At 44.0% G+C, this 576,716-nt stretch overlaps 1 protein-coding gene and 4 long non-coding RNA genes across 10 annotated transcripts in view; 2 read left to right on the top strand and 3 right to left on the bottom strand.

The window, feature by feature from the left end:
* The window catches only part of ZFHX3 (zinc finger homeobox 3), a 240,549-nt gene extending 50,203 nt beyond the window's left edge, over positions 1-190,346 (bottom strand). The window contains exons 1-4 of one of the 5 annotated variants that reach the window (XM_045047115.1): positions 189,944-190,346; positions 109,083-111,844; positions 103,673-104,169; positions 49,500-49,731 (exon numbers count right to left, since the gene is read on the bottom strand). In XM_045047115.1, the coding sequence (XP_044903050.1) occupies positions 49,500-49,731; positions 103,673-104,169; positions 109,083-111,798 (3,445 nt within the window). In that variant the 5' untranslated portion in view covers positions 111,799-111,844; positions 189,944-190,346. Of the gene's footprint in view, positions 1-49,499; positions 49,732-103,672; positions 104,170-109,082; positions 111,845-148,141; positions 159,474-189,943 lie in introns of those variants that run through there. The other 4 variants (XM_019819974.3, XM_006941677.5, XM_045047114.1 and 1 more) reach the window with 4 other exon arrangements.
* On the bottom strand, positions 42,492-49,493 carry LOC123382427. The gene is made up of 2 exons (XR_006590788.1): positions 45,361-49,493; positions 42,492-45,300 (listed from the first exon to the last, which is right to left on the bottom strand). It is a non-coding gene; the product is annotated as an uncharacterized LOC123382427 (long non-coding RNA).
* Positions 190,347-226,948: 36,602 nt separating the features above from the next.
* Positions 226,949-543,012, bottom strand: LOC123382255. The gene is made up of 5 exons (XR_006590350.1): positions 542,741-543,012; positions 450,992-451,102; positions 365,904-365,995; positions 268,660-268,739; positions 226,949-228,269 (listed from the first exon to the last, which is right to left on the bottom strand). It is a non-coding gene; the product is annotated as an uncharacterized LOC123382255 (long non-coding RNA).
* Positions 343,928-357,085, top strand: LOC109494924. 2 transcript variants are annotated; one of them, XR_002150084.2, is made up of 4 exons: positions 343,928-344,703; positions 345,318-345,488; positions 347,870-348,003; positions 357,031-357,085. It is a non-coding gene; the product is annotated as an uncharacterized LOC109494924 (long non-coding RNA). The 2 variants fall into 2 exon arrangements; XR_002150081.3 differs by lacking the exon at positions 357,031-357,085 and having other exon boundaries at positions 347,870-351,424.
* LOC109494925 lies at positions 357,150-360,241 on the top strand. Its single transcript, XR_002150085.3, has 3 exons — positions 357,150-357,210; positions 358,365-359,265; positions 359,525-360,241. It is a non-coding gene; the product is annotated as an uncharacterized LOC109494925 (long non-coding RNA).
* Positions 543,013-576,716: the final 33,704 nt, after the last annotated feature.

The following is a 576,716-nucleotide window of genomic DNA, read 5'->3' as shown; positions in this document are numbered from 1 at the left end:
TCCAGCGTTTTAACAGAGAGCGTATCCACACTCCGCGCTGCTGGCACTGGTTATCCAGCCTGTATTCCCTTTAGGAATGTGTATTTGACACCCACGCATTGACGGAGCACGGGGTTGGGGGGAGGGGGTGGCAATTTCTCACAGATCACAGATTGCATTTTCCACCCGTGAGCTCAGGGGCAAAGGGCCGGGGTCATTACAGGCGTCGATGTTTTAAATATATATATAATACCAGCTACTGACAGATGGTGGGAACAAGTGAAGACTTGAAGGGCCGACGATCTGGTTTTATCTGGAAAATCCTGTCTTTCCCTCCGATGACGAAGTTGCTGCCCTTCCCTAAGACACCCAGCAGCCACTTTGCCATGTTTAAGGCTGCAACAGACAAATCAAAACCATCTATTCTCCAAGAGTCTAGCGGTATTTCAGAACCAAGCAGAACACCCCAGGAGTGTTTTTTCAAGGGCAGAGCCAGGACCTGGGTGAGGAGGTCATCTCTGCTCCCTGCGCCCCCCCAGCCCCGTTCCTGCCAGGGGGCAGCAGGCCCAGCGCAACCCAGACAGAACGTCTGCTTTTCAGAAGACTTCAGAGAAGGTGCTTCTAAACCCGCTACAGCAGAAGGCGACTTGGATGGATACACCCCACAGTGGCCCTCAAACCGAGGCACCCCTCCTATGTGAATGTATTTTCATGTTAAACGGCTAGGAAAACACAAGCAAATCTTGAATAACTGTGAAGTCTTCCTGGTATCTCTTCTGCCTTCAAACTCCACATAAAACTTCAGCCTCCATTGGCTGAAGGTCTTAAAAAAAAATCTATTTCCGTCACTACCTCCTTTTGACAATGGCTTCTCCCAGACAGCACTGACTAGCACTCGGGACAAACCTAGCCCTGCTCATTCATGTCTCCTGGCTAAGGACAGAGCCCTCAGGTGTAAGAATTTCAGCAGCTACATAAATTCTAAGAGGGAAGGGTTCTTGGGGGCAGCTAAGGTTTTTGAGGAGATGATACTGCAGCTCCAGAAAGTTCCCCTTCAGTCAGTGTGGTTTTGCTTACCACAAATGCGAACGGTTGTCTTAACACACCTTCTACGTATCATGTTGGCGAAGGTGACCGCGAGATTCGCGACTTAGGGTGAAACCTGCTCCCAGAGGAGGTGTGCGTGCCAAGTGGCAGCCCCGCGGAGATTTGCAACAATTTTATGAACAACCTGGAAACGGGTATGTGAAAGGAGCACCAGGCAGAAGTAAGCACAGAGGTGGCATCATCATACAGTCTGCACTCACCCCGGCCGCATGCACTCCCCAAATGCGATACCCAGAGAACTTGCCAGTTGCCCCCAAAACCAACACCGTTCACCAAATAACTGGGGCCGGGAGCTGCGTCCACTGGGTGTTTTTTACCAATTGCTTACAGACTTGAAGGAAGGGGAGTCAATCAATGGCTAAGACTAGTCCCTCTGTTCCTAACTCTTAACAGGATAATGTAGAACAATTCAAACCTTCCCCCAAACCTGACAAAGCTCCCAATAGTGCCTCGTTGTGACAGAATTTTGGAAATTCTCCTAAGAATCAGGGTGTCTGTACCCAAGGCTCTCAGGCGATCACGTTACTTAAATAATACAACAATCTGGGATCCCTGAAGAATGAAACTGTTCTTTCCTTTTTCTTTGGGGTGAGCCATATTTGAGGGTGGGGGTGAAATAAAGTGCATTTGCCTGTCGGCAGGCTCAAGAGCTGAGAAACATTAGCTGTCATGAACCACAATCAAATCAGGTTTGAAATATTTAGCAGTGGCTTGGAAAATGCGGTGGTGCAGCTCTGACAGGCGAGATGTGCACAGACACCCACTTTCCATTATAATGGAAATATCAGGCCTGTTCTGAATATGTATAACCCAGAAAAATGTATTGATTTTTCATTCGGCATTAAAAAAAATGAAATAGCCTGCAGCTGTCAAAAGCCTTTTGTTAAAAGCTCATCTTTCCTGGAATGAGGTTTACCAGAAACAAGTTTTAATTGTATATAGGACCTCTTCTTTGAAAAACAAAATAACCAATCTGCCTACTTTGAAGATAGGGTTAAAGCTTTTCCTTTCTCCACTTTCAACCTAATTAACCAAGGACAACCGCGAAGCAAGCAAGGCCTGCAACATGAGGGCCAGCAGGAGTACCACGGAAGGTGGCAGCCACTTAGGCTGGGATCTCTCTTGATGGAGAGCAGGAGGGACTCCATGACGGTGTCTTGTCTTATTTCTGTAACTCGTGTGCAGATGCTGGACCCTGTGGCCATAGACTCGGCGTAGGACACTGTGGCCAATCTGCTGTCTTTTTGCAAGGTTGGTTGGTGCAATTGGAAAACAAGGGCAGAACCCTCCAGCGTGCCCAATCCTCTTGGCCTTTTGTTATCCACAAGAAACCTCTACTGGCTGTATATACTCTACAGAACATGCATGCTTTCTTTTCCAAACACAGGTCAAATCAAATGCCACTATGTAAAAGAGGACTGCTAAGGTCTACACCACTTGTTTCTAATAAGATCTAGCACGTTAAAATTCTGCTAAAACAGTAACTTTAACAGGATGTGATTGACAATGCTGACGGACATCCAACCTTGCTGCTCCCAGCTCTTCACCCCTAGTCTTGTCTTGCCTCTCAAAGCCAAGGAAGAAGAGTTAAATGGCAGCAACGTTCATAACTATGCCGTTCTCCCTCTGTGACATTTTGGCGAGTGGGATCTCACTGAATGGTGACCACGGGGCCTACCAGCGGGTGATTCTCCATGTGCCCCAGGTTTATTCCCAAATGCACAGAACACCCAGATACAGGATGCAGCAATCCATTCTGCATCATTCCCAAACATATTTCCTCAAACATTTACTCCATGGTTTTATTCCAATGGTGTCTTTCCAGCCCTGACAGCGTGGCTGGAAACTGCACAAGACACAGCTTCGAGTGATGAGGTTTTCTGGTTGACAAATACCGCAGCCCCAGAACATTTCCCCCCTTAGATCAAGGTGGTTTTGCTTACCACAAATGCATATCGTTCTCTTAACACACCTTATACTTAGCATCTTGATAAAGGTGACTGCATGTTTTCATGCAGACACGTGGAACAGGAAACGTAAAACCTCCTTCAAAGTTCTTTGTGGGTAATCCCCTGAGTATTACTTTTAATTGCAGGCAAAATGTGTCCATTCCATTTTCTACATCTTAACAGGATACTGAGGGAAATACCGAATCACCAGATGAAGGGTCCAGAAATCCATACTGACACTGGCAAGTGCAACATTTTGAAATATAACCCATCACAGTCCAGGCAGGAAAGCTTAAAGGGGCAAAGAATGAGGGTGAGGGGGTACAGCAGGCCCCCAGGGGCTTCGAGGCTGGAGCATTCGTTTATTCACCTTCTCAAGAGAAGATTCCGTTTCTTTTCCGGCCGACATCAGAACTCCAGTGCAGTAGCAGAGCCCAAGGTGAAAAGTAGGCTCCCCACACAGACGATGGGCAAACGGGCCTCCCGCACTCCTGCCTGCCCAGGCCTCCCTGAGGTCCCTGCCTTGCACAGGATGTAAAGGACAGAGCACCCTCCTGGCGGCCCTTGTCTTCACATTATCCATTTGCTTACCACCCTAAGCTCCGAGCCAGGCCAGGCCATCCTGCCAAGGACCCTTCTCTACCAACTGGGGAGAGCTATTGGGGTGGGGACAGCCTGGTGCTGCTGCGGGGCATGTGCCCACCCTGGTCCCTTTTTAAAAAATAACGTGGCCAAAGCGCTAGCCGGTTGTTTTAAACAAAACTGCCTTCTAAAGGTGACATTTCTACACGTGGACGTCACTCCTCTGAGAGAAAGGGGGATGTGAGCAGTAGAGGAAGCGGAGGACGTGCTCCACTGGAGATACACTCCCTTTCCCCCCAGGGATGAGCGCAAATCCTTTAAGTGATCATTTTCCCACAAGAATTCTTTTGACCACTAGGTGTTCACTTACCAAATACACCTGGGGCCGCAGGGCCTGGAGTTTCTGGACAGAGCCTGGAAGGTGGCGGGGGGCCGGCCAGCCTTCCGAGAGGGGCTTCGGGAGAAGCTCTGCAGGAAAACCCAGTGCTGGAGGACCTCGGCCTCCTCACTGCTCCACCCTTGACCCTGTTTCCCTGGCCACCACCCCCACGACCCTGCCTTCTGGCAGCAGGCTAAAAGAATCAACACTCTGAAGGCAACTCCGGGTATTATTAAAATGAATAATTGGAGAATAGAGACCATTTATGCTTTTGTATATTTGAAGATCGTGCCACTGTTTATAGAAACAAGAAAAATGGGGATTGTGTGGCAGGAGGGAGGCTGGGGAGGCTGGGCATGCTGCAGCCCTGCGCAGCCCCTGCTGGGTAGAGCAAGGTCAGCCGCAGCAAGGACGCAAGCCTGGGGGAGGCTCTCCCTTTGCTTTTTACTTAACTTCACCTCCACCTTGCGCACTGAAAGGAGAGCGCGTTTTATGGGTCCATCGCCGCCAGGGCCTGTTTAGGCCTCCCAGAGAAAATTTCCCCTCTTTGAGCCGTTCTCCTAAGCAAACGGCACACAGAAAGCCAGAGCACAAAGTGAAAAATGCTGCCGTTGTGTGGCGAGGGACAGGTCCTGCCATTTTCCCTCTCCTGGGCGAGGCCACTTGGTCAATCGGAACAGTCTGTCAAAACCGCGCTAAAATTAAGGGGGTGGGTGGGGGTCAAGGGAGGAGAAAAAGGGAGGAACCGCCTACAGCCAGGATTGCAACAAGTTCCATTTATCTGTGTTCTTAGCAAAAGCACCTGGGCTGCCCCCTGCAGAAACGCAGAAAAGGATAAAAGCCAATGTGCGGTGACAGAGCACAACGGAACTAAATATGTCCGCTGACTCGCCTGGTGGCTATTCACAGGAAGAGTTTGCTTTCTTGCTTTTCTTTTCTTTTCTTTTCTTTTCTTTTCTTTTCTTTTCTTTTCTTTCTTTTTTTTTTTTTAATAACTGAAAAATGTGAGTTCCAGTTTGTAAAACACAAACCCAACCCTGAAATGGTTTCGGAATCCACACTCCACGGGAAATCCAGCTCTGTCCCAGAACTCTGAGGAAACTGAATTCAGCAGGGATTAGCTCCCCTGATTTCTCCAGGGCCAGGACTGGCGCTTTGCTTCCACACATGAAATGTAAAAAAGGGCAAATTCCCTGAGCATGTTTGTAGCGGAGCGTGATGGGATTGTGTTGTCATTTATGGGAAATAATCGCAGACCCATCTCTCCCCTTCTCCCCCCCCCCCATTTTCCAGTCCAAATAACCATGAAAAATTACACTTCAATGTCAGGGCGACGACAAAGGAGGCGCACTCTCTGGGAGCTCAGCGGATTTGCAGGGGTTTTTCCTTTCTTTGGACAAAAACTACCTTCAATTGTACTTCATTTAAAACGTGATCTAACAAATGCATTTTGACAAGTTCCTTTCTCTTTTTCTCCCTTCTTTCAAACAGTATTTTGCACAGTTTAACCTCACACCAAACTGGAATGTTCTGGAAAGAAGAGGCATGCAAAATAGAAGGTTCTTGAAACCAAGAAGGGTGTTTTATTTCCCCCTCTGTTAAAAACAAAGTAGTAGAGGAAAATAATGAGTCTAACTCAGTATGCTACTGAGAATGAGCGGGGGGAGGGGACAGAGTAAGTCACAGGGTCTTAACAACAGACTATTTGATGGGCAAAGGTGAAAAAAGCCAAGGTCAGTAAAAAAGAGGAAGGCTTTGATGGAGGAAGAAGGGGACTCAGAGGTTTGCTCTTCGGAACAGACTATCTTGTGGACTTGGAAGCATCATCTAAGGCATCTGGAAGTACAGTCAGAAGTGGGTGTTCCTGCTCACATGGGATGAGGCGGGGAGGTCCCACTTCCCTCCTAGTCCCCCTCCTCTACAGAAAAGGACATCTTTCACCCAAACAGATCCGCCTGAAAGCTTTTTAACATTCCAGGTGTGAGACATAAGCAGTCCCTACAAGCATCTGTCTTTCAGTAACACTCTGCGTGAAATAAACACTGCCAGGCTTCCATGGCTGGAGAGGAGTAGACAGGATAGATAAACACACATGAGTGATAGAAAGAGTGTAAATAAAAAAAAATTAACAGTTTCCATTAAAAAGACTGAAACCACCCTTCTGAGTTGAAACTCACTTGGCTTGTCAGGGAGATATCTTATGCTTAAAGAAAGAAAGAAAGAAAGAAAGAAACAAAGAAAGAAACAAAGAAAGAAAGAAAGAAAAAGAAAGAAAGAAAGAAAAAAACAAATTCCTATTTATTTTTAATTGGAAAATGTTGGAAATACACAAGTGAAAAAAACGTCAAGGAAGGCTTGTAAGTGTACTTAAGCATCTATATACAAATGAAGGTGTGTGGGAAACGAACAGGATGTACCAGGAGTGGTATTAGATGATGGTGATTAGAACCTAATGGGTATAAATGAGACCTTGTGGGATGGCTCTTGTACTGGGAATGTCAAACGCTGAAGGATGCTATCTGTACAGGAATGACAGCAAGGAAACGAAACGCAGAAGGGTGGCTGGACAGGACCAAGGTGTTTACGACAGTGGGGAGATGTGATTTGACGATGCCCAAAGGAATGATGGAATATTTGGGGCGAAGATATGCAAAAAAGAAAACTGAAAGACAAGGAGGTAAGTATCTTGTTCCTGGCCATCAAAACAAACAGCACACCATCAAGACAATACAAAGCCACGACTCCAGGAGTCTAAGTCACAGACCAACACGAACGAGGGGCTGAATTCCCAGCCTGTTGATGGCCTCAGTCTTAATGCTCACAGTGCCCAAAGGGTCTGCAGCCTATTGAGAAATCAGCCTTGGCCCCTGTGAAGCACAGGGTGCTTGCAGAAATAGTAGTGTGCTCCCACCCGAGGACAGGAGAGTGATGGACTGCCTGTCAGTGAACTTCATTTTGCATGATCATCAGCCACTTATGTGCACAGCTGGTAAAACAAGCTGATTCATAAAAATAAAGCACAAACAAAGGCTGACACTTTCCAAACCAAATGCAGGAAACAGACATCAGGCCAACTTCAGGCAACCCGGCACCCAAGAAAGCACCGGCTAAACCTGTTCTTCCTTGGACAGACCTGCACGTGCACAAAGGTCACCGCAGGTGTTAATGGCACTGCCAGCTGCAGAGTCTAACCCTAGGGACACTTATGAACCCTGGAGATGGCCCAGGCCTGGGTCTTTAGGTGCCTACCATGCATACATTGCCTGGTGCAAGTGGAGAAGGGCCTGCCTCTGCCAGAAGCATTTACGGTCACACCTGAGACATTTAAGGATGTGTCTACACTTGGAAAGTAAAAAACTGGGCCATTCTCCAAAACCATCAAGTCCCCAAGCATACTTCAGTCTGAAACAACCAGGCAGCAGCAGCAGCAGCATGTTTGAGCTAACATTTCTCGGAAACTGCAAGGAAAGTGAAGCAGGAAGCTGAGGTACAGAGAAAATCCAAGGGTTTATGTTCAAAAGCTTTCCTGCATCCACGTGAGAAAAAGCAGATGGGACTGCTAAGTTGTCATTTTTAACATGCACCTTGCACAGCTCTTCTGTGCCCAAAGGGAGAAAGAAAATTCTTGGCTCTTCCTCCTCCTTTTGAGTAACTTCCAAAGTTATGCCAGTGGTTGAATACAAAACCTCTGCATTTTTAAACTTTAGATATTACAAAATACCCCCACCAGCAGCACACCAGCCCTTTCATGGTGATTTTGGCTATGGTAACCCATCTCCAAATCTTCAGAGCTACTAACTGTGTTTTACCCTCAGTCTCAGGATTGGGTCCATCTACTCAGCCTTCCCTCCTGTGAGAGGTGTCTTCCACCTAAGAACAGGCTAGTATCCCCGAAAGGGAATGCAGTCCATTACACACCCCAAATTAACACTGTAATGGTATCTTTAAAAAATTTTTTGAATGTTTATATTTATTATTTTTGAGACAGAGAGAGACAGAGCATGAGCGGAGGAGGAGCAGAGAGAGAGGGAGACACAGAATCCGAAGCAGGCTCCAAGCTCTTAGTTGTCAGCACAGAGCCTGACGCAGGGCTGAACCGCTAGACCATGACCTGAGCTGAAGTCGGATACTCAACCGACTGAGCCACCCAGGCACCCCGTGTAATGCATCTTAAAGCCCAAAAATGCAGTCATAATCATCAAGACAAACGATTCAATAAAAGAACTTAAATTCTAGACTCTTTAATAGCGGGAACAATTGAAAACAACCAATACGTGAAACCAAAGAGAAAGAAAACATCTCCATGAGATGAGAAGGTCATCAAGGATCTGAGCAGAAAGTAACTGGTACTTGGGACAGTTAGGAATAAGGGATCTGGAGAAACTGACAGCACATAGTCATACTTTATGGAAATAATTTTGGATGTCTACACTCTTCTGTGTACGTGCCGTACCTGGAAAAATTACTAGAAGCTCTTGTCAGGGAATACCTTACATCGGAACTGTCCCCACACTTCCAGAAGCAGACAACTCTTTCTAAGGGAATATGAACCCCGGGCAGAGACAGAATATGGAAGTAAAGCCTGCAACAAGTCAATGGTTTTGCTTCACTTTGTAAGGCCAAGAATGGTGGCAAGGAAGGTAAGAAGCAATGAAAAAACTAGTTAAAAGGCAATACAATCTTGGAGACTGCCCAATGATTAGGAAGAGAAAAAGTGAATGAGTTCTCACTTACCAAGCAACAATTTTAAATATAAAAATAAGAAGAGGAGGGGGAATAAGAGGATTTAGACAGTCATCAAAGAGCAACTTTCCAAAAAAAAAAAAAAAAAAGTTTGCATCTTTAAATTCAGCACCTACGATGGCAGGTGGGGGAAAGGTCAATTTCTGTCTGAAGAGAGTCTATGAATTGACTCACCTACTGGAAAATTCTGGTGACAAGTATGGAAGAGAAGCATGCAAGCAAACAGATTTAGGAGAGAGAGATACTGGCTGTTTGCAGAAACCCAGTCATCAGAGGAACCGGCCTTTGTTTTGAGGGATTTGGGGGAGCGGACAACAAGCACTTTGATTCTGTAGACCAGGAGACCAGGACCTGGAGAGGGGTGGGGGGCTGGATGTCCCCAGGGCGAGGAAATCCAAAGGAGGATGAAGGGGACAGGTGGTCACATGCTGCTCCAGTGGCCAGCCGGGCAAAGAAACCAACAAAGTCCCATGGAAAAGCTCCGACGTTGAGGCAAGTGGTACAGCTGCTCAGAGCAAGACCTAGTTTTTCTTGACATTCTGAGACAAAAGACATAATAGCAAGGATAAAAATGGGCTCGCCAAGACCACAACAAACCGAAAACCATCTCCTAAGAACCCAGATATCCGTGTATTTAGGCAAGTGGTATCCTGTTAACTTCCTGCCCAGTGGCAACGTGGTACCCAAAATAAAACCGTCACGTTTAAAGACAGAAAGAGCCATGGCTCTGGCGCAATGCAGCCCGCCCACCTCGCTCTTTCATCCTTACACACATAAACACACGTACACTCTCTCTTGTTCCTGCTTTCTCCCTCTGTCCCTTCTTGCTCTTTCTGGAAGGGGGTTGTCCCCGAAGGATTCCTCCCGAATGGCTGGGAGCAGAGCCCGTCAGAGAGCTTCTAGATCAGGGTGAGGTCCAAGGGGCCGGTGCTGCCCCTGGTCCCTGCTGCAGAGAACCAGCAAAAGCCAAGTAATTGCTTTTTCCCCTTCCACTAATAAGCTTTTCAGTGGAGGAAGAATTCAGCTTCCTGTAGTCAACAGACCCTTTTTTCCCTGCCTCTCCTCGCTCCAAATAATCTAAAGTGACTGCAATTTCAGTCCTGGCTCTCTAGCATTCAGCTCCACCGGCTGAGGTCAGAAGGTGTCAAGTGAGGGCTCTCTACTTCTTTTCTACTCTGCCTTCACTCCACCCATGCTTCTTTGTAACTGAGGCAACCTGCCTCCCCAGCCCAGCCATTATGTGTATCACCAGCCCACAGCACACACTGACTTCAGTCAAGATTCCAGGAAATGTTTTGAAGGCCTAGAAAACACTGGGGGAGAGAAAAAAAATCTCTTTGCTGTAAACAACTGATTAGTAATGACCAACTTCAGATGCTCTGGTGACCCGAGCCACTAATTTCCTGGTTTCGAGAAAATGCATCGCAGTACAACATTTGTGTGTGTGTGTGTGGTGGTTAAACCATGCGGCTGGTTGTGTGGTTTTCGGTTTAGTGGAATGCAAATGACTCTGGTTGCTGAATTTGTTCCTTGAGATGCTGTTGCGCACTCATGGCGCTGGTATCAGGTCTGGCTTCGTGTCTGGTGGACGGGCTGCAAGGGGACCTGCCTGGGAAAATCTGCCCCACCCCCTCCCCTGCCTCATCTCCCAGATGAATGAAACGGGATTTCAATTAAGAAGGGCAGCAGCAAGGCCTGCCCTCCTCTGCCTTCACCGAGATCTAACGGAGAGCACAGAGATGAAGGTGAACAAACAAATGCACAAGGGTGACGACTAAGTGAGAGGTAGAACAGGTGTGTGATGGGACTGATGGAGGTTCAGTGGTTCCAGTCCCGGGGAGAGCATGAAAAGAGGGTTAACGTCCAAGTGCAAGAGGCCTGCTACTGGAAGAGCAGCTCCACGCAGGGGAAACAGAGGCAGGTCTGCAAAGAGGCTGCTCAGTGGGCCTACAGCCAAAGCCCATGAGGTTCTGAAGAGAATGACGGAAGGGGAGAAGCGTGCAGGGAAGGCGTGAACACCTGCACGCACCCCCACCCCCATCACACACACAGAGGAGGGGGATGCTGACTCCTGGCTACAGCGAGGCCTGTGATGGGAATTTATTTCCCTCAATTATGAGCTCTTGTCCCCAGTCTCAGTTCATCAGCACAGTGCAGCCAAGTCAATGAAAGGCTCCATAATGAAGTAATCACATGCATGGGGATGGCCCCGCACCTGCCTGCTGGGCCCTGAATCAAGCTGACATTGGCTCTCCAATCCCCCCAACCCCGTGTGCGCCTATGATCCATGTCAGGTCACCCCCGTCCTGCCCCAGGAGCCTCGGAGCCTGGGTGCCATTTTCTTGACCCAATCACAAAGGCCCTGATTGCAAGGAGGAGAAGGAAGGGTCTAGCAAAGTGGGACTGGTCAGTAGAAAACGTGTTATACTTCCCTTTTTTGCTGCCTGGGAAATCTTCACTGCAAAGAGTCTGATCATAAAAACCAGAACCGTGTGCTTAGAAAGATGCCATTTGTCTAAATTATCACTATGTAGTAACAGTAACTGTGGAATACAACTGTCACACAACAGAAGTAAATTCTATTATTATTCCCATTTCACAGATGAGAAAACTGAGGCTCTGAGAGGTTAAATTAGTGGCAAAGGTCACACAGCCTAAAAGTAGGAGAACAAAGCCAACGCCCATGTTCTTCATGAACACCTTAAGAGCTACTGCATGGCCTTCCCAAGAGAACTTAAACTTCTTCTCATCTACCCACCCATCCACCCATCAATCCATCCATCTACCCATCCATGTACCTACCCACCCATCCACCTACCACACGTTCACAGAGCACCTGTTCTAGACAATGACAATACAGCTGGGAACAAGACAGGAAGAGTCCCTGCTCTCAAAGTGCAGGGGTAAAGAAGAAGGCGGAGAAGAAGGAAAGAAGGTGGGGGAGTAAGAAAGACAAAAAGCTGCCGAACAAATGACCATACTGTAAGTCAGATGCTGATGGAGAAGGAGGGTAAAGTACGGAAAAGGGAAAAGGGAAAAGGGAAAAGGGAAAAAGCAATGCTAGGGGTCATTTTCTATGGGAAGCTTGGAGAGGGCAACATTTGAACACAGACCCGAAGGAGTGAGGGTGTGAGCTACAAGGGCCTTCCAGGCACAGAGGAACCGCATGTGCCAAAGCCCAAGGTGGGAGCAAAGACAGAAAGGAGGGCCAGGAGATGAGTCGGGTCACGTGGACGAGTTCCTGCAGGCCTTACTGGCTACTGTCAGGCCAGAGGCACTGCTAACACCTAAAGAACTTCTATGAAAATCAGAACAATGTGCTTCAGTTCAGCAGCCCCTCCTCTGGGCAGATGCGGCCTCAGACTCCCCATCCTGCCTGGTAAGTAGAGGCTGGGATGGATTCCCACCCTTAGCAGAGAGCTGCGTGGGCGAGACATCCTGCTCAGCTTCACACAGTTAGGCTCGAAGAGCTTTCCAGTACGGAGGCTACGGTACTTCCCCAAATCTGCATGTGTGTGGTGTATAAAACTTCCTTGCGCCTTTTCCTTTACTAGGGGGTGGGCAGGAGCCGACCTTGAGTTGAACAAATGCAAAGACAGGCAGGGGAACCCTGAGCATCCTCTGCCACTGGCCATACTACACCAAGTGGCTGGCCTTGACACCCATGCACCAGAAGGACCCGCCCCACCACTGTGCTCCCAAGCCCACCCTGAGAAGCTAAGGCTCGGGCCTGGGGTGAGGAACTCCTGGTTCAGCAGGGCTACAGCTCCAACCCAGAAATTTGTCACCCACCATTCCACACAGCCCTTCTCGGAAACTTTATTGCCTTTCCACATAAATGAACTTCAACGCACTCTGCAAACTTAATAATCATATAAAGCTACGTAAGCTCAGCAGGGCTGCTATTTCGATGCCAGCTCTTCCTAGTGCAAGATGGATCTGGAGGGTGGGGGAGGAGGCTTTACTTTTCTTAAATGGACCACTGTGGAAAGAAGTCCACTCCGTTGGCCACAAGAGGGGTCTCCCCCTAGTCTCTCTCTCTCTCTCTCACACACACACACACACACACACACACACACACACACACGCACGCGTGCGCGCGCACACGCTCTCAGCTGCCGCACCGCCACCCTGGGCTGTCTCGGGGTGCAGCCAGGTAGCGAGGTACAGGTAGACCGGCATCACAGGTCTCCTCAGGCAGCACTTGGCCCCGTGCCGCAAACCAGCTGTCTCAGAGTACCCTGGGGCCTCCAAGGCAGAGTAAGTGGGTGAGCCCTCAAGTGTTCTGGGTTCTGTTGTTAAACATTAACGGGTAAATCCGGAGCACCCATGGGTCAGCTGCTCTGGGCGCTGTTTCTCTGGCCAGGAGACAAGAGGAGCTGGATCTCAGCCAGAAGGGAGAGAGGGAGGGGCCCCGAAGAAAACACAAAGAAGCCAGGAGGGGCCAGGAAGGGGGCCAGGAGGAGGAGGCCCTTCTGGGCTTGCTGGGGATCCACAGGAGCGGCCAGGACTGCCCAGAGAGGTAAGGCTAAAAGCCAGAGAGAGACAAGAAGGCACGGAGCAGGGGAGTGCAGGTGATGAGCGAGGAAGCAAGATCCAGAAAACCGGGAGCTGAATGGGACAGGATGCACAATGGGCCAAACCCAGCACAGCTTAAAGCGCCCATGAATTCAGGTTTCCACAGTGACCAGGAGCCTGAGGAGCTGTCACCCCTTCTCCAGGTCATTCCACTCCAGTCATCAGGAGAACTGTGTTTTGGGGAAGGGGCCAGAGCAATTACCGGAGCCTTCACTTCGTTGCTCCCTTTTACAGTACACTTCCCAGAATAAACTGCCCCAAGACTTCATCCATCACCAAAAAAGGCAACTGTAAAAACACTCATGGCCGGCCCCTTCCCACACACCAGCAGGCGCCCTCCCCTGCAGTGGTGGGGGGTGGGCAGGGGTGGGGGCCGTGGGGGGAGGTGGCTCCGCCCGCCCGTACTAATTGCTCTTGCGGATGCTGTGCGGCGTGGGGGCCATTCCCAGCTCCGAGCAGTTAGGAACTTCCCAAATCATTAACCTTTCTCGGAGTGCATTGTACTGGGAGGTGCTCCCTCTGCAGCCCTATTCAGGAGCCCTATTGATCTGCCGCACACTCGGTGCCTTCAAAGTTGTTTATGATCAATATGCAAATTGCCCATGGCATTGATCTAGTATTAATTTTCAATTAGGGAATCCACAAGGGGTCTCTGAGGGTCAATACCTAACAATGCAAAGGAAACTCCGTTGAGGAGTATCGGGCCTGGTGCTGATAAAAGCTTCCCTAAGCCTCCTTCTCAATAGTTCCAGGCCCTCGGAGCTGTCACCTTCACTTTGGCTCATTTTGTTCCCTCCTAAGTCAGACCCCTTCGGTCAGCAGTCTCTCAGGCTGGATCTGTGGCTGTTGCCCTGGAACTCCCCCCACCGCCGACCCTCCCTACCCAGGGCCACAGGGCCACTCCCTGGCCTGCCAAGTGCGTTCCCCTGACACCCGCCCTCTTGATCCGATGCCCCAGGCCATGCCTCCATGTCTCCCCATGCCACACCCAGACCCGGGACCACTCTCTCCCCCAGCTCCCCAACCACACATACCTTTTTCCTCCCTCTCTCCCTCTCCCTCGTTTCTGCTTAGTCACGGAACGTCACCTTGGCACGCTGCCACGGCTGGAGCTGGCGAGCTGCACGGTCCCCAGAAATCTCAGGCAGTCAGGCAGAGCCGCCAGGCTGCCAGGTTATGCTTGGCAAACAACCCACTGATGTCATTTCAAAAAAACCAGCAGGGTTGGGGGGGGGGGGAGGAAAAAGGCACAGCTTCAAATCATCTGTTTCTCCTTCTTTCTTTCCTCCAACAAATTTTTTCTTCCTAAATGAAACATGGGGACAGGGGGCTGGAGGGATATTAATTACTTTACCACTCGTTCATGGTTCCCAGAAGAGGCCACGGCCCGCCCTCCAGGAGCACACAAGGCAGTTCATGTGAGCCATCGATGGGGGTGTCCCCAGGGAAAGCGTGCCCAGCTGGGACCAGAGTGACCCGGGAACTCAGTCATTCCATTACGGGCCCCTAACAGCCCCTGAGAGGCTTGCGTGGGAAAGCTGGGCAGACAGGAGTTGGAAGAGAAAAGTGTGTCCTGCTCTGTCCTCCCAGCAGGTGTTGGGGACAAGCAGGGCACAGCTGTGCTCCAGCCCGGGGCCCGGCAAGGACTCTGTTTGCCTTCTTCTCTCTCTGCCAGGGGCTCTGAATGCTCCAAGTTTTCTTCACATTCTCCAGTGGAATAAACCTTCCAGAGTCTCAGGCTCTCTCATTACCCCAGGAGGCCACCTGAAGACCCAACTCCATGCCAGATGGGTAGTGGCCTGCCCACTTTCGGCACTGCCGCTCATCGTGCAGGCTGGCGCATTAGCTAGCCAGGCTAATTCGTTTATGGATAACATTAATTACCATGTTGCTCATTAATGGATGAAATCTTTATTGGTGCCATTGATCAGCGGACTTGTTAGCTGGCCTCCTAACCAATGGCGGATATAACAAGCTCTCTTATTGGCATATCAATTAATGCAATCAATTCCTGGCCAGAGGCTGCCATTCGCTTCCCTAGTTGTTCAGGGGTAGGAGACAGAGCCATGTCAAGCGTGCCTTTACTTAGAGTCCCCAGTTCTCAACTGACCTCCAGGTGGTCTCTCTGCCACTTGGGACTCATCAAAAAAAAAAAAAAAAATCACACCCACCCTTCTATTTGAAAATCACCTTTCCATGTTCTGCCAGTGACAAAAATGCTACCCTATCAGGATACAGAAGCTAGAAGGAAGACAGGAGGGGCCTGGGGGCTGTTAAAGCAAACAGGAGAGGTGGAGGCAACAGGTGAACCTTTTCAGTCCCCAGACTGGCCCCTGGACAATAACCACACAAGCCTGAAAACACAAGCCACAGGCATCAGCCCTGTGCCTCTGGAGACCCCGCCAACCTCCTCGATGCACCCTCACATCTGCTGACCACGCCTAATGGCATCCGCCTCACTCAATGCCTCTGACGGGTCCTATATGAAAACATCACTTGCTCATCTGAAATCCCAAGCTCCAGTACCAAAAAGGACTTTTCACATTAGGGACCATCACGTGCCCAGTAAATCTGTGCAAACAGGGGCTAATGTTTGTTGAAATGCATACAATAAATCTCTTCAACAGCACTTATATCCCTATAAAGGCACAGTTTGGGAAAAATTTCTCTAGGCAGCAACATGTCTTTAGTTAAGTTGTTTTAAAAAAGGCTGAGGGACTGGGTGTGTGGGTGGATCCAGAAGACCAAGGATTTACAGCTGGACTTGACCGACGAGCAGCAAACACCAGGGCATTAGCGCTACGGCAAAGGGGGTGAGCTGATGGCCCTGTGGCTTTGGGAGGGTAAGTGGGGAATGCCTGACCCCAAGACATGCTTTAAAAGGATTACCTGGAGGTGGCCCCCAAAGGGAGAAGCTTCAAATATTATTTCAGATTTGTTTCTAAAAGCCAAAAATAAATTAAATGTAAAAAGGGAAGAAAATCACTACTCTACTCAGCAGTGCTGGTGCTATTAATAAACGTTGCAAGCCCAAACATTTAATTCAAGGAGAGAGGGGAGAAGCAACAGAACTGGTGAAAAGCAGACAGGGAGGGAACGCAAGCTGCTTTTGGCAGAGCGATGACGGAGCACAGGAGGGTGACCAAGGCCATGGCTCAGGGACATAACTCTCAGCATGTGGAAGCACAGCTCGGGGCTCCTGTGATAAACAGAAGTATTTCCTCCCATTTAGAAATAAAAAGTGACGTCTTTCCATGCGGACCACATCAGTACTTCCACAGTCACAGGGCAGAGGCAAGTCCCGAACAGACCAACGCAGGGGCCAGAGAGGCCCGCCGCAGCCGGGGGTCACCCTCTCAGGATGCGGCCTGGCAGCAGAAGAGGGGCAAGAGGCCTCACGGGGGGAGAAGCCAAGGCCTCCTCAACCCATAAAGTCATGTGCAAGGCTGCATACCACGCAGTGGTCATCCAACACAGGTGACAGGGAGATACCCAGACAAGGGGCCCTCCGCCAGCCACTCGGCACCACAGTGATTTTTTCAGCAAGAGCAGCCACAGGGTCTTCTGACGACAGGAGTCCCAGGGCGCTCGTAAGGTGCAGCTCTCACAGGGTAATGGTGTCTGAACCACTCCCTCAGGAACCCCGTAACACTTGCAGGGGTCTTGCAAAGTTTGATTCCAGTTTTCTTTTAAGTTGCTTATAAAATTCCGGGTGATTACCAAATGTTGTAATAATGAAAACCTAAGTCCACGTAACACACTGGAGGACAGGCCATGGACTCTACGGCCAAGTTAACTAGATTCTGTGCAGACCTCAGAGTAAAACTTTCTGCCATCCCTACTTAGTTGAAGATTCTTCTGAGACACAGACACTTCTTCTGAGACTTCTGAGACACAACACTATAAAAACAGGTACCATCTGGAACTACTTCCGCAGGAACAAGGATCTGCATAATAATGGCACCAAACCGAAACAGAACACAAAACAGAAGTTTAGCTGATCCTATTGAACTACCTTCTGTAACTCTTAATTTTTAAAAAAATTTTTAATGTTTTTTTATTTTGAGAGAGAGAGACAGAGAGAGACAGCGTGCAAGCAGGGGAGGGGCAGAGAGAGAGGGAGACACAGAATCGGAAGCAGGCTCCAGGCTCTGAGCTGTTAGCACAGAGCCTGGCGTCGGGCTCTAATCCACAAGCTGTGAGATCCTGACGTGAGCCTAAATCAGATGCTTAACCAAATGAGCCACCCAGGCACCCCCAGAACTCTTAATTTTGATCAAAATGTTGATCAACTCTGCTTTATTCTCATTTTTAAATATACAAATGTGACAACTCTGAACTCCTAAATTAACTATAGTTATAAAGCTTTTCCGGAAAATTATTCAGATACTGGGTGAAAATTAGATCTCATTTGTTTAGAAAGGAGAGCTCTGCTAATAAAGTTTACAAAGCACTGTTTTGCCTGATGCACTGCTCTAGATGAAAAGCAGAGCGCCCTCTGTGGAGAGCCTCTCTTAGAAGCAACGTGGATAATTTAAAGTTTCGAGTAAGAAAGTAAAAACTCACAGCCTAAGCTGACAAAGCATCCTCACACACATCTAATTCACTCTTAATATTACATGGCACACGGAAGATAGCACGCCGGTATGGAGAGGGTTGTATCATGGTAAGATGACAGCGAACCTATAAGTACTCTTTTAGGTTGTGTATTTGCTTTATGATAAAAAGTGAAGCGGGAGAATGAGCTCTTCAAACAAAAATCAAGTCCCGTTAAGAAAGGGTTGCCTGATTCTGGTGCAAAGGCGAGCGCTCGGAATGGCGGTTGTCCTTGTCTTGATACTCTAACCAGACAGAAAGCTCCCATGATAGTCTCTCCCAAAGACAAGAGCTTGCAAGCTCTCTCTCCAAGACAGAAAAGAGGGGTTATCTAATTTGTTCATCTGTGAATTCACCAACTCATTAAACATACCCATTAAGTTACACCTACTAGGTTCTAGGCATTGGGAATCCAACTGGACAAGAAGGACACATTCCTGCCTTCATGGGACCTATTCTCTAGCAGACCCACCTTGGGTGACACAAGATGGCTGAGAGACGTCCAATCTTGCCACTGAACCATCACGTCGACATGCACTTGGACAACAACGTCGCCTCTTCTACTAGGTCTCCTTTTGCTCATCTGAGCGATAACAAGGTTGGCCTTGGATGTTCTAACATCCATGCCATGCTAGGGTTCTAAGTCGGTCCCACTCAATACTATCCAGGGCAATAAAAATCATCAGAGAATCAAACCCTGTCTACTCTAAAAAGACTCTTCCTTCGCAAAGCTCCGGTCCATGCTTCCCTGAGTCTTCACCTGGGTGATTACATATCAAGGTTCGTCCACACCAAACACGGTAATAAATCAAATCTTATCAGAATTGAACTATAAATCTGTGAAGACTCCAATAATTTCTAGCCAAGGGAATAACACCACAAAAGTACTTTTTAAACTAATTACTCGGATTCCGAAGAGCGGCCCTAATGAGCCTTCTTTCTGCCCAGAACTTACTAAGAGGAAAAAACTACCTTCTGGTGCAGTAATTACTGCTTTCCCCTTCAAACTTCTAACTGGAGATCGATGCTGCATTTTAAGACCCATTGATTTACAATTAGCCTGGCTTTCCTGCTAAAGTGTTTTTTAAGCAGAGTTTACTTTTATTTTATTTTGAAATCTCTGAGATCTGGTTCTTGGATTTTACACCCTCATGAGAGGGGACTGGAAATCTCCAAGAGGAAGATACTCATCAGAACAGAGAGGAGGAGAGGGATGTAAATCAGGATCAGGAGAGAGGGGAAGGGGAAAAGGGAACTTTGTTTGTTCACAGGATAAATGCAGAGACAGAAATTAAAAAAAAAAAAAAATTTTTTTTTTAAGCCAAAACTTTTGCCGAAAGGGGAAGAAGGAATGACGAAATCCAAAGAGAGGAAGCAGAAGGCAGGGAGGTAGGGGGAGAGAGAGAGGCTCACAGTCTCACCAAGCGTGGCTGCTGCCAGGGTGGCTAGAGAAGCTCTTTATTGCCTCTGCTGTTTATTAGCATCCTTGGGAAGGAAAAAAGAGAGAGAGAGAGAGAAAGCTTTGTGCGTCTTTGCAAAACAAAGCACTGGTTAAAAATAGTGTGTGCAGCAGGGACAGTGTGCTAACGTGAGGGTCCTGGCAGCTCCAGCACTTGCACAATCTGTCCCATGAGGGGAGCAGGAGTAAGCGAAGCAATTAAGAATTTCATGCTGATTGCTTCGAGCATGTTTTTCTATGCCATAAAGATAATAGCATAAAGGATATGGCCTTGCTTCCCTCCCCCTCCCCTGCCTGGCAACTTCTGCCTTCTGTCTTGTAGACTCTTTCTTTTCCTCACCTCCCATGGCTGAGGACTCAAGACGCTGCTTAGCGGGTCTGGCACCGCTTGATGGAATCGGTCGCGTCCAGGCCTAAAGCACAAATCGGAGCTTGTCCTCACGGACCGGTCCCTCCCCACCCCTGGCCAAGGGCAGACCCAGAAGAGGAGCCGTAAGACGAGGAGCTGTGTTACTGAAGCCCCAGAGAGACGGAAGGGCTTCAGAAACGGGGAGATCCAGGCTCTCCGAGGCCCCTCCTGCCACTCACCCTGGGCTCCTCACTACGGCCAGCTCCCAAGAGTGACTGGAAAAAGATGGTCCTGGAAAGAGAAAGTGAAAAATAAAATCCCCCAATGACAATAAAGGGGGGAGGGGACAAAAGCCACCAACTTCTTTTTTTTTTTTTTTTTTTAATGTTATTTTATAGCAAGATTGTATAGGCCAATTTCAAAGACTAACACGAAAAAAGTGCAATTAAATCCTTGAAAAACTGACAGATCAGCAAAACAAAACCACCCGGAGGAGAGCCCGATTGAGCCTCATTAAGAAGGAGTTCAGCCTGTTTTTAAAACCCTTCTTAACCCTTATCTGGGTACCTCCCAGCAGTGAGGGCTCCCAACGCGGCTGGCATAATTAGTGTCAGAATGGAAAGGGAGAAAAATCAACCAGGAAATAGAAATTAAAACACAAATTTAGGAGGGGAGGGTGGTGTTTCAAAAGGAAAAACCATTCCAAATTCAAACAACAAACCCCCATCAGTCCAACCGGGAGCAATGGGGAGACAGCAAAATGCTCCTCCATACCCAGAGATAACTATGTTCCAATTACACAGAGAAAGGGCTGGGGCAGAGTGAGTGCCACCATCTACTTCTCCCCCTCCTCCCCAAAATATATTCCACCTTGTGGTCGCGCCAACTCTAGGAGGCTGAGTTGATGGCAGACGGACGGCAAGCCGCACCAACCTCTACATCAATTACAACCATCACGCCTGACAATGGGGAAAATGAGATCTGGTGACAAATTTTTGCACCTTCGGTCCTCAGGATCCCCCAAAGGGGGCACGCACGCACATGTGTGAAACAGCGTGTGCGTGGGAGCGAGCGAGAGCATCGCCTGTGAAGCCACCAGCCTGTAAGGAGGAGATACGGCACGGAGATCCATTATAGGAGAGCAGGCCGCTACGGAGGGAATACTCTGGAGATGGGGAAGATGGCAGAGAGACGAAGCCGTTTTATTAAATCGGGCAAATTCTAATTTATTCTGTGGAGACAGAGGAAGAGAAAATGGATTCGCTCTCAGCATCTCCTTTGAGCTGACTCCTATCGCCTCAGCAGAGGGAGGCGGAGGAGATGAAGGTGCCGGGGTTCATGTGGAAATCAGGGGAGGTTTCCCCCTTTCAAAGTGAACATTATATCCATTTCACCTCTTGCGCCAGGAATCTGGAAAATAATGCTTACGTCGGAGAAACATGGTGGTTTTCTTCGGGCTTTCTGATTACTCCAGCAGGTGAAAGGGCTTACAAATTTGACTCCCTGCAATATGAAATCAGAGAGGCGACCACAGCCGAGATAAGACACGGACACGGGCTGACAAAAGGAAAAGGAATAGTGGGACGTCTCCCCCAACGGCCAGACGCGCCCCTTGCCCGATGGTGGGAACAAAAATGGCACTTTTCAAGTTGGGAAACAGGGGAAAGAAATGCCTTGAGCAAGAGCACCAAGCGTGGAGGTTGTCTTTCATTAACAAAAGGCACCTGTGTTGAGACTGCAATTAGAAAACCAAGGTTTTAATTAAACAATCACATAAAGCTGTTTGGCTCCCCATATGGGCCAACATGTCACCTGTGTCTCAGGGTTAGCTGGGCAATGAGCTCCAGCTGGTGTGGAGGGAGGGCAACTGGTGATGTGGTACACATATAACTGCAAAGCTGGACGCTCTACCTGTCTGTGGCTCCCCTGCCATGTCCGAGAACTAAGAAGAAGCCAGTGAGGCTGCCGGGAGCAACGGTGCTGTGGTCAGACCATAAGCCACCAGTAACCCTGTACTGCTCGCAGCCAAACACAAGATATTATTCAAAGTGCTGTGCAAAAGCCAGGGGTGTGGCATAGGGGGCTTCCTGTGTCTCCCAATTAAAACTGCTTCTCCATCAAAGCATCGGCCAGGTGCAACCAGTTTACCGAGAGCCCCTTTTAACTAAGAAGAATTCATAGGAGCTTAGACACCTGCCAGCTTCCATGGGAGGGGGAAAAACCAACCTACTTCTTCACCTGCTGCTTTTATACCCCCTGGGTCATGGGCAGACAGGAGGTACACGAGGTTCTGACAGCCCAGACTCCCAGGAAGACAGACAGCAATGCTTCCAAAGCACAGATTCCTCTGGGACTCTCAGCCATCAAAACCCTCCCTGTTCACGAGCTGTGAACTGATATGAAACTGGTTGTTCCAGGAACTGTGTTGTGTGTTGGCCTTCTGCTGGACGCTGCTGAATGAATAGCTTGGGCTACCTTCACACCCAGGTCAAATAGCTTTTGCCAGGTGCATGGGGTCCGGCTTATAGGAATAGAAAGGCAGGGCGACCAGTTTTCATTCCAAGGCTCCCAAGGGCATTCCACACCTGGGACAGCCAACCTGGAGACCTCCCCACTGGTATGTGCAGGCTATGCCTCAGGCTGTGCCCCCCAGGAGCTAAGCGCAGCTTTGGGCGCCATAAGTCCACATTGCCCTAGCTTCCCAGCACGCTGGGGACACTGTTTCCAAATGCTTCGGACTCTGAAAGTGGCCATGTGTCAAATGCTGAAGAATCCAAGATGGCCGGTCAGCTAACACTGACCAGTGACCTCGTATGTGCCTAGCACTGAGCTATCTTCCTGAAAAGAAAATCACTGAAGAGAAAACCTTAATAACAGAACGCCATTAGTCTGCAAAATGCTCCAACTCAGAGAATACTCAAGGCTTACCAAATCACAGGGCAATCAATACTCTCTAGGTTTCATAGACCACCAACACCATTTTGGGTTTTCAACAGGAAAGTCTTCAGACTATCTGCTCACAGAAAAATTAAAACAGCAACAACTCAACAAACTTCATTTGAGCTTTGAAAATGCAAAGGAGTCCTTCTTCCCCATCCTCAGGCTATGGCCTTGCTAAGTTTGTAGAGAACTGGGAGATTTAAGGAGGACTCAGAAGACTGTATAACGAATTCGTTCCATCGGAGCTGAAAAACAAAGTTGCCTTCCCCACCAGAATCCTTCATCTCCCAGACAAAGAAAGGTTTCCCTTGCCCTTTCCACCACCTGATTGTGTGAACTGCCTAAGAGAGCAAGAAAAGGGACCGCAGTTTCTCAGCCTGAATGCGAGGCAGCCAGTCAGAACTAATCTCTGTGCTGGAAGTAAATTCAGTCGGTTCCATGATCTGGTCCCCAGGAGGGCTCAGGCGGCAGGGGGCGGCGGGGGGTGGGGGTGGGCTCGCCTCCCTTGGCGTCCTGCACCTCACACCCCAAAACCTAACCGGGGACCTTCTGGGCAATGTCCTTCACCACAGTCAGCCACGGGAGGAATTATGTGAGATCAGGCCCCGAATGAAATCCAAAGCAACGAGTTTGACTTTATGACTTATTTATTTATTTCTTCCTCCACGAACAGAAGGTTAATATAAGAGCAGCTCCTTGGCAAACCTTTAAGGGTAATTCAAGCGACACTGATGTGAATCAATGTTCTCTTTGTGAACACATTACTTGGCAGAAACTGGCTTTTTGTAACCCCCTTAAACCTAGCCGGCAAAACAAAAAGAAGGGGGAAAATGTCCTTCAAACAAAAGGATGAGGTGAAAATAAAGAGGGAGTCGACTGCACTTTATTCTCTTTCATAGAAGCAAATGGATCCAGTGCTTTCATACATTAATCAATCAATATCACTGACTGTACATCAGCAGGGTAGCCAAGTTATGAATGACCTTTCTGGCAAAGAGGACACTTTTAATGCTCATAAGACTGCTCATGGCTTAGCAACTTTCCGAATTTATGCCTGCATGATTACCCCTCAGAGGCGAGTGGCCGTTAGCGCTGCACTAAATATGGCAAGGTTAGTCATTTCCAATTTGTGCAGAGGGAAGGAGAGACGTGGACGCGCTGCCCCATTTATGCACGAGCTGCCGCAACCTGGGCAAGGTAGGAGGGCAGAGGCGCTGGGAGGCACCGTCCCTGCCCGGCTGGCAGACCGGCTTCCCCTCGGAAAGCTGGCTGGGCCTCCTGTGCCAGCTTCGGGCCAATCCAAACAGGGAAGCTGCAGAGAGCTAATCTAGAAAGCCGTGCCCGGCTCGGCCTCAGCTTCTGCCTGCTTCTCACACTCGGCTCCTGTGTCCACCGAGCTGGCAGGCGGGCCAGGCTGGCCACTGCAGGGGCTTCCCCGGGCCACCTCCGCATCCTCTCCCTGCTGGCTTCCGCCTGTGTCTGCAAGCCCTCCCCGCGTCGACTGGGCTTCTCCAACGAGGCAACACAACTGCATGTTTCCAAAAAGGGAACAGAACTTCCATCTTTCAGCTGTTTTCCTTTTTTTCAGCAATCCACAGAAGGGCATTTCTACCGAAAGGATGATGTTGACTTACTCTTTCTAGAAATAACCAGCTCAGATAAATAAACGGTTAAGCCAATTCTCTTTCTTTTCCCCTCTTACCAACTCAGCTGTTCTCTTCACGTCCAGAAGGCAGGAAAGTTCTCTGGATTCCCTTCTATGTGGGTGGAAATGGGTCAAAGGGCTGTCCGTGGGTGTGGGTTTCTGCAACAACCATGATCGTCTCAGTGAGGCCAAAGGGAGGCCAAGGCACGAAATCCTACTTGTCACTGCCCCTCAGCTTTCTCCCCAGCTTCCCTATGGTCAAAATCTCTGGAAATCTGTTGGTTCATACACAAGACCTTACTTATTTCTGCCTGACATAGACATAGAGGGAGAAAAAAGACATCCGGCAACTTAGAATACAGCTTTAAATTCCTCCAAGTTACAACAGAAAAAAACAAAGGCTCAAGCTCAACTTTAGGCAGAGTTCTGGGCGGCAACGAGTTTTGCCAACAGCATTCCTTGGTCTACAGAGTTGCCCAGCAGGGCACCAGTTAGACAAAATGTAACAGTTTGGTTGTAGCCACTTCTGGTTATGAACATAAGGATACACCTGTCTGGCCGATCCCGGTTCATATTCCCGAAGCCAGGGGAGTCTGTTTAGGGAGGAGCCTACTCCAACAACGTTCTCCAAAGCAGCTGTGCTCCCGGGCCATGAGATCCCAAGGCCGGTTTCCAGAAATAGGTGATGAACAAAAACAGGGAGAAGAGGGGCTTGTTTTCTTTTTTTTTTTTTTCTTCTTTTTTTTAGGGAGAGAGAGAGTGCAAGCAGGGAGAGGGTCAGAGGGAGAGAGGGAGGGAGGAAGGGAGGGAGGGAGGGAGAGAGAGAGACTCCTCATGCAGGTTCTATGCTCTGCACAGAGCCCAATGTGGGACTTGATCCCACAACCCTGGGATCATGACCTGAGCTGAAATCAAAAATGAGACGCTCAACTGACTCACCTCCAAGAAGAGCTTGTTTTAAAGGCCATGACTTGGGTGTCTCTGAAGGGGTGGAGAGTTCCTACCTGGGTGCCTCTTGGGGTGATGGATGTCTGTGGCCCCACGCGTGGCTGGGAGGCAACACTTCCCGGCAGCTGCAGCCCTGCACTGCCTTCTCTCTGGACCAGATCCTCCCTCCCAGGGGGTCAAGCTCAAATACAGAACACTGCCCTCGTTGCCCACTGTTTTCAATACATTCAGATTCCCCCATCCAGGAAAACTCCTTTCTGTTTAGAGCAGGGAGGGAAACATGGAGCCCGTTCTAGTGGGTCGCCCCTGAAGGAGCAGGTGCAGGGTGGTGCACAGACACCCCTTTCCTGTTCCATCAGGACTCATTTTGAATGTCTCCATTTTCCCATGGGAAGCTGCTGATCCACATGTTTATCAGCTATTTAAAAAAAAAAAACTCGCAAAGTACACTTGTCATTTCATCATTTAACAAATATCTGTCTCTCTGCCTCCTTCATAATTTACAAGCTCCTGGATCACCTTTGGAGCTGCTACCCCGTGTTCCTCCCTCCCTTTCACTTTTTCAGAGAGGATTTTCTTTCAAAATGCAGGGCAAGGATTTGGCTAAACCCTCAACCACCCTTTCTCTCCAGATCTTTACCCGAGCCTGGCTGTTCCCCTACCGCCTCTCAAAAGTTCACCCCTTGTCTAATGTCTAAAGATCATGAATTTTATTTTTTGCATGAAATTGGCTTTACGGGCTCTCAGAGTTCCCCCAAGTTACAAACACTACTTTCTCCACTTTTCTTCACCTTGTTGTTCTCCCTGGCCTATGGCAACTAGTCCGCTTCTGCCTTTCTCTCGTACCTTCCCTTCTGCCAACCACCAGCTGTCCAGCTGGCAGACGTGGGACACTGTTCGCTCTGTATGTCTACACTGCTCTTCTGGAAGCACCCTGGTACCTAAGATGCCCTGCAGCCACAGGGCTGTCTTGTTGCAGGTGTCATACAGCATGCCCCCCTTCTGTATATTTAAGTCTCTCTATAAAGAATAACATCAGCCAAGATAAAGGGGCTCTAGATCTTTCCGCTAAGCATTTCAAACTCTCACATAAGTAACGGCACAGAGTAAACCAAATCCCCAGGATGAGGGCGGACACCCTATTCTGGGTGAGCTCAAGCACTGCCACATGGGCATCCCTGAGGCCCCCGATGCAAGAACAGGTCGTTCCCTGGATCTCAGACCAGTCCTCAAAATCTGTAAAAAGAGAGAACTTTCCCCACTCACACATACGTTTCACTACACCAGTGAATCCCTTACACCCTCAGGAATTTCAGTCCCAGGAGAGCAGGAGGACAATCCAGGCCTACGGCAGCTCCAGATGTTTGCTGCAAACCAGAGTCCAGGACTGGAAGAAAATTCTCTCCGAAAAAGTCAAATCACCAAGATGCAAAAGATACAGGAATGTGAAAGTCCTTTATGATTTAAAGATTTCACACAGGAATAGAGGGAACTATTTTCTCACTTTCTGTGTCTTCACTTCCTGAGAGAGAAACCTCTACGCGGACAAGGTGTAAACTGTGCTTCCCACAGGTGAATCCAACCGTGTCAGGCCACTCCTCCTCTCAGAGCATCCAACCCCCCCAACCCTGGGCCTGCTGACAGAGGTAGGTGTAGTGAACTGTGCTACCTGCCTCCTCTTCCCCAGGACATGCCAGCTACACTGGCCTTCCTCCTGCCCCAGGCCCCTTGCACCAGCGAGGCCCTCAGTCTGCCACCCCATGCTCACCACCACGTCTGCACGGCTCTGAAGATGCCTGGAACAGAGGAAGCTGCATTAAATACACACTAGAAAATATACAGGCATATGTACAGACACAACCACATCATTATTTAGTAGCAACTCAAATTCCTATTGTATTTGTATGCAGTGTACTTGTAAGCAGTTGTGAAGGTGTGCTTACCCCCTGTCTTAGGAAGATGCAAAGTATTCCTGTGCCACTCCAATAGTTTAAACATTAGATCTTGGAAATGGGTTGTCACGTATCAAAAGGCACGTACTTAAAACTTTGAAATCTTCCGAACTTTGAAGTGCCGAATCATGTGGGTAGCAAGGCATTTACCTCTCAGGTGGCCCGTGTTCCCTTGACCCTCTCTTCTTGGCCAACAATTGCTCCTAAGTCACACTGACGGTGCACATTAGGGCTACCAAACCCCAGTTCCAACACCTGTGGTCTAAGTCAGCATCCGTACCAAGAATGAAAGCCATCAGTCATCCACACGGCAACAAGCTATTTGGAAACATCCAGCTAGAGTTTGAAGATGGAGCCTACGGGGACCCAGTGGAAGTGGTGTTCAGTTTGTGGGCCGTGATGATGTTCCCTAAAGAATGACAGTCTCCGGAATCATGGCGGATGTGAATGACAATGGTGGGGGGCGGGGGGGGGGGCGGTGTATTCCCAGCTGGGAGAGTCTGAGCAGGCATCAGGTGAGGCCAACATTTGTCTGCCTATCAGATTATTTTAAAAAGTGGATTCTGCATTCTTTCCTACCCTCAGGCCAGTGAAAGCCAGCTGAACGACCTTAATCAACTATATTAAACAGCAAATGGAACATTAGCATAAGAACCTAAAAGTTTTTACATTCTCAAAATGAACCCATGACTTGAAGGCCTCTTACCACCAGGTATTCTCAGGTGACTACCTGTATCCAAGCAGGGCTGGAATCGAATGACAAGACCGAGGACCGGGCCATGGACCAGGCAGGCCAAAAGGCGAAGAGGCAAAGGGGAAGAAGGCATTTGTGGCAGAATCTCACTGAGGTCCTATCGCTGTAATCCAGGTGGGTGCTCACCTCACAAACAAGCACACTAGGTCCTCAGTTAGGCCATGGGTGCTTCAGATAAGCCTTCCCCTTGAAGGTGGCTCCATTCCGGGTAATGTCAGCCACCTGGGCTGTGACAAACCTTTGTGAGCACTGCTGCATTGATTGCTCTCTAATGAGTGTTAAAAATGACCTCAGGCCTTGCCCCCACCCAATGTGCCGAGGGCAGGAGCCAAGACCCAGAGTCTATAGGATGGGGTACAAGGAACAGCGAGAGAGGCAGGCTTTTCGATGCTGAGATGGAAGGGGCCTCTCACTGCCTCTGACTGGCCAAGGAGGCAGGTCACCACTGTGATCAGGGTTACCTCCGACCCACAAAAAAGTCTTCCACCATCAGGGCTGGCTCTTCCCAAATCCACCACTGATGAAGGCCCTGATATGTGCCGGAAAGGCCCTCTGTGGAGCTGTGTGGCTGTGGGCCAAGGACATGCTTGTTTGAAGCCTGAAAGCTGGAGTGCGGCTTCCCTTGCCCTCAAGGATAGAGGAAATGCCACCTTGAAGATTCTGCAAAACCCCAGGGCGGCCATGAGTGGGAGAGGCAGACCCAGGGCTTCCCCAAGCACAACCAACATGAGACCCCTCCCACAGGAAGGAAATGGGTGTACTGAAACTTCAGACCAGAAAGATAATGCGGTGCTTCCGGCCATGAGAAACCCAAAGTGGCGAGAGGGGAAAAAAAGGAACAAAGAAATCATTGTGGACAGATAAAATGAAAATCTGGCAGGGCTCTGTCCTAACAAATGATCCAAAAATGAACTAGGACTAACTTTTCTCCCTTGGCAAATGTACTGTAGATCAAGGCACAGTGCCTGGAAGAGAGAGAACCGAAGAGGGAAAGAAATGGAAGGAGAGAGACCAAGGTTCAGAAAGAATGTGCCAGGTGTCATGCTAACATACATTCTCTCACTCAACTGCCACAGGAGAATTAATGAGACAGACCTCCAAGATGTGCACGGCCATCTCCTTCCACAGATGTAAGATCTAATACTTTAGAGGTGTGCAGTTGGGATCCTGAAGTAAACATGCAAAATCTGTCATGCATTTTTTTCTCGGGTGAAGGATCATTTCATTCATCAGGTTACCTGAAAAGGTCATGAATCTTGAGGTTATGTAACTTGACCAAGGTCAGCCAGTTCAGAAAGGCTGGGATCTAATTTCTCATGTAACTTTTTTATTAATGTTTATTTATTTATAAACATTATTTATTGAGGGAGGGAGGGAGGGAAGGAGGGAGGGAGGGAGGGAGGGAGGGAGGGAGGGAGAGAGAGAGAGAGAGAGAGAGAGAGAGAGAGAGAGAGAGAGAGAACGTGCACAAGCAGGCGAGGAGCAGAGACAGGGAGACACAGAATCTGAGGCAGGCTCCAGGCTCTGAACTGTCAGCACAGAGCCCAACACGGGGCTCAAACCCACAAACCATGAGATCAAGACTTGAGCTGAAGTTGGATGCTTAACCAACTGAGCCACCCAGGTTCCCCTAAATTCCCATGTAACTTTTAAAAAGCTCAGGATGCCTGGGTGGCTCAGTTGGTTGAGCATCCAACTCTTGATTTCGGCTCAGGTCATGATCCCAGGGTCATGGGATTGAGCCCCACATTGGGCTTTACACCGAGTATGGAGCCTACTTAAGATTCTCTCTGTCTCTTCTCTCCCTGCCCCCCCCCGACCACCCCTCACCCCTGCTTGTGTGCTCTCTCTCTAAAAGAAAAAAAAATTAAAACAAATAAATAAAAGCTCTTGCAAACAGGACTGATCTGAGAGTTTCCAATGTTCACTGGTATGAGAAAGGAAGGAAAAGAACCAGAGAAGGTTATCCTCAGTGTTTCAGGAGCCGCAGAAGGAAATGGGACGGACACTGGGTCACAGAACAATGTATGAAGACATTCATGGGCCTTTCCATTTTATTCTAGAGGATGTTCAAAGCAATTTCACCTCTTTGAACACATTCAAAGTCACAGAAGTGATGTTTTTTCATGGAACCCAATGGGGCAGCCCTACCCATCACTGACACAGGCACAGACACATTAACCTACAGTCACAGCTCTACCTGATGCCAAAATATGACCTGGGAATGACAGAAGAAGCAGTAAATATCCACATTCCCTAAATTACAGTCTTTCTGGAAGGAAGTTCTCCAAAAACATGACAGGTCATTATCTTTGCAGAGGGGAATATCTTATCCTCAGGGTTGTGCGATTTCCCAACTCCCCCCCCCCCCCATACAACATGGCATTTTTAAACGTCATAAGCATTTATTGATTTCTCAATTTTGGAGAAGCGCTGCACATACACTAATTAAAAATGCACTTCATTGACATGAATTTTTCCCAGCAATGGGCTGAACAGAAATGACCTGGAGGATCCAGGGTTGAGTCTCACTAACCCAGCATGAGACCGTCCAGTTGGCCTTCTCAGCACCAGCCTGGAACATATCTGAAGCCTATCATCTGTGGCCTTGCTGAGAGGAGTAATTCTACTCTGCAAAGAAAATGATGGCAGAGTAGCATATTATGTGATTACCCTGGGTACTTACACTAAATGCAGAAAAACCAGCAATTTTAAGCAGAGTAAGGGCAAAGTCTAGAATGGCATCACCCAGATAAAAGAACCCTAGAAATGCGCACCTTATCCAATAAAGAGGTGTACTTGGTGTAATTCAGAGTAGGAAGACAAAGGGTTATTTGTACGTTGTGTGTGCCCACACCTTTTCATGCATGGGACAGAAGGACACAGGAAACACCTTTTGGAAGACAAAACATGCCCAAGCCTGAAGGCTGTCAGGAGCTATACCAGGACCCCACGAGCTAGTGCCCTCTGAAGTGAATAAGCAGTTGGACTCTTCTTCTATTTATTGCTGACACCTGTTTAAACCTGGAATCCGCATTTATTTGGGTGGCATATCTGTTTTTGCTCATGTGGTCACTTCCTGTCAACTTTGTGGCCAAGGTAAAAAGTAACAGATCCAGGAAGAGTAGGATCTTTTGCAGAAACAAAAGAGAAGGGGGGGGGGCGCCTGGTACCTCCGTTGGTTGAGCCTCTGACTCTTGGTTTCAGCTCAGGTCATGATCTCACGGTTGATGGGACGGAGCCCTGCGTCAGGCTCTATACTGGGCACGGAGCCTGCTTGGGATTCTGCCTCTCTCTGACCCTCCCCTGCTCGCGCTCACGCTCTCTCTCTCAAAACAAATAAGTGAACATTAAAAAAGAAAAAGAAACCAAAGAGAAGTGACACTGTACATGACCAGGCACTTTCTTCTCAAGGCAGCAGCTCTCCCAACCATAACCCAGGTCCATGCACCGACTTGTTCACGGTGGTTTTTCTGGGCTAGTGCTCACTAATCATCAAAAGGGTTGGATGACTGTGGTGGCAGGAAAAAGACAACAACAGCAACAAGAACAGAGCAGAGTAAGTGTATGGGACAGAAGGCTCAGAGCCCACTGCAGCATCCATAGGAATCCAGCAAGATGGCACCCAAGTAGCTCACTGGCTGAGCTACTAATCGACAGGAGAGATCCAGGATCAGGTACCGGTGAAAGAAGTAGGATAACACACGGTAGCTGCTCCACAGAGGTTTAAGATTTCAGGGATGAACAGTAAGAAAGTATTAAACAGCCAAACAAGGTTGTCAAAACTTTCTGAACAATAAGAGATAAACAGCACTTAATTATAATTATGTGTAAGACTCTGTGGTACTAGTTAAGCGGTATATTCACTTAGAAGAGTGGGAGATGAGGGAAGAATTTGTGGTTTTAATGGTAACATCCTCTTCTTGCTCCTTTCTTACCCACACTGGCTTCTCAACTTGCTGTCTCCCATTTAGAGCATCAGGACCCACCTCGGTACCCACATTAGACACCTTAGCTGCTTTCTCCCTATTTCTTCCACATGGAACCACATCCACAGCAGCAAGTATCTCAACCCTTCCACCAGCCCAGATCCTCCCTCATCTTTTACCTTACATGAGGTTCACCATCAACTATCAAATATCACTAAAAGTAAGTAATCAATGAAGAGACAAATCAGTAGCATGTCCCTCCTGATAGAATGGCTCTAGGAAGAACATGTCATTTTTCTGGAATTTCTACCATAACACAAAAACAGATTCTAATGATAAGGAAACACCAGACGAACCTACATTGAAGGACACCTACAAAATAATGGATCTGTACTCATCAAATATTTTGAGGTTGTAAAAGAAAAACAAAAGACTGAGGAACTATTCCAGATTCAAGGATGTTAGAAAGGGCAGATGAATACTGCTAGTGATCTGGGATCTTCTTTCATGGAAAGGGCGTTACTGGGAAAATTTGAGCAAGGTCTGTAGATTATCAAAAAGTTTGGTATCAATGCTATTTTCTGATTTGGGTAATCTCTGCGTGCTTACTTAAGATGGTGTTCCTGTTCTTAGAAGATACACACTAACATATTGAGAGACCAAAGAGCACCATGTCTGAAATCTACTCTGAAATGGTACAGAACAACAACAATGTGCGTATCTGCATCTATCTGTTACACAAGTAGGGAGTGAAAGGGTGTGAAACAGAGAGTTTGATAAAGCAAATGTAGTAAAAGTTAAAATTTGGAAATCTGGATAAAGGTATGTAAGAATTCTTTTTAGTCTTTACTGTAAGCCTAAAATTCTATCACAATAAAATTTTTTTTGCAAGTACAAATTTAAAATGAAATACACTAAGATTCCTAACACCTCTAGTGCAATTATATAATTTTTCTATTGTTAAGTATTTCCAATTATACACATTACTACATAAATATTTTAGATTGCATGGAAATTTCATTTTCTATTTGTTGTTTTCAAGCTACTAATGAAAATATTAAATAAAAACAGAGCTCTCACCAGCATTTGGAGTTCCCCTCAACACAAACAGCTCAGAAATCAATGTATTATTCTTATTTATTAGTCTTTGTTTTAGTCAAGATTCAGCACATGTGAAGGTTTAACACATGCAAAAATTTCTCTTGAGGCTCTAAATTTGATTAGGTCCTAGGAACACAGGATCTTCTGTGTTTTTGTTTTTAATAAATCTATGATATTCACACTTGTAATTCTATCCGTCTTTTAACAAAGTAGACTGGCATGGTAGACGGGAAAGCAGAGAAAGCTAGATACAAAAGATGGAAGAAAATGGGACTGCAACCGTTGATCTTGGCCCAACATCCTTTCGCTAGCTACAATGACCTGCTCACTGCCCCATGAACTCCTCAGCCAAACTCCTGAACTCCAACACCCCTGGGTCCTCTTCTTCAGCCTGCTCCTACCATCCATCCTTCCAGGAACAGGTAGGTCTACTCCTTGGAGCTTCCCCAGTTATTCAGCTCAAGAATTCCTCACACCTTGGACTGTCCAGGATATTTATTGCCCTGCCCTACTACCTCGTAATTACAGAAGGTCATCTTGAATCCTGTTAATCTTGTATGTGGGTGTGTGTCTCATATCCCCAAAAAAGATCACAGGCAGGGATCATTTCTTCTACTCTTTTATAATCTCTCACAGAAATGAGCATTTACAACTAACAGGTGCTTAACAAACAGCTGCAAAGCTCCACATGCCCCAGTGTTTCCAATGCAAGAATGGAGGAAATAGTTACCACTGAGTAACATTGAAAGAATGCTGAGGGAGAGCGGTGAATGTTTCTGAAGTACATTTACAGTCCTCAGAATATAAGTTTGCATTTGTACAATACAACTTCCTTTTTCAATGAGAATTCATGTACGTTATTTCATTTTATCTTATTAGTATGATGGGATCTGTTCTTGATGAATCCCTAGTACTATGGTTACTTATCACCATTCCATTATCATTACATGTTTATAGATTTTCCCCTTTATTACTCATTTTATTTTTTCCATCAAGCATATTTCAGATATGAGGTAGTAATTACCAAGTTCTCCACTCCTTACACTTAAAGTTTGCCATTTTCCCCCGATCATAAAGGCAGTAAGTGCCTATTGTTGATAATCTTGAAAATACAAAAAAGTATGAAGGAAATAAAAATCACCCACAATCAGTGGTAACATCTTAGTATATTTATATACATTTTAAAGGGAATGAGGACAATTACATACAATTTTGTATCTTGCTTCCCTAGTGAGCTTCATCCATATCCTTAAATATTAATCAAGAACATTATTCCTAATGGCTACCCAGATTTCCACCACATAATCATAACAGTTTACTTCATCCCCTTATCTTTTAAAAGACGTGTGGCAGAGACTCCTAATTGCCTTCATAATAACTGCTCTTTCTGGGTTAACCGAACACTCATAATTTGGAGCAGCAATAGCCCTGTTAAGAATGGCATCACCCAGTCTCTACAGTACTGGGAGGGTCATGTGACCAAGTTCCAGCCAATGAGATGCAAGAGGAGGCAAGTGGGTGTGGTTTTGTGGCAAGCTCTTTAAAGAACGTGATGGAGCAGCCACGTGGAGCCGGTGAGGATGGCTGCGTGGAGAGAGGGAAGGAAGGTGCAGTGGGTGCCTTCCCTCCTGCATTCAACTGCCCTCCTCTCAAGTCAGCTATGTCAAGGAAAATGAAAACTCATTCGTTTAATCCACTCTTGGCGTGTCTCTCCGTAAGTTGCAGCTTAACGCTGTGCGATAAAATAATATTTTTGTCTGTTTCCCCACCTTCTACTATCTTCATCGTCTACATAACTTGAAAAAATACAGGACCAAGCCCTCCGAAACAATCCAGATTGTGTGAGCAACGTGAGACAGCAGTCCGGCAGAGGGGACTGGCACCAAGGGTTGCCTAACCTGTGGATAATGAGCCCTACTCAAGAAGCTCACTCAGAATGATGTGGGCGTTTGTTCGTTTCTACTGTTCCTGCAACTGAGAGTGACCAAGAAAGCTGCCCCTCACTGGCTCAAGTAACTTCCATAAAAGAATTCCAAAGTTACAGGCTGCTTGTCGGCTTGGCACATTCTCCCACCTGGAACTCAGCCAGCAGGGCGGGGCAGATGCCTGCAAGCTTGGAACGTGGTCTGGGCTCCCAGTCTCTTTAGGAGAAACCTGGCTGGGTCTGAACTCAGCCCTCACCCAACACAGCTCCTGCTGGAAGCCCCAGCACTACCAACCATAGCCCAGGAGCCCAGGGGGTCCCCAGGCCCCAAAGGAGCCTTGATGTAATACATGACCGACTACAAGGCCTGCTAGGGACCAGGACATTCGCTCACACAACCAGCTGGGTCAAAGCCTTGATGCAATTTCTGCTTGGTTCAAAGAACCAGAATCACAGCTGCCCCTAGAAAAGCTGCTTCTGTACTGATGACCAACCCACTTGCCCCATAAAAACAGCAGACAAAGTACTATAAACCCTCACGTAGCCAAAACTTCAAGCCTGGGATGTATTAGGGCTCAGGGAACTACCTGCTTAAGTCAGGTTTAACGAGATGACAATGCTTTAATCCCACTGCTTAAAGAAATGGCTGAAGTGTGCAAGTCAAGTTTCCGGCCTTCGTGAGAACAGAACGGTGAATGCAATTTCACCATTCTCAGGGGGTGCCCCGGCCTGACTGGTCTTGGCACCAGGATACCCAGCACTCAAGCCTCTGCAGAGTTTCGTAGCCATGGAGGACAGGGTAGACTGCGCTGACTCTGGGGTGCCTCCAGCCCACATCCAGGGGACGCCAGACAAATAAATTCACTTTGGAACAAGCTAACTTTACTGCCCCAAAGGGAAAAGGGGCCAAAAGTCCTGTTAAACTGGGGTCCTACCTACTCATTTATGGGACAGTGTTCCTGTTCAAACACTAAAGACGAGGGATGTTTCATAAAGCTCATGTGGCACAACCTCAGAGGTTTTGGCCTAAAGTGAGTCTTCAGATTATCTGGGTTCAAATATTTCACTGCTTTGATAAGGGGTTCGAAGAGTCTAACAGAAGAAAATTCTATCGTTCTCTGTAAATTTAGATTTCTGGCTTGGGGATCCAGTCCACTTGGGAACCAAGTGGGGTGAGATAACAGTGGCCGCGTGCTCTCTTTCTGTTTCACGAAAGCCATGAGCTGCCCATGGTAAGGGAGCACTGGAGGTGGAGGGGAGCTCATGAGATGCCAGCCACATGTCAGAGTTGTCACAGCACGCCCTGGTCAGCCCATTGTCCCCTGACTTCCAACCACTTCCTCCCCACGTGATGCCACCCATTGGAGAGTTTTATTAACCAAATGCTTGAGGGTTTGTGTCTATTTATGTCACCTCCTCTTCTCTCCCTTCTGTCCTAGCAGGGCACGTTGGGAAAAAAAAAAGTTATGATAAACTTTAATAAAAACAAAATTAAAATGATTAAACCTTTCATATCCTTTAGAGATAATCTCTCTTGTGCCGGCTGGTCAAATCTGGAAGAAAGCAAATGCAATCCAATCCATCCCCTACCCCAACCAAAGGAAACAAACAGAAAAGGCTGCCTGTGGCCAGATTTTTAAAATACATTAAATTTGTCCTCACACACGGCAGCCAGGTGTGGCTGAAAAATTCTTTCCGAATATCCGTGATATATACCAACATCCTTCCCCACCCCCAGAGGTCTTTCAACATGAGCCTGACAATCCTGAGGGGAGAGAGACCCTGAGGGGGTTGGAGTGGCCCTAAAACGATTAAGGAAAAAGACTATTTCCCAATTAGCTATGTAAAACCTGTCTTACAAAAGGGACTAAAAGCCCTGTGTTTGTACACCATCTACGGGAAACACGCACAAACACACACACGCACGCGCACACACACACACCAGTCCACATTCCTGATTAAAATAAAGCCCAGAGAAAACAGTACACCATAGTGCAAATCTCCCTGCTCTGATGTGTTGGAAGAAAATCTTCAGATCCGCCTGAGATCTGGGCACGTGTCCGTGGAGAATAAAATGGTTGCAGAATTAGATCAGGCCTGTCTGTCAAAGGCTGGCTAGACACGCAAGTCAGAGCTGGGTCACCAGCCCTTCCAGAATGGGATAATGACCTCTGGACATGCAGCACTGGGGACACCGAGGATCAAAGGTGTTAGGGCGCTGAGCTCTTTTTGGGTTACAGCGGTAGGCAATGAAATGAAATTCCTGTCCTAGAGATACACATCGCAATCTTATACAAGTCCTGTGGAATGTGAACGCCCATCAGAAGAAGGTGCAGGACAGGAGGAGATGAAAGACTCGGGTGCTCTGCCTTGGTCATCCTAACACATACCCTGACCAGAGACAGTTTCTCATTCCTGCGTGTGGTGTTTACATTGTAGTAGAGACAACGCATCCTCAAGTCAAAAGGACAAGTCTTTCCTGTGCTTCACACTTAGGCAATGAGTCACCAGGAAAGGATTTTGTTTTTGGAAAAAAAGCTGCTGACCCCTGGGCTAAAACAGAGGACTCCACAGTGCTATGTGGTAGGCAGAAGCCTCTAAGCAAGCAGTTCAGGGGTCAGTGGCGCCCCCTGATAACTATAGTCACCCCTCTCCTCCCTGCCTGGAGGGACAACTCTACTTGGGGGTGATGGAGAGGGAGACACCCTACATCTGGACTATGGTGGACATGCAAATTTCCACAACAACCTGATTAGTGTAAGTCATACTGTCACCTCTACTGCTCACACCTTGCCAATGACTTCCCATCTTGAGGGAAGGAAAATTCAAATCCCCCCACACACTGCCAAGGCCCCCAGGGGACTGGGCTGCTTGAACCACACCTCCCAGCCCTCTGCCTCCTCGCCAGCCCTCTGCCCACCCTCAGCCCAGGGGCTTTGCACTTGCTGGACCTCTGCCAGGACTGCTCACATTTGCTGTCCTCTGCTCAGCTCCAATGTCGCCTCCCCAGAGAGACTTTTTCCGGGGCATCTTATGTAAAACAACTCCACCAACTCACCCCACCCTGCATTGCTCTATTTATTTGTATAGAACCTTGCACACCTGACATTCTGTATTTGTTTATTTGGTGTCTGACCACCACAACCCCCCCCCACACCCCACAACTAGACGGAGAAGTCCAGAATCCGTGTTCTCCTCCTGCTGGCAGATTCCCCAGAGCATAGAGTGGTGCCTGGCCATGCTAAGGACATGTCCATCTTTGCAGGACTAAAGAGCTCCACCTCTGGACTCAAATCAGTCACATCTTCACCAGCCAGCCAACGTTCTTTTCAAAGCAAGAAAGGTCAAACATGGTCTTTCTTCTATGGATGCCTTATCTTTACCTCTTCAGTTCCAAAGTCGTTAGCACCTGCCCAGCCTCTTTGTACTTCCCTATCCCACCCTTTTCAAGAATCATGGCCCCATTTTATTTTCTTCTGATTTTTACTGCCAATATAGCCTTTGTTGTTGCTCTGTTACTAATTCCAGACCTACCAACCCCAATTCCAGCTAACGTATACTACAAAATTCCAGCTATGACCATAAAAACGTCCAGGGTGGACACAAGTTTGCACGGCTGATGGCCAGACCACATCCTCATCTCAGCAGTGCCTCACGAGGTTCCTGTACTGGTGACAGGCTAGAACCCGTTCAAATAAAGACCCCTGCCCCCGGTGACTGGGTCAAAGCTGCCCTTTCCACTCTCTGGGGTTTCTCACTGCTTTGGGGACTGACTTAGAAAAGAGAAGCACAGAAGACGGTGAGTGTTAGCAAGCCATGCAAACCACTGCCAAGTCTCAGAGAAGACCAAGGCTTGCACTCTGATGTCACAAATAACTGCTGCCCCTTTTCTCACCTCAGTCTCATGAGTTTCTCCACTTCTATACTGAGAATTAAGCAATGAACCACATTCCTTTCTAGGTATGAAAAGCCCTGTCCTCGGGCCAAAGCGCTACTTATCCCCTGGATGAGCCAGTCAACCCACAGCAAGGAAGGCAGGCACAGTGGGAAGAGTATTGCCCTGAGCCTCTGCTCCGACTCCCAGCTTTGCTGCTGTCTAGAGCTACACTGTCCATGAGAACTTTCATCAGGGAAGGAAATATCTACTATCTGCAGGATCCAATATGGCGGCCACAAGTCACATGTGGCACCAAGCACAAATAGTCCAGAACTCTGCAAACCTAGAGACGTGAGACATCTACACTTGGCTGTGAACTGGTGACCGGTCTCTGCTTTATGCTCCTGCAGTCAAGGAAGGCCCATCTGGAAGGTGGCTTTGAGGCCTGCATCCCGGGATCACATTCAGAAAGATCAGGGTTGGGACTGAGGATGTGCCAGCCCTAGAGACACATGGGGACAGGTCCTCAGCGGAAGTTATTAAGGGTGAAAACTTCTGCCCTGGGACCTTTAGATAATGTCAAGCATGGAGCATTCAATACGGAGTAAGGTAAAATCAAAGAATAAAAGTTCCTTCAGGTACTTCCAGCAACCCAAATCCTTTGGATGGAAGCCCAACCAATTTACACCACACAGAATTCTCTACCGTAACAGGATGTGGAATATGGTAAGGCTCTGGATCTGGGGGCATTTACCCCAACCAGAGAAACAAAACAAAACAAAAGCAAAAAACAAAAACAAAAACAAAAACACAAACAAAAACAAAAAACCAGGGCTACCCAACAATATCCACAAATCCGGTGAGTTCTGCTTGTCCATGAAAGTACCAGTGGGCAACAGTAAGGAGTCAGTATGGCTATAAATCCCTCTCACACAAACCTTCTACACAACTGGCCTGCTGGAGCGCCCAACAAGGGCAAGTTCTATCGATGCTGAGAGTGTCACGTTTCACAGGCATGAAAATGTCCCTACACAGGGCTGACTGGTTGTTCCCTGGGGTTTCCCAGGAGGATGTGTGAGTGGAGGCTGTGTCAGGACTGGTGAGAAAAAAATCACGGAGAGATGAGCTCGGCGGGCATGGTGTTCTGACCCGACTCTGTCCTGACGAGTTTCCTCCAGCACCTCTGCCTTCCTCTGGAGTCCCCTTCCATGGAGCTGGCCCTGTTTCACCTGCCAGGGCCCTCAACAAGGATGGAGGATGGGAGCTGTGGAGGGTCTCCCCAACATCGGGTCACCACTGTGTCCACCTCCACATCCCACCCTTCCCTCCACACCCAAAAGGACCATGTCGAAGAAGGAACATGAAACAGACTTCAAATGTCCTCAGAAAGCCCATATTACAGACTGAATTGTGTTCCCCCAAAATTCACACATTGAAGCCCTAACCCCAGTTCCTCAGGTGTGTCTGTGTTTGGAGACAGGGCCCTTGAAACATAGAAAAGGAGGCTATTCGAGTAAAAGGAGGCCCTAAACCAATCTGACTGATGTCCTTTTAAATCCAGACAGACAGATAGCAGGGAGGTGCACACAGAGGACAGGCCACATGAGGACAGGAGGCAGCCGTCTATAAGCCAAGGAGAGAGGCCTCAGGAGAAACCAAACCTGCCGATGACTTGATCTTGGGACTTTCAGCCTCCAGAACTGGGGGAAACACATTTCTCTTGGGTAAGCCAACCAGTCTATGATATTTTGTGATGGCAGCCCTAAGCCAAGTAAGGCAGTCCAGAAAGAAAAACTCTGTCCTGAGCTCAGGACTTTAAACCAATGGAAACAGTGGAAGAAAAGAACACAGATTCTTTTTTTGACTTCATGAGAAGACGACAGTTTGGGATCAAATTTTAAGTTAAAACAACAGGTCTGTTCCAAGAAAAATCACACACTGTCCAATTTTTAATATTCTAATTAGAGCAAAGGTCAAGGATCTTTTAAAAGCAATCAATAGCTCCTTTTGTTAACATATACACCAAAGGTCTCAAGATAGTCTTGAGATATGAACTATAAAAAGCCCTTTAACATGAACTCTGCAAGATGCATCTTTAGAAAGTCCGATCAAACTCCCTCAACACTGCTAATAGAATAGGCTTACATGCTTATTTGAAGCATACCTCTCACATTGAGAAAAACCAAGAAAAGGAAGCAAAAAGAGAGAAATGAGAGCAATAAAGACTATACCCCATCCAGAATTGGCAGAAAGCAGGTGGTGGGTGGGTACCATATTCTTTAAAATGGAAGCCAAAGAACTTCATAAAAAGTGCAGTCCAAACCCAGCCTGGGCCTGCCATAATTCTAAGGAATCCCAGTGAGGACCTCAACACTTTGTCAACTATTCTATAAATATAAGTTATGTAAAAAGAACTTTCTCAACTGTTCTATAAATCTATACTGTCCAATGAGGTAGCCATGAGCCACATGTCATACCAAGCACTTGAAATTTGGCTAGTATGACAGAGACACTGAATTTTTTTAAAAGTTGATTTAGTGTGTGTGTGTGTGTATGTGTGTTTGTGTGTGTGAGGGGGGAGAGAGAGAGAGAGAGAGAGAGAGAGAGAGAGAGAGAGAGAGAGAGAGAACGTGCACGTGTACAAACGAGGGAGGGGCAGAGAGAAGGAGAGGCAGAATCCCAAGCAGGCTTCACATCATCAATGCAGAACCTGATTCAGGACTCGAACTCACGAATGATGAGATCATGACCTGAAGTGAGATCCAGTTGGCTGCCTAACCCGCTGAACCACCCAGGTGCCCCAAGAAACTGAATTTAAAATTTTTATGTAACTTTAATTAATTTAAACTTAAATAGCCATATATGGCCATGACTACCATACTAGATGGGCAGGCATGGATCTGGAGACGTTCACTTTGCTCTCAAGGGATCTAGAAACCCAACGACCACGGAACTAAGGACAGTGCTTATACTGATCTGGAAGGACACAACACCTTTCATTTCTAGTCAATGTGTAAAAAAAATCATATGAAACTATAATTCTCATAATTGGGTCACAGTTTGAAGGGGGTTCCTTAACATCTGTAAGTCTGAGAAGCCTTTGAGCTATTTTTGTAAGCAAAGAGATGCATGTTCTATTTTCCTCCCTGGCCCCCAACCAAGGTCAGGAACAAGTTTAATATAGAATATAAGTAGCCCAAGATATGGATCCTTTGCACATTTCTAAAGGCAAAGCAAACACAAGCCATTATTTCTCTTGAAAACTACATTTGAGCAATACAAGAGGTACTAAGTGCCGAGGCTGGGGTGAGGGACGCACACACAGGGCCACTGTGTCCTGCTACAGTGGTCATCACCAGGCCCCTCCCTTCCAATGAAATCCCCAAACCCCAACCGACACAGCAAGAACACCCACTCACTAACAATCCTTGTTCACCTGAAGGTCAAGTTTCAAACTTTCAAGTTCCTTAGATACCTCTTTTCAAAGGTGACTTGGCATAAAGGTTTCACTAAAATAACACTTGGTGTGATATGATATTCTAAGTTTCCCCCGGGGGTTCCTGTGTTTCTGGGCTCTCTGGCATGCTCATATCCCTCAACAGGGCACCATCCAATACTGACTCAACACACACACACACACACACACACACACCCCTCCTAATTCCAGTAACCACCAGCAGGTCCCTGGTTTTTTTTTTTCCTTTTTGCAGTGCTCCTTGTTACCACCCTCCCTAGAAGAGAGTGGCCATGGTATTGCTGCCTCCCAGAGTGGGCAGCACTAGGTGGCCATGAGGACACACACTACTACCTACCCCAGAGGACAGTATGGAAGACAACCTAGAGCCCCCAACCAAGAACAAGGCTAAGTGGCCCACAATGTGTAGCCACACGTATAGCCCACTGTACAGGGCAACGTATGCTCCAGATTTATATAGTAAAATAAAACAAACAAACAAATCCCTGGTAGCTTTGATCAGCTCATAAAAATAAATCAACTAGTGAATGGCAGATCTAGAATATGAAAGGGCGAATGAATAAGCATCACTGCAACTCAGGCTACTGCAGCCAGGTTTTGGATAATATCTTAAAGGTCCAGGTCTGGATGTGGATGTTAGCCTCTCCTGGAAAAGACAGAGAGGAAAGAGATTACATGGGAGGTTGGAGACTCTGGACCCATTGCCCAAGCCACTGGTGTCGTGACATCTCACCCTCTTCGGAGAGACCCTTCCAGACCAGAACATGGGACGGCAATGAAACCACATTTCAGACGTGTCCACCTTCCAAAAGACCAGATCATTAGCATATTGTGCAGAGAGCAAGCAGGAAAGTTTAATTGCCCTTAATTACCCAGTTCGAGAAGGCTCCTAGATAATGGCTCTCAGATTTCTTGCCTGGCATCGACATAATTTCCCTGACTCTGGCTTCATTATATTCCTAACTTAGAAGCGACGGCCTCTCCAAGATGCCTTTCCATAACAGACGCTGAAATTCAAGGGAAGGCTGGACCATCCCCACAAAGGTTTCTTGTATGAAGAGTCAGATCCTCGGCGTCCACACTGGGCTGATGCATGTGCGGGATGTGGGAGGAGGGAAGGGGAGGGCACACTAGCATATACTTACAGGAAGGACTAAGACAAGGAATATGTAATCAGAAGCCATCACAATTACAAATGTAAATGAACAGGCAATTGGCGCTGACCTTTGTAGATTGTTAGAGGACTAATTAAGGCAAATCAGAAAATCTGTTCCAACAGAAAAACAAGACAGTGTATATACCCTAAGAACTACTCCTGTCCTCGCCATGTAGATGCAAAATGCAAGAGAATCAGACGGTAATCAAACTATGTATGCTTTACAGTGACAAACAGAAAAGTGTCTCTACGACAAAAGACAACCAAGATTTACTCTTTGGTATGTTCTTAGCAATAGTGTTAGTATCTGTGTGTACACGTGCCATCAATATCTGAGTCCTGCCATGTGCCTGACACTCTCTTAGATTCCACGTTAAGTAGATCCCACCCATGAAACAGCCAGAGACGCCAATTACAAACTTTGCTGAGAATGGTTATTTTAAAAGCTTTAAGAAAAATACTTTTACAAAATAGAATCAAATTAATCAAACTAACAGAACCAAATCATGTTATTCTATAAACTCCATTTTTCCTTTAACGGTATTATGCCCTCTTTCACGCTGACACATAATGATCTCTCTTTATCCGTGCGTTGTCAAGTATCTTTCCAAAAAGCACTGAGGTTTATACTCCTATTGTCCAAACAGTCCTTGTCAGAAAATATATTTAACACACAGTCATATTTTTCCACTCCTCTGTAATACATAAAATTTCACTCACTCCAATCTGTTATGATTTCTTTTACATGTAATGTCTTTAGTTGGCAATATTTTTATCCCCATACCTTTTCCCAAGTCCCAACAACAAGACATACCATAAAAAGGCGAAAAAAAAAAAAAAGAACACAGCTGTTTGGTTTTACAAAAACAATGTTTTGGAATTACAGAACTGGTCTTAACATATTTCAGTGCTATGAGAAAAATTACTCTAAAATTGCATATAATTTAGCTACTTATAGAAAAAAAAGATGTACTTCATAGTTAGAAGGCAGCCTCATACCAATTTTGAAAAATAAAAACAGGACAAAATGAGAAAGTTTTGAAAAGAGAACATTTTCTTACTCTTTTAAGCTGCAGAAGTTAAAAGCAAAAACTCCCTGAAACATGGTATGAAAAAATGATCCATCAAGAGAAGCCAGTGAGTGTTTCAGAACAGGTTGTCACCAAATCCACATTATCACTTGGCAAGCCTCTGCCTCCCGACCCCAGGAATTCACGACCTCGAGCGCCAAAGACGTGTCAGTGAAGGGGGATGCCAGCTTCCGCTCCAAACAAAATATTCTCTTAAACTCCAAAGAGCTGTGCCCTCTGTAAACTGAGTCATCATCTGGTTGCCTCGAATGCCTGGGCTGGCATATCCACCAGGGTATCCACATCAAGAGAGGAGAGGAAACGTCAGAGGCGTCTCCCGACTCATAAAAAGTCTTGAACATAGTCGGCGTGCAATCGAGAACCGTTAAATTACATCTGTGCAAAGTCTGGAGCTCTAGGACTATGTGCAAGAGAAAATAGTTAAGGCAAGGGTAAGACAGAAAAAAGGAAGAAGAGGAGGAGGAGGAGGAGGAGGAGGAGGAGGAGGAGGAGGAGGAGGAGGCAGGCAGACAGGAGGAACACAAAGGACCTCTTGTCTTCCAGAAGCCCAGGGCAATGATATAGTGAAATTAACTACAGCTTCACCCGGGAGCCAGAAATGCCTTTTTAATAAGCAAACAGGGAAGTGGTCCTTCACATGACCCACCTATGAGAGCTTTCAATCTTCCATGAGCTTCCAGTCAACTAAGGGGAAGTAAACAGCCAGTGCCAATAACGAAAGGCTAGAACTCAGTGTGTCAGTCAGTGCTTAACAACGAGCCTTCTCTACCTCTACCTCTACCTCTACCTCTACCTCTACCTCTACCTCTACCTCTACCTCTACCTCTACCTCTACCTCTACCTCTACCTGGTTGTGGGCACAAAATGAAAAGACCAAATCCCAAAAAAGTCCAGAGAACACTTGGTCTTGCAGAAAATGCACTCAGGCCCATTACCAAAAAACTGGGCAGGGAGGCAGAGGGGAAACTTCACCTGTTTAAATTACTTCCTTTTCTCTGAGCTGTATATTTCCAAGCCATTTTTTAAATGGGAAGTCCCATTGTGCGTGTGTGTGTGTGTGTGTGTGTGTGTGTGTGAGTGTGTGCACACGTGCATATGTGTGCCTGCCTGCCTGTCTAGCGTGGGGGTGACGTGGCAAGCATAAGCACACAACTATCACACTAGGTTAAAGACAATATGATACAGGGCCTGGCTTGCCCACGAGCAGAAGGGTAAAGCCTCACACAAGCAGGACCACGCAGGGGGCAGTGGTGTACTATCAGCACACCTCCAGCAGCTGACACTTGGCCCTTTGGTGCAGGGCAGGGCCTAGGTGTTTTAAGTTCGGCCACGAGGCCTCTCAAGGGCTTATGCGATCAGTGACAGGTGTGAATCCTGGCCGCTACCACAAAGTTCTGAAGGGCGGAGGAGAGCTTCACCGTGTCTCCTCCTCCATACTTACAAATTCATGCGGGTTGGAAGGCTACGTGGCGAACTTGACTGACTGGAAAACATACTGGCTTTAAGTTAACAAGGAAAATCTGAAGAGATTTTTTTTGTCAACCACAGGGAAGAAACTATTCTAGAGTTCTCTCCACCAGCCGCAGCAAGGACCACGCAAGGATACCTGTGGAAAGAAGGTGTTGGGGGACTGGGGTTGGAGGTCCTGAGTTCAGAGAAGGAAGTTATTTCTTTTGGACAACTTTCCGGTGTGTGGACAACAGAGGCAGAAAGGAAAGAAGAAAGAACACCATCATTTAACTAGCTGTTGACAGAAGGCCAGAGTAGAAAACTCTAGACAGCACACCATTTACATGCAGTTTATAGTTAGAACAAGCAGGGGTCCCCAAAAGGTGCTCGAAGACCTCCCCATGGCTTCCTTATGCTACACGAATGGCGGTTCCAGCTGAACACTAATGTCCTGACCCCTACTTGAGAGAAGAGAAGATTGGGAATATTTGATAAAGTCTCTGTTGATAAATTTGAAGTTGATGACTTTCAGTGTCTTAAATTCACCTTTTCTTGAAAATATTCTCTCAAGAAGTTAGGAGCCAATCCCTATGGGGAAGGAGGACATATTTTAAGAGGAGTTGTCTTAAAGGGGTTTCTAAAATGGCACCAAGTTACTTTTACTGTCAACGTGAACATTACCTAAGAATTTGCCCTTCTGTCATTAGGGAAGAGTATGGGCTCAGCCCGCATGTGTGAGGGAGGAGGGCGCAGGATGGAGAGGGAGGAGGGTGGAGAGCAAAAAACATGACTCCAGGCCAAAGACAATACAAAAGGATTTTGAAATACAGAAAGGAAGTCTATCATCTAGACTAAAGTTGCTCATACACTTCAGGGGGAAAAATAACTCTTAATACGCATTAAATGAGAGAAACCCAGAAGGCAATGGTGTAAGAAAGCAATTCCAGAGCGGACTGCATAAATAGAAGTATTACATTATAAAACAGGGAACTGTTTGTTCCAGTCCATAGACCCCGGGTGAAATGGCAGCTGTACACTATTTAGTTTGGGGCACCTCATTAATAAAAAGGGAATTCTGAGGAGAGTGAAAGAAAGAATTGAAGGGCGAAAGGGACCAGCTTTTAACAGAAGATTAAAACAATGACGTATGCAGAGCTGGGGGAGAAAAAAAAACAACCCTGAAATAAATAGGTCTGCATTTATGGATGGGACAGGAGAATCCTGTAAAATGGCTCCACAGCAAAATAATGCCAAGTGGCAGGATCAAACAGAGGCCAAAAGGCGGAAAACGGGGACCCCCACAGGCAGATGGCTCAACAGGCTGTGTTCGGGCATAGATGAGTCTGGGGTGTCGGCCTCGCCCCTCATTCCTGAGCGCATAAAGGTGGAGGGACAGGGTCGGGCACCAAGAGGAAGCCCCCGAGATCACAGCATTTGAACTTGAACCAGAAGAGACATCTGAAAACCACAGGGGAAAGAACAGTCTTGCAGTGACCCAGAGGTGACAAAAGTTATGCTGGCACCCAAGAAATGACCCTGGTTCCTGAAGAAAGAAACTGGCCTCTCCATTTTGAGAATGAAACCTCAGCTACTCCAGCAGGGAGGGCGCATGCTCCCCGTTTCGTATAGCAGCTCACTCCATTTACGTAAAGAGACCAAAAAAGCAGCAAGGGGGTAGGGACAGGGGCAGGGAGCAGAGGGGTCTGGAGGGGCTCAGGAGGGACATCTCCAGGAAGAAACGAAGCTGACAGAACAACTGATCTGGCAGGGCCTTCAGAGACCAGGAAATGTCTACTCTGGCAGAGGGCTAGCCATGAATTAATCATAGATACCTAGCAAACCAGGGAAAATAAAAAGTTGTACAAGAAGGTAAATGAAATTATAAAACTCTACATGGCTCAGCTGTGATTAATATTTATAGAGTTAGAATAATGAAAACACTGAATATTAATATAACCCCAAATTATTATTTAATCATCATGGAAGATGAGGGGAGAGAAGACTGGGTATACAGCGGGGGCTGGGGAGTGTGATGTAGGGGGTCCAGCGGTGATGTGCAGGGGAGTGTATGGAGTCTGAGGTGTCCACGTGTGAGTTTGTGGGTGGGTGTGTGTCAGTAGAAGTGTGTGGTTTGTAGAATGGAATGCTCGTGAAAGTCTCACCGTTTAGAGTAGAAAGCCAATAGATAATGTCTAAAACATAAAAAAAAAAAAAAAAAGAAATCAAAGCACATTAAGAAAGATGGAAATATGTAACAAAACAAACAACTAAAAGTTGAAAGCCATAGCTCTGGGCAAAGGGATGGGGGACGGGGAGGGTCATGCCATTTTTCTTAAGGTTTACATAACTTATTGCCTTTAAGAACTATAAAAATGTGAAATTAGATAAAATTAAGATTAAAAACTCCACAGAAATCAAGCTTTAAAGGACTGGGAGCCAAGGAACGGGGCCTAACTCCCAGATGACGCCAGAAGGTGGGGCAGGCCGAGGACCACGAGCCAGGGGCCAGGCTGGGAAGGATGGCCAAGAGAAACACGAGGACAGGACAGAAACACAACCTGGAAGCTCGAGGAAGGGAGCTTCGGCGTGGGACCATGCAATACTTCCAGAGACCACAGAAAGAATAGAAGAAGGCCCAGCAGGTAGCTACAGGGTTGGGTAAATCCAAGGTCAATGGTGACCTCTCAAGGGTGGTTTGCTGATGCAGCGAGACAGGCTGTGGTAAGCTGAGGCACCGGCTGGTGATAACAGATACAGGCTATTCTTTCAAGAACCTTGAAGATTCTATTGCAGAGAGAGAAGCAGGACACAGGATTGTGGGAGAGCTCTTGTTCTGTTGTTTTTAAAGAGGCCCTGATGCCCTGTGATTCCACAGTGAGAGAAAGGGAGTGGAAGGGCTGAAAACACAGAAGGAGGATTCTACCAGTGAGGTCCTGGTGGGAAAGAGAACCACAAAGAAGCGGAAGGGAGTGACGGAAAAAGGGGACTGTGGTGGAAGCCAGGAGCTGGCGAGGTTCCGCTGGGGGCCCCGACCCTGTGGAGAAGCAGGCAGCACCAGGCCATGACTCGCAGAGGCACCCTCAAACCCAACGGGAAAATGTTTAGAACAAGCGCAGGCTGTTCTGATCCTCTCTGAAGTTCATTCCTACACACTGGACTTGAGGACACAAACTCTTATCCCTACCAGCGAGCAGGCCATAATTTAGCACTTGCTTTATGTCCATCTGGACCAATAAAGTGAATCTAGAGTAAGCACCGGAGGAATCTGGGGATAGGAGACACAGCATCTCCAGTTGTCCTGCTCATTGGGCAGTGGCCTGTGACACCTGAAGAAAGCGAGGCGAAGTTCCTTCAGTTAAAAAAAAGAAAAAGAAAGAAAGGCAAGAATGCACACAATGTTCCTTCCAGAATACGACGGTCAGCTGTGCGGTCGGTGATGGGACACGAGGACGAGCAGCAGCAAACCAAAGCCCTCGGGAGGTCCACACCGGGCCCCCACCAGAAACCACTCACCAACGGGCCCGTGAGACCACTCACCCGGATCGGTGGAGGGGCACCTGCGGATGGTGAAGATCTGCCCCAGGTCCTCGTCCTCCTCGGGAAGGCCCTTCTGCAGCCGCTGCAGCTTGCGCAGGCTCTCGCTGCGCTGGTGCTTCATGGAGCGCACGTGCTGGATGAGGTTCAGCTTGGCCTTGGTGGAGTAGTTGCACAGGACGCAGTGGTAATAGCAACTTTCGCCCTCCACTCCGCTCTCGTGCTGCTGCAGGTGCTGCGAGGGGCAGAGGAGAGGGACACGTCGTGGGTAAGCCACTGGAAGCCACCACCGCCACGAGCCCACCCGTTCCTGGCCGGAGCCCAGGGCGGAGATTCCTGGGAGGGGCTGTTCTGTCTTCCCCAACCTTCTTCTCCAGCAGTGCTTCAAGGGCCAGCAGCCAGCAGACTCCCCTCCCCAACTCCCCCGAACGTCCCTTCCCCGGCGGCTTTCCACGCAGCTGCTGATGCTGACAGTGCCGACCCTCCCCAGGTGACCTGGGTCTTCCTGGCACAATAATCCAAGGTTCTTCCTCAGACTCTCCACAATGCCCACTTTATTTAGATCAGGGTTTGCAAACAATGGTCTGTGGGCCCACTCCAACCTGCTGCCTAATTTTGTAAATAAAGTTTTAACAGAACACAGCCACATCCATGGATCTGCGTATTAACGATGGCTGCTTTCCAAGCACCAGAGTTGAGTAGTTGCAACAGAGACAGCATGGGCCTCAAAGCCCCAAATATTACTACCTGGATCTTTACAGAAAAAGTTAGACAACCTCTGCTTTAGGTGATAGCCTATATGGTCACACTCCCTGCATAGAATCCTAGGTCAGTAACGCAGAGCCAAAGCTGTTGTCTGGCTTTTCCACAAGAATGACAGGTCAAGTTTTTATATTTAGAACCACAGTCTATTAGGAGAACCTAAAATTAGGTTTTCCTTCGGATTAAAAAACACACACACACACACACACACACAGAAAAATAAATTTCTCCAGACTGGTTGCCTGTCAACATCTGAAGGTCACTTGGCTTAGTGCATCAGATGGTCAAAGTTACACTCTTGATTGTATTTGTGTGTTCTGATTCCAGAACAAGGAAGCCCAAAACGTGGCAGAAAGCAGACACACACAGGATTAAAGTGAGAGGTGCAAGAACAGGAGAGGTCATGGGAACAGTTAGCAGACCCCAGACTTCTGTGTACTGTAAAAGACTCGAAGATTATCCAAGGACAAAACTCACAAACTCTGTGTGCCTCTTTGAGAAAACGGTGAAAGGTATGGGCCCTTCTCACTAACAGCTGAGGAAGTAACAAGCTCCTGGTATAGAGAGGATAATCTCCTTCATTTCAAATGATCCCATTTTAGGAGAAGAGGGAATTTTTCTACTGGCTGCCCTTTATAAAGCAGGGCAAACAACTCCAATAAACTTAAGTGAATGACCCAAGGTCACCCAGCTACTTAGTGGGAGAGAGGGAACTAGGACCAAGGTCTCATGTTCCTCCAGCATCCCTGAGGAGGAGCAAACTCAGATCATGTGTTTTATGTGCTTGCGTTATTACCTGCCCTTTCCTCCTTCTCCCCACCCCCATCTCCAGACCCCAGAGCCTGGCTCAAGAAGACACAGGGAAGACACAAAAAATGCCTCGGAACCAGCATGTGCACACGCCAATGCCATGCTAACTGTTGCTCATCCTGCTTCAACAGCCGTCTTCTCTAGATTATAGCTTGAGACATTGAGAAGGCAGAGCAGTTAGAATGCCCTGCGCTCCATTAAAAATACCCGAGCAGCCCTACCAGCACTTCCCATTGAATGACACACTCCAGGCTCAGGTGCTCACATGTACACATTCTTTGTTCTGTAGAAAACTATGAAAATCCCAGAAGCATGTTTGAGCTTTATTGGAAGAGGGAAGGATGAACGTGCCAATGGACCGTTGCAGAAAAATCTTTGTGGGGGATGAAAGGGAGGCCCAGGCCTTCAATCATGTAAATTGGCTAAACTACCCCATACCTAACTGTTGCTCTGAGGCCAAGGTATAGGCAAAAATGGGAAGGGCTTCATAGGTACCAAGAGAACAATCCCTTCTTTCCCCCAAAATGGACGATTTGACACACTCAGGTGCAGAGCTTTGGAACAAAACAATATCCCCACTAGTAACAGCCATCCTACAGCAATTTCACAACCAGAAGGAGTCGGCAGAACTGGCGAACTCAATGTTAACTGTTAAGGCAATGACAACAACTTATAATAAAAAGCTACTTTCTGGAAATAAATTTGAGCTGATTTCCTCTTTAATGGTTTATCTTCAATGTGCCTGAGACAGGGTCCTTGAAGAGGATTTCAGGAGGGTGGAATTCACCAAAGCAATCTTTTTTGGAGGCTACAACCCTGGGGAGAAGGAGGGCCTGATGGGCTAGATATAAAGGGAAAAGGATTAGCTTGCCCACGTTCACTGTCCCCAACTTCCCTATAGAGTCCTCCCGCCCCCCAAAAGTCAAAAACTGGACTAAGATATTTCTGGGAGCAAGGGGTCTGGCTTGGGATTAAGGAGCAGGAAACTTGTATGAGAGCCAGCATGGGGAAACGTGTACTGCTGTCTTGGGTCACTAAGGCCAAAAGAATTACATTTATTAAAGCTTCAACAACAACTGATGAAATAAAAGATAACAGGGAAAATAACCATGGAATCCAAAGCAATGAATTTTATCGAGGGATTTTGGTAAGATCATATAGTATGAACTCAGAACAAGAATCATTAAAGCCTTACCCCAAAATTCCCATTACCCTCCCGTGAGACAGGATTTCCTTGCAATAAGGCACTGAATCCTTAACATAAAATTGTAATATGGATATAAAGGCTCTTTTCCAAATGGCTGGTGTTTCCAACCTCTGAGCCAGAAGAGAGGACAACGTGGCCAAAAAGAGTTGGATGGGAGTTGAGATGTCAAATGTCTTTTGTCCTTAAATCCATAGGCCCTTGGGTGATAGAACTATATAAATCCTGAATTGACATAAACATCACACTGGGAATTCCTGCTTTAAAAATAACCAATATGATGAAAATGTTCCAAAAACACTCTATACTCAATCTCCTGGGGGTAAATGGCAACCTCTTGTGCCACCAGGAGTTCTTCCATCTACCATTTGGGAGCCATTTTGGAAAGGAAATGGACACACGCTACAAATGGTAGAGAAAAGAATACGAGGAAACAAGGTAAACAGGTCTATGGCCTCTCCCCTTGATCCTGGTCTAGAGAATATTTAGGGTCTTCTCTTAGAGGCTTGTACAAAAACTTAATTCAAAATTCCAAGCCGGCGTTTGTAGTCTGGGTTCATTCTCCAACACACTGAAAAAACTGCAGAATAAACTGTTTATTGGTTGCCAGGAAACACCTGCTTATAAAGGTTACATCCCAACCCAAACTTTTTAAAAACTATTTTTAATTTTTATTTATTTTTTATGGGGAGGAGGGGCCGAGAGAGGGGGGACAGAGGGCCCGAAGCAAGCTCTGCGCTGACAGCAGAGAGCCCTTTGCGAGGCTCAAACTCATGAACCTCAAGATCATGCATGACCTGAGCCAAAGTCGGATGCTTAACTGATTGAGCTACCCAGGCGTCCCACAACCCAAACTTCTGATCACAACCTGAGTCTACCTGCAGGTCAAAGAACCTGTTCTTACCAGATTTTATAAATTCTCACTCAGTACTTCTCCAGCTGTCCAACCTGGAGCAAACAGGGATCCAAAGCTAGCAACAGGGTCCTGCCCTGTATGACCTTCTCCACACCATGGGGTCATTTCCCAGGTCTTGAGCGGGTCAATGCCCTGACCTGTTGGCCAGATACCCTCTCCATCCCAAGTGGCACTGGTTGTGTCCCCAGGATTCTACCCTTGGAACCTGCCTAATATGAAGCAGTGGGAGGGGGTGGGGCTGGAGAGACCAATGAGGACTCCAAGAGAGCAAGCCGTCACCCACGGACATGCTTCCCCTGCAGAAAAGACTAGATGTTTTCATTTGGAGGAGAGAGAATAATTTGTTCCTGACCCAGCTAATTAGAATACCCTCAACTGGGATCCCAATGTATTTAATTAAATTCACTGTAATATATGAAGAATCCACCAAGGCACAAATCTCAGGGGAACACTCAATAAAGGATCTGCCCCTGTTCAGAATTCTTGCTCTTCTTGACAGGGAGGGAATTTTTCTCCCCCACAAATCCTCAACGCTCCAACCCTCTCCCTCAACTCTATCAGAGGCCCTCCCATCCTTGGGGAGGGGAACGTAGGTTTTGCTTTACTTTTTCCACTTTACTCTGCATTCGATCTTAACTTCTTACCTCTATGAAGTCAGGTGTAGAGTTTATTTAAAATTTTTAAGTTTATTTTTTATTTTGAGACAGAAGGCAGAGGAGGGGCAGAGAGAGACGGAGAGAGAGAGAATCCACCCTGACAGCGCAGAGCCAGCTGCAGGGCTCAAACCCACAAGCTGTGAGATCATGACCTGAGCTGAAACCAAGAGTCAAACGCTCAACCGACCGAGTCACCTAGCCACCCCAGGTCAGTTGTACAATTTAAAAAAGAAAACAAAACAACAACTTCAGCTGTGGCTAGTAGGCTCTCAGGTGTGCACGCTACACGTGGACCCAGAGAAAACCGGCTGCTCTGCCCACTGGACAAGGTTTGAATCTGATTCACTTCTAAATGTCTACAACACATTAGACACTATGCACACGCACACGCGCGCACACACACACACACACACACACACACACACACACACACACACAGAACACGCCCTACCCCAGGCCTTAACCTGCACTTGATTAAGACAGTGACAGTGGTGACCTGGAGAACACGCCAAGAGGGACATGAGAAAGACATCCCTTTGGATTGAATATCATCGTGAAAACATGCCAGCTCCAACAGTGAAAATCATGGCTTACTCAAGAAAAACTGCCATCTATCCACAAACTAATAATGATGAAGAAGCGTGACCAACTAATAAACCAAGAAACCAAGATCAACTAGCTAAAGAATAGTGGTAACTGAGGTCTACCCCAACTCACTCGGGCCAGTGACCTATAGTCTTGGACCTGCCTAAGGGCTTCCTTGATTTTCCTCAATGTCACTGGCTGGTTTAAAAAGTGCGCACACATAGGGGCGCCTGGGTGGCGCAGTCGGTTAAGCGTCCGACTTCAGCCAGGTCACGATCTCGCGGTCTGTGAGTTCGAGCCCCGCGTCAGGCTCTGGGCTGATGGCTCAGAGCCTGGAGCCTGTTTCCGATTCTGTGTCTCCCTCTCTCTCTGCCCCTCCCCCGTTCATGCTCTGTCTCTCTCTGTCCCAAAAATAAATAAACGTTGAAAAAAAAATTAAAAAAAAAAAATAAAAAGTGCGCACACAACACTGAGTTATATGAACTGCAAATGTACAGTCATTTCCTAAGAAACTTTCAATATGATTTACTTCTGAAAGCTCAAAGAACTACAATGACCTCTAACAAGTATCCAGTTTGACTCATAAATGGAAGTAGAAGAGCCCAACGATCTCCAACTTCTTGAAATTACTACTATGCAGCAGGCATGACTGTCCTCACTGACAGCCATCCGGAATGTGACTTACACCGGTGGTCAGTGCTTTAAACTGACAACAGGGGAGTGTGGGCTCACTCGTACTGCTCAGGGACCTTTTCCTAAACCACTTTCTGATCTTGGTGGAGCTCTTTTAAGATGCTCATCCCCCCCAAAATGAGTAAAATAAAATAAAAAATAAAATGCCTGTCCCATCTGGGTTTAGCTGGAAGGCGACACTCCTGTGCCCTGGACATGGAAACATCGAATGCCCCACATCTTCCCCTGTGGGTCCAGCTTGGGGTGGGGGTGGGGGCAGGGCTCAGAAAGAAAAAGCCATCGCTGCAATCAGAAGCACCTCGATAATGAACCTGGCACATAAATCCAAGCGCAAAAGGAAAATTAATAATTAAAAAAGACGGAGAGAAAGGAGGCCAGCCCGTGTTACTTTGTGGGATTCTACCCCATTAATATGTGGTGCTCGTTCACCCTGGCCAACAACTGCAAGTCAAAGAGACGAAAAGAGGACTCTTGTTAGAAAATAATTCATCGTGAAAATCAAAAAAGTGTGTTCCTGTAACTTGTTTCCCAGGAAAACTAACCAACTTCTGTCAGAGAACATTGATTTCTGTAAATCTGGAGGGGCCCCGCTCCTTCTTCCTCCCCAGTGATAGAAACTTCTAACATCTGGTTCTTCATGCATGGAATGCAAAATATTGATCAGGTTTTGTCAAAGCCTCCCCTTTAAAGTAGAAATGGACAAAGTACATTCACACACGCATACACATTCACAAATGAAAACACACAGGACTCCTAATGAAGCTTCCTCAGGGGAGCAACACCTGTTACTAGAAACACACGCTCGCCCACCCCTCTTCCACGCACACAGTGCACCTCTACTCCTTGAGCAACTGAAACTCTGATGGATGAGGAAAAGCAGCTCCCAGGCATCCCTCTGAGCAAATGGGCTCCCCTAGGGGAGACCACACACCTCTTGCTGAGCAGAGGAGAATCCCCACGGCGGGTACACAGAACAAACCCCAAGACACCTGCTGAGGAACACGGAAAGTCATCTAGGCAGGGCGGATGGAAGGGCTTCTGGAACTACTAACCACAGCGTGCCTGGCCAGGGCTCCAGTTTTCCCCTCTGGGCAGGGGATATAAAGTCATCAGCACTTCCAGGGAGAAGGAATGGGAAGATGAGAATCAGCTTACTAATTCCTCACATACAAGTGGGTGTTGTACCCATTCACAGCATCTACTGCTGAGCAAACACCCACAGACACTTTTCATCTCATGAGGGCCTGACCCACGGGGTGGGTAGCATTTGGCTCCTGGATGTGGACAAACCCAAAACTCAGGGAGGTCATGTGACTCCCCTCAAGGTCTCACAGAGTATGAAAGAAACAGGACTGGAACCGGGGGCTTGATACCAAGTCCACAGCAGTCCAGCTACTCTGCACTGACCACAGGGCTCATTCTGGAACAGCAGATTCCCCATACCCAGGTATTCGCCTTGAAGGCCTAAAAGATAAATTATTGCAGGTGTAACGCAACTGGGAATGGAGGCAGTTAATTTTTTAATCAGTGGTTGTGTTACAGTTTCAAACCTCATGTCACATGCTCAGGAAGGCTTCCAGAAGGTCAACCTAAATATATAGGTATTTTCTGTTTAATGTTGGCTTTTCACCCACTCATGCCCTCATCCTTGGCACATGCTAATTTAGTCCTATTTCACTGTAGGAGCCCTGCAGACACCATAAGATACAAGCTTCAACCATCATTTATAAGAGCAAGTGAAAGGAAGTAAAAATGTTCCCTTAGATCAATCCATTTACGTTACTCTGACCTATTTTCTGGTTTCTAGGCCAGAGTCCTTGTGCCCTGGACAAGCCATGAGTGTTCATTCTCAGTATTTGAGCTCCAAAGCTGAAGGCGAGACTTCCCATGCCTGTGTCACTTCCCTTACCTGAATGACATCTCCTGGTTCAAAAGTCTCAATATGAGCATTTCCTTGAGAGACATACAGTATATCCTCGAAGGAAACTAACAACAAGAAATCCACAATATGGTGTCTTGCAGAATGCTGATACCTTCACATAACAGAAATCATTTCTTTGTTAGGGAAACTCCAGAAAGGAGAGGAAGCTTACCAGGTATGTAGGGGTTTTCCCGAAGGAAGGGGCCCATCAGAGCATGAGGTCACAAGCCAAATGAGGGCGAGTTTCCATGACGGTCAAACAAGCATCTACACATCGAGCTCGGAAGCTTCGAAGAGGGATATGGTGGGTGAAACCACAAAGTGGGTCCCACAAGGCTAACATCAAACTGATCACCCTCCAGAACCGACCAAAAGCTTAAATATCTGAAGATTAGCCCTTCACTAGGATAACCTACCAGTGATGGTCCCTTTCCCCACTCATCCATCAAGACGCATTTCTTCTCTACACTACTTTCCACCTCTTGCAGTTATCAACTCTCACGTAAAAGTAAAGGCTGCCATTTACTCCAGCATGTCTCCCTTCAACTCCACGCCAAAATGTCGCCAATAATGGTTGTTTAAGGTGCACCGTAGATTAAGGCAGCCTGATGGAAAAGCCTAACTCTGTGCTACTTCAGGCAAGTTATATACACTGTTGGGTCTCCCGCACACAATGGGGCAACAGTAAGAGAACCACTGCAGAGCACTGTAGGGAGGAGTCTATGGGATAATGCACACAAAGGGCTTAACACAGCGCCTGACGCAGAGCAAGCCTCTGTGATAAGGCTATTACTGTTACTATCATGGTTTCTCAAATTAGTTACAGTTTGGGATTAGGGATCGAAATAAATGTCTACTGAATTTACCTATTTGGTATTTCTCTCCTTACAACCAACCTTGCCTGCCCCACTCCCTAGGACCTCCCCTCCCACCCTCTCAGCCCCAAAAAGGAATCCCTAGTTGACTGCAAAGAGACCGTAATCTATAGAAACTGTAACATGGAAGGGATAACGAACACACAGAGAACCGACTTCTTCCTTGTAAGAGGTGCTTAATTTTCAGTCACTTGCCCAAAGTCATGCTGCTGATGCAGGCACAGCTGGGATCCATACCCCAAGCCCATGTCCTTGCCCCCCAGCCAGATCTGTTTTACTGGGTCTCTTTGCCCATGGCGGTGCCAATATACTGAAAATCAAGAACCATGTTCTTTATCGTGTCTGCCAACATCCCCAGGTGTAGACCAGGTGAAGGAAGGAGGGCTCAGTTGAAACGGCCAGTAGGCACCTCCCAGACTCCCTAGATTTGCTCTGAAGGATTTGCTTATTTCTGTCTCCAATCCCATGGCAGTCAATATGGCAGAAAAAACATGTGCCCGGTGGTCAAAACAGGTGCATTACTTCATCTGTAAAATGAAGATGTTTATACTTGCCCTGTCTTCCTCGGGGGCAATTTTCTAAACCACGTGAGAAAACAAATGTGAAAATCCTCCAAAGGATATGAAGGACTCCCCAGGTATTTGGCACAGTCATCATCTTTCTATCCTGAGCCCAGATTTTGCTTCCTCACTTCTGACTGGCAGGTGCAACACCATGGGCTGGGTTGTTAACGATCAGATGGTGTTCTAGCTGAGCAGTTCTCTAACTGGAGCGTGCACCAGGAACACCCGAGGGTGTGTTATGCCTGGACTGTCGGCCCACCCCAGGGGTTTCTGATTCACCTGGTCTGGGATGGGGACCAAGAATCTGCATTTCTAACAATCTCCAGGGAGACGCTGATGCTGCTGGTCTGGGACCACATTTTGAGAACCGCTGATCTTGACAGCAACTGCCATGGACCAGAAACCTGAATCGGAATAAATACTTGGAGAGATTCCCCTGTAAGGAGAAAATTTTCCAGAGTCTAAAATCTCTGTACCCGCCTTTCCCCAAAGAGTATTTCCGATTCTAGCCAACTGCACTAGATAAATCATGTGATGCCGGCACAAGAAGTCACCTCTTTAATGAACAAGTCACACGGAAGCAGCCGCCTGCTACCAGCCTGCTCCAGATACTTCATAAAAGTAGAAATCGGCCCTATTCATCTCTCTCCCCCCTTCTGCACCTGCAGTCTAAAATTTCCTGGGGCTGTCGCTGAAAGCGTGACTCTTGATGGCAAGGCATGAGGCATCACTTTTTCCTCGTAAGCTCTGGATCCTGCTGAGCACACCTGTCCAGATGTCTTGCTGGAATGGAGCCCACGAAAGAATTTCAACCAAATACCAGAAAAAATAAAATGGTCTTTAAAATTCCTCCCACGCTCCTGAACTTTCTGGCTGTTGCTGCTGAGAGCATGAATTTGGCGCTCAAACCTGGAGGCTTCTCTTAAGCTCCCATGATTTGCTGACAAATACCCTCATCACCTCCATTATGAGAGAAGACGACGGGCAGCCAGGGTGAGATGGGCCTGGGGTGGGCGGGCAGTGAGCACACACAGGCTGACTTCTCCCTTAGAAGAGGTTCTTCATGTAAAAAAAAATTTTTTTATGTTTATTTGAGAGAGAGAGAGAGAGAGAGCGAGAGCGAGAGCGAGCATGAGCGGGGGAGGGGCAGAGAGAGGGAAACACAGAATCTGAAGCAGGCTCCAGGCTCCCAGCTGTCAGCACAGAGCCCAACGTGGGGCTCAAACTCACAAACTGTGAGATCATGGCCTGAGCCAAAATCAGACGCTTAACCGACTGAACCGTCCAGGCACCCTGAGGTGCTTCATTTTTATTTCATTCTTCCCTTGAAAGGGAAAATGGGAAGGTGAAAAAGCAGGAGATACAAATTCTCTCTGAACAAACATCTCTGATGCCGGTCATTGTGGCTGCTAAGGCATTGGGCCTTTTCTCCTTAAATTCCCTGGATTTTGTGGGAAGTCGAAGAAGATGGTGACACTTGTGGGAGGGGGACAGGGACAAGCGAGTGACAGGAGAAAAGCAGCTTCTCCGGGGAAGGAGAGTAGAGTCTGAGCCAAGAGGCCAGGAGATGGCCAGCTGCAGAGGGGACGGCCACACGGCGAGAGGGGACACGGTTTTGCAAACGATGACACGGCTACTTTCTCTGCCCTGCTTTCGGGTTCCCCCCATAAATAACCCAGACAAACACCCCGTGCACTGGGTTTTGCTCTCCTTCTCCCCCCTCTGTAGGTCTCATTAAAAGCCGATATTGTTCGGCCTCAAGATGGAGAGCTCAGCATGGATTTTACTGAACGTTAAATCAACCAGCAAGCGTAGCCAGCAAACTCTGTGGCACTTTAACTTTAAATAATGCAATAATTATTGAATTTCCTTTTTATAACTGAAGTGCTGGAATGTAAACAATGGGGCCGTAATTGCAGGAAGGGGGGATCAATAGAGGCAATCGTTTTTCAGCCATGTTAATTGTAAATACAATTGCTCCAAGATGTCAGCCTTGTTCTTCTTGCTCCCAGAATCATCCTAACGGATGACAGAGTCCAACTTTCCCATTACAGCTGTTCGTTCCTTTAAGAGGTTCTCAATCAGGTCTGATCAATCTGTCAAGATAATGCATGGAGTAAGTAAGACTCTTCCAAACACAGGCTCCCAATCAATAGCCCGGACCAGCTTAATGAGGTGGGGCTAAGGCCCAGAGGGAGGTAACAGCCCCCAGCTTGCGCCTAGGTTTGGCAGGCCGGCTTCCTCACATGGCCCTGATAAACAGATCAGCCCTTAATGAGGACATTAGTTATGCATGCTTCAGCAAGCAGCAAGACATCCATCCCTTGGGACAGACGGACACAAAACAAAATAGATTAACAGAAAACAATATGGTGCCAAATTAGGTCTAACTGAAGACTTTTCCCTCCTTCTACTGCTTTCCTTAATTGTCCAGCAGAGTGGAGGACATCAATTAATCATTCCAATGGGCATGAGCTCAAAGAATGGGAGTACCGTTGGGCCGGAGGATCTCCGGGTTTCTCCCAGCCTCCTCTGGCTGCCACTCAGTATGAGTGCCCTCACCTCAACACCATTTCCAGTTCACAAGGGGGGCCCCTCACAGAAGGGGCCCCACACCAATCAGCAGGAGAGAAGGAAGACGTGGCTGAAGTCTCACAGCCCTACTGGAGGGGCCAAGAACTGAAGATGGACGAGAACAAAGCTGCTACTCCTCATAGCTGACATCTGTTTCTGAGATCAAGTCTTGGTCTTGAGAATGGTTACTGCCTCACAGGAGAAGAGGTGGAAAGTCAGGAGTCTAGAATCCCATTTCACGTGGCCCAGCACCCTCGGCAAGCCGCACACGCATTGAGGGACCCTGGGTTCTCAAAAGGATAACCTGGAGGGCTTCACAGGGAGGCTGAAGGGCTAGCTTCCCTCCCCGAGGCCAATGCGCAGCGTTGCCTCTGCTACCGCTGCCTGGCTGGGAGAGCACCTCCCTGTGGAAGTCTGTGAGAAAGACCACGCTAAGGAAAGGTCTCACCCAGAGTATGACAGTTCCTTCTCCCAGAGTCTGGGTTTCCCGGAACCTTCTCAAAGTTTGGCTCCTGGACCAACAGCATCAGCACTCCCTAGAAACCCCTTCAGACCCCATCCAGACCTACAGGGGTGTGGCCCAGCAATCTGAGTTTTAACAAGCTCTCCAGATGATTCCCACACAAGCCCGTTTAAGGGTCACCATCTTAGAGGGGGAATTACATAAAGCAGCTCAGAGCCGGGAGGATCTAGAAAATCACGGTGTTTCTGGTCCTTTCTAAATCAGAAACAGTTCCGTGTCTAAGATGTAGCTAGAAACCCGTATTTTCCCTGAGGTTTGGATCAGAGCCCACCACCCACCTGCTTCAGAACGCAAAGCCTCTGGAAGAAATGACACCAAAGGAATGAGGCCCTTGTGTGAAAAGCCCATTTTATTAGTGGGGTAAGATCACAGAGTGGGCCACACCACTGAATTACAAAAGGGCAACAGTCTCATTATGTGACTGAAGTAAAATGAGAATAACCGGGTCTTTGTAAGGATGTCAGGATGAGCAGAATATACGAAAACAAATAAAGAGCTGGAAAGATGAGATCCCTCTTTTGTGCAAAAGGCCCAGCTCACCGGCCACTCCCTCTCTGAAGCCTTCCCTAATGCCCAGATTGCACCTCTCTCCCCCACTCTGGGCCCCAAGCCCATTGGGAGCAACTTCCATGCCGGACTCATCTCGCTGCTTACAAACCCCCGCCTGCCCCACTGCTGCCCTGTGAACAGCAAGTCCCAGGCCCGGAGACCAAGCTGCGCCTCTCTGCCTCAGCACAGCCTCTGATCCACAGCAGGTTCTTGAAAATGGTTGGCTGAAAGTCTGAGCAAAACTCCCACGCTTCACTCTTACTCTTGGTCTTCGGCTTGCCGACCTTTCTAATCTAGACCAGACTCCCTCTCTCCTCCTCCGCTTTCAACCCTCCACTCCATTCCACACTTGACATAAAAGCAGCCTCCTGGCCCTTTCCACCTCACCCACCAACCCTGCGCTCTTTCTGGTCACGGCGGCTCTTCCTAAGCGGAAACCCTCCCGAACGCCCCCCTCCACCTGCTGAATGGCGCCCCTACCTGGACGTCCTCCCCCATCACACCGAGCTAGCACTCTTGTCTCCATGCCTCTGGGGTCCTGTGGCAGGAGGTGAGCCCCACCTGTGGGTACCAGTACTGGGCACAGCCTTCACTTGGCTTCCACGTGGGCTCTACATTCCTTGATGACTGAGACAGGAGGCTGGGACTGAGAGAATAAACATGTTTATTCTAAGATTTACCGCTCGCTTGGATAAGATTTTACGGCAGGATATCATTACTGTAAATGGCTGTACTCAATGACTTCACTTCTCAGTATATGAATCGTAGAAGCCCTTCTCCTTCCCCACTCTGAATCCACCAAAATGTCCCCCAGCCAGAAAACAACTTAGCTCGTCACCATCAGTGTATCCTTCCATATTGGTCTACGTATTTACAGAGCTTTAATATTGCTATTCTCTTTCACGAAAGCTTGTTTCTTATTTAATGGACAAATACTGCGAGACTGCGAGATGTATTGAGAAACATCTAGAAGAAGACCACAGAAGACAGGGACAGAGAGCAAACTCCAGCAGATGCCTCTCGGTGGGGAGTGACTCAAGCCATCAGGACTCCGACAACGAGTTGACAAGTCCACTACCACACCTTTAAAGACAAAAACAATTGAGTACAAATTTTAATTCTAAACACACAGTGTCTCCAAGATCCAATGGAGAGGCGTGACCATACACAGACACCTGAAAGGAGATGGCTGAGTGGGTATTTCTGAGACATCTGTTCATCTCCAGGTTGGAAAAGCCAGGCTAAGGACATAAAAACAACAACAACAACAACAACAAAAAACCATGCACACCCGCTTATCTTTCTTTTCTTCCCAAACTTTTTGTCTTCTTCCACAACTGAGCAGCTGTGGCCTGGACCCACGATTCTTGCCACTCCCTAAGCAACTGGTTACATCTACCTTCATATGTTTCCAAACTCTGAGACCTGTGAAGAAGGGAACGTTCTCCACGTGGGTTTAGATGGGCCGCTTTCCCTTCCTGGCTTATGACCAAACTCTAGGCCCCCCAGCTGCTCACTGGCCACCAGACCCTTCCCCAGAGGTTCTAAGCAACACGGTCTAATGACAGAGCCTCCTGGTTCTGTTCTCAAGCTCCCAATGGAATGTGGCTGTGAGGCTAGTCAGCGAGAGGTTTTGTGTTTTTTGTTTTTTTCTTCTCCAAGCTTATTTTAAATGGTAAAAGGGGAGGCTTTTGTTTGTTTTTTCACCAGCCAGTCTACATTGACCAAATCATCCTCTCCTCACAGTCTCCAAGTTCATTCTGTTTCAGAAGGCCCAACCAACAGTGAGGAGATGGCAAGGGCCCAGTAGAAGATTTTCCAGGGGGCACAATGTCATTCCAGAAAGATGATCATTTACAAATCCTGCTAGAGAACTGCAGTAAAATTCAAGTTCCAGAAAACAGCATCTAAAAAGCTTGCAAGCGGGAAGATTTCTTTGAACAAAATGGCAGGCTTCGGAGAAAGCTGGAGGTAGGGTGAGCAAGGAGATTGCTACGATTTCCAGCTCTGGGGCGCCGGGATGCTGCGGGCATGCATTTTGCACATTAGCAGTTACTGTGTTCCTGGTGCACAGTGACATCTGGACATAGACCTGCCAGGGCTCTCTTCCTGGGGACACGGTACGAAGACGAAGCCAATCGCTCACCACCACAGCAACTGGCAGGTGACGTCTTTAAAATCTCAAATCTAGCAACCTGTTCTGCAGGTATTAACACAAACTACAGATACTATTTTAGTGGGCATTTTAAAGGGCTCAGTCTTAAAACACCAATCTTTCAATGACCTTTCCCGATTGCATCACAATGACAGGAAGCCAAAAGGAACCAACAGTCATTCCCAGTTTCTGAGAAAACCTTTATTTTTACAGTCTTTAGCGGTCTTTCTTTCAGCTTTGGATTCATTCATTTCCCATCTGTCTCTCCATATTCTTGTTTCTGGTTTCCTCACAAAGCAATGAAGGGATGATTTGTCTCTGAACACTATTTTTTTTTAATGTTTATTTATTTATTTGAGAGAGAGGGAGAGAGAAAGCGCACACGTGAGCAGGGAAGGGGAAGACAGAGAATCCCAAGCAGGCTCTGCACGGTCAGTGCAGAGCCAGATGTGGGGCTCGAACTCACTAACGCTGAGATTGTGACCTGAGCAGAGAACAAGAGTACAACACTTAACTGAGTGAGCCACCCAGGCACGCCATGAACATTATTTTCACCATTCTGTGTACATAAGAAAAGTCATCTACTAAAATGGTTTTCACCCACCAGTGCCTTGTACCACCCTTGTCTCCTTCTCAGTCCCTCTGCAGTCTCTCTCCCTCTCTGGCGTGTGTGTGTGTGCGTGTGTGTGTTCTGTCGTCAGTTCATGCCATTCCATCCTGTACGTACTTCCATTCCAGCTCAGCCAAATTCTGCTCCCCTTTCTGAACACCCCTTCTCCCTTCCGATTTCTGTCTCCAGGAACTCCTTCTCTGAAATTAAAGACTTCACCTCTCAGCCTATCTTTTCCCACTGACACCTTAGGTGCTGGTTCTCAGCATTACATAGGTGGCATATTCTCCAGTGAGACCGGAATGTTCCTGAAGACAGAGGTTATGTGCCCTCCTACTGGACACACAAGAGTCAGGTTATTCTGTATAAAGAACACGGGCATAAATCAGGAGTCACGCAGGAGAGGGTCTCTGACACTAAGCTCTCTCCTCAACTGTGAACACCACCACCTCATACTGAGGGGCCATGAGACTCCGGTGAGTAAAACGGTATGAATGTACTTCCTAAACGGCCAAGCAAAAAAATTTTTAAAAAAGTGGTCAGATGATGAGAACTGGTTGGAAGGGGCACTTGGAAGACTCAGAAAACCCTCCCACCATCTGATTTCAATGGGGTCCTAAGTCTACACAAAGACGAATTAATTACTTGATGGCCTGTTCACTTACCTCGCTAATGAAATCATGGGTGTTTCAGGGAAAGAACCTGTTAGGAGGACTGGCTCGCCTCTGGGTGTGGGGACTGCCGGTGCCAGCTCATTCCCCTGCGCCAACATGACTCACGAGATGACACAAATCGCCAGTGGGCTTTGTTATTATGTGACCTTCAACAAGTCACCCTTCTTTCCCGCTTCAGTGATAAAAATCTGGATGGTAATACTAAGAACCTCCTTCGTGGCATGATCGCGAAGAATGACGATGGCGCACAGCTAATAATGACCAGGAAGCACTGTGTCTTTGTAGAGAGCTATGTTACTTAACATTTAGAATAATACCCACTGTTTCAGGTTGAGAAAGCATTCAGATTTTAGCTAAACTGAAGGCTGAACATATCCACTAATGAGCAGTGTCCTTCCCATAGAAACACTGAAAGCTACTCAGTCTACTGAATAAAATGACTAGCAGTACATTAGCCAGAAGCTGATGCAGGTGTAGTTACCATGAAACCAGGGTCATTGCATTCAACATCTAATAAGCAAATTCTTAAGATCACAGAAATAAACCAGGGCCAACCGAGCTGACAACAATTGCATTTGGATAGAATGATTTCTTGGTCCATAGTTTCCATAAAAATACAATCTATTAAAAGATATGTTTCTACCATCTAGACCAGGAGTCTGTAAGTATCTGGATGGTAACTATTTTAGGCCTTGAAGGGCCATACAGCCTCTATTGCAACTGCTGAACTCTGCTATCACTGCACGAAAGTGACGCTGGGCAATTATTAAAATAACATGCATAACCGTGTTCCAATAAAACTTTATATAAAAGGCAAGGACTGGTTGGATTACCCCTCTGACAGTGATGTGCTGACTCCTGATGAAAAAATTTGTGTAAAATTTACTCATTTGCAGTATGAAGAGACAACGAACACACACACACACACACACACACACACACACACACACACACACACACACACGTTTGTTGAGCAAAGTTCCTTTCCAACTTGTCAAAACACAGTAAGACCAAGGTTTGCAAACTTGATATCAAAATTAGCAGTTTCAAAGTGAAGATCAACAGTAACTCAAGTACCATTTAACTGGGAATTATGAAATGACTCCAGAACAATTAAACTTCACTACTTGTTTTCATGCTTTTGAACGTAAGAACTTGCATTGTGTGTTTTCTACCCATGGCACTCCTTCTCAAATGCTGCCATCTCCTCCTATAAACACAGTGAATAATGCCGCATGAGTAAGTTAGGGTTATACATTTATTCAGAACGAAACAATACCTGTAACTGAGTCAACTTTTAACTAATCTGATGATGGAGTTACTAACAACAACAAAAGAGTATAAGCTTCTTCTATGCCCTCGAGTAGCTGAAAATAATGCAGATGTGAAAAGCAAGGGAGCAAAAACGAAAAGGGGAAAAATTAGGTCACTTTCATCCCTGTATACCTTCCTACACATCCGCTTACTTTCTGAGCATCTCTGGAAAGGAGAATGCTAGCAATGACCTTGACATCCAACAACGAGTGGTCAGGAAGTCTGGATTTAGAAAAAGAAAATATCTGAATGTTTTCTCAATAACACCGTCTCCATGTATCCAGTCCTGCATAGATTTCAAAAGGTTTGGCCTTCGTTAGTTCAAATGATTCTCACAACTGCCTTGCGAACTTCAGTGGCGGCAGATGCCTTTCTTCGCCATCCAGTGCATAGAGAAGAGACTTAAGTCACAGATGGCAAACGGGTGGCAGCTGGGGGAGCCTGCAGGTATGAATCACGAAACTCTGCAAGTTTTAAAAAATTCTTCACTAACGGTTAACACTGTGAATTTACACAGCACCTGGGTGGCTCAGTCGGTGAAGCGTCCAACTTTGGCTCAGGTCGTGATCTTGCATTTCATGAGTTCGAGCCCCACATCGGACTCTGTGCTGACAGCTCAGAGCCTGGAGCCCATTTTGGATTCTGTGTCTCCCCCTCTCTTGGCCCCTCCCCTGCTCATGTCCTATCTCTCTCTCAAAAATAAATAAACGTTAAAAAATTTTTTAAAATAAAACCTGTGAATTTCCCACACAGCTAAGAATGAATGAATGAATGAATGAATGAATGAATGAATGAATGAATGAATGACTATCCGGCTGTGCTGGCTGCACATTCCCTCAGCTCCACAATTACCTAGTTAAAATGGGGCAGGCACTTCCCAAGCCAGCACTGGTGCCCATCTACGATAGATGCGTCACCCCTGCAGGCACCTGGGCCGTGCCATATGTACCAGACGATGTGGCTCGTGAGTGAAGGCCATGGAAGCTGGGCCTACACCTTCGGGTCCTGCTTCAGCGTTGGTCACACCACACTGTGCTACCCACGAATAACCCAGTACAAAGACTCTCCTGAAACACAGTGCCCACTTGAGGAGCATGCCACAGAGCACAAGGCCAGAGCTGAGCTACTACAGGCTCAAGCGGTAAGGGACTTCAGAACGAATGTGGCTTCGTAAGGGAAGCCAACTTAATTCTGCCAAGGAGTTAATATTTGCTAATTGGTAGAAAAAGGTAAAATTAATGAGGACATTAACATAGCTATTTAAAAACAGCTCCCTGTTTCTCCCATTGTAACACATGGAACTATCAGGAAGTAATTGAGGGAAAAGGACACTGTCAATTCTCAATTATCTGCATGAATGAAGCGCTTAGTGACACGGATAATCCAAGTCATTTACATTTGGATTTAGAAAGTAACATCTTTTTCCTTTGGAAAACTTACCTTCCTAATTACAGCTTGCTGAATGTGAGGGTGAAATCAGTTTACCTTCTGTGCCAAAGCAGAAAGCTGCTGGGGAGGGTACAGAAACCACCAGGGGCTTCAGACCTGCCACAGATAACCCAAGGCAAAGAAAAGATCATCCACAGTGGTTGTCTAACGTGGTGGCCACGAGCCACATGTTTAGCTAAATAAGAAGTTCTGTTACGACGCATGCCATGTTTCAAGTGCTCCAGAAACACATGTGACTAGGGGCTCCCAGCCACTAGTGGACAGCAGAGATACAAAACATCTCCGTCATCACCAAGTTCTAGTGGACAGCAGTGACTTCTCCATCCATGGTGACCTCTAGTTTCCTGGATTAAGTAGAAAGCTGTGTGACGGGTCGGGAGCAGAGGAATGCAGGGGATGCTATACTGCCACCTTCTTTAGAAACAAAAGGGAATTGGAACACCTGACTCGCTCAGCTAGTTTAATTTCAAGCCCTGCAATGTAGACTCTGTCCAGGGAATAGCACAAAAAATACGCATTCCATTCCAAGTAAAATGAAGCTTTTTAATTAACAAAGCAGAAAACGAGTGGATAAAAGGCAAGGCAGGAAAGCCTGATTCTAAGCAAACGTGCCATATCGGGACCCGCACCTCGTGTGGCCACGCAGCCTGGGTGCCCGCTACAGGTAAACAAGGGAGAGAAGGCAGCTCTGCCCCCACCCCCCGCCGGCCACAAGGGGCCCACGCTGCAGGGGGCTGCTCAGGTGCCACCCGGGGTGGTGTCAGGCCCAGTGGCACTTCACATCCTCATTAATTATCTTGAAAGGAGAGGGTTAGTAAACAGCAAGTTAATTAAATTCTCAGATGATGCTAATTTGGGAGGCTTTAGAAAGACTGGCAAGGGCAGAGGCAATATAAATGGGACCTGGATGGGTTAGAAGAAGGAGTGGAAAATAAAATTAAGCACTGGCTCAACAAACACCGCTTGAAATAAGTCTTAGGGAAGAGCCAAAATACGTCCACAAACGAATTTATTTGGAAAATAGTTGTGCTAAAATGAAAAGTTTTGCAACGTCTGAGGCATATAATCAGAAGGGGAGCAAAAAAAAAAAAAAGGCTTTTAGTAAAAGTGTTTACGTGCACTTAGAAAAAGGTCTGGAAGGAACACCACCCGGTAAGGGTCATTGCCCTCAGGAGGCGTGGTCACGGACAAGGGGACGTGGGGATGGGGTTTCCACTGTTTTCTTCATGTTCTTTTTAAACTGATGAAACATCTTTCAAACTAGCACACACTGTGAGGTTTTTAGCTGTCTTTGTTTGGTTTTTTAAGCTTTTTGGTTTGAAATAATTTTAGATGTACAGAAGATGGGCAAAGAGCTCCACGTGCCCTCCACTCAGCTTCCCTACTGTTAACATCCTACATCCTACCATCTGGCACGCCCATCCAAACCAAAAAACTGACACTGATACAATACTATCATTAAAGCACAAACTTGACTCAGATCCCACCCATGTTGCCATTCGTGCTCCTGCTCTGTTTCAGGATCCAGACCAGGACCCCATACTGCACTGAGTTGCTGCGCTCCTCCAATCTGTGACAATTCCTCCGTCTTCTGTGACCTGGACACTTCCCAAGAGCTCTGGCCAGATATCTGCAAAAACACCCCTCGATCTGGGTTTGTCTGATGTTTTCTTAGGATTACAGTGAGGTTCTAGATCTTTTGGAAAGTACCCTTCCCAGTGCATCATCTCAGGGGTATGTGACATCAACCGGACTTATCCCTTATCAGAGGTGACTGTCCATCACTTAGTGAAGGAGGGCCCCTTTCTGCCAGGCTTCCCCACTGACAAGCTACCCCTTCTCCCATTCTATGCTGTAACCATTAGAAGTGAATCACTAAGTCCAGCCCTCAGTCGAGAGGAGGGGAATGAAGCTCCAGCTTCTGGTTATTATGCCGTTAAATAAAATATCTTGTCACAGAGATAAGCTTCTCCATGCAAAAAGAAGTATCTGGTGAAAATGTCTATCTACAAGGTCTTGAGAGTTGCTGTTGTTGTTTCAAACGCTTGGATTCTCAACAACACAGATGAATGAATGCCCACAGCTGCAGAGACCCTGCTCTACAGGCCAGGCTGCGTTCTGCATACTTGCATATGTGAACTTATTTAATCCTCACAACAGCCCGGTGAAGGGGATGCTGCAATGTGACAACAGTCAACCCCAAATTACCAAGAGGTGAAATCTCTTGCTCACGTTAACACAATTACTACGTGGCAGGGGCAGGACTCAAACTCACGCCTCCTGGCTCTAGAGATCATGCTGTCTATGAAGCTCTCCTGCTCCACCATATACAACTCAAAAATTTCAAGTTAGTTACATAGAGCAGCGAAATATAATTGAGAGAGAAGAGTGACATGGGGCAAGATGTCAAAGACCAAATGGGACAGAGGCTTCTCTGGAGACAAGCACACTCGTGGGGGCATTCAGAGGGTCAACAAAATCGACACGCTCCGAAGGGGTTTCCAACAGAAGGCAGCTGTCCTCCACCTTAATAGGGCGGCAAGGAACACAGAGCACCTGAGCAGCCCAAAGGACCTCCCCATCGACAAGTATGCAAGATGCTCAGAATCTAAGGACCATGACGCTTATGGATAGCCCAGCCCCCGTCTGTCATGGAGACAAGCCGGGAACTGTCTCCTACTCTTTTACTTCTCCGACTCTTCTGAGGTTCACTGTGGCACAGACAGCAATAAAGTAGAGGTCAGGATTGGAGCAGATCTGTCTGGCTGTGGAGAGAGAGCGGATGCCAAGACAGAAAGAGACCAACAGCCCACACAGCGTGGGGAAACTTGGCCCAAGACCCCAAGATCTATAACATGGGCTTGTTTAATCCCAACTGCTAATGATTTCATATTCTGACATCAAAAAGAAACAAAGAAATGAGTTGCTTCTATAAAAACAGGCAAGTGTGGAGAAGAGCTGCCGTCTCCCGCCCCAAGTACCCACATGATTCAGTTCTCACACTGGTCCTAACCATCATCCTTTGCATACAGAAAAAAAATGATGAAGAAGTGAGCAGGAAGCAATACGTGCTTCCTTCCTGGATACCCACCCCACACCGTCTTCTCCAAATATCTGGCATTCGTTTCTTCTCCATGTAACCCTGCCTTGCTTTGTTCTCTGATTGTTTCAATTGCAAAAATTTGCCTTGAAAATGGCACTGACGGGGGCGCCTGGGTGGCGCAGTCGGTTAAGCGTCCGACTTCAGCCAGGTCACGATCTCGCGGTCCGGGAGTTCGAGCCCCGCGTCAGGCTCTGGGCTGATGGCTCAGAGCCTGGAGCCTGTTTCTGATTCTGTGTCTCCCTCTCTCTCTGCCCCTCCCCCGTTCATGCTCTGTCTCTCTCTGTCCCAAAAATAAATAAACATTGAAAATGGCACTGACGAAGCACATCACACAAATTATTCTACCACCATGCTAATCCCACCTCACAAGTGGGCAGAGAGCAGATCATCCATAAACACCCAGCATCACAGAAGAGGAGAGGAGCAGGGATGGTCCCTGGCTTTCCTCGGGATACAAGTGGACCTAGTCAATACAGTCAGCCTCTGTTTAAACTTATCCACCAAGCTAGATCTCAAGGAACACAGAACTGCCTCCTCTCAAGACAGGGTCTCAGTGCAAATTTTAAAAGCAATATACTCCCTTTATTAAATACAGAGGAGACTTGTTAGCAGCAGCTGGTGTCTGAGTGCTTACTACCTGCCAAGCACAGTTCTATCTAAGGGCTGTTCTAAAAAGAAACAGACTTGGCACCAACCACCATAAAGGTAACTCCTTAACGTGTCAATGTGTTCTCTTCCATGCACTACTTCAATGTTTTACATCATCCAGAAAAAACAAAATAGCATTCAAGAGGGACACATTTCCCGATTTTTAATGGAGCCCAAACCTGAGAATTATGGCCTGGAGCATTGTATGTAGCAGAAATCTGAAGTCTTTGAGTAGATATTTCTAAGCACCTAGAAAAGCAATGAACCACTAGAAGTAAACACAACTTCACCAAGTACAGAACAAGATTCAGCAATTTCAAGATTGCCATTTGCGATTCTAGGATAGCAAGGTGTCTCTGCACTTAGGAATGCTGACCCAGAAACAGTGGTCATGTGTCAAAGTCAATCTGGAGGAAAAGGTCTACAGGGGATCATCATTATCAGGTGGACTTCTCTGGTCTAACATTTCTAATGAGATGTACATAGATACAGGAGTCACACCCATCAACACTCCAAAAAAAAAAAAAAAATGAAACAAAAAACCAAACCAAACCAAAACAAAGAAACATAAATAAAAACAAAACTCTTAAAAGCCACAGAAAGGATATTAGAAAACATTTTAAAAGGGAGACTGAGCAGAATTATCACACTTTAACACAAAACAGTACAAAACTAAAAGAACTAAGACAGTTCTGTATGGTCCCAAGTCAGGGCAAATTAATGGAACAAGAGAAAGTCTAGGACCAGATCCAAATATGAATTTAGTGTGTGATATGGTGGCATTTCTAAGCACTACAGGCAAGGATGGGTGGATTGCTTAGTAAATGGGGCTGGGATGGACAACTAATTGAGAAAAAATAAACACGGAAGAATCCATGCCTCGCAATATATACCAAAATAAACTCCAGATGGATTATGTCAAAACATTAAACCATAAAAGAACTAAATGGGAATATAAGTGAACCTGATCTTGGTAGGGTAAAGGGAATTCTAAGCTTAACGAAAGGGAAGGAAACAGAAATGAAAAGATCTGATGATACAAAAATGTTAAGCTTTGGAATCTCAAAACATACCATCAATAATAAAAGATAATGATGAAAAGAGGAGGCCATGGAACTGTAACAGAGAGCAAATCCGTGTTTCACGTCTTTGATATCAAAGGAGCACTTTTAATCTATTTGTTTCTATTATGTACTTTCTAAAATCTTATTTTTAATAGTGGAAAACTGGAGGAAAAAAAAAACCTGATGACTAAACAGAGAAGGAGGTAAATAATCATGGCACCTTCCCACAATGGCATGCTGTGCAGCTAAGAAAAATTACGTGGTAGGGAAATATTTAGGGATTCCCAAGAAAACCAAACACCGTAAAGTCCTTAAAAGCCATTTACAAGACAGGTGTGCGCTGTTTCGGGGCACCTGGGTGGCTCAGCTGGTGGAGGGTCCAACTTCAGCTCAGGTCATGATCTCACGGTTCATGAGTTCCAGCCCCGCATTGTGCTGTCAGTGCAGAGCCCGCTTCAGATCCTCTGTCCCCTTCTCTCTCTGTGCCCATCCCTCACTCATGAGCTCTTTCAAAAATAAATAAACCTTAAAAAAAAGGGGGGCCACTTACAAGATATATACACAACACCATTTAAATTCTACTAAATAATGTCACAAGGCTGAAAGCACAAATGCTAAAATGTTTAAAATTAAAACCATCTTTGGGGAGTGAGGTTAGGGATGATTCTCTTTTTTGAGTTTCTCTACATTCCCAGAAGTTTTGTTTGTTTGTTTTTACAATGGACAAGAACTACTTCTGAACTCAAAAATAAAAATAAATGAAAAAAATATGCATAAATATGACAACTTTACTATTCCATTTCCAGATATGAAACATTTGAAAGGGCTGCCAGGTACTCTGAAACAGTGGAAGAAACAGGATAAAGAAAAACGGCAATTTACATTAAGTCCTCTCCTCAGGTCTGGGAGGACAGGGAGACCTGCTTTAATAGTCAGTTCTATGAAAACAAAGGCACGAGCCAAACCCTCATCATTTCAGGGGAACACAAGTTCCATAGGAGCCAAGGGTCTGATGTGCCTGCTTAATAAAAGAATGGAAGCTTAATGATTCAGGGTCTTTATCAAGGAAGGAGAAAGACTCCCTGTAATCAGTGAGGTCTCCCCATCCCATGAGGAGCACCCCATCCCATAATGAGCATGGTCACCCAGGAGACACGCAGGTTAGAAGCAGGTGATGGGGATGGTAAGGAGTTTAGAAGCCACTTCATACCAACAGATAGTTACAAATGTTAGGGATGTGTACTCCGTAGAACAGAGAAGGTGCCTGCACACTAACAAGTGACAAAAAGGGGAGGGGCACTTGGCGAAAAAAACTATGGCACCTTCACACCTGGGTATGCTGTGCAGCTGGTAAAAATCACATGGTATAAAATATTTAGTGGCATCAAAAAAGCACACACAGCAAAGTCCCAAGAAGCCATTCACAAAATACATACGGTACCATTTACATTCTACAAAACAGCAATATCGTAAGGAAGATTCTGTTATCTGAGGGAAACAGGAAACAACTGTCTCCACCTTTGCAGAGAAGGAAACAGACAATACCTCAACAGAGAGCATTTTTACCAGTTAGAAGTAACCCTAGACTCATTTATGTAAAGAAACTAGAAACATTCAGAGAAAGTGAAAGACCGTTGCTTACACATATTTTTATAAGATATTCTTTCATCAGTATTTTCTAAGTCCCCTTCAAGGACCAGATGAGTCAGGAGCTTGCTAGAAACACAGACCCCTTGTATTTCCCCATCCCAGATTCATAGAATCAAATCATGGCCAGAACCTCAGAATCTGTACTTTACAGGGTTCACCAGATATTTCTGATACACAATAAGATTTGGGAACCCTTGGGAAGATGACATCTTTAGCAGATTTTAAGAAATGGTATCTTTTTTTTTTTAAGGCAACACAGAAAGGAACAAAAAAAGCATCACTAAATTTTATCACCGAGATAAACACTTTTGGCCAACAACCATCTTGACACTTCTTATCTACACATACAGTATATCACAACTTGACATAAATGGAATAATCTGAATGTGTAACATTTTATACGATGTTAAAGCCTTCTTTCCAACTAGAAAGTACACATGCACCATCATTTTTAATAGCTGCATAGTAATGCACAGCAAGGACTTGCTATAATGATTTTAACCAGTCCAACTGACCGATTTACAAACAGGAAGGAAGGAAGGAAGGAAGGAAGGAAGGAAGGAAGGAAGGAAGGAAGGAAGGAAGGAAGGGAGGGAGGGGAGGGAGGGGAGGGAGGGAGGGAGGGAGGGAGGAGGAACAATGCTCTGATGAAGAACATTTCAGACCTATCAATGCCTGGGGGTGCCTCATCAAAGAGCAAGCCCACTTCACAACTGGACAGGCACTGGCAAAAACTACAGTAAGTTCCCTGTTCACCAACAGGACACATGAATAAGTGTATCAATTCCCTCACGATTAGGAATATAATCCCTGTAAAATAAACCTCCAGGGAGCAAGTGTCAGTCTGGGTGTAACCTGCAAAGTTCTTTCCCCAAGAAAAAGAGGACAACTTTCTTAGGGTATAAAGCAAATCCAACAAAAGCCAGAGGACCCTCCTTGCAGAGCACATAAGCATTCTTTTGCCTCTTGAACTCCGGGGCCCAATCATGAATTAGAGCCCTTGTTCTGACTGTCCTGCCACACCCCACCACCGGGCTTGGAAGGCAGGAAGGTAACAGGGCAACAGATCAAGAAGGCTTCTGGGAGATGCAGCTGTTAGCAACCCGGACAACTTCTTCACAGAAATGCAACCAGGGTTACTTTCTTCCAGAAGGCCATGGCCAAAAATACATCCAGCTTTTGTTTTCTTCAAAAGGCGTGAGGTCCTGCTCGGGGAAGCAGGAGATACGTGGGACAGGTAGTAGAGAGGACGGAGAATGAAAGGTATGACCTAACCAAGGCCCTGGGAGAAAAAATTAGAGGGAATCTCATTTTCATTTGGATTGTGGGCTACCCCCATTCCCTGATAAAGTCACGTGACTACCAACAGGACAGGCATAGCAGAGGGCTGACACCGCGTGGTCTCCCCAGAATGCTCCATGTGGCAAATGGTCACTGAACGTGCAGAAAGGAGTCAAGGTGTCCTGAGGGAGAGGCCCTGAGGCAGAGAGCAAAGAGGGAGGGGGTGGTGCATTTGGCTCTGTTCTCGTGTTCCTGTGATGCTGGCTGGTTCCAGGCCCCAGGAAGCTGGCCGGGGCCTTGTCCTGAGCAAGAAGACAGGCCTCTGCCAGTTTCCTAGCAACCCTCTCAGGCATGGTCAGAGGCAAGGCCATCTAGGGAAAATTTTAAACGGCCACATGCACAGATGCAAAACCCAAGCAGGCCCAACTCCCGTTTGGGAGCCAGCTCCAAAACCAAGCCGCACCCAAAAGGCGTGTGGGGGGTGGGGGTGGGGTGGGGACTGGCTATGGCGGTGGCCACACTTCCTTCTCCTCAGCCCTGCGCTTTGCAGAACACAGCCACACCTGGGAGCTCCGGCCCCGCCCCCACGGGACACAAACAGCAGACTAGGTTCCCCAATGCAAGGGTGTAATAACCAAACGTGCACATGTCCCTGTCCTTCTGAGAACTCAGACCCCAGGCAAGGACACCAAAGCACTCTATCTTAACCACTCTCTCTGCACCCAAGTTCTTCTCTCTGCAATTATTTCCACAAGCCCACTCCCATTTGGTAACACCTGCTTCTCGGCAGGTTTTAGCTCCACATCCTCTCCCATCTCTTCCAACAGGACTTCGAGGCCATGCTGCCAGCTCAGGCCCACCTGTTCCAGACAAATGACCTTCCCTTTCACTACTGTCCCTTGTTCCTTCTCTCTCAGCCTGAATCCATCACATCCTATTCAATCCACGATGCCAATGACACCGAGTGGGAGGTGACAACCGAGATGAGAACTTCTCCTTATCCTACGGCACGTATGGGAAGGGGCGAACATCAAGGCCGGCCCAAGTCACACCAAGTCACGGCAAGGACATCCATCTAACTTGCCACCTTCAACGCAGGGACTGGAGTAAAAATGAACACCAGAGAAACATGAGTGTGGCCAAGCACATTCTAGGTCACTCCAGGCACTTGCCCACTACCTGCTTTTCACCTATGAAATTGTCTTGGGCGATCAGTTATTAATCATAAGATATTCACTTTCAGCATTGGGTGTTGTATGGAAACCAATGTGATAATAAATTTCATATATTAAAAAATAAAACAAAATGTAGTTGAACATTAAAAGCGAGTTGGGGCGCCTGGGTGGTGCAGTCGGTTAAGCGTCCGACTTCAGCCAGGTCACGATCTCGCGGTCTGTGAGTTCGAGCCCCGCGTCAGGCTCTGGCCTGATGGCTCAGAGCCTGGAGCCTGTTTCCGATTCTGTGTCTCCCTCTCTCTCTGCCCCTCCCCCGTTCATGCTCTGTCTCTCTCTGTCCCAAAAATAAATAAACGTTGAAAAAAAAATATTAAAAAAAAATAAAAGCGAGTAAAGAATAAAATAGTGAGTAAAAGAAAAAAAATAAGATTTTCACTTTCAATTACTATATGCTGTACAGTTTTTATAACTCCTGTACCTCTATCAGAACACCCAATGCCGTTAACTCTGGGAGGCAAACAGGCTCCATTTTTTACAGATGGTATTTAAGGCACGGGTTGAGGGTCTGGGGCTGGTACACTACAGAGAAAGAACAGAACAGAATCCTACCCTCCAGTGTATCTCCCTACTCTGTCCACACCAGGGTCCCTGTGCAGATATGAAGACTATAAGGACTGATGGAAAAAGCAGTATCTAAGACACTCCACCATCTATAAAATTATAGAAAAAATATATATACATACAGATATGTGTATATTTATACATGTGCGTGTATTTATGCATGTGCGTGCATATCTCTATCTGTATGTCAAGGATAAAAGCTACAGGCAGACAGAGGTACTTGTATCTTAGATACATTAGAACTCCTCACTTCATTTATAAAATCAAAATATTACGTTAATGATTTTCCAGGGTCTCAATGTCCATGGCCCGATTTAGGCCAGGGACTTGGTCTCCACAGCTGTTTTAGACACACAATGCAAAGAAGAACCAGCACACCCCAGAATTAAAACTCTTCCCCAGCCGGCAACACTGCTTCCCAGGTCTCTGTCCTGACCTCATCAGTCTCAAGTCTCTTCTCCTTGGTAGAAGATGAAGTGGGAGCTAATGAAAAAGCTAAGGAAATCAGCACCACTAAGAAAATGCCAATACTCATTCGAAATCAACATAAACAGTTGACTGTTTCTATCCTACTCTGAATTGCTTTCGTCCTTCCTGAAGGGCCTCCAGGGCATGATCACGTCTTCATGTTCTGTGTAACGCCTGCTTCACAGCGCTGTTACTTATTAAGTGTCAAAATAATAATTATCCCGGATGCAGAATTCACAAGCGGGTTAGTCATCGGCTGTAACGGGGCTAGCTCGCACTTGCCCCAGGCACGAAAGATCAGCCATCAAAATATTCGAAAACAGGCTATTCTTTCTTCTGGTTATTTATTTATTTTCTAGCATCAAGGAGAGGCTCACATTTTCTCTTTCAGGGTTGGTTTCAATAGTTAAACCTCTTGGAAGCCACATAAAACAATTTTCACTCTGTAGTTGGTAACAAAAACTAGAATGACTTTAGATTTGACCGCTGTATACTCAACACTCCTTCCCTTGGACCCCACATGTCTCTTAATGACAACACCTGGGAAGCAACAGCGTTGTGGTTTCCTAGGAATGTTTCCATCACCCCCACTCTCCTGGAAGGATGGCCGCTGATGATATGGTGGAGGTAAGAAAGTATTAGAGCCCAAAGGGTTCCTAACCAGCACTTCCTACTCCTGACTTGGCACGATCGCTTACAGGTTTTGACGTAAGTTGTTTCAAGCCAGCAGAAGGGATGTCGATCTGTTCCAGAGTGGCAGTGGGTCTTCTCAGGCAGAAAGAGGGTGGGGTGGCGCCAATACAGCCAGCCGTCTATGGGCTGGGGCTGGGGGTGTCACCACAACGCCAGCCTTAAAAAGCCAACAGGCTGTTGAATGCCAAGCCCGCACTATTAATTTGCATATGACATTAATTTTGCTGTCAGTGTGTTAATGTGTGATTAATTCTGTCATGGGTTGGAGCAAGGAGAATTAGTTAATTGTCAGAAACCCTTCTCATTCACTCTCTCCTTCACTCTACCCCCCCAACTAACGTCCCTCCAACTTCTCCCATTTTTCTTTTCTTATTAAATGAATCTCCGGGGTTTTCTTCCTCGGGGCCCTTCTCTCCGATGGGATTTCAATCCCATCTCCTCCTACCCTTTATGTAAATCTACTTCCAGACCCCGGAAGTAAGAACACAGATTCAACACCCCCAGCCATAGTAGCAAATGTCAAGTTCACATGCCACTGGTCAGGAAAGGGTAATTCTGATGATGACGCTCCCCAGGTATGCTAAAACGCAGCCCACACCTGTACCCACTTAACCCATTCCTGTGTCTCTCCATTACCTTTAATTACACATTGAGTGCCTTTATTTTTATTTTTATTTTTAGTAATCTGTACACCCAATACGGGGCTCAAACACTTGACCCCAAGATCAAGAGTCACATGCTCTACCAACTGAGCCAGCCAGCCAGCCACCCCTGAGTTGCCTTTATTATTGAAGGAATAAGGTTGAAGAAGAAGGAAGAAAGGAATGAAAGCAAATTCACTGATTCCCCCCACCTTTGACTCTACAATCCTCCAGAATTCTCATTTATGGGGCTGAAAAACCAAGTGTCACCTTCTGACCAACTGTCCAGGGAGGCAGAATGGGCGTCAGCCAAAGGCTGGCCTCTGGAAGACATGAGTGAAAAGAGACACAGTCTGCTCCTCCCCACTCTTCAGCAAGTTAGAGAAATACATTACAATTTATTGAAAGGGACCATACATTTATGTCTGAAATCATGTTTCCAACAGTGAACTTCTATTCACTACAATAATGAGGACTTAGGCAACTGAGGCCTATTTACGTGTTGTCAACAGCATTTTATGATTTTTTTTAAAAAAGCACAGGACTCTGTTTTTTTTTCTTTTTTTTCTTTTTTAGGACTCATTTTCTACCATGGCAGTCAATGTTAGTTTTAATTTGGAAAAATATCAATTGGAACTTTTTTTTTTTTAATTAACAAAGACTTATGTTGTTATGACCCTCAACTGTTTTAACGTCTTACCATTTTATTTCATGTATACCCTTACAACTAAACTCTAACTAGATGCTGAAGAGGAACCAAGTATAATTTCTCATAGTAGCCAGCTCCACAGTGCTCCAAGCACTGTGCATTCTGTTTGTGTCTGTGTCTGTCTCTCTCTCTTATTTGGCCCCACCGGCCCACTCACTTCCTCCCACTAGTAATAAAAGCCAGATAAATCCACAGAAGAGGCAAGAGTCATCTGCAGCGACCCCAGTTTTCAAACACACTTGTTTGTATCACCACTTTTTCCAAATAAATTAAGTTACAGAGTCCATTGAAGAACTTTTTCAAGCACTTATGGAAGTTACCAGAGAAATCAACGAGCTGGAAGTGTCTCTGACCAACACGAATCTGGGTCCCTTCTTCCTTTTCAGATTATGTGTAGCTCTAATTGCTTTAATATGGGCATTATTCACACATGAAACTGAAATTACTCAGCACGTGGGAAAGAGGTCCCGACCACCCATGGCCATTAAAGATCCCATGACATTTTTGTAAGTCAGCCAAATTCCAGCACAGACAGTAGGCCCAGCAGTTGCTGTATTCAGAAGAGGGAAAAGCATGTGCTCCTTCTGTGCAAAGCAGGAAGCAACTTTCCTTCGTCTGGTCCATTCTTAACTGTCTACTGATGAGGTCATCCTGCCCAAGCTCCTCAGGGCACAACACATCGAATCTCAAGACGGCTAATTCTAACTTTTTTGAGCACTGACCTTCTATACCCAAAGGATCACCAAGAAGCCAGGTCCTCTCAGATTATTCATTTTGAAGCAAAGTCTCAAATAAGGAAATGAAAAGCTAGAAAACAGGGTTCTGGAGCAGGGTCCTGGCACAGGGGTTTCTCAGCTGTTCTCGCTATAGAACTGCTTCCTAAAATCTACTTCAAAATCTCCTCCCTTGAATTTCACTTTGAGAATCTGAACATGCAGAACCTTCAAGGTTCCACTCTTTCTTCCTCTCCCATGCAAATATCAAACCTCTCCCTTTTCCTCCATACATCTCTCTTTTTTAATGTTTACTTATTTTGAGGGGGAGAGGGGCAGAAAGAGAGAAAAGAGAGAATCCCAAACAGGCTCCACACTGTCAACACAGAGCCTGACGTGGGGCTCGATCTCAGGAACCGTGAGATCGTGACCTGAGCTGAAATCAAGAGTCTGATGCTTAACTGACTGAGCCACCCGGGTGCCCCTTTCCTCCATCCATCTTAACCATCCTTACTCTACCGTTCTTGTGCAACTTCTCATTCTGTACCCAGCACACCCTTCAGAATCCTTTCCCATTCATTTCCCGCGGGGATGGCTGAGCGCTGTGGAAGGAAACACCTGCTCCAAGGTCACGCTCCCTTGGCCTCCAGGTTTGCTTTGAAATCTAGAGTCAGTCGGCCGTTCTCCAGGTGCTGGTGATGGGGGAGGTGACATCATGCTCTACAACAGGAGGAAAAGAGCTGCACAGTGACTTTGGGGAAATGTTCAGCCGTCGATGCATTCAGTAAAAATATCCTGTGACTCGGATCCAAAGGCGGTGGCCTTCCCGGTGCCCTGGGAGGGACAGGAAGGTGAATGGCTCGGCGCTAGGGCTCCCAGCAGGCCCCCTGCGAGGCCAGCCCGCCCTCGCAGCCACCCTGGGTAACTGAAAAAGGCTTTCCAGGCCAGGCACACTCCCAGCATTGTGCACTCTCCAGCGCTCTCTCCCCCACCAAAAACCCCGAGGCCTCCGGAGTGTATGCTAACCACAAGCCTTTGAGTGGCTCATGTATTTACAAACTGAGGCATGTCGAAATCAAAGGGGATACCACATGACATAATTCGCATTAAAATGTCAACAGGCTGACAATTTATGGAGTCAATCCACGGAAGGTGGGGAGGAGTAAGACTTAGTAATTGTTTAATTCCTGCTGAAACCCACGGCTGCTGTGCCTTCGGGAAACTGGGATGCACTGGGGGCCTCTGGCCTGCGCAGCACCCCACGGGGCTGGCACCGTGCCAAAGCCAAGCAATGGGTTTAACCATTGAGGGCAATCCATGTTGAGAGAGAGAAGGAAGAAAATGAGAGAGCTTAAGTGAACATGGCAGGAGAGGGGGCGAGGTTGGAAGAGAGTGTCTTTCCACAAGTGTGGATGTGGCTGACAAGACGGTTCAGGTTGGTCCCAAAGAGGGAAAGGTCTCCTTTGTTGTTGTGCCCCTGGAACATCCTTTATTGTTCACATGTCTAGGAGCTAAAGATTTGAATACATGCAAAAGGCCTGCCCAGCCCTGGTTTCCTGGCCACCCTACGCAGGTCTAGGAAGGAGAGGCATTATGGGCACCTCCATTATAGTGCCCTCCAACCCCAAAGGAGCTAGAGCCAAGTCATGGCCCAAACCAGAACCCCCTTCATAGAAAATCACCCCTGGAAGTTTCTTCTGGCTCTTTGACCATCCCTACCAGCAGCACTGCTCAGACCCAGGGAACACGGAAATACACATTCTTTTAGTGCCTATTTCAGACTCTCAGTATCCCCCCCGCACAAGGGTATGGTTCCCCTTGGGACTTCTGAAATTAGGTTCACTTGTGCTGTTTTAAATGCCTGGACCCTTCCTCGGGGAGGGCCCCATCTAGGGGTATGGGCTGGTGAAAGGCAGGCAGAGTTGGAAAAGTCTTTTGGGAGAAGGTGAACCAACCTCTTCAACGATACCCCAAGTTCTAAGCCAAGTTACCATCTTTTAATCATGGCTTAGGAAAGACACATCAAGAAAGGAGAAATGGTATTAATAAGCCGATTTGGCAAAGCTTATGGGTAATGATCATTATCTGCATTAGCCCTGAAAAGCCCATGTTCCGAAAAGGTGGCTTCGCTCTGTGGGACTTGCCCCTGAGGACACCCAGGGCCACGTGGGCTGTGGCAGGGCCTCTCTCTGCACAAGCTCACTGTCTGTGTATAAACAGTAACACCTCGTTCTCTCTTCTACCTCATTAACTGAAACACATTAAAACAAGTGTGCACTGGGAGCAGAAAATGAGACTGTTAAACCAAGCTGATATAATCCTCATCAGCTGTGGGAAATGAGACCACATCAATTATGCTGAATCAAGTGTAGTCACAGGGATGCGCTGGGCTCCCAGGCCCCCAACACGAGAAGGGGGAAGAGAGGAAAGGAAACATGCTCCACAAGAAAGGTATACATGTAGCATACTTCACACGTACACCCCAGTCCCATTAAAAATAGCTTCCTGCCCATTCTTTCTATCACCCCATGGGAGTGGAGTGGCATCTGATAAACTACTCCTTTGAGATTCTTCTGCATATAAAAAGTCTTTGCCAAACTATTTAGAGTTATGGGGAAAAAAGGAAAATTAAATTTATTCTTAAAAGGGGTGGGGCAGAAGAAGAGATGAACTCTGTGTGGTCTGGTCTCACAGACAGGCTTTCTAAGTCCAAAGTACGGTGAGGGCAACAAAAGTCCTTTGTCCTAACACCCAAAATGACCAGAACACAAGCTGCACATGGACTATAGCAAGAACAGTGCAAAGACCAAAGAGCTAGGAAAACCATAGTAATTCCGGCTATTCGATAATCAAACCAAACTAGCACCTGACTTCACCTGCTACTGCCAAGTGGCAGCTCAGAATCAACACGCTTAGAAATACCCATAAAACCGACTAGGGAAGAAAACAAAGATAAAGTCTGTACAGTGCTAAATATAACAAAGGTTTTGATTATATGGACACAGTCAATGACAGAATCACTCCCTTCATCTGAATGTGTCAAAAATGCAAAAGACTTGCGTACAATGGTTGTAAAAATTTGCCCAAGGACTCGTAATTGTAGGACGTAATGATGTCCCAGATCCTGGACACGAGAATATCGTATTTGGTAGTGATAATTACCACATATGAGAAATGAGCGTTTCTATGCAAAGCTTTCATTTTGCATTTTCTCATTTGTGTTCCAATTTGCAACTTTAGCATGTTATGGCCATCGATTTGCATTTCATTACATAGGTGTTTCCAAACATAAGCCGTGGACACGATGCCTACACACCCCTTGACATCGGCATGAGACTTACACTGCCAAAACTCAGTCATCATAGTGGCCATTAAATTCACCATTCAAATGACAAAGAGCTGCTCTGTTTCTCAAGAATACTTTCCAGATCCGCTCATGCTGATCTAATCATTAGGCAGGCAATGAACTTGGTGAGATTTTTCTGTTGCACATACTTTGCACATCATTTCAGATGTTAAAGATTGTTTCACATTAAGTTTTGCTTCCCTCAAATCAAAGAGGGAGGCGTCTCCTCCCACTTACTGACTCACAGCTGTAATCAGAGATCCCAGGTTTTGCCATTTATTTCATTAAACTCTCCCCCCCTTCCCCCCAAAAAACAGCCCTCAAAAGAGGTGGGGCAGGGAGGAAAACATCCAGAACTTGAGTAGCCAAGGAGATGAACTTGAAATGTACAAATAAGGGAAGAGGAGTCATGCACGGTTTAAAAAAACAAAAGTTTCAGCTGAAGAAAAATTGTGGAATATTCTAAATTAATGGGTAACAAAGGATTGCCATGGAAACAGTTTTGCATACTTGACTGAAGGTGTTTGCTACTGTGAATGGAGACTGGGATGGTACCCGCCACAAGCAGGGACACAGACGTAAACACTGAAGGAAGACTCCTAAGTCAATGTTAAGTCATCCGCGTCTCCAACACTGTGGTTTTCAGCATAAATGAACTCAGTTAGGCCAGGTGGGTATGGCTAGTTTTGCAGCGCTAGTTAAAGCTTCACTCGGGTTCAGAGGCTGTTCCCCCTTTACGATATTCTGTGGTATTGCCAAGGTGACCAAACATAAACAGACACAAAAACAGAACACCAAGAGACACCGAAGCCAAATGTACTCTAGGCTAACTTGAACATAGCCTTCACTTTTCCACCTTTGCCCTCCATGTTGTGCATTTGGATTATAATTTCTTTGGGGGGGGGCGGTGAATATACATTAGCTTTTATCAGAAATATATACTTATTTCTGAAATATAAGAGAAAAAAAAAAAGAAAGTTCTCTGAGTGTGCTGTGTACTCTGAACCAGTTTCCAAGCTTAAATTCTTACTTGCATCTAATTTTGGTCACACAAGGGGAATATGGGTGTGCTGCTGGCTTGCAGGGAAGTCCTATTAAAAAAAATTGGGGCCCTTGGCTGGCTCAGTTGGTTGAGCATCTGACTCTTGATTTTGGCTCAGGTCATGATCCCAGGGTCATGAGACTGAGCCCCACATCAGGCTCCACACTGAGTGTGGAGCCTGGTTAAGATTCTCTCACTCTCACACTCTCTCTCTCTCTCTCTCTCTCTCTCTCTCTCTCTCTCTCTTTCTCTGCCCCTTCCCCCACTTGCACATTCTCTCTCTCTCTAAAATAAAAAAAAAGATAAAATAAGATCAGATAAAATAAAAAAAATTTTAAATCAAACAGTAAAGTTCCCCCAGATTAGGCAGAGCAATTATTATAAAATTATGTCAGTAAAAGTAACTTCACTGCTCAGTCTTCTCACAACTGAAGATCTTGTAAGTACTTCTCAGAGAAGGGATCAGAGAACTGTAGCAGAAATAAAGCTGGACAGGGGTTACTTTCTAGTTTTCCCAAGTACCTCACTAGACTACTTCTGGCTCCACTACTTAGGAGAAGAGACAGAAGTATTCCCTAAAAACAAGGACAATGACCACAAAGGCCTGTGAACATACTTGGGGCTTGGAGACAACTCCGTGATCTCTCTAAGCCCCCCATTCTTGAGATCAGACCATGAATGACTGGCCAAGATTAATTACTGGCCCAAGTCATTTCCCTACACACTGGTCACATTTCTCTCAAAGGTAATTGTTTCTCCCTCCTCCAAACCAAAAAACCAAAAAAAAAAGGCACACACTAGCCTTGCTGTCCTCTAAATCCAAAGTGTGTCAAGTTCAAAGTTAATGAAAGACAAATAATAAAGTAACTTCAATTATGTGGTCTGCATAAGAGTGGAAAACCTGATGCCAAAAAATAGTATTCATAAAGACTAACACATTGTTTTGCACCATACGCTGACTACACTGTAGACACACATCCCATGTATTATCTCATTTAACTCACTCAACAGTCCTATCAGGCATGTTGTTCTACTACCTCATTTTACAGTGAAGGGCGCACAGGGAATAAGCTTTGTGTCCAAAGGCACACAGCTGTGAAAGATAGGCTGGAAAGCACACCCAGGCAGCCTGACACCAGAGTGACTTTCTCTCTTTAAAACTCCCAAGCACTGGGGATACCTGGGTGGCTCAGTTGGTTAAGCATCTGACTCTTGATTTCGGCTCAGGTCATGAGATCAAGCCCCGCACTGGGGCTTAAGATATTCTTTCCTTCTTTCCTTCTTTCTTTCTTTCTTCTTTCTTTCTTTCTTCTTTCTTTCTTTCTTTCTTTCTTTCTTTCTTTCTTTCTTTCTTTCTTTCTTTCTTCTCTTTTCTTTCATTCTTTTACTCCCTCTCTCTCTCTCTCTCTCTCTCTCTCTCTGCCCCTCTTCCCAGCTCGTGAGCGGTCTCTAAAATAAACTCAAAAAACTGCCTGGGTTTTCCTTCACACATTCGGGCATCTTATCTTGAAGCTTTATAATGCTTGTCATCTGGTGGGCATCTCAAATTTCTGGAATGACCAAGAGCCTCCTGGACTCTCCCCGCCCCACCCTGCCCTACCACCCCTGGTCTTCTTGCCCTGGTCTAAGGGCTCTCAATTGGGCATGCTCCTGCCTCCAATGAAATGCATGCCCTTGTCTGGAAAAAAAAATGGAAATAACTCACCTGAGCCTGGTCTTCAGAGACACGACAAAACATCAATGTTACTCTTTCCAGAGCATGGGAAGGCAAAGAGGAAGCGGGTGGGGTGGAGAAGAGAACTCATGATGAACACAAAGCTTCTACATGGTCAAGTTCACAGCAAAAGAAGACCTAACCATTTTAGTATGTTACCCCCATAGTGTATTAGGAAGACTTTCAGTTACAGAGAAGAGTTGGAAAAAATCATTGAGTAGACCTCTATATATCCACCACCCAGATGCTAAAACTAATATTCTGCTGTATATCTATCCATTCTTTTATCCATCTATCAATGCAGCTTACCTTTTTATGGTATTTCAAAGTAAACTACAGACATCAGTACATATTACAGCCCTAAATACTTCAACATATTTAGCATTAACTATAGTTCAGTATTTGTTTATGGGGCATTTTTTTTTTTAGTATTTCTACTATTTCAACAGATCATTTGAGCAGAACGCCTTCCTAGCAGCACGCGAAAAGGTCCCAATTCCTGTGAGTTATTAGTCTGAAATGTTTAGCCCACAGCTGACTTTCTTTGAGAAGGTACTGTAACCAGAAGTGCAAGAAAGGAAACTCTGGTTACTCAAATCAGTTTAGTAACATGGTCTCAGGCTTGATAAGGAGAAAAGAATGTACCTTTATCCTCTGTCCATCTATGAAAGCTCTCCCTCTTCAAATCTTACCCAAGTCCAGCGTCCCTCTCTTCCAGGAGGTCATTTCTGAGCGAGCCAAGTGGATGGGATTTCTCCCTCCCCCTACCTCCCTCCACACCTGGATAACTCTCGTGTGTACATTTCACTGCTCCCGCTGAATGATCAACTCCCGTTTGTATCTTACCCAGCAGTGTTTTCTAAATTGCGGGTGGTGATCCATGGGTGCAATGGTGTTAAGCCTAGGGCTGCACACTAGAAGCCCACAGTGAATGACATCAGAACCTCCATGGGCTGGGATGGGCCAGGCCTGCACACTGTTTTTAAAGCTCCCTGGGTTGAGAGTCACTGCCTCAGTGGATCTCGAAATCAATGCAGTGAGTAGAACCTTTATGTAAATGAAACAACGGGACAAAATAGGAAGTATCCATATGCAGCACAGGTAAGAAGGATAAAATTGAAGTCTAAAAATTTGTTTCAATAATATAGACAAAATCTCTCTGTGTGTATAGTGAGCTGAGTCATCAATGTAAAATGTCTCTCTTTCGGAATCACAGTCAGCCAAGTTTACAAAGCTTAGGACCACAGCCCCGAAGAAGGTGATACACAGTCTTGCTCACAGAAGGTGGTCAAAAGTGTGTGGCTTCAACACAGAGCGGGTGGGAGGAGAGAAGCAAGAAGGAGACTGGAGTTCCTCTCTTACTGGGAATATATTCTGCCACCAGGCTCATGGTTCTCTTGGGGACAACCAGATCTGGGACTAATTAGCATCATTTAGACACGGACATTTGCCCAGGGAGAGGGGGAGTAAACAGAGCAGAGGTTTTCTAAAGAAACCAGAGTAGGCTTTTCAGGGCTGAACCTAGTCTTTACATTTCTATGTTCAAGATTCCATCTTTGGGTATTAACTCTTCCACTGACACATTCTATCCAACATCTTCAAGACACTGGGAAACACACAAAGTTGGATGGGAATAAATGGATCCTGATGTTGAGAGTCTTATAACTGATCCGAGGAGAAAGACTACTAGAAAAATGGACCATAATATGAAGTAGAAGGGGCAAAGCACCATTAATTTTTCTACCATGACATGAATCTCTAGGACTGTTGAGTAGAAAGAGCTGTCATTCAGACTGGCAGAATTCTGGGATCCTGGGCCAAAGCCAGCTGCACGTGGGAATTTTCAAAACACCTGGACGTGAGCCGCACCACTTTACCAGAACTGTTTCTCAGTGGGTCAATACAGGAGTGTAACTGCACAGAGCTAAATGACACGGCTATGGACAGCTTTGAAACACCCTCAGTTCACTCCAACATATGCTTTTGGAATCTCAACTGTAATAGCCAAGTGTTCAGACAGGGCTGTTTTACCGCATCCTGGAGTCAGGGAGAAACCACGGGCACATTCTGTTAGTACTTCTGTCACTCCAGTGAACGTTTATTGGGCTGGTGTCAGACACTGTTCTAAACACTAAGGATACAGCCATTAAGAAGACAACCAGGGTCCTTGATCTTCTAGGAGACAAATATATCAACAAGCAAGAAAAGTAGGTAGTAACTGTCAATGCGGACAAGTAAACTCGGATAAAGTGAAGACATGGTGACTTGAGAGTAGGTGGGCAGGGAAGGCCTCTCAGAGAACCAGACATTTAAAGAGAGCTGGTCAGGAAAGCACATTCTGGGCAGTGCAACAGCAGGTGCAAAGGCCCGGTGGCAGGCGCAAGCGTGGCATACTGCATGTGGAGAAAGGAGGCCAGTGTGGCTGAAGTGTAGTGGGCAGAGGGAAGGGTGGTACAAGACAAGTGGGCACGGTGCATGGAGTGCACATCGCAAAGGAGTTTGTAAGCCAGAGCAATGAGTTTGGCTTTTATTTTATGCGGGATGGAGGGCCGCTGTCGGGTCAGAGCAGAGGAGTGCTATGATCTGGTTTTCCTCTTCATAAAATCACTATGTGTACAGTGAGTTACAAGGGGCAAAAGTAGAAGCAGGGAGGGAAATGACACAGTGAGAAGCAACGGGGTGGGTGGTGTCTGAAGGCAGAGTCAATAGGACTTACTGATGGTTTGGCTACAGGGGAGTGAAAGAAAGAGTGGTCCACAAATGATTTCTGGCTTATTGGCCTGAGTTAATGGTAGACTGGCAGGGGCCCTTGCCAAAATGGGGGAGCCTAGAGGAGAAAGGTGTTGGGGGTCACAGTCATCAAGACTTCTCTCTAGACCATGCTTAGTCTGAGGAGTCGATTATCAGACATTCGAACGGAAATATCTTGTAGGGAGGTAGATAAAGGGAGAGCTCAGGGCTCGAGATCTAAATTCAAGTGTCACCAGAAGGTGACAGTTTAAAAGCAATGGATTAAACAAGGCACTTAGGAGGAGTCACATGTAGGAAAAAGGAGGGCACCTGGGCCAAGCCCTGGAAACCAGTATTTACATTCACTAAGAGAAAAGAAACCAGCAAGGAGGCCAAGAAGGGCCAGAGAAGGGCCTAGACGAACCATGAGCCTGGTGTCACACAAGCAAGAGGGAGGAGGAGGAAGAGAAAGCATGGCAGAGGCTGCTGAACTGTCACATGGGGTTCAAACAGGGCCAACGGATGTGGCAACATGGGAGCCACTGGTGATGCGTCACAGCAGTGGTGAAATATGTCACTTCCAGATCCAGTAACTAGGAAGGGACACTGAATTAACTCATGGAGCAGGCATGATTGAGGGCAAGCGGTTGTTAGCAAAGAGACTCAGTCAACATGGCCTTGGGCAGGTACCACCACCCCCACAGGGAACCAGTCCACCTCTGTTAGCACAGAGTGCTGGCTTGAGCTCCACGGCCACCGGCGACACCCCACAGCCTCCCCCAGGCCCCCTGCATCCTTCCAACCTGTCTGTCCCTTTCCTAATGCTGTAGGGAGTGGGTATGAAAACACCATCTCCCTCCTGCTTCCTGACACCCCTCCCTCCACTCCCGAGAACGCTTGATGTGTCCCACAACACAGGAGTTGTTCAATTTTGCTGACAAAATCATGGTTGCTCTACACTCTTAACAAAACTGCACCTTTCAAACACTCCTTTGCTACTTTCATTGCCAACGAACTCGATTTCAGGCAGGCAAGGCAGTGAAGGAAATCTGCACCCTCTCCTGGGGTCTACCTGTCTTGTCTCGTGCTGCCCGCCTGCGAGATCCCCACGATGGTAGAGGCAGCTCATGTGCGGAAGAGCCTTCAAAATCTGTTGGGGAAACCGACTACCTACCACGTGACACAGAGACCAGCTTGGTACCAAATGGTGTGACATGCGCTCAGGGCAGAGATACCACCTGTGACTGCAGTAGCAGGAGAGAGCTTTCTGGAAAAGCAGGGCCGTGTCACTAACGCATAAAGGCGGGGCAGGAAAGATACCAGTCCTTAAAGTCCAACAAATAACAAGACATCTTGCAATAAGCCAGGAGCCCATCTCGGCAATGCGTGGCGTGTACATCCACGTTACAAAGAAATGAGCACTTGCAATGACATCTGTTGGCTTAATTAGCTGTGTAATTAGTCTCCCCTCGGCGGAGCTGGGCTTTGTCACTGCTGAGACTTCTCCAGGTGAGATTTTATTCCAAATGCCACACTCCGAGAGGAGTAAAGAACAGGCCAGGCAAAGAAGAAAAGCATGTGACGTGTTTGTGGGAAGCGGTGGGAAGGCAGAAGGAGCATCTGGGGAGCTTTTGGGGTCCTTTGGGTGCTAGAACGTCAGCGTGGAAAAGTCTGAATTTTGGATAAACTCAAAGCACCAAAGGCCCAGAGGTGCAAATTACCATGGCAGGATAATGGAGATGCACAGAGCGGGGCATGGGCACATTACTGGACAAAGTTCAGACTTCTTATCCCTGGACAAACTGTTTGGTCTTCCTATACTGGCGGCTGTGGCCATCACTACTAATGGGAACCCAGTTTGGGCAAAAATAATAATAACAACACCAACACCAACAATGGCCAGATCCTAATCTGAGAATCAGAAAGTGAACAAACACACAAGCAGATGCCTGCAGCTAATCACCCCTCACGGCACTTCCTAAACCACAGGTGGCTACAGTCATACTCACTGACTAAAATCTAGGACACTGAGGAAATGGCAGTCCTCGGGACCCAAGCCTCCTGACTTGGCTGAATGGAGGAGCCTAGGAATGTTCCCCCAGTTCCTTCTATTTTTAATCATTTTCAAAAACAAGAAATGTGGTAGTAGAAGGTAATACAGAAACATGAAGGCACAGCAGAGGTGAGAAGACGACACTGACCTTGGAGTTGGGGGGGGGGGGTACTCCAGAGCCGAGGGTGAGCGTTTGGGGTGGCCCTTTACATCCCCCACACATATGCACATAGTGCCCTAAATGTAGGAAAAACACGTGATGATGCTCAGAGAACCTTCCTGGCCCATGAGTCAATGGTTCATAAAGAGACTGAGACATGAAGCATTCAGCTCACATGAGTCCTAGTTTAAAAATTCTTTTTTTAATGTTTACTTATTTTTGAGAAAGAGAGACAGAGACAAAGTGAGCCGGGGAGGGTCAGAAAGAAAGGGAGACACAGACTCCAAAGCAGGCTCCAGGCTCTGAGGTGTCAGCACAGAGCCCGACACAGGGCTCGAACTCACGGACTGTGAGATCATGACCTGAGCCAAAATCGGCTGCTTAACCGACTGAGCCACCCAGGCACCCCACACGAGCCCTAGTTTAAATCAGCAATAGGAGTTCTAAAGCTCGACAGGATCATTCCAGTAGGACAGTCTCTGCTGGAAATAAAATCAGAGCCTTTCCTAGATCTTCAGGAGCACCAACAACTCATCTGCAGGACCTCTGTAGTGACATGAGCTCCCTCCACAGGCTTCAGAAGGGCTGAAGGGAACCAGGGGACAAACACAAAACCCCGACATTATCGTTCCCACTGTCCCAAAGACCCCTGTGGTGCATGTGCATAAAAGCCAAAGACGAACTAAGGGAAACCTCCGTGTGTGCATCACGGCCACGCCACCAACTACCAGCCTGGTGATGCCCGGGCTCCTCCAACAGTGAAGGGCGACAGAATCCTGTTAGAAAAGCCCTGAGGTCATTCGAGACTCCATCCTCCTCAGGTGTCAAAGAAGACAGACAGCACCAGGCTGTGGTGGGTTATGACATCTTTCCAGCTTTGGGGCTGGAAGAAGATATAAAGGAAAGAGAATACCTCGGAAAAAAGTTCCAGCCCCACAAAGATAGAACTTGTCTGCCCCAACTTTTTGGAAGAATCATCTTCTAATTCAGAACCACGCCCGCTATCTGCTCGTCTCTCTGGTCCACGTGAAGATTCTGAAGCAGGTAGCATGGACCACAAACAGAAGCCATCCCAGAGCATAGACACCGGGGGTGAACCACACTCCGGGCACGTGCTGCTCACAGAGGGTGCCCCACACAAAATGGGTTTTCACAAAACATGCTAAAGATTCATTAACCTGAATCTACACAAAATCCTACCGGAGCTCAGCACTAAATTGGCATTCAATAAATGCTGACACAGAGGGAGAAATTCTCTTCCCATTTGTTTGTGTACTCTGGCCAGGGGAATGCTGTCCTAAGTGCTGGCGTCTGAACCAGCAAGAGGAAAGCCCCTGAAAGTGACAGGTCCAGGGAAGCCTCCCATCCCAGAACCCCCGGTGCCTGTGCCCAGTCTTCCGCCTCCTTCCGAGGGGCAGGGAAACAAAGACTACCTGGTCAGCTCAGGAGTGGTCACAAGACCCAACAATCCTCAAGAAGGAGCCTGTCACCGGAGAGGGCAAGACTCAACAGGCACAGCGAGTGGATGGGAAAGTCCTTCCGCAAGTTCAACGCACAGACTGTCCTGGCAAACGAGACGATGAATAAAACTATTGACCTAAGAGACCAGATATGCTTTGGAGGCCCTCATTCTGGGTCTGAGAACCTGCCCTGCTAATTAACAGGCGGCAAACCAAACACTATCAGTAGATAAACATTTCTAACCTTCTAACTAGTTTGCCTTTTATAGGATGAGGACGTGGGCCCTAGAGAAAGTTCCCTGATTATTCTTGATGATTAGTCCAAGTTCAAATCTACTTGAGAAAATTCCTATTAGCATCCTATCCAAGGTAAGCACTTGGGGTCTTCTGTGTACAACAGCCCACGCTCAAGGGCCTTGAATTTCTATCACCTCCATAAAAAGATCAAGTGCAGAGGGAGGCCAGACCAACGTGAGCAATGACACTCGAAGCATCTGGCATAGCTGTGGGAGGCTTAGCCGGGCACTCTGACGTGTGTCTGGCCACGTGACATGAAAGCACTCCAGTAAAAGGAAATAATGAAAAAATTGTTGAAAAGCAAATTTTAACAAACAGCTCTGGAGAAAATTTCAGATTTCATTATAGGAAAAGCACTTTATTTAATGTACAAAATGTGAAAATCTGATATGACAGTTTTCTATAAATAACAAAAATTGGAAATCATCATTAGAGGCATTTGTAATTTTCCTCTTTTGTTGGGAATGGCTTAAAAAAAAAAAGAGGTTTACCAACAAGGAAGCCACTTCTCTCTCTCTTTATGCTCTGGTTGACCCTGTTGGCAGAACACCCTAAGAGAATTTTTTTCTCCATCCAGAGGTAGGGTTGCCAGATAAAAGACAGGATGCCCAGTTAAATGTGAAGTCCAGGGGAGCCTGGGTGGCTCAGTCGGTTAAGCATCCAGCTTCAGCTCATATCATGATCTCCTGGTTCATGACTTCGAGCCCCACATCAGGCTCCACACTGACAGTGTGGGACCAGCTTGGGATTCATTCATATTCATTCATTCATTCATTCATTCATTCCCCCCCCCAAATAAACATATAAAAAATGTGAATTTCAGGTAAGTATATGTAATTATATTTTATGGGACATACTTATGCTAAAACATTATTTGCTATTTGAAATTTACATGTAACTGGCGATTCCACATTTTTATTTGCTAAATTTGGTGACTGCGTGGAGGCTTCCATTGTGGTTGCTTCAGTGCTCCCCAGGGTCACCACCCTAATGTCCCCCTGGTTGCAATAACCTCCACCACTTCTGTGAGCAACACATTTTCTGTCCAACGTTTTTACCTTTCACTCTATATACTGGTTACTTTCTAAAAAAAAACAGCTGGAAACCTAATTTAACTAAATATTAAAGTATGAAATGACTCAAGTGTTTTTCAGATTAACAGTCTTTCCCACCCTACACTCACATGACATCTGTAGTTTCAAGTTATGTAGAGAACAGAATAAAGACCACGGTTCAGGCATATTATGTAATTACTTAAAAACTCTTGCCTGCTCCTGACAGTGTTCCTGACAATGCTTAATTGTTCCTTTACAATTTCCCTTTCAAAACAAAACAAACCACACCAAAACAAAACCAGAAACACCTGTTGGGACTAACCGTATTCAAATTTGCCCTTTTAGACCAGGTCTGCAGCAAGTTGAAGGGACTAGAAACGGGGTTCGCACCTTTGTCCCATTCTCTGGCGCTGAGTTCCTGCCAGACTGGGTTTATCTACAGAACAATTGTACTGCATGGAATTGTGCTGGAATGTGGAGGCAATGGAATCTTTGCGGCAAAATCCTCCTCAGGGTTACAGAGCACCCCTAGGACACCAGATGGCATTCGCAGAAAGCATTCCCCAAGTGTGACTTCTTCCTCTAAGTGGCTGCAGGGGGCTGATGGTTTGAGATTTTCCTCTCATAGGATCTAGGGCTTTTGTCTTGAGGACTGAGGGCGGGTGGAGGCTTTCAAATATTTTGACAAAGTGGTAGTTACTAGATTATCTGAAATTAGACCTCCCTGCCCCTCCGGCTGAGCCAGCAAACCAGCACACCTTACACCTTTGGAATCCAAAAGGAGACTTATCACCACCAGTTGAGAATGGTTTATACTAGAAACATGTGGACAGAGCCACACTGTCTCCTCGTTATCTGAATAAGAACTTCAGAAAGGGGAACTTCTAGAAGTTTCAGTATTTGTTCTCTGTCTTTTTTTTTTTTTTTTTTTTTTTTTTTTAAGACAACTGGTGAGACCCAGTCTCCATTAAGGAACAAAAAGAAACTCAGCTCCTCTCCCAAACCCTCGTCTCTCCCGGAGGCTCCTTCAACCTAGTGAATTTGACAAAGGTAATTAAACCAAGAAATTTCACACTGGGGAAAATGCGGGAGAGAGACAGGAAAAGGTCGGAGGAAGAAACTTCATTCACAGGACTTTCCATGCCTTGAAAAGAGAACTGTCTCTCTCTGTTCCCTCTTCTCCTTCCACAATGCTTTCGACAAACACTACTCTGTAAATATGTTCCGACTGTAAGATTTAGAGAAATAGGGACGATAAAAATGGCCTTTCACATCAGCTAGGACAGGACGGTGATTGAAAAAACTGTTGGACGATCAACCGTCCACTTTGAAAGAAAACACAGTCCTAAATCACAATACAGAAAAACAGAGTCCTCCAATGCCCCCCACACAAAATACTTTCCTCACAGATTAAAAACTTAAATGGAAGGAAAAAGTATTGAAGAAAATATTGGTTAAGCAGTGCCAACCCGTTTGGGTTTGAACACTCACTCCAGCAACTCACTAACTTTGACCCTTGTAACCTCCCTCTGGCTTGCTTTCCCCGCTTGAAAACAGGCTAATCCACAGACGATTAAATCAATTAATGTATGGAAAGCTACTATGACAGTACCCGGCTTGTAATAAACGTTGTGTAGGTGTTATGACTTTTATAATTTCATAATACGTCAAAGAGAAAGCCTCCCTGGGAAAAGAGAAAAGCTAGAAACGTAAAGAAAAAGATGCACAGACTGGACATCATGCAAATGAAACTTTCCTACATGTTAAAATGCAAAGAGACTCAGTCAACATGGCCTTGGGCAGGTACCACCACCCCCACAGGGCACCAGTCCACTTCTGTTAGCGCAGAGTGCCAGCTTGAGCTCCACGGCCACCGGCGACACCCCACATCTGTACCATAAACTAAGGTACAGATGGACAAAGGACCAGGAGAAACTACTACAACATCCACAGCACAATCAGGACGTGAGTCCTGATAAACCAGGAGCTCTTCCCGATCAATCAGGAAAAGGAACAAACCAAGACAATCAAAGGGCAAAGGCTGTGAACAGGAAATCTGCCAAAGAAATACAAACGGCCAATAAACACATGAAAGAATGTTCACCCTCTGTAATAATTAGAGAGACCCAGGCTGCAACTTTGCCAATCTGAGGAAAACAGAATCTCATGGCGGTCACTGCAGGGGCATCTGAGCATTACCTAACAGGGAGGGGTTAAAACTGTCACCTTCTGTCCGAAGAGGCAGGAAAAAGTATCTGTTGGCATTAATCACATCCTGGAATCCAGCAATCCCACTTCCGGGGACAGCACAAGCGTAGAGACACAGATGCACACACCTGTTCCCTACCTCACTGTCTCTAATACCGAACCATGGCAGACAACCTGTCTGTACATCAGTAAGACTCTAATAAATAAACATTAAAAAAAATTTAATTATTAAAAAACACTTAAAGACATTAGAAGATAATATACAGGTACGATACTGTACACACGCCCATTCCAATTTTGTAGAATGCCTGTTATACACAAAAGGAAGGAAATATAAATACACTGTTGCACAGGAGGATTAGGTTGATAGTTATTTTCACTTGTACTTTCCTGAATTTTTCAAATTTTCCACAGTGAACATAGATTACTCATATTAATTATTTTACCATAAAAATAAGGAATCTACATTTTATCAGTAGCTTACACTTGAGACAAACATGGAATGCTAGTCTAGTAAGAAATAATTCAGAATAATATTCTAAAAGGGTCTTATCAGCTCTTTACCATGCACAAAAAAAAAGATTTAAAAAGCGAAAAATAAAGACAAAACAAAAATATTAATATCATTTGAAAAAAAAAGAAAGTGCTACAGTGAGTGTTACGGTTGTTCAACGGTAGCATAGTTAGTACTGGACTTTTTAAAACTAGCCACATCTAATAAGATCTCAGTTTTGTTAAGGCAAAAGGCAAAAGAGAACACTGACCTTACCTTATTGACATGAGGGTGTGTATAATACTATAACCACAGGGATCCAGGCAAAGTTTGTGCATAAAGCCAGCCAATCAGCTGAATGAATGTGTTGAACGAAATAACACTCATGGTGGGGGGGGGGGGGGATTCAGATCAAGGTGGGTGAGACGGTTCTGACCGGAAGGGAGGGCAAGGACCCTGTGCAGAGAGATGTCTACCATTCACAACGCACACACTGGCAATATACTTGCCATGTATGTTCCTCCATCATACACTGCCCACAGTTACTACGGCCGTGAAGGATTAACTATGTCATGGCATAAACACTCCCTCCTAAGAAGATGTGGCCTTTCAATCTTCCTAGAGTCTCCTTTAAGTTACTCGTGGTCACAAATTTCACCAGAGCCAACCCCGGCTCTGCAGGAATGACCACGGGGCCCACATGTAGTCTCCCAGCCCTGCTCCAGGAGGCCCACATCTGTGAGCCCAACAATCAAGCGAGGGAAATGAACTTCATATGCCCTGCTGCTCTAGGAGACGGAGGGCATGGAGAACTAAATGGGCTAAAATTTACCATAACATCTGGCTTTTCACACCTTCTGAATCAACCACAGGAAACAAAAACATTCCCCTCCTTTCATTTTTGCATGAAGGCACCAAGGTATGGAAAGAAGAAGGCAAAAGAATGCCCTTAACAACAACAACAACAAAAAGTCAACCTAATGAGAAAACAAGGTTTGAGGACACTAGTTCCAGAATGACGATGTAAACCAGATGACACTAGACCAAGTGCTTCAAACATGGTAGCCGTACCAGGGAGGAGAGGACAGGGAGGGAGGCAGGGCTCACCAGAGGATCCACGCTATCTGCTTTCCAAGCAAGACAAAGGCTACCAGTCTTTGAAGCATGAAGCATGAAGCATGCAGCTGTCTTCCTAAGACAGTCTGTCCCCCCAAGTGTACCCATAAAGGAGCACGAAGAACGCAGACTGAAGAGGAAATCTTTGTCGGATTTGTTCTACGTCTTCTGATTTGCCCGACCACCCTGTGATGAATTTATGGCCCTGCTGGGAGACAGCCCCAGTGAGTTTATGAGTCTGGGGAAGAACTGAGAAGGTGGATTCTCAGAGTCTGACAGAGGGTTTCCTACTTCCTCCCACCCCATAGAATCCCATTAGGGTGGCAAGTGTTAAAGTCCACTATGTGGAGAATGTGGGTGTGTGTTTTCAGTCAACTGGTGCCATACTTTACCTCTACTTTAAGCCAAGTAGAGCTGGTGTTTCACCGTCTGCCCCGTTGGCCCAAGGTAGCTCACATGGGGCCCAGACCCAACTCCATGGGAGATGACCTCCTCTGTGTATAATTTAAGGTTAATATGAAACCATCAGGCTTGGTCTAATCAAAGGCACCTCAGCTGGGAACTCTGAGTAATAGAGTTGCTGTTGTGGGGGGGGGGGTGGCAGGAGGGGGCGGTTCTTAATCCATCTGCTAAAATTGATGGATTTCCAGCCAATGACTCTCAGGTGAAGAAAAGTATCAAAAGAAAAAGCAGATCCTAACAGCTGACAAGTGTACACTGATCTCTATCTGTCCTCTCTGCACTCTCCTCCCTCAAGCAGAAGATGCCACAAATATTAGGGAGCTCACTATGGATGCCACATAGCAGGGAAGTCCAGGTAAACACGTAAGGGCCCACACTAGCTGTGAACGCACACACGGCGGACTCGGGACCTATGCTAGCTTGGAGAGGAGCAGAGGGCAGGCATCTGTCAGTACCTGCCGCTCCCTTGTTTAAGGTAAGCAAAGGCACCCCGCATCTCTACAGCTCTACAGGTGGAAGGAGTGGGGGAGTGGCCAGGTCCCCAAAGACAAGAGTGATCCATTTATGAGGGAAAGCAGAAAGGGGCGGAATTCAAGTTCTGGAGCTCCAGCCCCGATGAGAGAAAAGTACCTTTCCCACCCACAACACGCTTCCATTCTGACTCAGATGAATCACTACAGACAGAAACCAAGGACCCAGCCTCTAAGCTGGACTGGGGCTGCCGGCCCTTCCCTACTGGATGGATCAACCACAGTGCCCCATCACGGCAGGTGTGAGCATATGGGCGGAGGACCTCTAGGGGTTAGACCAGAGCCCACAACTCTTTAAGACACACACAAAAAACCACGGAAGGAATTCAGCCCTCAGTGTTTCACTAAGTGACCTGGAGGCCCAGAGAAAGGGAAGAGCCTTATCTGATGCCCGAGGCTCTCCAGCCCACCCCCCACCCAAAACTCCCTTCCACTCCTAGGAGGTAGGGAGGAAGAATTCACCGAACATTAATCTCCATTGAAAAACTGCTCTCACACAATCACAACTCGACAATTCCATGCAAGCAAGGGTGATAATATCAGCAGGGTTTTTTGTTTGTTTCTGCCCTTCTCTAGGTAGGTGGGGTTGGGGTAGTGGATTAACGAAACCCTCTCTCAGTCCAGATTGGAAATTCTCTCACGCTTTCAGACAGCTCAGTGTTAATACAGCAACGTATGTCCCAGCACTTATGACACCAAGAGAAGGGACCCTGGACCGGTGTGAGGTCAAACGACAAACCAGAAAGCTACGCCTCTGCTTGCATCTCCTGAGATGGCTGTTCTAGCTCCTCCAACATGAAAAAGGAAGAGGAGGGAATAAAGACCTCAGTTGAAAGAGAGGGTTGAGAGACCCATTAGGAAGTCCAGTACACCATGGCTGCTCGAGCAGGTGCAGCACAAAGCAAGTTGGGACTTTCCCTGACCAAATGATGTCTAATTTGCCAAGGCACCGGGATGGGGCAGGGTGGGGGCCAGAACAGGTTGGGGGGCAGGGTGGGAAGTGAGGATGGGGTGAGTAAAGAGGGCTGTGTGTGAGAAGCCTGGTGCCCTCCCCAGGTCAGCAGCATCTGGAGCTGTTTCTCTAGCGGACAGTAAAGAACTCGATTACATCCAGTTAACTGTGCTCTAAACTGATTATGCATGTGCTGGGCTAATGGATTACATTAGCAAGAGGAAAAATCACATGCAATCAATCTCCATTTACTACAGGCCACACCAGGGCCTAGAGAAAAACTGACTCTCAACCACCTCCAGGCCCCACCCCAAACCTATGGACTCGTGACACCCTACGACAGTGAGCCCCCTCAGCGGCAAAGCAAGTCTGTCTTAATCACACCGCAGGACAGAAAGGTTTGGCGCACGCATTGGAAGAAGCCCATCTCCGTGTCACTCAGGGGTGGGTGAGAGAGCTCCCCGCCCCCACAGCAGAGCCACAGCAAGCAGAGGGACATTCATTACCCAAGGACTAATGAGACCAGACTCATGACCTACGGCTCCTGACACACAGAATTCTGCTCTGAATGTGGGGAACGTTCACCCCCGGGGTTGTGTCGGCCAAGTGCACTGTTTGGAGACTTCTTTAGACACTGGTTCCCCAGTTCTATCCCACACCCCAACATCTGTGGCCCACCTGCACTGCCTTTTTTGACGAGGAGTCTTCTCCATCTTTTAAATTCAAAAGAGAGACAGAGAAAGAGAAAATAAGGCCAAGGAGGATGAGTGTCCACAGTTCAGCAAAACACAAATGGAAACACACAAATGGCTCCCTTACATCCATCCAGGAAACTACCTCAACCTGACTTGCTAAGTGTGATGCGTGAAGGTGTCCTGGGGACCAAAAAAAGGTATAATCTCAGAGAATCCTCTGGGCTCCAGGCCCCTCAGAAGCAAAGTCAAGGGCGTGATATACTCTTACTGGAGAATGTAGTGTGGAAAGTTCATCACCGCCATGTAGGTTTTATCATGAATCTAAAGGGCCTTTCTCCCCTCAGATGGAAGAGAACAGTTGCTTGCCAACTCTAAACAGCCTTTGTCAAAGTGGTAGACAGTCTTCCATGACCATGGGGAGTGCTCCGAACTAATTTTTCTCAGTCGGGTCCTTTGGAAATAGTTTTCCTATGGGTTTCCTGTCAGGTTTTCTTGACCACAATCAGTACCGCGCTACGGCCACGGGAGACCTCTAACTTAAAGTGACTGCCAGGAGCCTCTACTGTTAATGGTGACACAAAACTAAGCCATCCAGTGAGGTTCTTGCTGACTTATAACACAAGGGGGTCAGCTGCTTGGCGTCCAGACCTTCCCCACTGCACCACGCCAGCCCGTCTGTGCCGGAGTCAGCAGGCGATTCTAGAACCCTCTATTTCTACTGCCTCACTTCTGCTTTCTCTTCCTTTCCCTAAAATGGTTTCTCATCCACTCTACCCAGGACTCTCGCCAAGCTGAAAACGAGCAATTGTAAAATGAATTACAGTTATCAATCTCGACAGAGACTGACATGGGGAAAGGACCTGAGGTCTTCTTTATTTGAAGTCTCCCTTTAAAATCGCCAGGAGTAGAAAGGGGATTAAAACTAGCTCAGGGTCAAAAGAAGCGCCCCCTGGCCCCGAAGAAGATGTGGGAAATGGCATGAAAGGAAAGAGGGGAGGCCGATAATAAAAGGGAGGAAAATGCAAAGAGAGAGTGAGGGTGTGGAAGGTATGTGGGAGGAGGCTGGGCAGATTTATGGCGATTTGTACCTGATTGTTCATACTAAAGCCATTATGGGATGATTAGAGAAAAAGGTGAGGCTTTAAGTCCAGTGAAAATCAATAGAAACGTCTGGAGCAATTCTGCCTCGCAAGTGAAAGGACTATTTACAGTATCTGAGCACCTCCTCCTCACCGTTACCGTTACCGTCTATGGATTGAGAGAAAGACTGGAGGGGGTGGGAGGAAGGAAGGGGAGGGAGGGAGGGAGGGAGGGAAGAATGGAGGGAGGGAGAAAGGAAGGAAGGAAGGGAAGAAGGGAGGGAGGGAGGGAGGGAGGAAGGAAAGAAAGGAGGGAGTGAAGGACAGGAGGGGCCAGGAGGGGAGAGGAGGGGAAGGGATGGGAGAGGAGGGGAAGGGAGGGGAGGGGAGGGGAGACAGAGGGAGAGGAAGAGGATGGAAGAAGCCCAGGGAGAAAAAGGGGAAATGCAAACATGAGATAGAGAAAGGGGCACAGAACAAAAAGAACAGAGGAACCCCCTTAACTGATCCCAATTTTCCCAATAGCACGTGCCACCTTCTAGTCAACTATGCACTGTATTTATCACCCACCTCCCTGCAAAAGAATGGAAGCACCATGAGGGCAGGAATTTTTTTTGTCTGTTTTGTGCATGGAGGTGGGCATGTGTCCAGAACAGCACCTGCTATACAGTAGGTGCTCAATACGTACCTAATGAATGGATGAATGAACGAATGGATGAAGGAATGAACCAAGGCACAAACGAACTAAGTCCTCCAGAGGCATTTAGGAGAGAAGAGATTAAGGGGCGCGGGGTGGGGACGAGATGGAAAGGGAGAACATGAAGCATGTATGAGAAAGGGACAACACAGGAGCAGGAGGGTACACAAAAGCTACAACTAACAACTCAAGGGGAAAAAAGCCAACTGTAAAGACACTGTCGATGGGGAAGTATCGGGCTGCTGTCAACGGAACCCGCCGTCCGAAACGGGCACCTCTCAAAAACAACCTTCAGGTGGTAGAAGCTGCCACCGCACTGCAGCTCCCGGAGCCAACTCCCCTTCCAACAGCAGCGGATGCCAACTCCCCTTCCAACACCAGGTTACCATCCAGCCACCAGCCCCGCCGCAACACAGCCCGTCCCCTGTCCCCAGCACCCAGCACCCAGGGATCCGAGGCATGCCTTCCAGAAGCAGCCCGGGGCTCACCTTGTACAGCTTCAGGCTGGCCTCGTGTCTGGAGTTGACCGTGTGCAGCCGCAGCTTCTCCAGGCTGTTGGTGTAGTAGTCACACGCGTTGCACTTGAGGTGGACAGGGTTGCCGATGGCCACACACTTGAGCCGCCACTCATTGGCTTTGCCACCCTCCTTGATGTGGGCCACCAGCTGGTACTTCTGCACATGCTTGTCGGTCTTACAGTGCAGCTGGAAGTTGGCCTTGAGCTGGGTGTTGTAGCGGCAGAGTTTGCACTGGTACGAGTCCCCCATCACGGCCTTCCACTCGTCCTCCGGGAGGCTGCGCTCCACGTTCATGTGCAACCCCAGCATGTCCAGGTTGTCCGTGGTGAACTTGTTGCACACGGCACACTGGAAGAGCTTCAGAGACGGGTCGTTGGTCTGGATGAAACTCTCGCCCAGGTTCATCAGCTCCTCCGACACCAGTTGCCCGCCCCCGAGGCGCATGTCTAGGGGGATCTCACCGCCCACTGTGGGGAAGGAGAGGGGAAGAGAATCAGCGGCAGGGCTCACAGATGCAGCTGAGGCACCCCCCAGCCTCCCTGACCCTCAGCCCAGGTTCCAGGAGAAAAAAGATCCCATTGCAAGTGTTGCAAGGTGCTACGACCTGGAAACACCACCGCCCCCCCACAAAAAATCAGCTTTATGCGTAATTATGTGTTCAGATCTTTTCCTGTGGACTTTCTGAAATTTGTAAAAGGTTTCATGTTTTTTGCCCCACTTTGGAAAAGAATACCTAGAAGCACAGTCTCTTGAATATTTCAGTTTGGCCCCTCACTCTAATCCAAGAAAAGACGGGAATAAGCATCATTCACTAGACATAACAGAATCTGAAACTCCAGACCCCTCAAAGTTGGAAATGAGTTACAGCTGTAATCTAAGATATGAAGCCTTCAAGGTAAATGAGAATCGGGCCCAGAATTTATCTAAAGCAGCACTGCCCAACAGGACTTTCTACAATGATGGAAACATGTTGTACCTGCACGGTCTGGTGTGCTAGTCACTAACCACGTGTGGCTGGTGAACACTTAAAATACGGCAAAGTTGCAGCCAAGCGACTGAATTTTTTATTGTATTTTTAGTTCATTTAATTTAGATAGCCACATGTGGCTAGTGGCTCCCACAGTGGAGAGCGCAGCTCTAAATCTGAGATCTAGGGGACGGTCTCCCTATTCCTCATCACGCCCCACGGGTCAATAGTCTACCTGCCTGTCAACGGTGCCAGCTCCTCCCACATGTCCCCAAGAATATAATCACTCCCCTTTTCTGAGCCGCCACGGTGCATGAAATGTTAGGTCTGCTATGGGCCATGTCACATTCTCCTTTGTCATCAACCACATGCCGTGCTGCCCGGTGTCCCCATCAGGGTACAGCCTCTTTAGGGCAGGGGTCCAGGCTTCTCCTGGCTGAACCTCTAGAGACCGCCCAGCACCCTACACAGATGCTGTGCAGGACAAGGCTAAAGGGGAACCAGAATGTTACAGGTTCAGGAAGTGGATCCAGATGGGCAGTGAAACGCAAAGGTCAGCTCAGAGTCCCCCCAAAAGGGTCTGAGAAAGCTCTTCTCTGCCCTTCTCGCCCTGGTTGTTTTTCAGCTCTACAGTGCCCTGCACAAACTGGGGATGGGCTCTCACTCACCAGTGGTAAATTAATACTGCAAGCTCTTACTTATACCACAAAATAGGCTTGGAAACAGCAGCCTTCTCTCCATTACCTAGCAGCATAAAGTCCAGCAGAACGCTGAGCACTGGCTTCTATTGTTTGCCTCTCCCCCCAAACGCACGCACACTTGAGCTATTATGTCTGCCCCTGCCCCTCCCCAACTGATACTCAGACTTGACCTTTTACATTTGGTTGGCCTGAGGTTTTGTTTTATTTTGTTTTGTTTTAATGACTGATTACAATCCAAGTTAGCGGCAAATCAAATAAAAGATTTTTTTTTAATGATTTTCTTATTTATGTTACATGAGGCACCTCTAGTGAGAAGATCAGTTACAAGGTTCTACCGAGCTGACTGGCTGCATATGAAGCCTGTGGACAATCTAGCAAGCCGCAGAAATCTTTTGCGCATGCATTCCAGAAGGCTCAGGAAGCTTTCTGCTTGTCTTCTCCCCTGCCATCTCCCCTGGTGAGAGGAGCCTTAACTAAGACATTCTTTTTAGGACGAGAGAGAAAAAGAGGAGGGGGGGAAAAAAGCCTAAAAGCTCCATCCCTTAATGGGGACAAAGGCCAGGTAGCATCCATGAAACATACGCTGTGTTCAGTAAAAGCAGAAATTGCCCAGAGGGTAAGACAAGGAGCAAACATATATTTGTTTCTGATGCCAACCACCTGAAGCATCAAATCTTCTCCACTTTTTAAATTTAACCTCAGCACATCAATATTGCTCTAAAGAGAAATTCAGCTGTCACTTGCTGGATGCCTGAGTAAAAATGAGAAATCCTCACACACACAGAGGAAATAAGTCCCTATTCCCATTCCAAGCTCTTGAAATGCAAATCAAAGACACAGAGAAGCAGTGAAATGAAGGCGACAGGAAAGCCAAAACTCCCTCCGAGAACTCTACCTTGGAGGAATGAACACAAGGCTCAGAATCCTACAAATCTGTAGAGCTAGAAGGAACTAATTCAGCCTCCAGGAAGTGGCAGAACCTCCCCCATTTCTCAGGAAGTTAGGAAGAGAGCCCTCGTGAGTGAGAACTCAGCCGGTGTTTACTCTTGAAGCTACACCGGAGGTAACATCTCTGTGAGGGGGGGACCCCACCTTCCCACACGCACCCAAATCTAATACTTAGAATTTACACCCTGGCACAAGAGCCCACCCATGAGCACATCGTCAGAGAGGCACGTGCATTAAAAGACACCTTCTAGACCCAAAGGCAGAAGCAGAGGACCTCGTAAACCTCATGCAGATGTCCTGTAACTAGGCGGCTACCTAGAAAAGCAGAATGCCCGCCAGCTGTTTCTCAGTGCTGTGCTAAACTTGATCATCGAAAGCGACGTCTGGAAGGATATTCAGATGGCTTCGAGTCTAATATCTTATCTACAAATGGCAGCAAAATCCAACCAGACCAGACCAAAGGGTGCCAGCCCTCTCCTTAAAGCCCTCCAGAAAGAAAGCCTTCCCAGAAGCAGCATCTGTTTGGTATCACAAGAAAGAAGGCTCTGTCAAAAGAAGTATGAGAATAATAACTTCGTAAGCAGAAATGTATTTCACAAAAACATTTTTCCCCCTGCAGAGCCCAGGAATACCCAGTAACACCTACAGCCTGCTCACAAATGGCCTCAAGAAAGATTGGCAGAGTTGCATATAGGACTTAATGTTTTGGCTCTTTCACATTTGCATACACCCGCTTCTACCGAGGTCCTACGACTTACTCTACAGGACCTCTGGACACATGCTCTCATACCCACACCCACTCAGGCTTCCAGGATAAAGGATCTGGGACCCTAGCTCCATCTCAGCTGTTCTTGTGCACTAAGGGCACAGAAGGTTTCCAGAGACTTACCTTGGCTGGTAAGCAGGAACCCTGAAAATTCAAGGACCTTTGCTTGGCTGACCTGGAAAAAGCCCTTAGAAGGAAAAGCTCTATTCTCTTTAAGAAATAAAGTATGGATCTGCTATACATGTCCAGAACACAGGGATTTATTCTACCATTTCTTTTCCATCTGCCATATGCCCATAATGCATGATGCCCCGCAGACTCACGGACACTTGCGTAAAAGCAAAATATTTTTCTACCACTTAATTCAAGTCTTAGTCAGAATTACTGGTTTTCAAGGTAATTAAAAAGATCTCACTTTGACCCAGTATGAACCTATCCATTTTCTGTGTCTTCATTCTACCTACATTATATTTGATTTACTCCAAGATCTGCCTCCCCAAGATTTTAAATCTCCAGATGAGAAAACCTCAATTCCCATAGGCTTTAAAAAAAAAAAAAAAAGGCTTACAGTATGATGCCATCCCTTGGTGTGCAAACCCTATGGTTCACTCTGGGGACAAATAAAATAATTGATTTCTGTGCATCCATTATTAACCAGTTGGTAAAACATCTTCAAATCGTTTGGTAATGAAGGATCCACGGGTCAATATTCCAAAACAGAAAATAAGATTAAAGTAGTAAGAATTCACAGGAAAAACAAATTAAATGCTATGAAATATAACTCATCAGCAGCAATTAGCACTAAAACACCATACGAAGACGTGCCAACTGGGGAGGCATGGCCCCTGGCATTAACCTAAACCATGTCAGATTAAAAGTTATCTGCTCACACTTTGTTGCTGAGAACGACTTATTCCTGTGTCAGTAAAGGAATACTGCTTAATCCAGGCCACCACCTTGGTCCCAAGAGGTTAGCCGGGTCAGGGGACAGAGACCAGGCAGTGCCTGTCCGAGGCACAGGTGGTGGGAGCAGCAACAGCCCCCATCATACTGGTCCTTGTAAAAGTGATTTGTACATTCTCTCGTTATAGAGGCTCTACCCTAAAAGTGATTGTGATTCTTTTGATGCAAAGACCGATGACTTTTGGCATCCAAATCCTATCCTCTTGATCCGATTCTAGGTCAATTAAGCCAGTTGGTAAGACTTGCTGTCCGGACACGGCCAACTCACCTTCTCCAACATGGGTTGTTTTTTCACGGCCGACAAAGGCTCCATTAACCATCATCTAATGGATATTAGAATTCAACTTTCTTTGATGTACAATTTTAGAATGTATTCATTTTTCGTCTAGCACACCACTCTTTATGGTGCCCCGGGGCAATTTAATTCCCAACTATACTTATCAGCGACAACTCACGCAAAACAAAAAAGAAAAGAACGCGTCTCTTTCATGGAGATCCTCGTGAACACACCCGCGAACTTTGAGCACTTATCTGGATGGCTCCCTGCTCGGCACAGAACCCAGCGTTCAGTTATCTGAATAAGGTACACTGTGATTTCGAGTCGCTCTTATGGAGAGGACTGTCCCTGTTTACAACTTGAACGGCAATTTGCTGTAGATTAGAGTAAATATCTAATGGAACCCAGAAGTTTCAGATAATTGGGGCGATTTTTCAAATTGAGAAAGAGATGAAGAAAGAGAAGATGGGAAGAGAAAGGGAAGTTGACCGGAAGCCAAAAACTAGAGGAAACCCTTCAACTTTAATCCCAGCCTGTGCAGCCGGAGTATTACCACGTGTGGGTGCTGAATACATACGACCCCCCACAGGCACACAAGGGGTCCTTGAGAAAAACACTGACAGTCAGACACTCGAGTGTATACAACACCACTCTGGAGAAAATCAGCATCAGCCGAATCCACAGGACCTCAGTCTATTCTCGGTTCTCCCCAGTTAAACTCAAGTCACCAGAACAAACAAACACGGAGTCAGCCTCACCTAGAGCAGGCGTCATGGCGGCCATGGGCCCGGCGGGATCCAGCTGGAATCCACTCATCATGAACTGGGCGTCCGAGGCAGTGTTGTCCATCTTCAGGTTGGGCAGATTTATGTTCTGGGCCAGGTAGTACTGGTAAAGCTCGGCCTCGGCGGGCGAGGGCAGGCTGCCGAGGCCCAGGTGGCGGTTGTGTTGAATCTGGGACATGTTCTGCTGCAGCAGCATCATGTTATGCATGTGCTTCTCGCTGGTCATGTGGATGCGCAGGTTCCTGGCCACGTTGGTCTCGTAATCGCACACCTCGCACCGCCAGGTGGGTTTGGTTTTTGGTTTGGTGGGCGAGGGGGCCCCGCAGGAGCTGCCGATGTTGGCCGCCGCGGCCGCAGCCGCCGCCGCCGCCGCCGCCGCCGCCCCGGCCGAGTGGCTGAACACCTGCTCCCCCCCTCCGTTCTGCAGGTTCTGCATGTTGTTGAGATGCTTGTCGGACTGCATATGAATACTGAGGTTGCCTTTGGTAGTTGTGGAGTAGTTACACACCTCACAGCGGAAAGGCTTGTAACCACACGTGTAGCTCTCACCTCGTGCCAACCGAGGGTGGGGCTGCCCGCTTTTGCAGTAGACACAGGAGCCCCCCGGCTCCGGGTGCTTCTCCTTCATGTGAGCCTCCAGTGTCTGCTGGTACTTGTAGTGCCAGTTGCACTTGGGGCACTTAAGTGTCTTACATGAGTTACGAGAATGCATCATGGTCATGTGGCCGCCCAGCGAGCGGGAGGAGCCCAGGACCGTGTCGCATTTGGGGCACTCCACGCCGCTCCCCGAGGGGCATTCCCCAACCCCAAGCTCGCAGAGGGAGCCAGCGTGCTGGTGATGGGGGACAAAGCCCCCATCGTCGCCCTCTGTGCTTTCATTTGGTTCTGGTGCTGTGGCATTGTCTTTATTGGCACTTTCGTCAGCAAAGTCCAGCCTCCTGCCGCCCTCTGCCACATTGGCCCTGACGCCCTCACTGTTAAAGCTTAAACGATTCCTCCTGTTCGCACCATCAAAGACAACAAAGGAAGAAGCAGAATTAGAACTAGTAGAAGCTGTGCCCCTCGACAGGGTCTGGAGCACATTAGGCATTAAGGGGGAGTTAGAAATGCTTTGGTTTGAGAGAGCAAGGTCCTTTTTGCTGCTGCTACCTGCCACGGCCCCAGCCTCCTCGTGGGGCCTGTCCTCCAGTTCGTCGTCCAACTCACTTGGAAAGAGTCCTTTGCAACCCTCGTCTTCCTCCTCCTCTTCTTCCTCCTCTTCTTCCTCCTCCTCCTCCTCTGCCTCTTCTTCCTCCTCTTCCTCCTCTGCCTCCTCCTCGGCTGGCTCTGCTTTCTCGGAGAAACAATCCGGATCGCCTACTTCTTGCTTCTCTCCTTCTGCTGCCCCAGAGTCCTTGCCCTCTGAGGATTTGGTAGGACTGGAGGCCAGAGGCCCCAGGGGGACTGAGGTAATGGGGGTCTTCAGGACCGAGCTGGTGAGCCCGCCAAGGTTCAAGAGGGTGCTGGGGGTCAAGATACCAGCCTGGGGCTGCTCGGGGCCGGCAGCAGAGCCGGCTGGGAGAGCCTCCTCCCCTTCCATCCGAATGCCACTAAATTTCCCATAAAAACTGTGTCCGGGGCCTATGAGGTTAGCCGTAGAAACTAAAGGGTGTTGAAAGTTTTTGGTTTTTGGTTCCAAAAAACTCACAAGGGGTTCCTTGTCTTTGCCAATCCCTTGGATGATAGCGGAGATGTTCTTATTGCTAAGAATTTTCCGCTCGTCTTCACTCAGGGTCATTCGATGGTCGTGCACCGCGTGGGTCACAAACGAACGGACGTACCCGAAGGAGAGTTTGCACAGGAAGCACATCAGGATGGGCTTCCTCTTGCCGTAGAGCACAAAGCCATCGAATTTGGACAGGTCCACGTTGTTGGGAACATCTTTGGATACGCAGGAGCTTTTGGCGGAGCCGTCGCTGTTCAGGTAATCCTTGTTGCTTTTGTGTCGCACGTCAAACACGCGGAAGCTGTGCAGGACGGGGCTGAGCCCCGTCAGGGCTGAGGTATTCGGGAAAGCCTGGTCTGGGCCCTCAAACCATTTCCCGAAGGATGAGGCTATGTGGAAAGTGTTGATGATCTGTGGGTAGACTGGTGCAGCACAAGAAGGGTCCCCTTGTTTGCCCCCCGCCCCGGGGAGAGAGTTCAGGAAGAGCGAGGGGGGGGGCCCGCTGCCGCTGCCACAGGCGCCCCCGCTTTGGGTCAGCTGGCTCAGGCTCTCGACAATGTAGGCCGAGCCGTCGGGCTGGTAGACTATCTCCCCAGCCAGGTTCTCCACATCACTCTCCTCGTCCCCCTCCTCACTGGTGTCGCTCCCGCTCTCCTCCCTCAGGGGCAGCGGGGGGCGCGCGCTGGGACAGTGGTGCTCCATGTAGGTCTGCAGGCTGGCGAAGGAGGCCGAGCACCCGTTGCAGCTGACCTCCTTGCCGGCGGGCTCGGCGGTGGGGCCGGCCGAGGCGGAGCTCTCCGCGAGGCGCTCATTGAAGGGGGCCCTCAGGCTGTCCAGGGGCCCGTGGTTCTCGCTTGTGGACTGCTCCATGCTACTGGGTTTGTCGGGGAGGTGGGTGCTGTTGAGTTCAGTCCATTGCTGGTGCTGAGGGATACCGCACCCATTGTCCTTCCCCGAGACGACAGGCGAGTCACAGCCTTCCATGGTAAGGCCTGCGTAGAGCTTTCATTGCACCCAGTACGGATCGGACCTGAAGAGCGGAGGCAAGGGGGGGAGAGGAGGGAGAGAGGGGGAAGAGAGAGAGAAAGGAAAGAGGTTAGGAGGGCCGAGGCTAGGTCCCGCACAGAGCACTCTAACAGGCTTCTGTCCACACCCACAACAGAGACCGCCAGGGCAGCAGGGACCCCGGCCATCTTCCCCACGTCGTCCAATGAACGCGCAGAGGGTGGGTGAGAGCCCGAGGCATGACGGCCAGGGTCCGTGGCATGAGTGGGGAGCATGGGGATGGGGGGGGGGCAGACAGGAGACTCCCTCCTTGTCTTCGGACTGTAGGCTCCTCTCCCCCTGGAGACCGGTTCGAATTTCTGTTCTTTGCGAGCACAGTGTGAGAGTCGGGGCTGGGCCTCGAGCCACAGCAGAGGAAGAGGGCCACATTATCTCACCAGGCCCCACCAAAGACGCAGAATGGCGGCCCTACCGAATAGAGATGGCCAGCTCAAAGTCACTGCCGGCTGCCCACGCTGTCTGTGGGGCAAGGGGACACCAACAGGGAAGGATGGACGAGAGGAGAAAGGTTTTGCACCCCCAGAGAAAGGCTAGTAAACCTGCAAGAGGATACGCTAGCTGATTTAGAGGTGAACCTGCTGCTGTTGCTCTTACTGGCCAAACGTCTAGTTTGAGAAGTTCAAAGGAAAGTGATGGAGGGCTGCAGGGCTCAGAGAGCAAGCCTGCAGGGCCCAGACACGCTCTGCAGGCCCTCGGTAGGGCCTATGCCTGCTTTCATCCTCTGTGGGTCTGGGAAGCATCATCCCATTGTACAAACAGTAACACTGAGGAGCTAAATCTACAAACAGGCCCAATGCCGCCCCGACACTGTGAAGCAGATGGCAGATCTCCAAAATCCAATCTCCAACCCCGCCCCCCTGAACCCACTGAGCACGCCTGTTTGTGAGTGAGCTGGCTTCAGACTAAAAATGTGATGGTGCAAAATCTGAGCTTGACGTATCTGGGAAGACTCTCAACTGGCCGGCTCCCCCTCCGGCAGCGTCGATCTTGCCCTGTCTGGATGGAGCCCGGTCACCACTGGTGTGGCGGTTTCTGCTGTCAGGGATCCTAGCGGCAAGCCGAGACGGCAGCTGGGCTCCACCGGCCCCCATTCCACACCTGCCTCGTAGTTATTAGTAGCTGCTCAAGCAGCTGTCCTTCAGCCCCGGGGCTTTTCCGCTTCCGACTGGAGTGCCACAGAGCTGAATTTGCCCTCTGAGGCTTCGCATCCCTGGGGAGGGAGGCATCAGATCCCCCGCCATCGCTCTGCTCCTGTGGCCACATCATCACAGGGGCATTTCTTCCATCCCGGCATGGATCCTACAGTCGACTCAGCCTCCTGGACGGCCCCGATTGTTCAGCTGCAAATCCCAGGCCACACGCCCCCCTACACCTCCTTCCTGGAGAACATTTGGCTGCTTCTCCACCCAACATCTCATTCATACACATCGGAGGAAGGTTTTGGCCGGGTTTGGTCTCTCTCCTTCCCCACCCCACCCCTATGTTCCCATTCTTTTTCATTTCTTGATTCTTGACTGCACAGTAAGCCAACAGCTCCCCCTCGGGAAAAGACAGGGAAGGCAGGTTTACCCGAAGTCTCTGGAGAAATAGCTTTGGAAAAACGTGTCCTGTTTTGTTCAACACACACACACACACACACACACACACACACACACACACACGGCACCTCTCAAGCTTCTAACCTCAAATTCCATTACAACAAAGTTCCGTGTGCCTTAGAAAAGGCACATTGATTTTAAACAGAGATAACTACATGAAACCAAACCACACAGCAAATGCGATGGGACTTCAGAAGGCTTAGCTGGGATACAGGTGAGAATCCAGGGTGGCTCTTCTTAAGGATGCGCCTGATTGGCTGGACGACATCTGATTGACAGCTCAGGCCAAAAAGGTTGGCAGGCTGAAGGGGCGGGAGGGTTAACAGCCCGATTGTAAAATCAATGTCATAAATGCTTGGTAAGTTACAGGAACATGCTGGAAGGGGAGGCCACGATTGATAAAGGAGAACAGCTTTGATGCTTCACTAGGGACTTGAGTATCGACAGCAAAGCCAATCTCCTCTCCAGCCTGGGCTAGGCCAGAGAAACCTGCAAGCGTTTACCAATTAATTGGTGGGCTTTTCTTGTTCAGCTCTCTCTTACCTCCTCCTCCACAAGCCATCGCTAGGCAGTCGGGACCTACAAAAACTTGCCTAACTTTTCTGTTCCCAAGCAAAAGGTGTCCAGCAAGGATGACACTGTGGCCACCTATAAAAGACAGATGACCCCGTGGTGGTGCCACCTGCCCCATCAGAGAGGACACATGGAATACCACTCATTCACAGAGAGTGACGACAGGCCATTAAGACACCAGTGGGATAGAAGGGTCCACTTCAGGATCGAGGCCCTGGGCTTCCTTTCAATGCATGCTGGCCACAACAGGCAGAACCATTTCTACCTTGCTAAGTGAGGTGTGCTTCTGGGACAAGTAGCGTCATTCTTCACCAGGGCGCCTGTGAAATGCAGTCTCTCAGGCTCCGCTACAGATCAGGATCTGCATTTTAACATGATCCCCTGGGGACAGGCATTAAAGCTTGAGACACTCTCTGCTTCACAACATCTTCACCAGATTGCCATCTTTTCCATGCTTGATGCCTGGACTGCTAGGTAGCCAGGCAGGGTCGGTCTTAGATTCCCCCACCGGTTCCGGGGAGGTGCAGGGATGGGGTGGGAGGTGCAGAGAAGGGACCTGAGGGTAGAGATGAAGCAATCCCTTAAACCTGCCCAATCCTTCAGCTCAAGGACCTCAGGCTCTCCAGAACTCTCCCACCCGGCCGGCTGTCCCTCTCGCTCTGTTTATCAGCCAGTCAATAAGAAAAAGGTAGTTCTTACTTAAGGAGGCAGAAGTCAACTCGGCAGGTCGATCAGCACTCTGTCTGTAAACACGGTTTCCCGTAAAATCAATGATCTTCAGTTACAGAGGGCAGCCTGGGAACCCAGCAGGTCCCCACGCGCTCACACGCAGGCCCACCAGCAGCCTCCGTTGAGACCCTCACACCCCACCCCCAGCCCTGCACCCCATCCCCTCACCCTTCACTCGTGCCAGGGCCAGCTCACACATACCAACTTACAATCCTTCCTGCAGCCTGCTTGTCTTCTGCTGCTTGTGACACCAAATTCCCTTTCAAACACAGACACACTCTGACCTCCCAGTATGGTACTCAACATGGTCTGTGCATGGTTTCAAGACATCGGTTAGATTTCAAAAGAGCACATCTTTCCAGTAAGACGTTCAGTGGCAGATATAGGAGTGATCTGGTTCTCTCACACTCATTCTCTCTTAGTGTTTAAATCTGCCATGTGAGAAGTAGTCTTGTACAGAAAGTTCCAACATCATCATCAAAAGCCCCCACCCCTGCTCCTGTCACAAGTTACAGTCCCCCTGGAACCTACCTGGGAAGCTCCCCTGTATCAGCCTTTATTTACCAAAGATTGCTTAAAATGGTAAGTCTCCCTATTACCCCGGGCCCCACCGCTAACAAGATCATTCATCTCCCTCTTTCAACCAAGAAGATGTGCTAGGACACTTTTCTGACACTGCTTTAAGGAGACAGGACTGGTACAATGCAACAGTTACTGGGAAGCTGGGCGGGGGGCAGGATATAGTTGTTAGGGAGGGGAGGGGTTCCTGCTGTTGCTCCAGCTCCCAGAGAATTAAACATGAACAGTCACACTGTGTAATTTTAAATTGTTAATTAGCACAGGGTTAATTAGGCGGTCCTTTCACAAGAGGCTGTTTGGCAGAAAACCAAGAAAAGAAACAAAGGGGAAGAAGAGAAAAACAGAGAATCCAGACTGCGAGAAACTGTTGCCCCCGCGAGTAATCCGTGCTGCATGCCAGAGAGAAGTGAAGTAGCAGGGAAACCATCCTCCATGAGCAGCCTGCTTACGCTGCTGGACCGCCAGCCAGGGAGCACCATCCTCCAGGAGCAGCCTGCTCTGCTGCGCTGGAGGGCCAGCCAGGGAGCACCATCCTCCACGAGCAGCCTGCTCTGCTCTGCTGGAGGGCCAGCCAGGGAGCACCATCCTCCACGAGCAGCCTGCTCTATTGGAGGGCTAGTCAGGGAGCACCATCCTCCAGGAGCAGCCTGCTCTGCTGCGCTGGAGGGCCAGCCAGGGAGCACCATCCTCCACGAGCAGCCTGCTCTGCTCTGCTGGAGGGCCAGCCAGGGAGCACCATCCTCCACGAGCAGCCTGCTCTATTGGAGGGCTAGTCAGGGAGCACTATCCTCCAGGAGCAGCCTGCTCTGCTGCGCTGGAGGGCCAGCCAGGGAGCACCATCCTCCACGAGCAGCCTGCTCTGCTCTGCTGGAGGGCCAGCCAGGGAGCACCATCCTCCACGAGCAGCCTGCTCTATTGGAGGGCTAGTCAGGGAGCACCATCCTCCAGGAGCAGCCTGCTCTGCTGCGCTGGAGGGCCAGCCAGGGAGCACCATCCTCCACAAGCAGCCTGCTCTATTGGAGGGCTAGTCAGGGAGCACCATCCTCCAGGAACAGCCTGCTTGCTCTCCTGGAGGGCCAACCAGGGAGCACCATCCTCCACAAGCAGCCTGCTCTGCTCTGCTAGAGGACCAGCCAGGGAGCACCATCCTCCAGGAGCAGCCTGCTCTGCTCTATTGGAGGGCTAGTCAGGGAGCACCATCTGCCAGGAGCAGCCTGCTTGCTCTCCTGGAAGGCCAGTAACGGAGCACCATTTTCCTGAAGGCAATCTGGCAATAGGTATCAAAAGCCTCAAAAAACACACATGCCCTTTGACTCAGCAATTCCCCAATTCTAGGAAACAACCCAAGATACACGGCGGAGATACAGTATTATTCATCACAACATTTTCAACAGGAAAAAAAAAAAAAGAAGATGGAAAAATCTGGTGAAAGAAGGGGCTCTCTAAATAAATGATACTGCATAGAGTTCCATAAGACAATATAAAGTATCACTGTTTAAAGAAACTACTTATAGGAGTGGGAAAATGATCACGGAGGATATTGAGTGAATGAAGTATCCATAGGTCTGCACATGGAAAATACAGGAGATTTGTATCAGAACTTTTTAAATGGTAATCGCTAGGGGATGAGGTTATGGGTGACTTCCTTTCCTCCTCTGTGCCTTTCTTTCCCAAAGCTTTTAAAAATTAAAACCATCCTAAGGGAAGCCATCGCTTCTAGAATTAGGCATCCTGGGAAGGCCTACAGATACCACGCCACCCTCATAACCACTGTGTGAGACGGATGTTCTTTATATCCCTGTCTTTAGGATGGGAAAACTGAGTTGTGCACGTTCTACAGCCCAAATGATAAATCCATCATCTGGCTGTGAAGTCTGTCTCCTTAGCCACTCTCCTACAGTTTTCTTTAATATCTATTTCCCAAAAAGAACTCCAGAAATATCCGACATTCAAATTCAATCTTTATATGTAACCGAGGACTGTTCTAAGATCATGGGAATCCAAGATTGTTATGTGAAAAAACATGCCCCTTCGAGGCCCCTGGGTGGCTCAGTCAGTTAAGCATCTGGCTCATAATTTCAGCTCAGGTCATGATCTCACGGTTCTGTTAGCACAGTCTGCTTTGGGATTCTCTCCCTTCCTCTCTCTTCTCCCTCTCCCTCTCTCAGTCTCTGTCTCTCTCTCTGCCCCTCTCCTGCTTGCACTCTCTCAAATAAACATTTAAAAAACAACTATGCCCATTCACACACATGCCCCTTTTTTTTGGAGTGGGTGGAAAGCTACTTGGATATCTCTACACAGGAGAAGGGGTAATGAGAATTGGGGGAGGTATTACAAGGAACTGACCGGCAGCTCATTATCCTTTTTTTTTTTTTTTTTTTTTTTTTTTTTTTAAGACAAAAAGGCAGGAACACCTGGGTGGCTCAATCGGTTGAACGTCTGACTTTGGCTCAGGTCATGATCTCACGGTTCGTGAGTTCAAGCCCCACATCAGGCTCACTGCTGCCAACACAGAGCTCACTTCAGCTCCTCTGCTTCCCCCCTTTCTCTCTGCCCCTTCCCTGCTTGCACTCTCTCTCAAAAATAAATAAATGTTTAAAAAAGAAGAGGAAAAAAGGCAGATTCCAGAGACTATAAAACAAAAAAATGTATTCATTCATTCATTCACTCACTCATTCATTATTTACTGTGTACCCAGTATGTATCAGATGCCAGGGAATTAATGATCAACGGGTCTCAGTGTACATTCTCGTGGGGGAGAGACCACAAAGAAATAGAACTTTAAGTGGTAGAAAACACTTAGAAATAATATAAAGCAAGAAAAGGGGAAAAAGTAATGTGTGTGTATATCATTTTGGATAATGATACTAGATTTTAAAAAGATACGCTGGAGATTGCATATTGCAAGTTCCCCATAGTTTTAGAACAGATTCAACAGTTACTGGATAGCATCTAGGAGGAAAAAAATTTTTTTTCAAAAAGGAGGTCCTGAGATATTAACAATTAGCTGCAGGTTCAGTAAGAACATTCACATAAAATAAACTGAAAAGTAGCTTCACTTAAGTTCACAGATCTGAGAAATGCATTAGAGAGTACTTTTTGATTTGATTTTTTTACGTTTATTTATTTATTTTTGAGAGAGAGAGAAAGAGAACAGGGGAGGGATAAGACAGAGATAGAGACAGATTCCCAAACGGACTCCATGCTATTAGCATGGGGCCCGATGCAGGGCTCCAACCCATGAACTGTGAAATCAATCAGCTTGAGCTGAAACCAAGCCCCCCAGGCGCACCAAAGTACTTTTTGATTTTAATAAGGTATAGCAAAGTTTAACATATCTTTGTATCCAGGACAGAAAATGTCTTGCAGATAACAAAGTCTGGCTGATTCTACAGCTGGCAGGTGCTGTGACTTGAAGTATCCACTCAAAGGTCAGTGTGTCTAGTGACGTGCCTCAACATTCTGTCTTGTGCCCGGTTCCCTTCGCTCCCATCAACAGTTTGAGGGATGAGACCAGGCACACCCAACGCTATGTGAAGGACATAGAGCTAAGAGGACTAACTCCTATGCCAGATGGTGATGTCACGACTAAAGATACGATCTCAGCTAGTGGGAGGGACAGGCCCAAACAAACAAGATGAAATTTTGAAAGATGAAGTTTGAAGCCCTGTATTTTAAATTCACACAATCAGTAAAACCAACAGACACTGGAAGAGACTTGATTAACAAGAGTTCGTGCAAAAAATACCCGGGGGTGTTACTGCACTACAGATTCAGTGCAAGCACAAAGCTGACATGGCGGCCAAAGATGGAAATGTGATCTCTAGCTATAGGACTACACCACACCCGGTGAAACTCAGTAGGGTTCACAGTTTCTTTCTCTGCATGAAGAATGTTACAATCCACTCAAGAGAATCTCATATGAGGGGTCCTGACAAACCAGAGCATGGTCAGATGGCAGACCAGGAACCGTCTGAAAGAGAAGACAGAACTCCCACTGCAAGGCAAGCCAACTCTCCTCAACTATGCCTGTTATGTACAGTGGGAATTAGTTACATGTGGTCTACCTAGCTTCAGGGTTTAACTACGAGTAACGCAGGGAACTTAATAGGAATTCAAGTTCGGTTTCATAGGAATGAAAGTCTTTCTCAAGATTATCAAAGTTCTCAAATGGAATGTTGACTTTGTGAAATACTGCTCCCCGGTTCTATGAATGGAGAAAGGGATTTTGCCATGGCCAGAAGGTTCCATCAGGCAGTCTATGAAGGTCCCGTGAAGGGTGAAGATGCCCCACTTGTCAATCGGGTCACTCAGTCAACTTTAACCTCCTTCTCTGTGATCCTGCAGTAGCATTTTGCAGATGGAAACACATTGCAATTCTGGGGTTGCTGCACTGCTATCATCATCTGTTGACTGGTCTACCTCTGCCATTCGTCTGTTCCATGTCTCATTCATCTCTGTATCTTCCACATCCAAGATGTGATAGGTGGTGAATGAAACTGTAGGGAAAATTAAGGTATTGGGAGAAATAATACTTGAAGGGGCGGTGGGGGGGGAGATGACCCCTGAACATGCTCTGTTTCTTTTTGTCTCTGTTGAAGAAATGTCTGGTGTAACCTTCCTCTACTCAATGGAACCAGGGCTCCTTGAAGAAGTAGCGAATTCTTGGGCTGGGGCAAGGAAGAGCCCAAGATGGGCCTGAAGCATCTTTCTGAGCCAAAACGTAAGAAGGTGCTCTCAGAATGGAGGCAGTGTGCTGACAGGAAACAGGAGCAGGCTGCAGGGGCTCCCACTTGCTCAAACTGGGACAATCTGAGCAAGAAAATTACATGAGAGTAAAGGTTTACAACTCAACGTATAAAATAAGAGTGCTTAATTGTGCGCTTTGTAAAAAAAAAATGTAGGATTAGGGAAAGTTCTTGCTTAGAACAGAAATCCAACTAATAAATGCAGAGGGAATCATGGAGTTAGAAGATCACCATTTGGTAACTATCATAATTACAATCCATTCAGGAAGGAATCAATGGATACTGAAACTGGTGGATGAAAGTCTGAACTGTAACAAGATATTTACACAGTCTCCAAGTATCTCCCCATAAGATACTTACTAATTACAGGAGGAAAAACAGTAACTTTACAGTAGAGACACCTGGCAATACCACCTTCACCGCATGATCAAAGTTAACATCACCAGGAATGAGACAAATAGACATCATGTGCCTCCTGAGAGGTTATGCCGAGAAGAACAACATCCCTTCCCTGACATTCCTGACAAAAAATGCAAAACCTGAAGCTAATCATGAGGGAACATCAGACAAATCCAAATTGAGGACAGTCTACAAAATGTCCTATGCTCTTCAGATATGTCAGCGTCATGAAACAGAAAGACTGAAGAACTGTTTCAGATTAAAGGAGATTAAAGAGACATGACAAATGAACATCACACCTAATCTGGATTTTTTTTTTCCTTTAAAGGGCAAAATTGGGACAATTGGCAAAATGTGAATAAGGTCTGGAGGTCAGTAATAGTCATAGATTAACTTTCTAATTTTGATAACTATGTTAATTTTCGAATTTGGTAACTATGGTGTGCTTATATACAAGGACATCTTTTTTTTTTTCCCCAGGAAAAATACACTGATCTATTTACAGATGATGTTTCAATTTTCAAGTGGCTTAGGAAAAAACCTGTAATAGAGTGTGTGTGTGTGTACCTACACACATCCATACATATAGACAGAATCTGAGATGATGTTAACGTGAGGAGGTCTGACTAATGAGTATACGAGAATCCTTTGTTCTATTATTACAACTCTCCTGTACACCTAGGATTATGTCAAAACAAAGAGAAAAGAGTAACTATCCGGTGTAAGAACTCCCCACATTGAAATGCCAAAAATACACATGAACAGCCAACCCACCCTGATCCCCATCTCCTTTTTTTTCCCCTATGAACTGCACTGCTGGCACAGCTTCAGGAAAGAAGCAGGCTGCAAGGCTGGACGGTGAGGGGTAGACAGACAAAAACAGAAAACTGAGTTTCCCTACGCCTAGATGAGAGGTTCTAGACAGAGCTCTCTAACTGGAGAAGTCACATGACCATTCTAACTTGGGCAGAATGTCCAGTAACGCATCGTTGAAAGACATTCACCCAAGACATGCATGATCCTGGATCGGGACAGATTTCCCAAACCTGGTGAATGCAGTTCTAAATATAAGGACAAGGGCAGCCACCATAAAAAAAGAAGAATCCCAGGAGCTACAGAGGGGGAGCACTGCTAAATCTAGAGTAAAACAGAGAGAGACAAATACACGGCAATGAAAAACCATCCCCACATCTCCCCGCAACACCCAAAGGCTACCCAGATTCTGAGATAAGTAGAAAACTCATTCAAGGGACAAATAAATAATACGCTCATCTGTGTAGCTTAGAATCCACTGAAGAACCATATCCAATTCCATTCTATGCCTTCTACAATAACACGATTTGTATACTGCTACTGTGTGGAAGTCAGAAGTGTGAAAGCCTAAAAGGGTGAGATTCCATCGCTTGGTAGCAATTTCCCAGTAGCTTTAAGAATGATTCTGTAACTATGGCAAGGTCAGAGCACACACACGTTTGAACGGTCCTTCGTGTTGCAGGAGGTCCACTGCCTGGAAGGCCCAGAGAATCATCCAGGCTCTGGACTTCATGTTTGCTAATGAGTGCATCTGTGCTCTTTCCAGTGTGAACATAAATCAGCCTGGAAGGGAAAACTGCTAGCTCAGTCCATTCTGCAGGGAATCCGTAACTACCGCGATATTCTGGTCACAGTCGAGTCATGGAGGGGACGAAGAGGGTGTCACACGATCTGAAGGAGAGCCAGGCAAGGAGCCCAGTCTGTGTGCTCTGGGAAAGATGAGCTGGGATTGGAGGAATAGAATTTTTTATTAACCATGTGGATGCACACACATTTCAACAAAGACCAAAGCCATGACTGCAATAATAAAAAGTCAAACTCTCCCAAAGATTCCTTAGGCTCTGCCTTGTTCTGAAAAAGTGTCGCTGGGGCAACTGAACCAGCTGTTCAAGTAACTGTATCAAGTAACTTAGGTAAATACCGAAGTGCTCACACCGCAGCTTCCCACCATATCCTGAAGGCAGACGACCAGCATCTTTGGCCATCACTGGCCTCAGAAGTTCTCTCCTGACCTAGATTCAAACCGTGAAGCACTGCCCCCATCCCAGATGTCAAGCAACACCTCCTTTCACCATACACAGCCGCTTTAACCACCTTACCGCATCAACTGCCCCTGCGATGTGGGCAGAGCTCCCCCACCCCATCTCTACTCAGCCCCTGCTGCCTTCCCAGCTAAACGGGATCCCTTCCCACCCTCACTGTAACCAATTACTTCAGTGTTTTCTTTGCCAGCACCCACAACTTTTCATCTCCTCCCAATTTCCTCAAAATCCCTCTCCAAAGATCCTATTTCTGATCTCTCCGTTCTTGCTGCTGGGCTGCAGAGTAAAAGCTAGGAGACGAGGTAAAACTGTGCCATCTGGCCCATTACAGTTTCAATCTGGCATCTCATGATGTTAAATTTATTCTAAATAATTTCTCCTGATTAAAGCAGTGTGAGTTCATTATAAAAAAAAAAATGGATATGGGCAGAACGACTCACCAGCTAAAATAAAAATCACCTATAATTCCACCAGCCAGAGAGTCACTGGCAGGCAGGACAGTTTTTAGGTGTTTTTTTTTTTTTTTTTCCTCCGCACGTCTAGAGATACTGATCTTCTTTTACCAAACTCAGATCGCACTGCTCCTTATGTGAGCCGCCCTTTTAAATGAATCTAGCATGAGAGTTTCCCAGGACATGGAATATTCTTCCTAAGTCAGAACTAATAGCTACATAGATCTTGTATGCCTTGGACATAGCATAAAATTTCACTAAATTCTATTACTGGACCTTTAGGCAATTTCTAATATTTTGCTGTCAATGCTACAATAAACTCTTGTAAATCTTTGTATATATGCTAATAAAATCACCAACATAAATAAGGAGCGGCTCCATTGCTAACACACTTAGTAGGGCCAGGCATAGTTCTCAGCACTTTTTAAATATACCTCATTTCATTTGATCCTCACAACAGCCCATTTTACAGATGAGGAAACTGAGGCTTAGAAGGTTAAGTATCTTACATATAAGTCACATGCCAGCTAAGTGGGTCTTTGAAACTAGGGAAGCCTTGCTTCCTATTGTAAAGCCTAGGATCTTACCCAAGACGTTACATCTCTGTTTCCTTAGGACATACTTCCGCAAGTGGACTTGCTGGCCTAAAAGCTAACAATGGGTTAGGCTCTCTGGCATATTCCAAAAAAGCCCTTCCAACTCATGCCCAATGGTATATGAGCATCAATTTTCCTGCACCTTCATCATTAGTGGGTATTATTTTGCTTTTAAAAAAGTGTCAATTTGGCAGGCAAGAAATGGTATCTCATTTTGACTTATACTTCTTGCTAATAAGACAGGGACCATCTGCAGATACTTATTGGCAATTTATATTTCTCGTGTGAATTGCCTGTTATTTCTACTGCAAGGATGTGTTGTCCTTTCCTTGATGATTAGTAAGAGGGCTGTGTAGGATTTTACTGGGGCTATCTCTTGCTCAACTCTCTACCACATCCCACTACCCTTGAGCTCCTGGATCAGAGTCTGACCCACTCGCATCGTCAGACAGCACTGCTGTCCTTCCTTCCAACAACCTGTCCTCAGCACCTTCAAGCAAGCAGACTCTGGCCTCTGCTTCACTTCCCCGACGCTGATCTCCTAAAGCCAGGTGAGTTTCTCCTCTCCTTCTCCGAGTTCAATGAGAGCTCTACCGCATTTCTCCAGTTCTACTGTGCAGCAGAAGCGGCTGTGGGGCTCAGTGACGACACATACAGATGCCAGGCCCCATCCCAGAATGCAGGGTCAGGTTCTCTGGACATCACTTCAGACGAGTGAGAAGGCCCTACGTCTCCAAGATCTGGTATCCCTACAAGGTCACCAATGTCCCCCTCAGCAGCCAGTAGTTTTTTTCCTCTTCTATTTTCAACTTCCTCACTCTCTCCTGCAATCCAAACTGCCAACCACCGCACCCTGGGACTTCCCCTTCATTTCTCTGGCATCCTCCTTCGGCTCTCCTCCTACCTCTCTGATCTCTGGTCTCTGCGTCGCCTGCCCTCTCCCTGTTCCCACAGTTCTCCAAGGATGCACTCTTCCCCTTATTTCATAAGACCCCCTCCTGCTTTAACCCACAGAAACCGCTCCTCTCTGTGCTTCTACAGTATTTAACCAGCATCTTCTCCCCCTTGGCACTCCGCTCTTATCTCTGTACATCAACTACCTTAACTACTTCTGTGGTTTCAATTACTGAAATTATGTGTTGACTCCCAAAACAAAAATATCCATTCCTAACTTATCACTTGCCTATGGGCCTCATACTTTCAGAAGACCACAAGATGTCTGTAAATGGCTAGCCTTCCCTCACTCAACACTCAGCACGGCTCAACAAGACTGAATGGAAGTGCCCCTCACTGACCACCCTCGTCTCTCCGAATGGAACTCCTGGTGCCATCTTTGATTCCAGAAAACAGAAAGGATACATCAGTCTAGCCTTCCCAAGGTCATATTCATCTGATGCTTTTTCCCATTAGAGCGAACTGCCAAAATATTCAAACTTACACTCTCCACACTGTTGTTGTTTTTTTTAACGTTTACTTATTTTTGAGAGAGCGAGAGAGAGACGGAGTGGGAATGGGGAAGGGGTAGAGAGAGAGGGAGACACAGAATCTGAAACAGGCTCCAGGCTCCGAGCTGTCAGCACAGACCATGATGCGTCGCTCGAACCCACAAAACGTGAGCTGTTGACCTGAGCTGCAGTTGGACCCTTAACCAACTGAGCCACCCAGGCGCCCCTCTCTGCACTGGTTTTAAAACACTCTGGAATCTCCTCCTGTGCTACTACTCAGTCACCTCTCTCACCTCCCTCTAATAGAAGAAGGGTCTCTCCCCTTCATTTTTGCCTCTGTTCCTGCAGTCCCAAGCCCTTCGGATGTCCTCTTCCCCAACATTTATCCAAACCTTGGACATTCTTTAAGTCCCACGCAGGCAAGAAAACCCCTCTGATCACTCAAGCCCACAAAGATCTGCCTCCTCTCTGTCCTACCACACAGAGATTGGTCCTACCGATCACCACCACACGGCCACTAAACTATCGCTCATTTCACCTGGCTCACTTTTAGTTCTACAACTGGCTTTAAGCTGCTTGAGGGCAAAAACTGGCTTCTATTTCCATTCATCTCCTACCACAAAGCTGAACAAGTGCTACAGACAAAAACTTGATTAACAGCACACTTTCTCTTTCTAGGAAACACCTTAAATAACAGCGGGAGTGTGTTCATCTCAACATGACCTGTAATTAATCACCAAAGACCCAATCATCCTAATTCTGAGGTTCAGGTACAATACTTGAATATTTCAGCATTCTGTGGTTTATAGTGTTCGTTTCCTTTTCCAAAATTACAGAAGGCTTGAAGTCTACAGAGGCAGCCCTCATTCCAGCCATTTTAAATAACTGGTCCATGAAACATAAATCAGGAAGCCGAGCAAATCCCTAAGTACAATTCTGTTTTCGGGGGGAGGGGAGTCAGGCACGGGCTATACACTAATGACTGCGTACAAGATTTCTGCCCTATTGCAAGTGTTATCAGAGCCATGCTCACGAGTTTCATAGGATGATGAGTCTACGAGGGTTCCTGAATTCTTATTAGGGAGTTCTTTGCAGAGCACTGAATTTGAGTAGCAGGAGGACCTGTTGCAGTTCAAGGCTGCACAAGCCCATGACAAAGTCAACTTGGGCAGACTCTCTGTCTGCACTTGCAGTCTTGGGAAGGAATGCAGGTAGAAACAGCCCAGGCCTTAACCCTACTTTTATGCCGATCTGATCTACATGGGAACAGATGAATAACATGTTACGGCTGCTGTTCTCTGGTCTGCGGCACCATCTGGAAAACCCCATCCAACTTTCCTGGAGAGAGGAGATTCTATGCTCTCCAGTAACTCTCCCACCTGTTGTACAGGGGAGGATCGGGAAGCCCAGTAAAGGTGAGGTGAGTGGTGGCCTCGGGGGGGGGGGGAGTCTCCCTCCACTGGCATCTCCAAAATGGCTCTGAAAGAGGGGTGTCTTTCCCTCTCGGCAGGAAGAAAGCCACTGGTGGGCTCTCTGGTGGCAGTGGGCACTGGCACAAGGCTCCAGAACTGGCACCACGAGCAAACAAGCAAGGGTTGCCCTTCCAAGGCTCATTAATGGGGCAACACACACACATACACGCGCGCGCACACACACACACACACACACACACACACAAAGGCACGCGCGCGCGCGCGCACACACACACACACAGGGTCGCTCACCAGTGCAGGCACAGAAGCTCTTCACATCTCCCCTGGCTCATTAGCATAAGCAGCTTTTTGAGCAGCAGGGAGCAAGAGGGACCACTAAATAGAGCAGGAATGGAAGCTGTAAGACCCGGGCCACTGCCAAGGGCATGAAGAAAGGATCACCATGCAAAAGTGAAACCACCCCAAAGGGTCGCTCGGGAAGGGTGTGTCGTGGCTGGAGGCCCTCAGATGCCCCTCTGGGCTGAACTTGCCAAGCATTCTCCCAACTTCGTATTTGGCTAGACTGTAGCCAGCAACTCTGTCACATAATTTCCTCCTGGAGAGCTTTGTTTTCACTCAACTGAAGATCTGAGAGGCGCCTATTTCATACTGGGTAGTCCTTACATCCCAGGGGCATAAAAGGAGCTCTTTCAAATGCCAATGCCCTTCCTTAGGGCAAAGTGGGAGAGCCGCAAGAACAGTCATCAGGACCTTGAAGGACCTCAAGACAGCCTGAAGAGGTGCAGAGTCTGTTTGCCCCGAGTGTGCTTCAAGCACTTCCAAATTCCAAAGCTTTAAAACACAGCGGGGTGGGTATGAAACTGAATGCCATGTCCTATTCTTCACAGCCCCTTCCCCATCCCACGTGGCATTCAGGAAATCCATCATGTGCACTGTTACTTTTCGTCAAGAAAAACAGATTGAGACACAGTTACCATTGGCCACTTCAAAGAGTGGCCCTGGGAATTAGGCAAAACAACAAAGGAAAATTTCTTCTTCAAGTGCAAGGATCCAATAGTTTGCACTTCCTCAACCCTCTGGAAGCCGCCCCAAGAACTGAGTGACTGTGGGTAATAATTATACCCTCTCAAACACAGCAAAAAAAAAAAAAAAAAAAAAAAGGCCCAGATGGTCTTCCTCCTCTTGCTGTTCCAAATGCTGCTTTTGGGTCAATAGCTACTGTGAAACCTCACCAAGGTCCACGTTAAATAGTACTTGGATTAATTATGCTTGAAAGTCTCTTATCCAAGCACTGCTAAGACCCAATGATTGAGTTTGGGAACGAGTGTGGTTACATATTTTTCCTTAATGGCTTCCTGAACACCCTGGTTAGGTCCGATCCCTGGGGGCGAATTGCCAGTTCGAGTCATAAAATGTGATCAATGTAGATCAAGACCCTGTGCTAAGTGTCTAAGAGGAGAGGAGAAACGTATTTGTACAAACATATGAAAAATGCATGTTAACATAAAGAACTTCAGCTTCCGTTCTGAGCAGGCACCAGCTTCTCCTTTGGCCCCTAGAGCTCTGCTCATCCCTCCACAACTTCCAGCCAGCCATCCTGATCTTGGACAGCGCCAGAACCAGAGAACGTTGTGGATACTGTTCCTGCATCTCCAGAAGATTCCCACATGAAGTCAGGCTAACATCAGGGCAATCCAACCTGGCCAGTTAACGAGCCACAATAACTCAGAGGCTCCTGGGGTTCTGGCCCTATTCGTCTTAGTTTTAAGCTCCTCTGCAGAATACTAAGCCCAAAATTCAGCAGCTGCTCTAATGATTTTTATTCATTCACACAACAAATATTGACTGAGCGCCTTAAAACATATACAGCATCCTTCTTAGCAATACAGAGACCTACTAGCTTGCTCTCATTAGAGTCCAGATGTGTCAAATAAGAATATGGACAGTGACAATCGGGGCACTGCAAGGGACAGACTCAACACTTCCCATGGCCACTGGATTCACTGTAGCAACACCGATCCAGGGTACTGCTCCCCACCATTCCAGAGTCTTCCTGCTCTCCTGCCACAATCTGTCCTGCTCCTGGCCAGATGTACTCAGTGATGCCCTCTGAGGTCCACTACACTTAAAAACATGGTTTGCCAAGTTGTGCCACTGCCCTGAGACCCTACGGTGCTGGGGACATGGCTGCCCCCGCACTTCAATGTATCCCTTCGACGTTCCCCAGCCGTACTAATCCCTCTCGGGAGGTCTCGCCCTCAGTCCCCATGGAGGTGAAGGACTGTAGGAACATTAAGGATGTCTGAGATCAACCATTTCCCAACAGCCCAGAATTTTTCCCATCCTGGGATGAAGGGCATGAGAAACTGCCAGAATCCATGAAACGGCCTTCACACAAGATTTGCTTCCCTCTGATGCTGTCGAGTTGACAAGAAATGAGCTGATTCCACGTCTACTGGCTCCTCGCAGGTGATCCAACACGCTTCCCACCTCCTCACCTGCCCTTAATATTCCCCATCCCGGTTTCTTTGGCCTCAGTTCCTCTTTAGGATGGACTCGGTGACTTTGCAGGCTCCACACACCTAAGTGGCAGAATATTCTGGAGGCAGAGTCTGGTCTCCCCCAGTCTTATCGAGAGCTCCTGGGGTTGGCACGTGCCCAGGTTCACTGGACACCTCAGGGAGGTGGCTCGGCCCAGCCTCCACATGACCAAACAATGCCCTTTCATGGAGCATCGTGTTCCTGACACAGTACTGGGAGTTTCCGGGACAAACACGGGGGGCGGGAGGGGGGGGGGTCTTGTTCTCAATGGGCTGATAAACAGAAGCATCAAGTCTGCGAATTCAAATGAACCGGCTCTGCAAAGTCTATTCAGCTACGTTCCCTCGGCTTCCAGCTATCCCCCACCCCCAGCCATCTGGTTCCTTGTCACAGGCCATAGGAGAAGCTGTGGTTTCTGTAATTCCTCTGGTGTCTAACTGTGGGCGACGCAGGAGAAAGAAAGGCAGATACCACCCGGGGTATATATGCCTATCACACAACAATTCTACTGACCTGGGAAGTAGGGCAGGAAAATCGTGTGCGTAATTTTGAATCATCCACACGTAAGGGGTCTCCGGAGAGACAGTTCAGGGGAAGTGAGTGGGGAATAAAGGGGGAGAAGAAAGTGGACTGAGAATTTTCTCTTTCCTTCCTTCCTTCCTTCCTCCCTCCCTTCCTTCCTCTTCGTTCCTTTCTTTCCTTCTTTCTCTCTATCTCTTTTTAAAGGAATCTTTCCCAAGCATTCACTACCCAGCCCTTTCCGCCTCCGGGATGGAAAGTGTTACTCAGCTGCAAGGCCTCTTGCTAATTGTGGGTTTTTATTTTTATTTCCTATTACCCTCTCGCACGCCTGATGAGATTATTTTACCGGAACTGACACAGCTGGAAGCAGCAGGCATACGTGGAGCCTCTGAGGAGGTGATGCAATTTCATTTTCATTGATCAGAAATCAGCAGGGCAGTAAGTGATGGGAAATTCCATTAGAAGAGAACTTGCAAGCCATGAGCCTCAACTTCCTCGCCACCCCCACGCCCCCCCCCCCACCCTGGGGTCTCGCCTTCCTCTGGACAAAGTCCGCACAGAGCAGAGGATGGGAAATGCTCTCCTCAACATGGCAACGGGAAAAGAAGTTCCACGCTGCTGGCTTGCGAGAGCAACAACGGGACTCCTTCAACCCACAGGGGCATCTCAGCTCTTGTCTGTCAATTATGGAGAAGTTTTCCAGGGATCCAGAATAGGAGTGCTCAGAATCAAGCTCCAAAGCTCTTCAAATCAACACTTAAAGGATCCCTTCCCCAGGGTCAACCCCTAAGAAGAGAGACGGCCACTAAGTAATCTTTGTACATATATCCCCCAACCACTCGTAGAAATTATCCTGAAGGCACCTACCATTTTTGAGCACCTACTGTGTGCCAGACACTGTGCTAGGCGGTCCACAAGCACAAACTCGGATCCTCCCCTAACACTCCAGGATGAACATTTATCCGTCTTCTCTCTTGGGCAGTGGAGGAGGCAGAGTTCCAGGGAGGTGAGGGAGAGAGCCAACTGGGACCAATGCCTCACTGGGGGTTTGCAAGACTCTTACCAACAGCGAAGGCAGGCTGAGTGAGAGCCCATGAGAAAACTTGCTCACTCACACTTGGGTCTTAAGATGCAGCACGTCTGACTGTCTGGTCTACGTTTTTCCAGAGATGGCAGCGGACAGATTCTGATTCATCCATCTCCATCGTCCCAGGCATCCCAACAACACAGCCTGTGTCCAGGGCTACAACCAGAAGTGAACTTTGGAATGCATGGATTGGCTACTGTTTCATAGCAGTTAAGATCTCCGCCCACCCCCACCCCGCCCCCATGCCCAAACTGTTGGCCCAGCAAATACAGCTTCACTCACCAAAGACCTGACAGGGGGGAAAAAAGTAAAAGAAGAAAATACCAAAAGCTACTTGGGAAGACAAGTTCTACAGAAAACAAAAACAAAATACATTGCCATCTGAATGGCTCAACAGACTTCCTTTGGCTGTTCTGCCATATAAAACGTGAACCAGAGCAGAACCAGGCCACGGTCACAGAATTAACACTGCTCCAAACACTAAAATAGAAAACTTCTAAGTGCATAAGCGATGACAACAGGTCAAACCAAAATCTGTCAGTAAGCTTTTTCTGAGCACCTAACCTAAGGCTCAACAAAGCAGAGAACACATAAGAAGGGGACCCCTGGCCTCCGTGAGCTTACAAACTAAATCAGATTCACACAAGAATACCCAGCACACAGTCACTTATTTATCCTGCTTGCGAGAATGCACAATACAACATCAGAGCCTAAATTGAGGCCAGGGCAAAAGAGGAAAGAAAGAAGGGGGGGAAAGAAAACCAAGAGCGTAGGAAAATTTGAGCCAAAATTGAAGCTTAAATGCATGGATACAGTCATAATCAACACAGTGAGCAATAAATTTGGCTCTAAACTTCCTAAAAGTCTAGAAAAAAAAAACACATAATAGCCTTGTTTTAGGTATACCACTCACAGCGGCCAAGAGACAAAGAGCAAGCCAACTGCTTGGTATTTAGTACCAACAAATTCTCAATTACAAAAACTAGGATAAGGACTGGTAGCAAGAGGTACCCATAACCCTGTTTCTCTCTGCTAGAGTTGGAGACCAGTCTCATGGCCTCCTTTGATGGGCAAGAAGAATGACCCCAGACGGTGCTGGGGGTTTGCCCGAAGTCAGTGAGCTCGTCAGTGGCAGAGCTAGGAGGGGGGCCTGGGTGTATCTTCATATGATACTTACAGTGCTGCTGCTACCACACATAGCTATCCTCCATTAGCCTTCAAAATGCATGGGCTGGTCAGGCAGGGGAAGCGGGGCATACGGAGGCTGGAGTTCGAGGTGGGGGTGCTGTCCTAGATAAAGAGACCTAGACAACTAAATATACTACACAGACCTCCTATGGATACTAATTTTAACAAACCAACTGTAAAAAGCTATTCCACGGACAATCTGATCATTCTGAAAGGTGATATGCGATTGGATGATGTCAAGAGGTTGTTAATTTTGTTATATAAATTCAATATTATAATCACCTTAAAAATGATAAAGCCTCACGGTATCTTTAATGGGCCTTAAAATCAAAGCCAGCGAACAAAAAGATTAAACGTATCTAACAAAAAGTGTATTGTTGTTAAATCTAGATGATGGGTTCATTCTATTATTCCATTTTTCGGAACACATTTTTCTTTTCTTTAAAAGAAAGAAGCTCCAGGGATGCCTGGGTGGCTCAGTTGGTTGAGTGTCCGACTTCAACTCAGGTCATGATGCACGGTTCATGGGTTCAGGCCCTGCGTCGGGCTCTCTGCTGTCAGCACGGAGCCTGTTTGGATCCTCTGTCTCCCTCTCTCTTTGTCCCTCCCTTGCTTGCCCTCTCACTCCAAAATAAATAAACATTAAATAAAAAGAAGAAGAAAAAAGAAAAGGGGAGGGGAGGGGAGGGGAGGGGAGGGGAGGGGAGGGGAGGGGAGGGGAGGGGAGGGGAGGGGAGGGGAGGGGAGAGGAGAGGAGAGGAGAGGAGAGGAGAGGAGAGGAGAGGAGAAGAGAAGAGAAGAGAAGAGAAGAGAAGAGAAGAGAAGAGAAGAGAAGAGAAGAGAAGAGAAGAGAAGAGAAGAGAAAAAAGAAAAGAAGGAAACTCGGTCTTTACCCAGTTCGGGAACAACTTCTAAAGAGAGCACAGCATTGGCTGGAACCAAGCTTCTCAGCCTTGAGTTGACACATTCATGGCAAGCTAAGCCTTTTTTCCAAAGAAATATGGGTTCTCCTTTCCTTAGAAGAGCTGAAGGACTTCCTAAGAAGTCCTTTTACCACTTTCTATCTCTGTATTTTGCTTTCAAAATCACCATCTGCTGACCCCACCCCTGCTCTTACCCTTAGAAGGTACCAAGCACTACCATGCCATTACCAAAGGAGACAACCTCACACTCTGGGCTCGGTACTAGCCACATTCATATGTGGTAATTATCACTATCATCACTGGGCAAAATGGGTCCCAATTCACAGCCCAAGATTACATAAGAGCTTGAAGCTAAACTCTAAGAAAACCACATCCACTAATAGTTAAAAGCCTCCACTTACAGATTTAATGGGTTAAAAAATAATTTTAAACACTTTCAGTGAGTTTACAAAATAAGGCAATATTTGCCAACCACTGTTTTTGAGTTCATTGTCTTTCATCTCAGTATGAATGTTTTATAAGTCACCTTAATTGCTTTGTAAAGTCTGAACTGAACTGCTTCCCGCTGGGCTGGCTCTCTTGGGCTCATCTGCAAGTTGGATGGCCCAATGACAAGTGGGCTTCTTGCCACATGTGGGCCCATACACACCTATTACTGTGATGCGGTTTCTGGGAAACACTCTTTGCAATGGACTTTTCCACAGCATTTGTAAGTAAGTATTTGACCAAGAAAACAGTCACACCCAGCACCAACCTTCCCAGGAACAAAGAACTCCGCTCAGGCAATTTACATGATGTTCGATATATTTTCAAACACTCTTACGTTCATTTCTCATTTGACCTCCAACAATCTTGTTAAGTAGACAGAATGGGAATCACAATTCACATCTTATAGGTTTAAAGAGATTCATCAAACATTACAGTAACTACTATGAGTCACTCTTTCCCAAGGTCACTAGCTGGTTACTAGCCAATCAGGGACCAGGACTCCATCTCTAGGTTTCTACACCAGTGTTCTTTTCTCCATGAAGACATCACTTCCTGAAAGAGAATCATCTTTCCAAACCCTTCAAAATCACATTTCATCTTCTAAATTAAAAAAAAAAATCTGAATACACCAACCCCCTCCAAACATTATTTCACTGCTCATACCTAAAAAAGAGAGTTATAAATAATGCCAAACACCGGGTTGCTCCACAGAGCCAAGAACCTTGATGGAAGACATCAAGTCTCAAATTTTACACAGATCAGAGTGTTATAGGACTTGGAAAAGCACCTAGTAAAGCGCCAAATGCTGAAGCAAGGATCTCTGGCCATAACAAAATATAAGACAGCAGGCAGTGCACAACTCCCTCTAAAATGCTCTCGACCCCACAGACTATACTCCTGCATGAAGTAGTCTGACCACTCAGCTCCCAAAGCTATTTGTGAAAAGAAGAAAGTAAAATGCTGTCAATGTCTAAGAGATCCTCACAAATGAGTTCAGATTTAGAAGAGCTAGTACCAACACAGAGTTCAAGTTAAGACCCAGTGGGGTAATCTAAAGAGTGATGGTGGCCACAGTATTACTGCTTCGTGACCCATCTCTGCAACTCGTAAGTGCACAAACCTATGTAAAACCAAAATCTAGGGAACTGGCTTCATTCCTATTGTGAATGTTGCATACTATCTAGTTATGAGCAGTCTAGTCCACCTTCTGCCATCATGGTGGAGCCCTCAGAGCTACAGTCCCTATCCGAAGGGAAAGCAATGGAACTGTGGTCAATGTAGTAAGTACTAACCACCCTCTAGGCCTAATTGATCCAGAGGACATTTTTAGGAAGACCATTTTGCTTAAAATAAAACTTTGCAATGTGTGGAACCAATGGAGCCTGGGCAGAAGGAGAATGAGGAGAGAAGTGGGTGGGTCCAGAATACAAGAGAGTGACAGTGATCCTTTGGTGACAGGTAAGGTCAGATGGGAAGGCTCAAGCCATGACCGTGGGCAGACTCTCCAACCACGAATGGAGAAATAATCCCACCAGCTTCCCCTCTGGACACAAAAGATTCACTGTTACTCCTGGGACCCCTTCCTCCCCTGTGTAGGTCTATCCACTCACACCGTCTGTGAGCTCAGCCCAGCTCATCAAGCCTGTGGCTGGGTACGAAGGTCAAGTCTTGCTATTACTACCCTGGACCTTACCAGATAAAGCCTACAGCCTTACTTTTTTGCTGCCCAGGCTCTGTGGCCTGGCTCCCTTACCCTTATGGACTCTTATCCCATGGTCGGGAATTCCATACACCTGAGACCCCCTTGCCTGTGCCTACCTGTACTTCCCAAGCTTAGCTCACAACCCTCACCTTCATCACATACCCACTGGCTTTCTCCCCATCTGCCCAATTTCCACTCCCGGTTTTCTTGGGCAGCCACGAAGGATAAGGAAGCCACAGGCAGAAGCCTGGCTAGAAAGGCAGGAGGGTGGCAGCAACTAACACAATTCGCTCTCCTCCGAGTCCAAGTCCTGCCGCTGTTTCCCCCTTCTCCACTTCCCAGCAACACTGTGAAACTCAACAGCTTTACAAACAGACTCCTAGATGTGGTAGCTGGCTTCTCATTAGAGGTCAGTGTCACTCAGGTTCAACAGCATCTGTGTTGGTGGATATGCAATGCTGAAGATCCCTAGGATAGACTTCACTAACGTTAGGCCAAAGGGGTTGAGCCACTGGAAATGGTGTGCAAGCTCACACCCAGCTTCATACATACTTACAGATACACATGTACACACATACAAATACATATTTAAAACACAACAGAGAAGTTAAAAGAAAACAACAACAACACAGGAAGTCAACACAAACACACACATCACCACCCCTACTGCTGGTAAGATCCTGTCCCAAAAGTTTCTGGATGACTGTCACTTACTATTTCCTAGTCCCTAAGCACTGACTTGGTCTGGGGACTCCATCCCAGGTGCTTCCTAGAGCCAAGTGTCCTTGTTGCCTTTGTTCCATCAGAAGGGGAACATAAACATTAATCAGACCAGAGACGGGGCACAGGCAGTGACAGTGATACAATCTCAAGTGGCACCAAACTCTATCTCTGGCATTCTGTCATTTTATGATTGAGCACTGCACTTCAGACACTCACTGGACCAGTGGAACCTGAATCCTAGAACTAGATGTCCTGAAAAAAGTGGTTTCTAAAATATGGATCATAAAACAAATGCTCAGAGTCCCAGAATGCCTGTTGCATAAGGGCATCAATGCTACAGTTTTCAATTCACCTCCACACTTGTCCGTCCTCCCCTGAGGAGCGTGCAGGTGGAGTGGAGAGGAACACGGGACAGAGCCGAGGCAGGGCAGGATCACAATCCTTACTCTTAGCATTCAAATTCCTGAGTCACAGCTGAAACCCACTACTGTAACTGTTTCATACACTGTCTCCAAAAACTAAAAAAAGAAAGTAAGAAAGATGCCTTTGAAAAGTTGCATTAGCCTCAGGATTCCGTTTAAAACCCTTCCTTCTGTTGCACACCTCGAGATAAAAGCTTTGTTTGTCTCTCTGGTCAGCTGTCAAAATTCCAGCACTCGCCTGGGCTGGGACCAGAGCAGTTATCCTTCCAACCACGGAAGGCCCAGGTCCAGCCGGCAGAGCAAGGGTTAATGGAAGCTGACCGCAGCACAGTTGTTAAGGTAATCAATACCACTGAGATACTAAAGCAGCATAAGCCACAATATTGATTGCCAAGCAGATGATAAAACTGTTTATTATGATAATTGCAGGGTCCCTGCAAGATGCTCCCAGCGCTTCCTAAAGCTGTTTACAAAACTAATAAAGATTTGCCATTTCAAGGTCTTCCATTTTCACCACCCTCCCTCCCCCAAACATCTACCCCTGGCCCACCACCAAAAAAAAAGCCACCCTTACCCCCAGGCTATTAACATGTTCCTCTCTGGGACAGCATCCCTGGCTGTCCTGGGTTTTGTCATCCCTCTTGGGGTCTCTGAGGAGAGGGCTCTCCTTCAACACCCTCCTCGCCCTGCCCCCAACTTCAGGAAAGGGAGGCCGGAAACACAGCCGACTAGACACTCAGGGCATTGAGATTTCCTCCTTAGAGCCCGCCATGTGATAATTACGGGGTTTTATTGATGGAGGGGGCTGTTCAGGGCTACTTGGACTAACATCCATTTGTTACAACACATTTAAGAAACCACATCACCTTGGTTTGTAATTAAAACTTCTCTGGAGAACTTGGTGGCCATGGAACTCACTGAACACAGTCAAATGCCGATTTGAGAACGCAATTCCACAGACGCAACCCAGTGGTGACTTTGGCTGCTACCCTGGGCTCAAGTTCTATCATGCCCAATGCAATAGCTTAGTTTTACTAATAATAGGGGAAATTAACTCGTTCTTGCTCACCAACACAGCCATCTGCCTTGGGACCCAGTACTGTTGAGGATTATGAGATTTTCAAGATGAACAAGATGAATGTGGAGATTCTTCTCAGCAGAAGGAGGCATCTCACAGTGTTACGTTCTTCAAAGTGCTCAAGGGAAAACCTATTCCGTCCTGAGAATAAGTGAGGTAGCTTCAGGACTTCAAAGCTTGCAAATACACAGAAAGTGTGTTTCCAGAGCATGCAAGAGGGGAAAAATGGAACCCAAGTTCTGAGAAAAACCCAGTAGCCATTCCTTTAGCAATCAGAAGGCAAAACCCCCATCCTTCACTCAACCTTTGATAACAGCTGTGGCTCATTCCATAGTGACCAATAAGATTTTACCTACCCTACAATCTAACTGGACCTGGCCTTCAAAGCCACTTAGGGGGCACTACTCTAAGTTCACAGGCCAAAGAAAGATGATCTGAAGGAATCTGAAGGAAGTGTTTTGTTTTGTTTTGTTTTGTTTTGTTTTTCAAAGTCTGGAGAAACCATTAACCAATGCTCCTGTCTCTACCTTGATCTACCACCTCAGCTTAGGAAGCAAAGCCCCTAACCTCCTGATTCTCTTCCCTTTCAGCAGTACCCCACAGCCCTGGGAGATCACTGCCTACAGAACCTGACAACGCATACATATGCATGGTTTAATTCTGTGGACCAGTAGAGACTCGCAGCTCCTTTGCAGACACCTGTCTGCCCTGCCTACTCTCAATCACACAGAAATCAGGAGACAGGAGCCAGTTTTATGCAAAGTAAAATCCTCTTGCCAAAGACCTTGCCATGAACTCACAGATATCACACCATGGCTGGAAGGGATGCACCAAGAGTAGTTCAACCTGGTTACCTGCTCTTACAAGAACTACTTGGCAACCAGGAACAGTCAAAGAAAATCCAAGCCTTTCTATTACTGCATTTCATGAACAATATACTCCTAGGCAAAGTGGCAGAGAACAATCACCAACTACTGAGCTCTCAGCTGGACGTCATGCTCACTCACCATATGCCCATGCTGCCCATGTGAACAGACACATCCCTGCATTTGATACCAAGAGAAAGTTGAATATTGAGTGCAACTAATTCTGCTGTTACCCTGAACCTCCCTTACACATATAAGTTGTACTCTCAATAATAACTTCAATACAAAATATACCCTCTGAATGATATGGTCCACACTTGGAAACCCGCCCAAAATGGCCAGCCAAGCCTGCCTAAGTGCTAAGAACCATTTAGGAGCACTGTAAACCATTAGGGCCATTAGCTCTAATTTGACCTCAACAAAATAAATCAACCCACTAAGAACAAATTTAGAAGCTTTCCAAAGTCAAGTTCTCAAACCCTGAAGATTCACAAAGCACAGTCCCTTGCAGGAAACAAATGCCCAGCCTCTGACCTACACTCCAGACCCATACCTTCCCTACAGCTGAATAACGAGAGCATGCTCAGCTGGGACCAGGACTCAGGATCCTCCTCAACCCACTGGATCAGGAAGCTGTAACCATCAAGACTGGAGAGACGACCTGCAGGTCAGACGCCACTGACCATCGTGGTGTAAGGCATTCATTCTTTTCCTTTCCTCTGAGTTTACATGATATGCAACTTCCCATCTGCAATGCCCAAAATGTCTTCTTCCAAAGCATGGGGACCTTCAGATTTATTTTCATGATATCCTGATGGGATTTCAACTATGCTGATTCTCAGCTCCGGGTCAGAGTTCGCCTAGTCTATCTTTAAATGGGCAGGTATCATGTATATTAAGAACCAGGATTCCTACCCCCTACATTAATACATGTGTCAACACAATAAATAATCTCTCCCACAAAACTTATAACCATCAGCATTGACTCTAAATAAATTTAAATTGCAAAATCATCCTAATTTTTCATCTTGATTCTCCCCTGATAATTACTTCCTGCATTTTTTAATACTGATGGCACTGCCTCGACGAAGAAGCAGCAAGGGAAATAAACTATGGCGCCAACAGAAGTCCACCAGCCAGTGAGAGCGGAGCGCTGAGAGCACGCACGGTGGAGAAGCAGGCAGTCCACGTGTAAAAAGTCAACAACCCTTCAGTTGTTTTAAACACGAAAACACACCCTATCACCATGTCACTCATCTGCACAGGACAGAAGGAAGAAACAAGTAGCGAGGATACTGGCAAAACAAGTTAGCGGTAATAGGAGAGCCAGGACATAGCACATAGAGTTCTATAACCCAAGAGTCTAAATGGCTCAAAGCTGAGTAATCCTTTCCAGCTCCGCCCAGCATGAATTTCTAGGTATCAGATGATATGTCAATTACAAGAACGTGAAGTTATATGGGGGGAGTGGGATTTGTCAGCACCCAGACGGTGGGAAGTTCAGTAAAATAATTTGGTAATGCATCTTTGATACACGGGCCTGGGGCTCCTCTGGGCCAGGAACCCAGGATGACACAGAGGCCCAGGTTCTAGCTGCAAACCTTTCCCTGACAACCTCCCGTAGCCCATTCACTAGACCCCTCTGGCCAAACCCTCCTAACTTGTCGAGTACCACAGGGTCCTTTTCCTTTCTATGCATTTGTCACACTAATCAAGGTGTTAGGTCTGGGCCAACCATTTCGGACCCAGTCCAAAGAGGGGCACACGCCCCCAATAACGGCAGTGTGGGGAACAGCACTCCCACATAAGGTGATGGAGGGACAAATGCTTAAACCACTCTGTGCTGTCCCTCAGCCACTTCGGACAGGCAGGACGGCACAGTGTCCTCCTGGGTCGTGGCAGTGCCAGAGCCTCTGATGCGGGGGAGACACGCTGTACCTGTGACAAGATCAGATAAGGAATCCCCAAATTGCTCTGAAGCTGCGAGAACTTTACACGTTGTAACCCTGCCCCTGGAGCCCCACTGACCGCATACTGATCTCACCCTGATGGGAAGGGGGAGCACCCCGGTGAATTCCAGGCCTGTCCCAACCAGTGACGGGCCAGACAGACAACTGGAACTGAGCGCTTAGGACGGTGCCACGCGGCCACTTCCAGAGATCAGAGATCCACCCGAGAGAAACCGCGTGTTCTTTCCTTTCCAGTCCTTCCCACTTCAATTGACTGTTTTCTAACACTGTGCCCAACAGGCAGACACAGGAGAGGCACTCTGAGGTAGGTCAATAACGATTAAAAAAAAAAAAAGACATAATACAGGCCACGAGCCGTGTGCCTTCAGCTGGCATCCTAGCACAGAGACCATTTCTGCAAGTTCTTAACCTACGTTGGGTTCGTGAGACATATAATGGGTTTAAGAGCCCATGTGCCCCATATGGCTATAAGGGTTAACAAGGCAGTGAAGCATTTAGCACATGAGATCCTCATAAGCCTCACTCTTTTTTTTTTTTTAATTTTTTTTTTAACGTTTATTTATTTTTGAGACAGAGAGAGACACAGCATGAACGGGGGAGGGGCAGAGAGAGAGGGAGACACAGAATCGGAAGCAGGCTCCAGGCTCTGAGCCATCAGCCCAGAGCCCGACGCGGGGCTCGAACTCGCGGACCGCGAGATCGTGACCTGGCTGAAGTCGGACGCCTAACCGACTGCGCCACCCAGGCGCCCCTCATAAGCCTCACTCTTAAGGCTCAGAGAAGCAGGGAGACTCACCCACACAGTCCCACAGGCCACAAGACGGCAATGCCAGGCTTGCGAGCAAACACCCAGGCTGCCAGTCTCCCTTCTTCCATTGTTATTTTCCAGCATGGACTACCAGCACCAGTAGCCTAGGCTGGTGATGGCGGACAATATGTGGATGAACATTTTAAATTGGAATCATTACCTGTTTAATATGTGAACCAACGCAACTAGGCCCAGACTGTGATTCGTCCGGGATGGCTGCCTGGGATGATGCCAGCGCAGGTATTCATGGCTTTACTAGGAGAGCCCGTGAAAAGGAGAAAAGAGAGCCAACAACACAGTCTGGTTGAAGTCTGGTAAGAAGATATAACAGGTCTGAGGAGCTCTCTCATAGGCCCTGCTGCCCCTCTGAGGGGCCGCCGGCTGAACTGTCCCTTCTAATAGAGTCGACCAATAAAAGTCACCAACCAGCACATCGTGGTTTCCTCTTCGTATCTATCGCGCCCTCTCTCAAGCAACGCCTCTTGCCTCTCATTGAAAGAAAGGGCTTCACCTCCCTCCAGGCTTTCTGAGAAAGCTCGTGAGAAGGGTTATCAGCCTCCCTGACCCTCTGGGTCATCAGTGGCCCTTCTCTTCCTCCCATCCCCCCTGCAAGGGCCCTGTGGCCTGCAGCCGGCTCCCCAGCCTTCCCTGCTAAGGCCTTCTTCCTTGAGCAGCTATCACAAGAGGGCTGTTTAGTGAGAGGACCTCAGGCTGACCTTTGCTGACAGGCTCCAAGCTCCCTCTGTAAACTGATCTAATGTTAGGCAGGGTAATTAGCGACCAAGTAGTAATTGCAGCTTCTAACTACGGGGGACCAAGATTGCAAAAATTCCCTGGGGGTGGGGAGCCTTCTGGGGACCCCAACCCACATGGAGGCATCTGCTCACAGCCAAAAGGAGGGACTCAGCAACATTTCTGTGGGAGGCCAGCACTTTCCAGGTTTTAATTAAAGTGGGACCCGGGTAAGGAGACAGCTACAAAAGGAAATTAGTAAACAAAGGAGGGTAACTAAGAAAGAAATCCATGGCTTGCCTGGAAGAGCCCATTCAGGAAAGTACACACTCTTGAGGCAGACGGTTGTGCCCAAGGAACTCTCATGTCAGCCACGGAGGAGGCAGCAAAAAGAAACACCAACAGGCAGGAAGGCTGCTGGACTGCGGCTTGGCCTGCGCCCACCCCCCAGTACACACACGGCCCTCGCCCGCGCAACTCAAGATCATCTGCCTCCCCAAACAGCTTGGCTGCCCCACCATGTACTTAGAAAATTCAAGTGTGGTCTACCCTAAGGGGTCTGCACGCTTATCTTCTGGGAACACATATGTAATGTGTTTTGAGTCCCCACAGAGAAAGAGGCGGGCATTTCCAGGTACAACAGGCTGCCTTCATCAGGACTCTAAAAATAAATACAGCTTCACGAAAGAGAACATGGACAGAAAGACTCAGGAACTGTCCCTCCTTCCTATACAGCAGGACAGTAAGAACCCAACAGCATAACGGCACGTCCCCTCTTTCCTAAGGAAACCCTTCGTTTTTCGACCCCACCCCATCCCAATTTCCTCTATCTGCTTGGTCCTACAAAAGCGTTTCACTGAACGGCTGATGCCCGTGATAAGTGCTGAACCTCTTTCCTCAAGAGAGGCAGCAAGTTCAGGGGTCACTGTAGCTTTCCTGCGTGGACTAGATTTTCTACCAACCTGAATTACACTCTAGACCTTCTCAAACTTCATTTCCTCTGCCCCTGCACCGCCCAATCCCCAGTGTATTTTAAGGCAGTACAGACACTCTGGGCCGAATCCAGGGACAAAAACCAGGGTAACACCTGCCGACTGCACCCTCTGACCCTCCATTTCCTTCTCCCAACAATTATTACACTTAATAACTGCAGCCCCAACTACAGACTCTTCAGACACCCCTCTATTAACTGGTGCCCACCACAAACAGGGGGTCTCCGCCAGGATTCTTCCGTTCCCTATCACTTCGTCATTTTTTAATCCACAACAGGGACTTTACACCATGCTGGGGTTCTGTTCTCTCTTAATCTTTTATAAGGGACCTTCTCAAAAGCTTTTAGAAAATACAAGTGAATTGATGCCTACCAGGTCATCTTTATTATTTTAGAATTCTTTACGAAGAAATTACAGACTTTAACGTTGTAAATGAGTATTTAAGACTCAGCATTCACTTGGACAGGCAGGTCTGACTCAGGTTACATTTAAGTCGCCATATTACCTCCATCTTCAGAAAGATTCTTGTCTGCCCATTAGTAAGGAATGATGCCCTGCCCCCCAACTCCTAGGTATTGGGAGTCCCCCAAGACCTACTAGACCAGCTGAAATGGAGTATGTACCGAGTACCCAAGGGATACATGGTGTGTCACAGAACTTCAAACCAAGGAATAAAAGCCACTGAGTCAAGGAAAGCCTGGAGGTGGTAGCCCATCCGATTTCTACCTTTCCCCAGGTGAGTAGCAGGTAAACAGCATGGCTTCCCTGCATCAAAGCTGGCCCACACATCCACACAGAGCCAGCGACAGCTTCCTGATGCGACATCATTCATGCTCCCTCATAACACCTGTTTATTGTTGCTATCGTTCCTAATTAGCACTCTGCAACAAATTCGGGTCTGAGCGCAGGGACAGGTTTCCCCCGATGGAACAATTATAGATGCGCATGGGGCTGGGTGTTTCCTGGTCACCTAAAATTATTTTCTGGGCAAGTTTAAAGGTAAACCGTCCAAACACTTATCACTTCAAGAGCTGCCTTTGGGCACAGTTGAAAAAGCTGTAATGCAATTCTGGAATCACTCTCTAAAAGCCTTCCCAGCGAGTAAAAGACAGGGTTAAGGTAATCCACACTTATACCAACACACATTCCTAATCACTGGGGAAATGCTCGGCCCTCAGAGCCTACACATCAGCTTCTACTGCCACATCTAGAGGCACAAGGCTGTGCTCCAGTCGCCAAAAACATAGGCAGGGTTCCTGGTCCTGTGGCCGGATGAGACGAGCCTGCCTCATCCCCATTACATATTGGTGAAACTCACGAGCCTAGAAAACAGTCTCCAGAGTCCAGAGCATTGGGTAATTCCTCACCCTTGAGGAAGACCATCAATGTCCAATCCTAACTGGAAGTCTATGAAAAGGGTCACCATAAATCAGCTTACCAAACACTTCTCTATTCTCAGCACATACCTCTCTAATCTGGGGGTCCTAGAGGATGAAATGGGAAGTGCAGGTCTAGTGGCTCCGTTATGGCAAATGCTGCCGTTCAGCGTGGACTTAATGAGCTCTTGCAAGGAAACAGGAAGTCTATAAAGTAATTTAAATAACTTCCAGTCCTGAAATAAAGGAAATTAAGCCTCTGGCACAAACCTCTCGGATAGACACCTTTTTTGTCCCTCCAATCACATCCACAACTACAGCTGTCATATTCTTCTCCCCAAAGCCAGCCCCCAAACTCCTCTAGGATGAAACCTACAAAGGCTACGTCAGTCTTCAGAACTCTCCAAGCTACTGCAGAAACTGTAGCCGTGGGATGTGGCACGGTGTGCAGGAAGAACCCCATGTTGAGTCCAGCCACTCCCTCGCTGCAGGACCTTGGGCAATCGCATACATTCACAGGACCTTGGCATCTCACCATGAGCCCAGGAAAGGTCTTGGTCTGGGAAAACTACCTCTGAGATTGTCAAGAGGGTCAGAGAAGCACAAATGAGAAGAGTGCAAACCGAAAATGCAAATAAACGTTTGTATTATTCCGGCCACCGAAGCCCTTAAGCTCCAGAATTTTTCAATTTTCTGTTCAAGAGGCACAGCGCTATCCCCGCCTTCCACTTAACTGTGAATATTTATTCATAGGTTCTCCTGCTTTTCCTAAGCCCCTAAATGTAGGTAGTTATTGGTGTGGGTAATTACTAGTCCAACTAGCCATGGCTCCCTTACATGCAGGGGAGGGGCTGTGACTTTTTATCTTTGGTCAACCAGTACGTGCAGACCACTGGCCACCACTCAGCAGGTTCTCAACAAAGGGTCAGAGTCTACAACCCATGCAGTTACCCATTCATCTTAAGCACCAATGTGCTGCTAACCACCCACCAGCTCTCTGTGGAAAGAGACCAGCCTCATAACACTACTCATTACTGGCTGTGAGTATGCAAAAGGAGTGGGCGCTCGGGTCCCCCCATCCCCAGTGCAGAATCAGCCCCAACTTCTCACATTAAGAGCCACTGCCCTCTTTGAAAAGCAAACCGTAGTCACTAAGGCAGTTTCACCTGATAAACCTAAGCTACTGGCTGCCAGAGACTGTTTCTGGCCAGAGAGTTAAGTTTACTTTATTGATAATAATCAGCCAGATATGGACTGGTTTAACCAGTACTCTGGACGCAGGATCGCAAGAAAGACACCCTGAAAAGCCACTTGGGGTCAGCCTCATTTTGCTAGCCCTCTAGATAGTATTACTCACAACTGGTATGGTGACCCCTTGACCCTTTGACTAGTGAAAAAGCCAAGAGTGAGGGTGGATGTTCTGTGTTGCCAAGAAAGCCTCCCCACCTCTCTCCGCACACAAGGGCAAGATCCAGCGCTCTTGCAAGGGAACAACTGGGCCCTGCTCAAAAAGGGATCCTCCCACACCAACCTGGGAAAGGAAATCACCAACATAAATCTAACTTTACTTTATATAAAGGCACACCTTCTTCACAAACAGGTTCCGTGTGAAACTGCTCTGTAGCTCCCATCGATGACTGTAGGGCAAAGTCTCAATCCACTGAAGAATTCAAGGGTGCTCTCTTGCCTGTGGGCCTGTGTGCCTGGAATGATTGGACTGAGCGGGTCCAGAGGCCCATTTAAGCAACAGAAATCTTCCCTGAAGGTCCTTCCATTGGGTAAGAGTCCTTTACCCGGAAGGACTATGCCAGAACTTGAGCAATAGCGCTTACCGCCCGCCCCCCAGGCTTGCCATGGCGAGGCCCACAGCCCTGCACATCTAATGGCACTCGTGCCTCCCAAGAATGTGGGGCGACTCGTTCTCCCAGCCATGGCAACTGTCCCATCACTTTACAGTCAGACCATGGCTGGAGGGACACTGTCTGACCCATTTCTGTCCAGGGTGGGTGAATCTGAAAAGCAAACACAGATTGTCTCCTGCAGCATTCATTACAGGACTCTCAACTGGAGCCTAGCTAGACTTTCCAGAAAGTTCACTGACCCAGAGCAACAATGAACACATCTTGGGGTGTTTAGCCATCCTTCATCTAAAATGGGAGCCACACAGTCGATGGAGTGTGTGACTCTTGATGTCGGGGCTGTTGAGTTTGAGCCCCGCGTTGGGCACAGAGATTATTTAATACTAACTAACTAGGGTCACCCAGGTGGCTCAGTCAGTTCAGTGTCCGACTCTCGATTTCGGCTCAGATCATGACCCCAGGGTCGTGGAATCAAGCCCCATGTCAGGCCCCACGTCAGGCCCCATGCTGGGCATGGGGCCTGCTTGAGATTCTCTCTCCCTCTACTCGACCCCGCTCATGCGCTAATAAAAAAAAATAAATAAAAATAGAATCTTTCAAGTGGGAGTCACGTATATAATCTTAAATTTTCTCAGTAGCCACATTTTAAAAAAAAAGGTAGAGGGGGAAACAGGTGAAATTATAAAATATTTTACTTAATCCAATATGGCTAAAGTCTTCTTTACAATGTAACCCATCTAAATTTTCTTAGGATATTTCCCCCTTGTTTTCCTACAAAGCCCCAGATGCCTGGTGTGTGTTGTACTGACAGCGTGGTTCTACGCAGACCAGCCACATTTCGGGTGCTCCGCAGCCACAGGGGGCTGGTGGCCACCAGATCACGGCGATCTAAAGCAGTGGCCTCCTCTGCTCATGAGAACCTAAAATGTAACTCTAATCTGGCCTCACTGTAATAATTCATGCTTGTTTTTCCCACTCACAGACTTCACAGAACCCACCCCTACTTCCAGATTCTTTCCCACGGCATTTACGATTCTATTTGGGTGATGTGTCAAGAAGTTAAGCTGGCTGGGCATGGAATGAATAGATTTTCAAGGAATCCTGGACAACTTATCTGCTCAATCAGATCTTCTCTCCAGGACTTGTCCACCAGTCAACTCGATCCCTGGGGGTTTCTGAATTTAAAATCCTCACAACCTTCTAACTTGAAAACTCGACATCTTCAGGACAATACATTGCTCACTCGGGGGCGGCCATATAAACGTCCTTCATGCTGGTATGTTCTCAGCTACAACAGACCCCATTTCAAACTCAAGGTCATGTTGAATTATTCCTGCCCTGGCCACACAAGATGTCATGCACTATACACACAAAGTTACACAGAATAATCCACTGAGGCTGTGCCTACGGGATCCTGAGACACAAACAGACTCGGGACAAATCCACCAGTCTGGGAGTTGCTATAAACGGAAGAAAAATTTTTCCATGGAGGAAAAAATGTTGAGGCCATGTTCTCAGCAGCAGTTAACCAGAAAACTCTCAGCCTCGATCTGGCAGGAGGGGCACTTGATGTACCACAGCTCAGGGAGGGTGCATCTGTCCTGAGCACTGGGCCCTCGCAAGACCCCCATTGTGCAAGAACAGCACACGTGATATGAGTCAGGTGTGGGGCAGCACGCCTCCCGTGCCAGGACAGGGTCCCGCTGAACCCACCAGACACATCACCCAGGCGGCAGCTCTCACGTCAGCCCCTCTCCCTGTGGTTACATCGGCCCCATCCAGAGGAGCACAAGATTTGGTCTAGAGGACACTAGAAAACCAGGTACCGCTTGTAAGCTCATCCATCCAGTTTGAGCTCGAAGAGGAGTACATCCAAGAGGAAACTAAAAGGCAGAGAAAGCAGTTCATAATTCTGGCATAGGCAAGACAAAGTGCACACATCGCCCGTGAGGAAGAACGATGGGCTGAGGACAGGATTTGCTCCAAGAGCCGCCCCCTGCCTGCCCAGGGCAGAGGCCTGGCTCTTGAGCCTGCAAAAGCAGAAGCCCGCTCCCCAGCAGGTGAAGGGCTCCCCACACGGAGTCGGCTGGCCAGTCAATACTGTTTCCTGGCACCCTCCCATCCCGGAGGGTCCCTCGACCTGTCCCCAAGGCAAGAGGGAGAGGAGCAGGAGGCGAAGAGAGCAAGCGGAGAGAGGAAGGAAGGAGGCAGCTCTTCTTGGCGGGCTGATGGGTGTGAGTGGTGAGCATTAATTAAAAAGCCATCCGGGAACAATGGTCTTTTCATATTTGGAGCCTGTTCTGCACAAAGCTCGGCTTGTTCTACGGGGAGGTCGCTGCTTTCAGTTTTTTTCTTACTCATTTCCGAGGGTTGTGGCAATGTCTGGCACCCAGCTCTATCCACCGGAGTGTCCCCAACCAGAGTCTGCACCAGGCACACCTCCAGGTACAGGTGGTGGCGTTCAGAAACCAAAAGGGGGCAACTTCAGGAGGCTGTGCGGTTTCAACCCGCCGGCTCCCAAAGAGCTCCCGGGCGTCTCCCTAAATAGCTGTCCGACCCACGGAAACACTCACTGGACGTTGTCATCAGCCAAACGCCCATTTCCCTCTCAAGTTACGCTAGACACACCACACCCAGCAGACACGGGGCGAGGAGCTGGAGTCTAACGGGCCAGCCAACACGCACTTCCAGGCTTAAGTGTGTAAGACAGTGAATGGACAATCAGATCAGGCAGTGAGACCCCCCCACACACACACACACACACCTCCACCCACTCCTGGAATCTTCACCCCACAGACCATCCTTAAGCAAAGCAGCTGTAACCAGGGGAAGGCAGGGGGGTAGGAGCTAACACGGAGCATCTAGAAGGTTCCCAACACTAACAAACCACCTCCTCTCTCGCTCCTTACCAACCCTGATGGGCAGGCCCCTCTGACTCCACCTCCTGGTGTTCACAGGGGGGTGTAATAACCCCTCCCCTTCAGCGTGAGCTCTGCACAGTGACTCACTTCTAACTCAGAGGCTACGAATAGAACAGGTCACTTCTGAGAGGAGGCTACAAAGACAGTAAGTCTCTGTTTTCTGCACCCTGTCCCCCTCTGCCTCACAGAGGCTACATGCCATATTGTGTGCTGCTTGCTCTAAGGAGAAGCCCTCGTGGCAAGAAACTAAAGGCAGCGTCCTGCCAACAAGGTGCAGAGGCCCTCAATCCCGCAGTCCCGGAGGTACTGAACCCTGCCAACCGTGACCGTGTGAATGAGTTCAGATCAGGTCCTTCCCCAGGCGAGCCCTCGGTCAGAGTGCAGCCCTGGCCAAGGCCCTCACGACAGATCCTGAGACAAAGGGCCCAGCGAAGTCACATCCAGATTCCTGACCCACAGAAACTGTGGGATAATAAACGTCTGCCGTACTAAGCCACTACATTTAGGGATAATGTGCCATGTAGCAAGGGAAAACTAACACTTCCCCCTCCGTTTCACAAATGAAAAGGAGAAGGTTTGGGCCAGTCAGAGGCAGGGCTGGGATTCTTGCTGAGGCTGAGTCCAGACACACCCATCACAGCTGCTTTTCCCCCACCATGTGACTTCAGCTATCCAGCTTAGGTTTTGGTTCACAGAGCTATGAAGTGACCCTACTCCCTGGGCTTCTGCATCACCACAGATAACACAGAGACATGTGAAATGCATGCCCTAACGGGGCGCCTACCTGGCTCAGTCAGAAGAGCATGTGACTCTTCATCTCGGAGTCGTGAGTTCGAGCCCATGGTGGGTGTAGAGATTACTTAATAAATAAGTAAACTTTGAAAATAAAATAAAATGCATCCCTTAAAATAAAAAGACATCAGATTCCTTTAGAAAAAAAGTCAAACCTGAAAGGAGAGCTGGGATACCATCTAGTCTAACTTCCCCCTTTTACGGAAAAAGAAACTGAGGGCCGTAGTCCGAAAGCAGCAGAGACAGAATTTAAATGCTGGCCAAGATGCCACATGACTCTAGGGATCTGGGAAATTTCAGCCCAAGCATGCTGAACATACTTCTGATTTGCTGGCCAAGAAAATCCCCTCAGTAAGTCCGACCTTCTCTTTGGCACAACGCTGCTGATTAACGTCCTGCAGCGGGTCGTCATCCCCTTGCATTTCACCCTCTAACTTGGCACCTTATCCTACACCTGTCCACCTAAGTCCTTCCACACAAGGATGGGTCACACGCAGTAGAGTGTGCCTCTTGGTTAATCTGAGAATGGAAAATCCTGGTTCCCAGCTTTTGCTGAGGCACAACCTCAGTTTATTCTCAAATTCTATGACCTACCAGGAAGAGCACTCAGCGTTTCCATCAAGAAATCTACACTGGGAAGAGGTGTTCTCACATCTCCAGGATTCCACAAGCTTGCACATCACTGACCAACACTTCCATTACGTGTACACACACACATAGACTCTGGACACTTACAGTAAAGATCATAAATATTTAAGACGACGTAACCTAAGGACATTTTCTGAAGCATTCTTGCTGATTTTTTTTTTTAATTCGGCTCTTGCTAATCCTTGAGATTGAATAATCTCCTAAAGTCTTCCAGACATGGCCACAGACCAGAGCTATTCAAGTGATGCTACACTCTCACCAACTTTTATTATGGATGTAACAGACATTCACTATTCAGAGTTCAGAAAACACAGTATTAACAGTGGCCTGACTTCTGCCACCTGGAAATAACCACTCGGTTAATCCTCTGTTATATGAATTCTTTAGCCACCCCGTATTTTAAAAATTAAACTGAAGTTCTATGGTGCACACAGCCTCCTTTAATTTAATTTAACATCACTGTTTTCCCACATCATAACCAGGAGACAGGAGTTTTAAATAGCCACATAAGAATCTGCCATATGGATGCACCACAGCTTAAATCAATCCCCTGTGAGAGGTTTAGATGGTTTCCAATTTTCACTATTATAAATGCCTATAATAAAGCTCTTATTTATAAATTTCTTTTGCACAACAGATGATTTCTTTACTATAAATGAAGTTGCTGTGTTACCAGCCCTACTCTAGAGATTGGTGAACAATTAGCAAAAACACAAAAACCCCTGCCCTTGTGAAACTTATTCTAGCAGGGGAGACAATCAAGATATTAGAGGTTAAATTACGTAGTATTTTATTAGGTAACACAGGCTAAGGTAAAAAAGGAAAGGCAGGACAGAGTAAGGAGAATCAGAAGTTTATGGTGAGAAAACCTACAAATTTAAACACACTTTATTTTAAAGCTTCTTAACACATACTACCAAACTACTCTGCAGAAAGTGTGCACCCCTTTGCCATAACAGGGTATTTGCTTTATAACGAATTCTTCATTGAAAAACACGCAAAAAGCTTGATCTCTCTAGCAATCAAATAAGTTAAAACAAGGAGCTCTCCAGTGGAACCTTCGAATGGAATGGGCGATCTGAATTTATCCTTCCTAGGAGTTACCCATTAATATTCTTTGCTCGTTTTTCTGCTATCTTTGTCTGTCATTGATTCTAAGACTCTTTCTATATTGAAGATTTTTAGGACAAACTCTGTCAAATATATGTGCTTTCAACATCTTTTCCCAATTTGTCAAATGCCTTTAAAATGTTGTATTTAGTGCCCAGTATACAGAATTTTTTCAATGTAGTAAATCAATCTTTTCTGTTTTACAATTTTTTCACTAGAAGAATTAGGCCTAATATCCCTCCCTGTCCCATATTAAGAGTAATATTAACCTATACTTTCTGGTAGCCCTTTCTTGATTTCAGTTTTCCTTTTACCTAATTTCTCTGGGAATTATGGTAATGTATGCTGTGGGGAATGGCTTGAACTTAACTTTTCCCCCTACTTGGTTAGCTAACTATGCTCCAACAATTTGTTGCATCATGTACAATACTGCATAGTACTACAGGTGGTAAAGCATAATGTCAGAGACCACTGGTTTTGCTGTCAGTCAGACCAGTGCTCAAGTCTGAGGGACTGTGGGCAACTTACTTCAACTTTCTGAACCTGAGAGAATGGAACCATTCGGGGTGTCTACCACATCCAGTGACCTAAGTTCATGTGAAAGTGTTGAGCATAATGCTTATCACTCAGAAATACTGAAAAAAGTGAATTTTTATTATTTTAATTCCTGTGATTTGAAATGCTACCTTTACCGAACACGTTTCTATTTGATTCCATTCCATTGAGTGGGCTCTGTAATATCTTCTGAGTTTTCCTGCTATGTGAGAAAGCTAGTGATTTCTGAAATCTTATTTTGTAACTGAACTCTATGTTTAATTCCATTTAAGTGTGTAATGGGTATTCTAGGAAGACAACGACATGTGAAAATGATTTTTGTTTCTTTTTAACCATGATCTGACTTTGGTTTTTAAGGTCTGGCCAATTCAATAAGGCAGGAAAAAAGAAATGAGTACACTGGGCAATCCATGTTTTGTTCCCAATTTCATTCTGCTGCCTCTTCTGGTTCATCAGTAAGTTTCTAGCTGGGAGGGTTGGGGCTGCTGATTTCTTCATCAAATTAATGCAATCTCTTCACAGGTTTGTTTTTTATTTTTTTAAATCTAAGCAAACTAGAAATAAGAGTAGAAATTTAGCAAGTGTCTCTATCTCTGTCTGACCCACTCTGTCTGTCTGTCTGTCTGTCTGTATGTATGTATACACACACACGTATAGATACAGTGTTTTTCTTCTTTGTTCTACGTAGGTGATGTACCGAATAACAGACCTTCTTACAATTCAGGGATAAATCCTATGTGGTCATAATTCTTTCAAAATGCCACTGAATTCAATCTACAACTGTTTTATATGTTGTTTTTGCATGTATATTCCTGTCTGAGCTCAGTCCTTAGTCTTCTTGTGTCATCTTTCTAATGATTTTAGGTTTCTAGAGTTATGCTAGCTTTGTAAAAACCAACTGGAACGTTCTCTTTTTCTCTGCTCTGAAGCAGTTTACTCAGCAGGTAATTATTTTGCCCCCCAAAGTTTAAAAGAACTCCTCCATGAAACTACTTGCATCCAGAGTTCTTTTTGGAAATTTTTTTTCTAATGTTCAGCTTCTCTAGTTCCTTGTTTCAAGATTCAGACTTCTGAGTCATCTCCCTAGAACAGCCATGTCAAGGGAGATTTTCAAAATTGCTGTATTTCAAAATTACTTTATTTTTATGTTATAAAATAATTACCTCAAATAGAATTTATAATTTGTTACTCCTTTTTTTTTCCATCACATCAACTCATTTTTAGTTTTGTGGGTTTATTTGGGTTAATGAAGCATGAGGGTGCTTTGCTCTATGTCTTTGATTTTTCCCCCCAAATACATAGCTCTTAGGTTTACCACTTCAGTATTTTTGCCTGTTTTCTAATTCATTAGCATTAGCTACATCTTACTCGGCTTGTTTTATTCTTTCCAACTTTGAGTTGAAGACTTAATTCAATTACTTTCATTTCTTCTTATATAAGAACAAAAAGATTCAGAGCTACGGATGTGCCCCGGAATATAACTTTGGCAATAACCCATACATTTAAGTATGCTGAATTCTTAGTATTTCTCAGTGATTCCGTAACAATAATTTCATCTCCTCTTCCCCCCAAGTGATTCAGGAGAATATTTTTAAATTTCCAAGTAGCTGGATTTCATTAATGTTTTTAATATTAAGTATTCTAAAGAGGATAAAAACATCTCTGATAGAAGATGAAGAAACTCTGACAAAGGGGAAAAAATCTTTTAGGCAGAAAACACTACTTAAGTAGTGAAAAGAGTATTTTATAATGCCATGACAGCCCTATTCCAAATATATACCTCCTAGAAGGGATATAACAGCAGGCGATTCTGGGGAACTGAGTGATTGTGGGGCACACTGCACAGGAAAGAGGGAAAGGAAGTCTCTTCTGTACCTTCTGAAAATTTTATTATGGGCATGTATTGCCTCTTTAAAAATTAATTTAAAAAGCAAAGCCATCTCTCAATAAATGGAATTAAACCCATCCCAGATAGACTGTGTAAGTATATAACCAAGTAAATTTCCATACTTTCTTTGATGAAATTTAGAGATTAGTTTCATTGAGCAAGACTTGGCTCCAAGATGATAAACATCTGTGGCTAGAGAAGGGAGGAGGGAAAAATAATTTCTAATTCTGTAATGTCCTAGTTCAGAAGAGAACTAAAGAGCTTCAAGGAAAAGGAAGTATCCAAAACAATGAAGTTTCATCAGGTTTCCACCAGACTACCGTGGTAAAACCTGAATTCACAAATGTACCGCTGAGAAGATAGGAGAAATTCCCAGGTTCGCCCTCAACTAGCCTCTCCCATTTCAGGAATGTTCCACATTAGGCATCTCCGCTGTCAGAGACTTCTCCATTATGACTTAAAATGAACATAAATCCCAAGTTAACTCAATTAACTTGTGATTATAAGCATTATACCACTGTCCTTCCCACCAATTATGCAATGTCAACTTTTTTTAAAAAAGAAAAGAAAAAACAAACTCAATCAGTTTTCCAACTCATGTTGAAGAAATCGGTTTCCCGCTTTCTAATTTCTGCAGCTGGGAAATTCTGTATATTACGTTACCATATAATGAAGGATGTCAATAAACAGCCACACGCCTGCGCACACAACAGATTACATCGTATGTAACTGCAAACGCTACCAAGTTATGGACTCCTAGGAGGATTATTACTGAGGTGTTGTTACTTAAGGCCTCACCTGTTTAAAAAAAAATGTTATTCCCTATGGATGAAAAATTAGTGTACTAGCCCAAATATGGGGAAGATATAAAAAAATAATCACTAATATAATATATAAAACATACGTAATACATAATAGAAAATGTAACTGCTTAAGATCTTTGCCATACTATGCAAGGATAAGGGTAGTAAAGCTTAGGAACTCAGAAGGTCTCAAATTACAAGGTATGAGTTCAGTGCCAGTTACCAAAATCCCACCTCGCACTGGGGCTAGAGGTGACCCACAGCAGAAGGCAGAACCATCCTTTGCCCTTAACCTGATCATTTAGGAAACTCTTAAAGGGACAAAGCACCTTGGGACGTTCACAGAAAGCACCCATGAAGGAGCGGCCCCTTGGGAAGGAAGCACTCTGCAAAGCATTCTGATAGCTGAAAGGCTGCAGGGTTACTCTCCCTGCTGGGAAGAGGCAGTCAGACACCGCGCAGCCTGGCGAAGAATGCCCAACTCTGAGGAAGGAAACAGCCCCACTTCCACAGACTGCCCATGTGCCAAACGGAGTTCAAGACTCTGCACGGTGCCCCGTTCATTCCTGTCCTAGTGAGCACAGAAGGTTCAGCAGCCACTGCTGCTGAAACAAAAGACAGATGACAGGAAAGCCTATTGCCCTTTGGCCATTCCCTAGCAAAGGGGAAGTGTAAAAGTGCAGAGGGGAAAGCAGGCCAGCTGCACTAATCCCTTTTTGTCCAGCAGTAATTAATAGTATAATCCACACTGAAGATGCATTAAAGGGGAGATGCTGCATTATCAGAGCACTCGGCCCATCGCCCCAAGGCAGAACCTTCCCTGCTGACCTGCGGAACCAGGTTACCTCATCTCAGCCTCATCCTCTCAGGGGAGCTGACTCTGGACACCTCATAAAAGGACTGAGCTGGCAGCCAGAAGTCTCCAGTCGGCTGATGTGTTCTGTGTCCATCTTCGGAAACCACCCCCTCCAAGGCCAGACTGTCCGGCACACAGGCTCTACTCAAATTAAGGAGCATTCAAATCAAGTGGCTAACACAGAACATGTTAATATCACAAATCCCCCCCAACAGATTTTTAAGACGGAAGCTAACCTCCCAAGATAATGTGGGATAACACAAGGAGAATTAAGGTGGCTTTTAACTCAATTTGTTGGGATGCCCTTTTTTTTGGTGTTCCCTGGGTGATTCATATAAATCCTGGGGGCACCGGGTAGGTTTCTATCACCAAGTAGAAGCCAATTGCTGCCTTGGAGGCCCAAGAAGGAGGAAGCCTCTTCCACCAATACTGAATACTGTCTTTAGGGAAAGAAGTGCAATCAGCTCATTGAGCACAAAGCACATGTGAGCTACAACCAACGCCAAAGCCACTTACAAACATTGCACGTGAAGAAGCAGACTTCTGAACCATGCTTTGCAGGCAGGGCTGACCAAGAACTTGATGTCAGTTCTCCAACAGCACCCCATCTCACTAATAGTAGGCAGAGTGCCTCATACCCCTGTTCAATTCCACAATGCATTCACGTTAGCATCTCAGCCCCCCTCTGCACTGTGACAGGGTCGCAAGCCCGTGGCCGACAGGGGCCATAGGCCCTAGGGCACCAACTAACCTCCATCCCACAAGTTCTCCTTGGAACCTCTTTTTTCATAATCTTGGCAACTGGATGTAAAAAAAAAAAAGAGGAATGTGCTATAAACCATTTCTCTCTCAAGTTTTGAGATCCTGGCATGTATGATATGAGCTGGGCAACCAATTACCTACACTTGTTCCAAAAATTGTGGCTTTAAGATCCTTACCTTGAACCTAACACATGCCTCCATAATGTTATTTAATTACTGTCATCCAAAAAAAGGGCAATTTCAGAGTTCAGACTAATACCAGGGGCTGGCCAAGGAATGAAGTATCATTCACAATATCCCTTCTGGTAGAAAATGCATCCATGATGGTTGTAGAAACATATCCCCATTCTATGAACAGGGTCTCCTCTGAGGCTGCCAAAAATTACCCAGGGACTGGACACACCACCAGGCCACACAGGAACCATTTCTGACAACATGTCACAGACCTGTCACTCTTGGGGGTAAGAGCCTGTCCCTGAGACTATATAAGGAACGCTGAGGAGGCCGCCATCCCACCTACCATCGTGGGCTGCCCATCTGTACCCTGTGGTTGACCTCGCAAATGCTGTCAGATTTCCCTGAAACTTTGCTCTTAGTCTTACAATGCCTGGATTCTTCCTCGGGAATCCTTTATAAACACTCTCTTACTCTCTCAAGGACAACTCTTGGTGCCTCACCACATTAGAATTTAACAAAACAGTATTGCACGGTTTGGGGAGGAGAGAGGCTACCAAATTTCCGCTCAAAGTCTTCCCCTCCTTCCCAAGGAAAAATCCTTTGCCAGAACAGGTACACTGCTCCAAGCTTTCCGAGGAATGCTCGGTTCAGCTTTTAGCATTAGTTTCCCCAGCCACCTGACTCCAGGCCCACGTGGGGCCTTCCTTTTAGGCCAACTGCACTAATTCCTCCACAGGACCCCTGTGGTGGGCTGCCCAACAGCCACGCAAGATGTCCATATCCTAATGTCCGGAACTCGTGAATGTGTCACAGTAAGACTGGCAAATGAGACTTTGCATATGGGATCAAGCAAAGGATCTTGAGACAGAATTATCAGGTGGGCCTGATGTAACTACAAGGGTCCCTATAACAAGGATGCAAGAGAACAGTCAGACAGACGTAGATATGATGATGGGAGCAAGAGGTGGTGTAACAGAGGAAGTGATCGTGAGCCAAGGAGTATGGGTGGGTGCCAGAATCTAGAGAATGCAAGGAAACAGATCTCCCCTCAGAGTTTCCAGAAGGAATGAGCCCTGGCAACACCTTAACTTCAGCTTAGTGAACGTGATTTCAAACTGCTGGGCTCCAAAACTGTTCGACAACAAATCTACGCTGTTTTAAGCCACCAGGTTCAATGCAATGTATTTCAGCATCGATAGAAAATGAATTCGACCCCTCTGGAGAAGAGAAGAGTGTGGCAATGAACACACAGGAGCAGGAATGTTCCTGAACTTCAGGATGAGTTGTCGTCATTAGGGTCCACACAACCCTCCCCTCTAGACTCTACGAGCCAGCTGAGCCTTCTTTCCCTGTCATCAAAAATTAGAACCAAAGGTCCTCGATGCCATGAGTAAGTTATGGCTTGTGGGTACTGCTCAGCAGGACCTCTTAGCAGTAGACTGAAAAAGCCTCCCACACTAGCTTAACTACGTTTGAGATGCACAAGTATGCACAATAAGCCACGGAAACAACAGAGAAACAGTACAAAGAACGTACGTGTACGACATGTATATCTTATCTAACAGGAGATACTCGGCCTTAAAAAATATCTAAAGGGAAGAATCCCTAGATCCATAGCTCCTTTTATCAGACGGACAGAGCCAGGCCAGGCCAACCTTGCCCAATGGCTCCCACGGGTGGGCCTGCCCAATGCCTCGCCGTGATGGCAGCCGGCCTAAGGCAATGGGAAGCCAGGGCCTGTGCCCATTGGACTCCTGAAGACAAAGAGAGGAGGAAGGCTCTGGAAGATGGTGGCATCCTGCCCACCTCCGTAGTAGCCTGGGGCCATTGGATCTTGCCATCTCGCCAGCACCTAAGAGGTGTGAGCCAGGCAGCCAACCACATCAGAAGCTGGCTGCCGGCCGGCCCCAATTGCCCAACACCTCCGCAGGAGCCAGCTTTCCAGGACTAGGTTTTACAAACCACACAGGTATAGGCCACTGTTGACCAAACCAAGGCATGGCGCCTTGAAGAACATCACCCATAAGGACTGGCCAGGGGGAGAGGAGAGGACATCCTGTGGCAGGGCCAATGAATGCATTGGTGCTTCACATTTGCCTCTAGGCAAAGAATATTCTTCTCACTTACTATGCAAAGGAGGATCCCTCTGGGGTCTTCTTCCTAACTTGACAGTTTTCTTTCAATCTCAGGTCAGGCCTCCCATCCTCAGAACCTGCCACACCCATCTACTTCTCTTCTCCCAAGCCTACCAACCTACCAGTGTGCCTACAGGCTCCCAGTCTGGCCCGTCTCCTTTACGTTAAAAATCAACTTTAAGTATTATACGATAATGTTTTAGGTAGGAGCGACTGGGACCACTCAATGGGATCTAAACACGCAATGTCAGCGTACACATAGAAAGCGCTATTGTAAACAGGGTGAAGTAGTTAAAAAATAAACAAGCCGACCTTCCACAAAGGGCTCTCGTTCAGCCTCCTGCTTAACAAACGTACAATTTTGAATATTCAAAGTCCCAGAGAAGGTGAATTCTGGCACAATAGGCAGCTAATCTGCCCAGGAGTCAAAATCTTTATGCTACCTGACCAGCTTCTCTGTACCTATGGCTCTTCTGATGCCCTCCTCAAAATAAACGAGCCCTAGAAATAGAATCCCATCTTCCTTCGTGCTTATGACTAATTTATGGCCTTCTTTTAAAGCCCTTGCTCCAGAGCTCTGACTACAGTAATTTCCTCTTCTTCTATATGAATGTCCATTTACAGCCACTCTCTAACCTCTGCGTGAACCGAGAATATTCTCCATGCCTCCCACGGATGTGGGATCACGCCCTGGTGAGAGCTGGGTGGCTCTGGAGCACAGTCTCTCCATTACAGTGGAAGCTCACTTGGGACCCTCCCCAAGTTCAGCTGTATATCCCCAGAGAGTTACTTGAAGACTCGTTTTGCTTTAATGAGCCTTTAAAAAAGGCAAAGGAATGCCATGGGCTGGGTTGGCAATCAGCATGTAATCCTAAGACATGATTGGGGTTTACATACATGCTCGAATTAAGGGGAGTAGGGATCTTAATTTCTTATTCAGGGAAGTGAGCATGGGAAGGTGTCCCAGAACACACCCTCCACTGGCCATAGGAGAAGGAATACTTAAAGGGGATATCTGAAAGTACTCCAAGTTTTTTCTCAGCCCTCCCCCACCCCACCACCCCATCCCAAAGTTTCCCCTCGCCAAGCCATCAAAGCCTTACCAACACCCTTCTCTGCCACGCGTCCCTGGGCTCCCTGCCCTGGTATTAGCTGCCTTGACACCTAAATACTGCCTTCTCTTCTACAAGGCTACCCTAGCCTTTCTGATCTGTGGTACAACCTATCAGCTGACTTCTCTAATTCTAGGGTGCTAGAAAACACGGTCCTGCACACAGAGTCTTAGCACCCCACAGTTGGAGCCTGTCTGGGGACTTGTCCACCCATGTATTCAAATATCTGAGTGGCTACAGCATGACAGGGACTGTCCTAAGGCTAGGGATAGTGATGAGCAGTGAACCAAACAGGCCAAGCCTCCTGCCGCTGCCTGCACAGAGCTCACGCCTCGATAGGCATGACCACTGGGTCGGCCCCCATTACCAGGTCTTCAGATCCTCCTCTTGCCTCCTTCGGGAAGGACTTCTCCATTTCAGTTGGACCATTCTAGTATTTTTGCTGAGGGAGGTAGGAAGACCTATGTTTTCATGGGTTTTGATCTTATTTTAAAAATTGACTTTAGGCAAAAAATGGCCAATAAATTTTTCTTAATTGAAGTTTTCAGGGGCTCCTGAACTAAATCAACTCATGTTTGGTGTATGCTGCCATATTCTCTTCATCTTGAGAATCTGAAGTCTTTCTTTCACTTGGAGACTGAAGCCTGTCTCCAAAACTATTTTTTTAATGTTTATTTATTTGAGAGAGAGAGAGAGAGAGAGAGAGAGAGAGAGAACGAGAACACGAACGGGCAGAGAGCAAGGGAGACACAGAATCCAAAGCAGACTCCAGGGTCTGAGCTGTCAGCACAGAGCCCGATGAGGGGCTTGAACCCACAAGCCACAAGATCATAACCTGAGCTGAAGTCAGAAGCTTAACTGACTGAGCCACCCAGGCGCCCCTCCGTAACTTCCAAATGCTGAACTCGGCGGTCAAACCATCTCCCCAATCCTTGTCTGCCATGACTTTATCCCCAAAGCTCTAATTCTTCTCATTCAAAGGCTATCCTCCCTCAAGCCAACCCTCAAGAACTCAGTATCCAGTTGTGCTAGTGCCCTAGTATCGGTGCCTGCTTCCGAATCCCACAAAGACTTTGACCTAGCTTTCTAAGAACAGGCACCCAAGAGACAAAGCACTCCATTCTATCACATTCCCATAATTACGTTTCCTTAGACGCATCATGCGGGAGTCCCGAGAGCTGTCACTGGCCAGGAGAGTAAAACAGCAATACATCTGGCACTTTCTCATCCTGTCTCCAAAGAGCTCTCTGAGGCAAAGACCCTGTGGCCAGTTCATCTTGGGAAGCAGCCCAATGCTGCAGAAGCTGCCAACAGCAAGCAAATAAATGTCTGCTCACTCCACTTTATCTTTAAGGCCCAGGAAAATGGCCCTCAGGCACAACACTAAGTCCCAGAGGGGCCTCCGAATCTTCCATCGGCACCAACATGCATGTATGTGTGTGTGCATATACATCCATTATGTGATGTACAGGACACTGCCACCCTCCCACAGCATCTGAACACACATCTGCCCTCCTTACCAATGCGCCCACTGAAGGCCACCATCATCCCACACCGCTCCCAGCCTCACTGCGATGGGAGGGAACAACACTCTCCTGTCCAAACGTGAGCCAACCCTAGGTGGCTGCACACTGCTTGTCTCTGTACCCTCACATGACCACTTTTTCCTGCGGAGACTTTCCTGCTTTAATGGGCATGAACCTGGAGAGTGTGAATCTTCAATACTCACAGGAAGCAACTCCTCAAACCCTAATGTGAGCCAGTTCCTGAAGAGACTTCTCTGGTCTCTCTCCAGGCCATCTCATAATGTGCTCGGCTTACCCACCCCCATGCCCTTTCTCTATAGCCTTTTCAAGCTCTCTTCTTCCATCTACCCGCAACTAGGACTGTTGATTTGTTTAGCCTACTGGTAAGGAAAGTGAGAGCGCTGTCTCCCATTCCTGGCAGGGCACATACACTTTTTTAAAAAATGTATGTTCTGACTTTGCTTGGGTCCTGTACTGAGCCCTTTAGCCTTTTGAAAGAACTGCAGACATTCCATGGGAAAGGACTATCACCACTCCTTATCATTGCTGAAAGACAAAATCCACTTTACCCTGCAACGTCTCACATGGATCCTTCACATTCTTGGTCTGGGAGCTGAGCGTGTAAGGAAAGAGAGGATATACCAAGAACGTGGGAAAGGCCACTGTTACCAGTACACGAGGCATCAACACCAATTACTCTACCGAGATACCAGGATACTTCATTTAGAGTTCTTCAAAAATAAATGTAATGAACCACATACCAAAGCTTTACATTGGAAGAACACTTTCCTAGCAATCAAGATCAAATTTCAGATCAGATCAAAGGGAGATTGTCCAAAGAAACCATGGAGAGAGCTAACACTGCTATCATTCTATCGAAAAGTCAAGATACAGTTCTGATTTCTTACAGGAAGTTTCAAAACAAAAGGTCTGCCTCTTAAATTCGGAAAGCAAAACCACCCCCACACAGCCTGTACAGGCCAAGAATGGCCTCAGCATATGGGACAGCTTCTGAAATACACAGAAAATGGGAAATGTAGGACACATGGGACAAACCGCTGTGAAACCAGCTGCCCCAGCCAGACCCATCGTATTGACTTTGGCACCGCCTGTCAGCCATGACTCGGCAATAAAGTTATCGAGACTGAAATCAAGTGGAACTGATCAGTTCAGACCTCCAGAGTTGAGTCCGACTCAATGATTCCTCAATGTCCTACGTGTCCTGGATATTTTTCCACTCAAGTACTTACTGGTTTAAGGGAAGGCCAGGGAATTACAAGCATGGTCATTAGTCTTTTTTCTGTCTTCTTCTATTCAAATCTAGCTGAAGTGGGAGGAAACTTACAAAAGCATTAAGCGTAACTGCCAAATTAACACCTGCCCAATTAGGCAGCAGGTGGTAAACATTCTACCTTCTCTCTTGGCCTCATTCTCCTGACAACCCAGGAGATGGGTACCAGTAGCAATTCGATTTTGCCCACAAGGAAAAGTGAGCCCCAGAGAGTCCAAGTAGTTTTCCCAAGGTCACACAGCTAGGAAATATCAGAGCAAGAATCCAGTCCCTGGTTTTTTGGTCACCAGAATCTCTGGTAGCATAAGGACCTGTAGACATTCTTCTAGGTAATGTAGTCAATACACAGGCCAACAAACTAATCAGGAGCAGTGACTGCAGGTTCAGGTTCATACATGAAAGAGTTCCTGCGAAGCAGCTCAACTCAATTTGTCCCTCTTCTCTACACACTCTTAAAACTATAGGGAAACGTCTGCCCAAGCCAGGAGGAGGCGTGTAGTCCATTCCTTCCCTTGTACAGGCCCTCAAAAGTCAAGCCCCCTATAACATGCACGCAGGTGGTTCTGAGGCCTCCCTCGGTCTGATTCTCAGACATCATGGGCTGTGAGTAGATGGGTGGCGGGGGAGGATGAGTAGACAATGTCTCCCTATAATCTACCCCCGTCCCACCAGCTAACACTTGTCTGTAGCAGTACCTTGCCTGTCTACTGGAGGTCAAATTCAGATTTAAACCAACTGCTAGGTGATTCTCTTAAGACACTTAGCCTCTAACTTTTCCTCATCTAAAGACAAGGACATGTCCCCACTCTGCCTACCTTATAGAACACCTGTGAGAATGACTTCAAAGGACACAGGCTCCAGGCCTTTGAAAATGAAGCTTCTAAGTTCCTTTCCAGTTTTCCTCTGACAGATATGGTACCTCTCCTTTCTGTTTAGAATTAAACAGTTATATCTTTGAGTGACTAACTCAGAGGCCTAAATAGTAATATTGAGTAGACACGCAGTAACTCAATAAAAGATCGATGGAGCTTAGCTAGGTGCAACAAGTCATAACTGAAGATGTGGGGCTGGTGGCTCTGGGGCAAGGGAGGGAGGGCCTCTGAGGAGGCCAGCTCTGCCAAGTTCACAAGGATCCCACCCTTCCGGTCATCTCAGGCATCCTTGACTCTTCTTTCCCTCCTACCCAATATCCCACCTTCAAATATATCCAGAGGGTGACCACTTAGAATGGGTTTTAAAGTGCCCCCCCAAATTTCTGGTCCACCTAGAACCTCAGAACATGACCCTATTTGGAAAATAGGGCCTTTGCAGGTACAAGTAAGTTAAGGTGAGGTCATGCTCAATTGGGTGGGCCCTTAGAATCGGAGTGGGCACACCAAGGTACACACAGGGAAGACGGGCAGAGACTGGAGGGATTCAGCCATACACCAAGGAATGCCGAGGATTGCCAGCAGCCGCTGGGAGCTAGGAAGGATGCTTGCCTAGAGCCTTCAAAAGGAGCAATGGTCTTGCTGACACCAACGTCTAGCCTCCAGAACTGAAAGAACGAACTTCTACTGTTTCAAGACACAGTTTACAACTCAGAAATTAACACAGCACTTCTCACCCCAGCTCCACAAGGGCCCTGGCCGCAGCTACTGCCGGCCGGCCTGGGGCAATCATCCCTTCCTGGTCTCCTTGCTTCTGCTCTCAGCCCAGCACAGCTGCTGGAGAGAGCCTGTCCACCCCCAGTCTGGTCACACCATCCTGCAGACACAATCCCTCTTGAAACGGCCGCCTAGCTCAGGGCAGGGGATAATCTGCACCCCTGCGCCCCAAGCAGGCTGCCCACTGCTCTTCAGACATGCCGGGCACCCCCCCACTCAGGGTTTCTGAAGGACTCTTCCCTCTGTCCAGAAGCCTCCCCATCACTTGGGCCCTCCAGTCCTGGCTCAAACGTCACCCTTCTCACGTGACCTTCACAGCATCACTTAACCTGCAAACCACATCCTCCACAGCACTCCCTCTTCCTTTCCTTAGTTTTTCCTCCACAGCATTTAGCATGTTGTAAAAGCATGCATTTTACTTACTAACTACCCATATTGAGGGAGAGAGGGGAGTGCAAGCTTCTTGAAGGCAAGGGTTTTCTCTGTTTTTCCCCTCCCTGCATTGAGTTTTCTATCACCGGCACCTATAACAGCGCCTGGCACACAGGAAGTGTGCCCAAACATCGGATGAAGGATGGGACAAAAGGTCAAGGGCAGGAGAGGAGCCGGACACCCAGGGGAGCAGGAGCACAGAGCGCAGGCCCTGACAAAAGCACGGATCCCAGGAACTTGAGCGGGGTAAGCCAGCTGAGCGGGAAGAGTCGGCCTCGTGGCCGCAGGGTTTACAAGTCCTGGCAGGCAGGGGGAAAATGCTAGCCATCAAGGAAGCACTGCAGGCCCCTGATCAAGAAAAGAAGAGAAGCAGGATCCCTTGACCTCAGGATTACTGTCGTTTGCGGCTGGACAGTCTGTACGGTTCTCGTGGGCGGAGGGCTGGGGGGGTGCGGCTATCCCATGCACTCTAGGCGGTTTACCAGCAACCCTGGCCTCCACCCACCAAATGTCACTAGCATCTCCCCCCTCCAGTTGTGACCACCACGAAAGTCTCCAGACATTGCCAAATGTCTCCAGTGCAGGAGGGAGGCAAAATCGTCTCCACAGAGAACCACGGCAACGTAGAGCTTCGGGGGCAGTATGCAGGGTCATCACAGAAGGCACAGACCTATAAGTGCCAGGCAGGTAACAACCGTGAAGGAGCTGGCCAGGTGCAAGGGGATGGAATGACAGGGACCCACCCTGGTGCTCTGAAAAGCACATGGTCCTTCAAGGAGGGGCAGCCACTATCCTGCTCTAGACAGCCTGTGCCCTTGAGAACGACAAGTGCCAAATCTCCCCTTTTTTTGCAGCCAATCCCAATTTTTACACTGAAATATGCCAAATTTTACAACACACTGTGTGCTGGGGCACCTGGGTGGCTCAGTCGGTTAAGAGTGTAACTCTTTATTTTAACTCAGGTCATGATCTCAGGGCTCATGGGTTTGAGCCCCACAATGGGCCCTGCACTGACAGCACGGGACAGCTTGGGATTTTCTCTCTCTGCCCCTCTCCGTGACTCGTTCTCTCTCTCAAAATAAACAATAAACTTTAAGATATAGTCTGTGCTGAACAAAACACACCCATGGGCCAGGGTTTGCCTATAGGGCCACAACTTTGCAATCTCTGGCACAGAAATGGGTGGATGAGAGATTCCTTAGGAACCTGTTGCACGAGTTCAATCACAAGGGGACAGGGGCCCAAACTAAGCCTGTGAATGTGGGGAAAAACAAAGGGCCAAAGCCCAGAAACTTGAGAAGTCAGATAAACAAAGTAGGACAACTCCCCAATTTTACTAAAATGCAGGCCTATCCCACTAGTGCCACAGTAATGGCCACAGAATTTGGAGAGTCTGTCAAAGATGAAAATAAGTCCAGAAAGTCCCTTCCTTAATTCTAGAAGGCATATGAGCCTGTACCCACATGATCCTAAGTCTGCAACCTGTCCTGGACATACCCAAGGCTTCTACATCTTTACAACGGTCAGCAACCAGCCCAGCCCCCAAGGGAGACTTTCCCCCATCATTCAATCCACCAAAACCACCAGCCAAGGAGCAGCCAGAACGTGATCAACTTCTCCCAGAAATTGGGCAATCTCACTGTACTTAAATGAGAGCACTTCTGGCTGTGCCAGCAGGACCAGTCACCTCCAGACTCCTGTGTTCATCTAGAGCTAGAAAGACCCCTAAGGCATCCTTCAAGTAGGACCCTCTGTGATACAGAAACCTGGGGCCTGGAAAGGGTGAATGTGAACATCTTGAAGCCAGCTGGAATCAGAGCTCAGGTAGGTCTGCGACCTCAAACCCACCAGGCGTGCTTCGTGTAGTCTTAACACCACCCACCATCTCAGAGCTGGTGTAACCGGGAGAAGGACGCTCCAACGACATACACCGCGGTGTTGGTGCAAGGGCAATGTGACCCCATCCAATGGTAGACCATTAACAAAAAGCAACAAAAGCTCGAGCGACACCTCCACTTGTGGACAGGCTTACTGGAGGTGACACCAGCTTTCACTGCCCCACCTGTAAACAGGGCAGAATGACTTCCTTTGAGCACTGTCCTCTTCCCAGAGAAAGCTGTCCTACAAACAAAGCATGTACACTATCGTAATCAAGTAACACCGTCCCCAATTTAGTGCTCCATCAACAACAGACACACAGGCCGCTGCCCACATATTTCCATCAAATTCTGGACACAGTCAAGGTCACTGGATAAAAGGTAAAATAGTCAGAGCCCCCTAATCCCACTGCCACACAGCTCTATTTTGCTGGACATGAATGAAATAACCGAGTCTTTGGCTGAGGAAGGAGCCACCTGGATGGGAAGGGAAAAGTAGGGGGAGGGAGGAAAAAGGGAAGAATAAGGTGGACACTGGAGGCAGCAGACTCCAGGGAACTCAGGCCAGTCTCCATGGAGCCTCGTGATATCCCACAGACAAGGCCTTCCTCCTCCGCCTTCCCTCTCCCACCCACAGGCAATAGCACCATCCATGGTGACTGGGTTTGAGATCATCGAACCTTCCCAACCAAGTCTGATTCTCCTTTCACCCAACCTCCAAGTACTGGTCACAAACAGGCCTATGTAAGACACACTAAAAAATGGCTTGGACAGGGTCCCAAGGCATGGGAACACAGAGACAAAACTCAAATGACACCAGCATTCAGGGAGGCCAAGGAACCAATGGGAACTATGGACTGGTCACCCCCAAATCTGTCTGTGTTAGGTTCTGCCTCCCAGAATCGGGTTACCCTGATTTGTGAGCTGATTATTTGGAGAAGACTTTAGGGTCTAAAGGCATCTAAATGACTTGGCCATGTGAAAACACTGTAAATCAAGCAGCCAGACACTTTGCAGATAGACTCCACATGAGTAGTTACAGAAGGAACAATGTTGGCTGTGCCCAATCCCCAAACCCCTGGAGTCACACGTGCCCCCAGAACGTGGACATGAGGAGGCCCTGCTCCCCTGCCCTAGGTTCCATGGCGGGGGAGGGGGGGCGGGAAACTCTGCCCCCCAACACAGCACATTCCCAGCCTTCACGGTTCCCTCAGACACCCGCCCACCTCCTGGAGATGAGACACTCCTCGCCTCTCTCTCCCACATATGATTTCCTCATGTATCCATTTTAAGGAACAAACTTTTTTATGGAAAGAGGAGAAAGTTCCCACATGCAGAAAATTCACACCCCGGGGAGGAACGAAGAGAGGGTCATTTAGCACTTGTTGAAAGAAGACAAGTACAAAAATGATTAGGAAGAGAAGAAAACGTCTTGTCGACTATGAAAGTTAAACAAGACTGTCTCCCCCATTGCCACCCCACCTCTCTCCCTCCCCCAACTGGGAGGCAGCCACTGGCCCTGCAGGCCACACGCCGGTAGACCCCCAAGGTAGGAGAGAGCCCCAGGAAGGGAGAGAGCTCCCCTGATACTGTGCAGGAGCTCCACCTCTGGGAATGGATTTGATGTCAAGTGTCAGCAAGTAAATTGCTATTGGCTTCTCAATAAGCAGCAGTAGTGAGCTAAGTGTTTCCCTGTATTGTGCGGGCTCTCACGGACTCAATACTGCAGTATTGACAGCACAATCACACAGTAATCCAGGCTCCACTAATACCTACACTTCCTCAATGAAAATACACTTTCCACTTGGACATCAGCCCATTAGCTTTGGACTGGAATCTCCGGCCTCCCTCCTCCCCCAACCACCCCTGGGCCCTGGAACTGGCATCTCGCCCCTGAACACCCTGGCCAATGTGAATATCCCAGCCAGCATATTGTCAGGGCCCAACCAAAAAGATAAACAGTCAAGGAAAAGGCCTGGACTCTCCATCTATAAATCACCAATTGGGAGGGAAAGAAAATGATCCAACTCTTTAAGGATAAAAATCTCAGCAGTCGCGGAAGACAATTGATGGCCCCTCACAAAGCAAAAGATGTTCACCCTGGGAAGATGCATGCCTTTAAGTTTTCAGAGAGTCAAAGAAACTCAAATTTCACCCAACCCAACACAGGAAGGAGACAAGGTACACAACCCTTGGAAAGCGTCGGTGGTCACACTGGGCACCAGGTCTCTAGGAGGAAGACCCATGCCCTTAGCAGCCCCAGGGGGTTTACATACTGGAGGGTCTGCTGATTTAATAATAAGCACTGGGCAAACACTAGCCATCCTGCAAACCCATGTTTCATCCACTGTCATCTGATTTTCACAACACCCTGGAACAGGCAAGAGACAAAATTTTATCAAACAGACCAGTGAAACAAAGAAGGTGACTTACCCAAGGTTACACAGCCAGTTAGCAGCAGATTTGAATTAAACTTTTAAAGTCTATTTACTTAGAGAGAGCACACAAGTGGGGCAAGAACAGGGAGAGAGAGGGAGAGAGAGGGAGAGAGAGGGAGAGAGAGGGAGAGAGAGGGAGAGGGAGAGGGAGAGAATCCCAAACAGGCTCTGCACTGTCAGCATGGAGCCTAATGCAGGGCTCGAACTCACGAACCCTAAGAGGAAATCAAGAGTCAGACGCTTAACTGACTAAGCCACCCTGGCTCCCCAGCAGTGGATTTGCAGTAAGAAGCTAGTCTAGGGGTTGGCAAACTTTTCCCCTAAAGAGGCAGGAAAACTTTTTGGACTTTGTGGCCCACACAGTCTCTGTGGCCACTACTCAGCTCTGTCACTGTCGCATGCAAGCTGCCAGGGACCACACATAAATGAACAAGCCTGGCTGTTTTCCAATAAGACTTTATTTATGGACACAGACATGATTTTCACATATTTTTATATGTCACAAAATATCATTCTTCTTTTGATTCCCTTCCCCCCCACCACCACCACCATTTAAAAATGCAAAAACCATTCTTAGCTCACAGACCATACAAAAACAGGCCTACAGGCTACAGTCTGCCAATGCCATTCCACTGGGCAACTTGTAAATATCTAGAGTACTACAAGGCCAAAAAAGGCAAATCAGGACCATTCTCCGGCTTATTGCAATTTTAATAATCTAGCCCAGCCCCACTGCTTGCCACCAAACACCAAACATAAATCCCAGCCCCCAGATGTCCAACAACACTACCACTGCGCACCCATAACAGGCTGGCACGGTCTGGGCTTCAGTTAGAAATGCTGCCTTTTTATTAGAATGTTTGCACAAATTTCAAAGTTAAGAAACTTTCCATCAACACACGGTGCATGCCCAAGCCACCGCTGGTAATATGCTAACTGCAAAAGGCATTCTCAAAACCAGCACAGGAATAATCCCTAAATACAATGTCTGGGGCCATGACACCTTGCCCCTCCCTCACTGAGGAGGAGTTTGGGTAGGTGCTTTAAAAAAAAAAAAAAAAAAAATCTGGCCAGAAAGGGGTTAATGCCCTTCCAGGGCTGTGATCTGATAAATGGCTGTGCAGAAAGCAGGTTCCCTCACTTTGAGATATGATGTCACTAACCTTTATTGATCCACTATCAGAGAACTTTGCTTATCTCTCTCCGGTGATATACTGCCCCTCCTGTGCTCAACTAGTGTTTAATACACTGCCGGGTGCCCCGCACTCCTCATCGCTCAACACTATGGAGCGAGGCTGCCACGGGGGGCAATATTTTACAGCCAGGCCTTGCCAGGACAGAAGGTTCCCTGAGATGGTGGGGAGGGAATACCCACTTCCCGCTGCCTTCTGACTGCGGGTCCCACTCGCACCTTGACAGTGGGCCAGGGGAGGACAGATGGAGCCTGGTGCCCCTGAGGTTCTCCTTCTTTTTCCCCGATTCCTCCTCTAAGCCCCACCCCCACCTTGCTACCATGAGAAGACAAATGTCAGCCAAATACGTTCATGTGGCAGAACGAAAGTACCTCTGAGTCAAACCTCCTATTAGAAAAATGAGCTTCCTGTTTTCCCTTTCCACAGCGGCAAGACCTCAGTCGACTAGAAGGTGGAAAGCACTGTCCATCGAGGTGCTGGACTGTCATTCTAGAAGAATCGTGCTCCAAGGAAGGCCAGAGACCATACCCAGGTGTGGCCAGTCAGACTCAGATTCCCAGAGATAAGAGGGCTCCAGGACCTGGAACAGTGTGATGCTGAAATTGCCACACACGGGTTTTGGGGTCCTTCCCTCCTCCTCCCAACCCACATGAAAACTGTGAATGAGGTTCAGCCTGCGCCCCACCCACGGGCCAAGAGCCAGCAAGTGCCAGCACACAGGGGAAGGCGCCGGGCTGGCATCAGACCTGCTGTCTGCACCCTCTGTGACGTCCCACGCCTCAGAGGGGCTCTCGCCCTCAATGGAGACCCCACCTGTTGCCCCTGGAGGAGCCTATGGACAGACCTGGTCTGCCCAGCCCCATCCCTGTGTACAGGGGCAGGGGCAGCCAGGAAAAGTCAGCACACCCTTCCACTGCCCTGGGGCACCCAGAATTTGCCTAATTGAACATTAACAAGTTGCTACAATAAAGTTCCTCTGTTGTGAGCTAGAAACCTTTTCGGCAACAACAACAGAAGTCTTGTTACAAACTGCTCTCAAAGCCAGGCCTCAGCCTCGACAGGTGTGAACAAGATTTAAACACCTCCTACAACACAATGCAATTCAAACAAAGGGGAAAGTCGATCCCAACCTCCTGGGGTTTCTCCTTGTCTAACACCTCCTTCACTCACTCAGCCCGAGGGAGACAAGGGAAGCCTGGAGAGGCGGTCTCCAGGCCCAGGTATACGAAGACCTAACCCATCCCGAAGCAGTTTTCCTTCACTGCCTCAGGCAGGCCGCCATCTTAGCCGCCCTCTCGCAAGCTCTGCAAGGCCTTGGCTAAGAAGGGGAGGTCGTTCAAAGCCTCACACCTGGTCCTGGGCCCCTATGAACCTTCCATTCCCCTTCCTAACTGAGCCAGCTGATGAACCCCCTGGCAAGCTTCCCACATTACCTGGCCTCAGCTCACCATCCATCTCTCCCACTTGACAGGTAAGACAGAGGAAGACAAGAAATACTCCTAGGGCAGGCACAGGGTCTACACTGTTCTTCTTACTGACTGGGACACAGGCACTTCCCAATGCTTCCTTTCTCAGAATGCTAGAGAAACACAGGACTCCAGGACTGCATTTTTCATTCAAAAAACTTTTGAGGGTCATTTGCCTGGCTCAGTCGGTAGAACCCTAATTTCAGGGTTGTGAGATCAAGCCCCATGATGGGGGTGCAGCCTACTTCAAAAAAAAAATTTGAGTGCTGCTCAAGATAGAAACATGTGAGAAGTGTGTCTTAGACAAGAGAAAGAATTATCCCTCCCACTGATTTTTTTTGCTCTAGAGTATTAGAGGGAACACAGCATTCATCCGGAGATTTCTTCTCAAAGCCAGCCATATAAACAGGACTTGAAAGGAGCTTATCAGACGAAGGATCTGCCCAGACCAACCACCATGGCACAAAGTGGGCATCTCGGTAAAGAACTCTATGAGCCCCATTGTTCCTGCAGGGGTATCTTTAAGCTGTTGTTACTGTGACTGAACTTCAAACAAGTGAGCAGAAGAGAAGAGACAGAGGGATAGTGGAGGCACCACGGGCAAAAGTTACAACGGACAATGAAATGGACTCTCTTTCTCTTTCTTATGCTCCAATAAGAACGCAAAATGACAAAACAAAACCTCAAAAAGCAGCACGCACATGTGCATGCCTCCAGTCTTTCCTCTCTTGGGCACGCCTTCTTTTCTCTTCTTTTCCACAAACTCTCGAGGCATTTTTTTTTAAGTGACAAACACAACCCCACTTCTTTAAAAAAAAAAAAAGCCTCCCATACTCTCCCAGTGTAAGAGAAAAACTATCAACAATTTTTCAAACTGACAGACAGCTGGGGCACCTGGCTGGCTCGGTCAGAAGAGCATGCTACTCTTGATCTGAGGGTTGTGAGTTCAAGCCCCATGTTGGGTGTAGAGATTACTTTAAAAAATAATAAAATATTTCTAAAGAAAAAAGAAAAAGTAAGAGAATAATATGCCAGGGTAATCTCCAACAGCGGCTACTCTCAACTTGACCTCCAAATTCAGACCAAACCCAAGGCTTAAGAGTGGCCTACAGACTCGCTTTAAAACGTACACAACCATCTTGATGGGATTTGCTTTCCAGAAATTTTTAGTAATGAACCTGTAGCTTGAAAACAGATTGCACACAAGGAGTTAAGCTGGTTCACTTTTCTCCACGCTCCCCTTTCTCCTACCGGGTAAGCAAGACACGTGCCCCCAGCCCCATGAAAGGCCAACAGTCCACTTGCAGCAACAACAACAGAAAAAGGGTCTAAGGCTCCAGTCCCCCTTCCAGGTAGCTGGAAGGATGTAATTGGTGAGGCAGGAGATTAGAAATATCGGCAGCCTCTAAGTAAGACTTTAATTTACTGGAAGATCAATAAAGCCGGGGTTATATTGGCAAAGTGTCTACAGCTCTATTGACTCACGCAATGCCTCTTATCAATTTATCAGAAATCTGGAAGTCAGAAGATATTGTTTGAAGGGAAAAGAGAAAAAAAAAAGAAGAAGAAGAAGAGACAGGAAGCGTGAGACCAGAGCCCAGGCAGTGAGAACCCGGGGTCCCCAGTGACGAATGTGGTGAGGAGAGTTTTATAGAGACATGTCTCCCGGAAAGGAGGCCGACATGATAGAATTCAGAATTCACTTCTCCCCCCGTGTTCCACAGCCTCCCCAGCCTTCTCCTGTGATCCCATTATCCATAAAGCTGGCGTTCTGGGGGATGAGAACCCCACCAAAACAGGGGCTGCTTGCTTGTTTCGACAAAGGAGCAGCTCCTTCCTTCGGGTTCTTGTCAAAGTTGTAGGTAGTGCACATGCACATCCCCCCACCTTTTTGTTGTTGTTGTTGTTGTTGTTGTTCTGTCCTCTATGCCTCTCCAGCTCCCCCTTAGCCAGAAGTCTAAGAGTCTGTGCCTCTCTTGCATGAATCCATACAAGATTTCAAGTAAAAATAGTGTCTCAAAACTGTCAGGAGATCACAAAGGTTTTATCAGACTAACAACGGCACCTGATCTCAAGAATCATAAAGAAAATATGTTCAAGTTCTATAAAACTGGAAAGCTATGTGAGAGTTTTCACAAATAATTAATGTTCATTTGAAGAGGGTTTTGAAATATCCCAGGTAGCAGACCAAAAAAAACAAAAAACGAAAAAAAAAAAACCCAAAATTTAAAAAAAAAACACCAAAAGAAAACAAAAACAAAAAAACAAAAAAACCCAGAGAAGAAAAAAGTAAACATTAACACTCCACCAAACCCACATGTCCACACCAAAGAAGGAAGGACACAGGAAGACATAAAGTTCACGAGTATTTCTATCAGATAACTCTAGGGGGCAGGTCAGGAAGACAGGGGATGTGGAGCATTCCAGTTATCAGGAGGCCAAAGGGAAAAAGCGATTTTTACTCAGTTGGGAGGAACCACAACCTGCTTTTGACAATCCATTTTGGTTCCTGCCTCATACAACAAATTTCTGCTTAATTGCTGTTTTGCATTTCGTTGAGACATCGAGTAAACAGTACTTAAGTGTTTCCAGACAAAAACAATAACTCACTAATGACTAAGGCACTGCTAATTAAAATGCCCCTGTGATGGCATGACTGGACTCAGAGTCACCATAGCGAACAGAAAGAACTGTCCAAGCCTTGAATGCATGAACCAGAACGCAAATGTACAGGGCAGGGGCTGGGAGGGAGAATGTTCCACTCCTTCCCCTGCAGGTCAGGAAGGTCCTCTGGGTGTAAAGAAGGAAGCCCTTTACTGGAACTGGCTGGGGGAAGTGTGGAGAAGTGAAGGGCCCTGGGATTTCAAAGGGAACGCCAGCTCCCTTAACGGAACGTACATTTCTGGAGAAAGTGACCCCGGTGTGGCCCTCAAAACTCTGAGTCCCCGTGTTCCCCTGAGGGAAAAAACAAATACAAACGTCCTACCCTGGTTACAGAGAAAGCAATGAGATGTGTCCCACTGATCAAACAAGATCCTTCACCACACTACTTATAGGAAGAGCCAGAAGTTTAAGTTCCTAATTATCTTTTAAGCAAGAAGAAGGATTCGGGAAAATTAAACAAAGCACCTGGTCAGCGCTGAAGTATTAGTGTACCCCAAGAGTCAAAATGCACAAGCACAGAAAAGAACAGAACAGAAGAGGAAACTTCTCTCCCCCGCCCCACCGAACAAGTGGTGAAAACAGCCAGACTTCTCCTTAAGAGAAGATTTCCTCTCTGCTCTCTTAAACTTTCAGTCCTAACAGATACCTCCCGACATCACTTTTTAAATCTCAGCATCCAAAACCAAAGGAAAGGAAAAGGACGCAGCCCCTACTCCCAGAGCATGCAGAGGACTGTATCTTCCTCCGGGCAGGTCTCTAACCTGCCCATTAGCAATGCGAGAGGGTGGAGAAAGTCACTGAAACCGCAGGGGCCTAATACCCGTTTGTATTCACACTCAGACCCTTTAGGGATATAAAATCGGAGAGGCTGAACTGTTTACATTCACCTAAATGCTCAAGTAAACTAATCAGAGTCCGAGTGGAGGGGCTTCCGGGCAGGGCTGTGGCCTGGAAGCAGGGAGAACAAGGCTAACAAGGTCACTTCTGAAGATGAGAGGGCCAGGCTCTCCTGCCCACCCCACCCCCCACATGTTGCACCCCCCCAACTCCCGCAAGCCTGAGTCCCCCCACCCCACCCATGACCCCTTGCAGCTCATCTTGATTGATTCAAGGCCGTGGAAGGTTGGAGAAAAGCTCAGGACAGAGGGATGGGCCACAGAGGGAAGGGGGCTGGCAGACTCCGCCAAAACAAGCCCAGCACAGCATTTTAAACCACAAGCTCAAGACAGGGGAGCATCCCCTCCATGGAGCGGGGCCCTCAGCCACCAAACATCACTTTGCCCGCCCCCCCCACACACACACACACATAGGGTCCCCTTGGAGCCCTGCCGGCACCTTTACACAGCCTGTGGTAGCCTTGGAGGGAGGACAGTGGAAGAGGAAAGGGCATGCCAAGAGAGTGCAGAGAGAGGGGTTAAACGCCCCTTGTCTGACGGAAGAAGAAACTTCCCTCTCCTTCCAGGAGGGGGGTGAGTCTGGTGTGCAGCAACCATTGTTGTCCAAGAAGTCCGCCCCAGGGGAAGCCGCCCCCCCTCCCTCCATGGCTTCTAGCACCATGGGGTCAGGGCAGACGGGAACTAGGAGCTGCTTGATATCCCAGCGCAAGGCCCAACCAGAGCCTCTAAAACAGGAACGGTTTCAACTTGACTGGGGAAGGAGGGGGGTGGGTCCTGGCACTCTTTTTAAATGCAGATTTGAACTTTTCACCCAGGGTCAGACAGCTGCGCTACTCCGTCCCCAGCAGAGGCCGGCGCCGGGGGCCACTCAGCCTCACACTTCCAGTTTTTTTTTTTTCCTGCCTGTGGAAGGAATCAGATACCTCCCTCCCTAAAACCCAAACCCACACCCGCCTCTCAGCTTACCAGGGGCACCAATCCCACTGTCCTCCCCCAGGAGGCTGTGCAATCGGCAGAAGCTGGCTGTGTGCCCCGGGCACAGCCATGGTGAAGGGAAACTGTTGTTATCACATGCATCGACTAAGGAATGCTAAGATCAATAGTGAGAAAACCCCGCTCGGAGAGAAGGCACATCCTCTGTGGGACATGCTTTACCACTGCTCTTTCTACCAGCAGAAGCCAGGTTTTGCTGTTTTACTCTTAAGAGCTATGTTAGAAGGACATATGTTATGGACATATGGACAGATGTTAAGGACATAACAAAGCTATGTTAGAAGGGTCACCTAGCTTTGAGAAGAAGTCACTTCATAAATGAACAAGAAAAAATATTAACAGCCTAGTATTCAAAAAAAAAAAAAAAAAGGTCTATGAGTGCCTGTCTGGCCCAGCTGGTAGAACATGCAACTCTTGATCTCAGGGTAGTGAGCTCAAGCCCCATGTTGGGCAGGGAACTTACTGACTGACTGACTGACTGACTGACTGACTGAATGAATGAATGAATGAGTAAATAAATAAATAACCCTTTTTAAAAAGCAGCTCTGTTCTTATCTAGGAAAAAAAAAAGTCTAGGCTGGGGTTTGTTGTCTCTATCCTATCCCTTATCCTCACAGGCAAGGTGGTTTCTGATTTTTCTTTATCACTCTCTGTCCTTCCCCTTCTCCTCCTGCGCCTGGAGATGCCCAGTGGCCCTAGACTAGAGAAAAGAGGCTTCTGTGCGTGGCATTAAGATGATGTGAGAAATCAGAAATCCAAAATAAACACTAAGGGAAGAAAAGGAGGAGTGCACTCTGGTTGGGATTGATAGTTCCTGCACCTCACACTGGGGCAGCACTGGAACCCCCAAAAGGAAGACGCCTCCAAGCAACAAGCCACATCTATCAGGCAAACTAACCAGGAAGCCTGCGTGATGTCAGAGAGCACAGTGCACCGGTCACCTGCATGTCGGAGGTCCCACATTCACACCCCGTCCTGCCCCGAGCTAGAAAGCCACCGTGGAAACGGTGAAACAGGTGGTTTCCAGAGCTCCCTGCAGTCCTGCCCGTCGGTGATCTCACGAATAAAGAGGGGATGACGTACAAAGCCATAAGAGTGTTGTAATAAACGTACCAGAACGCACACCCCTGAGAGCTCTTCTGCTGCGCCCCCTCTCCCACCAGGGTCTGGCCCACCTCACTGCCACTGCTGGTATTCTTTGTTTGGAAAGACCTTCAAAACCAGGCGGGTACCTCCACTTCCCACCGGTACGCTGGGAATCAATTTACAAAATGTTCGCACAGCAGCATCACACTGACATCAGGAAAGCCAGGCAGTTTTTACAGAAGGAACTGTGTACAATTGAGGCCTATACCGCTAAACTCCAGTAAATGGAAGCAGCTGGTCACAAGAGACAATGGGTGACTCAGCTCCATCAGTGGAATGCCTCGGAGGAGCTGGGGACAGCATCCTTTTATGTTAGCCCTGCACAGTCCAATAGGTAGCTACTAGCCCCTTTTGGCTAGTGAACCTATAAAATGTGGCTAATCCTAACTGAGAAGCACTTAGTAGAAAACACACACAGTATTTTTTTTTAAGTATGCAAAATGTCTCACTAATGGTTTTATGTTGACAATAGGTTTGGGTTTTTTTTTTTTTTTTAAAGTAATCTCTACACCCAACACGGGACTCAAACTTACAAGCCCAAGATCAAGACTCACACGCTCCACCAACTAAGCCAGCCAGGCCCCCCAACATTGATCATATGTTAAAATGACCACATTTCAGGTATACCAGGCTAAATAAAACAACAAAATTAATTTTACCAGTTTCTACTTTTTTAAATGGGGCTACTGCAAAAATTGAAATTACATGTGTGACCCCTACTGTGTTTCTATGTAGAACAGTACTGTTCTAGAACCTCAGCCTGCTTTTCAGCTTCAGATTCAGCCAAAAGCTCAACGTTATTAAATATGACTGAGACAGAATATTTTGGTCTATGTTGAACATCCCCCTAAAGCTACAATGCACTGACTCCCAAAGTGAAACTTCTAATTGTCCCCAAAATTCTTAGTATCCAAATAACCCACTGCCAGGCTGCAAGTGTAAGGAGAAAAAAAAAAAAAAAAGGAAGGGTCAGGTGTGTATCAGAAGCTAGACAAGGTCAGTGGCATGGTGCACCTCTTCCAAAAGACCATCAATTTATCTCTGAGACCAAAAGTGTGCTTTAAAAAATAAGCAGTTATTTGTCGTGGTGCCTATCACAAGCCCTGCCTAATACTCCAGCCGGATTTCTTACTGCCAAGAGCAGAGTCCCCCTTCTAATTGCCCTCCCCATGAAATATGCCCAGCAGGAGCCTGGTACCTACACCCCTCCCCAATATACACACACTTTAAAATGAGGAGAGGAGGAGGAGGAGGAACAGAGAACACAGACACGGCCCCTTTCCTATTAGAAAGTGCCCAACCCACCACTAGGGATCACAGGCCAGTCTCATTTCTCCATGTAAATGAACTTTTCAGCCACCTCCTCAAAGAAGAAAAGCAGCACAGACGCGGAAGGCCTGTCCTGGGGCACACAATTACAGCCATTTGCATTCCTTCAGCAGCAGGATTAGCACAGGAATGTGCTTTGCAGCTTTGTGGGGGGAAAAGGAGTTTAGGAAGAAAGGAACGGGGGGGGGGTGGTATTTCTCCCTGGTCTGTCCATCCAAAGCTCTATGATACACTTCCACCTCTATGAGAGTCAGCAAGTGGAAATAACTTTTGCTCAGGCTTTCTAAAGAGGGGGAGGTTGAAAAGGCCAGGGAGGGGGAGCAGGCGGCAGGAGGCAGGAGGGAGGGGGGCTGTGTGTATTAGGGGAACTGCCCCCACCCCCGTGCTTTGATCCCCTCGGTCGCTAGGAGAAACCAACTTTTCTCCTTGGGTTAATCAAAACCAAATTACTCAGGAATGTGGCAGGACAGGTCTGAGCCTCCAGGTCCCTTTGTCTTTGAGGATTTAAAATGAAAAAATAAATTTTTTAAAAGCAGATGGCAGTGGCTTACGGGATAGGTAAAGTGAAAAGTCTGAATAACCTTAGACCACATGCCCCATTCTCAAGACAAGAAAAAAGGGTGTCTGTAAACCTACTCCCATCTATCAATAAAGAAGTTATTTTTGTAGAGGAAGTCCAAAACTCAGAAAAACTTCCCATTTTATCCTTTACTATCCCTCAAAAAAAGACACCCCCCCCAAAAAAAAAACTATACCTTGTCAAAGTGCGAACAAGAAACCATGCAAGATTTAACAACAGCCAAATGCCACAACCCGGTTTCAAAATGTAGTATTAAAAGCAAAGTCCCCAAGAGCTGAAGAACATATTTTTTTCCAAGAACAAAGCTTGGGAGTATTCTGTGGTGCAGGTGCTTCCTACAGAATACAGGGGTAGGAAGGTGAGCATCCCGTCGCTGTGCAAACGCATCAATCCAGTCAGTGGTGACTTTGTAAACTTCAGGATCTCTTTAAACCGGAAGAAGAGCAGTGTTTAGGGACCGGCTCAATGAAGAGCCATAAGGATACCAGGGGTGAGAGAAGACAACCACTACTCATCTCACCCCCGACATCTGTCCTGCCTAGTAGGAAAGTGCTCTGGGTGCGCTGGACTGGACAGCCCAGAGACGCCGTTGCACTAACTGGAGAGGCAACAGGAAAAGGCTGACCTCAGAGATGAAAGAAACCTACGGGTTGGAGCTATATTAAGGCCTCCACACCTCCTCCCCAGCTCACGCTTTTGGCAGGCTTGTGGCACTGTGGGAGGTGTGGCCCTGCAGGCCAGGCTTCTGGAGACTCTACAGTACAACACCCCAGCACACAGTATTATTAGGGACAGCGAGGCGTGAGGCATCCCAGGGCACTCAGCAGCAGAAATACAAACAGCTCTTGGTGCATTATAACATGTCCCTACGCTTCACTGAAAAACCTGATCAGCCCCCACTGCCCCCTCCCCCCCAAAAATGATAAAATAAACAAACAGAGCACCACCAGTTAAGCGACACAGCCTGGACTCAAAAGATAAAACGAGGCCAATACACAGGCCTGACTACCAGCTCACCATAAATTGTAACTGGCCCCAGGCCTACGATTATCTGGGAGGTTGCACTAAAGTAACTTTTAGAATACTCTTCACCTTATCTTTAGGCCCAGTCAAACACACACATATATCACCCGTCTTAGATCTCTGCCATTAGGGTTCCATTTAGACTTTCTAAAACAAGGTCATCCCAGTAGGCCCTTGCCCTGTTTCCGGTCACAGCTGCGGACTTTCACCCCCTTCTCCAACAAAAGGGACCCTGTACACAAAATTAACCCGAACCATTAGTCTGTGCGGTGTGAGAGAGTACATTGAGCCCTCGGAATATTTACCCTCCTTCCAGGGCCCAGGGTACTGCCCAGAGGGCCTCCCCCACGGAGACCGAGGGAGCTTCCCCCAGAGATTAGAGGCCCAGATCCCTCTGCCTCCATGCACGGCTACAGCTGTGCAGTCAAGGCCCTACTTTTCAGAGAATAAACATAAAGCCTTTTTCTTTTTTTTTTAAGAAAAAAAAAAACCTTTCTCCCAGACTCAGTTGAAAATGGCTTTATTTCAGGGCTGAAAAGGGCTGCAATCATCCTAGATATTGCTGAGCTGTCCAATATGGTAGCCACCACCAGAATCCTGCCAAAGATGAGCTGTCCAACAGGGTAGCCACCAGCCACATAGGACTCCCTCTTGAGCACTAAAAATATGGCGAGTCCCAACTGCTGAAACAAGGTCATGGCGATATTGTGCATCGCACAAAATATATTTTAAACTTAATTCCATCTGCTTGTTTTTACTTTTTCTTTGTTTTCCTTTTTTTTTTTTTTTTTTAGTGTTTATTTATCTTTGAGAGAGAGTGAGCAAGAGAGAGACAGAGCGCAAGCAGGGAAGGGGTAGAAAGAAGGGGAGACACAGAATCCAAACCATGTTCCAGGCTCTGAGCTGTCAGCACAGAGCCTGATGAGGGGCTCGAACTCACAAACCGTGAGATCAAGACCTGAGCCGTAGTCAGAAGCTTAACCAACTAAGCCACCCAGGCACCCCTTTTTACTTTTTCTTAATGCGACTACTAGAAAATGTACAACTACCTATGGGGCTTGAGTTCTAGCTCTACAGGGTGAAAATGACAAAGCCTCAAACACAAGCCCATTACCATGCCCTAAAAAGAAAGGGTCTTAATTTTTAAATGCTGAGAAGACCATAAAATTAAGCAAATGGCAACATCTGACATCCACCGAGTCAAAGTCCAAGCTCAAAGGCTGGTCAACATGTCTGCCTTGGAGGAAGAAGCCAGAATCCGCCATCTTTTTATCTAAGAGAAATGAATGCAATCTCTGTCCCAGTGGTTCTCAACCTGGGGTGAGTCTGCCTTCCCAGGCGACAGTGGGCAATTCCTGGAGACACTTTTGTTTTAGGGGTTGGGATGGGTATAACACCAGTGGAGAGAAGTCAGGGACACCCCCCAGCTCACCCAATAAAGAATGAGCCAACCCCAAGTGTCAACACTGCCCACATACAAGCAGGAAGGAACCACAACTGAGGTCATCTCAAGTTGACAGAGGTCAACTCTGTCTCTCTCAAAATACTCAGATTTCCAGGGATAGGGGGCTGGAGGGGCACCCCTTCACAAAATGGTTTCTCTGGAGGCTCGGAAGTGGTAACAAGATTCAGTGGTATCAACAATGTGGACAAATGAAAATAATAATAATAATGTTAAAACAACAGTCACTGTCTCACCAGACTGAGGACTGAGGGTCAAGAGTTGATAGGTCTGGGTAGGTCTGTTTTTCAAGCTAGTAGGTAAAAATGGGGTTTAAAGTTCAGAGCAGGGGGCGCCTGGTGGCTCAGCCGGTTAAGCGTCCGACTCTTGGTTTTTCGCTCAGGTCATGGTCTCACGGTTTCGTGGGTTTGAGCCTCATGTCGGGCTCTGCGCTCACAGCACGGAGCCTGCTTGGGATTCTCTCCCCCTTTCTCTCTCCACCCTTCTGCCACTCATACTGTCTCTGTCCCTCTCAAAATAAACAAATAAACTTTAAAAAAAATAATAAAAATATAGCTCTGAGCAATGTAAACCAGACTGCCCTGCATGCAAAGTGACACCATTCATGGAGGATTCCAACTGGGCCAGCCACTTACATGCCCACCCTTGGCTACAGAGGTTCCAGGGATGGGCGACAGGGCAGCAAAGAGCTGTGATCAGGTCTGCAGGGACAGGAAGGGGACAGGGCAAAGGACAGCAGAGGCCGAGACAGGAAGAGCGCAGGGATGAATGAGAACAGCCCCTTTTGCAGAGCCAGGCTGGGAGGCATAGCAGGAAGGGGGGGGGGGGGCTCGGCACATGATAATTAACTCAGCAAGTTGATAGTATTTGCATATAAATGCCTCCACAAATCACTACAAACAAGCCAGGACAAGTCAGGCCTATTAGCATATACAAGCCAGCCCGGGAAGGCCTCTCTAGGTGGGTCATTGAGTGGGCTGCTCACTTAGAAGGCCGCCTGCCAGCTTCAGGGGGCAGGGTGGGGGGGCCTGTGAGGGGAGGGCTGGGGAGGATGAGGACACTATGTCTATTTCACTCCTAAATGCAGTTAGTTGCACGATGTCAAAAAGAGTTGGCCTTATTCCCAGCCCATAAGGGGAGCGCCCGAAGGAATGCTGGACCTTTGAGTTTATTTCTTCCAGGGTGCTGGGAAACAAAAGGTAGCAGAGGCCAGCAGCAGCAACAAAAGAAATACAAAGGAAAAGGACGTGGGGATGGGAACTATCATTTGTGGGGAGGCTACGCAACAGGCTAAGCGCTGTGAAGCCTGTTTTTATTGAATTGAATTCCCACTATAAATGTGAAGTGTGTATCGTGCCCATTCTACAGGTAAGGCGGTAGGTGAAGGAGGCAAGGCTCAGGGAGGTTACCTGATTGGTCCACAGTCACAGAGAGGTGCCAGACCAGAACTGGGCCCCCCCCCAGTCTATGACCCCAGCAGAGGGGTCCAGGCTCAAGGAGACAGATGAACAAGAGCCAGCTTCCCAAAGAGCAGGCTCATTTGCTTCATCTCTGCTTCTCCCACAACACTGTGAACAGAACCCCCATTTTAAGGGCTGGTTCCTAAGCCACTCTCTTATCCTAAACTGACCTCTCCCCGGTTTCATTTTAGAATTCTCTCAACCAGTGAGGAAGAGTGCGCCTCCCTCCAAGCAGACACTCTGGAGTCTGTATCAGCCAATTTCTCCACTGTCTAGATAACTGCTACAGCTTTCCCAGCAAGGGCAAAATTAACTGACTGTCCTTTCCCAAAATGTATGACTCTCCGCTTTCCCTAAACACCCCTCTACCTTTGGGTTTCATAGTTTTGGAGGAAAAACCAGCCTCAACCACCCCCGTCTGAAAACGTGGGGGGTGGGGGCGGGAAACCCCTGTTATTTTCACTACTGCCATCCTCTGCCTGGAGCTACATTTTAAAAGCCAGGTAGGCCCAGGTAACAAGTGTGTTTACAGTCAGGTATACAGACGGACAGTCTCTATCAATGCCTGTCCCCTGGCAATAATTATGTATCAAATATAAAAGTGATACCGTTCAAGAATCTGGCAGGACAGAGGTGATATTTTAAAAACAGTCACTTCTAGGGGCGCCTGGGTGGCGCAGTCGGTTGAGCGTCCGACTTCAGCCAGGTCACGATCTCGCGGTCTGTGAGTTCGAGCCCCGCGTCGGGCTCTGGGCTGATGGCTCAGAGCCTGGAGCCTGTTTCCCATTCTGTGTCTCCCTCTCTCTCTGCCCCTCCCCCGTTCATGCTCTGTCTCTCTTTGTCTCAAAAATAAATAAATGTTGAAAAAAAATTTAAAAAAAAAAAAAAAAAAAACAGTCACTTCTACAGTGAGATCAACCTCCTAATACACACTGAATCCAGGCTTCTGGAGTGTCCAAAAGTTGACTTGACGCTTTAGCAAGGATGCAGATGTTCCACAGAGAAATACATAGCTGTTACAAGGAAAGCAAAAACCACTCCCCCTACAAGCCAAATGTACATTAAGAACCAAGGCCCTGAGCCAAAGAGCATTTTAGGAAGCAGGGTCTGAAATGGTGGAAGAGGCTTGCATTGTTTCTTGAGCAGTTAAGAAAAACTGTTTAAAAGGAAAAGAAGAAGAAGAAGAAGAAGAAGAAGAAGAAGAAGAAGAAGAAGAAGAAGAAAGAAAGGAAGGAAGGAAGGAAGGAAGGAAGGAAGGAAGGAAGGAAGGAAGGAAGGAAGGAAGAAAGAGAAAAAGAAAGAAAGAAAGAAAGAAAGAAAGAAAGAAAGAAAGAAAGAAAGAAAGAAAGAAAGAAAGAAAGAAAGAAAGAGAAAAGTTGCTGAGAAGGAGAAAAAAAGCACACACGTGTTTTTTAGCACATTTTCACTGGACACAAACGTCAGGAAGAGAAAGTTGTCCAAAACGGGCCACTCAAAGACCGTAACCGTGGGAAGCAAGTTAGTTCACGTCTACACATATGTACTTTTTATAGGCTTACGGGAGTCAAAACTCTTTTGAAAAGAGCTTTTTTATACACTGAAGGGAGACTTCCATATTTGAACAGGCACTTATATGACTTTGGGAGGGGGCGGGGGCTGCAGGGCTGAAATCAAATATCAAATTAAGCCCCTTGGTCTTTTCTTCCCTGAGCTAATCTGGCTCCAGCTTCTCCACTGAGGAGATTCAAGCGAGAAGGTGTACAGCTGCCTGTCAACTGGAAGTTTCGTACTGAAACGCACAGCCCGCAACGGACACACGTACAGGCTATAGCTCTCACTCAAAACCTAGCACAACCAACACACTCAGAAACATTTGTCTCCAGCCACATTCGTGGATGAAATTGGGCACAACCAAGAAACCAGCAAAATTGTTTTTTGTCCACTTCCCCCACCCCCACCCACCAAAATCTCCAAGTTGTTCCACACTTCTTACCCCTCAGGAAGTCTACACATTGTTCCTTCCCAGTCTACAAGCCCTCACCATGCCTTAGGCCCCAATCACCCCACTACTTGGCCCTTCTCTTTAGCTACTGCTCTCTCTCTCTCTCTCTCTCTCTCTCTCTCACACACACACACACACACACACACACACACACACACACACACTTTCTCACATACACAGAGCAGGGAGGTCTGAGCAGTCACCAACTCCTGCCTCCAGAAGCAGGAGGTGGGGTCTGTCTCACTCCCAGATCAAAGGTTTGTGGCCAAAATCACTTTCAGGACAGTGCGTGAAATCGGCAGCAGATGAAAATTCCGCTGTCTTTTCACAGAGCCCAACAGAGCCAGTTTTCCCAGTTCAGAGTCTCCCTACAGATGACTGAAGATACTCCATGAACTCCCAAATGTTGCCCCAAAAGAGCCACTTAAAATTAAAGACAAGATAATCATTTCAGAAAGCCTTTAAGGCCATTATGTGATTAGCAGAAGAGATGGGGAGAGGGATGCCAGCCCCTCCCCATCTTCACAAAGAGTGGTCTGCAAAGGGGTTTTGATGCCCTCGGTCCCAAACCAGCAACACCCAAAGAGAGCAGGGGGTGTGAGGGGAGCCCACCGGACTCCTCCCTTCTACAGAAGCCTCGGTCCCACTTCAGGGAGAGAAGAGGATGGAAACACCTTGGAGATGGCACAAAATTCAAAGCACGAGCAACTGAACCACCTAAAGCCCCCCATCCCCCACCCCCAGGACACAGGAGGCCGGCTAAGGCCTCTCTGGAAGGTCGCACCAAAACCCCTATGCATTAATCCCCGTGTTGACATGACTGTGTGATGGCCCTCCCGTGGGAAGGGAGAAGGGCTCACCCAAAAGGCAGATTAAGCCCAGGCATTTTGCTAAGAGGCCCTGTCTGAGGTTAAAACCAACAAAACAGAAGTCTTACTCTGAAATGAAGCCAAATTTGTCACCTAGCAAACTCTCTTTTCCCATTTTTATTCACACCCATATCCTTACAAAAGCAAGAAACTCCAAGCAATTAACAGTCAAAGAGGGGAAGAAACATCAACGGAAAAAAAAAATCACCTTTAAAAGTTACAAATAAGAATCAAAGGCACCTTCCTTGGGCAAAGAACTCTCTAGAAACACACCCATCACTGCTAGACCACTCACTGCCTCATCCTCACCATCCTATCCCCTGCCCCAAAGAATGAAAACCAGGGAAAACACACACACACACACGCACACACACAAAACGTTGGAGTTGTCTCACTGCTTGTGAAACACAAAGCTGCTGTCAATTCCCCAGCTCCTGTCCATACAGGAGTCATTTACCACGTTGGGGGAGGGGACCCTCTAACATCCGATGGCTCTCTTCGAACATGTGCAAAGCGACAATCCGACAATCCGGGAGCCAACTTTAAATCACATAGAAAAGAAAGGTGACAGTTGTTGATTTTGTAGTTTTTCTCCTTAATCTGAACTTTGTCAGAGGCTTGCCAATGAGCCAAGATTTTTGCCACACTTCCTCTCTCGGGGCAATCTGACTCAATCTTAGCTTCTGCATATTTCTCAATTTGAGCGGCCTATGGACTCAGACGCTGTGCTTTGGACAGAAAAGGCACCCTTTAAAATCTGATTGAGACTAGCTCCTGCAAAGGCATTCCCTTGTCTGGATTCGATTAAAACTGGGTCCCGATTTCCTTCACTGTAGCTTTTAGAAGCTGCATCCCCAGGCCCAGGATGTTGGTTCTGAGCTGGGCTGTGATTTCTAGCAATCACTATCACAACCAAATTCTCATACCAGAGCATGTGGATACCCCTGTGAAGTTCACTGTAATGGAATCTGCCTTCCTGTTGTGTTTTCAATGGTACCGCCCCCATCCTGGTTAATTAGACCAGCCTTGGGAACCAGAGTAGGCCAACAGGCCCAAGCATTACAGAAACAGGGGCTAAGAGCAAGCAACCACTCTAGTAACAAATGAGAGTATGAACCACAGCACATACTGTTCTTGTGGAGGGTACAGAGTCAGGTGCATTATCCCTGTAATACTGGCAAGTGTGAGACGAAGCTTCCAAGTTTCTTTAGGCCAGAATCACTGTCACTGTTGTCTCCCCTGTAAGATAAAGCTAAACCTTTCAGGTTAAGAAGCAAACTGGATACTCTAAAAAGTGGGTGTAACAAGTCACTTTCCCTTCTAGGGATACAGCAGCTACCTACACTTTTACAAAATGCTGCTTCGTCACCTAAATATTCATGTGTTCGTGTTAATGAGGCTGTTGCAAATCTACAATACAAGGAATTTCTTAGGTAAGGGTCTGTTTTGGTCCTTCTAGTATTTCCAACATCTCACATTAACATTTGAGAAGCGCAAAAAAAAAAAAAAAAAAAAAAAAAAAAAAAAGGCTCCACTGCTGTCCAACAGCACACAGCAACAATAAGGACACGCTCCATGGATACCGCTCATGACCAGAACTGAAAGAACCAAGCTAAATCATCACCAGCCCCAGGTAATACTTTGCTAGTATTCTGCAATCACAGATTTATTCTAATGAACTAACAACCTGTGGGTCATCCAAGGTGAGCCAGGCCTGTCCTGGGAGTGTCTAGTAATCATCATTTAAAGTCATAATGATGAAAACTGAAATCTCGCTTATTTTAGCTCCTTGCCACTGGGCAGTCCATTGGCACGGAGGTTACACGGCAGTTAAATCCAATCCCAAAGCAGCAAGAAGGAAGGCACTTCACTGTCCTGTTGGGACGAGCCAAACAGAGGCCTGCTGAGAGTGCTGTTTTATTTGGGTCCTTTCCACCCTCCCTGAGTATTCATTTGTGCAAATAAAAGACGGAAGGGAAGAAACCAAAATTAAAGTTTCAGGTGGTTGGGGAAGCAGCTCAGATTTTTTTATTTTTATTTTGGAAGAGTTATCATGCGTTTCTCAATAGTTCCCTGTCCATCAAAACTGTTTTCAGGAGAACTGGAAAACAGCAGCTCTATCCCACAGAAAGTGCAGCCATTTCAAAAGAGAGCTGGGAGAGGGAGGTGACCCATGTCATAAAGACAGAAGGTCTCCAAGTCATTTAATTCCTTGTGATTCCAAAAGGGCTGATTTTAAAGTGTAAAAGTGCTTGCTTCTGCCTCTGCCCCGTGTTGTTAAATAACACTCGGGCAATTAAATAAAAGAGCAAAGTGTGACCCCAGCCCATTCTGAGAGGCACTCACACGCTCTCTGAACACATGCTAGAAACGAAGTGCAGACAATCTCCTTAGTCCTGTAATTTAAGGACGGGAGACAGGAAAAGTTTCTCTTGGCCTTCATAGCCATATACTCTCTGAAATGGGGCTTTCGGGGTCTCTGCAAAATAGAATGCACAAAATACAGGTGCACAAACATCCAGGTATGTACCTCTCTCTCTCCAATGACTCATTTCCTGAAACCCTTGAATTATTTAGAACAGTGGGCTCCTGACTTCCCACATATCCTACCTCTGTCCCCTAACTGCTTTTCGTGTTTGGGTTGGGTAAAAAGAAGGATTCAGAATATCAGGCCACCAGCAGCTGTTCTGAAAACTAGGAACAGGCCACGGTCTAGCCTTGGCCTCTCTCAATCAGGTTACCTTGGAAGGTGTCTGTTTTCCTCTCAAATGCAGTCTCTGCCCCAGCACTTAGGCTTCCTTCTCCAGCCCAGCCTCCTGGAACTCATGATTTTTAGGGTTTCCCCTTGAAACCTATCCAGAAACCACAGCCATTAAAAGAACATGAAGGTTTGACACCTCCTGAATTTAGGAATGAGGGGACTCGAGGGGCTAACTCTGCAAACTCGCACCTGCTGCTTGATGGCAAAGAAACAAAGTTCCCCAGCTAGCAGGAGCAAGCTTTAAATTATACTCTATTTATTTAGTGACTTGTCTCCAAGGATCTCAAAGCATGGGATGAAATAAGATGACGTGTAACTTTCCCACTATCTACCTTCAAGGCTTAAGTTTGTTTTTCTTGCTTTGCCTTGATAGATTCCACGAAGCAGGCCCCAGCCGGCCCCCCCCCCACGGGGCGTGGGGAGGCCTTCTCCTAGTGCCCAAGTGGGGCTGTCTAATCTCTCTGAGCTTATCTGTCAGTGGCTTTCAGAGTCTTCCAGGCCTGTTAAATGACACAAACAGGGGGTGGGAGCAGTGAGGACCCTCCTGGATTCACCTGCTCATGTGTTTCATTTAAACCAGTTTATATACTGTGCACTACTAAGCCAGGCAATGCACTCCTATAATACACCAGGCACGAGTGATGGTCTTTGCCCTCCAGGTGTTTTACCATTCTTATAACACAGGTATGTCCAAAGCTGAAAAGACTATTTTCCAGAAAGTTCTTTTCCCTCTATTAGTCTACAATGATTACTTTTTTTTTTTCCTGCTATTGACCTAACTTGGGCAATCTTTCTCCTTTAACAGGACAAACATCACAGCTCTCCCTCTCCTCCACCCCTCTCCCCCACGGAAATGTTTTTCCAGAGTGCGAACAAACTAAAATTAGAGGGTGGGCAAGTGGATCCCCAAAGGTGCCTTCCAGCTCCAAACCTCTGATTCTTCCTTTAATTACTCCACAATAAGCACATTCTTCACGTTGTTTCAAACTGACCAGTGACTTCTCTTGTGCCTGAAAAGGGCGCATTTTAAGGCGGAGGAACCCAAACTTTTAAATGACACTAGTACCGCAAGTATTCAGAAGGCAGGAACTAATCCAAAAGCAAATAAAGGAGGGAAGAAGGGAGGGAGAGAGAGGAGGAAAGATGGAAGGAGGAAGGGCTTCACTCTGTACCCAGCAGAATTTAGACACTCTCACGCCAGGTAGATTCCAATTGGAATCTACGAGTTCAAGTGCATCCAGCCTGCCCTTCCCCCACATGCCCCAAGAGAATGGGAAGTTCAGCCAAGACTTGCAGCACCTGCCCGCCGCTCTAGGCCGGCGGTGCGAACCGGGCGGCTGGCGGGCTGGGGAGGGAGGCTCCACTCACCTGGCACACAAAGGCTCCGCACACCTCCGGAGGGAGGAGGCACTCGCAGGTCCGGGGGCCGCGGCGCGCTCGACAATGGGAAATTCCAGCGGCACCGGAGCCCCGAACTTACCCACCCCAGGCGGCATTCTCCCCACCTCCCGCCGCCCCCGGGACTCCGAGGTGGCTCTGTCTAGGTGCAGGGGGGCCGCAGGCAGGGCAGGGGGGCGCATGGTGGCGGCGGGGGCTGGCGGTCGCCCCTCCCCGGGAGGGAGGGTCCCCCGGGCGCGCGGCGGGGATTCACCCACGGGGCGCGGCGCTCGCGTCCGGGTCCCCGGCCTGCCCGCCGCCGGCTCACCGCCCGCCCGGAATCGCTTTATGTAAATGAAGCTCAACTCGCAGTTTGCAGGCTCACCGCCCGGGGAAGGGGGGCGGGCGGGGCGGGGGGCCTTCGGGGATCCACATTACACAGCAACAAAGCGGAAGGTTAATTTGAAACTCACAGCCCCGCCGCCGCTCGGCTCCCCGGGCAAAGCCTGACATCTACAGTCGTGCCGGGCGCAGGCCGGGTACTCGGCGGCGGCCGCGCCCGCGGGGACACGGGGACGCCCGGGCGCGTGAGGCCCGAGCGCTCGGTCGCGCTCCGGGTACTGGCTTCTGGGCAGGCCGGGCCGCGCGCCTGGGACGGGAGCCCTGGGCGGCTGGGCCTGCGCCGCCTCGGGAACGGGCCCGGCGGGAACAAAGCCCGGTCCTTCCCAAGCGCTGACCCCTCTCTCTCATCAAAAGTCAGGGGCCGGCCTAGAATCGGGCGAGAAGAAAGGGGCGCGCCCTCGGCCACAAAAGAGAGCCTGAGGCCTCAGAACCGGAGCCATGGGTCTCTGGGCCCCATCCACGTCACAGCCAGGCCACTCTAGCATGGGGACATTAGCCAATGTGGACAGGAATTTATTTGAAACACACACCCATCCTATTAACTGCTTTACAGGGCACTTCTGTTTTTCAGCTGCAGAAACTTAGAAAAACATCCCCTGATCTCCACTGAGAGTTGAAGGATAGAGTTTTTCATGGGAGAGAAAGAAAGAAGGGGGGGGGTCAAGAAAAGAAGTCACAGCTTGCAATTAAGCTTACAGTCTTTTTACAAGACTTGCCTTAAAACACACACACACACACACACACACACACACACACACACACACACACACATAATTTCAGATAAGGCATACATCATGCCCTTCACAGGGAGATTCAACTGCCAGGTCAAATTTAATGGGGACACCCCAGTTGGTCAGAGCAACCGCTGGACACTTTTCTCCCCAGGTTCGCCTTCGCCATTCTCATATGCAAAGGCAGCACACCAGAGAAATCTCACCGGAAGTCACCGTCCTCCCTGTCAGAATCCCACGCTCAGTCTGATTTAATTCCTGATTCCCCCAGCACAGAAGGGCACCTATTTTTCCCTTTCTGAAAGCCACCCACCCAGGCTGGCCCCACAACCTTAAGAGTCCTTTCCCCGACTGCACAATAATGAACCATGCAAGTGTGAGAAATATAATAAGCTCAGGAGGCAAAGAGCTGTATGTATGGAATTGTATTAGCATTAAGCACACTGATGCAGGAGGAAGAGGATGCTCAGCTGATTGAAACTATCAGGTCTCCACGCACAAGGCATTTTACACAATGTAATTTGAGTTCAAATTAATGTAAATAGCCAACCTGTTGGGGACAGACAACCCCCCTCTACATTTTACATTTTAGTCCAGAAAAAAAGACTCCAAAAAAAAATTTTTTTTTTTGTCTGCCAGGGCCCTGGGAGAAAAGACTGCCTCTAGGGAATCATGTCCGATTAGGGACAAAGGAGAGCACAGGCCAAATTCTGTCACACATGAGAGAGTATGGGGGTAGGGGGGGAGGGTGCTGGAGAGCAAAAAAGGAAAGTGGAGGATGATTTTGCAAACCGGGATATGATCATGGCCGAGCTATTGCCAGACCACCTGACTTAAGCCCCAAGAACAGGTGGTGTTTTCAAAACACACTATTATTTATATTAGCCACATGAGTTGAGAACACCTTAAAGAAAACCAATTAATAATTTAATTGAAAAAGTGACTATGAATAATACATGAAGATGATGATGCTAGCAATAACGCAAGTAATGTGGCACTCACAACACAGAGATGTCTCTGGAAATGTCTCCAGGAACACAAGGACTCCAGGCCCCTATGTCCTACCTGGGAGCAACCCGGAGCCCACGAGCTAAAGACAGTAAGAAAATGTTTACACTCCCCGAAAATCTAATTTTGCTCCTTTATCTTAACTTTTATTAACAGGGGACGACCTCATAATCTGGTGACATCATGAACCTGGTGGGCCGACAGATAAATATCTTCAATAAAAGAAAAGCGAGAATGCCAAAGAACCAGCTATAAAGTAATCTGGAAGGATGTGGAGGTGCTGGGCAGAAGGCCCTGGGGGGATCTGCAGGACACTACCAGCATCCCAAGGGGCACACGGGGCAATGTGCCCTCCTGCACCTCAGAGGCCTGACAAGTGGAACTGGGAGTAACCCTGGGTCCCTTTCCTTTATCTTAATCCAGCACCAGCTACTAACATGGTAAGAGCTGGTCAAGCTTGCCTTTGTTACAGGCAAAATTGTAACAGGTTAGTCCACAGGCAGGGAATCTAGGGCCTCTGGAGCATCAAGATAAAGGGTTACCAAAAAAGCTGGGGGCATTACCTCCACCAGAACTGATTTTCATCACTAACAAAACAATACCTCTTCAGAGGGAGTCTGAAACTTTTGCACTTGTCTATGGAATCAACTGTTTCCCTGAAAGACAGGTTGCAAACTCAGTCCTCTGGCTCCGAAAGGCCCTGGCTCTTCTGAGGGCAGGTATCTGTAGTTAACCTACCCAGCAGAGACAATCTGGCACTCTCATGGCTCTTGGACACTGCTGACAAATAAACCCGCTCTTAGAAAAGGCAGTTCTCTGTAACTAGTCTCATCTCATCTGCAAACTGTAATTGGCAACAGCCAAAAGGATAAATATTTAAAAATAAATCAGGGAATGCTAACCTCTTCCCCACTCCTCCCCTTACCCACTCTCCAAGCCAGAGGCCAGCCCCCTAACACTTAGCTGGCTGGTAAATTAGAGTGATCCCAACTGAGCCAAACTGGCTTGTCTCTTTCTCTCTCTCTCTCCCTCTCTCCCTGTCTCCACATACACTTCAGCGAAAATAAATATGATCTCTGAGCTAAGATACAGTGAATGTCAGCATTCTGACTTCCAGCTAAACCTAGCCTCTATTTTCACAGCACACTGGATTTAGGGGAGATTTGTGTATTTTTCCAGATCCCTGTATTTTTATTAAAATATAGAGACACACTGATTTTAAAATTACTGCTTCAATAACCTTGAGGTTTTAACAAAGAAAAAGCCAGGAGAGGGCAAAAACAAAAATCCCTGAAACAAACAATAGAATATTTGAAGTTAAATTGCACCCCATGCCCTGAATTCACCCCATCGTTTCTAGGCAGTTATATTCAGGGGCCTGGTACCCACCAGGTGACCAGGCCCTCCTGAGTGTGACAGAGAATGCAGGCTTTCCTCAGAACAGCCACACTCACCTTCATAACCACGGGAGGCTGGCGTGCCAAGGCCTACACAGATAATTTGATTCACATTTCTCTGACACGTACCTCAAGGCCTCCAACTATCGCTACAATGCTAATTCCAGAGATTAAATTTTTACCCCCAAATCAGGGGTGGAACATTATCTAGTTAACTTACCCACCCCGCCCAACTAAGACCCTACATCTGTCAAACACACACGTAAGAAGGACACAAACGAGTAACCATGTTTTAAAAACCGTGATTGGAAGGAGCTTTTCCAAATTAATTTTAAGTTATAAAGCCCAAGTTTTAAGAAAGCCAAAAATAAAAGACTTGCCTTACAACAGCTTTAAAGCATTAGGTGAAGTGCTTGCTCTCTTTCTTCCCTTTTTTTTTGTTAACAAAAATATTATTTCTAAAAGGGCAAAGAGAATTTGCCATGCAAGACTTTTATACCCAAGGGGATTCTTACATTTGTGTTTCTAAACCTTGAAATTGAGAATTTTAATGAAAAGGCAGACAGATGCTTAAGGACAGCATCGCAATCAGGGTCCATACATTACGGTAGAGAAGTGCTTTGTTTGGGGGCTAGGAAAACGAGGTGGACTCCTATTTTTTCAGGGGCCATTCCCACTGTTGGACTCATCCCTTTGCACTCTGATACAAACCACTGAATTCTTGGAGGGAAGCAGGTTGGAGGGAGAAGAAAGGAAAAGGGAAACAGGAGAGGAAAGGGAAGGGGGAGGAAATAAGGTCTCTTTCTATAAATTGGAGTTTGAAAAAATAAAAACCACAAAATCTCAGCACAGCCTCAATTCCATAGTATGTACCAAAAGCTTCCCTACACATGTGTTAAAACAATCAATTAAACAATATGCCAGGAGCACACAAACCAAGATCAGATTTTTGTTTCAGTGAAGAATTTCATTTGGGTTGGCCATTCCTTCCTATGAAGCAACCACTTCTTGGGGCAGGACACTAAGGGATAAACAAAAGAGAACCCTGTTCACACTCCCCCGCCCCCCCCCCAAATGATTCTAGAATCCCATTTTCTTATCTTGCCATTTTAGTGCGTTTTTGTCTGCAATCTGTGCTAATCTGACTTAAGAGCCCGGGCTGAAATTTCACATATCCTCCAAGTCAGCCAGTGTTTTAGAATCTGGATTTCTATTGAGGCTGTTCCAATCGTCAGCGAGGCCTACGGTAAAATGTGCTTCATGCTGTTTCGATTGTCTCTCTGCAGACAAATAGAAACTGTGAAATTTAAAGAATGGATAAAAAAAAATCTAAAACAAAGAGGTTAAAAAAATAGGACAAATGTTTTTGCTTTTGTGTCTCCCTGGAGCAATTGTTTGCAGGAGTCTGCATTGACAATAACCATGAGAAGGCCATCTAAAGGCGATGCGCACACAAGGGGACTCCTTGCCTGCTGCCTTTGGTCTGGGAGAAAAAGCACCTTAGCTCCGTTCTCCAGGAACAAAAGGCCAGGGCCACGGAAGGGGGGAGAGGTTACTGGGGCTTTCACATGGAGCCAAGTGTCAATGCAGGTTCATTTTTCACCCGTCTTAGTTGGAAAGCAGCTCAGTGAACTTCCTAATGACTGCTTTTCCCTCTCCCCTTATTATTTCTAAACCTAAAAGAACAAAACAATAATATTTTTTTAAACCTAAAACCCATCATCCTATTAGAGGAAAGCCTTAGGGACCTACAAAGTTTTCCCTCCTTCCTTTCCCCACCCTACTTTTTTTTGGGGGGGGGAGGGGAGATTCCAATTGTAGATCACATGGAAATAGAGACAGTGGACATTGTGGCCGTTTTTAGTAACACCAGAACTGCCTTTATGTCTACAAAAAGGCAGGGAGCAGAAAAATAAACGCAAAAGGGGGAAAAAAAGACTGATCAGGGCTAGGTGATGGTCGGGAGGCTGTGGGGCAGTGCCTGAAAACATTTTCTTTTTTCACAGCATGAAGTCGCTAATGCCAGCTTCAGATTTGCGACTGAATCAAAGTCATCACTACAAGGTTGGTGTTTTTTTTTGGGGGGGGGGGGTGCATGGAGAAGTGGACAATAAGGATGTATTAAAGACAGAGACAAGGTGTGTGGGTGTGGGGAGGGGGGGCACTTCAAAGAAAGGAAGCTGGGATGAATCACTGCATGCCATGGAAATACCAGGGCAAGTGGATGTCGGAGTGTTTAACCAGATTCTAAGCTGGAAACATCTTCCCCAGCGGGCGAACCCTAGGACGAGGCAGTGACACGCAACCCTCAGCCTTTGAACCCAGACCTGGCAGCTTAGGAACGTGTCCCCCCCTTCCCCAGGCAGTCGCAGGCTCTGGCTGAAAAAGCGAGGTGGGGGTAGGGATGAGAGGGCCCTGCGAAGAAACACAATAAACAACTCAAATATGAACGGAAATGACATCAGCGAAGTGAAGGGCCTGTTTATTGCAGATCAAAACAAAACAAACTTCCAAACCTTTTGTGTACACAAGATAACTCTATAAAAAGCCCTCCTAAAATGTCACCAGGGTCGACACATCAGCATCCCAAGAAAACAGATGACAGTTACCAAAGGGGGAGGGGGGAAAGGGAGGAGGAAAGGGGATGAAGGAAAGAAGATGGGAGGAGATAGAAAACCAGAAGGGGCCAAAAACCCAGCTGACTAGTTCCCCCCTCTGCTGATCCTTAATATTTATTGGTGTTTATAATCTAAAAGCCATGCTCTGTGTTTCACTTAATACAAGGCCAGACAGTGCTGTCTAATGAGGCAGCATTACAATCAGCTTGTAATACTGAATTTTTAATGCTGCCAAGGATTCTGTTACATAATAATATGAAAAACAGAAGCTGAAAGTGGGCTCGCAGTGACAGGACACTGGAGGTTCCAGGCAGGCAAGCAGCTCCAAGCCCGCCTTCCCTTCCCTCTCTCGCCCACCCCTGTCTCCCGATCAGCTCTCCATCCCTACACAGGAGGTCGGTATGGAAACCAAGAGGATTTCTTAGGAAATCCACTCTTTTTATTATTATTGCTATTATTATAATCTGTGATCCAAAGTATATTTCAAAGAGTTTGAATTCTAGCCTATCTGGGGTTAGAAGCCTGCAGTGAAAATTGGGGGAGGCTGAAAGACAAGGAATACAGGAGTGGGGGATAGCTTACTTTACGAAAGCCAAACAATACAAAAAAAAAAAAATCACAGAGGGAAAAGTACTAAGATGCTTGGGGGGGTGGGGGGGGTGCTGAAGTCGGCCAACCATATTCGCAGCTGCTGCACGCAGTTTACATTGGTGTAATTTAAAAGCATATATATAGCCGCCGTTGCTCCTCTCTGTAATACCCCAAGACTGTAAATCTATAACCACTGCAATGATTTAGTGATTAAAAACATGATAACATATTGTGTAACTGCAAACCACAGAACCCCTGCCAACTCTCCTGGAAGATAAAGAGAAAAAAAAAATACAGAAAATGTGTTGCTTGCAGCGATCTTCCTAAACCCAAAAGATTTTAATAAAAGAACCTATATAGTAGACGAATCGGAAAAGGGTGAGTGAATTCTATGTGAAGCCAGCAAAGGGAGGGGGGGAAAGGGGAGCTTTATGTGGGATTCTTTTCCTTGTACTAACAAATTACGACCTAAACATGCCTGTTCTTCTCTCTCTCTCTCTCTCTCTCTCTCTCTCTCTCTTTTTTAATAGTTTGTTGTAACTGGAATGACTGGTCTTGTGTGCTGTCTTGCATATTCAAAGCAGCTCTGTAATCGGATCTGGAGACCCAACCTTATTTGCCTGAACTCAATAGGGTTTTTCTTCTTGCCCCCCCCCTCACGCCCCCCTTCTTGTTTTGTTTTGGATTCGGTGTTGTGGGGTTTCTGTTCTTGCTGGGAGCAGACAGCAACCCAGGAATAGGCTCTGGTGCCTTTAAGCTACAGAGCAAACACCTGAGAGGGGGAGGCACAATTTGTAACCTGGCAGGAGGAGCCTAAAATATACACAAAAAAATAAAATCAAAGCAGCTGTAGGGGTTTTGGCCTCTGAGCAGCTGACCTGACCCCATTCTGTATATTCTTTTATTTCCCCATTGCAGGATTCCTGCACCTTGGGTCAGATTCGAACTCAATGTGACCCTGAGGAGAAGGCAGTCACCGAGCCCTGGAAAACTCTCCGCATGTAATGGGGGGGGATGGGGGAGTATAAGTGCATCCACATTCAGACTTCCCCAGTGTAGACACCCACGCACTATGTACTTACACACACGCATACACACACATACAGACACACACACACACACACACACACACACACACACACACACACACATCTGTCAGGAATGCCAGGCCATGGGGCCAGCTCCAGCCCAGCTTTCTCAGTTAACACTAACCACAGCCTGAACTCTCCCTAAAGCCCCCCAAAATCTTCATATCTATAACTCTACCCATAAACACATGCATGCACAGGCGAACACTCCTCCAGAGACTTTATATGTTTAAAAAGTCCACAGATCTGAATTGCCTCCTCTCTGGACCTGAGCAGGGCAGTTTATTCAGAGAAATCAATAGGAAAGAGCATTTGCAAATATTTATATAAGCCCTGTGCGTTTCAGCATTAAGTAATTAAAAACTAAAACTCAGGGAGGGGGAAGGGAGGGATACACAGACAGAAGAAGGCTGCAGGCCTAGAGTGGGTTTTCCTGCCTACACCTCATCTCCTCAAACCACAATCCTTTCAAAACTGACTCCATGTACACTTTTTACGAAATCCTGTTCGTGCACCATTTGCTAGACTATTTCAAAATCATCTCCAAATATGGATTTACCTACCACCAAGCTTTCAAGCCTGACTATAAGAGTCTGTATTCTCTCTCTCTCTCTCTCAAATGCACACACAGCAATTCTTACTTTTGACACTGCTTCAATCTCTGGTGTATTACTCTCTACTGTATTCATATTCCTGAATTATTTGCACTAAAGATACCCAACATTATACGATGAGAAGAGGGCCCCCAAGGTGATAATTCAATGATCGAATACCCACCCCTTACTCCCCCACCAATACTTTCCACTCCCCTCAACCTACAGGATACCTACACCTTGGGGGTTCAGTACCTGAAACCCACATATGTAAACAGATTTTCCCCTCAAAAATGTACAGCAAAATGAAGGAGTTTTTAAATGAGCCACTATCGACTGGACTTCCCCTATATTGTTCCGGAGGGCTGACACTAAATTCTGTTTGTACTGCCTCTAAATCTGCTCTAAGGAGCCAACCAAGGCAGTGGAGCACCCACGCTGCAGATATTGTAGAAATTTACAGTAAATGTAGGTACACGATTGCAGCACGCTGCCCTATTGATTATGCAGATTGTGATCAATCTTCTCCCCTCTCCGTTTCCCAAGCCTCTTTCTGAAGACCTCCAAATAAGTTGGTCTGTAACTAGCCATTCTCCCAAAGTAGGGAGAAAAAAAGTAATTTTTTAAAAAACATACTAAATCCTCAAGTGTCCCCACTGAAAGGGCTTGGGTCTTTTTTCCTTTAATTCCAAAGTAAATTTATGCTCTGCAATTTGCATTATAGCTAAGCGATCACCGTATGTCATATTCTTCAAAGGTGCTTAACAAACCCCCTTTTAAAAGTCACTAGAACTGGAGGCCAGAAAAAGGCAATCAGCCTCCTTCTTCCATATAGTCCTTAGATCAAGTTTCAATAATTGAGACCAATAAAGATTGTCATATTTGCCTTACTTGGAAGCAACAAGGGGAAAAAGTTAAGAGTGGGTGATTTTTAAAAGCACTTGTAATCAAAGAATTTGCCACAGTCGAAGGAATTGCACAACATTCTGCAAAACTCAGATTTTGAGCAACAGATTAATTTGTAAAGTAAAATGTATTTTTTAATGTAATAGCTCCACAAGAAATCCACGAGTCCATACACAATTTAAATACACTGCATAAAATACACTCACATCTACTCTCCAAGAGATATGCAAAAAGACGTACACGAAAATACATTAATGGAAAAGAGTGAAGCAGGACGAGGGGTGAGAGCAAAGAATGGAACGTAAACAATCCCAGATTCGTAAGAAAAGAAAAGAAAAGAAAAGAAAAGAAAAGAAAAGAAAAGAGAAAAAAAATAAAAAAGGAACACTCCGATGTCTCTCAACTCAGCTGGTCAAAGAGAGGCCGGCCAGGCTAGATCTAGTCCTGGCCGGCGGCGCAGCCCCGAGTCCCCGGGAGCCCCTAGTGTCCAGGGCAGAGCCCCCTCTGGGCGCTCGCGGCGCTGCCAGTGGGGCAGGGCGGAGAGCGCGCAGGTACGGGGTCGGGCGGCCGCCTCGCCCCCTTGCCCCCTCTCCGACCCGGGGCTCCCGCCGGGCGGCCACATCCCCCGCAAGTCGAGCCCCGGCGAGGAAGGCGGCCGCCCGGCCGGCCAGCGGTGGCGGCGGCAGCAGCAGCCGCGGCGACTGCTCGGGGCCGGGTGCGCGCTCCGCGCGGTGGCTCAGCCCGGGGCCCCGACGCCTCTCGGGGTGGGGCAAAGTTGGGGGCCGGGGGCGGCGGGGGCGGGGGCGCTCGGCACCGCGGACCCCCCCCCCCGCCGGCCGCCGCCTTTGTCTCGGCGCCCGGACCCCGGCCGCCCTCCCGCCCTCGGCTCCGCGCCCCGGCCGGCCCTGCCCCGCGGCGCCTCCAAACTCGGCGCGCGGGCCTCGCCCCGGGCGCCTCCACCCTCCCGGGGGTCGCTGGCGGCCGGCGGCTGCGGCGCGGGGGCCGGGGAGGAGGGGGCGGCCCGGGCTCGGCGGCGGCGGCGGCGGCGGCGGCGGCGGCGGCGGGAGGAGGAGGAAGAAGAAGAGAAAGAGAAAGTTTGGCGCAGGGGGAAGGCGAGCGGGACGCAGCGAGCGAGCAGGGCGCGGGCGCGGGCGCGGGGAGCGCGGGCGGCGGCGGCCGGGCGCGGGAGCCGGGAGGGGGCAGGACGAGCCCCATGCAAAGCAGCCCGGGCGCCCCGAGGAGCCCCGCGTCCGGGCGGTGGCGGCGGGAGGAGGAGGAGGAGCAGGCGGCGGCGGCGGCGGCGGCGGGAAAAAAAAAAGAGGGAAAAGTTGCCACTTACGCGGTTGCTTCTCCGGCGGCGGCGGCTGCAGCGGCGCTGCTGGCGGCGGCGGCGGCGGCGGGAGCTGGCGGCGCTTTTAATCCCGAAAAGAGGCGCTCGGGCCGCGGAGCCCATCAAGGCAGCAGCGGCGGCTGGCGGGGGTCGGCGGCGGCGGAGGACGCGCTGCTGGCGGCGGCGGCGGCGGCGGCGGCGGAGCTGGAGCGCGCTCGGCGGAGCCCGGGGCGGGAGGCGGCCGCAGCCGGGGAGCCGGAGCCGCCGCCGCCGCTGCCGCCGAGCAGCATGGTTGGCGGGGAGTTTACAGCCCCCGGAGCGGGCAGGGGCCACGGAGGAGAAGCGGCGGCGGCGGCGGCAGCGGCTCTAGGCTGTAATTGGGATGCAAAGCAGGCGGTGGCGGCGGCGGCTGCGGCCGGGAGGAGGAGGAGGAGGAGGCGGCGGCGGCGGCGGCTGCAGCGGTCGGAGGGGACGCGCTGGAAGTGGGAGCTGATGAGTGAAAAGAAAAAAAAGTCTTTGGATCTTTATTCTGCTAATTAGTTTCCTGCAAAAAATGGCTGTGATTAATTCAGTGCGCATGTGCTTCATTACCCAGGCACGACGGGAAGGGCTAATTAGCCACCTTCTGGATCAATAAGATTCAGCAAAAAAGAAAAGGGGGAGGTGGAGGGAGGCAGAGGGGAGGAAGGGAGGAAAAAAAAAAAACCGGGGGAAAGTGATGAGCAGGGCAAGGAGAGCAGGAAGAGAGGATGGGAGAAGAGCCCAGGAAGAGGGAGAGAGGCACCAAAAGTTTATGCATGTATTAAAAACACATACACACACACGCACACACACACACACACACACACGACACACACGCACACACACACATACACCGAGAAGTGAAATGCAGAGAAGCAACAATAGGAACCTGGCTAAGATTTTTTTTAAGATTTTTTTCTTTCCTTTTTTTTTCATTCTTTTTTTTTTGTTTCTTTTTTTTCCCCTCTTCCCTTTCTTTTTCTTTCTTTCTTTTTTTTTGGCAAATGCAGCAGTGTTTAAATTAAATAGGAAGAGAGCATCTTCAAAGAGGAGGAGAGCGGGGGGGGGGGTTAATAATGGAGTGGGACAGCTTAAAGCAAAGATTTAAGTGAAAGGCAGAGAAGCAGCAGAGACAAAATAGAGGCCACTTTAAATTGCAAATCTGAGATTTTTTTTAAAGGAGGAAAATTACCTCCCCCAAATCAGAAGACAAATAAAGAAAATATGGAGAAAACTTTAGCACGTACCATAGACTAGACAAAAATATATATATGATATGTTAATTTTGTCTTCTGAAATAAGATGCCATCAATCTTCTCTGGTTCTTTAGAAGAAGAAGGGAAGCAGGAGTGATGATTAGAAGGAATAGAAGGGGGAAAGTGAAACAGAACTGAAAGGGGGGTAACTTAAGGAAAGACAAGAAAAGGAAAAGTTGCACTTGGAAACAAGTCAACTTTCTACCTTTCTGGACCTAAGAGAAAAGTAAAATCAATTTTCTCGTGTAAAACCTGGAAAGCAGATGTTTTCAAAACACAGGAAGCTATTTTGCCATCAAAAGCAGGGATGTAATAAAGGCAGTGAAAAATAATTTCAGACTAAATTCGTAAGAAAGAAAGCCAATATATTTAAATAGCGAGGAAAGGTCTAGAGCGGAGAAAGGGGGGAAATTACATACCCCTTCCCTAATGCCAAAAAAAAAAAAAAAAAAGTCTTACAGCTTCCTCCAAGAGTTTGGAGCAGAGTCTCGAAGCCAAAGGGCTTGAAATGAGAGGATGGATTTCAGATAAAGACTAGGAGCAGTACATCCCACCAGAGCCCAAAGGAGATCCCTGGAATCAAAGACAGCAGCCAGGGACCCTGCTACTGTACCGATTCCCAGTACATCAAAGCCATCACTTAGGCGGGTGTACGGTACCTCCAAAAAGGAAGCAAACAAACGCAGGAAGAACAAGAGTCTCAGTCTCTCTCCCACTCTCTCCCTCTCTCTCTCTCTTTCTCTACCCCCTCTTTCAAATCCTAGCCTAGCGTCACTGCTAATGCAATAGATTTTTTTTAATGACAAGTATGTATTTATGTAAGTTCTAAATATGAACTAGTACCACTGAAATTACAATGTCTGGAATAAAATAAAATGCAATTTGCACTTTAAGTGATCTGCAAACAAATGCAAAAACAACATTTATGTCTCTGAAGGCTTTAGAAGTGAACCCTGTAACATCAGGTAGACAGCGCGCACCAAAACTTATTTTTCTTAGAAAAAAGATTTTTTTCCCAGCCTCGCTGGATTATTTATTTTAGAAAGAATTTAGGAATTAATCGGGAAATCTATTTGATTAGAAAGGAATTCTTCATTTTGAGAGATTTTCCAATGCTCTTAAGAGCATGCAGGTTCTTAGTGAAGACTAGGGGGAGAAAACCGGTTTAGGATTTTGCAGGGTTACCTCATCTAATCCTTGTGAATTCACTCTGGGAATAATGCTGTTTTATTTAGAGAGAAAAAAAGAAAATACATTTAGAAAAATCGGGGGTTTCCTCTCTATGAGCCAAATCTGGATTGCCATTCAAACTTTTCCTGGCTGCTTTTCCATGCGGGACAGTTGATCAATAAAGCCAAGCCCAGCCTGCCTTGCTACAGGTTTCACCAGTCAGTGCTTGCAAAACCTTTGTCATTTTCTAAAAATAAAAAAGCTAAAAGTTATTGTAGAAGAAGGGGCTTTTTTTTGTCCCCTGCACAATGTGTCTTTTGTGAGGTTAATGCCATTCTGGGCTCTCGATAGCCCTGGACAATGGGAACTCTCCAGGAGCCTGCAAAGACTGGCTTTTTTCTTTCTTGATTTTTTTTTTTTTAAGGGAAGGATGAAACATTCCTACAGTCCAAACACAACTTCTACTTTGATTAAATAAATATTTATCTTTATTGTAACCATTGTATATTTTTAACTTCAGTTTGTCCGGTTTCTGATTATTATTTTAAATTTTTCATTGGCAACAGTTAATCTTTTTTCTTTCCCTTTCAGTCCAAAGTGCAGGTCAGTGTAAAATGTAGCTGACTGAAAGAAGACTGGTAAATTCTGAAATTTTCCATAAAATATCAGGTAAGGAAAACTGTTCAGACCTTCAGGAGTATATTTGTCTCTAATTTATCTGTCTTCACGAATCTTCATAATTGTTGGGGTTTTTTCTTAAGATGCAGCAAATTTTAATTTCTCCTTGTAGATCTTGAAAACTCACTTAAATGCTATGTATTTATTTTCTCTTAAAAATGTAAATGATACAAGGAGCGAACTTGTAGCTTGTTACACAAAACAGCGCGGAGGCAGTCAGTATCTCCACTGGTATAGGCTATTTGGGGGAAATTCTGGATATAAATGTATTTCATGTTGCAATATAGGAAAATGTCAGCTTAATCTGGTAAATACTTATGCTAATTTTACTCAGTGAATTCGTTATAAGGAGGAGAGGTACCAAGCTTGTATGATTGAATAATGCTTAGGCGATAATCCAGCATCTGTATGGATTATTTTATGTACAAAATGAAAAAAGGGACCAAGAAATTCAGAATCTAAATCCTTCATTTAGCTGGCAAGAGGGCAGAAAATTTTAGACCAATCTGTTTTTAAGACATTTACAGTAGGGAGTGAAAGTAGAATGTAGGCTAAATATTGCATTGATGTGTGTATTTCTCTGCCTCTCGCTCAAATGAATGGATAGAAACACAAAGATATATGCATAAATGGGTACATAAATATACATTTGAATGACTTTAGGTGTCTTTGCGTCTCTGTGTGTGCTGTGAATATATGTGCACACAAATATACAAGGTATACATCAATGCAGGTACTATACAGAGCTATGCTGTGTGTGCTCTCTCGCTAGGCGTTTTTGTTTCCAGATCTGTTGGAAGCTACTTTTTTGCAAATATAACATAGAAGTGTTGGTTTAATGATGAAGATGTGAATGGTGAATTTGAGTAAGAGTTTGCTTCCCTGCAATTTTCAGAATCTGGGGTTACAATGTGAGCAGCTATTATTTGGTCCAAGGGTTAAAGATGCCGTGGGCCAGTCTTAAGGGGGAAGAGAGGTGAAGGGGATCTTAGGAGATCTCACTTCCAAAGAGCCTAGATTCTGGACCCTGGGTTTTCTTCTGCTGGGGGGTTGGGGGGACACAACAACAAAAACAAAAACAAAAAAAGGAAGAGAAGAGAAGAAGAAAAAAAAAGCAAGCCCGTGAGGAGGCAGGGGGAGGTTGAAAGGACGCCTCTGCGCACAACTCTAGAGCTAGATCTAAGAGAGGGGTTGCAGGGTGAAGAATGTGCGGGTCCCTTTCTGAATGTGTATTGTTATTCTAAGTCTATTGTATGTATGTGTTACTGTCCTTTCATTTGCCACGACAACATATGGATTCCATAAATGCAGACATGCTGAAGTGCATCTGTCTGGGTAGTTAACACGATCCAAACATCCCTCTTCGTTCCGCTAACTCTGGCTCTTCCTCGGGTTCCCTGGCAGCGCTCCGGGCTGGCCGGCCCTTGCCCCAGGCTCGCAGCACCCTGCAGTCTCGCCCTTTTGTAGTCTCCTGGTGGGATCCAAGGTACCGCGCCCGTAGAGGCGGGCTGCTCCGGTTCCGGGGTCAGAGGCGCCGCTGCCGCCAGCCCCTGAGCGCCAGGGAACGAAAGGGTTAAGCTGCCCGAGCTCTGGGAAGGGGCAGCGTTCATCCCGGAGCGAGGTGCAGCCACCAGCAGCTGTGATTTAGGGGTCAAGTCCGAGATCACCTTTCTCCTGCCTCTGGAAATGGCAGAAGATGAGGTAGGGAGGGAGAAAGTGGAGACAGAGGCAGCCAGGCGCGGCACTTGGCGCTCCATCCATCCGTTCCCTCCCGGAACCTACCAGCCCACCTTGTGACCCCCAGACAAATCGAACAGTTCCCCTTTCTCCTAAGGATGCGGGGTGAGGTTCTTCTGAGCATCCAGAATTGTTCCATCCCCAGCTCTATCCTAGGGCTCAGCCACTGTTATCCAAGCCTCAGAAAGTTTGCTCTTAATGCACCAGAGGGGGAGCAGATGGGTCTGGGCAAAAACTGCTCCCCGTTTGTGGAAAACAGGGGTGCCCTTGGCAGGATGGGGGGAGTTGGGATGTTGGCGCCAGCCTCGCAGACTCGGGTCAGGCTCCTCATAGTCCCTCATCGTCCTGAGCGGATGTACACAGTGGTATCCATTACATGCAGCTTCTTGCTTTCTGCCCATATTCTCGGTCAAAAGCTTTCTTTCCCCCAACTTGGGCAGCCGGGAGAATACTTTTGTCAAAATATTTTTCAAGCCTGAAAGATAACCAACACCCAAATTCAGATTTGCTTGTGAGATGTTTCACTGGCAAAGAGCAAAGCGTCTGAAGTCCCCTTTTGTTTTGGCGCTGCACGGAAGCACCAGGTTGTGGGGCTCAGTGCCCAGGTGATGTCCTGGGTACCCTGGGGGCGTATATGTGGTGTCCACTAAAGGGGCTTCAACTGAGAAAGAGCTTCCCAAATGCACCCCCACGAGGTTGGACTTTAGGACAACGACAGCTCTTTTGGAAAGTTACTCCAAGAAAAAGGAGTTTTTGGTGGGAAAAGAACTGGCTGGAAATGACAGCGAGAACGGAGAATACGATCCCTGGGGGACGCGAGGCAGGTGGGGGATGCTAGGAGTAGACAGGGAGCTGAGCGAGCAAGGAGGTCCACATACAAGGCATGTTGGGCACGGCTGCGCGGAGGCTCGGTGACGCGCGCCCCAGACGCTCCCTCCAGCTGTCAGAGCGAGGGCGAATCACCCCGATTTCCGCTTCTGCTTCCAGGGCCAAGAGTAGACCTGCTGGTCCAGTAGGCAGCTGAGGTCTGTCTTCCTAGCCCCTGCACCCCTAACCCCGCCACAGCCTCCAAACCACGGATATCAAACCAAATTGGCTGCTCGAATCTAGAGAGGTTTCATCCCTGGGGCAAGGGGGAGGGAACAAGCCTTTTTTTTTTTTTTTTTCTTTTGAACTCCCGATTCAAAAGAGACCACAACCTACTCTTGAGTGTCATCCCCAATACAAGGATTGTGGGTATGTTTCATTCTTTCATTCTTCCTTCCCTATATCTCAGAAGTAAAACCTTTAAAGAATTAGCCCCAAACTTAGAGCGCTCAGGTCACTGAAAGAGTTCCAAGTGATGAAGCCTGCCCTTCATTTCCAATACATGGTGCACTGTGAAAATGCAGGGCAATTAGTTCCAAGGTTTGAGTCAGATTTCCAGTTTCCTCGGCTCCTTTGCAATGGAAATCTGAGATCCAACCTTGGGGCAGGAGTCGCCTCTGAGTTGGTGGCTCTCTTGGGTTCCACACAGCCTGTACTACTGGCAAGCACTGGCTTCCCTTTTGGTGACCTGGTACCAGAAGTTTGCACTACATCTACAGCCTGGGGCAGGTGAAGAAGAGAACTAGACTTATCTCTACACAACAAAGTGAACAACTTGAGGGCAAGAGCCCCCCAGTCGGGCTGTGTTCGCTTTGGGGATTTCCAAGGGCATAACTTGGGGGGAAAGATCGAGGTTTCTGACTTGCCAGCCAGAGGCAGAAAAAAAGGAATCCTGGAGAGGCACGGGCAGCGGGCTTGGGGGTAGGGCTGACAGCGGGAAAATGAGACCGGGTGCCCATTTGCGTGGCGCCCATGAGGGCTGGCGTGGGGAGTCCGTGCGGTGGTAGCACGTGCATTGTTGACACGCAGACACGCAGGCGTGCGCTAATGGAGGGATGCGCGGCTGAGCAGTCCCCGATGCCTGCATTTCTTGCAGGCATGGCTTGTTTAATAGCCAGGGAATTGAGTGCCTTCCCCCCCCCTTTTTTTTTTTTGCTGAGAAATGTAAAAAGGGACCTATACCGTGTATGTATTCTGAAGAAACATGTGCATTTTTTTTTCTTGAGAAATACCTAGCACCATAATATTTCTGATTTAAGGGGCGAGGGAAATCTTTGAAGTGAAGAAAATCAGTGGGGGACGAACTATCTTTTCCTGATTTTTTTTCCTGTGCCTCTCCTCAAAGCCAGTAATGGGATTTAAAATCAGAGATTCCCAGTTCTCATCCTCCCTCCCATTCCATTTCACTCTCTTCGCCCCAGAAAACATCTGCAGGAACAGACTGCACGTCTAAGGGGGATGGTTTAAAGAGAAACAAGGTTTGGGGCAGGCATCAACTTTCCTTTTCTTTTTCAAATGAAGCTGAAAAAAATTCCAAGGACAATTTAAACACCAAACGACATCGAACAGATATTTTTCCAAAGCCAAATTTTTCCAATTCGTTTGTTTCCAATTCTTAGAAATAGAAAAAAAGGCAAACTCGATCTTCCTGCACGCGGATGCCACGAAATTTGGGGCCAGCGCTTGGTGAGGGCCGGGGGGGTGGAGGGCAGGGTGCAGCCCCGCAGTCTTGGAGAAATCCAGTGGGTGCCAACCCCGGGGGTGCGCGGGCTGGGGCTCTGGCCGGCTGGGCTCCCCACAGATGTCCAGCGGGCCCAACCTGTGCCAGGACAGCACACAGGGCAGTGGTCCCCTGTGAGCATGGCCACCTCCCTGTTTAATTCCAGAGCTCAGCGGGCCAGCAGGAATATTCGATGCCAGTTTCCTCTGGTCCTGGCATGGGACACGCCCTTTTTACATCTAGTCTCCTGCCCCCTGGGCTCAGCATCATGGACACCAGGCGCTGTTCCCACCTCCCCAGGAACCATGACCTCAAGGATCGCGACAGTTTCCTGAGACTCTGACCACAGCTCACTGAGCCAGGGCATATGTCCTTAATGTCTGGCACACCCAGCCCCATTTTGGGAAATCTTTATTCTTCTGCCGTTTCGGGCTCCTGAGAGGAAGCCTGGGCTCCTCAGGCCCCTGGAGAGGCCAGCTGGGGAGCTTAAGCCAGCACAGGTACGTGCTTAGCAAGGCCCCTCACCCCTTCAACTGGCCCCCATGGAACAATTTGAGCATTCCATTACGCCCCTGCGGGGCACCCCCAGAAAAACCCGCAGGCCCGGGAAGAAGAAGGAAAGCCGAAGGTGCAGCTCAGGCCTGAGCTGAGCTGCCCAAGCCCAGTGCCTGCCTCCGGCTTTGATCCTCCTCCCCACCCCTGGCAGCCGGTGGTTTGATTCCCTGTCCACTGACCTCATTGGGCTTCCCAGCTTCTTTCAGGACACAGGTACCTGTGGGGCGCCAAAGTGGGCGAGCAGCAGCGACCACAGGGGGCAGTTGGGGGCCGCCTCCAGCTCAGGCCAGCCCAGGGAGAGGTGGGAATGGGGAGCCACCCCCTCCCCTCCCCCCCCCCCCCCCCCCCCCCGACCTGGGGCCCTGCTCACCACTAAGGCTGACCAGACACTGGGCTAGCCAAGAAGGTGGGACTGGGTGCTTAGAGTTAGCGAGGGCCTGGCTTGAGGAGCGCCGTGTCTGCGTGTTTAGTTCTGTAGACCTCCCTCCCTCTCTTTGGTCTGGGAGCACTGCAGCAGGAAGAAGTGCTCCGAACAACACTTCAGCCCCGACACTTGAATGCTAAAGGTTAAACTCACAGCCTTCAGGGAAGGGCTTCCTGCCAAGTGGAACAAACGCACTCTGCCACAGGCTCTCCCCCACCTCGCCCTCGCCCCTGCAGGTACAGCTGACGTCAGAGCCCCTCGCAGATTGTGCACTTCAGTGAGAGGTGCCCCGGGGTGCTGGTCTTCTCACCTCCACCCATCTCCAGGGAACCTCTTCTTCCTTCTCTCCCCCATCATTTTGCCTGTGGCTATTTGGACCTCCCTTTGGTCTCGGGATCCCTGACTTATGGGTTCCAACTAGTTCCTACTGTGGAGTTGGAATGACCTCTATCTACATTGCAACAGGCATGCAAGGTTCACACATGTGGGCACTTTGGGAGAAACCACACTTGTCCCTCGTTCCTTTGTTCTGGGTACTTGGTGGCCCCTGCAGCTTGGTGCAGGCAAAACTAGAGCTAATACACTCAACTTAGTGGCCAGCATTGGAAGGGCGTACAGGGAGACCCTGACTGTAAGGAGGCAGGTAGAGGCGAGATTTTCAGACTGGGAAGCTTCCCCAGAAAGAACAGCCATGGGGGTCTCTATGGCAGGAACCCTTTCCCTTTCCCTCCTGACCCCATCCCCCCAATGATGGTGAGATTCAGTTCTGCACCCTTAACGAGGGCATTCCAGGAGGAGACCAGTGGTGTCTTAAGGGGGACGGAGGTTAGCTCTTAGGAGCCTGGCAAATTCGCCCTTTTCTCTTCCTCCTTACCTTTGTTGAAACCCTACATTTGGTGAGCACCCACCATGTGTTAGTCCCTTGGCAGACACTTTACATGAATCTATTCAATACTCCCAGTAGCCTTGGGAAACTGGTATTATTAGTCCCATTTTATAGATGAGGAATATCAGATTCAGAGAGACTGAGAACATACAGCTATTTAAGTGGCTCAGCTTGAATTCGAACGCGGCACCATTTGGCTTTAAAGCTATTTCTATTACACCGTCTGCTTCTTGTCAAGGTCAGGAGAAGCAGGGGCTCAAGGAAAAATAAGAGGAGAGATGTAGTGCACATGGGCTGAGAAGGGGGAAAGAAAAATATTCCGGGAAAGGTTCTCTGGTTTAGATATGGATTCCGGGCTGGGAGACACATCACAGAAAGTCATGGAGGATGTTCTCTAAAGGCCACAGACAGAAATGACAATGAAAAAAGATGAACAAGCCCCCACCCCAGGGTGACAGCAACATAATATCACCCCGAAACAATTGCCAGTGTACCCCTGCGATGGCGGGCCCGCAATGGGCCATACCGGGGGCAAGATGGCACCAGGCCTTTTTTTTGTTGTTTTTCTTTGTCAATTTTCTTACTGTGTCTGAAGCTCAGACAAGTTCCTAACTTCTGTGAGTCAGCAGGCTAACAGGAAGGGATGATCAGATGACCAATTACTCAGGAATAAATGTGAGGAAATTCAGAAAGCTGGGGAAGAAGAGAGGGGAGTGACATCCAGATGGCAGGCCTGCAGAGGGGCTCCTGGTCACGCTGGGGCTTGCTCCTGGAGCTCTCAGGTTCCGACTGCCTGTGTGGCATGAATTGCAGCAGCAGGTCCGCAGCCCCCTCAGAACAAAAATGCCCGGTTTGTGGTACTGAGGTTTGGCTATGGGAGAGTCTTCAGCCAACTCTGGCCACGGCATGTGCGACCAGGTACCGAAGTCCTCCTTCCGGGGCTTCTGCAGTGAGGGGATGGGGCAGTTAGGTCAGTGGCATTGGCTGACATCTCTTTGCTGCGGTTAGCTGTCTCGTCTTGGGCTGAAGCAGAGTGGGTAACCGGGCAGGACTGGCCAGGCCCACGCCGAGGGGCTGCCGAAGCCTTGTTAAGGAAGTGCTCCTGACCAGGCAATCCAATTACATAATGCCACAAAAATAACTCTGGGCTGGGATCTTGTCAGAGTGACGTATTTTGTTAGCAGAGAGGGGTATCAAATATCTATCTTTCAATCCAAGGGCTGAAAGTACACTTGTGGTGCTGATGGGCTCCTCCTCCTCCCAGGGCCCAAGGAAGGTTGGGGGCGGGGAGGGACAGGAGGCAAGGATGCCCAGTTCCCTCCCCCTCCTCTTTTTTCCCCAGGTGCAACAAAAGCCAACTCTTCAGTTTCCGCTGTATTCTGCCAGCTCCCAAGTCCGTGTACAGAGTCACATTCACTCAAATGTGTCTTGCAGTCATCTCTGCTATAAACGGCTCAGGGACAGTTAAGAGAAAGAAATGAGGGTGGGGGAACCGTGGAAGAAAGATGATAGGGAATGAAAGGGGTTTTCTGCTCTGTTTGTTGGTGGAACAGGATGGACATGAGTTATCTTATTTTAACTAGACTGGGCCTCCCACTACAGTTGACCAACTAGTCCCACTTTGCCCAAGACTGTTCCAGATTTAAAACTGCATCCCAGGAATCCCCTCAGCTCTAGAAACTGGGATAGTTCGTCACTCTCCTCACAGGTTTGGCCAAATTTCCACAAGGACGTAGAAAATTATGACCAAAATGAGGTAGTTCATTTCAATTCCGAACCATTCAAAGAACAACCTAAAGAAGCTATTTCATCAGAGAGGCAAAGGCCCCATTTCCAGGAAATTTGAAGAAAGAGCCTCTCACCATTTTGGACTCTAGAGCTTTCCAGGTGGAAAAATCACCTGTTCCATCTACTCTGCTTTTCAGATAAAGTTTCCAGACATGCTTCCACCATTCTACAATGTCCTGAACTCCTGCCACGGTTTGGATGGGGATTGGTTTTATATCCCTTTGAAAAAACTGCTTGAGTCACAGTGAGGACTTTTTGTCACCTCATCACTTTCCTGGGTCTCCATTCCTCCCTGTGGTACCAGGGTCACATTGGGAGCTGTATCCTAGGAGAATATATTCACCTAGGGCCTGTTAGCATTTCCTTTTTCCTAATATGGATCATCACAGCATCCGATCCTTTTATTGTAAACGGCGGCCTTCCAAGCCATCCTGGATCTAGACCCATCTGACCCCCACCCCCTTGGAAGGAGACAAATGAGGATAAGCAATCCCCTACCCAAGACACTCTCACAGCATCTGAGCTTAGACGTGCACACATCCCCACCTCCATTCTCTCTTGAAATCAAAGCGTCTCAAAAGTCCTAGAGCTAATTATAAAAGCAAATAGCTTTCCCTCCCTGAGTCATAGTCCTTGGCTCATAAGAAGGCAATTCCACTCGGAGACCACCTTGTCGCAAACACGAAAACCAGCTCGGTCAGGACGCAGCAGAGAGGAAAGGGTGAAGCGCCAGCGCCTCCACCCTCCCCCAGCAGGCTCTGCCTTTATGGAGTCTATTTCCAGTCTGTTTACCTGGCAAGGCCCACGTGACCAATCCAGAAGGAAATGCTGACATCACTGTCTCTCTCTCACACATGTGCGCCTCCCTCCCTCCCTCCCGCCGGCCGTGCCCGCGTTCCGGCGTCCAGCCTCTGCGCCTCGTGCGGCGCCCGGCCCCTCCCCCCGCACTCGCGCCTTCTCCCACTTATTTCTCTGTCTTTCTCTGTCACACTTTCCTTTGTTTTCTTTCTCCTTGTAGGCCGCCTCTTAGACCGTCTCGGGCGCGCACGCACACGCGCGCACACACACGCAGACTTCTGGGAACCCTTTTTCCTTCTCTTCAACAAGCCTTTTTCTTCCTCTTTCAATCTCTTTCACGTCCGTGGCCACTGAATCTTCGCTGTTTTAAAAACAAACTTCCTCTTTCTGTGTAGATTGGAGATTTATTAAAAAAAAAAAAAAAAAAACAAAAGAAAACAAAGCAAACACCTCTGGAAGGCCTGGAAAACCTTCCAGGCCAAGGGTGGGGGGAGGGCAGAGCAAGGCCGCTCCGTTCAGCCACTCAATTTCCTGCTCCAGTGGACTTGGAGATTTAGGTGTTGGGGGTTTGGTCAAACATGCCTTCTTTATTTATTTGTTTGCAGCCTTCGTTCTTCCAGCTTCCCTCCCACGCTTCCTCACTGCTGCAGGATGGGGTGCCTTCCCTTCCCCACGGCCGGCCCGCAGGGTCCCAGCGGCTCTTGGCCTTGTGGGGCCACCGAGCACACGCACCTCGCTGCCGCTGCCGCCTACTCCTTCTGTCTGGGGCTGAGGGGGCGTCTCGGCGTCTTCCCAACCTGGAGAGCTGGGAAGACCATGGAGACAGAGAGGAGGGGGCAGTGGTCAGCGCAGGTGCCTGCTGCCTGTTCGGAGGGCTATTTATAGGAGGAACCAAGTGGCAGGGCTCTGGGGTCCGGCTGCTCCCGGACAGCTTGCTTGGTGCACGCGGGCTCAGAGCCAAAGCATGCAGTTTAGAGGAAATGTTTAATAAAGACGCGGGAGTCCCAAACTGTTTATTTATCCTAATGGAAAGGTGGAGATACGATGTCCCTGGAAACTGCCTCAGAGGTGGCCTGCAAGGTTGTGAGGCCAGAGGGTAAAACAACGGGTGCCTTCAAAGGGAACTGACTGGCCCGGGAAAAGGGCAGAAAGCAGGCTCTCAGAGCTCTTTTGCTCCCATCTCCCACCCAGGCCGTCATCTCCTGGGCTCCTACACCTTTTGGTTTGGGGTAGGGCAGGGAGGCAGAGGGAGGCATGTGAAGTCATGCAAGAGTGAGGTCATTAATATATACAATGGAACATTATTCAGCCATAAAAAAGAATGAAATCTTGCCATTTGCAACAACATGGCTGGAGCTAGAGAGTATAACATGAGATGAGTCAGTCAGAAAAAGACAAATACCGTATGATTTCACTCATATGTGGAACTGAAGAAACCAAACAAACAAGTGAGGGGGGAGTATGAGAGAGAGAGAGAGAGTGAGAGATCAATAAACACTCTTAACTATAGAGAACAAACTGGTGGTTACCAGAGGGTGGGGGAATTGGGGGATGGGTGAAATAGGTGATGGGGATTAAGGAGTGCACTTGTGATGAATACAAGGTAATGTATGGAAGTGTTGAATCACTATATTGCATACTTGAAGCCGGTATAACCCTGTACGTTAACTAACTGGAATTAAAATAAAAACATTTTTAAAAAGAGTGAGACCAGTAAGTAATCATTACTTACATGTGAACTCATAGTCCCCAACACTCATAAAGGTAGAACTCTACGAGGAGGACATGCGTGTTTTTTCCCTTAATTATGAGACAGACAGAAAGCACAAGTGAGGGAGGAGCAGACAAAGAGGGAGAAAGAGAGAGAAAGAGAATCCTAAGTAGGTTCCATGCTGTCAGCTCAGAGCCTGATATGGGGTTTGATCTCACAAACCCTGAGATCATGACCTGAGCTGAAATCAAGAGCCAGACGCTTAACCAACTGAGCCACTCAGGTGTCCCATGACAAGTGTTTTAATGGGCATATTTACCATTGGGTTATGTTGAAAATCAGGAATATAGCATCCTGTTGGAAGACCCTAGTAAAATCTAAGAATAGGACCTTCAACATTAAAATAGTAGTTCTTCAATGTTCACATGCATTCCTACTTCTTGAAAAACATTTCCAGTGCACATTTAAATGGCCCTGGCAGCCAGGGAGGAGAGAATTCAGATATCACGAAGTCACCTTATAGAGAGACCTTTTCATAGGTCAATGTACACAGCCAGCCAGGGGTGGGGGTGGGGGGCTTTTGCGAAGCTCCAGTCACAGACATGTCTCTTCAGGCATGTCAAGACCTAAATCCTCTTTAGACATGCTGGGAATCGAGAACTTTCTCCTGGCTTTAAATATTTTGTGCAAGTTCTAATTTTAAACTTCCAAATGTTATAGGCCAAGGACTCGCTGTTTTGAGTTGTCAATTAGGTAGATAGTTCTGTTGGTCAATTAAATGATTTTTGTGGTTTTAGAACCCAAATAAAGTGGTAAGGAGAGTCTCAATGTCATTCTTACCATCTCCATGAATATTTATGGGGCCCTGGCCGAAGTAAAAGCACAAAAGAATAGGGTGGAACACAGGTTCCAAACCCCCAGCTGTGGGTTTGAGATGCCTCTGTTAAGAATTCAACACTATCCAGTTATTATCATTGTTTGTCAAACTAAAGCCAGGATGAGATACAGGGTGGTGGGAATCGTGCAAACAAACAAAAAAACAAGACAAAAAAACCACACAAAACATGCGCGCGCGCGCGCGCGCGCGCGCCCGCGCGCGCGCGCACACACACACACACACACACACACACACACACACAAAACCATAGAAGGAGTTGAGGTCCTTTGATATGCTGCCTTTCAACCTTGGAGGGATCTGGGAAAGGGTGTGCAGGAAGTTCTTTTCCCCCGTCCCTGAGTCTAGCTCAGGCTCACCTCCTCCTGAGGAGGCCCAATGCTGGAAGTGACCTCACCTAGCTTCTCATATTCAGCTCTCTGGGGAGGTTTCTTGGATTAGTTAGCAGACACCAAAATAATGTTTGATAAGATCCATTTGTTTCGCTATTCAATACCTGTGATGATGTGGAAACACACGTGCATTTATGAATATATTTGGATTCATGTTATGTGTTACCCCACCTGCTTCCCCAAGGATAGGCGCCATATGGAGTATACTCTGTACACATCTCCATAAATGCCCACAGTGCTAATTGCTACTCAGTGATGTGCCCGTGGTGAAGAGGAGGATAATGATAATGTTGATGAGGAGGAGGATGACAATGATGATGACACTAAATTGCTAATAATGATTCCAGGATGAAAACAGTTGTGGGTATAGAGATATGCTCCACAAACTCAGGATGAATGAATACAGCTAGGACTTTCACTGAGTGTTTTTCCGAGATTCAGTTCTTTCTTTCTTTTTTCTTTCTTTCTCTCTCCCTTTCTTTCTTTCTTTCTTTCTTTCTTTCTTTCTTTCTTTCTTTCTTTCTTTCTTTCTTTCTTTCTTTCTTTCTTAGCATTTACTCCATGATTATTTATTAAAGGAAGTAATCTCAACTGCTGAGCCTGTGGGCTGGGCCAAAGTGGCGTAACAATAACACAAGGTGGATTGACAATCACTTTTCATCATCAGTGTACTTTTAAAAATCTGATTGAGATACCTAACACTTATCTCTTTCATGGCAAATGACCACAGAAAACAAAAGTTTTTTGCTGGTACTTAGAGAACAGAACCAGTCTCCTAATCTGCTCTGGGAGGGATGTCAGAGAGATGACACTGGTAGCACAGGAAAGACATGCCTTACAGCCAAGCATGAAGGACCACAAGCCAGAGATGGACACACCTTGCAGTGATACACAATATACAAATCAACCCACAGTTTTTAAAACACGTAGGAAAGTAGGGGTGCCTTGATGGCTCGGTCAGTTAAGCATCTGACTCTTGATTTTGGCTCAGGTCATGATCTCACAGGTCCATGGGACTGAGCCCCAAGACCGGCTCTGCGCTGACATCGTAGAGCCTGCTGGGGATTCTCCTCGCTCTCTGCCCTGTACCCCACTTGCACATGTCCCCTTTCTCTCAAAATAAATAAATATGTTTAAAAATTTGGCGGGGGGCATCTGGGTGGTGCAGTTGGTTAAGCATCTGACTTCCACTCAGGTCATAATCTCACAGTTTGTAGGTTCAAGCCCTTGTCAGGCTCTGTGCTGACAGCTAAGAGCCTGGAGCCTGATTCAGATTCTGTGTCTCCCTCTCTCTCTGCCCCCCCTGCACTTGCACTCTGTCTGTCTCTCCTTCAAAAATAAAAGTAAAATGTTAAAAAAATGTTTTTAACATGTAGGAAATTAAATAAAAAAGAACTGTGTAACTACCTAGAGGAATCAAAGTCTTTTCTTAAAACTTAGAATGTGTAAAGATCTTCAAAGACTTGGCTTCTGGTCCCAGCTCTCCCACCAAGAGCCCGATGGCTTCCAGTAAGTCATTTAATGCTGGACTGTGCTTTCTCCTTGTAAAATGGAGAATGGAGATAACAATACACACCCTACAGGGTTGGTGGCAGATCAAGTGAGATGGTTAATATAAAGTGTCTTTCATGATGCCTGGCACCTGGCAGGTGTTTAATACATGGCAGACTGGTGAATATTATCCTGCCACTGCTCACCTGTCCGCACAGGTGAGGTTGGAGCGTGAAGAACAAGCTATTATGAAAAAGGCTATACAAACTAGATAGCCTTGCACAAATCCAACACATTCTTTCTAGGTATTACGGGATCTGGACTCACTCCATTGGTGCAGGTATTCTCCACTTCTCAAAAGTTCACATTACTCCACATCACTTTCACAAAAGCCTACATTACTACCTATTTTTATGAATGGAAAGAAATCCGAAGACAAGTTTGTTTTACAAAAAAAAAAAAGGGCAAAAAGTGAAAATAGCATTCAGCATTTGCTTTGCAGTGAGCCATTACAGAGACCACGCACACCCCAAGCAGCCACCAAGCCCCTTCCAGAACCACACCCGGCATTTCAGCACCAGCTGCCAGAGATTTGAACTGTGTCTGTGAGCATCTGTGCTTTATCTCAATTTATTTTGGGTGTCCGTTAGCATGATGTGTCCTAAGGTAACAGAAAAGCCTAAGAGAGGTTATTTGGGGGTCTGGAAACATTCAAAGATGTTTCCATATAAATTAATGGTAATTGCTGCTTCGCTTTATGCCATTTTGGCTTATGAAAGTTTCCGTAGGCCCGTTCTACTTTCACTTAGCGGGGAAAACCAATACTGGGAAATGGGGCAGAGATAAAGATATATTATCAAGGACAAATTTTCTCCATATCCAGGTATCTGATATATCTAATTTGGGGCATATGGTTACTGAAATGAGGAATGCAAGAAACCACCAGATTTCCTCAGGGAGGGTTTTGTGAAGATTAATAGTTAAAAATGACACAAGTTATCAAGGTGCGTGGGCTCCCTGCAGCACAGGAGATATGTAAATCCAAGGAATAATCATCAACATAATACTACCACCATTTCTAGAAACAGATTCTTTCCGAGGCCAGAATAGAATTTCCAGAAGTATCTTTCCCTTTTGGAATTACAGAGTATGACAGATTTATTTCCACACATCTTACTTGCTTTCAGAGTTATTGTTTCCTCTTATTTTTTTCCCCCTTCTTTGGTGATAGAGAGGCCTGAGAACCGATTCTGTCAGGAAGTTCTCGGGGAATTTTCAGGAGGATGTACAAGCAGGGTATATGAATGACTGTGAGCAAGCATCTATTTCATTTTATAAAAAACATGTATTCGTAACCCATCTTCTGAGCATATCTAAATAATCAAAACCATGAATGACAAACATATCAGATATACATTTTTCAGAGCATAAAGGATCCTTTTGGGGTAAGTTGCTAACATTTCTATTTCTTCCTCTTAAAGCAGATCGGGTAACTTTTCCCCTGTTACAAAAAGGATGTGCTATTAAATCCAGACCCCAAGATAGGAACTCAATTGCCCCCTAGACAGCTAATGCCAATGCCCCAATTTTTTTAATTTATCGACCGAAATGTTGGATGGAGCAGGTTCAAGCATCTTGCTAAATAAAATATAGATTACATTTATCATTTCCCCTCAATCTACTAAAATCTTGTTACTTTTTCATGGAAGGAAATGAATCAGTCTGACAGGACTGCTCTGTCAAGTGATATAAGTTCCCAACACTGTATTCACTGCAGATTATTCTAGAAATGATTTGGCAATCATTTTTTCCAGGTAAAGTTCCAGATTAGGACATTACGAACTTCCTCTTTGCTTTTTAAAAATAGAGGCATTAATCTTGCTTCTTTTCAGTCTTTCCAAGTTCTTAAAAATGAAGTTACTCTCCCATGATTTTAGCCAACAATAACAGATTTCCTTACAAAAACTTGGCCCTGCAAAAAGTCTACTTAAAGGAGAGGTGTTTCTACAAGTAGTTAAGGAATATTTAAAAGTTGATCATGGGAAAACAATGAGGAAGCAAACAGTCAAAGCTTAGACCTCTGCTTCGACAGGCCTGTTTCCAGATCTCTCCCATGGATGTAGATATGATCTGAATGGATTTCTGAATTCAATGGGTTCAAGGCCAAAGACAGGTATGGTAAACTTTTAGATTGTGTCTATCTTGTATGTCTCTACAAGTTAAAGCCATTATTTTCCAGAAATCCATTGAAAATCTGCTAGGAAGTAAATGGGAAAAATGGGAGAAAGTACGTAAAAAACTTCATAGTTTTACACCTTTTCACCTAAGTTATAGTGGCCATGCGGTCTTCACACTTCCTAAAATCTCAGTTTCATAAAAACTCAACACTTCTAGAACACACACTGCATGTACACAACCTTAAGTCAGCAGAGCTCCAACTCTGTGAAGACCAAGATGGGAGCACAAAGCACAATGAAATGAAATTCAGATATCTTGGGTACTTCTGGGTATCTCCAGGTTTGGGGGTTTCTAAGTTTAATGGAGATAGATGCTTGTTTAAACTCTGAAGTGGCCTCTTGACAAATACAGCTTGGTATTGAACAATCTTTGTGAGCCTGAAATTCAAGTTCCTTTGTCCTTCTGGGGTACCCTATGCTGATTCCCGGTCCAAGAGCTTCCTGCTCTTCACTGTAGCCTCCAGACTGCTCAACACGGCTGGGGGCGTAAGGACCTAGAGTGGACTGTACTCTGTACAACATTCTACAGTGCAACAGCCAGCCACGGATGCTTGCTGACCGCTGAACAAATTCCCTGAAGCTGTTGCTCCACACCTTTTCCACACTCCTCAAGCCCCCGCCAATGGCACTCTTTCTTAACTCTGGGTAACAGATTTCAAACCCTTGTTTCTTGAAACCATGATTGGAATGAATTTCATCAACTTGCGCATTATGCTACCTTACAGTGCCTTGCTCTGCACCTTCTTCTCCACCACAAAATGCTTTGGGATCCTTACCCATTACTTCCTTTGTCTTGTTCTGCCTTGTTTCTACTGCAAATCTTTCCTGGGCTCTAGAGTCTGACCTTCACAGGTCCCTCCACTCCCCTACTTTTTAAGTTTTTTAATGTTTATTTTATTTTTGGGAGAGAGAGAGAGGGAGCACAAGTGCGGGAGGGACAGAGAGAGAGAGAGAGAGAGAGAGAGAGAGAGAGAGAGAGAGAGAATGTGAAGTAGGCTCTGTGCTGTCAGCACAGAACCCCACCCGGGGCTCAGGCTCACCAACCACAAGATCATGACCTGAGCCAATGTTGGACGCTTAACTGACTGAGCTACCCAGGCACCCCACTCCCCTACTCTTTATTTATCTCTCCCTACTCCTGTCACCATGGCATGCCTGCCCCCACCACTCTCCTATCTTTGTTTAATTAATCCATTTATATTTGAAAACCTACACATGCTCTATTCTCTCCTACTAAAGAAAATAATAAAACAAACCAAACTTCCCCTGATTCTACCACAGATTCAACCCTCCTATTCACTACTTCTTTTTTTTAAATTTTTTAATGTTTATTCATTTTTGAGAGACAGAGAGAGACACAGCATGAGTGGGGAAGGGGCAGAGAGAGGGAGACACAGAATCCGAAGCAGGCTCCAGGCTCTGAGCCATCAGCACAGAGCCAGATGTGGGGCTCAAACTCATAAAATGCAAGATCATGACTTGAGCAAGTAGGTCACTCAACCGACTGAGCCACCCAGGCGCCCCTGAACTTCTTAAAAGAATCATTGAATCACATTCTGCGGTCCATGATTGAACACCCCCAGCCTTGTGGACAGCAATGGAGAAGGATGGCCATTATTTTGAGCATAAAGTGATTTTCCTGTAGCTCTTGCCTACTGGTCCTTATGTCACCTTGTGAGGCACTTGCTGACACAGAGCATGTTTAATTCCCTGACACAGACAACCTTTCTCCTGTCCTGTCCTGTCCTCTTCTCTGTGACCTTTCTGAGCTAGGCACTGCCAGTTCCTGCAGCTGCTCTTTACAAGACCTGATTCTGAGTTCTTTCACCTCCTTGTTTTCAGTTTGACTCTCTTCTTAAAGGGTCATGTCCCAAGATTAAATGTAAACTATCTACATCTGCTCCTCCACCTAGTACAGGAGAGCAAGGTCATCACCTCCTGTGTTCTCCTAATTACACTTTGTTCAATACAATGGTTGAATCCTCCTGCCATCAACTTAAAGCTCTAAGATAGTGGCTCACAGAGTGTGGCCCACTGAAGCTTCTATTTCAGAATGACCCAGGATCCTTGATAAATGCAGATTCTTGGGTACCACCTCAAACTTGTTGAATCTGGCAATCTCGGGGTGACATCTGGGAATCCACATTTCACTTTATTTTTATTATTTTTTTGGAATCCACATTTTACACAAGAATGCCAGATGATTCTTAATGTACCCCAAATCTGAGGTGGGGGGGAATGCTTCCTCAACATCTGTTGCCAAGCTTGCACCTGGCCCCCATATTTGTGCAGATGGATTTTTGGATCCAAGACAAAACTTTCCATTTTCTTGCGTTATATTTTGTCTTGTTAGATTTGGTTCATTGCCTTGGCCTATCAAAATCTGTTGAAATATTTATTCTACAACGTATGACCTCATGACAATCACACACGGATTAAGATGAAAAACCTTAATATCGCAGCACTCAGAATCTCCCTCTACAGTGACACCAACAATGGTCAACTGGTTACTAAGAAACTCCTACTTCACCTTATTCCCCATAAGATAAATGGACAAATTGTCATTTACCATGTTGCCAAATGCCTGGGTAAAGCCCAACTCTTCTTTGTCTCCCATATTTTCCTGATCCACTGTCATGTCGAAGAAGAAAGTGAAGTATTCTCAAGGGCCATTTACACATGCCTTCTAGAATCTGGGGCCAGACAATAGAGTGTAGTGTGCAGAAGCCACCTTTGTCTGTGACCTTGTTCTGAATGCCTATGGCACTTAGGCATTGTATTACAAATGTTCTTGTCCACATTTTGACTCTACTGCTAGAAAAAGAGCTCTTGAACTCTGAAGTTGTGTCTTATGTGTCTCTAAATATCTCATGGTAACTAGCACAATGTCCTACTTTGAAAACTTTTCTTTGAATGAATGAATGAATTTTACATTTCATTCCCACTAACTTACTTTACCTCTTTGTACAAGATGAAAGCAGACTCTGCCGTGAATACTAGGAGACTAGGCTTCTTAGGCACGAAGGAAGTGGTATGCCTGGACAGATCTCCACAGGCCCAATTATTTCTTTTAGTCACTGCCCATTCAAATGAGCTTGTTAGAATAAAGGCATTCTTTGAAACGAAAGGTAATGAAAACACTGAGAAATGATGACACAGTTTCTAAAACATCACAACTTTACTAGAATGTGTGGCAATGACCAAATGAGACACAGGAAAGTGCATTTCAGGAAAACCCTGGATTAACGGAGCCACCTAAGTCAGCATAACATGCAAACATATTATGGGCTTCATTCTAACGAGACCCCCCGTGATGGCACCAAGTAGATCAATAGGATATGAGATAGCTGGACATCCCTCTACATCACAACTGCTAACACATCTGAGTAATTCTCTGATACATAAAATAGTGGAGTGAACAACTGTAAACGAATGATGAAAAGTCCTGTGGTTTCTACGGCTCATGTGACTTTCTTCATGGTCACATTTTGTCTTTCCTATTTTTTGGAGGCCAGGGAAGATTCCACAAATGCTCCAGAATATTCCTCTACTAGGAAAGCCAGATAGCCCCACATCTACTTACTTGTTCCACATGAGGTATAGGGCAGTGATTCTCAACTACGGGGTGACTTTACCTCCTGTTCAAGGGATATTTGTCAATGCCTGGAGACACGTTTGCTCATTACAACTGAGGAACAGGTGCTACTGGCATCGGGTGGGTAGAGGCCAGGAATGCCTCCCTCCACTAACAAAGAATTATCTGGTTCAAAATGCCAATAGGCATTATATCAATGAAAATTTTCAATGAGGGGCACCTGGGTGGGTCAGTCAGTTGAGCATTCGACTCTTGATTTCAGCTCAGGTCATGATTCCACAGTCATGGAATCGAACCCCGTGTCAGGCTCTATGCTGGGTATGGATCCTGCTTATAGTTCTTTCTCTCTCCCTCTGCCCCTTCCTTGCTCACATGCATTCTCTCTCTCTCTCTCAAAAAAAAAAACAACAATTTTCAGTTAAAAATACTCAGTGCCATTAATGAAAACCCCTGGTCTAGTGCTATGGTTGTAGTGCCAAACCTGGAAAGACTGATCCATCTCAAAGGGTCACGGGACTACCTGTTGTGGATGTGAAGTAACTCAAGGGTGACAAACACTATCAGATACTTTGCAGTTCTACGGTGAGGGGAGGGTATCAAGGCTGAAAGACCCACCTAGCGGGCTGAATGGAAGAAGAAAGGTTCTGGAACACTCCTAGTTGCTATGGGTTTTACTTCAGAGTGGCTTACAGGGAAGGCTTTTAGTGAACTCTGCTCAGAAGGCAGCCTCCTTCTCAACATATGAAGGAATGCATGCTCAGTAGAATCATGCAAGAAGCATCAGTGAGCCATGTTCATGGTCATAAAAAAAAGCCCTGAACCACAGCTGCTAATGATGTAACTGGAGACTTAAGGCTCCAGGAATGTGAGGTGGACACGAAGCAAATGTACCAACTGGAAAGGGTGCTGTTTTGGTGCTGACTACATAAAAGTCAGAGTCCTGTAGAGTGAAAGAGAAACTCACTTTACCTGAACTTCCTAGATGACAGATACATTTTGCCCCACTTCCTGCTATTTTTTATTTGACCAAGATTTTAAACACCACCAGTTTTATATATCATAGTGAAGCTGATAGATTTAATGAAGCCTCCAGATGCCTCTTGAGAGATGATTACAACTCTAATTAAAAATGGAGGATGACAGACGAGAATCCCATGGGACTCTATAAGCAAGTGGCATTCATATGTCTTCTTTCATGGAAAAGATTACTTTGTTCATGTCAGTCTGGACTCTTTCCAGTAGTAAAAGATAGTGTCACCAAATTCTAATACATTATGAGATTTAATGTGTTTCAAAGATCGGGGAATGTTTTAAACTGTAAGGAACAAAAAAGTTTATCAGCTAAGCTGGACTTTCATTTTTTTTCTTTCATATACCTGTACTCACCATCTCTAAGATTAAATATAGCCTAGAATACCACAAGAATCACCTAAATGAAGTCTGTCTTTGTATCAAATCCAAGCATGGAGAAGAACAAGGGAGGTATTACTGGAGCAAATGAGAATTCTGGCTCCATACTAAGGGCTTTAGGGACCAGGTAGGTATGGCAAGTCAGGGCAGATTGTGGGGTCACAAATCCAGGTAATCAAATGAGGTTTAAAACATCATGAAGAAGGTCTTGAGGGTGAAGGCAGTCAAATACATTGACTGAGGAGATCAAGGATATTAAGACATCGATTTCCCTATCCCTACACTGTTGGTCATGTTAGCTAGTCATTGAAGAATCTTGGCCCTATGTGGGTTCTAAGGGAGGTCATACTATTTAATCTCCATGGTAGGAGTATGAGGGTGGGGAGTAGCCAGAGAGAGCCAGAAGCAGAAAAGTAAGGCTCATTGGAAGGCTTTGGGCTGGGTAGGGCCTTTGCATATGGACATAACGTAGCCCTGGGGCCAGATTTCGGTAGTCTGCACAACCATACATCTACTTCCAAAGGCAAATGTGGCACTACGTCTTCACATAATGCACTTGCATCTCTTTAACCAATGCACATCTTTTAACAAGGAGAAATTAAACAGGAGAGAGTTTGCCCAACATGAAACCACTTGTATCATTGAACAAAGGGTCTAATATAAGAAACATCAAGGGCTCCACTGTGATTAAATCATGGATGTAGTGACTGCACTATCCATCGACACTGCACTAGCTGTCATAAATCAGGTATAGTCTCTGACAGTAGAAGCCCAGTGAATCAAGATTCATTTCTAGATAGGATGAATATGCCAGGGAGGGCTCTCGATCCTTGTAGTCACTGAACCTGAGGTGGGATGTCACTCTGGGAAACTGACCTGCAGGTCTTAACAATGATCATCATGTCTTTTATGAATGACTGGCAAGATGTGGAGATTCCTCCCAACAATGTCCAGGCCTGGGGAGTTGTCTGCAGGGCAGAAGGATGAAGAAGCATTCCTGAGCCTCAGCTGTGGTTGCTTTGAGGCTGGGGGTGCCCAAACTCATCTTCAGCCCCGATTCCTCCCTAAATCCTAAATATGATTCATAAAATGTCTACACGTGATTCCCAAATAAGCCATGTTTCCTCTGCTGGGAACGATATCTATCAGAAACATCTTTTCTAGGACCCCCTCTAGGCCAAGTTACTTTCTTTCTACTCTGTGCTCTCCAAGTTCAGTGTATATAACTTTATTTAAATAAACTCTATTGGTGATTACTTGTCTACTTGATTATCTCTTTCTTGAAGCTGAAAGTACTTTGAGCTCAGGGACCATTTGTTTTAGTATATGAGTACTGTGTACCTTGAACAGCATCTGACACAAAGTATATATTCAATAAATGTTTATGGAAGGAAGGAAGGAAAGAAAGTTGGTAGGAAGGTTTATTTTTTATAATTCTTTTTAAAGTTTATTTATTTATTTTCAGAGAGAGAGAGAGAGAGGAGAGAGAATATTCCAACCAGGCTCTGCATTGTCAGTGCAGAGCCCGATGTGGGGCTTGAACTCACGAACTGTGAGATCATGACTTAAGCTGAAGTCAGATGCTTAACCAACTGAGCCACCTAGGCCCCCCAAGGTAGGAATGTTTTAAAAGCAGTAAGGCCACTAACCAGGCAGGCAACAGTGTCAAGCTCTTCCAAAAAGATACTGGCCAGCCAGCCTGGGAGAGACCACCCCATGGAGATTTACAAAGGAGTTGGCAATGGCATCTGGTGGCTGTAGGGCTGTGATTCCCACTGCACTTATTGGCAGAATCCCAGGGAATCCCTCTTTGTTGGCTAAGCCACTGACTTACCTTCCTGGAAGGCCGGCACATAGTTCTGTGCTGGCGACACTTCTGCAAAGTCAGCCAGCACAAGGTTGGCTATGCCAGAAGGTTCCTCGCATCCTAGAGGCTGGGCCTTGCAAAGTCTTGTCACTATCCTACCATTTCCTCTGAGGCCTCTGAGATTTGATATTATGATATTTGATCATTACTAATAATGATAAAAAACAGTCAAACTTAGTGTCGGTGAATTGCTTTGATCTATTTGCTGTTTCTCATCAGATGAAAGAGTTTGCAGAGCTAGCGGCACAGGGGGATGGGGGGGAGTGTCTCATTCAGAAATTCCCAGTGTATAGTTTTTGGAAGTGTTTCTTAATTCTCAATACATTATCTACTGGTGACAAAGATTATTATAGATGATAACCCTGAGTACATCAATAAAGATTTTTCAAGACCCTAGAACTTGACAACACAGATCTCTTCTACTTTCCATTCACCTTTGCAAACCAGTAAATTCAGTATTCAGGAGATTGAGTGGAACATTCAGCACATATCCTTGACGGCTGTTAGAAAACTGGTTCTGTTGATGTATAAGCTATTTTAAAAAAGTGGTTTTAAGCTCATTGTCGAACATGGTAATAGAGTATTGTGCAATCACAGAGTCAACAAATGAACGAGAAGGTACCTTACAGAAAGTCTGAACTGAGGATGCTAATGCCCGAAAGGAGAGGGAAGTAACTTGCCCAAGGACACACAGCTAGTGAGTGGCTGAACCTGGCTTGAAGCCAAACACGATGATCTTAAAACACCTTTCTATTGTTTGATATTGATGGCATGTATATATATGGTAGTCCCTACACACACACATGCACACACATACAAGGATAAATTCCTGCATCACATAGATCGAGCTGTCTGTAGAAACTGAGAGCCCTACTGAAACAATAACCCATTTCAATTTAGGGCAGCCTAGTCGGGAATAGGCCCAGAGCCTCACCAGCCCCCTAGAAAACAGAGCATTGTTTCCATCCAAACCTTGCCCTGAAAGGAAGCCTGTCAGCTGGCAATGACCTCGTGAGACAACTTTGGGGAGAGCAAAGGGCCGAGAAGAGAAAGGCCTCATTCTCACTGCAAACAGGAAAAGGGAAGAGAAAAAGAAAGCTCTGTCTCCACACAAGGTTTGCTGGGCTGGCTATGAACTGTTCCAGTACGTTCCATCAAATAGACGCCTTCATAGAATCAAGCCAAGCGCGAACATGGGCTCTGGGACTCCCACTCCCGGGACATACGCGGGCCAGCTCACACATGCTCTTGCTCTCTCGCACCCTGGGAGAGCACTTATATGGGCTTCATGAGGCTAAGTAATAAACACTTTGTCTTCACCCTGCTATTTATGGGTTGCTTGGGGCATCCTGTTCTCTCCACTGCCCTTACCTGAACAGACGGCTCCCGCAGACCCCACACTTCATAGGGACAACAGTAAATGTGAAAGGCTCTGTGTGCCCCACACGCTCCTGTTTTCCTGGCCACCGTGCTAATTGCGGAGAAAGGTCAATCTGCATCCATTTACCTATTCTCTGTGCTCCCTTCCTTGAGGTTAAATCTGTTCTCCTTTTTCCCTGGGTTCTCATTTTCTTCCTTCCTTTCAGACATCTCTCTAAGACATCTTTCAAAGATATCCTTTTCTATTTTACCACCGCTAGGGACTTCCATTCTTCTGTGATGGATCAACCATCTAGGAAAACAAGAACAACTCGGAAAACTGCAAACCACCAGCTGTCGCCTCCAGCAGCGTTTCTGGGGCTCTCTGGACGACCGCGCACATGCAGAGTTAAGGGGCTGATCCGGTCCTACCTGTTGCTGATTTCAGGTTCACTTAGAAGCCTTGCGCTTCCTCTGCACACATTGTGTTTGAGATGCAAAGGGGCGAGATGCACATTTGAAAGCAAGAAGAGTGTCCAGGCCAACAGACGTCTGAAAGCCGCGGGGGAAGATGCCAGGAGTGTCCACTGGATGCAGGACCAAGGTTAATCACTTTGGTCAGATTTGGGGCCCTTTGACTCAGCTACTTTGGGGGCTTCAGGGCTCTCAGAGCTGATGGGTCCTGGGTGAAGAGAAGGAGTCACGGCTGCATCCTGTCCACCCGCGGGCCGTCACGCAAGCCTGGAGCCCTGCCACCTCTCAGTGCCGTCTTCATTGTGGGCTAGCCCACCGCATCCTGAAAGCAGACAAGACAGAGGAGGATGCGTTAACTCGGCCTCTCCCCGCAGAAGGCAGTTCGCCATTGCAACACTGATTAAATACAGGACATTATCTCACCATAATGCCCTCCTGGCGGCGTTCCCAGGAAAATTCTAACTAATCATAAAAATAGAAAGAAAAACTCAACCTAAATTCCATTCCTCGTCTTAAATGAGTGATGTGTTCACTTTTATTTATTTTTCTGGAAGCAAGGCGGGAAAAGAAAATGAATTTTAGGGCTTAGAAAAACAAGCTACTAATAGTACTAAGTAGAGCTGGGCCGTGGTGCAGACAGCCGGGGTGTAGCCGGCATGGTATCATGGGTGAGTCCCGGCCTTGCTCCCGGTTGGAAACTCAGAGTTTCAAACCAGAGCACCTGGCAGGGCAAAGCCAGGAAAGGGCAAGGAAAAACCAGAGAGGGTTGTGGGGACAGGTGTGGACACACACGCACAAGCACACGTACCCACACAAAGCTAGGTGCCCAATGGCACTGTTACGGCCCTGGCAGACCAATGTTCTTCCTCTACTCCTTTTGAGCAACACCGGCATCTTTTTCTAGCATCTTTCTGCACACTCATGCATGGTTTAGATATTCTCTGCCTCAAAGTTTTCCTAGAGACCCACCTAGCTAATTGTTACTCACCCTTTAGATATCAGAGCAAACGGCACTTCTTCAGGAAGCCTGCTCCAAGAACCTCTACCCCAATTCCAGTCTAGGCGTTGGCGTTCTAAAAACCTTCCCTTCGTGACAATCACATGGCTGTAATTAATGCACCAGTTACATCGTTGGCTGTTTAAGGGCTGTCTCCTCCCTTAGGTCTCGTCTCGTTAACTGCTTTGTACGTGCCTGGTACATAGTAGCTATTGAACAAATGTCTGTGTTGGATGGGTGCTGATGGATGGGCCCAGCCCGTGAACGGTACCTTATGTTACAGTGGTAGGTTAGGTCTCAAGCTAAGATCATGATCAAGCAGATCATGGTGGGTCAATGACACCAAGCCCCATGCCTTTCCTATTTCAAGTAATTCCTGCTTTTTTTTTTTTTTTTTTCGGGACGTCTTCACAGAGAAACTATGGGAGAGTTCAAATCCTGGAAACCAGCTTCTGAGACACTTCTCTTAGTGCTGCACTGAATGAAATGAAAATAAAGGACACACCTCGCTCCCCTCCTACCCCTCTACCTGCCCCCACTTCTGGCATTAGAATCCCAATGCTGCCATCCCTCATCATTGCTACAGCTGCCGTAATGGGCACTGCTACTTGATGGCAAAGTTCTAGCTGAGCTAATTAAGCATACTGAGCTAATAACCTTCCATTTTGGGACCGGTATTATTCATAATTTAATGTATTGCTGCTGAAACATTAACCTTTCGACAACTGGCATGTTGCCCACAGCAGCCCAAGTGCTGACCATCTTTCAGTAAAATGAGTATTATTGTTAAAACAGGTATAAATCATTCATGGCTGCAGCTTTTGTGTCAGACCCTATGTGAAAATAAGCAGTAAGCTGGGTAATTTATTTACCTTTTGGTGATTATTTTTTATGATTTTATGATCATATTCAATGATTCATAAACATTGGCCTGGTGCCATTTTGTAATCATTTCACATTTTAAATATTGTGTGGCTGTTCTGCTTTTCATCTTTAAGAATTTCAGGATTGATATTGGGCAACTTAAGCCAGGCACAAATGCAATTTCATTTGAAAGAAAGGTTGGGGCAGAGGGGGAGAGAGTCCCAACACCATTCATTTTAACAAAACCATTTTCAACAGGGCTCTTTGGAGCTTCCACTTGTCACAGCACTGCACTCAATGGAGCAAACTTTCTTTGAAGTTTAACACACAGAGGGTGCCTTGAAATCGAAATAAAAGCACAGGAAAACAGTTAACAAGCTTCTGGTTCGGAAGATGAGGGGAAGGAGCCGAAGGGTGGAGGGAGGCCTGGAAAGTCTGGCCTCAGGCCAAGAAGGTTGGAAGCCACAAGCCTACTTCCAGCACCAGGTTGGAGAACGTGGTTACATGTCCCGGGGGTTTTGAGACTTTGCTCCTGCTGCTGGCTCTGGGTTTGGGCTCCCATTACGGTTCTAGAAAGTAGCTTTTTCTTCTCAGGACAGCAAGTAGGAGCTAGAGGCTGAGAGGTGGGAAGGTCTTTCATGGACGGGAAGGTTAAGAGACCTCCCCACATTCCACGGGCTCTCTTACAGTAGTCCTTCACATTTCTTAAACCAGTGAAAGCAAACAGGTTCTCGTACAGTGGGAATGATGGTCGATAGATGGTCAGATGGCGGAAGGGAAACAGGACGGGAGAAAGCAGGGAATGGGACGTTGTGTTCAGACTCCTCTTGAAAGCAGGAGTGTGTTTCAGAGCAAGCTTGCTTTTAGAGCCCATTTCACGTCAGGTGTGTTGGTTCAGAGGGGGACTTGGCCCCAAATGCAGGAGATGAGGTCTCGAAATGCAGCCACAGGTATGTGCTGCAAACAAACGCCCACATCTGTAGGGGAAGCCCAGGCAAAGGGAAGATAATGTATTTCGTTCTGAGACAGTTTGAAATGAATAGTTCTGAGATGGATGCTTACTTTCTTTTCTACCTTCCATTTATTTCATTGCCTATTTATAGCTTTCATGGATTTTTTTTCATTCTGACCATCTGGTTTTAGGATTTGTCAGGAAGTGTCTATCATCTATCTGTCTATATCTATCTATCTATCTACACACACATATATGTGTATCTAAAAATTATTTTAACATATATAATTATTTAACTTTTCAACATACGGTTCAGTGGCATTCATCACTTTTTCAGTGTTACATAATTCTCACTATTTCCACAAGTTTTTAAAAAATTTTTTATGTTTTATTTATGTTTGAGAGCAAGAGAGAGCACGAGCGAGGGAGGGGCACAGAGAGACGGAGACACAGAATCTGAAGCAGGCTCTAGGTTCTCAGCTGTCAGCACAGAGCCCGACATGGGGCTCGAACTCACAGACTGCGCGATCATAACCTGAGCTGGAGTCAGACGCTTAACCAACTGAGCCACCCAGGTGCCCCTCCAAAAGTTTTTGTCACTCTAAACAGAAACTCTGTACCCATTAAGCATTGATTCCCCACTTCCTCCCGTCCCATCTCCTGGAAACCTCTAATCTACTTTCTGTCTTTATGGCTTTGACAATTCTGGATTTCAGATACGTAGAACCATACAACATTTGCACTTTTGTGGCTGGCTTCTTTTACTTAGCATAAGGTTTCCAAGGTTCATTCATGCTGTGGCATGTATCAGAGCTGAATAATATTCTTTTTTTTTCAGAGCTGAATAATATTCCATTGTATGGCTATACCACATTTTGTGTATCCGCTCAACTGTTAACGGACAGTTGAGTTGTTTCTGTCCTTTGGGCTTTGGGAACAACGCTGCCATGAACATTGGTGTACAACAATCTGAGTCCCTAATATAGAGAGACTAATATTTCTAGACCACTACATCATTTTTTTATAAAAGGTCACTGCACGTTATTTACATGGATCTACCTTTATATAGAATGCTCTACTTGGGGCACGAGTAGCAAATCCACAAATTACTCTCCAGCCATCCTGTCAACACCCCTGCCTCAGAGGACTTATTGCAGGCACTTTCTGGAATCTCTGGGGCTGGTGCAGGTTGTGAATTCCGTACCAGTAGCTTCCATTCTCCACATTGGACTTGCTAACACAGGCTTGCTTCTCAGGTACGATAAAGAACAAATTAAGAAACAGAGTAATCTGGCATGAGTGAAATTCCCTTTCAATCATGTCAGCCAGAGCAGATGTTGTCATGAAATTTGATGTTATGGATTTATTTCCTAAGATAGAGTCTAAAAGGGAAAACGGCGTAAGAGCTGAAATGTGAATTGAACATGTCTATAGAGTGTGAATTGGATTCAAGACAAAATATTGTGAATGGTTAATAGGGTCAGTCTAAGTATACTTGCTAAAATAATCTCTTGGATATGCAAATATTCTGAGAACTACACTGTCAAATATCTATTGTATCCTCTTATCTGTGTGTTCGCAGAACTGCTACATGTTATAACAAATGAGAAAAATGTGAATTTAAAAAATAATGCCACCCTAAAATAATACTTTAGTTTGAATAAGTAATTTTTGTTGTCAGAGTTTTTTTTATTTTTGTCACACACCAGACAGCCAGGTCCTTAAAACAGCATTATTTGGAAATATTAAGAGGTGAGTTTGTGTGTCTTATTCTGAGAAGAAACAGAAGTGATGTGGGAGTAGGGAAGGAGCAGGAAATGGCCATAGGTCCCTCTTTTTTTTTTTAATGCTTATTTATTTATTTATTTTTGGAAGAGAGAGTGGGGGGCGGGGCAGAGAGAGAAAGAGAGAATCTGAAGCAGGCTTAGAGCTGTCAGCACAGAGCCCGATGCGGGGCTTGAACTCACAAACCATGAGATCATGACCCAAGCTGAAGGTGAAACTTAACTGACTGAGCCACCCAGGTGCCCCAAGGTCATATGTCCCTCTTGATCTGGGTCCCTCAGTCCACCGTTATCACCTGCCATACCCTGGTATTATCCCAGGGGAACTTCTGCTCCTGGCTACCTGGCACTGTCTCGCTGTAATTTCCTTTCCTGGGAACATTGTCTGGAGGACATGAGATGCTACTTTCATGTTCACAATCTCACCATAGAAATAAGTCCATCACACATGAGGAAGACGGGCAAGGAGAATTCAAATAAGGAGCACTTGGAGAGAAGCCTTAGGTTTTATTGTTGACAATTTCCAAAACTCCACCAAAAAACTGCTCATTAAAACTGTAAGCAAGGAGACAAATGGATTGAGTTTCATTTAGTTTCTTTTCCTCTCTTTTCCCTAATTTCTGAGAGTTGGGCTAATGAGCAAAGAATGAAAATGTGGACAACATACGGATGACCTTACTGTACTTCTCTTATCTTAGAACAGTCTCCAGCCCATGGTAAGTAGTCAGGAAAGTATTTATCAAATGAACAAATGAACATCAGTCAGTAGATCCTCAGGAGTTGATGTGATCTGACCAATGGGTGTGCCTTATTTCCTCTTTGGTCTGGTCAAACAGGGTGGGCTGGGTTTGATTAACTTTGTAAATCGTTGGCAAAATTTGGCTCTCAGAAATACCAGGAGGTAGCAGAGCTCAAGAGAGCCCTGTCACTTCACTTAAATCAGGACATCTCCCAGTTTTTTGGTTTATAGGTTAAAATTCCTAGGATTCTCGGGTCACCTGGGTGGCTCAGTCGGTTAAGTGTCCAGCTTCACCTCAGGTCATGATCTACCACTCCATGAGTTCGATCCCCGTGTCAGGCTGTGCTGACAGCTCAGAGCCTGGAGCCTGCTTCGATTCTGTGTCTCCCTCTGTCTCTGCCCCTCCCCTGCTCATGGTCTGTCTCAAAAATAAATAAAAACATTAAAAAAAATTAAAAAAATTCCTAGGATTCTCTTAAAAAATAATAAAAAAAAAAGGATTCTGAAGGTAAGACATCAGAAAACAACTGATTCCCAGCACCTCTCTGTTGTTCTTCTCTTGACCCAGTCTTAGAGCCCACCATGTCCTTTCTCTTGTGCTCCAGACTCTTCTCATTCTCTGTATTCAGACTCTACCCACTGAAACTCATCTGGTCTGTGTCCCATCAGCTTGGAGCTCTCCTGGCCCTTACCTGTCTGATATGAGGCAAACGCCCCCTCCCAGGCCCCACCCCATTTGTACCCTTATAACAAGGGTTTCTTAAGTGTGGCCATGACCCACCTGATCAGAATTTCTGGGGGTACTAGTTAAATACACACATTTCTGGACCCCATCCAAGATCTACCAAAGCAGAATTTCTAAGGTCAGTTTGGACCCCTCAGAATTACTTATACAGTTGAGAACACTGTCTTTTGGTCTGAGTAACATGATCACCATATTAATAAAATAGTGTACCATTGTATAGCTATCATGAGTGGGATTCTATAAGGCCACTCCTTTCATGAACGCATGTGAAGGAAAGGCACAGGAATGGGGTTTGGTTTGAGGTTGATACCTGGCATTTGTTGACAGGATAGAGAAGGAATGCAGACAAAGTGTTATTAGCTCTTTGGGGGCCTAGAATGTAGTCACCACAGGTGAGTGTTCTGGAACCCTCTACAAAGCTCTCTATTGTCCTTCCTCTGATTTTTACAAGAAGAAATGTGTAATTTGAAAAGCAATCATTTGTTCATGACCTTTGAATTATCCTTATTTCTCCATTTCCTCTTAGGGTGTGGAGGCCGCACTTCTAAAGATGCTCTAAGAATAAATTTCTCAACCTTGGCACTATTGACATTTTGGGCCAGATACTTCTTTGCTGTGGGGGCTCTCCTGTGCATTGTAGCAGCATCCAATGGCACCCAGTAGATACCAATAGTACTCCCCATCCCTGAGTTGTGACAACCAAAAAGTCTCCAGCAAGTCCCAAAAGTCTGATGGGGGACAGCGGGGGCTAAAATGCCCCTGGTTGAGAATGCTGCTCTAAGAGAAATCCAGCTCAGTGCCACAAAAAAGTGCAACATTTCTTCTGAATTCAACTTCATTTTGAGATTGGCTTCTTCCTGACTTCTCTATTTTTGTTAATGACACCACATCCTAAGCTTCAAATCTAAACCCTCCAGTCATCCTCTCCCTGTTTGCCACCCCTCCCTATGTGCCCCTCACTAATTGAGGGCTACATCCACAGCACTGTTTCTACCACTGTCACTTCTGCACCTCTAGATTAAGATTTGGAAACCATTCTTGTTGGCTGGCCACAAGATGTATCTCAAAAGCAGCCTACAAATCCAGGGTACGTGTCCCTCCCCTTTTCCCAACACTTATTTTCTACCCACTTTTGACAATATAGCTCTGCATGCTTATCTATTTCTTCAACTGGACTTGAAGCTCCAAGAAGTGAGTTTCTTTGCTATAAATCATCTTTGTTTCTCTATAGCATAGGACCTTGCATGATGCTTTGAAAAACATTTATTGAATTGAACAGGTGAATTTCTCAATTACAGGACACCAGTAATGTGTAGGTATTTGTATAGATTTTTCAATCCTCCAAAGCACTTTTGCAATCATATCATAGCTAGCCTTTCTTTTCCTTGGTATTTGCATCTTTCAGTATATCTGCATTTGTAAAGATGTAAAAGAAAACAATGACAACCACCTGGACTTGAGCTTAGAACCTCAGCTTTGTCACCCACAGGGGACATTAGGCAAGTTCCCAACTTTCTAAACCTCAGTTTTACCTTCCATAAAAGGGGAGTAATAATAGTACCTAACTCACAGGTTGAAAAAAAAAACACATGGAGTGCTTCACAGGGTTCACAGTACATGTCAGGTACTCAGTACATGGTAGCCTTTGGGTACTGGTGTCCCTCCATTTATGTCTCTGGGAAGGCCTCCACAGGCTCCCAGTTCTATTGGATGGGATTTAAAATCCTGGTCCAAGAGCATCTCAGGTCTCCAGCCCCAGCGCCAGGCAGGGCCCCATATACCTCACACTCAATCACCCCAGCCCAGACTCCCCTTTGTCCTTCATCAAGACATGCACCCCAGCCCTCCAGTTCGTTCTAAAGAAGCTCCCTCCACCTGCTCTGTCTATCCCCCACCCCCTGGCCATCCATTTGCCGGTACTTGCCGAGAATTAATTACTTCCCCATTCATGTTTGCACGGTACTTTGAACCTCCTTCTATTATGGCACTTTTCATATTGAATTACAGTGGATTTGTTTTTGTATCTGAACTCCTCTGTGAGTCCGTGAACTTCTCAGGGTGGGGATTAGGTCTCAAGCTTCTTTCCATCCCAACCACAGAGCCTAGAAAACTCTAAGAGTTTGATGAATGTTTTCTGGGCTTAATAAAATCACAACACCTTTTTATTTGCAGACCTCTTCACAGAGATATTTTACATAAATCCTTTTCCTGGATTTTTAGGCCAAACTAGGATTGCTCAAGCAGATACTAAGAAAGATCTAGAAATCAAGACAAAGATTTTGTAATTTGGCCAAAGTTCCAAGCTAACTGAGGGTATCTTGATGCCTCTTGACATCTATGTTAGGGGTTTATCCTCTTAGGTCCCCAAGCTTCTGCTACTCCTGACCTTTGTCATCATGTTCCGATTATTTCTGTTTCCTGCAATTAGAAGGCAAGCTCTCTAAGGGCAAAGATCTTGTCTTGTTCTTTTTTTCCACATCCAGTACTAGGTACTAGCTGGCACGAATGTTTATGAAGTAAGAATCTGTGTAATTTACATTTCTGTTTTATTTAATAAAGTTGGAGTTCTTTACCAGCTCTGAGAAGACTTTAAATGTACACTGGTTTTAGTATGGTGTCAGTTTTTGGTTTCCAGGACTCTTGTTTTTGCAGAATGAGAACCCAGGATTAAGCAAGCAGCCTAGGTACAAACTCTCTTTCTCTTAGGGTGATGCTCTTCAAAGGCTATAAAAGATGGAGCAGCAGGATGGCTGTCCTGCTGCTGCCTGGTTTTGCTATCTTTATTGTGCTCTTGGGCCAAGTCAAATCTGCAGACCAAGCTGACATGACATATGCAGCTAGTTTTATGCAAAATGTGAATTTTTGTGCAACAACAACAAGAGAAGCTTGTTGTAATTCTGTGCAAGTTGGGTAAGACTGGGGGCCGATTTGGCCTTTGAAGAAAGATGTGACGTTGTCTCCTCATCTCCATCATTCATCACAAAGTCCCTGCTTTGGAAACTTTTAAGTAATCAAAATATTTATCAACTATCCATCGACAATGATGACGATATGCCTATGTGCAGTTAGTCAGTCCAGTTCCAAGGATGTTCTCATGTGATGATTATGCAAGAGCATACTTGGTCACTATGTGGGTGATGAGAAGTGGGTCATGACAGTGCTATCTTATCAGGCATTATTACATTGTGTTAATGGACAGGACTAACTTTCCATCTAACTCATTGGCAGGTGAATCACTTACACCACCAAAAAAGTATTCAGTACATATTTTAAAATTAATTAATTATAAAATTAATCCAATTTTTTAAGAAAGAAAAACTATTTAAAACAGCTTCAAAGACAAAAGGAGATCCATGTAAGCCGTCATGCCTAACCAACAGATGCTGTCACATCTCCCTACTATAACACCTTGCTGGTGGATTTGCCTTCCCTGACTCACTCAGTAAGGTTGATAATTCCCTCATCTATACCATCCCTACCCCCTGAATAAACCTGTTCTGTGGTGTACCTACTGTTGTATGGCAAGTGTTTATTCCCATGTCTATCAGCATCTTGGGGACAAGACAATGGCTTATTTATTTTTGTACCCCATCTACCTAGCACAGCTCTTCAATTATGTATGATGATGATGATGTATATCATTGGGTAGACTCAATTTGGGATGTGTCCCCCCGACCACCACCTCCATTCCTTTCTCAAATCATCCCTGAGCATAACCACCAGCACCTCTCTGGCTCTCCCCACACTTCCCCTCCATTTCTTCCGCATCAGGCCCTGTAGAGCCAGGAGCACAGTACTGCAGTGACTGTAGCTTTCTCTGCTGTGGTTATCATAGGGTTAAAGTTGAGGTTTCTAATTGCTCCCATGAGGTCTTATTACCTGTTGATTAGGTCCTTTTGGGATCAGCATCAAACCGACAACAATAATAAACACTCCCTTCTTTGGAACTCAGTAATGACCCTGGCTGCCCCGCAGGCCTGCCGGCTTTGGGGAGGGGCATTGGGTAGGCCTGGAAAGGGCAGTCCATGTTAGGGACGTTTCCTGGAGATTTGGTGGTGCAGGCTCTGAGGCACAGCTAACAAGCTGATGGGCACCAGCTTGAGATTTTTGGCTGGCCGGAGGCACCTCTGTTGTTATAGCACAAGGCGCCTCAGAGAAGACCCTCCACAGCCAGCCCAGGGACACGAGGGAGGTGTCTGGGTGGTCTTTCCACAAGACTTAAGGAATTTCTGGAGAATGGTCTGGTAACTGTTTCATGTGTATTTCTCCAAAAGTTTTCCTATGTACATATAAATGTGAGTGGGAGTGTATATGTGAATGCATGTATGCGTGTGTGTGTGTGTGTGTGTGTGTGTGTGTATAGTTTAGTGTTTTTATTGCAAAAATGCAATCATACTAAACATTTTGTCTAGCATATTGCTTTTTTTTCTTTTTTTACACAACCATCTGTCTTGGACCTTTCCTTGTCAGTGCATAAAGATTTTCTTCAATCTGGTGAAGAGTTTATGGTAATCCAGAATAAGACCAAAGAAAAAGACATTTAACCACTACCTAGTTGAATATTTCAACTGTCCAATTTCTTGATATTACAAATAAAACTGTAGTGAACATCCTTATACATTTTCTCATGTATTTACATAAGCACTTTTGTAGGATACATGAAAAAGGCTACGACTATTTGTACACCCAATAGTAATGTCTGAGTGTGTCCTTTCCATGGCCTCTAGACAGTATAATTTTATTTATTTATGACAACTTAATTGTAACAAAATATATCTTAATGATATTTTCATTTGTGTTTCCCTGATATGACATTGCATTTATTTTTTTATTTAAAAAAATTTTTTTTTAAAGTTTATTTATTTTTGGGACAGAGAAAGAGTGTAAACGGGGGAGGGTCAGAGAGAGGGAGACACAGAATCTGAAGCAGGCTTCAGGCTCCGAGCTGTCAGCGCAGAGCCTGACGCGGGGCTCGAACTCACGGAGTGTGAGATCATGACCTGAGCCAAAGTCGGATGCTTAACCAACTGAGCCACCCAGGGGCCCCATGACATTGCATTTATTATGTAACTTAAAAATATTTAATTCAAACTTAAAAAAATATTTCAAGAATAATCCAAAGAATTTCCACATACTCTTTATACAGTTTCAGTTCTTTACATTTTTGTCCCTCGTTTTATTATTTTTTCTCCTACTCTTTTATATCATTGCTGTCCAATATGGTAGCGACTACCATAAATATATGGTTATTTAAATTTAAATTGAATAAAGTTATGGGCACCTGGGTGGCTCAGTTGGATGAGCGTCCAGCTCTTAGTTTCGGCTCAGGTCATGATCCCAGGGTGGTGGGATCGAGCCCCGTGTCAGGCTTGGCGCTGAGCGTTAGAGCCTTCTTGAGATTCTCTGTCTCTCTCTCTCTCTCCTTCTCTCCTTTTGCCCCTCCCCCCAACTCATGCTCTCTCTCTCTAAAATAAATAAGATAAATAAATAAGTAAATAAATAAATAAATAAAAATAAGATTACTAATTCAGTTTCTTAGTTGCATTAACCATATTTCAAGTGCTTGTGTAGCTCTTGGCTTCCGTACTGTCAGAGCACATATAGAACATTTCCATCATTGTGGAAAGTTCCACTGGAAAGCTCCGAATTACATAAATGCATATTTTTTGAGGCATTTAGGAGTCAGTTGGAGAAATCATAGGTATTTACTCCTAAACACTTCAATGTGTGCTTCCTAAGAAAAAGAATATTTTCTCATATAACCACAGTGTGATAATATAAATCAAGAAATTTAACATTGATATATTATCTAATCCACTGATTCCATTTGAATTTCATCAAATGTCCCAATATTTTCTTTTTTAAAAAAATGTTTATTTATTTTTGAGAGAGAGAGAGAGAGAGAGAGAGAGAGGGAGGAAGGGAAAGAGAGAGAGAGAGCGAGCAAACACGCGAGCGGGGGAGGGGCAGAGAGAGCTGGAGACACAGAATCTGAACCGGGCTCCAGGCTCTGAGCTGTCACCACAGAGCCTGATACAGGACTCAAACCTGTGAACTGGGGCTCAAACCTGTGAACCATGAGTTCAAACTTGAACCTGAACCTGAGCCAAAGTCAGATGCTTAACCAACTAAGCCACCCAGGCACCCTTCCCAAAATTTTTCTTTATGGCTATTGTTTTTCCTGGTCCAAGATCAACCTTGTATTTATGCCATTGTCTTTTAAGAATTAAGTATTTAAGTATTAAGTCCAGACTACTATATCTTCCAGGGTGTGTAGCAGGTCTCAGTTATCTTTACATGCCCAGGATTTAGAGCAAAGCCTAGAATGGAATCAATGATTAGAAAAACATGAATGAATGAATGAATGAATGAATGAATGAATACATTTCTAGGCATTCCCTTATTTCTTTGTAATTATGATTATTCTTCCTCCCTTCCTGGGACAAAAACAGAAAAGGACTACATATGATTATTTTGGAAACACATTGTCAAAAAGACACCAAAGAAAAGGTATTATTAGTATGTTTAAAAACTGGCACCACAGTCTTTGGAAGACATCTTGGAAGTATTGACCAATATTTATAAAAAGAAGTCTTCTTTGCCCCAGTAAATACATTTCTTAGGGCCTACAGTAATCTATGCACATGTGCACAATAAGGCAGGCATAAGGATGTTCACTGTAGTGTTGTTTATAATAGGAAAAGAAAAAAACGGAATAACCTAACTATCCATCAGTAGGGGAATGGTTAAAAACGCATGTGGTGTATTCTTATTTAAAACCATTTTTTTAATGTTTATTTTTTGAGACAGAGAGCGAGTGGGGTAGGGGCAGAGAGAGAGGGAGACACAGAATCCAAAGCAGGCTCCAGGCTCCAAGCTGTCAGCACAGAGCCCGACGTAGGGCTCCAACTCACAAACCACGAGATCATGACCTGAGTCCAAGTTGAAAGCTTAACTGACTGAGCCACCCAGGCGCCCCAGAAATGCATGTGGTGTATCCTTATGAATTCACATAATCATTTAAGCAATATTTGTAATTGTTAACATAGTAGTAAAGCATCTATTATGTGACAAGCAATGTTAAAGGTTTAAGGGATGAAGAAGTGAAAAAGACAATATCTCTTTATTGAGCTTACATTCTAGTGGGAAGATTGTGGAATACACTGAAGCAGATGGAAAAAATGATCTAGGGCTCTACTTGATGACCAGAAAAGATCTCCAGAGCATTTTACCTAATAAAGAAACAAACAGCCACATTGCAAAATAATAACGGTAAAGATACATTTTATGTTTAAAAATCCCAAAATAAATCTAGACATTTCTATATGTACACATATGCATGTGAATGAAAGTTTATCCTTTTGGTTTGAATGGATGCACATCAAGTCATTATCACCTCTGGGACAGGGTTAGGATTTCTGAGGGTGGCCAGAGGACATTTTCACGTTATCTTATCTTGTTTGATTTTGCTCTTTTTGAGAATGCTTTCATGCATTGCTAGTGAAATTAGAAATAAATAAATAAGCACACTATGGGAGGTCTAACCATCATGCCAACTAAAGAAAACAGTCACTATTTAAATACTAAAGAATCTTTTTTAAATTTTTACTAAAAAAATTTTTAATGTTTATTTATTTTTGAGAGAGACACAGAGTGTGAGTGGGGGAGGGGCAGAGAGAGAGGGAGACACAGAGTCTGAAGCAAGTTCCAGGCTCTGAGCTGTCAGCACAGAGCCCAATGTGAGGCTTGAACTCACAGACTGCGAGATCATGACCTGAGCCAAAGTTGGACGCTTAACCAACTGAGCCACCCAGGCACCCCTAAACACTAAAGAATCTAATGCCATTAACTAGCACACACCCAGAATAAAAATTGACCTGTAGGCTTTTGCTATCCACAGGAAACAGTACCAACCAGTACACAAAATGCTGTGCTGTTACCAGCTTCGACTGCCAAGCTTTATTATTTATCCTAAGTTCTTTACAGATTCAATATTCTTGGGGAGAAAAGAAGGAAATTAATATTCACTATGTACTTAGCACATTCCAAACACTTGTTATATCTGCTATTTCATTCTATGCTTGGAGCTTTAAGAAGTATTACTGTCCCTCCATTTTACAGATGGGAAAACCAAGGCTCAGAAGGTGGAACACATTTGTGCAAGTCTCGCACATGCCAAAAGTCAGGTGATGGAGTGTGGATTCAGATTCAGTCCTTCCTGACCTCAATGCTCATTGACTCTCCTCACTTAAGAATCATTCAAGACAGGGTGGAGAATGGGTTTGCGGTTGTAGAATTTTGGACTCATGGATCTAGGTGTCTCATTGTCCTTTTCCTCCATTTTTAGGGATACTCTAGAGGAAACTTTAGACAGTGCCCTCGATATGTCTGACAAACTTTTCTTCAGAATGTCCCATTTTCCCCTGCTCTTGTCTGCTCATGGTACCGCATCTCAAGGGAGATGAGAGAGAAAAAAGGAACAGCATCAACAGAGAAGGAAGGGTAACTGGAGAAAGAGAGGCAGGAGACCACAGAGGAGTTGGTAAAAGTGAGAAGACAGAGGAAAGTGGACAGAAGGGAAGGGGAAGAACCTGTGATTCAATAAACTATAGGGAATCTTGGTCTTATCAATCAAGAGGATGACAACAAAGACACACAGGAAGGATTTTCTATTTAAACAAATACTTTCCTCATAGGGTGGGAAGGGAGAGGTTGGCGAATGGTGGAAAGGAGAAAAGCCCGCCAGACTCCACCCACTTTCCTTCTGCATCCAGCTACTGACTTGGGGACCTAGCTGATCAGGTAGGCAGGTCTGCAGCCCCTCTTAATTTGGGCATGTCCTTTCTCCTCTGTCCCGTGGACACATCGCACATGGTTCAGGCCCAGGCACCACAGAAGACCTGCACCTTGAATGTCACTGTCTTAGGGATTTTCAAAGTTCTCCCTTTGCCTGAACATCTCTGGGCACACATCCAAAGTGATCTAACAAATTTAACAGTGCAGCAGTGACCCAGTTAAAATAGTCATGGGAGAGAGGTAGGAGGGTGAGAGAGAAGTTGAGGAGAGAGAAATAAAAGAGAGAGTGGAAAAGTGAGAGAGGAGACAAAGAGAGAATGCTAGGAAAAGTGAAGGACCAAAAGAAGGAAGACAACAAGAAGAGGATAGATGACAGGTGAAAGGAAGAGGGTAAGAAACAAGGAGAAGAAGGAAAGCCACTGGCAGAAAGAAAGGCAGGGAAGGGAAGAGGAAGGCATTTTGTATTTCTAGGAAGTAATAACGTAAGACCCTTCATCATATCCTGAAGATCAATAAACCTGGCCGGGAAATCAAGAACAAGTTCTAGTTGAAGGTTAGAAAGCCCTGAGGAAGTACAAAAACTTCTGTCAGCTCCCATAAAGCTGCATCCTTGAAATTAAAAATTTCAGGCCATGATACATGTGGCCCACATCTATTCATACCCAAGTCCATGTTACAGCCTGGAGAGTCAGGCATCATCCCAGATATTGCTTAATGTAATTATAATTAAGCAGGAACCCCCAGAGGCTATCACATCTCGCTACATGAACTACTGGTGCGAGGCAAGGAGGTGAGGGCCACAAATGCACAGGAAGGAATGTTCTAGAACAGATAACAGAAAGTGGAATCAAACACAAATGGAGGACTTGATTTCTACAGAGGGGTAGAATGCTGTCAAGTTCTGTATTTGCAAGGTAGAAAGTTTAAATTTATGTGATCAGCCCCATGACTGGGACTCTTTTCAGAAACTTTAAGGGGGTTGGATTTTGCACGTTACTCATTTTCTGCATATGTTACTCAAACACCACGGTTGAAGGTAAGTTGGAATTTTATTAATTGAAGTTGCATTTTTAATATTCTCTATTAATCCTCTCTTAAGTTGGTATAAAAAATTAGGCAGACTCATTTGGTGATTTTCTGCAAGGATCTAAGCTTTGCCACTTCATAAAGCAAATGGTTGGCCTGTCTTTGATAATAGAGGCACCTTATAGGCAATAGGTAGTCCCTATTTCCACCTTGGGATCCTAGGCCCTGCTGTATCTACCCCAGAAGAGTCTGAATTCACAGAAGGATCTGTCTTCAGTTCCTCTCTCCAGGCCTCTTTGCTGTCCACCAACTCTGAGCATGGCTCTTTCTTGTAGGATTTGATACAAGGATGGTAAGGACCAACTACTGAAGAAAGAAAACCCTAACCCTGGCTATCTCATCTGCAAGTGTCAGCAGACACTATTGAGTTTGTACCTTTAGAGAGACCATGGAGTCTGATTTTAGGGATGCAAGTTCCACCTGGTCCCAAGATTACAGGCTTCCGAAGCCCATTATCCACATGTAGGTTCCTTCAGCATCTCCCACCTCATTTCCATGCTTCTAGAAGGGGATGTCAACAATTGTAGGCACCTACTCTGTGGCCAGCACAGTGCTAGGTGCTTTATATCTCCAATTCAGCCTTCAATAGTATAGGAGGGATTACTGTTCACAATTTCTCAGCTTAGGAAACTGAGTCTTAGAGAGGGGACTGGTTCAAATTCACATGATGAAGCCAATGCTCAATCCTGGTTTGTCTGGTTCTAAACAGCTCACTCTCTCCACTCCATCATCCTGCTTTCTGTCCTATGCCTAAAATTTCACAATTAGATGCAGGTATTTGGATGTTGAAGACTGTTTCTACCTTCAGGAGTTTCTCCACAGAAGTCCTGACATTCCGAATGTGGTAGTAAGGAGGCTCCTAAAAAAATTCTGACTAACACATTAACAGGGATTTGCTGAAGGTTATTTACTTTAAGTCCTTTTCCTTAGGACAAGGAGGGCTTGGAAGAGTCAGGCTAATTTTCAAGGGGGCCTAATGAGAGTTTGGACCAGAAAGTGGTGTAAAAAAACTGTTAAATTATGGAATTGCAACTGGAAGAGGCCAGGAGTGGCCTAAAAGGGTGCCACACCCCAGGCTGGGAAGTTGGGGGTCTTCATTACGCAGTGGGTGAAACCATTACTTTTTGTACCTCAGGATTAGGTTGACTACGTTTCAAGGCTTTATTTGGTAGAAAAAATTCAGGATGTTGTAGTGGGTTGGCTAGTTCTGGCAGCCTTCAATAAAATACTGTAAGAGACAGGCTAAAGGTAGCCTATTTTCTAGCAGAAAGTGAAGAGAATATGGCTTTGCTAAGAGAGATCCTTTCTGCCCATGGCAGGTAATTCAAGATGGCTGAAAGTCCTTACCTTGGCACTGTGGGGCTGGCAAACCCATATTTTCTATCTTAAACCAAGGTTAATATAAACAGATGCAGGGAGACTAGAGGATCCCAGGAGGTGATAGTGGGACACAGAAAAATCCTGATGCACCCGATCCGAGGCTGTCCCAGCACATCCTGTTAAACATTCTCTATGAAAGGGGAGACTCATAGGCTTTGTGAACCTATATCTGGGAGTAGTCTAAAGGCTAGAAGGAATTATAAGAATCTACCTATCTGAGGCTATTATTTTTCTTTTCTTTTTTTTTGGGGGGGGAGGGTACATCCTTTTTATTTTATTTTATTTTTAAATTTAGATCCAAATTAGTTACCATATAGTGCAATAATGGTTTCAGGAGTAGATTCCTTAATGCCCCTTACCCATTTAGCCCATCCCCCTTCCCATACCCCCTCCATTAACCTTCAGTTTGTTCTCTATATTTATGAGTCTCTTATGCTTTGTCCCCCTCCCTGTTTTTATATTATTTTTGTTTCCCTTCCCTTATGTTCATCTGTTTTGTCTCTTAAAGTCCTCGTATGAGTGAAGTCATATGATACTTGTCTTTCTCTGACTAATTTCACTTAGCATAATACCCTCCAGTTCCATCCACGTAGTTGCAAATGGCAAGATTTCATTCTTTTTGATTGCCGAGTAATACTCCGTCGTATATATATACCACATCTTCTTTATCCATTCATCCATCAATGGACATTTGGGCTCTTTCCATACTTTGGCTATTGTTGATAGTGCTGCTATAAACATGGGGGTGCATGTGTCCCTTCGAAACAGCACACCTGTATCCCTTGGATAAATACCTAGTAGTGCAATTGCTGGGTCATAGTGTAGTTCCATTTTTAGTTTTTTGAGGAACCTCCATACTGTTTTCCAGAGTGGTTGCACCAGCTTGCATTCCCACCTGACACATGAAAAAATGCTCAACATCACTCATCATCAGGGAAATACAAATCAAAACCATCATGAGATACCACCTTACACCTGTCAGAATGGCTAACATTAACAACTCAGGCAACAACAGGTGTTGGCGAGGATGTGGAGAAAGAGGTTATCTTTTGCATTATTATTTTTATTTCCTTTAAAGCAAATTAAAATTAACAGAAAAGCTATTAAACTAGGCCTCAGCTGAGGGTAATGCTTTCAAACTCTGGGTGTGACCCATCAGTGGGTTGTAAAATCAATTTCGTGGATGGTGACCAGCTTTTCTTTTCTTTTCTTTTTTCCTTTCTTTCTCTTTTTTAATGGAATGAAATAGGAAATATTGGCATGCATCTCATTCAGTGAGGGTAAATACTGTTGCATGAAACTTGTGATGTGATTATACATAAATACATATTAATATACACACATGCATAATTGGATACTGGGTCATGAAGTAAAATTAATTTTTATCATGAGTCATGGCCAAAAAGTTTGAAAGCTAGTAGTCTAGGCAGACTGATAAAGCATAGAGGTTTTTGGTTAGAAAATAGAAACTTCCAGGTTTGAAATACATGACCAAACAAAACCTCTGGTTATGGGTGCTACTCAGTGGAGCTGACTAGAAGAAGAAGATGAAAAGCCTATAAATTTCCATGAGATATGCTGCCACAGAAACTTCATGACAGGGTGATAGTTATTTTCAGTTGCTCAAATCTTAGGGCAATCTTTAGGATAATCTCTAACCCTTAAACTTGCACCAAATAGTTGTGAACAGCTAAAGCAATATAATTCTCAGAGAGTACATCTTCCCAATGCCTTTCTCAGATATGCTCATGAAGGACAAATGAGCAAAGATGAACAAAGATGATCCTTCTTAGTCTATATTAGATGCTAAGAATTCTTCCTATTTCCAGGAGTCTTAATTATTTCTGCTCTACCGGATATGATCTGTTCTTTTCCCCATTTTCCCAGAGTTTTTATTACATGCATTCTGTTTTTTATCCACTATATAGATAACTTACCCTTAACCAAAGGTCACTGAACCACAAGGAATTATGTCTGGATTTCGAGGAGAAGGATTTCATAAGAGGTAGTTATATGAGCCTCAGGGTTCTTTCCATTTAAGTTGAATGAATGTTTATGTGGGTGTGGGCATTTGTGAAAGTGTCTGTGTGGAAGATGGGCATGAACAGATGTTGGTGGCCAAGGGGTGGACTATAGTTGACATGTATTGGTTACTACTCAGCACCCATACCCCCTTCTCCCATATTAACAGCATCCAGATTTTCTTTCAGGCAACTACACCCCCATGCAGCCCATTGACTTTGTGGGCCGTTCTAGCTGTGAGTTATGAATGACTTGAGCCAGTCAGTACCTTTTTTCCCTCCAGTGATTACTCCATGGATGGGCATTGGGTCTTGGGATGGTCCCATCAGGTGCATCACAGGAATCTTAATGTGTAATGATGGTATAGGAACACTCTCTACTACTGAACGTGAATGAGGAAACATGGAACTCCTAACTCTGTTGACAGTCATCCTATTACTCCAAGGGGAGTGGGCCTTTGGATGAGGTCAACATTGTGGATGAGAGAGTGGAAAGGAAGAAAGGCTCTGAGCCCTTCATTATACTCTGGGACACTTGAATCAACCAGCCATAAGTAAGTATGGTGTGCCTTCCTTCTGGACTGTTCCCTATGAGCCAGTAAGCCCTATTATTGAAATCTGTTTGAGTGGATTTCTGTTACTTATAGAATATACACACGTCACCCACTCTACACTTTGTTTTGCAAAGCTTTGAACCTTGGAAGTAGGCTTGCTGAGCCTGTGTCCTAGGCCACCAGGAATGTGGATTCCTTCACATTAGGTTTTAGTGACCCCAGCTGGGGCATACACCTGAGACTTCTCTCTGTGCTCAATTTCCCATATATTAAGTACATACTTATGAGATATATCATTTTTTTGGAGCACTCAAGACTCATTATAAGTGTCTTTTGCCTATCCCTCCACCTTTGGCTCATTTCCCATCACTAGTCTTGCCCATTATGTGACAATAATATCAAACTGCAGAGTTCCATACCCCATACTAATTTATGTGCTTTTGCTCATATTATTTTTTTTCCTGCCAAGAATACCCTCTCCTCTCTAGGTTTTTTTTTTTTTTTTTTGCTTCACATCTATTTACCCTTTTAGACTTGTGTTCTCCAATATGGTAGCCAGTAGTCACACATAGTTATTGAGTTCTTGAGATGTGGCTAGTGAAAGTTAGAAATGGAATTTTTTTACTCCACTTGAATTAATTTAAACATTTTAAACTGGAGCAATATAAAATATTTTTCTATTAAACACAAACCTCATTGCTTTGATACAACTACATTTTAACTGTTGAAAAGTTGGTGTCCAAATGAGATGTGCTGTATGTATAAAATATACACTTGATTTCAAAGACTTAGTACAATAAAAAGATTGTAAAATGTCTCATTAATAATTTTTATATTGATTGGGTAGTAAAATGCTAATATTTTGGATATATTGGATTGAATGAAATATGTTATTAAGATTATTTTCTCCTGTTTGTTTTTACTTTTCTTTTTTTTATTTTTTTATTAAAAAAATTTTTTTTTTCAACGTTTATTTATTTTTGGGACAGAGAGAGACAGAGCATGAACGGGCAAGGGGCAGAGAGAGAGGGAGACACAGAATCGGAAACAGGCTCCAGGCTCCAAGCCATCAGCCCAGAGCCCAACGCGGGGCTCGAACTCACGGACCGCGAGATCGTGACCTGGCTGAAGTTGGACGCTTAACCGACTGCGCCACCCAGGCGCCCCCCTATTTTTACTTTTCTAATGTGGCTACAAGAAAATTTTAAATTAAATATGTGGTTCACAATATATTTCTACTGGAAAGCACTGAACTAGAACATATCAGATGTCATCTCCTTGAAAAAGCCTTCCACAATCACCAAGGCTAGATATGGTGGCCTTCTGCCCTCTCATGATATTGTCTTACATAGCACCTACCTCAATAGTTGATATTATCGCTTCATGTATCTATCTGTTCCCACCTGTCCCCAGACTGTAAGTTTCTCAAGGGCAGTGAACATATTTTATATTTCTAAGGCCTCCACAGTGACTGGCACATAGTAGGCACTCAATAAATACTTGTGAAATAAATTCATGAATGGGTAACCACATAAAGTTCATAATGTCACAAATATTTTAAAGTATAATTTCCTATACTACAAAGCTGTAATCATCAAGACAGTATGGTACTGGCACAAGAACAGGCACTCAGATCAATGGGACAGAATAGAGAACCCAGAAATGGACCCACAAATGTATGGCCAACTAATCTGTGACAAAGCAGGAAAGAATATCCAATGGAATAAAGACAGTCTCTTCAGCAAGTGGTGCTGGGAAAACTGGACAGCGACATGCAGAAGAATTAACCTAGGCCACTTTCTTACACCATACACAAAAATAAACTCAAAATGGATGAAAGACCTCAATGTAAGACAGGAAGCCATCAAAATCCTCGAGGAGAAAGCAGGCAAAAACCTCTTTGATCTTGGCCACAGCGACTTCTTACTCAACACGTCTCCAGAGGCAAGAAAAACAAAAGCAAAAATGAACTACTGGGACCTCATCAAAGTAAAAGTCTTCTGCACAGTGAAGGAAACAATCAGCAAAACTAAAAGGAAACTGACAGAATGGGAGAACATATTTACAAATGACATATCAGATAAAGGGTTAGTATCTAAAATTTATAAAGAACTTATCAAACTCAACACCCAAAAAACAAATAATCCAGTGAAGAAATGGGCAAAAGACATGAATAGACACTTCTCCAAGGAAGACATCCAGATGGCCAACCGACACATGAAAAAATGCTCAAAATCACTCATCATCAGGGAAATACAAATCAAAACCACAACGAGATATGACCTTACGTCTGTCAGAATGGCTAACATTAACAACTCAGGCAACAAGAGATGTTGGCGAGGATGCAGAGAAAGAGGATCTCTTTTGCATTGTTGGTGGGAATGCAAGCTGGTGCAGCCACTCTGGAAAACAGTATGGAGGTTCCTCAAAAAACTAAAAATAGAACTACCCTATGACCCAGCAATTGCACTACTAGGTATTTATCCACGGGATACAGGTGTACTGTTTTGAAGGAACACATGCACCCCCATGTTTATAGCAGCACTATCAACAATAGCCAAAGTATGGAAAGACCCCAAATGTCCATTGATGGATGAATGGATAAAGAAGATGTGGTATATATATATATATATATATATATATATATATATATATACACACACACAATGGTATATATACAATGTATATACAATATGTGGTATACAAGATGTGATATATATACAATGGAGTATTACTCAGCAACCAAAAAGAATGAAATCTTTCCATTTGCAACTACGTGGATGGAACTGGAGGGTATTATGCTAAGTGAAATTAGTCAGAGAAATACAAGTATCATACGACTTCACTCATACGAGGACTTTAAGAGACAAAACAGATGAACATAAGGGAAGGGAAACAAAAATAATATAAAAACAGGGAGGGGGACAAAGCATAAGAGACTCATAGAGAACAAACTGAAGGTTAATGGAGGGGGTATGGTAAGGCGGATGGGCTAAATGGGTAAGGGGCATTAAGGAATCTACTCCTGAAACCATTATTGCACTATATGCTAACTAATTTGGATATAAATTTTAAAAAATAAAAAATAAAATTAAAAAAAGTATAATTTCATGTACAACTACTTTTTAGATTAATATTCTGTTTTAGGGTTTCCTGAAGGCTCAGTCTTCTGGCTAAGTCTCTTGGCCACTATGTGCAGTGCCCAACCTTGGGGGACTATACAGGGTATCCCTGTAGACAAACCTTCCAACTATTCCTAGAATCCTGCTCCTAGGAGAGCACCATATGGGTACAGAGCAGGAATGAGCAGACAAGAATGAGCACCAAAAGGAATGGAGGAAAGAAAAGAGGAAGTGAGGAAAGCAGGAAGCAAGACTTCTCCCTCTACCCTTTGTGGCAATGTGAGCTAAGCATGGCTGCCAAGCAAACAGTGGTGTGGAAGACTGGGAAAGAGAAGCTAGGCTGGCTGTGGTATGCCACTGGGTGGAGTTAAAATTTATAACAAGGGAGAGGCAACCGAAGAAAAGAAAGATTCTTTTAAAAATTCTGCTGAAGCCCAATTAAAAAAAATTCCACTCCCTCATGGTTAGTTTTAAGAGACTTCCCTTTCAGAATTATTTTCAGTCTGGTGGTAACAGGCAGGAAGAGTATCAGATGTTCATAAAGTGGATACTCCCCACCCCCTAAAACATAGGACTTGCCCACATTGCTTTTCTGACTTGGGTTATGAGGATACAGGATATGAAGTTGTCAAGACGTACATCTTTCCAGAAAGGAGTGTCTCATGTGGTAGACTGAAAAAAAAAAAAAAAGCTGAAGTAGTTTGCAACTCCTCCAACCAAAGAAGTGAAATGGATTTTGCCAGTCCTTAAATCTGGGTTATACTCATGGGATGTTAGAGGCTTCTAACATCCAGAGGATATTACCTGATGTAAGCAGAGGCTTGAAAAGTGCTTGTACACTGGGGCTTCCTCTCTTTGGCTCTTTTTTGGAACCTAACCACCCTGTGAAGAAGTCTAGGCTGGCTTGCTAGATACTGGAGACATGTATCCTGGTCACCTCTGTGGCTCCCCACCAGCTTCCAGACATGTATGTGACACCATCAAGGACCAGCAGGCCCCAGAAAAATCTTCCAGCTGACTACAGCCATACACACAAATCCAGGTGAATCCGGCAGAAGAACTTCCCAGCTGAGCCCAGCCCAGACTGCTGACCCCAGAATGGTGAGATAATGGATGATCATTGTTTGAAGCCTCTGAGTTTTGGAGTGTTTTGTGTGTGCCAAAAACAAACTAATATATTCTACCTAAGAGGTGTGGAAACACATAGAGTAACAGCTACCTTACACCTTACTATAAGAGAAAGAGTCAGAGTCTTGGTTTTGGAGCCCCAGTGTGGTTCCATCACTTACTTGGTATGATCTTTGGTAACAACAAAAGTACCTACTTTGTAGGGTTGTAATGAGAACTGTGTCAGTCAGAGTGGCCTATGGGAATGAGGATAACTTGGGGAGAGTTTATATAGAGACACTTGTATTTACAAAGGTGTGGTTGGGGTTCAGGGAACCACAAGGGCTAGTGTAGTGCTCTGGGGCCATGTTACCACCATGGGTATGAAGACGCAAGGGAGGGCATGGTGACTGGAAGCTAGAGACAGAGCAGGCTGGTCCAAAAGTGTCACTTGACAGGAGCCATGACTTTGGGTTGAGAGATGAAGCTGTTCTGCAGTGATATCACTGGGAAGGAGCTAGAGGAATAAAAATTCTGATCCACACTTCCTCCTCCTGCCTACTTGTTGCCAGTGCTCTTGTTTGTCAAATCTGACTAGAAGCCACTGGACATGCATATCAGCCTCTAGTGGCCAAAAGCAAGGTGAAGCAGGAGGGAGAATGGTTATGGGGCAAACGGAAGGTGTCAAGTCCAAGAATTCAAAAGCAATAGTGCATATAGAAGTAATGAGCATGTACCTAACAGTCAACAATCATTATTACATTATCAGTATAAACCAGGGGCTATGGGTGGCAGAAAAGGAAATGAATATTTTTTTCTAGGCTAACCTGGGGAATATTCATGGAGAAGGAATGCTTTGGGTTGTGGTTTGGAGAAGCGGCAAAATACTAAAAATAATGATAAGAAGAAACATTTGCTTAGACTTTACTATGTGTAGGTACCATTGCGAATGCCTTAATACATTAATTTATTTAATCTTCATAACCATCTTCTAATGTAGGTACTATTATTATCCCTATTTCACAGGTAAGAAATGGAGGCAGAGAGAAGTTAGATAACTGAGGTCACACAGCTAGTAAGTAGTGGAGTCAGGATTTGAACTGATTTTAAAGGTGGTGTAGGGCATGACATTCATTATTTAGGCACAGAGCTAGAGCACGCTTGTAGAAGTAGACAATCATCTAGATGAAGCACAATGTGGGATTTCTGCTGGAGGACAGTGAGAAACAGTCTGGAGAGAGAGGAAAGGACCAGATCTCTGAAGGCTGGAATGGTAAGCTAAGGAATTGGTCTCCATTCTGGTAGTTGATAGGAAGCCACAAGAATTTCAGAGACAGGTAGTCACAGCAGAGGGCCAGGGAAATGAATGTGTGCATAGAGTGAAACTAACAGAGCAGGGAACAACTGGAAGCCAGGCAAGCAACAAGCAGATACTGCAAGAGTCCAAGCACCAGGGAATAAGGGCTAGAATAGAATGATACCAGCAGAGATGGGGGGCAGGGACATTAGAAGTGCACTGCAAGGGAAGGCTCAAGGGGCTTGGGGACCAATGAACTGGGTATATCAAGGGGTCTGAATAAAGAGAAATAGGACAGAAGGTCTAAGACCCAGGTGACAGGGTCAGGATGGTGTCAGATGTACTATTCAGCCATCTCAGTGTACATGCTGGGGAAAAAAGTGTGTATCATCTACTCATGCATGTATTTGGGTTACAACACAAATGCTATAAAGTTGTACCAACCCCCAGTCAATTTCAAAATAACAACTGGTTTTGTAATGCCAGCTCCTGGTGAATTCAGTTGTGAACCTGGAACAAGGATGGGGATGGACTCAAGGACTTCTCCCTGAGGTTGTGAGAGAACCAGAGCTGCAGGATATTGTGAGATTAGTTCTGGGGAAGCTGGAAGGATGCTTGGTTGCCCGGCGACAATGCTGCCTCCATAGCAGCCCTTGGTTTCCTGCAGTCCCGGATGCATCTCATTAAAAGAAAACAGGGACAGCTGGCTGACACATTTTCTGAAGTGGCATTTTCAATGTCCCAAGTCTTGGTATCTTGTTTATAAGTGGCACTTACAACATACAAGGAAAGGGGGAAAAGGGGGAGCGGAAGAAAGGTCTCCTAGGATCTCGAGCACATGAGGAGTTGATCTTGACTCTATGATTTTAGCTTGTCTAACAGAGATGGGGTGCAGAGCCTCCTTGAAATCCACCTGAAATGAATTAGCCTGAAGTTAAAGTAGGTGTTTATCTCAAGTCATTGCCTCAAATAGCTGACTACCTGTTGGAAGAAGGGTCTGATCGATGCAAACCAGAGCAGCCGTGCGTGAGCTGTTACACAGCGGTTAATATTGATCAGAGCTAAAGGCTGCCGATAGGAATGTGGAGTGAACTGACAGGCAGAGAAGAGGGAAGGAGGAAACAGCCTTCGCTGGTGGCAGCTGTACAGAGGAAAGCCGATAAAAAGTCAATTCCACTTAACTGAATGGCTGCTAACTAAATATTTTTGGGGCCAGAGCCTTCCCAGGTAGCAGCTGGAGCATCTCTGTTCCGGAACTGAGACATCAAGCGAGAGCTGGGCATCGACAAGCAAGATTGCAGGGCCCTGGTGATGGATGGGGGAAGAGGAGAGGCCCTCTGATGGAGGGATGGGTAGCCCTGGTCTTGGCTGAGCTGAATGGGTGCACTGGAGGAGAGCCACTGGCCCTGCAGTGTTGCTGACATGCATGAAAGCGACCAGAGCTGGGCTGGAATTTGTGAAACAGTCGCTGATTAATTAGTTCATTTAAAATGCTGATGCTTTTCTCTGAACTTAAGTAAGGGGTGTTGAAACTAACTGCTGCAGTAAGGGAAAGTTGAACAATGGCTGGACCTATCACAGAGAGAGAGAGAGGCAGAACAGTGCAATATAGCAAAGTTAAGAGGCTGGCTTTGCACAATACAGTGTTCACTGATAACTTATTTCCTGTACTTCTATGCACTCAGAAGGGTTGCATTTCTCCTTCTTGAATTAGGTGTGACTATGTAACTTATTTTGGCCAATAAAATGTGAGAAGAGACATGTGTCCCTTTGGGTGGAAGCATTTAATTGCTAGTGCACAGCTTTTCTGCTCTTTGCTTGCCACTGCGATCACAGTGCATTGGTATGGATAGGAGCAAAGGCATCTGGAATGTTAAGCTAACACATGAATAGTTGTCCAGAACTGCATTGTATTTTGTGTAAGTAAGGAATACACTTCTATTGTGTCATACCACTGAACTTTTGGGCTTGTTTGTTACACAGCATACCCAAACCTTTCTGACTAATACAGGTAGGTCACTATGGCTACCAGCTGCGGGTAGTTGGATGATTTGGCCTATGTCTAATCCACCCAAATCTTGGATTATGTATATAAAGCATAAAAACATCAGCAACAATAAAATTTATGATGCAATGAATGCTTCCAAGGTATAGGTATGGCACAGGCTCTACCTATATTAACTAGTGTAATTCTCAAAGCAACCTTGTGAGGGATCTATTATTATCCTCATTTTACGATTGTGGAACTCAAAGTTCACAGAAGTCAAAAGACTTTCCATGGTCACACAGCTTATAAATGGTAGGCAGGAATTCAAACCCTAGCAGACCACTCCAGAGCACTTTTTCTTAACTATTTTCCTATCCTAGATCTCAGCTTAGGTGCTTAATAAATAATAGGTCTCCTAGTATATAGGCTTGGGAATAAATCCACCCATTTTCTCATACCCAAGTGTTCTACATAGGAGGAGAAGAAGAAAACATGGTTAGTATTTCTTTTGAACTTTCACTATTCCCCTTCCCTCAACCCCATAAACCTCTGTAGGTTTTGAGCCTATCTGTAATATTCTTCTCCACTTGTTACCCAAATCCTGGGTATTTCTAAAGCTCCAGATCAATTTCCTACTCATTTGGGATACAAGAAGCGAATTCCTCATCACTGAAGAGGCTGAATGGAGTTCTGTCAGAGGGTCTCATTCTGAGGAGTTTCTCAGGTGTAAAATAGGGATAATAACACCCATCTTACTGTATTATCAGATACTATTTTTCACTTGTTTTTTAAGCATCATATTTTAGGTTTTAGACACTGCACTCTGTAATTTTATATGTATGTGTGTATATACACACATATAAAAGATCTACCCATCATCTGTCCCTCTCTTTCTCTATTTTTTTATATCTTCACAGCAACACTAGGAGGTAGATATTACATTATATCCATTTTAACTATAAGGAAACTGAGGGACACCTGGGTGGCTCAGTCTGTTGAGCATCTGACTTCAGTTCGGGTCATGATCTAATGGTTGCTGAGTTCGAGCCCCACATTGGGCTTACTGCTGTCAACACAGAGCCTGCTTTGGATCCTCTGTCCCCCCCCTCTCTCTGCCCCTCCCCTGCTCTCTCTCTCTCCTTCTCAAAACAAAAAACAAAAAAACAACCAACCACATTTAAAGATAAGGAAACTGAGGCTCAGAGAATTTAAATACTTTTCCAGAGGTCACCCAGTTAGAATGAAGGATGGGGGCTAGTTCAGATTATGCCTCTAAAGCCTATTATCTTTTCTATAAATTCTTGTGCCTCCCTCCTACTTGTGGAGTTAAAGTGAAATAACACAGTTACGATTTTTTTCAAGTACAGTGCCTGGCACATAATAGTAGCCCAGTAATTGGTAGCACTTATTATAATTCCTTCATAAACATTTATTAGCAGCTCCTGAGAGGCTCCTCACCCTTATGAGCAGCCTGCAGGGGATATGGGCAGCTATGCAGGTGGGAAAGGAGCCCCTGGAGAGTAGAGAAGCCCAGAGCACTCAGCACCTGCTGGGTGCTGAGCACTTGTCATTCAGGTTCACATTCATTCTTCACAATGACCTTCAGGATGGTGACATGAGTTGTCCCATGTCCAAACCTAGTATTTGAGCCCAGGACTCAATTTTTAGCCACTAACCCATGCTGTTCTTTCCTTATGACTGTAGGTGTGGGAGACAAGGATGGTGATGGACTACTCCTTGACCATAGTTAGAATTTATCTGGACTGACCTGTAGATCCCATCCAGCCTTGTAGGGAGGAGGAAGAGTGCTCATCTGTTGTCAGTTGTACGGCCATGAGACACTCTAGGAATAAGGAACCTTACACTATGTATCTCTTTACTTTATGCCTGTTGTTATGCTAGGTTTCTCCTTATGACTTCCACATATCCTTCCCAAACGGATATTACTGACCCTGTTTGATTGATGAGGAAACTGAGCTTCCAAGAGTTTAACTGTTATCTCTTATTGGTCCCCGTCTTCTCTGCGCTCTTATGAGAGCATTTCATAATTTTGCTGACTAACAGTACTTCTAAGTGCCTTAATTAGGGGGTCATTTTTGCTCTCTGCTTGTCAAATTCTAGTTACTTGACGAATGTATTCCATTTATTGATACATCAATGTATTGATGTGTGTGTGTGTGCATATGTGTGCCATCTCTATGCTCAGGTTCCTCTCAACCAATATATTAGTTCTATGCCGAGGTGAGTATGCTCGGGCTGTTTTGAGTTTCTATACTGAACACTTAGCAACTTCAATAACATTCATTCCTTTAGGTAGTAGACTTAATATTTTAAGTATAGTTTTAATCCCCATCCTCCTCATGTTGAAGTCAAAACCAGGAAAAAGGAGAAAATAAAATCTAGCCTATGAGCATTGCCAATGATTCCACTCTGTGAGAATGAAGGTCAGGATTCCAGAATGTACAGGCTAGAGCGCTCTCTAAATGGCTTCTTCAGGCATGGGCACATAATGCTTAAATCACTTTTTCACTGGGTTCTATTCTCTCTGCATAGGCTGTAAACATTTATCTTTGGGCTTTCCCAGAAATGTGTCTTATGGAAGGGATTAGCTGTTTGCGCATTTAAAGTTCCGAAGGTGAACTTCTCTAACCTAACCCACATAATTAAAGTGGAAAATTTCTGGTGGGGGAAGAAAACCAACAAGGAGAATACCATGTTTGGGAAGGGAGCTGTACTCTTACAGTCTCAAGAGATGGCTTCGCATTCTCCGGCACTTAATTATAACCCGTCTTGCTGGGCGCTCCCATCTTTCTGCCTGTTCTGTCTCATCTTTGTATTAAGATGATAAGCAGCTTGAGGGTGTGACACTCGAGTGGAGAAGGTGGTTGGTTTTATGGTATGATTTTTAAACGTGACATTCATTAATTTTTTAATACAAAATGTATAAGGAAGAAAATAACACATAACAAAATAAAACAAAAGTTGTCTTATTCTGATAAATCCTGTTGGTATAAAACAAAACCAACAGGTAGAGCCAGGTTTGAGAATTCAAATAATATAGAAAAACACAAAAGGAAAAGGAAAAACCGTGCTATCCTCACCTGAACTCAGTCCTTCTCTACAAAAACTACCACTGTTAACAATTTCTTGTGATTCCTTCCTTCAGTTTACAAAATATATTCATAGTATAATTTTAGCAGCACCTAGAAAGCCCTGTTTCTTACTTCTTGTCTGTCCTCTTTGCTATAATGGCTGATATTACACCATCACAGACTTGCTCCTTTCCATGTGAGTACTTATATACCTAAGCTATTTCTTTTATTCAAAGATATTCTTAGTAAAAATATAAAAGGCAAGAGGCAATGTTAAATGTTTGTTATCTCCCTACCTCCCACAACTGGAGCTTGGGCCTCAACTATCAGCTGGGCCTGGAATTACACCACTTAGGCCAAATCCAGAGTCGATCTCTTGCTGGCTCTTTAATTTCTTAGTTCTTTCATCTGTCAGGTGGGGTAGTAACAGTATTTGCTTCATAGGGTTGTCTTGAGGAATCAGTGAAAGAGGAGTACATGAAAAGTACTAAGAACAAGTCAATACACAGCATTACACAGTAGGTCTTGAAAAATGCTAGCTATATAATTAATGACTAAACAGAAATGATTTCTGAAACAATTGCCCTTTTTGAGTGCCTAATAAATTCCAGACATGGTCTAGAGTGCTTTATGTACATGACTCATATAATCTTCTGTACAGCCCCAAGAAGTTGGTACTAGTAATAAGCCATTCCACAGAGGGGGAAATCCAAAAGCATAATGTAACTTGCCCAAGGTCATGCAGCTAGGTCTCAAGGGTGAACTGGGCCTTGAGGGCACATCTGTCTTTCCACTGGGCCAGCTAAAGACCAGGGCAGTTTCAAGGGGGGAGCACATAGAAGGACCCCTGGGCCCAGGGATGCTAGTGAAAATGTGGGCTGACACCATGGAGGGCAGAGAGTGGGGCGGGGGGGACACCTGGAAGAGAGCAAGAAGGCTGGTGAAGGGGAAGAGGAAAGGCATCCAAGGAGCTTTGCCTATAACGTGATTTTGCCTGGGGCCAGCACAAGATCTGATTTCCTCTGTGGTCTCCTATGTTGCTTGGAAGTTGTCGAAAGGCCACGGGGTCCACGTGCTAAAACCAGGTGTTCCAGTTCTACCATGAGTTCCATGACCTTTCAGCTCACATCACTTCCCCAGCAAATTTCCTCTTCTGTAAAATGGGGATCATAAATCCTGGCTCACCTAGCTACCTTATGGGGTTATTGTAAGGCTCAAATGGGTCTGGGGACTTTTCAGTGTTTGGCTAACTGGAAACGACTGCACAGAGATGCTAGATGTTATTATTGACTTGATGTATACCTATGAGTTAAAAAGGGGGATGCATTTGGTCCTTAAACTTAGATCTGGAGAGGACTCCCAAAATGTGCCTCCATGCGGAAGAGTTTATGGTGCTAGGGATGCTGGTATTGTCTCTGCTCCATTCAAGAACAGGTAAGGAGCCTGGGAGCCTGTGGATGAACAGTATCATCATCATCTAGGCTCAGTGATAGCAGGTTTGGTGAACACATCATAATCATCCCTCTCTCCTCTGTACTCCTACTCCTAGCAATTTGGGGGCAAGGTAGGGACTAGTGATGTCCCCTCCAATGTGTCTGAATCTGTCCTGCTTTATGGTCTACTTGGCTGCAGGTCCACATATTACATGGAGACACAAAGCAATAGATGGCATCCTGGCCATTTCTTATGAATCTAGCATCATGTGTCTAGGTTGTATTTCAGGCCAACTTTTAGTGAAGTGGATCAATGCTTGAAGCACATAATGTAACATGATTCTTCAAGAGTTTGATTAATTGTGTCACCGTCACAGCCTCAGTTCAGGTTCAACCTTTTAAAAGTTTTATTATTGTATAAAGTGATCAATCAGGATGGAAGAAAAGAAAAATGTGCGACTTTGGCCATATCTCTTCCTGGTCTTTGTCAGCAAGTGTTCCTCTCCTGGTCAGTTCATCTGGATCATGCTGGAGAAACAGGGTTAACCCAGATCCATGGTGGAGCAAAATGTGGACCAAGAAGGAGGCAATCAGGTGCTCTGAGTGGAAGATAGACTGCTCCAATGCGTCAGCCTTGGTTTGACACAGGAAGAACCCGGGGAGTTTGAAGGTGCTGAGTCCTGCATCCCTGCCCACAGAGATTCTGACATCATTGGCCTAGGGTGTGGTCTTGGCATCCCCTGGGATTCTAATGTATAGCCAAGGATGAGAATTACTGGTCTAGTCAGAGTAGCTCTCAGTAAAACAGCCTCAGTTCAGGTTCAACCTTTTAAAAGTTTTATTACTTAGGGGTCCTTGCTCCCTAACTTCTGTTTTCTGTTGCACTGTCTCCAGGACCCCTTTCTTACATCCTATCCTGCTAGAAACTGCTCTCAGAGTATTAGTTGATAAAGACTTAAGGGTTTAGCTCTTCCAGAAACACATGCATTTTAACATAGGATTTTTAAGTTGAAAATACCTGGAGGAATCTATCTGTATGGGGAGTCTTGGCCCTTATTGAGAAGGGGGCTGAGAAGCATTTGAGCTGATGGCTTTCCAGTCATCATCACTGCAGTAATGGTCAATACTTATTATGTGCCAAACACTGTTCTAAGTATTCTCTCTCTCTTTCTCAATATATATCCTCACTCATTGAATCCTCTGAACAGCATTATGAGGTAGGTGTGCTTGCATGAGGAAAATGAGACACAAAACCATTGAGTAACGTATCTGAGGCCTCACTGCTAAGATATGGGAAAGCCAGGATTTAAACCCAGGAAATCTGACTCAAGATGCCCTGTTTTTAACCACTCACCACTTAAACTACCTCAATGGTTCCTACCAAGGTCAGAATGGAGCCTGAGGGCTAGCTTTGTTTCTCCAACAGGAGATGTTGGGAGCTTCCCAATTATTTTTGTCTTTCAAAGCCCCCAAGGCATACCCCCTATAGGAGATTGTTTTATTGTTCCTAATTATTGCCCTTCCTTGTGAGAGGGTAATAAGTCTCCTGCCTCATCAACATCAAGCTTGGCCATATGACTTGCTTTGGCCACCAATAAAATGTAAGAAGTAGTGATGTATACTACTTCTGAGCAGAAGCTTTAAAAGCCATCATGTGGTTTCTTTTCTCCCTTCTAACGCCACACTGTTTTTAAAATATATTCTTAAATATATATAAATATATAAATATATAAATATAAATATATATATATTTATCTGAGAGAAAGAGAGAGCACGAGCAGGGGAGAGGGGAGGGGTGCGGGGGTGAGTGGAGGTGGAGAGAGAGAGAGGGAGAGAGGGAGAGAGGGAGAGAGAGAGAGAGAGAATGAGTCACCCAGGTACCCCTAGCACCATTTTGTTTTGAAGCCAGGGAAGAGCCGCTCCTTTAACCCTGGGCTCAGAATAAAGATGAACTAGAGGAGAGATACAACCAACCTATGCATGAAAAATATATCTTGGTTGTAAGCCACTGAAACTTGGAGGATTATTTGTTACTGCAACATTATTTAATAAAAACTGACTAATATAACCTCTGAATAACAATAATTTAAAGGTGAAATGCAGGAATGCTGTAAGGATAATATCTTCAAGCAACTAATAAACTATATTATAAATTATCTAATATATTTTGCAAATAGGCTCAGAGCACAGCTTTCCACTGTCTTCAAATCTTTTCTATGCATCAATCCATCCCCATCTCAGAAGACTAAAAGATCATAAGCATTTGCTTAGCTCAGTATACCCAGAGTTCATTCGCCACCCAATACTTACAAAGGGAATCAGAAAGAAAGGATAAAGCAGATTAAAAGTTATTTTAGATTTGAGGGCACTGGATAGAATGGGAGAGAAAAAAATATATATTTTCCTTTATAGATGAGAATTAGTATTAAGTCTTGATAAGACTCTCCCTTATCTGAGACAGAGGATGAAAGAACTCTTTAATAAAAATTATCCATTCCAGGCTCCAAAACCTGTTGCTATTTTTAGTGCCCAACTGCTTACATCTATCTCATACAATTTACAAACTTAGAGCCCATGAGCTAGACGAGGCATGTAGGAGGCTTTGATTTGATTCATATATTCTGTGGGTATTTGACTAAATTGATTGCCAACATTCAAAATTTGAGATATTTCAAGGAAAAAAAAATCCATATTTCCAGTTTCTCTTGAAAAACTGAAAGTTCTGGTTACACTGGACCTGGGAACCTGCAGCTGGATTTGAGCAGCCAATGCCCTTTAGGCTGGGTATATTTTCCAAGGTTCCCAACACTCCTTAATAGTCACTTCACCTGTTTATATTTTTAGCTTAGTCAATTGCAGCCATTCAAGTTTGCCACCCTGGGGATCAACTTCCTTCTTTTTCTCTCTTTTTTCCTCTTTTTTTTTTTTTTTTTTCTGTTATGCTCTCTTTTCTCTTTTCATTCTTATTTCTTCCACAGTAAGAAAGGAGATTTCTGGGACCCTGTTCTCTGCCAGTCTGAGGACACCACTCTGCCTTAATCTCAGAACTTTGAGCCAAATTTGATAGTGCAGCTCTCTGGGCCCCCAGAGAGAGTCACCCTAAACTATCTAAGACCATTCTTGGAGTGGAGGGAACAGATGCTTCACTCTGGAAATCTTGACTATGTTTGCTCAACAGATTCTATAATACTTACTGATTTGCATAGTTACGTAGCTGGAAGGTTTTAGAGCAGCATAAACCTCCTTCCCACTAGATAATTCTGTTGCTTAACAAACCATAACAGCTCTGATTACATGGAGAATACTAGCAGTAAATGGTTTGAAAATGATTTTACTGTTTTCTGTTATGGAAACTCACATGTAGAAACATTATGGAACTGTTTTGAAATTTCTTTAGCCTTCCAAATGTAAAATCACTAGACTTTGATATTTCAGTAATTTTACATATGAAATAGAGTTAATGAGACCTGAGTCTGCTTTACGGACACCTACACTGGAGAAGGCCATCCAGAGCCATCTGGATGAAGTAGTCAGTGGGTAGGCATTTCCAAGCCTCTAGAATGTCCTCTTCTTTTTCTGCACCAAATTTGTTGCTAGACTGACCTCTCAGTGACTAAAACTTCGCACCAAGCCTCGAGGATTATAAATCTCAGACTAGGACTATACAGAAATACAATACAGAGTGTGGGCATGAAGACATACACTGGTGTTTCCAAACTCAGTAATAAAATCATTCTGAGAGTTCTCATGCCAGCATTCAGCTAGCTGCAACCTTCTCCTGCTTGCCTTCTAAGGAGATTAAGACCGGACATTTTATTTTGTTTCCGTTTTAGTTTATTTGAAGGTTTTATGATGTCTTAGTTGAGTTGCTTGTGAGACTTCCAAATAAACATGCTGCTTTTAAAAATGGCAAGTTGTTTTTATTTATTTCTTTTAGGTGCCCGGTGACCTCTGGGTATATTAGGCAGCTTTAAATTATAATTAAAATAATAACTGTGGTCCTGAAACAATAATAGATGTTGAATTATACAAACGCCAAATTAGGATGTCCAGAAAATCTGTTTGAAGGAAACCAGAGTAAGCATGGAATTTAAAAAGTTATCTTTGTGGCAACATGACAAAAGGAAACTTCTCTCTAACAGCAGACTTGTTATTATTTTCTGCTTTGTTTTGCCTTCCTATGAGGCTACTCAAATTTTTATTTTTTATGTTTGCTGGACTTGGGGTGTGTGGGAGTTCCTTAGTTGAACTTGTTATGATTTTATAGACAAGAAAAAATAATAAAATTTGCTTGTCATCTGAGAAAATCCCTGTATTTTAATGATATCTTGAACATTTCTCAAGTCCATGGACACAAGCAGTAACAGCAGACATTGTGATTCACTGGATACCAAATCCTCAGGGTGCTTTTGAGTCTCTAAGAAGTACACATCTGCATTCCTCCATCTGTCATCTTAGCTCATCTTCTTCTCCCAACCATTCTTAAATTAAATGACTACATCTAATGGGAGATTTTCTCAGGAAAGCTTATGAGAATTTGCCCAAAGACAAATTAAAACATTGCAGAGTAATCACCCAACTCAACTCACTGCTTTAGCTGGCCTCAGTGCTGACTCTAACCCAAATGAGTTAAGCAACCATTGGGCCCCATTCGGAGAAAAGCCACCAGAAAGAAAACCCAGTAAAGAGAAAATGGAATCCACTATGTGATGATCAGAGTGTCCGGAGGTGAACAGTGCTGCAGAATGGGTTGTGTGGTGTGCAATGGATCCAAAGGCCAGGGCAAGAAGAGTAGTTGGAAAAACCAAACACAACACAAAGCAAAACAAGATTCTAAAGCTCCATGGCATGACACTTAATGTCAAGGATATGGCAATTCACCCCTGGCATCCTCATTTCCCCATAGATGAATGGATAAAGACCACTAGGATTGATGGGACCCTTCAGTTTGGCTGGTCCTTGCCCTTCTATTACTTCACTGCTCCGTGTGAATACTTCTTAAGAGTGGTTGGAGGTGGCAGCTTCCCTAGTGATTTCAACTTGTGGGAATTTATCCTAAGGAGACAACTCAACAGGTTCACTAAGCACAAGTATACTCATTAGAGTATTATTTATAATAACATTACTGCCCATCCATAGGGGATTAAATAACTGATGGTATATCCAATAGGAATACAATGTAGTCATTGAAAAGGAATGTGCATATCTATAATTCAATGACATGGTATATTGTTTTGGATAGCATGTGTAATATGATACCACTAATATAAAATAAGGCATAAATATGCATATGTATGCAGAAAAGATGTCTGATAGGATACAGTCCAGGTTAACAGTGTTTGTTTCTGGGTAGTAGAGTTTTGGGTGATTTTAATTTTTTTATACTTTGATAAATTGTTTGCATTTTAAAAAGAGATTGTATGTTATCTTCATAACTAGAAAAAAAGGCTTAAAGCTAGGTCCATATTTGAAAGAAAAAAGAGAGTAAGTAGCCTTGGTTAATGGCATGTGATTATTTGTGCCATTCCGCTAGAGTCTCCAAACCCAGAAAAGCCCCAAAGAACTGAATCCTGAGAAAGAGGTTTGGCTGGGTCATCATAGGCATACATAGGAGTTGGTGGCCCTGGTGATGTTCCAAGTCTTTATTCCCAGGCTGCTACAGCCTAATTTGATGATTGATTCCACTGGAACTTTATGTTCCCCACTAAACACTCAAAGTGCTTCCCCAGATCAATGCTTTCAGTTTATCCTCCTATCATCTTTATAAGGTAGAGGTAGGCAGGGAATATAAATGTCCTAATCCAGGGACCTGAGACATCAGTGGCTGTGGGATGTGAGGGAAACCAGGGTACTGCTGAGACCAGCATGCTGATTCTTGGTCTCTCCATTCAGTGCTTCTTCCCCTAACCCAGAGCGCTTGGATTTAGAAATGAGAGGATAAAGGTTTAAAAGAATCTTTTTAATAACTCAGGAAGTGGAACTGAAACCCTCTACATCTTTGTGTCTTAGGATGTTCAAGAGTTGGATTATAATCTGGCTGTGATGATCATGACAGTTAGGAGAAATTTTTTCAGACCTCAGGTGATCATCACAGGGCATAATTCATCCTGATGCTGCTGGGGCGGGGGTCTCCCTTCTGGAAGCCTGGAAGCTGAGGTAACAGTCTCAGTTCTACTATGCACTGTGGCAAACCAAAGCAAGGGTAACCTGCTGGGGTTTCAACTTTTTCATACATAAAATGAATGGGGAGAGTGACACCAGCCTTACCTGCCCCAAGGCATCATTTGAAGGACCAAACAATAAAACTGAAATGAATGCCCTCATCTCTTTGATTTCTCTGTGATCTTCCCAAGAAGAGTTGGCTCTCCCCCACCCCATAATATATTCTTGAAATATACTACCACTTAGACTCTAAGTCTTGATGTTTCTGTCTCCCCAGCAAGGCAGTGAAGAACAAAGTTAATTCACCCCAACCAGGACCTAGCACAGAGCTGAGCCCTCAGTAGTTTTCAATAAATGTTCGTTGGCTGGGTGAGTGCTTCAAAAGTTTGAAGTGCTCCTCCAGTGGGAAACATTGGAATTGCCACTGTGAAACCGGTATGAACCATCTTCTTATGCTGTCACACACAACTTATTACCCATTTTTTCAAATCTCTCTACTTTCTCTTGAAGATCATTGGCATACGTGGAATAACAATAGTAATGGCTGACACTTGAGTGTTTATTCTTTGCCAAGCACCACTCTATGCCCTTTATACGAATTTTCTCATGTAATTCTATGAACCTCCCTTTGAAGTAGGTGCTATCTTCAGTTTTCCAGATAATGGGGCTGAAGCTTAGTGGGTAGCATGCCCAGAACACAGAGAGAATAGGTCTGGAATACATATCTAAGCCCATGTTCTTGACTGCTCTTCCTTACTGTGTGCCTGGGGGCAACATGAACCAAAGAGCAGGTGGGCTTAGTACTTGCCCATTTTCATTCTAACATGGGATCTGTACAGAATTAGCTTCCTCTAAATGTCCTTTCAGGCAGCCTGTGTTCAGCAGGTAAAATTGAACAAGGCTATGATGAAGGTTCAGATGGGCTGCATTTCATCATCCTGTGTTCCGACAACACCTGCTCACTTTCGGAGCGTTAGCTCAAACGTGGTCCTTCTCTTTGTTTCTTAAATGTTCCCATTTTCTTTTACTTCCCTCTCAGTTTCCTCTTAACCAGCTGAGTGACAGAAACTCAATGCTGACCACTTCATTAGCTGATGACCTTGTCCCTCTAGCCTTCTGCCCCACTTGCTCTCCTGGGCAAGTTGCCTTACGTCATAAGTTCTTGTTAAAGGTCAGGACCTTGGAGCCATCATCACTGGGCATGTTGTTTTAATATATATCTAGAGAAACCAGGCCTGTCGGATCACATTAGGCCCTATTTGTGGAGTGCACGCCAATCCCCACGGTGGAGATGAACTGTTACCTTTGAAATACAATCATGGCTAGTTACCAATGAGTACAGAGAGGGATTATATTCCATCAATGAGGCCCTTCTAATCTGTCTATCCCCTCATTGGCAGGGCTGCCCTTCTTCCCTTACAGAGAAAATCCTCATAAACACTAGTCTTAGAAAGGAGTGAGGCTGAGGGATACAGTATGTTACTAAGACCAGATATGTTGATGAGCACATGAGGGTCAGTGTGGTATGTGATAAGTCAGTGCTGAGGGAGCCCATGGTGAATTGGAACATTGCTCCTGCTGGTTGTTGGTGTGCTAATAAAATTACAGTTGTCAGCCACTGTTTGTTGAGTGATTACCCTGCGGCAGGCATAAGACTAAGCATTTTATAGGCATTAGCCCATTTGTTCCTTGTAATATTCCTGTGAGGTTGCTACCACCACTAAGCCCATTTTATGGATGGAAAAATAGAGGTTCAGAAAAGTCCAGTGGTTTGCCCAAATTCACAAAGCAATTAAATGATGGAGCAGGACTGATTCCAAAGCTGCTTCCAACTACCAGGCTATCGTGATTCTGCTATGATACTATTTGGTCTCTTCTTTGGGGTGGGATTTTAGGTGGTTTTCAAGAGAACCATACTGTAATTCATCTTCTAGGGAGGGGCCACAAATATATAACTTGACCCAAAAGATTTATTTAAAAGCAGAGTCTGGGACTAAGCCAACCCTTCTTTTTCCTTCATCATTGGTTTTAAATTCATTCCTACATCCCGTGGGAGTCTGGCTGGACAGATCCCTTGACAGTGGATAGAAATAGCTCTCATAGCCTATTTTTAAGGAAAATGTGATGTTAGAAAATGAGGCAGGAATGGACACCAGGAGAAGAAAAGAACACGCCAAACTTCCAGAGGGCTTACCCCAAAAATGCTTAGAAGTGGGAATACTGACAGACTAAAGTTGGCAGAGATATCCTAGGGTGGGTGGGACTGCTTTTTACCTGGCCAGCATATTTCTGTCATATTTCTTGTGTTTTGTCCACAGCAAACTCAGCCAGGGAAGGTAAGTGCTGTTGTCCTGCAGCAAACCCTCTTTTCTGTCTAGAGAAATAGAGCCTGACAAAATGCACACAGAAATGCCTGCTTGCCTCTTTTCTGGAACCTCAAGGCACAATGCAGAGGTGTCTAGTAACACTGCAATTTCCTTTGAAGTGTTTGGTTTTGTTTGGTGCCCTTGTCTGGCAGGTTAGTCTTTTTGACTGAGTTAACTCACCTGGTATAACATTTTCTTTCATTGAGAAACAAGAAGGCTGGAACTCACCTTTCTGATTCCGGTGAAGCTGGACACCATCCAATTGCTCTCGGCTAGACTTCTGGAGGCTGTAAATTATATCTTCTGAACTAAGGAAGAGAAGAAAGAACAAAAACACTGTTGGGAAGACAGTCAGTGAACCTTTGTAGGCCAAGTGGTTAATGAGCGAGATGATGCTCCCATTCCTCTTCGCTTATTTTTCTTAGGTAAGATTTATATATAGGGTGAGGGTTTATTAAAGCCGTCCCCACCTAGGCCGGCATCACAAGCAAACAACACAGCTACCGTATTCACCCATATTGGTAATGCTATAGATCCTTTAACTGAAAAAGCAGTCTTTAAAAATGGAACTCAGGGCAGCCAATCTCAAGATAGCATCTGATATTAATTAGAAACTATACAACACTCTGAGTTGAACTAAAGAAATATTGGCAGAGGGATCAGGACAAGAATGAGGAAAACTAAAAGTGAAATCCTGTGCTGATTAGAAGTGACTGTGGCCCCCACATTTCTCCCCAGTCTGCCCATCCCAGAAAAAGCATTCCAATGGCGTTAACTACTGAACGCTCGCCTTGCTTTCCATTCCCCTTTCCCTGGGTAGCTGCGGTGAGTTGGCTGCCGAGATGTAGCCCTGAACCTATCCATCAAGTCTAGGGAAGAGAGAGTTAGAAAAGCAAACATTATCCGGGATCAATATCTTTACAAATCCAAAGGAAACCCCAGCTCCCAAAGGGTTAAGCCAGGGAAGGAAAAGCCATCAGGCTGTTTAGTGAGCTAATGTTTTTATTGATGGGGGAGGCCTGTAAGTCCCTAACAGGAAAAGTGGGGAAAGTGGCAGGTTGTTTGGCTGGGAGAAAGGAGAAGGGAAGGAACATTATATGCTCTCATTCCCCTGCATTCAAACCCCTGAAATCCATGTAATGCAACCTTGAATAGTATTCAACACAAGGTGTTTTCCTCACTCTTATCCCCTCCCAAAGTGGAATCCACATCTCCCCCTAACAATTTTGCTATAATGCACATCTCAGGCTAATGCCTGCACTGCGGAGCACATCTTAATTTAACAACTGTGTTATAAAGCACATCTCAAGCTAACATTCCTAGGATAATCCATATTTCAACCTAACTACCCTGGCATAACACTTCAATCTAATTCCCCCACTGTAAAGTACATTGCAATCTAACACCCTCATATAATGTACATCTCAGTCCATTATTTTGTATTTTGTAAGCCATATTTTGATATGTCTTTTCCATTAAGGAGCAGAACTGTCTGGAGACAATGGCTACCCCTGTGCTGAAAGCTTCCATAGTTCTTACATCGTCCTTTGGTGACAGGCTGCTGATGGATACGCTCCTGAATGTTCACCTTTGGCATCTTGGGTTCAACTCTGGCTTGTTTCTGTACTTCAAGCCTTAAGCCTCCTGTTGGGAGTAGGGGTGACCGGGGAGCCCTGCTTGGTCCTGATGGGCCTTCTCTCATGCTAACCAGCAGGGCGGACCACCTCAAATGATCAGAGTCTACCTCAGGAGAAGGCTGTCTGAGGTCAATGTCAGGGTCAGGGGTCAGGGTGTCGCTGCTGGCTAATAGAGTGTAAGCTAACACTGTTGTCAAATTGCTTGGCTAAACGACAATGCCTGCCTCCTGCTGATGACCTTACCCTGGGGGAGGGGGCTATTGGCTTTATTGGAAACCTGCCAGTCTCAGAGGTGACGGAAGTGGCTGATCACAGCTAAAGACTGTTTGATTGTTGATGGAGAGCCAGTTCTGTGGTTGGTTCCCAACCAAAAGGCCTGCAGGGCTGCTTATTGATGGCTGAGTTTTCCACAGGTGATGGATTTCTCTTCCTCTTCACATGCAGCTGAGTTACAGTGTGTGGTTGTGGAGGCGGGCTGTGGTGGCTCACAGACCTGGATTTTTTCTGGAACTGAGAGCCACTAGAGGCTATGATGTCACTGACTTCTGGCACCAACTTCTTATTGCCAGGTGAATGGGGCTGATGGTTCTCAAAAGGAAACCAATCCAGAATGAATTGAAAATAGATGTAGGGGTGCCTGAGTGACTCAGTCAGTTGAGCGTCCAAATCTTGATTTCAGCTCAGGTCATGATCCCAGGGTTGTGGGATTGAGCCCCATGTCAGGCTCTACACTCAGCATGGAGCCTGCCTAAGACTCTCTCTGTCTCTCTCTCCCTCTGTCCCTCTCCCCCACTGGCACTCTCTCTCTAAAATTAAAAAAAAAAAAAAGAAATCAGTTGTAAAAGGCCTTTCAGTTCCAAAGTATTTTGGTGCACACAAAAGAAGACAATAAATGTGTGTTCTGGAAGAGATTCAGTACTCTAACCATCAATATCACAGCCTCAAAATTTCAGCCTATCTCATGCTGAAGGAAAAAACTAAATTTCTTTATCTACTGGTGGCATATAACCAAGCTAGTAGTGCCATAAAATATTTGAAGAAAATGAGTTTGTTGAAGACTTAGAACTCCAAAATTTCCTGGCATAGTGTGAATTTAAGAGAGACAAGTACAGTAGCTAGAGGACAAAGTATAGAGATGAAAAACATCTTTACAAAAGACATATGGATCGTGGAGGATCACCACCAGTACACATCCCCAACGCAACCTGATTAGACAATAAATGACTAAAAGCATAAATGGGAGAACAGCTTATTGAAATCGCAAGGTTATCCTCTTCCTCTGCTAAGCCTTGGGAAAACTCATATAGAAATGGTAGCACTAATCTTTAAGTCGCTAACTTAATAGAGATGGTGAAGCATCTGGGGGCAGCAAAGTGAGGTTATGACATGAACTTGAATGCTTTTTCCTAGAGAAGTATTGACAGAGGGTGACTTATCAATGAACTTCCAGTCTGTCACATGGCAGGAAAAGCAAGTGGCTTTAAGCCATGTCCATAAGGTGTGATGGTGAATAGGGAAACTTCAGCCTGACTCTAGTTTAGTTACTTTTTTCACAACTGTAAGTCTCAGTTTCTTTCTTTGTTAAAGACGGTCATGCCATTCACCTTACGCAGTTACAATGATCATTTTAGATGCAGAGCCATTAGCAGATTACACGACACAAAGTCCACATTCAATGCACATTAGTTTCCTTTCCCTCAAACTATGCCATGGACTTTTTGACAGATGACAGGTGCTAATAAATATGGGGGTGTTAGACAGTATACCTTCTCTTTGTGAGCAAGCAAGACAACTTCTATTTAGAAAGTTTAGGCAAACTCCACTTGACCACAGAGGGATGGTCTAGACCAGAGGTTAGCAAACTATGGCTGCTTTAATAATGAGGTGTTATTGGGACACAATCACACTCATTAATTTAGATACTGTCCATCACTGCTTTTGTCCTACAACAGCAGAGTTGTTGTGACACAGACAGCGTGGCCCACAAAGCCTAAAGTATTTACTATCTGGCCCTTTACAGAAAATGTTTACTGGCCTAAGACATATACCAATGGAATACTCTTTGTCTCTTTTGTTTGGAAACAAAGTGTTATGTGGAAATCCAATACCCAAAGCAGGTTCAAGCACAAAATGAGGAACTCATCCCTGTTAGGCACAAATACGTCATTGTTGGTAGAACTTCTGAAGCAACTCCCATGGTTCCATGGAGCAGTTTGAGAAATATGGACTGAATAATCTCTGGATGTTTCTTTAAGGTCTTGGAAACTCAGTGATCTCCAAAGAGATTAGAAGGTGCCAATCCTGGGCGCTATTTGTTAATTTATTTACTACTAACTGCATGATGTTGGGAAGGTTACTTAACTTCTCCATGCCTCCATTTTCTCATTTTTTTTTCAACGTTTATTTATTTTTGGGACAGAGAGAGACAGAACATGAATGGGGGAGGGGCAGAGAGAGAGGGAGACACAGAATCGGAAACAGGCTCCAGGCTCCGAGCCATCAGCCCAGAGCCCGACGCGGGGCTCGAACTCACGGACCGCGAGATCGTGACCTGGCTGAAGTCGGACGCTTAACCGACTGCACCACCCAGGCGCCCCCGTTTTCTCATTTTAAAAATGAGGATGATATTTGCTATGTAATTTGTTATAAAGATTAAATGAGATAATATATTTGAAGCACTTAAAATAGGACCTGGCTCATAGCTGGTGCTCAGTGAATGTTAATTAACATTATAATTGTGGTTATTAATATTTTGGGCCTTCATTTGTGGTAGAGATCATTTCCACATTGTTCTAAATATCTCTAGAGATGTTTTCTGCTCATTAATTAATTCAGGTGGTCACCCACTCTACACACATTTTGTGCACTGAAGTTATCAGTAAATGAACAGAAGTCTGTTCAGTGCCAGCTGCACATCTAGTCTCCTCCTGCTCCATCACTTTCGGCAGTTTGCGTTGGTGTTTATTACTCCACGTCTTACTCCAAGTTTCAGAGTGACACCACTGCTCAAAACAACTTCCTACTATTCCATCTCCGACGGCTCCACAATTAATTTCTCAACTAGCAGTTTGGTTTCAATGCCAACGAAGTAATTAGACCTTTAAGGTTCTTTACTGGGATTTTATCCTGTCAGTGAATGTGAAAGAAACAATAATTATTATTTAATATTTATTGAGTGTCTTCAGTGTGATATGTAGATTCACGGATGTAACCTGCCTTATTGTTGAAGATGACAGCACAGTACACGTGTGTCTTAGGAAGGTAGTTGGACAGTTCTAGAGGTCCCAAAGGGAAAGCCTTGAGTTCTCCAATGCTGCCATTTGTGATGCTGCTGTACAAAATGGTACATTTTGGGAGTTGGGAGGATCCTAATTTGTTATCCCTAAGCACATCTTCTAACATTTGATTCGAAAATGGTAAGTTCCAAAGATGACATCCAGTGATTTCTTGTATCAAACAGAGGGAGCTTTGAGGGGAGCTATGTTCTCTATTGTTGACAAGAGAATGGAATGGATGCAACCACAAATGCTGTAGGACAAAGACTTGAAACACTTTGACTCTATCCTTTTCCCCCAGACACCGGTTCAGGGTTCTAAGACCAAGATGCAGAGCTGCCCGCCAGAATGGCAGGTAAATAGGATCATCTACTGGCTGCTAAGAGTGCCTTCCATGCAGCTGGGGGCTAATGTGGTCCAGTGACCACCCTTACCAGGTGAGTGACCTTTAGCCAGTTGCTTTATCATCCTGGCCTCAGTTTCCCCATCAGCAAATGAAAATAACAGTGGCTACCTCACAGGATTGTTTTGCAGCTAAAATAAAAGAAATACATAGTAAATAATACATGTTGTACTAATAATTAACATTATTATAATAGAAAAGAAATAGAGCACATAGTTCCTATCTTGGGGTGGCTTACATAATAGCATGGTATAAATATAAAAACACATGAAATAAGCTGGAAAACCATTTACACATCTACATCAAAATAATGCAAATTCAGACATGAGAGGCACCTGGCTGACTCACTCAGTAAGAGCATGTGACTCTTGATCTTGGGGTCATGAGTTCGAGTTCCACGTTGGGCATGGATCCTACTTAAAAAAATGTTAGTGAAAAGCTAATGGTATCAGAGTGACTCATGGACATGATTTGTTCTCATGATTTGATGTAACTAGATTATAAACCCTTGAATGGCAGAGAGAGTGTCCATTCGTCTTTTTATCCCCAGCAGTTTCTGGCAAAGAACCTTGCATATTTCAACATTCAATATGTACTGTTGACTGAATTGAACTGGATTTCTCTGTAAATTTAGTAGAATCCTACAAAAATAATCAATGGAACAATAAAAGGGTGCACAGATGGGAGATATGAGGGCCACCCAATTCAGTAAAGTGCTGAGAGCAACACCACAAAAACAAAACAGAAGCTCTTAGAAAGAATGGGCAAATAGAGTGGAATATTATTTGGCAATAAAAAGGAACAAAGGAATGTTATAACATACGGATTGATCTTGAAAATGCGCTAAGTGAAAGATGTCAGTCACAAAAATCCAAATACTGAATGATTCCATTTTATGTGAAATGTCTACAACAAGATAATTCATAGAGAAAGGAAGCAGCTTAGCAGTTGACTAGGGCTGAGGGAACTTGGAGGGAAACGAGAGTGGGAGTAACTGCCAGTGGGTGTAGGATTTCTTTTTGGGGTGATGAAAATGCTTTAAAATTGAAGGTGATGAGGCTTGCACAACCTTGTGAATATGCCCCAAACCATGAAGTTGTACACTTTGGGTAAATTGCTTGGTATGTAAATTATATCTCAATAAAGCTGTTAAGAAATTTTAAAAAGAATGGGCCAGCATATTGAGATATCCTTAGAATACTAGAAACGTAGGTATATGCCCTAAGACTGTTCAACTATATGTTTTATGACCTAAAGTCTTACAGATAATAAAGCTTACAGACTTTTCAATAGGATGTATAAAATGTGAAACCCATATTTTTGCTTAAAATGCATGCAAAGTTCAGATGCAAAGAATATATACTCTTCTATGTATAATATATAGAAAGATGATTGTCCTATCAAGGTACAATTTATAACAAATTATAAAGTTCACTCACTTTTTAAGTGTATGTATGTTTTTACAATAAAAAAATACGTTGTAAAAAGAGAAGCATATACATCAATATGTATATCCTAATGGAATTATAAATTATTTTAATTTTATACTTTTTTGTATATCTACATTTTCTATAATTTCTACAATGAATTTATATGCCCTCACATTGGCCTTCATAGTCTTTCTGGAACTGCTCCTCATACTGTGGGCCCATATTCTCTAGAACAGGAATAGAACCGGCATCAGTGCACAAGATAGGCTGAAGGGAATGCTTAAAGCCTAGAGATCAGCTCAGAGCCTCCTGAAGTAGTGCAGGGCCCAGTAGGAATGGCAAATAGCTTTTGATGTGTGTCCCAAATCAGATCCACTGCAGGTGGCTCCCAAGACATTGTGTTGAGAAGGATACAGGGGCTGCCTGGGGCTCAGTGCAAAATGTTGGGATTGATTAGTGATTTCTGCCACAGGCACAGGAAAGAAGAGTAATGGTACCTATGCCATATTATTTTCAATCCATGGAAAAGGGGGTGCTTCTTGGAGTCAGCCTAGTCTCATTCTGCAAGTCCCCAAGAAACTGAAACAGTTTTAGGTCTGCCTTAAGGGCTGAGATCTGACAAAGCAGACTTGGAGCTCTGATCTGAATTCTTTTAAATTCCTATGAAAATATTCCAATCCTCACGTGTCCCTTGAGCCAAATCCAGGGTGAATTCCCCTGATAACATTGGCCATGCTGGGGGCCTACCCAAAGAAAAAGGAACTTTCCACTTCCAGTGTTGTACCAGTCAATAAACTGAAGAACGCAAAACTGAAAAGAATGGTGGATGGGGCACTGGAACCCATGACTGAGCAGTCCTTCTGTGAGTGATGGATGCAGGCTGCCACCTCTGACAGACAGCTTTCAGTCCGAAGGAAGGTATTTTTAGTATATCCTGGGCACCAAGGAACTGTTCATATGTTCCAAGTGATGATGAATTCGTTCAAACAACAAGTCAAGACCCTGGATATCACTCAACTCCAGTCTAGTCATAACAGCTGACAAACATAAAAAATAACATACACCCTATTAGACTTGCTTTTCCTTTTCTTCCATATGCATATTCAAGAATCTCATTCTATTCTGGGCTGTCAGAGATGGTGACAGTTGTGGGGGTTTTCTAGCTTTATCAAGGGAGATTATTTTTTTAACCCAAATTATTTTCCATTGTACATGTTTAAATCCATATTAAGTCCAGATTAATGTAGGAAGCAGCTTCAAAGGATATCGACTGGGGTGGGGGGAAATAATAATAAATTAAATTGCTAAGGATGGGACCCATCTCAAGAAATATTTCCAAACTAGAAAAGAAAGTTGTTTGGATTTAAAAGATAGCTAAAGGAAATATGTTTCCCAGGGATCGCTGTGGTTCCTTTCACAAACACCCAAACTTTGTATACAAACCAGGGCCTGGAACACTTTTTTTTTTTTCACGATTGGAATTAATAATGCAGATAAACCCTAAATAAATCAGGATTAGTGTTAACCACATCTTGAGGTTTAGGATGCTATAGGAAAATGAAAAGAGAAAAAAATGGGTTGCTTTAAAAAAAAAAACTGCCTGGGCTATGGGGCAAGGGGCTGAGGGAGGGGAGAAGGGAAATACAGAGAAGGGAGGACCAGCTGAGCTGAGTAATCAAAGACCTTCTAATCGCCGCAGCTCTGGAGATGTGTTCAAAGGCTCTTTCCTGACCACAGGCTGTGCAAGGTCACAAGCGAAATGCAGTGTTCTGGAAGGGGGAGGGGTGTCTGGGATTTTTGGATGGTGTTGCTATCAGGCTTTGTTAGGAGGAGGTCAACGGGATTGTCAGATTTGAGCATCTCCTCAGGATGCAGGTTCAACTTGCTGGCTGTTGGGGAGCGATCGCTTCCCCTCCCCCCACACCCCACTTCCCAGACCAGCAAAGAAAAGGAAACTTCTAGTCTGGACGTTCGTTTCGCTGGGGAAACAATCCCCACAGCAGTTTCTCGCAGACCTCGGAACTCAGGCATTGGAATCATTTTTGGACAAATAATTGCAGCTTGGGATGAATTTCAGTGATGTAATTTAGATTCTTTGATGTCTCTGTGTTGGGGTCACAGAAAATGATCCCAGCCCATTTTTATTCCAGACTCTGTCTGCTCTCTCTTTTCCCTGACATGAGACCTGAAGGCTACAGATGTAGAAGACTGAGTCCCTTTCCTCTGACCACGATTACAGGCTTAATTTTTTAAAAATTTTTAGGTTTATTTATTTATTTTTAGTAATCTCTACACCTGATGTGTGGCCTGAGCCCACGATCCTGAGATCAAGAATTTCATGCTCTTCCAACTGAATCAGCCAGGTGCCCCTCCAGGCTTAATTTTTACTAAATACCTCTTAATTCTTTTTTTTTTAAGTTTATTTATTTATTTTGAGAGGGACAGAGAGCGCGTGAGTGGGGGAGGGGCAGCGAGAGGGAGAGAGAGAGAATCCCAAGCAGGCTCTGCACTGCCAGAGCAGACTCCAGTGCGGGGCCTGAACCCACAGAACTGCAAGATCATGACCTGAGCCAAAATCAAGAGCCAGATGCTTAATGGACTGAGCCACCCAGGCACTCACCCTCCCCCTCAATTCTTGGTAAAGAAAGAAGTATTCTTAACTCCAAATCACATGATTACAGAGATTTCAGCTGTCAACATGAAGCTAGGGTTGAGGCTATCCTTGCAAGAGTATAAGCCTTCTTCCCACCTCTTGGCCCAAATTAACTCAGTAATAGCAAGCTTTCTCACTTCCCCTTGGCACAGTGAACTGCAGCCAGTTGGATTTGGTGTCCATGTGACAGGACTCCCTGCTGTGCCTGCTTCTGCTGGCCTCTCTTTGGTAAATGCATAGATCTCACTTTTTTCCTAATCTTCAAGCAACCAGGCTGTTCTGAGGTTTTTCAGAATTTGGGGAGCTTGGAGAGATCACATCTCCCATCTGTTTCCTGTTCCGTTTTTCAACGTTTCCTCTTCTCTGTCCTGCACCAATGACTGGGCGCACACATCCACTGGACAGTCACTCCCTGTCTGTGAAACAACAAGAAGAACCTGTACTGACAGTTTATTATCCTCCTAGGCCTGCCATTCAATCTCCCCCAAGACACACTATAATGGAAAGAAATTAGTGACGTAAGGGTGGGCGGCTCTTTTCTCAGCCCTGGATGTAATTCTTATGTAATCTTTGTGGCCATTTGCAGTGACTCTGCCATAAGTTGAGTAAAGAAAAGGCAACATACATTTTAGGGACTCCTGATAGTTACCATGGCAATCTGAGATTTTGGTAAACAGGAATACGTTCTGGGGAAAAAGCATGAGTCAGATCCGAAATGCTCAATCTTCAGAAAACCTCATAATACTAAAGATGGGTGAAGAATGGGGGACAAGCGAGTAGTGAAGTCCATTATAAAAAAGATAGTGAGAAGTAAGATTGTGGAAATAAAGAAGCATGAACACAATTCCAGCATAAAGATAAACTAGGATTTGTTTTTTCAGGTGGCACGTATACCCTTAAAGACAGTTCAAATTGCTCGAGAGTCAAAATACCACACATTTAAGGGAGGGTAAATAATCACTGGGGCTTTAGGCTTTAGTGGTCAATAGAAGGTATGTTGTTACCGCATAAAACCGGGAGCATCTCCCAGACACAAGGACTCTTGTTTCCAAAGAGAAAGCTGAGTGAAAATAAAGTCCTCACCCCAATCCCTCAAACCTTCCATGTAAACACAACTGCCAGTAGTGACAAGATGCAGCCCATTCCAAATAGACGCTAGTGATAAAACAATACACACACACTTTAGATATGTTTATACATACATACATACATACATATGTATATGGACATATGTATATACGTGTATACACACACATATCTAAAACTTTCTTTTCTGGTAATTCAAAAGTCAGGTTCATTATAGGAACCTTGATAGGTAGGTAGGTAGTTCCAATTTAGAGAAGTGACTTTGGTGGTACTAAAAGAAAACTGGGGGATTTTTTCTTTTTCTTAAAAAAAAATGTTTATTTATTTATTTTTGAGAGAGAGAGAGAGAGAGAGAGAGAGAGAGAGCGAGCATGCAGGAGCAGCGAGGGGCAGAGAGACAGGGTGACAGAGAATCCCAAGCAGGCTCTGAGCTGTCAGCGCAGAGCCCGATGTGGGGCTTGAACTCACAAACCGCGAGATCATGACCTGAGCCAAAATCAAGAGTTGGAGGCTTAACTAACTGAGCCACCCAGGCGCCCTTCTTTTTCTTTTTAAAAGATGATCATTAGAGACAATGGACTAAATTGCAAAGCATACTGAAATGGATTTTCAGAGAACTGCTGCCATGAATCCATCATTAGTTCAAGGAGATGGCCCCAAACAGGTAGGTCTCTCTTGATGGAAGTCTTTGCTCCTTAGCCTTAGAAAGTGAGAAGCCACATTTCTTTTTTTTTTTTTAATTTTTTTTTTTCAAGAAGCCACATTTCTAAAGCAAGGCCATATGCGCCTGACTCTAAAGTCTAGCCTTTCATAGAAAGGAAGACAAGTCATGAGTGGGATCGCTCAGAAGCCTAACGGTGCTACATGGTCCCCCTCACATCCCCAATTTCCTTTCCTCATCCAGCAGATAATGCAGAGTAACTCCAAGTTTGTTTGGGCTAATGGTGACTGTTATGTCCCAGGTTTGCCATGACAGTTCTTCCTTAAAATGCCCTCTGCCATTGTCAAAGCTTACATTGGCTCAGCTCTCAGACATGGGCTTTTGTCCTGGAAACTACAGTCTCTATGGCCAAGTCAGACATGAGGGCTCATCACCGGTTTTCATTCTTGGTTGATGATCAATGTGGAGATATTGACCTGGGGGATTTAGGGAAGTTTGGTAAAGAAATGGCCAGTCAACAATAAAAATTTTATCAGGAAGAGATGACAATGATGCCACTTTCCTGCTTCCTCCTTAAAAAAGGAGTGGAATGACCCATCTTTTAGCAGTAGCTCATTATTTCCAATTATACATAATTGAAAACAAGAAAGTTCTTAAAACTTGAACACTGGTAATTAAATTTGAATTGGATGGGATATTTGTAATTTTAAATGCTTGCATTCTGAGAGGAAAAAACTGTGTAATGTTGTTGGCCAAATAACCCTAGTCATTAAGATTCCTATGGCATTATTTAGTTAGTTGGCTTTTTATAACACCATGAGGTTTGCTGTGGGACGACGTAGAGGAAGCCACTGGCCTCACAAGGGGGAGAAGCATTCTAGAGAAGAGCTCTGAGTGGGAGAAGCAGCCCCTTAAATTTCTACTGATAGTTGGCTTCAGCATTTCTGGACTTCTTAAGATCAAGGAACTGAGACAAGTTGAGGAAAACGAACAGAAATAACTGTTTTCGTGAAGCCAATGGAAACCACGTTCAGATCCAGGAAAAGAAAAATGAGACAGGAAAGGGAGGGTCACATTCTTGAAGGAAATCATGCGGTATTTTGGTAATCCTTTGTTGATGAAAAAAAAATTAACAGCGCATTAATTATGTCCTAAGAATGGGGCGTTGCTGGCCTACATCTTCGGTCTTTCTGAGGCTGGGCCAGCAGTTCAAGCATTACCACGCTGTGGAATGGAAATTTGGGCTTCTGTTCCCTGAAAGGGTCCTAGACATACATTGCTGAGTGCCTCTGCAGAAGCGGAAATCTGACCCACGCAGAAGTTCAGGAGATAGGAAGCTATTTTACAAGACACGTAATGACAACCAGATAGTTTAGGATCTTTACAGGATTGGTAGCAATCTGCCAATGCAGAGTAATGAAATTGGATATGCCAAGAAAGATATCTTTCTCTTTCCTCCCTCCCTCCCTCCCTCCCTCCCTGTAATCCATCCTTCTTTCTCTCCTTCTTTCCTTCCTTCTTTCTTTCCTTCCCTCCTCCTCCTTTACTTTCTCTTTCTCCCCCTTTTTTAAAACTGTAAAAATCAGTAATATATATCCATAAACTTGTTTCACAATAGTTCACATATATACATTCGGACAAGTGCAGCATAAGCCCAACATCGACCCTTACCCTTCCAGATCCTCCGGGTAAGATTAAGTAGACAGTTGCCACTTTCTTTAGAGATGCATGGTATTTTAGACATACGTTGCTACGATAGTAAAAATTGCCCCTTCCTTTTATCTGTGCTCTTGAGCAGTGCCTTCCCAGATTGTGGTCTAGCTGGGTGACTTTCTTTGGCCAATGAGGCAATAGCAAAAGAGGCTTGAAAAATGCTTGAACACTGAGGCTGGTTCTCTTGCTGCCCTTTGCAATCCCGAGGCCACCATGTGAAGAAACCTGAGTTAGTCTGCTGTTGGGTGAGGGAGTCACTCGGGTGACATGGAGTCCAGCACCATGAGTGTGAGGCCCTTCTTGTTGATCCCTTGCAGTCAAATCAACTCAGACCAGGTGCACTGTCTAGTCTACCCACAGAATCGTAAGAAATGATTTACTGTTTTAAGCTACTAAGTTTTGGGATGGTTTGTTACATGGCAAACGCTGTGTAACAGACCATAACCAAGGGCCTTGCTTTTTTCTCCTTTAAGCTTTATTATAAGGGACACAGTTCCTTAAATATAAGGCATTGTTTGGACTTACGATTATTAACTATTACACAATGACAGCTCTCCCTTTCTGATTGGGAGTTTTATCAAGTTTTCCTGAGTAGTCATTGTATTCATTTTTAAGGTCGCTTCTCATGTTTGTGGACCAGTTTCCTAGGAAGCAATGCTGCTCATTCTAGCTCTCATGAGCAAGGTCCTAAGGATGAGAACTCCAAGGAGGCCTTAGAGATGTGGTTTTCCATGCCCTTTTCTCCCTCACCATACGGTCATTGTTTTCTACTTCTGAGGCTGGTCAAATCCCTTCGTCCATCTCCATGTCCCTCATTACCATTCTCATAATCTCACTGCCTAATTGTCTCTTTTGAGTTAGCATATCTCTTTTTGCGAGAGTTAGAAAGAAACAATAACAGTATTGCTTTTCCCTTTTAGGTAAAATAGGAATTCTGGTATGGCATGCTTATTCTTTTGGGGATGAATCCTAGACCTCAAAATCATTCTCTTATCTCTAGTCTTCTCTTGTTCAAATCCATTCTGGATTATACTTCTATCATGCTATCGCTTTATTTATGTGTCATTTCATTCCAAAAATGCTCTCAGTAACTTTTTATTGGATTAATCCTTTTATAGCACTAACCTCAGCTTGCCACTCTCCTGTTCAAAAGTGGGTCCCTACACTCTGTGGGTAAAATCCCACTCCCTTGGCAAGGCATTTAGGGCCTTCCAGAATTTGATCTTACTCTACTTTACCACTGGGCTTCTTTTTATTCCTCATGTAATACACTCTAGCAAACTCCTCTGAGACAAATTTCCATCATTGTCTGCACCAGATTCTTCCATTTACTTCTTTACAATTACAGTTACCTGTTAAGGTTAGGCCTAAGTAAACTCTCTCCTCCGAAAAGTTCTCCAACCACCTGGGCCCATATAGCAGTTTTGTTCTTCTGAATTCTTACAGCCCTGAGGTTTCAGTCACTCATTTGTTATTGATCATGTCCAGCACATAGTCAGTTATCATGCTTGTGTCTCTCAGCTCTTCCAGACTTGATTGTGTGCTCCATGTGGGAGACACTATGTCTTTGTATCTCCCAAAGTGCCTAGGCAGTGTGTGTTTAAGGTTGGTGCGTGAAACACATCTGGCAATGCATTGGTTTCCAACCTTTGAGTGTAGTATTTCTCAGAGTGTCATTCATGAATTCTTGCATCTGAGTGACTTGGTTGATTGTTAAATATTCTGTCTCCTAGGCTCTTTCTCAAAGCTACTGAATTTGCCTTTCTGCTGCTAAGAACCAGGAATCTGCATGGTAAACAAGCTTCCCAGGGGATTCTGATGTTCATAAAAGTTTGAGAATCCCTCTTTTACTATAGGTCCTCAAGTGAGAAAATGCAATCCATACATGGTCTGGTAGACTCCTTTCTTTATGTAAGACTTAGGGATTCTGAACTTACTGTAACTTCTAGGATTTAGAATGATGATTTTCGACTGGGGATGGGGGTAGTCTGCCTCTGGGGAGAAGGGTTTGAAAAGGCAGATTTAAGATGATAATATGATTAATATTTAGAAAAAATGCAGTTGTTCTTATGATATAAACTACAGGAAAGTGGAGCATGATGAAATCATCTTGCTGGTGTGATATGCAAAGAACCGTAAGCTGAACCGTAAGTTTCACAATCCCAGGATTCTTTCCTATGTCCCTATATCCAAGTTAATGTGTAGCACACAATAGGCCCTCAACACATAGTTATTGACTCTGAGTGATTCTCACAACTAACTGGAGTTTATAAATGAAGGTTATGTATATATACCCTTGGTAAGTACATTTAAACATCATGGGCATACAAACTTAATAAATGATCTACTTTTAAGATATATCAGCACATGACATATTTTTCTGTGTGTAGAATTCTTAAACTATAAACTTCTAGCTTATATCAAGGGGAAAAAGTTATACATTACAGATTAATTTTTGATGAGGATAGCTAAGTCAACTGACGTTTTAAAAAAGGAAACGTCTTGAAAAAATAGCCTCTTTGAGATATAATTTACATAACATAAAATTTACCCTTTTAAAGTGGTTTTAGTATTTCACAGAATTGTGCAACAATAACCATTATTTATTTTTGGAACATTTTCACCACCCCCAAAGAAACTCCATTCCTATTAACAGTCACTCCTCACTCTCCCTTACCCTGCACTTCTCCCCTGGCAACCACTGATCTACTTCCTGTCTCTATGTATTTGCCTATTCTGGACACTTCATATACATGGACTCATACACTATGTGGTCTTTTGTGACTTGTTTCTTTCACTTAGCATAATGTTTTCAAGGGTCATCCATGGTGTAGTGTACATCAGTGCTTCACTTTTATTTTACTGGCTGAATAATGTTCCATTATATGGATATACCACATTTTGTTTACCCATTTGACAGTTGTTGCACGTTTGGGTGGTTTCCACTCTTTGGCTATTATGAATAATGCTGCTATGGACATTCATGTACAAGTTTCTGTGTATACAGATTTTCACTGTAGATACAGGTCTTCATTTCTCTTGGATGTACTTAGGAGTGGAAATCTTAGTCCATATGGTAGTTGTATGTTTAAAGAAGTATCTTTTACTTCTGTGATGTTGACTGCCACTACTACTGCTACTACTAGATGCAAAGAATTACTGAGTATTTACCAAGTCCTGAGCCCTATACAAGTTCTTCATAGTCGTGGCCTCATTTAACCCTCACAAAATTCCCATTTCACAGATTTGAATTAGTGTAACTCCAGATCCTGCTCTCTTTAACCACTATTCTACCTTCCCCTGGAGTATCATATTTCCACAAATAAAAATACTCATTTTCGGATGAATCTAAATGGGAAACAACAGGGAAATTATTGTAAATTCAAGGATAGTAATAAGAGGGTTACCTCTAAAGAATGGTGGTCATCTGTGAATTCAGAGTTATAACTATGTCCTTAGGAAAGAGTCAGGCTACTCATATTCTGGGTCTCCTATGGCATTATTCATGCACAGAGCTCAAATTCCAGGAACATGTGGTCTTCAGGTGTTTTCCATAGCTTTTCCCTCAGGATTTAACAGTGATCAGTGGGCAACGTTTCTCTTACACTCATGTATTTCACATGCAGATGGCTGTCTCTCATTCCATAGGGACAACACTTCTCTTTTCCCTGATTTAACTCTTCAGGGCATTCAGCATGGCTTGGTTGCCTGAGTTAATTTACTCACAATACATATAATTTTCCCATGAGATAGTTTAATCCAACAAGTATGTACTGAACCAGGCGCTGGGCTCAGGAGAAGCGGGAAGTAGGGCATTATGAACACCTAATAAAGACTCTTATCCTTGAGGTCCTGATAATCCAGTTGGGTAGACTGAAAAGGCACAAATAAAGATGTTCAATAACAAACTCAAGCTACCAATTAGGAGTTGGAAATTATGGTACATGGGTCACACCTATTTTTGTAAATAAAGTTTTACTGGAACACAGCCATGCCCATTCAACTGCATATTGTCTATCATGCAGTTGTGCTGCAATAACAGAGCTAAGTTATGGTTGCGACAGAGACTGTATGGACCACAAAGCCTAAAAGATTTACTATCCAGACCTTTATAGAAAAGCCCCTTGATTCCTGGAATAGATAATTAAGTACCAAAGCAAGTGAAAAGGACGGTAGTAAATGAACTAATAGTCAAAAGAGTGGAAATTTAACGTTGTCTTCATGTGCCCATGTGCAGGATGACTTTTTAGAGGAAGTTAGGCTTAATTTGGGCATTTGAATTAGTGTAACTAACTTGGACAATGAGATGGGAAAAATGGAGTACTGCAAGGGCATTTTCCAATATTCTATATAAATATAAACAAATAAATAAAAAACAAACTTCTTTTAAAAGTGTTATTGATTTTAAGATAGATTATTCATTAGAAACTATTTCATGATAACGATTATTGCATTTCCAAATGTTTTCACTCTCTTGCTTGCAACAGTCTTGTGAGGTAGGCATGGTGGTGAATCACCCCAGTTTGGCAGCAGAGGGTCAGGGGGTGGGTTGGAGGTCGTGCTGGAGGTTGCAGAGTTGCCAGTTCATCCTGAAACTCTAGCAAGGTTCTGGCTTTTATGGGGAGTCCACATGAGAAATCTGCAATTTGTGTCTACATGCAACAGAAGGAACAATAAGAGTTTTGGAATGAAATTATTAACTTTTGCACCGATGATTCCATTTCCTGAGCCTCCATGTCCTCAAGTAACAGTAGGCTGTGAGAGGTTGAGTCATGGGTTGACTGTGAGTTTTGACGTAAGGCTATGTTTAAGTGCTGCCAAGTGAAGTACAACATGAAGACAAGGATGTGCTCATTCACCCCCTTGAGAGCATCTTAGATCTTTGAAGGACGAGTTCATCTCAAACCAAAATTAATGTAGTTGATATTGTTTAGAGTATTTGGAATATAGCCAACACCTACTGAAGGCTTGCCATGGGCCAAGCACTCTTGTTAACCCTTTATGTATTTAGTCCCCACAATGACCCCAAGAGGAGCATTCTATTATTTCCTATGATATACATAAGGCAAATGAGTCATGATGGTTAAGTTAAAATGCTTGAGGTCAGACAGCTAATAAATGTCAGAACTGGGATTTGACCCCAGGTGGTCTGGCTTCAGAGCGTCCATTCTTATTCACTGCACTGTTGCATTCTGGTACTCATGGACAAGCATAAGGGTATGTAATTTGGAATCGTGCTCAAGACGACTGGAACCAAAAAACATGATGCATGAAGCAGGGAAGATCACCATCCTTTTCAACAGACTTCAAAAATTCCTAACAGGTTCTTAGTCCCGCAGGCATGTCAGAAGGAAGAGGGAGCACAGGAGGAACACATGGTCCACGCTGGAGTTAACCCAGCCTGGAGGCAAAACATGATAGCATCTCAGAGGAAAAATGGAGATAAATTCTTACTTGGGGAGAAAGATGAGAAAGGCTCAAGTGCAGAAGGTTTTCAACAGGCCTCTGAGAAGGGCTGCACAACTATGCTGGGGTTCCCGGATTCTTGACACACCACATGCATCCCACTTAAATCAGCTGCATGCAACCCCAGCCACACTCCACCTGGTGCCTAGTCTTGCATCCTTGCCTGGCTTTCCCTTCTTTCTGGAGTTGTTGTGAAGGAATCAGGCAGTGACAGGAGAAAATGACAGACTTGGGTCCATGGAAAATGCAAACAGGCATTGTTAGAAAGTGGAATGCACCCACCTCTCTCACAGTGGCCCTTGGGTCAGTCCCATTAATTTTGAGTCACTGGACTTGACTCAGGGAGTGGCAATTCACCAGGTCTTTTCTCCTCACCCCTCGTGACCAAAGCAGCCAAGCTCCGGGACACAGGTATGAATTTCATTAGCACTCCTGGACAAGTCTTGTGAACTGGCTCCTCCAGAGATTAAGGTTTGAGAATAAAAAGAACTACCTAAGATATCAAAGAAAAAGTGAAAGCCATTTAAGAGAACCAGACAATTTCCAACAATGACATGGAGAGTAGAGTTGAAGGTAATTATATTTTGTATGAGATTGGGGGATAAAACAGAAGAGTACAGTACAATTCAGAGTGCCTGGAATACATTAAGGCTGTGGACCTAGTAACAGGCTTATGTAATTTGATGAGCAGAAATATAAGTTATAAAATGAGGATGATAAACTAAGAAACAAGAACATCCCTGAAGGGCTTGGGATGGGCTTTTGAATGATGTGGCAGATATTCCCCCAAATTACAGGGAATACGGAGGGTTGCATTGAACCTAAGTAAATTATTCTCACTCCTGTGTAGCAAATATCAAGGCTTTATCTCAACGCTGTTCTCAGCTTGAGCCACCTATTATAGAATAAAAATGGGTATGCTCAAATGGTCAGAAGCCCAGTCTAGAAGTGAACACAACATGGAAATTTATGGGGTTTCTGATGTTATGAGAAGCTTAGATGGTGGTGCCCCAAAAGGAAAAGATTCAGAGCTGAGTTATGAAGACAAAGCAGAAGGTAGCTGGGAATGGTTACAATTTTTCAGAGTGATGGCAAAGTATAAAGAGCTTGAGCATGGCAGTGATTTGGGTAATACATTTTGATGCTTTAAAGAAGTTATAGCTAGACCAAGCCACCAAGAACGTGGTGAACTCAGTTAAACCAATGAAAGGAAAGATCCAGAATTGGTCACCAGCACTGGGGGGCAAGTTCAACAGGAGGGAAGGTGGGTGGCAGCCTGCTGCCTAACTTCCTTTTTAGGGTTAATCTCCCGTGTGTTCCCTCTGATTTGGGGAAAATTCAAGGAGGATGTTTTCTCTTTCAAACATTTGAGAAAGCTATTTTCAGCTGTTTTTAGGAAAGGAGGAACAAGAGCATTCCTCTCTCAAACCACAAGAAACCTTCATGAATATGGCCAGAAATTGAAAGTAAATTTGTTATTATGCTGCTCCCGTGATTCAGGCCTTTTCAGAGTCACCTGAGGACCCTTCAGACAGGGAGAATCTGGACATGATAAAAATACTCTTGGGATAAAGTGCGTCTAAAATGTCTCTCACCGTCACATAATCGACAAAGCAATGTAATGCATAGCACCCTCATCATGGTTTCAGCATTGAAAATATATCCCTGAATTAGATCAGTCTGATAAATTAGCTCCAAATGACAGCCTCAGTTGCTTGCCCAATGGAGGGGCTTTTTAGTAGCTGTTCTGTTCTCTGCCTTATAAAGACTATACTATGAAGGGCTGGGAGGCTGCTTTAAGAATACTGTTGTGTTGTTGTTCTTATTGCTAAATTGGGGAAAAGAAAAACTGGTTTTGTAAGTGTACTGGCCTTGTGACTTACCTGATAAACAACAGTGGGTAATAAGATTGGAAATTCTCTTAAAAATTTTTGCACATTATTTGGTTACAGTCTCCATATGGCAAGAATGCGAGGGCAGAAAACCTTCCATTCCTCGCCCCCCGCCCAACCACATATTTAATCCATGCGCTTATGTCAAACTTAATTACAGGACTTTTGGCATAAAATAACAGTCCACATCCTCAGAGAGAAGAACTTAAGCAGTTAATATGTGCGATTGAGTGAAATTGCTTTGCTGAATGTTTATGAGTAACCCAAGACCAGTGAAATGTGCTGATATTTTAACCATTGCAGTGCTGAACTTGGGCCAAGATGCGGTGAAATGAGAAAAAAATATTAATTTCCTCTGATCTGCTGTATATCATATTTCCTGAAACCGAGAGCTTTGGGTAGGACGATTTTATGGCACTTTCACAAATAGGTTTGTGGAGGAAAAACAATAAAGCTGGGATAATTATGGAACTTGTCACCATCTCAGGGAGCTGCAGGGATTCAACCGAACAGAGCACCAAGTTTAAACCTGAGTCCATTTCTGCAGAAACACCTCTGGAACAGCACAGCTCACTACAAGGGGCAATCATTTTTGCCTCTGGGTTTTTTCCAACTGCCTTGAACCTTTTCAGACATTTCCCTTTTCAATTCATCCCCAGGTTAATGTGGATGGTTTTTCAATGTAGAGCTTTCTGATCCTAACATGAGTCTATGTTTCTCATTGCCATCTTTGATAACATAAACTCCTACCTGTGTTTAAACTTGCTTTAGTATTAATCATTCAAAGTAAGACTTGCCTCTTTTAGACTGGAGGAACCCCTTAAAACATAAAATTATCTGTTCAGTTTTCTCCCTTACCCAACGTCCATTCTTAAACCAGTGAGATTTGGAGCTACTTTGGAGTTCACACTTTCTTTCATTACCTTTGTTTCAGAAAACGGCCCTATGACCACCTGCCTCATAAGCACCAGCCTTGTCACTATATTGTTTCTGAAGTTTCTCTGCACTTAAATGTTCCACTGAGCCCAAATTCGCTTTGCTTCATTGTCTCCAAATGCAGTCCCCTGCCCAGACCTTTGGGGGTGTATTTACCACTTGTCCCAAGGACAACAGACTCCAACCGCATCATATCCACCTACAAAACATTCTGTAGACTGTTTCAGGGGTTCACTCAGACTGCTCTGCGGGTTTTAGCAATGCTACCCATTCTGCCTCGCATCCTTCTCTCCTGTTAGAGCCTCCTTCTCGTCTCACTTCTGTGACTCTTTGGAGCACTTGTACCTTTTCATTTCACTGCCTTGCATCTTCCCTTACTATTTCAGAATGCTCCTGAAAAGCATTTTCTCCCTTCTCTGCTTCTCCAAACTTCATTAAGGTTATATTGTATAATTATTTTCAGAGCTATTGTTTAGGTCAGCACATTAGAATCCTAGTCTCGAGAAAGATGTAATAACATTATGATGTTGAGATTGGAGAGTCTTTGTGAAAATATCCAGCTCAGTGCCTGGTCCACAGAAGACATCCTATAAAAGTTGACTCATTTGTTCATTGATCCCTCCCTTCATTCAATGTATATCGAGCACTTAATACATAAATCTACTTTGAATCATGGTAGGTGTTGGGGATTCAGACACAAGAGACCCTCCATTTGCTAAAATAGTTCCAGGGAGATGAATGCCATGCTCTGAGCATTTCAAATACTGCACTGGGAGCTTTACACACAATTAACTAATAACCTAGATGTGAGATACTATTACCTCCTTATATTATTTGTGATGCAGGTTATAAATCTGTAGGTTTGGAAGACATACTTGCAAAAGTCTCCTGATCTTGAAATGACATATTTCAGTAAAACAAAAAGGTCAGGCTCAATACTGTGGTGACTCAGGGGTTTGATATAAATGGACTTCTTCAACTACTTCCTATTCATTAATCAAGTCCTAGAAGAAAGTTGCCTTATGGGGAGGGGAGGGCAGCTTTTCCTGATTCACTCAAATGTAAGTTGGGTCCCCTTGTGCTTTCTCTTATACTCTGTGCTTTTCCTCTGTAGTACTTACTACAATCTGTGGTTATGTATTTATTGGGGGATTATCCCTTTAATTCTGTCTCCCTCAAGACACTGTGAGCTCCAAGATGGCAGAGACCATGTCCATTTTGTTCAATACCCTACACCCAATCTCTAGCACAAGGCCCGGCACACAGTTGGTACCCAAGAACATTTGGTGAATGCTTATTAATGTCATAACATTGATTACAAAAGTGAAGATCATCCATAATATTTAAAAATTTTAAATTCTGGAATCGACTGTGTAACTTTCTGAGGCATCTAGTTACTTCTATGTAGCTTATGATCAAACGATTTTGGGGTTCCACTGGCTGGTGGGAGGAAAGGGACAGAAGCAGTGGGCTGCTTTCTCTGTCAGGATAGCTTTGCTGATGGGAATGGGAGAAGAAAGACTGAGCTAGAAAAGGTCAAATATCAGGCAAGTCTGGGAGGTGGGAGTGCTGGACATGGGAAGAGAGTGACCTCGGTGTCTTCCTGTCCTTACTTCCTGTCTCCCCAGGAAGTGTCAGTCAGAGATTTTCAGGAAAGCGCGCTGTCATGGTAACCTGAATTGGCTCTTCCTTTCTGGGCTGTACAAGGACAAGTGCCCTCATGTGCCCCAGCTGTCCCCATGCATGGTGGCAGTCACTTTGAGGTTTCAGATGCAACATGGAAAATCCAGAGCAGACAACGTCTGTAATGACACAACCAAGTTCAGCACGTGGCAAAGATTCAAGCCCAGAATGCAGTGGAGCCCGTTCTTGAACTAATTAAAATTTAATCTGCTGAAGCCATTTTTTTGATAATTTGGGAACCCTCTCTTGACTTTTGCAAGTTCCAAAGAGCCTTGAAAATAGAGGATGCTATATTTTTGCACTTTTCTCTCTGTGTATTAGATTTCATACCAAAAAAAGCGATTTTTAAAAAGGGACTGTAGATAACCATATGATTTATCATCCAAACTGGGACACTTGGCGAGTGAAAAGTAGCGCTATTAATAATTACACAGGGACAACAGATATAAACTGGGCTGTCCTGGACAAACTGGGATGGTTTTAAGAAGACTACGGTCAGGGACAGATCAAATACATCCACCAGGCTGAAAATCCCAGAGGTCGGGGCTGTGGCTGTGTGACCCCATGCCTCTGACAGGGCTCGGTATACAGCAGTTGCTCAGTCTTATCAACTAAATGAGAATATCCAAAGTTGGCTTGGGTATGCTTTCTGAACAGAAGTGGATACGGGGTCGACTAAAATAAGGAAGGTACAGCAAGACCTAACAGACTGCAAGGTGAGGGATCTGTGTTCCCCAAAAGTGGGCCGGTACCCAAGGCAGAAATGTATGCATATTCTGTGTTTACTCCTTCCTAACCGTTAGCAGTTAATTGCCATCTGTTGACACACCCACCGGGGAAATGTGAACCAGCTTTTGATATTTGCATATGTATTCTCAGCCAGCATATTTTGCTAACACTCACGTATGGGTCACAGGTCCCTAAAATCCACGCAACTCTGCCCTAATTTCATAGTATATGTGTACTGGGTGCCACATTTTGGGTCTGACCAGCAAAAAAAATGGCCTCCTCAGGATTCCCTTGTGGTCAGCTGGAGATGCTGGTTGCGGCCTGGGGCCTGCCCAGACTGGCTAGGCTACTCTCTCGTTCCCACCCCTCCTCCCCTCGCCTGCCTGGTCTTTCAGGAAGAGTGAAATGGTCCATTGACCTCTGAGGAGCAAAAGGGCATGTTCAGCTTTTTTAGAGGTTATGGACGCTCTGAGTGACATCAGAGCCCAAACCTCCAAAGGCAAGGCCTCCAAGGCGCTGGAGAACAGGGGCGAGGCCTGGATGTGTCTCCTCGTCCACTGCTAACCTTGCCCTGGAACTGACCAGAACTGATGCCCTCCTTCCTCCCCGTCTGCTGAGCGCTTCGTCTTCTTCCCATGTCTTGGGAGAGATCCGTCTCCTCTGACAAACTCAAGATTCCAGGCGGAACTTTCCCATGCCACCATTCCTCAAAATAGCCCGAGCCGAGCTGTATTTATAGCCGTGTGAGACTCTAATGGGCCAATTTGTTTGAATTTCCACTGCTTTTGTGTTGAACGTACCCCTCACCCGTGGGCAGTCTCTTCAGGCCTTTATTATGGGGTGTGTTAGGGTAGAGGGGGCCGTGTTCAAGATGGTAGCTGTATAGAGTGCGGGGGCTGTTTTGCATATTTACTGTTCTTTAAAGCCGGTTTTTTGAGAGAGAGAAAGAGACAGAGAAAGAGGTTTCTGTAAGTAGCCCGGACAATGAGAACAGACCGGCTGTGTGCCAAGCACGGGATCCCGGCCAAAACACATATCATTAGCTTGGACCAGCTATAAGCAAGGAAATGAGAAACATATGTTGGAGAGCAAGGTTAGGAGTGAGAGACTATGGGTCAGTGACAGTCACCCTAAAACTTTTCCCTTGTTCTTCAGCTGTGGCCTGGTGGTGTCAAATGTCATTTCAACTGCCTTGATTTCTCATGGTGGGGCTGCCTGTGTGTTTTTTGGTGTTTTTTTTTTTTTTTCTTCCTCCCCCTGCTGTTTCCTGATGGGAGCTTTTTGGGGAGGGGAAAAGAGGGGTGGGGAAGGGTTTGTGTGATAGTTTTTTCTCAGTTCTGGGAAAAGCACAACCTTGTTTCCCGTGATGCTCTCGGAAATTCCTCACTCTCTCTGAAATAACGGTGTCTCTTCGTTTGGGATTTGGACTCGCTCGTGAGGGAAGAAAGAGGGGGAAGGCTTTGAAAGCATTTCTTGCTGTTTCTTTCTTAAATATAATTAGACGCGCCTCATTACCTCACACTGAAGGACTTTTGTACTTTTTCCGAGCTGTGTTTCCTGAGATCTTCGATGGGCCACGGCCTGTCGTATCCACTCACATTTTATCATATCAGCCATTACTTTTCCCAACACCTTTGTCCTCTCCTCTCACTCTTCCTGAGGTATCTGGAGTCGGGTTTCTTGTCCGAAGCCATACCCAGGGAGCCTGCTGGAGACTCGCGCCTGAAGGAAGATCTGCACCCCTCAGCCTTCTGGTTTCCCTCTCCTCACGTTCGTTCTTCAAGTTTTCCCCGGACAGTTTGCTAACGGGGCTGTGCTCTCTCCCATTGCGGGGTCAAGACCCCTGTTCTCTATAAAACCAGATGAAGAACTGTATCACACGAAACTCAGAGGCAGTCCCTGGAGAATGGCTACTGTTCTGAAGCCGAGGACGGTTCCAGATGGCTGCCCAGAAAACTCACCAGGCTTTGACGCCCAGCTCTGGCCAAGGTCACGAAACAGCCACAGGTATCCGCGGCCACTGCCATGAAAGACATGTCATGGCAGGGAGGGCATGGGGCTGCTGCAGCCAGCACGGCAGGGAGCTGAAGGAAAGTGCTCCCTATCGGTCCTCCCCAACCTTTGTTCTTTTAAGATTTGCGGAACGGTGTTGGGGTGGAAACCATTTCAAATAATTAAAACATTTGGTCTCTGTTTATCCTCTGCTTCCTTCTTTCAGGCCTTGTTCTGAAAATAAACTTTGCTCTCAGTTTCCAGGCTCCTAAAATTCCCCAGCGTGTGAGTGTCCTGACGGCCTTGGGCAGAGTTAATGATTGGCTTGGGGTTAGAGCGACCTGTTTCCCCCAGGTGAGCCGTCTACACGTTTTAGTCTTCTTTTTTTTTCCTTCTTCTTTCTTTCTTTCTAACTGCAGTTTCTGGAGAGCAGGTCTCTCCTTCTCTGACAGGAGACTTCTCTGGTACCAGAAGGAAGCCTTACTTGTTGGCTGTTTCTCAATGCTCAGTGGATCCAGAGGGATGTGTGTATGTGTGTGTATCCACTTAACAAAAAAACATGAGAGAAATTAGGGCAGCCAAACCACAACATGCAGGCAATGGGTGTTTAAGTCTTATACTGACAGCGAGGCAGGATCCTGGTTCGGGGCCTGAAAATCTTCCAGTTTCAAGGAGTCTATTTCTCAACTCTCCGTTCCCTCTCTTTCGTAGCAGAAGGCAGCTGGTATTAGGTTTGAGTCCATGTGTTTTCTTACTGTGTCCTCATTGTTTGGCTGCCTCTCAAATCTCAATGCAGCCAAAACATGCCTCGAATGCACTTCCCACCATCTCCTCTGCCACCCTCCTGGCACAGCCACATCTACTCTTGCCTGGAGCCCGAAACGCCTTCTAAGTGGTCTCTCCATGTCCTGTCTTGCTCCCTTTCGTCCACTCATCAATGAGAGGCCAGAGGGATCATTTAAATTTTTTTAATGTTTATTTATTTGTGTGTGTGTGTGTGTGTGTGTGTGTGTGTGAGAGAGAGAGAGAGAGAGAGAGAGAGAGAGAGAGAGAGAGAGAGAAGCTGAGCAGCGGAAGGGCAGAGAGATAGGGAAGAGACAATCCCAAGGAGGCTCCGTGCTGTCACCACAGATTCCCATGTAGGTAGGGCTTAAACTCACGAACCTGTGAGATCATGACCTGGAGTCGAAACCAAGAGTCAGATGCTTAGCCAGCTGAGCCGTCCAGGTGCCCCCAGAGGATGCTTTAAAAGCCCCAATTAGATGGATCGCATGTCTCTGCTGGAAACCCTACTGACCCCTGACTACTTTTCTGACTTGCTGTTGAGCCATCCCCTCCTTGGTCCTTTACACCACAGAAACACTAGCCTCATTTTCCTCCCCAGTAGAGTGGAGATAACAATAATACCTACTTGTAGGGCTGCGAAGAGTAAATGCTTTCACACACATAAAGCACCTGGACCAGGGTCTGACCATGATAGGTGCTCAATAAATCCAAGTGCCATTTAGAGTTTACTTCTCCGAATTTGCGAAGGACTTCCTTGCTTCAAGGCCTTCACAAAAGCCTCTGTCACTTGCCTTTTTCTTTGTATGGCTGGTTCTTTCTTATCCTTGAAATGTGAGTTTAAATGTGAACTCCTTAGAGATCTTCTCTGACCAGTCTATTCAGATAGGTTCCCGTTCTTTTAACCCCAATCCCATTATTTTGTCCTGTAACATTCTATTTGTTTCCTTCCTAGCACTTTTTCCAACTGGCAATTATGTGTGATTTGTTCACCTGAGGGCAGGGTTGTGACTGTATTTCCTCATCTAGCACAAGAAACAGCTGTGGAATGAATGCATAAATGAATGAATGGCGCTCCTTTCTTCTCCTTTCCTTTTCTAATATCCAAACCACCATATCTCCTGGGTCACCTCTCCTCTCCAAATCCTGTATTTATTTATTTATTCTCTCATCCTCTTGCCAGTATTGACCCTGGTCTCTTGGCACTGAAAATCCTCTGAATCACCCGGGGGCTGCCCCATGCTTCTACCAGCACGCCACTCTTTTCTTGTGCTTGTAAGCCAGCTTCTGTGAAAGGCTCAAGCTTTCATTTATATGTAAATGATAAATAATAGAATATATAATGCTTAGAGTGAGTTTGATGACTAATAACTCCTTATCTGCCAAGTTAGAAGAGTTTGGGATGAATTAACTCATCATCTACCATTAAGAGATCAATGTCTGAGCAATTACTCCACAAATACCCAAGAGCAGGTATCTTACAGTCCTACCTGAAAGCCCAAAATGATAGTAGTAAACCAGGTGGAGGTGAAATTATAGTTCCCATTTTTGATCCTTATCACCACTCATTATGTATATATGTTGTATTATACAGATGCAGTGGAACATGAGGTAGGAAGAGGTAACCTGACCTGTCCTCATGAATATCTCTCTCTTGCTCTCTCTCATAACCAAGAACACCATGATGGAAAATGCCCTCGACTGAATTTTTTATTATTTATTGATTGATAGCCTGTCTTCCCCACCCCCCTCCTTAAGCTTCTGTGCACTTTGCTAATTACTTCTCTGGAAATCATTTTACTTTACCATTCACCAGAATGCTGGGAAAGAATGTGGCAGTGTGATGGACTGTAGGCTTGATAAGGGCTAAGCTTCAAGAAAGGTCTTCTTATGGAAGTGCTGGTCTAGCCCCACCCTGGAATCTAATACAATATGAAGGCAATGATGTAATCCTGAGAAAGAGCACAGGGCTTGCATCAGAGCTTTTCTTCTTAACCAAGAGAATAAGCATAAGGACAACTGCCTTCATCATTTCATTCTTGGCCTCACCCAAATTTGTACCATCACTGTGACTGAGTTGTGAAAGCAAGTCTATCAGCACTCTGTTGAGGCACCCTGTCCCATTAATGTGATGTGAAGGTGAAGTATGCATATCCCCCAGACTAAACTATTCAGTGATTTGAGTTATTAGGAAAAGAATGAACAGCTATTAACTGCTTTAAGAAGAAGAAGGTAAAGATCTCTTCTACCCTATGCAAAAGACTTACTGGTTTATATATGTTTGGATGGGTAGTAGATAAATGAGTTTGACTGAAATAAATTTTCTAGAATTTACAGGTCTCCTTACTTTAAAGATGGGAAGAGTAGATTCACAGATGAGATCTTCTCCCAAATACGCAGAACCTTGGAGGAGAGCCAGCACTGCTCTATTACCATTCCAGAGTCTCTGTGCTTCCACAGATCTCAGACTAAACCAAATGAAGTTTTTGGTGTTAGTCTTGAATCAGAGGCTGCCAAGTTCTATTTAACTCAACAAATGAAGTAAATGTTGATTGGGTGTCTATTATGTATAAAGAATATGAAAGGCAACAGTCTTATTCTCAAAGAATTTATAACTTAGTGGAGGAGACAGACGTATAAACTAAGTTTAATACAAAGCACTATTAGATAAAGCTCTGAGAAAGGACTATTGACAGTTAGTTGTGGAGGCATCATAGTGGAGGAGTTGCTCCAGATGGGGGCTGTCTATGGTAGTCAGCCTTAAGTGAGAAAGAGAAAGACACATCAGTAGAATCAGACCATTTCCCTGTTGGCACCAAAACTCCTTCTAAATGAAAGATGTCTTCCTCGTTCTAAGCTGAAATCTACCTTTCTGTAGCTTCCACCATGTGCTTCTAGCTTTATTCTCTGAGGCAATGTATGGTATTTTAATCCCTCTCATACATATGAATTTCCAAAATTCTGAATATTTCTGAATATTTCCCTCCCCTTTCCCAGTGCTCCTTCCCCCAAAGATTCCTTTACCTCCTCTGATTTCAGATTAAATGTATCAATTTCTTAACTCTTTCCCCTATGCCATGATTCTCAAATCCCTCACTATCTGGACATTCTTCTCTTGATACATTCCATTTTATTCATGTCCATCCTTAAACATGGCATTCAAAACTGGACACGATTTTAGATATGCATTCACTAATAGGTCAGTTTCCTCCCTTGTTATCCATCCCATCCGTTTGTTTGTTTGTCTGTCACGCATCCATCCATCCATCCATCCATCCATCCATCCACCCATTCACCCATCCATCCAAATGATACTTAAATAAGCTTCTGTGATATGAGGCACTGTTCTAGTTATTATAGGGAATAAAAAGATGAAAAACTTCAATGAAAGTCAAGTCTAATGAGATGATGATTAGAGGGAACCATTCTCATACTAACACAACCTGAGATTTCATTAGTACTTTTGGTAGCCATGGGACACACAGAATTTACTGAGTCTGTGGACTCCAAAACTTCTAACATACTCTCACAAAACTTATGATCAAACAGATTGCCCCTTTTTGCTGCATTGGCATTTAATTTTGGGAACCAAAATTCAAAACTTTACGTTGATTCTATCCTCCAAAGTTTCACCCCATCAATTCAGTTCATGGAGATCTTTTGGAAATCTAAACCCTGTCCTTCAACATCGAGCTCTTCATTTTAGTCCTGGGCCACCTGAAAACACAAACAGCATAGCACAGAACCTTGGAGCATATCAAGCTAGCTTTGAATCCACCTAGTTCTATAACTATCAAGTCCTCATTTCTTTATCTTGGCCATTAAGGAGATCATTTTTGGTTACGTGTTACACTGAAATCAGGATACTGGGTGCCCAAAGAATTTTACCAATTTACCAGTATAAATACTAAATAAATAAACACATTAATAAACAGTAGAACTGAGTACCAGGCCTTACCTAACTCCATATTTACAGAGGGATCACTCTGCTAATGTGGAAATTGGCAGTGCCAAAAGGTTGGAGAAGGAGGATCTCCCTCCTCAACTCAGAGATACTAAATCAGCGGATTAAGTCTCCAAACTGTCTCTGGAGCTAGAGAGAATAACAGTGTTCTTTATGAGCATCTTGGATTTCTACTTTTAAAATGAAATCCACTGGGTCCTATCAGTCTGTGGTTTGTCTGCTCTGGTTTTAGCAAACTCAAGATGGGGCTGAATCGTGATTGGTTAGAACATTCTGCTCTTTGGAAGGGGGAGCCCACTGACCCCTGACCACAGCCGGTCATACAGAGAGTGTCAGAGGCGGACCAATTACCTAAGAGGACTGAGAAAAATCAAACAGAGGCCGGGCACAATGAGGGGAAAAAACACACAGCAGGCCCAGCTTTAGTTCCACTGCTTGAATTACCACTATGTCAATAGAAGGTGATAAATCAAGGGAGATATTTACTGATTAAAATTACAGACTCCTACGGGAAACTGTATAAACAGATTGAAGAACAAAGCCTTCAGGGACTGAGCCCAGCTGAATCCATCCAGGCTTTGGCCAGTCATTTCTGTTTCCAGCCAACTCTTGGACCCAGGGGTCATTGAGAGAGCAAGTTTCTCTACGAAATCAGACTTGCTCTGCACAGATCCAAATATTTGTAGGGAAAATTTAAAGGCATGTTGGGAGGAGATTCAGTACTTAGATCCATTCACTAAGGATCCTCTTATTTCATTCTTATTTCTTCTTCTTTTTTGCTTGCACTCTCAAGTTTGGTCTAGACTCACTAGAAGGATCCAGAACATCTTGTCTGAGTGCCCTGTTTTTCAGCAGAGGTCCTGAGGTCACAGATGCTGAAAGGAAGACACAGGAGATATGAGTGGGCATGAAGCCCACTTCCACAGGGAAGTTGGTGGCTGGTAACTGTTGCCAGGAAGTTTTCTATGAGGACCCATCTTGCTTACCCTTTCTGGAGTGCCAATGTTGGTGTTCCCTTGGGGATTCAAAGCTTTGCTCTGCCATCCTGGTCTCTCTAGGTGTAGTGCATGGTCAATGTCACTGTGCTTCTTTATATAGTGTTCTTCTTCAATAAGAGACATACCTTTGGGAATGCTTGAAGCAGTTTGTGTAAGGAGGGCTTGAAAGCAAGATTGCGGTTTAGTTTCCAGAGCCCTGTGAATTTCTTTTTTTCCAGCTCTGCCTGTGGGAGCGTGACCATCTCCCCAAATCACTCCGCTCTGATAAGCAGCAGTACAAGGTTTATGTATGATGGATAGGGGATGCCTGCGTGGGGGCTCTTTAACAACACCACTGGCTCCATTATCTATGAATGGTCTTGAAGTTGAATTTTGCCCTTCTAATCCAATTTCCACTCTTTGCCTTTTGTGCCCTTGGCTGTGACTATACAGTCATCACTCAAAAGGGAATTGGGCAAAAAATGTTCTGGGATAAATAGTCTTTGATGATTGGGAGGAGGGAGATGATCATCTATACAATGCCAATAAATGATGGAAGCATGTTGGGGGTATAATTCCCATTAGGGCCAGCATGCACGATTGAGTGTCTTGTGGATTTTGTCAAGGTGCCCCACTGAGGGGCAACTGTTGGCTGAAACCAACTGACACTCTACCTGCCAAGCTGTCCTGCCATGTGCCCTGACACAGGGGGGTGTCCACCTGGAGGGAGAAGGAACATACAAAGGAGCAGTTGGTAATTCAAGCATGCAGCCTATGGGCTCTTGTGTATCAAGTGGGGCACTCTTTTCTAATTGTCCCTGCAGAGGGAATAGCTTTAGTTAAATGGAACAAAGGTCCAGAACAGGCTGGACAAGGCCCTGATTCTTCTGGCCTTTTCCTTAGAGCTGGGGGGAAGAAAGGTGGAGAAGATCCCAACAGAGCATTTAGAAGTTCATACTTGGCCTTTTAAAAGGCAGCAGTGGATAATAAAATGCCTGTATAATTATCCTGGCTCACTCTCCTGTTCTTTCGCAACTAGGTTACTGTAAAGTGAGGTGAGTGTTCCTTTGTTTTTTCCTCCCTGAAGGGATTTGTCAAGTATTCCCTGCCTGAGTGAACTCCTTGTCCGGGGGTGTCACTGAGCCCATCTCTTTCCATCAGCTTCCAGAGATGGCTGATGTTACAGTTCAGACGTCACACACTGTCTTAAGTTCTGGAAGACTCTGAGATATGCTTTTTCTTTTCTTTTTTTTTTCCTAAAGGAAGTCATGTTTATAGCTGCTGCGCTTGATTGCTCTGCCCCTGTGAGCCTCCTCTGAATGGTTTCCAGCCTGTGTGCTCATCTCCAAATGGAAGTACGTTTTGGAGATGGGGAGAAATTAACTACGATTTCCCAAGCTGGAGGAGGTGAAGTTGGCTGTTGCAAACCGTGGGGGCGCTCTGATCTCGTTCTTCTGCTCTGCTTGCCGAAAAATCTCTCTTTGCCCTGGAATATCATGGCCTGGAGGCCTTTAAATTAAAAACAGTTGTGAAACTGGCAGCAATTTAGAACTTATGCCAGTGCATGAATCCGTAAAGAGCAGGGCCTCAGGGATGCAGGTCATGTGTCTATAAAGAGGCCTGTTTTGTATCCTTGGTTTTCACTAAGGCAAGCTTTTGGCCTACTGCTTCTTTTCTCTCACAGGGGAAGGTGGGACCTCTCGGGTTGTTTCCACCCTCCTTTCTGACTTAACCTCCCACCTGATCCCACGTCCTAGGGTCCTAGGGTTTGCCATGGGCACAGCGGTGCCACCAGGGACTGGGTGTTTCTCAGTGTCTCCCAGGTCAGCAATGGAACAGTCAGACAGTGTCCCAGGTGAGACAGTGGCTGACGCTTGCTATTTCAGAGTTACAAGAACACAGGGGGACCCAGACACAGCACTGCGGAGGTGGAGGAGGGAGCGGGGAGAGGAGATAATGCAGCTACAGACGAAGCCTTCACAGATAACATAAATCTAAACCTGGAAAACCAAACGGAGGTTTTGTAGGAGATACTTTTGTCAATTTCAGGAGAAGGTAGAGGAAATGCCAGACAATAAAATAGCAAGCTGGGGATGGGCCAGTAAAATTCCTCCTTGGTGTTTATGGCCTGGTTACTTCTAAGCCAGGAGGCGTTGTGATTCAAGAAGGGGTTCATCTCCAATGGGCGTGGTCAGAGGGTGGGGCTCATGGTAAGCTTGGAGAGCGCTGGAGAGCAAAACCTGGGGTCTTTTCCTACAGGCAGCCTCTCCAACATTCTGACCACTTCAATGTGGCGTTCTTGCTCAGAGTATCCTAGAATATCTTAAGCTAGCTGGCATCTTTAATTCAAAACTGAAATTCGGGTACCTGGGTGGCTCAGTCGGTTAAGCCTCCAATTTTGGCTCAGGTCATGATCTCCCAGTTGGTGAGTTGGAGCCCTGCGTTGGGCTCTGTGCTGACAGCTTAGAGCCTAAACCCTGCTTCAGATTCTGTGTCTCCCTCTCTCTCTGTCCCTCCCCTGTTTGTGCTCTGTCTCTCTGTCTCTGTCTCTCTCTCAAAAATAAATAAACATTAAAAGATTTTTATAAAAAACCAAAAAAAACAAAACTGAAATCCACCTATATATAGACAAGGAGGTCCCAGGATTCAATGTGTTGAATCCTATTTGGCAGAAAAAGAATTCACACTTAAAGCTGAAAATGTAATTGTTTCCTTAATCAAATTCAGAGTTATATTCAACAAGTTACCCTGACAGTTGACTCTCTCCTACGTGTGGAAGTCGGAAATAGGCCTGGCAAGTTTGGTGGGGCCAGTATACATAAAGTATTTCTAAGTTAAGGAATTTGTACTGTTTATATGAGTGAACATTTTATTTTTTATTTTTATTTTTTGCTTATTCAAGTCTTTTATGTATTTTTTATTGCTTTTTATGTTTCTTTTTTTTCAATATATGAAATTTATTGTCAAATTGGTTTCCATACAACACCCAGTGCTCATCCCAAAAGGTGCCCTCCTCAATACCCATCACCCACCCTCCCCTCCCTCCCACCCCCCATCAACCCTCAGTTTGTTCTCAGGTTTTAAGAGTCTCTTATGCTTTGGCTCTCTCCCACTCTAACCTCTTTTTTTTTTTCCTTCCCCTCCCCCATGGGTTTCTGTTAAGTGTCTCAGGATCCACATAAGAGTGAAAACATATGGTATCTGTCTTTCTCTGTATGGCTTATTTCACTTAGCATCACACTCTCCAGTTCCATCCACGTTGCTACAAAGGGCCATATTTCATTCTTTCTCATTGCCACGTAGTACTCCATTGTGTATATAAACCACAATTTCTTTATCCATTCATCAGTTGACGGACATTTAGGCTCTTTCCATAATTTGGCTATTGTTGAGAGTGCTGCTATGAACATTGGGGTACAAGTGGCCCTATGCATCAGTACTCCTGTATCCCTTGGATAAATTCCTAGCAGTGCTACTGCTGGGTCATAGGGTAGGTCTATTTTTAATTTTCTGAGGAACCTCCACACCGCTTTCCAGAGCGGCTGCACCAATTTGCATTCCCACCAACAGTGCAAGAGGGTTCCCGTTTCTCCACATCCTCTCCAGCATCTACAGTCTCCTGATTTGTTCATTTTGGCCAAGAGTGAACATTTTAAAGCAAGGGGATGAACAGAGCTATGCTTTAGAAGGGCCATAGTAGAATGACTTTGAGGGCGTAATTGATTGCTAATATTTCTTGAACGCCTGCCATGTGCCAAAAACTAAGTTAATTATTTTATTACATGCATTCTCTTTTTAAATCTCCACACTGGCTGGCACTACTCTTGTCCTTGCTTTACCAATAGACGACCTCAGGCTCAGGGAGGTTGAGAAACTTGCCCAAGGTCACACAGCTTGCAAGTGGCAGAGCAAGGATTTGAACCCAACCTGACTGACTCAAGAGTCCACACTCTTAACTACTATACATCACACTTAGTGTATATATCGCTTGTTTCATTGAGTGCCCAGAAAAATAAAAAAAATTCCTTTTGTGTGAAAGAAGGGGCAAACTTCTGGATTTGGAATCATGGGACCCAGATGTTAGGGGTGCCAGATTTAGCAAATAAAACTACAGAACGCCTAGTTAAATTTGAAAAAGTAGCTCTAATGAACGTTTTCAACTTATTAAAAATAGCTGAATACAGGACATATAAGGCATCCTGACAAAATGAATAAAGACACAGGACAAACTCATTAAATACGGGGCATGTCCCATACATACCAAGTATGCACCTTGAGTCGATCACACCGTTTCTGTGTGACCTTGGGCAAATCTACCCACTCTTAGCCTCATTCTCCTCAACTGGAAAGCGCGGATAGTACGATCTACCTCATGGAGTTACCACGGGTTTAACTGAGATGATACAAGATGCCCAAAAGAACACCAGGCAGAGAGTGGAATGCTCAAGAAGTGCTTTGTTGGTAAACTAGGCGACTCCTTGGTTTCCAGCAAACTTTTCTTTTTTCATTCAGAAGAACACTTAACTCCTACCAAGTGTTTTATGCATCAAAGACTTGGCCTTGTCTTGATGAAAAATATATCTTTTAATGGGGGTCACTTCTTAAGGTTTCATGTAGCCTGTATTTAAAAACACCAGCCATTTCCTCTAATAATAAAGTTACTACACAGGTTTAAAAAAAATGGGGCAACAGAAACAATGCCCATTATATTATCTTCAAGCCTTTATTATGTAGGTATTAAATTTGAACTCTGAGGTCGTCACACTTGGAAAGTGCTTCCATGGGGTAGCAGCTCCATTCTGCATTCTGTCGGTTCAATTAAGCTTGAGAATTTAAATTATCTCTCTAACTCTAAAAATATGTATGGATACTTCTGAAAGTGGAAACTATCCCAGGGCTTAGAAGAAATTCTGTGGGAGTGAATGTGCTCGCAGCTTTCAGGCCAGAAAGGTTGACCCTTCCAGATCTTTGAAAGGTTGTGGAAAGACCGTAAAAATCAAATCAAATCAAGTCAAAATAGACAGGCTTTCTCTCGAGAAGAACATTTGGAAAAGAGGTGGAGGGATGGAAGGGTTATGCGTGAAAAACACATACACACTCAGTGGGGAACATATTTGTCTAAAAACATTAAATTAAAAACTTCTTAGAGTGACAGCATTTCTTCCATTCTTTCTCTCATTTCCAGTTCATTCTTATCAGAATTCTGTCAGCTCTCAAACTGACATTTTCCTGTTCTGATCTTTTCTCAGATAGTAAAGAGGTTTTTTTTTTTTTTTTTTTTTTTTTTTTTTTTTTTTTTTTTTTATTGGGCTGATGCAAACAGCAGATCAGTCTGCAGAGAAACGTCAAGGACCGTTCAGAGTCCTAAGCCCTGACCCGCCTGCCCTCTCCTAACTAGCTATTGACATTGAACTTAAAAAAGCTGCAATGCTGAGATGAGATAATGTTTTGGAGGAAAAAGGGCTGTGTGTGGTGGTGGCGGGGGTGGGGGGAGGGGGAAGGGGGGGCACTTCAGAAGTGAATGAACCGCTGGCTTATGAGTCAAATTTCAGGCTTTTAAAAGTTCAGTTTTGCTTCAAGTATCCGGTAAAGAAAATGGAGCTCTTCTTTTACAGCAGAAATGGGGCAGGAGAGCCTCTTTGGATGATCCTGTTCCCAGAAATGTGAAATGGTAATATTTTCATGATCTTCGGTATAGGAGAATTACCACATGGTTTCTGCACTGGGCCAGTGAGTGACCCACTGTTCACTTCACTCATGTAATAGAAAAGGGGTGGAAATTTTAACATGAATATCTAAAGGGACTTTCTCCATCATTTCAAAACCGACAAGTAAAAAGAACATTGTGTGCATTGTTGTCTGGATTCTATGAGTGTTGACTTCTGTGTACGGTCATTTAAAGATTCTCCTACCTGAAACTGTGATTTTCACTTGCTTCTGTCTAGCTGGGAACAGAGATAAAAAGAGAAATGGTTTTCTCAGAAAAACCTTGACTGTACAATTGTGAGGCTGTCTTATTTTCATATCACTTGGTCCTAAATGTTCTAGAATAAAGTCCTGGCATCTCTGAAAATATTTCCTCCATTTTGCCACCAGTTGCAAATGTGATTTAGTTGACTACTGACCAACCCAGAATAAAACTTGTGAGAGGGAAGGTTGGATACCTTAGGGGTAGGACTTATTTCATTTAAAAAAAAAAAACAGTCTTGGTATACCTGGATTCTCTATTCTTCCTTTGTGGCAACTTATTTACAGAGAGGCTGGTGCCTGGATGCTTCCAAAAGGTACTGTTATTCTGCTTAAACACAAGAGGTAGAGAAGTTCTCTAAATGTCTCTACTTTCTAGAGGCTGCTGCTTTCTTCTGGGCCAAGCCCTGGGGAATCCAAACCCTTTCCGGGCATGCCAAAGGCCAGTGAGCAGCTGGGAGAACTCTAATCACATGATCATTGTTCACTGCGGTGGGCAGACACCTCTGTCTCTGCCTCCTTCATGTTCATTGCTCGAGACACTTGAAATTAGGCCTGACATAGCACTAACAAATATACTACAGGGAATGAGCCCTGTACCGGGCCCTAGGGAATGATCTAGAAGACTTAATAGGTCTTTTCCATCTTTAATTTCCATGGTTCTAAATATGCTGGCTGCTTATAAAGCGGCAGATTGATTTTCAGGCAGACTGGTTAGTTTTGAAAGCACTTAGTGGAGAGGATTTGGCTTTATGTAGCCATACTCCTTGACCTTCACTTTAGTAGGTACCTGGTTTTTGAATGCAGCCCTCACATTTCTCCTTTTGCCTCCCTCTGGCAGAGCGCAAACAGGCAAGGGGTGGTTTGGGGCTCCCCCCACCCCAGCTCACTAACCAACTACTATTGTCCCTGTGCACTGGGCACTGGCTCTTGTCTATCTGGTTATGTATAAGAAGAAGGAATTGGGGCATGGAAGCAATGTTAGTCTGGCTCACCGCTGTCTTGCATCTCCTCTGATATAAGACAAGTGTTCAGATTCAGCAGTGAGCCTTACTAGGAAGAAGTCTCCTTGTTTCCCCTGGAGATGTGGTAAGTGCCGTGATTGACCCTTATTGTGAGGACCATAGAGTAAGACTCACCCGAAAGGCGGCAACTTTGAAAGCACGAGATTGCTAAAATGCTGTGGGATGGTGCACTTTCATATTATGCAGCTGGTGAATGCATTTTGGAAATGGCTGTTTAGGGGAGAAACTTGCTATTTTTCTTTGGGTAATTGTTCCCATTGGCCTATCCCACCCCCACCCCTCAACATGATGCAAGGAAGCAATTATAGGCAATAAAATAGACACAGCTAAGTTTAGGGAGAGGGAAGGGCTCTAGGAGTTTCCATATTTTCTTTGAGCTCACACATAGATTGCTTTTTTTCTGGACATGGGAAATACAAACAATCTCAGTTTTTCCATCCATAAAACAGGGTCCTAAATTACTGCTTGCATCCCAGGAAATGTTTTAAGGACTAACTAGCTAACATTTTTACATTGGTCTGGAGATAAACTACATATATGAAGTGCCGAGGATTTTTCATGATGGTTAAAAGTGCTCTCAAGAGGGGAACCCAGGCATCCACTCGTTTTGCATTCCATTTCCAGTGACATGTACAGCCAGAAAAGCTACTTGTGGCTGATGAAATACCAGGACCGATCTCGTGCTTTGAACTACTTTATCTGGATTTGAGGAGCCAGTTTCCAATTATTCAAACTTCAAGGTCACTCATGGATCCAGGACTTCAGGTAGAGGAGGATTACATGTGGTTGAGAGAGGAGAGGCGGTGTGAGGACTGCAGGGCAAAGGAAGCAAAGGGAGAAAGATAAAGACCGGAAGAGCAAAGAGATCTTGGGTTGTTTTTCCTGTAAACTGCCTGAATTTGAAATAATCTTCCATCAGCCTTGGTTGTGTGGAAATGTGCCAACTTCTAGAGTCCCCCTTTCTGTTTGCCACCCCCTAAAAGGAGGCCAATCCACACCTGGAAAGGATCTTGCCTTCCTTGTGTCTGTTCGGTGGCTCTGCCTGGCCTGAATGTCATTTTTAGAGGCGTGGACCAGCGGGCACCTCCTCCTCCTGGAGCTGTTTCATCAGGATTCTGTAAGCTTCATATGTAACCCCTCTTAAAAATCTGAAAATGAAACAAGACATATTTCTGAGGTTGTCAGCAGGTAGATCCACTGGTTTGTGGTAAGTAATCTCTCTGGGAGGAAGGCTTGGCTCTGATGTCTGTGTTGAACGTTCTGTGGCTCCCCCCGGCCGCCCTGGCGCAGGTCTGTTCACTGGGCGAGGAGGCGGTGATGATATTGCTTCTAACAACCAGACTGAAGCGTAGCCTCAGGCTGTCTTGCAAAGCCCCCTCCAAACAGCCTCTAATTAATTTTTATCCTGCCATCCCAATGAGTCCCGGGAGTGCGGCAACCCAACAACACAAAACCCTCATCAAGTCATTTGGAGAAAGCTTTGACGTAACACTTGCAGATTTTAGATCTCCAAAGGAGACAGTGCTGCAGGAAAGAAAGAAAGAAAGAAAGAAAGAAAGAAAGAAAGAAAGAAAGAAAGAAAGAAAGAAAGAAAGAAAGAAAGAAAGAAAGAAAGAAGAAAGAAAGAAAGAAAGAAAGAAAGAAAGAAAGAAAGAAAGAAAGAAAGAAAGAAAGGAAGGAAGGACACAAAAAACTCCCCTTCACTCCCCACACCCTACCTTGGTTTTTTTTTTTTTTTTCCCCTAGTTTCTCGTCTTTTCTTCTACAGTAGCCATTAGTCAGTCTGTTCTCTGGCTCCCTCTTACCCACAGCTCTTTCAGTGAGAACCCTCAAGATACACATTTTTTACTGCTGGAGGAGAAAGCCAAACTCTCTGGGGGCTGGAGCCGGGGACCTGAGCTGTGCTGCCCTGGGGGTTCCGGCTAGCTCTGGAGGGAGCCTTATGGCCTCTCTGGCTTGTAGCCATGGTACAGCCAGTCCTCCTTTGCACTGTGAAGACACTCGGTAGTAGACATAATGCTGGAAGCTGAGGGAAGGTTCCACAAAGAGGAATTTTACCCACTGAGCACATCAAAGATGCGGCCCTCTGGGCCTCCCCTGTGGAAGCGTTGCTGGCAAAAGTGTAGTCACGCTGGCAGGCTGTCTGTGACAGGCGGCCCATGCAAACTCCTGAAGGTCCCCGGTGAGGACATTCTCCTTATTCCAGGGGGTTCCGGAGACAGAAGGGCCCCTTCCGCCCTAGCATGGGCACGGAAGCCTCACTTGTTGCCTTCCCTCCCAGCTCAGGGTCTCCCTCCCAAACACTTTGCCCCACGGGCCTTTCAAAGACCTCCCCGACCCTGTGTGTCCATTCAGGATGCTTCTCCTGGGACCTCGGGATGAATTCAAATTTAGGAAGCACAGCCGTTTGAAATGATGCATTCAGAGGGGCTGAAACCCAAACCACGGGCCGCCCGGGCTTCCTGGGTTTTCAGAACAAAAAGGTTGAGTGACTGCTCCCTTCCTGAGGTCTCAACAGAGGAGAGTGATCCAGTGCCAGCGCCTCTGGTGTTAATTTCATGATCCCTGGGTGCCAAAGAAATTTCCTCGGGACCTGCTTGACTCTACAGCCCCTGAGAAATGGGGCCATTGTTTCTAATGAGCTTCAGCGGTCTGGCTCCTTTAAAAGAGTTAATCACAGAATCAGGGCCTAGAAAGGACTTCTCTGACGGCTCCTCTGTGCCAGGGCCAAGTGAGTGAGAGCTGATCCTATTTTTGAAGACGCCCATGGAGCCCCACTCCAGTGACTAATCGCTCGTAATTGTCCTCTTTAATTTTAACCTCATGTGCTAGTGCTTGAAACAGATTTCCGTTTGCGCCGTCCTCGGAGAAGGTAGAAAGCATTGCTCATCATACAAAATAGGCTGTTCATTTCCTCCTCCTCTGCTTTTTCCTGTCTCCTTGGATGGTAGCATGGCCCAGCGGTGCAGAGCCTCCGATGGGGAATGCAACGTGTGTCTGGGTCCCACGTCCAGGTTTTATAATGTACTAGCTGTGCTACCATGCCTCAGTTTCCCTGCCTGTGAAACTGGGGAAATAACAGTCACCTCACTGGGTTGTTTTGAGGATTAAATGAGATAATGGAAGTAATGTGCTTTGCATTGCTTCAGGGCCTACTATGTGCCCACAAACATGTGCACTCTAAAAAAACTCAAAAAATAAGGTGTCCACTTCAGTGGAGTTGGGTGCACATGGAATTCTTGCCTGTTGGGGTGTTTCATTCTCAGTACCAGGTGACACTGACAGGCCAGGCAGCAAAGAGCAGTGGATGGAGAATTGGACTGAAGGTCCAGAGACTTGGGTCCTACACAGAACTCTGCTATAACTTAGTCCCATGGCTCAAGGGAAGCTACAACCTTTTTGGGGTTCAGTTTTCTAGTCTGTTAAAAATCTCCACTCTGTCTTCCTTGCAGGGAACATTAAAAGAAAGGAGAGAAGGGGCTGTGGACTGTCAATTGGAAAGTACTATTCGAGTGTGAGGCACTACAGCTCTCAAGGTTGAGGACCAATCAACTCCCTTGGGCTCCAGTCCCCTGCCTGCTACCCTCGGAGCCCTCTTTAGCACCCACGAGCACCTTGGCATTTCCCTTGACAATTCCCCTGAATTGCTAATACCCTGGAAATGAGGAGTCGGGTAAGGCAAGTTAGGCTTTATTTCTTACTCATTTTTTTTAGTTGTCACATTTCCTTAGACTCTCAGTTCCATTTTGTTTTGAAAGGGACGGCCCCTGGCTGGAAGTGGCCCTGAGGCAAGACGCTTTAGAGCATAGTGGCTAAAGCAGTTGTTTAAGCCCATGTACTATGGGGCAAGACTCTGGTTATGTCTTAACTCTGCCACTTTCCAACCTTGTATCCTTGGGCAAACTGCCTACTTCTCTGTGTTTTAGCGTCCTCAACCATAAAATGGGGATCATAATAGTTCCCTTGTGAGAAAGGTTACATGTATATACATAATGTCCTTAGAACAATGCTTGGCTACAGGATAAACACTCAGTAAATATTAAGAGCATTATTATTATTGATAACTTGACTTCTGGGGAAGATGGTGGTGTAGGAGGATCCTAAGCTCATGTTGTCCCATGGATACAACTAGACAACACCCACATCAGTGTCAACAGCACTATTATCATTACTTGAATTTTTCTAGACGATGCGGTGATAAAGCCTGACCCTGAGATTCTTGACTCAGGAGAGACCTCTCTGAATTAAGACATTCATGTCCAATGGGTTCTTAAACTCCTGGGGGGGGGGCGCATAGCTTGATTGAGAAAATGATAAACATATAGACTCTGTCTGCAGAGAAGTTCACGCATGCCCCAAATTTCACATATGCTTTTCAGTGGCTTCAAACCATCCATGGGATTACTGGAATTGCTGGGGCTCATTGACCTTTGGTTAGGGACTCTGTTTTTATTATATTTTTATTATGATAACATTTATTATGGTATCAGGAACATCCAGGTATAGCTTTGGCTGTAGTTAAGAATAAGAATCCCTGATCAGAAAATTTTATCATGGTTACCATCAAGTTGAGATCCAAAACGGAAACAAAATGTATGCTATAAATGAACCCAAACTACAATTTGTACAATCTCTTTCTTTAGTACTATGCCTATGTCCTTGATGCATACCATGGCCATTTTTGTCTCAGCCCAATGTACACTGCTCTGAGAGAGTGTTGGAGAAATTCTCTCTCTCCCTTTATTCCTACTATTTGGCAGCTGCAAATAACCAAGGGTCACTTTGTTAAGAATTTCCAATTCTGGGGGCGCCTGGGTGGCGCAGTTGGTTAAGCGTCTGACTTCAGCCAGGTCACGATCTTGCGCTCCGTGAGTTCGAGCCCCGCGTCAGGCTCTGGGCTGATGGCTCAGAGCCTGGAGCCTGTTTCCGATTCTGTGTCTCCCTCTCTCTCTGCCCCTCCCCCGTTCATGCTCTGTCTCTCTCTGTCCCAAAAATAAATAAACGTTGAAAAAAAATTAAAAAAAAAAAAAGAATTTCCAATTCTGGAGAGATGAAAGGTTAAAGTTGTGAACCTCTTAGTTAACAATGAAAACTTCCTTATTTCTAGTTAAAGAACTCTCTTATGTACCGTGTTTATAGGCTAGAATTTGGAAGAACTTAAATTAAAAAAACAAATAATGGCAAATACACCCTTCGATATGATTATACCCTGAACGACTTCGTTGCCATTTCGTAGGAATTATGGGCTGGACCCACAAGAGTTTAATTTTCAGGTTAGACAGAAGCATATTTCAAGTCTCCCAAAATACCTACTTAACAAATACCTTTTGTACGCTTTTGATTTATTCCTCTACTTCTGTACCATTGCCTTGCAAAATTTGCTACAAAGAAATATCTGAAACCACTTTCCCACTAAACCATAGTTGTCCTAGGGGAAGAAAGGGGGAACCCCCTTTTTTTCTATCAAGGGCCGATAACCCACAGAAAAGAGTTGGCTGAAGGCGACATACAAAAATCAAAGTAATATCAATATTTTCTTTTCTTAGAGAAAGAAATGCCTGCCTTAAAAATTAAGCCTGAGGAAGGTAAGTACATACTACAAAATACATTTCAGTTTCTTTACAGTTATGTCCAATTAAATGGGCTAGAGAGAAAAAAGGAAGGGTGAAGGTAAGTGATGGGGAGTCTGGAATGGTAGGAAATACAGAAGAAGGCAAGAGACCAAGACTGAACCGGGTAGGAGACAAGTGCCGAGTACAGAAGGGATATATTGGGGTAAGGCATTTGCACAAATGGTGAGGACAAGGAAAAGAAAACAGTACCCACTAGTTACCTTCTTTGCACACTTATATATTTGTATCTCCCCTCTCCCCTAATACATGCCTCCACATGTTAGGAACTCAGTAAATAAATGGAAGAGATACAAAGGGAATGTGTAAGAATCCCAGAAACTTTGAAATTAATTGCGACTTTGAAAGTGCACTTTAGCTAGGCAATGATCTTACCATTATTATCAACTGCCATCCGTTTCCCTTGCAATATTATTTTTGTGGTTTAAATGCTGTTCACAGCTCTTCAACTGCTTTAATCCTAGCCTTCAGAAGCTTTACCCCAAATGAGATAGCTAAAGCTTCCTGCTTATGGTGGTGGGGTGGGTAGGATTATCCTTAAAACTGAAATAGGAGTAAGTAGAATCATGTCACTATTGGGGGTTGGGGCCCCCTATGGACCTGGGCCAGCAGTTTCCCGTTAGGATTCTAAGGGCTGTAGTACAGCCTGGTAATAGCCTATCTGTAGCTTATAGGACAACCGCTTAAATTTCTTCTTTGGAAAATAATTTCTGAATTGGGGATTGAAAACATGAAGAGATGAGGAACAAAGGAAGAGAGAGACATTCATTTTTTTAGCCAACACTCATCAGAAGCCCCAACCCTGGCTAGTGAAAAAGTGTTGTCTTGGTTTGAGAGACTCAGGCTTTAGCAGAACATTTGAATTGGCATACTGTGTAGCTCTTGAATGAAAATGTTCTATATTTGGTTAATTGGCCTGTGCACCCCTTATAATTACATCTAGCCCAAAATAATGGATTGATGCTCTTAGGTGGCCCTTAAAAAAATGTCATTCACCAGAAAGAGGCTTAGAGAGGACTCTACCCCATTATTTTAGTGGTGCTTGAAATAACTGCAAATGGTCACACGTCATGAAGATAGGCACTGAGGAACATTCCTTGAATAAACAGGGAGTCTACTGCTCTGGGATGGTAGGCTCTCTGGAGGGCAATGGAGCCAGGACACTGGTATTAATATGGTGACCCCTAGTGTTTCGTGGTGGTAGCACGACTTGGAATCACACCAGCACCCTGACCTACGTAGGGCTTTTCCACAATCTTCTGATTGAAGGAGTTATTGCCCATCATAATTGTTTACGTCTTTAAAACCATCATGTTAAACAAAACCCTCGTCAACTTTAATGCATTTTCCTGCACAATATCCATTTCTAACCCCTGCTGAAGTGAGTTGTCATGACATTGTTTTTTCTTATAATGTGTGGCCTCCTGTCTGAGCATTTCAAAGATCAAGACATATCAATTCATTACTGCGGTTGCAATGTCATAAACAATGGATAATGGCATCAACGGATGAATTGTTGGAGGGGATGGGTATTGCTATGTCCATGATATGGGAGCATGACTAGCAGGGATTTACTAGGAGTACATCAAGTAGAGGACAGGCAAGCAAAAATGGTTATGGTGATACAAATACTTGTCTACTGTCTGTTGGATTTGTCATCGTGCTACCCTCATCTAGAAGTGGTAGTGTATGATGGCTACAAGGAATGCAATTTGATTCTCTATGTTCCTGTAAGGAGAAGGGGAAAGTCAAATTACCAAATAACTCAAGCTACTCAAACCACTTACTCACTATCTGGCTATTTCAGAGAGAAAGTGTTTTTCTGGGACCTGAATCGTACGTATTTCTATTAAATGCGATCTAGGTCTTCATTTCCAATGCTACATAATAAAGGTAGACACAGCCTTAGAATAAAAAATAATAATTAAAACCAGTTCATTACTTACTAGGAAATATACTCGACATATCATAAAAGGGACAGGAATAGGCTGGCAGTTGGCTCACATCTCACTGCTTTTCACTTTATAGTCATTGCTCTGTTTTATCAGATATAAAAGATTCTGCTTGTCAGTGGTCAGATATATTTGGGTGTTGGTAAAGGGAAAATAGATAAGTAGAATATTTTATTTGGTGTTTTAAGACTCTAGTCACAGTATTATTATCAAGACTACAAGTCTTTTAATTATTCAAACACCCGTGGTTATTTTCTTCTCTTCCATCCTAGTATCTTTTTTTTTTTTTAAGTTTCAACTCCTGTTGCTGGAGTGACACCAACTGACCTAAATGAGAGCTTGAAGACATTTTCCAGTTTTCATTGGTCTATTGATAAACAAAGGCCAGAGGCTATATGTGTATAAAAAGACAGATAAACAACATGTGTAATCCCATTGTTTCAATCAGTTCTTGGGTGGCATCTTTATGGTTACCTTTTCCTTGATCTATACCTCCAGATTCAACTGATGGCTGGCTGGTCCTTTTCTGTAGATAGTTTCCTTTATATACCTGATGGACATGTAAGGAGTGAAGGACATTATCACCATTGGGAAGGGCAGAGACGAAGGAGACTTGCATCCAGAAGCATAAGAGAAGCAGGTTCTCCCAAACAAATTTGACTGAATTAGATCTCTCTCTCTTTCTTTCTCTCTCCCACCTACTTTTTCTTTTCTTTTAAAAAAAATGTTTCATTTATTTTTGAGAGAGCACAAGTTGGGGAGGGGCAGAGAGAGAGGGACAGAGGATCTGAAGCAGGCTGTGTGCTCACAGGGTCAGCGAGCCCAATGTGGGGCTTGAACTCATGAACCACAAGATCATGACCTGAGCTGAAGTTGGATGCTCAACTGACTGAGCCACCCAGGTGCCCCACACCTACTTTTTCTTATATTCAAATACCCTATGATCTTCTTTTTATAAAAATCAGCTCTACTATCTCAAAACAGACCATCAAGATAAAAACACGGATACATGTCATTTCAAATAATAATGATAATAAAAAAGCAACCAGGAGATTTAAATATCAGTTCAGGGATTCTCAACCATACAAATGTTTCATTCAAAACAAAGCCCTTTGGCTACTAGGCTTAGAAGAGCTTTTCAGCCTCCAGACTGTATCTATCTAGAGCCATCTGTGAATGAGTGGGCAACCACACTATCATGTTCTTGGGGAACATTGCTAATGCAGGATCAGAAACAATGAAAATGATTTATGAAGGCAGTATGGATGGTCTCTTGTAGAAGAGAAGAAATGGGGTACACTTGAGTATCCAGGGGACAGAAAACTTGGGACAGAGCAAACACCCAAACTGATGAAGAAAATGCCATATTTATTGCTTTACTAGAATAAAATTCATGGTTGCCTAAATCAAACTGTTGTACCAAGAAGTCCATAGTCCATTGTGTTTTGTGGCACATTGGAATGATTCTCCTGCATTCTATGCCAATAGCGTCTCATTTCCAAGGAAGCCTGTTTTATAGAAACACATCAGAACATCTTCTTTTAGCTTTTGACAAAATGAAACTGCATCCTCGGGAGTTTCCCACCCATTGCTCTCTTGGCTACTTCACTCCAGTACTATTTCATTACTTATTGATTTTTCAACACCTCTCTGCATGGCTGTAATTTACACAAGTCCTTCTAGCCCTTAGCGATTCTTAACACCTCAAGGTAAGATCACCAAGTCCACTAGAGAGATACAGTCGGCTACTATCTTTTCTGGAATAATGAAAGATTGGTGAGTCTCATCGCTGAAACAAGTACCTTTGGGAGGTCATAGTAGATGGAAACATAGCCTCACAATAGTTCAGATGCTACAATGAGAGGATGAACAATGCTAACTCCAAACTGACTGTTGTTGCCTTCTTGATGAGCCACTGGATTCCATGCAACTTTTATTTCAGAAATGAAATAGTGTTTTGTAGATTGGCAGTACTTAGTTTTTTTTTTTTTTTTAAAGGCTTTGGAAATAACCCTAAAGCTGATGAAGCTGGGTTTATTATGATCCTTTTTTTAAAAAAAATCACCACTCTTGTCAATTTGTGAAATATATTTTTGCCTTTTGTTGTGATTGAAGTTCCACATGGGAAAAAATGCAACTAAAAGAAAACGTGAGCATGCTGGAAAATATAGAATAAAATGATAAGTATTTTCTGGAGAGTTTTTGTTTGGGTAAAACACACCAGTGTTATAGAGGGGGTAATAAACTAAAAGTTCTTTTTTTTTTTTCAGGAAAGCATAATTTTGATCCAGAGGAGTAAATCACATCAAATTGACAGAATTTCTAGTCTCAAAGTTGGACTTTATTATTTTGCTTTTAAAAATCTATAATTAAAAAATTATTCAACTATATTATTATATATTTCTAGGGAATACTTTCCATTTTACCCATAAAATTCCTTCATGAATTTCTATTTTATGTATTTAGAGTCATGGTGAGAATGTGCTTATCCACTTGAAGGAAAATATATTATTATTTAATAATCGTATAAAAATGGCAGTGTCATCCAAATACAGGGCTGAATTCTGCCTTTGCTTCATCTACAAAATTATATTAAATAAAGAATCCTCTGAAGGAGTGTATCATAGATTGGCCTTGTGAGGAAACCACAGCCTGAAAAAACCTGGTGTCAGAATGTTTACACAGTATCATGTAGTTTACCTAACTGTATGACCCAAAAGCCTTCCCTAGATGGTTCCAAAACAGTGAACTAATCAACCTAACCAATTCATAGAATTATGTATTTTTTTAAACAATTTTAAGTAATCCCTACACCCAAGGTGGGACTCACAATCCTAAGATCAAGAGTCATATACTCTTCTGAGCCAGCCGCTCCCCCTCCCTGCATTTTTTTTAACTTAAAGTGCATTTAGGAATCATCTGGGCCACTTGTAGTTTAAATCAGTGGGGATAATACAATCATATAATTAAATAAAAGGTATTTGAAGAAAACCCCCAAATCTTTGAGGACATATTTTCATTTTTAATTGTCTTCACCAATTATGTTGTTGTTGTTGTTGTTATTATTTTTAGATTTAGTTTTATGTCCTTCACCTGACTTTTACCACCTGATTTTCCAATATGCTAGGGTGTACTGAGGTGATTGCTAGGTATACTGAGGGTGTATTGAAGTGGTTACTGCTTGCTCTGTCTCTCTTCCTTTTCTTTTGGAGCATTCACTCTAAATTTGCTTGTTGAGGAGGGACCTTACTCTGCTCTCAGTCTATTTGGTTGGGTAGGACTGACCCATCCCCCTGACTTCAGGCTGACCCAAAGCTGACCTGCTGGATGCCACACCACCCTGTCCATGGGTCAAGGACCCATGCTGAGACAGTGAGAGCCAAAACCAGGACTTTTGCTAGAGCTTTTGCCCCTGGGGTGGTTATATGAGTAGGATGTGAGACTGGAGGTGCAAGGGGCTACCACATTCAAATAGCCCAGTGGGAAATAAGGCAAGCAGAACCAAAGCAGATGTGAATAGAGTGGGGCAGTAAGACAGATGTTACTGGTTGAGCCCTTGAATTCAGCTAAGCCTGAAGCCCCCTATCCCAGTTAGTTTCAACTCAAAGAGCTTGATTAATCAGGGCAATTTTGTCTATGAAAGACCTTCATGTTCCAAAATGGATTTCTTTTTGCTCTGAAATAAACCTGGAATGTTCAGGCAGGTTCACTGAATTCAAAGGAATTTAATGATTTCATTGTCCAGCTGAGAAGAAAATGCTACTAAAGCATCTAGACTTGATCCTGAAACTTGGTCTGAGGAAGGCTCTTCTAGATCAATAAAAGAGATGTTGAAAGATCCTTAAAAATAATAAAGAAGAGGAAGATTTAATATTTTTGTTTTGTTTTGTTTTAGGTAATCCTGAATTATACGAAATCTCATGCAGGAAAGGCACTGGGTTTCACTGACATCTACAATACCAAACAAAGACCTGGGGGCACAGTATGCATTTACTGGGCTAAATTTATTAGGAAAAAAAATGCCATCAGCTATTAACACTGACTCTATAATAAAAAAAAAGGAAAGGCACATAGGGCATACCAGTAGTTTTGAGGAATTCAGTGCAATCTAAAAATGATCAGCCTCTTCTCTACAGATTGACAAAACTCCAAGAAAACACCAAGAACATAAATCAGTGGGAGGAACCTTCTTTTTCTGTGGCTCACATAATCATATTCTAAAAAAAGATACATGAATGCAAAGATTTACATTCACAATTATTCACTTTACAGCTGCTGCAGCCCAACACCCACTCTTTACCTAAGGATGGTGTGTAAGAATGCCAGCCTTGTTAGAATTCATAGATGTGGCCAAAATCTGGGCTAGACCCAACACTGCTGAGCCCTAGAGATTTTCTAGCATGAACACTATTAAAAGAACACCTTCATTTTGAACCAACTATCTCTTAGGTATTTATTTCCTAACCATTTTTTTCTGATGCTAACTCTTGGCCAAAATGTGAAGCCAATCAAAAGCCACATGGAAAAGAAATCTGAAGCCTGAGAAGAAAATATGAACGGTACCCAGGGCAAATGGCTGAAAGGGTTTCTGTACTAAGGCAGCTCAGCCATATGGCCAGTTTGGCCCAGAATCAAAATCCAACTCATAAAACCATCAGTAAGGCAGGGGAAGATGTTAGAGTTGCCGGAGGCAGAATGGCTATACTGTGTCACTGAGAACTGGGTCGACCAGATGGTGCTGAGGGAGCCAGATAGGAATTCCACAGGAGGAAGATGGACTTTGCCCCATTTTACCTTTCCAGACTCCTCTCTCTTCCAGCCACACTACACCACTTGTTGCCTTTCATGTAACTCGCTCTTACATCTTTGTGCCTTTGATTATGCTGGTCCCTCTGCCTGGAGTGGTTATCTTCTTTGCTCTCCTCTGGCCCCATCAGAGTCCCAGCCATCCCACCTACCTTACTGTGCTTTTATTCCCAACTCTCTTGTGCATTCTGAACTATCTGGGGTGCCATAAAGCTCCATCCTTTTTCTTGCCTCCATGCCTTGACCTAGCCTGTTTTTTTTTCTTTTTATTTCTCATCTTTTACCCTCTTCTTGATCTCCCCAAGCTATTCCAAATTTGGCTCAAGCATCACCTCCTCCTGAAAGCCTTCTCTGATCTCTCATTCAATTTAGAAGACCCTTCTCTGGGTTCCTATAGGCCCTTTGTAGCTACTTTATGAGCAACTATCCCACTGTCCACTTGCCACTGACCTATGAGTGTATCTCTTCCTTATGCCTAGAATGGCCTTGACATTGGAGATCATATGTGCATTGATCGTGTATTCCTATCACTTAGTGCCTGGCTTTTGGTAGGAAGAGTGGATAGATGGCCGAAAGGAAAGAAGGGTGACTTAATCCCTCAGGGTTCTACTCTCATGCTACTTCTTTATATGATCCTTCTCATTACAAATAATGTAAACAATCCCACAGTTTGACTTGCTTTATGAGTAGGCTCCCCACCTCTCCTTCAACAGAATGTAAGCTGTTTGAGGTCAAGATTCACGTCTTCTTCGTTTTTCTATCTCTAAAGATGCCTTGCTCATAGTGCGTGCACATGTGTTTCTGTCCCATAAATATCTATGGAAAGGCTTATGGTATCATTAGGCCATAAAAAAGTAAACATCAGTCAAACAAATCTCAAAGTGGATAGGACAATCTTCCTAGCTTTGTATACTAAACAATCTGATCCATCAAACATAATTGATGGGATGGGTTAGGGGTAGGGGAATTCTCACAGTCATAATACTAGCTAACACTAACTGAGCTCTTACTGTAGGACACATGCTGTTCTAAGAGCCTTGTGTGTATAAAACCACCATTCAACACTGCTCCATAGTTATGAGCTTGACTCGCACTGGAGGCAGTGACAACTGTGAGTCTGTAACTGGGGAGAGAGCTGGATATGCTGAGTCTCATGCTTGTATATGAAAGCTGAGATTATATGGATTTGTTCTGAGAGTTACCAGAGAGTTTCATCAATTGCTCTCTGCCCGCACTTGAGTATTTTAAGCCAAAATTATTTTAAATTCCATTAACCTGTGATTTTGCAACTTGAATCAAAAAAATTCCTTTCTGGATTCTAAGATGTTTTCAGTAAATAAACAGCAGGTTTTCAGACAGGAAAGAAAGACAACCAAGGTGGTGTTCTTTACCATATGGTATCCTAACAATAATGAGTATAGATCCTGTATCAGGAGCTCTATACAGAGATACCCCTGCACCCCTTACAAGGCAGCAGTGCAGATTAAACACAGTAGGAAGTATAAATAGCTTAGCCCAGAAACACTTAGACGGGGAGCTGTTATTACTTCAACATTCCCAATAACGCCTACAGGGTAGGCATTGCTTTCCTCATTTTAAGGAAGCCGACAGTGTTGCAAGAGAAGCTAGGCAACCTGCCCAAAGTCACACTATTAGTAAGTGGCTGAGTCAGGATTCGAATCCAGATCTGAGTCTGTGTTCATCATTAACTTACAAGGGAACCTAATCTTACTACTACTAAATTGTTTTATGACCCTGGGAAAGTGATTTTCTCTCTGGGTTGTAGAATTTATTGTGGAGGAAGAAATGAATAAGCAGAAGAATGAGTTTCAGCCTGGCAGAGATTCTGAGTCTTAGGTCTCATGGTTACCCTAAACTATGGTCTGGACCATACTCCTGTCTTGAGGGCTGAGTCTTGAGATGTAGGCATCTAATGCAATTTCAGGGGCCTCTTAAGATAGGTTGTATCTAACCTACCTTGTGATCTCACTGGGTTGTTACCAGGAATAACTAATTAAAAAAAGGCTAAGATGTGTCCAAGTGCCACAGTGACAGATGTGACTATACATAAATTAGTCTTGCAGAAAGCTACTTGCCTGGGGTCATCATAAATTTCCAATGGTGCAACACAAGAGGGATTGTATTTACTTTTGCTCTCTGTCGGGTAGAGAAGTGTGATAGGCCAGTAAAACGATTTAGTTGGCTGGTAAATTATCTGCAAGATTGATTAAAAATAGGAAGCATGCAATTGGCAAATTGTCAATGCACAGAAAAGAATACTCAATAACTAGACCCAGAGATTAAATTAATTTAACACAGGGGCATCATTTGAGGAGGCTGTTTCATTGAACTCTTGTGATATTATTTGGACTGAAATTACTGTGTGTGTGTGTGTGTGTGTGTGTGTGTGTGTGTGTGTGAATGAAGCAGACATGTAACATGGTGCTCATCTTGGCTCTCAATTCAAGATTAGAAAAGCAGTAAAGATAATACACAAGGGACAGCCATCCTTAGTGCTCATCATTCTAGAAGAGATCATTTGGTGGAAATTAGAAAGAAAACATCAGCCATGTAATAAATTACTCTGAGTATCCCAAGAATTGGAAGCTGGCTGCTATTGTTCCCTCTTCCCGTAAATGATGTGCCTAGATTATACCATCACTCTAACGTGATTATGTATGCAAATGATGCAGACAGTTATACAATTTACAATTTGGCTGAAATTGTTAAAGAACTGGCAAATGGACTTTGACAAATTGCAATTTGGGGTTTTAAAAATGGACTTTTATCACAGAGCAAGAAAACAACTGATATTCAGCTGTGCTCATGTAAATTCCTTGAGCAATGTACAATAGAGATGCAATTGATTCGTGCTCAACTCCATCTTGAAAACTAACATCAACTCTTCACTGTTGTGGGGAAATGGATTACTCAAATATTGCTCTGGTTAACTAAAACATTGGGTTAATATGGAATTATCATATACACCACACAGGGATTGCCAATTTTGAATTAGACTACAAAAAATACATTTAATTTAGTAGTTCTTTGGTAAGTCAGAGGTTACTTCAAGATCTTGCTCTGCCCCCGCCCCCTCGCCCCCAGGTTATCATTACGAACCACTATTCATACTGGTCAGGGCTGGGGGATAATTAATAAAGAGATCTGGTCCACAGTACTCAGGAAAACAGGGAATCTTCTGTTTCTAGACATTTATTTTAGGGTGTTTCCCCTTCTATTTTGATTCCTTTATATTCCTAGGGAAGCTTATAGTTCACAATTGCCTTTCCTATCTAGATCATAGTTTGGTTACACCTTGGTAGGATTTCTCAAGGTTTACCATTCAAAAATTCTTACTGGAATCTGAAGTCCTCTCCCATATTATTATGTATTTGGTATTTTTTCTATTAAATATATTTAGAACGATTCTCCCACCTTCCTTTTTTCCCTCTACACATGGCCACCATCTCAATATACAACCAACCAGAATGTTTAGAAAGGATCTATTTGTGCAAAATTGTAAAAAGAGGATTAGACATACTTCTGTCTTGTCACACTTACTACCTCAAAAATGTTGATACACAGATACAGAGAAAGCCAGCTGAGATCATTTAAGAACATTTAACCAGAAAGAAAGAGATAGGGAGGTACTAGATGGTATGCAGACCTTTCTAAACACTTGTTTCCCAGTTAAATAAGGCCAGTTTCAAGTTTCTTCTTCTGTTACTGCTCTTTTTTGAAGTATAAGTTATTCACTTTCCTCTTAAATTATAGGGCCCTAAATTAGACTGCAAGGGATATTGACCAGTGTAGGGTATAATGAGAAGGTTACTTGTGGTTTCAACATTTTGTATTTCTAGCCAGGAATATTTCCAACAGTGGCTGGTTAGTTCATTTGGTTAGCAACTAGGTAGTAATGAAGCCAAAAGAATGAGTGCAGTGCCCTGTGGACCAGTTGGCTTCACTCATTTTATAACTATAGACTAGAACTATTAAGGTTTGACTCTGGTGCTAGTTAGCCACCTTGAAAATGAAAGTGACTCACAGTGGAGAGCAAATAATATTTGGAAAACAATTTCTGCATCACTAAAGATCAGAGTCATGCAAACTAAGAGAGCATTTTTTTCCTGTTTATTTCCTTTGGAAGACAGAGGAGAGGGGAGGGGAGAAAAGTAAAGGGGAGGGGATGAGAGGGGTGGGCAGGGGAAAGGGACACAGAGAAAACCTAGTTCTGGCATGACTAAGTAACACAGCCACTCCAACATGGCAGATGGAAATGTAAATTGGGACAACTTTTTAGAAAAAAATTTGGCAATTAAAGAGCCAAATGTATATTCTCGTCTTCTGGCTCAATAGTTCAATTTCTAGGAATCTGTCCTACAGAGTTGGAGAACCTGCCCTTTTTCTCTAGAACACTATCTCCACTATGTCCTGTGCTTTAACACCACCAGTGACATGCTTGTGCGACAGAAACCTCTGAGTTGGGCTGATTCCATTTTTGAGAAACAAAGTGAAAAAGTCTCCAGTAGAAAGAAGATTTATGTCTGCCCAAAAGTGTTCACAGAGGCCTTATTTCTGTTTGTGAAAAAGTGCCAACATTATAAAAAAAAAAGTGGGATAGTTAGTAGATAATGTTACATCATATGATAGAATTTATTCCATAAAGAAACTGTTTACGACAAGTTTTCTGCTGACACAAAAAACCATTCATTGGATGAAAAACAGAATATAAAACCATGTAAACAATATGATAGAAAGAGTGAAAAACAATATGTGCAAACAGAGAAAAATACACCAAAATCATAAGTGTGATTATTCTGGATGGTGTTACGTAGAATGATTTAATTCCTCACAATTTTCTACGTTTTTCAAAAATGAAAAAGATTAGCATGTTAATTTTTTATAATCAGAAAAAATAATACATTTTTAGTGATGAGATTTAAACTAAACAGGGAATGTCAATGTAACAGTGTTAAATGATAAACATAGGACTCACGACTGAAAGAATACCACATGCTCTTATTTCGGTGAAACATACCTTGATAACTGAGTGGAAGAAATATATTGGGAAGATAGCTCCCCAGGAAGCTATTTCTGGATGGTGGATTAGGGTTGTCCTTTCTACTACTTTTCTGTACTTTTCCTAAGTCGTATGTTACTTTCATAATGAAAATTTGAAGAAAGTACTTAGAAAAAAAAAACATTAGCTTACAAAAGGAACCTGGATAAAGGTGTGCAGATAAATGTTGCCCAGACAAATCTGCAAAGCCAAAGTGACAATAAAATAAAGATATCCCCTTTTTCTTAGATTTACCAAATGAAATTACCATTTTTTTTGTAAGCATATAATGGTCAAACATTGGTTCAACCCAACACGCAAGGAATAGCACAAACTGTCCACTTGTAAAATTAACTATCAGACTGTAGGGTTATTTTTACTTTTGCTGGCTAGTGTTGCATGGAGAAAGCCCCCAATCTTCAAAAGCAGTGATCCTCAAACTTTTTTGGTCTCAGGCCCTATTTACAATCTTAAAAATTAGTAAGGATGTCAAAGAACTTTTGTTTGCCTGGAATGGATATGTGAAAGACGGAAATGGAAACATTTTTTAAAAATGGACTCATTTTGGGGCTCCTGGGTGGCTTAGTCGGTTAAGCGTCCCACTTTGGCTCAGATCATGATCTTCCCATTCCCGAGTTAGAGTCCCCCAACAGACAATTAGAGTCCTACGACAGACAGCTCGGTGGAGGCTGCTTTGGATTCTGTGTCTCCCTCTCTCTCTGCCCCTCCCCTGCTCACACTCTGTCTCTCTCAAGAATGATTCACATTAAAAAATTTTGTTTAAAGTAGACTCATTTAAAAATAAAATAATACACCCATTACATGTTAACACAAATCACGTACCTTTATAAAAATAACTATATTTCCCAAACCAAAATAATTTGGTGAGAGGAGTGTCATTGTATCACATTTTGTAAATCTCTAGTGTCTAGTCTTAAGAGAAGACAGCTAGATTCTCAGATCTGCTTCTGAGTTCAATCGGTTGCAATGTACTATATGATGGTGATGTAGCTTTTGGAAAGCTCCACTGCACATTTGTGAGAGAATGAGCATGAAAAAGACAAACAATGTCTTTCTATTCATATGTAAATAATTTGACCTCAGAGACCACAGGAAACCCAGGGGTTCCCAGACCACACTTTGAGAACTGCTGCTCTAGAGCAATGACTCATGACCATTTCAGGGTCATGGTTCCTCCAGGAACCATGTGCATGTTCTCCCTTCTCCAAGAAAGGAGCATGCAGACGCACATACATACACACACACTCACACACACACAGGTTTGTAAATAGCTTTGTGAGTTACTAACACCCTGATGTCTATGGACATCCTGGATTAAGAATACTCAGCCTGGAAGGAAGGAAAGAATTGTTCTGGCTACATCTGCTTTTTGAAGTGCCCCAGGTCAAGACCATGCCTGGTTAAGCTGCTTGATAAATACTGGTGCATGAGAAGAAATAAAATTTCCTCAGCAAAATTAGAGAAATATCTAAAATCTCCAAAAGACTAAATGAAATTAAATGGTAAGTAGCTGTTGGATCTGGTTAGCTGTGCTCAAACACTGAATCAGCAAAATGCCTCTCTGTGCAAATGGGAAGGAATAAATGCTAACTCCATCTTTCATGTCTCTCCCAAACTTACCCTTTTCAAAGAACCCAACTGGCTGCAGTTTAAAGGCATGTTGAAAAATATATAAATATATATTTTGGGGGTAAAAAATCCATTAAATTTTTTGATTGCATCGAGTGGCTTATCAAGGGTGTGTGAATAATGCCAGGAAAAGATACTTTTCTAAAAATCAATAAGTTGAAAGTGCTGTTTTAGGGTTGCTGTAGTTGTTGGTTGTGTTTCAGAGTTATTCCTATTGACCTGAATTCAAAAACAAGGTATTGATTTATAAAGTACCTTCAGTAAATAAATGCACATTCTTTCAGCTAACCCTAATAACCTGTAGCATACAGAATAAGATTTCAACTCAGCTCAGTAGAGTTGAACTTATGGTGTCACAATTAATCCTTTCTAAGAGTCACGAGGCTACTCTTACTTACATTGAGGAACAACAGAAACGGCACACAATGAAAACCATGGAAAGAGGAAAGAGATAGGACCATCTGGGCTTCTCTTTGGGAAATATTTTATTTCAAATACTATTTTGATTTCCTAAACACTTGTGAGGCAAGGTTAACCAAACTATAGCTCTCCAATGATTGAATGATAACGGACCCAATTCTTACACATTATGGATCTATTCAACTTTCTTCTTGAGAATGAATAATAAACATAAGCAAAAGTTCTCTCTTTGGTTGACTGTTGGGCCTATTCTAGAGAAACACAAGATGAGGTCATCAGTCCCTGATTTTGATTCAAAGTCTACATTAGGGTAGTGTTGTGGCTCGCTTCTGTTCTGTCGCACCCTGTCATTATTTTCAGCCACAAATGTTGGTTGTTGGGAACCATAGTGTACTAAACAAACAACAGCCTAGTTTTCTTTAAAATAATTTTCCACCAAGTGCAACTGATTTGTCCCTTTAAGAGGCAGGTAAGCATCATGAAAGCAAGCTGTGAGAAAATAGAGTCTATGCATTTAAATTTAAGTCCCAAAGAATCTTCTTCTTCTTTTTTAAAATTTTTATTTATTTTTGAGAGAGACTGACAGACAGAGTGCAGGAGGGGGAGGGGTAGAGAGAGAGGGAGACACAGAATTCAAAGCAGGCTCCAGGCTATGAGCTGTCAGCACAGAGCCTGATGCGGGGCTCAAACCCATGAACCGAGGGATCATGACCTGAGCTGAAGTTGGACGCTCAACTGACTGAGCCACTCAGGTGCCCCAAATAATCCGGTTTTCTATTATTTCTCTCAGTTATTATTTTGATGATTCATATAGACTTATTTCTTCAAAGCACACTTTTTCAGGCTACCATGATTTTCCTGGAGCGGTTGAGGGCATCATTTGGTAGACAAGGCCTGACTGGAAATGGGGCAGTGGGGCAGGGGTGGGGGTAAGTGCATGGTGGGCTCTAGGCCTCACACCTGGCTTCAATCAGAGAAGCTCTATTTGGTTTGTCTTTTTATATATTGAGGCTAAGAGTAAGATTTTATTGGGCAAAAAATTCTGCCAAAATGACAATGGAAGGTTTAAAATCACTGATCTGGGAGAAACTATGTTTAGACTGAAATGGAACCTACACACTAGTAATTCTTCTGTAGGACTTAAACAGGTGGCTTCTCTTAAAAAAGAAAAAAAAAACCCAAAACTTTCCAGTTATTTGTGTTCATTATGGAAAAAGGATAAATAGATATATAGATACAGATATCTATACATACATATCTATATGTATGTATGTCCTTTCTTAAGACATTAAAATGAGGTCAAACTCTATATACTATTTCATCACTTGATTTTCTTTTTACCATAATGTATTATGAACATCTCCCGAGGCCAGCAAAGATACCTCTCTATCAAACTTTACCAAGTCTCCCTAGTACGTGAGCATACGGACTTTGCCCATTTTCATCAGGCATCAAGTCTATAGATGGCCTTGTTGGGAGGCATTTGTCTGCTGCTTTAAATAAGACTGCTCTGAACATTCTAGCTAGCTCTGCAGAGCAGAACTTCCTAACTGGTGTGCTGTGGCCTATGGGTATAGTGCAAGAGGGTTCCAGTGTGGGATGTGGAACCACTCAGCCCACTCTATATTTGGCCCAACTCTATGCCTGGGGCTGCGAATGGTCTCCAGTATTTACCTCAATATACTCCATCAAAGGTCTTTTCTATGTGATCCATGACTCAAAAAGTCTTGGAAAGTGCTGATACCATGTGGGAGTTACAAATATGCCCTCTCCAGCCAAAGTAGCTGGCTCAGTACCACTACTCACCAGCTAGGGGACCTTAGGGAAGTGACTTTCCTTTCGTGTCCTTCAATTTCTTCATTTCTTATGTGGAGGTGATGATAATATCTAGCTCATAGTTAATGTGCCATTTAAGTTAGTAAATGTAAGCACTTAGAACAATGCCAAATCCATGGGAAGCAATAAAAATGTTAATTATTGTTATCCTGGTATATACATCAGCACACTTTCTGACTTTTTCAGATCCGGGGTGGCTTCTGATCTGAAAGACTGAATGCTACACTTGGAAGCTCTAGTGTCTCTGTTTGGTGTAGGGCATAATTTTCCACACTGTGTTGAGAAAGTGATTCATTTTGCCCTCAGGATGGTATGGCAAAGGCCCGAGGGATCAGAGCTCCTGGGCTGATAGGAACCAGCCTTCGATTAGTCTAGTCTGCAGAGTGGTGAGCAAGGACTTGAGAAAGGTTGGAAAGCGTGGTCATGAGCTTTGTGTTTCATTCAGAATTCTCTCTAGGATACCCCACTGCTGCAAAGTTTGCCTTCCCCGGCTTTCCCCTCTGCTCGAGGCACCAACTATTTGGCAAACAATCACGCTTACCCAGGCTCTTAGCCTGACCTGTGTGTGCAAGGAGAAAGAGATCGGTTTTCAAAGGAGTTTGCTGATGTAACTTCACTAGCATATTGCAATATAATATGATAATTACCACACTTTAGGGAAAGAAAAACAAGTTAATAATCCTTTACCTACATGTCATGTGACTCTTTTGCTTTCTAATATGTGACTAGGCCCTGAAGTCTGGGGATGTCCAAGGGGTAAATGTGTGACACTGAGAATCTTGTATCGTTAAAACCTGAAGGTATATTTCAAACATTGGTGACATTTTTGTGAGCAAGAATTTCTCTGTCTTTAATTTTAATTGCTATTTCTCCTAGTCTTTGGGTTTCAAAGTTGATAGTCTCCTCCTTAATGGGCCTGGGTCCCATTTTTGCTCTAGTTGAGCACAGATACATGTATCAAATTCTGGCTGAAAATCAGCTGTCTTCTCAGTTTTCAGAAGATGGCTCCCCTATTCCTTCCATAAGCTCCTTTAGTCTTTGTTCTTCGGTCCAATCTGCAAGCCATCTGCACCCTTTATTATTAAGAACATATTTACTGAGATTTCACAACTGTTTAATAGATATGTATCTTATTACATGTTTGATACACCTCATTAAACATACGATTCAATTGGTATTTATTTAACATTCAGTAAACACTGAGACCCCGCAGCCTAGATGGGAGCACGGGCAGGGGGAGGACCCCAGCTCAGCATCAATGCCTCCTTTGTCCTGTAGGAGCTGCTCCTGGTGCGTGTCTACTCCTTCATCTTTAACCCTTCAACACTGTAGCCCAAATGGGCTTGGGCAAAGGATCAAAGTCGGGATCGAAGCCTAAACTGTAGCTTATAGCTCAAGCTACTACGGGGGCTACCATTCTGGATATGGTCCATGCTCCCCAGTGCCATCTCAAGCAACCATGCAAAGTGTGAGCTATGGGGTATCTGGTATTTCCAGATCCATAGTGTGACTGTGATTTTTTTTAAGTGACTTGTGATGTGGCCACCAACACAACTCAAACCTCCCAGGTACTCTCCCAAACCAGATCAGATGTCCTGGGAGCATTATTTAATGAACTCCTGAAGTAGATCAGGATGCTTTCTGAGTCTACCAGGCTGCTCTGTCCCTAACTCACCTAATCTCCGAGACCCTTGGTTCACAGCACAGATTTCTTCTCACAGACCCCAGCTCTTTGAGTTCACTTCTCATAGGCTCAAGGTTCCTTCCTTGTTTCAGAAAAGTAATGATACACCTGAGTACCGCATAGGGCCCGCCAAAGACAGAAAATGAGACCCAACACAAGAGCTTTTCTTTCAATAGAACTTTTCTGGCATGAGTTTCTCAACCCTGCCAGCTTTACTTTCTCCTAAAGCAGAGCTTTAGCGAAACATTACTCCATTTAAACATTTGAGACTTTTTTTTTTTTAATTTCAGCGTTTCCAGGACTCAAATATGAAGAAATGCAAAGAAGCCACAGCAACTTCTCTGTGAGAAAAGTTTTCCTTTAAGGAGGCTGCATGTCTTAGCCAAACAACCGATACCAAACTGTGGGACTGAAATGGTTTCTGAGAGGGGGGCAGGAGGCAATTTAGTTCTTAGTTCTTTGCCATAAATAACGGATTAAAAAGCTTAGCTGATGCTATAAATTAAAAATGTGAAACTAATTATACCAGCCCCATAAAAGCAAAACAATCAATTCATAACCCAAGTATGTGATGTGACAGCATCTCCTGGGTATGACAGCTCAAGAGGAGCAGAGGGGACCCAGTAATCCTGCAAGAATCTGTCCTCCAGTCCAGAACCACAGGCCACTTCCATCCTGCAAAGCAAAACAGTAGTAGCTGTTCTGTTCTCTCTACCCATTTTTCATGACAACAGCTTCATCCTTCTCTTCCCTTTCTCCACCCCTTCCATGCAGGCCCATTCCTCAAAAGAAAGGCTCACCCTTACCAACAAGCACAGCTGCAGTTTTGCCAATTCAAACCAGATGGATCTGGAAGGCAGCTGCTGCCAAGACTATAATTCAACCGGGAATTCCTAAATGTTTCAACCAACCATTTAATAATGTTCTAGCTGGAGTTTTCTCCCTGTTCTAAATATATGGGTGAGGCCAACTTGGTTGGACTCTGTAGTTTCAGAAAAGTTCTCTGTGTCACTCAGTGAATTGTTTCCTTCTGTTTTACATGGACCATACTCAACATATCATAAGCTGCCTATGGTTCTCCACCCCTAGCTTGTCCTCTTCCTGGTATGGTGGAAGGAATCACTGTTTGCAAGTCTTCCTGACCTCTGTGTATGAGAACAGTACATCTACACCCTTTGCCTTGTGACTTTGCAGTTCCTCGCGCTAAAAGTGGAGTATGTTTCCTCACTGAATTGCTGTGAGGCTCAATGATGTGATTTGATTTGGCTACTGGAGTGTGTATGTGTATGTGCGTGGGAGCATGCTAGCTCTGGATTGAGACCTCAAGAGACACTGTGTCTGTCTTTCTGCTCCTGCTCTTAGCTCTGTTAATCTGCATGGGAATAAAGTGCCCTGGATAGGAAGTGGTTGGAGAAGAATAACAAAACACTTGGAGCTGACATGAACCCATCTCACACTCTGGAGCCAAACTCAGCTGACCCCAGACAAGCACAGCAGAGCCAAAGCCAGCCTACACAAGGGAACAATATAAATTTGCTGTTTTAAGATGCCCTGTTTTGGGAAGGTTTGTTACACAGCAGTGTTGTGGCAATAGCTGACTCCTACAATTGCCACCTGAGCCTTTTGCTTCATGGCTCCTTGATGCTTATAGGGCAAGTCCAAATTCTTTACCATGCCCCTCAAGGCCTCTCCCAATCCAGCTCTACCCTGACGGTCAGTCTCTCTGCAAAACCTTCCTGAACTGATTGGCTCCCCTCCTTTGGGCTTCTAGAGCACGTCCATTGTCTGCTACAATAGCACTTGTTCTACTGGATGTCAGTCGTATTATATCTATTTCCCTGGGAAGACTGAACTCCAGAGTCAAGAGTCATCCCATTCATCTTTGTAGTGCCAGCAATAGCTTCTGGTAAACAAATTGAATTTACTTAGTAATGATTACAACCTGCCTGGTTTTGATAGGAAACATCAATAGACCATTTGCTTACAATAGACTCAGCTGTTGTCTGAACATTTTTAAGAAAGTAACTTAGACTCCTAGTTCAGGAGTCTAGGTTTACACAATGATCTGGGTTTCAGTAGGAGACAGACAATGGTGCAAATATCACTGAAGGTCATAAAGATATGTTCTGAAAGCAAGGCCATGGCCCACTTAAGTTCTCCCTTGGGATTTCAGCCTGATCCTTGCTCTAATGTTGACCCATAGCCATTGCCCAAATAGAGGGAGCTGAAAGCAGCCTGGGGTTTGATTTTCCCAGTTGATTTGGTCACAGTTTTGACCATAATAATGTTGCTGTTTTCCCTGGACTGACTGTTGCAGACGAGTCAGATGGAGCAGGGCTGTAGTCCTGGGATAGATCGATGCTATCGATCCTCAAGGCTCTGTGTCATTTCCAGGGGATTTGCTAAAGAAGCTACTTATGTTCCTTTTTCATTTTCACCAACTCATTACCAGCTGCTGCTGCTTTCATACGTCTCAGTAACACCTGGAGGAGTGGAACATGACCGTCCGGTTGGGGTTCAGACATCTTCCTTCAAAATTAAATACAAGACAACGTGCAACCCACCAAAATCTGAACCACATGAGGAAGTCAGGTCACACTGGCCCACAGGGGTTTGGTATTTTTTGTTTTGTTTTAAAAAGGGCAGCCTGGCCCTACACTAAGCAATTGATCCCCTGGCTTAACTTTTAAATTAAGACCATTGTAAATTTGGGAACTTGAGAGGACATAGAGAGGACACCCATAATACTTTGCAAATGTCAAGTGCCTCTCGATGTTGGTTACTTTTCAAAGGTAGCTAGGTTACAATGTACCGTGGTAATGAAAAAACCCCGTCAGGCCCACTCTACAGGGTTTTAGTCAATATACATAATATTATTGGGCTTTGCAAGGATTAAAGGTTGTTTCTCTCACAGCCTCACAATAGGGCTATTTTTTCTACTGAAGGCACAAAAGAAACCCCCCTGTTTACAGAGGAGCCCAGGACATTTTGGGGCCCCAAGGCAATCCTGACATCCCTTTGTATACTTCCCCCTGCTGGTGGCTTTGCAGTTAATCTTAAAAAATTCAATTTCTTTTAATCTATAGATGCCAAGATTAAAAAAAAAGATTAATTGGTGATTTATATTTTTATTATGGGGTTTATATTGTCCATGAGCCTTTTCCAGCATACAGGAGTGATGGTTTCCTCCAGTTATATTCTGAGATGGAGAGCGTTTATGTCACTCCATCTTTCCCCCCACACCCCAACTCTAACCCTCCTGTTATGCCATATTTAGTGCAGTTTTGGAATCACTCACTTTGTACAATGGGGTATCCAGAATGGAGTATAATACAGTGTGGTCTGATCTAGATTTATACACATTAGCAGGGCACCTTGGTGCCTCAGTCACTTGAGCATCTAACTTGTGATTTGGCTTAGGTCATGATCCCAGGGTCATGGGATCAAGCCCTGTGTGGGGTTCCATGCTGGGCTTGGAGCCTGCTTGAGATTCTCTCTCTGTCTCTCTCTCTCTCTCTCTCTCCCCCTCTCTCTCTGCCCCTCTCCCCCATTCATGCTCTCTCTCTCCCCCCAAAAATCTTTATGCACATTAGGAGGCTAGAGATAGCACACTAGAAAATTCTGTAATGTGTCATAACCATGTCATAACCATAAATAAGAAAAAGGAAACTACTCTGTATGCTTTGGCCTTGCACGATTCAAAAGAATTCCAATCTTAAAATCTTACAATAGAGATGCAGTGATTAACCTATCCAATGAAACTTTAAGGGTGAGGATTATGGAGAATAGTCCTGAATTGGCTGCAGGGAATGACCCAACTAATTCCTTTAAGCATCTTCACAGTATTTTACTGTGGGTAAAACACATAACATAAAATCTATCATCTTAACCATTCTAAATCGGACAACAGAGCAGCATTAGGTCATGCACAAGATTGTGCCACCATCTCCACCATCCAGTTTCAGAACTTTTTCATCATCCCCAAATGGAAGCCCTGAACCTATTAGCAGTCACTTCCCTTTTCCTCAACCCCCTAGCAACCACAAATCCACATTCTATACGTATGGATTTCCCTTTCCTGGTTATTTAATAAAAAACAGAATCACAAATTCTGTGTGATTTGTGTCTGGCTTCTTCTACTTAACATAATAATATCTTCACGTTTCATCTTGTTGTAGCATGTATCAGTATTTCATACCTTTTTATAGTTGAATACGATTCCATTGCATGGATATACCGATTTTGTTTTTGCATTCATCTGTTGATGGACATTTGGATTCTCGGATCTGATTTTAGTTTCTTTTCATGATGACAGAAATTCATATAAACAACACACAGCTCTAAAGTTATTGTTGCTGTAGTTTTTAACAAGTCATGTTATTAACATATTTTACTCTTAGTAGTCTGTCAACATGTACTGTACTCGTGGCACTAAATCAATATTGCTTGATAAGTTCATGTCCTTGCCTCCAAGGGTTCTGGTTGAGTACACCGGAAATGATGAAAGAGTTATATGAAATAATTAGGGGATAATGTAGGCAGTCTCTGAATGGGTCATACTGTGGAACCAAGAACAAGTTAAGCCTGGGTGAAATCTGCTGACTGGGACAGAACAGGAACCCAAGACATATCCAGTTGACAGCTAAGGCCCTGTTGGACCTGTGAGATCATTTGTCTGAGAGATATTACAATTTTCTATCACTGTTTTGACAAATGGTTAGTGATAAGGGAGCCTGAAATAAAGGGAGTGTCTCACAAGACAGAGTAGGAAGTACTGTGATGGCTGCCTCTGGACTGGTCCTATCCAGGAGTCCACGTTGGTGAGAGACTGAAGGCTGCTTTCTCTGGTCAGTAAAGTCTCAGGAAAACGAGTTAAGATTTTCTTTGGAAAATATATTTGGGGGAAAGCTAGGTGAACTGTAAACCATTTGAAAAAAGAGTGGACTTCACTGACAAGTCTGAGAAATGCAGCCAAAGTTTAGGTTAAAAGAAGTTAAATAGGTCTTGGTATACAGATCTTTGAAGAGCCTTTAAATATAACCATGTGCATCCTGAACCTCCAAGAGGCCAGACACACTATATAGTATTTTCTGAAATTTTTTGATTGTGGAATCCCTCAATGCTGCTGTTTATGGTGTAGTGTTTGTGCTACACAAAGGCACCTACCCAAGGGAGCGACTGGGAGCTGAAATGTATGTGCCCTGCGCTTTGCTTGCCAAATAAAGGGACTGTGCACCTGTGTTTCCCCAGAGGGGTTTCATTCTTAGTTTTATTTGTCTGTCTTCTAAGAACTGTCTTCATCTTCTAATTTTTGAAAGGATGCTCTGTAGATAGCAAAGTCCCTGTACCCTTTTTGGTGGAACACTGTGAATGGATGTGCTTGTGTGTGTGAAGGAGGGTGTGTGTATGGAACAAGACTGTCCCAGGGAATTGATGAGCGTATCCTATATGGAGCAAGGCTTTAGCCCTAGGAAGGAGCGCTGTTCCAACAGCAAGGTAATTGCTATAGACTAAATGTTTGTGTCTTCCCCAAATTTATATGCTGAAACTTAATCCCCAGTGTGTTGGTTACTGAGCTTTGGGAAGGTGTTATGTCATGAGGGTAGAGCCCTCATGAGTGGCATTAGTGCCTTTATAAAAGAGATCTCAGAGTGAGGACACAGTGAGAAGAGGGCCATCTATGAACCAGGAAGTAGGCCCCAAGCAGACACTGAATCTGCTAGTACTTTGATCTTAGACTTCCCAGTCTCCAGAACTGTGAAAAACAAGCCACTCAGTCTATGGTATTTTTGTTATAGCTACCCAAATGAACTAATACAGGAACTCAAGGGTTGATCCCCACGGCCACTGCACCTTGGAATTTGTTAGGGACAAGGAAGCATAGCAGAACACCATTGTTGTAACTGAGCCACTGTGTCAGAGGTCTTGGACTTGACTTAATTCTGACCTCCCTAGAAGAGTGAGCTTGAGGCTATGCTTTACTTCTTGGTCAGGATATGGGGCCTTGGGGAGTCAAGGATGAGGATTTCGGAGACCAGAAGCAGGCAAGGAGCTGACAGAATACCACAGGATGAGGTATACAATAAAAACCCAAGAACTCAGAGAGAGAGAGCCATCAGCGTGATGGACAAGCCAGAAAAGTCTTCAGGGAGATGCTGAGTGGGGCACTGAACTGGACACATCTATTAACTCTCACCTCTGTGCTTCCACCGCTCAGAGGTCATTGATGTTTCAAATGAAAAGAATATTGGAGCACTAAGGGATTATGAGATTCCTTCTGAATCAACTCAGAATGATTAAATTATTTTTTATATTGCCTAGTTTCGCCGTATTTATATTTGAATTCTCTGAAAACTGGTACTCCATGTGGGATACTTCTAAGAAGATTTGACTAATCACAACATCCCAACCCATGGCCATGATCATAATGGAAAACAGGGTTTACTAGATAAACATGCTTCTAGGATTACAAAATTTGTGGCATTAAGGCCAAATGCCTCATAAATAAAAGTAATTCTGTATATCAGGTTGCTATCTGGTCTTGCCTAGTAATATATATTTTTATTTATATATCTATATCTCTATCTATGATTTTTTCACATAAAAGATATGTGGCCATCATAGAAAATTTGGAAAATAAAAAAATATATATATAAAATACAAAAAATACAAAAAAACACAAAAAAATATAATACTTCTTTTCACAGTTACAATCTTGAAGTCTATATTTTATACACCTTTATATATAAGTATTTATTTTCTTTTTATAGATTGCTCACATATGAATATACATTTTATACATTTTCATCTTAAGTTGCATCTTTTAATAGATTGAAAAATAAAATTGGGATATCCTATCTACGCTATTTTTTAACTTAGAAATCACATATTAATGTCTTGTATATATGTTCTATGTCTTTAAATATTACTTCACAACACGGCTGTGCAGTGTATCATTGTATGGATAGACTATATTTTATTTAATATAACCCTTATCATTGGATTTTCAGGTTTTTAAAAAATTTTTCTTTATTATACAAAACTCAGTGATAAACCTTTTTCTCCCCTACATGTCTCATTGTTTCCCAGAAGCCTCTCACATCTTTTTCTTATACTTCTCTAACCCTGAAGTCATCACTGATGGTTATAATTATTTTCTAAAGATGAACAGATATTTCCCAGGTGTTAGAATAATCTCTTCTCATCTGAATGTCATACACTAAGATTGACAATGTAAAAAAGCATGTTGAAAATACATGGCTTTAAAGTATTGCTTTCCCTTACCATGTAAGAAAATGCAAAATAAAAAGTAGATTTAGCAGCACAACACGTATATGAAATACTCAGACATTTGTCTTGTTCAAATCAGCCACATATTGAGTTTCGAGGCCGCTTCTCTGTGGTTGTATCAATTTTCTTGACATGGAAATTTCCAAGGACAGACTTGTGGAGAGCAGGTCGACCTCACCTAAGCAAGACAAGTCAACTCAAACAAGCAGTAGTCCTCAAGTGTTGTTTCTAAGTGTGTTGCATTGTATCTCTAGGTGTGGCTTGTGAAGAAAGAAGAGCTTTTGTAGAACTGCAGCCAACAGTCTTATTTGTAAGGAAAAGGACTCCATGCTACAACAGCCACCGAGAATTTTCCACTGAAAAGAGGTCTCTCAGGCGTCTTTAAAATGCAAGCCTGCGCATGGAAGCCCAAATGTGAGGGGCTGAATTGTAGAATACTTGAACTTAGAGATCTTTCTTAAAGATTAAGATGGCCTTCCTAAACTTCAATTATTGGCCTTGTCACCTTCGTGATTCTGTCCTATTCCTGTACCACCTTCATTGTGACTTCATATTTTTCTTTCAGTAGACTTACAATTTTACTTATGTGGATTTAGCCTTATCCTGAGACAATATCCATGAGAACATGAGATTATGTGGTTATATTTTTGTATATGCATAAATGCTAAAATTGTTAGTGTACTTCCAAACACGGTCTTTCACATCACTGTGGATATGCATTCCACATTTGAAGGGAGCACTGATTTAAGGAAAGCTTCTTTTAGGACAAATAGAGAAATATGACTGTTTACAATAGAGAATAAATATATGAGACTTGTTTTTTTGGAATATTCTTACAGGCTATAAATGAAGCTATAAATTTAAGGAGATTTGAATACATATCTGGAGGTCGGAGACACAGCAAACTATTCAATGATAAGTATTCAAAATCCTAACTTGACTCCCTGATGTCAGATGGACCCATTAACGCTGTGTTATACATCATATAATCCTAGCACAGATTGAATGCTGGCTCAACATGGGTCTTTGTTCTGACCCAGCATTGCATTCTTTGTCTCTGGGCTCACCTTTCTGTTTCAGGAGTAGAAACTCCTGAAGCAATATCCACTTCACTAACTAACTGAACTGACAGTCACTCTCCATTCCCTTTGGAAGCCCCACTGACAGATGCCCACAGCACTCCATGTGGTCCCAGATAATAATCTATTACCTGGAGCATCTGAGCAGTCCTAGCCCCACCAGCTGAATTGTATCCTTCCTAAGAGTCAATTGTGTTTGCCCCCAGCCTCTTTATGGAAGTCATTCTTGCTTATGAAATTCATAATTTAATTAAATAAAATATAAGCCAGAGGTATACGGGTGCAAAAGAGTTGTTTCTATGACAGCTAAACTAACTCTGTGAAAACACACAGGTGAGTTGCTAAAAATTGCCGTGTATGTAGGACAGGTATAACTGATGGATTCTGCACTCTGATGGCCTCTTGGGTGCCTTATATTGTCCCTTCACTTCAAAGACGAGAAAATGTAGAAAAGGAATATGGTGGTGGTTCATGCAAAAAGATGTAGGGCATTTTAAATTTAAAGTTCTTAAAGTATACCATATATATATATATATATATATATATATATACATATATATATATGGCATATAGATATGGCATATATATATGCCATATCTATATGCCATATCTATATATCTATATCTATATCTATATCTATATCTATATCTATATCTATATATGTATATATATCTGTTTTAGCCCACTTTTTCAATTTACCAACAAACTGCTGGTCCATCAGAGACTTCCTACATGATAATTGTTTTCACAGCTGGGCCAGAAATGCTGTATGTTGTATGTGTCTTGGCCTTGGCCTAGCTCGTAAGATGTGAGCTCCCCAAGGACAGGGCTTCTATCTTAACCATCTTTGCTGATTACATGGAGCTAAGGCCTTGCAGCTGCTGATCAATATTCTTAGAACTGAACCAAAATATCTTGTTCTCATTAATTTGACTTCCTTCAAGTTGACTGTACTTCCCACCCTGATCCTGAGTCATTTTTCCTGATAGCCAAATAACTCAGCATGTCTGGGATAAAGAAATGCCTGTCACTGAGCTGTCCATTCTCTCAGGATTGGCTAGTAAGAGGAAAAGGAGAGGAGGGGACTTCTGGCAGCCTTAACATGACTGAGGTATGGCTTGGCCAATTAAGTACTTCATACTAGAATATTCCACGAATGCTATAGGATGGAGAAGTAATTCATCACATATATTTAAAGTTGAATTTACCGATATTTTATGGTATTGGATATTATTTCTATTAACATTTTATGCTGAAATTACAGAATGATTCGTGAGTACTGAATTTTTGATTGCTTTTACACTTTCTGGGACACTATTAAACTTGATTTACGTTAATAGCACTGTAAGAAGATATTAACAATGAAATTTCCAAAAGCACTTAGCATCTCATAATTGGAGTTAAATGACAAAAAAAATGAGGGGATAATAAAGTAAAGAGAAAAAAGGAGAGAGAAAGTTTTGACAATATTCTTTTTAACCTGTGGTTCTTAATAAGATTTTTGCAGGAATTGTTTTAGGTTAGGAAAGAATCAAATCTCCGATCAAGAGAGATGACGCTGATTTATTAGAAGAGTTTTATAATACAGAATAAAGACCTGGCTCCAGGTAGACAGTACGGAATTTACTACTTCCAAGAGAGAAAATTTCCCAATTTCTGGAGTAGGAAGAAAACTTCATTTATCATCTTTTTCTTCTGTCCATGGGGACTAGAAGATAATACAATTTTTTTTTAAATAAAAGGAACTGATTTAGTCAGAGTTGCTGGATTACAGAGAGGCGGATAATTAAAGCACAGACATCAAAACCAAAACAATAATAACAGTTATCATAACAAATTTTATTGAGCCCTTATTACGTGCAGGCTCCATGCACAATCTCATTTAATTTTCACAGCATTCCTATGCACTAGGTGATACCGTTGTCTCCATTTCACAGCTAAGGAGAGACTCAAAGAAGTGCATGACTCTAGAGAAAGTGATACCACCAGGATTTGAACCCAGGCAGTCTGGCTCCTGAGCAGGTCCTTAACCACCACACTAGTTTGAGCACAACTGTTATAAGAAGTCTGGTAAATGTCAAAGCCACATCATGTGTAGCTTTCATTAGCTACGGTGCTTTTGCCTTCCTGGACTCCTTCCTCCCTAAAAAATTATTCAAACTTATGTTTTATGACTGCACTGACATTAATATAAATACATTAACATTAGATATTAAAGCATTTTCTTTGACTGGGGCACCTGGCTGGCTCAGTCAGGAAAGCATGCAACTCTTGATCTCAGGGTTGTGAGTTAAAGCCCCATGTTGGCTGTAGAGATTACTTAAAAATAAAAAAATATCTAACCCCCCCGCCCCCACATTTTCCTTAACCAAAAATTTTACCATTTTAATGATTTTAAAAGAAATTAAAACACTGTGGGCCCCTGAAAGTGTTGTAGCGTGTCTACTGAGACTAATGGAGAAGTCGGCCCTGGTTAGCATGACAAAAAAGCCACGACTCGGACATGATATCATGTAACCTCATTGCTGATTATGACAGGATCCAGAAAGCTATGGCAATGGAATAAATGGAAATAACATGAGAAGAAGAATGAAGGGGTTTTCATCCCCCTCGTTTTTTTGGAGGACACATGGCTTGGAGCCTTGCTTGCTCCTTGAGGAGTGCAACTCCAGAACTGTTGAGGTCTTTATTGGCTTTATCTACATTAATACAGTTCAATTTAGTTAAAAAAAAAAAAAGAAAAACTTGGATACTTAACTGATAATACTGGCAGCAAACTAACATATTATTATAGATGGCTAGGGTCAGAGACATTGCCCTTAGGATTCTGACCTGGGCTGTTTTTTGGGAAGGGATTCCCTGGAAATACAGAGAAAAGCCCATCAAATGCCTCAGTCCTCACTCACAGCAACAAACTGTAGTTTCTGTCCCAAAGAGAAATGAGATTCACCCATTAATGTTTCTCCCCAACCCAATAATGCTTCACATGACCCATTATCTTGGATGCTAATAAATGAAGGGTCATTCTGAGATGATGTTGAATCTCAAGTTTTGGCCAAAACCTGAAGGTATTCTGAATAAAAGTAACGAGGGAAAAACAATATCTATTTTTAGTTCCCAAATCGCTACTCGACCACCGACCTGGATATAACATAAATCCACACATGTATGACCACATTACCATGTTAGGGTTTAGTATCTGTTTTGCTTTATGATAAAAATAATCTCAAGTTAGCTCTGGTTGAATTAGATCCTTTGCAAGGAGTTCTCTCAGTGTTAGACACAACATCCTGAATGAGATTTATGTGTAACACATTATCTGAAATTTCCCTCTTTTAAAGCCATGGTTTAAAAGGGAGGAGAAATGCATACTTGTATCAAGCAAAGAAAATGCCCCAGGAATCCAGGAAAACATATTTTCTTTGCAGTTTTGAACTCATTTAAAATCATGCCATTTTATGAACTTCTTTAGTTTATAGGACTTTTAAACCAGAGAACAGATAACCAAGTGTATGGCACCTATAGACTTCATTAGGAAATTGGGCATTATTTACCTGAAAAATGATTGAGAATGTGAGTCTGGGATTCTGTTAAGATCATAGGCAACAAAAGGCACAAAGTAAAAGGCAACTGATAAGCAAATGATAGATGATTGAATGGATAGATACACGAATAGATTAATGAATAGATGGAAAAACAGATGGATAATACAGATGAATGAATTAATAGAGACACAAAGGATAGGCAAGTAGATGACAGATAATAGAAAGATATTCATAGATCAATACCTGGTTAGAAAATGGATAGCTAGATGCACATGGATGAACAGAATGCTGGGAAGCAGAATAAAGAGTTGATATATAAATGAATATAGTTAGGTGAATGGAGAGGTAGATGCTTGAGATTGATGAATGTAAAGATAAATTTGGAATGAAGTCGTAGATAGATAGAAGGGTACAACAATATCACAATTGCACCCAACTGGAATGGAATACCAATGAAGATAATGACATTTCTCTTCATGGAGCTATTTTAAATAATTTAACTGTGTTTGGGGGAAGTATAGGCTAGAAGGAGGAAGTGAGTCCGTCTCTAGGAGTCCCAAAGTTTCACAATAAATGTCTTAGTTATAAGGAGAAAACACATGGGTGTGCCATGATGTAGCCACTCCTGCGTAATGCTTGAATTTGGCCCACTCAGCCTCTTTGACACACATTAGAACAGTGAGGGATGCACAGAGTGGCGGGTGCACAGGACAGCCTTCATGCATCCTTGGTGATGCACAAAAAGTCCTGCCTTTTTGCCTCTTTTTCACTTCTGATATTCACATATACCTTCACTGGTCGACCTACTCAGGAAGGTCTGATGTTGTAATTAATCCATGTCATAGGAGGATGTAGTATCCGCAGAATTTATGAGTGGGCTTGAGCTGCCGTGATGAGTAGGGGCACCTCAGCCCGAGTGATATAAATTCCTCTGCTAATTGGATTGCTGGAGCTAATCAGAAGCCAGAAAGGGGATAAAAAAAAAAATCCGTATTCCTTCTCCTGCTGCTGCTGCTGGCTGATAAAGCGCACAGCTCCTTTCTGGACAGGGGGTGCTGGAATTGAATCCTCTTCGGAGGTCTCACTGTAGATGGCTATCTCAAAGGTGACGCATCCCTTCTGTCACCAGGCCAGCAGAAGACGGAGCAATGGGAGAAAAGAGGAGAACGATCCCAAAGAGATTTTACTACTGAATCAAAAACAAACAAACAAACAAACAAACAAAAAACCAAAAAAACCACCACCAGAGTGAGTGGGGGGACAGATGAAAGAGGACATCAAAGGGGGACATCCAATGGCCTGAGAGAGCTAGAAGCTTTTTCAGCAATGAGGTGTCACTCCCTGGGACACGTGAGCGTGCCTGGCTTCCACGTGGGGGCATAACTTCAGGAGGCCTCATCTCAACAGCCAGGACTGGGCGCAGGCAGGAGAAAGTCACCCAAAGCATATTGTCTAGAGTAAGATGCTCCTGGGCTCACTTTCCTGAAGATGAGAAAGCCAAGGGGAGGGTGCAAATTCCATTCCGTACTAGGGCAAGTGCAATTCAGGAAGCTCAGGTGAACGACGGAAGGATGGAGTCGTAGGGGAAGGGGCGGATAAAAGCCCAGGGTCCAGAACTGCTCGCCTGCTGAAAACCCAATGGCGCAGAGCGGAGGGAGGGAGGGGACGCTTCCTCTGCCCCCACTCTTTCTAGGTTTTGCATGAGGGCAGGAAAAGGCAAGTTTGTGTTCAATGTCCTTCTTACCATCCCCACCGAGAATAAATATCTGGTTGCAGCTGACAGAGGGAAACCTCCCGACTCCAGGGCACCGGTTAGACCTTGGTGATCTTTCTCTCTTCTTTGCTTGTCTAAGGCTCTAGCCCTTCTCCACAGAGGAAAACGTATCCCTAATATTTGGTTCCACCAAGCTGAGTGGCCTGCAGTTCTCTCTTTAAAGTCCTCTTTTTGTCTCTCCTGCCTTCTTTTCTGTGATTTCCACTTCTTTGGCCGCATTTCTTCTGGAGCCCTCTACATACACTAAATCCTTAGCCATGATGAGTAGGCAGCAAGCCCCTCTTGCACACAACAAAGACTTCTATTTTTTTTCCCTATCTTTTGGGCGACACGATAAAAAATAACCCTGTATTTATGCAAATTGCAAAGTAGCGTGTGATAATGAAAACAAAACAGTGCTGGCCCGCAGCCAAGACATGGCACTGACGGGGGCTCCCGACCATTTGGCTCTTGATTCTTTGGGGAAAGCAGCTGTAGAGAAAGGAGAATGCACAACACCCTCGTCACACGCGCACTCACACGCGCACACCCTCGACCGCACGCATTCCGGTACCGTCACCTCGGAGCCGGCAAGACTTGGGATCCAAATGAAGTTCTGCTGCCTACCGCCACGAGCCCTCCAGCGTCGTCCCCCACGAGCCTCCCTGCCCCCTGCTCCTGATTCCCTTTCAGGAATTTACAAACATTTTCCGCAGATCAATATCTGTATTGATTATTCATTGTGAGTGAGTCGTGTGTCTTTGGTGATCCGGCTCGCAGAGGTAGCAGCCAAAGCCTGCTGCAGGGGAAAAAAAAAAAAAATAACAGAAGGCGAGAGGGACCCAGCTCTTGCTGGGTCTGCGGCTGTCGGCGACACAGAAAGGAAGAGGAAACGAGGAAGGCACTGGGAAATGAAGGAGTGGACAAGGGTGGAAGAGAAAGAGGGAGCAACAGCAAGAAAAACCAAGTGATGATGGGCACCTGGTTCCAGGGATCTCGGTGGCTTGGAGGAAGCCCCCATCGTGGTCTGCTGCTCCGTGCACCGTGCAGCGGACTCCCTCGGCTCTGGGAGTGAGAAGTGACTCACAGTTTTGGTATCTCCTACGTAAGAGCTTTGGGGGGATTCCTTGGCTTGCTGACAAGGACAGGAAGAAAGCAGCAGCAGCGAGGTAAAACACGATTACTTCCAACTGCCTTGTGGAGGATATGCAGTCGCTTGGTTCGACTGGAACAGCTTGCCGCTCTCTGATGGCACGCGGAGGGAGAATAATTAAAAAGGCCAGCATCACTTGCTAAGTGAGTAAACACAAAGCCGTTCCAAACGTGCTCTCCAGCTAATGAGAAGCTGTAATTTCTTATACTTGAAGGCGAAACAAGACAGTGATGGGGCTTAGTGGAGTGTGTGTTTGCCTGGATATGGAGGTGGGGGTGGTGGTGATGGTGGTGGTGGTGGTGGTGGTGGAGGAGATAAATCGACTAATTGTTGGCAATGTTTAAAAAAGGGATTACTGGAAAAGACAGTGAAATGATGACAGGAAAACATCTTGGACCAGAGCCAAAAAAAAAAAAAAAAAAATCGAGGCAAATCAAGTCTGCAGCTCAGAGGAAACACCCCTTGCTCCTGTCGGAGGCTCCGACAGGAATTGCCTGGTGTTCCTCAGCCAACATGAAATCCTGTGTGGGCACCAGGGGACAGGACCAGGGACCACCAGGGTGTCCAGAGGAAGGAACCACAGCATTCCAGGTTACACAGCTATGTCATACTTTAAGAAAACAAAACAGTAAAAACCAACCTGTCCTTTCCTTTTAATTGGAGCTCCTGCATGCTCAAAATTGCTTCGGTTTATTAAAAGCAACCCCTAAATGTGCCTTCTGATAATAGGAGCTGCCGATTCTCTGTTTGTCTCCAGGAAGCTGCTGCAATGTTACAAAAATATCCTGGAAAAAGGAGGTTGAGGAGATTCGGTTTTCCGTAGACTGGGCTTCTGGCGATGGTGCCAGGTGACTGTCTTTTGCCATTTGAACCACCATGGGGGAGCTAGTCTGGGGTTCCTCTTCTGTTGTCACCCAGCTGTGGCATGGTGAGTCCAAAACCAGTCATGAATAGGACTTTTTTTAATACAGGGTTCCAAACACAAATGACAAAGTGGAGACCCCGAGGAATAAAATGAGCTGGATCTTCTTTTATTTCTGGGTGTTCATTTAACTGAGCTATCTGGTTCTCTTTCACCTGAATGGAATTGGGGCTTTTTTTATTGAAAGGATTTCTGAGACTGGAAGGTCAATAGATAAGATGTCCTCCTTCTGACTGGGATTTTATTCTCCATGTTGCTTTTTAAATTCGGACTCCCCCATACATTGCAAGTTTCTTGAGCAGGAGAAATATATCCTGCAGAAGTATGCCTTGGAAACCCAGAGGAGGAGGAATTAAGCCAGTCGTGGATGACTTGGGCACCTTGCATTGCATTTCTTCAGCATTCATAGAGACCTGTGTCTATACTGTGTGTGTGTGTGTGTGTGTGTGTGTGTGTGTGTGTGTGTGTGAGTGATGGCATTACATGTAGTGTGTGCTTGCATGTGTGTGGCTCTGTGTCTGTGTCTCTCTCGGAGAGGGAGGAAAAGAGAATAAAGTCGGAGCAGACAGTGTTTGGGCATTTATGCAATTCATGCCGAGAATGCTCAATGCTGCAAGGCAGACAGCCACCCATCCCCGGACTCTGCTGCTCTGGAGGGCCTGTACAGACCTGATCTGAATGTTAAATGCAGGAGACGAAATTAGCATACTAACCAAAGATGTCAACCCCTCCTTGCGATCAGTAAATGGCCGTCTACTCTCTTTAAAGCCGGCATCGCCATGCGCGCCAGCCACTTAACCATGTCCTCTGTCAGGTCCTTTTTTGTGTTTGTTTTTTTGTTTTTGTTTTTTGATGAAAGACTGGAAATTCATTAATGAGGAGGGAAGGAAGGGCTTCAAGGGGCTGTAATGAAAACAAATGATCCTCTTTAAACCTCATGACGGCCAAAGCTGGTGTGTGGGGGGGTTTGCTTTCTGCTCTGGGGCTGGAGAATAGGAAATTCCACAGACAACAGACCACTTGACGAGAGCCCAAGAACGCAATGCTTGGGAATTTCTTCTATGTGGCAAACACCAGCCACCGTCAGTACATCTGTATGAATAAAACTTAGGAATGAGCTTTCTCTTCCTAACTCTAAAGTGTGGTCTACCAGATGTCTTTCCACTTCATCACAGGTTATCAAATTTTCTTGACCTTTTGAGGGTAGGAAGAGCCTCTTGGGATCTTTTGGCGAATTGTCTCAGCTTCTGAAGTAATACGAATTTTTCTCTTGGGCTACGCACTAGACTTATCCCAAAGGAAGTAGTTGCTTTTATTTTAATCTCTAGCATACAGAAAAACTCACAAGGAAGATTCGACTTGTACTTCTGCAGAGCCCCATGGTAAAGTAGATGGAATGTTGTTTAAGAGCTAAGATTCAGGCACTCCCCACCAAGTATCTGGGATGGGAAAAGTTTGTTTCCTTTTTCCATCTTTTAGCCACTTTATCCTTGGACAAACATCTTCTCTTCCATTGTAGTGTACCAGTGGTCTGACTTATAACAGGGGTCATACTGTCTGACATACTTCAGGCTGACCTGTGGGCCCCAGCCCGAGGAGGCAAGAGGGAGGAGTGGAACTTGGGATGAACTGGAGACAGAGCCGCTCACTTCTATTTAGGGCTATAAAAGCCACGCTTTGTGTTGCCTAATCTTCCGATGTTCTAAGAGGTGGTAGATATTGGGATGTTTAAATATAACTATATTGATTTTGAAACACTGGCTCCAGTTGTGTGTGTGTCTTAAACAATCCATGGGTCAAACAAAAAATATTTTTGAGGATAGTCTTGGTCCACAGCATGCCACTTTACAATATTTGCTTTAGTTTAAAGTACCTAGCACCTATGTATTTTTGTTTTATTTTATTTTACATTATATTTTCCTAATGCCCAGGCTTTCTGTGAAATACTTTATTTTATTTCATTTATAATATATATATATGTGTATATATATATATATATATATATATATATATATATATATATACATATATATATTAGCAACTATATGGCACACATCAGTAGGAGGGTATATTCTGTTGGACCAAGAGGGAACTGCTAATTTAAAACAATAAAGAGGGGAAGGAAATGGATGTGTGCCTGGCTTACTTGCCTTGTGGTCCCTGGTATCTTAGCAGTCATGGTATAATGCTATCTTTTTCTAAGGTAGTGATCTCCACAAAGATTTTTTTTCTTACAAAGGTCAGGGCTGGGAAGATTAAATACCTAGAAAGAAATATGTTTGCATATTTTCATATTTATCTCCACCTGTTGTTACCATTAGTGATTAGTGAGTGCTATGTTAACGTTTAAAAACAATTAATTTTTTTTTCCTCTTATTCATCCACAGAACTCTACATCTCAAGTGGGTAAGAAAAAAAAAAGATAGAAATCCCCAGAAGAGAGATCCTGCACGTAGTTTGGAAGAAATTTTTCCCATGGCACCTGATATAACTTCAGCAGGAAAAGGCATCTCAGCAGATGGTAACGGGCAGCAAGGAGGCCCCCCTCTCACACAAGTACAATAGGGCCTTCCAATTTCCAAGGTGTTCTTCATGCGTATTATCCTGTTTAATTCTCACTACATCCCAGCAAGGCAGATTGTATTTAGCTTGTTTTGCATGTGAGGATATGCAGGCTCTGGGAGATGACGAAACTGTATCAAGTTGGAAACTGGTAAAGGGCATTCACGGATTCTGAGTCTTAGCCTCATGCTGTTTCATTATTCTTCATAGATTCTTCTAGAAATATCCTCTTCAGAACCCCTTACCCAAGGCTTCCTCTATTCTTGATCCTCTCTCATCCTCCCCACCCTTACTCCCTCACTATGAGGTTCTCATTTTGTAATCTGTGTAATTTGTAGTCATGTGCAATTTGAAAATGCTCCTTATACCCTGCCAGCAGTTAAGAACCAGGGCTAAGTTCCAACTGGCAATGGCAGAAACCTTCTTTAACTTTTCACTTTCTCTTATCTGCCCCCCCTTGTTCCCTTGAAAGTCAGGTTTATCCACAGCCAGTCTACATTTGCCCTGTTTTTAGCTCTTTGCTTTCTTTTGCATCTCTAACAAAGCACTCTGCTTCCATTTCTACTCCCCATTAAAACTACCTCAGGTCATTAATGACCAATTCAATTGTACTTTCCTTCCCCGTAGTTACAGTCTCTTGACCACTCCCTCCTCCATGACACTCTTGTCTTCTTTCCTATCTGATACGATGCTATGCTAGATTTCCTCCTTTATTTATGGCTGCTTCATCTCAGACTTATTCTTCCTTTTTAATCCCTTTAATATTAGTGTTCCCCCAAGTGGTTTCTGTGGTTCTCCTCTATTCTCAACTGCCTTGTGTAAATGTAAACCCTTGATTTCAATAGTCATCTCTAAACTAATCATCAAATTCTCATCTCCAGCCCAAACCACTGTCCTGAACTCAGCTCTGGATATCTGGCTGCCTGCTGACATCTCCTCAGGCACTCCTAACTCAATACCCTCTAAACTTAACATCATCCCCAAACCTTCTCCTTCTGGATCCCTTTTCCTTCACCTCTCTCACTGCCAACTGCTCTTTGAGCTCTTTCAATACTACTTTCTTAATTTCTCTCTAACCACTCATTTTCACTAAATTCTGACTGCTCCTCTCTTGGTTTATTTTCCCAGTGGCTTTCTAACAGCCCATCTGTTCTCTTCATTCTCAGACAAGCCCAGCCCACAATGTATTCTCTGTACTACTTCTAACTCATCTATAGAACATGCAAATATGACCATTTTGCTTGCCTCTGTGAACCTTCAGTGGACTCTTTCTAACTTGGTCTTCAAGGCTCCTCATGATCAGGGCCTTGCATCTTCCCAGCCTTCTTTCTTAAAATTCTTCCATTTCTCACCCTATATTATAGGTCACAGAATACTCATAGCTCTTTTATGCCTCTAGGGTTTCATAAAATGTTCCTGCCTCATGGAATGTTCACCTCTACTTTTTTTTCATTTGGCCAATTCCTTCACCTTCATGGTTCTGTTCCAGCAAGAAGCAATACACCCCCCCACCCCACCCAAGACTCCTACTACAGATTATATGCTGCCACAAGCCCTATACCCCTGCCCGCTGTCCCACAGCATTTACCCCACTGGCATAGTAATCAGGTTCTCCTATTTGACTGTGAGACATTTAAAGGTAGAGACTGTGACTTTTATCCCTGTGTTCCCAGAACCCAGCACAGGTTCTGGTGTATACTGGATGCTTAGTATATTAACATTACTGTTTTTATTCTGAGTATCATAAATGCTATTTTTTTGAGCTGTCAAATTACAGGTCCCCCAAATAATCAAACTGAGGGAAATACAGCAACCATTTCTCATGGTGGAAAAAAGATTTCCTATGGTGCAGTTCTCACTTACATCAGTTTTTTGACTTCTGTCAGGTGAGAAATGAATGCTGGGGTGGTCTTGAGGTGTGTGCTGATGTGGTAGAAACTTTGGAGTTAATTAGCAGCTTTGGCTAAAGCTGAACTTCCTTTGTGGAGTTCCTGGAGGAAACACTAAATTAACAGTTCAAGGTTACTATTAGAAAAATAGCCTGTTTCCCTTAGGTTATGCCTCAGGGAGCTCGTTGTTCTCCCTGCCATTTCTAAGATGTGTCTACCTTCCTTTGGACCTGGCTACATCTGCCACTTTAAGCCTAGTCTTTCTAACAAAGGTGAAATCCCTTGAGGTCAAGACTGCTGAATGCTTCTTTTGCATATCTTCCAATAGCAGTATATTCTAGTACATTCAGTTAATACTGGTTGAATTGAACAGCAGGAAAAACTGTCTACCATAGAAGGAATAATCAGGATGGCTTTTTAAGTGTCCATCTTCCACGAAGCAGAAAATGGCATGAAATTGTTAGTACCATAGTACCTTGACAGTCCCATGAAATAGCTCATGACATCATTAGGAATTCCTACATTTGCAAATACAGCCAATTCTCATTATTTATGGTAGTTATATTCTATAAAGTCAACAAAGACTTTGAATTAGCAAATGCTGAACTATTGCTCCTAGGAGAAATATAAGGTTAGGTTCCTTTGAGCCTCTGGTCATCATATTTTTGTCAAGTGATCAATACATAACCTTGTTTTAAGTGTGTTTTTGTTTAAAGACGTCTTATTTAATATATATTGCTGATTCATTAGTATTGAATTCATGGCCAATATCATTATAACTCTTTGCCTGATTGAAAATTATCTAATACATGTGTTCTGTCTGTAAATCACAGCATAGCCTGCTCATACTTAATGACACCAGACCACACTTTTGCATTATTGGGAGCCATTTTAAACAGTGAACCAAAAGTACAAAATGTGAAAGATGTAGCACTAAATAAATAGGGAATAAAACACCTGTCTACAGTATGAGAATTGAAACAAGAAGGCAGAGTATTGCTTCATTCAAACTTGGCTGGGAATGTGCCTATTGAAGTACTTATTCTATATTTTTGCCCCTCTGTACATGTCCACAAATGACCATCAAAACACTGTAAGTACTGCTGCATTACAAATAACTTGGAGTAGGTGAATTTTTAAGTACAGAGTCTATGAATGCAGATTCATTGTATTACCAGAATATATGGATAACACATTAGAGCTTTTGCTTATTTCCAAGTAGAGACGATGATGACCTTGTTCACAGTGCAATTCTGACTTTGGAGTTCATTCTTTAATTTGTACAAAACTTCATTCTGGAAAAGGATCACCTTCACTTTCTTGGAACTCTTCACATAAATAATTGCCACTCACTAGAAGTTGATTGTTGGGGGTGGGATGGTGCATTTTACTCAAAGAAACAAAACTGGTTTGTTGCAATGAGATGCAAAGGCTGGGCAATCATTTAGACTCCATCTCCAACTAGGTGAAGTCTCCCACTGTCACCTTTACCCGCTTAATGTTTATGATTTAAAGGTGGCCTCAGCAAAATTACAATTGACTCATGTTAGGCTTCTTTGCCTACATGAAGAGGATTTTATATGACTGTCTTAAAAAGCTATTCTTTGGAGCTAAATCGTGCCCTCTTTGGGTCATATCTTCGCTTACATTTCATTTTGCAAACAGCTGCTCAGAAGTTCATTTTTTGCTGTTTTCTTATTGATTTCCATCTGGTTGCAAAGAATGGATGAAGCATTCTAAACACTATGTTACCCTTTCACACAAGCCAGAGGCACAGACACACATGCGTTTTAGAAGTCAGGAAAAGGGGTAAATCAGGAATTTACAGTGTAAAGCATAGCAGGATTTCAGATAACTGGAGTGATGACAAGAGCCTCTGGAACTTCTTACTATGTCTCGCTACAAGTGAGCTTGGAGTTGATTCCAGCAGGATTGGAATCTCTGCTCTGTTATATATGCTTGCTGCCATCCTAATGGAATTGGATAACTGCCTTGAGAGCTATTCCCTCTTCTGGGAAATGGGGACCATGATACCAACCTCCAGGAATGACTGTGAGGATTATGAGATAAATGTATGTAAAGTGCTCAGCTTGAAGTCAGGCAGAAAGGTACTATGAAAATGGGAATTGGGAATTGTTGCTTTTGTTATAATTTTGTAGATTCCTAATTAGTCATCTGCCCTGACTTCTAGGTAATACACATTCATGGAAACATGGAAGATTGGAGTTGAAAGAGCTGCTCTAGGGCAACTTCCACAATGCACAGAGGAGAATATTGGCCGAACAGGATTAACTAGTGTAACACTCCACAGCTAGTTAGGGCAGAATCAAAAGGAAAATGCAGCTCTCTGAAGTCTGGTTCACAACTATTCAGTAAAGTCCTCTATACCCACATTTCCCTTATAGAACCTACTACAACTATCTGTCTGCCACCCCTTCTTCCTTAACCACTAGCCTGATAAGCATTGCTCTGTGGACTGGTATCTTCTTTGGCAGAAACACTTGGAGCTAATAGCAACAGCCAAGTAGAGTTTTTAGAACAGGAATCATTGAGCATGATTTCTTCATATTTTTGACTATATCTATATCTATATACACATACACACACATATATATATGTGTATGTGTATGTATATATATACATACACATATCTATATGTGTATGTATATATATATATAAAGAAATCATGTATATATGAAGAAATCATATATGTATGTGAAGAAAACATATATATACACATATATCTATGAACAGATAATATTCACAGTATATTAATGTAATACAAAGCAAAAATGATATAGAATCTACAGAGGGAATGCTCTTTTAAAAAAGCGATCAATTATTTTGTAGTTCTCTGCAGTAATTTGCAAGATGCTCCTTTGGAAGAGCCCCCAGGGAAATGCCACCTGATATTAAAACCCCAAAGCTTATAAATGATCATGCAATGAAGGGATGAGAGAACTTGGCTGGGCAAACTGGATGGGGCTGGTTAATTTCCACCAAGCCTGTCTTATTGAGTACAGGCATTAAGTGGGATATTCTAGGAGCCAGCAACTTTTTCATTGGTGTGGAGGTGTAGGGTGGGAGATGAGAAAAGGTAGTCCTAGAAACTGTCCACAGTCCACAGTCCAACTGTCCACAGTCCAGAAACTGGAAGGTGCCATGGAATGATGGATTATGTGGCATTCAAGTAAGAAGTTATATCCAGCAGGATGTGGTAATGGTAAAACAAGGCATGATGTGCCCATGAGTCCTGGAGGTGAAGATGAGGTCAGAGTCTGAAGTGTTTGACACAAGAGAGGGGTCTACTATTGTGGAGTTTCAGCTAAGGGAGCTAGGTGCCTCACATGGCTGCAGAAACACCAAGGTACAGCCAGCATCACAAGACAGGGTGGTCCCAACCTCTACTTAGATGAGTTGGGTTATATAAGTAGGTATCAAAATTTGGAAGTAGTTAGGCAGGCCTGGAAAGATTGGGGTATCCTCACCTATTTTATCACATGAGAGATTAATCTTTGCTATGAATTATTCATAATTATCCTTGAGCAAATAACAATATTTCTTAGTGGGTATTGGAAGGTTTGCAGGGCAAGATCCTCCTATTTCTCCATGGCTGTGTCCCATTCGTTCTTATTCCTTACTAATTTTGGTCCTCATTCTACTCATATGGAACAGTATCAAAAGCTTGTATAAGATGTAACTTCATCAGAATATCCTTCTTGCAAAAGGTCTGGAACTGTATTTAATCTGCCAAGGTAATAGGTTTAAGTGAAACACAGCTGACTTAACCAGCCTACTAAGCTATTATATTTGCATTTTATATTGAACGTGCCCCTAATATTCTCTTTGTTAGATGAAATTGACATTTCCTTATGACGGTAAATGCTAAACTGTGAATAGCTTTCATGAGGGTTTTGCTTCATCATTTCCGTCATTCTATAGGCATAGAAAAAGATCGCAATGAATACACGTAAGCATCCAACACAATGCTTTTTGCGGTATAATCTGTTCAGTGGCTTAATTTGGATTTATGCAACATCTCGCTTATCCAGAATTCAACCATTCAGCAGCTACCTTACTTGTCTAGACTTAATTGAAAATAAAAGCCCTATGAAAGACAGGAGAGTTGTTGCTGAAGTGACATGTATGGAAGTCCCTTGAACATTCAGTCTCAGTTGGATGTGAGGTTCCCTCCAAGTACCAAATTTGAATGGTACACTGATGGCCAGGAGTTCTCTCAGGTCATGGCATCATGTAAGGCTTCCCTACCTTGAAAGGAATAGTTGTGCAAGCAGAAGTTCTGGGCAAGCAGAAGCTGAGCTCTTAGATCTTTTTTAGCATGGGATACTCTTGAAGGTATGTTGGCCCCTGTGAGGAACAGGAAATGGCATCAGTGGTCCAATAGAAGTTGGTGCTTCTAGTCTGAAATTCTTGGTTTCTAGGACATCTCTTTAATTCAGCTGCCACTTCTTTAGAGGGTACATGACAATATCTGAATTGAGAAGTGGAAAACAGAGAGCTCCAGGACTTTGCCAGACAACAGTGCCTGTAATTTAGTAGCAGCATCCACAGAAATTTCCATACTCCTGGGTGTGGCTAGAGAACTATGGAAAGATCTATTGGGAGCATACTTAAGTGGCAGATGAAGAAATCTTCTAGAAAAGTATTTGTCTTGAGGAGAAGGTCAGGCATATAAACTTGATTCCAGAAGAATGACAGGGTAATCAAGAGTGCTTGGATTTGGGGCACAGGATATCCTCCACTGTGAAGATGATCCCTCACTCCTCCTTCTTCCAGGCCAAAGCCCAGGACACAGGGCTGAGTCTCAGTGACAAGTAAAAAGCTCATGAACTAATTTCACACAGAGCCTTTTTGAGTGGTGGGACATGGGAGCCAGGAGCACGTGGGGATCAAGGCAACTGAGTGCAGAACAAAAGTCAGAAATTTCAACCTGAAGTAGACATGGGTGCTCATGCCTTACCAGTCCCAGTTTCAGCAGATTCTCCTTAGTGACTGGCATAGTGATGTGGGATATCCCCAGCTTTTGCAGTAAGGAAAAGCTGGCAGAAAGCAATGCCACCAGCTGTGGGAATAACTGGAGGAAGTGCTTTTGCCTGGATAGCAGCCGTATACCCTCATAGCAGCTGTGACAGTGGCAGGATGAGGCACACTCACAAAGCCTGAAATGCAGCAGAGGACTCAGATCAGGAGGGACAGAGAGGACTTAGGTAAGCACACATGACATCCCCCCCCCCCACTGGATTACCTCCTAGAACACCTGAGGGAGATTTTGAGTGAAATTAGAGGTTCTACAGTTACAGGTGTATGTTAAAGCCACACACATCAACATGGCCCTAGTTCCACATTGGCATGACCTGAAATTGGCTATCTCAGCAAACTAAGCTTGGAAACTCTGTGAATAAAGGATGGATATCAGAAACATGACATCAGAGGTGGTCAGACTCTATTCTCTTGCACATGAGAACTGATTTAGAAGCTTCTGTCTCCATGTCCCCCAAAGCTAATAGCAGTTACTACATTGTTCTTTAAGTATTGAGTTACTCATCTCTCTCTTCTAGTGAGCTGTAAGCTCATTGAGGAAAGGGACTATATTTTATTCATCTATAGATTCCCACTACTTAACACTGTTTCAAGCAAATAGCAGACACTTAATCAACGTTTTTTGGATGAACAGGTAAATATGTGAATAAATTAAGAGATGTCACAAATGAGATGGCTATCTGTGATAAGATTATGTAAATAAATAAGGATCATATCCCACGACATTGTGTGGAAAGAAGTGGAAGACCCCATCCAGAGCCGTCCAAGGCTGAAGTGAGTTCAGGGGAATATGTATAGTCCAAAGCTGGCTACTATATGGGCTCTTTCAGAACCTCCTGGAACCTCAGTAGATTGTAGTCTCTAGTCGTGATCTAAGTGTTCCAAAACAGGTCAACACAACTCTGCAATGATCATACAGGGTGTCAGTTCCATACACAATAATTGAGGGTCTTGATAAAGAAGTAAAAGAGTAAGAAAAGTAAGGGTCCTACAAGATGAGAAGGAATGGCAGATGAACTTGCACCACCTCTAGATCCATAAACTTCAAGAGGGCTGGGTCCTTGGCCTTGGACCATGATTGGATATGCTCCAGTGGGATATGCACCTCAGGCAACTGTGGGTTGTGGACAGAGCACAAGACCACTCCCCTGCGCTCTTCCCTGAGAATGTAGTGAGATGATTCACTCCTCTGTGAACAACCCTAGGCTTCTTAGCTAAGGTTTTGTGGTAATGGTTCTGGTGAAGGTGGCACCTTGGCCAGGTGACCTTCAATGGCTGACAGGTGGTCATTTTTCTCTTGATTCCAAGCCCCGGAGTCACGACATTCTAGGAGGGAGCTGATCCACACTGGTCCATGGAGGTCCCAGAAGTTAAGTGTCCTGAATACCAGGGCCTGATGGTGATCACTGGGCTCTGGCTTCTTCCTCACAGCCAGGGGCTTGGAGGAAGGAAGCTTAACCAAAGAAGGACTCTTAAGTCATAGATTTATGAGTCTGTATTTCCAAGCAGGATTTCTCTACAGCTACATTTGGAGCTGTGAGCACAGGGCTCAGGAGTCTGGAGGCAAATGGATTAGGAATACAGAAACCAGGCTGATTGGCTCCTTAAGTAGCCAGCTGGGTCACTACCACCCATTGAGCCCTGAGATGCTGTGGGTGGTGGAAGGCTTTAGCAGCTTGATTATGCTTCCAACAGCAGGGTGGGGAGGGTGTTTCCTTGCTATACAGATCTCTTGATTAATCTATACTTACTGTTAATTCTACATTATTTATTTAAGAGAGAGAGCCAGAGAGCAAGAGAGCCATAACAACACATTTTCCTTTTAAATGCTTGTATTTTTTATAAGTGTATTTATTTATGTATTTATGTATTTATTTATTCGTAATCTCTATGCTCATCATGGGGTTGGAACTCATGACCTCTAAGTCGACCAGGGGTCCCTAAATGCTTGTATTTTAAAACAAATCTATATACTCTTTAGGTATGACATTCTTTTTTTTTTTTAATTTTTTTTTCAACATTTATTTTTGGGACAGAGAGAGACAGAGCACGAACGGGGGAGGGGCAGAGAGAGAGGGAGACACAGAATCGGAAACAGGCTCCAGGCTCTGAGCCATCAGCCCAGAGCCTGACGCGGGGCTCGAACTCATGGACCGCGAGATCGTGACCTGGCTGAAGTCGGACGCTTAACCGACTGCGCCACCCAGGCGCCCCAGGTATGACATTCTTAAAATAAGTATCATGAGGTATACTTTTCCACTCTTAGAACTTGCAATGCCTTCAATTCCTGGAAATTAGGTTTTACACAAACCAGTAATTTTAAAATGGTTCCTTTGTTCTTGACTGGTTAAGAAACTGATGGTTATAGACACTTTCATAATATAATATTTAACATTTTCAGAACGGAAAAATCCCTCTATACTAAATTGACATATATGCATATTTGCTTCAAGTTTTCCATTCACAAAGTGTGTGTGTGTGCATGTATATATTTGTATTTAATAGTCTGTGTATATATGTACATGTGTGTTTGTGTGTGTGCACACATATGTATGTATACTGTGTATATGATGTGTCTGTGTGTATATTTATATGTGGAGTGTGTGTGTGTGTGTGTGTGTGTGTGTGTGTGTGTGTGTGTGTGTTGTGGGTCAAGGGAGGCTATAATAGGCATCTTCTCCATGTGGAGTATATACTAGAATGAAGTGTCTGCTTTTTTGGATCATTTAAGGGCAGAAATCTTGCATTTCATCCTTATATTGAAACGAAGTTTTTTTTTTTAAAAAACTGAAAACTACATTTTTATTCCAAAAGATTGAGTAGAATAGTACTTTAAAAATAATTTTAGTGATTTAAATTGAAGGCCTTGAAAAAATTCCCATCCATGGTTCGAATCTATTTTCTGGCCCAGAGCCCAAAGCGTTTCATTAGATTGAGAATTGGATACAATTTCATTTACTTTAAGCTTTTGCTGCTCAGGATTTTGTTCTTCAGAGACGAGCTAACAAGTGTCGATGGCCATGTTGGCCTCAATAATAGATCTCCTTTTCTTGAATGATCTATTTCAGTTGCATTATTATCATTTCAAGATGGCCTTGTGCTTACAGACACATTCTCAGTGAACATAACAAGAATGCTGATATTTCCTCTATGTGGTTTGCCTCTTCAGTTAGTAACTTTGTTTGGAGAAAACATCCTCAACTTATTTTCCACAAACCCATTTGCAAAAGAGAGGTTATCTAAAGAATTCTCTTCCATATTGTATTCTTGTTATTACTAAAGAAGATTTTGTCCTATAAACCATACTGAGATTTTTAAAACCATTTTAAGCAGTAATTAATGAAAATTTTGTTGTCTTTTCAATAAACAGAACTGACATATCAGTAAGAAATAGATAACCCACAGAAAAATGGGCAGATGACTGGAATAGTGACTTCACACACAAAAGGAAATCCAAATGGCCAATCAGTGCTCAGATTCACTGGAATTAAGGAAACGCAAAATAAACTACAATGAGAGACACCTCCTACACCCCCCTGGCTTGGCAAACATTGAAGTCCGACAATAACAAGTGTTGGCGTGGGTGCAAAGAACAACGGATACTCATGCATTGCTGGTGGGATTGTAAAGACACTAGTTTGGAAAATAGTTTTGCGTTAATTAGTAAAGCTGAAGAGATGCACTCCCCCTGACATCCCCCTAAAATCTCTTCCAATAACTTTAAAAAGTGGCTCCCAAAGTATGGTCCCTATTCTCAGCTGGTAGCATCAGCATCACCTGGGAACTTCTTAGAAATATAAACTCTCAAATGTAACCCCAGTTCCACTGAATCAGACACCTGAGGGTGGAGCCTTGTCATTTGTGAACCATCTGGGTGATGGTCATGAGCTTTCAAGTAGAAGAAGCACCACCTGAGAGAAATTTGTGAGCATGGGTACAGGATACATGATAAAAATGTTCACAGTAGCAACCACGTATCCATCAACAGGAACACGGCCCCTTCTATTTATACAATGGAATATTACACTACAATACATGCATTAAAAATGAATGCATTCCATGGATAAAACTTATGGTCAGTCATTATGTTGAAGAAAAGAAGCAAAACACAAATGAAAAAAAAAAACCCTGAAGAGAAGAAAGGAATTGATTACCATAAAATCCAGGAAAATGCTTATCAGTATTGGAGAAGGAAGGAAGTATGATCAAGAAGGAGCTTGCAGTGGAGCTGGAGTTTATAAGCGGCTGACAATATTCCCTGTTTTGACCTGGTAGGTGATTACATCTTCCTTGACTTTATGAGTATACTATAAACTGTATATATGTGCTTTTCTAAATATATATTGCCTTTTAGAGTGAAAATAAATTTTTGTGTCTATCAAAGCTTTCAACACTGCTACCAAAATCAAATTTAACCAAATTATAACCTGCCTACCTTTGTAAGTCTGCTTGATTCTCCTTCCCATTATAAGAAGCTCCTCCATAACATTACTACTTCTGTTCTTTTTTTTTTTTTATGTCTTCCTGCAGGGGAAAGAGAGTTGGGGACAGACTCGAAGATGACTATCAGCCAGAGTCATTATCCCTTCTTCTCCCTAAATGCGTAGAGGAGTCGAAAAGCAACCAGGCTTCTCAGTAAGCGAGGCTGATATCACCCACGTGATCCAAGGTTCTGCTCCCACTTTTGACTTTGTTGTTTATTTGCAAACTTCTTTAGTGATTGCTGTTAGACTGGATTCATGCACAGTTAGAAGGGAAGAAATAACACATTAGTTCTTCCAAATATAATAGTGATGGTACAGATGCTGGTTGGAGCATACTCGAATTGTCTGAGTTTAAAGCAGAAGGTACTTCTCAAACAATTTTAAAGTCAGGTCCTTATTTTTCTTTTGTTTCAATTAAGACAGGTGTACCTTGGCCACAGGTCTATGGTGATTGAATTGATAGCTATTTATCCTACATGGATAATATCATTCTTTTGTCAATAGTAATGATCATGTGAGTATGAACACATAAAAAATATAGCTATATATTATGATACAACATACCAAGCACAGTGTTTGTACAGAGTAGATGCTCAGTGAACACTCAACTGATATAAGCAGATCTGTCATATAAAAAAATGTCTAAAATACAAGTATTATTATAAATTGTTATATAATTTAGCTGTCTAATTTTTCTGGTGTGTGTATTTATTATTATGTGAATATTTGTATATGGCATAAAAATAGCCATTTTTGGTGTGCATTTCAGTGGCATTAATTATATTCACAATGCAACCATCTAGCCACCCGGTTTTCATCCTCATTTTAATGCCTTTGTTAGAATCGACTTTGGTATTTCAAATTGCTTTCTTAAAACTTCCTCTAATACAGCCGCTCCCTCTTCCTACACTTTATCTTTTGCCATCTTTGCCAGGTCCTTGGTCTCTTTTACAGCCTGAATCATGTGTGTTATCTCATATGTGGGAGACCAGATTTCTGTGTCAACAGGACTTTCTTTCCTTCTTCAGCTTAGCTTACAGTTGTCCAATAGTGGAAGCTGTTACATTAAACTATGGAGAATTAAAACAAAAAAAAATCCATTCTTACTAGGAAAAATGTAGACTCTTGGTTTCAGAATCCTTTGGGACCCATCATGGGTTATCTAAAGTACCAAAAATTATTAGCCTGATGTCTTAGTGGAAGTACTCAGGATATTAATTCACCAGTTGTATATAATTCCCAAGTTAGTCTCTCGTGCCAAACAGTGACTAATTAAGCTGTGGATAATGTCATGCTGCAAGAGTGATAAAACAATAATGATGGTGATAATAACAATAGCTAACACTGAGTGCTGTTAGGTGCCAAGCATGGTCCTAAGGCTGTTATGTGCATTACTTTAGGTAGTCATCATAATAATCCTATGGCATATATGCAGTCGTTAGCCTATTTTATAGATGAAGAAACCAAGACTCAGAGAGGTAAATTATATGTACAAAGGTTATAGGATCTGAACCCAAGCAGATGGATCTCAGAGCCTTGCTCTTAGTCACCGTACTGTGACCCCTATTTAAGAGTAGAACCCAAGAGAATGCTTAATTCTCATGTCCCTTGTAGGAGGCTAGTTACTGCAGGTGAAAACATACAAAAATAGATTAGGAACAAGAATAACACACACACACACACACACACACACACACACACACACACACTCCTTTATTTCTTTGGGGGGTCAGTGAGAGGTGGAGCACAGAGCTGGGAGAATTAGCCTGTTAGTAATCAGTTAATAATATGTGCTAAAAGAAAGGCATTTGGAGAAAAATATCGTGGCAGTTTAGTTGGGAGGAGATTATTTTTAGCTACTATGCAGGAAGGAGTTGAGTATACAATGTAGAGCCATCAAAGATTTTTCGGCACAAAAGGAATATAATGAAAGCTATGCTTTTAGGAAAATAAAACTGCCATCAGTGACTATTATGGCCTGGAAGGAGAAAAGACTCAAGGTGGAAAGGCCAATTTAGAGGTGTCTATAGGAACCCACAGGACAGGTAGGGAGGGCTGGAATGAGGGCAGTGACCATAGGCATGGAGAGGTGGGGAGAGGCTCTACAGAGGAAGGCCAGAGCAGTGGATATGAAGGGTCAAGTTGACTACAAGATTATAATCAGGATGAGTGACAGAATGGGGTCTCATTAAGAGAAACAGAAAAGATGGGAGGAGAAGAGCACCTGGGAGGAAAGTGCAGGTACAGAATTTGAAGCTCTGGTAAGATGCATAGGGACACTGTTGAGGAATTTAACTTTGAGAGGGAAGTTAGAGTGGGGACCTAGAGTTACTGCAGAGCCTGGAGAGTGAAAATCATGGGAATGGAGGAGAATGTCAAGGGAAAATATAGAGTCAAATCAAGAGTGTTAAAGACAGAATCTTGGGGAACATTTACATTTAGAGGCAATAAGTAGTCAGAAAAGATAAAGTTAGACAGATAGGAAGAGTTGAGAGCAGCAAAGCCAAGGAAGGAGAACATGTGGAGAGCGAGGGGGTAAGAGACAAGATGAAAGGTCATGGAAGGCACAACAAAAGATGAGGCATTGGGTTTGGCAATAGAGACTTGCAAGGAAGCAGCTTCACTTGAGTGGTGGGGGAGAGGGGGGTTTAGGGGATGAGTGTCTGGTGAGAAAGGGGAGGATGCAGCAAGTGTAGACATGCCTCCCAAGAGGTTCATTGATGAGGCATACATGAGTATAGTTCAAAGTAGTAGAAGGATCAGGGGAAAGTTTGGTTTAGGAAAAAAGAGCCAAGGTTCAGGGACTAAGTGGAAGAATCCCAGTGGAGCAGAGAGAAAGAAAATGCGTGAGGGGGGCAGGGAGAGAGTGAGAGAGAGAGATAAATGACACAACCAGAGTAGGCAGGCAGAAAGCAAGTGAGAGCCCAAAGAGAGGGAGGCATTGGGCAGGAGAAGGGCCTTTCTTCGTCCAACACTTAAAGAAAGGAGGGGAAGATGAAGAAAGCTGTTGATGTGAGATGTGAGAGGGAGAGCACTTTGGGAGCTCATGGAGGAAGGCCAACCAGAAAAAAGTGAGAGCTTGGGCAGCATAGAAGTACTTGATCAAAGTGCAACAGGGTTGCAACAAACACAGAGAGAAGTATGGCATGTAGTCAACAGAGGAAGGACAATGAAAGATACTGGGGAATGAGGGCCACCTGATGTTGGATAACACACATGGTGGAGCAACTACATCAGTTCTATGACTTTTTAAAAACTGGATTGTTTAGGCAGGGAGCAGGTATGTAGGAGCAGCAGACGGTGGAATTCACTCTGGTTTGGGAGTTAGAATAGGAGTCCAACCAAGGCACAAAGGGTCAAAGTCACTAAGGAGTAGATAGAAAGGCCAGAGGACTGAGAGAAAAACATTGCCTGGTATGGTGGCGCTGGAGGATCAGCTCCCCTTTGAAGATAACCTGCTCTGGAAGCACAGCTGACTGACAGCCTCCAGTAGTCTCAGCACTTGTGGATTCACTCAGTATTCGTCCCAGGCCAGGCTGCTTCCAGGCTGCACCAGTAAGGACTAAAGCCAGCGAAGGGACTAAATTTGGCCATCTTTCCCCATGTGGGACTCCTCTCATAATTAAGTGTGCTCAGGGACTCTGCTGGCTTGGTTGAGATTTTTCTCTGACTTTTTTTCTGGAGTCTGAAGCTCTTCGTACCCAAACCCTCCTGCCCTCTCTCCTTCTTAGTTATTAGAACTGCCTGCCAATTTGAAGACTCTCCCAACCTGAATCCCTCTCACTTTTTGCCTCCCAAGCATTTCCCCCAATAAATCTCTCACATGTATAATTCTATTTTTGCTTCTGCTGTTTTGGAAGTCCTGAAGGGACACACTTGGGCTTGCTATTATTAGTGGAGGACCTAGTGATTGGAAGATGTAGGCAATGAGGTGACTGCAAAGATGTGAAGATTTTGTTTATGCAATTCCTTTTTGAATTATAGACTCACAGGAAGATGCAAAAATAGTACAGAGATTTCCCCTATACCCTTCACTCTGCTTTCTCCAGTGGTAACATCTTATATAATTAAAACCAAGAAATTGATATTGATATAATATTGTTAACAAGTTCATATGATTTGGGGTAATCTGTTTCTCATTATGTTCCTGTCCACATCATAGATATATTGATCTCATCTTCTTTGCAAAAGGCCACTTAAATAACAGTTCCTTCCAAGTCAACCAGCTCTATAATCGCAAGGTTTGTAAGATGCATAAATAAAGCCATTAGGTGGAGGGAAAAATAGAAAAATGACATATGTCTATTGAGGAGAGGGCTCCCCATCCACCCAAACATCCATCCATCCATCCATCCATCCATCCATCCATCCATCCATCCTTCCATCCATGTTTGCTAAGCTTTTCCTAAGTGTCAGGACCTATATTGTGCATCTACTGCATTAGAATACTGATATCAAAATGGTAGAAGTAGCTACCACACCTGTGCTTGAATTAAGATGCAGTGAGGAACCCAAATATATAGTTGTTTTGTGGGCAAAGGATATCCAGATTGGCCCTGTGATCATTTTTACCTAGGCAGTAATTCAACTGGTAGCAACCGTATGCTCAACAGCCAGGATCATGCCTTTTTATGAGTCACTGTAAAGCACCAAGTGCATTGACATATACTTCATAAATGCTAAATAATAACAAGTCAGTGAACCTAGAAGTATTGGATTCAGTATTCGAGACATTAAATCCAAGTTATTCTGTTCTAGAAGCAAGGCAAACAAATAAATCAGCCCCAAATCAAATAAAGCCCACATCCATCCCCGGCCAGCAGTGGGTGTTGTCTGGAACGCACTTTAGGGGCGAGTGGCTCTCTCATGAAGGGGCACTTGTTAGTACTTTACCTGACATATCATATACAGTGCCTTGCCTGTGATTTGGGAGGAGAGTTTAATATCTGACCCACAGAAGACAACAGCAACACTATGTTCTTAAAGCTCCACTTCCCTTTATTTGATACCAGAAAATACTATCTGCTGAAGCTCTTGAGAAGAGCAACAGTCACCCACTGAGCAATTAGACTGATCCTGGTGGGAAGTCTCTGTAGGCAGTACTGGGAGACTCTGTATGTATTTCAAAGCCAGGATTTAGTTTTCCTTTAAGATAGAAGTCTCTTCATGGCTGCCTGTGACTCCTTGAGGGTTTGGGCACACAATATAGAAAGCATGAAATGCTATGGATGCTATACTGGCAACCGAACTAGCCTACAGCACAGTTGAATGCTTTTCTGATTCACAGGCCAGAGCCTTGAGCAGCGTCTGGTTCTGTCTGATTTGGGATCTCTGGACACAGGCCCTTCTGTCTAGAAGTCTGCCATCTTGGTTCCACATGCAAACATGATTTACCTCCATCCACATCCCTTTAGTCATTTCATAGTGATGACATCCTTGGGAGCAAAGCCCAACCTTCCACAGCAAAATATTGACGGCAAAGCCATTGTAAAATGAAGAGGTAATAACTATGACATCTCCAGGAGTGATACACACCAATGAGATCACATTTTGAATGGAGTCTAGAGGAGATTCTATCCTTTAACAGTCATTTCCAAAAGGATTTTACTCTCATTCAATTGCAGCCAAGGGGAAGGGAGCCAAAGACACCTAGATTTAGCCAACAAAGTGTTGAGGGGAGGAATGAGCCAAAGGGGAAGGTACAGAGCCAAGAAACAAAAAGTAAAAAAAAAAAAAACATCAGAAGCCGACTTTGTTAATTCTTATATGAATACAAGTGATTTCAGCCAGTTGCTGCTTGGCCCAGACCTAACTCATCATATCTCACAGAACTAAATGTACACGTAGATAAAATGATGCTTACAGTGGTTAGGACAGTGGTTCTCAAATGTTACTGGGCATCCAGTTTACCTGGGGAGTTTGTTAAAAAGGCAGATTTCTGTTCTTCAGCCTCAGAGATTCTGACTTGGTAGGTCTGGGATGGGACTTGAAAAATGTACATTTTTAGCAAGTACTCCAGTGATAGAAGCAGATGTATTGCCCATAATATATTAGAAGTCATTGCTTTAAATCACTGCCTTTCAATCTTTCTGAAGATGTGATATTAAGAAGTTTATAGAAATATTTTCCAAGTAATCCAGCCCAAACCTTTCATTTTGCAGATGAAGAAATTGAAGGCTTTGGTAACCTTCTCAAGGTCGCTAACCTAGTTAAAGGTGGAAAGTCAGGACTAGAAGCAAAGTCTAGTCACTGTGCCTATTGCATTTACTATACTGTTTGGTTTGCATTTACTATACCTTCTCTCCTTCAAGTCCTGTTGGATATACATGCACATAAGTAGAAATGAGAATTTTTATATTCTTTGAAGTAATTGATGAGAACTTCAGTGTTGCCAAAGCAAACATTCAGAAGGAAATGGTACTTACCCTCTCCTAAATCAATGGTGAAAAAGATGATAGAAGGGACTCAAAGTTGTCTTCTGAACAACCACAGTGTCTGGGTCCCCCCAGCTCAGTGCCTGGGATAAAACAAAAAAGTAAACAGTTGCAAGAAATTGTATTTGTTTCTGATGCTGCATTAAAATAACAAGTACTTTGCATAAGCTTTATTAGAATCAAATCAGATTTAAGTGTCATAATTATGCTCTTCATCTTTAGGTTAATTTCTCACTTTACTTTGTGAGGCCATGGTCAATTTAAGCTGAAGGGTTTTGTGTCTCAGCAAATTCCAGAGCTGTCTTGACAAGGATCATTGGAAGACTAGTCCACAGTAGTTAGAGGACCCTCTGATATGGGCTACAGGGCTCTGAGAACTTCACACTCACTTGTTTTCTGGTTCTTCTCTTTATATATGAAAGTGAAAACTGAGTACATCCTCATTTCAAATGAATGGGGAATCAGAGAAGTTATTCCAAGAACAGTGACTAGATCTTCACAATTTAAGAGGGTGCCCTCATTCATGGGCTCATTCATTCATTCATTCATTCAATATTTATGAAGACCTTTTATATCCCAGGCAGTTGTTCTGCTCAGTAGCTTATTGACTAGAAGGAGGGCAATGTGAAGCCTATTGACTAGAAGGTGGGTAAATATTGATTACCAGTTACTCAAGTCATTTTTAAAAAAATGTTTATTTATTTATTTTGAGAGAGAGAAAGCACAAGCGTGAGTGGGGGGAGGAGCAGAAATGGAGAGAGAGAATCCCAAGCAGGCTCCACACTGTCAGCACAGAGCCCAACTCAGGAACTGTGAGATCATGACCTGAGCCAAAATTGAGAGTTGAACGCTTAATGGATTGAGCCACCCAGGTGCCCTCGTCATTTAATAGAAAGGTCATGTGTTGTGGAAGCAAGAGCACTCAACTGGGAGTCAAAAGATCCAGTTCAAATTTGGGGCTATTTTGACAACAGCAGAGTTTCTAAACTTCAACACTGCTGATACAGGGAGCCAAATACTTCCTTGCTGTGGGGAGAGCTATCCTGAACATGATAGGATGTACCTTGTAGGATGTCATTAACTGACTCCTACTTGTGGCAATCAGACATGTCTCTAGACATTGACATTGCCAAATGTCCCCTTTGGGGGAGGCAAAATTGTCCCCAGTTGAGAATCACTGGTTATAGTAATAGCTACTAGTTTTGAGCACCTACTAGGGCATTGTGGTAGGGCTTTATATACACCACATTCAGTCTTGAAACTAGCATTTCAAAGTAAGCAATACTATCCCCACTTTACACGTGGTGAAATTGAAGTCCACAGATGTTAAGGAAACTGCACAATATTATACAACATGTAAGCGTTAGAGATGTGAACCCAGAACTTTGAACCTTAAGGCTCATGTTCACTGTTCCCTACTTTTTTCTTTTAAACCATTTTAACCATTCAAAAAAGTAAAGAGAATAATCTAATAAATACCTTTGTACTTAGTACTCTGAGTTTAACAAATGCTATTATTTTTTGTCATAGTTGCTTTATATCTTTTTTTGGCAATAAAGCGTTACAAAGATGAATCTCCCTTTTAGACTTTTTCACTCCTGTTCTTCTCACTTCCTTTCCCAAAATAACAATTCTATTGAACCATAGCCTCCCTGGGAAAGACTATACTCCTTTTCCATGGATGTGTGTTCACAAGCCACATACAACACTCCAAAAAATGCACAGAAAGGGTACACCTTCTTCTGCAATTTGCTTTCTTTACTCAACATTATGTTTTATGGTTCTAATGCTTTTATTTAATAACAGTATTAGAAGGAATAGGCCACTATGTTTTCAACCATTTGCCCCTTGGTGGGCATTTAGATTGTCTCCCACTGTTTGCTATTCCAAGTTGCACGGCCTGGAGCCCAAGTGTGTGTGTGTGTGTGTGTGTGTGTGTGTGTGTGTGTGAGTTTCTCCAGGATGCACATCTCAAAATGGGATTGCTGGGTCGCAGGCTGTGCACATCTTCAACTTTATTAAATATTGCCAAATCGTTTTACAAAATGATTGCACTAAATTACACCCCCTCCAACAGACTGTAAGAGTTTTCATTTCTTTACATCCCTGCCAATGCTCAGTATTTTCAAACTTTATGTTTGCCAGCCTGATTAGGGCGAAATAGCATATAATTATTATTTCAAAACCTTGTGTTCTTAACCACTCCTCTTACTGTCTACGCTGCTGGAAGCTTCAGTTATGTAAAATGGAGAAAATACCTTTGCCTATTTGTACGAGTAGTAATAAGTTCTTCTGGTGCAGTGTGCGAATGTGGTTTTTTTTTTTAAGTATCAAGTGCCATTTTTGTACATTGCTGGTGGTAGGAGAGAATATTTGTAGTTTCTCTAGCAGACAGTTTGACATAATGTATCAAAATTTCAAACGCACATATATTTTCTTTTAACTTAAAAAAAACCTAAAAATTTCACAAAAATAGTGAAAATATCATAGAATTCCTGTGACCCAGATTGTCAAAATGTTAATGTTTTATAATATTTGCATTACAGTTCCCAATCTCTTTCTCCCTCTCATCTCTCCTCCTTCTTTCTTTCTGTATATATCTATATCTATACACATCTATTTGTAAATGCACACACACATATATTTTATTCCCAAGAGTTTACTTCTGAAAATTTTCTACAAAGACATTCCATTATTTAACCATTAAAAAGTTGTCAAAATCAGAAAATGAACAGCAACATAATACTATTATATAACCCACATATCTTATTCAAATTTTATCTACACTCCAACAAATGTCCTTCATACTAAAATATTTTCTTCCTCTTCCAGGATCCAATGTAAAGTCATTTGTTGTACTTAGTTGTCATGTCTCTTTAGGCTCACTGGAGATGGACTAATTCTTTGGTCTTTTTTGTTTTCAGGGTATTTTTGAAAAGTATTGATCAGTTGTTTTGTAGAATACCCCTCATTTTTGGTTTATCTAATGTTTTCTCATAATTAGATAGAGGGTATGCATTTTTGGGAAAAATACCACAGAAGTGATGTTGTATCCTTCCTCAGTGCATCACAGAAATACTCAATTGCAGTCAGTTTGCCCAATTACTGGTGATGTCATTTTGATCACTTGGTTATGGTGGTACCTGCCAAGTTACTGTTTTTTCCTTTAAATTTTGTTTAATGTTTATTTATTTTTACTCCCATGTGAGTTGGGGAGGGGCAAAGAGAGGGGGAGACACAGAATTCAAGGCAGGCCTCAGCCTCCAAGCTGTTAGCAAAGAGCCCAATGTGGGGCTCCAACCCATGAACTGTGAGATCACAACCTGAGCTAAAGTCAGACGCTCAACTTACTGAGCCACCCAGGCACCCCGCTGTTTTTCCCTTTGTAATTATCTTTTGGGGAGATATTTTGTGACTATGAATATATTCAATTTCTATCAGGATGGACTCCTAGATTTAATAAGTTGATTTGGGTTACTAACCTTATTGTGATGACCAAAGTATTTCATGCTTGGTCAGTGAACACTCATTCAAGCCTACTTCTGTGTTCTTTTGATACATCCCCATTATTCTTTGGCACTTCGCCACTTTCTGTCACTGTAAGATGTCCCACGTTCATCTCATGCCCACCCAGATCTTGTCCTGGAACTGACCATTTTCTAAGGAGTCCTAGTTCCTTTGAGTGGAGAATGGTATTTAGAAACCAAGATATGGGTGTTGGTGTGTTCTTTGTTATGGGTGCACACAACTTTGAACCTAGTGATTTCTCCTTCAGAAATTCTTGCAACAGGTATAAAATCATTAATTGCAGCATTATATAGAATAGCAAAAGGCTAGATATGACCTAGAGGTTCATCAATAGGGTTAAATAAACTATTTAAGTCCATATAATTGAATACTGTGCATCCATAAAAGATTGAGAAATTATTTCCAACATAGATTAAATTCAAAAAATCAATTTATAGAACTATGTATCCAGTATGTTACTATTTATGTACCAAAAGGGGAATATATATACACGTACACACATATATTATATATGTATATGTGCTTGCTGATAAATACAGAAAATAGCTCTGGAAAAGCTTACAAAATCCAAAAACATTGACTGTGGATAAAAGAACTGAGCATTTGGGTAATAGAGGGAAAAAGACTTTCATTATAAACTTTCTCGTACCATTCAAATTTGGGACCATATGAAGCATTAAAAATACTATAAAATATAAAACAATGCATCACTTTAATGCAAAGTATTTATTACTGTCTCAAATATCAAAAGAGGAAATCTGTTTTCTGGGACAATAGTCTAGCTAAAAACACAAGTGCAACTGGATAATTATCTCTCAGTATCAATAAAAACAGTCGTATACTTTTATGATTTAACTTCTCCATCTGTGATATGGGTGTAATATTTTTATCCTAGAAGCCAGAGCAAAGGCAGGTGAAGCAAGAGTGAAAACAAAGTGCCAAGCTACTAGGACGGCTAGTCATCACATATTCTCACATTTATGGGATTTTAAGAAACATTTGTTGAATAAAAGAATGGATGGATAAAGTTATAAGAGAAGGAAGGCGGGAGGAGAATTATATTTCACCACTTGAGTTTCAGGAAAAGAACTTTTAAAAGCACAGGAATACATTAAGGAGCAGTCCTAGATAATCTTTAACGCATTGTTGTTACTCACTACTTTAGTGATGCCCCAGGCAGGCCACACAGCCCACCAGTCAGGGAGTCAGGGAGCTGTGTCCATAGTCTGGCTCTGCCACACTAGCCCTGTGACCTGGGGCAACTTATTTAACCAATTCGTGCCCTGTTTCCTATCCTGTAAAATGGGACTTCTAGGGTAGCTGTGAGGATTACGAGTTATTACATGTAAAGCATTTAAAACTGTGCTGACTCATGGTAATCACTCAAAAAAATGTAAGCTATAATTTGTTTTTATCTTTATTTTATTATGGTGATACCACTTAATATGAGGTCTACTCTCTTGGCAAAATTTTACATGTACAATACAGTGCTGTTAGCTAGAGTCACAAAGTGGTACGGCAGATCTCTAAAACTTATTCATCTTTTTTTAAAATTTTTATTTGCTTTTGAGAGAGACAGAGACAGAGAGAGAAAGAGCACAAGTGGGGGAAGGGCAGAGAGAGAGGGAGACAAAGAACCTGAAGCAGGCTCCGGGCTCTGAACTGTCAGCATAGAGCCTGACGCAGAAGCCCAAACTCACAAGCTGTGAGATCATGACCTGAGTTGAAGTTGGATGCTTAACCGACTGAGCCCCTAGAATTTATCCATCTTGTATGAGTGCAACTTTACAACCGCTGACATGCAAGTCCTTGTGGCAACTCCCTTTGTATTTTCTGCTCTTATGAGTGTGATTATCTTAGATACCTCATATAAGTGGCATCGTGCAGTATGTGTGCTTCTGTGACTGGCTTATTTCACTTAGCATAATGTCTTCTAGATGCATCCATGCTGCTGCATGTTGCAGAATTTCATTTTTAAGGCTAAATGATGTTCCATTGTGTGTATGCACCACATTTTTTTTCACTCATCCATAAAAGGACATTTAGTTTGTTTCCATATCTTGCCAATTGTGAATAGTGCTGCAATGAACACAGGGGTGCTGATATATTTTCAGGATCCTGATTTCAATTCTTTGGAGTAAATATCCAGAAGGACTGCTAGGTCAAATGGCACCTATTTTTAATTTTTTGGAGAAACCAGTCTGCTGTTTTTCCATAACGGCTGCAACATTTTACATTCCCACCAACAGCACACAGCTTTTCCAGTTTCTCTACATCTTCCCTGGCACTTATGGCTCAAGTTATAATTCTTACCATCATGAAACTTTAGAAAGAGAAGAGTCCTCAGAGTATCTAATTCATGTCTCTTATTTTATAGGTTATGAAATACATAAAAATGGGCGTCAAGGAGAAAAAGTGGTGGTCCAATGTAGCATAATTAACCAGAGCAGATTCAACCCTAGAACATCAGTGGTGGGATGGTCAGCTGTGTTAGACTGTAAATAACCACAGATTCCTCATAGCCCCTCCCATCAAGGGGACAGGCCTATTTCCCCACTCCTTGAATGTAGTGTGAGATCTGAGCCTCAGCCTCAAGCGGTCCTGCAGTTTCTGATCTGACTCTCTTGGACACTGCTACTCGGTGACAAGGCTTGGGCTAGCCTGTGGGAAGATGAGAGACCACATGGAGTGCAGACAAGAAGTCCCAGTGGAGGCTGTCCTAGACCACCAACCAGCTGGCCAACTGCCAGGCACATGAGTGAGATGCCCCCTCCCCAGATCATCCAACTCCAGCCAAGCCACCAGCAGACCACAAAAATCAATTGAGTTGGTCTAGACCAACAGAGCTGCCCTAGCTGTCCAGCCATCCTAACCATCCCATGGAACTGTGAGCTAAATAATAAATATTTGATGTTTTAAGCCACTAACTTTTGGAGTGGTGTTTTGTACAGCAAAAACTGATAATGAACCCAGGCCTCTCTTCAATAACACCACATTTATAATTCATCTCTAGGATGTCTGGATGACCAACTATGCACCAAGATTAACTATCTCTCCCACCCATGTGTTGCCTGGTCCATGTCCCTTTATTCTCAGGAACACCTCTGGCCTCTGGGTGGGATCCTACCAAGGGCCCGGGGGTGGGGGGAAGGTCTATGTCTCCCAGGGTCATAGACCATAATTCTCCAGCAACAGCAAGAGAGATCGGCACAGGACCCAGGGAAGTGCTGTCTGTAGAGCCTCCTTACGCTACTTCTTCCTTTGCAGTCTCTAGACTGCTATGCAAATATGTTGGTAAGTTATTCCTGTATGAATAAAAGGGAGGGGGCTTAGCTAGTACTGGCTGGGAGGTGCTTGGCAAACAGAGGAGAACATCCTATAAAAATGAAAGCCAGAGAGTGATTTTCTGGAGTCATAGGATTCCAAACTTTCATTTTTCACTCTCCTTTTCTCCCTTTTACTTGGCTTTCACTAACAGTACACCCTCCCCCACCTCCCCAGCCCCTCAAGGTGCCTATTTCCATTTCCAGAAATCAACTAAGGGTTTCCTGGTTCCCATTAAATTTCATGCCTATATCCTTCACCCATTCCCTGTCCCTCCAACTTTAGGCATTTTTTTTTTCATTTTTCTCCTTTAAGACTTTCATCCTAACTGCTCTCATAGTTGAAAAAACACTAGACTTCTGATTAAAGTCCCAAGATTCTTCTAATCACAATCTTACAAAGTTCCCACTCCTCGATTACTAGGAGGCCAAGTGGCAAAGAAGAACCTGGCTTAGGAGTCAAGAGTGAAATCAGTTGGGGGCCTGGAAATCATGAGGGGCAGAGAGACTGATGAGAGAGAGTGAGCTAGGGTCAGATTGGCTGCTATTCCCTTCTCACCAGGGCTCATTCCCTCGCTCCTTGCTTGGTCCTAGACACAGCGTTCATAATTCTACCATCTTTGAACTGCACGATGGTTTTCTGTGAATCGCAAGATTCTCACTTGCCATTCTTGGACTGTTGGAATACACTGAGGTAGTTTTGACCACTCTTATCAGCCTGTGGGGTATTTGGTACTTTTGAGAGGTGATTAGAGGAGGGATGAGGAAATCTCTGTGTTGTCACCCTGGAAACTCTGGTTCGTGACCTTATCAGCCCTTCTGGAATTTCCCTGGTTGGTTTTCTGTGCCAAATGGAGAACTCCCACTTTAATTAAAATTTCTGGGCATGTGTAATAGAAATGGTTGCAGTGATATGACAGGAGGCATCAGAAGGTAGTTCAGGTTTTAGTCTTCAAGGGAGTTGAGGTCTGCCGGCCAAAGCGCAAATGCCCCTGAAGGGGAAAAACAAGATATCCCAAGGACAGTGATATAAATGTAAACAGCCTCTGGGCGTGGGCGTCACATGAGCTCCTTCATCTTTCAGCAGGAATTTCCCAAACCTGACCACATTCCCAAGTGCTAACAGAGAATGGAGGAAACATGGCAATCACAGCAGTCAGTATGGAAAACAAACTGCTTACTCTTTACAGCAAGGGGACTGAAGTTTTTCAAGAGAAAGATCTAGCTGCTCTTCAATTTATCAAAACATGACAGGGCAGTGATTACAAATGCAAATATAACCTTTAGGGGCTACAAGTAAAACAATACTCACAGCTAAGCTTGTTTCCCTGTTGCCAACCCGCACCCAGTAGGCAGTTCAGTCTGGATTCCTTTCTGAATGCCAGCATTTTTGTAACCCTATCATCACAAATCCTGCTTCTGTTTGTTTGTTTGGAGAGGGATGTAACTACTACCCACTTTAAAGGATGACTATATACTTCCCTTTCTGTAGCAAACTTAAATATGAGATAATATCTTCACTTTCCCCTTTGAGATCCAAGAAATATATGAAAAACTATGAGGTGCTAGCTACCGCAAGAGGCATTATTGCCTAGAATTTTCACAAGGCTTTTGTGAAGGAGGGATATCTGTTAACGTGTCCCCATTTTACAGATGCCAAGACAGACTCCAAGTGCTTAAGGGGTTTGGCCAGGATTAATTACTTGGTTATTATTGAGAAACAGAAAAGAGATCTGAACCCAGGTATCCTGAGTCCAATACCAGTATACTTGCAGAATACCCCTGCAGTTGAGTGCTTGGTGATGAAAAAGCAAAAGCATATTTGCAGCTTGACTGTATTTTTGTGGGAGCATGGTGAGGTTGAAGAGGGAAAAAATACCTATAGGACAGGAACTTGATTGGCAATAGAAGAGAGGCAAGGAGAAAGGGGTTCTGATCTATTTTCAATTGCATCAAGCAAAAACTTTAATTAACCATCTCTCCCTTAGGTTTCTTTACAGTATACCCATTTCTTGTGTGACACTATTCGCTTGTGCCTATAGGTGGGGAATGTCCTCCTTGGTCCAGGGTTTTTTTGGGGGGTCATCTTGTTTCATCAGGACACACATGATTTCAATGTGATTACCCCAAACTGTGGTGGGCAGCTAGGTTTTAGTGCCAAGGTTTGGGAGAAGTAGAGTTTGGGCATACAAAGTAGTCCTTGCCGATTACTAATCAGGCTCAGATCTGTATTTATCTTGTTAAATAATGAAAATTCAAACAAGTACACTTTAAAGATCTAATTGACGTTATTAAACGATTCAAGAATGGGCAGCATCCCACCTAGCAACCCCTATCTAGAGGGTGCTCTGAGGGGGAGCCTAGGAGAGTCCTAAATGGAAGGTTTGTGTAGAAGGAAGGTGGGGCAAGAAAGTTTTTGGCAAAAGGGAAGGACTGTTGTGGGCAAGGTGGCTTTCCCTTAAGGGGAAAAGCAAAGGGTCTTGTCATGCAGATTATCTCATTTTTTGCTGGGGTCGAGGGATGGGGGTATGGATGGAAAAAGCCCAAGTCACAAACTCATTGGTGCTGACTGAAAAATTCCCGACTGACTGGTTAAGACTAGATTTCTAGGGGAGATAGAAACTGCAGTTAGATTATGTTTTAACCCTGCTTTGGGAATTAGATATAAGTTGGCCTTTGGTTCTTTTGTTCTGTTTTGTTTTTTAATTTTTTAAATGTTTATTTATTTTTGAGAGAGAGAGAGAGAGACAGAGTATGAGAGGGGGAGGTGCTGCAGAGAGAGAGGGAGACACAGAATCCAAAGCAGGCTCCAGGCTCCGAGCTGTCAACACAGAGCCCGACGCAGGGCTCGAACCCACAAACCATGAGATCATGACCTGAGCTGAAGTCGGACGCTTAACCAACTGAGCCACCCAGGCACCCCTGGGCCTATGGCTTTTGTTTTAATAACGTAGACTCCCCTCCCTGAAAATGGGACATTCACTAAAATATGGAGCTTCCTCATACAAAGGATCATACAGACACATTTCCTTCTTTGAGCCATGACCACCTGTCACAACACCTTTGGTTCGGCATCCTTTCTGCCTGACAAAGGCCTCCATCAGCAGGCTTGGTCCAGCCTGTGGTAGCCTTAAGGGGCAGCTGGACTAGACTCTTGGGAGCAGACCCAGTTGACTCCAGTAGAATCTGAAAGACTCAGCACTGCTCCTTCCATTCACCTTTAAGATGACAAGCTAAGCTTCATTAAGTGAATTTTTCCCTCATTTTATTCTTTCCAGAGTTTTATTTTTAACTTTTCTGGGAAAAGTGTTTAAGAACCACAAGGAAGCGTATTTATTTTTTCAATTCATGAAGTTTCCTTATCACCACCTTCTGGGCGTATCTGTTGATAAAAATGGACAGTGATATTAGCTCTATTATTGGCCTCCATTACTACACTTGGAAGATTTCAGAAGATTTGGTTTACTAGATATTTCTATCTCCATATGTCAATGGTGATTTGGGGGAAGACAACAAAAAAACATGAAGAAATGGGATGTGTACAAATTTTTTTCCACAATAAATGACACCAAAATCTGTCATTTTTCCTACACTTGAGTTTTTGAAGAAGTTTGGTAGATGAGTTAAACTTGGCTCTCAGCTGGCTTTGCTTGAGAATGATCAGTCGCTTCTGGAGGAAATTCCATATACTGGTGAATTTGGGGGGAAGACGCGTTAGAATGTGCACATTATTTCCCTAACTCTACATGAGTACAAAGAACACAACTGCTGACTGTATCAGAGGGGAGAATGGAGGGTGTGTGGTTGCCCAGTTACCCAACCAGACTCATGTTGGATTCCAGCCTCCCTTCCCCACACCCTCCCACAGGAGACTGACATTTAGACAAACGTGTTCTCAGTCACCGGCGCTGCGCCCGATGCAGGGTATGGCTCTGAATGGCTCTGGCATCTGTTTTGTCTTGCCTCATGCCCACATACTGGGGCTGCTTGTTTTCATCCAATAGCAATTAGCACCGTGGTAAATGCCTTGTGCCCTGTGCTAATTCAGAAGAATAAGCATGTCACACTCTGCCAAGAATTACAGCTAATCACAGAGGGCTCCGGGCACACCTGCCCTTTCATTAGGCTTTTGTTTTAAAATGAGGGGTTGGTGCAACCTGAAACATTACATTCTCCTCTTGGTTAGGGATAACCATGGAGACCCAGGGGAGGCCAGGAGTGCGGGCAGGAGTGCCAGTCCCGAAGACATGTTTCCTATGAATGAGAACAGACAGCAGCAGGGAACACAGGCTACTATTTCTAGTGGGGCGACTGCTAACAGGGTGGGCCCGGGGAATGTTCCATGAATAGGCAGAAGCATTGCTTTGCAGTGCCTGATGCTAGAGACTGTTCAGCAACCATGGTAGATGTAATATACAGGAATAAAGACCGGAACCGAAGCCACTTACGGGGTAAAAGGCTCTTTAGTTATTGTTTCCTTTTAGTCTCATCATCTAACCTGGCAACTGTCCTTTTTCTAAGAATGCACTGTTTATCCCAATCGATATTTATCACTCATTTTAGTTTTTGAAAAGTCAGGGTAATTAAGGGATAATTTACCTTCAGGGAAATTCACCCTTTTAAAATGCACAGTTCTAGGAGTTTTGACAAATGTGAACAGTCATGTAACCATCACCACAATCAAGATCTAGAAAATTCCGCTGCTCCTAAAAATTCCTTCTTGCTCCTTTTTCTGTCACTCCTCCTTTCCAGCCCCCAGACCACGTCATCACTGATCTTAGGTCCCTATTATTGTTTTTTTATTCCAGAAAGTCATATAAATGAGATAATTAAGCAGTTTCTTGTTAGTGGCTTCTCTTACTTAGCATAATGCTTTTGAGATTCTCCCATGTTGTCGTGTGTGTCAGTAGCTTGTTTCTTTTTATTGTTGAGTGGTATTGGGTGAATCACAGTTCATTCTCCAGCATTTGCATATTTTGGTTGTTTCCGCTTTTTGGCTCTGTGAACAACGCTGCCATGAACATTTGTGTATGAGTCTTCGTGTGGGTATACATTTTATTTACTCTTGGGTACATAGGAATGGAATTCCTTGGTTCTTGCTTATACATTTAACTTTACAAGAAATTGCCCAAATATTTTGCAGAGTGGATATACCATTTTGCATTCCCATCAGTAATGTATGCCAGTTCTCCACATCTTGGTTAGCACTTTTTATTAGTCATTCTAATAGGTATCTACAAGTATCTTAGTGTGATTTTAAACTACATTTTCCTAATAACTAATGATTCTAAGATTCCTTTCATGCTATAATTTATTTTAAAAAATCACCTCAAATCCACTCTGTGCAAAATTCTTGTTGAAGCAAGTTCCCATGTACCTCATTTTAGTAGAGATCTGTCAAATCCCTCCCAAGTGCCTAAAAAAAGTGCATCCCAGGAAAGGCCAAACATAGCAATGACCCAGCAATGTGGTCACTGACAACAACACCACTCTAAGTTAACTTTCCCTACATGTTGAGCTCAGCTCAGGGCAGGGACTGGGTCTTTTCATCCCCCTCCCACCCCACAGCATCCAGCTCAGGGTCAAGCACGCGGCAGGTACAATAAATATCTGATGATTGACGGAGGCAAGATGGTGGCTCACATTCCCAGGGGACATGACTAGGATGTGTGCATATGTTCTGGGAGATGTTAAAGCCACAGAGGGTGGATTGGCCACTTAGTAAGAGGTTTTCCTGTCCTGTGGAGGGCATTAATGCTATACAGAGAGTAGAGGTCCTTTATCAGGCTGCTCTATAGAATCAGGGAGGGAATTTTTTAAAGAGATGCTTAGGACCAGGCACAGATTTTGCATGAAGCTAGTGCAGGCCCCTCACTTGCAGTACCCTGTGCGTGCTGGAACTTACTCAGAATTATAGAGTGTTCCGGAAGGGAAGGGAAGAATCCAGGTGGCAATTGGGACACTCAAAGACATCTTGGAAGCCAGGGACCTGAATCTCAGTAATCTGCATGATTTCTGCACTCATTTTACAGAAATACTAAGCACTGGATATTGCTGTTGATGGTGGTGATGATTTTGTGTTCTTTTTTCAAGAAGTTTCCTGAAACCTGATCTTTCCCACTGGGCTTCAGTCCAGAGGCTGAGATTTAATTTTTCTGGGTGTGGCCAAGGCACGGGCATTTTTTTAGAGCTTGGAATACGGTGGAATGTGCCTCAGGGTTGAGCCGTGAAGTTACACATTGTCCACTAATGACCAAGTCTAGGCTCTAAGCCATGAGGGAAGATTCTGGGCCCATAAGTGCTCATTCTAGGCACCAGCCACTTCAACAAAATGGGTCCTCTTTGTTTCCCTCTAAAGCAGTCTTTTTGCGTTTAGTCCTCTGTTTTATTTTATCTGACATGCTGTCTTCCCAGGCCACCCCCATGAGTAGGTCATAGCCCTGCTCACTTTCTCCTCTGAGGCCTTTCCTGGACTCCCGGCTAAAGTCTACACTGCTCCGTAGGGGCAGCATGGCAATGTCAAGAGCACAGAGCAGAGGCCTGAGTCCACACTGCAGCCCAGCTTTCAAGTGAGAAAAAACTGGATCAGAATCCCACCTCTCACACTGACCACCTTTGTGACTTTGCTCCTCTGTTTCCTCATCTGGAAAAAAATGGCAATAGGAACAGCCACATAGCTTTTGAATGAGGATGAAATGAGATGATTGAAAAGCACCTGATACAGACCTGGGGCATGGTGAGTGCCAGATAAAGGTTAGCATTCCATCGTGGCCGACTCAGACCTGGTGTCTTCTGGTCCACGCACCCCACACCGTCCCCTATTCCACTGCACTGCCTCCCTCCTCTGACAACACCTGGATGCCTCTCATCATCCATATCGCCTATTGGGCACTTTCTTACCACCTGCTTCTTTTCCCAGTTAGATGCTGAGTTCTTGGCAGACACAAGGTCTTCTATTTCCTCTTAGTCTCTGTTCCAAGACAATGTCATCAACCACAGTGACACTAATTGCTGACATCTACTGAATGCTTACTGTATGCCTGGCTCTGGTAGGTGGTGTATGTGCATTACCTCATTTAATCCCCATAATAACCCTAGAGCCAGGGGCTCTTATTGCCCTGTTTTACAGACAAGCAACTTGAACCTCAGGAAGGCCAGGTAATCAACCAAGGTCACATAGGGCATGGGATAACATTCAACCCTGACAGAGTTTTCACCAATTAGAGGTGGAAATGAGATGAAAGGAGCACTAACTATAGTTAAAGAACTGGGTTTATTCTGAGATTATAGGCTCCAATTCTTTCTTCCTTCCTTCTCTCCTCCCTTCCCCCCTCCTTCTCCCTCCCTTTCTAAGTTAAATGCCTTTTCATTAATGGCACCGTTGTGATAGTAGATTGTAGTAGATGTTTTTAAATGACTTTACATTGCAAAATGAAATACCGGTATCCTATATTTGTCTCTCACAATTGTTTGTGTAAAATGTTACTGGTCTGTGAAGTGAAGAAGTCTGAGATCTGTAACTCTAAACAATAGCTATGTTTAAAAAGATGCACAATATACATTTGTTATATCAATGAATATGACATTTATCTTCCAGTGAAAACATGTTGCCAATAGAAGAAAGGAAGAGAAAGTCTTTCAGTTTCTCATTTAATTTCTTCCATCAATAGTTACTGAGCATCTGATTTGTGTTAAGCACTGTGCTGAAGTCTGAGGAAGGACATAAAAGAAAAATGGAATAGTCACTGCCCTCAGTAAGCTCAATGCCATTTCCAACAGTCAGTTTGGGGAAAGTAAGAAGAAATGTGTCTGTTAGAAATATCAACAGTATCAGTATTATTGGTATATTGCCAAAATATTCAGGAAATATTTGTTACTCTTTTTACCCCCAGGGGAAAAAATCTCCTTCGACAGAACACAATCCTGTTCCTATTCTGTATCAGTCCAACAGCCCAGGGTGCCCTAACTCTCCTTTGGTCATATTCTTAAAGTTCATGCGCTACAAGGAGGTAGTGCAGAGAGCAATGACTATAAGGGGTATGGATGAATTAAAAAACACTGAAAATAGGAAGAATATAAATGGTCTATAAAACTACTATCTAAGTCCTGTTGGATATGAAAATTGAAAGTATTTTATCCACATGGTTAGAAAATTCAACTTAAAACTAGGAAGACATAAACAAAATAAGTCCTCAGTCTCCCAACAGGCCATTTCCATGTATCCGTTCAGAAACATTTTCCATGTGTATATAGTCAAAATTTATTCATAAGGTATCCATAATATATATAATCCATCGATTTTGGGTTTTTTTACTCAAAGGACTCCTACTAACCCACATTCCTCTGCACTGTGTAGTTTTCACTTGATGTTATATCTTAGGAATGTCTCTGTATTAGTCCATTCAGATCTGTCCCCTCTTTTTCAAGGCCATATAGTATTCCATCAAAGGTTATACCTACCACACAGCTTTTAACGAGTCCCCCATTTGCCAGATATTTCATATTTCCCCCCCTATTTGAAAATAATGCTTCAATGAGTGTCTCTGTGTAGATATTTTGGTGTACTTCAGAGGCATATCACAAATATGTAGAGTGTTGTACAAAGTAATATATATTTAATTTTTTATAGTTATTACCAAATTGCCTTCCAGATAGTTGCACAGATTTATATTCCTAGAAAGAATGGGTGGTATATTCCCCTGCCAGGAAATGGTATTCCCAAATTTCTTCGTTTTTGCCATGTGATAGTTGACTTTTAACATCATATTGACATTTCTACCTTGCTTATTTTTGCATTGGATTGTTCAGCTTTCCTTTTTGGTTTCTGTAGCCAAATGTATCACTCTTTTCCTTGATGGTTTCTAGTTTTTATCTTCTTAGAAAGTGTTCCCATTTCAGGATACTAAGAGCACCTAGACTGTATTCTATAACTTTGAGGCTTATTTGTTTCTTTAAAGGCTTTGGTCAATTTGGAATTTACTGGGTTTATTGATGTCACTTCATTTCTCCGTGAATGATTACCCAGATATTCCACACTATTTATTAATAATCTGTCTGTTCTTTACTGACTTGATATACTATCTTTATTTCATACTTAGGTATATTTCTGGATTCCATCCATTTCTTCAGCAACATCAAATTGCCTTAATTATTGTTGCTTCTTAATCTGTTATGATAATCTGATAGTGATAAATCACTCCATCACTCTTTCCTACCTACTCCCTGAAATATTCTGGCCAGGGTATGCATATGTATATATGTATATATATGTGTGTGTGTGTATATACTCATAATAATTACCAGCCAGTATATGTGTGTAGTATATATGTATATTTTTCAAAATAATTACCATCATTTTTAAAATGTTCTCTACATTCCCCAAACATAGTGATGTGAATGTAAACAAAATTAAGTATGATGTTTGCTGCATATTTTTGATAGATAGCCTTTACTGAGTTAAAAAACTTTCTTATGGCCAGGTTTCTAAGATTTTTTATATTGAACATAAATTTATTTAATTGGATTTTTCTCTATCAGTTGAAATGATCATATGACGTTACTCCTTTCATTTATTCATATGGTAGCTTGCATAATTTGATATTCTGAGTGTGAAACATTTTGTACTCCTGAAATTAACTCTTCTCCATTAACATGAATTTTTATATTTTTATACACTGCTAAATTCAATTTGCTAGTTTTTGGTTTATTTGCTTGCTTATTTAGGAGACTTGCATCTAGGCTCACAAGTGAGTGTGGTTTCTAACTTTCTTTTCTTGTTTTCATTTTACCAGATTTGGGGATTATACTAGACTTGTAATATAAATTGGGCAACATTCTTCTTTTTAAAAAAGTTTTCTGAAATAGATTGTTACGGATTTTTCAGTTTCTTAAAGTTTGGTAAAAACTTGTAAATCTTTATGAATTTAGTGTCTTCCTTGGTGGGAAATTTCATTTTATATCCAATTTTTAAATTGTTTATTTCTGTTCCCCCTGGAGATGATGCACTTTACATTTTCTCTTGAAAGTTTTAAATTTTGTTTTATTTTTAGTTTCAAATTCACTGACACAAAATTAAAATTATCAAAAATTTTAATCTGTATGTACTTTTCCATTTTCCATTCCTAATATTTGGGGTTTTTTGAGATTTATTTATTTTCTTTATAAAATCAGTAAGCAAAAGAGAGAGAGAGAGAGAGAGAGAGAGAGAGAGAGAGAGAGAACGAACAAAGAGGAGAAAACAAGTAAAATATGTTAATAAATTAAACTTCCCATTAGCTCAGCAATATAGTGAGACTTTTGGAGAACTCAACCTACAGGTAGCATCTTTCATTCCACCCTAAAGTCAGTAGCAATAGAGAGTGATGGGGAGGGACAGAGAAGGATAGTATTGGGGACTTATGAGATGATAATACTTTAAGCCCCATATTTTATGCTCTTTTTTCCCCCTAACATGGCAGATTGTAGAATACAGACTCTCCCTCTGTTGGTTGGTTGTGTTGTCTAATGTGGGAAGCTGATTAGGCACTGGAGTGGTCATTGTTTTTTAATGGCTGTATTTCTTACAGTATTATTACTTGCATGGTATATAGGTTTGCATAATACTGAAATTCATAAAATATAAGGAAATTATACCCCTTCCTTATTTCTTTGGTTCTTAAATATGAAACCATCTTGTCATGTTTCTGTTGTGGTTATTTATTTTTTTTCAAAAGTAGAAAACACTAGTCTCACAGGAACCACTTAAGCCGAATTTTCCAGGAATGAGGGACATTTTTGTTTCCATGGGGAGAAAGCACGTTTTGCGGCTAGCACAAACATTCCATCGTATGAGCTAAATCCAAGGCTAGTCAGAAAATGAGAAGTCAGTCCTTTCCATCTTCCAAGGTTTGGGAGGAACTTCTGATGATTAGAATAGGTAAAATATGTACAAAATACCGAGTTTCCTACAGGAAAGATTTTGTAGAAACTGAGAAACTGGTGACATTACATATATGCATTTTTGGGTGTCCTGAATTGTTTTCTTTAAACATAAGCTTGATCCTTAAGTGACCATGTCTCATGCTTTTTTTTTTTTTCTCTCCTTCTGAAGAACTTGCTAAGGGCTTGACACACACTTGTAAAGGTGACTTAGAAGCACTGTGAGTACAAATGCAGCATTTTAATCATGCTAAATCTCAGGGCTAACAAACTGCATGTTGATGTCCTTGTTTTCCATCTAATGAAAATATTTAATTTTCAGAATGAACTGAAAGTCATCCCAGATTTACTTAATACCAACCCTGCCTAAGATGATGAATCATTCTCAAGGGCAGCGCTGTGGCTCCAGAGTTCAAGAGCAAGGCCATTCTCTGTGGCTTTGAGCTCTAGGTGGCATCCTATTTGTCATTCTTACTGGGTACATGAAATCTTTATCAAAATCCAAAATTTCGGTAGCATTTTCTTTAGGGCCCACCATTCATAGAGGAGAATAATTCCCAAAACTGTTGGAAGGAATTAAATTTTCATGACTTTATTCACCCTGTGGTTGTCACCCAAAGACAGCATTTCTGTTTGTAGGATACCAATGTGCCTGATAAAAGCTGGGAGAGCCATCACTGAAGATTTTCTGATTCATTCTACTTTATAAGTTCATCTTCTAAGCATATGGTGGAAAGAGAGATGTGTCTTTTCAATTTTTATGTCCAAGGGGAAATACTCTTGGGTGTTTTTTTATTCTTTCCCATTCCTTTGATAAATGATCATTTAAACCCATGGAACAATTTTCTCACACTGAATCCAGGTAAAAATACACATCTTAAAATAAGGTGTGTGTTGCTGTCACTGGAAATCTCCTGTTACGTAACTTCATAGTTATGCTGTAATTACAGTCCCAGGCAATCAAAATACTAAGTCTTGCATTGGGCATGGTCTTCATACTGCTGGAGGAAGAAAGTGGTGACTGCTTACTCAGAGGGCAGCTTCAAAGAATTTTCATCTCTCTGCTGTTTTCTCCTACCACTAAGTGGGGACAACCACACTTCTCAGTTGATTCTAATACAACTTCTCTTGTAGTCTTAACCTCCCTGTCTGTACATACCATTCATAATCTTTGCAAATTAAGATGCTAGTCATTTTATCTTACATATTTTTTTTGCCTGCCTTAGAGTCAATTCATTCTGCACAAATTCTAGGCAGGAAGCTGTAACCCCAATGAACCAGTCAAAGGTATTAATTAGTTTTTCCCTTCAAGAAGTTTTCAGAGAACTGAGTACCAGACAGTAATCACGTTCTTGTTATCCATCAAAAAGATGCATATATCTGTCATAATAAACCTACTGGGTATTTTCTTCTACTTGGAGTCAGCAGTATACAATGTATTTATAGTTTATCACATATTAGTGATCTGAAAGTGATATATACTATGTTATAGTCATGAGGAAGAAAAGAAAGAGCTCATATTCAATGTTACATTGTGTCTTACACTGGGAAAAAAATTTTAAGACAAAGGTAATGAGGAGACCAATGGAGATTGCTACTGAACTCTCTAAGGTATCAATACTGAGTAATTCTTTTGTTGCTACATCACCCAAGTTCTTATAAAACATAGTAAAGGAAGCCAGATCTTTTCATTCATGTGGTTTTTGGATCTTCTCAACAATGGCACTATTCCTTGTAGTTAGAAACTTGGCAGGCAGTGGAAGTCATTTCTCAATAGAGCAGGCTCAAGGCATGAGGACATATAGCTGAAGCTTAAAGGAGATTGCATGAAATATTAACCCTGCTCCTCTCAGAGTCCAGCAGCTAATCCAAAGGAACAATCACCAACTCCACAAATAAGATACTGCAAGTAATTAAAAAAGTATCTAAAATACTCCTATCATCTGCTGATAATAATTATGCATGTTAGAAAGGCTTGTGGAACACACTAATCAGACAATATTAATAGCAGGACATCGGGGAGTTGGAAAGGCAGCCTACCTGATTAAATGGCCTGATTTAGGGCTAGACTTGGAGAAGCCAACTTCAGAGACAACCAAATGAGAATCCACTAGACTTCCAATGCAATGATGCCTCAAAGAAATTCAGCAGATATGCCAGAGTGAAACACAACATGAAAAAAACCTAATTGCAATTCTAAAGAAAATTTTTGAGTGCGTGTGTGTGTGTCCTTTTATTTTTCTGGACATGTTTGCAAACCAGATAAATTTTTTCTCTGTATTTTTCCCATCCTGGAATCGTACTGGTTTTCCCCAGTATGTAGTAGACATTATCCCATGTCTCTTTTAATGGGTGTTATTTGGCAAGGTCAAGAGGCTGTCAGATTCCACTCCATCCCCTTCGGTGGTGACTTGTATTACAGATGTGAGAAAAAGTTAAATCAATTTTCTTTGTTTTCAAGGTTAAAAATTTTAACCAGAATATAGCTTAGGGTTAGTATTTTTCTACCAGTCTGGAATGAATTTATTTTTTATTTGCAATATCCCTACTGCCTCATTTTAGAGAATGCTTCTGGTTACTCTACCTTTGAAAAAAAATTCCATTTCTGGGTTCTCTACTTGAGGAACATCTTTACATTGAACCACTTTCAGACTGTCCATGCACTAATTACATTCTCCTATTTGTCTTTTATTCTTCTGCACTCACCATGATTAACTGAAACATATTCTTTATGTCAGAATTTTATTTCAGCTAGTAATATCTTAGGCTTTGCTATTTTAACTTATCTGTGAGTTCTATAATAGTGTTTTTGTCCTCAGTTTCTTTAACTTTGCAGCCTCTTCTTATCATCTCCTTCAAAAATATGTTTGTAGGGGCGCCTGGGTGGCGCAGTCGGTTAAGCGTCCGACTTCAGCCAGGTCACGATCTCGCGCTCCGTGAGTTCGAGCCCCGCGTCGGGCTCTGGGCTGATGGCTCAGAGCCTGGAGCCTGTTTCCGATTCTGTGTCTCCCTCTCTCTCTGCCCCTCCCCCGTTCATGCTCTGTCTCTCTCTGTCCCAAAAATGAATAAACATTGAAAAAAAATCTTTAAAAGAAATATGTTTGTATTACATTCTTTAATAGTGTGATACAACTGCATAGGATTATCCCCTTTTCCTTGGCGTCTGTTTTCCTTCAGATTAAGTCATTCATTTGTCATTTTTATGCTAAGTTCCATTCATTCAATATTGATTTATAGATTATCTACTACGTATAAGGCTCTGTTCTTGATGCTAGAGTGAGAACCATTGGAGAAACCAAGTTCCGTGCCCTCACGGATACTACATCTCAGACAAAGTCAGACAAAAACCTCCAAATATATAATGAAATACTAAGTACAACTTTCTCCGTAAAGGGACTGGTAGAAAGTAATTTTGGCTTTGTAGGCCATAGGTCATCTATTCGACTCCGCTTTGCAGCTCAAAAGCAGCCAGACAGTATGTAAACCAATGAGTATTACTGTGTTCTAATAAAACTTTTCAGACACCTGGTTTAGGACAACTCTTTGCCAACATTATTCTCATGCTTTCTTTGGTATTGCTTCCCTGAAGGCATTCTGTCTACCTTACGGCAATGAAGTACAGGTCCTGGGTTGGAGTGAGTGAAGATACCAAAGGCTGATGACCAGCAGCAAGGAGGGCAAGAAAAAGAGCGATAATTGATTCTACATGTGCTGAGGCCCATGACCTTCACTCGTAAGTATTTCAATTCCAAGGGCAAAGGGTCATTTAGGTCACCTCTGGCCTGAGCCCATTTCCAGTTGCCAATGTGGAAAGACTCAAAGCCTGGAACCTGATGCTAGCTTCTCCCTGTAGCTCTCCAGCCCTGGGGTGACTCCCAGTTAATGGGGGGCCCAGAAGAAAGCGAAGAAGGGAACCAGCAGTGCAAATTGCTCCCTAAAGAAGTACTGTGATGACACCCGCTAACTCAGTCTTTCTTCTACTGGTGATTTTCTATTTACACGTGGTAGACTTTACACATTTAACCCTTGGCTTATTTTGCTGGGCCACTGAAATGCTTTTTAAACACACTTTTTATTCCGATTAAAAACAGTTTTTATTCACTGCAGAAACAAATGCAGATAAGCAAAGAGAAGAAAATATAAATGATATCAAATGCCCCCTCTGTAGATAACCAAAGTTAGCATTTTCAGGTATATCCTTCCAAATATTTTTCTACAAATATGAATCTATATTGGATATTAATATATATTAAATGTATAATCTTCTATTATTATGTATATGGAGACATTAAAAGTGGGCTCTCATATTTAATATCTAGCACTCTATCTGCAGCCTTCAATAAGTAATACGTGATGGCAATAACATATGTAGTAGAATATGACATTCGCTTAAGTTGGTCTGGTTTGTACCCTGCCTTTTGCATTTCCTAATAAGTCACGGAACTTTTCCAAGACTCTAAGTGTTCTTTTTGTAATGGTAGCACAGTATTTCCCTGCACGTATGTACCAACATTTATTTAAAGAACCTCTCATTATTGGAAATTTACTTTGCTTCTGTTTTTGTGGCATTATAAACAACCCAGGAATAAATGTCATTTTGTCTAAATATATGCAAACATCCTTTTTTTTTTTTTTTTTTTCAGCACACACTTTCCCATAGAAGTTTTCTTGGAGAGTATACCTCACCTGCTCTGGGCACTTGTCTCATTTTTGTTTCAGAGACTCGGCTGTAACACTTAAGAAATTCTTGTCCCCTTCTGCTCTTTTTGTTTGGCTGGGTTTGTGGAGATGGAGGCAGCGTGGAAAAGCCTGTGAGGTTCACTATTTACCCACCACGCCTGGATTGGGATTGGGATACTGGTGCCCTGAGAGGCAGTTCCCACAGGGAGAGGAGCCCCACCTCGCTACTTGAAGAGATGAAGGAGAGCCAGTAGAGAGTAATTGTGAGAGCCAGAAATCCCATTGTGACCATCTCATACTGAACACCAGGAAAGCTCCATTAAACCATTAAATACTAAACGCGGGCCTGAAAAAAATCCAAAGGGTGTCTCTGGCTGACAAAGGGCACAAAATTCATAGTCTGGGTTGACATTTAGCCCTTAACACACCATGACAGCATAAGGCTCCATGGGGTAGGTCAGAATGGGGGATCCGACAGAACTCTTTCCTCTTACTGGCTGTGCCTCTGCGTCACGCAATAGTGTTACAGAAACCTTTGCATCAAGATTATAACATGCTTGTTTTCTGACATATGAAGCCTGGGCTGGGCAAGTCCATCGGGAAAATATATACTGAGATGGGTGGAGCTTTCCCATTTTATTCATATTTATACTCTTTATTTAAGCCCCTTGCTTATTTTCCAGAGAGCCTAGGATACAGCAGCCTCCTGGGAAATAAGAATTGTAAAGTTGGCAGGTAGAAGGGGGCTTTTGGCCGTTGTTTTTCAAGTATATTACACATATTTTTACATTATTAAAAACACACGCACACGCACAACACCATTTCCCCAGAAGCCTCTTCGGCTGACTAGTGTCAAGCGTAGTGATTTATAAGATTGTTTGCATATATTATATTTTAAAACACATATTGCTTTTGTAAAGTGTGTATTTATTATACATCTTGGAATTCATAATATGTGCTGGAAAAGCTGCCTCCGCCTCGCCAGGTCTGGGAGAGTCTGTCATGCACAAACATTTCTGGAAGGGACTACCATACAAATGCTTTAGACGGAGCCAAACGATTCTTCCCTTTGCAGCTCCCGTGGTGGTGTGTGTGTGTGTGTGTCTCTCTCTCACATGTGCATGCGTACACACACACACACACACACACACACACACACAGGCGGGCGCGTGCATGCCTTCTCCCCCTCTCCTGAAGTAACCTCATGAAAAGCAGCAATTCAGAACTCTAAGTCAAGCTGCCACAGATTTGGGAAATGGCTCCAGAAACCCCTGTGAGGTATGTTCTTCAGATTTACCAACTCTGACTCTGAGCACAAAACCTGAATTTGGAATCCAATTGTACACCTGATGTATAGCAGGAGTGGTCCAAAGCTTGATCACCTTGGTGTGTGCGTGTGAGAGACGGAAAGAGAGAGAACGAGCGAGCGAGCGAGCATGCAAGCATGAGAGTGCCCCAGCATTAGGCTTGTGCAAACCCTGGGAAAACAAACAACCACATGCACCAAGAGCCTCACTCTGACGAGTCCTACAGTCCCTCCGGGTGCTGTCCCCTCACGCAGAGGCCTAAGAACATTGCACTAAGCATCTGGGCCAGGCAGAGATGGACTGCCTGTGTCCCCATTAATGCTCTGACCCTGCATGTTTGCTCTTAGATGTTCAGTCTCAGCAGGAAGCCCAGGAGGAGGATGGGGGTCTGGCTCTTCATCAGCCTGGCTGCCCGCAACTCCCGCCTGCCATCCCCGCAGAGGGAGAGAGGGAAAGAAGGGCAGCCACCACAGTGCTGGGGGTAGAGGATGGAAGGAGACAGAAAAGGAGGTTTTGAAAGCACCCAAATGTGAAACCACCCAGGGGAATCAGGGCTCCCAGCACTCATAGGGAAGCTGGGCTCCGCATCCCTCCATGTGATTCTGTTTCCGGATGCTGTCCTATTAGCATGGAAAGGAAAAATGAGCCCGGGAGGTGCACCCTCCTTGCGGATGCACGCTGCCAGCTCTTTAATGACAAAACAGAAGGGACGGAATCCCATGGATCTGCCTCTCCAATGATAGCTGAGGAAACTTTCCTTTACCTTTTGAAAATGGGAACCAGCTTGAAAAAACACAAAGGCGCTTGGGTCCGGCAGGCTCTGTGACTCGGTCCTATTTAAAGCTGCCGGCCAGATGTGCCTACTTAGCTACTCCGCCTGCTGTCCACAGCAGAGATGGATTTCTTTAGCCTCCGTGTTATCAAACCCCCGTACTTTGTCACCCACTAACTCAGTTTCCCCACAGATGTCTAGGTTCCCTTCATCTGAGGCTTGTAGCAGCTGCTACCGCTGCAGCCACACACAAAAGGCAGCTCCAGGAGCCAAGATTATGTCTTCAGTGCATTACGGGTCCATGCAGTGCGTATATCTTCGGTAAATAACCGTCCGTTTTCACATGGATTATTCAGAATTTCTGATGAAGCTGCAGAAATGTCAATGCGGGGTGCAAGGCACCAATCAGAGAACGGCTCCATGACCCCTCTCTACTTCAGTCTGACTGCTCCTATCTTCAAGGGGGGAGAAAACCTCCTTGTCTCTTGTTATACCTTTTTTATGATCTAGGATGCTGTTAATAATGACTTTGTGTTACATAAAACAGATCCATTAATGTCACCAAGTCCCCAAAGTACTGAATCAAGCCTGCTCCTTCAAAGGGGAAGCATGCAGCGGATGAGCTGAAGACGAGGCCTGAACAGAGGCTCCGCCGCCCAAGCACTGGCCTGATCTGGGGTGAAACGGTATTTAAAGGGCCATGTGGCCGAGGAGGAGGAAGATGCCTGTGTCTGGCCAAATATCCCTCCGATGGGAACAAATCAAGCTTGTGGTTTTAGTTGGTGATTTAAAATCCCTCCAACACTCCTATACGTGTGTTCCTATCCCAGCTATGCCTAGCGAGGGGAGTAAGGAGGCATGGGGTTCCCCCATCAGCAATTATACTACCCTTTCAGTGGGAATGTAAGTGAGTGATTCAAAACCACATCTTCAGGGGAACCCAGCTGTTTGTCTTCAGTGTGGAGGAAAGCATCACCCAGTTTTGCACCCCATGTGATGTGTCCCAGATACTCACCTCTAACAAGAAAGGGATGGGGCAAATGAGGCATTTCTTGCAGGTCTGAGACAGGGCTCTGAGCCCTGCTGAGATCCTGGGCTGCCCACCCCCCGCCCTGGGCCCTGTCACCACAAGCGCCATCCCCAGGCTGCTGGCCAAATATGCAGCAGCCTTGTCTTCCCCTTCCTGTATGCTCTAGAGTCTCAGTCCGATGGGTCTACGGGGGCTAAAGAGACAGCCGGCAACCTTCCTGCCATTTTGGAGGGAAATAACTTAGCAGGTGAACCAAGATGTGGACATAAGCCAGGAATAAGGGAGGGAGTGTGACATAGAGGTGCTCTACAGACAGCATTGCCAGGTGGGACATCCATACCAGGCCCCCTTGTGCAAAATTACTAGGATGCTTTGGGATGGCTCCTTCTTTGGCTCAGAACTGCTGAGCAAAGTCAGTTTCTGAGCATCATTGTAGTATGAAGATTATAAAGTAGAAGCTATAGTTATTAGTGCATAAATCAATAGGCACATAGACACATTTAGATGAACTAAGAATGTAAGCTCATATCTGTAAATCACACGTTTCAACAAGTATTTATTGAGGGCCTACTGTAAACCAGGCACTGCACTAGAACTCAGGGACTCAATGAGGAGCCCAAATAGACTCTGTGCCTTTGTTCATGGAGATTAGCTGAGTAAAGGAGACAGCCTCTAAACAAAATGATGAAATGAGTATGAAATTGCAGAGTGTTTAGTACCACGAAAACCTGATAAGGAGACTGGACTTCATCCGAGCACTGGGAGATTTCTCTAAGAAATGTGGTGAAGCTGAGATATGAAAGACAAGTCAGCATGAAGCAGGTGAAAAGGCATTCCAGCCAGAGAGAAAAGCCTATGCAAAGGCCCTATGGTAGGCAGGAACATGAAGAATACAAGGGAACAAAGATACCATGGAGTTCAGCATCAGCTAAAAATGTTCCAAACCTCAAACAGAAGTTGAGAGTCATTGCCTAGAGGAAAGTCATCTGCAGTGCTAAGAAAAAGCCAACTGTCAGGGAGGGTTTCCAGAAAGAATAAAAGTTGTCAGGGAAGAAGGACAAAAAGGAGCCCCAGCTGAGCCTAGACTCAGAAAATAAGCCTAACAGTGAGGCTGAGTGTCTTCTATCATGTTACATATCACACAGTGGTGCTCTAGCTTTCACTGGGGACCTGATCCATTGCTTTAGTGCAGTGCCTCCCCCCCACCATCCCCTGTGCTCCTCAGGTATTAAGTCAGTGGTAGAGGAAGGAGCAACAAAGGGCTTCACAGAGCCACCAGCCTCTTGGCTTCTGCTTTCCCAAGCTCCTGGATAGTCTTAGGGCTTAGCTGTGTGCTTGGGAGGAGAGTTGGGGAATGCTGGTTAGTAGAGTAAAATCCTACTCAAAGCAAACCCAGAAGAGCATCATGAATGAGCAAATGGGAAACTCAGAACTTGAAGAGCAAGAAGAAGAAACATGGCATTTGGGAATGGCCCCAGAAGAACTTTGTGACCAGGGCTGAGTGATCTCCATGGTTGACCAGGAGAGGTTAGAAGATGGAAACCTGCTAGAAAGGGGCTCCAGCAGATGAGCTGATCTCTCTAGCCACAATGTACCAAACCCAGCTGAACCCCACAGCCCTAGCAGGCAGTTCATTAAGCCAAAGCCCAACTGCTTTCCAGACCATTGTAGGGCTATCCCATCCTTCTGACAGTGCCCAAGGTTTGCACTTCCCACATTTGGATCCCATGCCTGCTAGGTATATGTTCATCTAAACCTGGGCAAGGGGCGCCTGGGTGGCGCAGTCGGTTAAGCGTCCGACTTCAGCCAGGTCACGATCTCGCGGTCCGTGATTTCGAGCCCCGCCTCAGGCTCTGGGCTGATGGCTCAGAGCCTGGAGCCTGTTTCCGATTCTGTGTCTCCCTCTCTCTCTGCCCCTCCCCCGTTCATGCTCTGTCTCTCTCTGTCCCAAAAATAAATAAACGTTGAAAAAAAAAATAAACCTGGGCTCTACTCCATCTTTCTTCCCACTGATTTCACAGGTTGCTTCATGCAACCTTCGCTCATGACCACCATCAAAGGGCAGGCAGGAGACTGAAGGCTGCTGAGAGAGACACACACCTCGAAATGAGAATGGGCTCCCCAACACAGGGCAGAGGAGATTGGCCTGCTGCCAGCGAAAGCAAGGTCTCTGAATTTTTTGCGAGTTAAATTTTCTCCTGAATGAAGGTTTATTGGCCCCTTGCTGGTTAGGAGATTATACCCCAGTCCTCCAGGGATATGTGTGAGGGATCATGTAAATCCTGCATTCTGGCAGAAAGAGAAAAACACTAATTTTTACATTAGTGACATCTCAACATGGAGTTGTTCGGGAGAGCATCTGCTCACCCCTGATTAGAAAGCCTGAAATGTGAACAGCATCTGTTCACCTCACCTCTCCCTTTCTCTCCAATGGATAGCCACCCTAAGAGCCCTGAGCACCTGGTGAGCAGGTGTGTTGACACTGAAGGACTAGGTAGGTGCTTTTGACTATTAACATTCTGGAACCAGAATCCATCAAGACCATCAAGGCCATTTAAAGAAAGCTTGACATGCTTTTGTGAAAATACTTTTCATCATTCCACATGAGAGCTCTACATAACCCTGCCAAGGTTAACTGGGCTGGCTTTAGAGCTGGCTTTGAGCATTCCATATATTTTGGGAAGAACTTTGAGGAGCTAGTCATTTGTCAAGCTTCTTGCTTTTAGCTTTGTTTGATGTTTTATCTACATTTGCCAAAAAACAAAAGCCTTGATAGTATCCTCTGAATGTCCCCTCTGATAAGGAGACGGCATGCTCAGAATTGTAGTTGCTAAGTATTGACATAAGGGAAGTTCTGAAATGCTGTTTAAGACCCATGTTTAAGTTCAACATGTTACTCATCCTAAAGATAGTTGTACAGACTGGGATGAAAACTATAAGCAAAAATAAAACAAATGTAAACATTGCCCATTGCCATTTGTAAATCTAGAATCGAGAATAAAATTTATAATTTAGAGCAGAAAAAAGTGGAACCAGGGCAGGGTAATAACTTAGCTGGTGATTAGTATACCTTATTGAGTACAGAGTTGGGTGTGGCCTTTCGTATGGAGTTTTTTGAGGGAGATGACCACAATATCTCAGATTTGTAGTAATGGGACTCAGAGATTGCAAAGAAGTTCCAGGTTTCCATACTTCTCGTGATGGAGCATTGCAGTGTCTGCAGTTTTAATTTCCAGCCGAAATCTAGAACATTCTGACATTTGTGAGTTACAGATTTTCCAGGCTTCATTTTAATAGAACACTTCTAAGATTCCAAAATAAAAACTCAAAATATTTAAAATTTTGCCCTGTTTGAGGGAACAGGGCAATGATAGAAAAAAAGGATTGTTTTTTATGGCCATCATTTCCTTCCAAGTCTTCCTGGAGCATCTAAGAGGAATTGCTTAACTCTTGATGCCTTCTATTGTGTGCTTGTGTGTGTTTGTGTGGGATAAAAATAAGAAAAACATGGCACCAGATGGTCACCAAGGAGAGCCTGAGGCTATGAGTGGAGGTGGCCACCTGAACCCAGAGAACTTTGATCCCAAGACATCAGTCATCTTAGTCTGTGCAATCGAAACTAGAAAGTATTGAAACTAGAAAGTATTCCTCAAACTGGAAGTAGGGGCTTTTTGGTATTTTTAGTAGGGGATCTGAATTTTTGAAAAGAAAGACATGATAATCACTGAGAGTTTTAGGAGCCAAGACAACACAGCTGGAATCCAAGGATGATGTCTATCATTGAAGCATGTGGCCTTCAGAGAGAAGTAATTTTCAGTACTCTAGAACAAAAGCAGACAGACGCCACACTGTGTGATTCTAAAGGTAGAATGAGCCTTAAAAACCAGCTGATGTGTGTCACAGGCAAGCTTTCAGAGAAGAAGAACACAGGTTTGGGCTGTGGATTTGGGGCAGAGCAGAGTGAAAGGTAGGTATGATAAACCGTTATAAGGTGAGAATCTGTGATGGAGAATTCTTGCGCAATACCAAGAGTCACAGTTGGTAAGGAGTTTAGGAAACAAGGTTATGAAAGAGACTCCGAATCCTAGTAGATCTGGAACCAACCCATAGCAACCTTAAGTGAGTATCAAAAACCAATAGGGTAAAGGTATACTAATTTTCAGAAGATCACTGGTATTTCTGGGAAGGGGATTGAGTTTAGGCAGGAACAACTATAAATAGTACATTTAAGATTTTGGTGCCAGGGCACCTGGGTGGCTCAGTTGGTTGAGTGCCCAACTTTTGATTCCAGCTCAGGTCATGATCCCAAGGTCGTGGTATCGAGGCCCAAGTGGGGTTCCACACTGAGCATGGAGCCTGCTTACATTTCTCTTTCTCTCTCTCTAAAAAATAATAAAAAAAAGACTTCAGTGCCTGAAATGTCCCTAAAGTTTAGCTCTATTCTATTCTACTCTATTTTCTGCTGTTGGTATATAAAAGCAATACTGAGAAGATCCCATAGGATTTGGGAATGAAAAAATGAATTAAAGGAATGTGGATCTTAAAGTTTCACTCTTTGTGAGCAGCCATCTCAAAGAGACAGATTGACACACATGCCAGCATGATTGTGTCTATTAGATGTGTCAACATATGTAATGGAAGAGAATATTCATTAGAAGCAGAGTTGGTCAGACCATAGCATCATAGAGCAAGGAGATTCATGGACGTGAACACTGACAATGCCTAATAAAAAACCATTCACTGGGGCCGGAGCAGTATGGTAGTTTTATTGGTACAGCCAACGTGGATAGAGATTCACTGAGTGTTGGCCAATAGCCTTTGAATATTTGGGCTCATTGACAAGATCATTATACATTGACTTAACTTGTCTTACTATGATCAGATTCAATGCTTGCTAGAAAACCTTTGGATTGTTCCTTGATTGCCTAAGTAGATATGCCCATAAGAACACACTCAACATTAAAACTCTGCAAATTCTGGTCTCTGGGACAGTTGCTTCTCACTGCAAAGGAATACATTTATATTTTGATAATGACTTGGGTTCCCAGGTACTCTTATTTTTAGTGACAAAAACAACTGGATGTGTTGCAATGTTCATTACAATGGGTTATAGTTTTTATTGTAAATTTGTAAACTTCCCTTGTTTTATTTCACAAATTCATTTAAGGATGTTTGGCTCCGAGAGGAGGAGGGCTCATTCCTGGAATGTGGGTAGCATCAGTTTCCTAGCCTGTAAGGTTGCAAACCACATCCTGGAAAGGGATAAAATTGCCCAGGTGATGGATGCCATGCTGTGAGCCTCAAAGTCTCTCCCTAGATAAGCAATCCCTCCCCCTACAATGGTAATATGTTGATCATCCTTATGTTTCCTACAAACATCAGCCAGAATTCTTAAAACTAGAAAGTAGGGGGCTGGGTCCTATGTTTATTTTGGAGACAACAGAATACAGGAAGAAGTTATTAGGTAGGATGTTGATTTGTAATAGGCCTGGGAGCAAGGAACCCATACAGAAGACTTATGTTAGCCATGGAAGAGGCAAAAGTGTGGACCCTCTAGTGTTCCTTGGTGGATGGATGTTAGTCTTAATAGCCACAGTCATGCTCTTCTACAATGACCAATCCTTGATTGTCTAGGGATTGAGCCAATCTTAGCCTTGTCTAAAGGCTTAATTTGTGCATGTATTAAACCTTTCTCATTGGCTCTAAGAATTAAACTCCAACTATACAACGCGGTTTCAGCACATTTTCTGAAATTCTACAGCCTTTTTGTACAGTGTTTGCAATTCTCTCACAGTAATGTGCCACATCCTCAGGGCTGTTCATTTTCTAGTTCCATGACCAGGTAACAACATTGAGGATGTCAGCAAATCCATTTGTCTTTCAGTTAGTGGCATAGACAGAAGGCTGCTGTGAAGTGGCTGCTGAGGGGTGAGAGCAAGGGAGGAGGCTGGGCCTGGGTTGGACAGGGATAGGATGACAAGGCAGTGGTTACCCTTTCACACCTGCTCAAGGGACTGGGAGAGAAAGGGATTGTGGTGATAGAGGAAAAGCATAGGCAAGAAGTGTTGTGACAGAGGGAGCCAAGAGCACTGGCTGGACTTCACCCGTTAGGGACCTTCTTGCAGGAAGCTGGCATATGTGGGGCAATTGCCTGCAACTCCTTTCCCCTTTTCTATTGCAGTGGCTGCAGGAATGGTGTCCCAACTGCTGTTGTGACTCCCTGAATGGGGTCTTCTGGTTCAGCCACAGTTCATGCATTATCTTCAGAGAGGATCACAGTCCTAGCCCTTTCATTGCAATCCCCTCTGTGTATGTGTTTCAAACCATAGTATCCTGACCTTTGTACACTCTGTTTGGAAATAACTCAGGCAATTGGTTCATATTACCAGCTAAATGCTTATGAAATTTCATTTTAAGAGACATAACTAGAAAAGCATAAAAATGTCTAAATTCTCTCATTTAAAAACATCACTACAAGCCAAGACCTTGTATGATAATGTGTAAGTGCAATGTTACAACTGAATTATGAAGATTGCGGAAATAAAGTCCGGGAAGGAAGCATGAGAGAACTTTAATGGGCCTTCCATACCCTCAATGTGGGAAATTAACACTAAACAACCACATTTCTAGGGCTCACTCTGAAAATATATTTGAGAACAGACAGTACTGTTCTAATGTGAAGATAATATATATATCAGCACGATTAGAAAATTACTCTCTTTTAGCATGTCCTGGATTGACTTGTACATTAAAAAATCTAACAACAAAAAAAAAACATTAAAAAAAAAAAAGGGGCGCCTGGGTGGCGCAGTCGGTTAAGCGTCCGACTTCAGCCAGGTCACGATCTCGCGGTCCGTGAGTTCAAGCCCCGCGTCAGGCTCTGGGCTGATGGCTCGGAGCCTGGAGCCTGTTTCCGATTCTGTGTCTCCCTCTCTCTCTGCCCCTCCCCCGTTCATGCTCTGTCTCTCTCTGTCCCAAAAATAAATTAAAAAAAAACATTAAAAAAAATCTAACAAATTTATCAGACAACAATTCTGTTAATGGTTTCCTTCTTACTTCCTACCCCTCTATTTCTCAGTTCCTTGTTCAAAGAGATGAATAGATAGAATCAATGCCCTTGATCAGTTATCCAAGATAAACTGTTATGTACTGGGTCTTAGTTGTGCATAGATTCTTTGCATTGATTTGCCTAGGACTAAATACTACTAATAATGATTTCAACCATGGCAATGATAATAAATGTCTATTGAGCACCTATCATGGGCCAGGCACAATTTAAAATGCTTTCTATGTCCCATCTCATTTACTTTTATAATAGTCATGTGAAGCAAAAATGACTATTGTCCATTTTTTTTTAAGATATGGGAACTGAGGTCGTGAAGGGCTAAGTAATTGCCCTGGGTCACTGAGCTAGCAAGCTGTGGAGTCAAGAGGCAAACTTAGGTCTCAAACCCCAAGTGTTTAGTGATGTAGATGCCGATTCTAGAGTAAACCTACTTGAGTGTTAAGAGGAACTGTCATTGCTCAGACAATGGTCACCTTGTCCTCTTACATCGACATAACAGGCTTGCTACCAATAAGCATACCTAAAACAAATACATGATCCCTGTTTTTGCCCTGAGGTATCAATGTACCTCAAGTAGGTAGAACCAGGTAAATGGACGATAAACTATCACAGGTGGAAGTAAACCAAATCCTTCCACCTACAACTTGCTTCCTTTAGCATATGGAAGTCAAAGAGGGCAGGTGTGTATCTGATACAATGTGACCTTTTCATTTTAAAACACAGACAAGAAGGAGTAGAGGGGGAATGTGCATTGCCTTTGAAGATGGGGCAGGCCAGGTTCAAAACCTTTTCTTTTATTATGTGACCTTGGCCAAGTTACAAAACCTCTCTGAGCCTCCGTTCCTTCCTCTGCAAATTGTGTGGTAATAACTTTACCATGTGGGGTTGTTGGGCAGGATAAACAAGATGAGATAGCACTTAGCATAATGCCTGGCACACAGTGAGAACTTAATTAATATTAGACTTTACTTATGTCTACTCCTTCAATCAACCATTTCTGTTGCTGATTGTTATAGAGGACAATTAGATAGAATTAGCTCACAGGGTATATTTTAGGCTTCTGGGCCTTACCATGTGATTGAAGCTGTGTGGCCAGCTGTGATGCTACTAGCTGCTGAAGCCCGTGGATACAAGCCAGGCTGGCAGACAAGTTTTTATTGAGGATCATCACTCTAAAGGCAAGGGGGTACGAGGGTGATGCATTAGGTGGAGGAGAAAGTAACATTTGGCAAGTACCTACCATATGCCAGTTCCACAGCGAAAATTCCTTTTATTACTTTGTAATGATGCCCAAAATAAACTCACCACTTTGCAGAGCTTCAAGCATGCCCTGGACAACTTAACTTCAGTGCATAAATGCACAAAAAGGAAAATGATGTGTATTTTCGATTATCTTAAACACTATCAATATCTGTGTACTTAGGGAGAGCTTCAAGGAGATAAAGATCCAGAGAAGGGTGCTATTTCTTTCTCATGTCAGAAAATCTTAAAAAGTGACTAATTTCCTCTCTAAATACAAATTATGATTATTATTATTTTACAGGCTGGGATCCCTTAGCTGGCCCCTAGGGTCACATATAGCATCTGGACCCAAATACTCCAGTCCTTAGACAATCTGGTATGATCTATATAGCTCTGAAATATATGTTCCTTAATTTATTATTCCAACCAGAAAACGAAAGACATTCCAGCATGAGAATGTGCTGATCAGTCCCTGAAAGAGAAAGAAAGTCTTGTGCGGACGTTCTGCGTGGAGCCCGGAGCCCGTAAGAGGGAGAGGTAACGTAACAATAGAATCTCCTCCCCCAGCCACCTCCTGACTAGGCAGTTCCACCTCAAACATCAAAGCTGCTGCATTAAAATTTAATTTGAATTTAAAATCCCTGACAGGGACCAACACTGGGGAAGCAGGGGTTAACCACGGAGATAATGAGGCCGCTGCTGCCAGTGCTGATTCTGTTGACAGTATTGTATCACCTAATGAATGTGGCGATATAAATCTTGATGAGGGGCAGGCTCCAGTCTTGGGGAAGGTAATGATAATGAGGAGGGAAAAGAGCCCATGCTGCAGATGAAGAGGAAAACCAATAAAATGCCTCAGCTCAGGAGGGGCAGGCTGAGGCCGGACCCAGAAAGGGTCGACCATTTGGCCCTACTTATGCAGGTTGCCCCATATTCCACCATGCACATTCTAGGGACTCTCAGGTTCACAGGGGGTGGGGAGGTTCAGGAAGCGAAGGAAAAGTGATGAGATGAATTCTATGCTTCTAAATCAGCTCTCCACAGGCCCAGCAAAGTACAGAACTATGACAATTCCCCACAACAACTGGGGTAATCTCCTCATCTCTCTTTCTCCTCTCAGCGGCAGAAAGAAAAGGGATTTTAAAAATCTTACTTATCCATGGCATCATCTGAAGTCTCTGCTTTATTTTAACTATCATATGCTACCATAAATTGCTCTGCCTTCTTTCAGTTAGTGAGTTTGGTGTGATCTCTTTGCTATTGTTGCTTCCCAAATATGTTCCAAGAGCTACTTGGTAAGACAAAGGACCCCTGTAAAAGCCCCACTGTAGAAAACAAAGACACCAGGAGGCCGTTATGGAGGCAAGGTCTGATGTGGTCCAAAGAGCTTGTGAGCACCTGCGCAGACTCCCCTACACTCCACCTGGAGAGCACTGACAACAAAGGTAATCTTGCCACGGCCTGCAGGTGGCTCTGGGCCCCAGCACACGGGGGCTCCAATAGCCAAGAGTTCTCTGCTTTTGCAGCCCAATGGTCCAGGCTTTTCCAGTTCAGGACTGTGAGATGCTGGAAAGAGTCCAACATACTCATGCTGGAGCAGAATATGATTCTTAGGTGGAGAAATGAATCTTAATGCTAGAGCATCTATAAGATGGAAACTCGTCAACCTTCCTCCAATTCTAGAATCAGGAACTAGATTTCTGATCAAAAAACAATCTCTCACACTTGACAGAATCTTGAAGGGGCCACTTATCTTTTTCTAGGATCCTCAAACCTGGTTGTGGATAAGAGTCATCCGGATAACTTTCCAAAATATATATTCTTGGGCCTCATCCCCAGAGACGTTGGGTGAGTGTGGCCTGGACAGAAAAACATCTTTATCTTTCTTTCTTTCTTTTCCTTTTTTAATTCCCTAGAGGTGGCTATTATATACTATGGGCCGAGGAAATGTCTTAGGTAAAAGTGGGAAGCAAATAAGGGAGAAAAAAAAAAGGAAATGCTACTTTTTCAGGGCTAAGCCAGTGTTTCTCAACCTTGGCTGTATTGGCATTTCAAAACGCACCATTCTTTGTGGTGGGGGGCTCTCCTGTGCATTGTCAGGTGGTTAGCAGCATCCCTGGCCTGTACCCACTAAATGCCAGTAGCATGCCCCAGCCATGACTATCAAAAATGTCCCCAGACATTGCCAAGAGTCCTCTGGACAGGGGTAGGGGGGTGCAAAATTGCCCCCAGTTCAGAAGCCCTGGCTTAGATAGACCTAGAGGCTTTACAGCCGAGGCATGTTAAAGAGGCGAATGACATTCTTAACTGAATGACAGCGAGAAACCATTGCCAAGTCTCCGATGGCTTATTGCCGTGAGCCAGTCTTTCACTTTGGGATTATAATTCCGGCAACAAAATCCTATTCCGGCGCTTTTGCTGTTGCTGTTACAAGAAGCACTCTTTTAAGCACCCGGCATCTTGCATCAGCCTTTCTCCTGGCTTCGCTGGCAGGAGCGTCCTCAGCCACGCCCTCCCGTGTTCACACGGGAGCAGGAGGTGAAAGCGTCCTGGAGCCACAGGGCCACGCCCTTCATGAGCTCCCCAGGCACAGCCAGGGGGGGTACACCAGCCACACACACGGGCACCCTGTTCTCATTCCATTTGGAACTGACCAGAAAATGAAAAATGCTCTTTTATTAACAAAGGGAGAGTTGAGGCTTAAAGGAGCAGAAAGATGAAAATCCTTCAGAGATTCCTATTAGCAGGACAGACCCCCCTTTCTCTCTCTTCTTCTCTTTTCCTTTCGATCGTTTCTTCTCTCTCCCCTCCTATTTCTCTTGCTTCTCTTTCTCTTCCCTCTTTCTCCTTTTTCCCTCCTCTCTTCCCTCTCATCTTCTCCATCCCCTCTCTTTCTCATTTTATTCAATCGGCTTGCCCGGCAACCTTACAGAAACTTCTCTTAAGAGCAGGCCTATGGCGCCTCGCTCTCAAATTGCCCCCAGAGCCCACTGGATATTCCTTCAGATGTCTAACAAGCGTTGAACACAACTGAGGTTTAGAGAGACACAGAAATCAATACTGCGGCTTCCACCAGTCACGCTGAGGGATTAGCTGTCCCAAGGAAAAGCACAGACAGTTGAATAAGAGAATCATGACTCCGAATACCCTAACAGGTTTATGAACTAGAAAGCAGCCTCTGGCCTTGATAACCTCCAGGTGGCCTGCAGAAAAAGGCGACTGTGAAAACATTCACTTAGCTTTCTCCCCTTTTGTATTAATGAGGTCAAGCATTGGACCTCAGGGGGTCAACAGTGGTACGCGAAGGAGCGACTGTTTAGGCCAATGGGCAAGGATGGTCATCTGAACAGTGGCGCTCGGTGTCTCTGAGTGGTCTCCTGGATTTCACGAAGTCAGTGGTCACATCCCTCAGGACAGAGCCTGCAAGGACGCTAGGTCTGGAATCCAAGTAGAAGAATAGCAGTGCCTCAGACTATCATCTGCTGTGAGCAGGCAACATTAAACAGTGGCAGGGATTTATATCTTAAAGATCGTGGATGAGAGATGGGAGATTGGCAGAATGTGCAAATGATGGAGAGCCTCTAAATGGATTCTGAAGGAGCAAAAAGCAATGGATAAATTTTAATAGGTTCTCCTCTTCTCATCTCAGTAAGTTGAAAAACTTTCATGCTTCTACACCCACACTTCAAATTCCAGAGGCTGACCTCAGGAAGCAAGATGGACGGCCCAAACGCTTCACATGTAAGATGTAAAGGACACGTGGTTGCAAGCAATAGTTCAAAACAGGTGGGGGCAAAAATCTAAATGATGTCAGTTTCAACAAAAGAAGAAAGAGTCCCTTTTCCATGGGACATACAGGATTGAGTGAAGTGAAGAATTAAGGCTATTATCTGTATAATTCAAACCAAAACCTACCTTTCTGTGAATTGATAGGACAATTTAGGTCCTAGCTGAATAATTCAGAAAAAGATAATCACCTCAATTATTTAGATAGCCAGCTCATCCCCTTATATAGGCCATCTCTCTAACTCAGATCTGGAAAGTTGACAGCAATTAAGTCTCTTAACTAGGCTACCCACGGAAGGCCAAGGATTTGGGCTACAAATGTGGCGGCCCTGAAACACTGTGGGTAGAAAGTGACCAGGATAAACAAATTCATGTTTAAGACACTCACCCTGAATCAGTCAGTGGTGTTCACCCATCTGATTGAAAGTCCAAGACCCTAGATTCAGGAAAAGGCAAGGAGGTCATTTCCTCATGGCTTAGTATTCTCTTGGCCTGCTTGGTTGTCACTCATTCCAGAAAAGAGGAATCAGTGCCCTTCTCTGGCAGCCTTCCATCAGTCCAAGGCCCACTGAGCTTGCACAAGAGTCTCATTTCTGGGATCTGTCTGGGTGAAGGGTGTGGACTGGGAATTTGTGCATCTGAGGCTGGTTAGTGAGCAGCATAGGGAATGACACCTTTTAAATAGCACTGATGGAGAGCCTGTGAGGCACTTGATCTAGTTGTCAAGGGTCATGGGGAAAGCAGTCCCTCCCCCTGGCCACTCCAGGACAATGGGGAGGTCATCCTAGCTAGCCTGGCTGTGGTTCTTTCTGTCTGGGTGGTACCTGCAGGTCCCCGCATGTCTCCATGTGTTTGTGCGCACATGGATTTATGTGGATAGAGGCAGGGTGTCTGCCGTGTCCAGGCTGGTGGGTTCAGCTTTCCTTTGTGCGGACGTTAATCTGCCTGGTCCCATCCCCCATCCCTTTCCCGCACATTAACCTAAAATATGAGCGCATGCTCCGGTCTTGCCTGTGCTGGCTGCTCCTGCGCCCACAGCATCCCTGCCCCCTTCCTCCAGCCCTCTTATCTAAAGCAGCGTGTCACTGCAATTTTATGGTCAACATTACAGACTCAAGCCCTCCTTTGAACCAATCAAACTGCACTGAATATGTTAAGGGAATCCAGGCTTTCTGGAAGGAGCCGCGTCCTGAGCTGTACCGCCTGACCTCTCTAAGAGCAGCCCCCATAAATCTGCCTCACGTGATGGGAGATGGGCTTTTCAGGATCTCTCAGGGTGCTTTGAGGTAGCACTTCTATGAACTCCTTGCCACAATAAATAATGCTACCTGCAATATGTCTTTGGGAATGTGTCAGCAGCTGCTGTGCTGCCATGAATTTTTATTCTTGTGCCGTCTGGAAGATAGATTCCAGATTCAGCATTTCCCCGCACTTAGTGTCAGATCTCTTTACCCCCTTGCCCCGGCAGAATGACAGAGACCACAAATAAAATAAAATAAAATAAAATTTAAAAAAAAAGCAGCCTAGGAAAAATGGCCCAAGACCAGAGGGAAGGAGCCATGCTTACCTCACAACAGCGGAGGGAGCGGCCAGCATGACCACAGTGACCAGGTGGGAGGAAGGAGGACTAAGTCAGGCAATTCAGAGTCCTCAAATAGGAAGCAATTCACTGGGGGTAGGCAGAGGAAGGGGTTTCTACCAGGTAAAGCTGTTGGATGAGAGCAAAGCCCATTTGGAGGCAATAATCTATTGCAAGGGAGAGCAATGGGAATCAGTTTTTGAGCCTCAGTTAGGTGGTCATTGCCTTGGTCAAATTCTAGGCAATCTGTTCATGAAAAGAGGACAATGGATTCAGAAATAGCCTAGAGATGACATCCAAGATGAGTTGTTGTGGTCTGAAAGCTAAAGATGAGGAAGAAAGACAGGACTAGAGCTTAGGAATTAGAGTCAGCTGACTCCCAGGTTTCACTGACTTGCATGTCTTTGCTGATCTAGGAATGAGCATGCATATAGCTGGGTATGTTTTACCATCTCTGCAACTTGAGACCTTCTCGCAGTGCTGAAGCCAAAATTCACCACCACAATGCCCAAGAATTTCCGCCCCTTTGAAAAGTCCCATGTCGCAGGAAGCTTCTGCATTACTAACGTGCCAGCCATATCCATTACAGTGGGAGAGAGCACGGGAAAAGAAGAAAGAAAATATGACTTTGAAATGTTAACATCTCACAATGGTAGATTATTTCATTTTATATACTGCTTCCTCTTCAGAGAGGGTAAAATTTAGTTAGCGTCCCGGCAGGAACAATGCATAGTCCTAGCTTCTATGTACATTGAAATCCACATAATCTGAGTCTAATAACTGAACTCAAACTTCGGCCGACTTCTAGATCAAAATTTCACCAACTGCAAAGTGCATAGGAGTTACTTGGAGATCTTAACATGCAGATTCTGGTTCAGTAAGTCTGTGGGGCCTGGGAGCCTGTGTTTCTAACAAGCTCTCAGGTGCTAGTGACACTGCTGGACCACATGTTGAAGAAGAAAGTTTTGGGTTCTACCAAGTTTTTATGTGCACAGTACCACTCTGCTTCCCTAAAGTGTATATGCAGGCTCCAAATCCAGGAGAGAGCCCATCTGTTTCTTTGTTCCCATATATTTTGTTCTTGGTTCTCCATATATTTAAAAAAAATTAATATCAACATAGAGCTTCAAAAGTTGTGATAGTCTGAGTATTCGCATTTAATATATTAATACTTCTGCAATATTCTCCAAAATGAAACGATCATCTCATTTGGAGATAATAACAAGAGTCTATATTTGAGACTCTTTGTTAGGGTGAGGTCTGGATCAATTGACTTTCAAAGCCCAGCAGTGGTAGGCTGCAAGTTCTCATCCAAAGGGACTCCTGACTCTTTATGCAGAATACTGGCCTGGAGTGGTAGCCTCCTAAATAATGTCCTACGCAGCCAGAGTCAATGCTGCATTCATTTCTAGCTTCCCAAGGCAATGTGATCATTTTTTTTAGAACACTAATGAGAGAACAAAGTGGGGCTAGGTGGGAACTAAATGGAAACCTTTGCTGATTAAGTTATCAATGGCCAATTGATAAGTGGGTCTATGGGTTTATTCAACATCACCGCAGTTACTCTCCAACACAACAAGAACAGCAAGATCATAAAACTGGCAACCTAAAATGGAGGCCCCTAACAAAGGTCAGTGACAAACGCATTTTTTTTGACGGGAAATTAAAGTTTCTTGTGGTTAATATAGTCTTTGTTGAACTAACTGTGGAAGTTTTCTTGTATATCCCAACACGTACCTGCAAATATGGTGGTCCCTGTCAGTCAACTCATCTGGGGCCAAACATGATCACTCATTTGTAAACTGGGCTTTCTGCCTGCTGAATACCTTTCAAAAACAGAAGCTCTCTCCTAATTGCCTGGGTTGACCTATATTTAGAAACCTGAAATGTGCTGGTGTAGTGGAGAAGCCAGAAAAATGTTGGAGTTAATCACTAAATCAATCTGGGCTGACCCCAAGAGAACAGTGAGCACTGAAGGTTGTTGGTCAAGGAGCTTTTGGAGGCTGGACTTAAAAGAACTCTCTTGTTTCTCTGAAACTGGAAAATCTGCTTCTTTCTGCAAAAATGTATTCTCAGAATAGAATTTGGTCTGTTCTAGGACAGCCCTTTGATTCTCTCATGCCAGTAACCAAGTCAAGGTTAACTTCATTTTGTTCTGGTGTACTCTCTGGGCTCCCCCTTTGACTTGCAATGGCATTGGGAACTACAGATGGATAGACAAAAGAAAAGTGCGGACTATCAAGTGAAACTTGGCTACAAGATCTTTCCTTTTTTCCCTTCTCACCTTGGTGTTCTTTCCTCCTCCTACAGCCTCTTTTCAGTTTCTTAGTATTCTGGGTCATTAAAATTTAGAGTTTAAATTTTCCTTAATTTTCCCCCCATATGTGATGATGATAATTTCCTAAAAGTTCAGAGTTTGAAAAATTGGGGGAAATGACAAGAAGTATTAGGTATTATTTTCATTTAAAATGAACTATGGGATGACATTTGGAAATGGGTACCAGGTACCCAGAAGGTTAGTAATTACCTTTACAGGAACATTAAACAGAAAGTTTAGGAAGTTTCTGGATTCTGTAGAGCCAGCACTCTTACCAGCAAAGTTGCCAGCTCCCATGATTTCTGCAACCTATGCTAAATGGTGGCTTCACTTTGAATGCTGAAGGATAGACACAACTAAAGGGGCTGGGTTGGCAGGGGGTGGCTAGTACTATTAGAGATTGTTATGGATCATTTGATTCCTGAGAAAATACTTGTTAGATACATAAATGATGAGAAAACCTAGTACAGTTTTTGAAACTTAGGTTGGGATGTCTAGGTAGTTAATTTTAAGGTTAAATTAAGATATCTGAATGCACACACATGTATTTTTAGTTCTTGCACTGAATGTTATAGAGCTAAGCTAGGAAATGAGGAAGTTAATATTGGAACAGAACAAATTATACATCATCATCAGCTATTTATTGAATATTTACAGACTTGTTTTTGAGAAGATTTTTGAGTATAAAACATCCTTGCCTTTAGGAAATTTATGTTCTAACTGTTGAGATAAGACTGTTACAAAAATAATTAGAAATACATAGATAGGTAAGTTAAGTGCCAAAGGATACTACATGATATGATAGGAGAGGATACGATACAGATCACATAATAAGGAGCTTAGATAAGCAGAATATCAATGAGAGATTTAAAACCCAAGAAGGGTTTCCTATGAATAGGGTTTGTGTAGGAAAGAGGAAGGGCATTCTAAGGGAGTGGAACAACATATGCGAAGCCATGAAGACCAGTGTACACTTATGGGGCAGCAAGGAGACAAGTTCCATGTGGCAGATGTGGCCTGTCAGGGGATTGTGGGAAATCAAGTTTGATGGTCTGTGAAGGAGCAGGTTACTGTAGTATTCACAAATAATTAGCAGAAAGGAGACAGTGAAAATTATTTTTAAACAGAGGAGTATTATACTGAAAACATATTTTAGCAAACTAGGGAAGGTACCCTTAAACCCTCAAGCATATGTTCCCAGGAACTAGGGAGATAACACACCAGAAGAGAAGAGGGAGTTAGGCTCCTTGAACTTGATCAAGTAAGAAAACAGTACTTAACAGAGGGACGAGATGACTGTGAGTATAGCAAGTATCTCCTGACTATCCCCAGTGGGTATCAGATCTGTGACAAGTAAGCTGTAAGCAAAAAAAGAGATGAAATTCACCCAGAAAGCTGTGTTGTTAAAATTGTATACAACTTTGGGGGAGCATAAACAGTGTACTTTGGAACTTTTTTTTTTAACTTTATTTATCCTGAGAGAGACAGAAACAGTGTGAGTGGGGGAGGGGCAGAGAGCGAGGAGACAGAGAATCCCAAGCAGGCTCAACAGTGTCAGCACAGAGCCAAACATGGGGCTCAAACTCATGAAACCATGAGATCATGTCCTGAGCCAAAACCAAGAGTTGGACACCTAACCGCCTGAGGCACTCAGGCACCTTGGGACTATTTTTTTAAAGGGACAATGGCAAAACCATTGGAGGTGGTAGTGATGGAAGTGAATAATGATCGTACCTATCTGTATTCTACCCTGGGAGGAGGGAGAATGTCATTGCTGACATTATTGGCACATTATGATAATAAAAAATGGGCAAATTTTCAGTTGGTTTTATTAATTGTTTTTAAATGTTCTATTGACAACGCACTCCCTCACTCTTTGCAGTTGGGATAGATTGTTTGTACTGTCCTCTTTCACCGCCCCCCTCTCCCATCCAGCTGAAGAGACAAAGACTAGCAGTTCTCTATGAGGCGGGGGCAACTTTAGCTCTAAGGGAATCTTGGCAATGTCTGGAGACATTTTTGATCATTATGACTCGGTGGGGAGTTGAATGTACTATTAGCATCTAGTAGGGAGGGGCCAGAGATGCTGCTATACATCCTGCAATGCACAGAACAGCCCCCACAACAGAGAATTATTCAGCCCCCCAAAAGTCAACTGTGCTGAGGTTGAATGAGAAACCCTGACAAAGATGCTCACTAAAGCATTATTTCTAACACAGAAATCTTGGAAATAATGTTTATTCCCAATAAAACATTATGGAATATCCATATGTCCACAGGATGTACTTTGCAGTCAAATTTCCAAATATAATTTAATTATGTAGGAAATTTCTCACAGTTTAATATTAAATGAAAAAAATAAGGTACCCAAACTCTATATACAATGTGATCCCAATTCTGCAATGACAAATGCACGCATACCATGACACATAATACAACTCAAGAGACAGGTCTGGGAAGTCACCAAAATGCCAACAATAGTCATTGGTGATGGTGACAAATGGATGATGCTTCTTTTCTTCTTTGCACTTTTCCCTGTCTCCCAAATATCTTACGGTAAGTGTGAAATAATTTTCTAATAAAAATATAATAATTGTTCTGTCATTATATCTCAGTATTTTGAAAAAAGGCCAAACTTAAGATGAAATATGACTGGACCATGAGACATGCACACATAGGTTCAAAGCTTCAATTGTCAGAGGCAGGAAGAAGATAGTCTTGCTTATGACCGGTCCACTTATAAAGGGTGTGAGTCAATTACAGCTTAAAATAAAACAGGAGAGGCTGGATGGGATTGCTAAAAGAGCTACTGCAAACACTTGATATCTTAATAAGTTAACATTGTACCAGGATGAGGTAGGTAGCAGTTCTCTGTGGGGCAAGTGTGCCCATCAGGAGGGCTCATTGCAGTCCTTATGACATATCTTAGGGTGACCATTGAAAACCTGGAGTAGGTCCAGATGAGAGAAATCAATAAAGTGAGAGGTTTGGGAATTGTGTTATGTGACAAAAGGGTGAAAGAGATAGAGATGTTTAGTCTGATGACAAAAACACTTAGGAGAGAAGTGAGTGCTGTCTTCAAATATTTGGCAGGCTGTCACCCAGAAGAGGGATAAATGTGCTCTGCATGGACCGAGACCACAGAGCTAGCACTAACCACTGATTTTAAGTGATAACTTATCTTCTTTAACATAATTTCCAAGCAAGAAAATTAAAGTCTTCTAAATGTAAGAGTTGTATGAAAATAGGGTGGCTAACTTGGGACATCATATGGTCCCCATCACTAACTTAATGGCAGCGTGTTAGGATTGCAATAGAGTGAACAGAGAGCTGAGAAAACAAGACAGTAGTGTTGTCACTAATGTGTTCCAGTGTCCAGTGCTTGACACATGAATAAATGCAGAGTGGTCAACATTCATTGAGTGCTTTCCATGGGCCATGGGCCAGGAACAGTGCCAACTGCTTCACATGCTCTGCCTAACTTGTTCCTTTCAACTTAACACCATTTCCCAAATGCAAACTGGGGGAAGTTGCGGACCTTGTTCAAAGCAACAGCTAATAAAAGTACCAAGTTCTGTAGTAATGCTAATAATGGCAATATTCATTATCATCATCATAACTGCAGTAGCAAACACTTGTATAATGTTTACTATAATTAAACATAGTTTAAAATGCTATACCTGCATCCCCATTGTACAGATGAGCCTTAGGGGGTGAGGATCTTGTCCAAGGCCAGAAATGTGTCATATTCTGTAGCGATAGTAATTATGGTAATATTCATCAGCACGATTATATTAACTGCAGCTGAAAATACTCATGTAGTGCTTACCATGTGTGAAACACAGATCCAAATGTTCTACCTATATAAACTCATTTAATACAACTTCCTCTTTGTATCCTCATTTTACAGGTAAGGAAGTACAGACCTGGGGAGGCTGAAGACCCTGCTCAAGGTCACACAACTCCTACATGGTAGATCTGGACTTTGAAACCTGGTACGTTAAACTCCATAATTGTATCAGTAACAGTGCTACTAATAATTCTCATTGTCTTCACGGCATAGTAGTGATGCCACAACACTTACATAGCACATACTATGTGTCCGGGAAACACAATAGCCCTATGAGGTAGTGTGCTGATTAATTTCATGTGTCAGCCTGGAGGGTGATGTTGGATGAGATTAACACATAAATCAGTAGACTTTTGAGTAAAGCAGATTGCCCTCCATAATGTGAGTGGGCCTCACCAAATCAGTTGAAGACCTGAATAGAACCAAGAAAACTGGCCTCCCCAGGCAAGAGGGAATTCTCAAGCAGACTGTGTTTGGACTTTATCTGCGCCACTGGCCCTTCTGGGTATCCACCTGTTGGCCTTTTGACTGGAATTATATTCTTGGCTCTCCTGGGTCTCAAGTCTGCTGACCCCACACTGCACATTTTGGACCCCTTAGCTTTCATAATCAGTTTCTTATAATAAACCTCCTTCAACACACACACACACACACACACACACACACACACACACACACACACCCTAGTGGTTCTGTTCCTATGAAGAACCCTGACTAATGCAGGTAGGTACAATCATTATCTTCATTTTAATATGAGAAAACAGAGACTCGGATATCATGTGACTTGCTCAAAACCACATGACCAATAAATGGCCAAACCAGCATGGAAACTCTGACCATCTGGCTATATAGTCTGAGTTCCTTTGTGAAGTTCTCTGGAGCCATTTGCTCTTTCAGTTGTGGCATGTTTTCCTGACTGGGTGGCATGAAATTAGGAGACTAGTAGAAGGAACCTTCTGAAGCAGGAAAAGGACAAGCTGGCTGGGGAGAAAGGATGACACGTCTTGGCTCCTCTCTCTACCACATGGCCGTGTCTCCCCCTCCAGATAGCCTCTATCACTTTAGGACATTTCTCAATAATTAACAGATCAAAGGCAAAAAGATCCAATACCTTTGCTTCCCCCATTATCATTGAATTCAGCTGAGAAAGAATTCACTGAATACTTCATGCTTTCCAAGAAGAGGAAACTGTTATTGCCACCCCTCCCCTCCCCACTCACTGGAGAATTTGGGTTTCAAATACAGAATGTTCAAAATAATCCAACTACATGAAATTTCCTCTCTGCTTCTCTTACCTGGTGAAAGAAAAAGCAGAAACATGTGCACCGTTATTTTTCCCAAGGTTTGGGAGTCTTCCCTGATTTCAGCAGTTCCTGTGATAACATTTCTACTTTTTGGTTTACTAAGCCCTTCAAGGAGAGAAAAAAAAAAACCCTTGATATTCTCAGTTTAAATTTCGCTTTTGCCAGATATCCGTTAATACCAGTATCTCTTTGGACCATCCAAAGTGTATTCTCTTTTGGTGGCTCATCTTTCACGTAATTTCCAAACAAAAAGACAATACAGACAAAAGCAGCACAAAAACATGCCATGGGACCAGGTATTGAAAAAAAAAGGCATTGAAACAGACCCAAACAGAAATACAATGGTTTTATTATATGAGCCTTCAGCAGTAAAGAAGAAAGAAAAAAGCAAGGTTAGCAAAAGAAGGAAGGAAAGCAAAATGGCTAACAAACGCCAAGTGCCTAAGGAAATGGTATTTTCTTTGTATGCATCAACATATGCTCAAAGAATATTTCCCTATGAGGATGTCATTGCCCGCTCACTTCCCGTTTACAGTTATATGTAAGAGGAGCTTTTAAATCCATTTGCAGCCCCCCTGGGAGTTGCAAGAAGGAAGGTGTTGCCGCTAAAGTAGGAGATGACAAGCCTGAAAGTCAAAGATAAGCGAGACACAACCTCATTCACCATCCACAGCTGCTGCCCAGGCTGCCCCTGCCAGGTGCATCCCCAGTGAGAGCCATGATCAGTTGGCCCACACTGGCTGGTCCACTGTGAGAGGCTCCCAGAGGCTGGTCTCTCCTTTCCTTGGATGCTTCATCACAAAGAGAGTGGACATGAAGAGGAAAACAAATTTAGGAGCTTCTAATCTGATGCAAACCTTAGGAGTTCTATCAGAGACAGCAGGTTTCTCACCCCAGGGGAAGGTTTCCATTGTGAACCTATTTCCCATTGCAGGATAACCTTGAGCATCAATGAATATCATCTAGAGGATCCAAAATGGAATACGTAGAAAGTGTGGGGTCTTAAACAAGTGAATCTAAAGGCAACGGTACACTGGGCTTCTTATACACACATTTGCTGTCTCTCTTTCTTGCAAACCTAGCCTCTCCATATCTCTGTCCTTATATCTGCCCCCATGCCCTAGCCCCCAAGCCCTTTACTATCCACCCACTCAAGGGGCACTGCATGGGCAATGGGTCTCCCTGTTGCCCCCAATCCACAATGACCTGTTCTTTTTCTGATCTCAGAGGATATAGGTAATCTCTACCCTACAACCTGATACTCAAATGGTTCCTTCTCACTATTTGGTATTCTTCTCAAGTGGTTCCATGTGTATAGGCTCATTTCTGCCAAATAACACTCTATGTGCCTTGAAAGAAAGGACCTTGTCCTATACTTGTTGGAGATTCCTCATCCTCACTAGATCTATCACTTCTGTGACCTCAGTAAATTATTGCTGATAAACTGTTTAATTTGAATCACCTCCGCGTCCATACTTCTAAATAGTGCAAAGTGTATAGGCTTCCACTTGCACCCTTCCTTCCCGACCAATAAACACAAATACCCAACTTGTAATCTCACATAAAAATGACAATATGGGTGGGGAAAGGCAGTGCCATTGCTAAAGATTCTTTGTGTTTTGGGCTAAGAATAGGGAAAAGCTTGCAAGGCTTTCCTGACTGACTTGGGTATCAGGCTCTCCGTCCTTTTATCAGAAGAGCACAGACATTTTACTCAATCTGTGAGAATCTTTGACACAGACAGAGGAAGCTTGAGATGAGCCAGGCCTCTTTTTAATAAACACAGGAGTTGTGGGATGAGCAGGTCCAGGGTCAGGAAGAGGTGATATTGAATTTCATTTCTCAGCTATATGCTAGGGAATAAAGAGTATTCTTTGTGGGGGGAGGGGCATCTGGAAACAACCCCCACCATGATATTGATGGGGTGGGGTGGGGTGGGGGTCTGATTGTTTAATTGCTGCTGGGCTCAGTAAGATCTCAAGGTGAGATTTCCAAGGTTTCAGGGTTGCTTTTCCTTTAAACAGAAGCTGGGGTGGGATGAGGTGGGGTGGGTGGGTGGGTGGGTATTGTTCTGGCTTCAGCATTAATCCTGCTCTCTTTCCACTTGCACCTGTCTGTGCTACCTGGCGGAGTCGTAGCCGTCACTCAGCCCCTTCCCCCCTCCAAGTTTATTTATTGTGGCTATTTTACCAGCTATTGGCTCAACACACTCCACTCAAATATTCATCATTTAGCTCTCTGGGTAAATCGTATTTAATCAGCACAGGAGAGAAAATAGCATAATTATAGATGCCGGATGCCATTACACTCAGAAGAAATTAAACCCCGTCTCAGGCCGGCCAGTGGGCGCTGTGATTGCATCACCACTGGGGTTACCGAGAGGTTAGTGGCCATTCGGGGCCAGCAGTACCTTGAAGGATGCCTGACCCAGAAGAGCCATAAGGAGACACACCCGTGCGCACACAGATTCACGGCATCAAAAACTCATCAAACGGCAGCCAGTGAATTAATCTTTTATTGTTCTGAGAATGCGATGAATGAGAGGGTAATAAAGCAAGGCCCGTACATGGAGATGGAGGGATTCTAGATAAATGGGCCCAGAGAATTCCAGTCCTGAAAGCTGATGCAGGGAATTACTATTCCCAATCTTCTCTAGGGTACTTTCTGCCAATAGCCAGGGCGCTACTGACGATTAAAGAAAAGGAGGCAGGAAACCTTTTCAATGAAGAAAAAGCATCCACTTGGGGCATGTGGGTCCTTACAGGAAATCCCCCCCTCCATGGAAGATGTAACAGAAAAGGCCAAACTAGAATCACATTAGCCCTGGTCCCAACCATAAGCAGACCTCTCTTTTCTCACATGCAAACGTTTTCCTGTCAGTATTGCTAACGAAGTGTTTTGTTTGGGGAAATCAATAAGGGGAAAAGTTGTTAAAGAAAAACCCAACAATAATATTAACATCAGAGCCCTACCTGCTTTTTGCCTGTTGAAACGGGCTCCCGGAAAAGGCCTTGGGGTCAGCTTCCGGCGATTCACGCCCAGCCTCTTCCCACACATATCCAGGGCCACCTGCCCTTGTGCAAGTTACAGAGTAAGAGCCACCTTGAATCTCACAATAGGGCTTTCTCTCCCCCGGACCTCAACCCTGGGTCAGCAGCCCTATCTACCGCGGAGCGCTGTTTGTAAAAACTCAAAAACGTCCAAAGATGCAATTAGGCTTTACTTATTACCATTGGGTGATTGTTTTTGCCCCCACCCCCCACCCCCTTATTCTTTTTTCTTTTGGCTAATAATGCTTCTGAGGTTTGGATAAGTAACTAAGAGGAAGGAGATCTCCTTCTAGTCCATCCTGCTGCCGACAATTAAGAAACCTCAAAGTAATTTTTGAAAATGTCAGCGTCTCATTTAGCAAAAGGATAAATAATAAATGAAGCGTAATCACTGTCCTGTGCTGGTGGTACAGCTTCGCGGTGTCATTAGTAAACTAACGGTATAATATCTTTGTGTCACAGTTTAATTATATCTTGTAATTAGTTTCAGCAATGGATTGCATAGAGTCAGGCCCCCTGAGCTAAACAAAAGGTAATAGAACTTTCAGCGCCCCTGCATAAATCAATTATGAAAGTGTCCTGCGTTATTTGAAGCTTGTTTGCTGTAATTTTATGCACAGAGCTGAACGGGTCCTTGGTGCCCATGGAGGGCAGTTCACTCCACCCAGCAACCGAGGCTCGCTGGCGGCTGAGTCCGCCTTCGGACCCATACGCAGCACACACGCTCAGCAGTAAACGCGGTGGTAGGGGCGAGGAGCGGAAGGGGAGGGGTGCTGTGTTGGCGCGGGGGAGGGGAGGAGATGCGCGAGGACGAGGAGCGGAGCAGGTAATAGATGCACCATGCACAAGAGAGCAGGGGATGAAATGGGAAAAGATGTGAGGCCCTGGAAGAATGATTCTTTATGCTTCCCCGAACAAAGACGAGAAGGTTAGGAGCATCAGAGGCCAAGCAACGTTGATGAATATGGGCAGGCGGACACGACACACGTCCCTTTATCATTTGTCCTTTCAACATCCCTGCGCTCCCCACGCGGTTGGAATTGGAACCAGCACAGGTTACTTGGCAATAGGAAACGGAGAAGGAGAATCCACATCTTTAATTGGGTCTAATTCGGGTCCTACCGAGCTCAGAAACTGTAAAGGGCTTCCGAGCGTAGTTGAGGGCTTAGCTATGGTCACCAGGCCTGCGCGGGAGAGTCACGGAGTCCCTGCTGGGGGAAGCTAAGAAGAAACTCAGGGGCGGGGGGTTGGTTAAGTCCAAATGCCACCAATACGTGTGATCGTCCCTTTTTTGATCAAACTGCAAGGCATGGCAGAGAGTGGGGGTGGGGTCCACATTCAAAGTCCTCATCAAGTCGTCTTTGAAAGTAAGTCTAGTGCCACGCTGGCCTTTCTGTTTATACAACAATTTACAGGTTTAAACGAAACCCCGCTTGAAAAAGCAGACTGAATCTTCCTATTGTGAGCACTTCAGCAAATTTAACAAAAGAAAGAGCCCAGGCGAGGAAGAGAAAGGGGGGGTGGGTGGTAGAAAAGGTCCAGTCCTCAGACTGGTGTGCTGCAATCTGGCTGGTTGCTATGGTGACGTGATGGCTTGTTCACATGGCAACATACCTTAGGTCCACTATTAAAATGATGAGAGTGAACTCGGTTGCATTAAGGAGAACGCGCCGTATGCTAAAGCGAGTCTTTATCTCCAGAGAGAGCTGGACAGAGACTAGCAACCAGTACAAATGAGGGAGAAAAGAAGGAGGAGGAAAAGGTTGGAGGTCTGGAAAAGGGAAAAACCACAGGGATACAATAACTGAAAAAGAAAGATCCTCAGCTCTGTGTCTAAATTGTGGGCCTGAGATTCAGAAGACAGACACTGAGCCTTGTTTGATATGGAATTCATCATCCAAATCAGCCCATCAGACTAATGACTCCTTATTTAAAAAACACATTCCAAATGAGCCTGCAGTACCTTGGCTCCAGAAAACATCAACCGTGAACTGAACCAAACCCGTGAGCTGTTGCCGTAGCGAATAGCTCAGCTACTGCCACTTAAATAAAATACTCTAATGACGATGAAGGTGGCAAATTACACAGCATTTATTTATTGAATATAAAAGTCCATTGACAGCCACAGATCCACATCATATCACTTCAGAGTTAGCGGGGAGCATTTCCTTTGGAAATCTGGTTTCATGTTTCCTTTAATGTAGTGACAATTTTTCCCCTGCTGACGTCGAGGGGTGGCGATAATTCTGCGGATATTATCCCAACAACCCTCCCTACCAACCCGTGCTTGATTTCTGTCTGCTGTTTAGCAAGCACTGCTACAGCATACAGAAGAGGAAGCCGGGAATTACAGGGCTATATAATCCCACTGTGGGCTCCAAGTGATATCATAAACCAGCTGTGAGATGCCCGAACCCCGCCCGCCCCCACCAACTTCCTGCTCCCCTCACTCATTCTGCCCTCCTTCCCACCTCTCTATGGTTGGTCATGCTTTATTTAAAAAGCTTATTCCCATAAAGTTTGTGGCCTTACCAGCCACAAAAGTCTCCTGCTTTGGAAACGTGGCACAGCGAAGGTGAGCTTGGTATTGTCACTTTTTTTTTTTTTAAATGACAATTGCCCACTGTCAGAGGAGTCATTTCTACATGTCAGCCTTTACCTACTGGTACCTACTTTAAGACAATGCTCTAGATGCACGGGTGCCAGCAGAGGGGAGGTGGGCTCCAGGAGCTCTTGGGCTGGCAGAGGAGAGGGGACATGGAGCTCTGACACCAGCAGACAGGGGCAAGTGCGAGGACAAAGAGCAAAGCCAAAGACCACTTGTAAATATCCTTCTCTCCACTCCAAACACCATGTTTTTCCCTGAGTTTTAGGATGAAGAACATCATTCTTTACTATTTCTTAGGGTTCTATAACATGCTTCAGCTTCCTCATAAATCTATATAAACAAACCGAGAGTGGAGAGGCAGGACAACTCAGGGGTAAAGACCTTGCTTTGTCAATGGCTAGCTGGGTGACCTCTCTGAGCCTCAGTTTTCTGATCTGGAAAGTGGGAGCATAACAGTACCTGACTTGCTCAGGTTGCTGGCAGAATTAAATGAGGTAATAGTTGTAAATGGATATGTTCAATCGAGGGCATTTACATTTTATTTATTGTTGTTACTCCCTGTTGCCCTAGCCAATGTGTGACAGGCAACAATAATCCATTGCTATGTTAGCAACAGAGAAAAGCATAATTTTCAGAATGATAAGCTCTTAACCAATAGGTCAATGACTTTTTTTTAAAACCTATTTTGGAAGAGTCCAGTGCAGAACACAGCTTGGATATATTTGTTCCAGAACTTTCTTTCTTAGATGCCCCCAGGGAAGCAGGTCTGGCAGGCAGCTCAACTTGCCTTCCTCTGCTAGACACCTTTCGTTTGGTTTTGTATTTTAACTACTGACAAAATAGCAGCTTTGTCTCTTTCCCCAAAATGGTGGGTAAGCATCTCCTCATAAGCATGGTAAACTGTATGCAAAAAAAAAAAAAAAAAAAAAAAGGAAGAGAGAAACCTTCTGGTGTCTATCAACTTTCCATGACAGCTACACTCATGTTCCCTCCTGAGGACCAAAATAACTACAAAGTGTATGAAATCGTTAAGCACATAAAAACCCCAGAGGTAGAGGCTGGAAATAAAACTCGTGATTTCCCAACCAAAGGCATCAAAGTCCAGCCCTCACAGTTCATTTGCTTCCCTTCACTCGGTGCCGGCAGATCTACCTCTACTCAGTAAGCAGTCAGCACTGGCCGTGCACACAGCTCGAAGACGGAGAGAGGCCAGAGACCTGCCAGCAGACCAGCCTGGCATGCATAATAAAGACACGGAGGTGTATGGGGAGCCCAGACACAGATGAAATCCGTCAGAGAGCACTGAGAAGAGAGAGGACATCTGAATCCTCGTGACTATTTTTTGCAGCTTATGAGATACTTTTCACAAGTTTAATGGCGAGGCAGCTAGGTTTAAAGAAAGTGTCCCATTTAAATGTGCCATAACAGAATAATAAGGTTAAGTAGTATGTCTAGATGTATGGCTCCATCAGGTAGGATGGGGATAGGAAGATGCCGTGGTTCTGAAATGTGAGCAGGAAATTTGGAAAAGGATGCCCTGCTGCAACTACAGAGCAAACCTGGGAATGTTGTGTGGCTTTGGCGTGTGTAGGGAGAGTTGCTCTTGGTTTCCAATCTTTTTCAACAGGCCTTGATTTGGGAAGTGATTTTTAGGAGGGATGACAACAAAAAATGCTGAACTCCTAATGTGTTCTGGGAACGCTGCTGGGCGCTCCAACCACATAGCACCCAGCTGTATCGACCACTCATTCCCTCTCTTTACTGAATACCTACCAGTGCTTATAGAGTTTTGCTAAGTGGATTTCAACATAGTCTTAGTATGAAAAAGAGTTTTTACCTCCAAGAACTTTATAACTTAGTTGGATGAGAAGATGTTCATATGTGCAAAGTAACATGCTATTTTAAAAAAAAAAACAAGGCTAAAAATTTAAGCTAGATCAGGGGTTGGCAGATTACAGCCTATGGATGCAAACTGGACTGCTACTTGTATTTGTAAATAAAGCTTTATTGGGGGGGTGCCTGAGTCATTTAGTCGGGTAAGCATCTGACCCTTGATTTCAGCTCAGGTCATGATCTCTCAGTTCGGGGGAATGAGCCCATGTGGAGCTCTACACTGACAGATTGGAGCCTGCTAGGGATTCACACTCTTTCTCTCTGCCCCTCCCCTACTTGCATGAACACATATGTTCTCTCTCCCTATAAATCAATCAATCAATCAATCAATCAATCAATTTTTATTGGACACAGTCATACCCTTTCATTTACATTTTGTCTATGGATGCATTCTCCTTACAATGGCAGATATGATAGATTCTGGAGACACTATATAGTCCGTGTAAAATATTCACCATCTGGTCTTTTACCAAGAGAGTTAAGCAACCCCTGGTCTAGATGTTCTAGATTCAGAGGAGGATTGATCACAGTGACTGGGAGTAAAGAATTAATGGGAAGAATGGATCTCCCTAGGGCCTGGTGAGACCTGGATAGCATGAAAGGAGTGGAGAAGCCATTCTTGGTGGGGGGAACAGTGAGGGCAAAGATGCAGAGAAAAAAGCAGCATTGTTTTTTGAGGGACAGAAGGACAGCCATCTGCTTAGAGTGGCTTAGAGTTTCATTCTGGAGCAGCAAACAGAAAGAATGGTCGGAGAGGTGGGAGCTGAGTCAGCAAAATGTGGGATTCCCAAAGCCAAGGAGAAGGTGGATTTGCAGGAAGTGAGGAAGTAGAAAGCCCTGACAATCTTCCAGCAGAATACAAGCTTGGAAAGCAGAGGAGTAAAAGGAAAATAACTGGAAGCAGTGAGTATGGGTCACCTGCTCAGGAAGTTTGACCAAGAAATGAAGGAGGATACAGGTGGCAGTTTGAGTAAAAGGCAAAACTGAGTGCAGAATTTGGCAAGTTAGGGGAGACTGTGTATGTCTTGTGGTAAAAGAGGAAGCAGCATAGAGAAGGGACTGAAGAGCTCAGAAGCTGGGAAATGAGGAGTGTGGAGAAGGTGGGAGTGGAGAGGGGTGGATAAGCTGGGCAATGCTCCCTGATGGTCTCTCTCACAAAGTAAGGGACATCAGTAGATAGCAGAGATGGGCCAGCCTGGGGCTAAGAAGATGGAACAAGTGAATTCAATATCTATTCAGGAACTGCAGAGTCTCCTTGAAGTATCACAGTATCTTTCCATGGGAGGCCACATTCACTTGCTTTGATGACTTCTCTTACCAGGGGTCTATGACTTGGGTCCAAGTGTGGGGTAGAATGGTTCAGGTTGACATTGGCCCAGGAGAAAATCCAATGGATGGTAACAGTTCTGACATGAGTGAAAAGGGACGAGAGTGGCTGACAAGAACATTTGGACTGGCCAGGCAGTCAAATGTATCCAGACTAGACCTAATGGACTAGGACAACAGGAAGTGACTAATATGCATGGAAGCAACTGAGTTGGAGGGTTCTGAAATTCACCGAGAAATCAGGACTTGATATTATTAGATTGATTTTTCCTTAAGCATCAATGTCATTCTTGGAGGGCAAAAGGCTCAGCCCATTTTTTAGTCATTATGGACAAGTTGGTAGTGTTTCGTTTTCTGCCCTAGGTTGCAGGATTGATCTTTGAGTATGGTAGGCATTACTACCATTCACCAAAATCCATTCTCCTCTTTTTCTGGGCACTTAAAATTTGTACTTCCCACCTACCTTGAAGTAAGGCATGACCATGTGATGTGATGTGGCCAGCAAAATGGGAATAGGTGTGACTCATAACACTCCTTGGTTGGATCATTTAATTTTCAGGGTGACATACTCTAGAACTTTTGAACCCTTCTGTGACAATTGTGAAACATGCCTTGTGTCAAAATGGTAGGAGCATGGATTTCTAAGAATGGAGGACAGCAAGAGCTATAGAGAGTTATCTGGGCCCTCAGCAGACTGAGTGAGGGAGATGCTATGAGCTGAATTACGTTTCTGAAATTCGTGTGTTGAACCCCTAACCCCAGAACCTCACAATCTGGCTATATTTGGAGATAGGGCCATTAAAAAGGTGATTAAGGTAAAACGAGGCCATTGAGGTGGGCTCTAATCCAATATAACAGGTGTCCTTGTAACCAAAGGAGATTTGGACATGCAACTGGACATTGGGGATAAGTGTGAACAAAGGAGACCATGTGAGGGCAGAGGGAAAAGACATCCTCAAACCAAAGAGAGAGGTGTTAAGAGAAACCAAACTTAATGACACCTTGATTTTTGACTTCCAGTCTCTTAGAACTGTGAGAAAAGAAAGTTCTGTTGTTTAAGCTACCCAACCTGGGGTATTTTGTTTTGGCAGCCCTAGTAAAATAATACAAGAGACAAATCTTTTTTTCTGTTAGAAAGCTTGTTACCACAGCACAACCTTGCTCAGCCTGATTTCTACAGTGGGCTACTTTAGGTTGGGTGGCAGAAACAGGCTCTCTAAGGAGATGGAATATGATTTGAGAAATGAATGAAAGCAGGAGCTGGTTGTGGGAGAGACTGAAAGAAGAACATTTCAAGCTGAAGGAATAGATGGTACAAAGTACTGGGGTTGCTTGTGGCAGGGAAGAGAGGAAAAAGACAAGGTGGAGGTCAAGGCCAGATCACATAGAGGTCATAGGTTAGATTAGGGAGCCGAACTCAATTTTATATGCTATGGGAAAACTCTATGGGATTTTATAATGCTAACCTTTATTATTTTCATGCTTATTTATTTTTGAGACAGGAAGAGACAGAGCATGAATGAGGGAGGGTCAGAGAGAGAGAGACACACACACAGAATCTGAAGCAGGCTCCGGGCTCTGAGCTGTCAGCACAGAGCCCGATGCGGGGCTCGAACTCACGGACTGCGAGATCATGACCTGAGCTGAGGTCGGACGCTCAACCGACTGAGCCACCCAGGCACCCCATCTATGGGATTTTAAGCAAAGAAGTGTGATAGATATGATTCAGTTTTTTTTGTTGTTGTTGTTTTAAGAAGATCTTTGAGAATTCTGTATGGAGAATGAGCTATAGGAGTGAAGAATGTAAACAGGAAGACTTCTGGAATGGTCCAGGCACAAGATATAACAGTGCCTTAATCTAAGATGGAGGGAAGCAGATGGATTTGAGCATTTTAATTTCAGCAACTTCTTTTGGGGTAGTTATAAAGGTTGGAATAACAGTGTACTGGCAATTTCATACTTCTATTTACAGTGTATATTATTAGAAGATGCCAAAAATTTTGGCAGAAGAAAGAATAAGGTCAATTTTATGGGAAGAACGCAGATATAAGAAGTTATGGAGTAGTTCCAAAGCAGAAACTAAATAAGGAAAGCAGACTTTGGAGCACAGCAGAATGGAGAAAGAGAGAGAAGAGAATACAGTGACAAAAGTGGGCAGAAGGAAAGTGTCCTGCTGATTTAGAATGGATGTGACATTAGCCACTACACTCAACATTACACACAGTAGAAAAGGCCAGTGGGAGGAAGTATAGAATGGGTGAGGCTTCACCTGAACTCTATGATTTCAGGGTCATTGGCAGGAACTATAGAATTTCTGGAGTGGATACTAATGAAGACCAAAAGGGTGAAGTTAGTTTCCAGGTTCTGGGTGTGGAGCACAGGCTTGAGAAAACAATCACGCATTCTATAGTTCTCAGCCCCAGTTTTGTAACAGCTCAGAATGCTTCCAATTATCTTAAAGAATGCAACATTTACCCTTAACCACTTCTATTCTAAATATCAAAATTGGACAGGCATTAAATTAAACAATTAAAAACCTTATATGTGTATAGTGCTTTTAGAATTTGCAAATCTCTTCCATGTGACTCTCACACAACCTCTCTGCCTTCTGGGTAGATAATGGGTTAGAAGGAAGGAGAAGAGGGCACTCCAGAGTAGTCTAGGCAAGAGGCAATATGGTAGTTTAGTCTAGGATGTTGACATGAAGACAGAGAGAAGTAAATGATTAACTTAAGGTCAATTCTCTCAAATTCATTAGTTTATAGATTTAATAAACATTTATAAAGAAGTCTACAATAGCACAGACATGGTGATAGGGTTTGGGTACTTAAAGATGCTGTTTGTGAAGAGTGCCGAAGATTTGATATGGAGGTGCTTGGGCAGATGTGGAAACAAATGATTATGGCACAACAGGATAATGACTCCAACTGAAGTATGAACAAAGTGCCTTAGGATCTGGGGGTGAATCTGATAACTCTTCCTGTGGAATTTAGAGAAATCTTCCACAGAGAAGTGGGACATCTGAGAAGGGCCTGGAAGAATGGGAGACGAATTTCTGGAAGGGGAAGGCAGGAAGGCATGCCAGGTGGAGTGATTAGCACAGAGAGAGGTGCACACATGCCAGTACTAAGGAGTGTGGCCCAAATCTGCAAGTATAGGAGAGATGGCACCAAAGATGTGTGCTGAGACCCTATCAGGAGACAGTCAGATGATTATGCTAACAAGTTGGCATTTGATTCTCAAGCAGTGGGGGTACCAGTGAAGGTTTGAAGCCTGGAAGAGATATGGTCATTTTACAGATGGGGACACAGAAGCTAAGAGGCTAGGTGATATGTCCATGATCTCAAGGTTTGCAGTGGTGGGAACAGTAGTAAGATACAGATCACCTCTCTTCTGACTCCGAGCTTTTCTTGTTTCATACCTAGCTCCTCCTTAAAGTTTCAATGCATTTATATAATGTGTGGTCATTTCTCCTCCAAGCAATTTTCCAGGAAAAAAAATTCACAAAATCCAGAACGCTGGGATTAGCCAATATTATTTTTATAAAATATTTTTTCAATGATACTTTATATTTCCTCACATAAATAAATCATAAAGAATAATATCTCTTATTATGTGCGGGGGCCATTCAAGAATTTGAGAATCTGGAAGGAATCTACATGGCAGACCAGAAGAAAATGAATCATATTATCTTAAGTTTAATACCGGGCTAGTGTCCAACAGTCAGCAAGTGAACACATCTATTCTGAGCTGACATTCCAGCTCTCTGTGCAATGGTAGTGTGCATATAGAAGTTTTTAAAAAGTGAAGCTATAAAGAAATGAAGTACTGATACATGTTAAATGTGCTTGAACCTTGAAAACACTATGCTAAGTGAAAGGGGCCAGTCACGAAAGACCACATATTGTAGGACTCCATCCACATGGAATGTCCAGCATAGGTAAATCTATAGAGACAGGAAGTAGACTCGTGGTTCCAAGGGTTGGGGAAGGAGGGAGGAAAGAATGGGAGTAACTGCAAATGGCTATGGGGTTTCATCTTTGGGTATTGGAAATATTCTCAACTTAGAAAGTGGTGATGACTGCACCACTCTCTGAATATACTAGCCACTCTTAATTATATCATTGAAATTAAAAAGTTGTTAAAAAACTGAAGGGGCTACAGTCTTCATTTGGATCTTTAGCACATTAATTTACCTATTAAAACACCTGACACCAACCTACCTTGGAGACAGTGCAATTGATCCCTTTGTCAAACTCATCAAACTTCGTGTTTTGACATCTTAGATAGTTTTCCACATGTGTTTGTGGTTTTAAAGAACTGTAGCAGGGACTTAAACATTTATAAGGAAAAGAGAGGTCTCACTCCTGATTAAACCATATCCCACAAAGGCTCTTTGAAAGGCACTGTCTAAATAACATGAAACAGAACATTTGGCTAGAAAGAAACCTGGACAAGTGGTTATGAGTCTTAATGTTCAAATTATATTTGGTATTCATTAGTTGGCATGGTAGTTTTCTGATAGGCCTTTTGGCTTACTTGTTCTTGAGTTCCATGTACGCCCTACATTACTCGTATTCACTTCAAATGGGGAGAAACAATCTACGGCATATGAGAAGATTTTAAGACCTTAGTAGACCTTTTGCTATTGCTATGTCCTACCCACCACTGCAATGACTGCTGTTCAATGTCTCAGTTACTCCATGAGACCAGATATGATGACTCATTACCCAACCCCTTCCCATGCCTCCAAGTGTTAGTGTTGAACCAAACAACCTTCTTCCATCTCCTCCCCCACTTCCCCAGAAGGAGACTTTGGTCCACTATTTTTAAAACAATGATGACACATTGTTAGATCAAACCACAAGTCTCTTCTCCAGTGATAGCCATCTGTACTAACATGCTTCCTTCCAAAGGTGGCCTCTGGAGGGTGAATGAGTTATGCTTCAAGGAGAATCTAGATTGTACTTTTGCTTTCAGAAGCCCCAAAAGAGAGTGTCTTGCCTTACTACTCAAAAATATTGTATTTATGTTAACCTTAGATCTGGTAGGCTGGTGTGTCAAGTATTGAATTGTCCTGAAATGGAATCCTTGTAATTGATTACTACTTGCAATCTTACATACTGTCCATATGTGGTTTAAGTGAATTTTGTGCACCATGGACAGTTTGCTTTCTGTCATTGCCCCTGGGGGACTCTAAGGACCCTGATGATCTTGCTGATGTGGAATGTCCCAATCCTCCATGGATTTATAAAATCTAAGAGAATGCACCATGTGAGGGCAGAGAGAGCATAGATACTAGCATTTAACTTCCCTTCCTGGTCATCAACCTTTCAGCTAAGAATGAAGGAGGAACACCAGGAGGAATGCTTTATCATTTTAATATCCCTTCCCACCCTTTCTAAAGCAGAGTGCCTCAGGGTCTTTTTAACAATGGTATCTTAATAAATTATTTAAAAAAGAAAATAGAGCCCCAGGTCCATCGGTAGTGCATGTTATTATTGAAGGTATCAGATCTTTGATGGGGAGTAGAGAAGGAGTAGAAACTGGAGAGGTAGTGGTTGCATGGTAATATATTTTAAAGGTCTTCTTTAAATCCTTGCTGCTATATGTAGGTAAATCTAGTCAATTACAGGAAACAGGTATTCCCTGTATGTGGTCAGTAAAACATCAACACTTGACAAGAACACATTCCACAAACATTAATAGTAGCCATCATTTTTGAGAGTCTCCAGTGCGTGTTATGGATTTGATGTGGATTAATCAATCTTTACAAAATGCTGGTGAGGTAGGTATTTATTCTTACTCCTGTTTCAGAGATAGGGAAAAGGAGTTCCAGGGAAGTCCCATAACTTGCCTAAAACCACATATTTTGAAATGAGTGAAGCTGGGATAAGAGTCCAGATGTGTCTGAATCCTTACTCTCAGCCATTTTTCTATCCTGCTTCCCAGTGAAATATACAGGCAAACCAAACACAATGAGGGTGCAAATAAGAGGAAACTTGCAACAGAATTAAAGATAAGTGCTCAGAAGAATAAAACTGGCGTTACTGCTACAACAGCTATTCTTTATGAAAATATTCCATTTGTTTCCTTATGGAAATAGACTAATAAAAGGTAGGCTGAAAGCAAACATGAGCTGGCAGATACTTCATCTTTCTGATCTATGCAAAGCCCATCCCAAGTGGACACTGTGAATCCATGCTGCTTTTCCCTTCTCTCCTCTTCAGCCAATTAGCACACTGACGGACCACTCTGGCCTCCTGATATTTGCAAAGCTGCATTAGCTTGTTCTTTTCCTCCAAGACTGCTGGTAACAGGTACATTCAGACTTTACTACCCACCTCTCCTGGCATCCTTCCTTCTTGAAATCTGCCACATCAGTAGTTTGCAATCAAGTGTATAGTTAAAATAAAACCTTTTCAAAGGGCAGAAGAGTAGGTTTTGCTCTACTGTTTTGATTTCTAAATTTAAGGGTGATGAACTAGATTCACCTCCAGTGTTTCATTGTGGGTTCCACAATTCATCAGGCTTTTAGCAAGTGGTTGTGCTTCACACAGGGCGCGGGGAGGGTGTAGGATTTCAAGGATTTTAGGTAGAGTGGGCGGTGATGATGAAATATTTTCCTACCTTTTCCACCTTCTTGCTTGCGCCGACTATATTTTTGAGTTTCACTCAATGATGGAGTTGTTTCTTAGCGTCTTGTGTGCTTAGCCATTTAATTAAAGCAATCCATATTGAATTCATGTCCAGATGCCTTGACCGGCGGAGCCAGATCCTCATTGGCATGCCAGCTGCTCAAAGAGGAACACGGCCCCTTGCATACTAATCAGGAGAGGAGGCAGTGATTCATCAGCCCATGATACTGCTCCAGCATCTACAAGCACTTATGACATGTAATTGGTGGTGCATAAGCAAGCCAGGCCACATTAAAAACCCTACAGATAGTCAGAGATAAAAATTAATGACTTTTGCTTTGTGTAATCCTGCATGCATTGGTGGGAAAGGGAGGGGGATTGGGATTAATGGGCAAATCTAAGTAGGCACCAAGGAACAAAGGCTTTCCCGGCCTTGTTTACATATCGAACAATAAAAAACACAAGTGACAAGTTATGGGAAAGGCGAGTGTGAATTTTCGGCACGAGTGAGTTGAAAGACTGCTTGCAGTTTATTATGGATTCCAAATTTCCATATTCATTATTCCAAAACAAACGTCCTCAGTGGGCTCTTCTGGGACTGGCTAGAGCAGTTGTTATTATTCATCTTTCACTGGGGCTGAGGTTGTCATGATTAGGGCTGGGCCGTGCTCACTCTTCATGGCATGCCCCAGCTACTCAGGGACACAATGCAAACCTTTGACAAGCCCAGAGGAATGTAACAGGGATCAAGTAGGGTCATCCTAAACGCTGCTCTAAGAGCAGGAACTGCACACTTAGGGCAGAAAGGGGGAAAGAGAGAGGAGAGCCTTGAGCCACCTACTGATGGGCAAGAGAAAGAGCCCAAGTGGCCCAGGGAGCAGCTAATGACCAGGAAGGGGAAAGAGAAAAGGGAAGTGGAAGCAGTGAATGGATCGGATTTTATAATTAATCTGGGCAGTTAAGCGATAGAGTTATTAAGGTGTTGTCATTCAGGCTCTGGTTAATATAGATATTAAAAAGGGGATTGATTGCAGGTGTGGTAAAGGTAGAGCATGTTTGTCAGTAGATAAAACAAAGTGGAGGCAAGCAATGCATGTATGTGTTGGAAGATAGTCTATCACGTGAATATCACACGGGGAATGTGATAGAGACAAATGTCAGTGTTCTGTAGGCAAAAGGCACCTCGATTGTTATTTAAGGGCTTTCTTTAAGACAAAGCTGGCCTGGCTGAATTTTGAAAACAGGCTTGAGGGGGGATGAGGCTGCTTGCTCATAGTTAGATGTGGATATGTTTAGGTGATATGACCATTGAATAAAGGGGTGGTGAAGATATGTTGGTGCTGGGGAAGATGAATCATTGTGATTTGATGAAAGGGAGGGAGATAACTAAAAGAAAGATGCCAAGACAATAGGCTTAAGACACTATGGTTTTCCCTATTATCTGGCTTTGTCTCTTCTGAAAGGAAGAGTAGCAACCAACCCATACCCATTTGTGTTTCTTCCCTTCTCTTTACTTTGGTCTTATTCTGATGAATTCCTATACTTCTGTTTTTCTTGCTGATCACAGATTATCTCAGCTATCCTTGATGGAAAAGTCATGGGCAGCATTTGTAGAAAGGGCATTCCAAGAGCAGAAAATGTATAAGAGAGATGATTGGAAAGAATGTGTTCAGCATCCCCTGGTGTGACAAGAGCAGTACTTTGGGTTGGGCCATCCCTGGCCTTTTGCCTGGAGTCCTTTGTTCTTTTGTTGCCGCAGAATAAAACCATACTATCTGGTCTGTACAGAGGGTGCATCTACAACTTTGATCTCATGAGTGTCATGATCTGCCCATGAGATATAGTTAAGAGGAGTAATTCTGTGACTTATTTCAATGGTGAGAATACCCAGAAGTGTTGGCACTTTCTGTGGAAGAACATGGACTGTTATAGTATACTAGATTAACAAATATTCAAGTTCTGCTACATTTACAAAGTGATTTGACACTTACATCTAGTGTAATGAAGATGTCTGAATTTAAGAACAATATGGGCAAGGGGAGAAATTCTAAGCCCTGCCATTTTGATTCAGTAACCTGTTTCTGGGACCTCATCTCAGTAGTGTTACCCTTGGCCTGGTAAAGACAAACCAAGGTTACATGAGAGTGGTGTTGGTTAGTCAGTAGTTAAAAGTACTACATCATACATCAGAATAAAAAGCAAGGCAGAAGTGAGCAATGAAATCTGCTATTCCCTTACTCACATTCAATTCTGTCTTATGGTAAGTGGCTTAGGACAAGATGCATTTTAAAGAGCCCAAGCAGTCAAAATGCATATTGATTCTCTTTCCCAAAGTTCCTTCCCAAAGGAGGGCTGGTTGGGAGATACTTTCGGTACCCTGAAAAAGTTGGCTACGTAATAAAGTCAGATGATGCAAATGGAATTTGGGGAAAATTGGAGCTGATGAATGAATAGAAAGTCATTTCCAGGAGATGGGGATTTTACATGGGAATTACATATGAAGAGAAGGAAATCATATAACCAACTGTATCTACTGTTGAGGGATAGAAAGGAACTCAAACTTGTTCATGAGCAATGAAATCACTTAGATTAGCTTAAAGCACTAAGCTGCCCTTTCTTCTCAGAAAGATGGACCAGGAAACTTGGTTTGGCATTCTCACTGGCTGCAAATGCTCTAGAGTATCTAGAGTCACAAAGGCCCCTGGTTAAACTACTATCCCAGAGAAAAACCTACTAATTTTCTTTTTTGCCTCTTTCCACTACATTTTACTGAACAAATCTTCTTTAAAGTTCTCTCAAAACTTTAATCTGGTTAGGAGGAGAAATGAAATATTTTGCTGATGTTTAAGAGTATAAACCCCACAGGATGAAGATGTCCATGTGACCAGCAAACACTTACTTTGGCCTGGGACTAATCAAAACTACAAACAAAGGTAAAGGGGAAATGGTATTAATAAATAGACAGTGATCTCTTTCCATGAGGGCTCACAGAACCCTTGAGGTAGTCAGTGAAGAATATATTCTATGCAACAAGACTGGTGGCAAGGGTTTTCACAATTTTCAAGACGGAAACTGAGGCATAAGAATGGTCAGTGATTTTTCCAGAGGCAAATTAACAACAAACTTAGAAATAAATCTATGGCTGCTGTTTTGAAGTTCGTTCATTCCTTCGTTCCTTCGTTCCTTCGTTCCTTCCTTCCTTCCAACCATCCATCCATCTATCCATCCATCTCTCCCTCCCTTGCTCCACATTTATTTGCCAGAATTTTTAGGGGAGAAGAGATTATATATATATATATACATATAGATAGATAGATAGATAGATAGATAGATAGATAGATAGTGCCCACTGACATCATGATCATGGTCTTATTTTAGGAATACTAATTTGATGGTGGGGTATGGGATGAGTTGACATGGAGCAATAATGAAGGTGAATGTGGGATGCAGGCATAGTCAGAAGGAATTTTGATTTTTTAAAAAAAATTTTTTTTCTCAACGTTTTTATTTATTTTTGGGACAGAGACAGACAGAGCATGAACGGGGGAGGGGTAGAGAGAGAAGGAGACACAGAATCGGAAACAGGCTCCAGGCTCCGAGCCATCAGCCCAGAGCCTGACGCAGGGCTCGAACTCACGGACCGCGAGATCGTGACCTGGCTGAAGTCGGACGCTTAACCGACTGCGCCACCCAGGCGCCCCAGGAATTTTGATTAAAAAAAAATTTTTTTTAATGTCTATTTATTTTTGAGACAGAGAAACAGAGCATGAATGGGGGAGGGTCAGAGAGAGAGGGAGACACAGAATCTGAAGCAGGCTCCAGGCTCTGAGCTGTCAGCACAGAGCCCGACACGTGGCTCAAACTCACGGACTGTGAGATCATGACCTGAGCTGAAGTCGGATGCTTAACCGACTGAGCCACCCAGGCACCCCGATTGATTTTCCAGGGGGTAATGAGGGCCCCAGACTAGGAGGAAATGGCAAAAGAGGAGATGAATGAGAGAGGTGCTTAAGACAGAAACAGATTTGGCAACAAATTTGGTGTGGGGTGAGAGAGAACAGGAAGTCAAGGAGATTTTTTTTTTTTTTATCCTGAGTGACAAAAACCACAATGGAACCTTTACAAGAGAGGAGGTATACAAGAGGAGGGGCATGTTAAGGAGAGGCTGCTGGCTTCCACCTTATATCCAGTGAGTTTAAAGTCCTGACATTTATGCAGGTGAATTGTTTAGAAAGTGAAGTCTCAAATATATTGTGTCTGGAGATGCTGACTTGAGAATGGATGATGCACACAGAAATAAATGCGGGAGAGTCCAGGATGAGACCAGAGAGAGAGAAGAAGAAGGGGTCAACGGTACATCTTTGATGGCAGACCTTATGCTCTGAAGGCAGAAGGGGAAAGAAGAGACAGGTTAACACCAAAGGCAGCAGAACAGGAGGACAGAGTCTCCAGGGCCAGAGCGGGAGAGAACTCTAAGGAAGCAGAGAATCCAGGGAAAGCCATCAGTTTCATCTCTGCCTCTGTGCTGAGGATAATCTGCACAGGGTAAGAAGGGAGAAGAGGCTGTTGAGTTTATTGGGGAGAGAGGAAAGACCGCTGGGTGTCATGGAGTGAGGGGATGGTGAGGGCAGAAAGTCAGTAAGGGCAAAAAAAAAACCTCATTAACTATCCTAAATGCTGAGGACAAACAGAATAATAAACTTCCAGGCCAGAATGAAATACAGCCTTGCCTCCAGGAGACCACTTCAGTTCTCAGAGCTGAAGGATGTGGGACTTACTTGGTTCCTTTACTGCTGTCAACCTCCTGCCCCCTTCAGCCCTGGAGGGTGTCAGAGGGCCCATTGTCCGCCCGCTCCTCCAAGGACTGCAGGCCAAGTGGCCACTCACAGTTGCTCTCCTTTGTGCTTGGAGAGATTAGAACCAAGTTGTTGCAGGCTCAAGAGGCTCCAAGACAGAAGCGAGGGGCAAGCGCACAGGCTTTAGAGTTGCCACCAAGTTTGAACCCAGCCCCTCCTCTCCTCAGCCCTAGGACCTTCCATTAAATTGGATAAGGGGATCCCTTTTCCTCCTTTTCTTTCTCATTCCTGTTTGGAAAATTAATGCTTTCTGAATCAGCTTGACATAATAACTCTCTTTGTTTCATCCTAATGTAGGTGACTTGTTTTGTTCTTGAGTTTGCCTGCTTCTCCCAGAGGGGAAAAAAACAAAACAAAACAAAAAACACCTGAATTCAGCAGCTCTGTTCACAACAAAATTTAAAACATTTAAAGGTAAATTCAATTAGCAAATGTGGGACCAGTTATTAAGGGACAAAACCATGGTTTTAAATATCCCAAATGTGATTATTTTTCAGGAAAGCCAAGAAAGACATATGTGTTTCATTTTCCTAGATTAATAAGGTAAATTTAAGAAAGGGGTGCCAAACTATTGTAGTGATAACAGTAATAATGATATTGTTTACCAAGTGTTATGTGTGAGGTCCTGTGTCCCCCCCCCCCCCAGAAAACAAAGAAATCAAACAAACAAATGAAGATAAGTTCCTGTTCCTGGTGACTTAAAAATTCTCAGACATTTTAAAACTCTGAATCCAATAAATACTGGAGTGGATTGGAGATGAAAAAATAAAGTGATAAAGAACTCCTAAAAAGGCTTATTTTTTACTCTATAACTTTTCTGAATCTCTCTAATATTTCCAGGAGCCAAGTATCAGCTACAGAATATTTTTCTCATTTAATTGATGTAGTTAAGGTACTGATGTAACCATCTATAACTTTATAGTTAAAGCGATCAAAACAAACTCAAATACAATTCTGACTGCTATTTCTACCGTTGGTTGCCAGTGAAGACTCAAGATCAAGGTATTGATTGCATTTGTTCTGCCTAAATTTCATGCACTTACAATAATGTCCCTAATATACCAAAGGTTTTGCCATTCGATTCTCCCAATAGCTGGGCTCAACATCACGAGCTTTTGCAACTGCCTCGAAATGTTTGGGCCACATTTCTACAAAACTGCACATTACAGATTCTTTTTCTTCTATCTCAATGCCCAGTTCTGCCTCCAGTCATCTGGATCAGTGCATGTGTTTTAAGTTGCTTTAACAGCTGGAGATGGATCTATACCAATCCATATCCACACTCCCATTATTCCTGTGGGGTCCACCTGCATGCATCTGCAGGGGAAGTTGGAGGCCATAGAAGGTGGTGAGGAGGGAGGGAACTAGCCTTATTCACCTACTAAGTACCAGGGACCGTAGTTATCTGACGGATGGAAGTTATCTCATTTAACCCTCCACATAATCCTGTGCTCAAAACCCCCCACTCACTAAAGCTGAATCCCTTCTCTGCCATCTCCCCTACTCTTAAGGGTCATCAGCTTTACCAAATGTACAATGGCCACAATTTCCAACGTGCTTGTCATCTTCCTTTTCCTCCCCCATCCCATAAACGTCCACTGTTCCTCTTCAAGAACTCCCTATCCACTTATAATGTTACCAGAGAGATTTAAGGCAGGCCCACAGGGTTCTCTGACCTCCTATTCTGACCACGCTCTACTTCCTAGCACCACCACCTACCTGCCTAAGAGAAATCCCAAGAATGAGGTGTAATTCAGAAATTTCCCTTAAAAAAAAAACAAAAACAAAAGGTTCAATACCATCATGTTTTACATCTCTGCTTATCTCAGTTTAAGTCCAAGACTCCAAATCATCTCTGTTATCCCCAGATGGTTGCCCTCCATGGCTGTGCATTTCTAATCTGATCCAATCTTCCGCCCATCCCTAACTGCCCCTGCATCCTTGTACCATCGTCTCTGGAATTCAGGGTCTGTTCCCAACCAAATCGCCTAACATTCAAGCCTCTCCCATAGATGTGTCTTTTACCATTTTAGAGCAGAGTTCTTTGGAAGTCACGACTCCCCCTGTGTCCCCTTAAGTGGTGACTTTTTCCCTCCCACATCCCATATACCAGGAGGTTGCTGGGTGCCTTCACAGCCCTTCATTGCTACTTCTGGGCTACTTTTATTTCCTTCTCCAAAACCTCCTTTGAGGAACATGCTACTGCATGGGCCCAAATACCCCTCCTCATTGCAGTCACTGATCACCTTGCACAGCACATCTACTGATTCAATGAATCTTTCCATGCCTGGCTTGACTGTCTTTGTCTCTCTTACTTCGTGTCATTATTCACGATGACTTCAATATCCACATAGATAATCCATCTAACACTCTGGCCTCTCAGTTGCTTGGCCTGTTTGCTTCTAATGCTCTCCTTCTGTACCCTACTGAGGTCATAGCCATACCCTAGACCTGTCATTGCCAGCAACCCCATCACTTCTAGTGTCCTCTATTTGAAGCATCCCATTTGTTTTAAGCTTCCATATTCCCACCCTACTCTTTCTAGTATGCCAGCTTCACCAAATCTTCAACCCCTTTGGGGGCTTCTTCTATGTCTATCATCTGCCTCAGGCTTCGCTTCCCTCATTATTCATTTTTGATTCCAGAGTTTATAAGGAGACCTCTCTCTTGTCATCATACCCTCAGCATCTTTGTGACCCTCTTACCTTCCACTGTCCTTGCTTGTCAAAACCCTAACTCTGCTTAAAGCTAAATCTTTAAAAACAATCCTTACCTGCAGGTGAGCAACAGAATGTACAGAAGAAAAACAACACAGCCAGGATGACTGATTTTGCTTTAATTTTATGACCACAAGCGTCATGGGGACCTCACCACTGGACCTCACCAGCAATCCCAGCACACATGACTAATCAGGGCATTCACTTGGAGCTCTCTCATACCCTCCATCCTCTCCTCAAAGTGAGGCACCTCCTCCTCCATCCTAACTCTCAGCGTGCCCCTTATTTCACTAAGCAAATGATAACAATAAGAACTTACTCATCCTTCTACTGCCAAATCTAAGGATTTTGCATCTCAGTCCTTTCATCTCTATCCTTCATTAAATGGGCAAAAGGTTCAAGTTCCTATCTTGGTCCAACGATCCACTGAGCTCTCAATCCCACCTCCTCTGCCCTACTTGCTAATCATCATGTTCTCCCTCGTTTTGATCATTATTTTCAGCCCTTCTTAGACTCCACATCCAAACACATCCCCCTCCAATACCATTCTGTTTTCCTATTCTACTCTATTGCAAATATCCTAAGAAGAATAGTCCATATTTTCTGTTCCCATTCCTTACCTTCTATTCTCTCCTCAGATTTTTTTTTCCTCTACCACACCACTAAAACTGCCTAACAAGGTCACCAACATCTCCTTCTTGCTAATTTTCTTGTCAATTCTCTGACCTCATCTTATGTGACCTCTCAGCAGCATTGACACAGCTGGCCAGCACCTCTTCTTTAAAATGTTTCTTTTGCAGAGCTTCCCAGTCACTGCACTCCCCTGGTTCTCCTCTCTCACTGGCCCCTCCTTCCAAGTCTCCTTTTCTGGCTCTTCCTTCCCTTGTTACCCGACCATCAGAGAGCCAGTCATCAATCTTCTCCTTTTCTCTGTCTACACCCATCCCCTGGGTGTCTCACTCAGGTTCAGCACTTCAAAAGCATCTATATGCTGGTGACTCTCAAATTTAGATCCCCAGCCTCAGCTTCTCCTGTGAGCTCTAAGTTCCTGTACCTTATTTTCTGCTCATTCTCTCTACTTCAGTGTCTTCTGGGCATATGAAACTTTCCAAATCAGAAACCTTGATTCTCTACACAAATCCTCCTCTTTCCTGTGACTTGGAAATGGCAGTCATCCTTTACTCTGCTTTCTCCCTTACACTGTGTTCTAATTCCTTGGCATTTTCTGTTAGCTGTAATGTCAATGTTCATCCAGAATCTGACCACTTCTCACCAACCCCACGACATTAGTTCTCTTCATTCCTTGTTCTTTCATAGCCAATTCCCCATATAGGAGGCAGGGAAACTGTAAAAGGTCACCTCTTCAAACTCAAAACCTGGCATGTTCAAAATAAAATCAAACTCCTTGCCATGACATGCTCTCGACCTATCCTTCCATTATGTGACTTACTCATTTCCCTCCTTCTCGAGTCAGTCCAACTGTCCTGGCCTTATAGCTGATCCTTAAACACTCCAAGCTTGAACCTGCCTCAAGGACTACTCTCCTTGTTCTTTCTCCCTGGGACTCCCTTTCTCCAGGTCTTCTCATGCTCCCTCCCTGACATCATGCAGGTCTTTGCTCCAATATCATCTTCTGCAATAGTTCTTCCCTGTGTATTCTTTGGGGACACACTTTTCCCACTCTCCCGTTTTCTTACCTTGAATAATGCTTCCTTATAGTGCCCCCACTCTCTACCCATTACATCATATGTTAATTTGTTTATCTATTCATTGCTTGTCTCATTGCATTAATCAAAATTCCCTCTCCTTTTCTTTATTTTTATTTAAAAAATGTTTATTTATTTTAAGAGAGGGGAGGAGCAGAGAAAGAAAGAGTGAGAGAAAGAATCCCAAGCAGGCTCTGTGCTGTCAGTGTACAGCCCCATGTGGGGCTCGATCTCACAAACCACGAGATCATGACCTGAGCTAAAATCAAGAGTTGGACGCTTAACCAACTGAGCCACTCAGGCACCCCATCCTCTTCTCTTGTTCTCTACTGTGTCTCCAGCTCCTGGAACATTGCTCATCTCAGGTTTTGTGCTCAATAAACACTTGTGGAATGAATGGATGAATATATGGAGATCAGTGGAAGCCTCACAGTTCTCCTGAGTTGGCACCTTGGAGATTTTTGGTTGACCTTTTCTACCTTGCCTATGCTTTGATTCAGTCACAATGTCTGGTGTGAATTCCATTTCTGGAATGGCTTTCACTTCCTTCCTTCCTATTCACAATCACAGGTCCTCATTTTCCCTTTAGTTCCTAGAACCCCTAAGTAGTCTCCTCATTCACATCCCTTCCTCTCGGCAGCCCACCATGTACAACACTGCCAGAATTATCCTTGTGAAACATGGCCCTATTCTTAGAGCTTTCCCAACCAGGAGGCTGAGCATGTAACAGGGACCTAACAAATATTTCATAAACAAGTAATTAAATGAATCTCATCAAATAAAGGTCAAATTCTTCAACTTAACACTCAAAATTCTACACAACCTGGTGTCCCATATAGGATCTCTTAACCCCACCAGATTAGTCTATTGATTCTACTAGATTTACAACCAGTCTACAGTATCCTGATACATGATGTATTAGATTGAATCATATGCATTTGACTATATATGGCTGATTTGACCTACAAAACAGCCACTTCGTATGGCTTGATTCAATATAAGTTTTTTTTGTCTTCGTAATTTTGCTTCAGCCATTCAAAATGCCAGCTTATCTTATCGGGTCATCCAACTTATTCTTCAGTGTCCAATTTTAAGTTTTATCTCTTCCAAAGTGGCCCCAGAATGAATAGCTTTTCTTCTACATTCCCATAGGACTTTGTAACTTTTCTCTTTTCATTTGTTCTCATTTGCCTTGTAATGACATTGTTTGTACCAATTTCTCTTTCTTCCCATTATCTCTTCCAGTTGTGAATGAATTCCTGGAGAGCAGGATCCTGTCTTATTCGTTTTTTAGTCCTTCACAGTTTCTACTAGAGTGCTTTACACAGACCAGTTGCTCACCAGATATTTGTTGAATGGACTCAAATAGTGGTTAATTGTCCCAAGCATATAACCTTATTCTCTCTCCATAACAATGAGAAAAATAGGTTTACAAAGTCGACAACAATTTCTTTTTTAAAAACAACTATTTCTTAAGCGTAAGTATATTTTCAATTAGACATTTTGCTATCACACCAAGAGCAAGAAAAAAAATTGATTTGGGGTGGGTATAGAAGACTGCTTATCTAACCCCTGTGATATATATCAACTCCTCAACTACAAAGAGTAAGTGGTGTATGACAAAACCTTTCTCCTGGCCTATGTGACACCTTTAGGACATGAACTGACCTACAGAGACTTATGACTTTAGATACTCTACAGATAAAGCCTCTATTCTGAACATCAGCAGCTACTTCATTTGCTCTAAACAACAGGTGAAGGAAGGGAAGCAGTTGATGCTTCTGTTGATGATGATGATGATGACAAAAATGATAATGGCATTTACATGATTCTGCAGTGCTTGACAAACTCAGCAAATTACTTGTAAAGTCGGCAGTCAGGGCCGTCAATGAGAGAGAGTCACCTCTGGGCCAGAAGGCAGTGACCACATTTACATAAAAGGAGAGAGCTCATAGCACCTGACAACTCAGGAAGAGGTGTTCAAAGGGAGCCGTGCATTCACGGGAAATCACAGAAGAAATGAGCTTAAGCTGCAGTAGGAGATGGAAGCACAGATACAGGGAAGGACTTCCTGAGAGCAAGGGTCTTAGCAAAAGAACAGGTGCCCAGGGGAGGTCATCAAACTTGTTCATAAGAGGTAAGACAGTATGGTGATGGCGCCTGAATAAACAGACCCCTGGAATGAAGCAGAAAGTCTGGAAAAGACCCAAGGTGACACTGGAAATCACTAGGTTGCAGATGATCTTTTTATTATTTTTATTTAAAAAATTGTTTAATGTTTATTTATTTTTGAGAGACAGAGCACGAGCAGGGAAGGGGCAGAGAGAGAGGGAGACAGAGAATCTGAGGCAGGCTCCAGGCTCTGAACTGTCAGCACAGAACCCGATGCAAGGCTTAAACCCACAAACAGTGAGCTCATAACCTGAGCTGAAGTCAGACATTCAACTGACCAAGCCACCCAGGTGCTCCCAGATAATCTTTTTAATATGTGATGCTGGGACAACTGGGTAGCCAGTTAGTAGAATTAGTGAAGTTAGACCTATACGTCCAACCACACACAAGAATATACTCTGAAATGGATCATTGAGCTATAGGCAAAAATGAGCCCTACAAGTACTAGAAGAAAATATGGGTGATTTCCTGGATATGGAGAAAGGATTTCTAACTTGAATTAATGCCCAAAGACAATATAAGAAAACAATGACAAATTTCATTAAAAAAATCTTTTTTAAGTTTGTATGGTAAAACATACCATAAACAAAATCAGAAGAAAAACAACAAAGGGAGAAAATGTTTTCAATATGTATCACAGATAAAAGGCTAATGTTTGCAATATACAAAGACTGCTTAAAAAATGAAGGGGAAAAAAATAACAACCCAATAGGAAAATGGGCAAAGGAAATGAACAGACAATATGAAAAATATATAAAAATTACCTTTTAAACAAAAGAAAAAATGTTCAATTTCACACATAAGTGAAATAGTCTAAACACACTGAAACAGTCTGTCAGTTTCTCAAACAATCACACCTAGAGTTATCATATGACCCTACAATTCCATTTCTAGGTATATATACCAAAGAGAAATAAAAACATATGTTCACATGAAAAAAATAATACATGAATGTTTATAGCAGGATTACTTTTAATAGCTAAATGGTGGAAACAACCCAAACGTCTATCAATAAATGAATAAACAAAAGGGAATATAACTTGACCATGCAATGGAATATTATTTGGTCATAGAAAGGAATGGTATACCAATACATGTCATAATATGTAATCGCTCATAACGTGAATGAGCTTTGAAAACATGAGAGAAGCTAATCACAAAAGGCCACATATTGTATGATACCATTTACACGAAATTTCTTCAATAGGCAAATCTAGGAACAGAAACTAATTGCTTAGGCCTGGAAGAATGGGGAGCTAGGAGAGTGGTAGATGAAGGGTATTGGGTTTCTGACCTGGAGTGCGGTGATGGTTGCACATATCTGTGAAGGAACTAAAATGTACTGAATTGTACACTTTAAGTGGGTGAATGGTGTAGTATATAAATTATATCTCAATAAAGCTGGTTTAAAGGCTGGCACTGAAATATTATTGCTCACCTATCAGATTGGTGGTAAATATTAGAAAGCTTGGTACATTCTGCTCGTGAGGCCAAAGGAAAACAAACAGGCACACTCATACTTTGTTTGAGGGAAGACAAATTGGTATGGACATTAAGGAGGGGGATTTTGCAATATCTAGCAGAACTGTATATTTGTATTCCTAGCAGTCAGCAGTCTCACTTCTCGGAATTTATCCTGAAGATGCTGTCCACCTATAAGAAAATACTATATACAAGCTTGTATACTAAAGCATTGTTTGTAACTGCAAGATACTGGAAGCAATTTAAATCCCCACCAGCTAAAGACCTGTTGGATAAACTGTGGTACACTCAGTGCAATACTACTCAGCCAGAAAAGAATACCGAACAGCCCTATGAGCTGATGGGAATGATTTCCAGGATGCATTGTTAAAGGACAAAAGCAAAGTGCAAAAGTTCATTAATAGTATGCTCTCTTTTTTTATAAGAAAGAAGAAGGGATTCCTATGTGGCTGTTGGTTAAGCGTCCGACTTTGGCTCAGGTCATGATCCCACGGTTCATGGGTTTGAGCCCCGCATCACGCTCTGTGCTGACAGATCAGAGCCTGGAGCCTGCTTCAGATTCTGTGTCTCCCTCTCTCTCTGCCCCTCCCCCACTCACGCTCTGTCTCTCTCTGTCTCTCAAAACTAAACAAAAATGTTAAAAAAGAAAGAAAGAAAGAAGAAACAAACTGTGCATGTATTTAATTATTTTAGCAAAAAGAAACATAAGGGAGAATACCAGAAATGGAGATTGGTCTCCTGCAAAGGGTGCATGGCCACAGGGACGTAGGGTTAGGGGGAGTGACTCTTCTCTGGATAAGCTTTTTTTTCAAATTTAGTTTTGATGTTTATAGTCATATTAGTATTTTATACGCTCAAACAATCCACAAGGATGGGGAGAAAGCCCCTAACAGAACAAATGAACCAAATTATATTTCAAATGAATGGCATAACCATGCTGAACAAAGGGTGGAGGGAGAATTATTTGAAGTAACTTCTGAAGACAGTGTTTTCACTACATATCCTCAGTCTTAAGACAAAAAGAAGCGTAGAGAAATATTGAACTCTAATTAGTGGTTTTGTTTTTTACAGTGGTATGAGTGAACAATTCAAAAACTACTTTATACGTATTCTAGGATTGAGCAAAAGAATAAATATATCGGGGGAAAAAAGGGAACTACATGTCTCACTACTGGAGTAGCATTTTTTCCCCAAATACATGAGAAAGGAAAACCCTGAATTCTGTGGGATTGGAACTGAAAACATCAGTATGTTTTTAAAACAGAGATCTTAGCTCTGTCCTTTGAGAGGGCCTAGAAACAATGAGACCCCAGTAGCCCTCATGCTCAGAACCTGGTGTTGGTGTTCAGATCATGGTTTTTAAAATTTCATTCTTCACTAAAAGGATTTGGGATCTATAGGCAAGACGGCTGATTCCAGGGCAGGTAAGGTACCAAATGAGCATGAACATCTTGTCCCAGAAAGTGCTCAAAAAAATGAAGGGGCCATGTCAAAAGGATAGAAAGGAATCCCACTGTTCAACTCTGAGACAATTTGGATGTGAAAATAAATAGTAGCAGTAATGGATGACAACCTATTGAATAATGCATAACATTCCATGAATTCAGACTGATATAAATGAATCAATAAATAAACAGATAAATGTGAGATAGGGAAGGCCCTTCGTTGGTAGAATGGAACTAATAAATGTGGGATGATGCCATGAGAAAAAAATCACCATTTGGCAAGTATCATAAGTAATAACAGATTCAGGCAAGAATCATCAATGGACACTTAAAACTGGTGGGTGAAGATTTGATGAGGATTGAATATTTACATAACCTCAGAGTATCTCCCATAAATTTCTTATTAATCACAAAGGGGAAATAGCACTTTTCTAGGGGAGAAATGTGATGCACACCACCTCGGCCAAGTAATCACAGCTAACATCACCAATAATGACACCAACCCAACATCACATCCCTCTGGCTGGATGCACCGAGAGAGACACAACATTACTTCTGGGGTGTTTCTGCCCAAAATTCATCACCCAGATCTAATCACAAGGAAACATCAGACAAACCCAAATCGAGTAACCTTCTACAAAATAAATGGTCTGTACTCTTCAAAAATGTCAAGGTTAGAGAAAGAGAAAGAACAGGTAAAGATAAAGAATGGCGGGGGAAAGTTCTAGTTCAAAAGAAACTGAAGAGATGTGACAAATGAAGGCAGTACGTATGTAGTCCCAGGCACATTATTGGAAGAATGGACAAAATTTGAATTTGGACCCCAGATTAGTTGATGATATTGTACAAATGTTCAATTTCCTGATTTAGATGAACTGTATTGTGATTGTGTAAAATAATGTCCCTGGTTTTAGGAAATACACACTGAAGTGCTAAGGGGTAAAGGGACACAGTACCAGCAACTCATTCCTACATGATTGCAAAAATTACATAGACACCTACTACATCTCAGAGTAAACATTTGCACAGCAACTCAGGGGCTATGGAGACAAGCTGGGTCCCTGGGGTTTCTTGCTGGACCAACCCTCCTTGAGTATTCTGTCCTGATTGTGGAATTTCTCAGCCCCACTCCCAGCTTAAATGGTGTGAATATGATCGGTTTGGGGGAAAAAAAATCTTCTTCCCAGTTAACAGCATTTAAAAAAAAATTTTTTTTAATGTTTATGTTTATTTTTGAGACAGAGAAAGACAGAGCATGAACGGGGGAGGGGCAGAGAGAGAGGGAGACACAGAATCGGAAGTGGGCTCCAGGCTCTGAGCCATCAGCCCAGAGCCTGACGCGGGGCTCGAACTCACGGACCGCGAGATCGTGACCTGAGCCAAAGTCGGACGCTCAACCGACTGAGCCACCCAGACGCCCCAGCATTTTTTTTTTTTATAGCTCAGGACTTAAATCCCTTTTATTGTTTTAAAAGATATTATCCAATTAGGCCCAGCTATTTTCAAATATGATGTTAATCTGTGAGTGAAAATTCTCAAAAGCTGCTCTGAAGCTGCCATGTCCCTCAACGACTCCAGCTCAGGGCCCTGCCAACCTTTGGGGGCACAGATGTGTGGCAGCCTCAGCTGTGGCTGGGATGTGGAACATATTGGCTCGAGCTCTGAAGCTGAGCCCTAAGAAACCAAGATTCTCTACTGAGGTGCTTCTGCACGCTGCTTTAGTTCTTGGGGATGTCTCCCAGGCCGGGATGAAAGCCTCTCCTTTCCCTGAAGGCTCAGGGAGCCTGCAGCCCACAGTGGGTATATTGATCCGATTGATTCACCTTCTGTCCACCTTTTGAAACTTTCTCAGCCTTCCGGTAGATATCTGTCCCTCACAGGCCACTGACACCTGGCTTTGAAAACCTCACATACCTACGACCCTCTGTGCTCTCCTGCTGTCTACCACCCTGCCCCAACTGTATGCACAGGGCCCCCTATGTTTGGTGGAACACAGCAAAGTGAGACAGCTTACTGCTTCCTCAGTCAAGCCCTGTGCTATCTGAAGCAGAGAGGAGCCAATGATTGGCTGAACCTCCTATGGAGAGTGACAGAGCCGTGGAATGGGACAACCCTGGTTATCATGAGTTTCAGATGTTAGAAATGGGGACCACAGCCTTAGCAAAAGACCCATGGCTTAAAGAGCACAAGGCAGAGATAGGGGCCTCTTCTCCCTATATCATGAAGTTAAACACTCACTATAATAATAATAATAATAAGAAGAAGAAGAAGAAGAAGAAGAAGAAGAAGAAGAAGTATATATATATATATATATATAAATAAATAATTCCTTTAAGAATTATGAGTTTTCCAATTAATCCTTATGCTCATCAATTGTAAGGAGGTATGATCATTCCCATTTGAAAGGGGAAGGAACGGGGAGCTCAGCGAGGTAAAATAACCAGCTCAACATCCCACAGCTGTTAGATGCAGGAATCTAGTTTCAAATCTGGGTATCTATGATGCCAGAGTCATACAGAGGCAACTCGCCCCAATGTTTGCTCTTTAAAATGACTGCAAAGTCCGAGTTTACCAGTTAAGTACTCACTCCAGGTCATCCCTAGCAATTCTCTGCTGAAGGTACATGCTTGATGTTCTGCTTCCATTTTACTTCCTAGGATAGCAGGACTCACCACTATAATTGTTCTTTTCACCTGAAGCAACCTCAACTCCAAGGGAATCATCTCCTTTCCTTGACTTCATGCCACTCCCCTCTCCAGACCTCGATGCCTAGAACTTGGTACCCCCGCAACCCCCAGGGGCACCCACAGCCCCGATGTAGAATAATGCAACACACAGGGGCACACCAGCATCTGCTCTGCACAGGAGCACATAACCTCCTGGCTTTGTGGGTATTTCTGTGCCATCCTCACTCACCTCAGAGGGAGGTACCAGAACCCAGGTACACCGGGGATCTGCGGAGACCGAAAGTCATCGGCAGGTGACTGAGTGTCAACGTGGAGCTGTTGGTTGTGTTTTGGCATGACCGCCGTGGTAAAACATGTGCTCTGAGAACTGCACTCTCTATTTATCTGTTACAGTAGTTAATTTCATCTGTTTTGCAGAAATATTTACTAAGGGTGAGTGATGGAGGCAGGCAGCTGTGGCTGCCTCCACTGCAACCATATGGTTTATTTACAACCAGGGCTCTGTGATGCAGATAGTACAAAGAGGATTAAATTAGACTTTGTAGATTAAAGTCCTGAACACTATAAAACTCATAAGCCTTTGTATGCTAAGCAAGAACTTTGACTCCCATTGGGTTTTAAGCTGATATTTTGCACACACAGAAAAGAGTGAAAATTTTTGATATTTAAGTATTTCTTAAAAAGCTGGCAGAATATCAAGCTTGTTCCTTAGGCAGTCCACTGGTGGGGGTGGGAGTGTGAAAAAAAAAGCAGCCTCAAATACCTTTTAAAGGGCCAGAGGGGCTAGCTTCATTGTCACTGTCAACAAGTCCTCTCTATCTGTTTACTAATCTCCTTGAACTTGGAAAGGCAGCCTGCTGAAAAGGAAACTGCCCCCAACCTACTAAAGCCTACTCAAGGCATACCCCATGTAATTGCATCCCAAGCACTGAAACACTCCAAGTTTGCTTGACGATGGTTAGAAAATAGGTCTTAAGGAGATGCTCAGTATTGTCCCCTTCTTCCTGGAAGTGGGAGCGGCCAGTAAGTCTTCTGCACTGTGCTGTTAATCACCCCTCAGGAAAGGGTCCTTCACCCTCAGGGTGTGTCATTTTTCCCCATCCCAGCCCCCAACCCGGGTCTCCATCCTCTTCAGACCCTGAAAGAATTCGGTTCAATTTAGCCCTCTCCTTGATCTTTAAAGTTGTTCTCTCAGTCACTTTCCACTTGAAGCCGCGTTTGATGTTTCCATGGGTGTTTCTACTGATGGGCTTCACCCAGAGAGCTTTGTCGTTGACTTTGAGAGTCTGGCGTTCAGAGGATGGACTGATCTTCGCAGGTGTTATTTTCTGCACACGGTGCAATTAGCCACACAAGCCAAATTGGCACAAGCAGTGCCCTCAAATCTCTTCTCATTGAACCCTTGGCGCTCATTGGGAGGCTCTTGAGGGACCCACGTTCCCATTTAAGGATGGGAAAATTCCCTTGTGGATGATTGGCCCTCACCAAGGCCGGCATGGAGCATTGCCCACCAAGTGAGCTGCCAGAAATCCAGGGAATTCTCAGTTGTTGCAAGTGAGGCTGATGTGTTTATTTTTTGTGGCAATAAAATTGGTTCAATGGAGAAGCAAGGATTTCCTTAAAACACAGTGGGAAATAATACTTTTTTTAAAAAAAATCTGAAGCAATAATCTGGGGATGGGTTCATTATACTGTCTGGGGGTCCAAAGGATCTTGCATTTCTTGGCCTTCCTTTCGGGGCATCAATAACATAGATCAAATCAGAAACGATTCCCAGGGAGCATTTTTAAAAATACTTTTCCATCCAGGAATCTCCCAAGGGAGTCCTCACGGTTCCCTAGTGCCTCCACACCTTTGTTCTGCCACAGCAATGGTACTGGAATTCTTAAACTCTGGAAAGGATGCGGGGGAGGGAATTGAGAGGCTCTGCTTTCACTGCTGTCAACAACACTTTGTTGGAATTCCCCTAGATGCTCTGTCCGCACCCTTCCCCTCTCCCTCTCCCTGGAGTCATCCTGACACCTGTTGGAGAACTAGCTGATGAGAAGAATTACCATGAGCCAAGTGCCCAGTCATCATCATTGAACAGGATCTGTGAGCTGCTGCACAGTGGTTAGTGCTACCCTGTAAGAGGTGGGTTCACAGCCACATTAATAAAAGGAGACCACAGGACCTCATTTCATTTTCTGTCATTTCAAGAGTTAAGGAGCACAGATATTATTCATCAGTTTTTCTATGTGAGGAAGCTTAGGTAGAGGGTGTTTTATCTATCTTCCTTCAACTTTCCCTCCCCCTCCCTCCCTCCCTTCCTGCCTTCCTCTCGTTTTTTTTTCTTCCTTCCTTCTTCTCTCCTTCCTTCCTCCCTCCCTTCCTTCTTCCCTCCCTTCCTTCTTCCTTTCTTTATTTTTCTTCCATTCTTCCTTTCTCTATTTTTCCCCTTCCTTCCTTCCTTCCTTCCTTCCTTCCTTCCTTCCTTCCTTCCTTCCTTCCTTCCATTTTCCTCCTCCATTCCCTCCTTCCTTCTTTCCTTCCTTCCTTCCTTCCTTCCTTCCTTCCTTCCTTCCTCCCTCCCTCCCTCCCTCCCTCCCTCCCTCCCTCCCTGTCCCCCTCCTTCCATCCTTCTCTCCCTCCTTCCCTCCAGCCTTTCTGCCTTCCTCTTTCTATCTCCCCCACCTTCCCTCTGCTCTCTTTTCCTCTCCTCTCCTCTCCTCTCCTCTCCTCTCCTCTCCTCTCCTCTCCTCTCCTCTCATTTCAGTGGACCCTTGAAAGCTCAGGTCTGATATCCACGCTTTCTGCCTTTCCAGCTGTTTATTTCACAAACCATGTTGCATTTCTCTACACAGAAAAGCTTACTTTATTTTAAGTGAAACAGTAAGAAGGGGATGCTGAGCCTCCATCAGCCCAGATTCCAATTATAATGGACCTATAGCAGGCTGCGCCAATATCACATCTGATTTATTCAAACCCTTTTCCCTGATGATTACCTTCTCCATTCAGGACAAGAATATCTGCTCTTTCTGGGTGAGGGAGCAGCCTGATTATAGCTTCATTAGAAAATGGTGCCGCTCGCTCTTACAGTCTAATTGGTTGACAGGGTTTGGGATACAGAAATGTAAATCACTGACAGTGTGCATGGCCCTACTTTTATCACAGTGAAATCCTCAGCTGTCAAAGTGAATGGATACGTGAAGCGGTTAATTTTATGTGTCATTAAAGGAACCATAATTGCGGCAATAAGTCTTTCCTGGATCCTTTCAAGAAGTATGTGTGGGATTCCCTGGACTTCTCAATGTCTTCTTGACACTCTACACCACTTCAGGTGTGGTGGCAGCTGTTGGAACTCTCGGTAGAGAGGACTCCATCAAGAGTTGGGCCCATGCTTCGTTCCTCAGGATTCTCAGAGGCACCCTCTTTGGTGAGCATTTCTCCTGTACTCTCGCCTTCCATCAAGAGTGTTAGTGCTCCAAAGGGCTGTGGGTGGCTGCTGTCTATGGTTCTGGTGGCCTGGTGGCACCCTCACTCAAGGGACACTGGTTAGTGAGCAGGCTTGAGAGTTCTCGAGCCAAGGGAAACATGGTGGGAGTAATTCCTTTGGGAGGAATTGGCATGTTTGAGGGAAAGTCTGTGTTATCTCTAGGTTTGTGTTCAGTTCCCTGGTAAATGAATCACGGACTTGCCAACTCTGAACTCCTTAAGAATACACAGGTCAGCTCACCTGGATCCCAGCACACTCATCAGTCCACCCAGTGACCGGAAAAATGAAGGTATCAACATCCGATGACCTTCCCCACATAGAAAAGGGATGTGACACTGGTGGCATTAAGCGTTAACTGTCCGAGAATACATAAGGATGGCAAGTTAAACAGTAATCACTAGGTAACCATCTCAGACAGATAGAAAGAGAGGGGAAAAAACCCAAGAGTAGCAATCTTTAAAGAGAACAAGCAGATCTGAGTAATCCAATTTAGGGGAGATAAGGGCCTGCTGCTAGTACTGTCCTTTAACTGGACAAACGCCTTCGTTCAAGTGTCAACCCCAATCCGGAAGAGGTCACCGCACTGGGCCTGCTGCCTAATATACTCCTGAATTGGCTGAGTGGCTTTCCGAACAAACACACTGGTCCAACAGAATTGATTTTCAACAGGCCGTATTGGTCCCTAACGTAATTATCCAGCAGTGAGTCAGTTCACGGCAGCCCCTGCATTTAAACGCTGCTGGTCAGCCCTGGACAGGGGACAGCCAGCACCGAGGTGCCTTCTCCGGACACCACTTGGGAAACCTTTCTGTTTTAGTTCCAGCGACTTTTCCCTCCCCTTCCTAAATAATTTAATGAGCAAATGGAGACTTTGCAGAGCTCCATTTTAAGTGGGCATTGTCTCACTCCTGTTTCCAGGGAGTTGCGGAGACAATGGTCTCACGTGCCGATGAATAATATCAAGTCCTGGCCGTGGGATAGGTGAATTCAATTTGCAATAAAGCATCACACAGAATCCTTTTAAAACACTACCATGTTTAGCCTCTTCCCTTCTCTGCGGGCTTCTCAGCAGCACAGTCCCTGTTACTTCTGTGTGTCCGGTGGGCCAGGGATGGGTTGGTGGGAGTGGCTTCCCAGCATACAGCACTTTTCCAAAAGACCCTCACTCAAATCACTCGGTCCCAGTCTCAGTTGGTCAAACACAGCATGATCTTTGAAATTCCAGTTGAATATTACAAAAATCGTCAAACTCTCAATGGGTTCCCAAAGCCGGGAGGCCTATTGAATGCAGCATGGTAAGCTTTATACCCCTGCCAGGGTGTCCAAATGAAATACCATCTCCCTGGCTGTGGGAATAGTGGCAAGCCCAAAGACACCATTTTTCCTTTCCACTCATGACTTCCTCATCGCCTCAGAAACGGACATGTTTCTCTCAGTCCAAACAATGACCATACTGGCAATACCTCACACACATCCCTTTAGTTCATGCCTCTGGCTCACAGAGAGGGGAGGAATGGGGTCTAAGGCATTCTTGGGCACCTAGCTCCTGGTGCACTGCAATGTCTAACCAAGGACTCAGCAACTATTTGTGGGGTCCTATTTAAATGATCTGTTAATGACAAAAGGGCCACTCGATAGCTGTGAGAACTTGGGCAAGAGCGTAACCTCTCTGTTACCGTATTTCTTCATCCATGCAGTACGAGTGATGATAGCACCTGCTGCGTTAGGTTGTTATGAGGATAAATTAAGTCGACACGTGCCAAGCTTCTAGAGCCAAGCCTGCCACATATAAAAGTACTAAGTAAAGGCATGGCTGGCTACTTACAGGGTAATATGAGGAGAGTACAAGACAATCAGCCTGCCTGAATCCCTTCCTCATCTGAGACCTCATCTACTATGAAATCCACAGCCTACTGATCAATTAGAAGTGCTACCAGCCTGGCTTCCCTAAATTGGCTGGTTCAGGGCAAGGGGCCACAGCCTGTGCATGTGCCTGGGCTGGGCTACTTTCCCAGAAGCTGCGAAGTTTGGGGGTTGAACAGGATACAGAAAAATAAAAGTCCCTGCCTGCCCCTGCCCTCACTCCCCGGGGAACCCATGGCTGTGGCAAGGAGGTCACGGTGGCCGTTGGGGAAATCGATCATGTAAGTTCTCAAAAAACACTGTTCGATCACAGTCGACCTGCTGGAAGCCTCTGCTCTGGCAAATGGTAGTCCACCGTTAGAAACCATATGCAGGATCCAAGAATGTTCTCATTTACTTCAAAGACTGAAACCACCCATGGGCTTTTCTCACCCAAGGCTGAGTTCTGGTTCTCACTCACCTCCGAGTTCCTCTGGCCACAGTAGAACTTCGAAAACCAAAGATGGGACCTGCATCAATTTACTCGCTCCCTCGGGACAAACCAGCATCCAGCTTGGCTCAAGCAATCTCACTGAAATAGATGAACATTTTCTGCATTAATTCTGGGGCAACCCAAACTAACATAGACATGTTATTAGGAATCATGGTAATAAAGTGCGGGACACCATTTCAAGCGCTCTCCTTACATGAGTTCATTTAATCTGACATGTCACATGAGGAAACTGAGGCACAGAGCAGTACAAGAGCATGGCCAACACCATAGAATTAGCACCTTGAGCCAGCTGGTGGTCACTCACTCATACTGCTCTGTGCACAAGGGAAAATGGATAGAGAAGGTGAAGTTTACAACATAATATTAATGTTGGTGGTGCACACTTAATGCACAGTGAAAAATGCAAGGGAGGGAGGAGAGGGAGTAAGAGAAAGAGAAGAAGAAAAGAGTCTGGAGATACAGGGCAGATACAGAGGAGATGGGAAAAAGGGAAATACATTTTTAATACTTAAGATTATTATTTGTATTTATCAAATCAATAATGTTCACTATAATCATAGGTAACGTTTGCAGAGAATAGAAAGTGTGCCGGGCACCACAATGTCTGCAGCAATCACATTCAGTTACCTCCTATAATATTCATAATGAAACAGTCAACATACTCCTAGGAGAAGCCAAATACACAGAGAAGGAAACTGAGACTCAGAGGCTCTAACTCGGTAAGCAGAGAACCAGACTCCCACTAGAGTAAGGCTGCAGGATTTGGCAAATAAAATTATAGGACAGACAGTTAAATATGAATTTCAAAGAAACCCCCGATCGTTGGCGACACAGTTTTACTAAAGCAACAAATAACTTGGGACATACTTATACTAAATAAAAGTACTCATTTATCTGAAATTCACACCACACCGGGCATCCTGTGTTTTATCTGGCAACCCTAAATAGAGGTATTATTAGGTTGTCTCAAATCTTCATAGTTTCAAGCTGGCATAAACTTTTAATTTAAGGTCCCACGTGTATTCAACTGGTCAGATTCTCAGAGCATCTATGCCAACAGGATCTAAATTCTTGACTGACTTCAAATGCACGTTTCAAGGGCCTGAGTAGAGTCTCGAAGGTCCACAATGGCCAGCTCTGTGCCTCGAGGTGTGCCCATACCGGGGCCCTCATGTCAAAAGGGCTCCGTGCCCTGGTCACCTGCTGACTTCCACCCTGACTTCCTGACCACATGCATTCCACCTCCTGCCCAGTTCTGCATATGCTTGTAATCAAGCCTTTTCTGCCCCAAACAGGATGCCTAGGCTTTCTCCACTTCAAGGGAATCTGCACAGCTGCCTGGCAGATAAAGACAGCATTGGCGTCCAACCTTCTTCCTGCCTGTCCTTCCCCTAAAGTACTCCTGAATAGGGTCAGGTTCTGGCTGTATTTTTCAGTCTCTAATTAGCAGATTCCAATTCATCACCCTGAGTATCTCCTGGCATCAGCCCCGAGATTCCCTCCTCTTGCCTGGTGAATCGGTCTTCATTTAAAACCCTCTCTCTTAGCCCTAAATGGAAATCAATTCTGCAAGTTTAGCAAATAGTTAATTACTCCACAAAGGGGATTGATTGGCCTTTGATCACCAGAAAGCTCTGCAGTGCTATTAGTCTCTTTCATCTGTGATTAAACCACAGAGAGAAAGAAACAAAAACTAAATTAGGCTTCTCCTGTTATCCTACAAATATTTAATGACGGGCTAATCTCCTAGAGGTGTGTTCAGGGGATATGCGTTCCATCAGGAGCCGGCTTCCATTCAACCTTGAACCCAGATTCCATCTTTGTGGAGAGCGCCGCAAAGAACTTGACAGAGGAATAGAGCTGGGCTCAAAGAAACCCTTTGTAGGACACACTCTTGTCTGCCTTTTCTTCTCTCCTCTTCTTATGTATGTTTTAATGCAGATAAAGATTTTCCCAGTGGACTCCTGGCATGAATAATAATAATAAAAAGGAAACCTGGCTTAAAAAATTCCATTTGGGTTTTGCTAACTCTCTAGCCAGAACCAGATGGGGTCCCAGTGATTTACAGATGATGAGGCACATTTTCCCAAGTAATAGTCTCCTTCACTTGGTGTGGAAAAGGCACCAAGAGGAGTGTTCTGGGGCCCTCTTCCTGAAAGGGGTGATGAATAGCAGGGCAAGAGCTGGGGCACTCAGCTTCATTGATAGTCTACATCCATGTGTACAGAAAATTACACTTAAAAAAAAAGGCACTTCCTATGCATTTGATGAATACTTCTATAAAGCACAGAAGGGGGCACCTGAGTGGCTCAGTCGGTTAAGCGTCTGGCTTTGGCTCAGGTCATGATCTCACGGTTTGTGAGTTCAAGCCTCACGTCGGGCTCTGTGCTGACAGCTCAGAGTCTGGAACCTGCTTTGGATTCTGTGTCTCCCCCTCTCTCCCCTCCTCCCTTGGTCATGCTCTGTATCTTTCTCTCAAAAATGAATAAACGTTAAAAAAATTTTTTTTTAAAAAAGCACAGAAGGAAACTGAGGTACAGCAGGGAGGAAAGAGCAAGGATGTCGAGTCAGGCAAAATTGAGTTCAAATGCGTCTCACTTTAATGGCTGGGTGACCTTGGGCCAGCTGTGTAATTCCTCAGATTTTGTACAAAGGAGATGACAAAGTCTATGTACACGGCCTTTGTGCTGGTGAATGGGCACCAAGGACACTGCCTGACCCACAGCAGAGGTGCCAGCTGCCAGGTTTGCCCCCCTCCCCTTCTTTCTTACTCAGGGAGGTACCTAGAGAGCTGAGCCTAGAACCAGTGTCCTTCTCAAGTCAAGGGGTTTTCTTCCCTCCATTCACTTTGCCCCTCCCTAATCTTTCTGTTCCACATTGCTGTTCAGCTCAGAATCTACCCAAGGGGTGCCCGGATGGGCTCGGTCGGTTAGAGCGTGACTCTTGGTTTCGGCTCAGGTCAGGATCTCATGGTTCGTGGGATTGGGCCCCACATCAGGCTCTGCACTGACAGTGCCCGCCCTGCTTGGGATTCTCTGTCTCCCTCTCTCTCTCTGACCTGCTCCCCTCATGCTCTGTCTCTCTCTCTCAAAAAATAAATAAACCTTTAAAAAATATCTACCCTAGAGACCTACATTTCTGAAAGACCATCAAGGCACCAAAATAAAAGTTTATGGCCAAAAAGAGATTCAACGAAGGAATCAAGCAGTTTTCACTTGGAGGGGCCCCTTCTGAGTGGTGCACTTTTCCCAGACATGCAATGGGATAAGTTAGCTTGGTCTCCAGAGGCAAACAGGAGGTTGAGCCTGAATGATTCTATCATTCTGGTACTTTTGGCTTTCTAGAGACAGTTGGTATATACCTTTTTCACCCTCATTTGTTCTCCCTGGATTCTCCTGTACCTCCCCAGAGGTCGTTCCGGGCTTTTCCTTTTTATAATTTTATCAGACAAACCCTGCTAATTGGACTGACCCAGGGCAAGATGGCAATGTTGCAAAGTCAGTCCTCTGTATTACCCGACCTACCTTTATCATCAACTTGTCTCCACAGCTGAGGCAGGACCCTTCACTGCAGTGACATGTCCCTTGTTCTACAGTCTAAAGACCAGTGGACTCCACACTGATGACCTGGTGGGAGTCCTAGCTCTGACATTTACAAACTGGATGACCTTGGACAACACAGGGGCAACATTAACAAGTGTAATTAACATTTGCTGAGTACCTTCATGTGTCAATGACTGAGATAGCATGTATGTGAGGATGAAATAGACTAATTATATGAAAGTATGTTAGCTATTATTACTATGTTCGGTTTTGTGAAGTCCCTCTCATGCCCACTCAACAAACCTCCACAGGAAGGCTGTTGGCAGCAAACATGGTGACTCCCCTCTAGGGGCTTTCTTTTCTGGCCATGGGAGTCTCCAGACCTGTGCTGGGATGAGCCATAGAACCAACAGAGTGGGAAGAAACCAAGCTGTGATGGATCGGGGTTTCCCACCCCTAGGATGGGACAACTCTGAGTGTGTGTTCTCACTGTCTCCTGATGCAGCCCTGCAGGGCAAAGCTCCAGTTGCCCATGGTATTAATGCCCTCAATAATACTCATATTATGGGTTTATTTCCCTTCCCCACTCTCCGGCTAGTGTTTCCTGGGATCACCTCCCAAAAAGGAAATTTCTTGAGTTTTTACCTCTGGGTCTATTTCTGAGGAAACCCAAAGTAAGTCCTAAGTGTTAATGATACTAATCATAAACACTGAGAAAGAGAGGACACAGGAATGTGAAGACAATGGTAATGTCTTCTGGAAGGGAGAAAATGGTGAGGGAAATGGCCTGGGGTATCACAGATGGCAAGTAAGAAGAGTAGAGGGAAGGCCAGAGATCCTTCTAGAAGAGAGAGACAGAGAGACCCACAGAGGCACATGTGTAGTCTGGAGAATACACACAGCTCTATCCCAGATGAACCACCTCAGTGGCAGGGTGGTCCTACCAAGAAATGAGAGGATTTACCCTCAAAGGGCCCTTTTCTTTGGAATTCTGAACAGAACCCCAGGATGATAGCTTTATCTAGGACCCACAGACGTAAGTGTGGAAGCAATCAGGTCTCATTCGGTAGGAAATTTCTAGCACTTGGGAATTTGAACAGTCCTTTGCCTTGGACAGCAGGTCAGTTGAGTTGACTCTGCACCCAAATTATGTCTCAGACGCATCACATTTCTTCCTCCCCAGCTGGAACAGCTCTCATCTGTTGCCCTCTACCACTTCCATTTTCTCTGACACATTCTCCATACTTAGATGCCACTCCTGAGAATCCTTCAGGGACTTCTCATTGCTCTCAGAAGATGGAAGAAGATTCCAGACCTGCCCATGAGCTTTACCCAGCTTTATCTTGGGTCCCCTTCCCTGTCCCCCTGCCACTCCAGTCTCATGGAGTATCATGCTGTCCCTTGAACAAGACCAGCTCCTTTCAGGGCCTCCCCAAATGTCTCCTTCTCATCCCATGCATGCATCCTTGCAAACTCTTATTTCTCTGTCAGGGGTCATCTTGAACCCTCCTTCCTTAGGCAGGCTTCCCCTAGTTGCTTTCATGGATTTGTGGTAGGCAGCCTCTGAAGTGGCTTCTAATGATTTCCACCTCCTGGTCTTGGCAACCCGGAACACCCTCCCCTTGGGTGCGAGCTGGATCTGGGACTTGTTTCTAATGAAGAGACAATGGCAAAAGTGTTGGGATGTCACTTCCAGAAGTAGATTACAAAGACTGTGGCTTCTGTCTTGGTTACACTCTGTCTCTCCCCTTGGCGTGCTTTGATGAAGCAAACTGCCATGTTGTGAGTTGCCCGTGGAGAGCCTGTACATGGCAGGGCATTGGGGGCAGCCTCCAGAAGAGAGCTCGAGAGGAACTGGACCTTGCCAACAATCTGGTGAGTGAGCTTGAAGCAAACCCTTTCCTAGTTAAACTTTGAAATGACTGACACTTTGGCTGCAGGCTTGTGAGAGACCCACAGCCAGAGGCACCCAGCTGAGCTCTGCCAGGATTTCTGACCCAAAGAAGCTAAGCTGTTTTAAGCAACCATATTTTGGGGAAAATTTGCAACACAACAATAGAGAAACAAACTCAGATGATATTTCATCATTATATGTGGTTACTCCATAGAATCAGTGAGAGTATATGCTTTAGGGGATAATTTCACAACAAGCGTTGATTGTAAAACAATTCTGTGTTACCTATAGGAAGCCTAGTGGCTAAGAGCATCTTCTCTGGTCCAACTATAGGGATTCAAATACTGGCTCTATCACTTGCCACCTAGATGACTTGGGGCTGGTCATCTGACCACTAGCTTTGGTTCTTCATCTGCAAAAATGCAGGTAATAATGTCACCTTAAAAATCAGCTATGAGGACTTAACAAGATAATACTTGTAAACTGCTTAAAACACTAGCTAGTACCTAGTCAGCACTTAACAAATGCTATCTATTACTACTCTTGTGAAGATTATAAAAGAAAGTACAATATAATTTTTGGAAATTGAGGACCTTGCTTTCTGCTTATGGAGATGCCACAGCTCACAAAGAGAGACAACACAAGGTAACAGACAATTGCTAAACCATGTTCTTTAGATTCGAAATATTGAAGGGGTTTAGAAGAGGTAAAGAAAAAAATCGGCTGGGCTCTTCTCTAATGTTTTGTGGTGAAGCTTTAACAAGGCATGAAAGATTATCAGACTCAAAGTGGGCATAAAAAGAAGGAATGGGGAATTGCAGCGAGGACCCCTGGCGTGAGCAGAGAACAAGAGGTCGGAGCAAAATAGGAGACCAGAAGTGCAAGGGACTTGGTTGGAGTGGAAGAGAGTACCGGGAAGGAATGACACTAATTAATGCGGAAACTTGTACAGCAGTGACAAGTGTTAGCCTAGAGCCTATAGGATGGGGGGTAGGGACAAGTTTCTGGCTTGCTAAGTATTTGGGAAAAATGCTGAGGACAGGAGGGTTTAGAGAGGGGAGACCCTGGTGCCTGAGAGGACTCTTATTATTATAGCTGAGTTTAGGACCAAGCGGAGACAAAGCTGCCTGGCTATGTGCTGTGCACCCAGGGTCATTTGGAGATACCACAGGTCCTGGAGGAAGGGACAGAAAGGCCTGTTGATGGAGAGGCCATGACTTCCAGGCTCACTAGGGCCTGTGGTGACACAGCTCATCCGGAACTGCATTCTCAGGGCATTGAAATGGATGTCCCTGACAGTGGCTTCCTTCACCCACAAGCCACCAAAGCCCCGAGGCACAGTGTTTGCAAGTTAGTGTGTATTTAAAATCAACACAACATTTATTTCCCCCCTGAGTTGTGGTGGAAACTGCTAATTTGATAAGACAGAGCATTAAAGATTCAGCGCAGATGGGTATTGATCATAGGGCAGGTCTTATTAGATTTTTTTTTTTTAAGTGATCAAACAACTATTGGTAGAAAACTAAATTAAGATCGCCCACCAGAACCCACCTTGCCTGAGGGGCTGTAAACCTGAGTAAGATATCACGTAGTGGCTGAGTGCATAGTTTAAAAGTCAGAGAGTGGTTTGAATCGTGGGTATACCACTTATTAGCTGTGTGGCTTTGGGTAAGTTACTTAACTTCTCTGGGCTCCAGGCTCCCGATAGGTACAATGAGAGAGTTAATATCTACAACTTTAAGTTGTTAGAAGAACTAACCAAGATACAAGGGGTGACGATAATGATGATGGAAATTATAACAACAATGGATCATCTCGAGCTAATGGACTAATTGAATCCTCACAACCACCCAGTGAAAAAAATTGAGACACAGAACCTTGCCAAAGGTTACACGGTGTGGAGTCAGCATTTGAAGCCGGTAATCCATGCCCAGAGCTAACACTGTTAACCCCTGAGAATATGGCCTTAATGTATGTATGGCAGTGTCTGGTATACAGATGCCAAGGGTCATACTGTTGATGAGATGACCTAGAAGTCCATGCTGCCCCTTTTACTAACTCTTTGCAAGCTGCTGGAACCAGTTTTCTATTTTCCTTATGGGACAGTTCAGGGAATAATGCAAAAGAAAGTAATGAAGGTCATGAAACTCCCCCCCCCCCCCCAACAATACTGGATGAGGGAGGAAAGTAGAGAATGAAAAGGCAAAAAAAAAAAAAGTTGAAAAGCACATGAGGAAAGGTGAGGAGTTTTAGAATTCTGACTTTGAGATTTAGGAGGACTCATCTAAGCTTGGAAAGCATCAGCAATTGCCATAGTAAAGAGCTGTGCCCTGTCTCCAGGAGAATCATGTGGTCTGGAATAATTGAAGGATTATGGTAGACTGTTACGGTTGCTGGCCCCCAAAGAACCACAACTTCCAGGATTCATGCCCTTGTTTGCCCTCCCACAGCTCCATTGATGTCATGTGATTGCTTTGGCCAATGAACATCAGTCTTCCCCTCTAGTAGAGGCTTGGTAAGTGCTTGCACTTGGGCTTGTCCCCTTAGAAGCCAGCAACTATTCTGCAAAGAAGCTTGGACTGAAGTGAAGAGAGAGAGAATTTGGATACAGAGCCTGGACCTCCAACCTAGTTCAGGGTTTAGTGCAGCTGCATGATGACCCCAGCTATCACATGTGGAGTAGAATTGCCCAGCTGCAATTCTGAGAAACGATGCATTGTTGCGGGTTTAAGCCACTGGGTCTTGAGGTCTCTGGTTCTACAGAAATAGGTAACAGAAGGGACTTTCCTGATTTTCTCTTTCAGATTTAAATGGTAAATACAAAAGATACATAGAAATCCATTCTTTTTTTTTTTTTTTTTTAATAGACTATTGGCCACAGTGTGGCCAACAGTGGTGGCAGGGGTGGATTTCTACCCTTACAATGACTAAAAAAATCAACTTGCCTCTAACCACACAGTCTATTCCTCTACCTCTGTGCTTATAAGCAACCTAAATCAATGTGCTGATCTGCTTTCTCAGCTTCCTCAGAGAAGGATACGCACCCAGAGGGACTTAGTAAGCAACTTTCATTTCTCATATCCACATGGAGAGGAAATCCCTCCCGGGCAATGTATTCCAACATGATTTAGGAGAATTATGGTAGCCAAAAATGGTTTGGCTTTCCACCCTGGGGTACATGCCTTCTTGCCTTCCTTGACTTCCCAGGATCTCTGTTTCCTACCACACTCCCTACCTAAGGAATATTTGCATCTAAAGAGAGGAATCAGCAAAAGCTCAGATCTCTGAGAGCTCTGTGTTTCGTCAGTTTGCAAACAGGATGCAGGAGCTGTTAGGGTTCCCTACTGTTTTACCTATATCTTTGGGCAGCTGAGGTCAGGCATGCTGCCTGGAGGCCCGGACTGCCATGGGATGACCCAGGAACAGAGCCAGGAGGCCAGAGGAACAGTCAAAAACATCTCTATCTAATTCACACCTTGGAACCAGCGCATGGGGCCTGGTGCATCCAATTTACAGCAGTAGTGTCTGAGGGCTGTCGGGCCTCACCAGACACAGAGAGCACACTTCACAGAGTGTTGGGAAGGATCCTACAAATAAGCTGCAAAGAAGCATCCAGAACTATGGATGAATTCATCTAATATTTCAGTACCTGGAATATGACAGACGCACGGCTTGATGCAAGATGTTGCAGGACAAATAGGGCCCTGGAACACCAGCCAGTGTTACTGCCCCCATCTGTTTCCAGTGACGAAGCAGTCTTTGTCCCCTGGAGGTGAAACGAACGACAACATCACCCTAATATGGGCTTAGGGGGAGGGCAGACAGGCTCTCAGAATTAAGGAATCTAAAACAGTTAACAAGAAGTTGCCAAATAAAATTCCTGGCAGCTCTGTATCTCTCTAAGTATCCCGCTTAGTTTACATTCAAGTGAGAAGTTCTAAAGTAAGATAAAGAGACTTAAAACATGTTTTGGTGAATATGTTGAGGTAGTCTAAAAGAATTGAGAGTAGGAACTCAAAGAAGTATTAATATACCCACATTCATTATTCACAAAAGCCATAATGTGAAAGCAAGCCAAGTCACTTTAATAGATGAATGGATAAGTGAAAGGTAGTACGTATAGACAATGGAATATGATTCCGTCTTTAAAAGGAAGGAAATACTGATAAATGCTACAACACGGACAGACCTAAGGACATTATGCTAAGTGAAATAAGCCAGTCAAAAAAGGACAAATACAGTATGATTCTACTTATATGAGTAACTTAGAACAGAGAGACAGAAAGTAGAATAGTAGTTTCCAGGGCTTAAGGGAAGGAGAGGTTGTAAAGTTGCTGTTTAATGGGTAGAGTTTCAGTTTTACAAGATGAAAAGGATTGTGACATGGGTGTTGGTGATGGTTGCACAACATTATCAATATATTTAATACCACTGAATTGTACGCTTAAAAAGAGTTAAGACGTTAAATTTTATGCTATGGATATTTTATCACAATAAAAAAATTACGTTGTAGAAGAGGCACCTGGGGGGCTCAGTCGGTTAAGCACTCAACTCTTGATTTCGGCTCAAGTCATGATCTCACAGTTCATGAGTTCGAGTTCTGCCTATGTCTCTGCACTGACAGTACAGAGCCTGCTTGATATTCATTCTTTCTCTCTCTCCCCCTCTCTTTCTGCCCCTCTCCCGCTCTCTCTGTTTCAAAATAAATAAATAGATAAAAACTTAAAAAAGATATACGTTGTGGTAGATTTTTAAAAATGACCACAATACTTTGTAACTCATTCCATCAAAGGTAGAATCTATTTCTCTACCACTTGGATCTGGTCTGGTCTTGCGCCTTTCTTTGACCAAAGACAATGAAGCAGAAGTGACACTGTGTGAGTTCTGGTGACCAGGCCTTCAGTGACTTTGCAACCTCTACTCTCAAGCTCTTGGAACTCCTAGACTTCCATGTGAATAAGTCTCAGCTAGCATGCTGGATGACGAGGTCAAGGAGGCACCCCAGATGACATTCATCCAGCCCCTCACCAACCTCATAGCTCACTATAGTTGCTGCAGGGAGCCCAGCCATGATCAGCTAAGTCCGACCTGGGTCGGCAGAATTGCCCAGATGAACCCAGATCAAACTGCCGACATGATTAACCTGAGTCATAAATTAAATGGTTGGTGTTTTGAAGTACAAAGTTTTTTTTGGTGGGGTTGTTAAGCAGCAAAAGCTAACTGTTACATATTTTAAATACCAATCCAAATTCTATTGACTTGGTGGCCAACATGTTTTCAGTGCTGGAAGATCTATGAAGAGACACTGTGAACTGTCTTTTCTCCCATTATATCATCACCAAACCCTATGTAGAGCTTCAGGTAGGCATTTAATAAATATTTGTTGAGTAAAAGAATAGTGTGCAATAGACTTATTTTGCTGGTACCTCAATTTTTTTTCTAAATGAGGTGGGGAGTAACAATAAATACAAGATAAACAAATAAAATGTAAATAGAAAAACTCAATTAGAGTATGTCTTAATTATCCAATATTCTTAATTAATGGGGCATGGATTGATGAATTTTAAAGCATCTGCAGGCTCCTTCCATCCACCCTTCAACAAATATTTATTTAGTACATAATTTGTGCTATGTGCTATGCTAACCCCTAGGATACAATGCACAAGCAAGATGGATAGTATGCCCGACCTTACAGAGCTGTAGAAATTTATACCATTAATTCTGTGTAACAGGAAATAGCTAATTTCATTTTACAAATGTAGGTCGAAATTATAAGTAAGGCTATGGTTTAGGTATATCCAGAACAAATGCCATCGCATCCTGGGACAAGATGTTTATTTTCCTGTGACTTGATTTTTGTTGTTGGCTTATTTTTTCCTATTCATTAAAAATTATAGTTCATCCATTCATTCAACAAATACTTCCCGAGTGCTGTGTACTTGGTAATGGATACACACACAAACACACACACACACACACACACAGTAAACTAGACAAAAGTATTCCCTGACATCACAGAGCTTCCAGTTTGGTCAAGGAGACTATATGTGTAATTATAGGTATAATCATGCTAATAAACAAATCATTACAAATCAGCCAAGTGTCACAAAGGAAAAGCACAGACGCTATCACAGGGAAGCATGATTTGGTCTGGTTGAGGCGTGGCTGGGGAACTCCTGGGCATAGCAAACATCTTGGCACAGCATCATCCCAACCTGAGCTGGTGAATTATAGGACGTTCTTGTTCTGTGTAGTTTTAAAGCCTTGGGATTGAGTTTTAAGGAGTTTGGACTTGAACTGTTAACCTGTGAACAGTCTGGGTCTGTGAGGTCTTATCTCCTTCCTTCTTCCATCTCACATCTGCCAATGGGGGGACATTTTTACATTCATGAGAGTAGCAGAGACAAAGCCTAGGCCTTGGGGCTGCAGCTATATCCAGGAGCCCCAGCCAAGATTGGTTGAGACTGACCCAGGCCCATGGAACTGCCCACATGTGCCAAGACCAAATAGAGATACTGAATTTGCTCCCTATGCCTCCCGTGGCCGAGCTGTTGAAAACTCTCGCTGCCGGGGCGCCTGGGTGGTGCAGTCGGTTAAGCATCCAACTTCGGCTCAGGTCACGATCTCGCGGTCCGTGAGTTCGAGCCCCGCGTCGGGCTCTGGGCTGATGGCTCAGAGCCTGGAGCCTGTTTCTGATTCTGTGTCTCCCTCTCTCTCTGCCCCTCCCCCATTCATGCTCTGTCTCTCTCTGTCCCCAAAATGAATAAACGTTGAAAAAAAATTAAAAAAAAAAAAGAAAACTCTTGCTGCCATCTTTCTACCTTTCTACGTTTCTATCTTTCTACCTTTCTGTGCTTTCTACATGAGCATTCTCCACCACTCCTATCCTTTCTCATCATCTACCCTCCTTTTCCTGTGCCCACAGGGCATGCAGCAAGTGTATGGTGCTTTTGTCCCCTCAGAAGCATGTGGCGATGATCCCTGAGACGATGTCTGTGAAGTGCCACGTTTTCCAAGGAGGGGGATCTCTGCAGAAGGAACATGAGGGATTGTAATTATTGCTGCACCTCTGTGGAGAGGCCACGGGCACTTGGCATGGTGCCACCACCTTCTCTGGAGGCAGCTGCTGCCTGGCCGCATGTACACTCACAATCACAGACTTTTCTGCTTCACATAGAGATCACCCTGGGCTGCAGCAGGCACTGTCTGTTCATCTGCCCAGCCTGTGACAAGCAAGGATGCAGATGAGGGCCAGTGCCCACACCTTGGAGCTATCGGTCAATGTTTATTCATTCAACAAATATTTATTAAGTGTCTACTCCGAGCCAAGCATAAGGCGAGACACTGCTGGCATATGAAGGCTTGTAATAGAGGAGAGAAACCATTTATGAAACACTAATGAAGGGGCTCGGTACCAGGCCAAATAATATATCATTAATCCTTTTACAGATGAAAAAAACTTGTGTTTAGCAACATATGTAGGGTCACAGAGTTAGTAAATGGCTGAGCTGAGACTTGATTTAATGTCAGCCCAATTCTAAACACTGTCCTCTTTCCAGTACACTGTTCTGCTTCAGGAACTTACAAAGATTCCTCAGATCTCCACCTCTGAAGAGACTGAAATCCTTAAACATAGGCACAGAGCCACATTGGTCCTCTGGACCCCAGCGGACCATCATCTACAGTCCTCACTGAAAGTTACGTTCTCTCCTTCCCACCATGGAGTCACCTTGTTAAGCAATGTTTCTCCTCAGTCTTTTGCTTGGTAGAGATTCCCAGGTGCAGGTGGGGGGAAAGAGTATTCCAGGCAGGGGAACCAGCACCTGCAGATGTCTTGGAAACAAGAGAGGTGTATCTAGACAAAAAGGATCTGGAATGCTTGGTGAAAGGAAAAAAACTAAAGGTGCAAGAGAAACAAAAGAGTAACTGGTGGTGGCAAGCTGGGATAGAATCCAGCCTCCAGCTGAGGAGGTGCACAAGAAAGGTACCGCATTGCAGTCTGGCAGGAAGAACAGACACAAGCACATTCGAATCAAGTAAATGGAAATGATGATCACCGATAGACTTCAAGAAGATTAAAAGTGTTTGGTAGCTTGAGTAGGGAATGGGCAATGCCGGGGGCAAATTGTTTGCTGAAATTTTAAGTTAAAATAGCAAAAAAATTAGAAACCATGGTAGTGTCCACCAGTAAGAGAGTGCTTAAGAAAATTCTGAGATGGCCAATGAATAGGATATTTTGCAGCCATGACAAATGGTCATTATGAAGATTTTGTAGCAACATGGAAAAGGACTTATGATATAACACAGTTTTAAAAAAGCTATAGAAATTAAAATTCTGCTCTATTTTGACCCATAAGTGGAACAAGTGACAGAAAGCAATGGATAGAAAGAGAAAGACATTGGTCTTGGAGACTGTTTCTTAGGACAGGAAAGAAAAACCATGGAGCAGTGGTTTCATAGGGGAATTCACAGATTTCACAAATCACTTGATACTGCTTACAAAATTGCACATGCGTGCGTGTGTGTGTGTGTGTGTGTGTATTACATGTGTGAACATTTTCCAGGATAAGGTGCCAACTCCAAGATTTCATTATTTCTCAGAGGGCTCTATGACCATGTCAAGTCTACAGGGTATGGTTCCAATCACCGTGTCGCAAACTATCTCCTGTCGTGGATGGGATTCTAAACCCACATCGTGAATGCTTTGCCTGTGGGGTCCATGCCCTCCCTCTGTTGGACTCAGCACTGAATGTGAGTATGTGCATACATATATGCACACACTTTCCCTCTCACCCAGGGAGCAATTTTTATCTAGTGTCCCAGGTCCCAAGGAGCTGACCAGGAAACTCTCTTAATGAGCTAAAGGGATTTCTTTTTTTTTTTTTTTTTCAGTGACCTCACATAGCTTTACAAAATATTAAATTCTCTCCCAGGGAATGGTCACTGGGAGAATGAAACTCCATGTCTATAGAGCCAAGTCCTAGATGGACAAGACAGAAAGAGATCCCATGAGACTGTTGAATCAAGATGGCTAACTGCCCAGAAGAACATAAGCCGTTAAATCAAGTTGGTTCTCTTCATGGTGTGAAGAAGGATGGTGTGCATTAAGAAAAGAAAAATGGCTGCTTAGAATAACAAATTCATAGCTTTTGAATAATTCAGAACAATGGTATTTTTGACTGGGTCACATGTTCAAGCCAGTTCCCAATGTCACTGAAACCTGGTGTTCTTCTATACAGCTCACATTCCTTAATTCACTAAATATGTACTGACCACTTTCCTTATGCCTGTCCTCTTCCTTCTCATCGAAGAGCACAAAGAACATATAGCTTGGGAATGGAAAGAATGAAAGGCACTTGAGGAGCACAGGGTCTGGCCAGCCCACTCTGGGTTTGAACCCTCCACCAAGCACATTAGCTCTATCCACTGAGTCTCACTTTCTTCATCTAGAGAATGGGAAGTATTACTTATCACGCAGGCTGTATGAGAGCTCTGAGTGAATATATATACAGCACTTGATACAGGAGAGAGGCATATAGTAGGTATACTCTGATGGGCATATATGGAGGAGATCATTAAAAAAGATCTTAACGTTATATCCCCTTTCAACCACACAGGTTGTTGGGTGCATCAAATGAGCTTATGAAGTATAGAAGAATTACAAAAAAAAAGTCTCTGTAACATGTCATTGAGATATCATTATTATGAGTAAGCCTCCAGCCTATGCCTTTTCCTCATCTGAGAAACCGGCTGCCTGGTTTCTCCCAAAGGTCATGGCTCTCCATTTTACTTATGGTCTTTTCTTTTGTCCAAAGAGCATGTGAGTTCAGTTGCTCTGGTGAGCCTTTTGCTAAGCTCTAGCTGAGCTTTGGATGAGCTTTACCACGCTAAGGGTCAATGTGTCTCCAGACAGAATAGTATTTTAATTCAACAGCATTCAGTAGTTATTAAACTATGATAAATGCTAAAGTGGGAAAGATTACACTTAGACATAAGAAGTGTCACTTGAATCACTTAAAAATATTATAATGTATGGCTAATTGCACCTTGACTATATTATCCAGTGCTGTGAAAACACTTCAGATCCTTAAGTAAGGTACCATTTAAATACCTATTTCGGTATGTAATGGGTAATATTCTTGAGTGCAAAGGTTGTTAAAGGCCCCAGTGTTCATTGAGTATCTGTGTGCTGGGCACTCTGTCCATATTAATTCATTTAATCCTCAGAACAATCCTCTGAAGCAATTATTATCACCCCCATTTTATTGGTTGTGGAAATTGAAATTCAGAGATGTCAAATAACTTGTCTAAGGTCACACAGCTGATAAATGGTAGAGGTGAGATTTGAGTCCAGAATCACTGTCATCATAGACATATACAATCATATAAACAGGACCTCTGTCTTTATACTTAACTTCTCCATGTCTCAGTTTCCTTACTTGGAAATTGTTATGGTGACAATAATAATACTGACTTGTTGGGAGGATTAGGTGCTAAAATTTATGAAACGCTTGTAACACAGTACTCAGTAAATGGAACTATTTTCATATATTGTCATTATTCTCCCCTCCCCCCCCCCCAAGGCTGCCATTCTAGCACACTTAAGCTAACAACTCTGGGAGGGATTCACTTTGGAGAGAAACACTCCTCATTCCCCAGGATGGATTTAACACAGTTGAAGCAACACGGTGTAATGGTCTACACAGCAGGACTGGCTACATGATGTGTGTGGCCCAGTGCAAAATGAAAATGTGATGCCCTTGTTCAAAAATTATTAAGGATTTCAAGATGGCAGATACAGAGAATCAAATGAAGCTTGGGGCTCCTAAGTGCCAGATCCTGTGCAACTACACAGGACTCACGAGGAGAGTACAAGTAGTGGGAGTCTGGGCTGCCCAACTTATGAGGCCAGTGGCCTTGAGCAAAGCTCTGGAGCTTTTTGAGTCTCTCCCTGATTTCTCACCAACAACAATGAAAGAAAGCATCCCTGCCTCACAGGCTGTAGGGAGAAGCAAATTCGATGGGTGAAAAGTTCTGGCTTAATCAGAAAGTACCTTGCTGGAGGTGGCCAATCCTGACTTGCAGCACAACTACCTGTGAGCCTGTTAAGAAGGATGCTGGCTTCTCTTGAAGATTCAGACCCAGGAGTCCTGGTCTGTGTGTCTGCATTATTATCAAGTTCCAGGCAACTCAGATGCACAGGTAGGATCACACAGCCATGAACTACCAAGCAAAAGATATCATATACTGTAGAAACGTTCAGCTTAATTACTTAGAAATAGGACGATTGCTCCTTGGTTTTGAGATTACAGTCAAGCCCCATTTGAAGCTCCACGTTTCTGGAAACCCACCCTATGGAAGTGTTGCAACTTGGTGGGTCTGTCAGTGATATGGCTCTAGGACACACAAAAGATTTCTTTTATACCGCTAGGCAAGGAATTATTCCTCACTTGAAACTGTAATTTCAAGGCCAAAGTTTTTACACTGAGCTCCTGGCTTCCCACCCCCAACCCTCTCTGGCTTCTGGTTGCCACGTAACCAGGAAAGACCAGAACTAGTGAGAACAGATATACACCAGCAGCCTTTCTTTGGAAGTACTTCAAATCCAGCCAGAAAACCAATTGTATGGTGATAGCTTTCATGCCACCTGGCACATGTCACTGTAACTCAGCTGCATTCTCACCTGGGTGTCTGTTTCTGAGAACCATAGAATGGCTACATTTGACAAGTTGCACGCATCCTCTCATCAAAGCCATTCGATTATTTTTTTTAACAGGTTGTATTCTGCCTGGATGGGAGGGTATTAATTAAGGTTCTATTATATGGGAAGGCAGGTTGGGAGGAGTTAAGCGCTTCAGGGCAGTGGTGACAAGGCAAAGCCCATGAATGTGTGCAGCCATTAATGGGGTGTTAATTGGGTGGTACACGGACATAGATGGGAAGCTCAGAGGTGCCTGGAGTGGTTAGCCGGTGTACCGTAAAGCCCATGTGCTAACTCCGTAATATGATGTAGGCTCAACTCAAATTTCCTGGCTGCAATTCCCGCCCCCTGTATATTTATGGTAGGGCTGTCAGTGTGATTACCATGTTATTAGGGTCAACTGGGAAAGGCTTCTATTCCAGTTTCGACATGCATAGCACACTGCCCTGGTTCAGTCAATGGGCAATCTTGGGCTAGGGTGGAGACTGCTGCTTCTTTGCCTCTTTTTCCCTGTTACTGACTGCTTCGAAACTCACCCTATCTACACCTCCCCAGCCATGAGAAAGTCTAAGTCATTTCTCCTTCTCTTCATCCAGCTGTCTTATACTTGATGGGTCTTTCCCTGTTTTCTGGACAGTCTATGGTGGATGCATGGATGGTTGGCTAACCAGAGCTGCAAGATGCTTAGCAATGAAGAGAAGGAAAAACTCTTTGGGCTAATGCTCTAATACTGGACAGCTTTTAGAAAGCCAAGTTCTCTCCTCTTACACATCATTGTTGAATTGTAGCACGCTACATCGGGAAGGGTTCTTAAAGTCAGCCATTCTAACCCCCAATGTTATGCGTGATGAAACTGGAGGTCAAAGAAGTTAAATGAGTTGCCCAGGGTCACATAATGAGAAGTCCCACAGACAGAACCGGAAGCTCCATCTGCCAGCAGAAACCAGGGAGCTTTTTGCAAGCCTGCACTGCCCATCTTGGTTTGCTCTCATAGACACTAGCGAGGTCCACAGTTTCTCCAAAACAGTAGTTATCCTTTATCATGCTTCCTTTAAATATGGTTTCTTCATTCTCATGCTGAGCCCATTTTCCATACCTTGCTCCACTTCTTGGATTATTGCTGTCTGGTTTGGGGCTCTGAAGTCAATGTCACTGGCAAACAGTTCAAAGTCTCTCTCACTGATCTTGATGCCCTTTCCCTCCCATTCAAGGTCTCAGCCCAGCCCCTGTGGGCAAGCAGTTAAGATTTTCAGTGGCTACGAGCCCCCTTCCCAGACCTCTTCACTCTTTTTCAAGCCTAAACATCAGTGCTGCGTTCACATGCACAAGTCACACAAATTTTTCTACTCTTTCCACTTCCAACATAGCTTCTATTTCCAAGGAGTCAAAGGGCTTTTCAGAGTCCATAAAAGTCTATGTACACAATGGCATTTTATACTCAGCAGTCTTCCCTGGGACTTTTCATTTTCTGCAGGTGATCCTGAGTTGAGAAATGACTTCTAAATCCTGCTACTCTCGTGGCTGATTAAAGTCGAGAAGTCCCTGTAGTCTGCCCACCAGTACTTTTGTGAAGATTTTGCATAACTACTGAAAACAGTTTAAAAGATCATGTCTGTGATCTATTAAACAAGATTTTTTAAGGGAGATAAAGGGTTTAAAAAGAACAGATGAAACAGAAATGGCTGGGTTCTGCTTATTACACACTAGAAATTATAAGAATAACACACTTACCGCTAATTAAGCAAGTCATTTATCATGAAGCACTTGCCAGAAAACATATTTGAATTCCTCCAAATTCAAATAAAGAATTAATGGGTAAATAATTTATGTTCAAGTAATTATTTGCAAGACTTTATTTAAACTGGAACTTAGTGAAAGTAATTCAGACATTTTATTCCTTGCATCATGTAATAAAATTGTTGTTCCATTAGGATGACAATTTGTTCCTCTAGGTGAAAGGACAGGGACATGTAAAATTCAGAGATGACTCTCCAGGGCTGCTCAGAATGATCTGGTCAAAATGGTTCAGAGGAAGGACAATACTTTGGATGATTCCAATAACGTAGGAAGAAAGCACAGAATTGCTAGATGAATCAAACTCAGGGGCTTAGGGGTATTTCTCCGGTAGGAACAACGCAAAATAAAAATAGTAATGAAACCCTCAAAAAACTCACACCCGTTCCTAACACACACAAACTCAGTGACACCTACATCTGAAACATACACCCTCGCATGCAGACACCTTCACACACACCTCTTCCGGGCTAAAATAAATAACAGTGCCAGTCCCACCCCTAATGACAAAACACGTCCCAGATGCTGTCAAATTGCTTTCACAGAGTTTAATGAGTTGAGCATCCAGAGACAGACTTGTAGTTGCTGCCTGTCCCGAGGCTTCTAAGTTTTCCAGGGTGAAGCATTAGAGCACTTGGGCCCGGGGACTTAAATTTGGGGGCTGAGAGGTTTCCAAAGTCTCCAGGTTCATTTTCTTTAATTTAAGAGGGAGAAATTGTCAGATTGTGTCTCAGCTTCCATTTCTCACCAGTTGGGTAGCTATTCATTCCACGGCCCCTTGGCTTGGCTGTACTGTCTTTTACGACGCATGGCTCTCGAGTCAGGAATTTGAGGCGAGATGGATTACAAGATCAGAGTCATGGTACCCCCAGCGACCTAGAAGCCACAGAGGCCCACGCTGGCAGCATGGAAGATCCTCTTACTACTTGCCTGTCCAAGTGAGATTCCTTGTGAGTTGGCCCCCAAGAGTCTAAGGGGATCAGGGCATGGAGACATGGGGTTTTGTCCCTTTTGCCTCTCTGTTTAATTCCTGTCAGCTAGAAAATCAAGTCCTGCCAGTCTAGCTGGAGAGGTGATAGTAAAACAAAAGCAAAAAGTATGGGTTCTACTAGAGACGGGTGCACAAGCTGATCCTTGTTCAGAGAACAAAATGAAGCAGTACATGATAAAATTCTCCTTCCCCGCCTCAGGCCATGCCTCTGAATACATCTTTGGTGTAGAAATTTACAAAGAGAGCTTCAAAAAACTCCCCTCTCTGTCATTACTACAGTATACGATTTCCCTATACAATACAATAAAGTGTAAGTGAAAATTTTAAGCTAACCCTTCAGACTATTAATGATTGTGTAAACTTTGGACTGCAGTAAGTTACAAAGCTATTGAAAGAAGTGCTGCTGCTAAAATAAAATCTACATTCTATTATTGCACATAAGATTGATGGGATCTCCATGCACTCCTGAGACCAACAATAGGGGAGGGAATGTAGCGCGCATAAGGCAAGCTGGGAAACAGCAGCTTAGCTAGATCCTCCAGCCCTTCCGGGGGACCATGAACTCACCTTTGGCAGAAGCAAGGAAAGCAATTAATGGAGAAGATAAGGGAGCCCACAGAGGGACTGAGTGTGAAGCACATGCACGTGAGGATGGGGTCAGCTATTTCTTAAAGAATGTCAAGTTTTGCATCATTATATACATATGTAACATAAAATTATGTAGATTGTGTCTCTTAATGTCTCTTTTTGTAATGTGAAAGAATCAACCTCCATGTTCCTACCACTTAGCTGCAACAATGACTAGCTCACGGCTCGTCTTGGTTCATCTATTACCTACTCTCCGCGGCGTGTGATTGTGAAGCCAGCCTCAGATATACTTCATCTGTAACTACTGCACTACGCATCTCCAAAAGACAGTAAGATATTTCAAAAACATAACCATAATACCATTATCACACCCCCAGATTTTTCTTTAACAGCATCAGACATCCGGTCGTTTTTCAAATTTCCCAAATGTCCTATGAATTTCACCTTTTGAAAGTCTGAGTCAGGATCCCATAAGGTCTGTACTTTGCAATGGATTGACAGTCTTAAATTTCTTTAATCAATAGGTTCCCTTTTAAACTCTTATTGTCCTTGTACATTTTGTTGTTGTGGTGGTTGAAGAAATTGGGTCATGTGTCCTGTAGAGTTTCAAACAGTCTTATATTTTGCAGATTGTATTTTCATGGTGGTGTTTATGTGTTCTGCGGTTCCCTTCATCTCTGGTAAATTGGCATTTGGATCAAGAGGCTTCATTTGATTCACTTCTTTGGAAAGTCTACTTCATAGGTGGTGTTGTTTGTGTCTCTATCAGAAGAAGTTTAATATTTGATTAGCTCTCTTTTCCTGATGTGAACAGGCAGTAATGATCATTGCCTGGGTCCATTAAGGATCACAAAATGGTCATCTTTTAATTCTATCATCCCAACCTCCTACTCCTCCTCTTCCTACCCCCTACAACTTTTTCTAGTAAAGCTGGAATACTTCCATAGAGAGGAATTTCCCCTAATTTGGTTACCCTGAGACTTTGGCTTTTGTTTGGTTGATGGTTTTGAGAAAGCATGAACTCTTAAATCTGAGCCTATTTGATACGTTGTATTTCAATCCAATGAAATTCATTGCAGTTATTATTATTACCGGTTAAGCTTCTTCACGTTGGCTCATGAGTATTTGCTTTCTGGTATGATGAACGGTTCCAAGCTCACTTTGAATATTTCTTGCCACAGACCTGAAATCAACCATTTCTCCAAGGAGCCCTGGATTCTTTCAGGGATAAGTAATATCTAGAGACCACAATCTGGGTGCTAGGGTTGGTCATTGCTAATGTGCTAAACACTTGTTTAAGGAAACACACATACAGGATCTAATATGTAAATTATGTGAACTACACAGGCATACATATATTTAAGGTAAAATATAATAATACATATATAAGATAAAATACATTATATAAATAAAATATAGTTCATACTGATACTTTCTATTCAAGTTCATAATTATAAGGTTTTTATTTAGTTTCTTGATCCTTTAGCTATATTCCTTTCACTCAGGCTAAAAATCTCAGTTCTCAATGATGCTAATCTAAATACTTACTTGCTTCTTCCCACCCCATACACCTATTGGTCTTAGAATAACAATGACACTATAACTATCCACAGTGTCATTACTGAAAACAGCTTAATATTTTTTGCAGTTCTTTTTATCCTTAATTATGTACACCAAATTACTATGTTTTAAATTCATTTAGACAAGTCCATCTCTGTGGTCATGTCACCCACTGAACACAAAGTTGGGTCCATTTATTCCATCCTGATTTTGATTTTAAGGATGTCTTTTAAAATTTTACTTTTGTTTTATAATATGTGAGTTTTTACATAGTTCCAAGGGCAAATGTACATAACAAAGTATATTCTAACAAGTTTAACTCTTGATGTTCATCATGGTCCTCTTCATTGTGTTTCCTTCTTCCCATTGTAAGTAACTTAAAAAAAGTTATAGTTGATTCTTCATTTGGTTTCTTTTTAAAGATATAAACAGGGGCGCCTGGGTGGCGCAGTCGGTTAAGCGTCCGACTTCAGCCAGGTCACGATCTCGTGGTCCGGGAGTTCAAGCCCCGCGTCAGGCTCTGGGCTGATGGCTCAGAGGCTGGAGCCTGTTTCTGATTCTGTGTCTCCCTCTCTCTCTGCCCCTCTCCCGTTCATGCTCTGTCTCTCTCTGCCCCAAAAATAAATAAACGTTGAAAAAAAAATTTTTTTTAATAAAAAAAAATAAAAATAAAAATAAAATAAAAAAAATAAAAAGATATAAACAGCTGCCTTTTACTTTATCACATACATATTTAGAATAGAGCCAATGAGTTATCATGCTCTTAATGGATCATAATTATTGAAGTTACAGTTTTAAATCCTAGAACATTTCAAATTTAAGAAGGTCATTGCTGACTTGTTGTAATTCTTTAATATTGCAGAAAACTCCTGAAAAATTCTTCCAGGTCTTGGACCATTTTCTCTCTCCCCGGCCTTCAATCAGCTCTTCCATAGAATTTTTCAGCCATGTCAGCAAGGCTTTCACCACCTACTTACTTGCTAACCTTTAATTCATTTCATTTCCATGGAAAGAGGGAAACCCCTTGACATCATTTATTAGTTCTTCTAAAAAAGCAAAACCACTTGGGATTTCTTAATGTTTTGTTGTGTGAGGGACAATGTTGCACTTCTTTCACTCTTGCCTCAAGTCAATGTTGAAGTCTTAATTCATGGTGTTTAAAATGGCAATGACTTATAGGAGATGATTCACACTTTCTGGAAACTGTAGTTGACAGACCAATGGAAAGTGATAGGTGGGGAAGGACTACGCTCCTCCTCTGTATCTAGATGTGTAAATGGAAGACATGGTGGGTGATCTAGGGGACACAGAACCTTAAATTCAACATTCTGCTTAGCAACTGATTTCTCTTCCTTCATAATTTTGAAACCGGCTTGACAAGAGAGGAGTTGTTCCAGGATCTAAGATATTGCATTGAGCTGCCAATATATGGGATAAGAAGTTCTTATTATTGTCCTTTAATAACGTGGGCTTTGTAGAGCACTAGAGTAACCCCAATTGTTTTCAAAAATATTTCCCCTGCCACCTCTACTTCCAATTATTGCAACAGTGCCCCACTTGGTCACCCTGCTTTAACTTCGTCTCTCCATCCAAATCTATTCTTCACACAGCAGCCAGAGTCAGGGGAATTAGAACCACCAGGGTCAAGACTTACAAAACTATAGTGATTAACACAGCGTGGTATCAGCAAGAGACCAATGGAACAGAACAACAAGCCCAGAAAGAGACCCCTGCATACTTACATGCTTGCTTTAACACAGAGATGGTTCTGGACAACAAAAGAAAAAGACGAACACATTGTCTTATGATTGTATTTTCATCTCAACTGCTATTGACGGTCATCATTTTTAGTGGCTACAGGGTATTGCACTGCATGAACACACCATTTATTTAACATAACCCCTCACCCTTAATAGTGAAGTTGCTCCTATTTTTTGCCATTAAAAACAGTGCTGCAATGGAGATTTTTGTATCTAAATGTTTTTTTTTAAGTTTATTCATTTTTGAGAGAGAGAGAGAGAGAGAGAGAGAGAGAGAGCGAGCGAGCATGGGGGAAGAACAGAGAGAGAGGGAGACACAGAATCTGTAGCAGGCTCCAGGCTCCGAGCTGTCAGCACAGAGCACAATGTGGAGCTCAAACTCACAAACCACGAGATCATGACCTGAGTCGAAATAGGATGCTTAACCAACTGAGCCATCCAGGTGCCCTGTATCTAAAATGTTAAACACAGACTTGTTTCCTCATGATTGTGATTTATGATTAATCTTCACATAGAAAAGTATGTCAAAGGCTTTTTGATATTTTAGGAAATTTTGGTCCAAATGTCCAAATTCTTCCCTGAAATGTCTTACATGCTGAAGAGCAGCATATGGAAGACTTAAGGTCACTTTCTCTGATAACACTGACTATAATACTTTAAAGTACTTTTGCGTTTCTGGGGTGAAGAAAGCTACCTCAAAGTTGTTTTTTTTGTGTGTGTTTACTTAATAACATGTGAAGCTATTATTTTTTCCCCAATTAAAAAGTTATCTGCCTTTAAAATTTTTTCTTTTTGTGAAATGTTTGTTTCAATCTTGTACTAGTTACTAAGCTGCTCTCTTTCTCACACCACTCCAGCCCTCTAGGTACAACCATTGTGAAATTAATTGACTCTAAGCAACTATTGTGTACCTGCCACCTCTGTTTCAACACTTTCAAATGCTTCTTGCTCCCTACAAGGTAAGATTCAGTCTTTTCTCCGAGCACGATCTGCACCAAAATAATCCAGCATTACCTTCCACTGCAACTCTTCTCACAAACTTCCATTTTTGACCAGTGGAGTCTGCTCCCTATTCCTTCCCATTGTCATATATATCCCTCTCCATGCTTTTGCTCTCATTGTTCTTACCTTATTATTTCCTTCTTTCCACGTGTTAATTTCTTTTCTCCTTTTATGCCTAGGTCCAGTTCACTATCCCCTTAAATCTTTCCTTCAGAGAACATTGGCTCTGACTTTCTGAGACACTTACTGTAGTACCTCCCTGTGCTCTGTGCCATCTACCTTTTAAAAACTTTTGAGAGTACAAGTCATAACTTAAATGTAAGACTTCCAAGGAAGAAGACAGCACACCTTGTAGTTCTTTTATACCAATGTCTTGTGTAAAGTCCCAGGAACACAGTGTATGGGTGATTCCCATGAGTCTACGGAGGGGAATCTGTCAATGGCAAGTTAGGAGAGATCCTTAATTTTATATCTGCATAACACTAAACCTTGTAATGAAAGATTTTTACTGAACTTTCAGATTTTAATGATAATATCTGATATCTGAGCCATAAGGGAGTAAAGGTGTTCAGCTCAACTAGATGTTATGGTGCTATTAGTACCAATCTGGTGAAGTTGGCGAAATAGCCATTATTGGGTCATTCTGGAATACTTTCACTTTCTGCCTCTGTGACCTCACAGTCCCAATCTCAGCACAGGGTAGAGCTATACTGTGGGCTGATGGACTTGAAGGGAGAAGCAGTGTATGGAGTAAAACAAAACAAATGCCAAGTTCTATCTTTGCTCTTTATAGGTCATGTTTCCATAAACATGCTACCTAACGCACTTTATCTGTATACCAGGGATAGTAAAATATTCCCCCAGATTACTGTGAGGATTAAGTATGATAATGTGTATAGAGTAGGCAAAATCCCTGCTGTAGAGCCAGACTCAATACATGAAAGTCACTGGGATTATAAGCACAAAGTAAGAGCATCTTGCTGGTCATTTGGGTCTTGCATGAATGAAGGGGTTGGGTCAACACGAGCAAAAATAAAGTCAGGCATGTCCAGGGTGGTAAGTAACAAAGGTGTTGGGGTCTTGTTTGGCTATTGCTAAAACAGTTATTCTTATCTTACTTGGTAGGGTACTAGTTTCACTGTCATGAAATGGTATGGAAAGAACAGAGTGTATATACAATGCTCACTACTGATTGCAGGTAGGATTGAGGGTTACTGAAACCCACTGTAAACAACAACCAGAGGTGCTGGAGTCTAAAAACACAGTTACTGTGGCAACTTTTAGAGAAACTCAAAAGTGGTAGCTATATTATTTGGCTCTATGATGAGAAATTGAGAAAGGAGACTTGAAATGGAAAATATAAAGAGTAACCAGGTCAAAAAAAAAAAAAACCAAGCAAAAATAGCAATATGGATTTCAGAAAAGGTGGAATTTAAGGTTGAAGGTACTGAATAGAATGAAGCATGACAGTATAATGTTAAAAAGCACAGTTCACAAGGGAGATATAATGTCAGTAAACCTGTATGCACCATACAACATAACAGCTAAACATATAAAGAAAAAAGCTATTAAACATACAAGAAGATTTTAATTAAAAGAAAATGAGGTGGTGATATGCATATACATGTTCCAGATTTGGACATATCTAGGAGAAAAAATTAAGTTAGGACAGAGGGAATTAAGTACTTAAAAAAAACCTCAGACACGATCTCTCAGTCCGTGAGTTCAAGCCCCGTGTCAGGCTCTGGGCTGATGGCTCGGAGCCTGGAGCCTGTTTCCGATTCTGTGTCTCCCTCTCTCTCTGCCCCTCCCCCATTCATGCTCTGTCTCTCTCTGTCCCAAAAATAAATAAACGTTGAAAAAAAAATTAAAAAAAAAACTCAGAATAGATAAACTGCTAAAGTTAACATTATCTGATAAACTAGTAAATGAACTGAGGCAAGAAAATGAAATCATTGGTATCAGTATTCAGAAAAATAGATAAAATTATCTCTTTGGGCTGATATGTTTGAACACCTAGAAAACCCAACAGACTCCAGCAAAATACTAGTCAAATAAGCGAGACAATTTAGTAGAGATAGTAAAGATAAATATACAAAAATCAATAGTTTCACTTTCTACTAGCAGTAAGTACCTAGGAAATGAGAATAGGAAAAATTACCATAGATTAAAAAACTATAAAAATACATAGGACAAATTGAGTATAAAATAATTTGAACCAGGTTGCCTTTTCCTGTGGCAGCTACATCTTCTCCAGTGGTGTCTGAATTTTAGCCTCATGTTTGGTGGTGATGTCGGTGGTGGGGGACGGGGGGGTCCCTCTTCCAAGTACTTTGTTCCATCCTTTTGTTCTCTATTTCAGCCCCACAAATAATATCTGCTTCCTGCATTTGCTATTCTTGTATTCCTTAGAGTCTTCTTTTAACTCTTTTAGAAGTTAATTACCTTTCACTAGTTAATAAGTCTTTATATACATTTTCCATGTTCAAATCACTGGTGTGGTTTCTGTCTAATGACCAGACCTTGACTACCACAGATCTATATGAATAAAACTGTAAAATTTGATTAAAAACCCCAAATGAGAACTGAAAAGGTAGAAAAGTACTTTCTTCAATAGGAAAACCATCCATTCTTCCATGTATGTATATATGTAAACATGTATATATATTTTTAATGCCATATATATATATATATATATATATATATATATATATTCAATGCAATTCTAATTAGAATTCTAACAAAAGTTTTCTTTTTTGGAAATGGATAAAAATGTTTTAAATTCTAATGAAAGTGTAATGATATGAGAACAGTCAAAATAAAACATGAGAAATAATTGTAAAAAAGGATATACCTTGCTGGATATAATGTCACAGTAATCAAATCTAATTGATATTTACAGAGAGAGAGAAAGAGAGAGAGAGAGAGAGAGAGAGAGAGAGAGAGAGAGAGAGAGAGGTCAGTGCAATAGAATGGAAAAATCCAGGAAAAGATCCTAGGACACATTGGAATTTTATATATGACAAAAATAATTTCATTTCAGAGGACAGAGGTGGTTTATTTAACAAACTGTGCTGGCATAAATGGCTAGCCATCTAGAACAGTGATAGCCAAACTTTTTCTGTAAAGAGACAGTAAATATTTTAGGTAATGTGGGCCTTATGGTCTCGGCTACAACTGCACAGCTCTGTCATTATAGTGTAAGAGCAGCAAAGGCAATATGTAAATGGGTGGCCATGATTGTATAACAATAAAACTTTATTTATAAACATGAGCACTGGCCTGTGGGCCACAGTTTGTCAATCTCTGGTCTGGAGAAAAATAAAATTAGCAACCTCCCAGCTCTCTCTGGTTCTCCTCATCTCTGACCAAACAAAAAAGTTAATTCCAATGGAGTAAAGACTTAAATATAAAATATAAGCCACAAAAACATCTTATAAGAAAAATCCAGGTGGACTAGAAGTACAATCATGTTAAGAAGGGCATCCATCTTAATCAAGAAATCAGAAGCCATAAAAGAAAAGTTGGACATATTTGACTATATAAAAATGTAAAACTTTTATATTACAAAAGATGTCATAACTAGTCTAAAGACAAAACAATAGATTTGAGGAAAATGTTTGCACCACAGGTGACTGATGTATCTAATTTTCAAAGATCTCTGACCAATCAGCATGAAAAAGACCAAAAGCCTAATAGAAAAATGGGCAAAGGGTATGGATTTTAGTTTAAGCACAATCGGAAGCCTTTGGAGGTTTTGAGCAGGGGAGTAATAATGATTTATATTTTAAAAAGACCACTCAGGCTGCTGCATAGAGAATGGACTGTCAGGGGCAGGGGGCAATCACAGAACCAGGGAGGCCAGCCAAGATGTTTTTGCAGACTCCCTAGAGAGGGCTTAATAGATGTTTAATAAACATGGTCTGGTTTTGAGGAAAACATCTATGCCATGCTCCCTATGGCTTCTGGCCAAGGGTTCCTTGATCCTTTCTTTGAGGAGGGACAAGGCTAGGAATATGGTATGACTTTTTTAAGTTTTTCCATGTAAGCAAATGTGGGTCACTGGTCGTTTGAACCCAAGATCTTGCTCTGGCCAGGGTGAGTCCTGAGATAATCCTACCTTACTGGCCTTCAGTCTGATTGTCCTTCTAGGCTCTGGTTATAGAGAGGGTATGGGGAAGGAAGAAGACTCAGGGCAATCTTGAGGTATCAGTGAATTCTTGCCCTAATGAGGACAGGCATGGGAAGAAGGGGATGAGAATGAAAAGGAAGGGGCGACATAGACAAACACAGAAGGGGATGGGCAGGTGCCTTTAGCCCCTGGCTGGGAAAGACTGCGTTGCACAATTTATTCTCTGCTCTTGAGGTGTGAGGACCCAACCAGCTGGTTGTGAGTCATTTTTTCCATGTGTGAAGCCAAGAGTTTTCTCCCGGTAAGTGGTCAGAGTGAAGTAACAACTTGCCTCTCCTCAGCCAGGAAGTGGGTTCTACCCGCCTCACAGCTGGACCAGCAGCTGGAGTGACAGCACAAAGGAGGGCTCCCTGTGCAAGGTGTAGGGAGCCAGAGGCAAAAATCAGAGGTGGCACAGCAGCATTGGGCCTAGAGCTGGTAACTCAGGCTCTGAGCAGAGCCTCTGCTTTTTCAAATGTAAAATAAAAAACGTCCTGGACAGGAGGGATCTCTAGAGAAAAATGAAAGAACACACACAGACGTGAGCTGCTGGGGAGAGGCAGTGGAGCTGACATTTGCTGCAAAGGGAAGAGAATAGCATCTCCACAGAGGGACCCTGCAGCCTGCCGTAGAGCTCTGTGTGGCTTATCTTTGTGGGGGCCTCTCTGTTGTCTGCAGTCCCTTGTGGAGCAGGCAAAGGAAAGTGGATCCGAAGGAACTGGGGGGTGGGGCTGGACACTTCTGGCTCTCTGCAAATCTGCATCTCACAGCTGCATCTGGGCAAGCTGCAGATGTTCTAGTCTCCATGACTGAGCCTGGGTCTGGTTCCCTAGGGAGACGGGCACAAAGGGATGCCCTCGCCAAACTTACTGGTCTTTGACAGCAGTGTCTTGAACTGTGCACATGCATACATTTCTGCATATTGAGAAGAGTGTGTGCCTTCTGGAGAGTACCATCACGTTGCAGGCACTTGGGAAACTCCGGATCCCTTTGATCATTTTTGTAGTGCCAAAATGGCTCCCAAATAATGGATATTCAACATGCTGTGAATAAATGGATGAATGAGTAGCTAATTTTAGAGTCATGTTCTAATAATGCTCTGGATATGTAAAAATCCAAAGTAAAGGTAAGACTAGGTGACATTAATTCCTACCATGATGTCTAATCCCCTAGGCCAGGGACTGGCAAACTATAGCCCATGGGCCAAATCTGTGCTGCAGTCTGCAGGCTGTTTTTTTTTTTTAAATAAAGATTTATTGGAACACAGCCAGAACAATTCATTTACATATCCTTTATGGGCTGCTTTTGAGCTCCATCAGCAGGCACACTTGAGTAGCCACAACATAGATCTAGAACCAGTATGGAGGAGAGCTCCAAGTGACAGGGAAAGAAAAGAAAGTTGGTGGCTTCATTTCAGTCCCTAATCAAACTTTACCTCTGACCTGGTTACTGATTCAAACGGACCTTACCCTAAGTTTTTCAGTTATGTGAGCTCATATATCCTCTTCTGCTTCTACCATTCAGAGATGGGGTATCTGTGCCTTGCAATTGAAAAAAAAATCCTAATAGGAAAAGTTACTAAAACTTTCCATATGACTGTGGTTGAACATCTAGCTCTATGTGCACTCCTGCCATTCATGGAGACTCTTCTTGAGACTCCTGCATGTTTGAACACATTTTGGCACATGTCTCACAAGAGCATATGAAAAAGAACTGTTGCCTGGCCATCACCAAAGTCGCTATTGCTTACTGACCCTGGCAGTTCTGATCCCTCCAACCACAACCAGTTCATGTCAGAACATTCCCTGTTTCCAGAAGAAAGATTCTGGCCAAAGGGTTCATGAGTTCTGTCTCAAGTCAACTGAGAAAAGAACTACCAAAGGGCAGGGCACCCCAGGCAAAACTATAGCAGATAATGTTTTCTTTAGTACTATTCCAGGTTCTCATAGCATAGTCTCAACCTTAAATTCACCAATGCGTGTTTCCTCTCTCTGTCTCTGTCTCTCTTAGTAAATAGATTAGAAAGAGTATAGGAATCAAGTATACTAGTTTTCAAATCATTTCTGAATTTGATTCCCAGGCCCACAACTTACTATGCGTGTGTGTATGCTAAGTTTAAACTCTCTGAATCCCAGTTGCCTTATTTTTATCATATTTACCTTGCTGGGTTATCATAATGAGATAAGAATGCATACAGTGGTTAGTGGTTTAAGACTATTACTACATAGTAAAAATCATATTACAGTCATAATATTAATATTATTTTAGTTTCTCATAGGAAACAATTTCTTCTTCAACCCAACATTAGGAACTCCTTGTTGGAATTTCAGTCACAGCAACAGAGCTATTCCAAGGATTATGTCTGTAAAATGGCCACTTAATGAAGGGACACAGGAGGTCTGCACAGTCCTTAGGTAATGACCTTGAGAATCAAAACACCAGCCCTATGGGTAGAAGTCAAAAGAGGGATTCCAGGGATAAGAGAGGCCATTGGGTAACACTCAGGCCTTGAAATACATAGTTCTTAGAGGTCATTACCATCACTGATTTCTGATGGACAATCCTAGGATTGGTTTAGGGTTGGACAGCCATGGGCCGCCTACCACAGAGGAGTTCCTTTTCTTTGGTCAAAGGTGGCATCAACCAGTAAGTCTGTAAATGCTCTCCCTTGCATAAAGAATACCCTCAGAATCCAATGTTCCAGCAGCTTGGAAAAAGAACTCAGGGGCAAAGAGAAGCAGTTCTTTCACTTCAAGAGCACTCATCCCAGGATTCTTGCTTAACTGACAAAATAGAGGGAACTGCAGGTGGTCAGCACATCCCTGGTATTTCCATCTCATCTGACAGTGGAGACGGTGTGAGCCCTGCATCCTTGGTACACTAATAACCCATGGTATGTGCATTATTTGAGCAAATAACAAGGTCCTCAAGTTAAGTCTCATTAACACTAAGTGTGGACCCAGTAGATTTGTGCCAGGCAAGCAAATCCTTATCATTTCCCACTTTGGAAATTTCACATTTCCTTTTGCTTCACGAATCCCACAACTCCACGGTAATGTAGATTAACATTTTGAAAAAAAATAATAAATAATATTCTGCTTGGGAGAAAAATCAGACATTAGGCTTCTGATAAGAAAAGAGGGGTAATGTTGAAGGCTTCAGGATAACCTATTACCTTGGAGAATAAAAAGCCATTCATTGTTTTCATTTCCCACGTCTGAGGGAAGAATTATTTAAAGATTATTTTCATAATTTTGAATACCATTAATTTCTATAAAACCCATGGACAATTTTCCTATTTTCAATGATTTTTCCCCATCCTTTCCCCCAAGACACTTTGAATTGGACAAAGAAAAAAAAATTTTTTTTAATTAAAAAAAAAAAAACTGAACGGATGTGCCTCATGAGGGCTGGCAGTATTTTCAAGAACTGGTAATAATTTATTCAGGTCTGTATAAAGTAATATAATACATCTTTACACACGTGGCACAGAAACACGCTGCAAACACCCACTGCTCTTCCGTGAGGTACCGTTCCTCGGCAGAACACACAGGAAACTTCCATATATCAGAGATCACTTATGACAGCCCTATCTTCTGTATAAAAGGTCATCTCCCAGCAGAAGAATAGCTCGCCTAGTTAAAGGGATACCAATTTTTAAGCGCTCTGCCAAGCCGAAGACAGAGTGAATGAGGAGAGAGGGAGATGTCAGATTTCAAATGCAGGGCACGCTCGTTGCGCGCTCGGGTGCTGAGCTGGTAGGAGGGGGAGAGAAACCTCTATTTAGAGATGATTGGAAAAAAAATCAGCGCTACACACTGCACTTCACACGGAACGGGGGAGGCTGTGCTTTCCCTCTCGTCAGATGTGACAAAATGGCCGCCATGGAAACTCGAGGCAGCAGCAAATGGCGGTGGAGGGGCTTCCGGGGAGCCTCAGGGGATGTGTGTACACGCCTGGGGCTGGTGGGAGGCCCAGGGTGCGACCTGGGTAGGAGGTTTGTAAGGTTCAGATGCAGAAAAGGGGTGCATGTAGAAAGAAGAAGCAGTCGTTAAAGAAAGTGGTCAGAGAACAGCAAAGGGTGGTTTGGGTGAAACAACCCTCCAGGAAAGTACATTGACTACAAGACACTTGGAATTTGCAGTATTTTGCCCACGTTCAACTATAATCATGCCAGATCAAGGGCTCAAAAAGGTCTCTGCAAATGCTCATCAACTGCTTGGAAATATTTTGTTTAAAATGACCCCAAGACTGTCCCAGGTGAATGGATAGCAGGTTGGAGGCACAGAAGCAAGGTAATCCCTAAGCAAATTTGCTAAGCAGGCAATGCAAATAAATCTCTGCCCTCCTCCTCCTCCTCTTTCCTCTGTTTTCACTCCTTTGCTACCTCCCTTCCAGGGGTTGAGAACTTCCTTGCCGTGCCTTGCTGCATCAGGCACCAACATAGCCTGAATTCCCTGTTTGAAGGCCTATGTGACAACCAGCCAATCTGGGGAACTGTGTTTTCCCTCCAGGACAAAGTTACATTTAGTTAGGCCTTTTCCTTCACAGAGCAGATGCCAAAAGCAAAGAGAGTGAAGCAGTAGGAATTTCAGACACTGTTTGCAACTCCCCTTGAGGTACCCCTGGGGCTGGAGCCTTTACATTACTGTGACAGAGAACTGGTCCCTGCAGCCCAAGACCAGTGCATCTTAGAGGCTTTACCTCTCTGTGTGCAGGTGTGTGTTCCATCTGTCTCTACTCATTATTCCCCAAGCCACTTACACAAATATGCATCTGCCCACACAAAGATGTACATATGTGTACTGTACATACTGCACGTGAGTGGGGATACTCACAAGCACACTAGTGGCATTAACATAGTCTTTTTATTCTTTGGGCTTCTCAGTATCCTCTAAAGCAGGGATGATGGGCCAAATCCCACCCTGCTTGTTTTGTCAATAAAGTTTTATTGGAACTCAGACACACTTATTTGTGTGGTGTATACTTGTGTACTGTCTTTTCCACAATAATAGAGTTGAACAGTCACAGTAGAGGTTATATGGTCCAAAAAGTGTTTACTCTCTGGTCCTTTAAGAAAGAGCTTAAAGATCTTTACTTTAAAGCAGCACCTTATATCTGGAAAACCTTTTTCTTTTCTTTCATTGCCAAAAGGTCTCTCTCCCCTTTAAAAGTAATTTGTAACCCTCCACTTCTTAGACTCATAGAACCCTATAATTATCAGATGTATTTTAGATTATTAGTCCTACCAAAAGCCTAGTGTGTGATTCTCCTCCAGAATATCTGTGGATGTCCCATCTCTCTGGACATTTCCAATAAATGGGAACACAAAATTACTCACAGGGAAGCCTGTAATGTTTCCCAACATTAGAGAGCCTGTTAGAAGGCTCTTCTAAGGGGCTCCTGGGTGGCTCAGTGGGTTAAGTGCTCGACTTGGGCTCAGATCATGATCTCACAGTTTGTGAGTTTGAGCCCTGCATCAGGCTCTGTGTTGACACTTCAAAGGATGGAGCCCACTTTGGATTCTGTGTCTCGCTGTCTCTCTGCCTCTTCCCTGCTCACGCTCTGTCTCTCTCCTTCAAAAATAAATAAGCATTAAAAAAATTAAAAGAAAGCAAGCTCTTTTTAAATTTAGAGTAAAAATCTAATCTCTTATAATTTCTACCTATTGATTCCCATTCTGCCCTTTGTGGCCAGTCAGGAAAAGGGGGACGATCCCCTTTAAAAGATAACACATCAAGATTTGGAGACAATTGACAAGTTTTACCTTTGTATTTTGCTTCCCCAGATTAAATGCCCCAGTCCCTGTATTGTTCCTTGTATGGTGTAGAATAAGCTCCCTGCCTCTTGTCACTGCTCCTGGATGTCACTGTCCTTTTTACACTTAGAAGGCTGTGAGAACATTGGGTCTCACCTCAAGAAGGGCCTTTTACTTCTGTCAGCATAGTTCTGATAGGTCAGCAGAGGAGCTTCCAGAGGGCAGAAAGCAGAGATGGCCGCTCTCTTTCTGGAATCCCAGGCACAAGGTAACACCACGGTCTAATCAGGCCGTGTGGCACCCTCTGAGAATGGTCATACCATGCCTTTTTGCCAGTGATAGAGGCCTCCAGAAAGCTGGTTCTACAGACCAGTGTATTTTGAATTAACCACTCAACAAATCATAAAACGGAATTGTCAGGTTCATTATAGGAAAGGCTATGCTGAATATAATGCTTTAAGCACGTGTTGTGGCTGCTGGGGATACAACTGGCATTAGTGGCTTAAGGGGCTCAGGAAATTTCCCTGAGACCATAACAAAGGAACAGCCAGTGTTTGGTGAGAACAATGGAGGATGAACCCTTTTCCTTACATGGATGAAAGGAGATCTTTTTTATTATTTAAAAATTTGCCACTCCAAACATCCACATCCCCCCTGGTGCACCATGTCAGAGCTACTGAGGAGGAGGCAAAAAAAAAGGGGGGGGGAATCATTAAACAACCCCCCAAAAAGAGAGCTCAATAAGGTCTCATTCTGTGGTAATGAGCTCCAATTTAACACGATCATTATTTCTGACATTAAAGGCCTGAGAATAGTGTCACATGCCCAGAAGCTATTTTTTTACCCACTAATCCCAGAAATAAGAAGCTGCCATTAGGGACAGTGAGTCAGGGGCTGTAAAAGTGCTTTGAAATAAGAATGTTGCAATAGAATGTCCTGAACATGGGAAGCACAGTCCACACAAGGCCCTTAGCCACCTGTGAGTGCCCCCAGCTTCAAGCGCCCAGCCACCTCAAGACTGCCGGACGCATGCTGTGACTGCTCAGTGAGAAGCTGAGGGCACAGGTTTGGTGTCAGATGGATTTTGGATTTGAGGCCTGGCTGTGCCATTTGTGCCCACACCATATGCTTTCGGGAAATTTTTACTTAAGTTCCCCAGACCTTAGTTTACTCATCTGCAAAATAGAACTAATAACAGTAGCTCCTACTGGTGGGGATGAAATGAAATACGAGGCAGGAAACAGACTCCATATATTATAGAGAAGAAAAAAGTCCCTGGATGATGGGAAGGGATAGCCTGAGGCAACAGCTGGACTTCAGATTTACAGACCACCAATCTTGATGGAAGCGGCTCAGAAAGCTCTGGGAGGACCTTTATAAGGCCCTCAGTGGGTTAAATGTCTGAATTTGGCTCAGGACATGATCTCACGGTTTGTGAGTTCGAGCCCTGCATCAGGCTTTCTATTGTCAGCCCAGAGTCTACTTCAGATCCTCTGTCCTCTTCTCTCTGCCCCTTCCCCAGTTGTACTCTCTCTCTCAAAAATAAACAAACATAAAAAGAAGATGAAATTGACAGAACACCCAATATATTTGAATATATTGAGAGGAGATGTATACAAATGGGGGAGAGTTTATAGATATGACTGTGATTACTACATAGAAAACTAAGGAAAACAAAAAAAGAACTACTGAAAACAGAGTTAAGTAGGAAAAGAAAAAGGAGTAATTATAGTATACTACATGGCTCAGCTAGGCTGAATATTGATCTGATGAAAATTATATCATAAAATTAGGAGGATGGGAATTTTATGTGGTTTTCTGAAAGGGGATTAAAAAGAGAGCTGGGTCTCATTTTCCATAGTGGGAAGTCAGTAGATAATGCCTAAAAGTAAAAATTAAGAAATGTGAATTTTTAAAAAAGTTATTTAGATACGTGGAGATAAATTCCTAAGTATCAGTTAAAAGAACTAAAAAAAGTTTGTCTTTGGACTGAAGGCACTGGGTAGGAGACTTTTGGGGGAGAGTGTGTATCCAAAAACTATGTGTATGAATAACTGATAAAATTAAGTTAAAAAATTAAAGCTCATATTAAAATGTGTCCCACCAATTGATTTTAACACCAGTTATTCTAGATTTATTAGAATTAAGTCCAGAGTTGGCAGTTACTCCTTTGTCTTTACCTTCAAATAGATGAAATGTTGAATAAAGGGGGTTAATGTTTCATGAAGTCTATTTTTTTTAAGATTTTATTTTTAAGTGATCTCTACACCCAATGTGGGGCTTGAACTCACACCCCCAAGATAAAGAGTTTCATGCTCCAACAACTGACTCATCCAGGTGCCCTGAGAAATGTATTTTTAACAGAAGGAGATATGTAGCATGTGGAAGGGTGCATTTTGCATATGTGAAGTTCATAGTCATGGATAATAAAACGTGAGCCAAGTGATCTGCTTGACCAGTTGGTCTGAAGCAGAATAAGATATCACTTCTATTTCTTTCCTGTAAGGATATCACTTCCCATAAGGACATCATTTCCATTTCTTTCTCTGTTTACCCATAGGTACACATTTTCCACCACATTTCAACTCACTGGCTCAAGCATTCCACACCTTACTGTTTAATTTTTGGGTCTCACAGAGCATCTTCATACCTGCATTAAACTTTTAAGTTTGCTTTGTTTTTTAGTTATATAAAGTATGCTGAGATACAGAAAACTGGGGCATAAAGACTATTTTTGATTATCATTCTTGTATTTTTTTCTTTAAAGTATCAGAAAACTTCTATAGTTCTTTTAGTGTCTTTTCATAATCTTCTACCATACATAATTAAAAAAAAATAATTTGCTTTATATCTTTTTCTTACTACCCTCTCAATGTAAGCTTCACATGTCATTGATGAAATCAACATGTCACTTATCAATATATTCTAGTCAGTCCCAACAGTCTGATGACTGGCCCTAACGGTCATCCCCACAATTGTTACAGTATTTCACCATCCTGATACTGCAATTCCTGGTCTTCTCCCTTCTTCCATGCAAACTTTACATTCAGTGCTACAGAATTCCTTTGTTACCAAAGTTATGATCTTGAATTTGAAGGAGAGATGAACAGATACCTAAAGTAATTGGAGCTGTTCACAAATTTAAAGTCATTGGAGATAAACTCCAGTTCCTACTGGAAGCACACATTCGTCCTCACATGAATCTTCCCTCTGACACTCTGTGCTACTTCTCAGCTCCAATCACAATGAATAAACTAACGAAAGTTGGGATCTGGTTTTTGAAACAAGGACAGTGATATCTGCAGGAAAACATTTTCTCTTGGGAGCCACCGCAATATCCAGTGGGCCAAAGAGCTGTGGCAAAGAAAAGTACTAGAAAATACTGAATTATTAAGAATAAGAACTTGTTAGCCATTTGCATCTCCATGCCACCAACTCTACTAACGTCCTATTTAATATTTCAAAGAACTCTACAGAAACAGAAACACAAACAGATCTACTCACAAGGGCACACAAAACCTGATGAAATCCTCAAAACTGGCAATGATAAATGACTGTCTGGATTTTATACTAACTGAAACTTTTACATGGTTCCAGAGCCAATGAAACTTCATACCCTTTAGATAACATTTCCAGAAACCTATTTTGATGTACAAACACTGACCTCAGCATCTTATATTCATTATCTCATGCCATCCTCTTATAAAACCATTAGACACATCAGGAAACCAAGGCCCAGGAAGGTAAAGAAATTTCCCTAGAGGTTTTTTTTTCAACGTTTATTTATTTTTGGGACAGAGAGAGACAGAGCATGAACGGGGGAGGGGCAGAGAGAGAGGGAGACACAGAATCGGAAACAGGCTCCAGGCTCTGAGCCGTCAGCACAGAGCCCGACGCGGGGCTCGAACTCATGGACCGCGAGATCGTGACCTGGCTGAAGTCGGACGCTTAACCGACTGCGCCACCCAGGCGCCCCAATTCCCTAGAGTTTTAAAGCTAACAGTTGATGGAGCCAGGACTCAAACCCAGATCTGATCCCAAAGACCATGCACTTCCTCACTACAGCACTGGTTCTCAGTAATGGTAATCTTACCCTTAAGGGACATTGACAATGTCTGAAGACATTTTTACTTGTCACACCCAGGGATAGCAGTCCTACTGGCATCTAGTGGGTAGGGGCCAAGGATACAGCAAAACATCTTACAACACACAGGACAGCCCCCACAGCAAAGAACCATCTGGCCCCAAATGCAAACAGGATCAAGGCTGAGAAATCCTGCACCGGGCTCTATGAAGTTTGCTTTAAGAAATTCTGAATTAATTGCTCACTGCATTATTCTCAGTACCTAGTACATAGTCACTGTTAATGGTCTTACAACTATTACCAAACGGTTTATTTTTCTGAAGTTGTCAAATCGTCCATACTGCTATATAAAGGACACAAATTGTTTTTCTTTCACAAGTGATTGTGTGATTAATACTTTAAAAAGGCCTATAGACTGGACTTCACTGCAGAATAGGGGCCATGATGTCACTAGGGGCAAAATAGGGGCAAAAGTCACTATGGAAGAGTAAAGACATAAACCCTAGTTTCTTAAGTGCAGACCTTAAATGCAGACCTACAAGACATCTACCCATTTGTTCCTGTACATACCAGCAGCCTCACAGGACTCAGTTAAATGTGCTCACATGAGCATCTTAGGTAGAGATACACTTTTGACAAAGTTTGGAGGAAAAGAGTAGCTTACCATGAGATTCCTGTTTTTCTCTTTTGCTCTTTCATGATCATCACCCTACCTGAGATAAATAGGACAGGGCCTTAGAGGGATGCGGTATTCTGTTGAAGTTGGGGGAAAGTGGCTGAGGGGTTTCAGAAGAAGGTAGGGAGTTCGAAAATGGGAAAGACACAGCATTGTCTCTCGGCCTCCCAGAGGACATCTTTCTCCATTCCTTTCTACTTTCTAAGATGAATATAGGCTTATGGAAAGGAGAGGATGGAAAATGTGTCCATCCTGTGATAAGTGATACTTGGTTTACTTATGGATACCTTCCATGGTGCAAATACACCACATGGGATCAAACTGGAGAGAGCTGTAGTTTACCTTCCTAACTTCCCTTCATGGCATTGATAGTTTCCAGACCAGAGGAACTGAAATGTTTACCTGCTAAACCAGAAAATTCTTTGTTGTCACCCATTCATTCAAGGCATGTTCAGTGCCGGGGTATCCTTCCAGGCCATGGATAGGCTATGTTTCCCAACCTCATATGTACTTGGGAGTGGCCATGTGGAGGAGTCTCACTAGTAGCAGGAGGGTGGAAGAGATGTGAGCCATGTCTGTACCTACACCTCAAGACACTGGGTATGCTGCCTCCTCTTTGATCCCTTTCCCACTGCATGGCACCTGTGGGGACTCAGCTTTGACTGCAGATGGCGGTGATGCCCTGGAAGAGAGCAGAGCGGCATGAAGGGAGGAACCTGAACAGCTCACTTGTGAGCAAGAAACTAACTTTATTGTCCTTTTGCTGTCCTCTCATCAGACCACTTCACCATCTAGCCTTTCTTATGTACGCCTGACACTGGTCCTTTGCCTCAAGGAACTTACATTCTAAACAGATACTGCATACTGAAGGTGATCAGGGAAGGTGTCTCTGAGGAAGTGATGTTTACAGTGAGGCCTGAAAGGTAAGGATAGGCAGCCATGCAAAGACCTGGGGACTCAGAAAGATGGAAAACTGAACGCAAAGGTAGAAAATAACTTGTTCATGAGGAATAGAAGGGGAGAAAAATGTGGCTGGAGTATAGTGATTAGGGTAACAACACTGGTGAGGATGGAGAGTAAGAATAAGGAGTCTGGAGGCAATTATACATGGAATCTTGAACTGGGTATAGGTGGTGAATATGGGTAGATAGAGGGAAAGAGAGAGATAAAGATACCATTTGATTGAAGAATGATGATAACTTTGGCAAAGATCAGATTGTAGGGGTCAAGAACAGAATGAAGAAGAACACTGAAGAGATAAGTACAGTAGTCCAGTGATCAATGATGGTCGCTTGGGCCAGGATGTTAGTAGTGGGGATGGGAGAAAGGGCTGGACTCAGGATGTGTTCTGGAGATAAAGCCAACAGGTCTGACTGACAGACTGGATGTGGAGAGTGAAGGAGAGCTCTTATCTTGAGCAAGTAGGCAGTGGTGCCATTTACTAAGTCAGGCAAGACTGGCAGAGAAAATTTGGGGGGGGAGGGCATTGAGAGTCCTGTTGTAAAAGTTCTAACTTGGAGATACCTGTTAGAGGCTGAATTGAAAAGTCTGGGGTTCAGGGGAGATAAGTGAGGAAGACATCAGCAAATAAATGGAATTTAAAATCATGGGCCTAGATTTGTCATTTTAGGGAAGAGAAATGGAGAGATGAGAAGGAGTCCAGGAAAAGGGAGAATTGGTTAAGTAGATCATTGAGCATTTCTCTACTAATCTCTGGGATAAACAACCCATCAGATTTCAAGGGGAAGGAAGAAGACCATGCCACTGCCATAATTCTTTTTTTTTTTAATTTTTCTTAACGTTTCATTTATTTTTGAGACATGGAGAGACAGAGCATGAACAGGGGAGGGTCAGAGAGAGGGAGACACAGAATCTGAAACAGGCTCCAGGCTCTGTGCTGTCAGCACAGAGCTCGACGCGGGGCTCAAACCCACAGACTGCAAGATCATGACCTGAGCCGAAGTCGGTCACTTAACCGACTGAGCCACCCAGGCACTCCGCCACTGCCATAATTCTAATTAGCATCACCAGAATCCCATTCAGTAGGATGCAGGGGCCAGCCTGTGGCTCATGAGAAGTTGTGCGAGTCAGTTGTGGGAGTCACAGTAGGAACATTTATGCCACAGAAATCAGCAAATGCTCCAAACTGAGCCCTTTTTGTAAAATTTGAGAGACAGCTTATCAGAACAGCACCAAGCCCTTCCCACTTTAGGGAGACCTAGAACTCAGCCTTATCAGAGGAGTGGGATGGGATCTCCAGATGCCATCTGTGCACACTCACAGGACCTCATTCGTACATGAGCTGACCCATACGGCACATAATTTACAGCACACAGTGGCACAGTCCCGCCAACCAGGAACTCCTGCAACATTCCAAGCTTAAACTGGCATTGAAACTTTGCCATCACAACACAGATGATAACCAAAGGTGGGTCTTAAGCAGCCCCGGGGGAAAAAGTCAAAGGGAAGCTTTGGAATCCAAGTTACCAGCATAGAATGCGTCCTTAGAAAGGGAAGAGAGTGTTGTTTCTACTAAATAGTAGCTGCAGAAGAACTGGGGGCTTGAGACGTTTCTTCCCTCTGGGCATTGGTGGAAACATCAACGGGGCTCAAGGCTCTGGAGCAAGAAGGCAGAGGGAACGCGGGCTCCTGGATGCCTGGGACATCTCTCCAACCTTACCCTAAGCTGCTAGATACACAAAACTCTCTTGCTTTGGGGAAAGCTGCAAGTTTTTTTTTTCTTTGTAACCCATTTCCTTCTTTTTCCTCATTGGTATTGTCACTACCACACCTATTTCATTGACTCCAAGATGCGTTTTCTCGAAGGTGCAAATGGGTTGATTAGTTTATTCAGGAGTATTGACATGCTATGGTGCGCTGGAGCGTACAGCCAATCTCCCTGCACGCTCGAGTGGGCCATGGTTACCTCGACTGCTTCCAACACGAATCGAGTGCTGGTTTGCACTAGCGTTCGGGGCTTGAGAGATGTGTCATTCCAGCCTCCATCTAATTATGATTTTCAGAAGATGTAGCTGTCTGGATATAACGGGGCCATCAAAAGCGCACAGAAGTCAGGGGGAGGGGTGGACTGAGAGAGCACATCCATGGAGGTTGAGCTTGGGAGAGAGCAAAATGGAAACCTTGCATTTTCCACTGCTCATGGCTGGAATGAGCGTGTGCGTGCATGTACACACACACACACACACACACACACACACACACACCTCTCATGAGCCTTCCTGAATGAGGCTTTCATTTAGAAATGGATTCACTAAATCAGAGAATGTGGAGTCTATAAGGAATCACAAAAGCCGTCAAAACCAAAGCTCTATTCATTTTTTTCTCAAATGAAGAAACTAAGGCCCAGAGAAGTTAAGCGAGGCCACAGAGTTAATCCAAGTAGAGGTGAGTCCCTGCCTTCCAGGACTCCAATTCTTGAGCCCTTTTTCCCAGTCCATGTAAAGTTCTAAAATCTTGACTCCACTGTGTGTGTGTGTGTGTGTGTGTGTGTGTATGCAAGCACATATACTTGCTTACATGTAGAGCTGTTGGTATGTGATGGGGGTTTGCAGGGATATTCTCTCCTTGCTTCATGTTTTCACATCTCCCACAACACAGGAATTAAGAGGAAGGAATAGCTGAACTGTTCCCTCAGGCAAGTAGATCTGTGGAAAAACAAAGAGTCAGTAGCTTGGTCTCCAAGGGGTCAGTCTGACTTCCTTCTCTCAGAAGCATCAAGGGCTACTTTTTCATCTCAACCATGTTCCAATCTTGCATAATCTATAATAATGTGATTCTGAATGCATTTTAGCAAGTGCAAGACGGAATGGGAGTCTCTCAGCTCCTACTGAGCACTGGATCTGTGAAACCCATAAGAAGCTTCCGTGAAAAGTTCACTAAGAGAAAAGACAGCTGTCCGTGTCCAGCTTAGGGGAATGGTTCTTCCAAATCGGTGGCTCGTGGTCATTTTTGTTGTTGTTCTTACAAAAGAGACGGTACCACAGAGTTAGAGGCTCACCTTTTGCTCTTGCGTTTAATTGCTGCAAAAGCCATTTATTACCTTGTGTTCTTCCCCAGAGGAAACATTATCCTCTACAGCAGCCAGGCCTCGCTATGTCTGGCTCATCTAACTGCCTCAGAAACGATCCCATCACCTCTGCGTAATTCTGCGTTTGTTCCATTGCTACATCCGTCTGTCTCCAGCTCAAGGAAGGCCCCCGTGAAAGGAAGAAGGGCAGGAGCTGGGGTTTCTCTCCTTCTTTGAATTTTGCATAAAACTCCCGCCCAGCCCACATAATGAGAAAACATCAATCTTCCACGATTCCCCAGGAATGTCGGAGGCCATCCTGTGCCTCTTCACTGTCCTGCTCATCTGTACACAGGCAGGGCTTGTGAAATTGCTTTCCTTCAGAAAAATATGTTCATTTCCACCTTCCTTGGATGGCTCTCACAAATGAAAGTGCTTTGTCATTTTTAATGCCTGATGTTCCCTTTTCCCTACTGCCTCCAGTCACAATCCAGCCAATAACACCCACAGGTATTTGGTTTAAAAAAGAAACACCCCAAAACCTAGAGGATGGTTGGAATCTACCAGTGTCCCCCTTGTAGGCTCTCCATGAATTATACAATGTACAAATGACAAAAAGGAGAAGTTCTTCCCATTTCCATGGAATCACCTTGGGCCTTGGGCAGCATTTGCATAGACATCTAGAGACAGTGGACTGGATGAGTCTAGATAACAGATGCCTGCCTTAACATGGAGGTAATAAACTCTGCCTGAGTTCTCTTGCTGGCCAGCTCTGAGCATCAAGGGAATTAATAGAGGTGGGCTTGCTTTGTAAATGGTAAAGTATACCAAAAATGCAAGTTATTATTATTTCTAAAATGTCTCCAGTCTACAATCTGTCGTAGGCACCCATCACCCTACTTACATAATCGGGTAATTGTTCCTCATGCCAGAGAGAACAAGTCTTGCTTTGAAATGTTTGTACATCTCTGTGGAGGCTGAGGCATGGGGAACCCTGTAATAATAAGGTTTTGACTCCATAGAGATTTGCCGACACCAAAGGACTAACAATAGCCACCTCTGAAAAACAAAAGCCTCAAACTGGTATATTACAACTAACTTAACAAGTTAGTTAAGATAACCTGATTCCCACATTATAAATTTTTTTTAATGTTTATTTATTTCTGAGAGAGACAGAGTGTGAGCAGGGGAGGGGCAGAGAGAGGGAGACACAGAATCTGAAGCAGGCTCCAGGCCCTGAGCTGTCAGCACAGAGCCCAACGCAGGGCTCGAAACCATGACCTGACATGACACACCCATGACCTGTCACCTGACGTGACACCCAGGTCACGACATCATGACCTGAGCCAAAGTCGGACGCTCAACCGATTGGGCCACCCAGGCACCCCTGATTCCCACATTATAAAAGAGTCACCCTCTAGAATATGGATATGGGGTCACCATTCCAGGATCCAAGGTAGCATTACATGATAGATTTATTTCCCAGAAGGTATTTCAAAAACAGAAGCGTTATAAAATATGATCATTTCCCACATACCTATGTTAACCCCAGACTAAGTTTATCTTCATTTCTTTATAATCTCTTTTTAGAAATATCCGAGCTTTAACCTTTTCTGCCCTTTCTTGATCACAGCATCCACGCCAACAGTTAAAGATCTGTAAGTGAACATTGAATTGCACCAAAAGAATGTAATCATTCAGATGGACCTCTTGTTAGTTTAGGTAAACCTGAACATTTTTACGATAATCAAGAAGCCTCTTCTCAAATTATTTGTGGTGAAGAATACCTTTCTGTCACTGTTATTGTTAACATCCAGTCCTCCCTGGATTAACAGGTTGTAAAATACATATAAAATGAATCACTAGGAACATAAAATGTGTCTTGAATGTCACAGCAATGGCAGATTGCTACAAAAGTTTCTAAATTCTTACTCTGAATTTCTGTGCTCAACTAGTTGAAGATCTCCAACAAATGGTTCGCAAACTAGGGGTGGCCCATGGACGATTTCTTTTTTTTTTTTTAATTTTTTTTTTAACGTTTATTTATTTTTGGGACAGAGAGAGACAGAGCATGAACGGGCGAGGGGCAGAGAGAGAGGGAGACACAGAATCGGAAACAGGCTCCAGGCTCTGAGCTATCAGCCCAGAGCCCGACGCGGGGCTCGAACTCACGAACTGCGAGATTGTGACCTGAGCTGAAGTCGGACGCTTAACCGACTGAGCCACCCAGGCGCCCCCCATGGACTATTTCTTAATGGCACTGTTGTAGAGGCAATTAACTGTCTTGCCACCCGACTTCCAATGCCTCAAATCCCAAAGATGCAACTTCACACTCCTTTTAAGAGTTTGTGACTCCGATGTTTTAATAATAGTCATATTTGAACAGGAATAGGTCTTTATACAAAGCCTCTAAGCTAAGTCATCAACTGATAACTAAGGTAGATTTCATACCAATATGAGCTACATGAAGAACGGTCCAAGAATAAGTCAGAAAGTTACTCTAAGGTATGATGGAAGGGGGGAAGGCTTTCTATGGGGCTGGCTGCTATATAAAAAGAAAATGAAAAAATTAAAGAAAAGTGATTCTTCATCTGTATTCTATGTGATGGTAGATTAAGGGGCTAGAAAGATGCCTAAACCAATGCTGGATCAAAGAGCAAGAGGTATGTAAAGGCTGTGAGACAGAGATATGCCTGAGTATGTCTATGCATGCACAGGGACGTGGCTGTGTGTGAATGTGTGTATATATAGTCCACTTGGTGGGCAGGCTGATTGGAGCTGAGTAAGGAAGGGCAGAAAAAAGGTTGAGGGAGCATTTTCAGAAAAGGGGTCCAATTTATATCCGTTGCTGTAATTGGTTTGTTTGTGTAGAGCAGAGAGAAGGGGGCAGTGGGGGGATGTGATGGAGTGAAACACTGAGGGCTGTGATTCCCCTGCTTGATGAATTGGAGAGAAATTGTTAGTAACCAAGGCTGGTCCCGCAGGGGTTCATTAAGTGACTGGCCCTCCACAATATCCTGTCATTTCCAACCTGGATGCATCAACATTAGCCAGCTTTGCGGTATGCAATTGTGTGTCTGCGAGAGTGTGCGAAGACGCGGGAGCATCTCCGGGCTGCATTTGTGTGCATGTGTGTGCCTTTTCTTAGGGATACACTTTAGTTTTCCGTGGGAATTAGAAACACGAGGGTCACATGAAATTAAAAAAAAAAAAGCAAAAAGCAAAAGGTGCTTTCTTACTAGAAACACAAATTTGCTTTGACACTTTAAAAAGTACCGTGGAGTTGAACAATAGGGAAACCAAGAAAGGATCTGAACTGGGTGGGCGGGGGGGGTGCTGGTGAGCTGAAAGGAAGCCAGTGGTGAACACATCCAAATGGTAACTTCTTAAACCGCCTGTGAAAAGAAGAGCCTGCAGCATTTACCTCCAGATTGTGAGGCCTGTCAGCTCCTGGGAAGCGGGGCCCAGAAACCACAGTCGCAGGGGAGGGTGAGGAAGAGACGAAGGGTGAATAAGCCAGATGAACAGACTGCCCAAAATGTCCTGGTGCGGGTGGCATTGGGAGTCACTGTTGCTTTGGCTTTGGATATCGGTATGTTACTTTCCAGGCAAAGGTGGAAGAAAAACTCCAATAAGGAGTTTTAAGGCAGGAGGACCCCCACTGTGAACCCCACAATGGAAATCTTAGAGAGTACTAAGGGAAAAAAGAAAAAGCAAAAACTAAAACTGCTCCCTGCATCAGGGGAACGTTCAGGATCCAGTCTCAGAAGCTCTCTACCCCTGTAGGGAGTGGCCACGGACCCCGTGTCAGTGCTCTTAAGGTCTGGGGAAAAGCTAACCCCATCTGAGGAAAACCCCCATCCCTCCTACCTCCCCACCCCAACTCCCTCTCAGCTTGCCTTGGACCAAGCCAGCCTTCAGTCTCTAGATAGAGGGTCATCCACCAGGCACAAAAGAAGGCTTGAATTCAACCCATATCCTGTGGTTTGTGACGGTTTTGTGGAACCACCTATCAAAATTCAGACCTGCAAGTCACGAAAAGTAGCTGTCTGTTACCCTTTTCCCTATTTCCTAAACCGTGTGTTCACTATGTCTGCAGGGGAGAGAGAATCTTAGGGCCTTAGAAGCTCCAAGGATGAATCTTGGCTCCAACTTAGTGCTGCAGGTCTGAATGGTCCATCATTAGCTAAGTGTAAGTAGAAGGGGCCACAAAGTGACTATTAAATCACATAACATGAGGGTTTGCAAATTACAGGGCTGATGTCAGGTATTGCTGTTGTCAAGTACTTTATACTTAATACACATTAGCTCATTGTCAACATCATAATAACTATGTAAGAGATAAAGTAGGCATTATTATTACCATTTTTCCCCAGCTTTATCAAGATTCAATTGACACAGAAAATTGTGGAAGTTTAAGGTATTCAATGTGTTGATTTGATACATTTAGATGTTGCAAAATGATTGCGGACCGTGGCTTTAGCTAACAACTCAACCATGTAGCATAATTACAATCTCTTTTTTTTGTGATGAAAATATTTAAGATCTACTCCCTCAGCAACTATGACCCTCATTTTGCACAAAAGGAAACTAGGTTTCTGAGTCTAGGAATGTCCCACCTGGCCCCAGAGCATCTGAGCCCCCAGCCATTCTGCTGGCTGCTTTGCTTTACTGCCCCTCCAAATCCTAACAGTTGCCATTTCCTGAGTGTCTCCCAGGTGCATGGCCATCCTAAGCACATTACATACATTATCTAATTATCTCACTTGGTCCTCAGAGCCACAAATCAAGGTAAGCAGACACTGCCCAACCTCTAAGCACTTATAAGCTGGCTGCTCCCACAGAGTCACATCATCCTCAGCCCATTGGAAATGGTCCACGGTGGCAAAGAAATCACTTCTGGTCATAAATGTGGTCATTACAGGTGGCCGTGATGGGATCTGGGGCTTGTACACCTGAAGGGAGATAGGAGGCTCCAGATAATGCAGGAAGGAAACTTCTGACTCGTCATCCCTCCCATCCATGCCGTTCTTAGCACCAGTGGCCACGCAGAAAGGAAATAAGGAAAGATTCCCCGAGTAATGTTCATTTTGCATTAACAGAAGGCATATGGGGCTTTTCTGACGTTTGTTAACTTCAGAGGGCTGGAATTAAAACAAATGCTGGTATTTTCATTCAAATATTCTATTTGTTTCCACGTCTACCGAGAAGGACAAGGCTTACCTGTATTCCTCTATACACTCCTGGATGACTTTTTTTTAAAAAAAAGTAAAGCGACATTAAAAAGAAAGAAAAAAGACGAGGGTGTTCTTCAAATGGAACCCAGTTTTAATGAGGGGATTTTGGAGTTGCTTATATAGCATGTCTCTTTATCTGTATAATGCAGAGAACCTCTCCAGGTATTTTCAGTGGATTGATCTCATCAAGCAGCAGATTTATTAAAAAGAAATACACATGGAAGGAAACAGGCCACTGTAATTATACATTAGTATTTTTTAAACTAAAAATGGACTCCAAGTTTTCTAGTCATTGAAATGGGGTCTGCACATCATGTATGTGATGTAATGACAGCTTCAGACTGGGGATGCTTTTGATGCATTATTAACCATAAAAAAGACATTAAATACCAGACTTGAACGCCATGGGGATGCATATTTCACTAGGAATTATTTTTCAATGTATGCTTAAAGTTTATTTTGGTAAACAGATGACTGGAGGCTGTCAGAGCTGAGGCGAGATTTATGTTCATTTGGAATCTTCTTGAAAGGAAAGGAAATGACTGGGACCTGTTGAACAAGGACAGCAAAATGTAAATCTTTTCTTGGCTCCAGGGGAGGGTGGAAAGTGCCATGCAAACAATTCCTCCCAGGAATGTGGTTTCCAAGAGGCAACCGGTGTAGATGCCCACAGGGGCACAAGTTATAGGGCGTGGGGGAAGGGGGCATACATTCCATGTCCTCTAGGAGGAGGCAGCAAAGTAAAAACATCTGGATTGGCAAACTGGCCCTGGGATGCCCTGTCGGATGCCTTGTTGAGTGTCGGCTGCAAAGAGCACCCTGAATAATCCCTCCATGTTAGAGTCAACTCCATCTGGGCACCAAGAGCCATTCCTTTCCATTTCGACAGTTGCTAGTGATTCCAGTTGGGGATCCAGAACTTACTGAATACGTGGGTTCTCTGATATTTGGTAAATGTTGGAAGCATCACTGTATTCATCTATGAAACCCTGCCTTGGGGCCTCTGCAACCAGAGCAGTTAACAGAGAATTACCGTTAAGGCAAGACCAGTGGGGACCTTGCTAGACGCTAAAGAATATTTCAGATGACCACAGATATTAGGGTCCACTGTTAGGGCCTGTTCCTGCCTTTTTACTATTTGATATTTAAGAAGCCTCATCCTCAAGACACGTCCATTTTGGCAGATACCAACGGCTTAATATAGCTGCTCCAAGTTCAAATGTTCCTATAGAAGGCAATAAATTCTGCTTAACACTTGTTACATAGACACTTAACAATGGGTCCAGAGTCAAACGGGCACGCCTAGACCATGTGCATCTGTAAAATACTTTACTGCTCACATCCCGCCTATGCCTGAAAAACTGAGTGCCCAGAAGGGCTGTGGGATGGTCTCTTCCTTGGGTTAATGATCCATGATTTGAACCAAACAGGATAGTAGAGACATAAAGAATACCTGAAAAATAAAGAGAATGACTTGGGAATGTGCTTTCTTTTTGCAGCCTTAGCTCCTTGAAATGTTGCTGAAATTGGTTTATATTGTCTGGTGACATGCCAGCTCCTGAATAAGGCCCTCTATCAGTCCAGGCATTTGTTGTGGTTTCTTACCAGGACCAGGTTTTTGGTGATGCGTCCCCCAAGAGGGGCTGATTCTAAGGCAGTGATCCTCAACTGAGGGAGATTTTGTCCTGCAGGGGACATCTAGCAAAGTTTGAGACATTTTTGGTTGTCACAATTTGGGGGCTGCTATGGGCATCTAGTGGTTATAGGGCCAGAGATGCTGTGAAACATCCAACAATGCACGACAACTCTGTCCCTCTGCCACAAAAATGTTCTAGCCCCAAATGTCAGTTGGGCTGAGGTTAGAAATCCTGTTCTAAGGGATGACAAAGGGTGGTTTACTATGCCTGGTTGACTAGAAGCATCTGGGATTATAGTTTAGGAACTCCCCCAAATTGATTTCACTTCAAAATGAGGGTGGGGCTAAATGCTGATCTTTCCACAGAGAGGTAATTCATGCTTTGTGGCCTGTGTTCAGTGGTCAGTGAGGTAATGATGTCATCAACACTCTGAGACCCAATGACTGGGGCAGAGGACATGTCAGTAATCCAAAGAGGCATCACAATACTCATTCTATGGTTGGTGAAATGGAGGCACAACCCAGTTCAAGGACTTGTCAGAGGTCGCTGCATGAAGGAGCGGGAGGTCAGAAAGAGACCACCTTTAGTCTCCCGTCTCCTAGTCTGGTTTTAGAACCAGGAGATCATGCCGAACACATACACTCCCTCCCTCCTTTCCTCTCCTGTATATAGAGATATAGCAAAATGCAGGTTAAGTTGCCTTTAATCTTTAATTCATACACAAGGACGTGCTGCACAGAGTGAAATAAAGAGTAAACTCCAGAGGCAGCAAGTTCTGTAGGTTTGGCCAGATCTTCCTTTTCAAAGACAGACAGCCTGGGGAATCGTACGGATGGCCTTCCATTGCCCTCTTAGATTCTTTTTATGGCAAAATGCTCGCTTTTATCAATTCCTACCCCAACCTCTGATTCCCACAGGCGGGGGGAAAGCAAACAGTAGTTGAGGGAAGTGCACCTACTCTTTCCTCTGATGGAAACAGGAGACTCAGGCCACTGGGGAGGCGGCCAAGGATGGGGGTGGGAAGGCTGTGGGGGGTGGGGGTGGTTCGGGGGAAAAGCTCTGGTTGCAGAAGCCTGTGGAGTTGCTTTATCCGCTGGGGTGGAGGGATTTGGCCTGGGACCTAAAAGGATGGCTGTTCATTCTAAGGCCCCAGGAGGCATTTCTGCATTAAGTAACATCAGAATAGATACAGAGGAAAGAGCGGTCATTCATTGTTATCCACCATCAAAATACACGTGGGGAGACAACGATCCTGGAACAGAATTGACAAGAGAGGGAGAACTCTGGGGGAAGAACAGGACAAGCCTGAGTCCCTGACAGGGTCTGGAGGGCTAAAGCCAATGGGGTGACAGAAAAAGGGATTTGGATGCCAATAACTCTAACCAGCAGCAGATGCGGCTGCTACTGGTTCCTCATTGACACATCTGCCCTTCCTTTTCATCCCCAGCACAGTCTGGCCAAGAAATAAAGGCAATTCAGAATCCTAACAGCTGGAAGGGCTGTGGTTCAACGAGTGGTGTCTGGAAGCCTCTGGGCTGGGAATACTCTCTCCTTTGGGAATGAAGGAACATAAGCAGAGCAGAGCTTTGGAAATCTGGTTTCCAACTGACCTTGGGGCCGTTTATGCTTGAAGTTAGGAGAGCAGTAGCCTTGACAGTCCCGTTGGGTAGACCAGAAGGTCAGGCCTTTGGCCAAGATGCTGCCATATGTCAGTGTCTGAAGAAACAGCTCAGCCTCTGCTCAGAAGGGAAACAGGTATGGCCTGATGTGGGATCCATGTGCTATCCTAACTGCCCCTTGGGAGAGGATGAACAAGCCGCATCAAGTTCTAGCCAAGACAACCAGAGTTTTCCTCATCTGCCAGACAGGATCAAACTTTATGGACATGGGCTCTAGGGATTCCCAAAAAAGGCTGGCTCTCTCCCCATTCATTTCAACATGGCTTTGTGCAAGGGATTCCCGCTGTTCATTTAAACAGTTTTTTCCCTGCATTCAGTACAAGGATTCATTCATTTGGTCAAAGCCAGCTTTGGTGAAATCAAAGAATTAATTCATCAACCCCCCAGATGAATATTTCACTCAAAATGAGTAGTTTCCTTGCTAAGAAAGCAACTTATTAGTACCTTTTTGTTTATAGTGTCAAGATAGGCATTGCAGACAGCAAAACAGAAGAACATTCTCTGTCCTTTAAAAGCTTCTTGTTCCCTAAGAGCCCAATGATGTATCTGAGCATAAAGAAGACGCACTGTGGCTGAATCACCAAGCCTCAATAGCCCAGAGACAAAAAATAGTTACATTTGGTCTGGAGACAACTATGCCCTGGATAAAGTGGTAAGAAATCTTGACTCATGAAGTATCTCTCATTTTAAGGACAAATGTCTCCGGTTTGTACCCAAAGCACAATTGGGTGCTGTTCAATCTCCTGCTCCTCAACCAGTGTGATCCTAAGGGACAATAGCTGGCAAATGGAGGAAGAACCAAACAGGGAAAGCCACATTGTCTGATGATGCTAATGATAGTACAGAGAATGAATGATCATAATGGTTACCATCCAGTGAGGACAAAATTATGTGCTGTGAGTGAGCATGATCTCATCTGACTCCCACAACAATCCATGGGATAGGTACGTTTTGGTGATGTGGATGTTAAAGCACAGTGTAAGTGACTTGCCCATGTGCACATGGCAGCTCTAGAACCAGAATCCAGCATCTAAAATCAGAAAAGATGCCATGCTTTTGACTTCTAGTTGCCCACCACACGGAGCATAGAGCTCTGCCATGTGAGATGGCTATGGCCGTTCTCTTTGATCGTGCTGTCAGTGGTCTTCAAAATACATCTTTCGTGACCACCAACACAACAACTGTCAGGCGTGGGGGAACGCTATCAAAGGGTGGAAGGAGCATAGCTCTTTTTGAGGCCCCTGGATGCTGGGGGAGTAATAGTGGCCACCATAAAAAGCCTGAGTTTTAAAGACATGGTCCTGTGATCTTGACTCTGCAGAGAATGGGAATGGCCATGTGCTGGGGTGACTTCTGAAACAATGACATGTGTCTCTGTCCAAAAGTATTTCACTCCTTTGTTGAAAATTTCCAAGTTTTCCAAGTTATTTTACCCTGGGTTTTGGAGGTGTTAGCAATTAAATGTAATAGAGATTGGTGCATTATTGTTAAAATTTTATCAGAAATGGACAATTGCCCCTTGAAATAAGTACATAAACAATTCCCTGAAGTATAATTTTCAAGTGTATTGTTGAACAGAAATCTTTTTCTGAGGGAAAACGTCTCTGAAAGGTTAACGTCCATCAAATGGGAATATATGATTACATGTACACAGTTCTATTTGTAATTCTTCCCCCCTCCCCGCCCCCACCCCCCGAGCACATTAAGGGAAATGTGACCCTGTACAGCAAAGATATCATGGGTGGGGCCCAAAAATCTGTGTGTATGTATGTATGTTTGCTTTATATAATGCTTAAACATGTTTGAATTAACTGTCAACGTATAAAATCCAGGGGATAGGACATAAAAAGACTGATGTCTCTTTTGAAAAAGTTGAATATTTTGAAGGCTGGGTGAACACCTGGCTGAAGTGAAACAGAACCTGCTTCCTTTAGATGGAGCACACACTCTGCTAACTGTCAGAGTGCCAGCATCCCTACTCCTGCTCTACATCATGCATTTCCACGGCCTGCCAGGCCCCTTGGGCGTTTACGTTTGTGGATTCCAGTCTATACCCCAGTAGGTGCCTCCCCATGCTGAAATAAGTCTTTCCTTGGTTTCTTTGCCAATGTGCTTAGTTTCTCCTGAACCTTGAGGAAGAATCATCAAAGTCTCCAAGACAGGCATAGGCAGGCAGCCTTCCAATGACCTTCTAATAAAAGTAAATGTCAGAGAATGCTCACATTGTACCCATTACACAAGAAAGGCTATCTCAGACTGGATGCCCTAGCTTGGTTTCTCATGGTCATTTCCTTCTGCTTCCCACCTTCCTGCTCACAGGAGACCTCGCCTCCCGCCTTCCCTCCGTCCCCTCCATCATCCACAGCTGTTAGAGACTGTGCCCCTTATCCCATCCCATCTCTGCCTCACACTTTGCCTCAGGGCAAGGTCTGTAGTGTTAAGACTGGCAATGGCCTGAGAGAAGAGGCCGATGAACCCCTGGGGCTGCTATTAGTATCAGACTTTAGACACATTACAAGTTAAACAGGCTTTTGTGGGCTGGCTGGGAGACACAACTACCGTGCATAATACTGTTTCTAAGGGAAAATTTAACCCACATTCTGAACAACAGACTTACAAATAAATATCTGCAATGTAGCCCATTAGTAAATCTGATGTTTCTAAGTTCCAGAAGATAATTGGGCTTCCCATTTGGAACTTAAGCTTCCTTAAGGCAAGACCCCTGTCTCTCTGTGCTGCTCTAGTGAAAAGCAGTAATATCAATACACTTATGGATCTTACTTAAGAGGAATGCTCAACTCATTTATTAGCTGAGGTCTCACTGTGTGTAAAGAGCTGTGCTAGGTAATGAAAACAAAACAAAGAGTAAAATGCTGCCTCAGAGGAGTTCACAATTCAGTGTGTGTGTGGTAGAACTGGGGTGGGATAGAAAAGAGGCAAACAAAACTGAATACTAGGTACTTATGAGTGATATAAGAGAATGCCATGGAGATTCAGCAAATGGTAGGACTTGAGATATTCTAATGATGGCGGTGGTCTGAAATAAAAACCAAAAAATAGGTAATATTTTACAAATGATGTGGGATTCCCCAGGCATTCCAGACAAAGGAAACAGCACAAATGGCAGCATGGGAGTGAGAAAGTTCTGAACGTACTCAGAGGGAAAGGCTAGTTTGGATGGAATGTGGCCCATACATAGGGGATGACGGATTAGGCTGGTGGGTGAATTGGGCCATTTTGTAGGAGGTGCTGGGCACCACGTTGAGGATGGCCATGTGCCTGCCTGAATGACACAGATATGCCAGGGCTTGGGCATGAGGGGAGGACACCAAGACCAGATGTGGAAAGACTAGTTAAAAAGCTATTGCAATTAGCAAAAGTTCATGAGTAGCTTTATGCTGGGGGTAAGGGAGTGGAAGGAGTGGCAGTGGAAATGGCAAGAAAGGGTTACATGTGAGAATATCTATGCTTTTTGAAATCTCAACAACTCTCTTAGATGTGGGTAATGATGATATTACCTTTATATCAATTATCTAGCAATATTATTCTGATATAACCACTAATTCACTCATTCATTCACTGAACAAGTGGAGTGCTAAGGGCAATTTTCATGTTATGCATTTGATTCACATATGAGTAACTAGTCCAAAGTCAGAGACAGGAGAAAAGAAATGTTCTAGAATAATCTATGCAAATAAAATGCTCATATACTATTGACGTTTCTCAAACTATTCATTTGGTCATTACATGAAAGATGCTACAAAAAAAAAAAAAAGATTCAGAAGACTGATGCTTATTAGCTCCCTTGGTGAGTCCCAACAACCATTCAAGGTGTCAAAGGTTCTGGTAAGCCCTGAAATTTAACCTTCACTGTTCAAACTTTGACAAAGAAGCTTTTTATTGAGTAATATCTATTAACTTTCCAAAAATGCATTTTGGAAACTATTGTTACAAAGTATTATATAATACAAAGTATACACCATAATATACAATTATTCTTGTTAGACCGGCTCCTGCTTATAATCCTCACCTCGAAGATAAATCCAAGGGACTATATCAGGGTGTCATTCATACAAAGGTAACTTCTAGAATGCACCATTTATTCATGTATCAGGGATTTATTGAGCACCTACCACGTATCAGGCACCGCAGGTGGCATTAGAGATACAGCAGGAACTAAGAGGTATGTGTTCCTGTCTGTAAGGAACTAAACTCATGTTTAATCAGTAACACAGAATCTTCACAATAATTAGTTCCAAATTGGCTATTCATTCTCCCAATCTCACTTTCCCCATGATCTTCAAAATTGTATTTACAGAAGGCATTTTACAGTGAAATTTCAAAAATTCCCTATTAAAAATGGCAAATGGAGAGGTATGATTCCCAAACGAGTATATTCCTCTATTTGCTAGCAGATCTGAGATTAGTTGAGAAAATGAGTTTAACAAGTACTGGTTCAAATAAAAACAGTTGAGGACTAATTGTGTTTTACTTCATCTTTGGAGCCCTCTCTCTCTGTAATGGAGAAGTCTACTGAAAACTCCTGAGTATCTTGCCCAATTTGGGATTCATAGCTAACTCTGGTAGCCAGCCTTCCCTTTCATAATCACAAATGTTTTGCCCTCAGTCTTTTTTTTTTTTAATGATGACTGAGGTCTAACATTTTTAAATGATTCTAATATCTGACATACCTAAAAAATAGGCAAAATAAACTGTAATCTCTAACTGTATATTTAAAATACCAATAAAAATCAGCTCTTGGGGCGCCTGGGTGGCTCAGTCAGTTGAGCATCCAACTCTTGATTTCAGCTCATGTCATGATCCCAGGGTCATGGGATGGAGCCCCAAGTTGGGTTCGATGCTGAGTAGCCTGCTTAAGATTCTCAAGCTCTCTCTCTCTCTTTCCCTCCCTCTGCTCCTCTCTTCCTCTCTCCAGTTCATGGTCTCTCTCTCTCTCTCTCTCAAAAAATTAAAAATAAAATGTAAAAACTCGGCTCTGCATTGGAAATCAATAGAAACAGACTTAGCTTATAAGGGATGAAGAGAATGTTTTTAGTCTTGAGGCTTGGATGTTGTGTGAGCTTTATATAGAGGATAAGAGTAAAACTTCAGCCCTTTAACCACCCTGTTAAAGATGATATTTTACATGCAGTGTAATTCTGCAGCCATTAAGCCTTAAATGGGTATTAAGCCTGATGCAGAGTAATGAAATTGACAATGGAAACACATAGTGTGGATTCTTCAATCTGAGGAGAAAGGGCTGATTCATCTGTTTCAAGGGCCAGGCAAAGATAAAAGACCTCATCCCAAATGGGGCTGCCTCCTCCCCAAACCTTGGCATTCCCCTCCAGTGTGGTTCTCGGTGGAAAGTATTATTAATGTCAGTATCACTAGTGCTTGTAAAAGATTCATGGACCATTTCCTTCCCTTCTCGCTGAATTCCCGTCTGTGGCTGCTGCTGTTCTGTGTTCATCTTACTGTTGGGCAGTTTGGTGGCACCAGCTGCAGATTCTGTCACAATCCAGCATCCTGTCGTGGAATCATAGCATTTTAGAGCTGGAAGGGGCTCACTGATGGCATTTTAAGGAGAAAAAAATCCGAGGCTCATAGAAGGACAGTGACTTGTTTAAAGTCACGCAGTAAGCCCAGATTAGAGGCTTTCTAGGTTCTTTTATTTCTTTGTCTTTTTTTTTCTCCTCTTCCTTTCCATTTTTCAAAATATCTATAAAGCCCTTTTTAGGGACCTGAGTTTGAGTCTAGGCAAAATCCTACAAGGTAAGGACACGAATTCTGTGTAGAGCCAGGCAAAAGGTATTGGGAATTGCAATCAACAACTGTAGAAGGAATAAGAGAAGGGGAAAATTGCTATTAGAACACCACAGAGATAACTGTTTCGGGCAAGATGCAGCTACCAAACATGTCAACATCAGAGGAGGAAAGTTTGAGGAGAAACTGGACATTATCATAGTCCCATAGTATTTCCCCCAAGGTATTTATTTACTACAAAGGGAAAAATAATAACCTTGTGCTGGGAAAACTCAATAGACATGATCTGAACCAAATGACCAAAGTCAATATCAATAATAACACAGAGCAGGGGCACCTGGTGGCTCAGTTAAGCATCCGACTCTTGACTTCAGCCCAGGTCATGATCTCACGGTTTGTGAGTTCGAGCCCCATATTGGGCTCTGTGCTGACAGTGCAAAACCTGCTTGGGATTCTCTCTCTCCCTCTCTCTTTGCCCTTCCTCATTCATGTGTGTGCTCTCTCTCTCTCTCTCTCTCTCTCTCTCTCTACTTAAAAAAAAAAGAAAAAAATAATAACACAGAGCCATCATGCACCCTCTTACAGCACACACAGAGAAGAGTGTACCACTTCTGAGGTATTGTTGCACAAAATGCCTTTTTATTCTAATCATGAGAATTATCAGATACACAGGAATAGAGGGTCATTTGATAAAATATGTGGCCAGTGTTTTTCAAAAGCAGCAAGGTCATGAAAGACAAGGGAAGACAGAACTGTCATAGATTGGAGGAGATTGAGGACATGTGACAATTAAATGCAATGTTGGATCCTGGAACAGGAAAAGGCCATTAGTGGAAAAATAGGTGTAAACCAAAAAAGACTGTAGTTTAGTTAATAATACTGTATTGATATTAACTTCTTAGTTTTGATTACTATACTATGGTTATATGTGATGTTACCATTAGGGGAAGCTGGGCGAAGAGTGTATGGAAACTCTCTGAACTATTTTTGTAACTTTTCTACTAAGTCTAAAATTGTTTCAAAATACATTTTTCTAAAAAGAGAGAAAAGAAAAAGCTGTGGAGGAAAAGGGAGGACAGAGAGTGGATAATGGGATAGAGATGTAGCCTAGCAGCTTGACTATTCCTTCTAGAACCATCTAGAACCTGAGGCCACTGGGAATTTGTATTTCCTGTTGGGTTAATCTGAACTCGTATGTTATTATAATCATAACATACACAAGTTAAATACACTTCTGAGAATGAGTCCCTGGGAGTGGAAGGGATTAAGGAATTTCTGATTTCCTCATCACCTGCAGTTGTGGCCAGTGGAGCAGAGAGTTATATCAAGTGTTTTCAGGGCTGGCTGGGGTCTGAGGCCAGCCACCCTGACCACTGCACTCTCAGAGGCTCACTTGGCTTAACTTGGAATGGAGAATTCCATTATCACAGGACATGACAGGGAGGGAGTACCCAGCCACAGGTTGGGGGCCACATCTTTGTGTATGATGTCTACTATGTTATGTATATACGTTTCTGACAATGAAATGTGTTCTTGGAAACGTCTTCCTCATTTTTACATATATCACTGAAGAGTGTGTGTGAGAGAGAAAGAGACATGTCAGGATCCCAAAGAAAACAGCTTAGCTCTGCATTCCATTATATATACAAAGCTTAGTGATAAATTTGCAGAAGGGGTGGGAATGTGGTTTAGTTGGTATTTCCAAATGCAAAACAGGTCTCCCTTCTCCTCTATTGGGTTGTCCCTGTTTTCCAAGAGAATGAAAATGCGGGCATTTAGACTTGTTGCCAGAAACTTGCTTGGCAAAACACTTCAATTCCTTTGTAGAGAAAATAAGCATTTCTTCCAATGGGTGGGTTTCCATGCTGTCCCTGATTCCCGTGGTGATAATTGCCACATTTGGCTCCAGATCAGTGGACGTGGTAGAGAAAGCCACCTCCAGATTCCATATCCTAAAATCTCATGGAAGATTAACATGGACGTCAAACTGACATTACCAATTTAAAGGATTTAAACACTCAGCTTTAGAGTAAACAAAATCCAGTGGCAAGGTTTGGACAACTTCAGTGACATTAAACGATACAACCCAGATGTGGGGGAATGTAGAGCTCATAAATGTATGTTTTCCATGGCAACTTTGTGAGAAAAATGTTAAGTTGCACATACTGGCTAATGAAAGAAAGAAAAACTCATAATTATTGGATGACTTTTATGAGGGATATATCATGCCAGGTGCTTTATATACGCTGTCTGGTTTAAAATTTGCAGTGAGGTAACTATTGTTATTTCCATCATGCAGATAAGAACATGCCACTGAGAAATCTGCAATTTGCCTGGGTAATACACTGGTGAGTGGCAAAGTCAGGAGTTAATCTGTGTGGGTGTGACTTGAAAACCTTCGCTCTTTCCAAAAGTCAACACTGACCACATATAACATACTCTTGCTTAAAATCTTCCCATTTCTCACAGTGCCACTGGGTCAGCTAATGTCTTAGCCAACTTTTGATGTCTCAGTAGTGGCACCTGCCCTCCTTTCTGGCCTTGCATTCTGCCACACAGAACTAAAAGCCAGTCACCCAAGGTTAGGGCTCTCTCACAAATGCACACGGTGTCCTTACCCTCCCCACAACGGCCAGCATTCATTCATTGTTGTGTGATTCTCCATCGACCAACACCCTATGCTCAGTGCTTAATACCTGCTTGTGAAATGAATGAATGGACAAATGAATGAACGGATGAGAAAGAATAGGACAGTCCAAATACTTTGGTATTGTTCGAGTTTTTATGTACATCCTATGTAAGTGCTATGAATGTTACAAGCCTTTGTGAATAATTCACTAAAGCAAATACTGGATACTATTCAATGGCTTTATTTCAGTGGTTCTCAACCAGGGTGATTTTGTTTCTCTTGCTCAGAGGACATTGGGCAATGTCTGGAGACATTCTGGTTGTCACAGCCGGGGGCAGAGGGGTGGTACTGGCATCTAGTGGGTAGACTCCAGGAATGCTGCTAAACATCTTACAATGCAAGACATAGTTCCCCCCAAACCCCAGAAAGAATGTTAATAGTGCCAAGGTTGGGAAACACTGTTGTATTTGATTTAATGACATATACTTGAAAGCAAACAAGCTGTAGCTTGTTGTTTGTTTGTTTGTTTCTGCTTTTAGTTCAGATTTCTGGCTACCCAGACAGGTTTTGTTGCCTCAATTTGTCTGAATTATCAAGAAATGTTGAAATTTTCCTGGGAAGATGCTTCTGGAAAGGTCAGAAACACTTTGGTTATCCTTACCCCTTTGCTCAGTAGCAAGTTTTTTTTTGCACATTCGTTGACTATCAACTGGCTGTTGTCTACAACTCAAACTACATAATGAATCCAGCACATAAATTATTTACTGAGATTTAATTCCAGGGACTGTTATCTGTGTATTTTTTTCTTTGCCAGCTAATCTGGTTCACTGCATTGGAATTTTGGTCATGCCCGGTTCTCCTTCTGCACTAAATTATCTCTATAACGTAGGATAAACAGAACAAGCCTGTGTGTGATATGCTTAACTGTTAATTTACCTAATTAAACTAATTCAATTAAATCATTTACATCTTTTTGGTATCACGCCAGTTGATACCACTGCAGAAGTGAGATGTTTTAGAAGATTATTGTTCAGCAAATGAATGGGGGAAAATAATGGAACACAAAATGAAAGAGAAGTCCAAATCTCTTGGCTTGAAAATTAATTGATACTGAAAGGATGCTGCTTTCAGAGGATACTGTGATTAGCTATTTTTCTGAAATCCATTGTCTCTAGAAATTGGTATTTTAACATAGGGATCATAATTTACCATGGAAGAGAGAATTTAAACACTATTTATATTTTCACATCTTTGGTACGTTTAAGTAATGTGTGCTCATCCCCACATTAGTGTATGATTAGTACTATGGCTTGTGGGGCTGGCAAGACATGAACTGAGCAGATTCTTTTCAAAGAACCTGAAAAATAATTTTGCTAAATGACACAAATGTCTTAGGATGCGTACATATTTCATTCACAAGTCATTATCCAAACATCGCTGTCATAGTGACAAGTGGGCAAAAGTAAATGTAAAACATTTGATGCCAATAAAAATCGAGAGGAAAAAAACACAAGAAATTCTAGACAGGACAGCCTAAATAAATGGTCATCTTTGTAGATCTGCCATAAATCCCTGCTTTGGGCTTGGCTGATATGGAATCTGCATTTGCAGTGGGGCTTTAGATGCCCCAGGTTTGTTAATGCATGGGCCACCAGAGTTTTATGTCTCTAGGACTTCAGACTGGCAGGGGAGGAATGAAAGGTAGGACTTGGTCTTCTCTCTCTAGGAGCACACACACCCAGGGCGAGACTTGAGGCAATGCTCTGCCTTGATTTTCTGGATAAATTAAAGCCCTAGGTTTGGTAGAACTTCAAAAAGGCCACAAATCAAACTAACCCAGATTCCTTCTACTGGAGCAATCTTCTGAAGTCCACCAGGGAAACCTTCAAGATCCCATGATAAGGCAAAGATATGCAATAACACACACTAGCCGCCTTGAGTTTCCTTATCACAGAAGTATACTTGCTCAGCCACGCTTGGGGGGCAAAGAGGCAATATGTTTGGTCTCCCAGAAGTCCTTGCTTTCTCCCTGTTTCTACTTTAAATTCAAGCGCCTACTTTAAATTCTCCGCTCCTCCCCTCCATTTAGGAAGCACAAGGAGATCATTTATGGAAGGCAAACTGAATTATTTTGAGAAGATTTTTTTTTTCTATTTGGGAGGTGAACTCTGTCGATGTTTTCCTCTGCTCCACTCTTGGATGGGGCCATCCAACTTTACAAATCGTGATGATACCAGCATATCATAAACTTTCTCATGATACAGTTTTGGAGGTTGGCAGTCACATTCCTGATGCTAACGTTCATCCCACCGCTAAGCTAAACTCATTCTCTCTGAGTAAATACCAGTTTCCTGAAGCCGAGGGTCAAACTGTCTATCTGTCTTCACTGTCCTGGCATAATTACTGGCAAACAAAAGCACCTAAATTATTTATCTCATAGTTACTTTACAGAGACTAAAGAGACCATTCCCTAAGTCAAACTCATCTCTCCATCCAAAGCAACTCTCTCAGGTTCACAGTAGGTTGGTGGTGGGTTCCAGGCACCCAGGCTTGGGTCTGAATTTCCTCCCTGATGGGTCAACTTGCCAAACTAAGTACATCCATATTTCCTACTGAGTACTCACATGCAGCGCGTCCTTGTGCCTTTGCTCTATTTCTTCGCAGCCATCCTCTTCATTCCTGAGACCTTCTATCATTCCCAGTCTGCAGTGAATACTATGGGTTGGGAGGAAAACTAGAAAACTGCCATTCTTCCTGTATTAATCTGCCAGGGCTGCCGGAGGAGAGCAGCACAGAATGGGTAGCCAAAGATGGCCATCTTCTCCCCATGTCATCATATGGCCTTTCCTCTGTAACTTCCTCTGACCAGTCTGGACTGTGTTGGTCATTCCTTTCACCTGCCAATGACTGGTTTAAGTCTAGTCATGTGACCCAAATCTGGCCTAAGCGAGAGGAGGGAATGGGGGCTTCAAGGAAAAGTTTGCTCTTAAGAAACCTAGAAACTGATGCTTCCTTTTTACCTCTAGATGATATTGGGTGTCAGAGTGACACGTGGAATTTCTGTGCCTCTACTGCAATCTCCAGGGGACCTGAAGTAAGGGCACATGAACACAAGGACAACATTACTCAGAAGAGTTCGAAAAAGTCCAGTCCTTGATGACATTGAGCCATGAAATCTACCCACACTGGAGAGCCTGCCCTACCACTAGATTGTTATTAGGTGAGATGGGGACCTTTTTTCTTGTTATTTAAGCCAGTTTGAAATACAGTTTTACCACTTTCATCTAAAATCAACCTAACTAAGAGAACGGATTCAGGCCACTTACTAGTCACTTACTACTCACTCTCAGTGCCTCAGTTCCCTGATTTGTAAAACAGCGATAATAACACTTACACCCCAATGTTACCGTATAACTTGAGTGAACTCAGTTACCTAAAGCACTCAGCGCATCATCTTGGACCTAGCAGGTGCACAAAAACAAGGGCCATTATGACCTTTCATTCTTCTGGGGGCCTTTGGTACCTTGGAAATCACTTCTCTTGTACCTCCTGCATATATGTTCATAAGCGGAGTGGCCTAATGATTCACACTACCAATATTTTTACGTGCAGAATTAGAATCTAGGCTTGCTAGTTCAAGGAACTCTGCAACGAGTTCATTTGTCAAGTAGTGTAAACAACTGACCTAAAATTCAATTATCTTTTTTCTTTAGCAAAAATGTATATTATCCTATAGGAATTTCCCTTTCCTGAAATGGTTCACTGGGCTGCACTTTCTTATCCGGAGCTTTCTTAAGCAGGACAAATCTGCATGGCGGTCTCATAACTGGGGTCTCATGACTAATCCCACCGTCTCCTGTACTTTGTTGTTTCTCTCACTGCTTGGTTCTCTGCACCCTACCTGCCCAGCCCCACAACCCCTAACACAATGGTTTCTAGGAGTAATTATCCACAAGTGCTTAGTGAACAAATGCTTGGCTGTAGGGATCACTGTAACAAAGGTTGGGGAGAGACTGGTGATAGGAGGATGGACAAGGAGAAGCCAGGTAAGCATATTTCTGGAAAGTGCATTGTGGGGCATTTGTCCCTGTGTTCAACTCCCTGGACAGACTGTGGCTCAGGATGCAAACCTACGCTGTGACCACGTGGGGGCGCCCAGACGGCCCAGCCCAGAAAGAATGTTTATGTACAAATACATATGTACCTTATACACCCAGCCATTTGCTAATTGCTTAATCTGTGCCAGACACAATGCCCCAACTTTCATTATCTCACCTAATCACCACCATTCTAAGAGTATGAAGCCCATTTTATAGATGGAGACACTGAGGAAGCAAAAGGTAAAGTGACTTGTCCAAGGCCCTATAGTGGATGCCTAAAAGAGTCAAAACTCAAACCAGAGCCCAAAGATTTTATATTCAGGAGCCGAAGGATTTGAGGGCTGTCCCTTAGTCAGAAGATGCTGTAGGACCCACGCGCACGGCAGAATGGAGTCATGCTGGTGGATGCCTTCTTGTGTGTGATAAAGCAAGAGAAGCACTCGGTGAAGAAATAAAATGACTACTCCCAGCATGGCCCTGGGCAAATCTCAGAGACCCTGGCTCTATGTACCCATTTGAAGAATTAGCATATGAATATCGGCCATGTCTTTCGCTTGAGATCATTCCAAAAATTAGGTGGGCAAAATCTATCAGAGCACTTCAAATAACATCAACAGTCTAGCACCAGATTAAGGCACATAGTAGGCGCTCAATAAATGTTTGAGAAATCAGTTAAAGCAGCACAGAGCCAATTTCTTTACCTTTTAAGAAAATTGTTTCTATGTCTTATCTTTGAATTATGATCCTTTTTTTCACTTTCTCTTCTTTCTTTCATTTTCCATGCCATCCTTGATTGCAGCCAGTCCATAGCATTCACCCTCGGTTCCCCGCTAGCCACACCTCAGTGGGTACTAACTGGTTAGTCCCAGCTGGTGTGCACTGGGCCGCCCACAAGCCCTGGGCAGCCTGCTTGTGATGGCCAGAGCTGGGCTGGTGACAAATGGGCTCTCTGTGCCTGTGACCTGGTGGGGCCAATTAATCACCAGGAGGTGCTCTTTCTGCATATGTATGGCCAGGAGCACCCCTGACCTTCCATTAGAGACAGGGAGCCCAAAGCTTTGGGAGAGACTTTTTTTTTTTAAACTAGAGAGACAAGAAAGGAGGGAGGCAGTTTGAGAGAGACAGAGAAAGAACTCAAAAGAGAGAAAGAGAAAGGTCAGAAACTAAAATGGAGTATGAAGGCTGATGAATGGTCTCAGCCAGACGGTGGCTGTCCTGTCTGGCCTTAGGAAATCACATTAATAGGGATCAGTAAAGAATTTGGGTCAGAATTATGAAAGGAAACTCTTACAAGGAAAGAGTTTGACCATAGTTCTACAGCCCAAAGCACCCAAGAATGTCTTCAATCATATTCATAGGATGTGTGTGTGTGTCTGTGTGTGCCTGTGTACCCAAGAGTGAGAGCCATTCATGTGCACCTGTACTGATGAAGAAATATGTGTGTGGGGGGTGCTTAGTAAGAAAAAAATATATGGCTGTGCTGCACAAGGTGCATATAAACCAACACACTATCGAGAGGCACTCATTATATCTGTTTTTATCACAAAGCGTAAACATGAAGAAAGAGGTCACAGAATACTCAAAGATATACCTTGAAGATTCTCTCTGTGTCCTCAAAAAGCACCAGAATCTGCTGCAAGGGAAATTTCAGAGAAATCCAAGACAGCGCCTTTCTTTCCCTTCCCTAAGTTCTGTCCACATGCATAAAGATGTCAGTGTGTTGATTATTCTGATTAGACTTTTAGTGTAATTTACGGGGTCCAGCCATTGTGCCTGGGTGTCTGGCCTGCACTTGCTGCCCTGATGATGCCATTTTTAAAATGTCAGCTCAGCTGTGATTCATGGCTGATGCTAGTGACATTGCTGCTGACCTGAAAGAGTCAGGCAGCAATATTTAATTAAAGAAAAGAGGGGAAAAAAAGAAGAAGAAAGAAAAAGAAGAAGAAGAACCACCAGCCTAAGGAAAGGCGAGGGCAAAATCTAAGAGAAACAAATTCATCTCTGGGAAAATCAGCATCTGAAAGTAAGGAAGCGGCACCAAGAGTCCTCTGTATTTTCATTTATTCATAGTGCTTTGTGTCCACCTGTCATGTGGACTCAGAAGGTCATGCTTAATGAGGGCGACGATCACTTAGAGCCCACTCACCACCATTCGACTGGTTCCCACTCTGTCTCTGCAGGGATCCCCTGGGTGGCGGAGTGGCACTTTCCCTAGCTTCAGCCCTTGCCATGCCAGGGTCAGCATGCCTGCTATCTGGCCCGCTGACCACCTAAGCGCCTGGGCTCTGGCTACCCGTTCCCCCTCAGGTGATCTCTTACCGGCTTGCACAAGACCATCCTCAGTTCTGAACTCCCAGCCCTGGAGGCTGTGCAAGCTTCGGGGTGCAATGGACACTGTGGAAATGGACACGTGTTCTGCCTGTCGGGGGTAGATCCAGGCTCCACTACCACCACCACCAGGTGCCGCATGCTCACACTGAGAAGGAAGGACCTCCCCAGCTTTGTGAAGTTAGCAGTTTAAGTGAAAGAACAATTATCCCTGAAACTGCATACATTCACTCATATGTAGACACATACGTCCATACACGGCAGCCAGGAGGCCTGATGATAAGCCCCTGTTCCAGAAGGGGAAGGACAGAGTTTCTCACTAATGAGAAGGCCGAAGAGAGCGAAGGTTTGAGAACTAGGGCCGGCCTTTGTCCAGTCCTGCGGGAGCCAGGCTATTGTCTTCCAGGCTCTCCTTCCCTGGTGACCCCAGGGTCAGGGGCACACATGCCGGCCTTGAACTCTCCGTCTGTCTCCCCCACCATATTAATTACTATTCCCTTTGGTCAGGCTAAGAAAACAGCCTTGACTGCATTAGTGCTAATTAAGAAGAGTGAGCTCGCCATCCTGGCAGCCTCCATCGGTCCGTTCAGGCCAGGAAGGGGCCCTGACAATCTTATTACTGGAGAAGAAAACATCTCCCTATGCTCCTTCCTGATAGGGTGAACACGGGATGCCCTCCCTCCAACCCCCAATGGTGAGTTCGTCTCTTCCATTATGAACGCATCTGCCCTCAGCAACCCGTGACCAGCAAGGACAGCCTGGGTCAGCCAGACACACAGGGCAGGGGAATAGCTACATTTCCTTAAGCCAAAGGGAGTTAGCTGAGCAAATGGGGGATCATGCCCATTTCTGACTCCATCTGTTGCCTTCTTCCTTCGTCACTTGCCATAAATAAACTATAGATAGACAAATAAATTGAATGAATATGGATCACTAAATGTCATCATCCCCTAAACGTATCATGCTCTCCACTTGAACTCACAAAGTAGTAACTGGCTCATGAGGGGCACAGAACATTCTGGAAGCATGCCAGCCTTTCTACAAGGATCTGAAGACACGCAATACTTACCTGGACCATCCTCTACATCCTGTCCTGTCACCCTCACCATGCTGATCTACCACAGTGACCCCCCTACTGGCATCAGTCACTGTAACTCTGGTGACCCCATGGAGGATGGATTGGAGCGGACATTCTGAAAGACACGTGGGTATGCCACATGCATGGTTTACAAAACACCCGCTTGATCCCTCTGTCTGTAGAGGAAAATTCCTTGGCTTGGTTCACAGGCACTTGATGGCCTAGACAAGGCCTTCCTTCCTTTATCAGTCTTTTCTGAGCCACCACATACCAGGGCAGCAATTTCCCCCAGTCACCCCATACTGGGGGTAGGACTTCCCCCCAGTCACCCCACACCAGAATAGCAATTCCTCCGGCACCTCACACAGGGAGAGCAGTTAATCCAATCACTGCCAGACAGGCATAGCAAACACGGAAGCTTGTGCGGTCCAAGAAGAGAGAATATACGCCCCAAGCAAGCGCTAGCAGCGTGCAGCTGACGGGAGGGCCCAGCCTCTCTTATCCCCCCAAAGGGACAAAGGGGACAGCTACTCACCTACTGACCATTGTTATTTGGAAATGAAGACCACTGGATTCCTACTCACGCACTGTTCTCACAAGAAGCGTGCCCCCGACTCCAGTCCAGACAAGCTGCCCACAGTTCACAGTTCCCTCAATAAGCCAGACATCCTCACCGCTCCACGCCTTGCTCACGACTCTGCCTTTGTCTGTCTCGCACAATCAGTGAGGGCCTCCTCACCTGCTATGAACTTAGCCCAGGACAACCTACCATCAGCTGCCACAGCTCAGACGTACCAGGAGGCACAGTATAATTTGAATTTCAGTTGACAAAGAATAATTTTTAAGTAGAAGTATGTCCTAAATATTGCATGAGCTATACTTACACTAACACTAAAAAGTATCCATTGTTTACACAAAATGTAAATTCAACCGGGTGCCCTTTACTATTTTTTGCCCACCCTACATTCTTACCAGGCACTGAGCTAGATGCTTGGAATAGAGCATGCAACAAAGTGGACCAAAAACCAAAACCAAACAAACAGACAAACAAAAAAAAACCCCCAAAATCCAAAACAAAAAAAACCCTTTCCATGTGGAGCTACAGTCTGCAGGCAGAAGCAGGGGTTACTTCTATTCCAACATCAGTTTGGCTCAAGAGTTTACTAGATAGAAGTCAGTCTAGGCATATTGGTCTCTGAGTCCCAGCTCTACTTCCGGCCAGAGAGCCCCTAAGGTGTCACTGCCCTCAACTCAGAAGTGGGGAGATGGCACCTGTGTTCAGGCTATTGTGAACATATGAGGTAATGGATTCAGGTACTGTCCTAGGACAATGCCTGGCATCAAGTGGGTGATGGCAAAGCACTGGAACAGGTGACAGCTAGTACTAACCACGAATCGTCTACACTTCTGAATTCTCTTACTCCATACATCTCTCCAAAGGAGGGATGACATCCTAACTCTTTATGTTTCTGGTGCCTACCACATTGCTGGCATATGGCAGGGACTCAATGGGCCAGCTTAGTGGGTCAAATTATGGCTGCTTTGGCACAGGGCAAGACATGAATTTTTCTTGCCAAACAAAGAGAAATAAAAGTTTGAAGCAAGTTTCCTGATAAAGAAGGCCAAGCAACCAACTGCAGAGAAAGAGTGGTTTTCTGTTTACCCCAAATAATGCAGTTTACATATTAACTCCAAGTGGATATTAACAGTAAATTCACTTCGCTTTCCCTTTATAGATGCTCTCTAAGGCAACTTGTTTCTAGGGACTTTGGTGCAGAGATGGCCTTGAAAAATAAAGGACCCTAAGGTTTATGGGAGCCTGGGCTTTATTTTTTGGGAAGCATGTTTTTGATTACAAAAGTAATTTGCAAAATAGAGAAAAGTTAAAAAGGCCCAAAACTCATCCATAATCCCTACATTCAGGGATAGTCCTTTTCAATATTGGTGCATTCTTCTGTCCCTTTTTGTCACACGTATGTGTGCATTTATATATATGTCTCTCCTTCAGGGATATGCCTACACATTTGGACAATAATTTGTGGCCCTATTTTATGTAACAGTGTGTGCTGTTTCTTTCACTTCATAGTTTTCAAAACATTAGTATTCTTAAGCAAGCAAGCTTTTTACAAGCCTCATACTATTCCATTTATATATATATATATACATATATATACACCCACACACATATACATATATATATATACATACACACACACATAAAATCTATAAATGTTCATTATTTATAAATCCAATTACTTATTGGTAGATAATCTCCGCTTTTTAACCCATTATTTGTAATAATGATGTGATGAGCATCTTTTTATTCATGATTCCTTCTTTTTTTATATAGGATTCCATGATTTATCTCCTTGGGAGAGAAAATCCTAAAAGTCAGGTCAAGGGCATGCACTTTGCTTAAGATCCTTGAAACATAGAAAGCACCAGACCTCTAAGGATCGCTACGACCAAGTGTAAAGAGACACCCAACGGCCTTGCTGAGACAAAGTGAAACTTCCACTGGTGTCAGTGGAGATGGGTTTCTACACGGGGAGAAGTAACTAGATCTTGGCACCCTGATCTCATCCCCAGGAGTCTCCTCCATTTGGCAAGGGGAAGGTTGAGGTTTGATTTTTGTGAAGGCAGCCAGTTGGTTTCCTTACACCAATAGGTTGTTAAGAACTCTTCAGCTGATATGATTTCCCATGAGCATTTGTAAAATTCATTACTAAAGTCAAAATGTATCTCTGCCTAGGTTCCAATGAAGCTTCCTATCTAAATGCAAGAAAATAGAGCTTGATGGTCTTTAAACTTTAAAAAATTTCAGAAACATTGCTGTAAAAAAAAAAAAAAAGTTGACACTGGGAATGCAAATGCTCGGTTTATATGCCATTACTCCCCAGTCTTCTCCCTGAGGATTACAGTCTTCTTTTACAAGGATCCTGGATTTGACCTCAGGGTCCTCATCACTAGTCTGGATTAGTCGACTGGACTTAGCACGTAATTCCATTTTACAGTCTGGCTACCGAAATATAAATATAAAGGAAATTAGTAGGGGTAGACTGTTTTACAAAGGGGTGAGGAGTCCAGAGCCCAAACCACCGCCTTCCCTCAGAAAGGGAAGTTTGATGGTCACCAATCCAGTCAATCCGTTTCAATGTCCCCAAATCCTAGCATTTCAAGATTCTTGTGTTATTCACGCAGCAAGAGATCACCTTTCACAGAAAAGAGCTCATTATGCCTCTTGTTGGCCCTCTCTGTCCCACGACTCCTGGTCACTGGATCCCCGAGTAAGCAGAAGCAGTCGGGACGCAGGAGGCCCAACGCTGCCTTCACAATAGCAACGGGGACTTAGCTGCAACAATGGATTTTCGATACGAAGATTGTCTTGGATGGAATCACTCTTTTGACTTTTTTTTCCAATCTGGACTGTAAGAGGCTATAAGATGCTTTCAAGAGGTACAGGTTTTACTTAAGGCACCTCCAAGTTCCCCCCTCCCAGAAATCATTGATTAAAAACACAGACTGCTGTGGTACCAACACTGGTGCTGGGGACCTTCACTCCGCTAGTGCGGTTGAGATAACATCCTGCTGAGACTCATATGTGAGCAATGCATCAGAAGACAGAGATGGGGGGGCCACTGTCCCAAGAGCCCTCTCGCATCCCCCGGTCCATATTCTGGCCGAATGGAAGGGAAAAGCAGGGCCATTTACCCAGCTCCAGGGCCTCCAAGGAGCAGAGCATCTAGCAGGTCTGGGCCATTGCCATGGAGCTGCCACTGGGTATTACTATCACTCCAGACAGCAGTAAGCCCCCTGAAAAGAGAGATTTCAAACCCCACAAGCTTAGCCCTCCATCCCCTTGTTCTCCCAGACTTATAAAAATAGAAAGAACACATGTTCCCATTAGTCACTTGCTTGAGGGTTGCTGTGGGGTATATGCAAGCAGCCTGTACACTGGAACCAAATTTGAATATCATTTGCATCTTCCAGGTAGACAATGGGCACCGCATCAAACGCACGGCCACAGCCACCCTCCTCTGAGCCTCAGCAAGGCACCGAGTGAGGCAGACCAGATGACATTTCCTGGGAACAAGGCCTATCATTTGTATGCTTTCACATCCACTTGATAAAGGTCCCTCCTGGTGACCGAGGCCCACCCCAGCTGGAGAGGCATTCTGAGAGGCTTTTAATTAAACTTCTGCTTGCCAAGAGTGGTATGCATATGCACAGGAGGGCTGGCACTCATGGGAGAGTGCTAAAGACAGCCACTTCCTTTGCTACTGTGTGTCCTTAACTCTCTGAGGTCACAGGCAAAAGCACGGCCCGTGCTAGCCCCTTGCAGAAGAGCACGTGGGGTGGGATGCACAGCTGGGCCCAAGCTACGGTGGCACAATTCTTCCTTTCCTCACTGGTGGAGTCCTGGCTTCCCTGGCACCTGTGGGACCCCCAGGGCAGCAGCCACATCCCGGTGAAAAAGGACAGGTTGGGGCTGAATGGAGGTTGGTTCACGGCAGAGCCAGAAGGAGAAAGTCTGGAAAAGACTTCAGACCCTACAGGTGGCTTAGTTATCGACCTGCACGTCCCTTCTGGGAGGGTGGTGGGCTCCAGGAGCACCGTGTTCTTTGTGGCTCTGACCTGCCTTGACCCGACCTTTGTAACTCTATCAGGACTAGTGGTCAGTAGTTATCAACTGTCAATAAACCGCCAAAAAACACACACTTTAATTCAGAATACGGAGAGGCCCATCTATTTGCTGATCGATCTCGGCCTTGCAAGTTGACAAAATGCAGAGTCCCTTGTCTTCTTATCATAATACTGAAAATATGTGCTGCGACAAATTGAATGATCTACACCTCTCACGCCCCCCTCCTGGGGCCCTTAGTAAACACAAGGTGATTGATTGGGATAAAAGGTGAATGGGAGGGCTGTGGTATTCCTCTCAAGAAACCGATGCCACACAACAACGGACTAAAGGACTAATTAGTCCATCTCATTAGTGTATCTACTAAAATCCCATAAAAACAAAGCAGGGCTACCGTACCCCAGTTATCTGGGTAATTTGCAAATAATCTGCATGTGTTTGAATAATTGAGGCAAAAACAGAGTTTGGAGGCTTCACGATCTATTTGTTTTTTTTTTTTTTTAATTTTTTTTTCAACGTTTATTTATTTTTGGGACAGAGAGAGACAGAGCATGAACGGGGGAGGGGCAGAGAGAGAGGGAGACACAGAATCGGAAACAGGCTCCAGGCTCCGAGCCATCAGCCCAGTGCCTGACCCGGGGCTCGAACTCACGGACCGCGAGATCGTGACCTGGCTGAAGTCGGACGCTTAACCGACTGCGCCACCCAGGCGCCCCCTTCACGATCTATTTGAATAGGTACTTGGAGTCACTGGATTCTTGCCAACCCCTTTCCATGTGACCTTGCGCTGCATTGATTTGTCTCTGGTTTTGTAATTTCTCCCCCTCCCCTCCACAGAAAACAATAATGTGTTTTGGGAGGTGATCAGATCACATAATCGCAGCTGCTCTCAAAATGCCGAGCAGGTATGTGGGAGTGCTGGGCCAGCCTTCTGCTCTCCAGTTGCTGTGACAGTGGTGGAGATGAGCAAGATCAGTGACTTCAGAGGTCCCTTCTGCATGGACTATTTGCCCGAGCTGATCACTTAAATTGGTCAAGCAAGCAATTTGGCTGATACTTTCTAATAAAGTTCTATCACCACTATTTAAATTGTCTGTAAGTTGTGGATAAGAAGCCTACTGACTTTCCAGAGCTGTGATATGGAGTAAATGAGGGAATACCTGTGAAATGGTTAGAACAGTCTAATAGGTAACAGATAAAACTCAATACATGTTAGCTATTATTGCTGATATGATTTCTGTTACTATGATCATAGAATCATCCTAATTGTTAAGCTGGTTGGCCATATGGCACAGATTCAAGTTCCTGGTGTATGCAGACGGAATCTGTGTTTTCCTTTGTCACACCTGCATGAAAGGCCGTAGGGTTTCTCAGTCTCAGTACTATTGATATTTTGGACCAGATAACTCTTTGTTGGGGGACTGTCCTGCATACTGTAACATTTGTGTCCTCTATTAGATACCAGTAGCACCCCTTTCCCCAGTTATGACAAACCAAAATGCCAGGCATTGTCAAATGTCCCCAAAGGGCAAAATTGCCCTGGTTGAGAACCATCAAGATACAGTCACAAGTCATGAGTTCTGTCTCTCAGGCTAGTGCCCTCACATTCTGCCATAGCCTCTTTTCAAGTGTCCCTACCCACTGGGTTGGCTCCTACAGGCACTCACAAATGAGTCACTGTGGCTACCTTGGGAAACGGCTGTTTGTCTCTTGGGCAGTTTCAGTCTACTGGTACTCATCTGCTACTGAAGGCTGGGCTGTCTTATAGACCTCTAGGGTACCTTCCTAGCACTGATGTCCATGCTAGAACATATCTGCCGATGCTTCCCAAGTGGGTGGTGAGTCCTCCTTTGGCCCAGAGTACTGGGCAATGGCTATCCATCATCACTGCTACTGTGGCTACCAGGGCCCCACGTGCCTGGCTCACAACGTTCTCCGAGACCATGTGTACAGTGAAGCCAGGTAATATCCTGGCTGAAGTGGGGGGGGAATGGCTCTGGTTTGCTTTTATGTTCCACTAGATGGACACCAAAGCAATCCAACCTGTTCTCTAGACATGGTACAGAGCTTCACTGAAAGTAGGTCTTTGGATTCATACAAGAGTCTTAGGGAGGTTGACTCAAAGCACACTTCTGTGTCACTGGCTGTCTTGAACTCCAAATCATGATTTTCTTCCCTCCACGCATGTCTTATAATTGATTCAAGCTAGCCTGGCTTCTCAGAGACAGAAATGTCCTCAGGTTCTTGGCCAAATAGCCTTTGGGGAGGTGTGGAGCCTACCACTTGCCTTATGTGATCAGCTGGAACCACTTCTGCCTAAGAATCATTTGACTTCTGGGGCGCCTGGGTGGCTCAGTCCATTAAGCGTCTGACTTCGGCTCAGGTCATGATCTCACGGCTTATGAGCTTGAGCCCTGTGTCGGGCTCTGTGTTGACAGCTCAGAGCCTGCAGCCTGCTTCATATTCTGTGCCTGCCTCTCTCTCTCTGCCCCTCCCCTGTTGATGATCTGTCTCTCGCAGAAATACATTAAAAAAAATTTTTTTAAAGGATCACTTGACTTCTTACAAATAAGAAAAACTTAATTTTGGAGAAATACCTTATTCCACAGTTGAAAAAACTTAGGGCCAGAGAGATTAAATGACTGGTTCAAGGTCACACAGCTAAGAAGTAACAGAGGAAAGAATAAGGTGCTCAATTCCCTTCCTGGTGACTATCTTTAACTTGCAAACTACAAAAAATGTTGCAGAAATTAATGCATTAATTTTAGGAAAGGGGTGTTGCACAACAATGCCTTTTTTATTGGCATGGGATTAAAGGGTATTCATGTATGTAGTGGAAAAATAAGCTTATGCCTTCAAGCACCAAAATTTTGTTTTCACTTTAAATATTTTAGGGGCGCACCTAGGTGGCAGTCAGTTAAGCATCTGATTTCAGCTCAGTCCAACTCCTGCATCCGGCTCTATCCTGACAGCTCAAAGCCTGCAGCCTGCTTCCCATTCTGTGTCTCCGTCTCTCTCTGCCCCTTCCCTGCTCTCACTGTTTCTCACTCTCTCAAAAATAAATAAACATTAACAAAATTTTAAATAAATAAGTAAATAAATATTTTAATAAAATATTCCTAAAACACATTAAACAAGAATATGTCAAAGTTTTTTTGACCTCATCAGTGTGCACATTTGGTGTCATACCATTTTTTCTGTAGAAGGCTTTTCCCCGCTATTACTTAGGCGTTTTTTATTTTGTTCTAAATAGACAACAAAACTGTATGTAATTTCTGAATAAATGAGATCATCTATTAACAATATTTTCACTAACAAATCCATGTTTACCAGCTTTTGGAGTGTAAAACTGTTTCCAACTTGGAAATGTTAATCAAAAAAAAGTTATATCTCACTCGTTTCTAGATATGCCCTATTTGCCAACTTTACCCACTAAGCATTCATGCCTGTTAGTTTTTCAAAGTATTTGCAGACCAAAGGGGTCCTTGAAAATTCCTCTGTAGTCTTTCTCAACATTTTTTTTTAATGTTTATTTATTTTCCAGAGAGAAAGAGAGACAGAGTGCAAGCAGGGGAGGGGCAGAGAGAGAGACACACACATAGAATCTGAGGCAGGCTGCAGGCTCTAAGCTGTCAGCACAGAGACTGATGCGGGGCTCAAACTCACGAACGGTGAGATCATGACCTGAGCTGAAGTCTAGCGCTTAACCGACTGAGCCATCCAGGTGCCTCCAGTCTTTCTCAATATTACGCCTCTTTTTAAAACCAATGGGCACCAAAGAAAGCTCAAAGTTAAAGGCAATATTTTCTTTCAACATAGATGTTCAGCTTTTTATTTGGTTTCCTTTTCTTGAGTCAGATGGTCTAACAGAGCTTGATTGGACGGACAAGTGCCCTAAACCTAAGACATGACAAAGGTGGGTCCATCAATTGTATGTCTGAGGCAGGGGAATGTCAAAAGTGTATTTGCCTAATTCCATGGTCCCACTTTATCACTCTCTCCCATTCCTGCAACTCTCAGCTCCTGAGAACTCGAGCTCAACAAGAAAAAGTATAGAATAAGGCTTGACGACATTATCACAAAGTCAGATTAACAACAAATAGGGGGAAACAAAAATTGGATCTTCCCTGGTAAAGATGTTTTCCCTGCAGTAGGGTAGATGCTGATAATTCGGTCCCTGGGATAAGTCCATCAATCATTATGAATTCAGTGGCTCAAAGGCAGTCGTGACCATTTGAACAAAGCCACAGAAATCATGAGCAAAGAGGATGTGAAAGCACATTACAAAATGCACATAACTAGATGAAAGAAATAATCATCAAAATGTATTTTAAGTTCTTGTGAATGAGCAATTTTCTACGTTGACAGGAAAAAAATAATAAATATCAAATGCAAATTGTATTCATCTATGCATTGCTTCTGGGTTCTATAAAATTCAGGAATTAAAAAGAAATTCCTCAGCTATAAAGTAAAAAAAAAAAAAATAATGTGTTAGTAATAACCCTTAATAATTATTACTAAATTTACGTCAAATGAGAACTTTCAGAACCTCCAACTCTTTCCTGATTTCCAGCTTCTTCTTGAAAAATTGAAAATAAAACGTATGGCAATTACTGCAAGAACAGCAGTGCCAATGCCCCCTTTGTAAGAACTTCCCACTTGTCCAGACCGCGATGGTGTTCTCAACTCAAGAGGAAATCGGGGTCACAAACAGCAAAGGAAATGGCAACCAGGATCGGAGACAAAGGTGACAGAGCCTCAGAGCAAGGAGGCCCGTGGCTTTGTTTGCTGAGGAGAGTGAAAATCTATAAGTGATGAAATGCCAAAAAGGAAGGGCTGGAGATTTAGACAAGAGAAGCACATCTGTCTCATACCATCCTAGGATATAACCCAGTGGCGGGGGTTGCCCTCCTAGCAAAACCAAAGGAAATGAATAGAACCTAGCTTTCCCATCCTCAGAAAAGTCTCTGAGGGTCTAGTATCAGCAGGAGGGGCAGGATAAGAAATCCATCAGCTTCCTTACTTGCTGGAAAGTTTGAAAAGTCAGTCAGCAGAAGGACACTGCTGACCAGGCTCCTTGGTTCAATATACTGCTGGATGATTAAATGGGGTTTCGAATATTAAAAGGGCCACCTGGGAGATGAATTAGTGGTTCTGTTTCTCGTGCCAGCTTTGTTCACCTCACTTGGCTACCTCTGAGCTCAGAGCACTCCTTCAACTGACCTTCATCTTGAGATGGTGAGTGATAGGTGTTAGAATCCTCAAACCGGGTACATTTGGACGTCTACTCATGAAATGCAAAACGTCTACGTATGCAGGAGGGAAACCACTGAGCTACTTCCTGGTGCTACGTTACTTCAATCTCTTGTGATGTACAGAAAGCAACCTGCAATTATACAATTAGACTGAATATACACTTTCCCCATTGGTGTTTATTTTTGTCGCCAGTCACATTGCTTACTGGAAAATGAAGGCTGTTAGTCTCTGTGGCTCATCTTTCCTTCTCCCTTTCAAGACATTTTGCTGATCTCCTTTGATTTCTTTTTAGCAGCCTGCTGATTCTTCTCTTTAAGGATGCTCCTTGGAGTTTGAGGGGCTCAGAGGTGTGTGGATTGCTGAAATTGGACTTACGTGGCATATTTACCTTGAAAAGCTGAGGCTTGTGTAAAGAGGCCCCTGGCAGCCGGCTGTCAGTGGGGCAGGAAGAGGAAAGAAAAAACCAAAGAGGAGGGATGGTGCTTCAGAGAGACGCTAACTCCTGGACATGGGGCTGAGGGAGAGGAACAAGGATGCCAGTTAGTCGTCAAACGTGTTGTTCCTGAGCACGTGGGATCTAGATGAGGGAGAGGGCACTGAGGGGAATGCTACACAATTCGGAGGAATAACCACAGAGTGTTTACTGAATTGCCAAACTGCCTGGCAGCAACCCATTTGACCATCCGATGAGCTTCCCAGCAGCACAAATCAGAAAGTCAATAAGACACCACCAGTTTCCAAATTCTATCTCATTGCACATAAACCGAAGGTCTCAACAATCAATAACGCGTTACTGAATTACAATCGGAATTCAGTGTAGCAACACTTCAACGAGCGGGTGCGTCCAAGAGGCATCTGAGCCAATGAGTGAACTCTGGAAATTTTAAATGAGATGAAGTGATCAGATCATAATTTTGAAAGCAACATCTTAAAGGCAGCAGGTGGGGGACGCGCAAGAGAGAGAAAGCGAAAACAAGAGAGAAGATTGCAGTTGATTTGCTTTTAAAAAAAAAAAAAGTCCAGTTCAGTACCAATTAGCCATTTCTGTCTCCGTACCAGCCATGGAAAACCTCCAGCACCTACACGTTTGTGTTAATTCCCTTATCTTCATTTCCGAGGGCTTAGAAGTTGAAATTCTAACGCTACTGCTGACTCATGGTTGGGCCCCTACCTAACTTGGCAATGGTTCCAAGGGGATCCATGAGGCTGATTCCAATTCACTACCATTTTCGCAGTGGATGAATATTTTCAGGATCTAAGGAAACTATCTAGGCTAGCCTTTCAAATCATTTTTTTAAAAAATTCATTAGCTTCTCAAAATCTGTTTAGTTGAACAAATTGTCACTGCTTCCATGTATATAAACACCACCACTCTACTTTTTCTATCACCTGCCCCTTTCCCCTGTATTGCTCTCATATTAGTAGATTAAAAAGATCAGAAGTGCCAGCTTTTAGCAAGTAGATTCATCTTTAGTCACAAACAGATTTCCGTGAGAATGAATACAAAGTTATTAGAGGAGAGAGATAAATACATTACATACATTTTTAGCTTGCTGTCTGATTTCTGTTAGGCATGCCCTGATTTCTTTTAAGCACTGGGAACACGTTCATTTTCCAGTTTATATGGGGGATCTTATGTATCTAGAGTGCCATTTAGAGGATTACTAATTTACTAAATGGTACCCCAGTGCCCTGAAAGAGTTAATTCTCTTGCAAGAGATAAGCAATTTATTTTCTATTTAGCAGCAGGATAAGGCCCACTGCTTACAAATGACGATGAGCCAGAGAGAGAGAGAGAGAGGGAGGGAGAGAGCTCAAGAGCAAGCACACGAGCATGCTATATAAATACAGGGTATAATAATTATAATGCCAATCCACAGTATTATTTTTACACAGAGCCTTTCCTAACCTTTATCTAAAGTGACCAGACCAACGTTGCAAGATCCCTGTCACTTTTGCATATGTCTTTGGAAAACCTGATGCCAAGAACTGTGCCAAATTCTCCGGGAAAAGACGTCCACTTAACCAATTAATCAACAGACATTCCTCGAACACTATAACTAAGCAGAAAGCACAGCCCAGAACCTGCCTCCCCAGAGCTTCCAATTTATTTGGGGTAATAATGATTCATGAGCAAACACCTCATCATTACCTCTCATGAGGTAATGATGCATACTGAGACAAAGCTCATGAATGTCCACTTCAGAGGAGAGAGCAGGCAGCCACAGTGTAAAACAGCTCCACTGACCATCCTGCTTTGGGAACCTGTGACCATACTTATTTTCACCTTGGTTCAAATTCCAGCTCTACCATTTGCCAGCTGTGTGATTTCAGTCAACTTACTTAACCTCTCTGAATTTCAGGGTCTTGAAAAACCACCTCCTTGAAATATGGGAAGGATTAAGGCAATGTTTAGTCCACAAAAATACTTTGTAAACCGTAATGAGCCACACATAGATACAAAATTACTCTAAAAAATGGGCACTTTTTCTAAAATGGAAATAAGGGAAAACAACATCTGTGTGCATGAAAACTTGCTCAACAGTCAAGAGTCTTGGGATTCATGCTGTTCTCCTGACACGACTCCAGATCTAATCCTCCTTGATGGGGAAGGAAATGATGGTTCTGGGTGAAGATACGTCACTGGGGACCTGAAGAAACAAGGGTGGGGTAGGTTTTAACTAGAAGGAAAAGCAATGTTAGCCTAACTGGTCATCCAAGAGAAGGCAAAGAGAAGAGAGGTAAGATGAAAGGGGAAGGATGTCTGTGTGAGTTTGGTAGGGCTGCCAGGGCACAGCCTGGGGGGTTTAAAGAACAGAAATTTATTGTCTCACAGTTCTGGCAGCTAGAAATCCAAGATCAAGGTATCAGCAAGGTTAGTTTCTCCCAAGGCCTCTCTTCTTGCCTTGTAGGTGGCCATCTTCCACCTGTGCCTTCACATCATCTTCCCTCTGCACAACTCATCTTGGATTAAAGCCCGTTAGGGACCTCATTTTCATTTAATTATCACTGTAAAACCCTATCTCCAAACACAGGCACCTTCTGAGTTACTAGAGAGTAGGACTTCAACAGGTGAATCTGTGGGAGGGACACAATTTAGCCCATACATGTGGAGGTAATGTGACAACAATACACCAAGAGTGGAAGAAGCAAATCTATAAGTGTATGGAGCAGCCTAAATGTTTAGTGACATAACTATAAAGATTTGGAGACTGAGGAGTTTGGTGAAGCAAATGTTTTGTGGATGGAAGTTACTGAGATGTGCTTCTGTGAGTACATTCTCCTAAAACAATAGATAATTCCCCTTCACGAATAATGAGAGCTTCCAGGCATTATAATAATGCTCAAATTCTGGCCTAAACCTTTCACAAAAGCCTTTTGTAAAAGATGGGGTTTCTTCTCTTTGGGGTGCCTGGGTGGCTCAGTCAGTTAAGTGTCCAACTCTTGGTTTCGACACAGGTCATGATCTCATGGTTCACAGGATTGAGCCCTGTGTCGGGCTCTGCACTCACAGCATGGAGCCTGCTTGGGATTCTCTCTCTCTCTCTCTCTCTCTCTCTCTCTCTCTCTCTCTCTCTCTCTCTTCCTGCCCCCTCCTTCTCTTCCTCTCTTAAAATAAATAAATAGGGGCGCCTGGGTGGCTCAGTCGGTTGAGCGGCCAACTTCGGCTCAGGTCATGATCTTGTGGTCCGTGAGTTTGAGCCCCGCGTCGGGCTCTGTGCTGACAGCTCAGAGCCTGGAGCCTGTTTCAGATTCTGTGTCTCCCTCCCTCTCTGACCCTCCCCCATTCAAGCTCTGTCTCTCTCTGTCTCAAAAATAAATAAATGTTAAAAAATAAATAAATAAATAAACAAACAAACAAATAAATAAATAAATAAATAAACTTTAAAAAATATGGTTGTTTCTTCTCTAAAAATCTTCAGAAGTGGACACTCCACAAAATCCTTTAGAGATCTGCTCTGATGACTTATCTATTCTGCATACCAAAATGATGTTTCTTACATCTGACCAAAAGCTCTTGTTAATGGAAGCCAAAGTTCAACATTTCAAGGCTTCATGACTTTGGTGAATTCATTCTCTTTCACATTCCCTGCTAGTCTACCTTTCAGTCCACCTTAGTCTCTGCTTCCCTTTCTCTCTCAATGTATATATTTCATTACTCTGAAATAATCACATAAAATATATGTGAGTAGTTAAGTTACCTCTTGGCTTTTTCTTATAAGAGAAAATATATGTAATAATTATACTGTATTATGTTACATATAGTAATATAAATAAATATCAAACATTCTCCCCTTTCCCACCTGACATCCTACATTTAGACTTACCTCAGTAAAACATGCAAAGAACACTCAATTTTTTTTAAATAAGGATTTCTAATATGGATAATTTTGTCAAGAACCATGAAAGAAGAAAATTGGTATTTTTTATAATATGAATATATATACATTTCTAATCCCTTCGGTGGGACTTCTGAAGTACACCTGCCTTGGAAAATGGAATACTCTACACATACATTTTATAGGCAAAATAGCTGACTGGAATTCTCCAATTTCCTATATTTAACATGATTATTTTTCTCTCCAACTTAATCAATAAGCTTGGATATCATTTTACTTTTCCTCTCAGGTTTAATGTAAGTCACTACTTTCTAACCAATAGGTTAGATACTTCATACAGAGGGAAAGGGATTGGTGTGTGGGACACCAATCTAACGTGACATGTAGAACAGTTGAAAATTGAAATCAATATGATGCCTTTATAAAAGGGATTATTTGAAAGTGGGATTGTGGGTGAGTGTATTTATGTTGTGGCCTCCATAAGAAATATGTGATCCCTTCCCTATAGGTCAGATCAGAACTGATAAGAATGCAGTTCAACATCAGTCTTAATACTCTCGATGAAGTGTCCATATAGCACCCATGCAACATACTGCATCATACACATTTATTTTGTGTGTATCACCTCACCTATACTCACCTCTTATAAAAATATTTTCACATATATAGTGGATATAATTCATATGTGTCTCTCTTTATGCCATTATATATAATTACAACACAGTCCACGGTTTTCCCAGCTGTATTAATTAACACAATTGTCCCTTACCTTTTTTTAGGCCTCCCAAGATATTTCCCTTAATTTTCTCTTTAAGTGCATCTATTGAATTTGAAGAGCTGGTATAACTATATAAACTAGAAAAGACAATTGCCTAAGATCTATACTTGGTATTAAGCAGGAAACCATGTAAGTTTGGTAAGTAAGATCTATACTTGGTATTAAGCAGGAAACCACTGAGCAGCCTTGGGATGATCTCTTTTCTTCCCAGTCTGGCTCCACCCAAGTGCCAAGATGCCTAAAATTCACAATCACACAGTATGCCCTGACCATCTTCCATTGAATTTTGACCATTTCAGGGCATGAGAGCCCAACATCCAACTTCTAGGGACTATATCTCATTGAGCTCTTTCTTTGGCCATCTGAGCCTGCTGCACTGCTTATACCTGTGGTAGGCAGAATTATCACCCCTGGGAGGAGATCTCAACCAATGATTAACAGGTGTGTATAAATACACCAGTTCCGTTTTCCCTCAGGTGGGATAACTGTGAAGTGTGTGTTCTCTACTCTTCCCTGAGTTTTGCTAGTTAAATGAAGCTTCCATTGCCCACAATGTCAACTTGCTTGCTAATACACTCTTTATTGGCATCTTCCTCTCCCTGCCTTCTTCACCACACGTTTTCCAGTTCCTGGGATGACCCTACAAATAAATTACTTTTACTTGGATACTTGTGTCAGGGTCTATTTCTGAGAGAACCTGAACAAAGACATGTGGTCATTCTTTTGGGATAGCATCAATATTGCTAAGAGGTCTTCTCTTAAATGCAGAATCTTAGATTTGTGTGTGTGATTCAGGGGTGTGGTGGGGGGGGGGAGTGGAGAGTGGAGTGAATTTGGATCACAGACTCTCCCTGTTCCACTACCTAACAAAAGGAACAAAAAGTAGTGAAAACCAGCAAAATGCTCACCAGTGAGAGTCAAACAAAGAAAATGGTATAACCTCAAGCTATAAACTTCAAACAATAACAGTTGAGAAGAGGAGAAAAAAATATTTTGATGTCTCAATGCTGCTTTCAACTATACCCTGAACCCCAGAATGAGTGAAAGAAATAGAGAAAATATTTAGAATTTTCCCTGAATTCCTCACAGTTTGGAAACAAACTAAAGATATGCATAGGCATTTGGGGTTGTGTCAGAAAAGTAATTTCAAGAATAGTTTCAAACAGAGAGATAAGCAAACCATAAGAGACTCTTAAATACAGAGAACAAACTGAGGGTTGATGGGGGGAGGGGAAGATGGGAGGAGGGGAAAATGGGTGATGGGCATTGAGGTGGGCACTTGTTGGGAAGAGCACTGGGTGTTGTAGGTAAGCGGTGAATCATGGGAATCTACTCCTGAAGCCAAGAGCACACTATATACACTGCATGTTAGCTAACTTGACAATGAATTATATTATAAAAAAAAGAATAGAAACCCTATCATGATAAGACAGTCTTACGAGGGACAGTGCTCACTATTTTAGAGGAAGGACTTCAGGGTAATAAGGTATATTCCCAACTTGATGACATGAATTCTGATGAGTGGCATTTAATAAAATCTCAGGAGAAGAGCAGAGTTCTTGATTCTCTGAGACAAAGCCCATCAGATTAATCCCCCTTCAAAGTACTCTGGATATAGACAACAGGACAGAACACTAAGCGGTTGGTAGGAAGAAAAACAGGTCTCAGATAAAAATAGGAAGGGATCAGTAAGATTTACCCAACGTCTATCAGTACAAAAAGAAGGCCTCCATAGGGCTTCACAGATTAAGCAAGAACAGATGAATGAATAAATGATTGGATGACTGAGTGACTGACTGAATGAATGATTTTTTTTTTAAAAAACATGAAGGGACCTCTATTTTCAATAACAAACTAGGTCTTTCAGACTAGGACTCTGCTGAATTCTACTGAAAACAACCGGATATAATAGTAAAACACCTTAAAAGCATTGAGGACCTGATGAGAAATCAAGGAACTGGTCAAGCTAAAGGGACTTCCAGAACTCTGAAAGGAATGTGGAGCACAAGAGCCCTTCTTTAGCCCACAGGCATTTATCAATATGTGAGGATCTTTGCCAAATGCTCAAATTTGGATTTGGATTTTGACAGCCTTGCTATATGTGAGGTGGGAGAGATATGAGAATGCCCACAGCCAATCCAGGGTAATAAATCCACTAAGATACCTCCCCACATTAATGCAAGGATCTCAAAAGATTACATGTCAAGGAAGATTAAAAAGGAAGTAAGACATACAAAAGAGAGACAGAATGCTCATCTGGAAGAAACTACAAACCAAGGTAAAACAAAATTTGTTTTTGAGTACTTCATGCTAAAGAATCATTTAATATGTCACAAATTTACTTAAATCGTTGCGAAAAGCTAGGCTAATAAAGTAACAAAATGATATAAGAAAAATACATTGTGGAGCTTTGGAGACAAATTGAGGAGCAAAACATCATTATATAATGAATAAATAAATGAGCATGAATTGAACATAATAAACATGACTGAAAATAGAATTTGTGGCATAGGGAAAGGCCTTGAGATAATCTAAGTGAATGAAAGGGAAAAGAGAAAAAGAAAAAATAACTAATGGCCCTGGAGCAGAGGATATAACAGATGAGACAAAAGTCAGATATATAAAGGGAAAAAAGTATCTTAAAAAAGGAATAAATAGACATATCAATCCAAGAATACAGTATATTCTAGGAAAAACTAACTACTTGATGCAAGGCATATCCTAGTTTAATTGTTGAGTTTAAAAGATAAAGAAAATTTTTTTTTAGTTATTCAGGTAGAAAAATCAATTTCTCCATAAAAAGAAAAGTTAGATGAGCCTCAATGTTCTCCATATTATTTAATCCTAGAAGACAAAGAAGCAGTATTTACAAGGTGCTAAAAAAATGTATTCTCTGTAGAATATCATATTCAGGCAAGTTGATGTTCATGTACAAGCACAACAATGAGACATTCTCAAATATGAAGGAACTTGGAGTATGGAATCCATGCGTCTATCTACCCAGAAAACAATATATAAAGGACAACTTTGTGACTAAAGGACAGTACCCACTGCCAGGAAACAATGAACAAAGGTCTATAAAGTTCTGAGGAAAGAAAGCATAATGGTAAATTTTTATAGCCAGCTAAAATGTCCTTTCATTATTCATTTATTTGTTTTTATTTTACTTCCTATGCCTTGATACTACACCTTGAATATAAAACCAACATACATTCTCAAGCATGCAAGAACTTAAAATATGGCATTTATATATCTTCTAAAAGTCTATCCAAAAATGAAGTTCATCCATGGGGCATCTGGGTGGCTCAGTCAGTTAAGTATTCAACTCTTGGTTTCAGCTCAGGTCATAATCTCATGGTTTCATGGGTTCAGGCCCCACATTGGGCTCTGCACTGGTGGTGTGGAGGCTGCTTGGGATTCTCTCTTTCCCTCTCTCTCTGTCTCTCCCTGAATTGTGCTCTCTCTCTCAAAATAAATAAACTTGAAAAAAAAAATAAAGTTCATCCAACTAAAAAAGAAATAACATTTTAATAATGGGAGAACACAGGTCTCAAAACTTGAGCATTGAATTGGTGTTATTTAATTAATGTGTTATTTATGGCTCAGAACAAGATGACAAATGTCATAGCTATGACAAAGTAAAGCAATAACCAATAAATATCAGGAAATGAGAAGGAAATTGGGTGTCTGCATGCTTATTTTCTCATCTTGTAAGCAGGGAGTCAACTACTATTATGTAATACTGAAAACAGGAAGTTTAAAAAGAATAAGGAACCTAGACAAAGCTTTTTCCTAATCTTTTTTCTTAATTATAGAAAAATCATTTAAGAAGTATATTCTATTATCATATGACTGCACTCATTTGTGGAACTTAAGATACAAACAGATGAACATAAGGGAAGAGAAGCAAAAATAATCTAAAAGCAAGGAGGGGGACAAAACATGAGATTCTTAAATACAGAGAACAAACTGAGCGTTGCTGGAGGGGTTGTAGTTGGAGGGATGGGCTAAATGGGTAAGGAGCATTAAGGAAGACACTTGTTGGGATGAGCAGTGGGTGTTATACCTAGGGGATGAATCACTGGAATCTACTCCTGAAACCATTATTGCACTATATGCTAACTAACTTGGATGTAAATTTAAATTAATTATTAATTTAAAAAATTTTGTGAAAAATATAGGAAACATATTTCTCCCTCTTGAGAATCAGAAATTTCTTCAATTTCACCTTTAAATATCTCCTGTTAAGTTTTAACATAATAATTTAGTACCATTACAATTAATAGTTGTTATTTTTGTGATACATAATGCCTTTTTTAAAATCTAAATTTTTCTCAGTCTCTTTGAGCCTTTCATTCTGTTCTTCTCTTGCTCTTCTCTTTCTTTTATATGCATGGTAAACAAATTCTTGCAGAAATGTTTACCAAATGAGAAAGATGACTATTATTGAGTGGTGAAATTTTTAGTGAAATTCTGCTTTCTTTTTTGTACTTTACCATTTTTAATCTTATAATGTGAACATATAAAATCTTTACAAAAACAATAGCCATTGCTCTATAAAAAATACAGGCTTTTATCAACATGTTATCAATGTATTCATGATTTTCTACCTGGCACAAAAGTAAAGTAGAAGCTGGATGATGCTAAAAGCCCAGATTGGAATTAGGGCATAAAGAAAGGGGGAGAAAATGATAACAGAAGCATCACATCATCTTTATTTTTTTCTTATTTTTGCCTATGGTTTCAGATTAAAGTAGCTGTCATTTCAACTTTACTACATTGTTTATTCTGCTATTTTCTTCACAAGATTGAGCCTCTTAGGAAGCGGATGCTCCTTTTCTTTTAATGGTTACCAGATCCCCAATTCTGACTCTCTCAGATATTTTAATCTTCAAGGTTTTCTGAGCATGTCAAAGGAGGACTCACCAATGCCTGCATACATTTACAGATTAACAGCTTCTTCCATTAGCAAATTGGAAATTCTTTCCCTTATCCCTCTTATAGTGGGAGTTGTTTTCTCTTAATAGTACTATGATTCCCATTTCTGCATCTTCCTTTATTAATCCAGTCTATAAAGCATTTCCATTGTTCTTGGATGCTTCAGCCTTCTGTTGAGTTAATGAGCGTTAAATGGAATGGCTTATCTGAGGGAACAAAGACTCTACCTTCAACTAATGCGAACACTGATCCTTAATACACAAGCCAGACATTGGTAGGTAACAATGCATGTGCCATTCTTTATCTTCCATTAAGTCATGAAGTTCTCTTGCGGTCACAGAGTAGGTACCTAAGCAATAATGTTAGCAGAGGGGGTGAGATGAGACCAGGAGACAGTTGGCAGCTTCTGTCTTAGGGGTCTGAAATGGGATCCAAATTTTCAACATAAACATTCTAGATCCACTAGGATATACTAGACCCTGATAAGTCGAAAGTGGCATATTAGATCCATCACATACTTTAGACCTGAAGACAAGTAGGAGTCGGAAACCATTACTATGTAATTCTTTCAGGCTAATTTAAATTCAGTTGGCTGTTAGTTGTACCAAGTAATGAAAAGTAATGCCCCCTAGTACTTTGCAAAATCTATGTCTTCTTTTGAATGCAGTACCTAATGGCATCTAGTCACTGCACTATTAATAGTGAGCAGCATCCCTATTTCTGATTACAAAATGAGTATATAGAGCCATTCTTGCTCAAGGAAGCATCAATATTTTTGCTTTTAATGAACAATCAACTTAGTTGAGGAATGAGCCTTATGCAGTCTGGATGTTTTGAGCATTTAAGCATTTTCTAAATTATTATTACTCTTCGGGTAAGATTTTTGATTCCCTTAGGATTTTTCTGTGACTAAGATGGTTCCAGATGGAAGATCCACTGGTTTTTTGTTATAAAAGCAATTAAAAAAAAAGTTTGCAACTTTAAAACATACCTAAATCCAAGAGAAAATGACAATTATATATATATATGAATGACATATGTGAGAACATTTTGATCACATTTTAGAAGAGAACTCTTTCATATGACAAACCCAACACCTTCATTTAAAAGCCAAACTCTCTGCTTGAAAAATATCAAAGATTTCATTTAAGTTGCCATGGGGCAAACAGAGTTATATACAAATCAGAATCACTTGCAGAGATGGGGGGGGGGGGTGCGGTGCACACTGTATTTAACTTTCAAAACACAGTGAGTAGAATGAACTCAACTCTATACAAAGATCTCAAGAGTTTCTGGGATAAACACATGGGAATCAGAGTTGGAGTAAAAGGTAGAAAAAGGAAACTGAAGATTACAAAATTCAGTCACATTTCAAAATTTTCTGCTACAATAATTCACTTTATATAGAATTAATGTGGCTGATTGAACGTTTGTGCTGTAATTTACTTATAATTAACATTTTATGGTGAACAGATTTCACCATCTCCTTCATGCTGTGAACTCTAAGCCATAGGTCAAAAATAGAGATGAAACAGATAAGCACAAAATATTCTCACTGAAATATTAATGAGATTTTAATTTACTGCTTTAAAAACACATTTTTCATCAACGTCTGTATATAAAAATCACTATTTTATTTAAATTTTTATCACATTAAAAATATAATGAACTCTTCCAGCTGGCGGTGAGACACTGAAGAGTCTCATGCACATAGGAAATCTGAGGTACGTAAAACATTTTTCCAACCGGAAGAGGTGCCAGTAATATGGTCACATGAAGACACAGATGTTGAATCCAACATAGCCAAGAATCTCTTCTCATTTAATCAGTGCTGAGCCCTCAACACTGCGGAGAAACACAGCACCCACACTGTGCCCTATCCAAATACCTGACCCACAGAACCCATGAGCATAATAAATTCATCGTTTTCCACCACTGTATTTCGAGGTGGTTTGTAAAGCACCAGAAGACACTGGGACATCCTAAGAGGCTTTAATATGCTACTACGCATTTGCTGCCATCTCAGATCCTGTTACTTTTATTCTAGAGAGAAAATTCAGACAACCTTATACAACCAGAAACTATTTTACAGATGATATAAAGATGGTGCATTTTTGAAGCCAAGAGCAGATGGTAAAATTAGTCAGAATTTTGAAGTTGATGACAATCCCAAGGGAATAAATATAAGGATTTCACATGTGTTCTTTGAAACCCTGAACACAGTAGTGAGACCATTAGACCTACCAAATTCCGCTTTTTCTCCAGAAATTTTACTCAGGTTAGTTAGCAAAACACCAAGCCTCTCTCACCTCACCTCACACAACCAATTTCTCAGAAGAGCCAATCCACATGTCTCAATTTTTTTTTAGCTTCTATTCATTCCTCAACCCACCCAAACCCTTCACAATTCCTAGTTCTTTTTCCAAGTTAGAAAGTCATCCTCCAGAAAGGGGGTGTGCAGCTAAGGGAGAGGAGTGAGAAGTGACTACAAACACGCAAGAAAAGATATCTATAGTTTGCATAAGTAACATCGTATCCTTTCAGTCACAAATCTTCTATAATGTTATGCAAATATTCAAGATTTTCCCATCATTTATAATAACAGTGTTGGGAAACAAGGATATTAGAACATAAAGCAGTAAACAAAACAAAACAAAACAAAACCAAAAAACAAAAACAAAAACAAAGCTGCTATATAGCATACTAACTTGGGCCTCGATTTATCTTTGTCAAGGTCAGACCAAGTGAGAATTAGACCTCTGATGCCAAGTACATGCTATTTATTTTTTAAATGATTTGGAAATGGAATTTTATTGTTATAAATTCCAACTGCCTTTTCAAATTATTATGGCATGTTTGATGCCCATCACAGATGGGGTAGCTTATAAAATTACAGCATGGCCTATGGATAGGAAGTAAGATCTACATAGGCCTGGTTTCCATGTCAGTCAACATTGCTTTTAGAACACAGGTGACCACATTTAGTCCATAAAAATAGCACCACTGATCTGAGAGGTGCAAACACTTCCCAGAGACTTTATATTTGGATTTTTAGAGGAGAATTTCTTGGGAAAGTGGAAAAAACTGGTTCTTCTAATTCATTTGCACATGATAGGAATATGCAAATGAAGGGGTGGAAATAGAGACCTAGGTGGCTGTCAAAATGGAACATACATGACGGTTCTACACAGTCATCCTTTGACTCCTTATTTGCTTTCGTTGTCCATATCAACTCAACAACAATCCACGGAAAGAAAGGTGACAGTGAGGAGAGAGCTAGGACATCCATGAGGAAGCCAGTAAAACCACACAATTCAATGAAGACATTTCATTCCCTTTACTTTCTAACAAGCTCCAACCCATTCAAAGCACTTATTAGAATTTCAAATGAAAAGCTGAATACTATGAGCATTGTAAATCAGCTACAAACAGCTTTTAAAACTGTGTCAGGAGAAAATACACATGTAATTTTCTTCTTTTTTTTTAAATATTGCATTTTTTTTTGTCCTCAAAGGGTTTGTTTGTTAAGAAGCAGGTACCAAATTTATTTTTACAGAGGGAGTATGTTTGATTTGGGGAGGTGTGAGGGGACACACTGGAGAAATCCTTTAATCTAGGTTGGTAGGGGCTTCATTGCCACTGCCACTTGAGGCACATGCCCTACCACACAGGCGATGGGTGGCCTTTCCCAAACCACATTGCATTGTTTATTTTTTATTCTTTAGAATTCTTAGAATCTGAAGTAGAAATTATCACTTACCTGGGAAAAATGGCTACTCAGACCTCTCAATGCAGGAAGCCATACTTGCTGACTTTGAAAAGTCCAGAAAATATTGGTGTGCTGGAGGAGCCCTCCCATCAATGGGAGAAGGGCAGGCGGGTAGAGGTTTCGTCAAGAGTCAGAAGCCTGTTGCCTCTTTTGCTAGGATGGCCTGTAGCCTTCTATACGTTCATTTCCCTATGAATCTGACAGGGTCATGAGACACAGACACTTTATAGTTGCTCCTCATTTCCCTTTTCAAGTCCCTGGAAAGAAAAGAAAAGAAAAGAAAGAGCTTTCTCAATTTGTTGAGTTTTAAAAATAGCTAGAGACAGGGATCAGTTTCCAAATTAAAGAGATTCCTTCCTTCCTTCCTTCCTTCCTTCCTTCCTTCCTTCCTTCCTTCCTTCCTTCCTTCCTTCCTTCCTATCTTCCGCAGCATAGGGAGGCCCATGTGGTTATACAGATCACCATCCATACAACATAAAGCAAAAAGATAAAGACAAACCAAAGTGTCACAGGGGCTACATCCTCTAGAAAATATCCAAAACAATAGAATCTCCTGGGCAAATGTTACTTTCTTGACACAGAACACTTAGTGCTAAAAACTGTGAAAACGTAAGACAATATGTTCTGATAGAAAAGACCACAGCCAACTATGGCAAAAACAACAACAACAACAACAACAACAACAACAACAAAAACAGGTGCACTCAAAAATCACAAGCTTTCATCTCTTCTGTTTCAGTTCTAAAAGTAGCTGCCTTGACATCAAAATGAAAATTACAACCTTGAAACGAATGAAGAGCTGCTCCAAGGCCTGGAGAATGGGATCCAGATGTCATTCTATGTTCTATCTGGATAGAAAGATTGAATCAAGCTGCATCTGATAATTTATTTATTTAACAGAAAACTACTAACCATCAACTACTGAAAACCATACGCGTACACTTGAAGTATTGATAATTCTCTGCCTACCTCCATTTTAAATTTTGTGATAACCTTTCAGGCAAAAGTACTTGAATGGCAGTCAGAGTGTGGCCCCGTAAGTTCCCGTCAGTGTGGTGTAATGGAAGGATTGTGGGCTCTAGGATCTGACAGACTAGAGATAACATTCAGAAGGGATGGAGTCCACTGATTTCTTGGGGTTAGAAATGAAGAGGGACCACCACATATGGAGGGTGGCTTGTGTTTTTGAGTAGACTAGAAGACCCATTTCTCCCCCTTCCTGTACCCTCCCCCTGATAACCAATATAGTCCTCTTCTAATGTGGGAGGAGTTTTATTGAGGAAACCAACAGTTTTCTTCCATGGGATAGCATTTCCCTTGAAACCAGCCTGGTGGGTCGAGAGGTAATGATGAGACACCCCTAGTGGGAGGGTAAATCCTGATCATCAAATATGGAGGCAACGAGATCTGGCCTTTCCTTTCATAGAATGTTTCTCCCACCAGTAGCAGCCCTGAAGCACCTGGCTTTGATTGCACTGTGGGAGCTGGAAAGTTTCCTTCCATGTGGATCTGCTACTTATTAGCAGGATGACCTTGCAAGAGCTATGTGACCTCTCTGAACCTCATTCCATCACCTATAAAATGAGAGAGTAATACCTGCTTCATGGTGATGCCTAAAAGAGATAATGCACGGAAAGTTCTTTGCACACAGCCTAGCTCAGGAGAGACATGTTAACCTGGTTGAAGTTGCATTCCTTCTGGGAGGAAAGGATGCATCTCTTTTAACTTCTGGGAGGACTGTAACACTACTTGGAGAAGAGAGCACTTGAGCTCTGTTGTTGAAAATGTTTTTCTGTCATTTCAATGGGCTGGCTTTACAGAAAGGTGCCTGAACCATTTTGGCCTGCATCATCACAACGCTTGCCCCCCAGTAGTTTCCTATTTTGGTAATAGCTGTTGGTTTTCCTTTTCCTGTCCCCTCTTTAGTCAACTACAAAATTTATCCTTAAAGAAATCTCTCTCCCTCCCTCATTCTAACGTTCTTATCCCCCCCTCTTTCTTCTTCTCTCTTCCCTTTAAACATAAATTTCAGTCCCACAGTGGTTACCCACTGCCTAAGACACACAAGTAAAATCCTTCTACCTGAGCTCTAAGATTCTCTGACTCTCTTGGTTTTTGTCCCACGCTGATCACCTCTCTCTACCTACTGTAGTTTACTTCTCCCTGTTGCTCACCCCAGCCTTCATCTCTCAATATTTTGTATGATAATTTTCCTTCTTAGTAAAAAAAAAAAAAATTAAGATGATTTCTTTTTTTTTTAATATTTATTTCTGAGAGAGAAAGAGAAAGAGAGGAGAGAGAGAATGAAAGGAGGAGGGGCAGAGAGAGACGGACCCACAGAGTCTGAAGCAGGCTCCAGATTCTGAGCTGTCAGCACAGAGCCCGACGTGAGGCTCGAACTCACTAGCCCTGAGATCATGACCCATGCTGAAGTCAGACGCTTAACTGACTGAGCCACCCAGGTGCCCCTAAAATGATTTCTTATCACCTTTCTGTAAACTGTTTTTTCCCTGCTTGAAATAATCAGGGACCCAACATAACTGAAACATATCAATAAAGCTTCATATTAGTAGCAACTGAAATCTGCCTACAACGACAAGTAGAATAATTATCCCAGTGTAGAGTATTCCAACTGACTTGCCTAAGAAACTCATCTGCTTAATTACTGAAGCTAATCAAGCAAACTCATCCATCTGCTTGTGCAGCACCTTTTCTTCTCACTTATTTACCTATTGATGGGGTAAGTAAGATCAGGGCAGAAGACAGGATAGACATTTATGTGAGATCGACTGAATAAGTTAATTCCTCCAAACTAGAGCAGAGAAAATACAAAAAGTTCATTTTATTTTAATTTTTTTTATGTTTATTTATTTTTGAGAGAGAGAAAGAGACAGAGCATGAACAGGGAAGGGGCAGAGAGACAGGGAGACACAGAATCCAAAGCAGGCTCCAGGCTCTGAGCTGTCAGCATGGAGCCCAACGCAGGGCTTGAACTCAAGAACGGCGAGATCATGACCTGAGCTGAAGTCGGGCACTAAACCAACTGAGCCACCCACATGCCCCAATTTTAAATGTGGAAAAGTTTGTAGAGTCTCTGCATGCCTTGAGCTCTTGGGTTTTTTTATTTATTAAACTTTTTTGAGATAACTGCCAATTCACTCGCAGTTGGAAAAATAATACACAGACATCACACGTACTCTTTACCTAGTTTCCTCCAATGACATAATCTTCCAAAACTACAGTACAGTATTACAGCCAGGATATTGGCACTGATATAGCCGGGATACAGAACATTTCATAATCACAGGGGTCTTTTCTATTGACCTTTTATAGCCATACCCCCTTCCCTCCCATCCTCACTCTCTCCTTAATCCTTGGCAACTACAAATCAGTTCTCCATTTATGCATTGCCAATTAAGGAATGTTATATAAATAAAAAAATACAGTATGTAACCTTTGGGGTTGGCTTTTCCATTCAGCATAATTCTCTGGTGGTTAATTCAAGGTGCTGTGTGTATCTATAGTTTGTTCCTTTTATTGTGGGTAGAATTCCACAGTATGGTGGTACCACTGTTCATTTTCCCACTAGGTAAAACATCTAGTTGTTTCCAGTTTTTTGTTATTACAAATAAAGTTGTTATAAACATTCACGTACAGATTCCTGCATGGTATACAGGTATTCTTTTCTCTGGTGGAAATATCCGGGAATACCATTGCTGGGTTGTATAATTACATGTTCAGTTTTTAAGAAACTCCCAAACTCTTTGCTAGAACAGTTGCATCATTTTACATTCCCACAAGCAATGGATGAGTAATTTGATTTCTCTGCATCCCCACCAGTATTTGGTGTTGTCACTTTTTTTTTCATCCCATCTAATAAGTGTGTAATGATAGCATGGTATTTCCAAACAGCTAATGATGTTGAACATCTTTCCATGGACCTATTTGCTATTTGTATATCATATTTGGTGAAATGACTCTTCATGTCATTTGCCATTTTCTAATTGGATTATTTGCTTCTTTTTTTTTTTTTGCTTTTTGTTTTTAAGTTTTAAAAGTTCTTATATAGCCTAGAACTAGTCCTTTGTTGGATATGAGGTTTGCAAATAGTTTCTTCCAGTCTGTAGCTTATTATTTCATCCTCCTAAAAAGATCTTTCACATTGCAAGAGTTAATTTTGTCGAGGCAGTTTATCAAGTTTTCCTTACATAGATTGGGCTTTTAGTTTCAACTCTAAGGAATCTTTCCTAGGGATGTCTGGGTGGCTCAGTTGGTTAAGTGTCTGCCTCTTGATTTTGGCTCAGGTCATGATCTCACGGTTTGTGAGTTTGAACCCTACCTCAGGCTCTGCACTGACAGTCTGCTTGGGATTCTCTCTCTCCCTCTCGCTCTGCTCCTCCCCTGCTCCTCTGAGCATGCTGTCTCTTAAAATAAATTAAATAAACTTAAAAAAAAAATCTTTCCAAGTCCTAGATCCTAAACATTTTTTCTAATAGTTTTAGATTTTTATGATTTATACTTAACTCTGCAATCCACTTTGAATTAATTTTTGTATATTTTGTGAACTTAGGCTGAAGGTTTTTTGATTTGTCCATGGATATCCAATTGTGCCAGAAACATTTGCTGCAAGGCCATCTTTCTTCCATTGAATTGCCTTTATATCTTTGTCAAAAATCATTTCAGCATATTTATGTGGTTCTATTTCTGGGTACTCTGTTCTTCTCCATTGATCTGTGTGACAGTACACACGGCATTGATTACTGTAACCAGATAAGAAGTCTTTAAATTGGGTAGATCGATTTCCTCCCACATATTCGTTCTTTTTCAAAAAGTTTTAGCTATTCTAGTTCCTGTGAATTTTCATGTAAATTTTTGAATAACCCTGCTTCTATTTACAAAAATATCTTGCTGGAATTTTTACAGGAATTACGTTGAGGAATATATTAATGCAGGGAAAATTGACATCTTTACTATGTTGAAGGTTCCAAACCATGAACATAGTACTTCTCTCCATTTATTTGGGTCTTCTTTGATTTCTCTTATCAGCATTTGTAGTTTTGAACAAAGAAGATATACGTGTTTTGTTAGATTTACACCTAAGCATTCTTTTTTTAAGCTATTAAATAGCATTGTATTTTTTATTTTTATTTTCATGTTCTCATTGCTAGTATATAGAAATACAGTTGATTCTTGTCTGTATATCTTGTGTGCTATGACTCTGTTAAACTTATTCATTCTAGGAGGTTTTATTACTAATTTTTGTAGAGTCCTAGGAATTTTCTCTGGTGACAATCATGTTTTATACAAATGAAGATCATTTTATTTCTTCATTTCTGATCTGTGTGCCTTTGATTTCTTTCGTTGCCTTTACTGCACTGACTTGAACTTATAGCACTGTTTGGAACAGGAATGGTGAGAGTGGACATCCTTGCCTTATTCCTCGTCTTTGAGAGAAAACATTCAGTCTTTCAACTTTTATAATGTTTGCTGTAGGTACTCTTTATAAAGTTGAGTAAGTTCTTCTCTATTCCTATTTTTCTGAACATTTTTTATCATGAACGGGTGTTGAATTTTGTCAGATGTTTCCTCTGCATCAGTTGATATAATCATGCAATTCTTCTTTAGCCTGTTAATATGGTGGATTATATTGTTTGATTTTTGAATATATAAACAGTTTTGCATTCCTAGAATAAATCCTGCTTAGTTATGATATAAAATTCTCTTTATGCATCACTGAAATGTATTTGCTAACATTGTGTTAAAGATTTTTGCATCTATGTTCATGAGGTACATTGGTCTGTAGTTTTCCTTTGTTTTTTTTTTTTTTTTTTTTTTGGTACTGTCTTAGTCTTAATGTTGGTATCAGGATACTATCAACTTCATAAAATAATATGGGAAGTATTTTTTTTTCTTCTTTCTGGGTGAAATTATGTAGAATTGATGTTAATTCTTTAAACATTTAGTAGAATTCTGCAGTGAAATTTTTCTCTGTTTCTCTAACCCTCCTTCCAGATCTCACTACCTCAGCTTTTTCCATAGGTATGCAAGTTCTAATGCCTATAATAAATTCTTTATTTCATGACATTCTTATCTGCATCCCTGATTGGATCCTGATATCTTAAGTAATTTGATATTAAACTGAAATAATGATAATAATTGTTACTAGTTACTGAGCATTTAGAATATGCCAAGCACCTGCTATACATTTTACATTTGTTACTTCATGCAAGCAACCCCATAAGGAAGGCTCTATTGCCATCCCAATTATACAGAAAAGGAAACAGAAATACAGAGAAGTTAAGTAAGCTATAAACAATCACACAGTAAGGATCAGAAATAGGACAGAAATCAAACTCTTGGCCACATTGCTCAACTGAAGTTCCTTTTCTTGGTATTTAATGTCTCTCTCAGAAGACCAGAACATATGGTGCTGACAAAAGGCCTCTATTTGAGTCTTAGTCATGTCCATGGCTTCTGGTATAACCTGTGCTTTTCATCTTGTTTACTTTCTCTTCACACCCACATCATTTTCTTGTTTTTTTTTCTTTTCTCTGCCCATTGAGGATTTTCCCTCTGGACGTTGCTCCGTCTAAATGACCCCTCACCTCCCAATCACCTTTTATATAGTTGGAAAGTAAGCAGAACCAAGTGATGCATCTCCTTCCAGAATCACTGGACCCCACACAAGTAAAGTACAAGCAGCAGAACAAGGGCAAACGCTGGTCGGTGAGGTCGCAGAATGGACATTGCGACATGCTGGGTGGAGGCATGCCCACTGGCGAGAGCAAGTGGGGATCTATGGGGCCAAGAGACATAAGCCTGTTTAAAACTACAAGAAAATGGTGCATAGTTACTCTGATAAATCACCTGTCTTGTTCTGGCTTTTTCTTTGCCCATTTTGTGGTCAGTCCATTTTTTAATTAAAATATCTACCATGCCTTATGAAACTGTATTAATACACTAAAATAAACAATACTTTGAATGCAGAAATTAACATTTAAGCAGATGCAGCCCAGATCCATTCCATTCTGTGTATGTGTGTGTGTGTGTGTGTGTGTGTGTGTGTGTGTGTGTGTGTATTTTTCTTTTCTCTGAGTGCCTTTGCTTGGTAAAGGCCATCAAATATCATTGGGAATTATTACTAATTTTTCGAACAGCCCTGAAGAATTGAAGATAGAGAGGAAGAGAGAAGGAATAAGAGGAAGAGAGAGAGAAAGAGAGAGGTTAAGCTCAAAGGCAGAGAGAGCGAAATGGACCAGATTATACAAAATTAAAAAGCAAATACGAGCAGACAATTTGTGCCGAGTGATTGCAAGCAATTACAGTCCGGCTTTTCTGGAGGGAAGATGGGGGGAGGGGGTTATTTCAGCTTAAAAGGAGACTTTATTCATTCCTGATCAGTTTCTCCTACCATTCTCTCTTTTATTCTTGGATATCAATTTAAAAAAAAAAATCAGCTTTCAGATGTTCCATGTTCACCCCTGCGAATCCACCCCTGGGCAGACAGTGAGAATTTAAGCTTCCAATCGGTTCTTTCTATAGCCCTGAAAACCAATTTGTTCATAAAGAATAAAATAAGGAGGGGGATGGGGGAAACACAACAAGAGCATGTGTTTCTTTTAGAGGAGAGCTTCAATTTTACTATAATTGTCTAAAGACAGAGCTGCTTTGATCTGAAGAATTATTATTGTGCCTCAAATGCCGGCTGCTAATGTCACAGCTGTGCTGGGGCTCGGTCACGCCAAGGGGCTTGGGGACCAACTTAGTCCCTGACCTGCCTCTGGGTCCCTCTCTCCTTGTCTTTCCTTTGTCCACATGGGAAAGTTTGCTTTTCCAGCACATCCCTTGGCCATAGAAGACCACAGCTCTGTTGGTTTTGTTCAGGTTCTTGGGGAGGTGGGAGCATACCCATGATGACATAACGGGGGGCTGCTGAGGCTGTGCCAGAGTGGGGGCTCTTGCCTTCCTAGGGGCAGGCAGGGCTGGATGTGAACACGCAAGAGGGCAGCATGGTCACTAGATCACGGGACCCGGCTGTTCTTGGTCTTCCAGCACAGGCAAGAGCAGTGAGGAGAGCTCCAGGACTTGCAAGAAACATGGAGAACTATTCACTGCATTTCTCTGATTTCAATTCTCTGGGTTAATAGTTATTTTCTCTCTTTTCAGCTTATGCTGTACTGAAGCCAAGGGCAGCTCAAAAAGCAGAATTAAACAATTTTCTTTCAGAAAAAGATGAACCAAAAACTGTATTTAAGGTCTGAGAGCGGAGGATCTTCTGTGGTTGCGTTCTCCTTCCTTCAGTTTCAGGGACAGAACCAGAGGGCCTCCTCTCCCATGTGGCTCCTGGTTGGCTAGACATGTCCTGGTGGCTGGAACAGCCCTGTCCACTCCTCACCTCACTTCCTCCCATGTGGGAAGCTGCCTTGTATGTCTCCTCCAGGTTCATCCTGTCTCCTCTGAGGTTCTCTGGAGACTGTAATCTGAACAGGGTCCTCCTCATCCATTCCCTCTCTGGCTCCCCAATGCCAACAGCATTGTCCAGACTTCATAACTTGGTATTCAAGGCTCTACAGGTAAGTTGCCCGCATACCTTAATGCAGATATTACCTTCAGCCCTGTAACCACAGTTGGTAAGTTTCACCACTATTCCAGAATGCTCCAGCAAATTCCTGCCTCTGGGCCTTTGCTATGACTTGCCCCCACTTGGAATACAACTTCTCCCTTCTCTTCCCTTCTGAGTCCTTCTCTCTTTTCTTGGCTCCACTTCTAGCCCAACATACAGATGAGATGGATAAGAAAATTATTCCAAATGGACTGCGAAACAAAGTTTAGGAACAGAGCTACTACATGGCCTGGGTTAAGTCTGGGGCCATGACAACAAGGAGAAGACATACTGGGAGAAAGAGACCACACCCCTGGCCTCCAGGCCAGTGTTTCTCAAACTGGAAGGATGCACAGAGCCCTTTGAAACAAAATGTAGTAAAACACAAGAATATTCATGAACTTTTGGGGTCTAAAGATTCTAGTCTGAAAAATGTTGCCTTGAGAAACAAACAAAACCCATGCAATATGAAAAGATAAATGTAAGTGTAGCCCTCCAAGACACTAGGCCCAAATCCCCCACAAAAATCATCCTTTCCTACCTGAGCATCCATGCTACAAACAAACAAATAAGCAAACAAACAAAAAAATCTCCTACAAGACTTTTATTAGCTGTGCAAACAAGGGCCGGTTACTTAAATTCTCTGTGCCTCTTCATGCATAAAAAGGAAGAAAAATAAAAGTACCTACCTCAAAGTGTTATTACTAGGATAAAATGACGTAATATATGTGCATGCAAAGTGCCTGGCACATTCGGAGTTCTCAAACAGAGTCAGCTTTTATCAAACTAATCCCTCTAGGTACCTATCTTGTTACCAGAAAACTCCAAGAGCAAATCCTGAATTCCTCATTCCCACTTCAGCTCCAGGAGGTCTGATATTCTGGGGTTTCTGAAGAGTGGGAGGAAGGATGCTTAGGAGACTGAGGCTCCAATGAAGACAGAGTTGCAACCGCAGGAAGCACTAAGATAGGAAGCAAAGAGTGAAACATGAGCTTTGAGCAAAGGAGAGGTGAACTGATCTTCTAGAGTGACATGGGTAGGACCTGACAGCTACAGAACGACTGGGCAGATACCCTATGAATGGGACAAAGGGAGGCAGGTTTCAGTGCAGAGTTTATGGAGGAAGATCTAGTTGAAGATAATGGAGAAGATTCTGGCTAAGGAGGAATGATCTCTGTACCTTAATAAGACATGTAAGTAAATGGCAGGAGTCAGGCAAAGAGGGAGACCTATAGGGCTCAAGAAAACCTAAAGAACAATCTCAGAACAAATTTATGAGTCGAGAATGAGGAGGCAAAATATCTCCAGAAGGACAACATCTCCACCTTCCATTAACTGCCTTGTAACATCAGGTGTTGGATGAGTCGAGAGAAATCTTCTGCAGCTTTCGAGGTCCTAATTCTTGACCTTGGAGCTCCTGCCTTCTTTCCTTGCAGAGAAGAGGGCTTGAACAGAAACAGAGAAGGTGTAAAAATGAACAAAATTTAGGTAAGAGGGAAGGAGTTAGGAGAAAGTATACTGATTCTTGCAGCTTACTTTGAAATAAAACAAACAAAAAAAAGATGGACTAAAGGATGGGCAAAGGGACAAATAGATGGACTGAGATAAAACAAGCATGCTCCAATGTTATGGTCGGATACAGATGGCGAGTGTATGGGTATTCACTGCAAGCGGTTTTTTTCAACTTTATGTGTTTGCAAATTTTAACAAAAAATTAGGGAAAAAAACAGGTAACAGTATCCAAGTGAATCAATTCATATCTCAAGATAAGTTGTCTCCAAAAGTAGTTGGCTGAATAGTGAAAGGCTAAAGTTTCTTCAATGGTTTCCCCTTGCCTTTGAGCATCCCACACACTTTTCCAGCACAAGACAACCTGCTAAGAATGTTGTTTATAAAGATTTAAGCTATGAACCCATGCTATGGAATCTACATGTTATCATATCTTTTCTCATGAGTAATACAAGTCTTTAACAATCAAGGAAATAAGTCTGCAGACATGGAATTTTGGCCAGTAGAGAAGAAACTGTAGATGGGTATACCAGTTGAGATTAGAGTCAGGTGCAAATGTCAGACAGGAAAGAACAACTGAGGTAAACAAGTAGAAAGTTCATTTCATGATCACATGAATAAAACCCAAATGGGAGTAGCCCATGACTCTGCACCTCAGACATTTCAAGAATGCTGGTCTTTTCCAGCTCACTGCTCCAACACCCCTAAGAGATAGTGCCCGTTCCCCACCTTCAAGGTCCAGGTGGCTTGACCTCTATTTCAAGCAGCAAGATGATGGCAGGAACAAAGATGAAGGAACACAACAGCAGGCCCAAGCTATTTCTTAAGGAAGATTTCTGGAAATAGATATGCAAGCTTAGTTGCATGTTTACACTTAGTTGCAAGGGCGATTGGGAAATGTAGTCCTAATTTTCAGCAGCAATATGTCCAACAGAGAAATTCTATTACTATGAAAAAAGGGAGAAAAGATTTGTGAGGACAACTAACAATGTCTCTCAAAAGCGGGGAAAATGTTTCTCTAGAATGCTCCAATCACAAGTCTATACTTCTCTATTGTCTCTGCCTTCCCATAGGGTCAGCTCTGACCTTCTCAACTGACTTCCGTGACAATGGTCTCCTTTCCATCCTGATCATATAGTGAGGAGGAGAAAAAAAATAAGAAACTTTATAATAAATGCTGTAGAGGTTAATAACCAAAGTATGAGGTAGGTATTGCCACCGTCATGTTAGAAATAAGAAATGGAAGTTTACCTAAGTGGAAAAGACTGATGAGGGCTTCCTTCATCTTTAGCGGCCACTGACAAAGTGTATGGGGACACAGACAAAGTCTGCCCAGTCTCTCCCACCTATCAGACCCGCTACCTCCATCTGATAACCGAAACCTTGCAAAGCATAAAGGGTGACTGAGAGCAAAGGAGTTCTAAACAGGTGATCTCACCTGGAGGGGAAAACAAGGATTTTAAGTCAGTCTAGTGTCACAGTCTTCTTGATCAGAGTTCTCAAAGTTGACTACCCACTGAAATCACTTAGGGCTTTTGAAAACATGCTAATGCCTAGTCCCAACCTCCAAGATTCTGACTTCATTAGTCTGGGGTAAAGCCCAGGCATTGAGATTTTTCAAAACTTCCAACAGGACTCTGACATGCAGCAAAGTGAGGGAATCACTAGAATCTAGAGCAGCGGTCCTCAAACTTTAATGTGCATGTCTGTCACCTTGTGATTAGCTACGATTGTTCTTCACAAGGTCCAGGATAGGCCTGAGACCACATTTGAATCAGTTCCCAGGTGATGCTGACGCTGCCGTCTTTGGGGCACACTTGACTTTGAGCAGAGAGTTTCACTCTTGCATTACTCCTACAGAGAATATGCATTTTTGCTATCTCCATGGGAGCCTAAATGCATGGTCTACTTATGCAAGCCTGTCTGGAGGCCAGAGGAAGTTTGGCCTTGTACCGAGACCCTACCTGACAGGACTCCAGGCCTATTACTTGCTGGTTGGTCTACATCTGCCATCATGTTTACCATGTCATCCCCTAAGCTGATGATCTAGAATGGCCCCTGTGGAACACAGCAGAGAACAGGCTACTAGTGCTCTATACATCTCTTATTAATATGGATAATTAATGCTTAGTGCTAATAAGTAACCATTTATTAATACCAATAATGACACTGAGAAAACAATCATAGTCCTACATGGTACAAATTACTCTATATACCACCTTCCCCTCCAAATTATAGTCCTAAATGAGCTTCTAGAATCTTGTTTTGACAGGTACAACCTCACACACAGTCACTTAATAAGACAGCTCTGTGGACCGAAATTCCACTTTCAACAGATGTATTTTCAGTGTGGCACACAGGAAATTAAATGTGAGAGTGTCATTAACATGGAAGTTGTAAGTTTAATTCCCTACACAGGGTGCTGACAAACTGAGATTGTTTATCTATTTCTCATCATGGCTATGTGTTTCCTATGGGATCCAGTGAATTTCTTAGAATTCAAAGCCTTTGCCCCCTTTTTTGAATGAGCATGTTCTTATAGCTTCAAATTCAATCCTCAAAAAACCATATTCTCAGAAACCAAAGAAACTAACAGAAGCACATCAGTAAGAACGTGATTCCATAGCATGGTTCATGATTGCTAAGGATGGCATTCAGGTCTGATTCAGAACGCGGACCCTTGTGTAGTTTCCTTAAACATTTCTTCTTAGTGGGAGCAATGTAGCACCTAATGCCTAATGACATCAATTGGGGAATTCATTAAAGAAAAACTGATAACAAGATACGTTATCATAGTCAACAATTAACTGGGACATGTAGGAATCTTGATTGCTTTTTGGATGTGTAACTGGGGCTGCTTTGGGAGGCTGTTCTTAAAAAAGTGGTGGGTGTGGCACAGCAGCCTCCTTCTGCAGGCTCATTCTGACCACTGGAAAACTTACAAGTCTAAATCACAGGCAAAGAGATAGGCCAAGGTAAGCCATTCACACCCTACAGCTGTTACAGGTGGACAAGACAGATATCCACTTCATGACTGCCTTTCTAAATTTCCTTTATCCTCAGGTTTACCCCTTACTACAGGTTCAAGTGACTTGACTAATGGTGGGAAAAGGAGATCTCAGGGGACCCTTTAAGGTTCTGATATGCCTGGAGACTAAGCTAGAGGGAACTAAAGGCATTTTGCTAAGTCTCCCTTGGCAGGATCTCACTGAAGGAAGACTCAAAAGTCTCTGTCCTTCTGGGTGGAGAAGGACAGAGTTAAGAAGTTGTCTGACTATGCTTAGTCTTGGCCTGGGAAAGACCCTGCAGCAAGCTGAGGCATCTGAGAGCATCTAGCCTTCTCATCATGTGAGCTAGCCTGCTTCTTGGTGAGAAATCACCTACCCACCTCCTGGTTCCGACAGTGTGATGCCCAACCAGTCCAGTGACCTGAGCATTTAGAAGAACCTCCCCTTTCTTCTTCATACACTCATGTCTGAGGATGCTCAGACATTCCCCTGCATACATGTATCATTCCTCCCAAGTAGTCTTTTGGTTTTGATTTAAAGTCCTACCAAATGTTAGAGGCAACAGAGGTTTAAGCCAGCTTTTAACCCAATTTCCTCATTTCACAGATGAGAAAACACCCAGAGCGGATTACCCACAGCCAACTGGAATAGGAGTCCAGGTTTTCTGACTCTTACTTCAGGACTCTATTTTTTAAATATCTAAAAAATGGCAAACCTAAAGTCTCAAAGAAATAGCTCTTGGGTAATCTTGCCCATGGTGGTACAATATGAAGTCACCTTTAGCTGGCTGCTAGGCTGTTGTCCCCAGTGTGCATTCAGATGGAGTTACAAATCTAGTTTGTTGCCAGAAGCTCCATCACATTCAAAGGGCACATTCTCTATGTCTGCCAGCAATGGGAGAAATAGCATACGGTATTTTAAACCAATCATAGTTGCCTGAGTCAAGAGGGTATTCTAAAAGTACAGGGTGTGCTGGTTATTCTATTTGCCCCTCCAGATGCACCTATCATCCTCCCTCTCTCTCCACTCTGCTCTGTGTCCTGGGAGACTAACCTCTACAGACTCATCACCCGGATTGGCTTGTCCTCCAGATCACGGTTGTGTTTAACCAATGGGAAGGCCCAGAAGGAGGTCAGAGGTTGGGGTATTGGCTATTTTGGTCCCCTCCCTGCCTTGCCATGGTTTTGGCAGTGGCTGCATCCCTCTACCTGTGGCCACAACTCCCCGCAGCCACAGGTCTCAGCAGAGGACAGAAATGCTGTTCCTTCTGTTACCACCTCAGTTCTCTGTGGTTCTCCATCATCCTTTGTCAGTTCCCTTCACCCTTTCACCTTTGAAACTAGTTCCATTATTAAACTCTTATTAAACTCTCTTCATTAAATTAACATGTTGAGCAAGCTGTCTTTTCCTTGCCGGGACCCTGACTATGACAGGGGCCATCCCTGTGGGTTGGGTACTCCTCACCTCTCTTGGGTACCCATGGGTGGAACTGTATCAGATAACAATACCCTACATTCACTAACTTAGGCATGGGGTCACTTCTATTTGAATGGGGAGAAGAGTATAAATAAGGTAGGATATCTATGTGAAACCAATATGGCAGTTGGAAAAATCTGCCCGACACTTGAGATTCTCCTGGTCTACCTTAGAACACCCCACTCGAGTTAAATGACTCCACAGCAGAATCACGGGATTATACTCCTAGTGTCACCAATGATTTATTCCATGGAATTGGGCAGGTCCCTGCTTCTACTCCTCTAGATTGGTCACATGATTCCGTTCCCTTGCATGCCTGCTAAATATAATGTGTCACTATCTGCAATGTCCAAACTCTACCAACTCATGGTAAGCTGTCTTAAATGCTAAAACAAACACAAATTGAACTGGTTTTCCCATCTGTTTCTTTAACAAATGGGAGCTTAAGCCCATAGGGAAACTGCGTGGGTCAGGGAAACATCAAATGAACACTTCTGAACAAAAACAAATGTTTCTGAAGATCTCAAGATATTTTAAACATAGCACTCCATTGGCCAGGCTTCCCCCCTCCAACGCCTGCACAAGATCCTGATGACAGCATTATTTGCTTGAATTGGATTTGTTTCTGTGCCCAGAAACAACACACAAGGAACCTGGAACAGGAAACAGCTACTGGGTCCTAAAAGTTTTTCCAGGACACTGTCTGAGACTAGACAGGAATGAAACAACAGTTGGAAAGCACACCAAGGGAGCAAAGAGAATCATTCCTCAGGATCTGTGTTATCGCTCTTCTTTTACTATTAAAAATATCAAGAGCAAAAAGCAGTGGCTTATGTTCTGACATAAAACCCATCCAGGTAAGACAACAAGGGGTAGGAGGGTGGGGATGACGAGGCAGCAGAGGAGGAGGAAGAGAGGGAGGAGGAGGAAGAGAGGGAGGAGGAGGAAGAGAGGGAGGAGGAGGAAGAGAGGGAGGAGGAGGAAGAGAGGGAGGAGGAGGAAGAGAAGGAGGAAGAGGAAGAAGAAGAGAGGGAGGAGGAGGAAGTTTATTTTTAATTGGAGAAACTGGCATAATCCTCCCTGATATACCCCTATAAGCAGATGCTCGTTCTAGGTGCCCTACAGGCCTCCAACATACCCCCACTCTAGCCTGCAGCTTCCTTGACATTCTATGGAACTAAAAGCTATGCACACCTTTGAGTTTTGCCTTATTCCATTTTCTGGCCTACCAATGCCTAACAAGGTGCTTGGCACATTGTAAGTAATCAACACATGTTTCTTGGTTGATTGAGTCAATGCATTAATGAATGGTTGAGCAGATGAGTAAGAGATAAATCAGTGAATGGAAGAATCAACAATTGACAGCACTATCTTTCTAGCTGGTCAATTATTTCTTTCAGAAACAGGGATGGGTATTTACCAGCAGCAGGATCTCTATCATTAAGCCATGGGGCCATTTTCAGGGTTTCACTACTGCCTCTTCCCTCTTGTCCACCCTCATCTCAGGTGTATACCTTGGTGTACCCAGCTCTCTTGGATACCCTTGGGTGGAACTGTATCAGATAACAGTAACTACATTAGCTGACTTGCGTGTGGGGTCACTTCCATTTGAATGAGGGGAAGGGCAAAAAAAACAAGGTAGGACACATATGGAAAACTGACAGCAGTTGGCAAAAATCTGACCAATATTTGAGATTCTCCTGGTCTGTATAGTCCCTAGGATGGATTTTCTCTTGAGCAATGTTCTATCCCCCCAGCTCCCTTGGGGCTTTCCACCTCCTTTCCTGTCTCCTTACCTACCTCTCCTCCTTCTGTGGATTTCCTTTCTGTTCCCCTCCCTCTACTCTCTAACTCCTTGATCCATTTCTTCTCTCTTCTTGGTGAGTATTTCTTCAGCATTTATTTCTATTATTATATTGGGGGGGGTTCACATAATTTATTAACTGAATGAGGGCATTTTTGAGAGTTAAAAGGAGTGTTAGGAACAATCAAAATTCTGTACTTTAAAATATTAAATTAAAATATTAATTTATTGATTTTATTTGTCTTGGTGGAATTATAAAATAGTTTTATTTAAAACCTATTTTCAAAAATGAAATTATTGCCACCAAATAAATACATCTGTGCTCATTAAAGCAAACTAGAAATAATTTATTTTGTTCAATCTATTATCCAAATATTAAACAATACCATTAGCAGAATAATGGTGCTTGGCATATATTCATATATTTTCATGGTTTTTTTAGTCACATTTATTTCTAATATTGTTATGTCATGGTATTTTCCTAAAGGAATTTTTTTAACACAGATTTATTTTTTAATCTTTTTGTTTCATAAAATTGCATATAATCTTCAAAGTTGCCTTTTTCAAGCTTTTGAAGTACTACATACTGGAAAGTTCTAACGTTGCATTTTATTGTTAATAAATTTGAAACTGTTGACATCCTCAATTGAATCTTCTTTGTAGATTATATTATTTTTTAATTGAGAAAAATAACTTTTCTCAAGTTACTATGGTGTCTTGTAAGTTCAGAGCAAATTCTACTAGCAAATATTCTCTATTTTTCATATTAAAATGCATAAATATTTAGCCCAAATGTTTTCTCAGATATTGTCTTTTAATCTCCCAAGTACTTATCTTTCACAGATATTTTTTGAGGGAAAAACTCTTCAGATAAGTTGTGTCTATGGTTCTCAAGCACAGGCTTTTCCATTTCCCTCCATCCAGCAAGAATATAACTTTATGCAATTAAAAATAAAAACGCCGTCAAGAGTGCCTCAGTGGCTCAGTTGGTGAAGCATCCAACTTACGGCTCGGGTCATGATCTTACGGTTTGTGGGTTTGAGCCCCGCGTCAGGCTCTGCGCTAACAGCTCAGAGCTGGAGGCTGCTTTGGATTCTGTGTCTCCTCTCTCTCTGCCCCTCCCCCACCCACCCTCTGTCTCATTCTCTCTCAAAAATAAATATTAAATAAAATAAAATAAAAATGTATCAAAAGATTTTTCTAATAGGTAAAGATATTCCAAAGAGCAATTATAATTTTGCAACAAAAATTTTTTATGCTTTTGGAGCTCTTCACATTTAATGTGTTCACTTTTTTCCTTTCTGTTATAGGAATAAATTTTGTTCTTCCTATTTGTAGGCATTGTTTTCAATAATCACAATGGGTTAAAAGCTTTAAAATGGAGTTTTTGAACACTCCCTTCTTGGGAAAACTGGCGTCAAGTTATCCAACAGATGTTAAATGAAACACAACCAAAACTTACAAATGTGTTTACGAACGAAGTTCAATACCACTGCAAAACATGTAGGATGATCTACAAAAATAGTTCTTCAAGGGGGCAAAATCTTTAACAAGTCAGCAAAGATGAATGGCAGCAAAGAGAAAGTGCATATTGAGACAGTAAAGTTTTTTTTTTTTTAAATATTCACCATCAGGTTCATCACAAAAATTTTGTGGTTCAATTATTCTAACAGGATATACAAAAGTATTTGTGAATTGAAACCACTGCAACGTTTGTTTTAATTGATCTAACATTGCAGCTCAGTGGAAGGAAAGTTTCAATTATATGAACACCAAAACCAATCTCGGACTTATTTCTGCACCGTAAGTTTCTTGTAATTGTGTAATAATGTTGCTTTCACCGAGAAGCTATGCTTCACGAAAATTTGAATGTACATTCTCACTATAAAAACTAATCATATGGGGTGTCTGGGTGGTTCAGCCAGTTAAGCGACTGACTTTGGCTCGGGTCATGATCTTACAGTTTATGGGTCTCAAGACCCACATTGGGCTCTGTGGTGACAGCTCAGAGCCTGGAGCCTGCTTCAGATTCTGTGTCTCCCTCTCTCTCTGCCTCTCCCTCATTTGCACTCTGTATGTGTGTGTCTCTCTCTCTCTCTGTCAAAAACAAATAAAACGTTAAAAAATGAAAAAAAAACTATTTAATCTTCACGGTTACACTAAAGTTTATTTTCAAAATGAATTTGACACTAGTGTTAACAATAAGATCAAATATTACACCTTCTTCAGAATAAACTTCTAGAAACTTTACTTTCATTTCCTCCAATGGAAGTAAAAATTTGAACCAATTATCAGAATTAACTGAGTTTCTCTGCGAAGCATCTCACAGCACTAATAAAATTGATAGCCTTGAACTTTGCAGTTTTTCTATTGCTGAAAGTGCCAACCTGTTAACTGCAAACACTTCACATTTTGCACATGCATAAGAAGACTTGGAATTTAAAAAAAAAAGCATGACATTTATTTTAAAAATCATTTGATGTAAATGAAAAATCATGCTTTGCAGAGGGATTTGTAAACCCACCTTCTGAAGATTCATCAGCTACCAGTCTTCTTAAAATAACTACTACTTTTTAAAATTAGATGCTGATGTTTTGTTAGCAAATTTTGTCTTCTGTTTTTCATGAAGGCATTTGTCACAGTGGATGGAATATGTCGGTAAACATTTTGTGCAAGTTCATCAACTTTTGATAAGAAACTGAGTAATGAATTTTTCATTAAGCATGCACTTTTGTTTTCGGAGCTCACTGCTACCCAAAGGGTTTATTTTGAAATGAAAATGTTACCAAACAATAAAATTAATGTTGTGGATTTAAATGATAATAAATGGCAGTACCACTATCGCAAGAGCATTCTGTGTTCTGTGGCAGGGCTGCTCAGACTCTGTTTCCTGCATGAGACGGCTATTCTGCTCTACACAGACACTCTAGTGTCCTACAGTTCTGAGAGAGCCTGCCAGCGGACATCACGGTGGCTAGCTGTACCCCGTGGGCCGGAGAGGTGGCCACACACAGGTAGCCAGTAGGAGCAGCAGCATAGAGGCTCCTCACGGCCACCAGAGACCAGGAGGAGTTCATGAACTCCAGGGCTCACAGCTGAGGACACTGTGCCTCGGCAGCAAGGACACTGCACGCTGCACTTGGGAAGGGGTGTCAGTTACCTAGCATCTGGAACAGAGTGGGAAAAGAGAGCCAGGTCAGCTCCTGGGTAGCCTTTCAGCCTTAATGGAAAGTTACACTGAGAATTCTGTTCACTGAACTTGCATCTCACACACAGCTGGAGAAGACCTTGGCAGGAGCTGGAATGAACACAATGAGGGGTCTACCAGCCCCTCTCGGTTTAATGCAACAATTAATAATGACACTTTGTTCAAAATAATAATCAAAGTAAAATCTGGGGCAAATGTTAAACTGCACGGGATGCCGAAAGGATAGGCATTTACCAGGACTCCCTTGGGCAAATGAGGGTGTGTTGGCACCCTGTGTCTTAGGACTCTTGGGTTTTATTTTCATTGCAGCAAATCTCTAAATTTCTTATCCTTTTCTCTGCTAAATGTTTTTCTGCGTGCCTGTCCATCCCTCAGGACTCCTACACCTTTCATAAAACAGAAGAGTGAGGGGCAGATATCTAACAGGGTGTGAAAGCAAGATGAAGGCACATCTCATCAAGATAATGATCACAGACCCCACGAGAGATAAATGCACTCTTTCATAAGTCGGAAAAGGCCGTGCTAGAGCCTGCTTGGTACGTATGTCAGGTCCTTACTACTCTTCCTCCTCTCTGCAAGGTGAACTTGAAGATGAAAGCCACCTGCTAAGGAAGGTGGCTTGGAAAAATAAAAGGATCCCGGGCTGCTGGTGACTCGGAGCCTCCAAAGTTGTGAAGTGCCAACTTCCCGACCCACAACTGAATGCAATTCCTGACCTACTCAAATGCTCATTGATGTAGCTTCTGCTTCCCACCCTAGGCCCCTCTGTCTCCGCTCTACCCTCTGTGCCCCAAATCCTTTGCCATAAAGAGTGCTGGTGACTCTTGCCCTTAAAACTCCCCCTCCCTTATTCTTTGCATGTGCTATTCCCTTGGCTGAGATGCCCTTCCAGCCTGGACACCCAGCCACTTCTGCTGTTCTGCCAGAAACAAGCTTAGTCATCACCTCGTCCAGGAAACCTCTCCAGGCTGCACCCCCTAGCATAGCCCTTTCTTGCTCTCTCATGGCCGTGTTATATAGTCACCCGTTAACCTACTTGCCTCCTTCAACCTGTGATATGCTGGGGTAGGGGACAGTGTGCTTTCTCCATTTTGTCATCATATACCACTATGGCAGGCACACCTCATGTGAAATTAATGAATATTGAAACTCACTAAAAAGGGGAGTTCCCCAAAGGTCTCTGGAAGGATGCCTGCTCAGCCTCTAGAGGCAGGGGTCACAAAATAGCAGTTACTCATTCTCCATCAATAGGATCTGGGCCATTATTCTATTATAACTCCTCAGGGACCTGGGGAGGGGGGGGCGGAGAGAACAGGTCTATTAGCAACCCCAGTTTATAGTTGGGCAAATGGAGGCAAGGGTAGGTTAAAAGCCCCAGGTCAACCAGGGAGCTGGTTATGGACCTGTGATTGGTAATCAAGCCAGTCCATGGGCACCTGATGGATGTCTGTCCTCCAAGCCCCACTACCTCCAAGAACTTATTAGGGTTCCTTTTTTTTGTTTTGTTTTGTTTTGTTTTGTTTTCTTTAAATTCAATCCAAAAAATCCTCTCTCCAGATTAAGTCATCCTGGCCTCAAATATCTAAAACAGCTTTTTTTTCTTCTTCACCATTTGAAATGTTTTTAAGGGTTTATTTCAAACACCCTTTTCTTTGAACTGATTGTTCAGAACTTTCATTCCACTTTGTCAGTGTTTTTTGTAGTTGGCTCTGATTTCTAAAAGGTTTTTATTTCTTCTCTATTAGCGGCCACCACCTGCTTACTGTTTGGATGGGGTTTGCTGTATTTTCTTTGCTTTCATCTATTGAAATGGATGAGAAAGCCCTTAGGTAATGAATCTTGTTTCCACTTTCCCCCCTAACCTCCCCTATTTTTAATTCCTCCTGCCACTGTTAAGAAGGAGGAAAAGGATGGAAAATTCCTGGGGTGTTGATGAATCTATGGGAGTCCCTCCGCCTTTCTCCCAAGGCACAGAGAAGGAGGGGCAGATAGAAGAGGGCACAATTATGCCTGGGATGCTGCAGGTATCTGGCTGCCTTCTACACTGGCCAGCCACTCTACTTCTCTCTGGCCTTCCTAATGGCCTTCCTGCCTGGCAATGAAAGGTGTCTCTTTCTTCATCCTGATGGCAGCCCATTGGCTGCATCAGGCGATGCTGGTGTCAGTGGTCATCGCCGAGGCCCCACCTTGATGGACACCGGCTTGTCCTATTTGGGGCTAATCTGCACACACTGGCCCCCATGGGAGCCGCCTCTCATATAAATATATAAATATTTTACCAGTCCATCGTGCCCTTGGGGTATCAAGTTTAATGATATAAACATCCTCCATTCATCACCCAGGAGAATGTATTTACTCCACATGAGAGGGCAAGTGACCAGCTGCAAAGATGAGCCAAAGGCTCTGTGTGCCTAAGTCTTCCCTACAGGATCTTCCCAAACCTTTCAGAACAAAGTCCTAAATCCAGGAGGTCCACAAGCTGAGTTGATGCCTCTCTCCCCTGCCCTCTTGTTTCCCCTACCACATTTCAGGTACCAACTTCTCACCCACCTTTTGTCATCTTAAAAAAAAAAAAAAAAAAAAAGACACTCTTCCCTCATAAGCGCCCAGTCCAGAAATGCACGAGTATGGGCTATTTTGTCTCGACAAGAGAGAAAGGGGGCTTGACTTCTTTCCCCCTGATGACCCCGGAGCCAAGGTCAAATAAGTTGTAACACTGAGAAAATTCAGCTGAAGTGGGTATAATACCAGAGGCCCTTTGACCTCTCAGGAGATCTTTTGTAGATAATATCAGTCGCTCAGCTCGGAGCTGCAACAGTCCCTCGGGGCAAGTATATGAAGTCCAGGAACAGCAGAAGGGAAGGGTATGAGGGAAGGTGTTGGAGGCAGGAGGTGGACTTGGGGAGATAGCGGCGGGGTGGCGGGGGGCATGTTGAGCAGGGATCCCCTGTTCTCACGCACCCCATGCTCTACCCCTACAGACAGAGACGAACACGAGGCTTGGAAGCTACCACCTCGTCTGCTGCTTATTAGGAACAGTGATGTCTTATACATTCTGATCCGCTGACATCTAAGGGGCATAGGTGGGGAGCTGCCATCCCAGCACAGAAAATGATCTAAGCCAGTCAGGGTCTGAAATGCCTTTTGCCCTTTGTCTCCATTCTTTCTCCAGGGGCTGACCCGGGCCTCCCTGGCTCCCCACTAGAGGGGCAGGGCCCCTCCCCCACAGGTCCAGGCTTTCCCCGAGCATCCTGTCTTTGGCCAGAGGTCTAGCGAAACCTCTCCCAGGCTGTGCACGGCTTTGGCCCAACACTAATTAGTAATGCAATCCCGCAAAGAGCGAAGCTGCCTGCCACCTCCCCTCACTCCTGGTGATTTATGTTCAATTTGTACAAATGGAGAAAATGAGATTTCAAATTTCAATGCCATTTCTGCAATGAGGTGATTAAAAGAGAGAGAGGTATCGCCTTCCACTGTATAGAATATTGATCCCAGTGCCATTTTCCTTTGCAATAACCATTAGCTCAGTGTTATTTGCAAACCTCTAATGCGAACCTGGAGATGTAATTTACATTTGTGCCTCACTTATTTGCTTTAACAAAACAACACAAAAGCTCTGGGTCTTTCAATCTATCCATATTGTCAATAAAATTAGCAGCTTGAAGGGGGAAAAAATTATATTCAAAACCATAACTTCCCATTAACTACCGCAAGACACAACACATTGTTCCAAAGGAGAGAGCACAAGCCCCTTTCTTATTATTCGCCCCCCCCCCCCACTTGCCCTCCTTCTTCTCCATGGGGCTAAGATTCAATAAGAAAACTTGGAAGTGGAGCATCCCCTCCCTCCCAGGCGGCGGATCGGCTGGGCTTGGGTGCTCTGGGCCTCTGGGCTGGCCGCGCGTGCACGTGAGGCCTGGTCCCTCCGGGCGCGTCCCCACTGCCAAGTGCCGGCACACGCCTTGCCCAGAGGTCCAGGCCCCGCCGCCAGGTCGAACGCGCACACACAGACACGTGTGGGGCCGGCGCGGGCCCTCGGAGAGGCGTCCTGAAAGAGAGAGGAGAGCCAGCGAGGGGGCTGGCTGGCGGAAGAAAAGGAGGTAATCATGAATAAAAGCTCAGGGCCGCGTTAGCGCAATTCAAGAGGCAGTCCGTCAGCCTCAGACTCTTAACAAATAGGCCACGCAGCTCCGCTCTCTCATTTCTTGTCTCTGCAAATCCGTCAGCTGCCTACCACTGCCTACCAGACCCTGGAAGACGAGAACAAGAAAAGGGGAGGGGGGGGGGGGGGGACAAGCTAATGACCCATAATTGCCGTGATAGTGGGAGAGGGGCCAGGCAGCTGTTTTACATTCCTGGTGTGTATAGTATGCAAATATCGACAAAGGCTCGACACAGTTTCGCTATTGTGGATCCGGAGGGTAACCAAATTAGCCTTTGGCAGCCATGGTAATTGGGAGGTGCTGTTCCCATTAGGAGTCCTGCAAATTATGAAGAAAAATGGACCGAGGGCTTTGTCACAAATAATAATACCGAGAAGAAAAGAGCAGGCGGCTGTCTTTTCTTCCCACCCGCCCCCCCACCTCACCCTCTGTCTTTATTTTTTTTTTAATTTTTGCATTGTGTTGTTAATACCTCTCCATTTAGTAATAAGAAAACAGTCTAAAATCTGCCCCCCCCCCCGCACCCACCCACACACACGCCCCCGCTAGACGCGCTGGACTTGAATGCAAGAATGTCAAGTTTGCAAGGGGAAGAGCATGTATCAGGTGAGGAGCCTTTCTGTGCTGAAACCCAGGGTCCGCAGGTAAGAAAGGTGCAGAAGTCCCGGGGCAAATATTGTGACTGGGTGATGACAGAAGCTTTGAAAGTGCTGTGTGCCCTTTCAGGGAAGTGCTCTCTCCTTCCCCCAGTGGGCCACAGAACATCACTGGGTCACTGCCCGGGTCAGAGCTGGGTTTTGTCTCCCATCTCACTCCCAAAGAGTCATAAGCTCTGGTTGTCTTAAATGTCTTAACCATTCAGATACCCAGCCTGAACACCTCCAGTCATGATGCATTAAGCCCCAAACTCTTGCAGAAAAGGCTCGGAGACTTTCGCCCTGGGCATTCCCTTGAGATAGCCTAATTCCATGTTCCCGGGAGCTGGGTGCCTGCTGACCAGATGGGCCACTGGAATATCAGATGACGCTGTGATGAGCTCACCCCTTTGTGTGGCACGGGTGACTGAAGGGGAATGGCCAGCTCAGGGCCAAATCGGCCCAAATGAGACGTGTGGCATCAGAGGGGAAAAGCTAAAACTGTGTTCTGAAAGCTATGACCTGAAGAAATACACTTCCAAAAGCACTCTCTCCTTCAAAGCAATCAACTTCCAATTTCCCTTGTTTTAGCATCTGTTTGTTCTGCCAGAGGAATGCCTTGGATGAAAAAGGCCTCCCTGGAAGTTTGTCTTTCATTCGTATTCCTCCAGTGGCATAGGGACATTTCATGCATTGCCTTGGCATTTTATTTTTGTTTTACATTTCACAAAAATGTACAGTGTTAGAACGTGGATGGGAATAGGCACCTTCCACCCGGATAACTGGAAAGATGTAGCTACACACACACACACCTTTAAAACCAGACAGCATTTCCCATAAGGAAAAAAAAAAAGTTGTTTTATAAGGTTTGAAGTATCCTCAGAGACACGGCTACAAAAGGATCCCACCAATTTTGTCCTCTACAGGGTAGAGCAAGAACTGATGGGTAGTCGCGCACATTTGGAAAATTAACAAAAACATGAGAAGGACTGAAAATAGATCAGGTCGTCGCAAAGTCAAACACAGGTTTGAATAATGAGTAAGAGGAAATGACAAATTGCTTGCACGCTGTCACTGCAGATGGGACCAATGGGTAATCTAGGGAATGGAGCTGGGTGGAAAGGTAGGGCCCACGATGCTGGCCTCTTTTTGTTCTGTAATGTTCGAACCCCACTCAGGAGATAGGGGCACAACTGGCCTCATGTTCCTCTCCACAGCTTCCCCTGGCCCATTCCATTACCGGCTACTTTTAAATAAAGAATGCTCAACTGCTAGGTACGATCCAGGTTTCAAGGCTCTTTGGACAGAAACTTGACAGGGGAGGGGAATTCTAGCATTTACAGATTCTTTTTTTTTTAATGTGGGTTTTTAAAAAATACATATTTATTTATTTTGAGAGAGAGCGAGCAAGCATGAGCAGGGGAGGGGTAGAGAGAGAGGTAGAGAGAGAATCCCAAGCAGGCTCTCAGCACAGAGCCCGACGCGGGGCTTGAAGTCATGAACCTTGAAATCATGACTTGAGCTGAAATCGAGAGTCAGGCGCTTGACCAACTCAGCCACCCAGGTGCCCCCCAAAATGCTTCTGATTAAAAAGTAGCCTTCCATTTTGTGACTGTGTTTGGGCTTTTGTTCTAGCTCTGCCTCTTGGCATGGCTGACTAGACCTGCCACATCCCAGCTCTCTCCAGCCTCCTTCCTCTCTCTCTTGCCTCCTCAGAAATCCACCAACACAAAATGGGTTTCAGGGTCTTGAACCCAGCGTGCTTTCTCTCGCCTCTCACACTTCTGACACAAACTACTCTCTGCTCACGAGGATGTCCCTGTGCACCGCTTACTCTGTCACACAAGCACCTGCCAACACACACGTGGATACACACACACACACACACACACACACACACACACACACACACCCCTCAGGCTGACTCATCTGTATCCTCTTCCTCAGCTCTCTGCTTAACGCTACTTCCTCTGGCAGCCTTCTCTGAGCTCCCAAGGTAAGTCATCTCCTGTGTGCTCTCACAGTGCCTGGTGCTAGAACTTAACACAAAGTTCTCTAACTGTTCACTTTTCCAAGGCCGTAAGCTCCTTGAGAGCAGAGACTGTCTCTCTCTTGTCCTCCATCACGCCCCATTACCTAGCACAGTGCCCGGCATAGAGTAGTTGAGCCACAAGCATGTATTAAATAAATGCCATCTGATTATCCAAAAGCTTAATTGATTTCCAAAAGCTGAACTGAGGGCCTAACGTGTCACTTGATAACACTTCTCCACCATTCTCTTTTTGCATTGGGGAATTCTGCTTGCCAAAAAGCCCATCAGGTCCAGAATTCCAGCAAGCTCCCGACATAAAGACAAACCAGTGTGTATTCCAAATACCTAACTCAATGGTGCTTGCTGACCTCATGCATTTTGTCATGTTGTTTTCATTCTAGCCCAGAACGTTTCCCACTTTGTGATTAATCTAGGGCCTCTCTTATTTTTTTCTCTTCAGAAATGGAATTAATTTTTATCTACCAATGTTGCAAAGAATGTATCCTTCTGTGTGCTGTGCCCTGCTCTGCATGCTTCAGGATCTGTGGCTTTCCCCATGACCCAGAACAGACTGCTTCAACCCTTGCAGGGGATTCACAAACACTGAGGCAAATTCCCTTCACCATAAGCCCAGTTCAGTACAGGTTACTGAGCGTTTATATCTTAGGTATACATATGTTAATAGCATAAAACCTCCTTGGGAAAATAAGGCTTATGAGATGATGCCAGTAACAGAAATGAAATGATGAGAAATGGAACTGGAGGTTGGAGTTTGGTAGAAGAATAGTGTTCCTCAAGCTGAAATAGCTTGCTACTTAGAAAGAGCAGGGGTTTGACCTTGAAGAAATGGGAAGGAGACAGTTAATAGGGACAGTGGCTGGAGCACAGGATTCCTGAAGAGGTTGGTAAAAGGATGGTTTTGGAAGAGAGCCACATTGGTGAGAGCCTTGAATACCAAAGTGAAGATTTTGGTTGACGATGGAGAGTTGGGGTTTGGCATTATAGGGCAGAGTCACTCAAATGTCTTCTGAACCATTTCCAGAAGGACTGCGATTAAAGTCTATTATAGCACTGGCTCTGTGAATCACATCTCTGTGTGATCCATGTGACTCTGTGGACCCTGTCACATTAATGCTGTGACTGATCATGTGACTTGCTTTGGTCAATGGGACTTGAGCAAATGTGAAGTAAGTAGAAGCTTAAAAAGTGCTCCCATACTGGAGTTTGTCTTCTCTTGCTTCTTGCTGGTACTTCTAGCACCATGTGGAAAAAGCGTAGGCTGGTCTTAAGAATGAGAGGTCAAACAAAGAGAGAAGTTCGAATGTAGCTGACCTGACTGAGGTCCCAAGAGCTCAGCTGACACTGTGTAGGGGCAGAAGTGAGTTGTCCTAGCTAAGCCCAGCCTAAATGGTCCACATGCAGATGAGTGAGCTAAATAATATCACAGTTTTGTTTTAATCTTCTAATTTGGGGGGTAATTTGTTACTCAGTCATAGATAACTGATACAAGGTCCTCAAGAGAGGAGCCAAAAGAACTTAAGAGGACAGGGCTACTCTTTTAGGAATTGATAAAAGAGCAGCAAATACTGTAAAAAGCTAAGAGAATGGGGCCATCTTTTAGGGCTGTCTGCTCAGAGGTTTAACAATACCATGGCTGGCTGAGGGGAGCAGCCAAGAGGTTGGCAAAGGAAGGAGGGCCAGCCCATTATGGTACTAATGACAACAGCAACATGGGCCAGCACTGGTTGGAGTGGGGTTAAGGGAAGGCCAGAAGGATGAAAGGAATAACAGAACCCACATCAGTAGGGATCTCATGGCCAAATGGAAGGCCATAGCAAGGTCCCTGCTGGGGAAACCAAAGGGATAGCAGAGCAGGTGCTGATACTGACATGGATGGATACAGCCGGTAAATCTCAATGGCTTCCTCCTAGGATTCTGTTGGGGCAAGAAAACATGTTGGGGGGTGGGGGGGAGGTTACTCTACTGGGAAAAGCTTCACTGATCAAGTTTTCTCCATTTTAGGCAGTTGGCTATGATTTAGGAAAGCATGGGATGCCCAGAGAATAAAGCTGTATGACAGGGCATACAACTCCCATCAAAAATTGTCTGTCACCCTAGACATTATTTTCGTTTTTATTTTCATCATCCCACCTACTATTGGAGGTGATGTCCTATTACATGCCCAGTTGTTAGGGGCCAGAGACAGGATGGCGATTAATAGTGCGTGTTCTACAATCAAATGCCAGCTTAACCACCTACTAGCTGATGGCCCTGGGAAACTTAATATCAGTTTCCTCATCTGCAAAATGGAGATAACAATAGTTCCTGCCTTTTATGCTTGCTGTGATGGTTTTGAAGAATCATACATTCAAAGTATTTAGTACAGTATCCAGTACACAGCAAATTCGTTAGGTCATCATTCTTTTCTTTTTTTAATGTTTATTTGTTTATTTTGAGAGAGAGAGAGAGAGAGAGAGAGAGAGAGAGAGAGACAGAGAATTCCAAGGAGGCTCCATACTATCAGTGAAGAATAGGGCTTGAACTCACGAACTGTGAGATCATGACCTGAGCCAAAAATCAAGAGTCAGACACTTATCGGACTGAGCCACCTGGGTGCCCCATCATTATTTCCAATAGTTATTTAGTCCTCCACATTTTCTCAAAATTCTGAGTAATTCATTTGGATTATCCACAAAGATCCCACCATTGGAATATCATCAATGCCTTCTCTGATACCTAAAATATATTAACTAGGGAAAATGCCCTCTTGATCACTAGCATTTGAAACTGGTAGTGAGAGAAGAAAAGTTCTCTGTTTCCTTATGCTTGGGATTCTAATATATTCCTGATGAAAATCTATATGCACATTCAACTATATTTGATCTTTATTTCTATCCCATCTGGCTAGCAAGTTCTCATTAAGATATGATTTAAGAACTGAAAGTTCATTAAAAAGATCGTTTTATGACAAAGTGAGATGAATAACGTACAAATGATTCCATATCTTCTCCAGATCATCCCATTTAGGGCTTTTTTCCAACTGAATCCAGCATAATTCATTGAAGCACTGAGATTTGCCTTTCCAAGCTGTGGAATAATTCAACAATTAACATCACACACCCTTCTCACCTGATGCACTGAATCCAGATTACAACAAATACCACTGCTAGCAATTTTCTTCTATGACTTTCCTTAGGCAGCATTATCTTAGAAATTTTGCTTCCTTCTAAATCCAATCTAGGGGAAAATACACACAAATAATTCTGGTTTCAATACAATTTCCCCTTTCTTAAGACAAGGATTACAGAGAAAAATACTTCATAACGAGAACCAAAGTTCTGACTCAGAATGCCTAACCCAACTTTTTCAGATTATTCTTCAACTGCGTAAAACAAAAGCTCATCATAATTGCAACATAAGCATTCTTTTAAGAGCAGGGATCAGTTACTTAAATCTTGTGCTCCCCAAGATCCGTCTGATCTGTACTTCAATAAAATTACAGAATAATTAAAGCATCTCCACTCATGCTATATAAATATGAAAAACATCAAGGCAAGTATAAAAACTAAGATGCACCATTTATATAGTTGTTAGAAATTCCTGTGGTACAACCAATTCCCACAAAATTTCATCGAAATTACTCAAACACTTGTAGGAGACATCTTAAAACCTTTACATTCTCACCTTAAAATTAACGAAAATACTGTCAGCCAACATGCTAACAATTTTATCAAGAATTCTACTGCCACTCAGAATGGAGGAATGACTGAGATATCCAGTTCAAGAACCATCACATAAAGTCTAGCACTTACACAAGTGTATTTTCCAAAGACAGGACATTTTTCATATTTTTTAAATAATAGAATTGCAAAGTTTTGCCCGATTCCTATTTCAAAGCTTTTAAAGCACATAGGAGCGGGAGGAAAAACCTAGGGGATTCCCTTATTGCTCAAACTAGCAAAATTTTTATTTTGGTTTAAGCAATGTGGAAATCAGTTTCAAGGTGTGTGATACATCTGAAATCAAGACTGAGTTGGTATGTTACATAATTCTACCATTCATGGACACATGCTCTGTGTAACAGAATCATCTTGCATTCAAAAATAAAATAAAAACTAGGGGCTCCTGGGTGGCTCAGTTGGTTGAGTGTCCGACTTCAGCTCAGGTCATGATCTCACAGTCTGTGAGTTCAAGCCCCACATCGGGCTCTGTGCTGACAGCTCAGAGCCTGGAGCCTGCTTTGGATTCTGTGTCTCCCTCTCTCTCTGCCCCTCCCCTGCTCATGCTCTGTCTCTGTCTCTCTCTCTCTCTCTCAAAAATAAAAAAAAAAATTAATAAAATAAAAACTAACTCCACTGAAACCAGGAAACTACAGGTGACTGCTAACTGATATTTCTTTGAATGAATGTATAGTATGATGTCAGATTGTCATGGTGACTAACATTTACCTTACTACTCTCTTAAGTTATAGTTTTTACATGTGGTTGTCATGTTCCTATAAAGTGGATATACATTTGGCAAAACCTCATTAAAATATTCTTGTTCCCCCTTCATTTTATATGTATGAGATTTCTATCAGTCAGGATAAAGCTGAGCTCTGCTGTGATAACAAATAAACCCCTGAGTCTCAGTGGCTTGACACATAATATCCATGTGAAGTCTGATATGGCTCAGGCAGTCCTTCTCCATCTTGAAGCCAAGTCATCTGGAATATGGCCTCTGGTGCCACTGTGTCAGGGGAAAAGAAATGGAGAAGGTACCTGGCTTTTATCTGTTTCAGCCCAGAAGTGATACATGTCACTTTCTCTCTCCCTTCAATCTATCCATTGACTAGAACTAGTCACCTGGCTCTAACGCATCTGTCTCAGAAATGTAAGAGAGCACATGGATGGTTAGGGAGTACCAACTGTCTTTGACACAGACACTAAAATAAAATTGTATAATAAAGTGAGCTTGAACAAGCCTCAAAATATTTCAAATTATAAGCATAACTGGAGTCGAAGCATTCAGAAATATGCAGCATTGTGACCACTTCACATCAGAGTCATTTTTTATTGCATGTGCAATTACAAGGGTGACACTGAGTCCCACTGACTGGGTAAGTTGCATAGGTATACATAACATGTATAAAGAAGTCATGTATCATGATATGCCTACTTATAAATAGTCACACGGCCTAGAATGAACTTTCAACTACTTCAGTGGCTTTCAACTGGGGGCAATTTTGTGCCCCAAGGGACATTTGGCAGTGCCCGGAGACATTTGTTATACTTAGAGGAGTTTGGCCACTGGCATTTAGTGAGTAGAGTCCAGAGATTCTGCTAAACATCTTACCATGCAGAAGACAGCCCAGCCACCCCACAACCATGAATTATCTGGCCTATATTGTCAGTGGAGCTCGGTACGAGAAACCTTGGTCTACCAGATGGTCCATGCAATGCACTTTGCCCACTGTGCCTATTAAGTGCTTTTGGACAACCGCTTGCTTTCAGCTATGTACGCCTGCTTCCTTGGCCCCTTTGATGGTTCCCAAATCTGTATATCTAACTTTAATCTCTCTCAAATGACATATGTCCAACTATCTATCAGCTATGTTTATCTGGATGTCCAACTATCTCCTTACACAACGTCTGTTCAAAATGAAATTCATTTTGCCTTGTTTCCACCTTCTATAATGTCACAGACCTCCCACCTTTCCAGTCACCCTAGCTGGAAACCGTTAGGGCCCCTCCTGATTCCTTTCCCTTCATAATTCCACATACCTACCAAAATCCATAGATGGCTCTGACAAGACTAGTGAATCAGACACTCTTCTCCATCTCCCTTGCCCCTTGAATGTTTTACATCTCGTAGGTTCACTGTTGCTCCCATAGAGTAAGAATATTATTATCCCCCTAGTTGACTTCCCTAACTCCAGTCTCTCTTCATCCCGATTCGATGTCCTCATTGCCACCAGGGAAGCTGCACAGAACAGAATGAGCAGAGGACTGGGGTGGGGCGGGGCACGGGGGGAGGGGTTGTCAGATATGCCCAAATTCAAAACCTGGAGGCCTTCCTCCAGGATGTGTGGGATGTACCTTAACCTCTCTAAGCCACAGATATAAAATAAGACTAAAAGCTTCTCCCTTATAAAATGGTCATGAGGATTAAATGATGTAATATAGAGATCTACCAGCACGATTCCCGGGTACATCCAGATGCTCAATATGTTCCACAATCATTTGCTTTTGTTATTATTAGATCGCTTTTAAAATCACCTTTAACATTAAATTATTTCAATTTGTAAGGATTAAGCACTGCCAAATGCCTTAAGCCTTCAATAAGTCTGCTCGCAGATAATGTTATGAGACTGTAAACACTACATGGTCAGTAACCATGTCTGTATTATTTCTCAGTGTATCCACAATGCTGTGACTACATAGTAGGTGGTCAATAAACACACAGTAAACAAATGAATAATAAAATAAATATTAAATATACATATAATAATAAAAGATGATACAAGAAATAAATATTTTTGTCTATATTTAAACCAAGATTTCTCTATTTTTAAAGACTTGCCATTCTAATACAATCCTTCCTCTTCAAGTCCACCCCTATCCACCTCTCTCCCTGCAACTAATCCCTTTACTCTATTCTAACTTCTGGTCTTCCTTGACAGCTGTTGGCCTGGTCTGCTTCTAAGAAACTACACATTCCTTTCTTGCCAGAATTCTATTTAGTTTACCTTTACCAATATTGCCCCCCCTCCAATACATACACATAAGCGCACAGATTTTTCCCATTTATTCTTTTTTCCAGAAACTTCCATGGCTACATGTCCAACCTATCTCTCTACTTGTACATCCAGCATTCAACTACATAATTTCTGAGGGAAAGCTTTGTGCCACAAAAAAGTAGCACTCTTACTCCCAGGGTGAAGAGAAGAAAGCAAACTCTTTTACCCCAAGGGAGTAAGAAGTGGTTAATGTACTAACATTCAGAGTGGGGTGGAACATGCTTGCGTGGTCCTTAGCCCCACCACACCACCTGCCCCATACCAGCCCTGACCTCTCGGGGTCGATGCTGTTCATTCTGTCGAAGGCTTTTGCCCAGTTCTATCCAGGTAATTTCCTGGCTACTGAAAAGACAATCAACTCAAAAGCCATTGTTCCTGGGGGCTTGACAGCCCGGTGGGCAGATGGGCATGTAGCTGACCCTGGATCAGCTGAGATTTCTCTCTGATCACAGTTCAGTCATCTCCCAAGTCATCTGACACTCAGCGTTCCAGACCTCAGAGCCGTTGGATGCAAGGATAAAAAGCCAAAATAATGAAAGTTGTATCAGGTGCACCCTGGACTGAAGTGCCCCTGTGGCTTGTGAGATTTGCTTTACTTCCTGCCCTGACTGCCTTATTTCTTTCCACCTCGGGCTGTGCTTCTTGAAACTTCCAGACTCACTGCCTCACCTCTAGGTCTGCATGCCTTCCTCCTGGGTTTCCCTTAGGGCCTCTTGAAGCTGGCAGCCGAAGAGTCACTTCCTGGTAGGTGC

This window comes from Felis catus, chromosome E2 (assembly GCF_018350175.1).
Source record: "Felis catus isolate Fca126 chromosome E2, F.catus_Fca126_mat1.0, whole genome shotgun sequence".
NCBI classification, from domain to species: domain Eukaryota; kingdom Metazoa; phylum Chordata; class Mammalia; order Carnivora; family Felidae; genus Felis; species Felis catus.
The sequence above is the reverse complement of the archived record's forward strand: the minus strand, read 5'-3'. Positions and strand labels throughout refer to the sequence as shown.